The 576,716-nt window shown below is 43.2% G+C and overlaps 1 protein-coding gene, 2 non-coding genes and 1 pseudogene across 3 annotated transcripts; 1 reads left to right on the top strand and 3 right to left on the bottom strand.

The window, feature by feature from the left end:
- Window positions 1-134,995: 134,995 nt before the first annotated feature.
- Window positions 134,996-135,069, bottom strand: Trnat-ugu. The gene has a single exon. It is a non-coding gene; the product is annotated as a tRNA-Thr (tRNA).
- Window positions 135,070-236,375: 101,306 nt separating this feature from the next.
- On the bottom strand, window positions 236,376-458,275 carry LOC124623032 (nose resistant to fluoxetine protein 6-like). The gene is made up of 12 exons (XM_047148824.1): window positions 458,117-458,275; window positions 409,081-409,228; window positions 335,996-336,231; window positions 328,884-329,104; window positions 311,927-312,009; window positions 307,955-308,151; window positions 280,881-281,228; window positions 269,889-270,082; window positions 254,564-254,696; window positions 250,556-250,888; window positions 242,909-243,029; window positions 236,376-237,631 (listed from the first exon to the last, which is right to left on the bottom strand). The coding sequence occupies exons 1-12, from the start codon at window positions 458,273-458,275 to the stop codon at window positions 237,465-237,467; spliced, it is 2,340 nt and encodes a 779-aa protein (XP_047004780.1). The 3' UTR covers window positions 236,376-237,464.
- Trnat-cgu lies at window positions 257,339-257,410 on the bottom strand. The gene has a single exon. It is a non-coding gene; the product is annotated as a tRNA-Thr (tRNA).
- A 61,751-nt stretch (window positions 458,276-520,026) lies between the features above and the next one.
- Window positions 520,027-520,144, top strand: LOC124623206 (annotated as a pseudogene).
- Window positions 520,145-576,716: the final 56,572 nt, after the last annotated feature.

Raw genomic sequence — 576,716 nt, 5'->3', positions numbered from 1 at the left:
AAATAGGTTAGTTACATCAAAAGAGTCAAACCTGGCACCTGCAGGAATATTTATATCCTTAATTTTAGTTGCTAATTCATTTATGTTCTTAACAGTATGATCTATCAAACGTATAGTACTGTTTCAGAATTTCATTCAGGAACTGTGAGACTTTGGAAGCAGGTGTATTTTTAGATTTAACAATGGCCTCAAAAGAACATGGGTTTTATGGGTCTTAGGTTGAGCTCTTAGTCTTGGGGCTGTGGGGCTCCTTAAAATGCATGTTTTTTCTTGTTTTTCCGTGAAAAGGAAATTGCACTTATTGACCATTTTTCTGATTTTGTTTTCGGAATTTTATCGTTGGATCTTGTTTAAGCTCTGTTATGTTGTTTTCAGAAAAGAAAGTCAGCGTTTTAGTGATGTATTCGTCTTTATTCATAATTACTACAGAATTGCTTTTGTCAGCTTTCAAAATCATGGCACTGTTCTATTGATTTCATTTTTATGCTCTTTCCAAGCTTTCTCTCTTGATAAACTGCTTTGAAGGTTTCATTATGGTTACTTAGGCTTTTCTGAATAATTTTATTGATTCTGTATGTTAAGACAGTCTGTTTAGTGTTATTTAGGTCAGCTAAATCAGTTGATTTTTTTAGTGTGTATGATGAGGATTTTCAGGTTATTGTTACTTAATCTGGGTTTTACATAGTGTTTTAGCCCTTTCCTGAGTAGATGTTGCTCTTTTTTCACTGAAGGTGAAGTCAGTTTGGTCAATGAACTGTGGATGAAGCCCGACCGACAGGCATTACAAGCATTGAGCGAAAATAATAGTGTATTGAGACTGGCTAGCTTCTAGCTGAAATCTAGATTTGCACAATAAAATTTGAAAAGGACGACTGATCACTGCAATCTATAATTTACAAGTCTTTCATAAAACTGTGTTTTGTTGGATGGTTGGTCGATCTGTTGCTGATGCAATTTTAGTTGCATAGTTTCTAATTTCTTTTGGTGCCTGTGTATGATTTCAGTTTTCATTTTGTTTACAGTACTTTCAACATACTCTTCAGCAACTTTTAGTTCTAACGAGTGTAATGTATTAGCTAAGTGTAAATATGTGCTATAACAGCACTTAATAATATCTTCTTTCTTCTTATATTGAGATTTTACTACTGACTTCATCCACATTGTCTCACATTTCCTTTCCGCAATCTGGGATGCAGCAGACTTGTTTTTGATCTCCACTTTGACATAATTAGGACGAAAATCACAAGCTAGACATTCTTTGGTGAACTTAATACTAGCAATGGTTTTCATGAGTTTTGTTTTGTAATTCCTGTGTGAGTATACTGCCTTCAGTGCCTGGCTGGGCAAATTGAATTTAATTTTATCCATATTTTGCTGCTTCAATCGTGACTATTCAATACACTGGAGGTATGAACTAAAAAACGCCTTCAGTCACAACTTTTCTTGTTTTATTAAATACACAATGCATTTCGGAACCTATGGTTCCATCATCAGGTGTAATTTGTCTTAATACATGTTTATTTCTCCTCTTGAATGAGGTCAAATGCATATTCCTGTCACGGAAGGTTTAATGTTAAGTTATGAATTTCGCAAGTCGAACGCCGAAAATATATGTAAAATAGTGGAAAAGATGAACAGTGTTGACTTACCACTTTATCCAAGAAAAGCGTTTTCAACCGTTTTATCACCAGCAAACATTCTTTTCGCCGTCGTTTTCGTGCATGTCACTTCATTCAAGAGGCACATCTGCACACACATGTGTATTTAATAAAACACGAAAAGTTGTGACTGAATGCGTTTTTAAATTCATACCTCCAGTGTATTGAACACAGTAACGTTCGAAGCTGCAAAACATGGATAAAATTAAATAGAAAAATGCTTGAATATTCGTCATTGAGTGGCCAACAGCATGCTATGTCTCTTGGCTGCGTCTCGCAGTGGGAAGAGGCAGCTCAATGGGCTTCACTCGGCAGAGGGGTGGGGGCCGTGGCAGAGCAGGTGCCGCCACCAGCAACCGTTGACGTCGCTCCGGGCGGTCGCTGTTCAGCAAGCCAGCACCAATCACTCCACTGCCCTCGAACACTTCCAGCAGCTTCCAGTAGCCTGTACGCTCTCCTAACAAAAATGGTTCAAAAGGCTCTAAGCACTATGGGACTTAACATCTGAGATCATCAGTCCCCTAGACTTAGAATTACGTAAACCTAACTAACCTAAGAAAATCACACACATTCATGCCCGAGGCAGGATTCGAACCTGCGACCGTAGCAGCCGCGTGGTACCGGACTGAAGCGCCTAGAACCGCTCGGCCACAGCGACCGGCGCTCTCCTAACATCTGAGCAGACAAAATTATTGTCTGTGGAGGTCTTGTAAATAAATTGTCATGCATGTGGGTATCAAATACATGCCAGAAACATGTACCATGTATCAATACATAACAGCAGCTTTCACGCTACCTACTCACAAGTCAGAAAAACAGTAATTTTTACACCTGGTAGCAAGCCACAATTCGCAACCCCTGCCCCCTAGTTGTTTCGTAACTTCCAGGCGAGTAAAACTAAAAACTTAGTTTATGATACCGCTGTCGATGACAGATGAGCGAACTGCGGATGTGTGAGATCTATAACAATCATTACTGTCGCATTTTCCTCAGTTTATGTATTTTCCATCAACTGTCGCAATTTTATCAGGTTTTCTGTAATTTCAACTCATTTTACACAATTAATCCGAGTTCCAGATCACTGCTCTCGACGACTTATCACGTTAACAAATCGTCTCATCGCTGTTCACGTCTGATTACGGTTCGGAAATTATGGTATTCTCGCATCAGACCTGTAAAATGATCGTCAGCAACTGGAAATGCTTGAAAAATCAGCATCTTATGAGGAAATAGACAAATGCATGGCAGCAATGTTTGACATGTGAAATTACATGCCATGCTGCGCTAACTCCATCAACAGAACACAATCTCTTCCACACACACACAACAATTGTCAGCAGATGTATACACACGGATGGCAGTACCTCCCAAAGCCCTCTTATTAACTTAGAATCACTGCAGTTATGAAACTGAAGACTCGATTTATGTCCAGGATGTAGCGGAAAAATAGTGTACTTCGCATGCATCTTTACTTGTCCACAGGAGGGTGACGAAATAAGTTTTCCACCGCTATGATTCATATCATATGTGCTGGAAGTCCTCTGCCAGCTGTGGTATGGGGAGGTTTGTTTTTAACGATTGCAGTGATATGTTAGTCGTATGCAGGTTATACTGCACATCCCTGATACACCACGAGCGAACAACGGAAAAAAAAATAGATGTGCGGTAAATGACCTACCACATATCCCTCTCTTTATAATGAACATCAGTCACCTCATTACAACTCATTTCAACCGATTACTCCATGTACTTTCTACCATCCTTTAACACAGATCCATATCAATTTAGAGGGAGATGGTACTCTTTTTCCAGGGAAGCATCAAAGACTGCAGTTAACCTGTATTTATCCATATTACCTCAAAGACATACTTCTAAATGTTGTTAAAAACTATGCAGCAACTTTTTTGTATTTGTTAGCTGAAACCATGTGGTTGTCATTGGTAGAGAGTACAGAGAAGCACACTGTAAATAATGTTTGTTAGAGTTTAAAACACAGTCTTCACAGGTCAAACACGTGATCCATCTGCAGTTGTATGTTGCAGCCGCCAAGATGGTAATACAATGCTCTGTAGCTAAGGACATAAAGTTTGTCACATGTCCAGACACTTTATAAAAATTTATAAGGTAGCTGCTGATAACTTTGGGGTCACATCTGGGCTTATGATACGACGTACATAAATTTATTACTCAATATTTAGTGGACATCAGTGTTAAATAGTCTGTTATGGTCGCTGTCCACGATCAAATACTGTTTCCATGGTTCCCAGTACTTCCATGTCAACTTTTGTCGTGTTCCTCTTGCTGCCACACACTTGTTTCCATTTACAAGAATTTTCTTGCGCCAAACAGACACGTAAGTACATACTCTCTCACTCTCCCTCAGTTACCCATATTTTATCATATTCTTCCTCAATTTATATGTATTTTCCGTCAATTTTCGTAATTCTACCGATTTTATGCCACTTTCCCACATTTTTTCGATATGCATATGCTCATATGCATATAACCAGATTTTATATAGATAATTTTCGTCTACCTACTAAAAGACCCTGAGACTTCTTCTGATGATCTACATGCATGCATTTCGGGTGGGACAAGCGTGAAAGTAATTCTTGTTTTGTAGCTATATGGGACTCGACGAGCGCTGCATGCTAAGGATGTAGTGGAAAATCGAAGTCTGGCAACAGTTCGCTGTCGTACTATGATGCATCAGAGACCGTGTCAGCAGACTCATCTAGTGGTTCAGTTGATTGAAACTCGAAGTCCGAAAACAGTTCAGCACGTTGACTTGATTCTTACTACTACGTAGGGAGTTGCAACAGAGTGTTGACCTGTGTATGGAGCTGATTTCTCCTGCTGCTGCTGCCTCGATTTTCCACAAGTATATATGTTCTTATGGCTTACCAGATTTGGTGAGTCCTGCAGGACTACCCCAGAAAACACCAAGAAACGCGACCAAGAGAAATTTAATCTACTAACGTTAGACATCAAAGAGTTACACACTGAAGAGCCAAAGAAACTGGTACATAGGCCTAATATCGTGTAGGGACGCAGTGTGCACGCAGAAGTGTCGCAACACGATGTGGCATGGATTCGAGTAATGTCTGAAGTAGTGCTCGGGAGAACTGACACCATGAATCCTGCAGAGCTGCCCATAAATCCATAAGAGTTCGAGAGGAGGGAGATTACTTCTGAACAGCACGTTGGAAGACATCCCAGATACGCACAATAATGTTCTTGTCTGCGGAGTTTGGTGGCGAGCGGAAGTGTTTAAGTTCAGAAGAGTGTTCCTGGAGCCACTCTGTAACAATTCTGGACATGTGGGGTGTCGCATTGTCCTGCTCGAATTGCCCAAGTCCGCTGGAACGCACAATGGACATGAATGGATACAGATGAACAGACGGGATGCTCACGTACGTGGACCTGTCAGTGTCGTATTTAGACGTATCAGGGGTCCCATATCATTCCAACTGCACACGCCTCATACCATTACAGAGCCTCCACCAGCTTGAACAGTCCCCTGTTGACATGCAGAGTCCATGGATTCATGAGATTGTCTCCATACCCATACACGTCCATCCGCTCGATACAATTTGATACGAGACTCGTCCGACCAGGCAACAAGTTTCCAGTCATCAACAATCCAATGTCGGTGTTAATGGGCCCAGGCGAGGCGTAAAGTTTTGTGTCATCAAGGGTACACGAGTGGATTTTCGGCTCCGAAAGCCCATATCGATGATGTTTCGTTGAAAGTTTCGCACACTGACGCTTTTTGATGGCCCAGCATTGAAATCTGCAGCAATTTATGGAAGGGTTGCACTTCTGTCACGTTGAATGATTCTCTTCAATCGTCGTTAGTCCTGCTCTTGCAGGATCTTTTTCCAGCCGTAGCGATGTCGGAGATTTGATGTTTTACCGGCTTCCTAATATTCGCGGTATACTCACTAAATGGTCAAACGGGAAACTCCCCACTTCATTGCTACCACGGAGATGCTATGTCCCATCGGTCTGTAATATTAGTATCTGTTTCGATAGCTTAAAAAAACTTACATTCGATAATCTAACCATGCAGGTTAAAAAAAAAACCCATCTGTGTAAAAAATTTCTTAGATCTTCGCTGAGCAGCGACCACCTGATATTTCAAAGAATACCTTACGCGCCACGGCGTGGAATACGAATTGTCCATAATTTGTATCGATAGAGATATTTTGTGTTTCTTATTTTTTGACAGCTGAAGAATTGTAAGCAATCCTCTTCTGTTAAGACAGTCGTGATATTTTTTAAAGACGGCGGACGCGTATATGGCGTGGTCCGCAATCACTAATTAATTATTATGAAATATTACTATTGTTCAGTGCTATCTAAGAATTTATGTGTGCATCTAAGATGAAATATCGAAGATGTTAAAGGACTTTATTTAAGGAAACAGCCAGAAAGATAGAAAATTGAAATTGTACGGAACCTATCGTTAGCAATACTGACTAAGGTAATTAAATAAGTTATTGTGCTCTCAGATGCAGTAGTGCCTGCTTGTTACTTAAAGTATTTCTATGCTATCCATCTCCTGTTAATAGCAACAGAAATAACGGTGTTTTTATAGTTTTCATACAGCTACCAGGGACCGACTGCATGTCGGCAAACGTCGTAGTTAATGCAGAAGGCGCATTGCTATTTACCTTGTTTGTGATTTAAATCCAACTTCTTTTAATGTGTGGTGTAGTATAGCGAAGAAAATTTCCGGCTCTGTCTGGTCCCTTAGGTTTCTCTGTTCGTGGTTGCTAAGTCTCATATCCGGTCTTGATCGAACATGATTATGACACAAATAAATTAAGTGGCAATGCGAACTCTGTTCTTGATCTTGGGAACGCTACGCCTTCATCAAACGATTTCAGGTGACATATAAAATGAGACATATAGTACTCAAGTTTTTTTAAAAGTCTTTGCTCTTCCAGCCAAGAAGTGGTGAAAACTCACAACAGATTTCTGAATCTTCACAAGAGAATAATAATCTAATCAAAATATAAATATCTTTTTTAAAAAAGAAATACACCACAGGTCGTGCGCCGACTATAACGCTACGTTCAAACTCACTTAAATCTTGATAACCTGCCATTATAGCAGCACTAAGCGATCTAACAACTGCGCCAGATCCTTGTCCTCCTTGTCTTCTTATATGGGCGTTGCCTGTCGCAGCGCCGTATTCTGCCTGTTTACGTATCTCTGTATTTGAGTACGCATGCCTATATCGTTTTCTTTGGCGCTTCAGGGTAGATCGCAGACAGGGAGTATAACATTGACACCACATCGAAAAACCATCGACATTGCATTTCACATTCAGATATTAGGAGTACAGGACATGGATCTTCCCCCGGGTACTAGACTTGGGATAATGATTATAAAGGCACATTTGCATGCCGAGCGTGAGTTTCCTCGGAAACGCGAGATATTAATTAAATAAATAATCAGTGACAAATAAATAAAGCCTATGGCACACAACTGCAGCGCTGTGTCGCTGATAAAACAAAAGTACATTTACGTTACTCGTATGTTTTATTAAAAAAAAAAAACAGAGCCCTGGTTGAAATGGTGCGAGAAGCACGTATTTTAGTTTATTGTCTGGCACACCGCCATATTTCATGATATAGAAAATTACTGCGAGTTGCAACCATACTAGGCACTCGATTCTGTAAAGAATTTATATTTCTAAAAGTAAGTAGGATTATGAACTGTAGGCTTATTCATTGAATATATCTGATTTAACTAACTGTGTAATTTTTTGTTTAGTAGACAATCACCTCTGTACGACGTTTTGGCATGGCTGGCAAATTATTGTAATATTGAGATTTAGTTTATGAGTCCGCACCTACCGCAGCAGTCTTTGGAAACGATTTAATTACGAAGTCCGATTATTTCAGTTTTATTTCACGGTCAACTACGAGTAACATTGCCTTTACGAAAAAGCCATTGTCAAGCGTCTGATACCGAATAATCAAAACCTGACGACTCATAGGAGAGCCAATCATACAGATAAAAATAATTAATATTTTATTTTATTTTATTTTTATTTTATTTATTTTATATTGGCGACTGCGTGTCGGACTTGTTATTTTGTCATTTGTTACATTGTTCTCTTTGTTTCATGTGAAAAATCAACCTTCTGGTCCTGGACTTGACTATATGAGAAATAAAAAAATCAGAAGATATTTGCCAATTATAAAATTTTTGCTGGAAGACGCAAAGAAGCTTCCAGCAAAATAAGGTAAGACGCAGCATCTTTGCATTAGCAGGCTTGACCAGACGTATAATTCAGTGTATTAGCTTTTCAGTAAAATTCTGTAGTGTTTCTTTTCCGCATAACAGTTTCAGTGATAAATTCCATTCTCAGTATTTTTCCTTAAACAATAACGTATGCAACAATACCAATACACGAGTGTACAATATGGCCGACTTCTGTACGATATCATGTAACATGGCCAGCAGCCATTACCAATAATCTCAAATTCAGTTTATATTTTTAAATTAACAGACAGCCATTGTTGCTACGACCGATTCATACTCAACTGTATTTTATTTTAAAATCAGTGTCAAATATTTTCTTGAAACATATATCACGTGTGGCATGGTAATAACTAGAAAACAATACGCAAAAATGGAACAGCAAAGACGTACTATTCAGACGCAATCCGACTCGGACGAGAGACAAATGTTAGAAAATGACTTTACGACAGCAACCGGTAGTGACGATTCATCAAACATTGACGCGAGTGTTGACGAAAATTTTGACAATAGGCCTTCCACCACAAAAATTTCAAAGTCTCAATCAGAGCCCATGTTAATGCATGACGTCACGTCTAATGACGCGGCGGGGGCAGAGACCTTGCAAACGGTAAACATTGCCGACATGTTACAAATGCTAATGAAGCAAAACGCCGAAAACATGGCAACCTTACAGATGCAAAATGAACAGTTAAAGACACAAAATGACGGAATCAAATCTGATCTCATAGCACTCAAGACAGCTAATGACACTTTATGTAAGCGTGTGGAACTTATAGACGCCACACTGACCAAACAGATGACTGAACTCAGTACGAAATTTTCCAAGCTTAATACGAGACAAGAAAAGACTACAAATGACGTAGCACTTTTACAGACACAATTAAAAAACCTTAATGTCACGTGTGAAGCTCTTACTGAACAAATTCAAACATATCCTTCAGTACACGACAACCTTGAAAAACGAATTACTGACGTGCAGAATAAATTTGACGATGTTGAACAACACCTGACTGACATCTTACAATCTGATGCCACAGCTCATTTTCAAAATATTAATAAAGAATTTCATGATTGGGTAGAGAACAAAGACAAACATTTTGATAGATGCATACGTGAAAATTTACCAACAATTGTGCACGACTCCGTAGCGGAATACATCACTAATAACAAACAGCTGATTAGTGACGCAGTACAATCCGTCACTGCACCCATGAGACAATTCACCGATCAACCACAGTCTGAATGTAACGAAAATATCAGTCAAAATGTACAGTTCAGAAATCAATATACATTCGAGTATGACGCACACATACCGCACACAACATACACACAAGAACAAAACACACCACGACTACAACACATACCACGATGTGCAAACACAAACACAAGGTATTATCATGGTAAACCACAGCAACATTATCGTAATTACTCGCCAGCTGAGCATTGCAGTAATTACAGTGGTACAAATCCATATCATAATGCAAAGGAAGAAGAAAGCTTAATGAAACACAGGCAATTTCAGATTTTTATCCCAGAAAAACGAACCATTCATCCGGTGATTTTTCTCAAATCTTTTAGTAACGCATTTCCACGCACTTGGAGTGACCGAAAAAAGATTTCATATATTGTCGGTTACATCCAAGGCGATGCAGCTGTCTGGGCATACAGTCAGGCTGACGTATGTACCACGTACAGTGAGTTTGAGCGTGCTTTTCTGAACAAATTCTGGTCGCAATCCGTCCAGGAGCGACTCAGAAGACAAATCTTAGAACCTGAAACTTTTAACAGTAAAAATGGTAACTTACGCAGATATTTTGAAAAATACTTGAACATGGGACATTTTTTAGACGAACCAGTCGCAACACGTGATATACTCCGAGCGTTGAAGGCCAAATTGCCTTTCAACATTAAGGAAAAACTTCTACATATCCCGGATGACGATTCAGATTACTTTTTAACAGCTTTAGATTCGGTTGACATATTACTTGAAGATCAGCGCTTCGCGCGGCAAAACAGCAGCCACAATGTTTACACTAGTGGTATGCAAAACATGCAGGCTTGCCAACACAATTCTGGCGCGCCCACAGTTGGATACGCGGTACAACAAAAACAGCAAACTCACATGCCGTCTCAGTACGGAAATCAAAATCAACACGCGTATTCCAATACAAACAATAGTTACAACAGTAATAACATTTCATGCGGCAATCCATACAAAAGGCACCGCGATAATAACTACAACGGTAACAACGGATACAAAGGTAATAACAAAAACACAAACAGAAATAGAAATAATAATAACTACGAGCCAAGACAGCATCAAGGTTGGACTCGTAACGATCAGTACTTTCATTCAAACTCTACTTTACCACAACAGCCACCAGGTCAAAATTGGAGCATACCTTACGACCGACAGGTAAGTTATAATGCGCAACAGCAACAACAACCGCAAAAGTTTGGAGATCATAATAGGCAATATCCGAATGTGAATGTAATAGAAATGACACCTGATGCACAACCTCAATCTGTGTCAGTACCTAGTACAAATGCTAATCCAACAAACTAGAAACAGTCACTACTTTGCCCCAGGTCGTGGCTGAAGAATCCTTGGGGGGCGGCTTCAATGTTAATCAGTTATTTGACACCACACTTGAACAACAGAATAATGATATGCCGAGTAATTCTAAACAAAAACTACCTGTTTTATTTATAAGATACAACCACAATAACAATATATCAGATGAACTTTTACAAGACAGTACACAATGTCGTTTAAACACAAATGAAATTGTTTTAGCATCCACTACTGGTGTAGTAGGTGGGATTCCAACTACTATTATCCTAGATACAGGTGCAGCTGTGAGCGTTTTATCTTTTAATTTTTATAAAAAGATGTGTGAATTGGAACCTGTGCCTGAGTTTCCTGCCCAAAACTGTAAAATAACTACTGCACTAGGTAATAAGTCATGTAGGGTTACGAAGCAAGTTTTTGTAAACGTTAAAATAGGTAATGGAACCGTACAATGGCCATTCCTGGTTGTACAAAACCTTGTGACAAATTGCATATTAGGAATAGATATTATGAGCGAGAAGGACTGCATTATAGACTTCTCCAAAGGTAAATGTATTTTAAATGATAAAAGCAGGGTAATTATTATTGATTTGGACAGGAGAACTCTAAAGCATGACAAACACTATACAGGGTACAAGGTTCAGTTAGTACTTGACAAAGACATTCAAGACATGCAAACACACTCATCTGACACAGAGCTAATGGACTTGAAAACATTGCTTGATCATAAGATAAGTGAAGCTACAGCTCTCAGTGTACATGAACGTATAAAACTACAGGAAGTGTTATCCAAATATTTACAAGTTTTTACCAAACGATTAGGTGTTATCAACACGTATGTGTACAAGATTGAAGTTAAGCCTCACAAGATCTTCTACCATAAGACATATAACGTACCGTTATCTCAACAACCTGCTGTGTGGCAAGAACTAAAACAAATTACAACATAGATTATAAGTAGTATAGAAATTTTCATTTCAGCGGTTCCAGTGACGCAGTTGAAGACAGAAGAACTTTTCTTTCAACGCCGCGGCTCCACCGAGAAGACTGAATATTAAAGTAAAATTTATGATTACGTAGCAGTGAATGATATATAAATTTTTCACGGAACATTTGTGACTGTAGGTACCACTGACCTGGTATGACACCTGACGAACTGACAGACGTCATCTGTGAAGCGATCTTTTACTTTGAGAAATAGATTAGACGCACATCTCTCAACACAAAAAGCATCTATCAGTAGTCAAGGCCACACAGACACTCTACACACACGCACAAAACGCGAGGAATCGAACATTTTCTCTCTCTTACTATTTTGAATATTTATTGAGTAGCGAAAACGCCTGGTCTTGCCTACTGATGTAAAGAATGTTGTGTCTAACCTATCTTAATTTCAGATGACATCACAAAAAACATCTATAATATCCCAGCAAAACCGCTAAAGAGGATGTAAATATCTGCAATTCATGTAATCAAATGTGACACAATGTAATAACCTATAGCTATGTAATGATGATGAAAACATGTTTATGTGCAACTGTATTATGTTTATGCTAAGAAAATATGTGACGTGTGTATGTATAATTACTTATTTTTTTAACTGATGTATCATGTAAAAATTTGAACAAAACGAGTGCCAAAAAGACATTGCATAGTGAACCTCTGTTCACGGACATTAACGAACATTTAGGTGAGCTATATTCAGCAAAAAACTGAAAATGTGAAGTGAATAATTCGTGCATCGTCTAGTGACATTACTACAGTACCCAACTTCAAGATGTTAACTGGATTAAATGGACACAAAGTGCCTGTCCAGAAAACAACACGACGGGTGGAAGAGTTTTGGTTGGAACTTCAGGGAATGAAATGTTCTCGAAATGTGACGGACACTCTTACCTGGACTGTCCAAGGATCGACGCCAGCTATGTGCCGTCCGAGGTTCTGCAACCAAGCTTCCACGGAATGTAAAAAAAAAAAAAAAACGAACTGCACGTGGACCAATTACTCGACGGGTCACGTCTGATCTGTAATAAACAATGCTTTTTGTCACAACGAACTGCATCACAACGACTATAATGGAAATAGGAAATGGACACGCTTATGTATTAATCACGTTGTTATACAACGATGTTACTGTGATCAAAAAAACTTTACCACGACGATACTAACCTGTAAAAAATTATTGTACAGCAGATGAATATGAACTGTGATAACGACACCATGTTATAGGTCAACGCACCTGAAACAACAGAACATTTTTCGTTGAAGCATTTCATTGCAATGCTATGTAACTAAGAACATTCAACAATCTAAAGTTGTATTGTATTATAACAAATATTGTAATTTTAAAACTAAGTTACCTGTCATAGAATGTAGTCTTCATATGTAATCTTGGTGGAATATTTTCTTTGTGCAACGACTAAGAAATGCGCGCGCACACGAACAATATGAACTGCAATACTGTGCCGCGTGATCTAAATTTACGAAATAACGGCAGTGCCGTAGTTACACAGACGCTTCTGCGCATGCGCGCACTCTGTTTTGCCAACATAAGAACTTTTTCGGCGCACGCGCGTCATTCAAATTTTGTATATAATATACAGTATAATGTAAGTCATGTAAATAGTTGTAGATAACTTAGATTTTCTTGTGCCTTTAGGTGAATTGCTCGCCTGCAGGTGTGTCCTTTCGCCTCGCAATTCAGGGGGCAATATAAAGGCACATTTGCATGCCGAGCGTGAGTTTCCTCGGAAACGCGAGATATTAATTAAATAAATAATCAGTGACAAATAAATAAAGCCTATGGCACACAACTGCAGCGCTGTGTCGCTGATAAAACAAAAGTACATTTACGTTACTCGTATGTTTTATTAAAAAAAAAAAAACAGAGCCCTGGTTGAAATGGTGCGAGAAGCACGTATTTTAGTTTATTGTCTGGCACACCGCCATATTTCATGATATAGAAAATTACTGCGAGTTGCAACCATACTAGGCACTCGATTCTGTAAAGAATTTATATTTCTAAAAGTAAGTAGGATTATGAACTGTAGGCTTATTCATTGAATATATCTGATTTAACTAACTGTGTAATTTTTTGTTTAGTAGACAATCACCTCTGTACGACGTTTTGGCATGGCTGGCAAATTATTGTAATATTGAGATTTAGTTTATGAGTCCGCACCTACCGCAGCAGTCTTTGGAAACGATTTAATTACGAAGTCCGATTATTTCAGTTTTATTTCACGGTCAACTACGAGTAACATTGCCTTTACGAAAAAGCCATTGTCAAGCGTCTGATACCGAATAATCAAAACCTGACGACTCATAGGAGAGCCAATCATACAGATAAAAATAATTAATATAATATTTTATTTATTTTTATTTTATTTATTTTATATGATGACCATGACATTATATTTCATGTTTTTAATTGCAGTAGTTTAAATAAAAGAAAACCGCCTTTTGCGTGCTGCACATTAATTTGTTTGTTTTACTTATGCACCCAGAATCTTCAGTGGGTGTCCTGAAACATTAGATGTTTTTTTCATTTCTACCTACTGGTAACAGATTTAAACAATTTATGGAGGTTTTTATAATAAAATAGAAACTTACTTTCTGATCGGCGCCTAATACATTGTTTGTAAGCAAAATAGCTTCTATTATGTGGACTACTGGTTAAAAGCTTGCAATTTTTCTTTTGGTAGGTCTGTTTTCAAATATGGCACGTAACTGCGATTTCCTAATTCTAGATCGTCATTGGATTTTTTAATTGTTGCCTTCTTTCTCAGTTTTTACCTTTGACTGTGTTTTGCTTGACTGTATATGTGTTGATGTAAGTTTAGTGCGTCTGTGTGTGCGTCTATACTCTTTTTACTTTTATTTATTTTTTATTTTTACTAGTCGGCCGCTGTGGCCGAGCGGTTCTAGGCGCTTCAGTCTGTTACTGCTTAATTAAATTCATTTGGTTAATTTAGTTTTTATTTTTATTTCTTGTTTACTTATGTTATAGATTTAATCATTTTATTATTTTACACATTAAAATAAACCAAATAATAATAAAAATAAAAACTAAAATACTATAGACACACACTTACACACGCATAGCTTACTACACACATACAGTCAAACTGAAAACAATGGAAAGCAAAAATCGAGAAAGTTGATAACGCAAAAACGAATGAAGCTCTAGACGCATGAAATGGCAGTTACAGTGCCATGTTTCGAAAACAGTGCGAAAACAAGAAAAACTTCAAGATTGCAACTGATTTTCCACATAAGTGAATGCTGTTCGCTTACAAGTAATGAACTTAGACACTAATATGTAAGTAACTTTTCATTTAAGTTTGTCACCTGTATGTGCAAACAAAAGGCTCTTGTAATATCTCTGGATACCCAATGAAGATGATTTCTAATCAAGGCGAAATTCGTTTGGATGCGAAAGTAAAATAAAAATAAAAAATATTAATGTGCTGCATGCAGAAGACGTATTTCTTTTAAACTACTGCGTTCTACATACAGCTGCTAGGAAAATGACCGCTACAAGAATCTTGAAAAATTATATTGACTAAATCACTCAAAACACTTGGAAACCTCTCATAAAGCTAAAAGTCTGAAAAGGTTGTGTCTTACAAGGAACCAGTTGTGTGGGAGGTCGCGAGTTCAGTCTTCAGTCACGCTCATTTGAAATTTTGTTAACAATTATGAAGGGAAAAATAGTATTAGTTGCTAATGCGTCACCATGTGCATAAGAGGCTGACAGCAAATAACTGTCCGGAAGGTGCAGAGATCAACTTTCTATTGGATGTATGTATTACACTTCACAAAATGGACATTGTCAACATTCAATAAATGTTCAAAACAAACCATTAAGACGCACCATGAACACCGAATGAAAAATGGCGCGTCGCAGTGATAACAAAGGTTGGCACCACCAAGATCGTAGGCGAACTCCTTGGGAGCTACGAACCGCGCGGGACGTTCAGATAGGAATCCAAACTGAAATAATGCCTATAGAAATATGTTAGTGTGACGTGGTGATGAGAACTGATGGAATGCGATGGCGTGCATCCGAATGCAAAAGAGTTTGTTGCGGAGATTATCGTGAAATGGGCTATCTTTTAAGGCGTAGCTGCAGATAGTGCGATAACATGTTTTATAGACACGGAAAGAAATAAACATCTAGAGGCTGAATTTGTCCAGTGGTTCCTTGTGGTATGAACTGCAATGTCACATACTACTCAGGAGAGATTGCTTGCTCTAAATGAGTATGATTTTTATGCACGGATCAGGAATCAAGCAAAAGCAAGTTATTTTGGCAAGCTATTGGCCAAAAGCAGTGCTGGTACCATATTGTGGTTTAGTTCTCTTACGCACATTTTCTCTCCTTGGCTGCTGTGACATAAATATTCCCTACCGCCCTAGCGAGATCACGCACACGAGAAATACTTGATCTTCACATTCAAACTCTCTTGATACCTCTAACTTCCAGGGTTCCTTTCATACGTATTTCTTCCTCAAATTCCAGTTGGGTGGAGTTGAGAACAAATTCCTAAGTGAACAATTTTTGAGAACATTTACTGTTTGAAATCTCGTTATCTTACATCTTCCAATCCTGCAGCACTGTTTGAAGCTACGCAACCACTCACTGCTTACCTTGAAATCATTCTAATGTTGCGCGCAGTTTGGTGTGGATAGCGTAGTAGGTCACTATAATGCCCATCCTGTAAATTGTATCGAGCGTCCTTGAACCGTGCAAACACCAGTTTTCGTAAGAAGTGCGCCTTGTCCTTCCTGGAATATCCGTAGCTTTTATTACGAACTACACGGTCATATTGTTGCAGACTTATTCGAAATCTGTTCATGACTGCTTTCTACTATGTTGCAGATGATGTTCCGTGTACATAATTATGTTTAGTATGCGCTCCTTGGACAGCGATTGTTCTTTACTATGTTTCACAGCAGACGGTTCCTGTCCGACAACAATGATGAACTATCGCACATGGCTCGACACCTGTTTCAATAACATTTACAGTTGTTAAGGACATATCATCATTAATTTACTCCTCATGAACATTGTCCATACAATCTAGCGTATACGACACCGCACATTCCACTGACTCACCTTGCAGAAACGCTAATATATCATCTGTCACTTCTGTCTCACTCTTTGACATTTCTTGCTTTGTTTATCATTGCTCTGCTTCGTATCAACGCTACTGGCGCTCTAGCACCGTTATGAGTTATTCGTAGACTAAGCAGTTCAACTACTTCTCATACATGAAAAATTGTCTGAAACAATTGAAAACTATTTTGTGAGGTCTGTACAGTTGACACATTCGCAATGTCAGAGACTTTTTATTGTGGTAAAACACTAAATTGTCTGAGTAGTTAAAACCGAATCTTACGAGGTGGACGGTCTTTTATAACGAAAAACCATAGGAGAAAAGTGCTGTAGATTCAAGTAAGAACGCAGACGTGAGTGGTTCTGGCGCAACTAGTATGTTTGCAGAAATTTCTCGTGGCATCGAGACACGCGTGTAAGTTCCAAGAGCCACACTACGTTGGTTACTTGCAGTGATGCTGCAAGAGCAATAACAGGAAGAGTACTGTTTGACCAAAGCAAGTAAAAGTAGTATAAACGTCTGGAGCGGGCACATTATAATTTGGAGTAACGTAACAGTGTTGTCGCCGAGCTCCTATTTCTTGTCTGCAGCATCCGAAATTCTAACAAGTAACCCCTTGAGTGCAAGGTTGCAAAAGGTCGATGATGTTTGCGGCATTCGACACCCCACATATTGTCTACCATACAACCACAATATTGGCTGCTAATGGTAACGGACAATATGTGGGGTGTCGAATGCCGCAAACATCATCGACCTTTTGCAACCTTGCACTCAAGGGGTTCCTTGTTAGAATTTCGGATGCTGTAGACAAGAAATAGGAGTTCGGCGACAACACTGTTACGTTACTCCAAATTATAATGTGCCCGCTCCAGACGTTTATACTCCTTTTAGTTGCTTTGGTCAAACAGTACTCTTCCTGTTATTGCTCTTGCAGCATCACTGCAAGTAACCAACGTAGTGTGGCTCTTGGAACTTACACGCGTGTCTCGATGCCACGAGAAATTTCTGCAAACATACTCGTTGCGCCAGAACCACTCACGTCTGCGTTATTACTTGAATCTACAGCACTTCTCTCCTATGGTTTTTCGTTATAAAAGACCGTCCACCTCGTAAGATTCGGTTTTAACTACTCAGACAATTTAGTGTTTTACCACAATAAAAAGTCTCTGACATTGCGAATGCGTCTACTGTACAGACCTCACAAAATAGTTTTCAATTGTTTCAGACAGTTTTTCATGGATGAGAAATTCATATCTCATATTTATTTTCCAGTGTCTATAGAAAAGTGAAATTGATCACAAATAATAAAGAAATAAAAAAAGTCATTCGTGAAAAAGTTTTGGTCAATAACACTACGACTCATTCCACGCAGGATACAATCGCATATGCTGTTTCTTTGGGTCATCAGAATTTTCCTTCTTCTTCTTGCTCGGATAAGGAAACTATTTCGTGCCACTGCGATATGATTTTCTTGTTACAAAGGTTCCTGAACAGCCAAAATTCAGACTTTTACAACCAAGTCTCTGCCCAGAGATCCATCTTTGGGAAGAAGGTGTTGAATTTAAAATTAAACATGTAGAAGAGGACTACACCAAGTTTCATGGTCGTACCTCGATGTAGTTGAGGTGATAAAGCTTTATGTCCACCCATGGTACACATTCGATTTTCAGTGTTGTTTAGACAAACAAACTGCGTTAAACAGACGATGACAATCGAGGTTTGGTTCTATATCTACATCTATAAGATGAATCATAACTTCATCGGCAAACTTTCAGAAGTGGTAGTGTGGACAGAAACAAGAAGAAAAGTCAAGTAAACATGGGCTCTAAAATGCATATCTTCAGAGCTATGAGCACTTTCATTCAGTAGAAGAGGTGTGTTCAACAATAGCTCTTTAGAATCCGTGTCTATTGGACTTTTTTCTTGTTTTCGTCCATACTACCACCTCTGAAAGTTGGCCAGTGGATTTCTGGGCAGTGTATTTCTCCGCAAGCCATCTTATGGTGTGTGGTAGTGGATACTTTATGTACTCTTGTCAGTTCCGCCTTTTCTGTTCTAGTCGCGAACGGTTCGCAGGATGAACGATTGTTGATCAAGCATTCGTGTGAGCTAGAATCTTTCCAATTTTACCTTCATGGTCTTTTCTCGAGATGTATGAAGGAGGAAGAAATACATCGGCTGGGTCTTCTAGGAAAGTAGGTTCTCGGAGATATAACAGTAAACCACACTGGGACACACTGGTTTCATTACAGCGTTTGCAACGGGAGTTGGATAAGCACCCCCTGACACTACTGAGCTTACTATACGATGCTTTGTTACCGACGCGAATGCCATTAATGCAAAGATACTAAACACGGTTTTCATAGAAAACTACGCTAAAGAAAACGATGTAAATATTTTAGAATTCAAATTAAGAACAGCTGCCAACGTGAGTACCTTTGAAGTAGATATTCTCGGTGTAGCAAGCAGCTTAAATCACTTAATAAACAGAAGTCTTCCAGAGCAGATTGAATACCAATTAGATTCCTTTCAGAGTACGCTCAATGCAAGATCTGCACCTAAAAACTGAAAAGCTGCACATGTCACCTTACACTAAAAAAAGGAAATAGAAGTTATACGCTATATTACTGACCCTTGTCACTGACGTCGATTTGAAGTATGATTTTGAAACATGTACTGTATTCGAACACTAAAAATTACCTTGAAAAAACCGCTCTGTTGACACATAGCGAGCACGGATTCAAAGAATTTCGTTCATGTGAAACAGAACTCGCTCTTTATCCACACAAAGTAATGAATGCTATCAACAGGGGAATCTCAAACTGATTTCAAATTTCAAGATTTCCAGAGGTTTTTGACATCCTTTCTCACGAGGTACTTCTAATGCAACTGAGTGCCTATTCAGAACATTGTCAATTATGCGCCTGGATTCGTGATTTTCTGTCAGGAAGGTCACAGTTCGTAGTAACTGACGGGAAGTCATCGAGTGAAAGAGAACTGATATCCGGGATTCATGGAACTGTTACAGGCCCTCTGCTGTTACTAGTTTATATATACAATTTAGGAGAATGTCTGAGTAGTGCTTTTAGATTCTTTGCAGATTATGCTGTCAGGTGCCAAAAGCAGCAACTGACAGTAAATAATGAAAAGTCGTCCAACACATAGCTAAAGGCTGTCAATTCAATTGAATGCCTAGGGATTACAGTTAAAAACTTAAATTGGAACTATTGCATAGAAAATGTTGTGGGAAAGACGAAGCGAAGACTGTTTTCTGTTGGCAGAAAGCTCGAAACATGCAACAGGACTACTAAAGATACTGCTTGCCCACAGTACGCTTCTCCATTCTCTTCTGGAGGATCTGTACCAGACAGGAATAACGGAGGACACCGTAAATTTTCACAAAAACGGCTGCTCGTTTTGTAATATAGCGAAATAGTGTAGACAGTGTCACGGATATTAGTTTTATTTGGTTATTCCACTTTAAATCGCTCTATACGCATACCCTCAGATATTTAACGGGTGTGACTTATTCCTGTGACTAGACTCGTGATCAAATGGTTCAAATGGCGCTGAGCACTATGGGACTTTACTTCTGAGGTCATCAGTCCCCTAGAACTTAGAACTACTTAAACCTAACTAGCCTAAGGCCATCACACACACCAATGCCCGAGGCAGGATTCGAACCTGCGACCGTAGCAGTCGCGCGGTTCCAGACTGTAGCGCCTAGACCCGCTCGGCCACTCCGGCCGACTAGACTCGTGTATCATTCAATAATGGGCCTTTTCTCCTATTTATGCGCAATATGTTACATTTGGTTAAGCTGAGAGTCAAATGCCAATCCCTGCACCAAGTATCCATCTTCTGCAGATCTTTTTGCATTTCACTGCAGTTTTCTGGTATCGCGATTTCCCTTTATATAATAATACCAGCTGCGACAATATCACCTTAGAATGTAGACAATTCTGCTTGCGTCGTATCTCACTCCGACGTTAAGAGGAATGTTTGCAACAGGTTCGATCAATAGACAATGGGCGTCTGCACAGTGCCTTGCAGTGGGTTACAAACAAGTGTGCGATAGTAAAGAGTTTTGCGTCGGTTCGCTTTGCCAGACGTCTGCAGCGCAGGCGCAATAAACAAAACAAGTGCGCAACGCAGTTGGGCTGTGAATTCTGTTGCTGAAAACAGACACACACACACATCTACTTTTAGGTATTTATTCTATGTGTTACTACAAAAGTAACCTTAATTGTTAAAAGCATAAATAACCTGCAGAAATTTCTCATACGCCACTGAATGCAGTATATATTCAAGTTTTATTCCCGCCTAACACTGTTAGTTTCCGACGTTCCAACTATGCTGCGTGCGCGAGCGAGTTATTCCAACAGTCATCGTGGAGTCGTATAACGGTGCAGAGCATGTGCAGTGTTGTTTATGGTTTTAGGAATCCAAATCTGCTACTGCAGTTCAGAGACAAGTCAGGACTAAACATCGCAAGCGATCACCTCAAAGACGAACTGTTGTTAATTGCTGCAATCGTTTCTCCGAAGCTGGCTGTGTATTACGTAGGACGCCGGCTTAGTTTCGGCCAGCAGTTTCTGACACAGCAACTGAGCAAATTCGACAGTCTTACATTCATAATCCAGGTAAATCTACCAGACGTGTCAGCCTAAAATTGAATTTGCCTGGTGTTGCATTATGGAAGGTATTACCGAAACAGAAACTGACAAAGAAAAACTAGCTCAGTTTTGTATAGAAATGTTAAACAAAATTCAGATTAAAGATGATTTTCTTGATAAAATTGAGTTCGGTGACGAAGCCACCTTCCATACCAGTGGTAAAGTAAATCGGTATAATATTCTGATATGGGATGAGCAGAAACCACGTCACATGATGAAACATGTACGGGACTTGCCGAAGGTAAATGTTTTTACACTGTGCGCTGTAACAAGGTTTATGGTCCTTTCTTTTTTGGTGAGTTAACTCTGACAGGAATATCGTACCTCGAGATGCTCGAACATTATCAAATGCCTCCATTACAACAGGATTTGGCACACAATTTATTTTCCAGCAAGGTGGCACACCACCACATTATCATAGTGAAGTCGTAGCACATCTCTGTAGGAATGTACCGACTTGGATTGGACTTAGTGGAACAAATGTCCTGGCCACTATTACCTGATTTAACCCCAATGAACTTCTGTTTACGGGTTTAAAGTTAAAGACAGAGTGTTTGTTCCTTCGCTTTCGGTAAAAGTCGACGAGTTGCCACAAGGATAACACAAGCAGATGCCACCGTACATCAACACTTGCTTGACAGGATTTAGCAGGTAAGTGATTACGGATGGGAAATTCGTTGTGGTAAAAAAGGTAGCCACAATGCATATTTGTACATAAAACTTGAAGATACACTGCATTCAGCGCTGTATCTAGCAAATCTGTCAGAGACTGAAAAGCTTGCAATGGCGTTGCTAGGTAGGCTGCGCTGAGAGATGACTGTTAAGCAAAACATTCGTTACGTTGAGTCGTTTCCGAATTAATTAACATTCAACTTAGCTGATTAGGCCGCTGTGTGAGCAAAATCAAGCAGATCGACATAGACTGTGTCGCCAAATGAGTCTTTCGTTTGGTTTCGTAAAACCGATCAAGAGAGCGATACAGAATTTGGACATGAGCCGATAGTAACGATAGAACGTGAGCCAAAGGTTGGACAGTCTCGTGCGCTATCATTTACGCTACGAGAAAAACTGATACTAATTGTATCCGGTGTGCCACTTGAATTTGCTCGGTACTGGAGCAACGTAACGAATTTTTTACTCGACGATTATTAGTCACATTTGTAAGTAGGCTGTTTATGTTTTACTTATTGGCAACGTTACGTAGCGCACTGTATGAAAATCACTGGCTGTGCTGTATGCAGTCTGTGGCTAGTTGGCATTGTTGTCTGCCATTGTAGTGTTGGGCAGCGGCAGCTGGATGTGAACAGCGCATAGCGTTGCGCAGTTGGAGGTGAGCCGCCAGCAGTGGTGGATGTGGAGAGAGAATGGCGGAGTTTTGATATTTGTAAGAATGGATGTTATGAACTCCTATATATATTATGACTTTTGATGACTATTGAGGTGAATACATTGTTCGTTCTCTATCAAAATCTTTCATTTGCTAACTATGCCTATCAGTAGTTAGTGCCTTCCGTAGTTTGAATCTTTTATTTAGCTGGCAGTAGTGGCGCTCTCTGTATTGCAGTAGTTCGAGTAACCAAGATTTTTGTGAGGTAAGCGGTTTGTGAAACGCATAGGTTAATGTTAGTCAGGGCCATTTTTTTTGTAGGGATTTTTGAAAGTCAGATTGCGTTGCGCTAAAAATATTGTGTCAGTTTAAGCACAGTCGTATATAAATTTTTAAAAAGGGGACGTTTCACATTGCTCCTAAACAAGTGGACCGATTTCAACCAAATTAGTAGGATAAGGGTGGTACTGGTGCAATTTTGATATCAAATTGGTACGCAAATTAATCGAGAATTTACCTAAAACTGTTAAGGTGCGGTTTACAGAGGTGGAATGGGATCAACAGTGTCGTGCAAAAGCCTACATCAAGCAGCAGTTGACCTCTGAGTATCATCTGAGCTGTCCTCCTCTGGACATTTATTGTGTTGCTCTAGCTCTGTCCATTACAACAGTGTACCCTGACTCAGCACTCCTTGTGCAGTTGGGTGACACATCCATTTATCTACAGCAATTCACCATTACAAACTTTTTCGATTTACAGATGGTGCTACCCGTTATGTTGGAAAGACTGAACACATGCCTGCTATGTGTTAATGTTGTGTACAGGGACATTGCAAAGTAGCTCCGAACAAACAATGTGCATGTAGATGACTTCGAACAGGGGGTCAATATGGTGCCAAAGGAAACTAATGTACTACCAATAATTTTGAGAGAAATACATGCTGAATTCTGTGCTTATAAGAAAGCTTCATTTTTTATGTTCTTAAGATAAAGAAAGAATCTGTTGATGTAGTGCATTCTGTGTATGATTACTGAGTAAAAATGTTTACAACCATGCATGTGTTTTATTTGTCACCTCTCATTATATTTCAAGTATTAAAGCTATTGCTACCAGTATTTTCACTGCAAAGATCCAACAGCAAAATATAGTGTCATTTAACTAAGTTCTCTGTGAAAGACCATTGCGCGCCGGTACCGGACGTACACAGTATCGCCGGACTGTCTGGCCGAGTGGTTCTAGGCGCTTCAGTCTGGAACCGCGCGACCTCTACGGTGGCAGGTTCGAATCCTACCTCGGGCATGGATGTGTCTGATGTCCTTAGGTTAGTTAGGTTTAAGTAGTTCTAAGTTCTAGGGGACTGATGACCTCAGAAGTTAAGTCCCATAGTGCTCAGAGCCATTTGAACTATACACAGTATCTTGGTAGGGCATAGTGTTCATTATTTTTTATAAAAACCCACTGCGCGCTATTACCTGACGTAATAGGTTTCATGGCAGGGTGGGTGAAGTATCAAGACTTTGTTGTAAGCGACTGGAGCTGTGATGGCGTCCAAGAAGACCGGAAGAAGAGTGGCGTACTCCTTCCTGGCAACATATGTGCAATAATTGGGGTCCATCGAACTGTGTCAAGACAAAATGTTCTCATGTCGCTGCTAACACATCCGGATAGGGTCCACTTTATGCAAGTAAGTGTATTTTCAAAAACACTATTCCAGCCCTTATACCAACTATTATAAGAGATATTGCAGAGTGTAGATGGTGTGACATACATGAAATTCAGTGAGAGCAGAGAAATCCTTCCACTGGAGAAAGTAAAGCTAAACACAGTGTTCATATTTGAGGATGTTGTTGTGCAAAACCAAGATCAAATTCGACAGTATTTATGTTTTGGTCGCCTTATGACTGTTGACGTATTTTACCTGAGTCAGTCATGTTCCAGAATCCCAAAACATCTGGTGAGGGATAATGCAAACCTAATTATGGCATTCAAAGAGGACAGTCTGCATTTAAAACACTTTTACCAGGTTTATGTCGTTCCATGATTTTGTTAGATATGTGCAGATTGCTGGACTCGCTCACAGTATGGGTTTCTTGTTACTGATAAAACAACTGAACTGAATGATGGCAGGTATAGAAAGAACTTCCAGGAGTATATCCATGGAAAGAGGTGAATACATCAGCGTATACATCACCACTGATAAATTCGCATCCATGCCGGGAGCTCAGTCTGATAGTATGGGTGTGCATAGACAAAACATTCGCTTGTTCATGGACTCGAAAATTCAAATACTTGAACGTAAAGTTGGAGGTGTACGCAAGGAATTACACATGTATTGCCGTACCCTTCTGAGAGTGAACAATTCCCCGAATGATCGAATTAATGCAATTGAAAAGAAAGTAAACGACTTAACTGAAGGGGAAATAGTTGTTTCTGAAAAGGTGTCATTGTATGAACGGATTAATGCAATTGAAAGAAAGTAGGCGACTTAAATGGAGGGAAAATAGCTGTTACTGAGAAGGGGCAGCAGCACAAGAAGAAGAAGATCGTATATATACGAGGCGAGATTGGAAAGTTTTAAGAATGGGCTTGTAATTGTACATGCTACTGTGCTGCATCTCCTTTAGATTAGTCCCCTTGTGACTGAACACACCGACTTCAACGGTGTTTCCACTTTTGGAAATATTGCTGGACATTTTTTTCCTGAAGTGTTTTGAGGACGCTCTCCGTATTTGCCTGGATGTCTTCAATCGCGTCAAATCGCTTCCCTTTGAGTGAAAATTTCAGTTTAGGAAACATGTAGAAGTCCGTAGGGGCCAAATCAGGGGCATATGTCGGTTGTGGAACCGCGGGAATTTTGAATTTGGTCAGAAATTCAACGATGGAGAAGGCACGATGAGCTGGAGCAAGACAGGAATTGGGTGCTACACCCAATTCCTGTCTTTCCACACTGCAGGCCTTTTTTATCCGCACCTTTCCGCGCAAAACACTCAAGGACACATTTGTAGTGTTGCTGGTTAATTGTCTGTCCTCCAGGGGCAAATTCATGATACACAATACTCGTAATATCGAAGAAAATCACCAACATTGTCTTCACGTCCGACCGACTTTGCTGCGCTTTTTTCGGTTGTGGTGAACCTGGAATCTTCCACTACGAAGACTGCACTTTGGTTTCAGGCTCATATCCATATACCCATGATTCGTCACCTGTAATTACCCTATTTAACAAATCTGGTTCATTTTTAGTCCGATTAATTAGTTATTGGCACACTTCAAGTTGGTATTCTCTTTGGTCACTTAACAACACTTTTGGAATGAATTTTGCGGACACTCGAAGAAAGTTCAGATCTTCAGTTAAAATTGACCGAACTGCATAGAAACTTAAATTAAGTTCATCAGCCATCTTCCTAATTGTAAGTCTACGATTAGAGCGCATCAAGTCGCGAACATTCATAACTTTTTCATTCGTTTTTGAGGTGGAAGGACGTCCAGAACATTGTTCGTCTTCAAATGTTTCGCGGCCATTTTTAAATCTGTTGAAACAGAGAAAAACATTTATCTCCAAAAGCTGTTTTTATTAGTTCGTAAGTCTCAGAAGCTGATTTCCTGGTTTTAACATAAAATTTCACACAAACTCGTTGCTCCTTTATTACGTCAATTTTCATACAGACAGAATCCGGCAACAAGCCCTAACAGACCCACACTCAACCAGCCGCCACAACAAACTAAAAAAAAGAAACACAGTTTCCTGTCAGAGGGCGTTCAAGGACAAGCCAAAGACTCACTACCCACCCTCCGTGTACTGCCTGCAAAACAGTAAGCAGTAGCGGATCCATTCTTAAGACTTTCCAATCACACCTCATAAAACCTCATGCTGCACAGAAGTCCAATTAGTATACAACGACATGTCGACTAAGCATAAAGTCATCGAGACATCGAAGGCCGTTCGAGAGAAGTTACAGCTGATGAGGTTAGGGCATTTGAATGGGAGCAGACACTGCGAGAAACCTTTGAATCAGTTTCTGAATCTCTCGATGAACTCTCAGCGAAATTTCACAATAACAGCGATGAAGCTATTTCCGGTTTCATTAACCGTCACACCGACTATAGGATAGATAAAACAGTCAGTGTCGGTGGTGAAAAACCATACAGGTTGGGCACGCAACCAATAACTCTAAACGAAAAAAACAACATATATATAGGGGATAGGGAATTTCAAAGAACACCTGGTCTACTGAACCCTATTTTCCTAAAACCCACAAAAACTGTAAATTATTCGCCCAAAGATCTGGAAATGTATCGTGAAATATTGCATTTGACTGATCTGCCTAAGAGTGCAAAAATCTGAAGCAATGTGAAGTACAAATTCACTGCAAGACCTACACTGGATTGTGAAAAAGCAGCAGTGATGATGGTATTGACATTCAGCTTAAAAGAGTGAGCAATCGACTCCCACAATATATATATATATATATATATATATATATATATATATATATATATATATATATATATATATATATATTACGACGACCTCAGTGAACTAACAGATCAGCTACGACTGCTCATGGCATCAATTGCTGCTGGTAATACAGCTCTTTCTAATGAAGATGTTTCAGTAATTCCTGAGCTTAGAGAGGGAGGTATCATCGAATAAGTATAGAGACTGTAATTCGACAACTACACAAACCAGCACGCATAACATACCCTTGTAGATATGTTATGATTAAAGGTTTGGACGACTTGTGGCAGGCAGATCTTGTTGATACGAAGGGATATTCAAGTGTGAATAACAGATATATTTCAATGGTCATTGATACTTATTCTAAATTTTTCTGGGCATTATCCGTGAAAGTGAAAACAGAGAAGCATGTCGCAGACGTGTTTGAGCGATTGGTGCCGACAGTGACATGGAAATGAAAATGAAAGTGCAGCATTGTAGGCCGGTAGTCCCTCATTCGGGGAAGTTCGGCCGCCAAGGGGAAGTACTTATTACATTCCACGCTCCACATAGGGCGACTTGCGCGTTGGAGATGCGGATGAAATGATGATGAGTGTAACACAACACCCAGCCCCTGAGAGGAGAAAATCTTCTCCCGCACAGGGAATCGAACGGGCCCCTTGGCGTACCAATCCGCCGCGCTGACCAGTCAGATAACGGGGGCAGACGCCGACAGGGACAAACTGAAGCCCAGACAACCTTCAAACAGATCAGGCGGCGAGTTTTACAATAGATATTTCAAGGCAGCGAAGAAGCAGTATGGAATTCATCACTACTCGACATTCACCCAACTGAAGACGAGTATCGTGGAACACCTTCACAGAACAGTGAAAGCCGAAATGTGGATGTGACTCAATCTCTGTGGCTCACACAAATGGACCGATATCCTTCCCCAAAGAATTGCGCAGTACAATCGAGCGAAACATCACACAGGAAACAGGAGACCAATCGATGTTTGTGATAATAGACTTGTAGATACAGTATACAATAGTATTGAAATGCAAGATCCACGCAAACAGCAATTTAATGTATGTGATGCCGTCAACAGACTAGACGGCATTTGAGAAGTCATTCGTGTTAAACTGGGCAACCGAGATATTTACAGTTTCCAGAGAAGAGAAAACGAATCCTAGAACCTACCTCTTAAAGGACAGCAGTGGTACTGAAACTGCAGGACGCTTTCACACATAAGAGTTACAGAAGAGCTCAGAGCCAGATGTGCATCTCATGGAGAGGGTCATACGGCGTCGAGGGAACAGAGCATTAGTTAAATGACTTGATTTTCCCGCATCACAAAACAGCTGGATAGGCGCTGATGATTTGCTATATATGGGATGCACATATGGGATGCTCATATGGGATGCGCAGATCACAACCACACCAGTAGCATAACATGTGTGATAGGAGGTCCATTAGAGGAGGAGGCAGTATTCTCGACAAACTACCTGTCGAATTACACATTCCTTGGTATAACTAATGGGGTCCTCGAATGAAACTTCATAATCGACTGGCAGAAGGTGATAAACCTGCTCGAAAAAAGCATGTATGGAACAGACATCGCACACGCAGCAAATAGAGATCGTCACACCATCGATCGAATTTTAGCTGCTAAAGGTAAGACAATGTGGGTGAGAAGGGATATTGGTACATGTCAAAGCATTGCAGCATTTGCAGCTGGAAAAACTATTTGTGGTAAAGTAACGTTGGGCTTGGGTGTGAAGAAGTTCAGATACGTTATGAGCGCTAAGGAAGAAGATGACGACCAAAGAGTGCATGAAAAACTGCATCGTGAAAGCATTCTATGCAGCTAAAAGCAGACAGAAGAGAGAAAAAGAAGATCGATTAAGCCACCTAGAGTTCTACCAGTACCCAAGACGTTGGGTGGAATTATTCCCTTCCTCATCCTGCCCTAGACGGTGTCTCAGCGATGGGTTCACTGCCTGGTGCTGCTGCAGCTATTGCCAGACCAGTCAAGAATGCACAAAGCTCTCAGGAGCAACCGCATGATGGAGGTAGCAGCCATCTGAAAAGCACACAGGAAAGGACTAGGTCTCTTCATAAAAAAAGATAAGCCCTACCAGACAGGTCGCTTATAAATACAGAGCTTCTTAAGTTTGTTAACAAGAAAGTAAACATTCCGAGATTTCGAAGCGTGTTTATGCCGAGTACATTACGGAAGACTATGTGGAAATCAGGAGAATACGGAATTGAGAATCTGGACCTAGAATTCGATTCATTCGGCAACCTGCAACGTCCAGAAGAATTACAACTACATTTCACAGGCAGAAGACTTTTCGATTATACCAAGCCTTTAATACATTCCTGTGTAGTCATCTGCGCATCACGTTCCTCCTGACGTTTACCAATGATGTATAAGGATGGGTATGAAGCATCCACTCACCAGTTGACGTTTAGATGCATTGTCGTACACACTGACTTTAAGAGAACGATCGTCTGTATTACATGCGAATTACTTACCACCAATTGATTTAAGAGATTGTAGTATTGAGCTGATTGGACTGGAGACATACAACACCAACCCATATATCACAGAGGCTAAAAATAAACTGCGTCTGGAAATTAATGGTAGAAACGAAATTGTGGAAACTGAACCTGGTGCATACGATAATGACGATTTAAACAAAGTTTCGAAACAGTCTGGAAAAGGTACTGAGCTCCATGCATACATCGGTACAATTAAATATGAAATAAAGACGGTGAATGCATCGATTGACTTTAAGGGGAAAGGTTCAATAGGCCCACTACTGAGTTTCACAAAGGAACAGGTTTTGTAGATGAATCCCAGTAAATTTTACATATCTGATCAGTCAGTGGATATTCTCCCTTTCAGTACAATCAGTGTTGAGTGTAACATCAAAACGAACTCATATCTCAACGATAGAGTGATTCATTCAATTTGAGGATTCTTACCGTCAGTTGGAACAGGGTATAAGATTGTTGAGACTCCTACCAACGCTATATATCTTCCAGTGGCAGTTCAGGCATTGGACTACCTGGAGATGCAGATTGTGGACCAGAATAAGCACTTTGTTGACTTTCGTGGTGAGAAAGTCATTGTGCGACTACATCTAAGATAGGTGTAAAGCCAGTGCACACAGCACATAGCACAGAACTTCGCAGCAGAAACGCAAGGTGATAACAAGTGCGAACTACGAGTTTCTTAAATCAGCAGGCTTTAAACCTCCCAATGTCGTCGTCGCTCAACATATACGCCAGGAATACTTCCCGCATAACCTCATGCTTCAACGACATTTAACAAGAACTAAGGAATTAGGATTGTCATCCAGCACCAAAAAGCTTTACCTCTTCCATGCAAGAGTTTCATGTATTTGATGGATCATTTAAGAAAATAGAACGGTAGTCATACAGTGGGATCAAAGCTTACACGTAGTGCTTTGGTGTTCCTGTTCCAGGAAATACGATATGACCTTAATGGGGTAGAGACTGAGCGTACAGATAATGTCGGCATAGCATCAACCTTTAAAACATATATCTCATCACCACCCTCGGATATTAATGGTTTAGAAAATTCAGGATGGTTCATAGACGAGCCTGTGAGCAGAACGGCAGAAGAGAACCGCCGATTTACTGCATGCATACCTCTAAAAATGCTTATGGGATACGTTGCGGACATGCAGCGAATTATTATGAATGCAAAACAAGAATTATTCTGGTACAGAGTGCAACGGATAGGAACTCATACATTCAAGGATCTCAAGAGGAGAATCAGAGCATCATCAAGAAAATTATATGGGAAATACCACACATCACTGTGGAAGGAGAGGAGCGTTTGAAGCTTTTAAAAGTTCTGAATACCGGTACATACCTGCCATTAACTTTCCGCTCATGGGAGATTGTTGAGTATTCAATGCTACCGACAGTGAGCAGAGAAACATGGGCTATTAAAACCTCCGTGCAGCTGGAAATACGAAATTCATCATACTTGCAGTTTAGACAAATAGAAGGGGTGATTTAGCAAAAGATTCCACAGTATTTGACGACTGTAATTTAACTAATGCCAGAGTCTACCTCAGTTCAGAAGTCTGTCTGTATGACAATTTACTGCTACAGTGGGACCAGAATGTATAAACTGTAGCATTTGACATGTATGCAACTTTCCGTGCTTTTTACTATGAAGGTGTTGAAGAGGAAGGATGCCTACTCAGTCCACGGAAATTCAAACAGCTGGCACCAATCATCGTAATAACTGTTCTAAGGAGAATGAGATAATTAAATCAGAAACAATAGATGAACGAATCGAACTTGAATCCTCATCAAATTTCACGGAACACCCTTCTGCGTATCCTCTGGTTCTACATGACTTGGGGACCGAGCGAGGTGGCGCAGTGGCTAGCACACTGGACTCGCATTCGGGAGGACGACGGTTCAATCCCGCGTCCGGCCAGCCTGATTTAGGTTTTCCGTGATTTCCCTAAATCACTCCAGGCAAATGCCGGGATGGTTCCTTTGAAAGGGCACGGCCGACTTCCTTCTCCGTCCTTCCCTAATCCGATGAGACCGATGACCTCGCTGTTTGGTCTCTTCCCCCAAACCAACCAATCTACATGACTGTGTGATTAACTAATGCCCACCAACTGGCGCTGTGCTGCATGCTGTATAAACGACCAAGTACTGTGTCGTACCCAGAGCATTCAACAATGACAACTTGGAGTGTCAACGTCGTTGCTGACATTCAAGGTTCTATGATGATGAGTGTACACATTTCATATTTAAGTATGTTGTATTCGTGGCATACACAGAAGATGCTGGTATAATAGAGTTACTCTGTGTGCAACCATTGCATCACCAAATCCTTTCAAGCATGTGAATTATGGTAACACATGGAGGAGTGCAAAATGGTTAACATGTTTCTTTCATGGACTCCACTGGGATGATCCTGGTATATCTTATTAAGATATGATCAAGTCATTTCGAATATTCGTCTATTCTGACACCACCATCTATGTCAAAGGCGAGGAGAAGATCACATGGATGCGATAAATCTTCAAGTTTGCGTCTATTAAAGACGTGCAATTCTACGGGTGCCCTGCTATCCGTCAGCTCGAGAAGATGTGTGAAAATAGTTTTTTGTCTGCTTATGAAAATGTAAAACTACTTTTAAGTTGTGTTAATGAAAATAAATGAATTTTTTACCTCATATTCTTGTTTTCTTTCTTTCTACCTAGCTCCTACTTTGATAGTATGTAGCTTTTCCCAGATCTACGTCTTGGTTTTTTTTTTAAGCACAGGTGATTTAACTTCAGACTGCTTGCTGTATAGCTTTGGAAGCAGACACGATCACGTGCCGCCTCTTCCCAGAAACCTGTCATGCAGTACGATAGGCGAAATCCCATACAATGATTAAATATATTTTGTTTTCCTCCACCTTAAACGTTATCTCCCTCATGCTTCAAACTAATACCTTGTGCATCTTGCACAGCCTTTATATACATTTGTACGGGTAGGGATTTGTCAGATAACAATAAATATGTATGGTAATGACTAACAATTTTTTTATTCAGTCATAAATATTCACATTACTAATGCAGCTGTAAATTTACAAATCTTGTTGTTTTTAAAATACACGAAGTAATACTGATTTTAAATTCACAGTTCTTGTTACTGTTTGAAATTTTTTTTTTCACTGTTCTTGGTTTTACAAATAATAGTACTAGCTGAAAACAATTTTTACTTCACATCGCAGTGCTGATTACAGCTATTGCAGAGGTACAAGAGGACAGTTTCTCTTACACTAATACTATTACTACTGCTAGTGAAATTTCACTGAAACAAAAGACTTAATTTATATTTTAAACTGGGTGGCTCGAAAGATTTTTTCACATCAAGCAGCTGAAATAATTTAATAATTCAAGGAAGAGAATAGCCCTAAAATGTTCATCCCAAACAGGTGCACTAAAATGAACAGGGAGAAACTCACAGTTACAACTAGTATGACTTGGATAGCTAGTGGTAGGTGAAACTTAAAAACTATTCTATTTACACATGCACTCACAATCACAGACGCAAATTTTTTCCCAGCACATGGTGCTTATGGTGCACATGGTACATACATAGTACGTCACTTATGAAGAAAAAAATAAACATAATTTATTTACGCAAAGGCGTGCATATTTGCACAGGCATACACACAGACACATAAGGAAACACACATACAGGCACACCATACTCTCACACACAAAATATTTACACAATGATAAAAGAACCATACTATTCGGCACGAGTTCTCGTTCAGCCAGTCACTCTCTCAATCACACGGTCAGAGTCCCCCACACTCTCTCGCAGTTCAAGTAAATAGTGTGAGTACAAGAACGTTTCGACCCTGTCATTAGAAATAGCTCTTTTATCGTTATGAGGTGACAATTCGACTTTAGATTCCAGCACAGTATACACCTCGTGACCTTGCGATCGAATACTAATTTGCAGAGGTTGCGCGGAGCACTGCAAATATCTACGTACAGACACTGCAAGTAGTCTTTTCCAGTGAGGACACGTGATGCTGCATGTCGTACACCCTTAGACCGCCTCTGGGTGGCTCCATCTATTGTATGATAAGCATAAATTTTGGATCTTAGACCCACAAAGTCCACAATCAACAAGCCATCCATCTTATCTTTCGTTAAACCAATAACCTTCTTGTTCTAAGGAACAATACCTTAAGGATTATCGGCTGTTTACCCTGGAGTGTCGAATTCATTACCATAACACCTAACAGCTTCATAAGGATCGCAGTTCCTCACCCATTACATGAAGCTATCTGTATCCATATGAAGTAACTTTGGTTCCACAAAATGAATTTTAACTTCTCAATGGAAACAATGACGTGCTTAAAATTTGGTCTGGCGATGCACTTTCTTATGCATCAACGCCCTTCCCATTCGCTCCTAATCAAAATGTCGTCTTCATTTCTTACAGTCTTCATTGTTTTACGGAAAATGGAATTATTCATTAATTTATAAAAAAAATTTCGAAATCACTAGTTGCACCCACCTTCTTTTCGCTATTTAATTCAATATACTCCTTAAATTAAGGGGACTGATTGAAGGAGCCCCATCGCTAAGCTGAGGCACTGCTGGAGACTACAGTAGCTCTGCTTGTGCCCAACAGTGGTCATCAATTTAGAGATAGTGCTTCCTCGCAGAACTTATTGCTCTGGACTTAAAGGTTAGCTGCTTGTCATTTCATGCATAGCAACACGGTGTATGAGGTCTGCCTCCGCAACATACCCTACATCAGTATCAGCCGCCAGACCTATTACTTTTCCATCTAATTCCTCTAATTCATTTTTGGACACCCTTTGAAACCCACCAATCGGCAGTGGCTGCATTATGGCGTCCTTGTTTAAGTTACTTACATCCAAATATAGAACATAACTTGAATCGATGGATGCGTCGAATCCCGCGCCTATATGTGAATTATTGGCCTCGGCGTGTCTAGCAAAGGCTGCCAGGATCCCGCGCTCAAAGAAAAGAAGCATATCAGCATCAGTCAAAAGTTCGATGCAGTGCCTTGCTTGAACATTGCGTCCCATGACAACCCAGGTGCTGTGTAATAAAAGGCAGGGTCCATAGAATACATGGCCATGCATACACTCCAGAACTTTTCAAAAACATCAGAAGCAGGCGTAAGTCAGTAGCCATATACAGTCTCGCATATTCACCCAAATTGGGAATGTTGAATTCCCGCCAACCGTTCATGGCATGCTTATAATCTTCAACAGTTGCGGCAGCGCCTGTGAGAGTACTGGTAAATGGAGACATGTTAGGTAGCCTGGACTCATAGAGTTTTGCCTTACTATCCAGATATTCGAATGGGAAAACTCCTTACTTAGTCACAAGCTGAAACTTTTGCTCGTCGGGGTATGCAGATAGGTTAATGTGCATATTCTCCTCAGGTAGAGTCTCAACAAGTTTCTGGAGTGTACTCTGCATGAAACGAAAAGAGTCAAGGAAGCAGAACGTAATTTTTGGCGTCATTCGTTTCTTCCTTACATTCTCAGGCAATTCTAGTGAATGAGATACACTCCTCAAATGGCACAGCAATCACTGAGTATTCTAGAGGGGCTATGATGCCGCTAATCTGATGTCCTTCACAATCAGGACAGGATATAACACTACTGATGGCCATAAGTTCAATAGCATTAACACTAAAACTAAGTCTGTGTCCACCTCGTGGATGATGGTATTGGGGAGGAGGCGCCTTCTGGGGTGAGAGGTAAGCGCATAGACACTCATACTTTTTGCCGCCAGGGAGGGCAAGGAGTCGGAGCCAGAGTAAGAGGTGGTGGCAGTGAGCTCCTAAGGGAGCACTCAGACCGTGGAGAAGTGGCTCATTGCTGCTGCTGCTGCATACTGGAGCCTTCACCATCGCCAGCTTGGGGGGTGGGAAATGGTTACTCTGACTGAAGCATCCACAGATGCCAGAGGGAATGCGATGGTGCAATGGCTGCTTCCAGCGCTGCCTCTCAAGAGGCATGGCATGACGGTGTACATCGCTTGCGGCGTGTTTCGTACCTATCGCCATAACCATCACTCTGGTGCACGTGTCACGGCGAGCTGTTGTGGTGGCGGTGTTGGTGGCACCGCTGTAAGATATGAATAACGGAAGAAAATTAAATACAATGCTCAAGACTTTTTAAAATACACTCCTGGAAATTGAAATAAGAACACCGTGAATTCATTGTCCCAGGAAGGGGAAACTTTATTGACACATTCCTGGGGTCAGATACATCACATGATCACACTGACAGAACCACAGGCACATAGACACAGGCAACAGAGCATGCACAATGTCGGCACTAGTACGGTGTATATCCACCTTTCGCAGCAATGCAGGCTGCTATTCTCCCATGGAGACGATCGTAGAGATGCTGGATGTAGTCCTGTGGAACGGCTTGCCATGCCATTTCCACTTGGCGCCTCAGTCGGACCAGCGTTCGTGCTGGACGTGCAGACCGCGTGAGATGACGCTTCATCCAGTCCCAAACATGCTCAATGGGTGACAGATCCGGAGATCTTGCTGGCCAGGGTAGTTGACTTACACCTTCTAGAGCACGTTGGGTGGCACGGGATACATGCGGACGTGCATTGTCCTGTTGGAACAGCAAGTTCCCTTGCCGGTCTAGGAATGGTAGAACGATGGGTTCGATGACGGTTTGGATGTACCGTGCACTATTCAGTGTCCCCTCGACGATCACCAGTGGTGTACGGCCAGTGTAGGTGATCGCTCCCCACACCATGATGCCGGGTGTTGGCCCTGTGTGCCTCGGTCGTATGCAGTCCTGATTGTGGCGCTCACCTGCACGGTGCCAAACACGCATACGACCATCACTGGCACCAAGGCAGAAGCGACTCTCATCGCTGAAGAAGACACGTCTCCATTCGTCCCTCCATTCACGCCTGTCGCGACACCACTGGAGGCGGGCTGCACGATGTTGGGGCGTGAGCGGAAGACGGCCTAACGGTGTGCGTGACCGTAGCCCAGCTTCATGGAGACGGTTGCGAATGGTCCTCGCCGATACCCCAGGAGCAACAGTGTCCCTAATTTGCTGGGAAGTGGCGGTGCGGTCCCCTACGGCACTGCGTAGGATCCTACGGTCTTGGCGTGCATCCGTGTGTCGCTGCGGTCCAGTCCCAGGTCGACGGGCACGTGCACCTTCCGCCGACCACTGGCGACAACATCGATGTACTGTGGAGACCTCACGCCCCACGTGTTGAGCAATTCGGCGGTACGTCCACCCGGCCTCCCGCATGCCCACTATACGCCCTCGCTCCAAGTCCGTCAACTGCACATACGGTTCACGTCCACGCTGTCGCGACATGCTACCAGTGTTAAAGACTGCGATGGAGCTCCGTATGCCACGGCAAACTGGCTGACACTGACGGCGGCGGTGCACAAATGCTGCGCAGCTAGCGCCATTCGACGGCCAACACCGCGGTTCCTGGTGTGTCCGCTGTGCCGTGCGTGTGATCATTGCTTGTACAGCCCTCTCGCAGTGTCCGGAGCAAGTATGGTGGGTCTGACACACCGGTGTCAATGTGTTCTTTTTTCCATTTCCAGGAGTGTATATCCTGTTAAGAAATAACAACAGTTAAGTACATCAGCATTCCGGAGTAATAATTATATGTTGTAATGAAGACAGATATATTATAATCACCTTCTACACTCTGGGTCCCAGGATTGAGCAATTCAGTCGATCTTTCTGCTAGTTCTCCCACCCAGTCAAATGATTCCTCCACCTGATCCAAAAAGGCAATATGGCTTTGCCTTTCAGCAGCTGCCGTCTCAAGCACTCACTGCCGTTTTTCACCCTCGCTAGAATTGTTGTTTTGGAGCCATTGATCCATCTCACAGAAGTCATCTACAAGAAGATACTGATTACAAGAAACAACAACAAAACACGGTACTGAATTTGCCTACAGCTAGATGTTGATTATACAAAACTGTGAAAAAAGTAAAAACTTCATACCAGATGGAAGTGATTACTCCTGGTCATCATCCCTGATGCATACCCCTGCTAGGTTCTCATCCTCCTCTTGCTCCATATCAACATCTACAACAATGAAGAATATATGCCTGACACAACTGTGTACAAAGGGAAAAAAGGAAATATCTAACAGCAATATATTACAAATGTACTTGTGTTCTTTCTGCATTTCGACCTCCAGCAGCTGCTCAAAATCGGTCGGCTGTCTCTCTAATGGTGCAACATCGAGATAAAAATTGTATAAACATTTGTTACGATTTGAATACATCAACAACTGTTTTATGACCATGTAAACTATCGCACAGTATTTGTAGACATATGTAAATGATGGTAGCATAATCTCTTTGACTTGCTCCTCCTGTAGTATTTCACAATGCAAATGCTGCTCTAATGCTAGAACAACAGTAGAAATATTCTAAGAACTTGTTACAATTTCTATACTGTAAGAGGTGTTCTCTGAACATTTAAACTATCACACACAGAATTTTGAGTTTACTTATATTATGGCAGCATAATCCTTTCGGCTTGCTGCTGCTGTCTAGTTTCATCTTCGAGCTAAGGCTCTAATTCGCCGGCCGAAGTGGCCGCGCGGTTCTGGCGCTGCAGTCTGGAACCGCGAGACCGCTACGGTCGCAGGTTCGAATCCTGCCTCGGGCATGGATGTGTATGATGTCCTTAGGTTAGTTAGGTTTAACTAGTTCTAAGTTCTAGGGGACTAATGACCTCAGCAGTTGAGTCCCATAGTGCTCAGAGCCATTTGAACCATTTTTTAACGCTCTAATTCAGTCAGCATTCCGGGAATGAATGCAGCAATAACAGGAAAAAAAGAACTTTTATAACCGCTTTTTATGAAAATGTATCACAATCTCAAAAAATGTGAATACTTTGCTATGAAATTTGATAACTGTCACAATTTGAACACAAATTTTTCTTATAAAAAATTACATGGCAATTGCCCCAAAATTGGCCGTTTCCCACCACCACTGCCATTGATATCACTAATGGCTGGCCGTTTCATGTTGCAAGAACCACAATGGACATAGACTGGGCACTGTCAAAGACTGATGATGGTTGTGGGGGGGGGGGGGGAAGAGGGGGAGGGGCTTTATGTACCTTCAGACTCCGCCCTCTATTTTGCAGAGGACCAATAGGAACTCACAATGCCATACCAGCAAGTTATAACTTGTCTTCTTTTTCCTTCAAGCAGGATGAAGCAGGCTTGATGCAGGTGGCTGAGAGAGCGAGAAAATTCTGGGACAAACCGATAGAGGGAACTTTCGAAAACATCCTTTGTGCGCTGGCAAGTGACTGCATGTGGCCGGCCGGTGTGGCCGTGCGGTTCTAGGCGCTTCATTCTGGAACCGCGTGACCGCTATGGTCGCAGGTTCGAATCCTGCCTCGGGCATGGATGTGTGTGATGTCCTTAGGTTAGTTAGGTTTAAGTAGTTCTAAGTTATAGGGGACTGATGACCACAGATGTTAAGTCCCATGGGGCTCAGAGCCTTCTTTTTTTTTTTTTTTTTTTTTTTTTTTTGACTGCATGTGGTTGGAAAACTGGACGCAGCTGTGATCTTTACCAAAATACCCTTTGTTCATTCTGAGACAATCAGATAGCCTGGCACTTCTGACGTGTCCATTGATCCATTGAAACACATGTTCTTTAGGGCACAGCCATGAGAGGAAGAAGCTAACCTTCGAAAACAAATCTATTGTTCGTGGTAGACGCCCACCGCCGCGCACCTTGGGAACGGTAGCTGACAATACAATCATCTGCTGATTTCTCTTTGACCATTGGCTGGCCCCTGAACATCTGTAGACCCATGCAGCACCCTCTAACCTTCGAAAACAAGGCGGCTCACATTACAATCGCCTGCCGATTTCTCTTTCGCTGCTGGGTGGCTGCTGGACATCTACATCTACAGCCCCCCCCCCCCCCCCTGCACTGCTGAGTGGTAGCAGACTGCAACAAGGCCATATAGTGCTGGCAGACGGGGGCAGGGCCCAGTGTGTGTGGTTCAATAATGTCATATGCGGCAGTTGTGGTCTAGCTGGGGACAGTTCCCATGGTTCCGCTAGGAGCTGCCAGATAAGCCCCCTCCATGGAGGCACATATGACGCTAGTTGTTTTTGCCCCCTAAAAGAAAACAGCAACCCTCTCTATGGCCTGTGCGGCAGCCCCCATTGGAGGTTCGAGTCCTCCCTCGGGCATGGGTGTGTGTGTGTGTGTTGTCCTTAGCATAAGTTAGTTTAAGTTAGATTAAGTAGTGCGTAAGCTTAGGGACCGATGACCTCGGCACTTTGGTCCCATAAGACATTACCACAAATTTCCAGTTTTCCTCTCTACGGCGCACTGCGCGGTTACAAGCGTGCCGTGCATTACCCAGCGAAGCGACTACAATATACGATGCAAACAGAAGATAAATAAGAGTATCCCCGCTCTACAAAATGCAAATTATGTCCTGTGAAGTGCATATTTCCCCGATTTCCTGTCCTCTGATTTTTTTATTTCTACCACCTATCCCATTTTTTAAAACTATTTCCATCGAAAATTTGCATTATATTACGTCCTCGGGATTGACAGTCGAGTTTTACAATGAAAATTCGATTTTGTCGCGAAAATTCAGAATTTCCACCAATAGAGCAGGTGGACGAGAGGGAGGGGGAAGGGAGAAGACCCTTGTTGAGACTGGGGAAAAGATATGAAGTCACATGCGGGTTGGGGGGAGGGGTAATTAACTGATCTATTTAATTAATTTGCATATCAACTTGATATCAGAATTACACCAGTGCCGTCCTTACCCCACCACTAACGAAACTTGGTATACATATCCTTTTTTTTTTTTTTTTTTTTTTTTGTCATCAGTCTACTGACTGGTTTGATGCGGCCCGCCACGAATGCCTTTCCAGCGTTAACCTCTTCATCTCAGAGTAGCACTTGCAACCTACGTCCTCAATTTTTTGCTTGACGTATTCCAATCTCTGTCTTCCTCTACAGTTTTTGCCCTCTACAGCTCCGTACCATGGAAGTCATTCCTTCATGTCTTAGCAGATGTCCTATCATCCTGTTCCTTCTGCTTATCAGTGTTTTCCACATATTCCTTTCCTCTCCGATTCTGCGTAGAACCTCCTCATTCCTTACCTTATCAGTCCACCTAATTTTCAACATTCGTCTATAGCACCACATCTCAAATGCTTCGATTCTCTTCTGTTCCGGTTTTCCCACAGTCCATGTTTCACTACCATACAATGCTGTACTCCAGACGTACATCCTCAGAAATTTCTTCCTCAAATTAAGGCCCATATTTGATATTAGTAGACTTCTCTTGGCCAGAAATGCCTTTTTTGCCATAGCGAGTCTGCTTTTGATGTCCTCCTTGCTCCGTCCGTCATTAGTTATTTTACTGCCTAGGTAGCAGAATTCCTTAACTTCATTGACTTCGTGACCATCAATCCTGATGTTAAGTTTCTCGCTGTTCTCATTTCTACTACTTCTCATTACCTTCGTCTTTCTCCGATTTACTCTCAAACCATACTGTGTACTCATTAGACTGTTCATTCCGTTCAGCAGATCATTTAATTCTGCTTCACTTTCACTCAGGATAGCAATGTCTCATATATCCCTTACTGTCAGACAATAACTGCTGTTGGGGTAAGAACCACCCACCTACGTCATAAGCAATGAGATGCGTTAAAAACTACCGCATTATGCATGAAGTTTAAATTTATTATGTCTATGGTACTACCTCTATTAACAATAAATTTCGCAGACAGTATCCACATATCCCGCTATATGCACCTACAAAATTATTTCGTGGTATCATGCATAGTTCAGAAGAAATGAAGTTATAAACACTGAGTTGCTTCGAAAACTGCGCTTTGTCCGTCAAGTTTAAATTTATTAGTTCTTTGTTACAATTATATTCGCAACACATTTTACAGACAGTATCTAAATATGCAGCCGAATGTACAAGCAAATTATATGATGGTATGACACACAGATCAGGAGATATAACCTCATAAGCACTGAGATGCTTGAAAAACTGTCGTATCAAGAATAACATTTAAACTTATTACTTCTTTGCTAAGAATTCCATTCGCAACATGTTTCGCTGACAATATCCACATATGCCGCTTATCTACACAAATATATCATTGTACGTCACATAGTTCAAGAGATATGACACCATAAACACTGAGATACGTGAAAAAATTGACGCATCATGCCTGAAGTCTCAATATATTTGTTCTTTTCTACTGAGACGCTCCTAAGTCTAGTCAATTTCAGGAAATTCCAGACAGCACTTGTGGCAGCTTTGGACTTCGAAGGGCAAGCGGCTGAAGGCAAAAACAATAGCCGTTGACAGAGCTATGAAGAGGTGTCGCCGTACAGGCGTTTACAAAATCGCATTGTAGACACACGAAGCAGCTGTATTTAATACATTTGTGCATTATGCATATGTCTTTATACGAATGTTTCATAATTTCAAAGGTGTTTACACGAATAAATGGAAATGAAATTTTTCGGTATTACACTACCAACACAGCTCATGGTATGTTTACATTTCTAATAGAAAACTGGCAAAATAAATACCCAGGCAATGCCAGGTTTGTCAGGTAGTTATATATCTTATAATGGGTAGGTATACACTAGAATTGAAGACTTATGAATTTGTAAGCATGAAGACAACTGACTTTGAAATTGCCCAGTTGCTAGAAGTTAGCAATGAAAATAGTTCGATGAAAGCTTTCACAGATTGAAGAAATGTGAAACGTTTTTGGAGGAGTAAAATCAGGTTCAGCGAAAGGCAATAGACTTTTTCATGGCGAGGTTAATACACAAAGTACTTGGTACCTCTTTAGAGGAGCACACTGGTTGCTCTGGTACGCTGTAGATGGTGTGCAACAGGTACCGATCAGTCATGTGATTCTGTTGCAAATCATGACGGTGTAGTGGTTTGGATATGCCAGTCAGCTGCATGAAATCAGCACACTAAGTTTGGTGGACGAGGAGAAACGAGGTAGAGTGTTTGAATACGTCCATCACAACACTGTGAATGAAGTTACCCACGTCTTGGTGTATCAGTGCGGACTGTCCAACGTATCTGCACAGAATAACGGGGTACCAGTCGCAGCCCTCTAAAACGCAGTACGAACACTGAATATTTCTCAAGCGCACGGGACCCAAACCAAACAGGACTAATAAAGGAAACTACACACGTAAAAAGAAGGGCAGCAGCAACTGTAACAGGTTTTTTTGGATCAAGGAAATACTGATAGAGCTGAATTGACTGTCATTTAGAGATAGATGTCATTCATCCAACGAAAGCTTACTTGCAAAAGTTTCAAGAACCAGTTATAAGTGAAAATCGAACGACTGCATTTCAGCCTCGTACGTATCGGTTCCATATGGGTGGCGCCAAACAAGCTCATTCTAACATAGTATGCATAGAGGTATTTAAGTGATCATTCTTCCCTCGCTCCATCCCGGTTTGGAATGTGAGGAAATCCTAACATGTGGTGTAACGCTAAATAACTCTGACCATTCACTTCACAGTAGTTTTGGAAATTTGCGGTAAGGTCTTACGGGACCAAACTGCTGAGGTCATCGGTCCCTAAGCCTACACATTACTTAATCTACCTTTAAGTAACTTACGCTAAGGTCAACACACACACCCATGCCCGATGGAGGACTCGAACCTCCGACGGGGGAAGCCGCGCGGACCGTGACAAGGCGCCTCGACCGCTCGGTTACCCCACGCAGCTTTACAGTAGTTTTCAAATTATGTATATACCTGTAAATGTAGAAATAATTTTTCAATTACTGTCGCAAGAAAGTAAAAAGTAATCAAGCGTGCCAAGGTTTGCCTTTCTTGGACTGCCTGGCTAGTAAGGGTGTGGGCTGCATCATTGCATGGCTTGTCCCATTTGCTATAGAAAGCCGAAAATAAATACTCTATTTGCTTAAAACAGCCTTTTTCGCTTCTCTGTCTCTTTTCAGGTGGCAGAACATTGCGCTATTACCTACCGAAAATCTTGTTTCGATACGCCGCAATGTTTAAGAAATATAACGAGTGTTCGCGCTCAGTACGCCAGTCTCCATATGGCGAGAGTAAAAGCAAGGGAAATGGATAGCATTTGCTTATCTGTAGTAACTAAAAGTAAATGTAGATGAATTGACAGATGTAATTTAGTGACCTACTCTTGGCAGATGGAGTCAACTGATGGTATTTGTATTGTCAGATCACAAAGAAAGCCTTGCACTGCTTTATAGTTTAACTTGTGAGATCATAAACCCTGGTTTTTACCGCCTTAAAAATTACCCCGTTGTATGAAATCCACCTCATTGCTGTATTCGACATTAATTTGCTGTCAAATCTGACATGAATCCTGTCACAGTGGCTCACTCTCTGCCTGTTCATAACGAATCTTACTCCCGTTATAACATTTGCCGCTGCAGATGATATTACCCTTTATTCGTCTGACCAGAAATCCTTATATTCTCTCCATTTCATTCACTGGCCCGCACCATATTTTATTGAGCCTCTGTATTTCCAATTTCAGATTTTCTACCTTTCTTATTCATTCAAACTTTTGACATTCCACGCCCATACTCTTTGAATTTGATCCGGTCGTTGGCTGTTCCACCTTTTTCTCATGGTGACCACCCCTTTTGCAGTCCCCTCCATGAGGTCCGCATGGGTGCTAATCTAGAAAATTTTGCGAATGGAGAGATCATCACGATGCTTTTTCAATTACAGGTCACATGTCGTGTGGATACACATCATGCATCTTTAATTCAAAGGCCTCCATTGCCATCTGCATCCTCATGTCATATATCATAGCTAGTTCTTCCGTCTTTTAGAGAAAGTTTCTCATCCCAAGGACAAGACAGTGCTCTGAAACTGTGTCTCGTTCCCCACCTTCTTTGACAATGCATTGACAGAATGAGGGTGACTTCTTACGCTGGAAGTCTTTGGCTGCCATTTGCTGATGATTTTTATTCAAAATTTAAGCAGTGGCTGGGACTGAACTAGGTACCAAGGATACTCTGATTACTAATCGAAGACGCACGTCTAGACCACGGATCATTATAAAATTTTTGAAACATTTCATCTAACTTTTCGGGATGGTCTGTTTTCTGTTTTACAGTATTATTCTGAGTGCAAGCATCAATAACTACTCTTGCTCCTCCGTCCCTAAAATCGTAATTGGTTGTCGTAAGGATTAACGCTGCTGTTGTCGCTAAATATGGTGACACAAAGAGATGGTTTATGTTCATTGACATCTAATCGATGTCATATCCTCTGACCCTTCTTGGCTTAACTAAAAATATTTTCTCTTTTTCTTGCAGCACTTAGCATAATTCCTCTTTTCCTTCCAATGACAAATATTCGATTTGATTTACATTTTTACGAAACTGTGTTCTTCTTCACCTGGTTTTTTAACAGTTCGGACACAGTATAGCTCTGAACTATTTTCTAACCTACTTTATCTGTCTTATTTTTAAGGAAGCAATCTGGCACCTTTCAGATTCACTGACTGCTTCCAATTCTATTTACAATAGTTTAAAAAAATGGCTCTGAGCACTATGCGACTTAACGTCTGATGTCATCAGTCGCCTAGAACTTAGAACTAATTAAACCTAACTAACCTAAGGATATCACACACATCCATGCCCGAGGCAGGATTCGAACCTGCGACCGTAGGGGTCACGCGGTTCCAGACTGAAGCGCCTAGAACCGCACGGCCACACTGCCGGGCAATAGTTTATCATTTGTATCATACAAAATTACTTTCAGATGGCAATTAATTGTTTTATCAATCAGTTTATTCCCAATATGTCCTATGCAGATCAGGTATTACTAAAACTTATGACTTATTAACAACTGTCCTTGGATTTTAAAGTCAATAAAAATTTGTTTCTTCATTGTTTTTCTCACCTTCCTGGTGGCTCCTTTAATTTTAACCCCTGTTACTGGCATCATTTCTATAACAAAAATACACATGGTAATACAGTAATTTGTGGACCTGTGTTCAGGAAAATATCCTTTATTGTCTGCTTTTTTACATTATTTCATCCATTCTCATTACTTTCCTACAGCAAATCCTTCTCTCCTGTAAGATCATTCCATGAAAGCAATCCCACATCAAAAACTCTTTCTTTGTCTGGAGGTTTTTTCCTCATTCCGACCTCTTTCTAACTAACATACCTTATTAAAACATATAAATATTTAAGTTCAAAGACAATATCATCGCTAAATAAGCTTGTAAACTTACAGAAAATGCATTTAACTATGACAAAGCCTCACGTTTGTGACCAGGTACTTTGGTAAAAAGTTATCAACTCAACGTAGTCGTCTAAAATATTAACACTCACTTAACTAACCAATTTTACCTCAGGTGGCGTCTGTTCATCTTATTCAATTGTCATTTTCCGGACTCTCGACATGAATATGTCCGAAGATGCTAAAATCTGATGGAATCTGATATGTCTCGTTTTCTCAAGAGAATATTTGTGTGTAAAATCTTTTAGATAACGCCAGGTATCCTTATTCCTAACTTCCTGCACGTCTTCAGAAAGCCAACAAACGGCGACGGATCGGCTTCGGTTATGGTACGTCGGCGCATCAGAACTACAGTATATGGACTGACGTCGGCATTGGGCATTATTGCAGAGTGTAGTGAGCCCGGTGAAGTTGGCATCCCACTTTCGAGAATTATACATTTATTTCACAGTTCTTGATAGGTAAGTTTCAGTTCTAGACTTCCCCACACAAAATATTAACAGTACTGCAGTATATGTGACTGTAGGCTTTCCCGGCGTAAACTATTGATGGAGCTTTCTCGGGTCTCCAGCCGGGTGATAGCGTTGATATCTCGTGACGTTTCGGGAAGTGTCATACTACCCATCTTCTGGTGAAGATGGGTAGTATGACACTTCCCGAAACGTCACGAGATATCAACGCTATCACCCTGCTGGAGACCCGAGAAACCTTCATCAGTACTGCAGTACTTTGCGGAAAAAAAACAATATTACTCAGGAAAATTTTTATCTTGTAAAATAAAATTATTTACCAGTTTACAAAAAAAATTATGACACAACTCCGTATAGTTCACCAAGAATTATTCAGAAAATTCTAATCATATTTTTTGTGCAGTTAATAGTTTATGAGATAACTGCATTTTTATCGTGTGTAACTGGCGAACTACAGAAAAATGACCGTCCGCAAGAAACATAGAAATATGTGCACGCAAATACAAATGGTTCAGATGGCTCTGAGCACTATGGGACTTAACATCGGTGGTCATCAGTCCCCTAGAACTTAGAACTACTTAAACTTAACTAACCTAAGGACATCACACACATCCATGCCCGAGGCAGGATTCGAACCTGCGACCGTAGCGGTCACGTGGTTCCAGACTGAAGCGCCTAGAACCGCACGGCCACACCGGCCGGCTACGCAAATACATTTGAATTAGTTAACTGTACTTCTATGATAGGAAAGTCATTTAAAAATGTGGAGCCACAGAGAGAAATTTCGGAGCTAGTAGAAGTAGAATAATTTTAAGTCGATATACGCTATTACTGAAGTTAAAAATGTAATAAACATACCTTCTGGAGTGTTATCCATCTTATTTTATCCTGACGGCTAAGCGGTAGAGCCTTATAGCTGTCATATATTAAATACAAACAATATCTGAAAGCTGTGTCTTTGTCCGATTCACTGTTTACCGTCAACTGTAACGGCACGAATCACATCGACTTGAGACTGGAGTGACAATCTACACAAGATTTCGCGGGACTAAAGAGGAAATGCGCATCTTCTTTTTCTATTCTACCCAAGATTTGAAGCGAGTAGCCCCACCGTGCGTTAACCTGGGGCGCCAAGCTGCGAGGGTCCAAGATTTGTGTACAGTGCGTGCAATAATGAGCAGTGGAAACTGCCACGGGTTACGGGTGAAAGGTAAAAAGAGTGGAGGAGGGGGGAGGGGGGGGGGGGGCGAAGGAGGCGTCAAAATATAACTCGCTTGTGTGCAAAAATATTTTCGACAGTCTGTGATTCTGTAAACATTTTGGAAGCAAGACCAGTTTCGCTAACACTTTTAATTGCTACGCCTTAGATGTATGAGATGAAAGAAACAGATGTCGAATAAGATCAGTGCAGGGATTGGTCAGGTACCTTCACCGACGCCGACTTTTTCCTCGTCGTTGTTTTGTCTGACGCAACTTCCTGCCTTCCACCTGCGAGGAACGCAAACAAAAGCGAAACACGTGATGAATTCCTCTAGCAGACGTTTACCAGTGACGTCTACAGACCACAGTAGTGCATCTGAGCACGGAGTCTCGTGTCAGCCGTCACGTGAAGCTCTAACGTGAACAGCACACCACCAGCTATCCGAAGTACACTCAGAAAATCGGACTCGTTAAAAAATAACACACTTGTTAGAGATCCGCCATTAAAGAACGTTATAAATGACGAATGAGTCCCAAAAGTATCAGTAGATGCTGAAATTTTGATACGGAAGCCACAAGCTCTCCGAAATTTAATACCTAAAGATTCGTTACAAATTAATGTATTGTGTGAAGGTAAAGCGTAATATCTGATGACGCTGATGAACCATGTGAAACAGGAAATGTGGAATTTTCCTACGATCTCATAAATTAGGAGCAACAATTTTTAACTTTGGTGATCTTTACGCGGCCCTACCGAGATTCTGAAAGATATTAGGAAAACCGTTAGGAAGTCTCTATTTGCAAGTGCATTAGAATGAATTACGTTAACGTAATTCGATAACTAGCAAAAAAGCATTTACACGAATAAAAAGGAAGGAAGGAAAGAAAAATTAAAGTACAAACACGTATTTCAAAGTACAAAGCACTAACAAAAAATGGTTCAAATGGCTCTGAGCACTATGGGACTTAACTTCTGAGGTCATCAGTCCCCTAGAACTTGGAACTACTTAAACCTAACTAACGTAAGGACATCACACACATCCAAGCTAGAGGCAGGATTCGAACCTGCGGCCGTAGCGGTCGTGTGGTTCCAGACTGTAGCACTTAGAGCCGCTCACTCCGGCCGGCCAAAGCACCAACAACTTGGTAGATACATAGCCAGAACTGCCCTAGGAGTCCAAGTAAATTAGTGAAAAATACATGTGTGAAATTGTAGCCTAAGAGATTCCTCAGCTTTTCCTGATGTATACCAAGTTCACGAACTTCACAAACGAACTGCAAGATCTTCGACAACAGCTCGCACTTTCGCCATCAGATGCGCTGATGGACAATCCACATATGCACATACTGATTATCTGAGTACCTGCTGCCGGCCGCTGTGGCCGAGCTGTTCTAGGCCCTACAGTCTGGAACCGCGCTGCTGCTACGGCCTCAGGTTCGAATCCTGCCTCGGGCAGGGATGTGTGTGATGTCCTTAGGTTAGTTAGGTTTAAGTCGTTCTAAGCCTAGGGTACTGATGACCTCAGATGTTGAGTCCCATAGTGCTTAGAGCCATTCTAACCATTTGAGTAACTGCTCTTTCTCACTTTTTTTAAATTAATGGTCCGTCAGTAAATTCATTTCCAAGGTGGTTCAGGCAAAATATTGCTTCTTTCACATACAGTTTGCGAAATGATGCCTACAAGAAAATCGGAGATATTTTGCCCCAGATTTACTGGAGATGATAAACCACAAACTTTTACTAGCTGTTTCTCTCATAAGTGGAGATGCCTTAGCACTTGCAAAGAAAGGTTATCGAACTATTCAACAGATGTAATATCCAGTTTCAGATTCATATAGAAGACGAAATTACGAATTCCACGACCAGAATCACTAGTCGACTGTGTGCATGTCAAACAAATTAGAAAAATTAATATACAAATTTCTCCTCTAAACTCTAGTTTGGTCGGCATTCTGGATCCACCGATGTCTTACTGAACTACAGGGACATCGAATGGTTGATACCCACCAGGCAAATTACACTCATGTTCAGAAACACAGAACATCTTGGACGACTAGAGACTGTTGTTGTTGTTGTTGTTGTGGTCTTCAGTCCAGAACCTGGTTTGGTGCAGCTCTCCATGCTACTCTATCCTGTGCAAGCTTCTTCATCTCCCAGTACCTACTGCAACCTACATCCTTCTGAATCTGTTTAGTTTATTCATCTCTTGGTCTCCCTCTACGATTTTTACCCTCGGTGCTGCCCTCCAATACTAAATTGGTGGTCTCTTGATGCCTCAGAATATGTCCTACCAATCGATACCTTCTTCTAGTCAAGTTGTGCCACAAATTTCTCCTCTCCCCAATTCTATTCAGTACCTCCTCATTAGTTATGTGATCTACCCATATAATCTTCAGCATCCTTCTGTAGCACCACATTTCGAAAGCTTCTATTCTCTTCTTTTCCAAACTGTTTATCGTCCACGTTTCACTTCCATATATGGCTACACTCCATACAAATACTTTCAGAAATGACTTCCTGACACTTAAATCTATACTCGATGTTAACAAATTTCTCTTCTTCAGAAACGCTTTCCTTGGCATTGCCTGTCTTCATTTTATATCCTCTCTACTTCGACCATCATCAGTTATTTTGCTCTCCAAATAGCAAAACTCCTTTACTACTTTAAGTGTCTGATTTCGTAATCTAATTCCCTCAGCATCACCGGACTTAATTTGACTGCATTCCATTATCCTCGTTTTGCTTTTGTTGATGTTCATCTTATATCCCCCTTTGAAAACACTGTCCATTCCGTTCAGCTCCTCTTCCAGGTCCTTTGCTGTGTCTGACAGAATTACAATGTCATCGGCGAACCTCAAAGTTTTAATTTCCTTTCCATGGATTTTAATTCCTACTCCGAATTTACTGCTTGCTCAATATACAGATTGAATAACATCGGGGATAGGCTACAACCCTGTCTGGCTCCCTTCCCAACCACTGCTTCCCTTTCATGCCTCTCGACTCTTATAACTGCCATCTGGTTTCTGTACAAATTGTAAATGGCCTTTCGCTCCCTGTATTTCACCCCTGCCACCTTCAGAATTTGAAAGAGAGTATTCCAGTCAACATTGTCAAAAGCTTTCTCTAAGTGTACAAATGCTAGAAACGTATTTTCTAAGATAAGTCGTAGGGTCAGTATTGCCTCACGTGTTCACCTGACCAGAAGTCTCGTTCCTCCTGCCACCGAACTTCACTAATTCCCACTATATCTAACTTTAACCTATCCACTTCCCTTTTTAAATTTTCTAACCTATCCGACCGATTAAGGGATCTGACATTCCACGCTCCGACCCATGGAACACCAGTTTTCTTTCTCCTGATAACAACGTCCTCCAGAGAAGTCCCCGCCCGCAGATCTGAATGGGGGACTATTTTACATCCGGAATATTTTACCCAAGAGGACGCCATCATCATTTAACCATACAGTAAAGTTGGGTGCCCTCGGGAAAAATTACGGCTGTAGTTTCCCCTTGCTTTCAGCCGTTCGCAGTACCAGCACAGCAAGGCCGTTTTGGTTAGTGTTACAAGGCCAGATCAGTCAATCATCCAGACTGTTGCCCTTGCAACTACTGAAAAGGCTGCTGTCCCTCTTCAGGAACCACACGTTTGTCTGGCCTCTCTGCCACCAACGGCAAGGTCCATGGTTCATGAGAGGGTGGGGGGTGGGGGGGGGTGGGGGAAGACTAGAGATAGGACATTCGTATGCACAGGACTTTTACATAAGTAGGTTCTGCAGAAATCATTAGCATTTCCGTCATCTCATTTCAGCACGTGTCCTGTTGCTTAGCAGGCACGCGGTTCGTCATGGGCTCCATGCGTGATGGCATCGACACCTGTAAGACGCGAATGGCGTCCTGTGGTATAGCCATCCATGCTGCATTCACCTAGTTCCAAAGTCCATCTGTGGTGGTCGGCATTGGGTCACAGCGGTGCACCTGTCGTTTCACCATATTCCACACATTTTCAATTGGCGACAAGTCTGTTGTTCTGGCGGGCAAGGGCAAGAGGCTGACCTCATGGGAAACGAAGAAGGCACGTATTCGTGTAGCAACTTCTGGTGGTGTATTGGCTTTCTGAAAAATGGCGTCTGGGATGTTGTGCAAATAGGATATGGCCACAGCTCGAAGGGTGTCATTCATGTAAGTCACACGGTCACAGTGTCCTGGACACGCACCAGTTGCGGTTTGTGGTTGTACGCGACAGCACCCGCCACGGGCCTAGAGTTGGCGCTGTATGCCTTGTGTGAGTGGAGTCTCCGTGATGTCACTCCCCCTGTCTGCGGCGAACCAAAATGCGGTCATCATGTTAAAAAAAACAGAACCTGGATTCATCCGAAAACACTATCTGATGCCACTGCCGTCCACAGCGACGCTGTTCCATACATCATTGCCGTCTAGCATGTTTCGCACTTTCGTCAAAGGTAGGCAGAGAAGTGGACGACGCGCACGTAACCCTTGCGACCGGCTGTCAACCCTCATAGTGTACGATGTCTTCCACTGTTCCACTGTTGTGCTACAGCCGAGGAGGATGCAGATCTCTCCTGGAAGCCATTAGGATGAGGTGTCGATCTTCTCGGGACCTGGTTTGGGTGGAGCGAGCTGACCCATCTCGTCGTTCCGTGAACCGTTCTGCACACAAACGTTGCACTGCCGCAACACTTGGTTCTGAAAGAGCAGCAATTTCCCTTATAGATGCTTCACATTTTCTCATGGCAATAATGCGCCCTCTTTCAAACTCACTGATTTTGATGGTACGGTTGATGCATACGTCTGTGACGCATCCTGTGCGTCTCCTCAAGACACACTGATCCATTACCTTCGGTTTATAGCGACAACGAGAGGAACACTTTACCGATGGGTGGTGTGGGCCGCGATGTCTCGCTTGGCGACATGGTTAAAATGTTAATAATTTCTGTAGAACATACTAATGTACATGTCCTGAGAATATGAATGTCCTACCTCTAGTCATTCAAGGTGTTCTGTTTTTTTTTCTGGACACGAGTGTATTAAAAAAAGAGTCCCAAGACGGAGTGGACCGTTGGAGGAAAAAGAGTTGTTTTCTTCGAACTGGCTTCATGACCACGCTGCGCGTAGACAGACCGTTTTTCTCAATGTTTTCGAGTGGCGTCACTTTAGAATGGATAACCTAAAGGCCCACCGCATATGAAGCAGCAGAAGTGGTGAGCGTGGCGTCCCCTCTAAGGCTGGCTGTGAGTTAGTTGGTTTGAGGTACAAAGGGACAAAACTACAAGGTCATCAGTCCCTTTTTCCTGGCGCGAAAAAGGCTCAATGTAGAACAACACCTAAAGTACGTGTGGGAAGGTAAAAGGGGGGAAAAGGAATGCGGAACCACACCTAAAACTAAAACGAACGGAACGAACGAAAAAAGGGGAAAACGTGCAGCATAAGCAAAGTGCACCATAAGCAAAAGTAGAAGAAGGTATTAAAACCATAGAGCAGAAGGTCTGGGCTGGCTGATCAAGAGAATAAAAGAGGATGAGCTAGCCACTCTGCAACACACGAAAATGTCCAAGCCAAAACACAAGGAGAGATGAACACATGAAGGGAAAAGACGAACACCAAGACAAACAAATGCAAAGAAAGGGCGAAAGAGAGTTAAAATGGATGGAGTGTGGAGGCCATTGAGACAGGGCCAAACGCCCACCCTTAGATGGTATGATAAAAAAAATCCCTCACGAATAAAACGTAAAACTAAATCTGCTGTCGAAGCGTTGTCGCCCAACACCGAAGGTAGGGTGCTGGGAAGGTTAAAAGTTCGCCGCAGAGCGGCTAAAATTGGGCAGTCCAACAAGATGTGGGCGACAGTCGTAGGGGAGCCACAGCGACATCGAGGTGGGTCCTCGCGACGGAGGAGATAACCATGTGTTAGCCACGTATGGCCAATGTGGAGCAGGCAGAGAATCACAGAGTCCCTGCGAGAGGACCGCATGGAAGTCTTCCACACATGCGTAGTCTCCCTAACGACACACAGTTTGTTGTGCGTACTGGGGTTATGGCATTCTGTATCCCAAAGTCGAAAAACCTTGGGGCGTGATAATGAACGCAGGTCAGTTACGGGGATGCCAATCTCCAGAAGCAGTTTCCGTGTGGCCTGTTTGGCCAGCCTGTCGGCTAGTTCACTTCCTGGGATTCTGACGTGACCTGAAAAACACCACTGAATGACTGGACTCCTGGATGGTCTCTACCAAAGGATGGCGAGGGTAGCACTGGTCGATAGCTTGTAGCTGTTCAGGGAGGCAGTACAGAGAACAAACGACTCGCCAGAGCATGAACGGATGTGTTCAAGAGGTATGCACTGCAACCATCGGGCAAGGAGTGCTATTCAATATGGCCTCTGTGGACGTAGGCGCAGCCAACGTGATCATCAGCCATCGTGGCGTCGGTGTAAACCACTTCAGAGCCCCGGAATACGTCAAGAATCGAGAGGAAGTGACAGCAGACAGCCGCGGGGTTAACTGAGTCTTTAGGGCCATGCAAAAGGTCCAGACGAAGATGCGGCCTAGGTATACACCATGGAAGTGTATGCGGATGGACCTGGAGGCTGGCTATGGAGACTATGTCCTACTGGTAGAGGCACACTGCCTAGGCAATAAAATTAACGGAGACATGTTCTCGAGCCGACTCTGATGCAGCCCCTGGTCGATGCTGTTTGGTTTTGGATCGTTAGTGAAAAATGCCGCCATTTTAGTTAGCAGCCATCCATTGCCTTAGAGTCATGTGTGTATTGAGTAGGGAACCGGTGCGTCGCGAGAGGATGCACACGCCTACTGCGATTGTCAAATGCACGGGCACAGGCTGTCGATGCTACTTTGGTAAGAGTTGCCGTACATGCTGCTCTTTACATTTGAATCTCACTCACCCTCATGGGCAAACAATGTCTCCCCTCTTTCTCTCAGAGCTGTGTCCCTCGCTTCTTACCGATTAGAGCTCGAAGGGACTGTGCAAGCTTTATATTCATATTCCATATTCCTCTTCTAAAAATTCGTAATCCTAATAAAACCCGTTAGATGACTATCAGATTGGCTTTAGAAAAGTTAAAGGCATCAGGGAGGCCGATCTGACCTTGCAGATGATAATGGAACAAAGACTGAAGCAAAATCAGCAGGCGTTTATGGGATTTATCGATATGGAAAAAGTGTTCAACAAACTGAAACTGTGCAAGATGTTCGAAATTCTGATAAAAATAGGGGTAAGCTGTAGGGAGAGACGGGTGTACGCAATATGTACGAGACCCAAAAGGGAACAATACTAGTGGAAGAGCAAAAACGAAGTGTTCGGTTTTAGATGGGTGTAAGACAGGGATGCAGTCTTTTGCCTTTACTCTTCAATCCGTACATCGAAGAAGTAATGACAGAAATAAAAAAGAGTTCAATAATGGTTTTAAAATTCAGGGCGACATGATATAAAAGTTAAGATCTACGATACTATTGCTATCAATGGTTAAAGTGAAGGAGAATTACAGGAACTGTTGTATGGAATAAACTGTCTAATGATTACAGAATGTGATTGAGAGTAAATCGAAGAAATACAAAAGTAACGAGAGGTAGCAGAAATAAGAATACCGAAAAACTTAACGTCAGAATTGGTGAGCACGAAGTGCATGAAGTTAAAGAATTCTGCTACCTAGGCAGGAAAACAATGCATGACGGACGGAGCGAGGAGGACACGAAAATCAGACTATTGGTGGCCAAAAGGGCATTCCTGGCCAAGTGGAATCTACTAGTATGAAACATAGGCCTTAATTTGTGGGGGAAGTTTCTGAGAATGTAGGTTTAGAGCAAGAATAGTACGGTAGTGAAACACGGACCTGAAAAAACCGGCACAGAAGAAAATCTGAGTAATAAGGATGTAGTGCTACAGAATAAATTTGAAAATAATGTTGACTGATAAGGTAAGGAATGAGGAGGTCTCCGCAGAATCAGCTAGGAAAGCAACATATGGGAAACATTGACTAGAAGAAGGGACAGGACATCTGTTAAGACATCAGGGAATAACTTCCATTGTATTAGATGGAGCTATAGAGGATAAGAACTGCAGAGGAAGCCAAAAAAAAAAAAAAAAAGTGCAGGACAGGTGATTGCTACGGAAAATCTAGCCTTTTGGATTCGTGCTGTTGCACTCTGTAAAGCCTGTCTCGCATTTCATTTGGTCTATGTCGTTTAAAATATATAAAAGTTAATTTACTTTCTACCGCTCTGTTACTTGTTTGTGGCCTTCTTCTTATCCGTAATTTTGAACACATCCCGGTCGAAACGCCTACTGTAGGGGTTTCGTTCTCCGATACTGCCACGGTTAAGAAGACGGGTGAGCTATTGTTTATATGGAAATAGCGTGAGGAAGTTACAGCTAGGGCAGTAGGTCCGATAGTCAACATCAATGCTATTTGATCATTTCATTTTGCTATTTTATTTACATAATTCTGTTGACACAAAAGTATCTGCCGTTCCTTTAACACTCGTCTGTTAAGTTCCGGCTTGTAACGGACCACTTACAAATTTCCCAAGCCTACATACATTAAAAAAGGAAAGAAAAAGTAAAGAGAAATAGGCCGGCCACAATATGAAACAACGTTTACGAAGGAGTCGACTTTTCATCTATAAAACTCCGATCATTTGAAATCCAACTTGCCCTGTTCGTTCATGAAAAACAGAAGTCGTCAGATATAAGAGCTGAAGTTGGTGCCGTGTTTCTTGACTTCCAGAATCACAGTTGTTTAATTAACAAAATGTCTGCATAGGTAAAGCGAAAAGATATCCAAGTGGACTGAACACTTTCTGGCAAAACAGAATTAAGTTTTAAATGAGGCATCACCAGAAATAGAGGTGATGCCCGGTATGCTTCAGTGTGATGTGACGGGGCCTCAGCTGTTGACAGTATACATGTGTAGAGGAGTAAGTGACGTGACCGATAGAGTCTGTTGGCCTCTGAGTCTGTTCTTAGACGACGCACTTCTGAATAAGAAAGTGACACTGTTAGAAACCTGCTACGAATTGCAAAGAGACTTGCAGATGATCAGGGCCTTGTCATAAGGTTGGCAACTGAATATAAACATGTTGTTGTTGTTGTTGTGCTTATCACTCGAAAAAATGGTTTGATGCAGCTGTCTAAGCCTCTTCGTCTCTTAGTAATTACCACAGCCTGCATCATCCATCTGAACCTCTTTACGGTATTTGTCTCTTGGTCTTCCTCTACAATTTTACCTCCCCTACCTCCCCACCCCCACCTCCCTTTTCGTCATCAAATTGGCAATTCCTTGATGCTTTATGATGTGTGCTGTTTGCCGATCGTTTCTTTTAGTCAAGTTCTACCATACATTTCTTTTTCCCTAATTCGATTCAATACCTCCTCAACTGTTATTCGATTTACTCATCTAATCTTCAGCATTCTTTTGTAGCACCAAATTTCAAAAGATTCTATTCTCTTCTTTTATGAACTACTTATCGTCCACGTTCCACTTCTGTACAAGGCCTACACTACGGAAAAATACCTTCAGAAAAAACTTTCTAACACTTAAGGTGATATTAGATATTAAAAATTCATATTTTTTGAAATGCTTTTGTTTCTGTTGACGGTCTCTCTACTTCAGCCATCATCACCATCATCAGTTATTTTATTGCCTAAATGGCGAAACTAATATTGTACTTTTAATGTCTCATTTCCTAATCCGATTCCCTCAGCATAGCCCGATTTAATTCGATTGCACTCCATTACCTTGTTTTACTTTTGTTGATATTCATATTTCTGAAGACACTATCTATTTCGTTCAACTGGTCTTCCATATCCCTTTAGAACTCTGATATTTTTTTGAATCGGAAGTACTACTTTCACACGATCCTAGTTTTATATCGTTAAATAGTATCTGAATGATGATATTCCTGTTATATGTGCCGGCCGCGGTGGTCTTGCGGTTCTAGGCGCTCAGTCCGGAACCGCGCGACTGCTACGGTCGCAGGTTCGAATCCTGCCTCAGGCATGGATGTGTGTGATGTCCTTAGGTTAGTTAGGTTTAAGTAGTTCTAATTTCTAGGGGACTGATGACCACAGATGTTCAGTCCCACAGTGCTCAGAGCCGAGAGCCAGCCCCGAGCCTGTTATATGTATATGTACGCCTAATGGACAGAAAGGCGAACCCATTTGCGTTTAACAAGTCTTTCCTTTTTCCCTGCGTCCATTTCCATTCTGTATGTTTGACTTTGAATGCATGCGGGTTACTATGAGGTACCAATATAAATTTCGTTAAAGTTATTGCTACCTACAATGGACATTAAGATACTTCTTAGTGAAAATCCTTTCTGCTTGTCCATTTGAGAAATAAATCTGCATTTTTATAAAATAACTCTTCCTTCACTGCACTTATCCCTTTTCTGCACTGACTGATAGAGTGCATACTTTACCTCCAGAATAATTACTGTGTTGACAAGATAGTCTAAGAGCGTAGTAAGGCAAGGAATAAATTAATGATAATAAAAGAAAGAAGTACTTGTTCCGCCAACTGTACGTGGTGTTCCATTCCTAGCTTGCCATCCTTGAGTTATCCTTTATTAATTTCAATATCAGTTTGTGTTTTGGTCTGATTGACCAGTGTGTGAGATAGTTAATGGATCTTTCCAAAAATGTTCAAATGTGTGTGAAATCTTATGGAACTCAACTGCTAAGGTCACCAGTCCAAAAGCTTACACGCTACTTAACCTAAATTATCCGAAGGACAAACACACACACCCATGCCCGAGGGAGGACTCGAACCTCCGCCGGGACCAGCCGCACAGTCCATGACTGCAGCGCCTTAGGCCGCTCGGCTAATCCCCCGCGGCGGGTCTTTCCATAAAAATGCATTAAAGTCGAGCTTTACCAGGGAACGTCACGAACAAAATTAGGCGCAGCACACTGATCAAAACTATTTAAAGAAACGACACTACCCTTTCAGGTTCCTCTCCACGAGCATTAATTCCGTTTCCAGATATCTGCTTGGCTTCCTTTATCACTTGTTCGTTGTACAGACTGAATAACATTGGGTAAGCCACAACGCTGTGTCACTTCTTTCTCAACTACAGCTTCCATTTCAAGTCCTGTAGAAGTTGTAAAAAACTTTCGTTCGAGTGTATTTTATCTCTGCTACCTCCATATATCAAAGAGTCCATCGTTGCCTAATGCTCCCTCTGAAACTATCAGAAACTTCTGTTTCCTTCGATTTATCCAGGTGCATTAACACTAATTTTCTACATTTTTTGCAGTTTTTGCTGTTTAAATCTTCAGTTCATAACCAATAAATTAAACTCGGGATCCACAGCTGCCCCTTATAAAGTCTTATATATTAAAATGTAGTTTCTAAATCTTTGTCTTACCATTATACCATCAACATGAAGCCTCTTGGTGCTCCTAGGCATCTGCCACATGTAAAATCCACTTTCATGATTCTTAAACGAAATGTTACCGATGATTAATTTATCCTCTGGACAAAATTCTGCCTGGTGGCCATCTCTTTATTACTTTCCCACTGTCCATGTTCTCCCGTTATTGGCCACTTTAACGTTGCAGTTAGTATTCTCATAGTTTCATTGTGATTGACGTTAATTTGTTCACGTGGGTACTCCTACTACACCCAGAGGCACAGAGCAGACTCGTGCTTGTCCTGCAGTGTGTAGCGTAATTGCTTCTCCTTTTCATGTAGTACACTCTAATTTCCGGATTATGCTATTTCGCGTTTTCAGTTTCTAGCTAGTTAGTTCAAGGCGTTTTCTGAACGTAGGTGATCTGTCAAGAGTTGTGCCTGGATATTTGGGATGTTTGTTGTATTTGACTCGGTCTCTGCAGAAGGCTATGTTTAGTTCTCTGTCTACCAGTCAGTTATTTAAATGGTAGGCGCATGTGTCTGTATTATGTGGAGTTGGGCACAGTCTTCATTTTTTGTAGTACTGGTTTAGTACTTCTAGGTCAACTTCTGAAGTTATTTCTCCTTCTCCTAGCCATTCGTTTTAAGTGGTTACAGCCATATCGTCAGCGAAACAAATCTTACGTGACCTAGTATATAACATGTCACTGGTGCAAAGATTAAAAATGAGTGGAGCTAATAATGATCCCTGAGGGAGTCCATTCTTCCTTCTTTTTGGTTGGTTGGTTTGGGGAAGGAGACCAGACAGCGTGGTCATCGGTCTCATCGGATTAGGGAAGGATTGGGAAGGAAGTCGGCCGTGCCCTTTCAGAGGAACCATCCCGGCATTTGCCTGGAGTGATTTAGGGAAATCACGGAAAACCTAAATCCGGATGGCCGGACGCGGGATTGAACCGTCGTCCTCCTGAATGCGAGTCCAGTGTTTCCTTCTTTTTGATTTACTTCCTTGTGACTAGATTTACCTCGAAATATCAGACTTTCAGCATTCTTTCCAACAGGTTTGTTAATTTCAATGTTGGAAAACTCCAGCATGAGACGAGACCATCTGTCCATACCGTATCATACGCTGAACTGGGATCAACAAAGGCTACTGATGTTTTTAAACCTTTCTGAAATCCCGCTTTTATGTATGATGATGTGAGGAATAGCACTTGTTCGTAGCAACATTAGTTTCATCCAAATCCGGTTTGTTCATGTGGCAAGGTGTTTGTCTGTCGGTGCCTATATTCTGTTGTAGATCGGCCGTTCCAGCAACTTGTAGCAAATGCGCAACAATGCTACTGGGAGGTAGTTTGCAGGGTTTTCGAGAAATTTACCCGGTTTAAGGCTGACCAGAGTGAGAGACATTCTAAATTCTTTCGGGATCTCCTGCTTTTAATATATTGTTGAAGTAGTCTATAAGCCATGTTCTTCCTACGGGTCCCAGACTTTTTATAAACTCAAGAAATATGTTATCAGCTATAGCTGCTTCCCGTAAGTTGAGAATCTTTATAGTTTTGTTCATTTCGTCGATAGTAAAAGGTATTCAAAGCTGCCTACTTTTTTGTAAAGTGCTCTTTGCTTCTTTGGGCTCTTCCTTGACTGATATCTATTCTCTTCAATGAACCTTATATTTTTAGCTCTTTCTTTTACGTGTAAGCCAATATGGTTTGGTGATATAGTTGGCTTCTGGGCTGATGTGTGAATAGCCGCACCCAAACGTCTTAACAGTGACCAACTTTTCCGAGTTAAATCGCTGAAGTTCATGTTTCCGGTAGTCTCTTCCCATCTCTCCTTCCTTTGCTCGTTGAATGACTCCAGTAATCAGCTTCTTCGTTTTTAGAATTCCAGTAAGATACATACTGCTTTCTATATCCCCTTGGGATGTTTCACTTCGCCGTCGCTGTTATTAATCCAACAAATCTCGCGTAATATATTTCTTTGCTGGTATGAAACGTATTTTGGTATCATTTTCTGTTTTATATGTTCCAAAATCTGCTTTCCTAAAATTCGATCTCGGCTTGTTCAGTGATTCTATCACTAGAAGTTGTATACCTACATTTGCTAGCGTCAGTCGATGTCGGGTATGGTGAAAATTGGGCAGTACCCTTTCCATATGCAGTATAGGAATCCCACCTCCTTTGGTGGTCGCCATACATAGGTCAGGATTAGTATCTGCCTGCTAGGGTGCAGAGTGGAAGGTTTTCAGGTCCTTAGCGTCATAGCTGAGGTATACATTTTGTTCTTAAATCCACTGCAGTAAAGCTTCGCCATTGTGATCATTGGTACTGTATCTCAGCTAGTATGGTGGCTATTGAAGTCCCAAGGCAAATTGTTGCCTAATCTTCAACTTGCAGTGGCGAGTTCGGTCACGTTGTATTTGTCAATTTATATGCAGACACTAAGTGTAGCTTGAAAATTTCCACTGCTGTCGTTTCAGTATTACAGGTTTTGAAATTCTTTGCCACTTTACAGTTATTGATATCTCTACGTATTTATATCATGGATCCACACGTTTCTGGAAGGACCGTCTTCCCCACTCTGTATCCATGAACTTTAGCCCTGATTGCGATATCTGCTTCCGTTGCCAAATGTGTCTCTCGTAATACATTACATCAACATTATTTTCCGTAGCCAACGGCTTTTCCGCAGTGCTAACACTGGTTCCCGTCACATTACCGAAGTTAAGCGCTGTCGGGCTGGGCTAGCACTTGGATGGGTGACTATCCGGTCTGCCGAGCGCTGTTGGCAAGCGAGGTGCACTGAGCCCTTGTGAGGCAAACTGAGGAGCTACTTGACTGAGAAGTAGCGGTTCCGGTCTCGGAAAGTGACATACGGCCGGGAGAGCGGTGTGCTGACCACGTGCCTCTCCATATCCGCATCCAGTGACGCCTATGGGCTGAGGATGACACGGCGGCCGGTGGGTACCATTGGGCCTTCGTGGCCTGCGCGGGAGGAGTTTAGTTTTAGTTTACTTTAGATTTTCCGTAGCCAGTTTATCAAGTTGCTGATATTTGGTGCGACTGTGCCTTCTTTATTTAGCTGCATAATCTGGAATGATGGTCCGACATTAATTGTCCTGTAACTCTGAGGCGAGCGGTTTCCTCGTTGAGGTTGCACTTGCTGCTGTTGACAAAAACATGGCTCTGAGCACTATGGGACTTAACATCTGAGGTCATCAGTCCCCTAGAACTTAGAACTACTTAAACCTAACTAACCTAAGGATATCACACACATCCATGCCCGAGGCAGGATTCGAACCTGCGACCGTAGCAGTCTCGCAGTTTCGGACTGAAGCGCCTAGAACCGCACGGCCACACAGGCCGGCTGCTGTTGACAGTGAGCGACTGTTCTCGGTTCGGTTGCAGTTTGTGTACACTTTCCGTCGTACTGTTGACGCAGCTCGTCTCCCAGGGGACACCATCTCCAGATAATCTACACGTCGTCTCTGGTGGTGTGCAAATACAAGAAAAATGATGCAGATCAGGCATTTATAAAAAGCAACTGAGGAGTCAAACTGTGTGCGCAACATGTTTGTGTTGGGTAACTCTGAAACTTGGTGTAACAAACGAAGAGTTTTGCTCAAGGAATGTTTCATTAGTCACGTTAGACATTTTTTCTCCAGAAAATTTTTCTGTTTATCATGTTGTTGTAGTTATTCAGGAAGGCAATGAGTAGCTCTATTGGCTGCCATGAGAATCCGTGTAAAGCTACACAAGGTGAAGAAAAATCCGCGCCCTCTGATTGCACAGCCGATTCCTTGCATGCTAAAATATAAAACTGTTTTTAACAAAACGACAAAGAATGACAGTTTCCCAGCACTATAAACACATGTCTAACAAGTTTCTTACAGTAGCGTCTTTTAGTTAGTGAAGTGGGTAGGGTGTAGAGTTAGGATGGTGGAGGTGGAGTGCACTGACAGTGAGAAAGACAACGGGATAAGTTTATTACGGAGGAATAGGAGGTAAACTTTGACAAGGACCCCGTATTTAGGTGGTGTGTGTCAGTCTTGGAGAGCAGCCCCCCCCCCCCCCCCCCCAGTTGCGACAGACACGTGGAGCAGCAGCTGGGTGTGCGGATCATACCTTTCGCCGGTTCCAGGAGATCTGCGAGGGGGTTCCCTGCCGCTGACAGCAGAACGGATCCAAGGAGAGGCCGATGGCCGACTGCGACCGCTTTCACAACGGGGACAGGCAAACACGGCGCAGCGCAGCGCGGGACGGCGCCCCGCCCACACAGCTCACCCGAGACCGATGCCTCCCGCACAATTACGCCACAGTGTTGCGTACGACTCGTGTGAGGCAGCGTTATTCGCACCTGACAGCAGTTTGAAAGGGTCCGAATTGTCGGGCTCTATTTGGCCGGCTGGTCGAATCGTGCAATATACAGGGTGTTTATAAATGAATATCGGGGTTTTAACACTTTATAATATTTATTACATTAAACTTACAGTTATAAATGGCATGCAAAATGAAAGAGCAACTCAAAACAGTTGTGTTTGGCACCAGTGCGCATACGCAGCGCTCATTGTTTCCGCCGCAATCTGCTCGACAGCGGTAGTAGCGAAGATGGCGACTAGTGAACAGAAAGGGTTTTGTGTTTTGCAGTTTGTAAAGACCGAATCTGTAGTTACTGTGCAACTTACGTTCCGGCTGAAGTTCGGTTGTGATCCTCCAAGTGATAACAACATTCGTAGATGGTATCATCAATTTGAAGATACCAGCTGCCTTTGTAAAGGGAAGAGAACAGGACGACCAAGAGTTAGTGAAGAGACTGTTGCGCGAGTGAGAGAGTCGTTCACTCGTAGCCCAAAGAAATCAGTCCGGAAGGCTAGTCGTGAATTAAAAGTTCCCGTATCGACTGTTTTGAAAGTTTTAAGGAAACACGTGCAACTACGTCCTTACCGTTTACAGTTATTCCAGGCTCTAAAGCTGGCACACCATGTATTACGTGCAACTTCGCAAACGAAGTGTTCTTTCATGGCACTGAAGATTTTCTGGATCGTGTTGTCTTCAGCGATGAATCGACCTTTCTCCTTATTGGACATGTTAACGGTCACAATGTGCGCATCTGGGGCTCAAAAAATCCTCACAATGTGGTACAAATGCTACGAGATTGAGCCGTATCCCGGAGGAAAGTTTATGGGCCTTTCCTTTTTGGTGAACCTACTGGCCGGCTGGGGTGGTCGAGTGGTTCTAGGCGCTACAGTCTGGAACCGCGCGACCGCTATGGTCGCAGGTTCGAATCCTACTTCGGGCATGGATGTGTGTGATGTCCTTAGGTTAGTTAGGTTTAAGTAGTTCTAAGTTCTAGGGGACTGATCACCTTAGAAGTTAAGTCCCATAGTGCTCAGAGCCATTTGAACCATTTTTTAAACCTACTGTAACTGGCACTTCTTACCCTGATACACTAGAGCAATTGCTCTTCCCTCAGTTGGAAGAAGATAGCCAGAGAACTTCATTTTCCAGCAAGATGGTGTGCCACCTCACTGGCATAGCAAAGTACGCAATTGGTTGAACTTCACTGTACCCAAGCGCTGGATAGGCTGTAAGGGGCCCAATGACAGCGCTTGCTTTGCATAGCCTCCACGCCATGCGATTTTTTCCTTTGGGGCTTCATCAACGATCGCGTGTACGTGCCGCCGCTACCAGCAGACCTCCCTGAATTAAGAAACCCGATTGAAGCAGCTGTTGCTACAATCACTGAAGACACACTTATCATCTTTTGGGAAGAACTCGGCCTTAGACTTGACGTGTGCCGTGTGACAAATGGTGCTCACATTGAACATTTATAAAGTTCTTGGTAAAACTGTTTGAGTTGCTCTTTCATTTAACATATCACTTATAACTGTAAGTTTAAATCAAATGGTTCAAATGGCTCTGAGCACTATGGGATTTAACATCTGAGGTCACCAGTCCCCTAGAACTTAGAACTACTTAAACCTAACCAACCGAAAGATATCACACACATCCATGCCCGAGGCAGGATTCAAACCTACAACCGCAGCAGTCGCGCGGTTCCGGCCTGAAGCACCTAGAACCGCTTGGCCACCGCGGCCTGCTAAGTTTAATATAATAAATATTATAAAACGTTAAAACCCCAATATTCATTTATAAACATGCCAAGGCACTTGGATGTGATAGTGGCCCGACGTTGGACTGCTGGTAACGTGAGAGCAGGCACAGTCAACGTCAAGATTCCCGTCGAGTAGGTGTGAGTATCGCCGTGTTGTGCACAGGGCATATCGTAACTCATTCACAACTGCACCTGCCATCCGAGAACAATCAATGCACTCCGTGCGACGGTCTGTGTCAGACTGCTCCATTAATCGGAAACTAGCAGCAGACGTATTAGCCAATTGTCGTCTCTTGCATAGGCTGCCATTAATAGAAAACAGAAACTGATGCGCTTGGAGTGGTGTCGCAACCAGGAAGCGTACACTGCTGCTAAATGGCGTCTCATTGTATTCAGTGATGAATCATTGTTCTGCACAACCCTGGATGGCCATCGTCGGTGGGTATGGCGGAAACCTTGGGAAAGGTCCCGTTCTTCCAGTGTTTGTACATACATTAAACCGTTACTCCTGGCATTGTCGTATGGAAGCCATCAGATATGATTTCAGCTTACGGTTGATAGTGATTGGGGGACCTCATGGCACAATGCTATGTCATGGACATCCTGAACCCTCATTTGTTGCCTCTCACGCGACAGTAGACAAAATTTCTATTTCGTGTGACGAATGGCAGCTAGCTCCAAATGTAGAAAAATGTAAATTAATGCGGATGAGTAGCAAGAACAAACCTGTAATTTTCGGTTACAATACTACAAGTGTCCTGCTCGACACGGTCGAGTCATTTGAATATTTGGGCATAACGTTGCAAAGGGATATGAAATGGAACGATCGTTTGAAGATTGTGGTAGGAAAGACTAACGGTCTCGTTTGGTTTATTGGGAGAATCCTAGGAAAATTTGGTTCATATGTAAAGGAGACCATATATAGGACTCCGGTGCTACCTATTCTTCAATACTGCTCCAGTGTTTGGAATGCGTACAAGGTCGGATTGAAGGAAAACATCGAAGCAATTCAGAGGCCGGCTGCTAGATTTGTTACAAGTAACTTCGAACAACACGCAAGCATCATGGAGACGCTTCGGGAACTGAAATGAGAATCTCTGGAGGAAGACAACGTCCTTTTCGAGAAACACTATTAAGAAACTTTAGAAAACTGGAATCTGAAGCTGACTGCCGAACGATTCTACCGCCACCATCATATATTGCGTATGGACCACGCAGAGGGATCATAGGGAAGCATATAGATAATGTTTTTTCCCTCGTTCTGTTTGTGAGTGAAACAGAAAAGAAAACGACAAGTAATGATAGAGGGTACCCTTCGCCATGCACTGTATGGTGGCTTATGGAGTATCTACGTAGCTGTAGACAGTATCGTGGTTCCAGTGTTCGACAGGACAATGCTAGTCTACACATGCGACGCGTCTCTTTGAACTGTATGGTTGGTGATTAGCCAGCAAGAACCTAGACATGTTCCTGATAGAACATGTTGGCACTAGCTGAGGTGTCCGTACCAGCAGCAGTACCCAATATATCAAGGACCAGTTCTAACAGACTGCGATCCAGATTGCCTGAGAAGTGGGTACAGAGACTTTATGACACCATTCGCATCGGAATCAGTGCATGCATCTGGACAAGAGTGGGTGCGACGTCTCACTGACAGATGCTCTCGTACTGCCAAGTTCTTCGTAAATTTACATTTTATAATCGCCGAAACACCCGTGAAGTTTCACTTCGTTACTTCCTCTCCTTTTTCGGCGCTTCACTTTTTTTTTCAGCCAGCAGGAGAGGTGCATGCTAGTTGTCTACTTTGAACTGCCCTCGACACGGAGACATAACATTAGCTGATGGGAGGATGGGTTTTAGTGACATTTCCCACAGTACTGAGCCCAGAATGGCGCCTCTGTCAAATGGTAGATAATAGATGCTTCCTCATTTCACCATCTCTGTGAAAGAGACGTCTAATAGGAATTTCGTGAACCTTTCATGACAAATAAAATGTCATCAACGTAAAAGATGACATTGTGTATGTTATTTCTTAAATTTTCAATTGTAAAAATAGCGGTTTTTCATGATTGCAGTCTCTTCAACCTGAAAAACAGCAAAATGATTGCTTAAAATGTCCAAGACCCCCCTGTTCTTCAGGAAGGCTGTCAAATGTTTCGCACGACAAATGAGCAGGTGTATGCTTTCAGTGGATGTTTTATAAATAGTGAATGGAAAGAGCATAAAGAGAATCTAGGGTAATATCTACATTCTCGTCAAATGGTATAGAGGGATTAGAATTCCTTATTGGTAGGAAGACAGGTCAGTTCAACAATAAAATTGTTCTCGTCAGAATCGACGGCAAACCGACGCCAACAACTTTAGTTCGACGTCACAAGCAGGAGACAGGAAGAGAATACTTCGGAACTGGCCAGGTAACTATGTATGTAAAAAGAGACGGAAATCTAAAAATCTTAGATGATTGGAACGCTGTTACAGGGGAACGAAAAAGAGGGAAGAGAATGTGGACTCAGAAGTAGGAATGAGAAAGGAAAAAGGGGTCCTTGAGTTCTGCGATAAACTTGAGCTACTAATAGAATAGCCGCTGTGATGTTTGAAATTTGGAGGTGGTGTTGCAATTCGAAAAGACCAGGAGACACTGGATGATACGAGCTGCACTACATCACGGTCAGACAGAGCTTCTGAAATTAGATGTTGACTTGTATGAAGCGTAGTTATACAGTTTTAAGTAGAACCTCAAAAAAAAAAAAAAAAAAAAAAAAAAGTTACGTCTGCAATCCTGGTACACACTAAGATCGCCGCGCCACATTACCGTTCCGTGGTTCAGCTCATCGATAAAGTGCAGACTGGCCGTGCCAGTTTGGTTTGCCTCCACTAGCGGAGTGTTATGGTAATATGAAGTGGAAATTTTAATGTGTTTCAGCACTGCAGACCCGCATTTGGAAATAAACAAAAGTTAACGACGTAACTTTATTTTTTATGGTAGTAATTAAAACTTCACGTCCACCTCTCGTTGCTAGTGCAACTAAAATACAATGAACATCCCGAAAAGCTCAGTCAGAGAGGTTGGACAGTAAAATTTAAGTACGAGGACTTGATCAACGAAACCAAAATACACTCCTGGAAATGGAAAAAAGAACACATTGACACCGGTGTGTCAGACCCACCATACTTGCTCCGGACACTGCGAGAGGGCTGTACAAGCAATGATCACACGCACGGCACAGCGGACACACCAGGAACCGCGGTGTTGGCCGTCGAATGGCGCTAGCTGCGCAGCATTTGTGCACCGCCGCCGTCAGTGTCAGCCAGTTTGCCGTGGCATACGGAGCTCCATCGCAGTCTTTAACACTGGTAGCATGCCGCGACAGCTTGGACGTGAACCGTATGTGCAGTTGACGGACTTTGAGCGAGGGCGTATAGTGGGCATGCGGGAGGCCGGGTGGACGTACCGCCGAATTGCTCAACACGTGGGGCGTGAGGTCTGCACAGTACATCGATGTTGTCGCCAGTGGTCGGCGGAAGGTGCACGTGCCCGTCGACCTGGGACCGGACCGCAGCGACGCACGGATGCACGCCAAGACCGTAGGATCCTACGCAGTGCCGTAGGGGACCGCACCGCCACTTCCCAGCAAATTAGGGACACTGTTGCTTCTGGGGTATCGGCGAGGACCATTCGCAACCGTCTCCATGAAGCTGGGCTACGGTCCCGCACACCGTTAGGCCGTCTTCCGCTCACGCCCCAACATCGTGCAGCCCGCCTCCAGTGGTGTCGCGACAGGCGTGAATGGAGGGACGAATGGAGACGTGTCGTCTTCAGCGATGAGAGTCGCTTCTGCCTTGGTGCCAATGATGGTCGTATGCGTGTTTGGCGCCGTGCAGGTGAGCGCCACAATCAGGACTGCATACGACCGAGGCACACAGGGCCAACACCCGGCATCATGGTGTGGGGAGCGATCTCCTACACTGGCCGTACACCACTGGTGATCGTCGAGGGGACACTGAATAGGGCACGGTACATCCAAACCGTCATCGAAGCCATCGTTCTACCATTCCTAGACCGGCAAGGGAACTTGCTGTTCCAACAGGACAATGCACGTCCGCATGTATCCCGTGCCACCCAACGTGCTCTAGAAGGTGTAAGTCAACTACCCTGGCCAGCAAGATCTCCGGATCTGTCCCCCATTGAGCATGTTTGGGACTGGATGAAGCGTCGTCTCACGCGGTCTGCACGTCCAGCACGAACGCTGGTCCAACTGAGGCACCAGGTGGAAATGGCATGGCAAGCCGTTCCACAGGACTACATCCAGCATCTCTACGATCGTCTCCATGGGAGAATAGCAGCCTGCATTGCTGCGGAAGGTGGATATACACTGTACTAGTGCCGACATTGTGCATGCTCTGTTGCCTGTGTCTATGTGCCTGTGGTTCTGTCAGTGTGATCATGTGATGTATCTGACCCCAGGAATGTGTCAATAAAGTTTCCCCTTCCTGGGACAATGAATTCACGGTGTTCTTATTTCAATTTCCAGGAGTGTATACGAAAAATTCAGGAAAAGATAGTAACACAGTAATGTAACGCACCTTGGAATGAAATGAATAGGAATAGCTAAGGCGTAATAGCTACAGGAAAAATTTGAGGAAATCAAGAAGGAAATGGTAAACGGAAGGACTTGTTCAGCATACAGAAAAGTGAAAATACAAGAGCGAGCCGAAAAGTAATGACTCTGAACGTTTTACGTGAAAATTCTTGAACCTTGCTAAACAAAACAAACGTTATTAACATTCTACACCATTCCTCATTTATATGTATTTTCAGCGCTCAGCAACATTGTAGTGTGTAACGTGGCGGTGTGTAATGTAACTATATGGATGCTCGAGAATCGGTGTGCTGTATTCGTGTTTCGAATTGGAAGAGCTCGTCCACACATGGAGCATCCTCTCCTTCAAGATGACAATGCCAAATCACACACGAGCACTGTGACATCTGCAACAATCCGACGCCTTGGGTTCTCTGTCATTGATCAGCCTCCATACAGTCCTGACTTGGCCCCATCCGATTTCCATCTCTTTCTTCGAGGACTTCACTTCCATAGTGATGAAGCGATGCAAGCAGAGGTGAGGTTTGGCTCCGTCAACAGAGTTAAACATTATACAATGACGGTATCAACAAAACGATCTCTCGTTGGGAGAAATGTGTTCCTCTCCAGGGTTACTATGTTGAGAAATAAATATGTAGACATGAAGAATAAAGATGTTGAATGTTAATAAGGTTTTTATTTAAAAAGCATTCAGAGTTTTCACGTAAAAACTAGGAAGCATTACTTTTCAGTAAGTGCTCGTATCTTTTGATGAATTCAAAAGCAAAAGCTTGAAAGCAAAAGTCTGTCTGTAGCATTTCTGCGCCCCCATTACAGACTGTACTTATGTGGTGGTAAACATTGGAGTGAAGTGAATTGTTTTCGGCTCATTGTGTCAGCACGTTCTTTGAGTCCATATGCTGACGTAGGCTTTGCGTTCGATTGACTCATCTGTCGTTCTTGACAAAGGAAGGCAAGAAATATTTGGAAAATTCCCGTGAGCTGTTTTTCGACGTACTTAAGCATTAATTCTTTCCTTGGAAATAGGAAACGTCCGCCTCTGGAAAACAACAGCTGCAGATTGGAGCCTGCCTGTGGTAGAAAGAACTCTCCTGCAGCCAGAAAAACGTAGCACCCTACCCTGAAAACACGTGTCGCCATTTTTCGGAGTGAATTCGTTTCATAGATCCACAGTCTGGAGCATAGGATACTTGGTGCATCCGTAAGTCTTTTTTTTTTATTTTTTATGCCACACACCACTGGCTGGAGAGAGAATGAATCCGTGAGAGTAAGCCGTGAAAAAGAAGGGCAAGGGTAGGAGATCGCTTTGAGATAGACCAGAGTCCATTTGGAGCCTTGAAGGAGGGAGTTCATTTCAGTTGGAGCGCTGGAGTTAAGATGCCTCACTAGTCGCTGCTATTTAGAGCTAGTAGCCTTGCCAGTGACTGCCACTGCCGTATACAACGTGTATTTAGTAGTCTATCCATCTTCAGAAACTGTATTTCTAATTACTGAAGTAATCAGCTACCAGTTGCCCAAAAATCCTTTGTTCCTTTACCGATTTCAGGCACATGGTGCACTTCTTCAGAAAGCTATAAATATCGTATTATTTGAGAGTGTCAAAAATAGCATGTATGCAGCACATTGCTGTGGTCAGTAAATTCATAATTCCTGTTTTATGCACGCACTGTGAACCACATGAGCACAGCAATATGTTGGCCCCTCGAATACTGTCAACGTTGCCCACTAAGGCTCCTTGCAGCTCGAACTGGGACGCGCTGGCAAAAGGATGGCGCGCTTGAAACAACCTCTGGGCGACCACCCGACAAGCAAGCTGGACACGCCCCTGGTACAGGAAGGGAATACAATATGCCGTAATTCTTGACAATATGTCTATCGCCGAAACTTTTCACCATCCCCACCACCCATGAGTTTGCGATAACCATTGCAAATACAAACTCTATTTAAATGTAGTTTATAACTTTATAACAAGAGATACATTTACCTGCAACCAAGGCACCTAATACGGAGTGTTCCAGGTGGAATGGTCAATATTCAGAAATATGAAAGGAAGGATCATTCGAAGCAAAAAAGTCTACTAAACATGAGTTCTGAAGTGCATACCTTAAGAGCTATGATCGCTTGTTCATCTTCGGTTACTTTGGAACACATCTCTTCTACTGAACAAGTGCCCACAACTCCTCAGGTATGCATTTTAGAGTCCATTATTGACATTTTTTTTCTTGTTTTGGTCAAAACCACCATTTCCCAAAATATGGAAAGCAAAGAGCTTGCAATAGAAGGTGAAGAGGGATTTTAGCTGTTGAGGTATGCACTTTAGAGCTCATTTTCACTTGACATTTTCACTTCGAATGCTCGTCCCTGTCATATCCCTGAATACTGACCCTTCCTCCTGAAACACTCTCTATGTCAGTGAGGTTATATGCAGCATAGATTGGGATGCATGGGCCCGACACCGTGTAGATGTAGCCATCTCCATAATGAATATGAAATTCATTGCCTGTTAGGTTCCCTTTCAGCTCTGCGTCCACCTTGTTACCCATACCAAAATCTCTGAAATACTAATTATCTTCCATTTGAACGTATTATGACGTCTGGCTCTGTGTACAACCTGGTCACCAGCCGCTAGTGTTTCATTCGACATGATAAAAGAAGTATTTGTATTCAGTTGTTTACAGACCGACCTAATGTGAAATTTATCAGTGTACACTCATGCTCATAAATTAATGATAATGCTGATACATGGTGAAACCAACGCTCTGGTGGTGGGTTTGCTGGTTTAAATCACCTCGGGGTATGACCATGCGGTGCATGAAGTGTCAGTGGAATTGGGGGAGGAGGAATTGTAGATGACAGTGGAGGTGGGAAGGCTCATGTCAGACGGCGACAGACGGATGGACGGCAGGCGGTGGCGAGCTCCGGCCAGCGGTGGCCGACAGACGGTGGAAGGCGGCGAGCACCGGGCGGCAGCGACAGCGGCCGGAGGCAGTGGCCGGCCTGCAGGCAGGCAGACGAACGGATGGACGGCAACAGCAAAGGGCTCTTCCAATGTGTAGATTGGACCCTAAGCGTAGCCTAGACAGTGTAATCGTGCAACTTGGAATTGAGGGGATTCAACTCTCGAGATGCTTCTGAGTCCCTGCACTGCCGGTCTTATAGGGCCGACGTGAGCTTGGTTATTTGAATTGAAGTGCATCAGTGGAATCTTCTGCGTTGTGGCCGTTAATGTTCCGGTTACCTGCCCTGGCCGTTGACGTAAATTCAGGCAGTGTATTTTCCTCATTGTGTTGTCACTGTCCAGCACGGTGTGTAGTTTAACAGCTCAATGTATAAGTGGTTGTGGGTGCCAGTTCCTTCTATGTTTTTCCATTGAACTGCCTGTTGTGTGCTGGTCGGGTGAAGTAGAGATTATCTTGTCGGTGGGTCCGTTGAATGTCTGTCGGTTAGGTTGTCGTCGGATCGACAATGGTAGGGCTGACTGCCTGTCTCACCTGAGCGAGCATTAGTGTTTGAATTCCAGGCCGACTCTGGGAACATCTGAGCACCCTTGGGTGTACTGCCTTTCCTTGTTTGTTCTTGTGGTTTGTACTTGTATGGCTTCTAGCAGATTTTTAGATTAAGGTTGTTTTTCCCTTAAGGCGTCAGCTGGTTTGGGCCTTCAGCCTAATTTAACAACTGTTTTACTATGTAAAAGCCTTTGCAATTTTTTTAAAAATTAGTGTTATTGAGTCTTAAGTGTTGGGCCTTCTGCCGATTTTGAATTTAAGTTGTTTGCTCTTAAAGTGTCAGATTCTTTGGTCCTTCAGCCCAAATAAGGAACTGTTTTAAGATAAGGCTTTGCCTTTTAAATTTATGATATTGGTTGAGCTTTAACTTATTGGCTTTCAGCCGTTTTAAAGTTAAAGTGGTCTTGTCCTTAAGGAATGAGATTGTACAGCGCATTCAGCCAGTATAATGTCTTGTGAAGTGTCGGCAGAAGTGCCAACACCGAGTTGTTTGAGGAAGCCGAAATGCACGCTATAAGCTCACGCAGGATGGCGTGAGGTCTGAAACAGGATACGTAATGAATGCTATAAAGAAAAGTACGTAGCTTCTGGAATACTTAACTTTAGTTCTGCCTTTTTCCAAGTAATCTATTATTCCTTGGAAATCCCAAAGAGTAGTCGCCTTCACTTTACCAGCTGACAGAAGCACACACACACTGGCAGCACAACGGGTTGGCATACTCTGAATCAGGTGGTCGAACAGCTGGTGGGGTATAGCCTCCCATTCTTGCACCAGTGACTGTCGGAGCTCCTGAAATGTCCTAGGGGTTTGACGATGTGCGGTGATACATTGACCGAGAGCATCCCAGACGTTCTCGATGCGGTTTAGGTCTGGAGAACAGGCAGGCCCCTCCATTTGCCTGATATCTTCTGTTTCAAGGTACTCCTCCACGATGGCAGCTCGGTGGGGCCGTGCGTTATCATCCATCAGAAGGCAGGTGGGACGCACTGCATCCCTGAAAAGGCGGTCATACTGGTGCAAAATGATGTCCCAATACATCTGACCTGTTACAGTTCCTTCACTCACCCATTCCCCCATTTCCTCTCCTGAGATCTACCCCCACATCTATACCCTTCCCCCAGCCTCCATACCCACAACAGCTCCCACTCCTGCCCCACTCCTGCCACCACCCTCATGTACGCCTCTGCTGGCACCTCTGCCGTCACCCCTCAGGTGGTCTGCTTCTCCTCTCTCTAACTCCAATACTTCATAATCCATGTCCCCCACCCGCATCACGTCACGCCGGGCCACAATTGCCATCACTGAACTGGCTGGGTCTCCCAGCACCTCCACTGCACCTATAGGATCTGCCGCCCATTACCTCCCTGTCTTCCCCATTCCTCTCCCCTCCTCCCAGCCTACACTTTCCAAAAAAACCCAGAAGCGTGTCAATGCTGACTCTGCTCCTGACACTTCCCACAAAAAGTCTCGATGTCATCTCCATGGATACCATTGCTCCTCCTGTCACCTATACCCCAGCCCCCACCCTCCATACCTTTGTCCGGTCAACTCCGGACACCAAGTTCCTTGATGCACATACCCTCACCATGGAGAAACAAAAGTATCTCCCAGCTGCTTCCATCTCCCAACTGATTCCCCACAGGGACTCAGTCCTCATAAAGTCCCCTTCCCCCTTCTTTCACATGGACCTTCTCCGTAAATTCCTGTGAGTCATGTTTGGCCCCCACGCATTGCTGACACACTTCCTCTCTTCTTCCTCTCTTCAGCACCCCCAGCCTCCCCATGACCCGCAAACTACAAAAAATGGCTCTGAACACGATGGGACTTAACATCTGACGTCATCAGTCCCCAAGAACTTAGAACTACTTAAACCTAACTGATCTAAGGACATCACACACATCCATGCCTGAGGCAGAATTCGAACCTGCGACCGTAATGGTCACGCGGTTCCAGACTGAAGCACCTAGAACCGTTAGGCCACACTGGCCAGCGCAACTATCACCAAGCTCAGCCTGGTGCTCACGGAGGACGAGGTACTGGCTGAACTGAACTCATACCCTGACCTGGAAATCCGCACTGCATGTCATATCCACAATGCCTCCGGTTCCACTTATTTCATTTGGGTCTTTTTGGAGTCCGCCGCCTCCATCGACCACCTCCTCACCCAGGGCACCCTGATTTTCCACCGCTGCCACACTGTTGAATCCTCCAAAACCTCTCCCTAGTCCTACCACTGCCAGTACTGCCTCATTTATTATGATCTCCTGACCCCAACTGCAACCCCCCCCCCCCCCCACCTTTCCTATTGCAAGGCCTCCTGTTTTCTCAAAAACTGCCCCAACGTCGCCACGCCTCGTTCCTGTAACACCTGCAATGGCCCCCATCCCACCTACTCTCACAAGTGTAAAGCTAAACCCCCTCCTACCACCCCCAAGCTTACTGTCCCTTCCCATCGAATAGATTCCCTCTTTCACCCCAACAATTTCCTCTGTCCACCCCTCACAGCTGAACACCTCATGTGTTTCCTCACCATAGTCCTCCAAAACATTCACCCTTTTCAATGCCCCCACACCCTCCAACAGATCTCCCTCACTGCTTGCTCTGTCTTTCTCCTTACACCTTTGCCCACTTCACTCTCACCGACCTCAACACGCTAATTTCTCTTGTCTTATTGATGCTCCTAATCCTCGAGTGCAGGGTGGAGTCACCATCGGCCACCTTAAGCACATCCCCTTCTGGCCACAATCCATCCTCAATGAACCCACCAAACACCATATCCTCAGCGTCTTCTTCCCTTCCCTCACTGTTACCTGTGCCACCATCTATGTCCACCCCACTGCTCCTATCCCCTATGACTTCATATCTCTCTCCTATGCCGCCCTTTGGTGGTGGCATCAGTTCCTCCTCACACTCCAAAGTGGCCTTGTTCCCCTTCCCCAGCACACCTGTCCTGAAAGCAACACCACCACCCCAACGTTGTCATTGCTGCCCCGTTAGCAACTGTGATAATTAAACATATAACACATCAGCCTTAGTTGCAAATAACATTTGATGTTGTCATTGCTACCCCATTAGCAACTGTGATAATTAAACATGTAACAAATTAGCCTCAGTTGCAAATAATATTTGCAACTGAGGCTGACGTGTTATATGTTTATATGTTGTCATTGGCTCTGCCAACCCTCTTGGGCTCATCACTGTCGACATCCTTGACCCCACAGGTAGCGACTATCTCCCCATCCTTCTCACCATGACGTCTACTCACCTCCCACCTCTGGCTCCCTGCCTTGCACCTCCTCCCAAGGTAGATCATGACGACTGTCGTGCCAGATGGGATGCCTACCAGGAATCCATCGCTACCCAGGTCGACAGCCACCCTCTTATCTATCATCATCCTAATGACATCATCCACGCCTTGTCCTTGCTTCAGAAGGCCATTACTGACGCTGTGGAGGCCTATGTTCCCACTACAACCATCCACGCCCACTGTCCCACTCTCTCTCTCTGAGGACTGTCCTCCTCCACGAATCCCGCCGCCTCTATCGCTCCTTCCTGTGCATTCATGACTGGGATACACTCCAAAGCCCCTGTCAAATACACCAACATGTTCGGAACATCATTACAGCAAAGAAACGCTGGGACTGTGTAAGGTGCAGGCAAATCCAACACCTTCCATGAAAACCCTGACATGATAAGCAAATCCAGTAGTATGTCACATAGCTCCGAATAAATCGTGACATTAAATTAACCAAAGTAATACGAGTAACGAGTGAGCAAATGGAATACCACAGACTAACACAAGAATGCCTAAATGCATGTCATACCTTCCCACCGTGAGACAGACGCAGCTCCGAGGGGAGAAACGAGAACAGAAGCTGAGAGCAGAACCGTGTTAAGCTGGAAGGCCCTACGATAAAGGACGGACGGACACCCACGTCGCCAGCTAACCGCTAGGACCACACCACCCGCAAGTTTTAGTGTGAGACTTTTTCGTGTCTCTGTTACGTTAGGACCACCCCCCAGCCCATGTTAAAAGCTAGAGCCCTCCAGAAGAACAGTATAGATCTTACGATAACACAAAAAGGGCCACACCAACCGCACGTTTTTAACGTGAGACTTTTTCGCGTCTCTGTTACATCAGGACCACCCCCCAGCACATGTTAAAAGATAGAGCCCTCCAGAAGAACAGTATAGATCTTACGATCACGCTAAAAGGACCACACCAGCTGCAAGTTTTAGCGCGAGACTTTTTCGCGTCTCTGTTACGTTGCAAACTTTAAAAACATTGCCCCACCACGAAAAGTATAACGTTTCTCATTGGATAGACAGAATTTTTGTAGGTGGAGCTTAAGGTTAACATTGGGACCCTGATTGGTCAGATGAAAACACAGCCAGATAGTTTTTTTTAAACCAACTTCGGTAAATTGTAGCAAGGAGAAGTTAGGATCGAGTTGCTTCGGAGACGGCGAGGTGAGCGGAGCTGTGCTGTCCGCCGCCCCCTGACGAACACCGACAAGGTAATGAACGCACGCAATGCCGCGTAACAGAGCATAAAGCTTCACTCAGAACTGCAGAAGTCTCATCTGTTACACCCCCCTTTTGCGTAATACTAGTGTCGATCGTCAATTAAAGCTCATGGTGTTCACATTTGCCACTTGAAGTAAAAATCTCAAACGCGATGATTTTTCTGTTATATAGTTATTGAGAAGCCACATCAGCCACTGTAATTTACGACAAGTTAGATAAGTAATTAAAGATAATTGAAGGTCACTGTAGACCATTTTGATAGTTTTCTCTTTTTTAAAACTTAATTTAAACCTAGATTATAGATGTGATATGGCATAGGTCATCCTTCGATCCATTGTAGAACTTGGAAACTCATTCAGAGAATATTCGTTCACATTTTTGTTGAACGCAGTTGGTTTCTACCATCCTGTATTAAAACATTTCCTTTTATCAATAGTGCAATTTATAAACGATGTTTTGTGAGTAGAATAAAATTTCCAATGGTAAACTTAACTGCTTTTTCGACGTCATTTTACCAGCTAACTAAAAATAGGAAAGCCTTGAACCCCTTCCACTAAATTTAGTTAGTATTAAGATTCTTTTACAGGGAGTGCAGTGGAGCTGACGCTGAAATCATTAAGTATTTGGTTACATCATCGCTAGTCTCACTGAACTCTTCTGAATTCTACATGTCATGTGTGGTCTGGCGTCTCCTTACCAGCAACAGGTCCCAGGTTCAAACTAGTCAACTCTCTAAAAAACACGCTCAGAGCGTCGTTGCGCGAAAGTGGTAGGGAGACACGATATAGAACAAACAGACACCACGCAGAATGTTAGAACTGGTGCCAGACCTGTACATGACTCAATGCCACCCTCCCTATAAACTCCTCGAAGTATAAGTGATAAGCCTTCCATCGCCTTAGTGGTTCCCATTCCGCACCCCATTACTCCCTTATCCATAACTACGGCCCCTTCCCGACAACCTCAGAAAGACCAACCACTTTGCTTCCCACTTTCCGAGATCTTCTCCATCCATGATGATCCCCACTTTGATTGTTCCCTTTTCCCCAGCGTCATGGAACGCGCCGATACCTTGGTCATTCCACTTGCTTCCAGTCTCCAGTACTTGGTGCAGTTGCCCCCCTACAAAACACTCCAATCACAGCACAAGATGTGGTGTCACCGCCAGACACCACACTTGCTAGGTGGTAGCTTTTAAATCGGCCGCGGTCCGCTAGTATACGACGGACTCGCGTGTCGCCACTGTCAGTAATTGCAGACCGAGCGCCGCCACACGGCAGGTCTAGAGAGACTTACTGGCACTCGCCCCAGTTGTACAGCCGACTTTTCTAGGAAAGGTTCACTGAGAATTACGCTCTCACTGGCCGAGACGATAGTTAGCATAGCCTTCAGCTAAGTCAATTACTACGACCTAGCAAGGCGCCATTTATCCTTTGCTATGTATCTAATGAAGCATGTACAGTAACAAGACCAATGTTCACCATTTGTGGATTAAAGTTAAGTATTCCAGAAGCTACGTACCTTTCTTTATAGCATTCATTACGTATCCTGTTTCAGACCTTACGCCATCCTGCGTGAGCTTATAGCGTGCATTTCGGCTTCCTCAAACAACTCGGTGTTGGCACTTCTGCCGACACTTCACAAGACATTAAACTTATCCTCTGGTCCAAATGCAACACTGCCCCTGGTCATGACTGTGTCACCTACTGCCACCTCAGAGAATGCCCCTACTCCATCCTGACTGTCCTTGCCAATTTAGGTAACATCATCCTCTCTTCTGGCCTCTACCCCGACCTGTGGAAGACTTCCTGCATGCCACGATTGCACACATTCGACCAAAAGGCATCCAGCACAAGATTTCAACACAATTCCTGGCAATGTTTAATTGCTAACGCAAGACTGTTTGCACCGATTTGTGACTGTTGATGGAGCCTGGATCCATCATTACACACCAGAGTAAAAATGGTAGTCAAAACAATGGACAAAGGCTGGTGAAAGTGAGCTGAAGAGTGCAAAGACCATTTTGTCAGCTGGTAAAGTGACGGCGACTACTCTTTGGGATTTCCAAGGAATAACAGATTACTTGGAAAAAGGCAGAACTAACTGGAGACAATTATGCTTCATTGTCGGATCGTTTAAAACCTGCGTTGGCTGAAAAGAACCATCGATGGCTCGCAAAAAAGTGCCCTTTCACCAAGATCATGCAACATCCAACACATCGGCAACAGTAATGACGAAAATGAATGACTTGGTCTATAGATTGGTTCCTCATCAGACTTAGTCAGACGTGACTTTTTCCTTTTGCTTAAGTTGAAACTTCGGCTCGCTGGGAAGAAATTTTCGTCAGACGAGGAAATGATAGTTGCAGTCAAGTGTTTTGCAGAGTTCGACAAAACCTATTTCTCCGATTGGAGAAAAAGATGGAAGATCGCTGGACTAGGATTATAAAAAAGGGAAACTATGTTCAGAATTTAGATGAGATGTTAACGAAACAAACATTCTCTCTTGCTTTTTAGCAAACTTATCAAACCATTTTTTGCTATCATTTTTGTGGGAGCGGGGAGCTGGGCCTCAATGTAATTACTTGTGGAATCGACTGATTGAGCACACAATAGAACGTCAAATTTTGCTTATCAAATCGTACAATAGTGACTCTAAGCATAAATAGCATACTTAACACAACATAATGGCTTCAAGTTAATTCAAGAATGATTAACAGGAAAAAGCAATCCAAAAACTAAATTGCTGCAGCAAAACTTATGAAAAAGGAGTTTCTAACATTTAACTGCCAGAATATAGTTTCTGATAATCAAAGACAACAGGATGTTAAGACAAGAAACTTTAAAAACAACAAATACAAAATCATTTCTAAACCCATAATACTCTCGCCTTGACTTATCCCTTTTATCGAACGAACCATAGCCATGGAACCCATTATCTTTCTACAAAGTTTAGAACCCCGCATGTGAACATCCTTTACAGACATACAGAAATCTATAATGGGTACAAAACGATTCTTCCCTTGTGCTGCAGCACACCTCAACCGCTGCCACTATCCTGCCCAGTAATTCTGGAGTATAGGATGTGTATGTAGCGTGCTTTCCTTTTACAGAAGGAACTTTACACGGAACTCATCGGCACAGGCTGTGTCCACATATACGTACGACTAAGAAATTTTGGAAATTTGTGGTAAGTTCCTATGGGAGCAAACTGCTGAGGTGGTCGGTCCCTAGACTTTCACACTACTTAATCTAACGTGAACTAACTTACGCACACACCCAAGCCCGAGGGAGGACTCGAACCTCTGACGGGGGCAGCTGAGCGAACCGTGGCGGCTAGGACTAAGACTTCATTACCTACAACAGGTATACGTTACACATTGGAAACAACAACATTTCATCAGGTAAACAAATAATGTGCATGCACGCTTAATGAGGTCAGCAGTGTCAGGCTACTACAAAAACTATTTGAGAAACACCAGTCCGTTGCTTTGGCATTTTATAAGGATGCCTTTAGTGTTCCTTACAAAAACAAAAAAACCGCTGATTCATTGCAGAGGACTAACCGTTATTAAATTCAGCGCCTTGTCTCCGAACCGCAAATAGTATTCCGTATTTAACAAGAGATAGACCATAAACAGCTGAACAGTTCCAAAAGACTTCTTCAGCAAACTCTCAGCAGAGGCACTGTACAATCATACCTCGATTCAAACCTCGGCTTCGTAAGTGCTTACATGGCCACGAAATCCAACTGTCATGTTTTCCGATCAAGCATCGATACTCCTGCAACAACACTCGTTGTACAGGGCTCCAAGTACACCACTTGTTCCTGGCCATTTCTCTCACCCCACCAGCCACGCTTCTGGCTTGCCCCACTCCAGTCAACAACCACCCCTCTCGCGGCGGACCACCGCTCCAGAGAACCGCCATAGCTTCCCAACCCGAAACAGTCGTGGCATCTTGACGCGACTATTGATGGCGCATCAGCCGATGACAAAAGTGATACTGTACGCAGACGAAGCGTGAACAACAGTATGAGTGGCCTATTTTATCCTCGCTAAAGACAATACAGAGAGTTTCAGTTGGTATTGGAGCGTCCAGAACATTGAGAAACTCTGATAGGCACTATGGCCTTGAGGTCCTCCAAGCTGATAATCATCTTGTGCGATAGTTACGGACAAATGTACGATTTACCACGAAATCCAAACTACAGCGCCACTAGGAACATCTCACAATTTCTTTTCAGCGTTAATCCCGCCTAGTATTGGGTCCTCTGTACGAAGACTTGGCAAATTTATCTTATTTAACTTAGCAGCAGTGTGCCGCTCCTGTTGCCGCAGTCGTTAGTTACCTAAGGAAGGGAAGTCGTGTCTTCCAACTGTCTGTGCCTTATGTAAACTTTCTTCTGTGTGTGATTGTGTTTAGCTATTTGTGTATCGCATTTCCTGAGCCGGAAATTGTGGTCCAGCCCAGCATTACCCTAAAAACCAACATCAGGCTGGCCGGTACACCAGCCACGGTCGTTAGTCCGCCGTGAGAAATCAGTATGGGTCTCTTTGTCTGTCCATGATTGTGATTAGGTGGTTACAAGGACATCGGCTGTTCAAAATGAAATTAATATTAAACCAGCTGCAGCCGTCTCTTTTGCACTTAATTTATTTACGCGACCAGTTTCGGTGTTCCACTACACCAGCTTCAGGCCCCTTGATCAACCTTATCTGGGAGGCATCCAATCCCGTCAGCAGTCATAGCAGAAGCCAGTACTAGATAACCAACGGTTTACACAACCGTCGTTGGTTCATCTCTATCTCTATCTACATAAATACTCCGCAAGCCACAATACGGTACCACAATCAGTCTTTTCCTTTCCTGGTCCACTCGCACATAGAGCGGATGAGAAACGATTATCTATATGCCTCCGTACAAGCCGTAATTTCTCTATCTTATCTTCTTCGTTGGTTCAAATGGCTCTGAGCACTATGGGACTCAACTGCTGTGGTCATCAGTCCCCTAGAACTTAGAACTAATTAAACCTAACCAACCTAAGGACATCACACACATCCATGCCCGAGGCAGGATTCGAACCTGCGACCGCAGCAGCAGCGCGGCTCCGGACTGGAGCGCCTAGAACCGCACGACCACCGCGGCCGGCTATCTTCTTGGTCCTTGTATATTGGTGGCAGTAGGATTGTTTTGCAGTCAGCTCCAAATGTCAGTTCTCTAAATTTTCTCAATATTGTTCCTCGAAAAGGAAGTCGCCTTTCTTCCAGGTCTTCCCATTCGAATTCCCAAAGCATCTCCGTATCACTTGTGTGCTGCTTGAGTCCATCGATAACAAATCTAGCAGCTCGGTTCTGAATTGGTTCGACGTCTTCCTTTAATCTGACGTGGTGCGGATCCTAACACTCGAGCGCTACTCAGGAATAGGTCTCTCTAGCGTCATACATGCGGTCTCCTTTACAGATGAACCACCCTTTCCTAAAATTATGCCAATAAACTGATGTCGACCGTTCACCCACCCTATCAAAATCACCACATGCTCGTTCCGTTTTATATCGCTTTGCAGCGTTAGGTCCGGATACACAAACGCTGTGACAGTGTCAAACAGGACGCTACTAATGATATATCGAAACATTATGCCTTTTTTCAGCTCATTCGCATTCACTTAACGCTTTTCTACACTAAGGACTAGCTGAAATTCATGAAAGCAACTAAAATTTTGTCTAAGTCATCTTGTATCATCCTACAGTCACTCGTCTTCGACACCTTGCCGTACACCACAGAATCATCAGGAAACAGCCGCAGATTGTCGCACACCCTGTCCGCCAGATCATTTATTACACAGAAAATAATAGCGCTGCTATCACGCTTCCCTGGAACACTCTTGATGATACCTGTGTCTCTGATGAACACTCGCCGTTGAGGACAACATATTGGGTTCCATTACTTAAGAAGTCTTCGAGTCATTCATATATCTAGTAACTTATTTCGTATGCTCCTACCTTCGTTAACAGTCTGCAGCGCTGTACCGTGTTCAATGCTTTTTAGGAATCTAGTAGTATGGTTCAAATGGCTCTGAGCACTATGGGACTTAACTTCTGAGGTCATCAGTCCCCTAGAACTTAGAACTACTAAAACGTAACTAACCTAAGGACATCACACACATCCATGCCCGAGGCAGGATTCGAACCTGCGACCGTAGTCGTCTGTTGACCTTCACAAGCTCTGTTTGTTTAAAGGATGGGGAAGGAAATCGGCCGTGCCCTTTCAAAGGAGCCATCCAACGATAGTGTCGTGTAAACCAGAGATCTATGGATAGTGGTTATTTAATATGGCCCCTGTCACGACTGCACACGAGACTAGATCCCTCACAGATCACTTTGCTCAAGCGTTCTGAAGATGGTGTGAAGGTGCACCGAAACCGGCTGCGTAAATAAATTAAACGTAAAAGAGACGACCGCATGTGTTTTAATTTTCAGTTCGGTACGGGTCTAGCTGCAGTCATGTGTCATGCAATATAACGCATAGCACGTTAAGCTGTTCAAGGTGGTCACTGGGAACATTTCACATGATCGACACATTACCAATGGCGTGAACCAAGTTATGTATCTGAAAACTATCTGAGGACCAAGCAAAGAAACAGGAGGGAAGAGCATGGTTTTATGGCCCGTCAGGTCGAGGTCATTAGTGACGGAGCACAAGTTCGGATTGTTTCATGGGTGGGGAAGGAAATCGGACGTGACCTTTCAAAGGAACGATGCAGGCACTTGCCTAAAACGATTTAGAGAAATCGTGGAAAACCTAAATCCTGATATTGGGACATATATTTGAACCGTTGTCCTCCCGAACGCGAGTCCCATGTGCTAACCCACTGCGCCCCGTCACTTTGTGCAGGAAAGATACAGAGATACAGTGATGAGCTTCTAGACTCCCAGTCTTAAGAAAGTAAGCTATCGCGTCACTGCGACGATTATGGGTCGTTAAAAATCTGCTACCTAGTTTCGCCACTTCTCGTTTCTTATGACAGTAATAACACATTGACATCGTACTGTTGTGTTCTCATACATTATTTAAAATAGTTCCTATTATCATCATTCCCCGCTGTCTGTCTTACAGTAGACTTGTGGGGCGGCGGGTGGAATATATGTTGTTTAAAATGTTTTGTTTTTCCTGGCTGATGCACCATATGTGGGGCGGCGGGTGGAATAAATGGTTTTTATTTAAATGTAGAGTGTAATGTAGAAAAGATGCATTTCCCGGCCGATTAGCCATATGTGGGGCGGCGGGTGGAATTATTGTTATAAATGTTCCTATTATTTATTTAATGCTGTTGTTTGCCGTTCTCAACACTGGCTCTCTAACTACAATATTGGCAACCAGAAAGTGATTAGCAAAACGTGAAGCCTGTAATTAGAATTCCTAGTGCCCACCTCATCTGAGAAATACACTTACAGCTACAACTTATAGCTCTGAGGAATTAGGAGATTGTCTGGGATTCATAATCAAAAACGATTCTCTAAAAATGTTCACTATATTCTGAAAGTCACAGACCAAAAAGAATCCACACAATCCAACTACCAGAGCAGTTCAGAGTCTAATGCGCTGATGCAACTATAACTGTTCAAATTAAATGTTTAAGTGAATGCTCGCCATAATTTGATGATAATGTTCATCAAACGCCACGCTAAATAATGGTAGAATGTCTATCCCGCGGCGGCACGTGAAAATACGACATACGCAAACTAAAGATAGATCATTAAAGTCATCCCAGAATTAACACTTCACTCGAAAACGATTTCATGGTTACGCGTATCCCGAGTAACTTATTACGGCATCCGAGGCTGTTTATAGCAATGATACCGACGCGACGCGACTCCCGACACAGGTTGTGCGCTAATCAGTGTCTGGAGAGAACTGGGTTCTTCTTTTCTCTCGCAGCGTTCTTATATATAAAGCCGCGGTGCGGACGGCTAAGGGAACGCCTCTCCCGACTCGCCGCTGGGCTAGTAATGCACCACTTTAAGTTATCGAATAAATCATTGCTTCCTTTGCTGATGGCCGATGAAGCTCTCAATTTAAATGTGCATTCAGCACACAGGTAAGTAATCATAATAAAAGTCTGACGTGGCTAAGTCAAATATTTTGGGCGAGAGAATTAATTTAATTACACTACACGCAGTAGACGAACTCTGAACATGCCCTTTGGAGATACGCTATCGCTATAGTTTTATAGTTATTCAACTGAAACTTCTTACATCCTTATGATTATAGCGGATTTCCCTTCTACTTAAATTTAAACATCCTAGCCTTATTTATTCGCCTACTTAATCTATCTTGCTTCCTTACTTTCTAAGACAAAACCAGAAAATCATGAATTTCAACTAAAATTTTAGTTTGTGAGATCCAGAATACTGTTTCTACTAAATTATTATGAAAAAGGAATCCAAATATAAATTTTTAAGTTTCTAGCTCTTTTCTTTTGCGCCAATGATTTTTACAGAAAAACGTCCAAATTTCGAAAATGGTTAAAGTTATTGAACTGACATTCAACACATATTAATTTAGTATTACTCCTGACATGCTAGAAACGTTTCAGGTTATTTACTTGATTTTTAAAGTATTGCGCAACATTTATGACGTCAGAGCTAGTTACAGCGGACTAGGCTGGCACACAATGGAAAGACTGATGTGAATTTTATACGGCGTGAGTAGGCTGCTTCCCTCAGACTATATTTCAGACTGCCATAAACGTGAACCCGAAAGCAATGAAAGTACAGAAAAAGATTGAATACGCACCCTGTACCTTTTGTCTGTGGCTACTGCTGGTAGGTATAATCCCTAGTGTCCGTGTAAACACAATCACATTTACTCTTACTTTCCTACCATTCGCAGAAAATACTTCATTATTTGCCTCCCTGAAGGTGAACTGCGAATTAGTAAATATTCTCTTTATGTATTCGTGCAGTAAGGAATCGATCATCGGCTGATGTACGAAGTAGAACAGCAATGACGTACAGTGACTGGGGAAATATTAAAATGTGTGAAACGTGGCGGAAACATCTGTAGGTTCTCGAACTCATCTGTCTGTAACTGTCATCTACACAATAGACAAATACTGAAACGATGTGACTCAATGTTACTGCTCATTTTTCTGTACATTTGTTGGCTCGCTTTCACGTCGAGTTAGCGTAATTCTTCAAAATAATCAGAGCCCTGCATGTATCTTTACTGAGTGATTCGTCCCATGTATGTGGTGAACAGAATGTGCGATCATGTGGATTCAAACATTTATCAGAATTCAGTTTTCAGTTTCCACTTGTGTCTTGTGCCACGGGTTACCTCTATATTCCTATGTTTTTCTGCACCTGTTATTTCGGTATCAATAGACTGTCGGATATGGAGCGTCTTACATCATGAATCACCAGTCTTATTTGTATGAAAGTCTTTGGAGATGTTCATCATATAAAGTATTAAGTGACTGAATTTATATTGTTCATTACCAACATAAGTACAAGGTGTGACCCCCAAGGGGGCAGACGTGTAATGAAAAAAAGAACAGCCAAACGTTAGACTTACCCAACAGCCACAACGTAATCACGCTATCCCTAATCTGATGGAATAATTTTTATATGTATTGAAAATAACCTCATATAAGCATAAAACTTTAGTAAATATATACACCAGGTATATAAATGTCAGAGTATCAGTTTGGTAGCTTCGGTGAAGTTGTTCATGCTGTAAAATGTCAGGTCTGATGGTCAAATGATGAAGTTCATTCCTGGAAACGTAAAGGTTGCGACATCGTGTCCCAGGTCGCACTACGGAACCTTACAATCTGCCTGTAACCTAGGCCTTCACCAGTCAATGATGTGAAGATTCACCTTGAACTACGGGTGATTGGGATTCTACATTAAACTGCAGGTCCCCTTTCCTGGGTAGGATAAATGGGTTAGGTTAGGGACATGCAGTTTACCGAAATGGAATCAAATTAACAGACTTGCACTAAACCGTTGTAAACGTGATTTTTATTATTTGGTGCAAGACTTCGTGTTTTTGACAGTGTATGTTCTCATGTGTGTACTCATTATTCGCCTCATTAGTGTGCGTCTTTTAGATACACTAGTCTGGTGCGTCACGAACAACAGGTACCTCTTAGAATCCTGTTATGGTATTATTTTCTTCACCTTACATGAAGGGAAGGTGGCGGTATATTTATTATCAGACTGTGAACAGATATCGATGATTCTTTTCAAAGCACTCAGAAGTGTGCAGTGATGTAGGGGCATATACGACTAGGGGTTGGGATGTCATCTTAGGCGGTGATGTTTAAGAGAACTGAATCACCATCTCCCTCCCTTTAATTTCGTAACAAACAGTCATGTACGAGGGACGTTTCAGATTGGTTTACACTTTATTTTTTCCATCATTCATAGGGTACCATTTGACTCATCATTAAAGTTACAAGTTCAAATGTTCAAATGTGTGTTATGGGACTTAACTGCTAAGGTCATCAGTCCCTAAGCTTACACACTACTTAACCTAAATTATCCTAAGGACAAACATACACACCCATGCCCGAGGGAGGACTCGAACTTTTGCCGGGACCAGCCGCACAAAGTTACAAGTATGTAATACTTTGGTCTGATCGTAGGTGGCAGGACAATCACTAGAAGTGTAATCCCTATCCAATTACCCAACTACTGACATTATGTGAGCAGAAAACATGGCGTCTGATCGTCTAGGACATCGCTGGACGACGTGGTTTCCGTCTTAGGAGGGCGTAAACACTGCGGATATTCACAGGCGATGGTGGCAGTTTGCAGAGAGTGTGCACCATCACGAACAGTTCTCGTGCAACACTACAACTCTCGTCACTATACGACTCAGAAAGCCATGGCTGCCATCACTGAAATGTGGTTCCAGGTACTGCCTCACCCACTGTATCTCCACACTTGGCCCCTTCTGATTACTACCTATTCGAGACTCTGAACAAACATCTGCGCGGTCATAATAACGTGGACTTCCAGGAAATGTGAGCAGCTGTCCCAAGGTGGGAGCGACAGACTCCACAGTAGTCGTTCGAGGAGGGCTTACAGGAGTTAAAGAGGCGAAGTCAGGAAAATACAGTGGGTGTTGCAGTACTTGGAACCCGATTTCAGCGATGCCACCCGTGGTTTTCCCTCTCATTAGGACGCGAGCGTAATCATGTTGCAATATCGCTTTTTGTGACAGCGCCCACTCTCCACACGCTGCCATCAATCACCTTTGAATTTCGGCATTGTTTTATCCTTCCTAAAACAGAAACCACGTCGTCCAGCGCTGTCCTTGATGGTCAGACGCCAGGTCGCTCAGCAGTTGGGAAATTGGGCTATAATGGGCAGGGATTATACTTCTAATGATTGTTCCTCCACATACAGTCAGAACAAAGTACTCCATAATCGTAACTGTAATGATAGTTCACGTGGTGCACCATGGATGATGGGAAAAAATAAAGTGTAAATCAATGTCGAACGTCCCTCGGAACAACACAGCTGGTCACTGTGATTGCAATATCAGTAAAGACAGTATATAACGAACGTTTACTGTGCCTATATAGAATATTAAGGAGAACACATTATCAAATTTTTGAGTGACTACGGTGTTTACAAGGTGCGAAACGTAGTACATAGAGCTGCCACATCAGAAAGCAACAGTGGCTATGACCCGGCTAGACACTGAATCGAACTGCGCTTGTATGATAGTTAAGGGTACACCATCCTGCTGTTTCTGCTCTACGCCAAAGTTTATAATGCTAGTAGGTGGCTAGTGGTGACGTGGAAGTCTCTCGGCAACCCACCCTCAGTTCTTTCCAATGAGTCAGACATCTGGACAACGTGCAGGCTAGGTCCTCTGCAAAGGGGTAGTCTTGCGTCATCATGTTGAAAGATAACATCGCAGAGGCCTAAAACAGGACACAACCACGTAACCACGCCAGAAGTGTAACACCTTCCAGATTAACGGCAATTCGAACCAGCGGCGCTCGTGATGTGTACCCAGCAGCACTCCTTGCGCTCATGTCTGGAGCTGGATCAGTATGGCGATGACGAATGTAATGTGGCAATGCTGATTCTTCTTTGAGTCACCGAACATGGATATGCCCATCGCGATATTGAAAGCTTACATAGGACTCGTCTGAATAGACTCCTAGGTTTAGGGCGGTCGCTGGGTGCACCACTGTCAGCGCTGCCGAGTCAAGGGAAGCTACTCGCCATATTTTCGGTCCTCGGTGCTACAGAAGTCGTCGCACTATCCATGTGGGACTTGTCTCGCTGCAAATAAAAAAAAAAAAAATTACTGACCCAAAGTACATGACGTGGACGTCGCCTGTTGTGTGGGACACTGATATCCCATATGGCACTGAGACTGGGCCTCTCGAATCCGTATTCCTATGACAGTCGTGGGATAGCGATCAATGCGAGCAGCAGTATCGATGAACGATTAACCGCAGTTTTGGGGGGCCACGAACTTGCCCCTGTGGAATTCCGGTACATACTGGTAGATGTTTCTTCTTGTGCGAGACATAGTATGGTAGTTTCAAAAACAACAAGCATTCAGTTGCGATTTGTCAATGGGAATTCGGCTGGATAATCTTTCTTTGTTTATAGAAGCAGATACAGTAAAATGGTTCAAATGGCTCTGACAAGGGAACTCCCCATCGCACCCCCCTCAGATTTAGATATAAGTTGGCAAAGTGGATAGGCCTTGAAAAACTGAACACAGATCAATCGAGAAAACAGGAAGAAGTTGTACGGAACTATGAAAAAATAAGCAAAATTAACAAACTGAGTAGTCCATGCGCAAGATAGGCAACATCAAGGATAATGCAACCATACGTGTGCTGTGGTCTCGTGGTTGGCGTGAGCAGCTGCGGAACGAGAGATCCTTGGTTCAAGTCTTCCCTCGAGTGATAAGTTTAACTTCTTTATTTTCGTAAAGTTATGATCTGTCCGTTCGTTCATTGACGTCTCTGTTCACTGTAATAAGTGTAGTGTCTGTGTTTTGCGACCGCACTGCAAAACCGTGCGATTAGTCGACGAAAGGACGTGCCACTTCAATGGGAACCGAAAACATTTGATTGCAAGGTCATAGGTCAAACGACTCCTCCACAGGAAAACACGTCTGATATATTCTATACGACACTGGTGACGGCATGTGCGTCACAGGACAGAAATACGTTGTCGACCCACCTAACTTGTACACTTGGCGAATGAGTAAAATGATTCTTCTACCTTTCCCGATTTAGGTTTTCTTGTGAATGTGATAATCACTCCCAAAAAAGTGATGAAAACATAAGAGTTTGTGACATGAACTGAAAACAAAAAACTAAAATTTCCACACGAGGGAAAACTTGAACAAAGAACCTCTCGTTCCGCATCTGCTCACGCTAACAACAGCACCACGGCACTCCTCAGCTCACGTTCTCCTCGATGTTGCTTATGTAGCACATGGATTGGTATGCTTTGCTTATTTTTTCATAGTTCCACACAACTTCTTCCTGTTTTCTCGACTGATCTGTTTTCAGTTTTTCAAGGTCTATCCACTGTGCCAACTTAGAATTAAATCTGTGGGGGGTGCGATGGGGAGGTTCCCTTGTGAGCACCATGGGACTTAACTTCTGAGGTCATCAGTCCCCTAGAACTTAGAACTACTTAAACTTAATTAACCTACCCGTGGTCTAGGCGTAGCGTCTTTGATTCGCAACCAAAACTTTTTCGGTCCCGGGTTCGATCCCAGCCACTGCTTAAATTTTGATAAATAATCAGCATTGGCGGTCGAAGACTGCCGGCATAAGAAGTCAGCCTCATTCTGTCAACGGTCTTGTCGAAGAGGGCGGAGGAGCGTATAGAGGTTCAGGGCACTCTCTTGTCCTAGGGGTGGGAAATTGCCCCTAAAGGAGGAATGATCAACGACATGAGGGTGCAGAAGGCAATGGAAACCACTGCATTAAAGACACGTAACGTGTATCCACAGCACATGTGGCCTATAATTGAAGAAGTGTCATGATGATCTCTCCATTGGCAAAAGATTCCGGAATAGTCCCCCATTCGGATCTCCGGGAGGGGACTGCCAAGGAGGAGGTTACCATGAAAAAAGATTGAATAATCTACGAAAGGATAACGTTCTACGAGTCGTGGCGTGGAATGTCAGAAGCTTGAACGTGGTAGGGAAACTAGAAAATCTGAAAAGGGAAATGCAAAGTCTCAATCTAGATATAGTAGGGGTCAGTGAAGTGAAGTGGAAGGAAGACAAGGATTTCTGGTCAGATGAGTATCGGGTAATATCAACAGCAGCAGAAAATGGTATAACAGGTGTAGGATTCGTTATGAATAGGAAGGTAGGGCAGAGGGTGTGTTACTGTGAACAGTTCAGTGACCGCGTTGTTCTAATCAGAATCGACAGCAGACCAACACCGACAACGATAGTTCAGGTATACATACCGACGTCGCAAGCTGAAGATGAACAGATAGAGAAAGTGCACGAGGATATTGAAAGGGTAATGCAGTATGTAAAGGGGGACGAAAATCTAATAGTCATGGGCGACTGGAATGCAGTTGTAGGGGAAGGAGTAGAAGAAAAGGTTACAGGAGAATATGGGCTTGGGACGAGGAATGAAAGAGGAGAAAGACTAATTGAGTTCTGTAACAAGTTTCAGCTAGTAATAGCGAATACCCTGTTCAAGAATCACAAGAGGAGGAGGTATTTCAATTAGATTACATCATGGTCAGACAGAGATTCCGAAATCAGATACTGGATTGTAAGGCGTACCCAGGAGCAGATATAGACTCAGACCACAATATAGTAGCGATGAAGAGTAGGCTGAAGTTCAAGACATTAGTCAGGAAGAATCAATACGCAAAGAAGTGGGATACGGAAGTACTAAGGAATGACGAGATACGTTTGAAGATCTCTAACGCTATAAATACAGCCATAAGAAATAGCGCAGTAGGCAGTACAGTTGAAGAGGAATGGACATCTCTAAAAAGGGCCATCACAGAAGTTGGGAAGGAAAACATAGGCACAAGAAGGTAGCTGCGAAGAAACCATGGGTAACAGAAGAAATACTTCAGTTGATTGATGAAAGGAGGAAGTACAAACATGTTCCGGGAAAATCAGGAATACAGAAATACAAGTCGCTGAGGAATGAAATAAATAGGAAGTGCAGGGAAGCTAAGACGAAATGGCTGCAGGAAAAATGTGAAGACATCGAAAAAGATATGATTGTCGGAAGGACAGACTCACCATACAGGAAAGTCAAAACAACCTTTGGTGACATTAAAAGCTACGGTGGTAACATTAAGAGTGCAACGGGAATTCCACTGTTAAATGCAGAGGAGAGAGCAGATAGGTGGAAAGAATACATTGAAAGCCTCTATGAGTGATAGAAGAAGAAACAGGAGTCGATTTAGAAGAGGTAGGGGATCCAGTATTAGAATCGGAATTTAAAAGAGCTTTGGAGGACTTACGGTCAAATAAGGCAGAAGGGATCGATAACATTCCATCAGAATTTCTAAAATCATTGGGGGAAGTGGCAACAAAACGACTATTCACGTTGGTGTGTACAATATATGAGTCTGGCGATATACCATCTGACTTTCGGAAAAGCATCATCCACACAATTCCGAAGACGGTAAGAGCTGACAAGTGCGAAAATTATCGCAAAATCAGCTTAACAGCTCATGCAACGAAGTTGCTTACAAGAATAATATACAGAAGAATGGAAAAGAAAATTGAGATTGCGCTAGGTGACGATCAGTTTGGCTTTAGGAAAAGTAAAGGGACGAGAGAGGCAATTCTGACGTTACGGCTAATAATGGAAGCAAGGCTAAAGACAAATCAAGACACTTTCATAGGATTTGTCGACCTGGAAAAAGCGTTCGACAATATAAAATGGTGCAAGCTGTTCGAGATTCTGAAAAAAGTAGGGGTAAGCTATAGGGAGAGACGGGTCATATACAATATGACAACAACCAAGAGGGAATAATAAGAGTGGACGATCAAGAACGACGCGCTCGTATTAAGAAGGGTGTAAGACAAGGCTGTAGCCTTTCGCCCCCTTTCAATGAAGTTAAGAAATTCTGCTACCTAGGCAGTAAAATAGCCAATGACGGGCGGAGCAAGGAGGACATCAAAAGCAGACTCGCTATGGCAAAAAAGGCATTTCTGGCCAAGAGAAGTCTACTTATATCAAATACCGGCCTTAATTTGAGGAAGAACTTTCTGAGGATGTACGTCTGAAGTACAGCATTGTATGGTAGTGAAACATGGACTGCCGGCCGGTGTGGCCGTGCGGTTTCAAGCGCGTCAGTTTGGAACCGCGTGACCGCTACGGTCGCAGGTTCGAATCCTGCCTCGGGCATGGATGTGTGTGATGTCCTTCGGTTAGTTAGGTTTAAGTAGTTCTAAGTTCTAGGGGACTGATGACCTCAGTAGTTAAGTCCCATAGTGCTCAGAGCCATTTGAACCATTTGAAACATGGACTGTGGGAAAACCGGAACAGAAGAGAATCGAAGCATTTGAGATGTGGTGCTATAGACGAATGTTGAAAATTAGGTGGACTGGTAAGGTAAGGAATGAGGAGGTTCTACGCAGAATCGGAGAGGAAAGGAATATGTGGAAAACACTGAAAGGAGAAGGGACAGGATGACAGGACATCTGCTAAGACATGAGGGAATGACTTCCAAGGTACTAGAGGGAGCTGTAGAGAGCAAAAACTGTAGAGGAAGACAGAGATTGGAACACGTCAAGCAAATAATTGAGGACGTAGGTTGCCGTAGCGGTCGCGCGGTTCCAGACTGTAGCGCCTAGAACCGCTTGGCAGATATTGTCACTTACGTACTTTTCACGGTTGTGCTGAAGTACTAAACATTTACATATACAAACAAGTAGTACACTACATGCCAATACGACGTTCGTTGCATGCCATCTACGTGGTGCTGCAGTTTTAATGGTAAGATTTGTATTATTCACTAGAGCTATCGCAGTCAGCCATATGACACTATACTCACTTAGTCCACCTTACAGGGTTCGAAAAAGGGACTCTTCCCCGATATTTTAACGTATCACACGACTTCACAGTGTAACTAATGACAGAAATAGGAACGAGTACAGATGGAAAGTATTTGTACAGAATCATAATTCAGAAGAGACCACTCCTCTGAAGAATTATATTTTTTATATTTAATTGGATAATGTGACATTACTGATATCATTGTTGACATGTAATGACGATGTCTTTGGTCTTGATAACAAACTGTATTCCCTACTCTTCGTACTACATGCTACTCCATTTGCAGGACGTGCCACTCGCGTTATTTGTTTCCTTTCCCAGCGAGACGTCAGCTTTCGCTGCTCTCTCAAGCTTTTCCCTACTGATTTCTCCCACCTTCCGCGAAGCTGCTCTCCTCCCGAGAAACCGCAATGTGGAAGTACGGGAGCTGAACGTTTACTTTTACTGTACCACCGACAAACAGTTGTTAAATAAAGAATGCTTCGTTTCTAAAACTAGTAAATTTGCTTTCTGCTTTTGAGTTACTCTTCAGTAAATAGAACCATCAGCACTAGCGATCTAACGCCAGCTGCTGGGCACAGACAGCCTCCGAGCTTCTCCATGCACACATTAAGGCCTCCAATCGCACGCAAACCTTCTGGTGCTGCAAGTTTCCCGTTATGCACCCACTTCCTGCTAGGTCGTTGTCTCGGTTACTTCTCATCATCTGAAATCCAACAAACGAGCCCCACATTCCACTTATCACTGCTTAGCATGGATAGGTATATTGCCCAACATTTCATTCTCGTTGGAGACATTAATATTTACTCCGTTCCATTCTTTGACCCACTTGTTGGTTTTCGTGCCTTTTCCTGTCATTCCAAACACGCACTTCTCAATTTCTCACTGAGAAACTCAGTATCCGAATGGTTTTTACATTATCAGACCTTTTCCTGTAAGCCATTACCAGTAAATCGACAGTGGCATTTCACACTGATTTTCAACTTCCCACTTTAGCCACGTCAGCAACTCGGTTTTGAAATCTCTAGTTTGCCAAAAGCGGCAAAGGCTATTTTTACTGTTCTATTCACTTTCTTTCCTGTCCGTCCAGCCATTGTCTTCAACTGCACAAAAAATAAAAACTCGTCAACTTGTTCTGCGCTTTCATTGTTTAATACATTATTATTATTTAGTTAATTAAAATTATTCTTTATTTATTTATTATTGTTAATAAATATTTTTATGTGTGGTTTTATTTTAATTATTGTTTTAGTTATTGGCTTTAGTTGGTTTAGGGTAGTTCCTTATTGCCTTTTATCTTTACTCTCCTGAAGACCTGAAAAATATAAATATTTCGTTTTAAATGCCACAGGAGGGCAAGAGATGTATTCTTCAGCGGCGATCTCGCGGAAATTCCTCGTAGTTATGTGCTCCACCTGAAATCTCTAAAACCTTTAGTCGCTACGCAGATCGTTAGGCACAGATGTGTGCTATGTTGTTTGATAAGTCTGGAAGATAGGTCCAACAATTTAGCAAGTTAAAGTTGATTAATTCGGAGATAATGTCTGCACGAATTCTGACCGTGGAAAATGCAGTTTCGCACTATCGTTCCAAAACTAACCTCCAAGCCATCTACGTCTCGTAATATCTGTACCGTGATAATTAAATAATTTCGGTATTGAGATATATACACCCTGAATACTTGATGTTATTTTATTTTGTGCAAAAACTATTTGAACATTTACTATACACCCTAATGGCGCCTCAGGACAACACAACGTCTCTCCTCCTCTCACACGTCCGATCTCTCCATTTCCTTCACACAGAATTTCTAAAATAAAATCTTTGGTTCGGTAGTAAGACACAGAGATACGTTCGTAGCACGGAACGTCCTGAACGAGTCAGCAACGAAAAGACAATACCGCGGATACAGCTTGGGTGAAAATCGTTTTGCAGTGAGCCTCGCAGATGCGTCGAACACACTCACGATGCAGTCAAGTAACGAGTTATCAACGCAAAGACGATACCACGAATGCGGCTTAGCCAACCTGCGCTTGCCGGCGACAACTGCCAATGGCGCCTGCACTGCGTACAAACGGCTAGGCAAGTTACGGCAACATGATTGTGTTTTGTAACAGTACAGGTCGTCACATTATATCAACGTGTCTACTGTATAAACATTGTCATAAAAACACAAATGAGGTGCGATAGCGCCAATCATATCACAGAAAGTATGACACCGTCACTTAGGCGTCTTCGAGTTCCGTATTTACTGTAGCAAGCGCGCTGCTTTCATGTCATGTGACTTTCATACTTTCCAATTGGTTGAGGACAGTCTTCATGTGCGTGGCACAACAGATTTTGCCAAGCTCGTTTCCCCGTATTCTAGTGCCTAATTTTGATAGTTTTTATGAGTGATAATCTGTATGAGCTCTTGAAAAGGCATATCATGAGAAATAATTTATTGAGAAAACATTCTGGGAAGCGAGGCACTGAATTAACATTTATGAGTGTGCCGCTCACACTTTTCTGACTCACAGTTAAATTCTCCATTGTCACACAGAGCAGGATGCTTTAACTGATGCACACAGATCAAAAAATTAGCGTAACAGACTGGACCATATAGCACAGTGGTCAAGTATGGCAGTTTTTCATCAAACATTCACAAGTTATCAGGTTACTTTCCATTCCGAAGGCTGTTGCACGCAGGGAATGTTATATTGACTTGTAAATAATACACTCCTGGAAATGGAAAAAAGAACACATTGACACCGGTGTGTCAGACCCGCCATACTTGCTCCGGACACTGCGAGAGGGCTGTACAAGCAATGATCACACGCACGGCACAGCGGACACACCAGGAACCGCGGTGTTGGCCGTCGAATGGCGCTAGCTGCGCAGCATTTGTGCACCGCCGCCGTCAGTGTCAGCCAGTTTGCCGTGGCATACGGAGCTCCATCGCAGTCTTTAACACTGGTAGCATGCCGCGACAGCGTGGACGTGAACCGTATGTGCAGTTGACGGACTTTGAGCGAGGGCGTATAGTGGGCATGCGGGAGGCCGGGTGGACGTACCGCCGAATTGCTCAACACGTGGGGCGTGAGGTCTCCACAGTACATCGATGTTGTCGCCAGTGGTCGGTGGAAGGTGCACGTGCCCGTCGACCTGGGACCGGACCGCAGCGACGCACGGATGCACGCAAAGACCGTAGGATCCTACGCAGTGCCGTAGGAGACCGCACCGCCACTTCCCAGCAAATTAGGGACACTGTTGCTCCTGGGGTATCGGCGAGGACCATTCGCAACCGTCTCCATGAAGCTGGGCTACGGTCCCGCACACCGTTAGGCCGTCTTCCGCTCACGCCCCAACATCGTGCAGCCCGCCTCCAGTGGTGTCGCGACAGGCGTGAATGGAGGGACGAATGGGGACGTGTCGTCTTCAGCGATGAGAGTCGCTTCTGCCTTGGTGCCAATGATGGTCGTATGCGTGTTTGGCGCCGTGCAGGTGAGCGCCACAATCAGGACTGCATACGACCGAGGCACACAGGGCCAACACCCGGCATCATGGTGTGGGGAGCGATCTCCTACACTGGCCGTACACCACTGGTGATCGTCGAGGGGACACTGAATAGTGCACGGTACATCCAAACCGTCATCGAACCCATCGTTCTACCATTCCTAGACCGGCAAGGGAACTTGCTGTTCCAGCAGGACAATGCACGTCCGCATGTATCCCGTGCCACCCAACGTGCTCTAGAAGGTGTAAGTCAACTACCCTGGCCAGCAAGATCTCCGGATCTGTCCCCCATTGAGCATGTTTGGGACTGGATAAAGCGTCGTCTCACGCGGTCTGCACGTCCAGCACGAACGCTGGTCCAACTGAGGCGCCAGGTGGAAATGGCATGGCAAGCCGTTCCACAGGACTACATCCAGCATCTCTACGATCGTCTCCATGGGAGAATAGCAGCCTGCATTGCTGCGAAAGGTGGATATACACTGTACTAGTGCCGACATTGTGCATGCTCTGTTGCCTGTGTCTATGTGCCTGTGGTTCTGTCAGTGTGATCATGTGATGTATCTGACCCCAGGAATGTGTCAATAAAGTTTCCCCTTCCTGGGACAATGAATTCACGGTGTTCTTATTTCAATTTCCAGGAGTGTAGATTTCAGCTATGAGTCGTCCTTTTGAAATTTTATTGGCAGATCTAGCTTTCAGCTAGAAACTAGCCATTCTCAATGCACTATCATTTTTGATTTATGCATGTAATGCCTGTTGGTCGGGCTTCATCCACAGTTCATTGAATACTCAATGGACTGTGGATTATCAGTACAGAAGTGAAAGGCGTGGTCTCTCTGCAATCAGCGCCCCCGTAGCAAGCATAGGCGCTTGGCGGCGTTGTTTGCTTACAAGGGGACGGTACGAAGTTCCCCTCACCAATGTCATTATCAATGAGAGGCTGTGTAGGGCACAACTACGACTACAAAATATGTAAACAGGGAGGCGCAACTCCCAACCGTTTCGGAGGAAATTGAGATTGAAACATTTTTGCACAATCGCTAGCATTTAAGGAGTCCGCAGCCGAGGGTGGTAAGCGCTTTGTTTCATAAACGCGAAGTTTCTGGATCGAATCACGCTGTCAGTACTTTTTTCCATTCCCACTTAATTCATGGTTGTGCAAATTATCAATATTTAATTATTCATTTATTAATTTCATAATCTTTGTCCTGAAAAAATTGGAAGAAATTTTTCATAAGTAGATTGGGAAAAAAGGCCACACGAGTACTTTCTATAAAATCAGTGTAGTCATTTCATTTATATTATTTTATCTACAGGATGGTTCAAATAGAGTGGTTAAAACGGCACCAGTCTCGGTGTATCAAAGTAAGAAGTTTACTTTAAAAAAATATTCATCTAACCTTCCCATTTCATGCAAGCAAAATGTGAGGCATATGACCTCCTTTGCTGCACTGGACTGCAAGAACTCTGTCCATGAAATTCACTATGACTGCACGACAAGTTTCCACATCCGTCTCGCTGACAACTCGGTGAATTCCCTCCTTTAAGCCACACAGAATCGACTTAAGATGAACCCAAAGAAAAAAGTCTCAAGAAGTTGTCACATGACCTTGGTGGCTATTGATGATCAACACTGCGCGAAATGAGGCGATCCTGAAAACGATCATGGAGCAACTGAATTGTCTCCATTGAGGTATGGCAGGTGGAACCATCCTGTTGAACCCACAATTCTTCAATGTCCATTCCATTTGAATGAGCCCACAGAAACTCCGTTATCTTGGTATGGTATTGGTATTGACTGTCACGGCTTGTTCTGCCTCACCTTAAAAACAAAAAAGCAAAAAATGGCGATGAGCCACCCGACCAGAAGTCGCACCCAACTCTCACTCGTTATGGATGTGTTTCCTTTTCTCGGATCATACAAAGATTTTCTGACCTCCATATACCGCAGTTCTGATTATGCACAAAACCATTTGAAGTCGTGTGTCCTTCATCACTGAAGATGATTTTATTTGGGAAACTGTAGTCATCCTGCCGGCCTCTCAGAACCCAGTCAACAAACTTTCGTCTCTTCTGGTGATCCACCACTTTCAGCTGCTACGTCAACTGAATTTTATAGCGGTGATAATGGAGATCATACCGGAGAATTCCCACTACTGAAGAACGGCTTAAGCCCAGTTGTTGGAAACGGTGACGAATTGGATTCACTGGGCTAACAGCCACACCACGTTCTGCTCACTTCAACCAGAATGACGACGCCAAGTACTTTTAAGGTATGCTACTGAACTCATCTGAAAGAATTATTGATTTATTCGGAGCCTCATTACACTCTAGAATCACTCGAAGTCGCCTGAGAGTTGCTACATAAGTTTCTCCACTCCGATAAAACATTTTCACGATTAGCACATATTGCGCACAAGTGAGATACTCCATGATTAGACACCGAATGCACGAAATTCAAACTGAATCAAAAATTTGATTGTTCCTGGAAATAGGAACGGATAAAAACAATGTCACTAACGACAAACAAAAATTTACCAGCCGTTTCAAACCCGGCCCTCTTTTTGAGCCACCCTTTACATTAGCGACAATATGATGCATAAACCTACGGAGCACTGCGCGAACCAGGATTATACTGATCGTAGAAACATTGAAAACAATAATTATTACGACATACAGCACAATGATTGCCAAATTTTTAAACATGCGTGGTTTTTCAATGTTTCTATTGAAAAATGAACTTGGTGTATACTCATAAACGGTTCTCGGTCTTCACAGACCACGCATATCGAAGTATATCATCGAATACTGGTTCAGACAAATGGCTCTGAGCACTATAGGACTTAACTTCTGAGGTCATCAGTCCCCTAGAACTTAGAACTACTTAAACCAAACTAACCTAAGGACGTCACACACATCCATGCCCGAGGCAGGATTCGAACCTGCGACCGTAGCAGTCGCGCGGTTCTAGACTGTAGCGCCTAGAACCGCAGCTCATGTTGGTTCACACAACTGACGGTGTACGATTGATTGATTTTTTATGCATTCTTGCCTGGAATCTAAGTCGTTTAATAAGTTTCCTCACTTACTTCCTCACCTACCCCTACCTACCCCTAAGAAAGTACCGGCAGCGAGATTCGATCGAAAGACGTCGCGCTTTTGAAACTAAGCGCTTACTCTCTCGGCTGAGGGCTCTTCGACGACTAATGACCATACGTACTACATCAGCAAGCCTGAAAGTTTGAAACTCGATTGACTCGAAAACAATGAGAATTACGTCTTATTGTTTACATATGATGAAGTGCAAGTCGTGCCATACATACCCTGTTAGTACGAGTCAAATCGGTTAGGGGAAGTTCGTAGGTCCCCTTGTTACATCAGCAAGGATCAGCCAGAGGCAGCCAGCAGTGAAGAAAACCTGGCGAGTGTAGAGCTGCGTCAGACTTGCAAATCGACATGCACGCTCTAGCAATGAACTCCAATGCAAGGCGTCATGCCGTTTGACGCAAATGCGGGGCCAGCTAACAGCTTGTGGTGGGTCCGGTGCAGGAGGCACCAGAGTTCTCCTGTAAATTGAGGATCCCATACATAGGACGTAGCGTCACCAGCCCGCAGACGCAAGCCTGCGGTAGCAGAGCACGTTCATACAGAGCGCGCTCGGCAGCAAGTCAAGTGGGGATGGCAGCTGAGCACGGGCTGCGAACCATGGGCGCCTAGGTAGGCGCCATGGAGTCACCTATAGTTAGCTAGCAAATGACCTTCAGCCAGTAGCATCGATAGTAGGTGTAACCTACAGACAGCGTCCAGTAGTAGTCAGGCACGATGACCGTCATCAGGTCAAAGATTGAAGTTTTCTGTATCTACACGCAGTTCAGCAGCAATAAAAACTGTTTTTCGCTATTGCCGAATGGCAGGCCTGTCGTTGCTACATCATCGAGGAAAGAACACAACGTCTGAGATGACAATAGCAACAATGTGGGCTTCCAGGCACTGTGTAATTGAGAACCAGACAGAACTGTTCAGGACGACAGCGAAAGCAACGGGTTACTGTCATAGTAAGGCATAGTAACGCGGCCGCCGCTGGTCGCAGCAGCATCGGCGTCACGAACAGAAGTTTTCGTCACCAGTAGGAGGTGCGACAGTCACGACACCTCTTGTGCCTGGTAGGTCCCATCAGTAGTCCATGGTACATTCCTCAGTTGCTACTGTATTTATGCCGGAGCACGGCCAGAGCCATTCAGTTTGGCCTTCGCCACCGGACCACTCGCATCAATATGTGTTTAGTCTTCGCCACAAAACCAGTCGCAGTCACAGGAGTTCTCTCCCAGTCACTGAACTAGTTCGTCCCAACCTGTGAACTGTTGGACTCGGCAGCGGAAAAAATGCGTAGTCCAGTCGCCAGTGAAGGACCACTTTCCCACCATCCTTCAGAGAAGGCAACTCGTTTACTGCGTTCCTTCACCTAATCTACAACTTGACGCTGAGAACTCCGCCCTCTGAAACGTCCTCTGTGTTCACCAGCACCGCCCTGAAACTGACCGATGAGATTACAGCCTTCGGACTTCATACCAACGTATCATAGACTTCATTTATTGTGAGTACCGGAGGGCAGTCCAGCTTCCCGCCTGTCCGCACATAGACACTAGCTTACAACTCACAGAAACCTAACTAAGAAGTGTCATCATGCAGGAAAACTGTCAGACTGCAGCAGTGATCACTATATTCAGAAGTTTCTTTCTGCGTGTTTCATTCACTGAACCCAAGTGGCTATGGCACTGACTTTATTTACGCTGTTCCTAATAAATCTGTAGTGCTACTGGTCTACTTGGAAGCATTTTCTTTCTGTGTGCACTGTGCCCTGCTCACGAAGGAGTAATTGTCAGTGCTAGCTTAAGACGACCACAGATACTGCACATCTGGAGTGGACAGCTGTGCCGGACGGAGACTGCCTCCACGTCAGATTGGCCTCTTCCAGCATCAGCGTTCTACTCACCTGGTTGCAGGTTGCAAACACCAATTTTAAAATGATGTCCTGCACAAATACAGTAGACATATGAAAGTATCCATAGTCTGAAATTCGCCAGTAATGTACAAACCTGATGTTTAGATATCTAAAGCGTCAAAAAAAGAATGAAAAAAGATACTGAAAATAGCTAAAATAGGCTGTAAAGGGGAATACAGAGAGACCGAACATCATGCTTTGTTATTTACCAGATTACCTTATCCAGACAATGACACATTCAGCATATTTACGTTAGCATTGTGTTGTACTATATTCCTGATGTAAAATTAAAGTATTGCTAGTCGTACTTGACAGAAAAAGGAAAATATTTCTTGAAAGCCTATGGATTTACAATGACTTACTGGGTTATTTGTTGTACATGACAGTCAAATACTTTTCAAAATTTTCTGGAGTCATGTTGAGCGTTCCGTCAGGTTATATGTTAGTGATCTGAGAAAATGACCTCTCAACATTTGCAGAGGTAGTTGGAGCAAATCTAAAACACTGCACTATTATACCTCCATTTCTACTGCACCGGAATTATCACCTTGTAGAATTTTTGAAATATTTCTAAACTTTTCAAGATCATAATTTTTCGAAAATATCATTTTCTACTTTGTTTCTTACTAATGAAGCCAAGTTCGCCGGCACAGTATTCTCTCTTTATACTGCATCATCCACAATTTTCACTGACATTTTCAAAGACTGCCCTGTTTCTCAAAGCTGGCAGATCACTTGTGGGAGAAAACTGAACTCTTTCACAATGAGAGTTAAGTAATTCCTCGCTTCCGAAGAAAAGCGATGACTACCGTAGATGTACTTGAGAAATCTCAAGCGCAGTAAACTGCTGCTGAAAACCATGTCCCCCATCTTGCTAATATCCGTTGAGGAACAGAGGTGGGGGAGGGGGAGGTACATCTGGTGAAATGTCTTTAAATGTCTGAACCCGAACAGGCTTTCACAAAGATTTTCATAATACTGGACATCAATTTCTCGACATCCGGAAACGAGCTTCCGTATTTCTTGACACCCTGTGAAAAACATGTGCTACATAAGTCACATGAAGCAATTGCTGTTTGAGGCTTTCCCAACATAATAATTGCTTCACTAGTTCACGGGGACTCACATCGGAAAATGTTGTGGAAGTTGCATAATATTTCATCGAGACAGCTGCTCGTCATCTTCAGGTGCTTGCCGCAACACATTGTAACTAACCTGTTTCTACGGGTTATTACGTTAAGATTAGGGTCGCCACCGACTCTAACCATACAACTAATCAAAGGTTTGGCCGAGTCGGAAAATAAATAAATTTGATTACAGTCCAAAAACTCATAAAAATGTGTACGTCGTGATATCGCTCATGGGGGATGCGATGTAATTAATAGTATTACCTGTGCACTGTTGACGAGAATCAAACATTTAAAATAAAATAGAAAATGCAGCAACACTGTGCATAAGATCAGCTCCCAGCAACACACCTGAAAATAAGACTTAATCTAAAGCATTTGTTTTAAAATAAAAGGGGAAACTAATCACTGAACCTGTGCGTAAGGAAACGCGTTGGATGTGCTAACGGGAAAGCTACGAGGTGAGTGGCTTAGGTGCAAAAACGTAACCTCGGAACACAAAAGAAAATTGTAGATAAAATCATTCATTCATAAGACATGGATGTGAGGCAAGTCCACAATTCCTGATAACATTAATTCCCAAAACATTAAAGAAAAGCATCGATACTTTCACCGTTATAATCTACACCTATAATAATTGGTGTGAATCATTCATACAACTGCTGTTGCCTGGCAACTGATCCCAATAACTCGTAAAACGGTACACGTTTCGCAGTACATCCGCGTGACAACGTGGTTTTTGGAGACGCAATTTCTAGGTATCGTGGCCAAATTGCAACAATATCACATCGCACAATCATGAACAGTTAGCATTCTTTAAAACAAACATGAGATCGGACAGTTAGTGATGACGGTAGCCCAACAAACTCTAATGTTCAACCACGTGATTGGCTCCCCACTGACGAAAGATACATAAAGCAAGGAAAATTTACGAGAAGGCAAAGCTATTAATATTTAGGAAAATAAAGGCTTACACAGGCACAGCTGAAGGCAATCAAACATTCATATAGGAGCGAGTGCTCACTTCTTATCGACACCTTTGTGTGGCGCTCTTCCAGTGAATCCAAGTCTGGTGTAGAAATTTTCTAAAAGAAAAATCTGCCAAAGTTTTGCATTCCTTGCTGCGACAAGGCAAAGCAATCTTTCAGAGCTGAAAAGCGAGACCAAAAGCTAACAGCTCTCCTCTCGCCAAGTAACGACGCGCCACGCGGTCAGTCTAAATCACCCTTCTTCGACTGGAGCACAGCTGTGGACGCTTCCCGTACCGGCGGCAGACTGCCTCCCTTTTACTTCTCCAGCCTCTTCCATGCTCCGCATGACCCGGAAAACCCAAAGATGCCATTTCCGCCACTAAGCTAACGCAGGTGGATTTCTCACAAGTAGCGCAAACCTCTTTGCCTACTTGACCAATACGAGAGTTGGCTATTCTGTACAACTGCTGCTGAATCTATATGACTATAGCAGACTTTCTCCAGCAGACTACGCCACAGTCTAGCAGCGTGACACACAACCACATTCATTCAATCACACCACTATGAGAGTTCTGAGGAAAGAGAAACAAGGAAAAGAAAGAGAAATGGTAGTGAAAATGGGCTACCGGACTAATGAAAGGTGGCTACAGGACCCTTTCAACATTAGTAAGCACCTGAAGATGACGAGCAGCTGTTTCGTTGAAATATTGTGCAGTTTCCACAACATTATCCAACCCGACGCCAATGAACAAATGAAGCACGTGACGCATGTTTGGAGATAGTGTTTTCAAAGCTGTTCCATCTTTTTCCGTGTATGTTGCAGCGTCTGACATGAAAAGTAGTACATTGTCGTATTGAATTTCTTCAGGCAACAGTAACCGCAATGAATCGGTAAATAACTCTGCGAGAGTTGAATTTTTTAATTTTTCCATACTTCGTTATAAACAGGAAAGGATCCAATGAACCAACACTTACGCCGTCAATAAAATGGCACATAGAATTAGTTGACTCGTCGACCGAAACCCGAATCTTTTTATTTTTACTTCATCTTCAACGATTTTCACTACTTCGTTTAACATGCACTTAAGTAATATTTTCGAAAACTTGACTCACTGAACGCAGATTTGTCCGTGTATGTCTCCAAAAAATGTCTTAATGTAGGAGTCTGTAGTTTTCACAAAGAGATTCCGGCATCAATACAAGCTTTACATAAGTCTAATGCAAACTGCGATTTTCCAGTACGTTACAGCTACGGTTTGAAATAAAGAAATCTTCTTGCCAGTAGTCTTGGAAAGCGCATTTGTTTGTTTCGTTGAACTGATATGTTGAAAAATGAAACATTTATAAGGACTTTTCCTGACTGTACAACTTTCAATAAACACAAAATGTCAAATTTGACTACATCAAATAACGACGTTTCAATGATTGATAACGCTGTGTTGAAAGTTCTCTTGGGCTGACGACACTTATGCATAAAAAGTATCTCCATAACCGTTGCTTCTTTGCATTATAGTTCTCTTAATCAATATAACTAAACTGTTACTTGTCTGACAAAGAGATGCCATCACAGCAAATAGTACTCCAGGTACGTCTCAGTATCTTCTTCCTCTTTTGTCTTTAATCTGTCGACTGGTCGGCAGGAATTCTCGTTCATTTTTACTTATCTTCTGCAAGTATGTTCAGTTCTGAGTATATTTCCAGCTTCAGATCTTGTTACTTTGCATCTCAAATACATTTTATTGAAAAATGAAAAGTTAAAAGTCAAATATGAAGCTCTATTGACGTACTTACACCTGATCCGTTCTGCAGATTGAATTATAACCGCAGACGAAATATGGGAGTTTTTTCACGGATATTTTCTGAATATTTTTTGACTATAAGAGACCAGAAATCTCCAATGGCTCGTTAGAGAATACCGCTGTAATTATGTTTTAGTCGGCTTGTTACCCCATCCACCTTTGTTTCTGTGTAAATACCCACAACACAGAAAAAGCCTTCAAATGCAATCACCAAAATGTACAACATAAATCACAGAGTGATGTAATAATGCTCAGATACAAAAGTATTGTAATTTGGTTTGCCGGCCGCTGTGGCCGAGGAGGTCTAGGTGCTTCAGTCCTGAGCCGCACTGCTGCTACGGTCGGAGGTTCGAATCCTGCCTCGGGCACGGATGTGTATGATGTCCTTAGGTTAGTTACGTTTAAGTAGTTCTAAGTCTAGGGGACTGATGACCTCAGATATTAAGTCCTATAGTACTTAGAGCCATTTAATTTTGTAAAGTGGTTCCCATCGTGAGTTAACGAGCATTTCGCTCTCATTTAAGTATTTGGCCGAAAGAATCAGGAATTGGGAAACGAACCCTGTCGTCCAGGACCGTGTGCCACAAAGAGCGCAGATTCGCCACGACGTGGGGAAATTCACAGACGTCTGTTGTGCTGAATGAGGACTAAGCGCTGTAGTGTGTGAGTGAGACAGACGAAAACTTATGTCATAGGGAAACCCCATAGAAGCTGTTTGTGACCAAGGAGGCGTAGCAGTGCTAAATATGGCGGACCTAAGATCGGCCATAAAGGGAAAGATTCATGAAAACTACTTAATTCTGTCACAATTCAGGGAATGAAGCCACAGTTATCTACCATCCTTCATAAATTTTCATGGTGATCCCAATAAAACTTGAATATTGACCATATCTATAATAATTTAGGATTTACTGTTAAAGTGAAATTAACGAGTTTTGTAACAAAACCTGAATGCTAAAATCTGAACGCTTTGGTCGATCTTAACGATCAACATTCCATATACAAGCGCATCATTAAAATGACAAATGTTATAAATATCAACTCTGTAACTTTATTTGTTTAAAGGATATAGTGAATTTACATTATCAGAATTTTCAGTTAAGCATCAGATCATCATTTCCTCCACACAAAACACATTGAACGATAACAGCATAACACATTATCGAATCATTACGTGACAGAATATTTGTTCTAAAGTTTAGTCCGTAATAGTTACTTTTGTTCTCTATTTATTTATCAGAAAGCGCATTGGTGCAAGGCTACTGGCCGTGACACTCAAAGTTAAGAAGGAAATTGTATTGATTTTATGTAAAAGAATTTAACGTTTATTATGTAATAGATATTATTGTTACTTTATTTAGAACGTGAAAGTGGTCAAGCTTTGATTATTTAAATATGTTAAAATGTAAAATAATGTAGAATAAGCTGTAGCCAATCAGATGAACGGCTTCAGGAAAGGGAACTACCCTAGTCAGTTCAGCGATATTCGGCGCGCTTGAAACGCGGCCGGGGACGGGCAGAGGGACAGTGCTGGGGCAGACGCGAAAGCGGACAGTTCGGCTGGAGACACCAGCGTGGACAGTTCTGGTCTAGACACCAAAGGGACAGCTCGGATTGAGACGCGAAAGCGGACGGTCGATCTTTAGATAGCAAGGAAGTGAAACGACTTAGAAAATTTCGCGTTGTGTGGTATCGCGGGACTTAGTCTCTGAGCGGTGAGCAACCGCGAGTCTGGTGTGAACTCTAACTTTTCGTGTAAATAACGAGGTAGAGTATTGCACTTATGTTTCGTGATGAGACTGTAAATGATTGAACTGTGTCAAACGGTTATGCGCTCGAGTGTAACAATAACTCTAAATACGACCACTTTCGCTGTTAGTTTGCTTTCTGAATAACCATTATTCTAACCGATTCGAAACTGTGTGGCCTACATCATTTATGGGTCGTTAATTTAGCTCCTGATATTATTAATACCTTTGTTAAATGTTATATTAAAATTGTATATTTTATAAAATTTCGCAAACTTGGCATCAGCCAGAAAATTTAACCAAAGAGCTACAAGTGTCTAATTTAGGGTGTGTAATGCGACACGTGCGGTTCAACCCCTAGACGAGTTTGAGCCAAGACATTTCGACAAAGAGAAACCGCATGTGAGCCCGAACATCTTTGGGATGTTACCTCGCACCATGCTGCGTGAACAGATAACTTACCATAGTTGTGCCGCACATAGACTGTGTTCAGTGAAGCCATGAGCGAAACACATATTAGTCAGTTCTTTGTCATTGAATCTATTCATAATGTGATAAAATCCTCTCGGGTGATCGGCCTAGTGGTAGGCTCGTCTTATCGCAACGTTTCATTGAGTTTTTTAGCCATCGTATCTTGAAGATGGTTAGTACGAAATTCATTGTATCCATACTGTTATGCATCACTGTTAGTGCACAACTAATACCGCCGAAAAAATCCCGAAAGAGAACGAAGCAGTACAGAATGCATGTCTGAGGGTGAAGAATAAAGTGTGCCTAGCTGTTATCTACAGCATTTACCGTGAGCGAACGGAACAGATTTTTTTCCAAACAAGACACAAAGCACATACCAAAAACATTGTCATCGTTGTGCAGATATTTTCAGTGCAATACAGATGCGAAGATAACTGGAGTGAGAAAGCAAATTAAATTAGTTGGTTAACAGACACACGAGAGCAATGGGCCTTTATACCAAAATACTCAGAAAATATCCCTAAATAACTTCCAAAATTTTGAAGATGGAAGTTGAGTTCACACCGTATGTTTCAATGGTCACAAGATCAGTCACCTATGTATGGAAAGTCTTGGACAACAATTTAATTAGGAGGACTTGGGCAAACTGTTAGGTCAGTACCGCAATCATAACAGAAGGGCGAGCCCAAATTTCAGTCCATATTTGACATATACAATGATGGGCCGAAATATTATGCCCACTGCCCACCGCGAGACTGAGTGCCTTCTCGTAGTGTTGTGGTCACGTGACGCGGTAAGGAAAGAATATAAGGAGGACAGAGACGAATGGATAGTCGTCATAGAGAAGACACGGGCCGCAAATGCAGAAATCCACCGATATAAGTGATTCTGACCAAGTCAGATTGTTAAAGCCCTGAGCCTGGGAAAGAGAATCTCTGAAACTGGGAAGCTGGTCGGTTGTTCGAGTACTGCTGTCGTGAGCATCTGCGGAAAGTGATTGAAGGATTATGAAATAATGAGTAGGCCGCATAGTATTCGACGCCCTGGTCTAATCACAAAGCTTGGAGACCAGAGGATCGCTCGCTATGTAAAGTGGGATAGGCAGAGATCTGTGGCAGATCTGACGACAGAATACAATGCTGGTGCAGGCACGAGTGTTTTGGAGCACACCGATCAAAGGCCATTGATTAAGATGGAGCTCCACAGCACACGATCCCTTCTTGTTCCCGTGTTGGCTCAACGACATCATCAATTATGAGCCGGCCGGGGTGGCCGAGCGGTTCTAGGCGCTTCAGTATGGAACCGCACGACCGCTACGGTCGCAGGTTCGAATCCTGCCTCGGGCATGGATGTGTGTGATTTCCTTAGGTTAGTTAGGTTTAAGTAGTTCTAATTTCAAGGGGACTAATGACCTCAGATGTTAAGTCCCATAGTGCTCAGAGCCATTTGAACCATCAGTTATGATTGCAGTAGGCACAGCATCACTGAACTTTCGTCCTGGATCAATAGCCACGCCTCGCTTGTTCAAATGAGTTGCATTTCTTGTTACACCAAGTCGATGGATTTTTTCAAATGAGTGAACCAGCGGAAGAATGCTGCTATCGGAGCACAAAAAAGGCGAAATGCTCCTCTTTCTTAAAAGACTCTAACTGAAAAGTGGGGTACCAGCTGACTCATTCTATCTTTCTCCGTGCCTTTAAAAATTTTCCCAAAAATTGTGGCATGCGAATATATTCGTGCTTTTTTATGCCGGGAGAGAGAGAGAGAGAGAGAGAGAGAGGCATTGGCAGTGCGAAATGTAATAAGAGACGGAAAAGTAAAAAGTACTGGGACATAGTAGACAGCACGATATTGAAGTGCTATTTTTATTTTGAATTACGGTGCAATGTTCCTTCGGACACGCACGCTCGCGATAAGCGGGAAATCCAGGTTCGAGTCCCGGTCCTGCACAAATTATCATTGTCGTCATTCCGTTATACAGCTGATGGTTGTCCACATTCGCAACTGCGAATACATTTCATGATAGTAGACACTGGTTGTGTTACAGAAAGACCGAAGGTGACAATGACTGTGAGGGAGAAAGAGACGGACGCAGTGGTAGTGGAACGTAGTTGCCAATGACAGAACTATGCTACGAAAAGAGTGAAGGTGCCAATGCCAATAGATCAGGAATAAAGAGAAGGGAAAGTGGAAGTGGGTGGCAGCCAATGATAATGAGAGACCGAGTCTATGTCATGACAGTGAGGAAGAGAGATATAGTGACAGCGAGAAGAGAGTAGTAGTGGGAAGCGATGAATGAGATATTAGTAGTACGACAATGCACTAGTGGGTGTGAGCGATTTAAAGTTAGGAGAGCATGTGGGAATAGGAGGTGAATCGCTTGTTGAAAAGGGCGTGAATATGTTCGGATGGCAACAGTTTTGGAGAAGTTTTTAAGATGCTGAGAAAGGCAGAATGAGGCGCAGGCGCCCCAGTTTCCAGGCAGAATTTTAAACAGGAGCTCATTTACCTCTGTTGTGGTCCCGTAGGAGCATCTGATAAATGCAGATATAGAGAAATGCGAGCAATGAAATGACTGTGTATTATATTGCCGGTAGACGGGTGCATCTGTGTACCTGCGAATTGTGAGCACGTAGCTCATCTTCCGGAGTCACGAAAGTAATTTACGATTCGCAAACGTTGAACACCAAGATCCACATTAGAGTCCTTTACTACTACTCCGGGTGTGTGAGCTATCGACACAAAATTTTGTCGAAGTGACACCCAAGACTAGCTCCACTGTGGGAGAGACTGGCGACCCGACGCGGAGACGTGGACGACACAAAACTGAGCCTGAGTGTTGTTGCTGGGTTCTGTTTAGCTATTTGTTTAAGTACATTTCAGCGCTAGGCATCGAAAGTACATTCTACTGCAATCTTAAATGAACGTCCCAAAAAAAGGTCATTTTTAAAAGCAAATTTTAAGGGAACTCAAGTCTGTTAGGGTGTCATTATATGGCTGGTGCTGATATCGGCCCAAAATACGTGGTGTGTGCAGTGAGTGTAATATGTGCAGTGCCTCGCGATGAAATGTGAGCAAATAGCGCAACAATAAATTTGGAGTTAGCTGGATCTGTAAACAATGACATACCCATCGATCTGTTAAATATTAATTATACTTTACTGGTAAATTAAAATATGTCTAACATTACTGTAAATGATCTCTCCGTGAATAAAGAACGAACCAGCTAAACGCCTGAAACTTTCCAGAAGGGTTATCCTTGCTCTAATGGCTTCCTTCCTATATAAGGGTCATCTCCATGTTGGAGTTACAGCACAATTAAAATCAACAAATGCTGCCTTTCCTAAGAAATAATATGATCTAATTTCTTTTGTCGTGGGAACAATGGCCCACAGAAAATTTATGAATATTTAAGCCTCTATTGATTAGTAAATTACTGGTTAAACAAAACAAGACGCTTTAATTTAGTGAAGTGTTCTTGAATCTTAGTAGCAGGAGAGCAATGTACTCTTTGGACCATGGGGTGAGAGCACTATATCATGCTTGACTTCACCCCCCCCCCCCCCGTCTTCCCCTCCCACTTCACCCTCGCCTACCCTCCGCCCTTACCGCACCCCTCCCCACTTCCGTCAGCCCTTACCAAATCTTTCCTGTTTCATTTCTTGGAAGTAAGGTGAAATAACGATATGAAATAGGAAATCACACAGCTTCCTATGGAAATTATGTGCGGGACTTGATATCATTCTCTTCCAATGCTGATGTAAATTACGTAACTGTACACCACGCAGAATGGAACAGGCGTTTACTTCGCTTCTCTGTACGTGTCATTACACATAACTCCTTTACAAAGTGTGATGTAATGTAGGAAATGGTGCACATGCATCAAGGAGCTAAAATATTCTGTCTGGTGTGCAGGTCCTAACAGTCACTCGTTCTGCACATTATTCGTTGTGTTTCAGTTTCGAAGGTGTACAGTTTTCCTCTCCGTCCTACGAATTCTGTGATAATGCCGCTCGGTAATTCATTTTACACTAAACTCACTTTCTTTCTATTGGCACATGAGATTTTATGATTGTTATTATCGGTACTAACTGAAGCATCAAACCACTCACACACATCACTTTCAACATCATCAGTATTTGAGGTAATTAAATGATGTCGATGTCTGTGTAACACATTTTAATATCTTTCACCTAAAATGTCTTCACCATATTCCCATATTGGAAATCTGCAAGAAGCACCATAGATATATACAACATAGCCATTCCTACAGCTTTGAGTTTATCGAAAGTTGTTAAGTCTATTTATTTCAGCAGCAACCAAACTCTCGTTACACAAAACACATCGCTAAAAATTCGGTCTTGCGATCGGAGCAGCAGCTCTACACCTACAGTGCCTTCCTAACATGTTACTAGCTGTACATCATTCAGTTTTCCTAGTTTTTGTACAGTTTCGCCCAAAACATTATTGTTTATAAAACTGAAAAAAGTTTCTTCGAAATCATTTTTTGCATTCATGCTTCTTAGTATTAATATCGATGTGTGATTTCATCCAGTGAGCTTAAAGGAATGACAATATCCGATAAATTTTTAAATACCACCATTGTTCAGACAATAGCTCTTTAATGTTTTGTACTGAATCACAATTTTTACATCATAACTCGGCACAATAGCTTCTTTGTAAATCCTGGCTTGTTGATGATTGATGGTTGCACCATTTTCACTGGATATGACTGTAGATGGAAGCGACGTATATTTTCAGTTACTCAGTGTTATAAACCGCCACATACCCTTGTGATCTATCACTAGCCAGTTCATGCTGCTTTACAATAATTTTTAAGCCCCCAAGTTCACCCCGAATTAGAAGAAATTATTTTAAAGGCTAATGCAATCTGATTTGAAAGTAATGGGGAGAGCTAATTTACTCACAAGTGCAACAAACTGAGCGGGCCAACATTATGTAGTGAATGCCTGGCTGAATACTGAACACGAATTGCGAACAGTGAGACAGTTAGATCATTTTTTCAAGTACAACGGAAAACAAGTAAGCCAATTTTACAACTGTTTATTGATCTACAATCTATGTTTTGGTTAACAGCTATACCCCACAATGTGCATCCCCTCCCCCCTCCCTCCCCCCAGCGGGAGGTGTCTAAGAAAACTTCGTTTACGAAAGACAGATTCCAAGAGCTGAAGCTAGCATCCCCTCCCCCCTCCCTCCCCCCAGCGGGAGGTGCCTAAGAAAACTTCGTTTACGAAAGACAGATTCCAAGAGCTGAAGCTAGCGCAATATGTCCCTGAGATACCCTTTTTTCATAGATCATAGAAGTCCCTGATTTGCTTCGCTCAAGATGGGCCCCGTAATACATTACGGATTTAAAATCCAGAAAAAGGGAAAAATTAATGTCTCTAACGTTCTTCATCGCGACTGGTTAATAATTTTCTTCCAGTGCTGTGTGTGTATTTCGTCCCTCCAACTAAGACAATAAGTATTTCTTTTAATTTCAAGGACGACCTAAATCTCCGAATACTGGATGCGAATCGCATTCCATGAGAATGTGGAGTGTCTTACGTGGGTCAGACTTCAGAACTGTCGAGGAGTGATGCAGGGAATATCTGCGACACAGCCGACTAAAACAGACAACAGATCAGCACTGCCTCGAATACAATTGAATCGATAAGTTGGAAAATGGTCACGCACCAGAAAGTAAATTTCTCAGGAGACAAAAAAAAAAAAAAAAACAGTTTTACTACATAACACGCTATCCTTTCAACTTGAATTTAATCTCACTCTTGAACCTTTCTTTTGTTTCTGTCATTGCCTCTCCGACATAAAGATTGGACAATAGAGGCGAAAGACTACATCCTTGTCTTACAACCTTTCTAACCCAAGCACTTCGTTTTTGGTCTTACAAACGTATTGTTATCTCTCGGTTCTTGTACACACTGTTTCTGTCTCTATAGCTTACTCCTATTTTTCTGACTATTTCGAATATCTTGCACTGTTTCACTTTGCTGAACGCTTTTTATAGGTCGACAAACCCTACGAAGGTATCTTCATTTTTCTGTAAGTCTTGCTTCCAGTCTCAAGCGCAAAGTCAGGAATGCCTCTCTGGTGCCTTTCCTAAAGCCGAACTGATCTTCATCTAAGAGATGCTCAATTTTCATTTCCTTTTTTCTGTATAGTATTGTTGTTAGCGGCTTGGACACATGAGATGTTGAGCTGTTAGCTTCCGCACCTATCTGCGCTTGCTATCTTCGGAATTTTTATCTCTATAGGACACTAAAGGACCTCGCTTACTAAGGAATATAGGTACACTGGATGAACTTCGAGAATGCGTCGAACATTGTTGTTGGGATATTAAGGTGGAGACGTTGGAGTCGGTAGTTCGTGCAGAGTTCATGGAGATGGTGATTTGTTGGTTAGGGGCGCTCAACGGCGAGGACCACAAAGAAACGTGGCTTAAAAGTAGAATATGTGGTAAAAGAAATGCAGCAGTTCATCGGCATCGCCTATGTATGGATGCTAATAATGACCACTTCGAACACCTATATTGATTTCAATAACTTCCCTCGAAAATGAGACGCTACTCCCAGTTAATTTTGAAATCATGAGCATCTAAACTTTATAAATTTTTGAGCCGCCCTGTACACGCGTCGAAAGTGGCAAAAACAAAATACTCATACTCCATAATCTATACATATATGTGTCAGCTGCTACGAGGGTTGCCCAGAAAGTAATGCACCGCATTTTTTTGGTTCAATAGTGCTTCATTGAACATAATGAGAATTGCACGCACGAAAGAATGGTGTTTTGTCTACACACTCTGTTTTTCCACATAATCTCCATCCCGTTCTATGGCCTTCCTCCAGCTCGAAACGAGAGTGTATGTCCTGTCGGTACTAATACTTGTCCTGGTGGCGGAGCCAGTGCCTCACTTTGTGAATCACCTCCTCATCTTCCTCAAGATGTCTTCCACGAATGGGACCCTGTAACGACCCAAACAGGTTGAAGTCCGAGGAGGCTAGGTCAAGTGTGTCAGGTGTGACAACCGTGGATGATCCTCCCGACCGCTGCAAGTCGTGGAGCTCCGCCGAACCGCCTTCTGAAGACCTCACCCACCGTGCCCAGCTGCTAACTGTACTTCTGTCAACAGCAGGTGCTCCATAGACATTCCACAAGCGTTTGTGGCTATTCTCCACAGTTTCTTTTCCTGCAGTGAGAAATTCAATGACGCACGTTACTTGTAACGTACATCACCTGCAGACGCCATTTTGAAACTGTCCTGCAGCTACGCTATCTGTCGGAAGTGACGGGAACTTGGCACGCTCACTTAGGAGACTTCAAATAATACATACGTAACGTTCCTCAATCGTAGCATTGTTTTCGGCTCAGAAAAAAATGCGATGCTTTACATTCTGGGCAACCCTCGAATGTGCTCTTTACGTACTAACATAAATATGTGGTAATATTTAGTCTATTGCTAATACAAACTGAGTGATCAAACGTGTCAGATGCCTCTTCTATGTGGCCTTAACGTTGGGGCTAAATGCGGCATATAGCGGAGAGCGTAGGCACGATAATTGAGCATTCCGTCACGTGTGTAGTTAACATGGCAGAACGACGTGAATTAACAGACTTTGAAAGTACAATGGTAATGGATGCGAGACGCATAGAACATAGCATATCGGAGAATCCGCGAGACTTTGGGTATCTGCCGGCGCCATTCTCTGGGGTAGACGGCTAACACAGCAGAGACATTGTTTCCACACGCATAATCGCCTCACAGAATTACCACAAGTGTCTAATGAAAGGACGTTACGTCGCTTCCGGAGAGTCATACTCGGCTGTAGATCGTCTGCTGAGAGTGAGATCGCTGCCGATTTGAATGTGGGGCGTCAGGAACCTATTTCTACTAACAATGCACGGAGATAAATGTACTGCATAAATTCAGCCAAACGACGTCCGAGCAGTACAGCCTGTGACTTCCCATGACAGTTGGTTAGACCGTGTAATCTGTCGTTCCCCTAGAAAGTGTTACGGACTCTCTGTTGTTCCTAATACACTCCTGGAAATAGAGAAAAGAACACATTGACACCGGTGTGTCAGACCCACCATACTTGCTCCGGACACTGCGAGAGGGCTGTACAAGCAATGATCACACGCACGGCACAGCGGACACACCAGGAACCGCGGTGCTGGCCGACGAATGGCGCTAGCTGCGCAGCATTTGTGCACCGCCGCCGTCAGTGTCAGCCAGTTTGCCGTGGCATACGGAGCTCCAGCGCAGTCTTTAACACTGGTAGCATGCCGCGACAGCGTGGACGTGAACCGTATGTGCAGTTGACGGACTTTGAGCGAGGGCGTATAGTGGGCATGCGGGAGGCCGGGTGGACGTACCGCCGAATTGCTCAACACGTGGGGCGTGAGGTCTCCACAGTACATCGATGTTGTCGCCAGTGGTCGGCGGAAGGTGCACGTGCCAATCGACCTGGGACCGGACCGCAGCGACGCACGGATGCACGCCAAGACCGTAGGATCCTACGCAGTGCCGTAGGGGACCGCACCGCCACTTCCCAGCAAATTAGGGACACTGTTGCTCCTGGGGTATCGGCGAGGACCATTCGCAACCGTCTCCATGAAGCTGGGCTACGGTCCCGCACACCGTTAGGCCGTCTTCCGCTCACCCCCCAACATCGTGCAGCCCGCCTCCAGTGGTGTCGCGACAGGCGTGAATGGAGGGACGAATGGAGACGTGTCGTCTTCAGCGATGAGAGTCGCTTCTGCCTTGGTGCCAATGATGGTCGTATGCGTGTTTGGCGCCGTGCAGGTGAGCGCCACAATCAGGACTGCATACGACCGAGGCACACAGGGCCAACACCCGGCATCATGGTGTGGGGAGCGATCTCCTACACTGGCCGTACACCACTGGTGATCGTCGAGGGGACACTGAATAGTGCACGGTACATCCAAACCGTCATCGAACCCATCGTTCTACCATTCCTAGACCGGCAAGGGAACTTGCTGTTCCAACAGGACAATGCACGTCCGCATGTATCCCGTGCCACCCAACGTGCTCTAGAAGGTGTAAGTCAACTACCCTGGCCAGCAAGATCTCCGGATCTGTCCCCCATTGAGCATGTTTGGGACTGGATGAAGCGTCGTCTCACGTGGTCTGCACGTCCAGCACGAACGCTGGTCCAACTGAGGCGCCAGGTGGAAATGGCATGGCAAGCCGTTCCACAGGACTACATCCAGCATCTCTACGATCGTCTCCATGGGAGAATAGCAGCCTGCATTGCTGCGAAAGGTGGATATACACTGTACTAGTGCCGACATTGTGCATGCTCTGTTGCCTGTGTCTATGTGCCTGTGGTTCTGTCAGTGTGATCATGTGATGTATCTGACCCCAGGAATGTGTCAATAAAGTTTCTTCTTCCTGGGACAATGAATTCACGGTGTTCTTATTTCAATTTCCAGGAGTGTATATATAAAGAAGTTAGAAGACAATCTGAGCAGCCATATAAGGTTGTCTGCAGACGATGCTATCATCTACCTTCTAGTAAAGTCAGCGGAAGATGAAAACCAATTGCAAAATGATTTCGCAACAATCTGTATGATGCGAAAAGTGCCAACTGACCATATATAATGAATAATGTGAGGTCATCCACATGAGTATTAAAATGAGTAAATCAAAATTCGGTTGCATGATAAGATACACAAATCTAAAGGCTGTCAATTCATTTATATACATAGGAATCACAATTATGAACAACTTAAAGGGGAAGGCTCAAAAATGGTTATGAGCACTATGGGACTCAACTTCTGAGGTCATTAGTCCCCTAGAACTTAAAACTAATTAAACCTAACTAACCTAAGGACATCACAAACATCCATGCCCGAGGCAGGATTTGAACCTGCGACCGTAGCGGTCTTGCGGTTCCAGACTGCAGCGCCTTTAACCGCGCGGCCACTTCGGCCGGCTAAAGGGGAAGGATCACATAGATAATTTGTGGAGCAGGCAAATCAAAGACTGCTTTCTACTGACGCAACTCTTAGAAGATGCAACAGGTGTACTAAAGAGATAGCCTGCACACCGCTAGTCCTCAACAAGAGTACTGCTTTGCAGTGTGGGATCCATACGAGACTGATTGACGGAGACATCGAAAAAGTTCAAAGAGGAGTAGTTCGTTTTGATTGGTTGATTCGGAGGAGGGGACCAAACACTGAGGTCATCGTCCCATCAGATTAGGGAAGAATGTGGAAGGAAGTGGGCTGTGCCCTTTCAAACAAACCATCCCGACATTGGCCAGAAGTGGTTTGGGGAAATCACGGAAAACCTAAATCAGAATGACCGCAAGCGGATTTGAACTGTCGTCCTTCCGAATGCGAGTCCATTTGCAGCTTGTTTTGTATTATTGTGAAATAGGGGGGAAAGTGTCACAGATATGATACGCGAGTTGGGGTGGAAATCATTAAAAGAAAGGCGTTTTTCGTTTCGATGTTATCTTTTCACGAAATTTCAATCTTGAGCCTTCTCCTCTGGATGCGAAAATATTTTGTTGGCATTTACATTCATAGGGAGAAGTGATCATTGTAATAAAATAAGAGAAATCAGAGCTCGCCCTGAAAGATTTCAATGTTCTTTTTCATGTGCGTTGTTCGAAAGTAGGCGGTAGAGAAATAATGTGAAAGTGGTTCGATGAAACCTCTGCCAGGCGCTTACGTGTAAACTGCAGAGTAGGCATCTAGATGTAGATGTAGACGTAAAAATATGCAGTGTGTCTGAGCGGTTCTAGGCGCTTCAGTCTGGAACCGCGCGACCGCTGTGGTGGCAGGTTCGAACCCCTCCTCGGGCACGGATGTGTGTGGTGTCTTTAGGTTAGTTAGGTTTAAGTAGTTCTAAGTTCTAGGAGACTGATGACCTCAGATGTTAAGTCCCATAGTGCTCAGAGCCATTTGAACCATTTTTGTACAAATGTGGTTATGGCAGTAAAGACAATAACATTACATTTAAAAAAAGGTTGTTTCCAGAACGAATTTTCACTCTGCATCGGAGTGTCGCTGCTTTGAGACTTTCTGGCAGGTTAAAATTGTGTGTCGTACCGGGACTCGAACGTGGGAGCTTCGCCCGGTGCAAGTCTCCGTCAGGCTCAAGTTTTAATCTGCCAGAAACTTTCATAACAACGCACACACGCTCCAGAGTGAAAATTCATTATGTAAACAATCTCCCAGCCTGTAGCTAAGGCAAGTCTCCGCATTATGCTTTCTCCCGAGAGTCCTAGTCCTGCAGAGTATGGATGAGAACTTTTGTGAAATTTGGGAGGTAGTAGACGAAGTACTGGCGGAAGTAAAGCTGGGAGGGCGGATCGTAAGACGCGCTTGGATAGCTCAGCCCGTAGAGCACTTCCCCGCGGCAGGCGAAGGCCCAAGTTTCGAGTCTCTGTAAGAACACCGTTTAATCTGCCAGTAAGTTTCCTAGCAGTCGGTATTGGAATCCTCGTGCGATTCACACTTTAATCTATCAGCTAGCCGAATTGTTCTTACTGATAACGAAGATCTTCATTCCACGAAATCCGTTTTCCGTGTTCACAACGAGCATCATTAGCCTCTGACAAAAATTTGTTGGACTTCCCCGTCCTTTCCTCGTGTGATAAGAGTTTGAAGGAGACGCTGTTTCTTTCGAACAAGAAATGTCTTTTTCCCTTGACGAGGAATCCAGCAACAATCTTGCGTTATTGTTTCCATCAGTAGAGATCTTGCAATTCACTCCCTTACAATCGTCACACACTTCCACGTTATTGGCAACATCAGGCAAGAGGCGACCTCACGGACTTCCGTAAGAGGTAACGGGTTGCGAAAGGCTGCAGCAAGCCCAGACAGCATATCGACGCTCATCTGTCCTTGACGTGCAGTGAGGATGAACCCCTGACTCACGACTACCCGCAGAACAGCAGTGCTGCGTTAATAAGTGCCACAGTTTCAGCGTGGGTGACGTTGGTGTATAAGGAAGTAAAAGCAGAAACAGATAATATTCGAATCAATTTAGGCCTAAAATGCTTAAAAAAGTTATGAAACGGCCCAGTTTATTTGCGTAGATTGCGTTCTTTAAAAATCAGATCTCTTCCCCAGAACTCTTTCAAATGTTCAAATGTGTGTGAATTTCTAAGGGACCAAACTACTGCTGTCATCGGTCCCTAGAATTACACACTACTTAAACTATCTTAGACTAACTTATGATAAGAACATCGCATACACCCATGCCCGAGGGCGGAGTCTAACCTCCGACGGGAGCGGCCGTGCAATCCGTGACACGGCGCCTCTAACCGCGCGGCCACTGCGCGCGGCGCAGAACTCTTTAACCCCAGATACATGGAAATCCGAAGACAACACATTAACGTGCGTAATACGGTGTAGGAAAACCGTCGGCATTCAAAACAGCTTCCAGTCGTCGGAACGGATAAATACTGATCCTGTATGGTTTTCAAGGGAATCTTATACCATTCTTGCTGCGAAATAGTGGCAAGTTCAGGTAACTGCGATGGCGGTGGTTCACTCAAGCATCTCTCCTAACTACACCACAAAGGCTCAATAATACAAAGAGCTGGTGGCTGTGGTGCACAGGGGAGATGCGAAAATTTATCCTGGTACTCAGAAAACCAGTCGTGGGCGAAGCGAATTGCTAAAACAGGCGCACTGTCGCCTTGGGACACAGCATCACCACTTGGGAACTAATATTCTACCATGCGACGGACCTGATCAGCCAAAATGGCAGTAATGCGACCTTGCAGAGTAACCATGGGGCCCTTGGCATACCACGATATTTGTGCTCAAATCATCACACAACCCTCGCCATATTTCACTCTTGCGACATTAACTCGGGCAGAAATTGGAAAAAGTGTGAAACAAGAGTCGTCCGATCGAATAACTTTCTTCCATTACTCATGGCTTTAACACCACGTTTCCCTGCTACGATTATACGCATCACTGATGAAAATTTTGTGGAAATTTGTGGTAAGGTCTTATGGGACCAAACTGCTGAGGTCATCGGTCCCTAAGCTTACACACTACTTAACCTAACTTAAACTAACTTACGCTGAGGACAACACACATACCCATGCCCGAGGGAGGACTCGAACCTCCGACGGGGGAAGCAGCACGGACCATGACCAGGCGCCCCCAGACCACGCGGCTACCCCGCGCGGCACTGATTAATTGTTCCGGAATTCCATCCCGCTTTGCAATATCCAGCTTACGTCCCTCCGTTCGTATTGTTTTCATGCTGACAAGGCTCGCGATTATGACATCCAGTTCTGCACTGAGATTTGCAGCTGTAGAACTCTTATTTTTCGTCAAAATCATCTTCAGTGACTGTATGTCACGATCGCTCAACACATACTTTCGCTCGTATGGTGTCTCACCCGTTGGCGTTTTTCCGCTTTCTCTTTAGGGCGGTACCAAAAATTTTGGTTACCTTGATTACGGAGCTGCGACATAATGCACTCACACCTACACAGAACAATGTTCTGACACGACTGATACTTGCAACGTATTGAGGGCACTGCAAACGTGCCGTTCGTGGCCAAATACAACAACCTGTACTTAATTACAGCCAATCACCTGTCGCCTAGTAGAGGAATTAAACCTGTAGTGAATTTAAGTAGTGTCCCGTGTCTGTGTCTCAAACCGAGAACAAAACGACGAGGCTTCTGCATATTTTTCAGTCTGTTAACAGACTCAAAAAAGATGATTTCATGTCGAGTGAGCCAGGGGATACTGACTCGACCATCTTTGATTTTGTTAAAATATTATTCGCAGCATGGATTTACTATCAAAGGAAGATGCTCCGTACAAGAGACTTGTAGTAAAATTGCATGCCTATGTAGTGTCGCTCCAGTTATGTAAGTGGATTGGTGATTTCCAGTTCAGAAAGATCACGGTACATAGTCACCGACTGAAAATCATCGATTAAAGCAGAAATGATATCCGGCATTCCCAAGGAAGTGTTGTAGGTCCTCTGCCGTTGCTGAAGTACATAAATGATTTAGGAGACACTCGGAGCAATCTCTAAGATTGTTTGCAGATGATGCTGTCATTAACTATATATAGTTTTTTTTAATATATTTGAGGCCAAGCTTGTCGAAAAAAATAGCTGCAAAAAAGTCATATTTAAGCTTTTTATTTCCAAAGCGACACCTGATGCACAAGTCCGATAACAGCCGTTTGAAAGATCACTCTCTTCTCTACAAAATTCATTTACTACAGATTTCCAAATAAGAGTATGATCTTAGAAGATCTTTTTGTTCCTGGCCTTTTCTCTTGTCTCCACGGGGTCCGTATGTTATTTCGGACTAGCAATGTTATTGGTTGAGAGAGACCATATGCTTTTCCTGACTTTCTAAATGTCTGCGCGTCGTATAACTGATACAGTGCGTGTGTACCAGCCCGATATTCGCCTAATCAAATGTCAGAAACCATATAAAAACTTCAGCCATGGAGGGCGGCACACTCGTATTCGTCGTTAATCCACCGGGCGGATTAGATCTGGGGCCGATGAGGCTCGCCGTGCCCCAGAAGCGAAGGTTTTCACGCGCTTGGCTATCCAGTTGGATCTATGGGGTTAGAAGATAATGCTCTAAAATGTTACTTTATACCCAGGAAAAACGCAGTCGTACAAAGTTTATATTTTATAAAGAATGCTCTCAGATAGTGGTTTCTGTGAGTATGGACCAGGCAATGGCAACGTTTTTCGGTCAGTTTCAGCTAAACGTATCTGGCTGTTAAAATATGATAACGTCATAGACGAACTACTAGACAACAAGACGACGAATGACGAGCTTCGTAAACGAATTACGTCAAAAGATCAGCGCACTTAAACATTGGAGAAATTTATTCACGTCAAAATTCATGGAGCCCCTTTGAATGCAGTTTGGAGTGCAAACAGATAGTGAATGGAGTGATATAGAAGTTACTGAATGTGAGCAATGCAAGTTTTTTAGACACCGTCCTAAGTTTTGCACTTTTCACTGAAATACAGCGTATCGATTCACCATTTTGTCTCCCCCTTCATTCAAGAGTGTCCTACTCGAAAAATATTAACGTTTGTTAGCTATAAATCTGCATATTTTTCTTTGCTCGTTTAATAACCTGCAAACAAAATTTGAACAAAATATGTGAGTGGCTGTACATCTCTAAAACAAGGTCACTTCACATGTAATCAGCCAAAGATCGTTCCTAGCTTTGCTCGAGCTCTCATTGTCATACTAAGTGAAGAAGGTTAATCAACACTGGAATTTACCCACTGAATTGGGAAGGGAGAAGGGAGCAATAGAGTTTAACGTGTCGCTGACAACGAGTTGAGTATAGACGGTGCACAAGCTCGTATTAATTAAGGAGCAGGGAGGAAATCGGCCGTGTCTTTTCAAAGAAACCGTAATGGCATTTTCCTTAAGTGATTTAGTGAATTCTAGAAAAACCGAAACCTGGGTGGCCGGATGGAAATTTGAACCATCGTCCTCCCGAATGCGAGTCGGAGTGAGTTGAGGTACAGCACAGCAGCGTCATTCGAACACACAATCACTGTCATCAGACGCAAAACAAAACATTGTTTTCCTCGTTGTTCGTAACTGGTGTCATCAACACAAGCTGATGACTGCTGCTAACAAATTGTGGTTCGTAGGTAGTCCGTGGAGAATGTAGCATAATTGTGCGCCTGTCCTTTTGAAATTTGTTGGCTTTCGAAGAAATACCCATACAGACACATGAACACTGGAAATGTTATACTACACTTTTTTTCGACAGTTCAAACTATACATTAGTTTAAGCCGTACCCTGATACGAAGTGACATAGACTTAACAAAGGAGAGATTCCGACGTAAAACAAATTTTACATCCACTATATACTGGAACGAGTAACCAATACGAGAATGTAACGCAGAAAAAACTGAGGTTGTCTGCTATAAAAATCCTTCTGGGAACACAATAAGAAATGGTAAATCGCCTTTGGTATAGATTTGGGGAATTCCCATATTCAATCCATAATAATGACCATGTATCTAAATTAGCAATAAAATTTTCTTTTGTATGTTCTGTAAGAATGGTTTCAAAAGCTGTGGAAAGAGGATTGAATATCTGTGCAGATGTATAAATACCATTTAGACATGAGAACAATATACAAGAACCAGATTTGGGTATTCGCGATACGTAGACTACATCAGCAGTCAGGCGCATACATATAGGAGATACATCGTAATGACCAAAGCATAAGATTAGGTGCGTTTGTCTTCATGGAGACTGCTGGGAGAACTTATCGACACAGAGAGTAAGCAAAGATCTCCACAGGAACCTCTAGGTATCCATTAATAACAAAGGTAGAAACTTGCCAGCTCCGTAGTGCGCGAAGAACGTGAACAACGCAACACCTGGCATAGAACCTGGATCACTGTGGTCGGGTTCTCTTCACTGACGAATACAGAACCTGAATTACACTTGCCGATAGTCGTAAAAGTACATTACCCGATCTAAAGTATACGGACACCTTAATGTGATTCGGAGTTCACCTCTAGATGGCGTGATAGGCGGGTCAGAAGAGCTCAGCGACTTGGCCCGTGGACTAAGCATTGAGTATCAGCTGAGTAACAGATATACCACCGTCATTTCAGCCCTTCTATGCACAAGTCGACTCTTGGTAGTGTGATTGTGAAGTAGAAACGCGAAGGAACAAGCACAGCTAAAGCAAGACCAGCCAGACCTCATGTTCTGACGGAGAATGACCGTCGAGCATTGCGGAGGATGGTTGTGAAAAGTCGCACGAAATCAGCGGAAGGAATCACTCGTGAGTTCCAAAGTGCTACCAGCAGTCCCGGTAGTACAATGACTGTGCGTGGGGAGTTAAAAAGAATGAGAGGGCAACGGTCGAGATGTCAATGCTAAGCAAGGCTTGAGGTGCTGCAAAGAGCGACGCTACCGGACAGTGTATGACTGTAAACGAGTGATTTGGAGTGACGAGTCACGCTACACTCTGTGGCAGTCCAGTGGAAGGGTTTCCCAGCAGTGACATGCGTAGGAGATTGTGTTATGGTAGGGGGGAGTTTTTCGTGGCTAAGTTTTGATTCCCTTATTGCAGTTAAAAAAATGCTAAATATGGAGGGACATGAAAATATTTTACAGTATTGTTTCGAAGAGATGACTGTTAGTGTCAGCATGACAATAGACCATGTCATATAGTAGCATCTGTGAGGAGATGGATTGTGGACTACATCGTTTCTGAAAGGGACTGGCCTGCCCAAAACTCCGACCTGAACCAATGGAAAACGTTTATGGATGAGTTAGAGCGTCAACTTCACTGCAGACCGCAGCTTCTCAGGTTTCGGCTCTTCAGGGAGACTGGGCTGCCATTCGTCCAGAGACGTTCAGACACCTCAATGAAACAGCACCCATCATAGTTTATTATAAAGGACACATGTCATATTAATGTCCACTAATAAATGTCAGATCAGTGGCGGCCGGTTATCCTGTGCTAATGTGCTACAGTACACTGTAAATAAAAACTAAAGCTAAACTCTTCCCGAACAGGCCAATAAGGCTCAACGCTACTGACAAGCCGCCGTATCATCCTCAGTCCGCAGCCGTCACTGGTTGCGGATATGTGGTCAGTACACCGCTCTCCCGGGCGTATGTCAGTTTTCGAGACCGGAGCCGCTACTTCTCAATCAAGTAGCTCCTCAGTTGCCCTCACAAGGGCTGAGTCCACTCCGCTTGCCAACAGCGCTCGTCATACCGGATGGTCACCTATCCAAGTGTTAGCCGAGCCTGACGGCGCTTAAATTCGGTTATCTGACGGGAACCGGTGTTATGACTGCGGCAATGACGTTGGCTGCACTGTAAATATCACACTAAAATTATCCTATTTTGCTTCGAATGCGAGCCGGAAAACGCACTAAGATTACGCCATTTCTCTTAGAATGCTTGCTGGCAAGCAAATAAAACGGACGAAACATACACTACTGGCTATTAAAATTGCTACACCACGAAGATGACGTGCTACCGACGCGAAAGTCAACCGACAGGCTGTGATATGCAAACGATTAGCTTTTCAGAGCATTCACACAAGGTTGGCGCCGGTGGCGACACCTACAACGTGCTGACATGAGGAAAGTTTCCGACCGATTTCTCATACACAAACAGCAGTTAACCGGCGTTGCCTGGTTGTTGTGATGCCTCGTGTAAGGAGGGGAAATGCGTATCATCACGTTTCCGACTTTGGTAAAGGTCGGATTGTAGCCTATCGCGATTGCAGTTTATCGTATCGCGACATTGCTGCTCGCGTTGGTCGAGATCCAATGACTGTTAGCAGAATATGGAATCGGTGGGATCAGGAGGGTAATACGGAACGCCGAGTTGGATCCCAACGGCCTCTTATCATTGGCAGTCGAGGTGACAGGCATTTTATCCGCATGGCTGTAACGGATCGTGCAGCCTCGTCTCGATCCCTGACTCAACAGATGGGGTCGTTCGCAAGACAACAACCATCTGCACGAACAGTTCGACGACGTTTGCAGCAGCATGGTCTATCAGCTCAGAGACCATGGCTGCGGTTACCCTTGACGGTGCATCACACACAGGAGCGCCTGCGATGGTGTACTCAGCGACGAACCTGGGTGCACGAATGGCAAAAAGTCATTTTTTCGGATGAATCCAGGTTCTGTTTACAACATCATGACGGTCGCATCCGTGTTTGGCGACATCGCGCTGAACGCACATTGGAAGCGTGTATTCGTCATCGCCACACTGGCGTATCACCCGGCGTGATGGTATGGGGTGCCATTAGTTACACGTGTCGGTCACCTCTTGTTCGCATTGACGGCACTTTGTACAGTGGACGTTACATTTCAGATGTGTTACGACCCGTGGCTCTACCCTTCATTCGATCCCTGCGAAACCCTACATTTCAGCAGGATAATGCACGACTGCATGTTGCAGGTCCTGTACGGGCCTCTCTGGATACAGAAAATGTCCAACTGCTGTCCTGGCCAGACCATTCTCCAGAGCCGACTCGTGGAGATAACATCTTGGACCTACTGATAACAAACAGACCCGAACTTTTCGACTCTGTAAGCGCAGAACAGGGAATCAGTGATCATAAGGCCGTTGCAGCAACCCTGAACATGGAAGTACAGGGGGTTTCAAAAATGACCGGTATATTTGAAACGGCAATAAAAACTAAACGAGCAGCGATAGAAATACACCGTTTGTTTCAATATGCTTCGGACAACAGTACATTTTCAGGCAGACAAACTTTCGAAATTACAGTAGTTACAATTTTCAGCAACAGATGGCGCTGCGGTCTGGGAAACTCTATAGTACCATATTTTCCACATATCCACCATGCGTAGCAATAATATGGCGTAGTCTCTGAATGAATTTACCCGAAACCTTTGACAACGTGTCTGGCGGAATGGCTTCACATGCAGATGAGATGTACTGCTTCAGCTGTTCAATTGTTTCTGGATTCTGGCGGTACACCTGGTCTTTCAAGTGTCCCCACAGAAAGAAGTCACAGGGGTTCATGTCTGGCGAATAGGGAGGCCAATCCACGCCGCCTCCTGTATGTTTCGGATAGCCCAAAGCAATCACACGATCATCGAAATATTCATTCAGGAAATTAAAGACGTCGGCCGTGCGATGTGGCCGGGCACCATCTTGCATAAACCACGAGGTGTTCGCAGTGTCGTCTAAGGCAGTTTGTACCGCCACAAATTCACGAAGAATGTCCAGATAGCGTGATGCAGTAATCGTTTCGGATCTGAAAAATGGGCCAATGATTCCTTTGGACGAAATGGCGGCCCAGACCAGTACTTTTTGAGGATGAAGGGACGATGGGACTGCAACAGGGGGTTTTTCGGTTCCCCATATGCGCCAGTTCTGTTTATTGACGAAGCCGTCCAGCTAAAAATAAGCTTCGTCAGTAAACCAAATGCTGCCCACATGCATATCGCCGTCATCAATCCTGTGCACTATATCGTTAGCGAATGTCTCTCGTGCAGCAATGGTAGCGGCGCTGAGGGGTTGCCGCGTTTGAATTTTGTATGGATAGAGGTGTAAACTCTGGCGCATGAGACGATACGTGGACGTTGGCGTCATTTGGACCGCAGCTGCAACACGGCGAACGGAAACCCGAGGCCGCTGTTGGATCACCTGCTGCACTAGCTGCGCGTTGCCCTCTGTGGTTGCCGTACGCAGTCGCCCTACCTTTCCAGCACGTTCATCCGTCACGTTCCCAGTCCGCTGAAATTTTTCAAACAGATCCTTTATTGTATCGCTTTTCGGTCCTTTGGTTACATTGAACCTCCGTTGAAAACTTCGTCTTGTTGCAACAACACTGTGTTCTAGGCAGTGGAATTCCAACACCAGAAAAATCCTCTGTTCTAAGGAATAAACCATGTTGTCTACAGCACACTTGCACGTTGTGAACAGCACCCGCTTACAGCAGAAAGACGACGTACAGAATGGCGCACCCACAGACTGCGTTGTCTTCTATATCTTTCACATCACTTGCAGCGCCATCTGTTGTTGAAAATTGTAACTACTGTAATTTTGAAAGTTTGTCCGCCTCAAAATGTACTGTTGTCCCAAGCATATTGCAACAAACGGTGTATTTCTATCGCTGCTCGTTTAGTTTTTATTGCCGTTTCAAATATACCGGTCATTTTTGAAACACCCTGTAAATAGGAATATAAAAAAAAGGAAGGAAGCTTTATCTGTTTAGCAAGAGTAATAGACGGCAGATTTCAGACTACCTAACAGATCAAAACGAAAATTTCTGTTCCGACACTGACAATGTTGAGTGTTTATGGAAAAAGTTCAAGGCAATCGTAAAATGCGGTTTAGACAGGTACGTGCCCAGTAAAACTGTGAGGGACGGAAAGAACCCACCGTGGTTCAACAACAAAGTTAGGAAACTGTGGTGTCACCGCCAGACACCACACTTGCTAGGTGGTAGCTTTAAATCGGCCGCGGTCCATTAGTATATGTCGGACCCGCGTGTCGCCACTGTTAGTGATCGCAGACCGAGCGCCACCACACGGCAGGTCTCGAGAGACGGACTAGCACTCGCCCAGTTGTTCGGACGACGTAGCTAGCGATGCACACTGACGAAGCCTCGCTCATTTGCAGAGCAGATAGTTAGAAGAGCCTTCAGCTAAGTCAATGGCTACGACCTAGCAAGGCGCCATTAGTAGAGTATTGCCTGAATCTACAGAGGCTCACTTGTATCGTCAATAGCGATGTACAACAAGGATGGATTAAAGTTAAGTATTCCAGCAGCTACGTACTTTTCTTTATAGCATTCATTACGTATACTGTTTCAGACCTCACGCCATCCTTCGTGTGTTTATAGCGTGCATTGCGGTCCCCTCAAACCACACTGTGTCGGCACTTCTGTCGACACATCAGAAACTACTGCGAAAGCAAAGAGAGCTTCATTGCAAGTTTAAACGCAGCCAAGACCTCTCAGATAAACAGAAGCTAAACGATGTCAAAGTTAGCGTAAGGAGGGCTATGCAGGAAGCGTTCAGTGAATTCGAAAGTAAAATTCTATGTACCGACTTGACAGAAAATCCTAGGAAGTTCTGCTCCTGCATTAAATCAGTAAGTGGATGATGATGGCATTGAAACAGAGGATGACACGCGTAAAGCTGAAATACTAAACACCTTTTTCCAAAGCTGTTTTACAGAGGAAGACCGCACTGCAGTTCCTTCTCTAAATCCTCGCACAAACGAAAAAATGGCTGACATCGAAATAAGTGTCCAAGGAATAGAAAAGCAACTGGAATCGCTCAATAGAGGAAAGTCCACTGGACCTGACGGGATACCAATTCGATTCTACACAGAGTACGCGAAAGAACTTGCTCCCCTTCCAACAGCCGTGTACCGCAAGTCTCTAGAGGAAGGGAAGGTTCCAAATGATTGGAAAAGAGCACAGGTAGTCCCAGTCTTCAAGAAGGGTCGTAGAGCAGATGCGCAAAACTATAGACCTATATCTCTGACATCAATCTGTTGTAGAATTTTAGAACATGTTTTTTGCTCGCGTATCATGTCATTTCTGGAAACCCAGAATCTACTCTGTAGGAATCAACATGGATTCCGGAAACAGCGATCGTGTGAGACCCAACTCGCTTTATTTGTTCATGAGACCCAGAAAATATTAGATACAGGCTCCCAGGTAGATGCCATTTTCCCTGACTTCCGGAAGGTGTTCGATACATTTCCGCACTGTCGCCTGTAAAACAAAGTCAGAGCCTACGGAATATCATACCAGCTGTGTGGCTGGATTGAAGAGTTTTTAGCAAACAGAACACAGCATGTTGTTCTCGATGGAGAGACGTCTACAGACGTTAAAGTAACCTCTGGAGTACCACAGGGGAGTGTTATGGGACCATTGCTTTTCACAATATATATACATGACCTAGTAGACAGTGTCGGAGGTTCCATGCGGCTTTTCGCGGATGATGCTGTAGCATACAGAGAAGTTGCAGCATTAGAAAATTGCAGCGAAATGCAGGAAGATCTGCAGCGGATAGGCACTTGGTGCAGGGAGTGGCAACTGACCCTTAACATTGACAAATGTAACGTAATGCGAATACATAGAAAGAAGGATCCTTTATTGTATGATTCTGTGATAGCGGAACAAACACTGGCAGCAGTTACTTCTGTAAAATATCTGGGAGTATGCGTGCGGAACGATTTGAAGTGGAATGATCTTATAAAATTAATTGTTGGTAAGGTGGGTGCCAGGTTGAGATTCATTGGGAGAGTCCTTAGAAAATGTAGTCCATCAACAAAGGAGGTGGCTTACAAAACACTCGTTCGACCTCTACTTGAGTATTGCTCATCAGTGTGGGATCCGTACCAGGTCGGGATGACAGAGGAGATAGAGAAGATCGAATGAAGAGCGGCGCCTTTCGTCACAGGGTTATTTGGTAAGCGTGATAGCGTTACGGAGATGTTTAGCAAAGTCAAGTGGCAGACTCTGCAAGAGAAGTGCTCTGCATCGCGGTGTAGCTTGCTGTCCAGGTTTCGAGAGGGTGCGTTTCTGGATGAGGTATCGAATATGTTGCTTCCCCCTACTTATACCTCCCGAGGAGATTACGAATGTAAAATTAGAGAGATTCGAGCGAACACGGACGCTTTCCGGCCGTCTTCTTCCCGCGAACTACACGCGACTGGAACAGGAAAGGGAGGTAATGACAGTGGCACGTGAAGTGCCCTCCACCACACACCGTTGGGTGGCTTGCGGAGTATAAATGTAGATGTAGATCTCTCACCAACTGAAAACGTCTGGTCAGTGGTGGCCGACCAACTGGCTCGTCACAATACACCAGTCACTACTCTTGATGGACTGTGGTATCGTGTTGAAGCTGCATGGGCGGCTGTACCTGTACACGCCATCCAGGCTCTGTTTGACTCAATGCCCAGGCGCATCAAGGCCAGAGGTAGTTGTTCTGGGTACTGATATCTCAAGATCTATGCCCTCAAATTGCGTGATAATGTAATCACATGTCAGTTCTAGTGTAATATATTTGTCCAATGAATACCCATTTATCATCTGCATTTCTTCTTGGTGTAGCAATTTTAATGGCCAGTAGTGTACTTGGAAGTGGTCTTTCTGCAACAACTAAAACCCAATGCAGAAATGATTGTCAACCGCACTACAATCAACTCAGAAAAGTGACACAGCTGTTTGTTTTCTATTGAGTATGTGACTTTATCCATTCTGGCACTACCAGTGCTGCGTTGCTCACAGTGCCAGATCAGTATTTTTCTTTGAAACTGCGTGTAGCGTTTTCTGCAAGCTTAAAAATACGAGGTATTTTCAAAGTGCTGATGGTATGACAACGCTGTGGGTGAGTGGTCTAAAGCCTCAACTCACTGATCCAGGTTCAATTCCCGCTGATCGCAATTTTTTTTTTATCCTCGCGATATTGAAATATTACAAAATTTAAATATATTTAAAGAGTGCAGTTTGTTCATGTAAATTAATATATTCGATTTAGTAACAATTCCTAACCTTGTAAGTCAAATGGCTGTAGGCTACCACATTGTAGCACAGTAATATAGTTTTGCGCAAGCTACCACTGGTCCAGATACTTTTGATTTGATTTAGTGTACGTGGAGGCCACCAGGTATCAATGTATTTCTCAGACATGCAGTCTCATGAGTTCAGCAGGGATGCGGGTCAATCATAATTCGGGCTAGTACCACGAAAGGTCAACATCCCTACGTTCAATCCGGAAGGACCCTGGTTCGGTTTCCGATACCTCCACAGGATTTTTTGAGATAGGAAGGCCTGGAACGGGGTCAACGCACCCTCATGAGGACAAATGAGGCTCTGCTTGAATAAAGAGGCAGCAACACCACCGGGATTCACCTACAGCAGCAACAGTGGTGATAACGGCGACATGGTGATCATATTTCTCACGATCGCAGAACACTCCTCGTACTCCCTTGTAGGCAGCCTTAGACCAGTGGGAACCGGCCTGAGGTCTGTTCTGTGAATAGTGTTTGGTGTTTAACATGTTTAGGTATCGGACATTTCTCGTCGCTGTTGAGGTCAGTTTGACGGCTGTTTAGAATCGAGACAGCATCATTAACCCCGGCGTGAATGAGGCGAGAAACTGTTACACCAGCTATGAGGTCGGTATGAGATACGCGATGAAGTTTTTCCCAGTTGATCAGCAATCCTCTTACGAATTTCCCTTGGAAGACTTATTTTTTCTTGTCTAATGCGAAGACCGTCATTTACCAGATTCAAATCTAATTTACGAATGAAATCTCGGCGCTTCATGCGTGTTTTGTCACCTTTGTATTTTCGCTGTAGACTGTGATGACATTTATGGTAGCCATATAGAATGTACCATAAAATATTGCCATAAGACAACGTTTGCTGTTGCAGGCAACATCATAAGTGGCACTCAGTTCATCTCCGACGTCGACACCGGCTTTAGTTATATTGTAATAAGTAATCATTTCGGGTTTTCTTTCATCACCTGTTGTTTGGTCTATGTTTTCATCATGGTGTCAAAGGAGTCACAGGAACTAGTATTTGAACAATTTTCTAAAATTTCTTCTAGTCGTTCTTGCGGCCGACATATTTTCTTCATAAGAGATCTTTTGAAATATAAAATCTAAAAATAAATCAAAGAATATAATAAATAACTCAAAAATGTTCAAATGTGTGTGAATTCCTAAGGGACCAAACTGCTTAGGTCATCGGTCCCTAGACTTACACACTACTTAAACTAACTTATTCTAAGAACAACACACACACACATAACACAGGCAGGACTCGAACCTCCGGCGGGAGGAGCCGCGCAGTCCGTGACAGGACGCCTCAAACCGCGCGGCCACTCCTCGCGGCCCTATAAATAACTGATAAACTTTATATGAAGACAGTAACTGTTCCCGGAAGAACAGAATACTGTTGATGACCGCGCAGCTTTTACCTGGAAAAAAATTATGACTAACTGAAACCCTCAGCTGCCGAGAGGTGTTGTTGATATACCTCGATGTGGACAACTGAAAATGTGTGCCCCGACCGGGACTCGAACCCGGGATCTCCTGCTTACATGGCAGACGCTCTATCCATCTGAGCCACCGAGGACACCGATGAATAGCGCGACTGCAGGGACTTATCCCTTGCACGCTTCCCGTGAGACTCAGATTCCCAACTGTCCACAATTGTTACAGCTTTAAGGAATTTCCAGCTTCAGTTATTTCTCTTAACGCAAAGTATCTGTGTTTTACTGTTACCCCATCATTTGGGTACAGTCATTTTTGGGACTCATTCTTACTTACTAGAAAGACATTACAAACAAATAGCACATGTACAACATGAAGGCATATATTCCTTACTTACTATAGATAGGACAGAAGAAGTGAATGAAACTTGAAAGAAAAGTAAAGTTTCATCTATCTGGGACCACACAGTACACCAAACTGTGTATCCACTAAAGAGTGGCAAACTCCCTGCGAAACGTAATTACTGTTGCGTCTGAAAGGCTTCAGATATACAATGTAACGTAGACCTAACGCTCTCTTACTTTTGCAAGAGGCTTACATATTATCCAGAATGGTCCTTGATAAACCTGCATAAACTTCTTTGTTTCCGCTGAAATTTTCTTTGATTTTTCTTTAGTTTTGACTGACACTAGACCAGTGGGCGAAGATTTGGCGCCATTCCATTATTCCTGTCCAAAGCTCTTTTATCAGAAATTTGATCTATTGATTGTGCCTCAGACTCTGTTTCTTCAAGGATACAGTTCTTTTCCGCATTAGCATCTTGCACGTTACTCTCAAATTCAATATTTTCCTGCAAATATCCCTTATTCCTCGTTACTCTAATAGGCAGTTCCCATGCTTCATTGTTACTGCCCACATACTTTCCAATGAAAGGTTCTGTGACCACTCGAGAACCTGGTAAAGTTAATACTAAGTGGTTCTGATCAAAGTCAATCTTTCATTGATATTTCGTTAAAAGGTCTGTGCCAATTAGCATAAACTTAAACCAAGCGTGAATAAACAAGGATGATCTATTATTATATTACCTACACCAGTTGGTATCAAAGGTTTGTGCCGTACGGGACTAGAATCTTTTCCAGTAGTACCTATTATTCTTAAACTACTTACTTTCATGACAGTTACTTCATTCTTATTAGGAACAGAATCAAAGAAAGCTTGGGGCAAAATACTTGTTTCACTGCCACTATCAAGAAGACAGCGTTCTGTTACTCCAGATATGTTAGCTTTTATAATAGGATGAGTTATCAACCTCTACATCTGCAGCTGCGTTTTCCAACCAATCCACCAGCGCTTGACGACTTCCTCTACTTTCCTTTGCTGCACATCAGCTAAACTTCTCTCTATCTATAATCAATTGCGTCCCTGCGAAACACTGCTATCTATAACACTGCCGTCGGCGTTTACAGTTTGTGGCAAGTCTTCTTGGTTGGTTGGTTGGTTTGGGGAAGGAGACCAGACAGCGTGGTCATCGGTCTCATCGGATGAGGGAAGGATTGGGAAGGAAGTCGGCCGTGCCCTTTCAGAGGAACCATCCCGGCATTTGCCTGGAGTGATTTAGGGAAATCACGGAAAACCTAAATCAGGATGGCCGGACGCGGGATTGAACCGTCGTCCTCCCGAATGCGAGTCCAGTGTCTAACCACTGCGCCACGCCGCTCGGTTTTGTGGCAAGTCAATACATCTAATAGGTTCCTTGATCTGATTACTATTGCTACTTCATTAATCCAACTTCTCTTCAAAACCTTGCAAAACTGATTCTACTTCCTCTACCGAAACTTTAGCCTTCATATTGCCATTATTATCAAAGATGTAAGACTTTAATTCATCTTCATCCTTATCTGATTCAAACCTGTTAATTTGTTCCTCACTGTGATCTGTAGCGTTTTCCTTTTTCTTCTTGACCCATTTTTCTAATGTGTCCAAAATGCTGTCAGCTATATAATGAGAGTGGTTTAGCACATCGCTGGTACTGTCTGTTCCTGTTTCATCATCCCTGTTATGCAAGCTAAGGAAGGCCCCGGGCCTGGACGGGATTTTTGTTGAACAGATTAAACACTTTGGTCCCAACGTTAAATAATGGCTACTGAAACTGTTTAGCAATTGCATGGAAACAGGTCAGATTCCTACAATCTGGAGGAAGGCTAAAGTTATTGCCATTTTAAAACCAGGCAAAAATGCTGATGACCCCAGAAATTTCCGACCCGTATCACTTCTCTGCCATATCTTTAAAATCTTTGAAAGAATTCTCCAGGATCGACTCTCCAGTGCCATAGAACCCTACCCAATCCCCCAACAAGCAGGTTTCCGCCCAGGGAAAAGCACTACATCTCAGGTAATTAACCTCACGCAGCTGATTGAAGACGGCTATGAGAACCGGAAAATAACCGGTGTCGCCTTTATAGACTTGACAGCCGCATATGACACCGTCAACTTACGTCTGCTAATGAAGAAGCTGTATGCCATTACCAGGGACTTCAAATTCACATCCACTGTTAGAAGCCTGTTAGAGAACCGTAGGTTCTCTGTGGAATTGCAAGGGATGCATAGCAGGTGGCGGGCCCAGAAAAATGGTCTCCCTCAGGGCAGCGTACTGGCACCCTTACTTTTTAACATATACACCAACGATCAACCACTGCCAGCTGGTACGGAAAACTATATCTACGCCGATGACCGTGCTATGGCCGTACAGGGTGACTCCTTTGAGGATGTTGAGACAAAGCTCACCGATGCGCTAGACATGCTCTGTCAGTACTACGCCGACAATCAACTCAAGCCGAACCCTAGCAAAACACAAGTTTGCGCCTTCCATCTCCGTAACAAACAGGCATCCCGTAAGCTGCGTGTCTTTTGGAAGGACACACTCCTCGAACACTGCGTCAACCCCAAATACCTAGGAGCAACCCTAGAGGGCTCTGACGTATAAACAGCACTGTATTAACACCAAAATGAAGGTGAGCGGCAGAAATAATATTCTTCGGAAAATAACGAACTCCTCCTGGGGCGCAAAGCCAGAGGTAGTGAGGACCACAGCACTAGCAGTTTGCTTCCCAGCAGGCGAATATGCAAGCAGTGTCTGGTACAACTCTACCCACGCTAAACAGGTCGACATTGCTCTGAACGAGACCTGCAGGCTCGTCACTGGATGTCTGAAACCGACGCCAACAGACAAGCTCTACCATCTTGCTGGGATTGCACCTCCTGCAGTGCGAAGAGAAGCGGCAGCCTATAGTGAAAGAGCGAGGGCTGAGATGGCAGAGAGCCACCCCCTCCACAAAACTCAGCTAGCCACCAAACGCTTGAAATCTAGACGCAGTTTTCTCAGAGCAACCGAAGACTTTAGCGACCAACCTGGATCTAGGGTGGAGAGATGGAAGCGGTCGGGAGAAGGGCACTGGATGGAACGAAAGGAAGAATTGGCACCAGGTTACGATGAGGACTGGGTGGTCTGGAGATCACTAAACAGGCTACGCACCAACACTGCACGGTCAAGAGATAACCTTCTGAAGTGGGGATATTCTACTACATCTAATCTCTGCGACTGTGGAGAGGTGCAGACGACCCAGCACACGTATAACTGCCCTGAATGTCCTTCACACTGCACTTTAGAGGATCTGATGTTGGCAACCCCAAATGCTGTCGACGTAGCCCGCTTATGGGCCAAATGCCTATAACATTTTGTTTCTGTGCACACATACACTCCTGGAAATGGAAAAAAGAACACATTGACACCGGTGTGTCAGACCCACAATACTTGCTCCGGACACTGCGAGAGGGCTATACAAGCAATGATCACACGCACGGCACAGCGGACACACCGGGAACCGCGGTGTTGGCCGTCGAATGGCGCTAGCTGCGCAGCATTTGTGCACCGCCGCCGTCAGTGTCAGCCAGTTTGCCGTGGTATACGGAGCTCCATCGCAGTCTTTAACACTGGTAGCATGCCGCGACAGCGTGGACGTGAACCGTATGTGCAGTTGACGGACTTTGAGGGAGGGCGTATAGTGGGCATGCGGGAGGCCGGGTGGACGTACCGCCGAATTGCTCAACACGTGGGGCGTGAGGTCTCCACAGTACATCGATGTTGTCGCCAGTGGTCGGCGGAAGGTGCACGTGCCCGTCGACCTGGGACCGGACCGCAGCGACGCACGGATGCACGCCAAGACCGTAGGATCCTACGCAGTGCCGTAGGGGACCGCACCGCCACTTCCCAGCAAATTAGGGACACTGTTGCTCCTGGGGTATCGGCGAGGACCATTCGCAACCGTCTCCATGAAGCTGGGCTACGGTCCCGCACACCGTTAGGCCGTCTTCCGCTCACGCTCCAACATCGTGCAGCCCGCCTCCAGTGGTGTCGCGTCAGGCGTGAATGGAGGGACGAATGGAGACGTGTCGTCTTCAGCGATGAGAGTCGCTTCTGCCTTGGTGCCAATGATGGTCGTATGCGTGTTTGGAGCCGTGCAGGTGAGCACCACAATCAGGACTGCATACGACCGAGGCACACAGGGCCAACACCCGGCATCATGGTGTGGGGAGCGATCTCCTACACTGGCCGTACACCACTGGTGATCGTCGAGGGGACACTGAATAGTGTACGGTACATCCAAACCGTCATCGAACCCATCGTTCTACCATTCCTAGACCGGCAAGGGAACTTGCTGTTCCAACAGGACAATGCACGTCCGCATGTATCCCGTGCCACCCAACGTGCTCTAGAAGGTGTAAGTCAACTACCCTGGCCAGCAAGATCTCCGGATCTGTCCCCCATTGAGCATGTTTAGGACTGGATGAAGCGTCGTCTCACGCGGTCTGCACGTCCAGCACGAACGCTGGTCCAACTGAGGCGCCAGGTGGAAATGGTATGGCAAGCCGTTCCACAGGACTACATCCAGCATCTCTACGATCGTCTCCATGGGAGAATAGCAGCCTGCATTGCTGCGAAAGGTGGATATACACTGTACTAGTGCCGACATTGTGCATGCTCTGTTGCCTGTGTCTATGTGCCTGTGGTTCTGTCAGTGTGATCATGTGATGTATCTGACCCCAGGAATGTGTCAATAAAGTTTCCCCTTCCTGGGACAATGAATTCACGGTGTTCTTATTTCAATTTCCAGGAGTGTATTTGTATATATATTTTATATATATTTTCATATGCCTATAATTAATTATTTTTTTCTGTGTGCTATTCATTTTTTTATATTCCTGTATCCATGGTGCTTCTGACACGAATAAAAAAAAATCCCTGTTATCGGTTTGCGAGTGTTGACTAACTGTGGTTTGTGTTTTTGTTACTGGCTGTGTTACTGTTTCCGCCTCGTGAGCGCCAGTTTCCTCATAGACGGCACTTAGTTTCCCACACGCGGCCTATTATGTGTTTTAGATTTAGAATCAGATAGAGTAGCATTCTGCTCTCCGCCTTGTCTCAACGGCACAATATTTACATTTCTGCCATCGTCATAATGATTATTGCGAAAGCCCGGTGGCTGTCCGCCTCCTCTTCCTCTACCACAGCCTTGACCACGGTATTTAGATCTTATATTCTGAACCTCAATATTTCTAACATTCACTTTCCCACGGTCATTATTTCAGTTGTTTACATGATTGTTATTATTTAGCACCTGCTTCTCAACAGCAGCTACTCTTTCTACTCGCTCCAGATACTTAATGAACCTATCCACATTATTTCTGGATGATCCTTTTCTGCCGATACCAAGGAAGTTTACCTTCCAGTCCCATGATACTCATTTCCGGCTTCATTTTTTCTGTCAGATGTGATAACCGTGAAACCCATCTTCTAAAGAACTCTTTAATTGAGAACTCTTTAAGTCATTCACGACCTGGAGTAAACTTTTTACCACTCCAAAATTCTTTAAAAACTTCGTTTTGTTTGTTGTGAGACCAGCACTCATTTAGAAATGCAACTTTAAATTTAGAAAGCGTTTTGCATCTAATCAGTACGTCAGCTGATCATCGCAAAGCATCTTCTGACAAATGACTTTTTATGACAGAATTTTTCTCTCGCATTTGGTAATACACCCTCAAAATGATTCCAGTTCTCTGATGGATGAATATGTTTGTCTGGATCAAAACGTAAAAATTGACGACGTTGAAAGCAGCGCCAACTGAAGCAACATGCTGTACAATAGTATTACAAGAGCTAACAGATGTTATTCTATTTTCTATGTTAGTAGTAGTAGTTAGTAGCAAGTTCTTCTGTAGTTCTACTGCTTTTACTCTGTTAGAAATTTTTGTACCAACATTCCCACGTAAATTAACACAGTCAGATTTTATTTTCTTAATATCCTTTCTACAACCATTTACGTCAGTAGTTACTTACAGAAAGCTATTAGGACAAAATTTGGTTTCATTGCCTATTCTTTCTGACAACCTTCCTTCCATAAGATCATCTGCGTCTTTGAAAACTTTGCGACTTCGCCAATTTCCGTTTTGAAAATGCTATGCAATTTAGTTATCTGTTGCCCTACATTGACTTGCAGATCATCGTGGTTAGAATCACTATTATAATTTAAGCTATTCAATTTTGGGATCATTTAATCCTTTAATATTTTACCACTGTCCTTTAGTTCTTTCTAATAGATTCAGTCTAATTGTAACTGTTTACTATTTCATTCCATCTTATTGTTCAGTTCTTTCCTACTATTCTTTAGTGCTTTATGATGCGATTCAGGTTTGGAAAACGATAATTGTATCCAATTTGGTACCTCTACCTTGCCACTTGCCTGATTTTCAGAAATATTGAAGTCAGTTTCATTATTCGATAACTCTATTAATTCTACCTTTTCCTTTTTGACCTCAACTTCAATTTCCTTGTCATCAGAAATTGGTTCTATCTTCGCATTAGCATTGAAATTTACCTCCGATTCGACTTTAGACAAGTCACTTTCAGATTTTGGGAGTTATTACTTTGACGAAATCATCTTCGTAAATTTCAGTTTCTAATTCTGAGGATTCATCGTCAGAGACTGACTCCACCTTAACTTTCTCATCATCCTTATCATTAGATTCCATTTTTAATAGCCTGTTAGAAGCTATTAACAAATATTTTAAATATTCATGACTTAACTTAATTGACTGAACACGACGAGCAATGTCGGCGTTGTGTACCAGCAAACGTGATGTGACGTGGTGTGACATAACGCAGGCAGCAGAAGCAGATGTGGCGGTGAGGATGGTGGCGGGTATCGCCTACTGTAGTAGCTCCAGGGCGGCTGGGCACCGTTGAGAGTGCACAGTAGCTTGCAGATAATTTTCAGGTCCACGCAGCTCTGTGATGATGCACTATCCTCTTCTAACCTCAGCAGCGGTGGTAGTGGCGATGTAACGTCTGTAAGTAGGCTGTTTAGGTTTTTTTATTGGTAACGCCACCTCTGTATGAAAATCACTGGCTGTGCTGTGTGCAGTCTGTGGCTAGTTTGCATTGTTGTCTGCCATTGTAGTGTTGGGCAGCGGCAGCTGGATGTGAACAGCGCGTAGCGTTGCGCAGTTGGAGGTGAGCCGCCAGCAGTGGTGGATGTGGGGAGAGAGATGGCGGAGATTTGTAATTTGTCATGAACTGCTATATTTATATATGATGATATCAAGGTAAATACATTGTTTGTTCTCTACTAATATCTTTCATTTGCTAACTATCCCTATCAGTAGTTAGTGCCTTCCATAGTTTGAATCTTTTATTTAGCTGGCAGTAGTGGCGCTCGCTGTATTGCAGTAGCTTGAGCAGCGAAGATTTTTGTGAGGTAAGTGATTTGTGAAAGGTATAGTTTAATGTTAGTCAGGGCCATTCTTTTGTAGGGAATTTTGAAAGTCAGATTGCGTTGCGCTAAAAAATTGTGTGTCAGGTTAAGGACTGTCGTGTATAATTGTTAAAAAGGGGACGTTTCATATGGCGACCCTGCCAGGATACCTCACTGGAATCTTCTGATTTTTTTTTCTTGTAGTTTGTGTAATTGGTGTAGCTATTGTTTATTGGTAGCGCTTAAACATAGAGAGAATTTCCTTTGTAGTTGTAGTTTTTCATTGTTGTACAGTAAAACAGTTGTGGCATGCATGTAGATTTGCACCAAGTATTTCGCAGCTGCACTGGCAATTAAGTAGACATTATTTCCATTGCTATGTTATTTTATTTTGCTCTTCAAATTGTGCTTTTCTGTGTTATCGTGTGAAATATTGTGACAATTATGGCGTGTGAAAAACGTAATACTAGGCTCCAAAGTAAACTGAGAAATGACAGTGAAGACGAAGGCAGTGTGTTAGCGCCGCAGAGTAATGAATTAACTAATGTTCAAAGTAGTAATTTGGTAATTACGCATAGGGAAATGGAGCGGGCGGCAAACAGTGGTGTAGACAGTGAAACAGGTAGTGAACAGGGAAGCGTTATCGATCGATTGGTCGGCAACAGCTCGCCTCAGGAATCGGGAATGACAGAACACAATGTTGCAAATACTGCAGACTCAGGTTTTGGGTTCTCACCGTTTTCTCAAATGAGTCAAGACACATTTTCCGCTTGTCAAAATGTGAATGTTGCCGGTGCAACTCCACTGCCGAAAAGCACTGAGCAACATGTTTCAGACACCAGTGCATTGTTATTTCAATTAATGCAACAAATGTGACAAAAGCTTGAAAAGTTAGACACAATGGAACAACACCAGAGACAAACACAGCAACAGTTAGACACAGTGGAACAAAATCTCAAAAAGTTAGACACAATGGAACAACACCAGAGACAAACACAGCAACAGTTAGACACAGTGGAACAAATTCCAAAAACTTTGTGAGTGCACAAGTGGTGGTTATGGACTTGCTATATTGTCCGCAAGACTCTTCGATGGTGATTGTGCACCTGCACATTTGCAACACATGGCTGCTGGCCGTCTCTACCAGGACTTCAGTGGGTCTGCATCTTTGATGGCCCACCAATTGCTACAAGGACTGCAGTGGGTCTGCACCTCTGGTGGCCCACCAGTACCGTAATTTCTACCAGGACTACAGTGGGTCTGCTCTGTGATGACCTAACTACCAATATTCTTCAAAACGTCGACTGACTCGGCTGTGGGTTTGCTCTGTTGTGGCCCATTATCTGTCAGCATGTCAAGAGTCAGCACTGTCTTTCCGTTGGAAGGACAACGCTACTTCTTCACGACTGCATGGAAATCCACTACTTCCATGTGCATTTTCTTTTACTGCTCAGACTTTGAGAAAAACTCTGCATTTTTACTGTGATGAACAATGTGGACTGTCTTTATGGACTGTGAGAAATTTTTAGCTTTTGACCAACATTGTATCAATAAGTGTGTGCATTTGATTTCTTTGTTATTGTAATTATGAAAATTTTTTTTCAAATCTGTATTGGCCACTGCCCAATCCAATTTGTAAAAATTTTTGTGGGGAGCATGGGGGCTATGTAAGTAGGCTGTTTAGGTTTTTTTATTGGTAACGCCACCTCTGTATGAAAATCACTGGCTGTGCTGTGTGCAGTCTGTGGCTAGTTTGCATTGTTGTCTGCCATTGTAGTGTTGGGCAGCGGCAGCTGGATGTGAACAGCGCGTAGCGTTGCGCAGTTGGAGGTGAGCCGCCAGCAGTGGTGGATGTGGGGAGAGAGATGGCGGAGATTTGTAATTTGTCATGAACTGCTATATTTATATATGATGATATCAAGGTAAATACATTGTTTGTTCTCTACTAATATCTTTCATTTGCTAACTATCCCTATCAGTAGTTAGTGCCTTCCATAGTTTGAATCTTTTATTTAGCTGGCAGTAGTGGCGCTCGCTGTATTGCAGTAGCTTGAGCAGCGAAGATTTTTGTGAGGTAAGTGATTTGTGAAAGGTATAGTTTAATGTTAGTCAGGGCCATTCTTTTGTAGGGAATTTTGAAAGTCAGATTGCGTTGCGCTAAAAAATTGTGTGTCAGGTTAAGGACTGTCGTGTATAATTGTTAAAAAGGGGACGTTTCACGTCGTATTCTTATCTCCTTCCGTCACATTCAAGGTTACTGTGCCTAACGTTCTGAACATAGCTTCTACAATCACTAACAAATCTCAACATTTTACTCGCACTGGTTTTGGTATTATTTCACTGTGGTATCCTGATGGTGCCTACCACGTTCCTTGTTCTGTCTTGATCACTTTCATCGCTCAGTTTCCGAGCTGACGCACTATATGTTGGCGGCGTATAAAATAGTAAAATACAGCTTCGCCATTTACAAGCGCTTCATTACTATTTTTGCGATTAGCCGGAAAGCGATGGAGAACGTACTGATCATAATTTACAGTCTACAAGTCCACATTAATCTTGTGCTCACTGAAAAAAAAAACGTTCCTACTTGCTATTTACCGAGCAGGATCAGGAACTATGGCTATAAATAAAAGTATTGAGTTTTAACTGGGTAATATATTCAGTAAAACTCACATAAACAAACATGATATTCCTGATAATAATAATAATGTTCCTATCGGAAACAGCAAATGGTTCAAATGGCTCTGAGCACTATGGTACTTAACATCTAAGGTCTTCAGTCCCCTAGAACTTAGAACTACTTAAACCTAACTAAACTAAGGACATAACACACATCCATGCCCAAGGCAGAATTCTGTCTTGATCACCGCAGCGACCGCAGCGGTCACGCGGTTCCAGACTGTAGCGACTAGAACCGCTCGGCCACCCTGGCCGGCAGGAAACAGCACTATTAGCAGTTCAGAAGCGACCTGTACGGTAAATTCCAAGTAAAATGGTCCATCCCAGACAGTTTCACACATTTTCGCACTCATGTTGCCAAGTCACCGTGAATTATTTACTTTCATAATTGAAAAAAAAAAACAAAAAAAAAAAGAAAACGTCTTTCACATTCATACGTTGGTCAAAATATTGAGGCACTCTTGCAGCCTCACTATGATAGTTCGCTAGACTGCCTCTTTTTTGTGCAAATAGCCATTGGACCTATGAACGTCCTTCATAACACTAACCAAATAATCTCGAAAGGTAAACAACAATGACACCACGATTCTGCCGAACTGAAAAGAGTTGTGCCGACCAAAAACTGTCAGACAGCAGTTCTCAATTAAATTTGGCGCTCTTCCAGGTACTTTCAATGAGCACAGATCAAAGCCGAGACAGGTCGGTCCTTGGCACGCCCGCGGCTTTCACGCCCTGCACGCGTGAAGTCTGGCACGCCGTGGTTGTTACCTGTGTCGGATTACAATATACATTCATTCCCGTAGTGGGAAATCTTTCAGTGCAAATTTTTATTCACTGCGACCTATGCTGCAAACTTTCTTCTCAGAGGATGTTCTAGCTGTTAGAGAGATGTCCAGTATCTCACGGTGAACATAACGTGTATGTTTTTGAAGAACGACGGAGCTGTGTGCCTCTCGTTCGCAACGTTTTCGTATGCGGTGATGCTCTTGCAGAAATGTTTTAAATGTGTGTGCGGAGGCAGTGAACATCTGTGACTAAATGGGTTACCACTGCTTTTGGCCTCGGCCAGAATCCCGTTATATGATATCTATGTACTCACACACCGGCACTAAACTAGGCCAAGGAATTGTTGGAGCATGTTGTATGATGCTGTTTATGACTTTTTAAGGTTTTAAAATTTCAGCTTGAAAATAGGCTGCACCCATTTCCTGATATATTACTACAGATCTAAATTTTCTCTCCTGAATTACAAAGCACAAAAAGCTATTTCTGTTTAAAATGTAATAAACTGGATACAATTTGATATTCAGCCACTCTAAAGAAAGGTCATTGAAATCTCACATGAGAACAAAGCATTCGAAAATTACAAATTAGTATCATGATGTTACTTATTTCGTGCTGTTCTCATTAACCTAAATAACGCCATTTCTCCTTCATTATTCTTCCTAACTCAGTACTTCTTCTTAACTCACTAATTTATCATAAAAGTAACTGACGACACCTGAATTAAATGAGAATCTTTAATGTACTCTCTAACTGGCAATAAAAGCGTTTCCGAGAAAGAGAAATTTTTTCAAAAGGGTTCAAATGCCTCTAAGCACCATGGGACTTAATATCTGAGGTCATCAGTCCCCTAGACTTAGAACTATTTAAACCTAACTAACCTAAGGACATCACACACATCCACGCCCGAGGCAGGATTCGAACCAGCGACCGTATCAGCAGCGCGGTTCAGGACTGAAGCGCCTAGAAGCGCTCGGCCACAGCGGCTGGCTATAAACTTTTTAACATCTTATATAAATTTAAGTGATGCAAAGTATTTGCTAAAAGTATTTGCCTTGACTATAGCGTTGTACGGAAGTGAAACATGGACGATAAATAGTACAGACAATAGGAAAATAGAAGATTTGTCAGTGTGTTATTACTGAAGAATTCTGAAGATTGAATGGATTGATCGATTTAGTAATGAACAGATACTGAATCAAAACTGAGAGGAAAAAGCATTATGGCACAGTTTGATTAAATTAAGGGAAGGTTGACAGGATACATTATAAGGGATCAAGGAAAAGTTCTTTTGGTAATGGTGGTACGTGAGAGAGGGGGGAGGGGAGGAGAAATTGATGTAGGTTACAGTAGTTACAGGAAGATGAAGGGACTAGCACAAGAAATACTACGATGAAGAATCAGCAACAAAGACTAAAGATTACAATTATTCTCATTCAGAATTAACTGGTATACTCATTGCTATAATAACCCAGAATTTTCTTTCTTTCTTTTTCAAGATACATTCTTCTACCACGTCCCTTAAATGATTTAGTTGCAGGGATATCGTTCCAAATTCTGTCCTGTAGGTGTGTTAGACCATCAAAATCGTGAGCTGGCTGGAGGGCACAATGCCCGAAACGTTCTCAGTCGGGGAGAGATCCAACGACTTTTTTGGCCAATGCAGGATTTGGCTAGCGCGAAGACAAGCAGTAGAAACTCTCGCCGTGTGCGGTCGGGGGTTGTCTTGCTGAAATATAAGCCCAGGATAGCTTGTCATGGTGGGCAAAAAAATGCGGCATAGAATACCGTCGACTTACCGCTGTATTATAAGGATGCTGCGGATGACAGCCTGATGGGTCCTGCTATAAAATGCAACCCGAGTCCATCACTCCTGATTGCCGGGCCATATGGCAGATGACAGTCATGTTGGTATCCCACCGCTCTCCAGGACATCTCCAGACCAACAGGCAAGCGTCATTTGTTCTTTTGCTTTCAAATAGCTATACGTTACATAAAGTCAACATCAACTCGTCAGGAAATTACCTGAACTTTACAATTTACAACTTATCGAATGCCAAAAATACAATTTTGATCATTTGCGTGACATGAAAACTTCTCACATTGGAAGTGACAGAGTGCGTAATACAGAAAGAGAAATTTCAGAAAAAAAACATTCCTTGTTCCGCAGCTATTTAATATCAATGATGTGTTTCACCTATTTGGGGCATCATCAGATTTATATTGGAATTTATGGTGGTTTACCTATATGGGTATATATTTTATTTTTTCTGTCTGTTTTTATCCATTCGGTCGTCTAAGTAGTTTACGGCAAATATTATAAGGCGATATGCCCGCAGCACTCAAGCCCGTGAAGCTAGCGAGAAAAGATGAAGAACATTAATTTTCTTATGTTTGTAAAAACTCCTATGGTACGTATCTTCAACCTTGTTCTGTCTGTCTTTCCCCGTCCACGATGGAGAAGATGCGCATTTCGGTTTTGTTCACGAATAATGTGAAATACATTAATTTTTATAGCATGAAGTCAACTTCATTTACTAGTTCCTCATTTCATCTGATCTATCTATCTGCGTTACCGCTTTCTGTAATACTTCGAATTAGAAAGAAATTTAAGCAGAGCAAGCTGGACGCTGTAACATTGTTTTCAAAGATTAAGAGGAGGTAAATAACTTCAAGACTCGAAGAACTGTTACCCAATAATCCAATATTAAATGTCACAGATTTTTCGTGTATCCGAAAAATGATAAGCCTGACTGTCTGGAAAGTGTGCTGTGCGTAAATTAGCTGAGACACACGCTCCATAGAGAATTCACTATTGTTGCGTCTCTTGTGCGGTGGCAGCAAATTTCCATTGCAATTATTGTTCTTAAAATTAGTAATAAATCAGAAGAACTGGCGACCATGACAGGACGAATTGACAGGTACTGCATGGGAAGAACATGTAATGTTTTTGGCAAAGGTATTATACCGGTTTGCAGTATATGGTGACAGCTACTTGGAGTTTAGAAAAGAAAAGGTCAAGTTTTTCGATCATATTATCTCAACACGGGGTATACTACCCAATCCAGGAGAATATATCTGACTGTCACGGAACTAAAAACAGCTCAAGACATATTTGCGATTGCTTACATTTTTTTAGGAAATTCATTCCAGATTAATTATTCAATAGTGACGATTTGCTTAATCTTTTGAGGCAAAATGATTCGTGGATAGAGACAAAACAGTGTCAAGCAAACTTCGACGAAATAAACGAAGCATTAGTACATGCAAACATACTACACCACCCTGACATGTCACAAGATTTTTGCTTGAGCATAGATGCATCTTCACAGGGTCTAGGAGCATGCTTATTTCAGATCACTGAAGATGATAGATGACCGACACCTAACATAACCAGCGTTGCTAGTCGAACACATTCTGAATCCGAGCAGTCATATTCCATGACAGACTTTGAGGCTCTTGTGATTATGTGGGCATTTCAGATATTTGAGTACTATTTATGGGGCAAGGACACCAAAGTTTTCTATTAACGTGCAAATTACTTCATCGAAGGTTAGCGAGGTAGCGCATGTACTTGCAGGCGTTCAGCTCTGAAATCATGTGCATTACATTAAAGGTAAACGAAACAGAATCGCTGACGCCTTGTCAAGGTTATCACAAGAGCTCGTTGAATTCTTAGTGTTCGCAGAACAGAATTCCAAAATTAGGTTTCTGCTTATGCAAGACAAGACACAACAACCATATTATGTAGACATGTGCAAAAGTTTGGACCAATTAGTAGAGGAAGACTTGCGATGGAGAAAGGTAAGGTAGAAACCGTCTGAAAATTAAAGAAATTATGTCATCTAAACAAGGGAGTCCTCTTTCAACGGAGTACACCGCATACCGCGTTTTAATCTTTGCCGTAAACTACTTGGACGAAGAAAAGATATACCCATTTAGGTAACCCAGCATAAACGTAATTTCCAATACAGACCGAGTAAAAGTAGTTGAATAATAACCCATCCCTCATAAAACCATGGGTCACATTTCCAGTTTTACACAATTTGAAAAGTGTGAAACGCGTCTCTGATATTAAATAATTTCGCAATCAATACTGTTTTTATTCTCAAATGATTCGAAATTATTTTTGTCGTATCCTGCTACAATGGAAAGGAATAATTTTTTAAGTGAAATTTGTTCAACGAAGTGGTCAGAAACGAAGAGCAAGCTTGGGTTAGGGAAGTGGATGGAGGGAAATCAGCCATTCTGTTTTCAAACAAACCATCCTGACACTCACGCAAAGTAATGTAGGCAAATCACAGGAATCTGGAAGGTTGGACACGTATTTTCATCTCAGTCTTCCCAAATGAAAACTCTGGTGTATAATCCACTGAAAAACCACACTCGAACAATGATCATAGATATGGCGTAAGTGTGTCAGCTCGAATGACCTTAATACTGAAAACTGTTTCACTTTAAACGCAAGTCATTTTAGTTGAGAACACAACAGTTCGGCTTACTTATACATCACCTTCCTGCAACCTTCATCTCGTAGCTAGGTCGAACACAGCCAGCGCATGGTACAAAGAAGCGATAAAACTGCTGCCTCCGTATCAATGACGAATGTGCGATCAAAGTACAATGTTCAAAACGCCAACCAAAATTTGCTCAAGGCTAGAGAGCAGTATGCGAAACACAGCAAACATGGACCACGATCTCGTTCTGTGATCACCACTACTTGAGACGGTGCTCTGAAAACGGTTGCAGATGAATACTTCATTTTGGAACACAATGGTTCACAACTAGTGCGAAGCAACGCATTGATCCATAAGTACTGTGAAAAAGCATAAAGAAACCTATCACGCATTTCAAATCGCACATTTTCTGGAAATACATAACCCGCCACAAAACTCTTGTCTACTTTGAAAATGTATTACCCTGTACTCCAACACCAGACAATCTTCATCTTATTAATCGTTTTTTAAAATTATTGTTTGGTTTAGAATCTTTCACGGAAATATTTTATTTTACATCTCAATCGTTACTGCATTAGTGCAAGAAACACCTCTCTTATTTTTGTTACCGTATTCCCGCCGTTCATCACTGTTCTACATCCATTGCGAGTTCAGTCATGAATATCCCGCAAACTGAATGCTTAAATGAATCGCACTTCCTGGTATCACTGTTCCTGTCAACGCTAACTTGGCTTTACGTGCTTAATCCAATAACGTATAATATCCTGATCGCGAGTGCGTCTTCCATTAATCTCACTTAACTCAGATATTCATCCATTCGGCAATTTGGTTGTAGTATTCACATACCATATTTCCGTAAAAATGATTGTTCTCTGAGCAGGGGTCGCTCTCACATAAATTCACTTACGTCCATCCGTATGGATTGATACCATATGACTATTCCAACCGGACAGCTACCAGTCAAGGGTGGCGCAGTGACGTGGCGCACTCCGCAGTTTCTAGACTCAAAACGGCGCTCAGACCTCGCTTTTACAGGGATGCGATAACAAATAAAACCTGTACGGCAAAGAAAATAAGATTTCTCTGTCTCTCTCTCTATCTCTCTCTCTCTCTCTCTCTCTCACACACACACACACACACACACACACACACACACACACACACACACACAAACGCGCGCGCGCGCGCGCGCGAACATGTAACGCACTAATAAAAGTTTAAACCTACGTTGATGTACCTCGACTTAACCTTATTAAAGTGTTCTTGCACTTCTTTAAGGCGTTCGTCTTATGTCAGGAACGATACATTTATTTCGTAATACACTGCTGGCCATTAAAATTGCTACACCACGAAAATGACGTGCTACGGACGCGAAATTTAGCAGACAGGAAGAAGATGCTGCGATATATAAATGGTTCGTTTTTCAGACCATTCACACAAGGATGGCGCCGGTGGCGACACCTACAACGTGCTGATATGAGGAAATTTTCCAACCGATTTCTCATACACAAACATCAGTTTTGCCTGGTGAAACGTTGTTGTGACGCCTCCTGTAAGGAGGAAAAATTCGTACCATGACGTTTCCGACTTTGATAAAGGTCGGATTGTAGCTTATCGCGATTGCGGTTTATCGTATCGCGACATTGCTGCTCGCGTTGGTCGAGATCCAATGACTGTTAGCAGTATATGGAATCAGTGGGTTGAGGAGGGTAATACGGAACGGCGTGTTGGATCCCAACGGCCTCGTATCACTAGCAGTCGAGATGACAGGCATCTTATCCGCATGGCTGTAACGGATCGTGCAGCCTCGTCTCGATCCCTGAGTCAACAGATGGGGACGTTTGCAAGACAACAACTATCTGCACGAACAGTTCGACGACGTTTGCAGCAGCATGGACTATCAGCTCGGAGACCATGGCTGCGGTTACCCTTGACGCTGCATCACTGACAGGAGCGCCTGCGATGGTGCACTCAACGACGAACCTGGATGCACGAATGGCAAAACGTCATTTTTTCGGATGAATCCAGGTTCTGTTTACAGCATCATAATGGTCGCATCCGTGTTTAGCGACATCGCGGTGAACGTACATTGGAAGCGTGTATTCGCCATCACCATTGTGGCGTATCACCCGGCGTGATAGTATGGGGTGCCATTGGTTACACGTCTCGGTCACCTCTTGTTCGCATTGACGGCACTTTGAACAGTGGACGTTACATTTCAGATGTGTTACGACCCGTGGCTCTACCCTTCATTCGATCCCTGCGAGACCCTACATTTCAGCAGGATAATGCACGACCGCACTTTGCAGGTCCTGTACGGGCCTATCTGGTTACAGAAAATGTTCGACTGCTGCCCTGGTCAGCACATTCTCCAGATCTCTCCCCAATTGAAAACGTCTGGTCAATGGTGGCCGAGTAACTGGCTCGTCACAATACGCCAGTCACTACTCTTGATGAACAGTTTTACCGTGTTGAAGCTGCATGGGCAGCTGTACCTATACACGCCATCCAAGCTGTGTTTGACTCAAAGTCCAGGCGTATCAAGGACGCTATTACGGCCAGAGGTGGTTGTTCTGGGTACTGATTTCTCAGGATCTACGCACCCAAATTGCGTGAAAATGTAATCATATATCAGTTCCAGTATAATATATTTATTTAATGAATACCCGTGTATTATCTGCATTTCTTCTTGGTGTAGCAATTTTAATGGCCAGTAGTGTACAATTTTTGGTACTGTCTATGGAAGACTACTAGTGTTCAAGGAGCTCTGTGAATATCCCCAAGCTGAAGATAGTAATTCAGCAGACTAGAGCATCGTAGGTAGTGTGTTGCTCGATTGTGTGAACCACTGGGAATTTACATACCTTAGCGATGTGCTAAAGTTTGCTCCTCTGTAATATACTAACGCCACTGACTACAAGAACTTCAGCATCGACTACTCATTATAAGGTGCGATAAAAAATTTTAGTTCCAACGCCTTACAGTCCGGAATGGGTGTGCCAATCAGGCAAAATCGCGTTGAGCTTCGAGAGAATCATCCCATCGAAGCACCAAGCTCAAGACACCCGCTTGATAAAACACCGTCTCCTGTTGCATGAAGCAATCCGTAACTGTCTGCAGCACATCCTCGTCCGACAAAAATCGTCGACCCTCCAGCACCTTTTTAAGGGACGCAGGGCGTGATAACCGCATGAGGAGAGATCACGATTATAAAGCGGGTCCTCGAGTGTCTCCCACTTCTGTTGGCGTAACTTCGGCTTTACGAAGTTTGCGATATGCGGTCATGCGTTATCACGAAGCAGCAGCATCCATTGTCATAGTTTCATTCCACAACAGTGATTTTCGACAGACATGCTGCCCAACACACATTCTTAATCCTCCGTTTGTCCTTCGGCACCAAAAAAAAAGTATAACAGCACGTAGGTCCTGTTTGGACGCATTTGGTAATAACGTCGCCAACTTCAAGTTTTGCATTTACCGCACTCACTTTGGAAAGACATGAATTTTACACAAATCTGTTGCCTGTATGTCCGTGTTCATATACCCGCACCGGAGTCGCGTTGCGTAACGTATCCGTGCGGCAACGCCGTCAAATGGAAACTTTTTGATTGCCTCGTATAGCTACCGAAAACATTCTCAGAGCAGATCTTTCATAGTTTGCATCCGTAGACTGGCTTTGTCATAAAGAACAGATCACGCAATTGAGACTTGATTCGGACTTGGATGTCGGTATGAAAGATTGCCTGTTGAGGACTAATGAAAAGGCAACATGTGACAAGGCTTTTGATAGTGTTCCTCACAAGCGGCATCTAATAAAATTGCGTGCCTATAGATTATCATCTTAATTGTGCCACTAGATTCGCGATTTCCTATCGGAATGTCCACAGTCTTTAGTGATTATTAGGAAGCAACATGCTTAAGAGAAAAAAAGGTATGTGGGATCCTCCAAAGAAATGTTATAGGCCCTCTGCTGTTCCTAATCTATGTAAACGATGTAACAAATAATCTGAGCCACCCTCTTCTGTTTGCACATGATTCTTTCGTTTACCATCTAGTGATGTCGTTAGAAGATCAAAACGAGTTACAAAAGTGTGAGGTCTTCTACATGAGTACTAAAAAGAACTTCCATTAAGCTTCTGTTACACAAAAAAATCACAAAAATTAAAAGTTGTCCATTAAAATAAATACTTACTGAAACATTTATGAACAACTTAAATTGCTAGAATCATCTAGAAAATGTTGCGGGTAAGTTGAATCAGAGACTGCGTTTTACTGTCAGAACACTTAGAAGATGCAAGACATGTGTTAAAGCGACTGCCTACATTATGCTTGTCTCTTCTCTTCTGGGATACCACTCTGCGATGTAGAATCCTTCACAGGTAAGACAGACGGAGGGCACTGACAAATTTCAAAGAAGGGCAGATCGTTTTTGTAGAATCGCAGAACAGACTAGAGATTGTAACGGATGTGACAAGCGCGTTTGCGCGGCAATCAAAAAACTAATTTCACGTTCTGGAGAGATTATTCATGAAATTTTGTAAGGTGTACGGATCCTAGGGACCTTAGATGAACTTGATCCATAACGACAGTATGATACAGTATGAGATCGTCAGAAAATAATAATTATATTATATCAACATAAGTAATCTCATGTATCGAAAACTAACAAAACAATATCTACCAGTATATGGACAGGACATGAATTAACAAGTCAAACTCAAACGCATTTTCGAGACGAACCAAGCAGGTGGTTAACGACATCGGAAAACTCCACTTATCAGTAGAACGGCGAGCTTCAGTGCAGAAAGGGATAAGGCTAGAACAGTACATTACTCCTTTTAATGTAAATACAGATGGGACCACGGGTAAGTGGCTGGACAGCTTTAACAGGGCTAGGCTGTGACCCAGCAAGAAAAAAAATTCACCTCCAACGAGACGGTGATTGGCTGAAGCCATACTAGGCGACGCAGATGCGAATGGTAGGGGGATACCATTTTATAAAAGCATTTTGAGAACTAAAATTTCTAGATATCACTCTTGTCTCGTGATGGACCACACAAATGTGTGGAAAATTAACGAGGGCATTGAGAGTTTTGCTTTCTGCGAAGTGTGGACAATATGCTTCATGTATCATAGTGACAGACAGCAAAGAGGTAGTTAATTATTCTTGTGGGAATTTTTGCAGGCAAAGATATTGTGCATGTTGCTCCGACCCTTAGAAAGTGTGCAATAGCCATTATTTTGACTAGGGAGAAATTAGCATTCTACAGAATGCAGGAAAGTTGAGACTGAGTGAAATCAGTCAAATCCAGAGTAGGGAATTAGCATTTCAGATCCAGCACAGAGACAATGCTGTTGCAGATGCCGCTTGGTAAAGTACCATTGCGCATTAGGCTCAAAAATGGTTCAAATGGCTCTGAGCACTATGGGACTTAACATCTATGGTCATCAGTCCCCTAGAACTTAGAACTACTTAAACCTAAATAACCTAAGGACAGCACACAACACCCAGTCATCGCGTCGCATTAGGCCACAGTAAATGTTGAGTCGAGATTTTGCTCACTCCAACTTGCATACGCTTTGACCATTGAATGTCAAAAGCTAGGATACTAACCTACCCTTACATTGAGTACATGAGAGTTTTTTCATTGGTTTAAAATGTAGATTTATTCTCCACCAATTTAGTGCATTGACTAGCTATGACATTGTAGATGTAAATCCTCTGACAAAAATTTTTTCATATGTCGAGATAATGATTTTAGTAATTGTCAATTCAATATGTCCAAGAGTTAAATATTTATGTTATTGAGTGTTGAAAGTAATTGAACATGATTGTTGTGTATCACCTAACCCCTGAAAGCACAGTTGATAAATTATATGTAGAATAAAAAATGGAATAGCTGTTTTGTCTTTCTAGGTTCGGAAAATTCGCGAACAGCAACGCTTAGTGGAACGCTCAGAAATGACAGAAAATAATCGATTGAGACAAAGAGAAGTCGTGGAAGGTCTTTATAGCATCCAGTCGGACACGCAACAGATAAATCATCGTGAACAACACGAGACAGATCACATAGAAAAACCGAATGAGACCGAAAATACAACACATTATGTTCAATATGGTCCAAAGAATGGACATGAGAACGGCGTTGCTAGCAAATCAGACGCTGAGTCTGTAGAAGTGATCTGCAGCATATTGAACCAAACGTAATCATATTGAATCAATTAGGCTTGCAATTGTATGAAAGAACGTGTGTTAGTGCTCCTACACTACGTTCAGAAGTGAAGGAAACGGTTCACGAAACACGAGATAGCGAACGGTTGCCTAAGATGGCAACTGGCGAAAATATTGTAGATGAAAACGCCAAAATATATGGATTGTTGCTGTTTTTATTACAACAATCTCAGGAATCATAAAAGCGTATAGAAGGGCGCATAACACAAGGGCAAAAAGAATCAGAGGGGCGCATAACACATCAAACAACAAAGTTTCAAGAATCAGAAATGCGTATAGAATGGAGCATAACACATGGACTGAAAAAAACTAACAAGGAAATAATTTTAAAAAAAACGCGTGATAATATTCAAGGCCAATTAGATCAAATACGAACTGAAGCTAAGGAAGCACAAATCACGCTTCAAACGCTCGTTACAGGGCACAAACATTCAGAACAGATATGATTACGTTGCGTGAAGTTACGCAACAAAGTGTCAAAAAGGTTAAACAACAGGTCGAAGCTTTTGCCATCAAAACGACGACGAAAGCGAAACATGTTATGTTATGTTCTGACACGACGTTTCACAAAAGAACGCAAAAGTAGCAACAAAGAAATTCGATGCTCGTATTTTAAAAACACAAGAGAAAAAGGACATCAATTTCAACAGCTGAGATCGGAAGTTTTACGTTCAACAGAAAGTCGAGGTGACGTAGAAAGCGTCAGTGAGGAGTCGCAGACGACGACAGAATCCACTTTAGTGTCGGTAGACACTACTGTGAAGACTGCAAAATCAACAGTTGCCGATAATACGACAGAAAGGGTACCCGAAATTAAGTGTGACGTAAGACCGAAAGGCACATGTGGATGCCAGTCCGAAATCGCAAACGGTGAACGGGAAATTAGTCCAAACCAGCGTACGCCAGAACATCACAGTAACCGTAGGGAACAGTGTGGATTGTGACCACTTGTTCAAGAAAGAATAACAGGTCAAACGGGAATACAAGAGTGTCGTTTGCAGCAAGGTTCAGTACGGCAAACACAAAGCGTGACATTCGCTGACCAAACCATAGAGACGCGTTACGCAACGCCAAAACCTGTAGGACGAATATCGACGGGTTACAGTACGGCCTCTAACGAGCCAGAATTGCTTGCACGTCAAGATACAGGGCCGATAGCGGGCGTTATGTACGCATATTGCGCAATGAGATCTGCAGGTGATTCTACTGCACAAATGACACAGAATGAACCAAGTTACACACGTTTGTGTAGATTTGATGCAAATCTAGGACTGAATTCCAGTCTTCAAAACCCAGAAGGTACATTACAGAGAGAAGCGAGAGGTTTTGATAAAACCACTTTCTTACAGTGCGTAAATGCTAGCGCTGTAAGAAAGATGCAAGTATTCTACACCCCCACACATTTATTGACCAATTTAAAGTAGGAATACCGACACACTAGCCATTAAAACGTAAGTTAGATTTCATTTGCGCATGTATAGAGGGAAGTGTTGCTGAAACTATGCAGGCTGGCCGGAGTGGCCGAGCGGTTCTAGGCGCTTCAGTCTGGAACCGCGCGACCGCTACGGTCGTAGGTTCGAATCCTGCCTCGGCAATGGATGTGTGTGATGTCCTTAGGTTGGTTAGGTTTAAGTTGTTCTAAGTTCTAGGGGACTGATGACCTCAGAAGTTAAGTCCCATAGTGCTCAGAGCCATTTTTTGAAACTATGCAGAAAATAGCAGTAACTTGCTATTCGTATGATTCGTTTAGAGCTACCTTTATAGAAAGATATTGGTCACCTGAGAATAAAATATGGATTATTACAAAATGTCTCACTCGAAAATTCGAGTGAGAAAACAGCAGTCAAATTCTTTGAGAATATGCCTAAAGGAAACCACTACTCAGATAACCCATATAGGGACCGACAATTGATTCAAATATGCAAAACGAAACTTCCAATGAAGTATCATCAAGGCTTGATAGGACGTGGGGGCGATAATGTAGAAACTTTCAAAAGTGTTTTGAGAGAAGTAGAATTCATGTATGAAAACGACGCTCAAAGACGTCGCGATTCAGGACGGAATAATTTTGAAAGAACACGTAATAGTAAAGAGAATAATAATGGTAGAGATGGTAGACCGGATTGGGATTGAATTCTGGACGAAATAGGAATCATTACAGAAATGGGAGTAGTGGAAACACTAGATCTCAGCGTAATGGATATGGTTTTAATAGTGGTTGGAAGAGGCGGAATATAGACTAAAGTAGGAATGGAAACTGGAGAATTCTGGATAACCGACAGACTGATATTAATCAGCGATCTGTAGGTCCATGGAGAGAAAGCAGATGGGGAGGTGGTGGGAGAACGTAGCCACAGGCCAATTCTTCGGGTAATTACTGGAGAAACGAACCACAGATGAAGGTTGAATTACGACCACCAAATCCTGGGAAGCATGAGGATTGACTGACGTTTGGTATTGCAGGAGTTCAAGCAGATAATACACTTTCTGCAGAAACGGATGACAAGGTGACCACAGCAATAAATAGGTTAGGGTGTGACGTACAAGAGTCGGAATTGGGAAGAGGAACGACAGAAAGATCATTAAAGGTATCCTTGCAGATACTACGAATAGGGAGGAAGTCACAACTGAAGTGTTGGGATGAGGTAGAGTGGACTGACACTGACAGTGAGGATGAACTCCCAGAATTATCTAGTAATGAACCATTTGATTATGACGAAGCATTAATTTATATGGTGCAGATGTTTGATTCTGCTCAGACAAATGATTTTCAGAAGGATAATATATATCCTACTGTAAGCTGTAATGCTACGATTGATCAAGACGATAGGATTAACCGACAAAATGCGGCTAATACAGGCCATAGAAAAAAGAAAGAAGTACCGATAATTACACCTGATCAAAAGTTCGACATACTGCAAAATCTACTAAAATCCTTCCATAAAACCTTGAAAGAAAAGCAGAAAGAGTCCGAGGCTTTGTGGATAGCGGGTTCGTTCAAAATAGCGAACAACAAGTCGATAATGGAGGGAAAATATCCCATCTGGATCGGAAAACGAACCAGATTATAAAGGATGTGAACAGTCTGATAAATCGGATTCAAAAATATACAATTCTGGCACATGCGAGGACATAGTACGGCAGTATTACCGAGACTACGTAATTATCACACCAGACATAGAAAACAGCGTTGTAATAAATGACGACATAGCTGAAAATTTGAATCTGCAACTCTCAGTGGCAGATAACAAATATGATAACGAGTTGAATCAGGGTGCGAATACAAACACAATTCATGTAGAACCTGATGACTTCCCAGAATCTAAGTGTGAAGTAATGTCACACTTAAAGAACACTTTCCAGGCTCTAAAATCCAAATTAAACATGATTACGCAGATGTGTGATGAGAAGACAAACTTAAAGGTAGTAGCAAGTTGAGAAAATGAGGACTGAAAATCTAGATTGGTTACTTTACAATCTGATCTAGAAGCAGCGAGACTAAAGTTGGACTATTTAAAAAGGGAAATACTTCTACCCAAACTCTCGGTGAGGACCAGCATATGTGGATGGAAAATGTCGCAACTATGGATGCCCATAAACATCCAGTGGTGACGGAACAAACACACATCCATTGGTTAAATTACGAAGTAACTGAGGACATGTTAATTGAGGAATCCAAAGACGAGAGTACTTCAGAGATAAGTCCCTTCGTGTAACAGTCAAGGGATAATGTCGTTAACGCAATAGGAGATAGTGGGAGTGAGTTAACTGCGATGTCAGAGCCATTACTCAATCGTGGCAATGGTGTCAATGACTTATTTCAACAGAACAAAAATCCAGTGGTGTTAAAGATCAAACATAAGTGAAAAGACAAGAACTCGATTGACATTCATAAGCATTATTTGCTGAAGAATGACATGCTGTTCCACAGATGCATTGGATAGGAATTCTTGCAGTGGTCACATGGCAATTAGCCATGAAAACAAAATTATAAATGGATCATTAATGTTACAGCAAAAGAATGTAGATATGTTACAGGTAGCAGCAGATCTCAAGAGTCAGACAGGATGAGTTACAAATATGTAAATATTCAATTATAGGTACAATAATAATAATCATTTCAATCATTGAAGTATGTCACAAAAAATAAAAGAAAGCTAATGGCATGATGTACTGATTAACTAACCTACATATCATCAATCCATGCTCATTCAAGAAGTAAAGGAACTGTTATAAAATACACTAACTTAAGGTATAAATGATAGTTTCCTGAAAATAATGAAAAAACTATTTAAATATTCATTGTATTATTCATGTAAACATTCAATGTAAAATTCATTGTAAATTTAGATAAAGAAACTTGTAAGTAGTAGCATTAATCAAAAAGTCACAGTAAACAGGTGAAACAGAGAACACAAGTAGTGCCACGTCACGACAGTCGTCTGGGGAAGGAAGACAAGCCGGCAACAGAAGCGGAAGGTGGACGGGAGGCTACCGCCTGAGAGTGAGAGTTTATACAATTGCACAGTATGGCACTGGCGACAAACCAGAGACCAAAATAAGGAATTTACTGACTCAAGCTTCACATTAGTGCGGAGACTGAACCAGGTGTATTTTGAAGAATTTTGTCCCACGCCTCACCCCCAATAGTGTAAGGATGGGGAAAACCCAGAAACAGCAAGGGACAAAGAATGTACACCTGTGAGGAAAGCAAAGCGACCCCATTAGCTCAACACACAATATAAGCGACTAACAATTGCAAACTCTCGGTAAGAGCTCCGTACTACAACCGCCTGCAAAAATAAACTCGGAATATTTCTCTCAATAATACATGGAGAAGCTAATAACTGACCACAGAAATATTATTTCCAAAATTATCTATTCACACTTGACCATATCTCATAACAATGTTACTGGTAATCCTTCTGAATAATGTTTACTGAATAACATATCGTATCCCTATGCCCGAGAAGTTGCAAGTTCTAAGAAAGAAGACATGAAGAAACAACAAGAAATGAAGAGAAGAAAGGACCTCAAGATGTGGGCAGAAGACAGCAAGATTCCTTACCTTAAACCAGTATGAGGTTTGGCAGAATCAACAGAAAGCAATATTCAACAAAACTATGGAAGTTATTTCATTCTAACTATGACGCCAACCAAACCAACCTGAGTGGCAACGATGCCAATAAAGGACTATGCCACCTATGTTGTCACATCATGAGATTGCCTTGGATGAGCAGATACTCCAACAAGGAATTTACCATGTAATAGCATTCGTCATCGAACATTGAGAACTGTAAATGTCGATAATTTTCATCAACAACACGCAGAGTCTACAACTGACTAGCAGCATCAACCACCACTGATCAACAGCAGCATCAGGAAGCAAACCCAGCCCAAAGTTTAAAGTGTTAAGTGCATAAAGAAAGAAAGCGATGCATTTGACAAATTCATTGAAATATTATAAAGAGTTCAAAAGATAATCACATCAGCAAGGAGTGGAGATGCATGTAAATATTCAGTCGAACCTGTACCACTGGGAATTTATAAATTATGTGTTTCATTTGTATTCTATAATACGATTTGTAAATTGTTAAAGTACATTCATAAATGTACCGTGATTTATACTTTGTATTTCATGTGTAAATTTGTAAATGTTTATGCAATCTAAAGATATGTTAATAAGAATTTGCATATTGTAGATATTTTGGAAACATGTGTTTTTAATGGTAAATAATGTGAATGAATGTGAAGTTTGTGTTTGGCAAAAATATTAACTGTTATAAATATGATGACAATTCTATACTGATGCAGTATTTACATGTTGAGAATAGAGATTAGAGGAAGAAACACTTCCTTAACTTCACTGAACTTTCACAATCATCAATATCATGAATGTTTGAGAATTGTGGAATGCCTGAAGTTATTGTAAAGAAAAGTCTAAAGGATGGATAAACCATTTTAATAGAACTTAACCACAAGTACTAGAGAAAAATGTTGTAAGATTAGTCAAATAACAGCTATAAAGTGCTGTAAAGTCACAAAATAATAATATAAATAGAAAATGCTATGTAAAGCTACACATTTCAAATCAACATAGAATGTTAAAACGACATCATCTAGCATAAGATAGACACATAGCTGGACAATGATTAACATTAATTGAATATGTAATTTTGCACTGCAATGAGCAGTGCCTCAACCATTGATCACAGCAGCATGAAAAAAATTTGGAAGGGACAGCATGTGTAAGGCATTTGGATCTTATGGACTTTACATGAGTTTTATCAATAATGTCAGTATGATACAGTATGAGATCCTCAGAAAATAATAATTATATTATATCAACGAAAGGCAATTGCAGTAATCTCATATAACGAAACTAACAAATCAATATCTACCAATATATGGATAGTGGCATGAATAAATAAGTTAAAGTGAAACGGATTTTCGAGACGAACCAAGCAGGTGGTTAATGGCATCGGAAGACCCCACTTAACAAGAGAACGGCGGGATTAGCGTAGAAAGGGACAAGGCCAGAACAATAGATTATTCCTTTTAATGTAAATACTGCCAGGACCAAAGGTAAGTGGCTGGACAGCTTTAACAGGGCTAGGCTGCGACCCGGCAAGAAAAAGTTCACCTCTAACAAGGCAGCGATTGGCTGAAGCTATACTGGGCGATGTAGACGCGACACGCGGGGGGAGGGGGGGGGGGGGGGGGTAGATCCTCATTGTACAAAAGCATTTTGAGAACTCAAATTTCTAGATATCTTGAGATCTTTGCTTTCTGCAAAGTGTGGGTAATAGGCTTCACGTATCATGGTGACAGATAGCAAAGAGGTATTTAATTATTCCTGCAGGAATTTTTGCTGGCAAAGGAATTGTGTACATTGCTCCAACCCTTAGCGAATGTGCAGTAGCAATGATTTCGACTAGGGAAAAATTAATGTTGTACGGAATGCAGGAAAGTTGATTGAGACTGAGTGAATTCAGTCAAGGCCAGAGTAGGGAATTAGCGTTTCACATCCAGCAGATGCCACTTGGTAAAGTGCCATTGCACATTAGGCCACAGTTAATGTTGAGTCGGGATTTTGCTCACTGCAACTTGCGTACGATTTGACCATTGAATATCAAAATCTAGAATACTAACCTACCCCCACGATGAGTACATGAGCATTTTTTCATTGGTTTAAAAAGTAAATTTATTCTCCACCAATTCAGTGCATTGACCAGCTATGACATCGTAGATGTAAATGAGCTAATGAAGATTTTCATCATCCTTTCTTCTGATAAAAGATTTTTCATATGTAGAGATAACGATTTTAATAATCGTTAATTCAATATGTCCAAAAGTTAAATATTTTGTTATTGAGTGTTGAAAGTAATTGAACATGATTGTTGTGCATCACTTGACCCCTGAAAACACAGTTGATAAATTATATGTAGAATAAAAAAAGTGAATCGTTGTTTTGTCCTTCTAGAATAGACCCGAAACTTTCACTTTTATTAATTCATGCAGTCTAGCTAAGTGACAGCAGCATTTATAATGATTTTGTTACAATCTGCACATGATATTAGTTGCTTTACAGGGCCAGGTTCATAATTATTTAGAATGTCTGTCTAACACCCTGGGCTTGAGAAGACAGTTCAGATGATTTGTCCATTTGGGTGCTAAGAGGTAAGCTAAGTTTGCACACATTAGTAACACAATGTGCAGATACAAAGTGCAGACAATCTCACAATTTCTCATCCAAATGTGAGAACATTTTGTTGTCTCCTAGCTATATCGTGATAAAGTAAAACAAAACAGAGATTGCACAGAAATATTTACATGTTCACTCTTCCCACGAGTTATTAGACAATGTTCGTCAGAGAAATAATCTGGAAATGGTTTTATCAACCAACCTTCTGCAAAACAATTAGGTTTGACTAGATGGGTAATCATGAAGGTGCTGATGTAGATGTGGATTTAGATGTAGAGAGTGTCGTACCGTCACATGAACAGTTGTTCGACTTGTGGACACACTCATTTAGAGGCAGACAACATATTGCATCGTCAAAGAGTTGTTTATGTAAACTCTTTTTCAGTCACTGAAAGTGACTCTCTTAATAATGCTGGCGCTGATTATAACAACCTTCGATATTAAAATGTAGTTACGAAATCCAAGAGAAACAGAGAGATAGGAAGAGTATTTAAATTCAAACAGAAGATCTTCGAGATACTTCGAGCTCGAAAATTAGGGCCACGGTCGACTACACTTAACAGACAGGTAACTTGCAGCACTCCCTATGCCTATGAACAACCTAGGCGTCCCCAAACAGTTGCGTCGAGTCGCAGCAATCCCTCGCCAGAACTCGAGATCTGTCCTCAGAGGGGTGATCGCCTAGCAGGTCGCAGCGGTCGGTTGCTGGTTACTCGGAGCTCCCAGACAGTCACGAATCACATGCAATTTGTGGCAATATGGCTGCCTGCAGCTTAACAGCTCATGCATCGAAGCTGCTTACAAGAATAATATACGGAAGAATGGAAAAGAAAATTGAGAATGCTCTAGGTGACGATCAGTTTGGCTTTAGGAAAAGTAAAGGGACGAGAGAGGCAATTCTGACGTTACGGCTAATAACGGAAGCAAGGCTAAAGAAAAATCAAGACACTTTCATAGGATTTGTCGACCGGGAAAAAGCGTTCGACAATATAAAATGGTGCAAGCTATTCGAGATTCTGTAAAAAGTAGGGGTAAGCTATAGGGAGAGACGGGTCATATACAACATGTACAACAACCAAGAGGGAATAATAAGAGTGGACGATCAAGAACGAAGTGCTCGTATTAAGAAGGGTGTAAGACAAGGCTGTAGCCTTTCGCTCCTACTCTTCAATCTGTACATCGAGGAAGCAATGGTGGAAATAAAAGAAAGGTTCAGGAGTGGAATTAAAATACATGGTGAAAGGATATCAATGATACGATTCGCTGATGACATTGCTATCCTGAGTGAAAGTGAAGAAGAATTAAATGATCTGCTGAACGGAATGAACAGTCTAATGAGTACACAGTATGGTTTGAGAGTAAATCGAAGAAAGACGAAGGTAATGAGAAGTAGTAGAAATGAGAACAGCGAGAAACTTAACATCAGGATTGATGGTCACGAAGTCAATGAAGTTAAGGAATTCGGCTACCTAGGCAGTAAAATAACCAATGACGGACTGAGCAAGGAGGACATCAAAAGCAGACTCGCTATGGCAAAAAAGACATTTCTGGCCAAGAGAAATCTACTAATATCAAATACCGGCCTTAATTTGAGGAAGAAATTTCTGAGGATGTACGTCTGGAGTACAGCATTGTATGGTAGTGAAACATGGACTGTGGGAAAACCGGAACAGAAGAGATGATAGGACATCTGCTAAGACATGAGGGAATGACTTCCATGGTACTAGAGGGAGCTGTAGAGGGCAAAAACTGTAGAGGAAGACAGAGATTGGAATACGTGAAGCAAATAATTGAGGACGTGGGTTGCAAGTACTACTCTGAGATGAAGAGGTTAGCAAAGGAAGGAATTCGTGGCGGGCCGCATCAAACCAGTCAGTAGACTGATGACCAAAAAAAAAAAAAAAAAAAAAAAAAATGGCTGCCTGACTGTGACGTATATGTCTAGATTTTAAAGGTGAATGTGTGGTTTACTTTCCTATCGTTTTGTTTTGTCCACGTGGAAGTTCATAGTATCAGTCTCAATAGACACTGAGGTGACAGAGGTCATCGGACAGCGATATGCACATACACAGATAGCGGAACTATCACTTACGCGAAGTATAAAAGGGCAGCGCGTCGACGGAGCTGTCATTTGCACTCGTGTGAGTCATGTAAAAAGGTGTCAGACGTGATCATGGCCACACAACGGGAATTAACAGACTCTGAATGGTAATTGTATATAGACGGATGGGATAATCCAAAATTATTAGGGAATTCAATATTCCGAGATCCACAGCATCAAGAGCGTGCCATAGAAACCATACTTCAGGCATGATCTCTCACCACAGACAACTCAGTGACCGACGGCTTTCACTTAACGATCGAGAACGGCGGCGTGTTCGCTGAGTGGTCAGCTCTAAGAGTGGTTATATTCGGCTACTTGCAGACCATTTGCAGCCATTGATGGACTTCATGTTCCCAAAAAACGATGTCACGTTACCGGGCCACAGTTGTTCACGACTGGTTTGAAGAACATTTTGGACAAATGGAGTGAATGATTTGGCCACCCAGATCACCCGACATGAATCCTGTCGAACATTTAAGGGACACCATCGAGAGGTCAGCTCCTGCACAAAATCCTGCGTCGGTAACAGTTTCGCATTTACGAACGGCTACAGAGGTAGCACAGGACTTCCAAGGATTTGCAGAGTCCAAGCCACATTGTGCTGCTGCACCACGCCGGACAAAATGAGATCCGACACGATGCCACGAGGTATCCCTTGACTTTTGTCACCTCAGTGTACTTGGTTGCACCTGGTGATTTTCAGTTATTTATGAGAGACCTCGACGCATTATTGTAATTTTTACCTTTGAAAGGGAATGAGGTCATAATATGTGAATATTATAATGTAAATGCTTGGCACATACCCATTATACATCTACACATAAATAGCTTGTCATTTCAAATAATTTAACTTTCCATCATTTACGAGAGATACGGAAGCCAACCGTGTTGCATTAAGTAACATTTCTGTAGACACACCGAAATATTAAACCCACTGAGTAAACACTTCCAGTTAAACTAACAAATTAACAAATGAAAATGGAATTCACAACTTTGTTAGTGTTTACGAAATAAAGACAGGAAAGATGTACATATTGCACTTTGCGTTAATGAAAACTGTAATGTATACTATCACATACGTACAGTTGCCAAGAAAAAGGTTCCAAAAGAAGTTTAATACATTCCAATTCGTTGCTTTTTAATTTACTTTTTTGCAAGTTTAATGGGCAAACGGATATTATCTGTGACTGCCGCTTAATATTCATTTTTCATAGCAGACTTCACTACAGTGGCGTTCGAAATATTGATTAAAATTACCAGATAAATCGCTCATGTGTCGCGGGATCAAAGAAAGCGAAAAATTGTGGGCGACATCGCTGTCGAGCGATCCGTCACTCGTGTATAAGGTCCTTAAGGGGTGGTACCGGTGAAATTTCAACTCGGTCGTAAAAAAAATCGTAGTGGGCCGAATATTAATTTCATAATACATTTCGGGGTGCTGAATTCAGGGGGTAAATTCATTTTGTTCAAAAAAGTTTTTTCATTACATTTGAATTTTAGATTGTTGAAAAAATTTTTTGAAAACCATATGTGGAGTTGCGGTCGTCACGCAACGTATTCACAAATAAAGTTTGGGCCAAAAATTTTTAAGACTGAGAGAGGAGTAGCACATTTTCATTTCGGCCATTTTGATTTTTTCAGAGAAATTGAAGTATAGTTACCTTTCTAGCACTACCTTTCGGCTGCGTCCGCACGGACATGTCTGCCGCGGGTACAGCTGGCCACTCGGAGTAAAAGTGGGCCTTTTCTGGACGCGTGCCGTGCAGGGTAGCCGTTCAGTCGTGGGCACGTTGCCACGGTTCGCGCGGCTCCTCCGACAGAGGTTCGAGTCCTCCCTTGGGCATGAGCTGAGTGTTGGCTTTAGCGTAAGTTAGTTTAAGTTAGATTAAGTAATGTGTAAGCCTAGGGACTGATGACCACAAATTTCTTCTGGCCGCCAGGCGTCATGCTGTCATCAATGGCGGGCTTTACCGTCGCGTTAGAGTTGGTAGACTACAGGGGAGTTGTCGCTAGAGTGTATGTACGATTGTGGTGTGAAAAAAGGTAAAGGAACTAAACCGTTTCGAATGTTGATCACGTGTTCGCCCTAAGAACCACATACCCCGCCGCCACCCATTCTGGACCAAACTCCCTTATAAATATTTACTTTCCAGATTACAACTCAGTCCATCGGGAACGCAAATCCGCAAGTCTGCAAAATGGAAAAAATTATAAACTATGCACTGAAGTGCCAAAGAAACTGATATAGGCATGCTTATTCAAATACAGAGATATATAAACAGGCAGAATATGGCATTACGGTCGGCAACGCCTGTATAAGACAACAACTGTCTGGCTCAGTTGTTACCTCGGTTACTGCTGCTGCTCTGGCAGATTATCAAGATTTAAATGAGATGGAACGTAGTGTTATAGTCGGCGAACGAGCGACGGGGCAGAGCATTCAGAGGTAGCGATGAAGTGGGAATTTCTCCGTACGACAGTTTCAGGAGTGTACCGTGAAAATGAGGAATCCGGTAGAACATCAAATCTCCGACATCGCTGCGGCCAGAAAAAGATCCTACAAGAACGGGACCAACGACGACTGAAGAGAATCGTTCAACGTGACAGAAGTGCAACCCTTCCGCAAACTTCTGCAGATTTAAATGCTGGACTTCAAGCAGTGTTGGCGTGCGAACCATTCAACGAAACATCATCGATATGGTATTTCGGAGCCGAAGACCCACTCGTGTACCTTTGATGACTGCACGACACAAAGCTTTGCGCCTCGCCTGGGCCTGTTAACACCGACATTGGACTGTTGATGATTGGAAGCATGTTGCCTGGTCGGACGTCTCGTTTCAAATTGCATCGAGCGTGTGGACGTGTACGGGTATGGATACAACTTCATGAATCCATGGACCCTGCATGTCAGCAGGGGACTGTTCAAAGTGGTGGAGGCTCTGTAATGATGTGGGGCGTGTGCAGTTGGAGTGTTATGGGATCCCTGATACGAACGTCTAGGTACGACTCTGACAGGTGACTCGTACATAAGTTTCCTGTCTGACCACCGGCATACATTCATGTCCATTGTGCATTCCTGCGGACTTGGGCGTTTCCAGGACAGTGCGACAGTCCACAAGTCCAGAATTGCTACATAGTGTCTCCAGGAACACTCCTCTGAGTTCAAACACTCCCCAGACATGAACATTATTGAGTGTATCTGGGGTGCCTTGCAACGTGCTGTTCAGAAGCGGTCTCACCCCCTAGTAGTCTTACGGATTTATGGACAGCCCTGCAGGATTCATGGTGTCAGTTCTCTCCAGCACTACTTCAGCCATTAGTCAAGTCTATGCCACGTCGTGTTTCGACACCTGCGTGCTCGCTGGAGCGCTACACGATATTAGGGAGGTGTACCAGTTTCTTTGGGTCTTCAGTGTAGTTGTTTATTTACGTTGATTTCGGACGACATATAGGTTAGGCGCATATACGCACACGATTACGAATGTACACACATTATGCACATATACATGCATATTTATATAAAATTAATGTTTCAATTGAATATCTGCACTGTGCATATTTATCTAGTGATAGAAAATTAGCTACATTTCAATTTTAAAAAATCAAAGCCGCCACAACAAAAAAATGCTACTTCTCCGTCAACTTTAAACATTTTTGGCTGAAACTTTTTTTGTGAATACATTCCGCGATAACCAACAACTCCACAATGGGTTTGAAAATATAATGATTTTTTTCAACACTCAAAAATTCGAAAGTGACGAAAAAAGTTTATTTTAACAAATTGGATTTACGCACAGAATTCAGCATGCCAAGATACGTTATGATACATATTTTCAGCCCCCTGCGGCTTTTTACGATCGGGTAGAAATTTCACCAGTACCTCCCCTTAAGGGCAGAACACTACACTACTGCTGAAACAGCAGCAATTCATTCCAAACTGAAACCTAAATCTTCCAGATTACTTTATTATGTATGGTTTCCAAGCCACTGTAAATCATTTTTCGTGGCGTTTTATTTTGCAATAAACACTTCATTTCATTATTTAGCTGTTAGCTAATTTAGCCCTGTTGTGTATTATCAAACGACACCATTTCATTATTTAGCAGTTAGCTAGTTTAGCCATGTTGTGTATTATCAAACGACACCAATCAGAATTTTTTATAATTATTATTGCCCACTGTGCCGTGAAAGGTGGTGTGATTGCTCTCCCAGCGTCTGGAGGAGGCTTGGGCAAACAGCGCCCTGCGACCGCTGCGTGAAGTGTGGCTGAGTGGAGAAGAGGAAGAGGAAAATGAAGGCTGCAGCCGTACGCCGCTAGAACGAAGCAGTCGACTAGACACCAAACCAGTTTTCTTACAGTACTGCTTGCGTTAAATCAGATTTACGTTTTGCATTTGGAATGCTGTGGCGTCTGTCTACTTGTCCGAAAAAGGAAATGTGGAGAAGCCACATCGCTCAATGCTGAAATGGAATTGCATTACTTTTCGAATCATGTAAAGGCCATTCAAAGTGCTTAATATGCCACCGAACTATTACGAGCCGAAAACACTTTCATTAGAATGTCATTACAACACTAGCCACAGAGATAATATGGTGCGCTCGATGAGTGACAGTGAATGATGGCTGAACTCAAGGCAGCCTTTACAGAAAAACTGAGTTAACGATTAGTATAGCGATGACTAAATTTTTTGTAGTAGTCATCACCAATTATTTGAATTCAGAAAGTATTTTAATGCAATGGGAGAATTTTGATAATGGATATGACAGACAAGATCGATGCTGTTTAAAAAAAAGTGAAGTAATCCTACGGAAAAATCAGCTTCATATTCATAACATGGGAAATCTGCCACAACTCAAAGCAATCGTTTGTAGCCCAGACGCGACTGATTACGTTTTAGTAATTGAAATGTTTCATTGCGAGTTCTCAAAGAGATTCCAAGATATTGCACATCTAGGACGGATTGCAACTTATTTAGCAGACAGTTGTCGTTTTTGGCTCCTAATGTGCCTCTTTACTTCTGTCTTTAGCAGATAGATGTACAGGGTATCACGCAGAGCAGCGAGCTGTTTGTCCATTCTACATGGACTCGCATTCGCGAAGACAACGGTTCAAACCCGCGTCCGGCCACCCTGATTTAGGTTTTCCGTGATTTCCCTACATTGTTTCAGGCTAATGCCGGGATGGTTCCTTTGAAAGGGCACGGCCGACTTCCTTCCCCGTCCTTCCCTAATCCAATGGAACCGATGACCTCGTTGTTTGGTCCCCTCCCCCGAATCAAGCAACCAACCAGGAATTTACAACACTTTTTATGAAGTGTTACCCAAGAGCAATATCCTGGATTGCACACACAAGTATCTAAAGTTATTTCAGTGTTTGGTTCTCGCATGTGTGGGAACGTCTTTTTTTGTTAAGAAATTAACGAAGTCAGGCGAGCATTTTGGTTTCACCGATTCTAAACTGCGTAACTCCGTGCGTTGGACTGTTCGGCGAACTATAGTTCCAGATATATAACACACTCTAAAAGTGACATGTGTAAAACATCACACCATTACGTTAACCGCCTTTGTGTAAAGCGTTTTGTACTCGTCGTATTATCACTATTTAATATATTTATTTAATTAAGTAATAAAAGTTATTGCTTTGGCAGAAAAATAAGAAGCTGCAATATTCGCTTCTTAGAAGTGGTTGCGCATTGTTGAAATTAAGTCTTTTTATGTTGCCGTGTGAGGAGGCTGTCTCAATAGCACACCTGCTCGGCATAGGGCAGTGGTGGGGGAAGCCGGAGCACAAGCGGCGAGAGCGAGAATTTTGCCCACGGCTGTTTGTTTGGAGTGTCACGCTGGTGCCACGGGAGGGCGGACATATTCCGGAGACAAGGGCCGTCTCCGCGGTGGAAGCGATGGACAAGCCTCCGGTGCGTCGCCTGGGACCGGACTGACGCCGGCCACCGTGGCCGAGCAGTTCAAGGCGCTTCAGTCCGAAACCGCGCTGCTGCTATGGTCGCAGGTTCGAATCCCGCCTCGGGCATGGATGTGTGTGCTGTCCTTAGGTTAGTTAGGTTTAAGTAGTTCTAAGTCTAGGGGACTGATGACCTCAGATGTTACGTCCCATAGTGCTTACAGCCATTTGAACCAGACTGTCGCGGCGGCCGAGGTGCCCGCAATGGCGGGCTGAGCCTGAAGCTGTTAGTCGCTTCACCGAGGCAAATGAGAGATACCTGGGCAGAGCCATGCGCGAGAGCCTCGAGAAGCTTGTATGCTGCAGTTCTGTCAGCCGGTCGTCGCTACAGTCTGTACAGGGCACGGCCGCTGTGTGGACACAACAAGATCTGGTATGTAGTTGACGACGGTCAAAGAAAACTTTTGCTCACCACAAATACTGTGTAAAAAAACGATTAGAATCTATTGAAAGTGTGTCCTTGTCTATATTAGAAACAATAGTATTGATCACAACACTTATGTCTCAATACCATAGGTGACCGGTTTCGGTTATATTTATGTAACCATCTTCAGACCCATGGCTTCCTTGGAGGATGGTAGGCGGAGCTCTCCTCAGCTGCTACGAAGTCAACTGATGTAGCAGCTGAGGAGAGCTCCGCCTACCATCCTCCAAGCAAGCCATGGGCCTGAAGATGGTTATATAAATATAACCGAAACCGGTCACCTATGTTATTGAGACATAAGTATTGTGATCAAGACTGAACTTTAGTTAAAATATAATACTCTATTGATCACTGTTTCCAAAAATGTTTACCAAAATTGTAATAGTGGCTCTTGATAAGATTTCACCTTATCCGTTATTCTGCCAAGAAGTGAATTTTGATGCCAACGATTTTATTTTGTTGATTAACTTAGTATCTGTAATGGAGTACACAAAGGCAACCAGAAGCACAAGGCAACAATAGACTGGGTAGCATCTACAATGTGGCGCATTGTTCAGCGCGAAAATATAACACTGGCGTGGTCAGACGGCATCACTTTACTGCACTCAGTGGCCGTGTCCACATATAAAACTTCAGCAGCTCAGCATACGGATCGTACTAGACGAATGACGAGTGAAAGTTTGGATTTCACGAACAGACAGGTCATCAGAGGACAAGTCCACTCCCATTTGCCTTGGAAGGTAATTCACAGTCGCCAATGTAAAGATCTAGAAGCTCCACTACAACATGACAGAATTCAACTCATACGAATACTCACTATTACAAGGATTTACTTCGCAGGATCATTGTACATCAACGTCGGCAACTTAACCAAAGCATCGCTCTCACTTCTCTTTGCATAAAACAAACAGCGAGCAATTCACCTCGGAACCATTTCAGAAATGATCACTGACAAATTCTTCACGGCCATGCAACGTTACTCAATACGTAGAATTTTTCCGTTGTCCATGTATTCCGTCGCTACGACCATATTTCATTTGGAAAACGCAGATCTGTCCCATAAGATTAATAACACTTGAGTAAAGCTCTACTGCGCATCTCGTAGGATCAGATTCATACTACCACAGCGGTGTGATGGAACCGTGTGCCAGGCTCCACAAAGCCTGTTCGGAAAATTTTCTCGGGCGCTCCTAAGTACGCGAAGGGAGCACAAATACCACTTTAACAGGAACAGAAGCCACCATAAATCCATTAGCCACTATCCAAGACGGGAAGAGTTACTTGGTACTAACATCGACCCATTTCCTGAATTGTGGTAAACTGACAACCATTCCCCCACTGGGCCAGAACCTATAGTAAGGAAAGATCAATAAAGGAATTCCACCTCAAACAATCAGTGGGAATCCCTGGGATAGATGGAAGACTAAATAAAACTTACTACCAATAAATCACCACGAGGTACGAGGGTATCCACCACGACGATGGTTCCTAGTCGTAGATGTAGCCTTATTATAAAGGAACATCAAACCTGCTTACTAGTGGAGTAGATTCGCAGCAGATGATGCACGACACGGCAGCCACATCATCAGATATGTCGTTCTCCAGCGCGACGGGATAGAATTTGTCGACCGTTATAATTAATTATCCGTTTGGCGCCAGGCCAGAATTGTGGCGGGGGGGGGGGGGGGGGGCGGGGGGGGGGGAGGGGGTTGACGAATGAGGAGAAGCCGGACAGTGTCCAATGCGAACAGCTGGTCGATTCTTTGAAGCTACAATAATGTGCAATAAAAGAATGTATTTCAATTTCAGACAGGCGAGAATATTGTACGAAAATTCTTTGTGAGTCAGTAAAGCTTGTTCTATGCCAACGGTCTTAATTCTGTCTCTCAGTGTTGCTAAAAATGAGTATAATAATCTGCAACGGCGTCATCTAAATATGAATAAAATGAAAAGAAGATATTAAATTAAAATCAAGAAAATTTCAATGTAACAGCTAATGTAACATTAATGAGAGTGTTGCATGCACATAAGATGTTCCGATGCAAAAGAAATCTCTCTGCAGAGGAATATAAGGTGTCCGGCATCCTCTTAGATATTCCAACACAAACGTAAACATTAGGCTTCCCTCCCGGAGCGCACTAACACATACATGCCTGACAGCTGACGTCACCTTTCTCGTGCAAAACAGCTCCTAACTCAAGATAACGGGAGTGTCTATCGGTTACTCAGAACCGGTTCTGTAGATAAACGAAGTGAGTTCACTGTAACATAACACCCGCTAAGAATGTGATGTCATCGCGTCATACATTTTGCAATTCCTCATCATGGTCAAGTAAAGTACACCAAAACTAAATATTTGCAGATTTCCACTGTACACATCCGCGATGGGCAGCTGATGCCTTTAATTCCTTTGCGTCTTTATTAGTTCAGTGCTTACCCGAAATACGTACCGTCAGGGGTACGATATAGCTTAGAAATACATTCCGGATTTTACACCACCATCTTGAAGAGCTGAGTACCTCTGATGATCCTTTGAATATGAAAAGATATGACATTCGGCATGATTCTCCTGCAAGAGTGACGAAAGAATGCATATAAACCTCAATAATTGCAATAATAATGCCATTTCAGAGACAAATACCACAGTACACAAGAGATCATTGATTCTGGGTGCACATAATCCCTAACCAGATTAACTAGACAAGAATTCTGCGAAACTCCCGGTGAAGCAAAAATTGAAACAATAAAATGGGTTAGTGCAGTGAAAGAAGACCTGAAGGGAATAATAATAACACAACTTTATGTATGAAGCAGAAAACATTTCAGGCAGAAAATTCACGACTGCTCAGTTGGCCTGGCTGAAAAACCCAAGAAGACTTGAACAACTTAGTGTATTGTCTTTCCAGACACTGCGTTCCCGTTTATTTATCTTCAACTCTTGTTCTAGTATCTGAACAGCACAAAAAAAACTCGTTCTCAAGATAGTTCAGTCCTCTCTGTACCACTGCACAACGCTTTCACGTTCCCTATATCATTTTCTATATCAGGGAACCGACTGTAGTACAATGTTCCTGAAAATATTGGATATGTTAAAGTCTTTTCAAACTTCAGAAGCCGCGTGGGATTAGCCGAGCGGTCTAGGCGCTGCAGTCATGGACTGTGCGGCTGGTCACGGCGGAAGTTCGAGTCCTCCCTCGGGCATGGGTGTGTGTGTTTGTCCTTAGGATAATTTAGGTTAAGTAATGCGTAAGCTTAGGGACTGATGACCTTAGCAGTTAAGTCCCATAAGATTTCACACACATTTGAACATTTTTTTAACAAACTTCAGAAGACAGCTAACAACTCATCGTCTATCACAACAACTATATCTTCCATATATTCGTCTGCGAATGACTCTCGTCAGCCCTTCGTCTTCCACCAGCTTTTTCTGCCCCTTGTCTACAGAGTTTTGTATTGAAATACTGTTCTTTTCCAACAGCCATTGCCACTTTCATTTCAACCTTCTCCTGTTTTATTATCCGTTCCACTTCTTATAATAATAAAGAAGGCTTCGAATGTGGTAAACTAATCAATATCATTCTTAATGCCTCCATCATGTTATTCTTATTACTAGCGCTACTATTGTTATTATTCTTTACAGGTTCGAATCCTGCCTTGGGCATGGATGTGTGTGATATCCTTAGGTTAGTTAGGTTTAAGTAGTTCTAAGTCTAGGGGACTGAGGAACTCAGATGTTAAGTCCCGTAGTGCTTAGAGCCATTTTGAACCACATTCTTTACAATTATTATTTTTATTAATAATGTAAATTATTGTCATTGTGATTGTTGTATAATGTATTTCGGTACATGTTTTTCTTAGTCAGATGTAAGAGAGGGCCTTGAGGCTCTAATCTAGTCAAACTATTGTTGTGGTCTTCAGTCCGAAGACTAGTTTGATGCAGCTCTCCATACTACTCTATCCTGTGTAAGCCTCTTCCTCTCCGAATAACTACTGCAACTTATATCCTTCTGAATCTGCTTACTGTATTCATCTCTTGGTCTCCCCCTACGAATTTTAACTCCCATAGTTCCCTCCAATGCTAAATTCGTGATCCCTTGTTGTCTCAGAACGTGTCCTTTCAAGCGATCCCTTCCTTTAGTCAAGTTTTGCCACAAATTCTCCGTCTCCCCAGTTCTATTCAGTACCTCCTTATTAGTTAAATGATCTCCACATCTAATCTTCAACATTCTTCTGTAGCACCACAGTTCAAAAGCTCCTGTTCTCTTCTTATCTAAACTCTTTGTCGTCCACTTTTCAGTTCCATACGTGGCTACACTCCAGACAAATACCTTCAGAAAAGACTTCCTAACACTTAAATCTGTATTCGCCGTTAACAAATTTCTATTCAATATTCATCGGACACACTTCTCTTGCCATTACCAGTATACATTTCAAGTCCTCTCAACTTCGGCCATTATCAGTTATTTAGCCGCCCAAATAGCAAACATCGTCTACCACTTTAAGTGTCTAATTTTTTAATCTAATTTCCTCAAAAACACCTGGTTTTATGTGAGTACATTCCATTATCCTTATCTTGTTTCTGTTGATGTTCATCTCATATTCACCTTTCAAAGCACTGTCCATTCCGTTTAACTGCTCTTCCAAATCCTTTGTTAACTCTGACAGAATTATAGTGTCATCGCCAAAGCCCAAAGTTTTTATTTCCTCTCCTTAAACTTTAATTCCTACTCCAATTCTTCTTTGGTTTTCTGTACTGCTTGCTCAGTGTACAGATTGAATAACATCGAGGATAGGATATGACCCTGTCTCACTCCCTTCTGACCCACTGATTCCCTTTCATGCCACTCGATTCTTATAACTGTCATCAGGTTTCTGTAAAAGTCGTAAATAGCCTTTACCTCCCTGTATTTTATCCTTGCTATCTTCATAATTTCAAAGAGAGTACTCCAGTCACCATTTTTAAAAGCTTTGTCTAGGTCTATAAACGCTAAAAAAGTAAATTTGCCTTACCCCTCTAAAGTAAGACATAGGGTCAGTGTCGCTTCATGTTTTCGTACATTTCTCCAAAATCCCAACTGATCTTCCCCGACGTCGGCTTCTACCAGTTGTTCCATTCTTCTGTTAAGAATCCGTGTTTTAATATTTTACCACCATGACTTATTATAATGATTTTTTAGAAATTTGTATTCCCTTTCACCTGGTTCATTTTCAGCATTATTAAATATTCTCCACTCATCAATTAAATTCAATGTCTACGGTGTTAGTCAAGGATTTCTACTAGGCCTGCCCTTTCTACCTATTTGATCCTCTGATGCCTTCATTATTTATCTCTTAAAGCTACCCATTCATCTTGTACTGTGTTCCTTTCCGTTGCTCTAGTCATCCGTTGCGTAGTGCTCCCTGAAACTTTCAATAACCTCTGGTTCTTTTAACTTATCCAAGTCGCATCTCCTACCTTTTTATAATTTTTTCAGCTGTAACCTACAATTCATACCTAATACATTTTGATCAGAGTCCATATCTGCCCCTGGAAATGTCTTACAATTTAAAATCTGGTTCCGAAATCTCTGTCTTACCATTATGTAATCTACATGAAATCTTCTGGTGTTTCCAGGTCTCCAGCATGTATACAGTCTTTTTTCATGAATCTTAAACCAAGTGTTTGCGATGATTAAATTACGCTCTGTACAGAAGTCTACCATACGACTCCCTCTTTCGTTCCTTTCCCCCAGTCCATATTCGCCTACTATTTTTCCTTCTCCTCCTTATGCTACTATCCCCCACCACAATTAAATTTTCGTCTTCCTGAACTATCTGAATAATTTCTTTTAACTCCTCATACATTTCTTTAATCTCTTCATCATCTGCGGAGATCGTTGGCGTATAAACGTGTACTATTGTTTATAACCCTGTATTCACCTGATCAGAAGTTCTGTTCTCCCTGCTACTAAACTTCACTAATTTCCATTATATCTAACTTCAGCCTACACATTTCCGGTTTTATATTTACTAACCTACCTGCGCGATTAAGGGATCTAACATTGCACGCTCCGATCCGCAGAACGGCAGTTTTGTTTCTCCTGAGGATGACACTTCCTGAGTAGTCCCCGCCCAATGATCCGAATGAGGGACTATTTTATCTCCGGAATATTTTACCCAAGAAGACGCCATCATCATTTAACCATACAGTAGAGCGGCATGCCCTCGGAAAAATTACGGCTGTAGTTTCCCCTTGTTTTTAGCCGTTCGCAGTACTAGCACAGCAAGCCCGTTTCGGTTGATGTTACAAGGCCAGATTATTCGATGATCCAGACTGTTGCCCATGCAACTACTGAAATGTCTGCTGCCCCTCTTTGGGAACCGCATGTCTGCCTGGCCTCTCAACAGATACCCCTCCGTTGCGGTTACACCTACGGTACGGTTAGCTGTACCGCCGAGGCACGGAAACAACTCCACCGACGACAAGGTCCATGGTTCCTGTAGGTCAAGCTAAATAAGTAGTAAGTTCCACGAAAAGTAAAGTAATAGGGGCGCAAAGGAAAGCTAAAAACTAGACTGAAAAAGCTTCTTGTTTATCGTGTAATCTGGCAGGGCCAAAACGTGAATAATAACATATTAATACATATGATACATAAGATACTGACGTCTTTTTCGCTGTTCCGTATGGTTGGTACTGTTCTGACCTTACGTCACCGTGGTACACTACTCTTTACTCTTATTCAGATTTTGTACCCTTGGTGTCAACTTATTGGTGTGTGTTGATAGCTGGGAGGCTTGTAAGACTGGCCCCCTCCAACTCGTCTTCGTTCACTGTTGGCGGAAGGGGGACCGGGGAGAGGGAAGAGGGTAAAACTATAACAGTATCACAAAGAGCTTTTAAACAAAAAATGTTATTTACTGTTATAACTGAGCATCTATTGTCTCCATCTCATTGAACACGCTGAATACTGCCAAGTACTGCATCACTTGCAGGGTAATTTCCACAGCACTCTTCATTAAACTAGCAGTATTAATGAACGACATTACTTAAGTGTCTAGTGCAGAAGCCAGTTACATTACATCACGTAGCTACAGCTGCGAAATAAATCTGATCCATGTTCTAACGCCGATAACCAGTTACCAGGTTACTACCTAAGCATCCGTCTGTTCAATTAAGATTAGCTTTGAAAGTGCGCGAGTGTGGAAAGCGTGCCCTGCTACGCTAGTACTTCCTAAGTCATTTCATCTAATTACATTTCCCGCACGCTGCTCACTCTTAATGTAATTTTACCTTTGCTTCTCAAATGAAATTCCTTGTCACTTACGTCAGTAAACCAATCCTTAATGCCGACTACCCGTCCTTAGATAACTCTAATTACATTCTCATCTCTTCTATTTGACTTGTAGCTACATGCTGGTTTGCTGCTGCGATTTGTCGCCCAGACTCACGTAAGACTCCCACTTCTCCCTTTAGCCACTGGCCACCGTCACCGTTTCATGAGGACACTTCCTAGTACCCAACAGCGTCGCCCGTCTAACTACTTGCAGTGAGTTCTTGGAAAGTTGCTGTGTTCATAGCACACAGCTGCCAACTGCAATACGACATTGCTGCAAGTCTTCCGAAACAAAAGAAGTCAGCTCTGTTTTGATACGAAAATGCTTATTAGTACCAGTGCAATGGTGGTTTTTACGGCTGTAAGTAAGTATCTATCTAATTAAATTAATATTTGGCTGCTCGGTTATACACCACTACTGCGTCTATTCTTGTCGTGTCAGCCTCTGCATAGAAGTGGGAAAGCTTTTTTACCACTTAGAACTTAAGTTGTATTCAGTCGAAGGTTTTTCAATAACTTAAGCAACGGTTACGTATTATCTGTCCTTACTCAAAAGAAATGCAGAGAATCAAACTTCCTGGCAGATTAAAATTGTATGCCGGACCGAGACTCGAACTCGAGACCTTTGCCTTTCGCGGGCAAGTGCTCTACCAACTGAGCTACGCAAGCGCAACTCAGAGCTCGCCCTTACAGCTTTACTTCTGGCAGTACCTCGTCTCCTACCTTCCAGACTTTACAGAAGCTCTCCTGCGAACCTTGCAGAACTAGCACTCCTGAAAGAAAGGATATTGCGGACACATAGCTTAGCCACAGCCTGGGGGATGTTTCCAGAATGAGATTTTCACTCTGCAGCGGAGTGTGCGCTGATATGAAACCTCCTGGCAGATTAAAACTGTGTGGGAGACGAGGTACTGGCAGAAGTAAAGCTGTGAGGTCGAGGCGTGAGCCGTGCTTGGGTAGCTCAGCTGGTATCAGAGAGCCGGTAGGCCTCTGTAATAAAAAACTGAGTGGAAGGATCAGCCACCGAACTTGAACAGGATGTCTAGCGACGTCCGCAACGACCAAACACAACGATCAATAGCGAACAAAATAAAAAGAAAAGAGTTGGTGGAGCACTTGCCCGCGAGAAGCAAAGGTCCCGAGTTCGAGTCTCGGTACGGCACACAGTTTTAATCTGCCAGGGAGTTTCATATCAGCGCACACTCCGCTGCAGAGTGAAAATCTCATTCTGAATGCAGAAAATATTTTATTTATTCATGGATTTACTTTGCACATGTTATCAGATAATAAGATTAAAAACTTTCATAAGAATTAACTGCTAATGTTAAGAAAGAACTCGTAATAACAGTAATTGTAATAATGATACACCTGACATCAAAACTGTCGAGAAAAAGGAAGTGTGACTCACTGATATTGACATCCGAAATTACAGCATAATCGACGAGAAACAAATCGAAAAATTATCCACATACGATATCTCAAAAATCCAACTACAGCTGCTGTGGCGTATACCTGTGAATGTGGTCCAAGCAGTTCTCGGCACATTGGGAGCGGTGCCAAAAGATCTTAGTGGGCACTTTAAAACCATTGGCACTCACAAAATATCCATCTGCTAACTATAGGAAACCAGTTTACCGAGCTCTGCGCGAATTATTCATTATTCATTATTCTGAATGTAGAAAATATTTTATTTATTCATGGATTTACTTTGCACATGTTATCAGATAATAAGATTAAAAACTTTCATAAGAATTAACTGCTAATGTTAAGAAAGAACTCGTAATAACAGTAATTGTAATAATGATACACCTGACATCAAAACTGTCGAGAAAAAGGAAGTGTGACTCATCACACATTTGTAGACGTTCGGGAAACAACCGACCACTGATAAAATCCGAAATGGAGCCCACTGAACTCATCTGCTGTATTTACTGTTATAATAGCTACACCAAGGACAACGTAGTGGCCGACAGCCTTCTGTTAACAACCGAGATCAGTGGCGTTTGCGAATACTGGTCAGTGCTAACAGACAATCAACACTGCAGAAATCAATGTGGGACGTACGACGAACGTACTCGTTAGAACAGTGCGTTGAAATCTGGCGTTCTTGGGTTATGGCAGCAGAAAACCGATGGGACTGCCTTTTCTATCAGTACGACACCATCTGTACCACATGTCCTGGACTCGTGAACGTTCGGTTTGGACTCTAGACGACTGTAATTTGTGGAATCGTCAGATGAGTCTCTGTTTCAGTTGGTAACACCTGACGATGGGATTCGTATATGGCCGAGACCCAACGAAGCCATGGACACAAGTTGTCAACAAGGCCCTATGCAAGCTGGTAATGGCTCCATAATTGAGTGGGCTGTGTTACATGAAGTTTGCTGCGTCCTGTGGACCATCTGAATGGATCATTGACTGGAAATGATTATGTTCGGCTACATGGAGCCCATTTTCAGCCATTTATGGACTTCGTGTTCCCAAACAACTCTGGAACTTTTATGGATGACAATGTGCCATGTCATCAGGCCACAACTGTTTGCGGCCAGTTTGAAGAACGTTCTGGAAAATTACAGAGAATCATATGGCCAGCCAGATTGCCCGACATGAATCGCACAAACATTTATGGGGCATAATCGAGGGATCAGTTCGTGCACAAAATCCTTCGACTGCAACACTTTCCCAATTGTAGATGGTTATAGAGACAGCATGGCTCAATATTTCTGCAGGGGGTTTTCTACGATTTGCTGAGTCCATGCCAAATCGGGGTGCTGCATAACGCCGGACAAAAGGAGGTCCAACACGTTATTATGGGGTATCGCGTGACTTCCGTCACCTCAGCGTATATGAAGACATTAAAAAAAAAAAAAAAACAGTCGATCGTTTTGTGAAATGATTTGTCCAAAAGTAAGAAGTAGTACAGACTAGAGATACGTTTGACGCACCTTTGAATGATACTCGAAATCATGCAGATCGAATGAGGTACCGATTCAGAACATGCATTCTCTGTTCTTATATTTGAAGGCTCTCTGTTGAAAAACTTTTGTGACTGAAAAATTGTTGGAACTTTTTATACTTTCGGGCGTATATGATAGAAGTATACCAAGGTCACACAACAGCTCATTGCACGATCTACGTAATTCCCCAGACAAATATAGTCTAGTACTCTCTAAAACTCTAAGGTTCTAAGTAAAAGCTCAACTTCACACTCTAAATCGGCACCTAGTTTACCGTACACTACTTCGAGTTTGATTCAAATGTTTCTCTTATCCTATTTTATTTCTTACTTCCAGACAAATGGTTCAAATGGCTCTGAGCACTATGGGACTTAACTGCTGAGGTCATTAGTCCCCTAGAACTTAGAACTAGTTAAACCTAACTAACCTAAGGACATCACAAACATCCATGCCCGAGGCAGGATTCGAACCTGCGACCGTAGCGGTCTTGCGGTTCCAGACTGCAGCGCCTTTAACCGACTTCCAGACAGACCATTGCACAAAATATTTGACCATTTATTGAACATTTTCTTACTAGTTTTGTTCAAAAAACGTGGTCTTTCTCACGCCTGATTTGCGTTCTCAGAGTTTTAAGTTCTCGAAACGTCCTGAATTTCGTACTTGATTCTAAGGAGACCATTTTGACAGTTAAATGTCACACCAATGTTGCGCAAACTTTCTAGACCTAGGAAAAGAACTTTTTGGCACTTCATTTACCTAGCAAGTAATAGGCCTTCGTGAAACATTTTAATTTTCTCTTTTCTCTCAAATCATTTATTAAGTTTCTCTTAATTGGCCTGATTACCTTAAAGCAATTAAATATTTTCTTGCAAAACTAGATCTCACAGTGATCAGATTGATAGCTCACTTTCGATTTCCTACTCTTCCTTTGACTACGAAAAGTCGGGCAAACACCCTGTGTGAAACTGACAGGGAGTCTTGTTTCCGCTGTGCTCAAACATTTGACCAGTAAGGGATGGGGAAAGATAGAAAGCTGGTAAGATGGGATGAATTACTTTGAAACAGAAGAATAAGGAAGAAAGGCGGAAAGTGAAAAGATACCCTTGATTAACTACGTGGTTTTGCGTATCTCGATAACAAAGTCGGCGAAAGAAGATCCCTGACGGATGCAGTGTGCTCGACGTGTCTGCTTCTCTCGTCTGCTTCAACCAGTCACGTGACGCGATTCTGTTTACGTCGTTACGGCAGCGTCTCAGTATTGTCAAAGCCCTAGGCAGAAGGTTATTGTGTCAAATGGCTCTGAGCACTATGGGACTTAACAGCTGAGGTCATCAGTCCCCTAGAACTTAGAACTACTTCAACCCAACTAACGTAAGGACATTACACACACCCGAGGGAGGACTCGAACCACCGCCGGGAACAGCCGCACAGTCCATGACTGCAGCGCTTTAGACCGCTCGGCTAATCCGGCGCGGCTCAGCGATTGTTGCTAATTACAATGTACACCATTGATGAACAAGAACGACAGCTGTATACAACCGTTATCAGCCTACTCTTATTGACTGAATGGTTAAGTTAAAGCTAACGAAAGTCAGAGTAAAAAACTCGCGTATCCACCAACATTCTCCCAAACGATTGCCAGAAAAAGATTTGTATACCACTTGTTTGCAGATTGTCTACCAAAATAGTCATCGTTTTGAAAACAAATACACTGGCGTCCAAAATTAAAGCAACAAACCGCTATTTCCCCGTCCTGCGTCTAATTCAGTATACAATCATATAAACTGTCAACGAGATGTCCATATGATACTGTTCTGCAAAGGAGACGGCATTCCGGTCAACGGACAACCATACCAACGATAACATCACAGCACCTATGAAACAATGTAGTGTTTGCCGGTAGTCACACATCCACAATCGCTGTGTACACAGTCACAGACGGTGCAGTATGGCACAGAGAAAATGCTTACCAGACACACTGCGGTGCACGGCCATAGAAAGAAAGGGAGCCGAACAGTCGCAAACTCATTCCATGTAGGCTTTCACCCAAATAGAAAAATGCCTAAAAATAGGAGACAGCAACAACCATCAGCTGGAAAAGTATTTCTTCTGTTCATGCATAATATCACGGATCGCATTGGAAAAGTACTAGCCAAGTTTCAGGTAGAGACCATTTTTAGACCTACTAAGAAAATTAGTGAATGCCTAAGATCAACAAAAGATGCTCGTCACCCCCTAGCCACCCCCGGGGTACATAAAATTCCGTGTAGTTGTGGCAGGGTTTACATAGGAACTACAAAAAGAAGCATCAATACACGGTTGACGGAGCACAAAAGAAACTGTCGCTTGGGACATATCGACAAATCGGCAGTAGCGGAACATGTTTTTAAGGATGGAGATCACGAAATAAAATTTGGTGAAACAAGCGTGCTAGCGAGGACGTCGCACTATTATACACGTATGTATAGAGAGGCAATTGAAATCCACAAACATCAATACAATTTTAATCGTAAAGAAGAAGGATTAAAATTGGGTAAGATATGGCGGTCAACGTTCCATCAATCACGTGACAATCGATTGCCTGCAATCGAGAGAACAGACGATAGCCAGTGATAGCTGCACATCGACGCCACGTGACGTGTGGTGGCGCCCCCTACGATCTCTATATAAGCGGCGGCCCCAGCTCCTAGCAGCCAGTCGTCGACTCACCTCGGAAGATGTTCTCCGTAGTTGAGAACGAAACGTCAGGGAGAAGAAGTTCTATAGATCGACCACGGCAACTTAGCCCGGAAGAGTTTACTGATAAAGTCGCAAACTGATCTGGCCCGATGGCTTAATGTGAATCGCTCTGTTGTTTCTCGGAGGTGGCGACAGTTTATAGAGATCGAAAATGTTTCCCGAAGACCAGGGCAGGGCCGAACACGTGTGACTTCAAAAGAGAGGACCATTATCTGGCTGTAAGGGCACGACATTGCAGCCTTAGTACTGCACAACAACTGACATGCGAGCTCGCACCATCCACTGGACGTGTTGTATCGAGGAAAGTGATGTGTAGTAGGGTTCTGCAGACTGCCTTTACTTTCGGAGACGTACTGTATGTCTACTTTTGATGCGTCTTCACAAAAGGGAAAGTCTAGAGTGGAGCCATCAATATACTACCTGGACGGTCGAACAGTGGGGCAATGTTCTTTTCGCTGATCTGTCACGATTTAGTATGGAGAGTGATTCTCGATGGATTCGCATCTGGAGGAAACATGGAATACGATTTCTGGACCCAAACATTCTGGAAAGAGACGGAGATGATGGAGAATCCCTAATGGTGTGTGCAGGGATTATGTTTACCACTCGAACCCCTCTTCATGAAATTGTTCTGGTGAATCGGCAAGGTTTAATTGCTGTCAGGTATCGTGACGAGATCCTTGGACCTCATCTGCGGTTGCTGCGAGGTGCTAAGTGCTGTGGGCCGAGACGTCGTACTGATGGGCGATAATGCTCGACCTCATAGAGCACGGGTGGTTATGTTTTCTTGGAAACGGAAGATATTGCACGCATGGCATGGTCTACTCGCTCTCCCGGTTTGAATCCCGTTGAATCCCTTAGAGTATGTCTGAGATGCACTAGAAAGACGGCTTTCTCCGCGTCAGCATCCACGAACCACTCCCCAAAACTGCATACAGCTCTGCAGCACGAATGAGCCTTACTGCCTCAACATGAGACTGATGACATCACTCACAGGAGACTGATGACATCACTCATAGCATGCTGCGTCGTTGTCAGGCAAGAACATTTTTGTCTACCGTTACGCGGGCTGCAGTTGTTTGCGTTCTGCATTCTTTACCCTCGGGCATGGATGTGTGTGCTGTCCTTAGGTTAGTTAGGTTTAAGTAGTTCTAAGTTCTAGCGGACTGATGACCACAGATGTTAAGTCCCATAGTGCTCAGAGCCATTTTATTCTTTACATTGTTTTTACTTTACCGTCCGCAGCTCGTGGTCGTGCGGTAGCGTTCTCGCTTCCCACGCCCGGGTTCCCGGGTTCGATTCCCGGCGGGGTCAGGGATTTTCTCTGCCTCGTGATGACTGGGTGTTGTGTGATGTCCTTAGGTTAGTTAGGTTTAAGTAGTTCTAAGTTCTAGGGGACTGATGACCATAGATGTTAGGTCTCATAGTGCTCAGAGCCATTTGAACCATTTACTTTACTATCACCTGTTTACACGGTTTGGTGGCAAATTAACGCAACCTTGCTAAATTTCCTTTTTTTTTAATTTGGACACCAGTGTAAATATTCAGTAACCTGCAGTAGCAGAGAGACCGCAAAGAGAAGTTCTCTGTTAAAAAACGAAAGCACAGCCTATGGAATCAGTTGGAAAGTGTGGGGCAGATACTACACACAGAAAAACAGGTGGATCAGTGTGTACCAGAGAAAAGGAGCATCGCAGATGCAGGAAGCCGCAAAAAAAAAAAAAAAAAAAAAAAAAAAATGTGAGAGACTGCCTTTGCTCAGTAATATCTGTTATATGTAGTTGATGTAAATACACTGCACTCAGAGCACAATAGACAGAAACTTTGCTTGGAATACTAGCAGTCAAGAGGCACTACAAGGACCATCGTGAACAACTAATGGATGAACAGACTTCAGTCACGCTACACTTCTTTATAATGCCGAATTCGCCTGATTACCCAGTCCATTTTTGTTTTGACTCACTATAAAAAGACTTGCCAGCTATTTATTTCAATGTTCTATGATTCTGTGTTCATTATAATTTTTACAAGCAAATATTTTCTTAAATGCTTGCTATTTCTTTACTGCTTATTTGCACAACATCTGCACCACATCTGGGTCAATAATGCTAGATCATGGCCTAGTAACTCAAACATAGGTCTCAAAAATAAATCATTAGTGGAACATGTGGCCAACAAGTGTGTCTTTCTACGTAATCATTCCTCACAAAGTACTTGTAGTTCACACGTTGACTGACGCGAAGCCGCCAACGAACACAAAGCAGAGAGTCATGTCTGACTCCAAGCGCCCTCTCCGCTGCCGCCGTGTTTAGGACAGTTAGGTCAACGGCCGTGCGGAGGCAGTGTGGTTTTGGCAGGGCAACAGAGCGGACACGCCAGTGTTTCCGTGTGCGGAGCGTGAGGTCACCTTGTTGACATTCGGACGGCCGTCGCTTACGTGCCGGCTTACCGTCTACGATTCATGGCCAAACGTTACCGTAAATCTATGCTCCGATTTACTTTCTGCAACGACTGTGCCCGACTCGAAGCACACAAGGTGGAGCGTTTTCTGCGAGAGCAGAGAAGACCCCAGCGATCGACATTATAGGAACACATTTGTTGATCGTGAGCGGCGTGGTCTACGTTAAAATCATTATCGTCGCGGCATGAGAAAGCATCCCATGTGAGACTAAATAGGGACTTCGCTTCTGTCATGCTGACGGCAGTGTCGAAATGGAAGCCATCGACCACGCAGACTTCGGTATACGTACAATACGCGTTTTCGAACTGCCGTTCGAACTACGTACAGAAGAAGTCGTCGCGGCACTCGGAGCACACGGCACAGTCCACGGTCATACTGCGGAGAAGTCGGCGGAGTCTTTGACTTATCCTGTCCTAAACTGTGTACGACATGTTAACAATTGATGTCCGAAGCCACGTCCCGTCCTACTTACATATAGGCGGATGCTGTGCAATAATAATGTACGCCGGCAGCCTCTGGCGATCCGGGTGAGGCATATAAGGCCACTTTAGATCCGAATGCGTACAACGGCGTATTGCGCAGCTTCCAGTCTCCGACGGGCCACCCGCGTCGTAACCTACGGTTCTACCGCTGACCTACGCCGCGTCTTTCGCTTCTCCTACCGCCACGCAACGCCGCCCGGACGCCACAACTGAGCCCGACCGTACCTCAACGGAGGGCGCCTCGGACGGCCCCCGCCGCGGCTGGCCATCGACCCCGCTCCAATAGTGCCGACACTGCCAGCCGCTGACTCATCCCTCGGCAGGAAGATGGAGATCGACACGTTCATCGTCCTTACAGTGGTCTTCTTGCCAGAGCGACGCGACTCCCCGCCGTCGTCGGACACGGAAGGTCGTCTCAGGAAACAACGTTCTCCAAAATGTAGTAAGAGAAGGCGCCGAACCATCTCCGGCCAAGAGTAGACGTTGCAAATTGAGGATAAGGCTGCCGCCGACCCGAACGACGCTTACGAATTCACCTCTGCCGAAGGGGAAGCTGTGAGTGCGGCGACATCCACCGGGGTACCTGCGCCAGTCCCACAAAAGCACCACCACGAGGACACCGAACTATTTAATGGATATAGCACAGCTGAAACTACACCACGAACCACTACTCTGTCTTCTGAGGACAAAATGCACGATGCACCGGTGCCCATCTTCACGGCATGGCACGACGACGAGGTCAAAGAGCAGGACCTGTTGTGGGTCCATGCGTCGTCGATGCCGCTCCATTAATCATACTTCCACCGCGATACCCATACCCTTCCGCTGACGCCAGAGTGGAACAATCTCCAGCCGTACGCCACCAGGCCTATCGGATACAAACGATCAACACCAACAACATCCGCTCAAGTGTGAAAATACGCCTTATGCAGGAGATCTTCTGGGCTTCTCATATTGATTTCGCCCTCCTGCAGGAAGTTTTCTTGACCAGTCTCCTGGATATCAATGGCTGAACTGCCCACACCTCCGCAAGTCATCCCATCTTCGTCTGTGACGAAATTCCTGTCACCGATGTCACCTTCCTTCCATCAGCTCGGTGCATGGCACTCTCTTCCATGGGGACATGCCTCATTAAGGTCTATGTCCCTTCGGCCACCAACCAACCATAACAATGGGCCCAGTTTTATTCTGAAGACATCGCCGCCTGTTTTTAGGGCGACACGAATACTGCCTGCTAGGATGAGATTTTAACTGCGTTCTGCATCAGAAAGATCAGGTTGCACACTATGTTACACGCGAGGAGCTACTTAAAGTGGTGCAGAATCTCCTGCTCCACAACACCTGGGAAGTTGAACATCGCGACGATTCTGGCCATACATTTCTTACCAGTCATTCTGCAAGCCGGGATATATGTCTCAAGAGATCTGAGATACGGGACGCCGAACTCTGACGAATGGCGTTTCCGACCATCATCTACACGGTCCTCCTTCCGCCCCAATCGGTATGGCGCAGCTGTACGCAATGGAAACAGAATACTTCTCATCTGCATGACTTGGCTTGTCGCCAACAAGTCAGCAAGACATGAACAGCCTGAGAACGACGCTTTCCCAGTTACTGCTCGACAATGAAGTGGGGAGCAAGAGGACGCTGATGAGATACGGGAAGGACTTGGACGAATGGCTTCGTAACACTGTCAACTTCTACAAAGCGATCCTGTGAGATCTGGACGCTAAACCGCCAGCCGCAGACAATAAGTTGGAATGGCAAAGAACAAGGCGAGGAAACTGAAGGAAATTTCAGGGAGTGGTGATACGGAAGTGACGCCACGGTAAGGAGGGTTTGGAAATTCCATCCATGCATCATATAGTGTCCGACGAACGACGGCGCCGTTGGCAGCTCATCGACACTCTGGTCGCGCCTCATGGCTCGCAGGTGACCAATCCGAATGACATCGTTGACGCACTCTTCGAACACTACCAACATAACTACGTGGAAGAAGAGGCCGATTCTGAAGTGCATTACGTCACGCGTATCCTCCCCCACCATAAAATCAATAAGGATACAGTCAACAGATCGCCCAGCATTGATGGCTTACCGATTTTTACCGAGCCTTCAGGGGTCTCATGGCAACTCGGTGGACGACTATGTTTCAAGAACTGATGACATCCGACCAAGCAGTTCGACTTTGGGGGCGTCATCATTCCGGTTCACAAACCAGCCCCTGGTTCGACAATCACGAACTATAGACAACTAACCCTGTTCAACGGTGATTACGAGATCTTCACCCGCTTACTGGCAGTGTGCTTCCAGACACTGCTCTCTCATGTCCTCTCCCTAGAGCAAGCGACTACTGGGGGACAGGTTAACATACAGGCTGCCAGGGGGGGATGCCGTGACTTTAATTGCAGAGGCGGCGACCTGCATAACATGACTACACGTTATGGGGCTACCGCTGGCAGTGCCACGAACACCACCAAATCTTCTGTGATGTACATTGGATGAGACCTCCAGGAAGGTGGAGTCCTGTTAGACGTCATTTATAAAGACGTCCGCCAGAACACCCTGCGCCACCACGATACACTTTAACGTGTTGAGTTCCTTTACTGTTATGTGGCACCAAAATTGGTCCACGTAGCGCAGGTGCTCCCGTTGCTAACGGTGATTGGGTGCAACCTTCAGGCGGGCGTTGACTATTGTCTTACAGCTGGTTTTATGTTTAAAGTCCGTTATCAGACACTTACCCTGCCCCCACAGGATGGTGGCCTCGCACATCCCTAACATGCAGCTTGCTTCAGATCCACCTGCCTGCGTCCAAGTCATCACCTACGTCTGTCAGCAACATAGTGTCTCATTTGTCTCACATTTCATCTTCCTTCTTCGACTACAGTTACACTTATACCAGCCAGATAAGCGTCCGCCCAGGACTAAGGATTTGTACAACCTCCTGTTCCACCTGTTCACTGTAATGTCATCAAATATCCCTCCATCTGGTGGCCCGCAGTGTGGAGTACCATCCACCAACTCTTCCCCCCTATGGATGTCCGGACAACGTGGTGTCATGAAACTTCCTGGCAGATTAAAAATGTGTGCCAGACCGAGACTCGAACGCGGGACCTTTGCCTTTCGCGGGCAAGTGCTCTACCAACTGAGCTACCCAAGCACGACTCACGCCTCGTCCTCATAGCTTTAATTCCGCCAGTACCTCGTCTCTTACCTTCCAACCTTCACAGAAGCTTTCCTACGAACCCTGCAGACTAGCACTCTTTTCTTCCAGGAGTGCTAGTTTTGCAAGGAGAGCTTCTGTGAAGTGGGCATTGCAAGTAGACATTGATTTAAATCAGCAGGGAAATTTAAAATTTGTGCCGGGCCAGAATTCTAACACTGCTTTCCTGCTTACTAGGCAGAGATGCTCTGACCATTTTTTTCGATGCGAACTCTTTTATTTTTTTACTTTATTTATTTATCTTTTTTTGGGGGGGGGGTATAAGGGGTGGTGAACCCATCTACTTACCTAACTTAGTTTAATCTCCAAAGGAAAAAGAAAGGAAAGAAACCAAAAGCAAATACCGAGTGATCAAAAAGTCAGTATAAATTAGAAAACTGAATAAATCACGGACTAATGTAGATAGAGAGGTACAAATTGACACACATGCTTGGAATGACATGGGGTTTTATTAGAACCAAAAAAATACAAAAGTTCAAAAAATGTCCGACAGATGGCGCTTCATCTGATCAGAATAGCAATAATTAGCATAACAAAGTAAGACAAAGCAAAGATGATGTTCTTTACAGGAAATTCTCAATATGTCCACCATCATTCCTCAAGAATAGCTGTAGTCGAGGAATGATGTTGTGGACAGCACTGTAAAGCATGTCCGGAGTTATGGTGAGGCATTGGCGTCGGATGTTGTCTTTCAGCATCCCTAGAGATGTCGGTCGATCACGATACACTTGCGACGTCAGGTAACCCCAAAGCCAATAATCGCACGGACTGAGGTCTGGGGACCTGGGAGGCCAAGCATGACGAAAGTGGCGGCTGAGCACACGATTATCACCAAACGACGCGCGCAAGAGATCTTTCACGCGTCTACCAATATGGAGTGGAGCGCCATCCTGCATAAACATCGTACGTTCCAGCAGATTTTTATCAGCCAGGCTGGGGACGATGCGATTCTGTAACATAGCGGTGTACCTCTCACCCGTCACGGTAGCAGTTACAAAACCAGAATCACGCATTTCCTCCAAGAAAAAAGGCCCGATAACGGTAGATGTGGTAAATTCAACCCATACCGTGACTTTCTCGTCGTGCAATGGAGTTTCCACGACAGTTCTAGGATTTTCGGTAGCCCAAATTCTACAGTTGTGGGCGTTGACAGACCCTCGGAGCATGGAATGAGCTTCGTCGATCCACAACACGTTACTCAACCAATCGTCATCTTCCGCCATATTTTGAAACGCCCACACCACAAATGCCCTCCGCTTCACTAAATCGCCAGGTAACAGTTCATGATGCCGATGGATTTTGTACGGAGAGCGTCGGAGAGTACGCCTCAGTGCCAACCAAACAGTAGTTTATGGAATGCCGGTGCGATGTGCGACTGCACGAGCGCTGACTTCCCCGTGCTTAGACGAACCCGCTACAGTCTCCATTTCTTCCTGAACTGTCTCAGCAGCATTACGCCTTGTGCTCGGTCGGCCACTACGAGGTCTATCGTCTAAACAACCCGTGGCTTCGAAGTTCGAAATCATTCTCGCCTCAACTGCATTTGTCAACGGACCTTTATCCGTTCGAATTCCCTTCCTATAGCGATAGGATCGTAACGCTGATCGAGCACATTCCTCATTCTGATAACACAGTTTCACTAAAAGCGCCTTTTCAGGTAACGTCAACATGCTGCGACTGCTGGCGCATCTGATTCTCTCTCTCATTGCAGCTCCTTTTATACACTATTGTCATGCGCAGTCACTGACGTTTTGCTGTCCAACGCCATCTGTGGGACATTTTGTGAACTTTGGTTTTTTGTTTTTTGGTTCTAATAAAACCCCATGTCATTCCAAGCATGTGTGTCAATTTTTACCTCTCTATCTACATAATTCCGTGGTTTATTAAGTTTTCAAATTTATACTGACTTTTTGATCACCCGGTATAACGCTGCTTGGCAACGCAACTTTTAGCCTACCATAGAAACATGAACTATCCCTCTCCAGGCGTTGCCCTTAACTACTCCCATAAATTCTCCCAAGGTGATAGGCACCAACAGCCTATAATTTTTTATTTGTTTATTTATTGTTATTACATGATTATAATTAGTAAATGTGTACAAATGAAAATTCTATAACACGGAATGTTACAAAGAAAGTGACGAAAATAACTTTGTATACTGCTTACGTTACTGTAGCTAAAAAATCTTTCTACAAGAAATGGTGCAACTGGACCACTGAACCACCCGACACAATGGTCACAGCAACTTCATGGCCTACTTCAACCATGTCTCTTGTCAGACCCGAATTCTCAGCTTATTGAGTCACTACTAATGTGACACCGCTTGCCCATTGTCCTCATTACTCGCAACTTTTCGTCGATTCCTATAAGAGTTCGAGACTGGTGTCTATCTGCACTGAAGAGATCATTGGCTGCTCTCGACTTGAATATGTATATGTGGTGTCTGTTCTTTCTGACATACCAGAAACAACACATACCTCATACATATAATTTGTTTTTTTTTTCAGCTAGATAGAGAGTTGTCTCTATATAAATGTTCAAATGTGTGTGAAATCTTATGGGACCTAACTGATAAGGTCATCAGTAACTAAGCTTACACACTACTTAATCTAAATTATCCTAAGAACAAACACACACACCCACGCCCGAGGGAGAACCCGAACCTCCGCCGGTGTCTTTATATAAGGGCAACTCTTTATCAAACTGTGAAATAACAAATTGGTCTACAAAACTCACCTAAGCGTGTCGCGCGAGATTTTTAAAATCCTCTCTCCTTCTTTTTCCACTGGCTATCGTTACCGTTAGTAACTTAACCTTCGCAATACCAAGTGAGTGAGGGAACTTCATGCTAACCTGTCGAAAATACTATAATCTAGTTTTATATTTCAAAATTTTGAAAAAAATGCTTATTAGTTTTAATGAAGTTTTGTACCAGGTTCTATGTATGTGATGAATTTTTCAGTTCGAGTTAACCCAAAAATTGAAGTCTTAATTATAGATGCAATTTTGCCCAATGTATGTCGTATTTAATGATTTCAGGTTCAGGATCCCACTTATACATCAATATCACTTTAAAAAGTATGTTGTGAATAAATAAAAGCAACAACAAACAAATCTCCTATTTTTCAGTTTTTTTATGGTGGTCACAAAATACGCCTCCCTCCACCCGCCCTTGGTAGCACACGTTACTGAAAGAGCGTTGGTATTGCTAAGATAGAGCTTTTCAGGTTCTGGGCCCAACTTACATATCAACACCTCTTTAAAAGGTACGTTATAACTGTAACTAACCACAACTAACTAATTTTTTTTTTTTCTTTTTGGGTGAGCAGGGTTAACGTTTCGTGTGAGGATAAAGAAAGGAAAAAAAAAACTTTTGAACACGTTAGGCAAAAACTAATTAAGTCATCAGTTATGCTGATTAATGAAAAGTGTGTACATATGAATAAATCTTAATATGCTGTATGATTCCAACATTGTCAAGTTAAAAGCATCGTTGATGAAGCTAATTTACCATGGTCCTCATTTATTTGTCTCATTGTATTATTTACTCCTCCCTCTCCTTCATTCTCTTAACTTAACTTCTGATGTTTCTGGGAACTAAATCGGTTCTAGGCGCTACAGTCAGGAACCGAGCGACCGCTACGGTCGAAGGTTCGAATCCTGCCTCGGGAATGGATGTGTGTGATGTGCTTAGGTTAGTTAGGTTTAGTTAGTTCTAAGTTCTAGGGAACTGATGACGTCAGACGTTAAGTCGCATAGCGCACAGAGCCATTTGGGAACTAAATTTTGGTATGATTAGATCTACGCAGTTACCGTTTTTGCAATTGTGACATGAGAGGAAGATGTTCTCAAAATGAAAAGTCAAAACAAGGACTTTATAAAGGTACTAAGGTACTTGAAAGTTACTGGACAAATCTTCAGCGAGAATAACCTTCAAATCCCTATCGAACCAGAGTGACTTACGTTACATGTGGTTTCTCCACGTTTCAGATCAGTTCTGTGGTTGATCTACATGTAACACCACACCCGATTACCCCACATGTTTAAATGAGATGGTTCTGTATTTCTAATAAGGCGATTCGTGGTTCTGTTTCTGGAGGTGATTCTATGGGAAATAATAACAACAAAGAAGTATTTAGTCTTATTAGAAAGTATTTAGTCTTATTAGACTAAGGATGTTGCCAGAAGAGAAATGCTCGTATCAGGTGTAACTGTGAAGTAGGGTAATGATAGTGCCATTATGAAAGACTAATAAAGTACGATAGGCAGTACACTCTATAAAACTTAAAGACTAGTTCTGAATGTCTACAACCTTTAATTTTGTCACACAATCCTATTTCCTGATTGCTTCAAATCAGTGTAAGTTCCCTACTTCAGTTTCAGGGAAACTTCTTTTTTATCTTCCATGCATATTCTGTTCTTTGGACCTCGAGAGGACCTTTGCTGTTCGATATGTATATGTGACACGATAATGTACACCAACCCAAACGTGCTAGCAAGAAAAACAAAAGAACTGCGTGTTGCTTACACTCTTTTTGCTTACACTCTCATCATTTCAATGTCTTGCGTTGAACTGTCTGCGTAGGACTGCACTCCCGCTTACCTAGCGCAGTCTTTTACCCTGCTGCACCGATACCTATTTGCACTCGGACTCGGCAGGGTTCCTCAACGAGCCGTGGGCCTCGACGGCGCGTTGCGATTCGCGCACTCTTGTTTCTGGTGCCGCTGAACTCGACTACCGGCGATGTGGCGAACAGATCACTGCAGCCGGTTGCAAGCGGGCACAGGCGGGTAAATCTGGCAGGATGCACGGCTCCGACAGACACTATGTAAGCGCTATCGCAGCAGCCTCGTGGCTCATTTACATTTTGCTAATTGTGTGTGCAGCAGTCGGAGAGCAAGTCAGTGCCAGAGCTTCGCGTTGTGTTACGTGATGCAGTTAGGAGGAATCGTGACCGCGAGAGCATTGGATGACTAGGTGCGCACAGGTTTTGAGAGATTGCGAGGTAATTCAAGAACGCACTTGGTCATAGCTCTTAAGGTATGCAATGCGTTTCAGAGCCCACGTATACTAGATTTTTCTGCTTCGAATGTTCGTTCCTGTAATGTACCTGAATACTGACCATTCCTGCTGGGACACCCCGTGTTTGATACAATGAGCCCGAACTTCATGGCGCCGGCCGGTGTGGCCGTGCGGTTCTAGGCGCTTCAGTCTGAAACCGCGTGACCGCTACGGTCGCAGGTTCGAATCCTGCCCCGGGCTTGGATGTGTGTGATGTCCGTAGGTTAGTTACGTTTGAGTAGTTCTAAGTTCTAGGGGACTGATGACCACAGATGTTAAGTCCCGTAGTGCTCAGAGCCATTTGAACCATTTTTTTTAACTTCATGGCACCAGCTGTGCTGGCGATGAGATAGTGGTTTCTTCCACAATTGTCTTATTATATGGTCAATTTCCACACATATTACGTTGCTTAAGTCCTCTGCTGGGATTCTTCCGAATGTCAAAGCAAAAATTACGTAGTTCCATTTAAAAAACTGGATCACATAATTCGGGGAGCGGGGGGGGGGGGGGGAGGGGATCTTAGAAAGCCCTTTGATATCGTAGTCACGCATGTGTGAAAATCATATCCCTCCGGGATCCCGTCACAGTAGGTGGTGAACGGGAGGCCTGAAGAAGCATAAGCACGTTGAAATTTTTCTAATGATTTCTAACTGTCCCTAGTGGTTTTAACCAGTACACAAATGCAAAAATTACTGTCACCCTGCACTCCAAGGGGGGTGCGATCACTTTCAGTGTGGATGCAGCCCCACAATATCATTAGAGAAGTTTGAAACATCTGGGGGTGTCAGTAGCGTCTTTCGTGCTGTTGTTCATAGCACTGCGAACTGTCGTTTTCGGCCGTGAAATGTGTGGGAATCAACGCCCCAAGAAAAGAGATGGTTTCATTGAAAATCTGAGGCTTTTTCGTGTTGGTTCTGAGCGGCGATGTGCCTTCGCCACCCATAAGAAAAACCCGTGATTTCAACGCTGCGTGGTGCTGTGACAAATATTTTCCTTCACCATCCATAAGAAAAACCTGTCATTTCAACGCTGAGCGTCCTCGTTCTGACCTCCATCGCAGGGGCGTCAAATGAAGGGAAGAAATTTGTATAAGACGGGGTGGTTCGAGCTTGCCACCGTGTGACACCTCAACGGTGGCGTCGGACACAACTGTGGTGAAATATGGTGTCACTGTGACATCATTAAGCCACCTCACACGTCACACGAGCTTCTGAGCTGTCGCCTTTTATTCGCACGTGTCGACACCTTCCTGCTTGAAGCGTCATCGATCCCGAGAATTACTTCGCAGGGAGTGATGCTTTTGCATCACTACAGAGGAAGCTTGTAGTCAACTTTAAGCCAAGTTTCAGACTTCAGTGTCGCAATAGAAGACGGTTACGGGGGTTCGCAAAAGTGATCCTTTCGTTCTTTTACAGAATGTATTTTAGGTGGTTGAAGGTACTTTTCTCAAACGGTATACAACAGCATGCTTTGCAACAAGACGTTCAAAGAAATACACTACCGGCCATTAAAACTGCTACACCACGAAGATGACGTGCTACAGACGCGAAATTTAACCGACAGGAAGAAGGTGCTGTGATATGAAAATGATTAGCTTTTCAGAGCATTCACACAAGGTTGCCGCCAGTGGCGACACCTACAACGTGCTGACATGAGAAAAGTTTCCAACCGATTTCTCATACACAAACAGCAGTTGACCGTCGTTGCATGGTGAAATGCTGTTGTGATGCATCGTGTAAGGAGGAGAAATGCGTACCATCACGTTTCCGACTTTGATAAAGGTCGGATTGTAGCCCATCGCGATTGCGGTATATCTTATAGCGACATTGCTGCTCGCCTTGGTCGAGATCCAATGACTGTTAGCAGAATATGGAATCGGTGGGTTCAGGAGGGTACTACGGAACGCCGTGCTGGATTCCAATAGCCTCGTATCACTAGCAGTCGAGATGACAGGCATCTTATCTGCATGGCTGTAACGGATCGTGCAGCCACGTCTAGATCCCTGAGTCAACAGACGGGGACGTTTGCAAGACAAAACCCATCTTGACGAACAGTTCAACGACGTTTGCAGCAGCATGGACTATCAGCTCGGAGAGCATGGCTGTGGTTACCCTTGACGCTGCATCAGACAGGTGCGCCTGCGATGATGTACTCAACGACGAACTTGGGTGCACGAATGGCAAAACGTCATTTTTTCGGATGAATCCAGGTATTGTTTACAGCATCAAGATGGTCGCATCCGCGTTTGGCGACATAGTGGTGAACGCACATTGGAAGCGTATATTCGTCATCGCCATACTGGCGTATCACCCGGCGTGATGGTATGGGGTGCCATTGGTTACACGACTCGGTCACCTCTTGTTCGCATTGACGGCACTTTGAACAGTGGACGTTACATTTCAGATGTGTTACGATGCGTGGCTCTACCCTTCGTTCGATCCCTGCGAAACCCTACATTTCAGCAGGATAATTCACGACCGCATGTTGCAGGTCCTGTACGGTCCTTTCCGGATACAGAAAATGTTCGACTGCTGCCCTGGCCCGCACAATCTCCAGATCTCTCACCAATTGAAAACGTCTTGTCAATGGTGGACGAGCAACTGGCTCGTCACAATATGCCAGTCCCTACTCTTGATGAACTGTGGTATCGTGTTGAAGCTGCATGGGCAGCTGTACCTGTACGCGCCAACCAAGCTCTGTTTGACTCAATGCCCAGGCGTATCAAAACCGTTATTATGGCCAGAGGTGGTTGTTCTGGGTACTGATTTCTCAGGATCTATGCACCCAAATTGCGTCAAAATGTAATCACATGTCAGTTCTAGTGTAATATATTTGTCCAATGAATACCCGTTTATCATCTGCATTTCTTTTTGGTGTAGCAATTTTAATGGCCAGTAGTGTATATGGACAATTTCCACACATATTACGTTGCTAAAGTCTTCTGCTGGGATTCTTAAGAATGTCAAAGCAAAAATTACGTAGTTCCATTTCTACATCTACATCTACATTTATACTCCGCAAACCACCCAACGGTGAGTGGCAGAGGGCACTTTACGTGCCACTGTCATTACCTCCCTTTCCTGTTCCAGTCGCGTATGGTTCGCGGGAAGAACGACTGTCTGAAAGCCTCCGTGCGCGCTCGAATCTCTCTAATTTTACATTCGTGATCTCCTCGGGAGGTATAAGTAGGGCGAAGCAATATATTCGATACCTCATCCAGAAACGCACCCTCTCGAAACCTGGCGAGCAATCTACACCGCGATGCAGAGCGCCTCTCTTGCAGAGTCTGCCACTTGAGTTTATTAAACATCTCCGTAACGCTACACGGTTACCAAATAACCCTGTGACGAAACGCGCCGCTCTTCTTTGGATCTTCTCTATCTCCTCCGTCAAACCGATCTGGTACGGATCCCACACTGATGAGCAATACTCAAGTATAGGTCGAACGAGTGTTTTGTAAGCCACCTCCTTTGTTGATGGACTACATTTTCTAAGCACTCTCCCAATGAATCTCAACCTGGTACCCGCCTTACCAACAATTAATTTTATATGATCATTCCACTTCAAATCGTCCCGTACGCATACTCCCAGATATTTTACAGAAGTAACTGCTACCAGTGTTTGTTACGCTATCATATAATCATACAATAAAGGATCCTTCTTTCTATGTATTCGCAATACATTACATTTGTCTATGTTAAGGGACAGTTGCCACTCCCTGCACCAAGTGCCTATCCGCTGCAGATCTTCCTGCATTTCGCTACAATTTTCTAATGCTGCAACTTCTCTGTATACTACAGCATCATCCGCGAAAAGCCGCATGGAACTTCCGACACTATCTACTAGGTCATTTATATATATTGTGAAAAGCAATGGTCCCATAACACTCCCCTGTGGCACGCCAGAGGTTGCTTTAACGTCTGTAGACGTCTCTCCATTGATAACAACATGCTGTGTTCTGTTTGCTGAAAACTCTTCAATCCAGCCACACAGCTGGTCTGATATTCCGTAGGCTATTACTTTGTTTATCAGGCGACAGTGCGGAACTGTATCGAACGTCTTCCGGAAGTCAAGAAAAATAGCATCTACCTGGGAGCCTGTATTTCTGGGTCTCATGAACAAATAAAGCGAGTTGGGTCTCACACGATCGCTGTTTCCGGAATCCATGTTGATTCCTACATAGTAGATTCTGGGTTTCCAAAAACGACATGATACTCGAGCAAAAAACATGTTCTAAAATTCTACACATTAAAAAAGCGGATCACATAATTCGGGGGTGGGGGGTGGGGGGGGGGGGCGGGAAGTCTTAGAAAGCCCTTTGATGTTGTAGCCATGCATGTCTCAAAGTCACATCCCTCCATGATCACGTCACAGCAAGTGGTTAAACAGAAGGCCTGAAGAAGCATAAGCACGTTGAAATTTTGCCGAATTATTTCTAACTGTCCCTAGAGGTTCTAAGCCGTACACAAATGCAAAAATTACTGTCGCCCTGCACTCCAAGGGGGTGCGATCACGTTCAGTGGGGATGGAGCCCTACAATACCATTAGAGAGGTTTGAAACATCTGGGGGTGTGAGTAGCGTCTTTCGTGCTGTTGTGCATCGCACTGAGAACTGTCGTTTTCGGCCGTGAAATGTGTGGGAATCAACGCCCCAAGGAAAGAGATTGTTTCATTGAAAATCTGAGACTTTTTCGTGTTGGTTCTTAGCCTTCGCCACCAATAAGAAACACCCGTGATTTCAACGCTGAGTGGTGGCGTGCCTGAAATCTTTTCCTCGTCGTCGTTCTGACCTCCATCGCAGGGGCGTCAAATGAAGGGAAGAAATTTGTATAAGACGGGGTGCGTCGAGCTTGCCATCATGTGACACGACTACGGTGGCATTGGGCACAACTGTGGTGAAATCTGATGTCATTGTGACATCATTAAGCCAAACCACAGGTCACATGAGCTTCTGAGCTGTGGCCTTTTATTCGCACGTCTCGACACCTTGCTGCTTGAAGCGTCATCGATGCCGAGAATTACTTCGCAGGGAGCGATGCTTTTGCATCACTACAGAGGAAGCTTGTGGTCAACTTTGAGCCAAATTTCAAACTCCCGCGTCGCAGTAGATGACGGGTCTTTTGCACAGTGTATTTTAGGTGGTTGATGCTACTTTTCTCATTCGGAATATAACAGGATGCTTTCCTACAAGACGTCCAGAGAAATAGTAACCATGAGGCGCGGAATTGCCTCTAAATTGCAGGAGCTAGAATTAGAAAGCTGGAAAAGCCTGATAAAAATGCAACCCAAGTGTCATCTGTATCTGCAAATATGAAGCTCTGTTACATTGGTTAAGCATAGTACTGAGGAAAAAGGTAGGTAATGTCGTTGCTGAGCCTCCACGAAAACGAGAGTTGTGTGCTGATTCCGCGGCACCATCCGGGAGGCCTCGCTGCCCGCTGGCCAGCTGCGACGTGGCAGCGCCACGTGTCCCTGTGTGGCGGCGCTCACTTGGGTGGCCGCCCGCTATCTGTGGCCAGCAGCCGCCTCGATCTGACGGGAACCGGTGCGGCGTGGCCCAGCCTGGTCCACTCATCCAGCCAGCGAACAAGCGGGACACCGCTCCTCCTCCTAACCCCCCCCCCCCCCCATTCCTTCGCGTCGCATGATTTGTGCTGTTCGTGCTGACTGACAACGGTCGAAGGCGTGCTCCAGGGTTCGTTCTCTACTCTAGAAGCACTAAAAATTATATAAGGAGATTTCTTGCTCTACTGTAACTCCAGATCTGGGTAGCCGTCATCACACGGGACGAGACAACTAACATTGACGAGGACGCGAACGGGACACCCTACCTCACGATCTGGTTAACGTGATTCTGCACTTCCAGCGCTCTCCAATGACAATTTTCGGCTTTTTTTTTTTGCGTCGCAAACCACACAGTATGTTTTCAGAAACTGACGAGCGTAAAATTCCTACTTTATCTGTGCTAAATCGCACATTAATTCCCGTTTCCATGTTCTAGCCATGTTGTTCCGTCTCTAGTATATATCATACAAAGGAAAACCTCAGTATCCACGAACATATTACATCAGCTTATAAAAGTTCATAAAATGGAACAGGCTCACTCTTGACAAAGAGTGCAAGAAATTTACATAACATCAAGGACACCAGAAATTAATTCTGTTTATTTAATAAGGAGGTCCCACAGCCTTTTACAAAACGGAAAAGAGAAACAAACCTAATTACAGTGGGTTGCAAACCCGCCAGTCTCTGTTTCATAATGTGGTGTCCCTATTAGCTACGCGACAACGAAGTTCTCCAGGAAACAATCTTATATTGTATGTTTGGTCTCCCACAGGCTGTAACCGACGAAATGTTGTTAACTAAGATTTAATTATAACATATCATACCAAGAATGCCTTGTTTTTGATGAATCCTCAATGTGACATTGTCTTAAAAAAAGCGTATTTACAACATGGAAATAGCCACACACTAAAAAATGGTTCCAATGGCTCAGAGCACTATGGGACTTAACTTCTGAGATCATCAGTCCCCTAGAACTTAGAACTACTTAAACCGAACTAACCTAAGCACATCACACACATCCATGCCCGAGGCAGGATTCGAACCTCCGACCGTAGCGGTCGCGCGGCTCCAGACTGAAGCGCCTAGAACCGCTCGGCCACTCCGGCCGGCCACACACTAAAGTTCTTGAAATACCGGTGCGTCGTTTCTTGTCATTTTATTACGACAAACCGTACAAATAACGACGCATTCTTGAGAGATTCAATGTTCAGGTACTTAGAAATAGCGTAATATATCCATATGGTGTAAGTTACAACATAAAACCCACTAAATATTGGCATAAGCATGCCACGGGTAGTACAATATGGCGTCGCGGAAGTTCTGCTTCTGACATTGAGAGCGTTGGTTAGAAACTGTCTATTGCCAATATCGCATAAATTCTTCTTTATTTCCGACAACCGGTTTCGGGAGACTTTGCTGTCATCTTCTGGTCTCTAACACAGTGCATTTACTTGAAATTGTAGTGTGAAGGTCCATCAGGGACGCTAAGCAGGCGGCAGGTGTGAGGGATGGGGGGCGGGGGGCGAGGAGAGTGTACGTCCAAATTACACTATCTACAGAATACTTACACACAATATAATTTTAGAAATAATAAAGCATTGAAGAAATGGGGTGAGCGGTGGGGGGTGGAGCTGGGGCTAGTGTAGGGATTAGCCTCATGTACCACGCAAACAGACAAACTGGAACCTGCAGTGCATAGATTCCATAGATGATATCAATCTACAAAGTATTTACACTGAAGCGCCAAAGACACTGGAACAGGCATGCGTATTCAAATACCGACATATGTAAACAGGCAGAATACGACGCTGCGGTTGGCAACGCCTTTATAAATAAGATAACAAGTGTCTGGCGCAGTTGTCAGATCGATTACTGCTGCTACAATGGCAGTTTATCAATATTTAAGTGAGTTTGAACGTGGTGTTATAGTCGGCGCACCAGCATCTACGAGGTAGCAATGAAGTGGGGATTTTCCCGTACGACCGTTTCACAAGTGTACCGTGAATATCAGGAATCCGGTAAAACATCAAATCTCCGACATATCGGCGGCAGGAAAAGGATCCTGCATGAACGGGACAAACGACGACTGAAGAGAATCGTTCAACGTGACGGAAGTGCAACCCTTCCGCAAATTGCTGCAGTTTTCAATCCTGCTTCATCAACAAGTGTCAGCGAGCGAACCATTCAACGAAACATCATCGATATGGGCTTTCAGAGCCGAAGGCCCACTCATACACCCTTGATGCACGACACAAAGCTTTACGCCTTGTGTGGGCACGTCAACACCGATACTGGACTGTTGATGACTGGAAATATGTTGCCTGGTCGGACGAGTCTCGTTTCGTATTGTGCCGAGCGGATGAACGTGAACGGGTATGGAGATAACGTCATGAATCCATGGACTCTGCATGTCAGCAGGGGACTGTTCAATCTGGAGGAGGCTCTTTAAAGGTGTCGAGCGTGTGTAGTCGCAATGATATGGGACCCCTGATACGTCTAGATACGACTCTGACAGATGACACGTACGTAAACATCCTGCCTGATCACATGCATCCACTCATGTCCATTATGCATTTTGACCGACTTGGCCAATTCCAGCAGGTCAATGCGACACCCTAGACGTCCAGAATTGCTACAGACTGGCTCCAGCAACACTGTTCTGAGTTTAAACACTTTCGCTGCCCACCAAACTGCCCATATATGAACATTACTGAGCATACCTGGGATGTTTTGCAACGTGATGTGCAGAAGAGATCTTCACCCCCTCGTACTCTTACGAATTTATTGACAGCCCTGCAGGATTCATGGTGTCAATTCCTTCCAGTACTACTTCAGACATTAGTCGAGTCCATGCCACGTCGTGTTGCGGCACTTCCAACCATTACAGAATATTACACCATTGAAGTGTAACTATTCACAACGGTAATGTATAATAACATAGAATGAATATATTATATCGTGACTCTGCTGAAACTGAAAGGGAGTGCTGTTCAACAGAAGAAGTAACATTTACCCTTTCTTTGGATTGATTTTCTAGGCCTGTGCCTTACAGTTTCCAGTTGTCTGTGCCTCACAGACCAAACATCATCATCATCATCATCATCATCATCATCATCATCATCATCATCACGCTGTACACTTATTATCTGCGCAACACTGCCATCCAGTTGTACTGTATACGACATCTAAGGTGGAGCTGTGAAGCATACATGTACGCATACAGCCACATGCATACGTTGCTTTTTTATTTACACGTTTTATATCTGACGTTTTGTTTCTCACAAGCATTTGCATAATGTGCCACATTTTATACACTAATATGACAACTTGACATGAGGTTCCCATACACAAATAACACGTTTTGTAACAAAAATTTTGGAAGATGTGTAAATGTTCATATACCTTTTCCGTTTCTGGTAATCTCAAACAAAAAACTTTTTTCTCAAACATTATGTCATAAATCAAGGTAGGAGTGTTTCCCATGTATAAGCACTATGTTACGAACCATAAGATGATGACAAAATCTGTCGAAACTAAAGAAGCATTAATGCGCTGTTGGTCACCAACACCAGGTGAAACAGATAGCTTCTTCTCATTTCTCAAGATGAGAAAATTCAATCGTAGAGAGGGTTCTTGCTTCTTATTGGTCCTACTATACACGGCACTTTACCGAAATATCACAGAATTTTATTTCGTTTCCCCTGACGAAATGACTCCTCGACGTAAAACAGCATGACGTGACGTCACAAAGCTGGTAGGTCGCTACGTCAGCGTTAGCTAACTCATCCCACGTGACAGTAGGTTTAGGGCGACAGAATCTACGAGGCTTCTGCGCTATTCGTAGCATTCGGAAATTCTTTCACAGCCTTCGAATGATTTACAAAGTACACCTAGCTCGGTCAGACCACATGCTAAGGACACTGGTATTTTGGCAACGTTTAAGATGAATCAAAATGGCAGAAACTTTTATGATAAAGCCAACGTAAACGATTAAGATAAAGGTTCTCCCATCCCTCCACAATTGCATCTCAACTCTCACCTTTTAGTCTTGCACTGACGGTTTTAAGGTGGCACATAAACTTACGATTCCCATCTGTAAACTGTGACATTATCATCGTTGTATTACTGCAATGCAAGATGTGCTACGAAGGGACTTGAAAAAGTAAGTTATATAGTGTTGTGGAAGGCCAAGTAACTTTTATGGAATGCTATACTAGACCTCACAGTGGCATAGACACCTGATACTATTTTTCAGCATAGTCACCAAGCCTCTGTAAACAACTATCAGAATTATCTACCAATGGTTCCGTTCGTATCGATAGAAAATTTGCGATTGCTACGAATCAGTCCCTCGATTGCCTGTGTATGGTAGTGAGTGGTCGATGTCGGTGGCATTCCTTCCTAATAAACATCACTCACGTCATATACCGCCTTGACTCCACTTCACCGAGGTTGGACAAGACATTACATTTGGCCCATATGCGCAAGAATTTCATCGTGGATCTGCGTACAACATAGCGTTTTGCTCACAAGAATCTTACTGTCCCGCACACGTCAACTTCAGAGAACAACTCCAGATTCCGCGCCATTCCACTCGTACACTGAGGTACCTGTTATCCGTACGGCAGCAGATCTATCTGCAGGAAACCCAGATGTGATGATGTGGCACTCTCGTTGCGCAGTTATGTTTGCATGGGACGACATTCGTAACTTACTTTTTGAAGTCCTCTCGTACCCCCAGTATCTTTCCTGTACCTACACCTAATGTAAATCGTCCTTCGTCTTCGTCTATCCATTACGGCCATACGACTATGGAACAAAACGTAGAATAGCCTATGTCTTATCCAAAACCAGTGCGCATTCAACGAGATATCTTCCCTGTCACCACATAGCAGCTGCCTTCCTTCTATCCAATAACGAACCAGTACTTTTATCACAATATCAATGCTATGCACAATTTCGTCATCCCTGTCTATTTCTGTTTTCTTTGTGCTATCTTATCGTGCTGCTTCTTGCTCTTTCCGGAGCAGTCAACGACTTCGCCAAGTTTCGATACTGCCAATAAGCATTTCTCTCAGAATGTCATTGCCCACATTTGACAGGAACGTACTGAATAAATTACTCAACACAATGTTAATAAGTATGATACTTAACATCAGATTTTTCTAGATATGGTACCGCGTCATATAAAAAATAACTATCGTTGGGAAACCAACATTTCGGCCATTGTCACAGTGGCCTTCTTGTGGGTCTACTGGTGTTTCTGTTGTCCCTGGTCCCTTATATTTTTTCATGATTGTTCTACTGAGCATGACGTTACGTAACAACTCTAAATAAGTTGATATTATTGGCCTTTTACGCCGGCAGGCAAGGGAAACTTCATTGTAATTGGTTTTCAGTGGCAGAAAGCAGGGTTCTGCTGTTGTCTACTGTCTACTGCAGCTTTAGACATCATTGGTAGTCATCAGCGAATAGGGTGCGCCTCTTCTCTTCCTCATCCTGGACATAGGTCACGTAGCGGCAGTTACTCGCCGGTAACGCACCTGTCTCGAGTTTAGTGCGGCCTTTTAGGCTCTGGTATTTGGCAGCCAGCGTAGTACAAACATAAATTCATCCTTTTCATTCATATTGCTACGATGTTTTAATTTTTCAAGGACCTCTCTGATCTTACGTTTCACCATCCCTCGCTGTTTTTCTATGTTAAATGAGGCTGGCCACGGAAGCAAGTATCACATTACTAAAAATCATAAATGCATTGCCATATCTGATTATAATTATTGTTATAATTATATTACTGAGAATCTTAACACACCGAGGATATCTGTCAGTGAGAGCGTTCCTGAAGGCCCCAATTTTATCAGGTGCTTAAGACTGCATCACTTTCGGATAAGGAACTTTGTGTAGGAGAGGCAAAGAAAGAAATACTTACATAAATTAATGATCTGATTAATATGAAAATATGCACACAATAATAGAAAATAACAACGAAAGGTGAAATCTCGCTTATACCCGAATTTCAGACATCGCTGTGTTGTGAACTCTATAAAACACGCATATTTTCAGTACAGTCATAATCAACATTATCACGTGCATAGACAATGATTTCCTCAGTAGCTGTCTATTATTGTGAAAATCATATCTGTTTTTATGGATAGCTCTGCAGTTTAAGGGGCTCCGGAAAGGCTCAAAATCATGAAAAGTTCAATTTTTACTTTTTTGCGTTTTCTGAATCTGCAGACTATTACCTTTTAATAGATATATAATTTATTCAATTCCGAAGACTACAACTATTTTTAAATTTTTTTTTGAAATGTGTTCTACATGGGCGTGACCCACTGTGGCGCTGTTAAACTGCTGTCAAATGGTGTTATTATTAACGTCCGTGTTCATCAGGTACATTTTAGTGATGTGAGATAAAGTATGTGTTGTGGCTAACCTGTGATGGTTCAATATATATCGCTGGTGTGATTGTCGATTGTTTCATGTTTATTTACTCTGACGTTATCTCGAAAATATTCGTAATTAATTCTGTTTCTTGAGTCTCTGTTTTGTTGAAGTATAATAATGAGTAAAAGTAAAGTTATTAGAAATCCTCTGAAGGCTTTTAAGAAAAGGAGAAATGTTGGAAAGCCAAAGGTATGTGTTATTACTGTAAACAATAAAGACGATAACCAAGTGAGTGAACCTAACCTCTCAAGTACACCTGCCCATAGCAGTCAAAGTGGGAAAGAAAATACTTCACAGAAGAAGCTTGGTTCAATGAGTGAAAACTATGAATGTTTTATGGGCGAATCGGATGTGAATGAAATATTTGATATGTCGGTTCTCAAAGGAATTTTTTCAAACTGTGTAAGATGTATTCATTGTAGTGAAGTTGGTCTGGAACTCTCCATAATAAAGCACGTAGGACTTGCTAGTGAAATACAACTGAAATGTGATAAGTGTTCATACATGACCACCTTTTGGAACAGTGTTGCAGTAACTGCAACTGAAGAAAATGGTAGCAAAATCTACGAACACAACAACGAGCGATGCTTGCTTTAGACAAGGAACGCCTTCGGGCTGCAGACAGGGCTGTAAAGAGTCTAGAAATACAAGCAAGAGTAAACAGGAGGAGGAACAAGAGGAAGCTGGAGGAGGAGTTTGCAGAGGATGAAGATAATCCATCCTATGGACCTGGAATGCACTAAAAAGTTAGTCCAATCTTTGTCGCTCGATTCCCAAAACTTTTATTTTCTCATACTAATTACATGTTTTCTAAGGATCTTCCAAACATATTTGTTTCAAACTTTCAGTAAATGTTACACAGTACCTTCTGCATAATTTAACACAGCCTTTTTCCAAAAAACTGTATATTTTTGAATATATAAATAAAAAATTGCAAAAAAATGTTGTGAATTTTCATTACAATTGAAAAAAAATCATCTTTTAAAACTGAACTAAAATTTTGTAAAATCCCTGTGTTAAGTTGTAGCCCATATTCCAATAAATAATCTGTAAAAAGTTTAGCTTCCTACCTCAAATACTTTGTGAGGAAAGATGTAATTTATAAGCGTTATTTTAACATTGCAAGTATAGGGTGTTCCGGAGCCCCTTAACGACATGCACCGTCAACCGTCAAGCCTGTATATATACCAAGTGGGCTTTTAGGGATGACTGCTTATTTTAAAGCGGCCCTTTCTGCCTCAAGGTGATTTCAGGTGTCGATTTCGAAAAGTACTATCAGACCTGTTTGAGCAGAAATACAGTACTCCTCAATGAAGCGTGCGAAGTTTATCACACACCTCCCGACGGAATGAACACCATAACGTCAACAAGAGAATACAATGCTCTTTATTCATGAACGTCTTCACTATATATATTCCCTTGGAAACTTTTGCTGTTAATTACCTGTAAACAGAAAAGACACCTGCTTCTCATCTAAATGCTTCATACTGAGACATAAATATTGAGGAAAAAATTCGATTCGTTGCTTCGTTTAAGAGCTATTTAGCACTGAAGTTAGCCAATCAGATTGTCGCGCTCGCAAGTTCAAGTTTCGGCTAACGAAACACAGCAGTCGTTGGGCAACACCGCCGCCGGCAGGCCGCTTGAATGTGAGCGCGCCACGACCCGATTGGCTAATCTCAATGCTAGGGAACGCGGAAAAGGCGCAATGTATCGAATTTTTTTCTTAACATTTACGTCTCAACACAACGCGCCCTGCGACATCCCTACAAGCGTTTGAGACATTTTCTGAGCATCCTGTAAAACTAGCAGAGAAACCCTACGTTGCCCATGTATTTATTTACAGCATTGAGTCCATGCGCGTACCACACGGCATCTGATCTTGTGCTTAATGTTTAGGACGTCATTACCCCTGAACTATGTGTCGTTCATCGAGGTTATTTTGTAGGTATATTCACCGGTATATGTGAATACTGTCTACAATATGTGTTGCGAATGGCATTAGTAGAAACGAAGTAATGAATTTAAAGGCCGTGCACGATGTGGCAGTTTTTCAAGTGTCTCACTGTTTATGACGTCATACCACCTGAACTATAGGTTGTACTCAAGGAAGAGTATCGTGGAACGGAAATTGATGTCGGCCGGCACATGTTACCCTATCAGTCAGGAGTTAACTCACCGCGAATAGAAATGATGCAGTCTCTACATCTGAATAAACTTGTTGTGTGTGTATTCACAGTAATAACAAGTTTTTTTAAGGACATCATCTTTACACCAGTGACTGTTATAAGTTTTTATTACACTATTGTAATTTCGGCTTTAGGCTATTATCAAGTGCTGATATTATGGCTTTATGCTTGAATACGTGTGCTCACACTGTGTAACAATGTCACGACTGTATTTAACACTATTGACAATGACACACAAACCACAACCACCTCTGACTACTCAAACTCCTCTCTGGCCGGACATGGTGGTTGCACCCCTCTGCCATCCTCCACACCTACAAATCCTTAATCTGTCCCATCCTCTGTTATGACAGTCCTGGCTGCACATCCGCCCCCCCAAATTCTATAAGTCTGTCCAGATGCATTCCGCTTCGCTTTCCGTGCACGCCTCCCGTCGACCACACGGATCCTCTACGACCTCACTCCTTTCCCCCGTCTGCTCCTATTCCTCGAACATATCCTTATACTCTACACCTCCCGCCACCTTGATCCCCCTCACCCCCTGGTTGCTCCTCTCCTATCCCCGCCCTCTGCCACGAATTCACTGTTGTGTCCCCCCTACCCTCCATCTCTACACCCTTCATCTCCTTTCCCAAGGTGGCTTCAGTCAACTCCCCCTCCCGGATGATGCCCTCTCTCCCTCCATTTACCCCTCCCATCAACTCTGGTCCTCACCCCCCCCTCCTCCTTTCCTCTGTCCTTTCCCTGGGCTCCCTCTTCCCCCCCCCCCTTCCATCCTGTTTTTCTCCCTGCCTCTCCCTGCCTCTCTTCCCCCCCTGAGTCCTTTTGTATTCCCCTCCTCTGCCTTTCCCCACTCCCTGTCGTGTCTGCCCAGCACCCGCCCCCCCTCCTCTTATGGGTCCTCATCCTCCATCGGCTCCTTCCCCCCCCCCTTCGTTTTTTTTTCTTCCCCTTCCCTCTTTTCTTTCCTATCATCTGTCCAGGTTCCCCCCATCTGCCCTTAGTTGTTGTATGCCATATTTGTGCCAACTTTTTAGTGCAGTGTTCAAGTGAATGTTCAGTGTTGTTCGTCTTTCCAAAGTGTTGCGAACAGAAATCATGTTGTCGCTGGGTGTGAATTTTATATCTCTTGCGAACAGAAACCATACTGTCGCCGTGTTTTTTAATTGTCTGTCTATTATTTTACCTGTGTGCTTCATATGTATTTTATTAGCATCATCAACCCTTTGTTCTGTGTTTTAAGCTCCACGATTTTCCGCCATGTTACTATTTAAGTCTCCGATTTTATCAACTAATTTTATTAATTATTATCTTCATCTTTTTAAAACAAATTCTGTAGGCTGAAGAGCGGCATACAAGCTGCTGCCAGCCCACCCCCTTCGGGAGGAATCGAAACTGAATAAAGAAGAAAAAAAAGACATACAAATATGTCAGCTTACATTACGTTGACATAGCTTAAAGCCATAATATCAGCACCATAATATCAGCATAATTTCAGCACAGCCTAAGGTCGAAATTGCAATAGTGTAATAAAAACTTATAACAGTCACTGGCGTAAAGATGATGTCCTTAAAAAAAAAAAAGTCTCTACATCTGTTTGAGATGCTCTCCACGAGCCTATTCAGAGTATACAGATCTAGTGTGTAGGTACGTCTTCTTTGACATTCAAAAAAAAACTTCAGTCTTGCAGGGGATCCATGCTTAGAAATTCCAGATTCTGAGCTGAAATTTGGACTATTTTTCGCAACTATTTTTTTTCTGTCTCTTGACAGATGCTGGAGGAAGTTAATTGGTATTTCTGTCTTATTTTTCAGCGCACTGGACTCGTAATAAATAATAGAACCCAGGACCCAGTAAAGACATGTTACTGCACTCTCATCGTAATAAAAAAAAAAAAAGATGAAAATTTCCATCGCTGTGGCAGGGGCAATGGCCGTTTCTCTGGGATGTCGATTCGAAACAGCTCCATAGTCGTTGAAAATGTAGTTTCAAGAGATATCTTTTCACCTGCTCTTGCTCTTGCTGATGGCGACTATGAAGCAGGCACTCCTCCGCAAACAATACTAGATACTAGTCTTATAGCTTTGAGAAGGCCAGCGATAGTACGTGGAGTGGTGACATTCACCAATAACTTCACCAAGAGGGCTTCCAGGGAAGACTGCTTATTTGAATGGGTCCTTTCTGTCACACGGTTATTTCAGGTATCCTGTTCGGAAAGTACTATCAGACGGGTTTGATCAGAAACAGTGTTCCTCAGTGAAGCATACGGAGTGTATCACACACTTCCCGACGTCAGTAACACCATAACGTCAACAGTAAGAGAGCAAGTACGGTGCTACATTTTGCTCCTCTAGAACCTAGTGACGTGTCAGTTGCAACTGGCGCTAAAGCAATTTGAAAAGAAGTGGTTTTTTTGTTGTCAGTCAGAAGACTGATTTGATATTGCCCGCCAAAAATTCCTCTCCTGTGCCAACCTCTTCATCTCAGAGTGGCAAGAGTGGAACTTGCAACCTACATCCTCAACTTTCTTTGCCTGTATTCCAATCCCTGTCTTCCTCTGTAGTTTTTACCCTCTACAGCTTCCAGTTATTCCATGATGTCTTAACACAGGTCCTACGAAGCTATCCCTTCTACATCTCAGCGTTTTACATACATGTCTTTCCTTACCGATTCTCTGGAGAACCATTTCATTCCTTACTTTATCAGTCCACCTAATTTTCAACATTCGTCCGTAGCACCACATCTCAAATGCTTCGATTTTCTTCTGTTCTGGTTTTCCCATAGTCCATGATGAGTACCATACAATGTCCGCCTCTGGTAGCTGAGTGGTCATCGCGATGGAATGTCATACCTAGCAGCCTGGGTACGATTTCCTGCTGGGTCGGAGATTTTCTCCGCTCAGGAATTGGGCGTTGTGTTGTCTTTATCATCATCCTTTCATCCCCATCGGCACGCAAGTCGCCGAAGTGGCGTCAACTCGAAAAACTTGCACCAGGCGACCGGTCTACCCGACGGGAGGCCCTAGCCACCTGGCATTTCCATTCATCATACAATACTGTGCCCCAAACGTACGTTCTCAGAAATTTCTTCCTCAAATTAATAATTAATAATAGCTCATTAATTCCATATATTACTAGCGGACTGGTTCGCGATCCTTGTATGGAGAATTGGCTGGCTGGTGGTATCAGAAAAGATCGAGACAGGGCGCGAGTAGTGGGTCGGCAAAGAGTGCGGCCGCGCTGCGGAAAGGACAGACAGTTAGGATCTTGGATTGGATGCTGCGGGCAGCGTATGCGGAGCCGAGGAGAGGGACCGAGCCCTGATCGGTATGGTTGCCACCTTCGTGGTGGCGTGCGTGGTGTTTGGACGCCGGTATCACCGTTGGGAGGAGCGACGACCTTCTGGTTTTGATTTCTACCCGGGACTGTTCGGCAAACCATATGGCCAATTCCTGTTTCTGACTCTGGTGTGACATTTCTTCAGATAAGTGCTGCTTTACATGTAAAGGACAGTGTCCTGCCCTGCTTTGAGATTCTAGTGGAGCTCGTGAAAATAATTCTACCATTTATTGAGACATAATAAGCACCACTTATGGCAACCAATGTTCTGAACCGTATAATACGCGGTACTCAAAATGCTTTATAGTTGTGATTTTCAGTGAGATCGCTGCGCCCTATAAGCCTAATAACCTACCTTGAGTTTGGTGGCCATTACTGATGTTCCGGAAACAATGTTACATGCCTGACTTGTGGCTGAGTTCCCAGTTTCTAATAGCTTAAACTCAAAGCCGTTGCTAATGTGTGTAGACATTGTTTGTCATCCTTGTGTTTAAAATTTGTTGATTAGAAATTTAGTCTGTTATAATTCAGTCCGTCCGTGGGCCTGTGTCACGTCCCCAGTTAACGGGTGTCCACGAGTCTGGCGCGGTTGGCGTAGTGACTGAGACACCAACCAACGTGCATTGTTTGAAAGCGCCGAGCCACCTCATATAAGTCTGTTGACGGTTCGAGGCTGGAGCTGTGAAACAGTGATAACTTATTGTATGTATCTTACGTTCTTTAAGACATCTGGCTTTATTCTGATGGCTGTTAACAAAGTTCGGAGCTTGCTTGGCGCTGACCTGTTGAAATGTAATTGTTGAGCTCCGTGGCGCGTTTTGATCTTAAATATCTTGTAACCTGAATTGCTACCAGTTAAAGACTCACTGAGAAAGGTGGCACAAGTTTCTTAATTACAACTGTTAACTGGGAGGCTATTAACAGAGATTGGTAAGTGCAGGCAATCATTTTTCTGAAATTGAAAATATTATTCAAATTGCTTTAAGTAAGCGCTAGGTGCACATTTTTCCTAAATCGTCTGACATTTCACGTTACTGCGCGTAGAACGTTATCCTTTCATTGCTTATTCAGTCTCTTTTCATGGTCGTATCCTCCTTGGCAGTCCTATCCCGCAGATCTGAATGGGGACTACTCTGGATTCTTCTGCCAATGGAGAGATCATCATGACACTCTTTCAGTTACGGGCCAGATGTCCTGTGATTACGCATTGTGTGTCTTTAAGAGGCTTCGGAAAGGCTCAAAATCATGAAAAGTTCAATTTTTACTTTTTTGCGTTTTCTGAATCTGCAGACTATTACCTTTTAATAGATATATAATTTATTCAATTCCGAAGACTACAACTATTTTTAAATTTTTTTTGAAATGTGTTCTACATGGGCGTGACCCACTGTGGCGCTGTTAAACTGCTGTCAAATGGTGTTATTATTAACGTCCGTGTTCATCAGGTACATTTTAGTGATGTGAGATAAAGTATGTGTTGTGGCTAACCTGTGATGGTTCAATATATATCGCTGGTGTGATTGTCGATTGTTTCATGTTTATTTACTCTGTCGTTATCTCGAAAATATTCGTAATTAATTGTGTTTCTTGAGTCTCTGTTTTGTTGAAGTATAATAATGAGTAAAAGTAAAGTTATTAGAAATCCTCTGAAGGCTTTTAAGAAAAGGAGAAATGTTGGAAAGCCAAAGGTATGTGTTATTACTGTAAACAATAAAGACGATAACCAAGTGAGTGAACCTAACCTCTCAAGTACACCTGCCCATAGCAGTCAAAGTGGGAAAGAAAATACTTCACAGAAGAAGCTTGGTTCAATGAGTGAAAACTATGAATGTTTTATGGGCGAATCGGATGTGAATGAAATATTTGATACGTCGGTTCTCAAAGGAATTTTTTCAAACTGTGTAAGATGTATTCATTGTAGTGAAGTTGGTCTGGAACTCTCCATAATAAAGCACGTAGGACTTGCTAGTGAAATACAACTGGAATGTGATAAGTGTTCATACATGACCACCTTTTGGAACAGTGTTGCAGTAACTGCAACTGAAGAAAATGGTAGCAAAATCTACGAACACAACAACGAGCGGTGCTTGCTTTAGACAAGGAACGCCTTCGGGCTGCAGACAGGGCTGTAAAGAGTCTAGAAAGACAAGGAAGAGTAAACAGGAGGAGGAACAAGAGGAAGCTGGAGGAGGAATTTGCAGAGGATGAAGATAATCCATCCTATGGACCTGGAATGCACTAAAAAGTTAATCCAATCTTTGTCGCTCGATTCCCAAAACTTTTATTTTCTCATACTAATTACATGTTTTCTAAGGATCTTCCAAACATATTTGTTTCAAACTTTCAGTAAATGTTACACAGTACCTTCTGCATAATTTAACACAGCCTTTTTCCAAAAAACTGTATATTTTTGAATATATAAATAAAAAATTGCAAAAAAATGTTGTGAATTTTCATTACAATTTTAAAATAATCATCTTTAATAACTGAACTAAAATTTTGTAAAATCCCTGTGTTAAGTTGTAGCCCATATTCCAATAAATAATCTGTAAAACGTTGAACTTCCTACCTCAAATACTTTGTGAGGAAAGATGTAATTTATAAGCGTTATTTTAACATTGCAAGTATAGGGCGTTCCGGAGCCCCTTAATTCATTGGTTTACATTGCCTTCTGCATCCTCAATCTGTTGAACATTTCTGATTCTACCGTCTTTAGGGGCAGTTTTGCAGCCCAAGGGCACGAGAGAGCCCTAAATCTCTATCCGCTACTCCGCCCTCTTTGACGAGGCCGATGGCAGAATTTAAGTGGTGGCGGGGTTCGAACTCGGGACCGAGGACGTTTTGATTACTGATCAAAGATGCTACTCTTAGGCAACAGATGGTACACACACGACATTGTGAGACAGTGTTGTGTGCAGACTTCAATAATTAACACTCTCTCTCTCTCTCTCTCTCTCTCTCTCTCTCTCTCTCTCTCTGTGTGTGTGTGTGTGTGTGTGTGTGTGTGTGTGTGTGTGTGTGTGTGTTTTTCATCTCCGTTGTAATGACGGACACCTGAGCAGGTGAGACCCGACGAAGTTTCTGACCCTCGATTTTGACAATAATACACTACTGGCCATTAAAATTGCTACACCACGAAGATGACGTGCTAAATTTAACTGACAGGAAGAAGATGCTGTGATATGCAAATGATTAGCTTTTCAGAGCATTCACACAAGGTTGGCACCGGTGGCGACACCTACAACGTGCTGACATGAAGTTTCCAACCGATTTCTCATACACAAACAGCAGTTGACCGGCGTTGCCTGGTGAAACGTTGCTGTGATGCCTTGTGTAAGGAGGAGAAATGTGAACCATCACGTTTCCGACTTTGATGAAGGTCGGATTGTAGCCTATCGCGATTGCGCTTTATCATATCGCGACACTGCTGCTCGCGTTGGTCGAGTGTTAAATGGTTCAAATGGCTCTGAGCACTATGGGACTTAACTTCTATGGTCATCAGTCCCCTAGAACTTAGAACTACTTAAACCTAACTAACCTAAGGACATCACACACATCCATCCCCGAGGCAGGATTCGAACCTGCGACCGTAGCGGTCGCGCTGTTCCAGACTGTAGCGCCTAGAACCGGTCGGCCACCCTTGCCGGCGTCGAGTGTTAGCAGAATATGGAATCGGTGGGTTCAGGAGGGTAATGCCATGCTGGATCCCAATGGCTTCGTATCACTAGCAGTCGAGATGACAGGCATCTTATCCGCATGGCTGTTACGGATCGTGCAGCCACGTCTAGATCCCTGAGTCAATAGATGGGGACGTTTGCAAGACAACAACCATCTGCACGGACAGTTCGATGACGTTTGGAGCAGCATGGACTATCAGCTCAAGAGACCATGGCTGCGGTTAGCCTTGACGCTGCAATACAGACAGGAGTGCCTGCGATGGTGTACTCAACGACGGACGTGGGTGCACGAATGGCAAAACGTCATTTTTTCGAATGAATCCAGGTTCCGATTACAGCATCATGATGGTCGCATCTGTGTTTGGCGACATCGCGGTGAATGCACATTGGAAGCGTGTATTCGTCATCGCCATACTGGCGTATGACCCGGTGTGATGGTATGGGGTGCCATTGGTTACACATCTCGGTCACCTCTTGTTCGCATTGACGGCACTTTGAACTGTGGACCTTACATTTCAGATGTGTCTCGACCCCTGGCTCCATCCTTCATTCGATCCCTGCGAAACCCTACATTTCAGCAGGATAATTCACGACCGCATGTTGCAGGTCCTGTACTGGCCTTTCTGAATACAGAAAATGTTCGACAGCTGCCCTGGCCAGCACATTCTTCAGATCTCTCACCAACTGAAAACGTCTGGTCAATGGTGGCCGAGCAACTGGCTCCTCACAATACGCCAGTCACTACTCTTGATGAACTGTGGTATCGTATTGAAGCTGCATGGGCAGCTGTACCTGTAACACACCATCCAAGCTCTGTCTGAGTCAACGCCCAGGCGTATCAAGGCCGTTATTACGACCAGAGGTGGTTGTTCTGGGTACTGATTTCTCAGTATCTATGCACCCAAATTGCGTAAAAATGTAATGACGTGGCAGTTCGGGTATAATATATTTGTCCAATGAATACCCGTTTATCATCTGCTTTTCTTCTTGGTGTAGCATTTTTAATGGCCAGTAGTGTTTTTTCTACCACTACGAAGATACAGAAACGAAGTAAAAATCGGACGCAAAAGATAACGGTTGGCGGATGTAGCTCGTTACTGGTCACCGCGCCAGCCTTTAGTCTCCGTAGGAGTTATCTGTCCTTGGAGAGAACTTGGCAGGGCCAGCTGGTCGCACACGAGGGCGCCGGTCAGCAGCTCAGCACGAGGTGGCAGTGGCCGCACCGTCCTTGGTCTTCGACGGGAGGTCGAGGACGCAGTCCGCTGCCGCCAGACGGCTGGGCGGCGTGGCGCTGTGCGGCCTCCACGTCTGACCTCACACCGCGAGGCTGGTGGCTGGCCCTACCATCCCGAGACCTGCAGGTGCTCCCTTCTGAGGACTGCGACGGTCTTTTTCCCTTAAGTAAACAAGTGGAGACTATGACGCCACTTGCAATGGTGCCCAGCTCACTGCTGCCTCTGCGAATCGGTCGCTTTCTGCCGAGAATTCACTACAGCGACAGTTCATTCATAATTTGAAGGGCATGTTGGTGGTTGGGTGGACACAATGAGGTGACGAAAGCCGTAGGATGGCCAAATGTGCATCTCTATTTGCTCATCACCAATTGCCTCGTGAACAACACCGACCATTCCTGTCCTCTAGTGTTGTCGGCGACGAAAAATGGTGTCTTTATGCTAATATAAGTAATAGAAAGGCTTTCATGAGCTCAAACAAAGCAGCAGCTCCCCGTAAAGAGACGTGCGTGCATCCACAAAAGAAAACGTTATGCACGGGTCGGAACAGCGACGGTGTGGTGTACTGCGAATTGCTTCCCCGAGATGTAGCTACCACTGCTGACATTTATCGTCAACAACTGAGACGTCCTGCAGACGCAGTCCAAGAGTAACGGCCAGGAAGACTTCATCAAGTGATGCCACTCCACGATAACGCCCGCCCGCATTGTGCTAGACTGACGAAAATCGCTGTAGGCCTGCAGTAGTTGGGTTGGGAAGTCATTCTGCACAAACCTTTTTCATCAGATTTTGCGCGCTCAGATTTTCGCCTTATGCGCTGTCTATCGAACAGCCTTCAATGAACTTTCTTTCCGGATGAAAATTTGGCCCGAACATGGATCGACGAGTTCTGTGCCTCAGAGCCACGTGATATCTACTGTCGCGAAATCGAAACGTTACTCCAGCATTGGCAGACTGCCGCAAATAGTGAAGGATAATATATACGCAAAATAATTTTTTTGCATCACCTAGATTCCAAGAGTTCCGGAAACTGTACAAAAAAATTGGAACAGAGATCAACATAAACACCATTTCCGCCATTTTTATTGCTCATGAAAACCACGCATTGCACGTTGCACCACCCTACAGCGTGACCTTCAGAGGTGGTGGTCCAGATTGCTGTACACACCGGTACCTCTAATACCTAGTAGCACATACTCTTGCATTGATGCATGCCTGTATTCGTCATGGCATAGTATCCACAAGTGCATCAAAGCACAGTTGGTCCAGATTGTCCCACTCCTCAATGACGATTCGGCGTAGATCAAAATGGTTCAAATGGCTCTGAGCACTATGGGACTTAACATCTGAGGTCATCAGTCCCCTAGAACTTAGAACTACTTAAACCTAACTAACCTAAGGACATCACACACATCCATGCACGAGGCAGGATTCGAACCTGCGACCGTTGCGGTCGCGCGGTTCCAGACTGAAGCGCCTAGAACCGCTCAGCTACACCGGCCGGCCAGCCAGCCATAGGATAGTAAATGTACATACACAGATGGCGGTAGTAGCTCGTGCACAAGGTAAAAAGGGCAGTGCATTGACGAAGCTGTCATTTGTACTCACAAGGGAACCTCCCCATCGCACCCCCCTCAGATTTAGTTATAAGTTGGCACAGTGGATAGGCCTTGAAAAACTGAACACAGATCAATTGAGAAAACAGGAAGAAGTTGTGTCGCACTGTGAAAAAATAAGCAAAATATACAAACTGAGTAGTTCATGGGAAGATATGCAACATCAAGGACGCTGGAAACTCGGGAGCGCTGTGGTCTCGTGGCAAAGTGAGCAGCTGCGGTACGAAAGGTCCTTGGTTCAAATCTTCCATCGCGTGAAAAATTTAATTTTTTATTTTCAGTTTATGTGACAAACTCTTATGTTTTCATCACTTTTTTGGGAGTGATTATCACATCCACAAGAAAACCTAAATCGGGCAAGGTAGAAGAATCTTTTTACCCATTCGCCAAGTGTACAAGCTAGGTGGGTCGACAACATATTCCTGTCATGTGACGCACATGCCGTCACCAGTGTCGTATAGAATATATCAGATCTGTTTTCCTGTGGAGGAATCGGTTGACCTATGACCTTGCGATCAAATGTTTTCGGTTCCCATTGGAGAGGCACGTCCTTTCGTCCACTAATCGCACGGTTTTGCGATGCGGTCGCAAAACACAGACACTAAACTTATTACAGTGAACAGAGACGTCAATGAACGAACGGACAGATAGTAACTATGCGAAAATAAAGAAAGTAAAATATTCACTCCAGGGAAGACTTGAACCAAGGACCTCTCGTTCTGCAGCTGCTCACGCTACCACGGGACCACGGCGCTCTTGATCCAACATTGTCCATGATGTTGCATATGTGGCCCATGGACTACTCAGTTTGCATATTTTGCTTATTTTTTTCATAGTTCCACACAACTTCTTCCTGTTTTCTCGATTAATCTGTGTTCAGTTTTTCACGGCCTATGCACTGTGCGAACTTATAACTAAATCTGAGGGGGGTGCGATGGCGAGGTTCCCTTGTCAGGTGATTCATGTGAAAAAGTTTCAAACGTGATTACGGCCGCACTACAGGGATAAGGTACTATTTCCGTAGAATGTCAGTTGGAGTTAGACGCTTGGGACAATCCATTTCGGAAATTGTTAGGGAGTTCAATATTCCGAAATCCACAGAGTCAAGAGTGTACCGATAATACCACATTTCAGGCATTACCTCTCGCCATGGGCAACACAGCGGCCGACATACTTCCCTTAGACAGCAGTGGCGTTTGCCTACCGTTGTCAGTGTTAACAAACAAACAACGGTGCTTGAAATAACCGCAGAAATCAATGACGGACGTACGACGAACGTATCCGTCAGGACAGTGCGTCGAAATTTGGCGATAATGCGCTATGGCAGCAGACGACCGAAGTGAGAGCATTTCCTAATGGCATGACATCATCTGCGCCCCACTCCTGGGCTTATGACCATATCGTTTGGACCGCAGACGAGTGGAAAACCGTGGCCTGGTCAGATGAGTCGCTATTTCATTTGGCAAGAGCTGATGGTAGGTTTCGAGTGTAGCATAGACCCCACGAAACCAAGTTGTCAAAAAAGGCACTGAGCAAGCTGGTGGTGGCTCCATAACACTGTGGACTGTGATCGGAGGCTTTCCCGGAGTATGTGTTGTTTTCAGGGCTCTCGGGTGTCCAGCAGGATTCGATCGTTAAAGTCCTACGATATTTCGGCGAATAACCTTTCCGCCATCATCAGTTGGTTCTGATGGAATAGTCTGTCTGCTCATTGTCAGTGTTATTTATGTCCGTCAGTCGGGCTTCGATTCCCGGTGCTGACGGCGATTGCGGCCGCAGAGGACACTCCACGGGATTCTGCATCTTCCACCAGCCGGCGCGACTCCGGGGTGGGCGCGGACCCGGGTCGGCGGCCGCAATCGAAGCGTCGGCGCTCGCAAACGGAATGTCGGCGGCCGCAACCGGACCGTCGGCGCAAGGAATCGAAGCCCGACTGAACGGACGTAAATAACACTGACAATGAGCAGACAGACTATTCCATCAGAACCACCTGATCATGGCGAAAAGGTTATTCGCTGAAATATCTTGGGACTTCAACGATCGCATCCGGCTGGACAAATGGCTGTAAGTACTATGGGACTTAACATCTGAGGTCATCAGTCCCCTAGACTTAGAACAACTTAAACCTATCTAACGTAAGGACATCACACACATCCATGCCCGAGGCAGGATTCGAACCTGCGACCGTAGCAGCAGCGCGGTTCCGAACTGAAGCGCTTAGAACCGCTCGGCCACCATGGCCTGCTCCGGCTGGACACCCGAGAGCCTTGGAATCTGTGGGCTGTGTTTACTTGGAATGGACTGATGAGTGGCTGGATGTATTCATCTGGTTGGAGATCATTTGCAGCCGTTCATGCACTTCATGATCCCAAAGAACGACGGAATTTTTATGGATGACAATGCGCCCTGTCACAGGACTACAATTGTTCGCGATTGGTTTGAAGAACATTCTGCACAGTTAGAGCGATTGATTTGGGCGCCCAGATCGCCCGACATTAATACCTTCATTTATGAGACATAAACGAGGGGTTAATTCGTGCAGAAAATCCTGCATCGGAAAAACTTTCGCTATTTTGGAGGTCTATGGAGGCACCGTGGCTCAATATTTCTGCCTGGGACTTCCGACTTGTTGACTCCATGCCACGCCTAACTGCTGCACTATGCCGGGCGAAAGAAGATCCGACACAATAGTAGGTGTCGCCTCAGTGGATAAGGGGGGATCAAAAATTTCTGTTTGAGGGCGTTGCAACGTAGAGCGGCTCCGGTACTGGTGTGTAACTAGCGACATGTAGGCAATGGATTACCGTCGCTTTCGTGTCTTTCCGACGTATGTACAGTAAATGTGCAAAAGTAAACTATGTCGACGTTATTAGCGAAAGTGTCCAAACAGGACGAACGTGCTTTTATTCTGCTCTTGGCTGCCGAAGGACAAACACCGATAGGCACCCACTGGAGAACGAAGAATGTAGGTGTGGGATCGTTGTGGAATGGTACGCCAAGTTCGATGTTGGTCGCGATTCGACACAGGACGTCAGTTCATCTTGGAGAGATCACAATTTATGCCAACTCAAGCCCTCCCGGTTAGCCGTGCGCTCTAACGCACTGCATTTCGGGCGGCAAGGCGAGCCGGTCCCCGGCACGAATCCGCTCGGCGGATTAGCGTCGAGGTCCGGAGTGCCGGCCAGTCTATAGATGGCTTTTAAGGCTGTTTTCCATCTGCGTCGGCGAATGAGGGCTGGTTCCCCTTATTCCGCCTCAGTTACACTATGTCGGCGATTGCTGCGCAAACAGTTTCTCCACGTACGCGTACACCATAATTACCCTACCACGTAAACAATGGAGTTACACTCGTCTGATGTGATACGTTCCCGGTGGGATCCACTGAAATCTGACACACACAATAAAGTTAGGTTCGGTGTGGGACGGCGGTGGGATGAGCGGGCTGCTATAGCCCGTTGTGGGGCTGTGAACCACTTAGGGCTACGACGGGAACGAAGCCTCTCCGTCGTTTCTGGGTCCCCAGTTCTACGAGGGCAGTTCAATAAGTAATGCAACACTTTTTTTTATCTCGGCCAATTTTCTTTGAAAAAACCGGAAATTTCTTGTGGAATATTTTCAAACATTCCCGCTTCGTCTCGTATGGTTTCATTGACTTCCGACAGGTGGCAGCGCTGTACGGAGCTGTTAAAATGGCGTCTGTAACGGATGTGCGTTGCAAACAACCGGCAGTGGTCGAGTTTCTTTTGGCGGAAAACCAGGGCATCTCAGATATTCATAGGCGCTTGCAGAATGTCTACGGTGATCTGGCAGTGGACAAAAGCACGGTGAGTCGTTGGGCAAAGCGTGTGTCATCATCGCCGCAAGGTCAAGCAAGACTGTCTGATCTCCCGCGTGCGGGCCGGCCGTGCACAGCTGTGACTCCTGCAATGGCGGAGCGTGCGAACACACTCGTTCGAGATGATCGACGTATCACCATCAAACAACTCAGTGCTCAACTTGACATCTTTGTTGGTAGTGCTGTCACAATTGTTCACCAGTTGGGATATTCAAAGGTTTGTTCCCGCTGGGTCCCTCGTTGTCTAACCGAACACCATAAAGAGCAAAGGAGAATCATCTGTGCGGAATTGCTTGCTCGTCATGTGGCTGAGGGTGACAATTTCTTGTCAAAGATTGTTACAGGCGATGAAACATGGGTTCATCACTTCGAACCTGAAACAAAACGGCAATCAATGGAGTGGCGCCACACCCACTCCCCTACCAAGAAAAAGTTTAATGCCGTACCCTCAGCCGGTAAAGTCATGGTTACAGTCTTCTGGGACGCTGAAGGGGTTATTCTGTTCGATGTCCTTCCCCATGGTCAAACGATCAACTCTGAAGTGTATTGTGCTACTCTTCAGAAATTGAAGAAACGACTTCAGCGTGTTCGTAGGCACAAAAATCTGAACGAACTTCTCCTTCTTCATGACAACGCAAGACCTCACACAAGTCTTCGCACCCGAGAGGAGCTCACAAAACTTCAGTGGACTGTTCTTCCTCATGCACCCTACAGCCCCGATCTCGCACCGTCGGATTTCCATATGTTTGGCCCAATGAAGGACGCATTCCGTGGGAGGCACTACGCGGATGATGGAGAAGCTATTGATGCAGTACGACGTTGGCTCCGACATCGGCCAGTGGAATGGTACTGTGCAGGCATACAGGCCCTCATATCAAGGTGGCGTAAGGCCGTAGCATTGAATGGAGATTACGTTGAAAAATAGTGTTGTGTAGCTAAAAGATTGGGGAATAACCTGGTGTATTTCAATGCTGAATAAAACAACCCCTGTTTCAGAAAAAAAATGTGTTGCATTACTTATTGAACTGCCCTCATATACAACACAATACGCCAACTCAAGTGGGACACACTTTTGCACCTGCCAAGTAGTCCTAATCTCTCCCCATGCGATTATCACGCCTTCAGTGGCTTATAAACGGCCTTGAACAGTTGGCTGCTCCTGGCGGACGAGGATGTACTGCAGGCAATTACAGACTTTTTCACGCAGCAGGACACGGCGTCTTACCAAACGGGTATCCTGAACCTAGTCAGTCGTTCGGACTATTACCTCAATGCTCATGGCGATTTTGAATGATTGACATACCGATTCTGGACTGTACGACCTTCGATCGGAAACCTTTTGATCGCCATTTATACCTTTGTTTCTGAGCATCGTCGATGTCACCTGGGCTAACGGCAGCGGCTTCATAATTATTGAAACATGAATCTTCCCTTTGATTCTAAGTCGTGTTCATTTAAATAATACATTAACAGTCTACGCGGATATAAAGATTAAATAAAAAATGAATGTCATCACAGAGGGAGGGGGGTGTGCGAAGCGAAGTCGTATGCCATAGGCGCCACTTACGCTCGTTACGTCAACACCAACAGCGAGGAGACGTTCCTGAGGGTGCGGTAGCTCACCGGTCGACGTCGCACAACAGCGACATTGCAAGTGACTGGCTGCACTGCAACTAAGCTGCTCACCTGCGACACCCGAGTGTAACCTCTGTTAATAATTCGTCACTGCCCGCAGCAGTTGACTCTGGCGACTGTGGTTTTCCCCAAAACTATAGACTGATGGGCCAAACCATTAAATGGTTCAAATCGCTCTAAGCACCATGCGACTTAACATCTGAGGTCATCAGTCCCCTAGACTCAGAACTACTTAAACCTAACGACATCACACACATCCATGCCCCATTCAGGATTCGAACCTGCGACCGTAGCAGCAACGCGGTTCCGGAATGAAGCACCTAGAACCGCTCGGCCACAGCGGCCGGGCAAACCATTAAGACCACCATTTTAATATCGTGTTGGGCCACTTTTCGAACGTGATACAACAACGTTTCTTCGTGACAGGGACTCGACTAGACCATAGTGGATTTTCGGAGATGCGTAGTACCAAATGTTTACACACTACAAGTCATGCAATTCTCGTTAATTACGGGACAGTGTTCCAGATGTGTTCCATCGGGTTCGTGTCAGGTGAATTTGATGGCCAAAATATTAACATAAATTGACAATCATGTTTTTCAAATAATTGTAGCACGATTCTAGCTTTATGACATGGACAGTTATCTTGCTGGAAGGTTCCACCGCTGTTGGGGAAGACATCAAGCATAATGGATTGCAGGTAGCCTAGAGTGTTCCTGTAGTCTACTTCTGTCATGGTGTCTTCGGTTACCACTGCATGTCCAACAGAAGCCCAGATGAATGTACCTCAATAGCATCATACCACAGGTATGTGGTGTGGTGCATGTTTCGAGCAGAAGTTCACCTGACCTGCTGTTACCAGAAACGTGATTCACCCTACACGTTTACCTGTGACTGAATGTCGCTTGGTCAGCATGCGATCACATAGTGATCGTCCGCAGTGGTACTCCTTGTTGAACAATATTGTGCACCGAAACACTTGTGTCTGCTTCAGCACTGTACTCTGTCGTTAGATTTGCCATGTTTCGCCCACTACCTTGTTTTACTGAGCGGAAAACTCTCCCACCGCCACGTTCTGCAATGGGATGGCGACGTCAGATATCGTCAGGCAATCTTGATTCCACAGTCATTCAACCACTTTCCGCAGACTCTCACGACAGCAGCTTGCCAAGATCCGACCAGCTTCGCCGTTGACGAAATGCTCGTTCCCAGGCGAGGACCATAACAATCTGCTCTTCGTCAAAGTCGCTTACATTAGTGGATTTCCCCCCATTCGTCCCTAGAGTGACTCCCCATGCTTCTCTCCTCTACTCATATGCTTTCCTTACCGCGTCACATGTTCGCAATGCAATCATGCAGCATTCAGTCTCGTGGTGGTCAGTAGGTGTAATGTTTTGGTTCATCAGTGTGTTGTGAGAGGCTGGTGCGAGGAAAAGCCAGTTTCTGCACAGCCTCGTATGAAGACTGCCCTACGCGCTGGGCAACCGCGATGTGCTACACAATCAACTTGAGCTAGTGTAAGACCTAAGTGGGAAATTACACGGTGCATTAATGCGATCACTGCTTATTTTCGACGTCAACGTACAGAGCGACAGTCCAGATGAGGGGAGTAATTGTTGCCAGTAGAGAAGGAGTAACAGCAAAATGGGTCGGTCAGGAGTGCTCTGTGACCTCGAATTTAGGCACCTGAGTAACAAATCCGTCAGGGACATTTGAACAGTTCTAAAGCTACTGAAGTAGACTTTTTGTGATGTAATTGTGAAATGGAAACGTGAAGGAACAACGACGGCTAAACCAAGACAGGTAGACCTCGTGTACTGACGGAGAGAGAGCGTTGAGAATTGCTGGAGTGTGGCTGTAAAAAAATTGCATGAAATCTGCGGAAGAAATGACGCACGAGTTTGAAATTGCTACCACCAGGGCAGCTTGCGCAATGACCCTGCGTAGGGAGTTAGAAAGAACGGGGTGCAATGGCAGAGCAGCCTCTCACAACCCATTCAGTATTCAATGCTATGCGACGCTTAACTGTACAATAGATGTTTGAAACGAGTAATTCGGAGTGATGACTCCTTTTATACCCTGTGGAAGACTGGGTTTGGCGAGTGCTTAGAGAAAGTTACGTGCCGTGAAATGTAGTGCCAATAGTGAGATATGGAGGAGGAAGAGGAGGGAGAAGTATAGTGGAGGTGTAAGTGCGGGTTGATTTTTGTGGTTAGGGTGTGGTCTCATTATTGCGCTTCACAAAACGCTAAATATGGCAGGATAATAACACATTTACCAGCATTGTATGCTGCCTATAGTAAAAATAGCAGATGATGAGTGTATCAGTATAACATTGCACCCTGTCAAAGAGTAGTGCCCGTGAGACAGTGGTTTGTCAAAATTAACAATTCCGAAATGGACTGGCCTCCCCAGAGTCCCGACATAACCCCAATGTAACAACTTTTGATTGAGTTAGTAAGTCGACTTCGCGCCAAACTCCACCGTCCAACATCACTATCTTCTCTTGTTTCGTCTTTTGAGGAAAAATTTTGTGTGATTGGATTGGAGAGTTCCTAGATAACAGAACGCGGCTTATCATTCTCAATGGAGACAGGTCTTCCGAGGTAAGAGTGATTTCAGGTGTGCCGCAGGGGAGTTTCGTAGGACCGTTGCTGTTCACAATATACATAAATGACCTTGTGGATAACATCGGAAGTTCACTGAGGCTTTTTGCGGATGATGCTGTAATATATCGAGCGGTTGTAACAATGGAAAATTGTACTGAAATGCAGGAGGATCTGCAACGAATTGACGCATGGTGCAGGGAATGGAAATTGAATCTCAATGTAGACAAGAGTAATGTGCTGCGAATACATAGAAAGAAAGATCTTTTATCATTTAGCTACAATATAGCAGGTCAGCAACTGGAAACAGTTAATTCCATAAATTATCTCGGAGTAGGCATTAGGAGTTATTTAAAGTGGAATGACCATATAAAGTTGATCGTCGTTAAAGCAGATGCCAGACTGAGATTCATTGGAAGAATCCTAAGGAAATGCAATCCGAAAACAAAGGAAGTAGGTTACAGCACGCTTGTTGGTCCACTGCTTGAATACTGCTCACCAGTGTGGGATCCGTGCCAGATAGGGTTGATAGAAGATCCAACGGAGAGCAGCGCGCCTCGTTAAAGGATCATTTAGTAATCGGGAAAGCGTTATGGAGATGATAGATAAACTCCAGTGGAAGACTCTGCAGGAGAGACGGTCAGTAGCTCGGTACGGGCTTTTGTTGAAGTTTCGAGAACATACCTTCACCGAGGAATCAAGCAGTATATTGCTCCCTGCTACTTATATCTCGCGAAGAGACCATGAGGATAAAATCAGAGAGATTAGAGCCCACACAGAGGCATACCGACAATCTTTCTTTCCACGAACAATACGAGACTGGAATAGAAGGGAGAACCGATAGAGGTACTCAAAGTACCCTCCGTCACACACCGTCAGGTGGCTTACAGAGTATGGATGTAGATAGCGGGCTGTCATTCCTTCACAGCCAGATACCTCACCGAAAATGACCCTAGAAGAGCTCAAGCCGTCATAAAGGCGAAAGGTGGACACACCCCACTTTAATGTTCACTGTATCAGTTCTATTAACAGCGTGTCACATGTCCTCATTCCATGGTAAACTGCTGAAGAGTTTAGAATTTAACCCAAGGAAACTAGCTCTAAATCTGGTGACTAGAAGCTGTGAGCCATCACCTCCCGTCGTTCTCCAACGATGAAAATTTCTTCCAGACCCGGCGTTCGAATCGTCTACCTTTGTGTTGAGCCCCACCGCTCAAGTGCGCATTAGCGACATTGGATTCGGAGGCGGGTACAGTGCTGTTTTAAGCAACCAGCATGGCTGCAGCGTATAGTTTAATATACACCCCTGGCAAAACGCTGTTTGCTCTGTACGATATCTGTGTTTGTGTAGCGTCTGTCTCAGAGCGTGTCACTACTGAGCAAAATAATTTGTAACTGGTACGCTCCAGATGACGCCGGCTCGACGCCACCAGCTGATCACGTGCACAGGGCGTGGAGCGTTTATCGAGAATGAGAATTTTTTTGTCCTTACTCCATAGTTTGGTATTTGAAAGCAGCACAGATGAAACGGTATAACGTTACGTAATGATTTCGAGATGTCTGAATTTTACAGAATGTACAAGACTGTTGGATCAGCGGTGTGCTAAGAAGATAGAACACAACCTGGGAACCCCAGCGCTGTCTCATCAGTCAATGAATACATCTCTTACGGGACAGAGGAAAGTAAGCTCTCTGAAATGCATTTGACTCTGCAGTTACTGCATTTACGAACTCCATAACCGAATTTTCAGCCTTTGCTCATTTGCATAAGGAATAATGTCGTACCTTAGCGCATGTCAGAACTCTCTATTATTCCGCTTGAGAAGTACCGAAAACTGGATTTGTAAACTTTAATTTTCTCATAAAATAATTTTAAGCTCTTTTAAAAAGGTTTACGTGAATGTGAACTCACACAAAACAGATAATCAGCATTTAGTATTCTCGACTCAAGAATCAAAGCAGTTTCAATGTTCACCTTCAACCGAATTTTGCCATTAGTAAACAGACGCATATCCAAGGATCCCATCTTCTTGAAAGTACGTTTTCTGTTCTGTCACTGAGCGTAAGGACCGTCTATCGTTCCCAGGAGATTGGGCTTTACAGTTCGTTCTTTCGATGGGGACTTTATGTTTATCAGCCCAATTTTGCTACCGAGAAGAGCAGCAAATAATTTATTTGAGTAGGGTGTTTCACACTCTCTTTTCTCCAAACATCACCACCAGTGGAACAAAATTTCCCTTGCTTACGCTTGTCACTTGGACAATATAGTTACTCAGGATAACGCATAAAATTACGGTAGTAAATGAAGGTAACCAATGAACGTGAAGTATGAAAACCTAATAAGCATTTCTACTCGGTGTTTCTGAGTAATCGCTGGCACAAGATTACAAAACTGAAAACGCGCTTGAAACAAATCGAGAATCGACCTGGTTGAAGGTATCTAGAAGCGGATTTTGCCCCAGTAAAGAATCGCAAGGAACATTTAACTGCAGCTATGAAGCTACTGCAAACTTCTCTTCCCTGCACTGTTGTTTTCATAATCAAATGAGTTGTTAAAAAATGGGTCGTAAACGAGTAAATCGAAAACCAATAACCGCATCATCCGCCAGTTAATGTAAACTGTGTTAATCGTACGAAAATGTAAAAGAGACCAAGTCAGCTATCTACTGTTACTAGTCAGATCGGGTGGCCGTCGGGAAGAAGTATAGTTTCATCTTTTTATTATTGGAGTTATTGCATATTTAAACCAATACAACTTCTAGACAAATGTTCTACACATATTGCCGTTACTGAGAAGTCAAATCTAAATTAATCTATGAGAATAGATAAAAACAAGAAGTTGTTAAATGTTGTTACAAAATAGACTCATGTTTTGACCGATTTACTTAGAATTGTCACACGATGATGTAATAAACATTCGGACGGACATAGGCTATTTTTAATATACAGGGTGGGGCAAATAAAAGTAGCTCGGAGAACAAGTCCAGGTCGAGTATCGATCGACGTGATGTGCCGATCTCTTGCGACTGGCGTCGGGTTGGTTTGGTAGGAGTCAGAAGCATTTTCTGGTGAACTGCAGACACATTTTCCGTTGTGCGGGCACGTTTCGGAATGTTTTTTGATTTGTTCAAAGCAGATCCTGTCTGAGGCCATTTTCGGACTAAGCGTTGCATCGCACTCTTTGCTGGCACTCTGACATTATTAAACTTCTCAGCAAACAACTGATCACACCGCTTCCACGACTTCGTCGTCACGCAACTTTCCACGACAAACACCCGCCGCTCCACTGTGAGAACCATCAGCACTGCTCCACTCACACAGACACAGCCCGCACCACTGTCTGAACCGATGTTGATCACGTGTCGGGTGAACAAGTGGTGTGCGCGTCAGTGGGGTAGTTTTATGCATAAATTCATATCCAGTCGCATGCACTCATCCAGGCCGCTTTTATTTGCCCCGTCCTGTATATAAAACAATGTATTGTTTTGTTTTCTCCCTCGAAGTCGGTTTTATAATAAAACGAAAAAATGGCTCTAATCACTATGGGACTTAACATGTGAGGTTATCAGTCCCCTAGACTTAGGACTACTTAAACCTAACTAACCTAAGGACGTCACACACATCCATGCCCGAGGCAGGATTCGAACCTGCGACCGTTGCAGCAGCGCGGTTCCGGACTGAAGCGCCTAGAACCGCTCGGCCACAGCTAATAAAACGAGAAAGTTGTATCTATGGCTTATTGCGTAGTTATAAGAATGCTACTACAGAATCAGAATCGTCCGAAACGTTGTAATGCTACAGGTTCGCAAATCAAAACTATGCAAAATACTATCGCTGAAGCTACTATCCTCACAGATAAAGCAACTGAAGAGGTCTCTGTGTCATATCCTGTACCCAGCGACTCCGACGATTTATCCATTCATTTTAAGCGTCTACAATCAAGGTTTCCTTTGGGATTGCAAGGTCAGAGAGAGGGGGGAAGAGGAGGTGGGCGTAGGGGAAGTGGGAACGGACATAGAGGAAACGAGGAGATGAAGGTAGGAGAGACAGAGAGAGAGAGAGAGAGAGAGAGAGAGAGAGAGAGAGAGAGAGAGAGAGAGAGAGAGAAAGAAAGAGAAAGAGAGAAAGAGAAAGAGAGAGAGAGAGCAGATAATGGAGGAGGAGGAGGAGATAGAGATGCAGGAGAAGAAGATTAGGGTGTACTTGCAATTCCCATAGATTTTAGCAACTGCGAAGCATTACCTTGTTCGTTGGTTTCTTGGAAACTACATAAAACAAAAGGATTCCATTACTGACGCTGCTCTTATGAAGACATCCCTGGAAGCTCCTCATTACGTTCTCTCACTATTTTTGAGGAACAGCTATTTCTTCGCATATTCCACCTTTCAACTAATCGCTATTGTTGAGGCGCCGTAAAGAAAAAGGTCTTTGTTCTTGAGAGCAGCTCTCAGAAAAAAATCAGAAGCTAAAAGATGAAATTATCGCTGGCTGCCGTGGGATATCACTGAATCGTCGGAGTAGCCTGTATGGAATGTGGCATCCCAGCGTGTCGTGTCACCGCCAGACACCACACTTGCTAGGTGGTAGCCTTTAAATCGGCCGCGGTCCGGTAGTATACGTCGGACCCGCGTGTCGCCACTGTCAGTGATTGCAGACCGAGCGCCACCACACGGCAGGTCTAAAGAGACTTCCTAGCACTCGCCCCAGTTGTACAGCCGACGTTGCTAGGAATGGTTCACTGACAAATACGCTCTCATTTGTCGAGACGATAGTTAGCATAGCCTTCAGCTACGTCATTTGCTACGACCAAGCAAGGCGCCATTACCAGTTAATATTGAGATTGTAAAACATGTACCGTCAAGAGCGATGTACACCAATTATGGATTAAAGTTAAGTATTCCAGCAGCAACGTACCTTATTGGCTATATTAATTACATTGTCCTGTTCCAGACCTCACGCCAGTTTGCGCGAGCTTAAACGCGTGTATTTCGGCCTCCTCTAGCTACACGGTGTTGGCTCTTCTGCCAACACATCACAGTATAGTCACTGAATTGCGGGTCATGTGGACTTCAGTCTCGTCTTTCTGGAACCATATCGTGTTTACATGGCAATGTACCTGCAGCTGTGAAATTTGAAACTTCTTAATAAAATATTTGCTTAAAGTGCTGAGTGAAATTGAATGCAAGTGTCAGTTTGCTAGTCTTTATCCTTACAACACTGACCTACTGAATTTGCCCTGGCAAACAGAACTCAAACTTTTCGTTTTCATTAGTTACTCTCAATACACAACGGTAACGCGATCTAACTGCTACCAAATTAACTCAAAAGAATGGCCCTGACTAAAAAGAAATCTTAACAGTAACCTATACATTTCATTAAGCACTTACGTCACATAAATCTTTATTACGCGAACTACTGCAATACAACGAGCGTCAATACTGCCAACTAAATAAAACATTCTAACTACTAAAGCCACTAACTACTAATAGGCATGTGGTTAGCAAAGGAAAGATTTTGTTGCAAACCAAATAATGTATTTTTTTTTACCTTAATAATGTGACATCCAGTTCAAACACGAATATAAATCGTCATTGACATCTAGTACAAAGGTATATAATGATGAATAATATTCAGTCTCCAAGCCGGACATGAACAGATCGTTAGCCAACGCTAACACTTTACACCTCTACCCTCCATCAATGCTAACTTCTCACACCGAACATCCATCACTGCTGGCTGTTCACCTCCAACTGCCCAAGAGTACTTCCATCATGCTAGTGACTAACTTGCAACTGCCCAACACTACTGGCGATTGACTTCCAACAATGAGTGCATCCAGTCGCAGGCTCTCTTACAAAGAAAGCGCAGAGATCCAATGCAAAGCTCTACACAGCGCTGCCTATACAGAAGCAGCCCACTTACAAATTAATAAATTATTAACCACACATACCACTAGAAACTGACACTCAGTAGTGACAGGTCTTCGTCTTCAAAAAAAAAAAAAACAAGGAAGTTGGGTTTGTGGAGGGGGGGGGGGATGTTCAACAGCACATCAAACGATGACTTTCGGACAAGCCTGGGACTTGGGAGTTGTGGGTTGGTGGGTTTGTGTCCGAGTAATACCGAAAGTTTTGTTTGTTGACAAACCCGTTCAGATGAAAGTTTGCCCCATCAGACATCACAAGATTTGTCAAAAATGCAACATCCTGTCAGTCCCGTCCAGTAAGCTTATGTCGAAATCTCGCCTGCTCATTTTATTTCACGGCAATAACTGAAAATGGTTCAAATGGCTCTCAGCACTATGGGACTAAACTGCTGTGGTCATCAGTCCCCTAGAACTTAGAACTACTTATACCTAACTAATCTAAGGACATCACACACATCCATGCCCGAGGCAGGATTCGAACCTGCGATCGCAGCGGTCGCGCGGTTCGAGACTGTAGCGCCTAGAACCGCTCGGCCACACCGGCCGGCCGGCAATAACTGTTCAGCCACTTGCAGATTGTAAGCATGAAACTTTAAATCTTGTTCCCACAATCCTATGTAAAGACGTGTGAGGGATTTGTAACGTTCTGAAATGGTGACGGACAGACTGCTGTGGGATTCATTGCAGAGTTGCAATACCTCAATCGGATTTCTTACGGCGATTGAACTGCTTCACATTGGTTGCGAAAGCCGTCTCACGTCCTTGTATTATCCACCTGTATTCTCTCTTCCTGTTTGGAGTACACAAGTGGCGGTCTCTTCCACAAGGTATTGCGCATTGGGCAGCCTCAACGCTTTGCAAAGGACAGAACTATTGCTCTGCCTCAGCCACCAACGTTCGTCCTTATTGTACAAAGTTGTCATTGGTAAATACAACAAACATTGCCAAACACGTAACATTATACCCGCGTAAAAACTTATTTATTGCAGTCAAAATTTTATTTACAATTTTTGTTCTTTGTGTTTTATGCAAATTAGTATGCCTGAAAGACAGTTTCCAATTATCAGCTTCAGCTGTAAACAGCATTAGGAACTTTTGAGCAACACACAAAAAACATTTTAATCAGAAATATGGAGTTACCTGTATTATAATAAACAGCATGCTAAGAATTAACATATTAAATCTTAAACAATGGAGACAGTATATCAATGGAAACCTGTGGTAGGTGGTTGTCAAATTTAAAAAATAAAGATATCTAGATATCTCTTACAAGTTAAAGCTGCCCCGGATCACAACCATGTCAATCAATCGTAGTCCACACTATTTATTTGCCTGACGAATAAAATTCCTGATACAGTGAACCCGTAACTAGCTTCCGGAGAAATATTGTCTAAGCTTAAAAAAATATGTTAAAAGCTTTTAAGTACGTTGTAATAGGAACTTAGTCTACAGAAGATCTTGTTCTGCTATGTAAAACGTTTGGGACAAGTAACAAAGATGAATCCCGTGATGTACTTAACGGCGACAGGCATCAAGTTCCCACCTACGTTTTCCATATGCATTTAGGACCCTGTATTTTCAATATTTTATTACTCGGCAAGGCAGCAATTATAATATAAAAATAGAACTCTTCAAACCTTAAATGACAATGATCAGTTGCAGAGGAATATACTATTCAGGTACAAGAGTAATAAATACATCACACAGCTAAAATAAATTTGGTCCCATGGGTGTATAGAAATGTGGGGACCGGTCGAACGCTGCTGACAAGCCTACCCTAGCAATAGTACTACTATGAAATTACAGTAATTGTCGACTAGTGGGCGAAACGACCGTAGCCGCAGCACGTAGCAAAACCTTAAGTACGACTTTTACAACAACGTCCATTTCAAACACAGGAAACCCTGCACTGTAAATTTATCTGTTAAAAGTCAGGTGTCCCAACAGGAACATAACACCGTATTGTGCAACAGTGTGTCCTGCTCGTTTCCACAACACTAACACCCGTGTTGTTTGTCTTTGCAGGCAGGCCGCGTGCCGCGAGAAGAAGGTTCTAGCACCAGCTGCTGGACGCTGTGTAGCCTCAGGGTTGCGAGGCGGTCGCCTCTGTGCTGGACTGCGAGGGTCCCTGCTTGTCCAGGGACAGGTCGAGGCCCTGGTTCTCGTAGCAGCCGACGTCCACGGCGTGCTCCTCGGCGCGCGAGTCCACCCCGCCTTTGGAGACGGCGGTCGCCCGCGCTTGATTGGTACCTGGAAGGAAGAGATAGTTCCTACAACTGGCTAACAGCACTTATAGATGTTCATCGAACCAAGTCCCACTATCTAGAGACAGAGTGTGTGTGTGTGTGTGTGTGTGTGTGTGTGTGTGTGTGTGTGTGTGTTTTGAGTGAGTGAGTGAGTGAGGGAGGAGAGATGGAGGGGGAGAGGGAGGGAGGGGGAGAGGGAGGGAGGGAGAGGTAATTCTATGTTCCATGGATCATTTCGCACAGCACATCTTTGTGATGCGTAACGATTACACCACCTCCTACACATTACAGAAATAGAAACTGTGTTGAGGAATAAAAGCAGTTATCCAGGAGAAACTTTTCCAGATTGTTTTCAAACTTTACTTTGCTGTCTGTCAGACATTTTACGTCACTGGGTAAGCGATCAAACATTTTACTTACAGCATTAAGCACCCCTTTTTGTGATAAAGGCAACATTAATGTGGATTAATAAATGTCATTCTTCCTTCGGTATTGTATCCCGTACATAATTGCTCCTTTTTAACTGTAGTGGATTAATTACAACAAAGTTCATGAGGAAATAAATACGCTGTGAAGCTGTAGCCAGTGGGTCCAACCCCTTAAAGAGACGATCATGAGTGAACACCACGTATTATTCTACAGCACTTATTTGAGCAACGAAGATTTTCTTTCTTTAAAATTAGTTACCCAAGAAAATTATTCCTTATGACATTACTGAATGAAAATATGCGAAATATGTCAACTTACTGGATTGTCCCTCCCAAGATGTGCACTGATTCTATGTGCAAATGTGGCTCAACTAAGTTGTTTTAGGAATTACAAAATGTGCTTTTTCCAGTTTGAATTCTCATCAATGTGGACACCCAAGAATTTCGAAGTTTCCAACCTGTTTATTATTTCCTCACCCTGTGTTACACTTACCATTTGTGTAGTACGCCTAGACATGCAGGAATGAATTTGTTGTGTCTTTTTTATAACTGAGGGCGAGATCATTTGCAGAAAACCAGCCAATCATACTTTTAAGAACTTTGTTTACCATTTCTTGTGTTTCTGTATGTATACTTGGATTAATGACAACACTAATGTCATCTGCAAAATGAATTAATTCTGCTTGTTGTATATGAGATGGAAGATTGTTTACATAAATGAGGAACAATAGTGAACCTAAGTTTGTGCCTTGGGGCACCCCATACATGATTTCTCCCTAGTCACAATTATTTCCCCAGACTGTATTGGTTGAACTACTAGGGACAAGTTTCCACATCTTTTGGTTAGATATGACATCATCCATCGTTTGGGTACACCGGCAATTCTATAAAGCTTCAGTATATCAACGACAATACCGTGATTCACACAATCAAATGTCTTAAATAGGTCGCAGAATGTACCATCCGGCGCTATTTTATTATTTAATGCTTGTAAAATTTGGTACGTGACCATGTAAACTGCGTTATCAGTATAACAACTCTTCTCAAAGATTTTGGAAAGAGAGAGAGAGAGAGAGAGAGAGAGAGAGAGAGAGAGAGAGAGAGAGTGAGGAGGGGGAGGAGGGGGGGGCACGTACCTGCCTGTAACCAGCCGCCAGCCACTTTACAAGTAGGTCAGTAAGGTCAGTGGCGGAAATTAACCTATTCTCGCAGCGTGCAGCGTTCGCCTTTTTTTTTTGTGCCTTCTTAATCTCCAGTTCAGTAGTTTAGTTCTTCGTGTCACATCGTAAGGATACGTTAGAACTGCATGCTTTTTCTACTAGTGTTCTCCCAGAAGGCCAACCAAATATCTGAACGTACGTAATAATGTACAATTTACAACATCTGGACGAAGAAAAACCCTTCCCTGTGCACAAATAAGAACGTAAACAGATAAACATTTCTTAATGAACGTCACATCTACTGAGCAGTTTTCCATGTTATTTGGATCTTAGAAAGAAAGGGAGATAAAAAAGGATCAAGTAAAAACACGCTATTTTTTGCCTTAGAAATATTGTTTGGTATGTTTGTATGTACGTATTTTACTGAGCAAATAAATGATGTTTTTAGATGTTCGAGCAACACTTAACCTATTCTCTTACTTCTCAGCAGAGTGGAGAATTTACCACGTGACCTTAGTTAAGAATTTTCACAATATATCTGTTTTTAAGTGAAGTGATACACGGAACAATCAATAGAACATTGAGAAATAACTTTAGGAAAGACTCAAAATTAAGTCATTCAAAGTAAAACATTGGATGACTATTAAAAAGTAAGAAAACTAACTACAAGACGAAGAAATGAAATTTCTAAGAGCACTGAAGGGGTGCACAAGACAAGAAGAGATTCAAATATAAGCTATATACGAGAAGTTCATGTCTAATCGACAAAGCTGGTTAGGACGTCTAGCTAGAATGCCAACTTCGAGACCACCAAAGCAATCACTACATTTCAGTCTTTTAGGTACAAGATCTGTTGGAAGACCAAGAAAAAGACGGCTGGAAAGTTAAAAGACGTAACAGCCCTATAGCATTGACGATGACGAAAGAAAAATTTTGATTTGGTCATAGTAACACCTATTGTCATTGTTAGGTACTTAATTTTACGATTTTTTTTTTTTTTTTTTATCAAGGATGGTCGCTGAAACACTCACTTTACCGTTCAGGTGCCAGATTGAAGAGCAGCAAATCATCATAACAAAAAAAATTTGGCGCCGACGTGTAAACGAAAAGACAACGAGAGTGACAGGCGGCACTCAGTACAGGAGTAGTACGCCACAGGCGCTGCTGCAGACTCTCTTGTCGACCGAGGTAAGAACGTCACTAGTGTGAGAGAGGTTTCAGGTGAATCGCACTCGCGTATTTCTGTGGTAAAATTAAGACGAAACCAACTGCTACGGAAGACCAGTTGCTTTCGACGCATTTACTGTGGGTAAAACAGGAAGCAAAAACGAGAAGAATTTTGTGAGACCTGAATTTCTCCCAGTGTATACAATGTTCATAAAAACTTATGGAAATGCAGCCGGGTGCCGTCGCCGACCACCACCGATATTTCGACAGGAGCACTCCCTACCATTTTCAAGGCAAAACTGCAGTAAGTAAGCGTTGTGCAAGGAAATATTAATACCTCGGTTATCAGAGAAACTCTGGAAAGATAAAACAAACAAACACACACACACACACACACACACACACACACACACACACACACAAACAATGTAATCACTAGTGCCGTCATAAACCAAAGATCGTAAGAAGTTATAGATAGTGAAGTTAATAATCAATGGATCGGGTAGCATAAACTTTGTCCCTCTGTTTTATGAGATGCGTGAGAGCAGGAGTCCATGCAGAATTTAAAGAAGAACCACAATCTTTATTTATAAGGTTATTTGCTAATTTAATTTCAGTATCTTCCTTAGCAACACTATCCCAGTAGCTGGAAGAGCATGCCAGAATCTCCGTGTTGTCTTATTCCATAGGATGACCGGTGCCAAGAAAATTTTCTGCAATGACGGGTTTGTTGGGCTGTTGGAAGCATTTGTGCCGCCAATGCTAAGTACAGCGGTCCTCTACAGTCCTGACACTCTCACCAATATCTGCCATGCCGCAACTGCAAGGAGTATTGTAGACAACCGCCTTCCGCAAGCTACGATCATCCTTTATGGAACCTAAAAGGACGCTGATCTTAGACAGTAGCTGAAAAACACACTTCAAATCACATTGCAGCAAAATACGACCAATCTTGTTCGAAAGGCTGCCTGCGTAACGCAAAAAGCCCGTAGATTCTCGTGCCACCTCGCTATCATCCCTCACCCTGTGCACGGTTCGTCGATAGCACAACGCACGTCTGATCTGTGTTTCACTGTGACCATTCTGACGAAAGGTGACTTCGAGATGGGCTAACTCGGCTGACAAACTCTCAGGGTCCGAGATGACATGGACGCTGTGAACCAAGGTACGAAGTACCGCTTCACGTTGAGCAGGATGATGGAAACTTCGCCTGCTGATCAGTGTGAGCATATTTCCTGTAATCAGCATGCCCCAACGTACCATCCACCTTCCTCTCGAGTAGCACTCCAAGGATGAGAAGACAACCATCCTTATCCATCAGCATTGTGAAACAAATATTCAGGTGGATTGAATTCAGGTATCCTAAAAGGTTGTTCAAATTCTCACTGCCATGGAACTCCAAACAGCAAAAGTATCGTTGTGCTACAGACAAATTGTGCGCCGGGTGAGTGATGATGATATACCGAGGTGACACCAAAGCTTACGGACTTTTTGCCTTACGCAAGGAGAATTTCGAATAGAGTTGGCCATATCGCGGAAATATAATGTGAAGTGTGTTTTTCGACCGCCATCTAAGGTTAGCGTTCGTTTGGGTTCCGTAAAGGACAGTCTTGGTTGCCTAAATCGGATGCCAACTGTATTCTTTGCAGTTGTGGCATGTCATATGTTGTCAGACTATCAGGAGTGTGAAGGACCGGTGTACTAGGCATAAGCGGCACGCGCGCTTACAACAGCCTAACAAATCCGCCACTGCAGAGCACTGTCTTGGCACCAGTCATCCAATGGAGTATAACATCACGGAGATTCTGGTATGCACATCCTGTTACTGGGATAGTGTTATTGAGGAAGCTATTGAAACTAAATTAGAAATTAACTTTATAAATGAAGATTGTGATTCTTGTTTAAATTCTGCATGGAGTCCTGCTCTCCCCCATCTCAAAAAACAGAGAGACAGAGTTCATGCTACCTCACCCGTCGATTATTAATTTTACTGTCGGTAACTTTTGACGTCGGTCGTCCTTGGTTTGTGATGGAGCTAGTGATTACAGTGTGTTCAAATGGCTCTGAGCACTATGGGACTCAACTGCTGAGGTCATTAGTCCCCTAGAACTTAGAACTAGTTAAACCTAACTAACCTAAGGACATCACAAACATCCATGCCCGAGGCAGGATTCGAACCTGCGACCGTAGCGGTCTTGCGGTTCCAGACTGCAGCGCCTGTAACCGCACGGCCACTTCGGCCGGCATTACAGTGTGAGTGTGAGTGTGAGTGTGAGTGTGTGTGTGTGTGTGTGTGTGTGTGTGTGTGTGTGATCTTTCCGGCTTTTCTCTGAAAACAGAGGTATTAAATTTCCTTGCACAGCGCTTACTTCCTGCCGTTTTGCCTTGAAAGTGGCAGAGTGCGCTCCTGTCGAAATATCGGCCGTTGTCGACGACGTCAACCAGCTGCATTCCCGTAAGTTATTTGAACGGGAAGGATTTTTCCTTCCCAGTTGCGATACGGTAGTCGGACGAGCCGTGACTCACCCGTCGGGGGAGGCGGGCGCAGGAACTCCTTGGACAGCGCGACGGTGGGCAGCTCCACAGTGAGATGCAGCACCAGCGACACGCCCAGTGACGTCACCAGCACGCCGATGGCCGACTGGATCTGCGGGAAAGAACAGCCGGCATGGTTACTGCCGTCCGCACAGCCCAGCTCACTACTACAGCCGGGCACAACAGCCGAGACGGATGAACGGTAAACAGGAAAGGGGAGCGACCACCCTGAATGACCAAAAATTACCACACGAACTGGACCTGCGCTTAACACGCAAGTGACTAAATAATAAAGGAATGTGTTCGATTGTACCCATAATCAAGACGTCGTGTTTTCACTCTGACAGCGTATCGTCTTCTGTAATGTGATGGACACACGGTAAGTAGACAGATAAATGGCCCGCCCGGTTAGCCGTGCCGTCTAACGCACTGCTTTCCGGCCGGGAAGGCGTGCCGGTTCCCAGCACGAATGCGCCTGACGGATTAGTGAAGAGGTCCTGTGTGCCGACCAATCTGTGGATGGTTTTTAAGGCGGTTTTCCATCTGCGTCGGCGAATGCGGACTGGCTCCTCATATTCCACCTCAGTTACACTATGTCGGCGAGTGCTGTGCAAACACTTTCTTCACGTACGCGTACACCGTAATTACTCTACCATGCAAACATTGGGGTTGCACTCGTCTGGTGTGTGACGTTCCCGGGGGTGAGGGGGGGAGGGGGGTCCACTGGGGGCCGAACAGCACAATAACCATGGGTTCGGTGTGGGACGGCGGTGGGGTAAGTGGACTGCTGTAGCCTGTTGTGGGGTTGTGAACCACAGAGGGCTACGGCGGGGACGAAGCCTCTCCGTTGTTTGTAGGTCCCCAGTTCCACACAATACAATACAAATACACAGACAAATAACCATAAAACCGGGAGGAGCCACGCCAATATCGTGTAACACCGTCTCAAACCTGACTTCAGAGAGGAAGAGCGTCCTCAAGATCCGTAAAGTGTAAAATTTCCGGTACTGACATCTTTTAAAATGTCTGGGCTAACAGGCCGTGACCGATGTATAGAACTTTCTCGTAACGTTTCTCGCCGACTGCGGGAGATGTTTTCAGAGGCTAAGAGGGGAACTGCAACCAGAACTCGAAACAATACATACATGTCAAAAGCCTCTCTATACATGCTTGCATGATAATGCGATGTTTCCGATATGACTTTCGTCTCAGTGAAATACGGATAAATCGGCCTGTGTGGCTGGTCCCGGCGGAGGTTCGTGTCCTCCCTCGAGCGTGTGTGTGTGTGTGTGTGTGTGTGTGTGTGTGTGTGTCCTTAGGATAATTTACGTTAAGTAGTGTGTAAGCTTAGGGACTGATGACCTCAGCAGTTTAGTCCCATAAGATTTCACACACATTTGGATAAATTGGCATTAGCGGGACATGTTAACCAAGAGGGTTACCATGAAATAAAATTCACTGTGACAAGCATTATATCGAAAACATTGCATTATCATGTACGCATGTACAGGGAGGCTATTGAGATTTATACACACCGTAATAATTTTAACGGAAAAGAGGAAGATGTTAAATTGGATAAAATTTGGTTGTCAATGTTGCGACGTAAGAATGACGATCGATTACTTTCGATCGAGAATGTTGGCATTATAAGAGGTAATCTAGTAGCCGACATCACCTGATAGACTACGGTGCCCTCTACACAGAAAAAAGTAGGTGTTAAATTAGATAAAATTTGGTTGTCAACGTTGCAACGAATAAATGACGATAGGTTACCTTCAGTTGAGAATTTTGGCATTTTGAGCGATAACCTTGTAGCCGACGCCTCGTGACGGACTATGCTGCACTATACATTGCTAATATATTCGGCGGTCCCTCAAGTTCTGGTTGCAGTTCACCGCTTCACCTCTGAAGACGTCTCCAGCAGTCGGAGAGGCAACGTTATGACAAGGTCTTATACAGCGACCACGACCTATTAGCCGGGAAGTTTTAAGTGAGTGTCGTCAAGCTTCTTCAGGTACGGCATACCCATCAGAGCCCAGCCACTGATGATTAGATCCCACATTGCTACCAATACGCCGAGATATCCGTCGCTACGTTACACCTGCTCCTCCAAACCTTATCACACATTTTCATGGTATTAAGTTCGGTAATTTAGCGGGCCTAATCCATATATTTCTCTTCGTAAATTGTCTTCGGTTTCCTGTATAATCATCTGGTCATCAGCATGTAACGGAATATTTAATGGTATGCTAGATCCTGTTTTAATTTCTAACTGTAGTTCACCTTTCCATTTCATAACTAGACCGTCAATATGTAAATTAAATTAAGTGGGTGGTAGACTGCACCCTTTTCGAACACTTTGATTTATTAAAATATCTTCTGACATTTTCGAACCTTGACTTATAGCTATTTTTGTGATTGCATGTAGGCTCTCTATGGTATTAATAAGGTGTTTAGGAAAACCTTTTATTTCCAGTATTTCCCACAAAAGGTTTTTTTTACCTTATCAAAGGCTTTCTCGTAAACAGTAAATACTAAATGCATTACTAAGCCAAATTTTCGAGGTTTTTCAATAATTTGTATCATTGTTTATACGTTATGACTACTCTAATGTACGTTTCTCAAGCCGGATTGGTCTTCTGAGAATATTGCATCAGCGATAGTTCGTAATCTTTGATTAACAAATTTTCCATAAATTTTATTCCCTGCATTTAGCAAACTTATTCCTGTATAATTTACTGTGTCATTCAAGAACAGTAAATAGATTGAGCCAAATCGAGATATAATACAACTTGTCTTTAAGGCAAAGATAATAGCTTTCAAAGGAAAGAATCCAGTCACATCGAAAATAATAATAATAATAATAATAATAATAAATGAGAAAATTTTAGAACAAGTGCCCCATTTCAATGATCTAGAACGTGATATTAATTTTTACTATAAGAAAGACATTGAGAAGAAGACTAATAAATTGCAAGCCATCTGTGGGATAGGTGGAAGAACTTGAGAAGAAAAACAAGAAAAGAAAAACAAATTAAATTCTATAAAATTGTGGCTGTACCTACTCTTGTATATGGCTCCAAATCATGGACAGTAACAAAAACTCGTATACAGGCAGAAGAGATGAATTTCATGAGACATGTAAGAGGATTAATAATATAGAGGATTAATAATATGGATAAAATAAGGAACGAAAAAATAACATCAGATTCAAAAATCTTTTCGGTTAATGGCAAGACAGAAGAGAATAGAATGAAAGGATCATGTGTAGAGAATGATAGAAAACAAACTGCCAAAAAAGGTTATGAATTATCGGCTGATTGGAAACAGAACTAGGTAGACCTCGTAAGAGATTGATGAAAGGACGTTAGATATCAGAGCAGGTGACTACAACACCTAATTCTTGGAAAGAGATGACGACGACTATGATGATGTTGATTTAGCGGGGCAGTTGCGGTGCGACAGGACTCTGGTTTTCGTCACCTGATTAACCTATGTGTGCAGCTCTGAAAACGCCTGCAGTCATCCTGGGAATGTCAGCGGCATTCTCAACACGAAAATATGTAAAAAAGGGCAATACAGCCTAGTTCATTTTCATGCTAATCTGACTGGGTGGAGGGGCGGTCGGCTGGGGGGAGGGGGGGCGCAAGTTATGGTAAACAAAATCACAGAACCACCTTCAACATGAACTAAATCTCCACTCCACATACCTTGCAGACCAAATGCCTCATTGGGTCACTAGTTCACTCTAAGCCTTGAATCATCTGAAAAGACGCAAAATCGCCGCTCTTCGGATTACACCACATGCTTCCAGGCAGCTACTCTCCAGTTGCTGTGTTTTTTGCTCCATGGAGACGTGCAGTTCCATGTGCCACACTGAGCAATGACCCTTGAGCAACGTTTGCACCTGTGCGCCGTGCGGCTGTGGCTGTGGCTTGCCCCACGTGGAAGTAGAGGAACAGTGGTGTGAATGTAATCATTCGTACGCACATGTTGAGGAAGAGGCATGCAACCTACACGTGTGGCTGTACTTTGCGTGCGAGGCAGGCAGTCAGTCACAGTCACACGGGCAATTAGGCGCAAGGCGGACAGGTGTAATTGTACCTTTAGTGACTTACTCGACTGGGAATGGTCACTGTATACCATTCCTTCGCATCGTTCGCTCGGAAACTGGTTGAAACGGACGTGCATTTACTGACAGCAGATATCCCAGAAGCGTTTAAAACCGGTTGGCATCGACAATGTGTGACAGTTGTCTCTTGCTCCTATCAGCTAATATAATTTTAGAAACATTGTTTTGAGCCGTGTTGCATGACTGCGAGTGATACACCATTCCTTGTGGACGAGTTGGACAACTTGCGCTGATACATACATGTGTAGGGAAAACTGCATTAACGGTGTTGTTGAGGGCACGTCAGAGCACGTTATCTCAGTCCTGCAGTTCTGCCACTCCCTGCTTCGACCCATTTTACTGCGATAACTCTATGCAACCGACTGGAAAATAAACGCGACGTCATTGTCTTGACTTACTTCGACGGTGTTGGGTTACGCAACCGTATGTCACCAGTTGTAATCTATCTATAGGGATCAGAAGTGAAATATCGTGCTCTTTCAAGGGGGAAACTAATATTTCTTCTGATAAGCTTACGATGTTGGAGTGCCTTCTTTCTAGGATAGAGGGGAGGTCTTGAACTAGGCTGTGAATCCTTTTTCTGTACATAGTATCTGATCAAAACCATTCGCCACCTGTACGTATAAATTAATGTGGTGTGTGTGTCCAACCTTCAACATTTCGCAGGTGTAATGTTGGGGACATTTTTAAGGAGGTTCCTGAAAGTCTGTGGAGAAACGGCAGCCCATTCTTCCTAAAGAGCCGAAACCAGAAAACATCGAGACATTAGACGCTGAGGATTGGAGCGAAGTCAACGTCTTGAACCATCCCAAATGTGTACCACTGGGCTGGAGTCAGCACTCTGGGCAGGCCAGTCCATTTCAAGTATGTTATTTTCAACAAACCATTGGCTCAAAGATGCTGTGCTATGACCGATGCTTTGTCATACAATTAATCATCGCCTCCGAACTCTTTACCAGTACACAGTGCCGTAAAAGCTGTTCATATCCTTCCCCATTTAGCGTTTTCCAAAGCGCAATAAAAGACCACACAATACTCACGAATGACGCTCTCATAGCGCAGAACCACCTCCTCCATACTTCGTCCGCAGCTCATGGTCTAGTGGCTAGCATTTCTGCCTCTGGATTACGGGGTCTCGGGTTCGATTCCTGACCGAGTTGGGGATTCTCTCTGCCCGAGGAATGGGTGTTTGTGTTGTCGTCATCGTCATCGTCATCATCATCATCATCATCATCATCATCATCATCATCATCATCATCATCATTCGTGACAGTGGCTAGATTGGATTGTGTAAATTTGGACTGTGAAAAAATTGGGACTTTGTACGGGCGCTGATGGCTGCGTAGTTGAGTGCCCCACAAACCAAACATCATCATCATCATCATCATCATCATCATCCATACTTCGCTGTCGGCGCTACGCACGATACAGGTAATGTTCTGCAGTCATAACGTCGTTCATCACTGGCAATCAATCATTTTCTAGTCATCAATTATTCACTGTCGTCGCTCTTGATATCACCTCACGCATCGCTTATTATTGACTACAGAAATATTTTACAGGAAATGTATTCGCAGTTGCGAATGTGGACTACCTTCAGCTGTTTAATGGAATGACGACAATGAAAATTTGTGGTCGACCGGGACTCGAAACCGAATTTCCCGCTCATTGCGAGCTACCTCCTTGCCATTAGGCTATCCGCGCACGACTCACGGCCAGAAAAAAATTTCGACCATACGTATACAGCATGCACTATTACATCCGTTGTGTATACTCCCGAACAGGGGAGCGATTTTAATTAAAAGTCGCTTCCCGGGCGTCGAAGGTAAAATACGATATTGCAAAGCTTGTTTTCTTCAGAAATACTATGCAGTGTTCCTTCGAGCGTGCATGTCTGTGCGAAGAAACATTGGATCGTACTTGTGAACAACACAGGCACTGCAACATTGCACAGAAATATATCTCTGAGGAGCTGCTAGGGCATTGCTCCTGATTCATTTAAACTCCCTACTATAACTGCCCACGTCGTGTTGTGCCGACTCCACTGTAGCTTGAATGGATTTTGAAATTTGTTTTATATGCCCGACTTATAATTTCACCACACAAGTCTCCAGGGTTGAGCAGTTATTGCCCGATGACGACACGCAATACAGTTTGTTAAAGCGGGGTTCGCCGTTATTAATTAAGTTTTTTAGATTTAATTTTATTACTCGTACAGAGACTGAACGTTCCTTTGTTTAACAGCGCGTCGCCAAAATAAGTATGAATGCTAATATCTTTGCAATACATAATGTCGACTATTGAGTTAAAAGTTCGTACCTATTTTGCCATTTTAGAGAAGAGAAACCTTAAGCGCTTCTGCTTCTATAGTCTCAGTATCAAATGATCACTAATTTCAATTTACTTCCTATTTCAGTTCAGTATTTAACATAAATTATATATCAATGTCATTTCAGAGATATTACGTCGGTTCCACACTAACGGAATAACACGTAATTGTCATTTAACATCACTTTTATTAATAATCCTTTTTCTTAAGACGCAAATGTTGATGAATGATCACTATCTAGGAGGAAAGAGGGATTGATCGTAATCATGAGATAATAGCGTTTAATGAGCCCGCAATCGTTAATTAAATAAAAAGTCACGTTCAAGGATGATATGCGAACAACTTTCGTTACGTCCGTTTTCACGTATCTGGCAAAACTAATCCTGTCGCCCACAATTAAAATTAACACTGACGTTAACTCCTTTTGTCGGAACATCGAATCGTAACTATTATGTGAAAGTTTATTATAGTCCCGGAATTAATTCCTTTCAGACACGCGCACGACCGAACAGCAGAACGGAACACCAACGACTTGTTTGAACAACCGAACAACGCAATTACGTTACATTACGACAATGTCCGCCCAATGAACATCTCTTTGACATTATCTTCTCTACTTTGCTTAATTAAATTATTCCTAATTGCAATTTATTCAGCTATTTAACGAAAACATCTAACAAAAAATAAAATAAATTTATCCCAACGTAAAAGATCCGTTATACTACGCACAGTGATTGTGCTAACTGGACTGCCGATAGCACACTGGGATTCACGACTGATTGCTTCCGCTGGTTTCATGTGACTTTTTTTACACCCGCCGTCCCCGATCCTAGGCAATGCTCGATGGTCCCTGTCTATGAGGACATGAGCTCTGCCTGGTCTTTGCTTAGTCGTACTCGATCATTCGCGTTTTCCACGTTCGAAGTCACTAAGCTCTCCTTTCGGACCCATTCTGCTTTTCTAATGACAACACACTTCGACTCTTTTATACTGGCAGGTCCGCCTCTTGTGGCATCCAGTGGTCAAACACATAGGAGTGTGTCCGTACAAACAGTGTTCCACCTACACATTCAGTAAACTTCTTAGGCAAGTAGAGTACTCTTTATAGGTTGTAGTTGACCAGATAGAGTAGTTTATTCAGACCCTCGGTATAGTGTGTACGCAGCATCTGCGTTACCGTTCCGAAGTCGGACAGGAATCCGGCGGTGCGCACGCTGCCGTCGACGTAGATGAGGAGCGCGTAGTGCGTGAGGTAGACGCAGTAGACGAGCGCGCTGAGCGGCCGGAACAGCGGCAGCCCGAGCAGCCACTGCAGGGGGCGCGCGCGGCCCTTGCAGCAGGCGAGCAGCATCCAGGCGAGAGCGAGCGACCACAGCGGCCGCTGCAGGCCCGCGTACAGCGCCGACCACGGCTGCGGCACCGCCGGCCACCGCCCGTACAGCGGCAGCGCGCTCGGCACCGCCAACACCCACACCGCGCCGCTCGCCGCCCACAGCGCCACCTCCTGCCACTGTGCGGCAGACGACAAGTGCCAGGTTCAGCGACAGCCAGGTTCTCACAACATATTGGTTGCGGTACTAAAATACCATCAACAGTGAAACACACACGCGTGACGCGTGCGCCCGAATCCTACAGCAATCTACATTACATACATACATACATAAAGAATTACATAAAGTCACATTGCGAGAAGGCAACAGTCAAACTTTAGAGCAGACATGCTCAAGTAAAATTTAAAATGTTCCAGCTTTTGGTATGTACACCTTGCAATGAACATCAGACTCTACAGCCCAGTGGCTTACATTGTTCCTACAAAAACAAAACATAAGTTGTGCCAACTATCGGGCACCCTTCAAACTAACATTACAAAAATTTCCGAGCATATTTTTGACAGAAAATGGATGTCAAATCAAGGCGATCCGGCAACACTATAATCACACCTATGGCAAGTGTCTTCATTCGAGACTATGCAACAGACCGGAATTGCAGCGGGTACGTAGAATTTCGCATTATTCGAGTTCGATTCCGGCTCTAGGTTCATTTATACTAATTTGAGATTGTGTGATATGTTATCTGGTTCTCTAATCGCTGGTAGGACATATTCTGAGGCATCAAGGGATCACCAATTTAGTATTGGAGGGCAGCGAGGAGATCCGAATGGGGGACTATTTTACCTCCGGAATATTTTACCCAAGCGGACGCCATCATCATTTAACCATACAGTAAAGCTGCATGCCCTCGGGAAAAAGTACGGCTGTAGTTTCCCCTTGCTTTCAGCCGTTCGCAGTACCACCACAGCAAGGCCGTTTTGGTTAGTGTTATAAGGCCAGATCAGTCATCCAGACTGCTGCCCCTGCAACTACTGAAAAGGCTGTTGCCCCTCTTCAGGAATCACACGTTCGTCTGGCCTCTCAACAGATACCCCTCCGTTGTGGTTGCACCTACGGTACGGCTATCTGTATCGTTGAGACACGCAAGCCTCCCCACCAACAGCAAGGTCCATGGTTCATAGGGGGTTTTATATACAGAAGCGCCGAAGATACTGGTATAGGCAGTCGTATTGAAATACAGAGATATGTAACCAGGTAGTGTACGGCGCTGCAGACGGCAACGCCTATATAAGACAACAAGTATCTGGCTCTGCTACAGCGGCAGGTTATCAAGGAGTTTGAACGTGGTGTTGTAGTCGGCGAACGAGCGATGGGGCAGAACATCTCCGAGGGAGCGATGGCGTGAGGATTCCCCCCCCCCCCCCCCCCCCCACCGACCCATCTCACGACACGAGTGTACCGTGAATATCAGGAATCCAGCAGAACATCAAATCTTCGACATAGCTGCGGCCGGAAAAAGATCCTGCAAGGTCGGAGGGACCAATGACTACTGAAGAGAATCGTTCACCCTGACAGAAGTGCAACCTTCCGTAAATTGCTGCAGATTTCAGTGCTGGGCCATCAACATGCGTCAGCGTGCGAACCATTCACCGAAACATCATCGATATGGGCTTTGGAGCCGAAGGCCCACTCGTGTGTCCTTGACGACCGCACAACACAAAGCTTTTCGCCTCGCCTGGGGCTGTCATCACGGACATTGGACTTTTGATGATAGGAAACATGTTGCCCACTCGGATGAGTCGTTTCAAATTGTATCGAGCGGATGGACGTGTACGAGTATGGAGACAACCTCACGAATCCATAGACCCTGCATGCCAGCAGCGGACTGTTCAACCTGGTGGAGGCTCTGTAATGGGGTTGGGGTGTGCAGTTGGAGTGATATGGGACCCTTGATACATCTACATATGACTCTGACAGGTGACACATACGTAAGCATCGTGTCTGATCACCTGCTCCATCCTTGTCCATTGTACATTCCGACGGACTTTGGCAATTCCACTAGGACAATGCGACACCCTACACGTCCAGAATTGCTACAGACTGGCTCCAACAACACTGCTCTGAGCTTAAACACTTTCGTTGGCCACCAAACTTCCCATATATATGAACATTACTGAGCATATCTGGGAAGTCTTGCAACGTGATGTTCAGATGTTCACCCCCTCGTACTCTTACGAATTTATTGACAGCCCTGCAGGATTCATGGTGTCAATTCCTTCCAGCACTACTTCAGACATTAGTCGACTCCATGCGACGTCGTCTTGCGGCACTTCTTCGTGCTCACGGGGCCCCAACACTATATTAGGCAGGTGTACTAGTTTCTTTGGCTCTTCAGTGTTTAAACATGTACAATTATTTAATGTTGTGCATTTTTAACTTCTCGCTGCGTAATGAACAATCCATTAAATTTGGAGCGTGCTGTCACTCTAATACTATTTCTTCAACTAATATTTCGGCCGCTTAACGTTCTGGGATCCTGACAGTTAGTCGCAGGACTGCCAAGGTGCCAAGGGCGGCCTTATGTACTCCATAGCAGCAGTACTGGGATTCGGGTCACAGGTGCTGGTCGACGGCAAAGAGCTACACTTACACACTCGCCAGCTGTGTATTTGGCGGCGATAACACCTTGATGACTTCTCTAATTTAATTACATTATGAGTCGGATTCCTTGTATTATGTAAATTAAAACCATCATGTATATTTATTAAGTTATCGGTTTGTTTCTATGACTTCCTTGAAAACAGAATCCGAAAGCTGAGAGCTGGGCATTAAAATCTTTGTGTGACTGTAGTTAATCGAAGGACCCGCATCTATACAAAGTTATGCCACTGCTGACTTATCTGGTTGTAGTAAGCGTGTGTATCTGCTGTGTTCCCAGAACCTCTCATGAATGGTGCATGTTGTCTGACCTATATATGACTTACCACAATCTCCTGTCATCTTATTTTCACTTTAACGTTGAATTTTACGACCAGATTGGTGGAGTTGCTAAGGGTAACTCCCTCTCCTCTCCTGTAGCTAATTTATTTATGGAAAACTTCGAGGACTAGGCACTGGACTCGTCAGGTTCTAAATCAACAGTCTTCTGGAGGTACGCGTACATCCATCTTTCCAGAGACGGTTACGTGACTCGGCTGTTCAGTACAGAATGTCAGATCGAACACCTGTTAGCCGTCTAATTAACAAACTGTCATTTTATTTAGCTACCGGTTTCGGCGATTTACTACGCCATGTTCAGGCCCTCTCACTGACTTTTGGGAAGAATCCAACCTCGGTTCCGGCCAAAATAGGGACCAACATTGAAATATTAGTATCTGTAGATTTCTGCTTCATACAGCGATCACTGTAACCATCATCTGCCGGCAGAAGACAAGTCCTAGGATTAGTATGGTCTCCCAAGATCCTACACTTCTCCGCAACCGAAACTGACCCTCCACCAGGTAGACTTGTTTCAGTTTTTCCATTCTTCTGCAAAGAATTCGTGTTAATATTTTGCATCCATGACTTATTAAAGTGATGTTTCGGTAATACTCTCACCTGTCAGCATCTGTTGTCTATTTTGTTTTTCGCGTGGTGCCATCCCGCCAGTAGCAGGGACTCGATGAAGTGAAATGATCGTATGATATTGAAAGTCTTTTTAGTTGATGCCACTTCGGCGACTTGCGTGTCAATGATGATGAAAATGATGACGAAGGACACACAACACCCAGTACCCTGCCGGTAATCGAACCAGGGCGCCACTACGTGAATGGCTTGCCTAAGGTGCTCTGAACAGCTTACACCACAAGACTTACCACAGTGAGGCGCAGCTGCTTGCCCTTGAGACGGTGCAGTGTGTAGCCGAGTCCCAGACCAACGATGTAGGGCCCGGCGCGGGTGTGCGAGGGCGTGTACAGCAGGCTAAACACCTGCCACAGCATGGCGTCGCTGGAACATACAACTCTGATACTTTATTTACTTTTCATGACAAGATTACGCCACTCATTCCCTCTAGTTAATATGTTTCTAGATTCTATACATTTTATGTTATGTTCACATAACGACACATTTGTTGTACAAAGACAAAAAAAAAACAGAAAACATAGAATCAAAGTTCCATAAGAACATCTATTTTATATTTTGTTGTGAATAAGCTTTCAGCTTTCCAGGCCTCTGCCAGACAACTTCAGGCTGTACAAATTGTCCACAAAACATCTGTGAGAGCTTCTAGCTGTTCAAACAATTGTTTCCAAAATATCATATTTAAAGAACAGCGGCAAAAAGTCGAATATGCTCCTCTTTATTAAAAGACTGACTGGAAAGTGGGGTAACAGCTGCCTCGGTCTAGCTTCCCCAGAACCCTTCTGATGATAACGGAGACTCTTTACACCACATTTCTCTTTACTGCGTCATTTCAGAAAGCACGTTTCCGCCTCACACCGGATTTTAAGTCCGTGTTTTACATGTACAAGTAGGGTAAATTTGAACCTGTGTATCTCTGAAACGGATAAAGATATCAAGAATATTTTCAACTTCACTCTAGATACTGATCTTAAGAAGATATCATAAAAATTTCAGCCATTTTGTGTGTGTATCCGTTTTGTAAACCGCGGCTTGGTTGTGCTTCCCAAAAACCCTGTTTTTCGGATTTTCTCAGGAACTGCTGATGAAGTAGAAGGTGCCTCCAGAAATCCCTTCAGGTGCATCGTAGACCACATCCAACGCAAAAAGAACCAACCGATTTGCTCCATTTGCCTGAGCTGGAACAAGCGTATATTGTTCAAATTGCGACCCTTTACTGTAGGATCGTTACAGTAAGACGATCCTTCTGTTAGGTACACAAATAGTCCCTAATCCAAGTCAATCACCAATAGAACCCGAGGTATCAGGCCCGGAGAAATCTCGATTTTATGCGTGGTAGAGCATGCTGTCGCATGCGTACCGATCATACATTTCTCCGAAGAACAATACCATTGGAATGCTTCACATATCAGCACAAAATAAGAAATAATATATATTGCATTCAAGCCAAATTAAAGCAATGCGATTGTGTTTTCCGTTTAAAAGATCAGTCAAATATTGCGTTTATAGTTTTATACTCATAACTTGATCCAGTATTGTGTTTTTCGTATAGATGCATAATCAATCTTCCACAACCTATCTCGATCCACTGCTAGATATAGGCCTCCTTCATATGTTTCATCTTCGATTCTGAGCCACACGGTACCATAGTGTTCCAGCCACTAGTTTCACTTCATCAAACCAACTCTTTCTGGGTCTTCCAACGTCTCTCTTACTGTCCCCTGGTCTCCAGTGAACAATTCTGAGGATCCACCTGCTGTGATTTTGTCGAGCTTCGTGTCCGACTCATTTCCACTTACGTCTTGAAATTCTCTCGAGGCAGTCTGTTACCTTTGTTCTCCTTCTAATGTCCCCTGGTCGAATCGCATCCCTGAGTCACACGCCTAGAATCTGTCGCTCAAAGGCTCATTGTGTGCGCTTTACTTTACGAGCATTTGCCTCAGAGTCATAGCGTAGGTTGTAACTGGTAGTATTCACATATTATAGACCTTAGCCTACGGGTCATTTGGGCATCCTTGTTGGTCAGTGTAAGTCTCAGCTTCCGGAATGCTACCCAACTCAGACCTATCCTGCAAGGAATTTATGGATTTTGGTCCTTTTTTCCTAGTTTAATTTTGTGGCCAAGGTAAATGTATTCCTCAACAGTTTTATAGACTGCTTTCCGACTGTAAGTGGATGGTTCTGTGAGCTTACTATTTTTGTTTTATTGATGTTCATTTCGAAGCCAGTCTTTACAGAGGCAGGTTTCGAGTCTTTGCTCTTTTCAGTTCTTTCAGACCTTCACTTATGAGCACGACAACGCCAGCGAAGCGCAGATGGTTCAGATGTGAGCCACTCATTTCTGTTCCTCTGCTACTCCAGTCCAGTGATTTGAATACATTTTCTAATATAAATGTGAACCGTTCTGGAGAGACGATTTCGACATGGTGAAACCCTTTGCCGATTGGAATCTTCCTGGTGATAAGGTCTTCATCCACTTTATAATTGTTGCCTGTTCATAGCTGTATTTCAGAAGCTTTATGTACATTGAATTTATCCAGCCATTTTCAAGGGCTTCTATCGTTGCCTAAATCTCCACAGACTTGAAATTTTTTCTGTAGTCTATAAAGGCCAGATGAATCCTGATATTGTGCAGGGTGATGTCTATATGCAGACTGAAGCGGCGAATGAAAATTTCTATCAAGTCTGGGATTCGATCATGGATCTTCCGCTTACTAGGGCAGATGCACTAACCACTACGCTACGATACCCCGGCGCAGTGGCTTTGCACAACTCCCAAAACTAAATTCCCATACACGCCTCAGTCCACTTGGTATTTCCCCTAAACCTGAACAGCATTTCAGAGTCTCTCCAACAGTACTGGAATAGAACCTCAGCGTCGAACGGAACGGAGGATTCTCCCACAAACCAAGGCACGGGTGCTTTAATCAAATGAAATTATATAGATTCAGAAACCTCAAACATCTATGATGTGTACATGAAGACTGAAGCAATGAATGGAAAATTTTTACCAAAGCCAGGATTCGAACCCTGGTCTTCTGCTCACGAGGCAAATGCGCTATCCACTACGCCACCCTGGCATAGTGGCTTCGCAGAAATGCACTGACTACCCCAGCACGCCTCCCTTCTCAACCAAAATTCCCATTCAGAAATCTGCCAGTGGGCAGGAACAGCGTTCGAATCCTGGGTTTGGCACAACTAAGTACCCTGTACTCAGTTGTTTTCTCAAGAAGAAGACGGGTGGTCAGGACGCGACGCATAGACAAAAAAGCTTTCTGAAATCCTGCTTGCTCGACGGTGGTTGATCTAAACTCATTTCTCACGTGAGACGGTTTGTTACAATTTTAGTTCAAATGCTTCAAATGGCTCTGAGCGCTATGGGACTTAACATCTGAGGTCATCAGTCCCCTAGAACTTAGAACTACTTAAACCTAAGGACATCACAAACATCCATGCCCGAGGCAGGATACGAACCTGTGACCGTAACGGTCGCGCGGTTCCAGACTGTAGCGCCTAGAACCGCTCGGCCGCTCCGGCCGGCTACAATTTTAGTTGGGAGTTTGTAAAGATCTGATAAACTGACCAAGCTGTAGTTATCCAAGTTTTCCTTACCACCCTTTTTGGACAGTGGTACCACTTCAGCATTTTTCCATTTTTCTAGTATTATTCGACAGCTGGTTGATTTGTTGAATAGTACCCTCACATTTTCCAGCATGTTGCTTCCCCGTAATTTCAGCATTTAATGTTACCATGTCTTCCTCAGCAGTTTTTATTTTTTTTATTTTTTAGTTGTTTAAATGCATTTTATACCTCAGCAGTGATTGATTACTTCAAGTGCCTCTCGAGAAGACAATTCATCGTGTTTGGCTTTCATAGGAAGATAATGTGTTTAAGAGAGGTTGAATTTTTTAACTCTTACATGCGTGACAAGTTAAAATTTCTAATGGAGATGGGTCTGTCCCACGTTACATTCTCTGGCACGTGTGAGAAAATTGGCTAAGCGTTTCCCTTCAAATTGATATATACACATCAAAAAAAGTTTTGCATCACCTCGGTTCGGAGAGTTCCGGAACCTCTACAGAAAATTGGAATATAGATCATTTCCGCCCTTTTTATTGCTCATGAAAACCACACGTTGCATGTTTTACCACCATACAGCGAGACCTTCAGAGGTGGTGGTCCAGATTGCTGTACACACCAGTACCTGTAATACCCAGTAGCACGTCCTCTTGCATTTATGCACACCTGTATTCGTCGTGGCATATTATTCAATATGGTGCCGTTGCTGTCACGGTTCCTCCGAGACATAGTCCGTAGGTAGCGGTCATCCACTGCAGTAGTAGACCTGGGGCGCCTGAGCGAGGCATGTCATCGACAGTCCCCCCCCCCCCCCTCTCTCTCTCTCTCTCTCTCTCTCTCTCTCTCTCTCTCTCTCTCTCTCTCTCTCTCTCCTCCATGCCCGAACAACATCGCTTTGGTTCACTCCGAGGCGCCTAGACGCTTCCTTTGTTGAGAGCCCTTCCTGGCACAAAGTAACAATGAGGACGCGATCGAATCGCGTTATTGACCGTCAAGGCCTGGTTCAACTACAGATAACACGAGCCGTGTACTTCCTTCCTGGTGGAATGACTGGAACTGATCGGCTGTCGGACCCCGTCCGTCCAATAGGCGCTGCTCATGCATGGTTGTTTACATCTTTGGGGGGGGGATTAATGACATCTCTGAACAGTCAAAAGGACTGTGTCTGTGATACAATATCCACAGTCAACGTCTGTCTTCAGGAGTTCTGGGAACTAGGGTGATGCAAAACTTTTTTTGATGTGTGTATTAAGATAGCTAGTTTGTGTGTCTCACCAGATTGGACAACAGCAAAAGCAAGTTATAGTAGATACGATTTGAACGCGTGAAGATATTAACGATCGTCTTGAAGGATGAATGGAAAGATCGTTCAGTTCCACATTACCAACAGTACTTCCTTTTTCTATCGACAACACTGGGTATATTTTAGTATTATGAACGTGGAAGTATATAAAGTGTCCCTCAGCAGAAGTGAAAACTCTGAGTTAATTTTTAGTGCACAATAGATCAGAAGACGTAGAAACTACTTCATGCGATATAACCCTTTAAAGCAGACATCTGAAATGATTTTAACGGACAGTCTAACAAGGGACCTCACGTACTCGTCATCAACGATTTCGTCAAAATTTATGGCACATGCAGGGCGAGGCCAGAAATGAAAGTTACAGAAGTTGGAGCTCCTGACAGCCAAGCATGTAGAAAAAAAATAGCACTTTTGGCCCGGGTCTGGAGAGTCATGAGCCATCTATGTTAAGATGGCTTCCAGGCAACGGCTCGCTCAACGGAAAAAGTGCACAGCGATAATCCGACTGTCGTGGGTGTCGATCCACGATGGTGATAATTTCGTGCTTTCAGGATACTCTGCAAATAAACCGAAATAATGCTTCTACCGATGTTCCAGGCACGTCATTAACTTCACTTTTAGTATCACACATTTTCGGATGACTCGATGTTTTTTCACAATATTCTCACTCTGTTCCCGCAATTTTCTTGAAAAATTCACGTTACTCAGTCTAGAGCTAGCAAGCTAACGACCTCTGTAGCCTTAGTCCTTAATGATCGACAGGCCGATTTTACCATCACCGGGAACCTATTGTTCGCGTGCAGCTGCTGAGGGCTCGAAGATCAAAATGAAACATGGAAGGTGAAGTCCTGTACGCTTTCATTGCAATAACGCCTTGGAAAGTTATTCGCAGAGTCCTCGTGGCTGCTATAATTACAGTCCTTCCTTGTCTGTAAGAATATACTGAACTTCCCACGTCGCGAAGATATAAATTTGTATGTAGAAGGGACTCTAACCGTTTGAGATGCATTGTTTAAGAAGGACGCTGAAAATGAAGTGGACAGACAAGAAACGAGATTGTTCTCCGCGGAAGTTACGAAGAAAGGAATATGTGGAAAGGACTAATTAGAAAAAGGGATAGTATAACAGGACATGGGGTTAGGGCAAAAGTATTAGGTTGTTATAATTAAAGTGCAGCTACTCACTGAGGTCCAATGCGGAATGTAATTATCGTATGGCATCAAAACTTCATAATTATGCTGATGCATTAAAGCACGGCCGATTTACGCTGGAAAAGAGTTAGTTCCAGTTTTGGTCACAAGGTGCAAATCTGGCGCTGCACTGCATCTCGCCGACATCTGCGGTCCTCATATTGAACAAATGGTGTAAGCGACAGTTAATAATATAATCAACACTATGTCTTTCTCACTTGTTTCACCTTTTCTGCCCACGTCCCGTTCTTAATCCTTTACATAGGGAAACATTGCTATACGTCTTTCTTGCATTCACAGCGCCAAATTTGCACTTGGTGACGAACACTGGAACTAATTTTCTTAGGTTCCACATTAACACATTAGAATAACTACCACGTTTCGCTGCCAGACGGTAATTACAGTCCACACTGGACCTGCATGAAGAGCTGCACTTTAATTACAACCATCCAGTAGCGGCTTCTAGAGTGCTTTAAGTAGCCGTAGAGGAGAAAAACCGTACGGGAACTAAAGTGGTATACGTACGACAAATAGAGAGGGAACAGTGGCGAACCGCCTCTTATCAACCACCAGACTAACGATTCATCTTAACGATTAGTCCTTTTTTCCAAACTCTTGCTTAGTTATTACCTCGATTACTATCCAATGTAAAGGCTACGTATAATTATTTTGTTTGTCTGTATAACTGCATACTTACCATTTACAGAATATTAAGTAGCAAAATGGTTTAAATACATCGAAAATTAATGAATTATTAAATGAAACACATATGCAACAACAAAGTAAACTTCTTTTTGTAGTGTGCTGCACATGCTACCAACGTCTTAAACATTCGTCTGTGGAATAGAGGGATTGGTCTAGAAGAATTTATTTCAGGTTTTCGTTTCTGAGTGTCATATTAACAGATTTCCTGAACCACTGACAGTTTTAGTGCTGAGCAACAAAAGTAATTTCAACAGTCACAAATAATAATATTACTCTAGTGGTTCAAAAAAAAATGGTTCAAATGCCTCTGAGCACTCTGGGACTTAACTTCTAACGTCATCAGTCCCCTAGAACTTAGAACTACTTAAACCTAACTAACCTAAGGACATCACACACATCCATTCCACTCCGGCCGGCTACTCTAGTGGTCAGGACGTCTGAGTCTTAGGCGATGGACACGGTTTCCATTCTCTGTTCTGTCACAGATTGTTCCTTGGTAGTAGTACTATCTCGTGGTGAACCCAGCCTCGTGATGCCGAAAGAATAGATAATTCAACGGGAAGTAGCGACTCCAAGACCTGAAAAGTTGACAATGCCCGCGAGAGCGCGGTGATGATCCCACACCACGCGATACCGTATCCGAACAACGCCACATTGCGGAGGACGACACGGTGGCCGGTCGGCATCGTATGGCTTTCAGGGGCTGATCGCAGAGTTCAGTTTTTTGTAAGGTCGTAACTGACAATTTTATTTCCGAGCGCAGCGAACATCCAAGGTACACAGATAGATTCACCTAAGCTGCCTCACCTCAAATAATTCGGAAACCACTTAACAACTCATAATTCTGTCATCTCGTAGATGCATTAAAAGGAAGTTTCTCTAAACGACGTACTATATTAATTCAGGGATACTGGTGTCAATATCGCTTTTTCTACCGTAATAGCACTGTAGTAATTTTTATCTGCTAGTATCACGTATCCCGAAGAGAGAAAGTGAACTACATTTCTCCCTCTGAAGAAATGTTTTGAAAATTTGTATGTTTTGGCCACCAAAGAAATTTGTCTTACTTTTGAGGTGAACAGCTTACAAGGGGAGCCTCCATATTGTAAATCACGGATTTTGATGCGCTTCAAATATGTTGTAGGGGCACTTACCCTGAGCACCTAGCTGTCCGGTTTTTTAGCGACGGGCCTTGGTTTCTGAGAAAATCGATTTTGAAGTTCATTGCGCGCTTTGTATTCCCGTAATATTACACATATTCCGAGCAAGTCAGCGTAGCGCAGCGGTAAAGGTGCACGACTACTGCGCTAAAGGTACCGTGTTCGAATCCTGCTCCCACATGTTTTTTATGTATGCAAGATCCGTCAGGAAAATTTGTTCCTAACGTTAAAAAATGAGTAGGTGAATTAACTGAGAAATACAGAAATGTAGTCGTGTCCTCCACGAAATCCGGTAAGTTCACGAAACTGGTGTACGAAGAATTTTTGCGTTCTGTCATTCTTCCGTACGCGGGACAGAAAAAATTTTTCTACATTACCGATTCGTGGGGAGGGCAAACCGATTAAACTTTTTAAGATCACCTGTTCACTGATGAAAGGAAAGCGAGCACCTGCACCCTAAAAGTGGTCCCGACAAAGTGCATTCCTTATTGCCAGCCCTGCGATGCTGCGATGTTTATTTTTACCGACAGGTGAAAGTCTTCACGAAAATTATTCAGAATGCTCCCGACTTGGTGAAAGACAATAGAGAGATCGCTTCTAGGTAAAATGGGATAAAATTACATTTGCTAAGCCTACGTCAATTCAGCGCACCTTATTTTGAAATCATGATTAGCTACGCATGGTTCTCATCGAAATTAACAGATGAAAGAGAAATCTTTTTGGTTGCAAAGGAATTGTGTTTCGCGCTAATGATGAAACCGTGCGCCTGCAAGACGGCTGCTTTCATAAAATGCACGTGGTGCTGCAAAAATTTGTGCTTCTGTTGTTTCTATGATAAGTATCACTCACAATATTGTTCTAACACATCAAGCAATGTGGACGAAAAAATAAGATTTTGTAATATTGTATGACAGAAAAAATTAATAACTGAATATTTCTTTATAATTTCACACAACTTACACTGTTTGTGGATATTCTTTGAAAAAAAAATTGAAAAATTCGATCGATTTTGAAAAAAAAAGTCCACGAGTAGAATTCGAACAAGGTACGTCCAGCACGGCAGCCGTGAACCTTTACCGCTGCGTTACGCTGACTTGCTCGGAATATGTGTAATGTTACGGGTATACAAAGCACGCAGTGGCCTTCAAAATCGATTTTCTCGAAAACCAAGGCCCGTTGCTAAAAAAACGGATAGCCAAGTACTCAGGGTAAGTGCCTCTACAACATATTTGAAGCACATCAACATCCATTTTTTACCGTATGGAGGGTCCCCTTGTATGCTGAACCAGCAGATAATCTCGTAGACAGGGCATCGACAGCTGTGAGTAATCTTATTGGGTATGCCAAAGAAGAATCAGTAGAAGCGTCTTAACGGAAAAACACAAACAACAGACCCTCTTAGGTTCCAATTCCTCTGCGTCATTATTCTCGGGACTAACGACAAAGTGTGAACAAGCAGCATTGCATCAGCCGCGGTCTCTCTTACGGGCTACAATGAGCCTCTGGCTTGCTAAGTGGCGATGACACGTTCAACTTAAGCGATAGAGCTGGGGGATTTCGAGTCGTCCACAGAAACGATGACTTTACAGAAGCGGCCCACTGGACAGCTTGTGAAAGGAAGTCCTCTAGTTTGTAAGGGTAATGCATCACCACACACCTTGAAGAAAGCAAGTAGGTAAGTAAGTCTGAACCAGTCAAAAGAGACAAGACAGGTTAAGCGATCAAACGATCCGATCAGAGTCAACGCTTGTACGAAGACAGATTACAGTGCTCTGATTTCATATGCAGAGATGGTGACAGCGGTGACTTGACACGTGAAAGAAGCAGCGAACGCAGTCTGCAAAAATTGAGTTCCTTCTGTCGTATCGGGTGAACGACCACGGGGATGGTGTAACGCGTTATTCCGTTTTTGTATGTTATCTCAGCTGAGGAGATGCGTATACGTCGCAACATCTGGCGACATATGTAGCAGTAAGTGAATTTACTCTTTCCAACATGTTCCTTGAACTGTATACCAATAGCACAATGTTGAAAATTATACTACAGTTTTCACTGTGTTAATTCATCTGATATATTGTCAACTAAAGATACTTTAAATTTTGTCCGTCCATTACCCATGACGCTCGTCCGATAACCAGTCACAGACTGCCCCAGTAGCCGTTCTAAATGCTGTTCAATATATTCAGCGTTTATTTACAGATACGCCATCGCATATGCAAGTTTCAGTTCGCTTGACCTCCTCACCAGATATCAATTTTGACGAATAATATTGTTATTGCTCTGCAGAATTCATCTTTCCTTTGTAACATTGTAACAAAATTGTGCACTGAATTTTAATGATGATTATTCCATCACCGTGGTTGGCTACCACCAAGGCAGCAAATTAAGCATGGAGACAGAGCTGTGTGTCGTATGGATGTTAACTGATTCCCACTTGCATTCCCCAAACCGACTCACGTTGTAAGGCAGAGGGTCGTCCCGGCAGCACTATCGTTTCGCCGATTTTCAGTTCTGGTCGCGAAGATGATGAGGAGGACCATCGATCACACCACTTCAGATCTCCAGTTTCTCCGAATTTCTAATAATAGTCATTTCGCGTCACGTATGTTGGCTGGCTGTTTCCGGAGTGCAAATGTAAATACGCTTTCCCCAACGTGACGGGAGTGCTAACGAGCTCTCGGGCGCATTGTGTGCGGGAATTCCCTGGGCTGAATTATAGTGGCTAGGTGAGGCGTGTTCCTTGCTGGTGGAGACTGTTCAGTAACACGTCATCAGAATAAGCTATAAGAAGTATAATCATGTTCATGACATTAAAGGCAAATCTACATGAACTTGAATAACAACAAGTATTTCGGGAAATATTTTTCAAGTGAAAACTGATATTTTGAGGCCGTAGCTGTGTACAAATACAGGTTGATTCTTGCTAGGAAGAAAACAGCAGCGGGTCACTTCTGATAATGGTATTTATTTACATAGATAACGCCTTTACCAGTGCAGATTCATCTTCAGGCGGCTGTTCACGTCTAGTTACAATCCGACAATGGTAGCATTGGTTTTCGGTTATTTAGTCCCACTTGTGGTGAAAGTTCCTTGGGGTGGTGGTGGCCCACAGCAAAAAACGATGTTGGAAAAGACCTATTTAAACGTGACTATCCCCAATAACCATGGAACAGAATATAAACAAATCTTTAAAGTTTAGCTGTGGTAGTTATAAATTACCTAAGTCCAAATTCCCGCGTCATTCTGTTATTTGCTTGCTTTCACGAAATACTGAACAGTATTTGTTTGTCGTGTCTACCAAACCACACAGACACTCTCTCTCTCTCTCTCTCTCTCTCTCTCTCTCTCTCTCTCTATCTCACACACACACACACACACACACACACACACACACACACACACACACACACACAGAGTTTTTCCTCACCAGAAAATATAACGGTGCCAAGCATTTCGCTCTCAGACATTTTACGACATGTACATTGATATGAAAGCAGAAAATTTACAACGTACAAAGCTTCATTATCTACAATTTATATTCAATAAGCATTAACTACACATAAAGTAAACAAATAAAGAAGTCAGTTTGTTGCAATATGTTATTTAGATCATATTACGTAAATGGTACGCAAACGGTGCTATTTATTAAATAAATAGCATTACCAATAGTGGGTTGATGCCTGATTTCTTCCTTGCAAGAATCAACAATATTTCGTATGTTTTAGGGTCGCTGGAAACAACAGATACTACTAAGAGATTTCCAAGAAATGTTGAGCTCAATATGTTTGTAGTTGAGTACCATAGTGTTTTGAATTGAGTGTAAAAATTTTGTGAACGGAAACAAATTGATTCGAATCTCGTTAGTAGTTACTTTTTTTAACTTTATTTCAATTCTGGTTGGTTGGTTGGTTTGGGGGAAGAGACCAAACAGCGAGGTCACCGGTCTCATCGGATTAGGGAAGGACGGAGAAGGATGTCGGCCATGCCCTTTCAAAGGAACCACCCCGGCATTTGCCTGGAGTGATTTAGGGAAATCACGGAAAACCTAAATCAGGATGGCCGGATGCGGGATTGAACCGTCGTCCTCCCGAATGCGAGTCCAGTGTGCTAGCCACTGCGCATTTAAGTTCTGAGTTTGTTGTCAAATGGGAACGTTAAAAAACTGATTCATATCTATTAATTACAATAACATCTTTTATTTTTAATTACTAGTCACATGAAAATAAATTAAAATTTGGCGCAGACATGCGAAAATCCTATTTTTGAAGGCAAAAAGCTGTCCGTCGATACTGTTCAATCTGAGGAAATAAAGTGCTTCTTCCTGTATCAATGTTTGCAATTTATGTAACCAACATTTAACTCACTGTGTATACTCAATTTTCATACGATCAGTAGTTTCAAAAAGACGTTGTTGTTATTTAAAACTTTATTATTCAATATTTGTTAAATAAAATTTCCATTTAATAACAAATACAGAATATTAATAAAACAGTAGTTACTAGCAAGATTGGAACGAGCGACTTCACAATTACAGTACTTTTACACTGAGGTAAGAAGTTATGGGACAGCGATATCAACACGTATAGATGGCGGTGGAATCGCGTGCACAAGGTATAAAATGGCAGTGCACTGGCGCAGCTGTTATTTGCACTCAGCTGATTCATATGAAAGGGTTTCCGACGTGGCCGCACGACGGGAATTAACAGACTTTGTACTCAGAATGTTAGTTGGAGCTAGACGCATCAGACATCCCATTTCGGTAATCATTACGAAATTCAGTATTCCGAGAACCACATTGCGAAGGGTGTACCGAGAATGCCACATTTCAGGCATTACCTTTGAATCCACGCAGTGACCAACGGCCATCACTTAACGATCGTGAGCTGCGGCTTTCGCGTAGAGTTCTCAGTGCTAACAGGTAAGCGACACTGCATGAAATAACCACGGAAATCGATGTGGGCTTACGACGAACGTACCCGTTACGACAGTGCGGCGGAATCTGCCGTTAATGGGCTACGGCAGCACTCGACCGACACGAGTGTCTTTGCTTACAGGACGACATCGCTTACAGTGTCTCTCCTAGGCTCGTGACCATACCGGTTGACTAGTCGACAGGAGATGGTCATATGAGTCCGCATTTCAGTTCGTAAAAGCTGATGGTAGGATTCGAGTGTGGTGCAGACCTCAAGAAGCAATGGGTGTAAGTTGTCGGCAGGGCACTGTGCAAGCTAGACGTGAGTCCGTGTTTTCATGGAATAGACTGGGTCCTGTGGTCCGTATGAAACGATCATTGAGTGTAAATGGTTATGTTCGGCTACTTAGAGACCATCCGCAGCTACTCATGGACTTCATGTTCCAAGACAACTCTGGAATTTTTATAAATGTCAGTGCGCCATGTCACCGGGCCACAGTTGCTCGCGATTGGTTTGAAGAACATTCTGGACAAATCGATCGAAAGATTTGACCATCATTAATCCACCCTGTCAGGGTAGCCGAGAGCGCTAACGCGCTGCTCCCTGGACTCGGGTAGGCGCGCCGGCCCCGGATCGAATCCGCCCGACGGATTAATGACGAGGGCCGATGTGCCGGCCAGCCTGGATGTGGTTTTTAGGCGGTTTTCCACAGCCCGCTAGGTGAATACCGGGCTGGTCCCCATGATCCGCCTCAGTTACACGGCTCGCAGGCATCTGAACACATTCGCACTATTCCATGGATTACACTCGACGCAGACAGTTTGGGTGCACTAATTGCGTCCCAGGGGGTACGGGGTGGCGGCAGGAAGGACATCCGGCCACGCTTTCAACATTAACATGCCAAATCCGGTTAACGATGGCTGACCCTGCAGTAAATTTGGGACAAGGCTCAAGCGATAGATAGATAGATAGATAGATAGATAGAAAGAATTGCCCGTCATCAATCCCATCGAACATTTATATGACATAATCGAGAGGTCAGTTTGGGTGCACAAAATCCTGCGCTTCCAATACTTTCGCGGTTATGGACGGCTATAGAGGCAGCATGGCTCAGTATTTCTGGAGGGGACTTCCAACGATTTGTTGACTCCTCGCCACGTCGAGTTAGAGCATTACGCCGGGCAAAAAGAGGTCCGACACGATATTAGCAGGTATCCCACGACTTGTAACCTTGTCTAACAAGGGGAGGCCGCCAATTGTGAAATTCAGATTCGATTCATACTGCGCATAATAAAAGCCCATGGCCAGAGGTGTAATGTGGCAAAGCACCAAGATGCACTTCTCAGCCGTTGTCGAGAAAATCGACAGTTAAAAGAAACCGTTGCGGTGAAATGCTCTCTATGATTAATAATTTTCTACAGTGTCGTGGCGCAGTGGTAAGCGCTCGGGTTCGTAATCCGAAGGTCGCCGGATCGAATCTCGCGACATGCAATTTTTTTTAATTATTAGTTTTTTGTAATTCAAATATATATATATAAACTATTAATGAATTGCTTATGCACGTTGGTTTCGGCCCATTCAACATCTGTCCTTCAAGTGTAAAGAGCGAGTAACGGAGTTTATATTTCATACCTGCCGCAGCAAATTTGTGTTCGTGGGGTCTCTATTCTAATTCGAACGTTTGACTTACGCTATACGTATTCGTGTCGGGATACCGTTTCTACGTCTTCCGTTAACTATACGTGGTTAACATTATGAAGACAATTAATAACATTTGTGAAATACAACTTTGTTTGCGGAAAACATAATGATGTTCGAAGTCGTCAGTTTTTCCACGACAAACGACTTATTATATGCATAATTGTTGCAACTGATTGCCGGGAATTATATATATATATATATATATATATATATATATATATATAAAATATATTATTTGAATTAGAAAAAACAAATACTAAAAGAAAGGGTTGCATGGCGCGAGATTCGATCCGGCGACCTTCGGATTATGAACCCGAGCGCTTACCGCTGCGTCACCACGCTGTAGAAAATTATTAATCGTAGAGAGTATTTTACCGCAACGGTTTATTTTAACTGTCGATTTTCTCGACAACGGCTGAGAAGTGCATCTTGGTGCTTTGCCACATTACACCTCTGGCCATGAGCTTTTATTATGTACAATATGAATCGAATCTGAATTTCACAATTGGCGGCCTCCCCTTGTAAGCTGCGCACGGAGACACTGGCGACATTTAATTAGCGACAAATTTTTTTTTTTAAAGAATTGCTTCATACTGCTTCAGGACATTGCTAAGCGGGCACTGACCTTGAAATACTATGAAAAAATGAAATGATCGTATGGCATTGTTGGCCGGGAGGAAGATCGGCTGCCGTATTGCAAGTCCTTTTTAGTTGACGCCACTTCGGCGACTTGCGTATGAATGATGATGATGAACACACAACACCCACTCATCACTAGGCAGACAAAATCCCGGGTCCCCGTGCGCGGGAACCAAGAACGCTACCGCCAGACCACGAGCTGCGGACTGAAATCCTATAAATATGAAGCTACTCCACAGGACGCAGTCGCAGTAAGATATTGAGATAGCAACATAGCTAATAAAAAGAGGATACTTCCTTATTTGCACACTGGGTCAAGCATGGTGTTAAAATTAGGTCTACCAGTTCCGTGTCGTTGGGGTACTCACTCAGTGGCGTAGAGCATGGAGCCGGTGAGGTCGTAGGCGGCGGCGATGGCCAGCGGCGTCACGACGGCCACCACCAGCGCGGCCAGCAGGCCGAAGGGGGCGGCGCGGGGCCACAGCCACACGGCGGTCAGCAGCAGCAGACCCACCAGGAAGAGCTGCATGTCCACCGCCAGGTACCACGTCTGGTTCATGCACTGCCACACACGCACACCGCGTCTTACCACCAGGGCGTACACGAAGCACCGTCATCTACGAGGGGCGCTCGACAAGTAGCGCAACACATTTCTTTTTCTCGGCCGAAAGAATGCGGTATTTGTTATGGTACGTCGTTGAATATTAAGCTTCAACCTCTATAAATTGATGAAGTTGCCATAGATAGCAGCGCTACACGTAGCCTTCAAAAGGCGTCTGTAATGGGGCTGCGTTCAAGCAGAGATCTGTCACTAAATATCTTTTGGCGGAAAACCAGAGCATCGCAGAGATTCGTAGGTACTTGCAGAATGGGAATGGAGACCTGACAGTGAAGGAAAGCACGATATGCCGGTGGGCGAGGCGTATGTCATTATCGCAATGAAGTCGCGCAAACCTCTCCTATCTCCTGTGTGCCGATCGTTCGCACACAGCTGTGATTCTTACAACGTTGGAAATGGAAATGAGCGTTTGGCGTCAGTGGCCGGGAGGCCCCTTACGGGGCAGGTCTTATTGCATTCGGCTCCACATTGGGCGACCTGCGCGTCGGATGCGGATGAAATGATGATGAAGGCAACACAACACCCAGTCCTTGAACGGAGAAAATCCCCGACCCAGCCGGGAATCGAACCCGAGCCCGTAGGACGGCAATCCGTCACGCTGACCACTCAGCTAGCGGGGCGGACTCTTACAACGTTGAAACATGTGGACAGTCTCATTCGAGGTGATAGACAGATTACAGTCAAACACGTCGTTGCACAACTGGACGTCTCTTTTGGTAGTACTGACACAATCGTTCATCAGTTGGGTTACACAGAGGTCTGTGCCTGCTGGGTGCTTCCCCGCTGAACACACCATAAAGCGCCGGCCATCTTTGCGGTCTGCTTGCGCGTTACGAGGCTTATCGAAGTAACTTCTGGTTGAACCGGAAACAGAACGGCAATCCGTGGAATAGCACCACGCCACGTCTTCTCCGAGGAAAAAGTCATAGCGACGGTTTACTGGAACTCTGAAGGGGTTATTCTCTTTGGTATCCTCCCGCATGGTGCAATGATCAACTCTGAGGTGTATTATGCTGCCCTTAGGAAACTGAGGACACGACTTCATCGTGTTCGTCGCCAGAAAAATGCAAGAATGTTTGCACACTAGACAGGAGGTCACAAAACTTCATTGGACTGTTCCTTAGCCGACCGGTGTGACCAAGTGATTCTAGGCGCTTTAGTCCGGAACTGCGCGACCGCAGGTCCGAATCCTGCCTCGTGCATGGATGTGTATCCTTAGGTTACTTAGGTTTAACTAGTTCTAAGTTGTAGGGGACTGATAACATCAGATGTTAAGTCCCATAGTGCTCCGAGCCATTTGAACCATTTGACTGTTCCCTCCTCATCCACCCTACAACCCGGATCTATCACCTTCAGATTTCCATCTGTTTGGCCAAATGAAGGATGAGCTCCGAGGAAGGCGGTACGTGGATGATGGGGAGGTTTTGATGCAGCAAGGCGTTGTCTCGGCCGTGGACCAGCAGAGTGGTACCATTCGGGCATACAGGCCCTCCCAGTAATGTGACGTAAGGCTGTCGCATTGAGCATTGAATTTTGTTTGAAAAATAGTTTTTTGTAGTCAAAAGTGTAGGGAATAGTATGACGTATTTGATCCTGAATAATACCTACCTGCTTTCAGAAGAAATGTGTTGCGCTACTTACTGAACGCTCCTCTTCAGTTAGACTTATCGAAAGCAATGAAACTGTCGCGCACCAACAGCACAATCATCTACTGATTCGGACGTACAGTCTCCACTCGCCATTTTTCTAACTTCTGCCTTGACTGTGTAGTGGGACGCGAAATTGAAGCGTCACCCATCCACCAGTGTCAGCCCAGTGTTTTGTTTATGTATTTTGTAATATTTGTAATGTTTGTGAATTATCTAAAGTTTTGTGTTTATTTTTATGTTTCATGTACGGAGAGGGCGGCGCAACGAACGGAGACAGCATCTTCACTGCCGGGACCAGAGAGAAAATTGCTTGCCACTGTACGTCGCGGGTCGACAGCCAAAGAGCAACAGAAGATCCTGAAACCGAGTTGTTGCGTCGTGCTTCTAAAAACTGAAAAAAATAGGAATTTGTAATGTTTCTACAACAATGACGTTATAGAAAGTTTAATCATGCTGTAAATGTTCAGTCCTATCTTGTAGAGGCTCATGTTCACGTCTACAGGGTGTTATAAAAAGGTACGGCCAAACTTTCAGGAAACATTCCTCACACACAAAGAAAGAAAATATGTTATGTGCACATGTGTCCGGAAACGCTTACTTTCCATGTTAGAGCTCATTTTATTAATTCTCTTCAAATCACATTAATCATGGAATGGAAACACACAGCAACAGAACGTACCAGCGAGACTTCAAACTCTTTGTTACAGGAAATATTCAAAATGTCCTCCGTTAGCGAGGATACAAGCGTCCACCCTCCGTCTCATGGAATCCCTGATGCGCTGATGCAGCCCTGAAGAATGGCGTATTGTATCACAGCCGTCCACAATACGAGCACGAAGAGTCTCTACATTTGGTACCAGGGTTGCGTAGACAAGAGCTTTCAAGTGCCCCCATAAATAAAAGTCAAGAGGGTTGAGGTCAGGAGAGCGTGGAGGCCATGGAATTGGTCCGCCTCTACCAATCCATCGGTCACCGAATCTGTTGTTGAGAAGCGTACGAACACTTGGACTGAAATGTGCAGGAGCTCCATCGTCCATGAACCACATGTTGTGTCGTACTTGTAAAGGCACATGTTCTAGCAGCACAGGTAGAGTATCCCGTATGAAATCATGATAACGTGCTCTATTGAGCGTTGGTGAAAGAACATGGGGCCCAATCAAGACATCACCAACAATGACTGCCCAAACGTTCACAGTAAATCTGTGTTGATGACGTGGTTGCACAATTGCGAGCGGGTTCTCGTCAGCCCATACATGTTGATTGTGAAAATTTACAATTTGATCACGTTGGAATGAAGCCTCATCCGTAAAGAGAACATTTGCGCTGAAATGAGGATTGACACATTGTTGGATGAACCACTCGCAGAAGTGTACCCGTGGAGGCCAATCACCTGCTGATAGTGCCTGCACACGCTGTACATGGTACGGAATCGAAGAAGTAGAGTACATACTGACGAAACTAAAATGAGCTCTAACATGGAAATTAAGCGTTTCCGGACACATGTCCACATAACATCTTTTCTTTATTTGTGTGTGAGGAATGTTTCCTGATAGTTTGGCCGTACCTTTTTGTAACACCCTGTATATGTAGTATATATGAAGATAATAAACTAGTGTACACTACCAAAGTTTAAATACGTGTTCCGACAATTTATTTATGAAGAATTATATTAAGGAAGAAGTATTACTGATTTATTTGACAAGATTATTAATTTTTGACAACGTTCATCGCGGGTTTGAGTCTTAAAAGTTTATTCAATGTGGTTTTAATATTTATTAAAGCAGATAACTTGCATTAATATAATTTCTGAGAAGAAACAAACGACATCTAAATTGAAAAAAGTTTGCGCAAACCAATTGGACTGAGTGACGGAATTGTGCGCATACGACTCAAATGATGATGTTTTAATTACAGTTTCGTTCAAGAACAATTCAGAGACAACTTTAAAAAGAATTTACATAATTTTGAAGTGTTTTGTGACTGACGTAGGTGACGAAGTCTGCACATGGTCATTGTTGTCGTTGTTGTTGTGGTCTTCAGTCCTGAGACTGGTTTGATGCAGCTCTCCATGCTACCCTATCCTGTGCAAGCGTCTTCATCTCCCAGTACTTACTGCAACCCACATCCTTCTGAATCTGCTTAATGTATTCATCTCTTGGTCTCCCTCTACGATTTTTACCCTCCACGCTGCCCTCCAAAGCTAAATTTGTGATCCCTTGATGCCTCAGAACATGTCCTACTAACCGGTCCCTTCTTTTTATCAAGTTATGCCACATACTCCTCTTCTCCCCAATTCTATTCAATACTTCCTTATTGGTTATGTGATCTACCCATCTAATCTTCAGCATTCTTCTGTAGCACCACATTTCAAAAGCTTCTATTTTCTTCTTGTCCAAACTATTTATCGTCCACGTTACACTTCCATACATTGCTACACTCCATACAAATACTTTCAGAAACGATTTCCTGATACTTAAATCTATACTCGATGTTAACAAATTTCTCTTCTTCAGAAACGCTTTCCTTGCCATTGCCAGTCTACGTTTTATATCTTCTCTACTTCGACCATCATCAGTTATTTTGCTCCCCAAATATCAAAACTGTGGTGTCACCGCCAGACACCACACTTGCTAGGTGGTAGCTTTAAATCGGCCGCGGTCCATTAGTACATGTCGGACCCGCGTGTCGCCACTGTCAGGGATCGCACACCGAGCGCCACCACAAGGCAGGTCTCGAGAGACTGACTAGCACTCGCCCCAATTGTACGGACGACGTAGCTAGCGATGCACACTGACGAAGCCTCGCTCATTTGCTGAGCAGATAGAATAGCCTTCAGCTAAGTCAATGGCTACGACCTAGCAAGGCGCCATTAGTAGTTTATTGCCTGAATCTACAAAGTCTCACTTGTATCGTCAATAGCGATGTACAACAAGGATGGATTAAAGTTAAGTATTCCAGCAGCTACGTACTTTTCTTTATAGCATTCATTACGTATCCTGTTTCAGACCCCACGCCATCCTTCGTGTGTTTATAGCGTGCATTGCGGTCCCCTCAAATCACACTGTGTCGGCACTTCCGTCGACACATCATATGGCGACGAGTAAGATAAGGGTCTTGTTCTTTCTACTTGCTTACATTTACTTGTGTTATGGCTTCTCCAGATGTACTGTCCGAATTTTATCGCTTGCAGAATCAGCAGATGCAGGCGTTATTGGATGCCCTTGGACAGCTCGTCCAGGGTCAACGTGCAATGCAAACCGATGCGGCGGCCGCCGCTTCATCGCTACCGCAGCCGCAACATGCAGTTGCACCGCCATTTCGTCCTTATGATGCGGCTCTGGAGACATAGACGGAGTGATCACGCCAGTTTGGATTTCATCTCGCCGCCTACAAAATTCAAGGTAACGAGAGGCAGCCTCACTTATTGTCTTGTGTCGGCGTGCACACGTACCGTGTGATAGTGAAATTGTTTCCCCGACGCGACGTAGCAACTCTGTCCTACGAAGAAATTTTGTCTGCTTTAGATGCCTCTTTCAGGGAAACAGTTAATGTAGTTGCAAAAAGGTATACGTTCTTTCGTACAAGACGTACAGCCGGTCAGACTAATAGGGAGTGGGTTGCAACATTGCAAGGCCTTACAAGGGATTGTGCTTTTGAGGGTGAATGTGGACTCCCTTATTCAGATACAATGGTACGTGATGCAATTGCACAGAATGTTTCTGATGTTCGTATACGGGAACAGATTTTGAAACTAGTCAATCCCTCCATTCAACAAGTGATAGACATATTAGATAGACAACACACACTTGACTTTGCACAGGAATCATTTGAAACTTCGCCAGCCGTGTGTCACATTAATCGGCCCGCCAGGCGCGCTGCACGGAACGATAAACTGCCCTCGCGCTCGTCCGCACAGCTGCCGCCTAGCTCTCCCCGTGTGCCGTGTAAGCGAGCAAATGCAGTGAAATCATGCCCGCGGTGTGCGACTAGACATTCGCGTGAACACTGCCCATCACGCCAAGCTATTTGCTTTTACTGTAATAAGAAAGGACATGTTCAAAGTGTTTGCCAGAAAAAGCTCAGATCAGACAATCACAACTATTCCAGGCCCTTTGCTTCGCGCCGGAATCGAACCAAGAATAATCAGGCTCGTGAACCTTCGCCCATGGACATTCATGTAGTTAATTCCACTCCGCCCAGTGCCACTTTCTCTAACAGTGTCTGTGTTCGTCCCACAAAACGTGTGCGTCGACGTCGACGGAAATCCCGTCAGGTCGCAAGTGCTTCTGTACCTGTATCAGTTCACATTGCACGAGAAAGTCGCTCTTGTCGTCAGCAGGACAATAAACTTTTTGTAGACTTGGACTTTGAAGGCAAAGTGATCCCATTCCAGCTCGATACCGGAGCTGCAGTTTCATTGATCAATCACGACACGTACAATCAACTGGGCACTCCTCCGTTGCGTGCCGCAAATGTTCAGCTAACTACATATTCAGGTCACATGATCCCTGTGTTAGGACGGTGCAGCCTTCTTGCAACACACACGGGACAAACGAAACTTGTGTCTTTTTACGTCCTTCGTTCTTCTTCTGCAGTGAACTTGTTTGGTTTAGATTTATTTCAGTTGTTTAACATGTCTATAGTAAATCAGGTTCAAATGGCTCTGAGCACTATGAGACTCAACTGCTGAGGTCATTAGTCCCCTAGAACGTAGAACTAGTTAAACCTAACTAACCTAAGGACATCACAAACATCCATGCCCGAGGCAGGATTCGAACCTGCGACCGTAGCGGTCTTGCGGTTCCAGACTGCAGCGCCTTTAACCGCACGGCCACTTCGGCCGGCAGTAAATCAGGTCCTATCAGTGAATCAGACTGTGCCTTCAGACAGTGTTTCTCGTCTGTGTGAAGAATTTGCAGACATTTTTACACTGGGCTTAGGTTGCGCTAAAAACTATGAAGCACATTTGGAACTGAAAGTCAACGCGCAACCGAAATTTTTCAGAGCGCGCAATGTTCCTCACGCACTGCGTGATGAGGTCGCAAGAACATTACACGATTTAGAATCACAAGGTGTAATTGAACGTGTGCAGGCTTCTCTCTGGGCTTCACCCTTAGTAATTTTGCCAAAACCTTTCGGAAAATTGAAACTTTGTGTGGACTTCAAGGCCACTGTGCATCCACAACTAGTGACTGCAACTTTTCCTTTACCCCACCCGGAAGATCTTTTTGATAAACTGTGCCCGGGTAAATACTTTTCGAAGTTGGACCTCGCAGATGCGTACTTGCAAATACCAGTGGACGAAGAATCCCAGCGCATCTTGGTGGTTAACACGCATCTTGGTTTGTACCGATTCAAAAGACTGCCATTCGGGTGTGCATCCGCCCCTGCATTGTTTCAGCAATATTTACAAACTGTTTGTGCGTCGGTCCCTACTGCTGCGAACTGTCTGGACGATATTGTGATCTCCGGAAAGACAGCAGAAGAACATTTAGCAAACCTCCGGACATTATTTCAGGTATTGCGGCAAAATGGTCTTCGCTTGCGGAAGGACAAATGTATGTTTTTTGCTCATGACGTACCATATCTGGGACATGTCATCAATGCTCAAGGCATACACCCCAGTCCAGAGCACCTCCGTGCCATCCACGACTTGCCTTCGCCGCAGAATTTGAAGCAGCTACAGAGTGTGTTGGGAAAAATTAACTATTATCATAACTTTATCCCGCATGCCTCTTCCATTTCAGCTCCGCTTCATCGTTTACGCCGTAAAGGTGTTCCGTTCGTCTGGACGACGGAATGCGAACGCGCCTTTCGTCAGTTGAAATCGGCGTTGCTTTCAACTACTTGCCTTACGCCATTCGATCCCCAGAAACCCCTTTTGTTGATGGTAGATGCATCGGATTTCGGGATCGGTGCTGTGCTTGCGCACAAAGATGGATCGCATGATCGCCCTATTGCCTTTGCGTCCAAATTGCTCTCGTCTGCGCAAAGAAATTATTCACAGATAGAGAAAGAAGCTTTGGCTCTCGTATTTGGTGTTACTAAGTTCCATGATTTCTTGTATGGTCGTCACTTTACCATCATCACGGACCACAAACCTTTGACATCGCTTTTTCATCCAAACAAGCCTGTACCTCCACGTACAGCGCAGAAATTCATTCGCTGGTCTATTTTCCTCTCGCAGTACCGCTACGATATCTTGTATCGGTCCACTGCTAAGCACGGAAACGCCGATGCGTTGTCCCGTTTGCCTGTTGCTGAGGATAGAGCATTCGATTCTTCCGAACTTGCTTGCATGTTCATTGATTCGGAAACTGATGACGTGGTCGAATCGTTTCCGATGGATTTTCGTCGTGTAGCTACAGCCACGGCTGCTGACCCTGTCCTTGCTACGGTTTTGCATTTTGTTGCTACGCAATGGCCCTTGTCAAAGTCATGGATAGAGGATCCGTTGGTTCGCAGATTTTTTGCTCATAAGGAGAGACTTTTTGTTCGACGTGGTGTTTTGTTGTTGCATTCCGATAATGATCAGTCCAGAGTCGTGGTACCACGTTCGTTACAGTCCTCTGTTTTACGGCTTCTTCACCAAGGACATTGGGGTATAGTGCGAACGAAACAACTTGCTCGTCAGCACTGTACTTGGTTCGGAATCGATGCTGCGATTACGAATATGTGCTCTTCTTGCATGGCGTGTGCCGAACAACAATCCGCACCGCCGTGGAAATTCTTTGCATGGCCAAAAGCCACTTCCCCTTGGCAACGCTTGCACATCGATTTTGCTGGTCCATTCTGGAATGTTAGATGGTTGGTTGTGGAAGATGCCTTCAGTAATTTTCCTTTTGTTGTCCGGATGTCTTCCACGACGTCATCTGCCACCATCCAAGTGTTGTCTGCTATCTTTTGCATTGAAGGTCTTCCGCGGACTATTGTTTCCGACAATGGCCCACAACTCATGTCTGCAGAATTTCAGTCTTTCTGCAAGGCCAATGGTATTCAACATCTGACATCCGCGCCGTTTTCGCCTCTGTCAAACGGTGCCACTGAACGATTGGTCCGAACTTTCAAGTCACAGATGTTGAAGTTGAGAGAGTCGCATTCTCGGGAGGACGCGTTGTTGCTCTTTTTGTCTTCGTATCGCTCTCAGCCCAGATATGGTCGCTCGCCGGCCGAGGTGCTCCACGGTCGTCCTCATCGAACCTTGATGTCTTTGCCGCATCCGCCGCATCAGGTTCCTGTGCAGCGGCAGACTCCTGCTATTGCTCCAGGCGACGTTGTATTCTATCGCAACTATCGAGGTTCACGGCGTTGGCTCGCAGGGCGCATTCTTCGCTGCCTCGGCCGCGCGATGTATTTGGTTTTGGGGGCCTCTGGTGAGGTGCGTCAGCATCTCAATCAGCTGCGCCTCTGTCGTCGCACGGGTTCTGCCGCTCCCCGTCTGCTTTCAGCGACGGTGCCGTTCGGTCAGCGCCCTGGGGACCCATCTACTGGCTCGCCTCATCCCCAGGTGTTACCGACGCTGCCTTCCATTTTGCCCCATGGCGACGCCCCGCCGCCGCCGCCGCCGCCGCCGCCGCCGCCGCCTGTTCTCCCGCCGGCGACGCCCGCAGTAGACGCGTCGCTGCAACCGCCGGGCGCCTCCCTGGGTCACGCGTCGCCGATCGCTTCCCGTGACCAGATGTCCTCCGCCATGGAACTTTTGCCCGCTCCGGACCACATGGCGTCTTCGCGCGTCGGGTACCCCGACGCAATGGAGGTCGACCCTTCGGCCCCTCATGTCTCTCTACGGGCGCATACACCGCCTGTTGACGCACACCCTGGACTAGGTTTTCAGGCGTTTCCTAGATCCCCTCGGACCGAATGGCCGGGTGCGGGTGGCACAGCCTCGCCTGTTAGGCTCCCCACCTCATCGCATACGTCAACATGGGGTCCTCCCCACGGCGGGCGGAAGCCTTATAACACGACCGTTCGCCGATTTGCGGGGGAGGAATGTGGTGTCATCGCCAGACACCACACTTGCTAGGTGGTAGCTTTAAATCAGCCGCGGTCCATTAGTACATGTCGGACCCGCGTGTCGCCACTGTCAGGGATCGCACACCGAGCGCCACCACAAGGCAAGTCTCGAGAGACTGACTAGCACTCGCCCCAGTTGTACGGACGACGTAGCTAGCGATGCACACTGACGAAGCCTCGCTCATTTGCTGAGCAGATAGTTAGAATAGCCTTCAGCTAAGTCAATGGCTACGACCTAGCAAGGCGCCATTAGTAGTTTATTGCCTGCAGCTACAGAGTCTCACTTGCATCGTCAATAGCGATGTACAACAAGGATGGATTAAAGTTAAGTATTCCAGCAGCTACGTACTTTTCTTTATAGCATTCATTACGTATCCTGTTTCAGACCCCACGCCATCCTTCGTGTGTTTATAGCGTGCATTGCGGTCCCCTCAAATCACACTGTGTCGGCACTTCTGTCGACACATCAAAAACTCCTTTACTACTTTAAGTGTCTCATTTCCTAATCTAATTCCCTCAGCATCACCTGACTTAATTCGACCACATTCCATTATCCTCGTTTTGCTTTTGTTGATGTTCATCTTATACCCTCCTTTCAAGACAATATCCATTCCATTCAACTGCTCTTCCAAGTCCTTTGCTGTCTCTGACAGAATTACAATGTCATCGGCGAACCTCAAAGTTTTTATTTCTTCTCCATGGATTTTAATACCTACTCCGAATTTTTCTTTTGTTTCGTATACTGCTTGCTCAATATACAGATTGAATAACATCGGGGAGAGGCTACAACCCCGTCTCACTCCCTTCCCAACCACTGGTCATATGTCAAAAGAAAATCATTTATACAAAACTTACGTCGTTACACTGCAACTGATAGGACGTGTCTAATTACGCCCTTTCTCTGGCACTAAAGTCGATTCAAAAGCGATCAAGTAAGTTCTCTCGCTACAGAGGAAGCAAAATTGCAGAACCTCTCCACCACAAACTAACACAAATATGACGAATACGTGAACTGTTTAAACTCCTTTCCCACATCAACAACCCGACCAGACAGCTAGGAATTAAGCTGTACCACTCACCGGCTGGTCGAGGTGCAGGTAGTTGTTGAGGTAGAGCATGTTGACCCACCAGGAGTGGCGGCAGAAGTTCACCTCCGGCCCCACCACGGAGTCCCAGAGGGGCCCGGTGCCGAGGCGCTGCAGGGCAGCCGCGTAGAAGAAGACGACGAGCGCGTAGGGCGGCGTCAGGCGCACGTAGCGCAGCGCCGCGGCGCGGCACAGCTCCGCCCCCAGGCGCCGCCCCCGCTCCTGTCTCCTCTCGCGCTCCCGCAGGAACCCCATCGCCAGCAGCGCCGCCCCCAGCACGAAGAACGAGTCCGTGGACACGGTGCCGTTCATCACCGGCATGCGGTACCACATCTCGTGCCACTGCAACACGCATCATCAGTCTCAGTCAAGGTGTACATCACCTGTAGCGTGAAGAGGTATCAACGCTTAAAAACCCCAAAAGAGACAAGTAATTTAAGACATGTTGCCTTAAATGTCGGGAAATACCCCAAATGCGAATGACAAGTTTGACCGTGTGACGTCAGCAGGTGACGTATCTCGGTGCACTTGCAGTGGTTAAGCCAATAGGTTTTTCGCACCTGATCATCCCGAAACAAGTAAAGTATTCACCTCGCTGTGGTTCACGGCCTATGTGAGCGACTGTAGCGCGTGGGACTCAAGAGTTCTAGTCTTGCGTGTGGCAGGCAGTACCTTTTTGCTTTGCTTTACGTGATTATCTGTCTACAATTACGTAACTAGAATGAAATTTTCACTCTACCTCGGAGTGTCCGCTGATATGAAACTTCCTGGCAGATTAAAACTGTGTGTCAGACCGAGACTCGAACTCGGGACCTTTGCCTTTCGCGGGCAAGTGCTCTACCGTCTGAGCTACCCAAGCACGACTCACGCCCCGTCCTCCAGGTTCGCAGGAGAGCTTCTGTGAAGTTTGGAAGGTAGGAGACGAGGTACTGGCGGATTAAAAGCTGTGAGGATGTGGTGTGAGTCGTGCTTGGGTAGCTCAGACGGTAGAGCACTTGCCCGCGAAAGGCAAAGTTCCCGAGTTCGAGTCTCGGTCCGGCACACAGTTTTAATCTGCCAGGAAGTTTCTTTTTACATTTACGCAAGATTTACTATTCTGTATACCGGTCGCACTGTCTCCATTGCTTGATTGCGAAGTACAGTACAACAAAAATCTTGCATATTGCATCCCAAAAAAATGACTATAAGCTTCCGAATGCCTCCCTACCAGTAAATAACCTACGTTTCCTTTACTAAATAAACTCCGCAAACAAACAAAAAAAGTACGTTATTATAGTCCCTGCATGTATGCATGCATGTCTGAAGAAACTATGGGTCGTAATTCGGAATAATACAGGCACAATAATCTTGTATTCATCCGCCGACGTCACTCATTTGCCAGCCATGCTTCTGTTTTCTCAGTTAATAATCTCTTCCATGCCATCGTTCAGTCACCTTCTCGAAGCCCTCTCAAGAGCAGGACCCGATTCTCAACCAACCTCCCACATTTAAGTGGAGAACTAAATAACATCTCCAGCTTTAAGACAGATAATCTCATATTTACTAAAGTAACAATAAGACTGCCATTGTCTCTGCATGCATTCGTTACCCTTGTACACCCTTCTTTCTAACCTGGTCTTCCTCATTTCCCAGTATCTTAGCCGAGGCAGTCTGTTTAAATTTCCTTTTCCCAGGACGCGCTAAATCAGAAAATATCGATTTTGTAGGTTTATAAATTCTTCTAGTATCTGCCACTATCATTATTAATATCACAATTATTGATGTTATTATTCAAGTGGTTCAAAAATGGTTCAAATGGCTCTGAGCACTATGGGACTTAACATATATGGTCATCAGTCCCCTAGAACTTAGAACTATTTAAACCTAACTAACCTAAGGACATCACACACATCCATGCCCGAGGCAGGATTCGAACCTGCGACCGTAGCAGTCCCGCGGTTCCGGACTGAAGCGCCTATAACCGCACGGCCACCGCGGCCGACGACGTTATTATTACTCTTGTTATTTTTACTAATAGTGACAGACGCTGCAGTAGTACAAGTAATGCCATTATTAACTTTATTAATCCATAATCAGTACACTTCACTCCGCCATTTCAGATACTCAAATCTATTGGTTGTCACATCAGAATTGTTAATTTCTTGGGTAACTGTAATGTAATAGATGATACTGTAAGTGTGGAACCCTGATCCGATGATAGAGAGAAGCTGATGACCCTTACCAGATCAGGTTAAATAAATGAATAAAAATGAAAGGGGTCCACTTGCTTGCAACAACGCGATTTTGTTTTATTCTCCAAACATTTAAGCATGCGAACAGAGCTTCAATTCCACCATGACAGTTTTCTCAGTTATACTGTGCAGTGCCGGTTTACCTCCTGTTAATTGCTTGATATTTAAATTCTACTTTATAATAAAGAATGTAGCGAATCATTCTGTTAACAAAAATTTTTAATCTTACGATGTCGATACTTTAGTAACAGCAACAGCTGACAAGCATGTCTTACATTTCCTATTGAATTTACAGGGATTACGTGTAAAACGACAACTAGGGCACAAATCGCAGAATATCTGAGTGACCACCATCAAACGTTCATTTCTGAGGAAGAGGATGTGGAACAAAAATGGAAAAAAATTCAGAAACATCGTCCAGTACGCCTTAGATAAGTTCGTACCGACTAAGGTCCAAAGCGAGGGGAAAGATCCACCGTGGTATAACAATCATGTACGAAAGGTATTACGGAAACAAAGAAAGCTTCATCATAGGTTTAAGAGTAGTCGAATCATAGCTGATAAGGAAAAGCTGAACGAAGCGAAAAAGAGCGTAAAGAGAGCAATAAGAGAAGCATTCAACGAATTCGAACATAAAACATTGGCAAACAATCTAAACAAGAACCCTAAAAAGTTTTGGTCATATGTAAAATCAGTAAGCGGATCTAAATCCCCTATTCAGTCACTCGTTGACCACGATGGCACCGAAACAGAGGACGACCGAAGAAAGGCAGAAATACTGAATTCAGTGTTCCGAAACTGTTTCACTGCGGAAAATCGTAACACGGTCCCTGACTTCAGCCGTCGCACGGACGCCAAAATGGAAAATATTGAAATAAACGATATCGGAATTGAAAAACAACTGCTATCACTTAGTAGCGGAAAAGCATCCGGACCAGACGAGATACCCTTAAGATTCTACAGTGATTATGCTAAAGAACTTGCCCCCTTTCTATCAGCAATTTATCGTAGATCGCTGGAAGAACGTAAAGTACCTAGCGACTGGAAGAAAGCGCAGGTCGTTCCCATTTTCAAGAAGGGTCATAAATCAGATGCGAATAATTATAGGCCTATTTCGCTTACGTCAATCTGTTGTAGAATAATGGAACATGTTTTGTGTTCTCGTATTATGACGTTCTTAGATAATACAAATCTCCTTCATCATAACCAACATGGATTCCGCAAACAGAGATCATGTGAAACTCAGCTCGCCCTATTTGCCCAAGAAATTCACAGTGCCGTAGACACTGGCGAGCAGATTGATGCCGTATTCCTGGACTTCAGGAAGGCATTTGATACGGTTCCGCACTTACGTTTAGTGAAAAAAAATACGAGCTTACGGAATATCGGACCAGGTTTGTGATTGGATTCAGGATTTCCTAGAAGAAAGAACACAACATGTCATTCTTAACGGTTCAAAATCTGCAGATGTAGAGGTAATTTCGGGAGTACCGCAGGGTAGCGTGATAGGACCTTTATTGTTTACAATATACATAAATGACTTAGTTGACAACATCGGTAGCTCCGTGAGGCTATTTGCAGATGACACGGTTGTCTACAAGAAAGTAGCAACATCAGAAGACTCGTACGTACTCCAGGAGGACCTGCAGAGGATTAATGCATGGTGCGACAGCTGGCAGCTTTCCCTAAACGTAGATAAATGTAATATAATGCGCATACATAGGGGCAGAAATCCATTCCAGTACGATTATGCCATAGGTGGTAAATCATTGGAAGCGGTAACGACCGTAAAATACTTAGGAGTTACTATCCGGAGCGATCTGAAGTGGAATGATCACATAAAACAAATAGTGGGAAAAGCAGGCGCCAGGTTGAGATTCATAGGAAGAATTCTAAGAAAATGTGACTCATCGACGAAAGAAGTAGCTTACAAAACGCTTGTTCGTCCGATTCTTGAGTATTGCTCATCAGTATGGGACCCTTACCAGGTTGGATTAATAGAAGAGATAGACATGATCCAGCGAAAAGCAGCGCGATTCGTCATGGGGACATTTAGTCAGCGCGAGAGCGTTACGGAGATGCTGAACAAGCTCCAGTGGCGGACACTTCAAGAAAGGCGTTACGCAATACGGAGAGGTTTATTATCGAAATTACGAGAGAGCACATTCCGGGAAGAGATGGCCAACATATTACTACCGCCCACATATATCTCGCGTAATGATCACAACGAAAAGATCCGAGAAATTAGAGCAAATACGGAGACTTACAAGCAGTCGTTCTTCCCACGCACAATTCGTGAATGGAACAGGGAAGGGGGGATCAGATAGTGGTACAATAAGTACCCTCCGCCACACACCGTAAGGTGGCTCGCGGAGTATAGATGTAGATGTAGATGTAGTCTCTCATCACGATAGTCCGCTTTTCAATGAGAGGTTTAGACACTGTCTGCAGAAGCACACAATGGCATACTATCAGTAATAAACTTCAATGACGCACCACCTATGGAAAATGTTGTTTCGATATGTTCTGCGCCCCATAAGATAATTTCAGTTAAAGTTGCTGACCATCAGTCATGGTGTGGAAGCAGTTGGGTGGAGGGGAGGGGGGGGGGGGTGTTGGGTGTTCGGCACCAGCAGAGCCAGCATCCACCAAGCTACTGAAGAAAGGCTTCGTCAGAAACCAGTATAAGGGAACTTCCGCAACAGAGAACTGCCAATGGCAGCCACGCGAGGATTTCTGTAGCGGCACGCTTACTTCTTCGTGACAGGAGCGCTTTGACTCTGGCCGCTTCAGCCGCCTCGCACTAGCACGCAACTGTCCCAGTTACGGCAACCAGCAAAGTTCGTGGTAGGTGCCCACGACGTGTGCACGCTTACATAGGTCTGAATTCCGACGACTGAGGCTGCGCTGGAATTGAGACCCGGGACTCAAATCGTGGAGGAGCTGTGCTCAGATCCCTGACAGATTATCCTAAATTTAAGTTATCAATTTAAGTTATCAATTCAAGTTAATGTCGAAATGCGTATGCGATCGTTTCTCTCTACTGGCATCCCTTTCTTTATGGCCACAAATCAGACATACTGATTTAAAATAAGCCAGAACTGAGGCAGATCTCTTCAGGACTGTCTAGTGTGGTTTGTTCTGTACTGTTGATCTTCAAACAAAAAGATGAGAAAACAAAGAAAAATTAAAATTTGATGCCTATTTACTTCATTAGAGACAAGAGTTGCAAGAGAAATGTCCCCAAGTTCCGGAAATCCTTGTACCAGCTATATCTTAGATGTGTGTGCTCTGCGTAGTGACAGAAGCATTTCTTTGTCTGATGGATATAATAGTCTTTAAGATAAGAGACGAGTTGAATATCAGTTAAAGTAATACTGCAACTTGTCAGAAGCTTGGAATAGCAAAATTGCGTAATAGTGTGAAGGAAAGTCATAACGACGATTGGAAGAGGTAATCCCGATACTGTTGATATTCAGACATTCAAGGTGTGGAAATTAAATAACTTACCAAAGTGAGAAAGTTAATCTGTGATTGAAAGACCAGTGCAAGCGCCGTAGCAGTAAGTTAAAATAACGTAGTTGCTGCAAGAAACTTAGCTACCTGTTACTATCCGACTACAATATTATTGCAATTGTCCTCCCGTAGTTCTTGCTGGAAATACGCGGTGACGTCACAGTAAACAGGTGCGATGGTGACTGAAGAAAACACATCACACTGTGAATGATTTCAGTACATTTGTACGTGTACTCAACAAGGGGCTCAACATGTCCTCGTGAAATACCACCATAAAAACTCACGATAAGCCAACCGAAAGGCCATCACTCCCAAGTGCAGTAATATTGTACTCGACTTGTACAAACGGTTTAATACGCCAAATCTAAATAGCATAATGAAACAACAAATAACAGAGATAGAAGTCAATCTCGCTTTGAGGAAAGCTCGTCGGGCATATGCACGTAACTGATAACCTGCATCGTTTACTTCACTCTCTCTTACAATTATGACTATAGGCTCACTGGTAGTATGTGTAATTGCATATAGCGTCGATCTGATCGACTGAATCCAAAAACATTTTTTCTGCAAATCATGCGGCAAGAAAATTGTCGACCGTGTATGGTGTAGTTCACCCTACAGCTGACATCGGCGGACTATGCTTGACTCAAGTAGGGCGATGTCTGAGACAAATAGAAGTGGCACGTTAGAATGTCGTAGATGGATTCGGCAGTAATGTGACCCAGCACGTGAATTATCTTCTAAGGCTTCGAACAGTACCGTATGAGATGCAAATGGAAAGAAAGAAGTTATTGCTCAGGCTTAATACCTTGCAAGAAAGTTCACACATAACGCAGAACGTACAGCTGCTGACTGACTTCTGCAAAGTAACATCAAAGTGGTTACTCTGGAAAAAATTTTGGAGAGAGAAATCTCTGCATGATCAGTATTTAGAGAGCCTGGTGAACTTAAACGTTGTCAAAGATCAGACACATGCGGATTAAAAGAGGAAGAAATGGAGCAGAATCAGAAGCTCTAATAGCAGCAAGATCAGGTCTTGAGGACGAACAACTATGAAAAATTTGTAATGAAAACCAAATGTCAATGGATGTAGGCCTTTTTGAGTACGCCCTGAATGCACGAGCCACATAATACCAGGCTGTCCTATGTCGACAGAGAGTAAATATCTCAAGAGGCACAATTAGCTTATACTCCTACATTCAATGAATTTGCAAAGCTCTAGGACTAAGAGACCAGTTTAAAAAAAAGCGAAGACCACACACCCAATGGAGCCACGATAGCTGGGTGTAACACTATCCTGTACGACCAACAAATACATTAACTGCGTTTGGAAAATCTCTTACTTCTTGTAAACGTCCAGGTCACCAACCACATGCACACTCCAGGGAAGATAGTGGCCGGACGGAGGACGCGTAATCAGTAGAGGGGAGCAACAATGAGCCAACAGCTTGAACACTACAAGTGCTGCGGCCGTGCGAAAAGCAGACGGAAGGAAACCTCTGCATATGCCAGTCTTCCATCTGTATTCGTTACTGACTGGCGGTTATTTTATTGAGTCAGGTCACGGTAATAGATATGATACTTAATGAATTTCTGTGAAAGATCGTCAGATGTTACGAGGCGTAGTCAACGAATATTGCTCTGGAAGAAAATATGTGGATATATTTGTGTTCTGCAATTCATTGTTTTTCTTTTACAAGATAATAAGCTATGAAAGACCATGTGATGATTCTTAAGCAATAACATTGCAGTGAAGTTTACTTTTCATTCCGTAATTGCTACGTGGAGTGAGAAGATTTATTTACTCTTAGAATTAATTAATGCAAAGTAAACTTCGCACTATCACACTCCCGGAGCTGCGGAACTTAACTGTTGTAGGAGTTGGACCATTTAAACCAGTCTTAGTGCATATTTTACGACCCCAGTAATACAGATGTTATTTTCGATCTACGAGGGTAATCCCAAAAGTAAGGTCTCCAATTTTTTGTAAGTACAGAACTTTGTTTGTGTGGCAGTTGGTCACACTGTTATGAAGAGTGCTTCACGCGCTGTGTGTAAACATGCGCACGCCGCGCTGGGGCGCTCAGTCTTGGCTAGGCAGCCATTGAGAAAGGAGCTCCCGTTGGATGTTACAACCAAGTGCGAATTGCGCGCAGTTATTCGGTTTTTGAACGCAAAGGGCACTGCGCCGATTAAAATCCATTTCCAATTGACGGAAGTGTATGGATGTCAAAAATGTTCGTAAGTGGTGTAAAGAGTCTGCAGCTGGTCGGACCGAAATTCACGACGAACAAAGGAGCGGGAGACCGTCAATTTCTGAGGAGACAGTGTTGAAGGTTGAGCAAAGCATGCGTGAAGATCGGCGGATCACCCTGGATGATCTGTGCACGTTGGTTCCTGAGGTTTCCCGAAGCATCGCTCACAGAATTTTAACGGAAACATTGAACTATCGGATGGTGTGCCCAAGATGGGTGCCACGCATGCTGACTGAGGACCACATTCGGAAACTAGATGATGCTTCCAGCGCATTTCTTCACTGCCTTGCAGCCGAACTGGACAACTTTCTGGACACAATTTTCACGGGGGACGAAACCTGGGAATACCACTTTACACCTGAGACCAAACACCAGTCACGCCAGTGACGGCATCCTTCTTCGCCAAAGCCGCGGAAATTCAGACAAACACAGTCTGCCGGTAAAGTCATCGCAACCGTTTTTTGGGATCGGAAAGGGATATTGTTGGTCGACTTTATGCCCGCTGGGACCACAATTAACGCTGACAGGTACTGTGAGACTCTCAAAAAACTCAAACAGGCAATTCAGAACCTGGGTGTTAAAATTACGAACAACTTCAATTGGAAAGACCACATAGATAATATTGTGAGGAAGGCGAGTCAAAGGTTGCGTTTCATTGGCAGGACACTTAGAAGATGCAACAAATCCACTAAAGAGACAGCTTACACTACACTCGTTCGTCCTCTGTTAGAATATTGCTGCGCGGTGTGGGATCCTTACCAGGTGGGATTGACGGAGGACATCGAAAGGGTGCAAAAAAAGGGCAGCTCGTTTTGTATTATCACGTAATAGGGGAGAGAGTGTGGCAGATATGATACGCGAGTTGTGATGGAAGTCATTAAAGCAAAGACGTTTGGGTCTATTTACGAAATTTCAGCCACCAACTTTCTCTTCTGAATGAGAAAATATTTTGTTGAGCCCAACCTACATAGGTAGGAATGATCATCAAAATAAAATAAGAGAAATCAGAGCTCGAACAGAAAGGTTTTTGGTGTCCGTTTTTCCCGCGCGCTGTTCGGGAGTGGAATGGTAGAGAGACAGTATGATTGTGGTTCGATGAACCCTCTGCCAAGCACTTAAATATGAATTGCAGAGTAATCATGTAGATGTAGAAGACGAATGTTGAGCAAGGGCGTACACATTCTCCATGACAACACTCGCCCACACATCGCTCGGCAAACCGTTGCTCTCCTGCAACACTTTCAGTGGAACATTATCACCCACCCACCCTATAGTCCTGACTTGGTGCCCAGTGACTATCACCTGTTCCCTAAGTTGAAATAACATTTGGCCGGAAAGCGATTCAGCTCCGACGACGAGGTGAAAGAAAAGGTTCATAACTTTCTGAACAGCATGGCGGCGAGCTGGTATGACATGGGTATACAAAAACTGCCACAGCGTCTACATAAATGCATCGACAGAAATGGTGATTATGTCGAAAAATAGCTAAATGTTCAAGCTGTAAAATGATGTAAACCATTTTATAAGTTAACAGGTCTATGAACTTATAATTAAATAAGAGACCTTACTTTTGGGATTACCCTCGTACATAAATGATCTGGCAGACAAGTTGAGGAACAATCTGCGGCTGTTTGCCGATGTTGCTGTGGTGTACGGGAAGGTGTCTTCGTTGAGTGTCTGCCGCGGGATAGTAGAAGACACAGCCAAAACTTTCTAGTTGGTAGGATGAATTACAGCTAGCAGTTCATACAGCATTAGTAGTGTGCTGTGACAGTCATATCGATTAAATATCTAGACGTAATGCTGCAAAGCGATGTAAAATGGTATGAGCATATAACAACTGAAGTAGGAAAGGCGAATGGTGACTAACTAAGCGGAGAAGGCAAAGGAAGGAAGTTTCTGAGCAAGAGGAACTTTTTTCACAGAGATCACCCCGTATTTTTTCTCGTTGTCGGATGTTATCATTGGTCTTGGTATTAAAGTACAGTTCTATCCACTAACGTTTTGTTAAAAATCATCAAATTCCATAGATTTCCGTTTTCGTTTATATCCGTTTCTTGGAGAATCAAAACCGATGCTCACATTTAGAGGGTCTGCCGACGTTCCTGCAGTGTTAGTATGGTATACAGTCGAATCGGGAATATACCAAAAAGTATTGCTGTCATTTTACGAAACTGCGCGAAATTTATGCTTTTCCTGGTTTTTTAACTGTTAGCCAGCTCACTAAAAAAACTCATTAAATTCGATACGACAATTTTAGATTGTTTTCGAATGTGTCTTCGCCTTCTACGCAAGCCCGTTGCTTCTGCATTTCGCCGAATGCCAAACACACGTCATTGCACAGTTCCATGGAAGACAGAAACCGTACGTCAAGACAGAAACCGCACTGCCAACATCGTGGCAACAAAACTCTGAGACGGGCGGATCACAGCGCCCAACACCTGTGGACTGCAAGCAGTTGGTACGACCTTGAGGTGTGTAGCTTCGTAACGACCACTCTAGTAGTGGTACAGAGGACCGTTCCCCAGGCATCGTTTGTTGGCTCTCTGAGTATGTATGTTAGACTTTTGTACTGGAAAGCTTAGGATTTTTGTGTTAGACTCCAAATCAGCTGGTTCTCCTGAAAGAAAAAAGAAAAGAAGAAAAAGAAAAAAAAATGCTTCTTAACTCTCTTGCACTACGTTCGGGAACTGATGGCTGGATGTAATTAAACTGAATCATTCAGCTAAGGAGAAGAAATGCCGCATTGCTTATTATAAATCATGTACAGGCAAAAAATCTGCTCTGTAGAAGCCGGCCGCGGTGGCCCAGCAGTTCTAGGTGCTTCAGTCCGGAACCGCGCGACTGCTACGGTCGCAGGTTCGAATCTTGCCTCGGGCGTGGATGTGTGTGATGTCCTTACGTTCAAGTAGTTCTAAGTTCTAGGGGACCGATGACCTCAGCTGTTAAGTCCCATAGTGCTCAGAGCCATTTTGCTCTGTAGAAATCAACCAGGATTTTGCCTAACATGATCTTGTGAAACGCAACTCTTAAATGTTCATTCATGAGACTCTGAGTGCTGTAGAAAATAAATGATGGCACCCAGACGGTTGTCGCGTTCCTTGACCTTCGGAAGGAATTTTGTACAGTTCCTTACTGAAGCCTTGTGGACAAACTACGCCTAGCGGACAAAATACGAACAGCTTTTTCATTGGTTGAAGTCTTCCTAGAACAGAACTCAAAACATTGCTCGTAACAGCGAGAATTCGTCAGACGTACTTTCAGCTATACCATAGGGCAGTGTTATAGTACAGTTAAGAATTATACAATTATACTGTGGATATCGTCGAAAACTCCGTGACTCAGTTCACGAGTAATAGTATTGTATAAATTACAATAAAGTCGTACATTTGTAGAGAAATGCAGAAACATTCGCACAGAATCGACAGTTGATGTGGAAATTGACAGTTGATGCCCAACATGACGATATAATCTCTACTCGGCTTAGAACTTCCGGTACACATTGACGATCAAGCAATGGGGAAAGGAACTAGCGTAAAGCATCTGGAAGTAAGCACAGTCGGAGCCACCTGAGTTTAACGAATACGTAAAACTAGTCTTAGGAAAATCTGATGCAACACATTTCATTGGAAGGATGCAAGGTACTTCACTGACAAGCATGCAAAGCCTTCGTTCGAACGATTCTGCAGAACTGGTCGTCAGACAGGGATAGCATTAGTAGAGAAGATGGAGAGATCAACGGTGCATTTCGTTACAGGTTTGTTGAGCAAGCACGAGAGCGTCACGCTGTCGCTCATAAAAATCCCGTGGCGAGCGTTAGAAGAGAAGCGTTTGCGTCACGGAGAGTTTTACTGTTAACATCAGAGAAAGTACGTTGTAAAGAACGGTGAAGCTGCTTAATAATTCCCCCTGCATACACCCCCAAAATGACCGTGACTGTCTACAGTCGCAGGTTCGAATCCTGCCTTGGGCATGGATGTGTGTGATGTCCTTAGGTTAGTTAGGTTTAAGTAGTTCTACGTTCTAGGGGACTGATGACCACAGATGTTAAGTCCCATAGTGCTCAGAGCCATTTGAACCATTTTTGACCGTGACTGTAAAAATCAGAGATATTCGTGCACATCGGGACGACTCACGAAAGTCCCATGCATCTTATAGTCGTTCTCTAAGAAACCTCCAGTGAAGAACATACAGGCAAGGTCGCTTGAGGAATAGAGCTATAGACTCACGCGAATAGCCACATTTGCCAAAGGTTTTTTTGGGTCCTTTTTTCTTTTTTTTTAAAAAAAAAAGGCCAGTACAAGTCTTCAGAGATATTTCAGTTGCTGACATTATACACAAACAAAAGATTGCAATGTAATAGAGTTTACTACAATGCGTTGTTAAAGCGCACCCCTTGAGGTTTGTACCATATCTTCTTAACAAAATAAACATAATTCCTTTTGAAAGCAAGAACGACTTTGGTTAGTTGCAAAAAATCATTACAAAACAAAGCAGGCTCTTTCTTAAATGCACACATTGAAAACAAAAGCGGTGAAAATCTTTATCTCACGATGATCATTATCAGTCTTTAGTAGTGGGTATGTTCTCCCCGCACATGGATGAGTTCTTCCTCTCTGCGAGGCTTGCTCTGGATGAGACCATCAAGTTTATCTTGGGGTATGGGATCTCTCACTTTAACGGCAGCTTCAGTGATGTCCTGAAGATTGTCAGGTGGATTTGGACGCTGTGCAATGGCCACCTTCAAAAGGTTCCATGCATGCTCAATTACATTCATGTCTGGAGACTGTGCTAGCCAATGCATTCGGTTGATATTGCATCTTTGAAGATACCGAGACACTTGAGTACGGTGCGGCCTTGCATTGTCTTCAACTAGGTTGAAGTTGTCACTGACTTCAAACGTGTGTACCGCCTGAAAATCATTTGTAGGATCTCTTGAGGTATCTGAGACTAGTGAAATTGCCTTAGCTGGGAATTAGAGGCGTCCGCCGTCCCATCATTAGTGCCGTTCAGAACATTACACTTACAACTGCAAACGGATGGACTTCTTGAACGTATCGGCGTTCCTGGTCTCGTCTAACGCTTCTCCAAACCCTAACGCCTCTAGAGTCCGGTCGCGAACCAATCGTGGTCTCGTCAGCAAACATTGACTTCATTCTGCAATGGTCTATTGTTCATGTGCAAGACCCCAGGTGCTTCGATTGCGTCGACTTCGTTTGTTCAGTAAAAGACTTCTTATTGGTCTTCTTGAATGATCACCCTGATGCAATCTTCTAAGTACTGTTAGGTCTGAGATACGAATCCCTGTCGCCCGGGAGAAGTCATTTCCAATATTTCTGGCAGCTGATGTTGGGCGCCTGCGAGCCTACAGTTGGAGGAAACGATCCTGCATTGGTGTTGTACAAGGACGACCACTGCGAGGTCTATCGTTTACATTTCCCGTCTCTCTGTACTTTTGCCACACCTAATACACAACACTTTGAGTGACATGTAACCGACCGGCAACATCTTGCCGTTTATGACCTGCTGGAAGTAAAGCCGCTGTCCTGACTACCAAAGTGTTGTTTGCCACCAAGTGGCGTGTAACTGCTGTGCCGAACACAAACTGAATGCAGCTGCTGTTGATAGCGCACTGCTCGCCATGTGCCGCTGCGGCAGCGGTATGTTCACATGACTGGGAAACGGCAACAAAGTTAAGCCGGTTGATAACACTGTCCAGTACATGGGCTGTAACGGAATAATGCATGAAGTGCCTAGTTCTATGTGACCTCTAGTATCGTGGACTATTCCAAACTTCTGTTGAGCAGTGTAAAACAATGTATTAGCATCGAATTTTATCGAAAATTGTTACAGGTGAGCTGACATGGTGTTAAGGGTATGACACCGAAACACAGCATCAAGCCGGCCGTTGTGGCCGAGCGGTTCTAGGCGCTTCAGTCTGAAACTGTGCGACCGCTATGGTCGCAGGTTCGAATCCTACCTAGGGAATGGATGTGTGTGATCTCCTTAGGTTAGTCAGGTTTAAGTAGCTCTAAGTTCTAGGGGACTGATGACCTCAGATGTTAACTCCTATAGTGCTCAGAGCCATTTGAACCTTTTTTTTTTTTTAAGCATCAATTTTGCCAGTAACCTGCATCACCATGAACGAAAAAACAAACGAGAGCCAATGTGAAAACAAGGTTATGCTATTTTTTCTGCGCTTTTGCAGTTGTAAGGTCACCGATCTCTCAACCCGCGTTATACAGTACATCATGAATGCGTTCCTCCAGTAATCAGCATTGCTAAGAGCAAGTAGTGAAACTATTGCTTGAGGTCCTACACAAGTAGATCTTGCCCATTTTTTAGCACTCAAAGGCTTGGCTCCTTCCCCATGACAAAGCTCTGTACTTGGCAGCAATCGGTGTCAGGCAGAGTTCGAACAAAAAGAAAAATACACCGCTTTAGCGTCCATCTTAGCGTCCTTACCAGCAACTAGGAACATTTTTCCTTTTCCCTTGAAAGTTAAAGGACCTAAATGACAAGCGCTACCATGACGTATAAAATGATGAAAGGAAAATCGTGTAACATGATACAACGTGTACTAAAAAGGGAGTCTTTCCTGACGCTTCCATAGGGACAACTTAACAGATTTTTAAAAGAAGTCGGAAAGCTACAGTTGAGGCATCTAACAATAAGCCCGTCTGTCCACAGAAGGAATTCTAGTTTCTTTCATTCACCTTTCTTACTGCTGTTCCTGTCACTATAGATGAACAATTATCGGTGGATGCTAAAATGTTTGAAACCATGAGGAATAGCGAAGTGAGTTGCTCATTTACTATGGGAAATACGACAGAAGCTCTACTCAGAATTGCAACAAAGCCGCCACTAACCATCGCTGTACAGATTCAGATGAGCATATTACATGTAGATGAAGATGAGATCAATAAAATGCGAGGAAATCGGGAAATAGGTCAGACACGTGAAAGCAAATTATGATGGTGTTTACAAACGACTCATCAGCGTTGTTATTGGTCTCTTTACCCCACATTCGTGCCAACAGAAGCTTTAAGTAGATGAAGAAGACAACAATAAAATGAGAGAATTTGGGAATACGTCAAACACGTAAATGATGATGGTGAAGAGATTTACAAAGGAGACGATGGTCTCTCCACCTACACAATCAGCGTGCCAATAGAAAACTTCTGAGAGTGAAGGACTGTGACGGTGTCATGAAAAATGACTTATGGTGGATAGTTAAAAGAGAGCATTGATAAAAGAAGTTGTAGGACAGGCACAGGTGAAATCACGGCGGCTGGTATAGGTGCACTGCTAAAGGCTTCCCCAGATCAATAGGTAGCGCAGGAGCCGCTCCCCGCGATTCCTTCCCCCTTCCTCTTCTGCAGTGACAACAGGACCCAAACAGGGTAGCATAAAGAAGAAAAGCCATTCAGTGTGTTGTGGGTGATAAGGAATACTGTGGCGCGCGTACTGTAAGACCTTCGGTACACACACCATCAGATTATTTGACTTGTCGCTCTAACGAAGTAGGCGAGTGTCAGCAATATGTCTCGTGGTCTTATCGTGGCGTGTTCATCTTCTGCCGTTAGGTCAGACGATAGAAATGCCAATTGCACGCTTAGAGTAGCAGATTGACGGTGACCAACTTTAAACAGAACTTGATTAATTTTCACACACATTTATTTAAATAATAAAAATCATAAACCTTACTTAACTTGATTCTGGATGCTATTTACAATTGACAATCTGAAGTTCCTTTGGTCTTGGTACCTTAATCTTATTCTCACATATCTCTGATACTTGACAAAGTGTCTATACATTTCTCTTCATGGCTATGTACAGGAATATGGTAATCTTATTAGGCGCAGACTGAAACAAGACTATAGACTGGTACAGAAAAATGCAGATTGATGCAGAATGACTAATCGGAGGTCTGTACACGGTATAATACCTTGAGCGTTCAGGTATCACTGGGCGAGTGTGATCCGCGAGGAGAAAAGGTTCTACGTTAGCAGCAATCTCATTGGCTGAGACATATTAATACGCGGATCGGCGGAAGCAGAATTTGGTCCGTGTACGCGCTGACTACGCGGAACCATGTACACAACAAATACATATAGATAACAAGTACAGGAAGATAAAATTTGATGTTTATGTCCGCCCAGGCAGCTTGGGCAAAACAGTCGACTACTGAAATGAAGTCTTTGATTCAATTAACAGTGATGACTTTTCTGTAGGAAGATTACAACATAGGCTTCTTTAGTCTCATCGTCAGCTGGAACTGAGTTAGGTCAATTTGAGACTGGACATACCTCAATGGTGTGGCGATTGTCAGGATATCTCACCAAATGCACTTGCCATGTTACGAAGCCATGTCTGATTATAACCAGTAGAAGTGGGGTATAGGACTACAGCTTCATTTGGAGAGGCGGACGCCGAGCGATGTGGCCGCACGATTTAAGGCGCCACGTCACGGACTGCGCGGCCCCTCCCGCCGAAGGTTCGAGTCCTCCCTCTGGCATGGTTGTGTTTATTGTCCTTAGCATAAGTTAGTTTTAGTTTAAGTGGTGTTTAAGTCTAGGGACCGATGACCTCAGCAGTTTGGTCCCTTAGGAATTCAGACACACTTGAACATTTCTGAGAGGCGGACAGTACCGATCGGCATTTCTTACACGAACGTTGTATCCTTCGGAATTCTGTTAGGAAAAGTAGAAGTTACAGATTCAAAGGCATCGGAAGTATTTTTAAGTTACAGACTGAAAAAAAATACTAGGTGTGAGGAAGGCACTACTGACTGAAGTACGTAATTTACGAAGTCTGTTCGTGTGGGCACACTTACCTTGCTACCGGGAAAGAATAAAGAAATCAATGTGGAAGACATGATGATTTCAAAATTCATTTATGACTTGTGGGTGGCAACACTTTTAAAGACTGAAGCTCAGAGATTATCACCTTAAGGGGGAAAATCACATTAGGAAGTTCAAAAAATCCGATTTTTTATTGCAGAAATCGTTAGCTTAACTATCCAAGAATAGGCTGTCAAAATTTCAAAGCGAAATTCGCATTCGTTTAGATTTTATGAGCATAGAACCGAGTGCATCCGATGTACAAAAGGAAATTCTTCCAATATATGAAGATTTATTAATTACCTCCTAAACACTTGCACTCCGGACAAAAAGTCGTTGAATTGGCATCGTATGTAGCAGTGGACTTATTCAATGAAGGAAATTCATCTCTTCTGATGGTCATGAACGAGGCAGGATTCGTAGTAGACACGCAAAACTTCAATTATGTCGAACAAATGGAAAACCAGCGCGTGAGCCGGCAGAACCGACGTAATTCATTGGAATCGAAGGAAGGCCGGAAAGCACTGGTGCAATCGCAGAACGAAGCCTATGAGGAAGGAGGAGGATTACTATATGGTGCTCAAATCGCAGATAAATCGGTAAACATTTTACATTTATAACTTCCTTGAATTTCTATTTTCTGAGAATTTATTTTTCAAACGCGGTTACCTCGAAATGACATTTTTCTCATTTGCGTACAGTCTAACTCAAAAAGCATAGAACTGATCATTATGAAAACTGATAGTACGATTCTTTATAAAATTACGAATTATATGAACCAACTTATGAGATGATATCATGATTTTAACGGTATTTTTCTTTGCATAATTAGAGAAAGAATCGTGAAAATCTAAGTAAATTATTCCAACGCCAGTAAAATTTTTAATTTTCTTTATTTTCGCCTGCATTGAGGTTCATTTTCTTAGACAATGAGTTATCAATGTAAAATCAAAACCTTTTTGATTTCAGATGAAAACCGGAATGGTTACACTGCACGCAATTGGAGAACTATATACTCACATCACAGCGTAACTTTGTTATTTTTGGTTGAAATTATTAAAAAAAAATTCACAAAAACTGTTCGAAATATGAATGACATTATGTCAAAATTTGATTAAATTCTAATTAATTCTTCCCACCCCAAAAAATCTGTGTCAAACAGCCCCTTAATGTGGTTTCCCGCCTTAATCTCTGCCTTGACTAACATCAGCCGGTTCATCATAGCTACTATAATCATCGACTTCTTTAAGAATCTGAACATTATTCATCGTTGAGCAAAGAATACAGGAAATATGCGTAATGTCAGATGAGAGATGTGCCGCTATTGTTTTGAAAGCTAGAGTTGATGGACGTAGCAGATAATCAGTTCTATGTTTGATACTTCTGACCTAAGCATAATAATATCAATTGAATACATTGAGAATCTATAGTTCCTCGGCATGATAAGTTGAGTTTCAAGAAAGCAAAAAATGTTTGCAGTGAAGTCATTTTGAATTATAGTTCAGTAATTTAGAGCCATTGACAACACATTAGCCTCAGTCGGAAGGATTAAGATGCCAAAGAACTTGGCAACAATGTGTCGTTTTGGTATAGGCAGAAGTGTAACGTAATACATGACGTAGCCAATACAAACAAAAACGAAAAGTCAAGAGAAATAAGAAAATTGTAGTCGGGATGTTGTACAAAATTACCGTTGTGATCCCTAAGCAAACCTCAGAAGCGAATGTGGACGTTGTAAATATCGTTTTCAGCAGTAATGAAGCACAGCGGAATTAATTTACTAAGACTGTGCTCAGCAGAAAATACGAATCCCATGGTTTAGCGTTGTAACTAAATTACTGGTACGCTATGTGGTTGAAGCAGTGATACAGCAGTATCAATCAGAGTTCACAGACAACAAACTTTTGTTTATATTTACGAAAATACAGAAGAGAATTTAACTGAACTGAGAACATTGCGGAAGAAATAACAATAAAGAAAAGCACTTTGAACTTCTTGAAAAAGAAACATGTTAAAAATTTTGTACGACACGGTACTCCAACGAAGTATGCGCCACAATGAATCGTTCTCGTCGTTTCCGTGCATCTGGTATAAGTCCCTATGGCATAGTAAGTTAACGGTTCTCTTCAAAAACCATTCCTCCATACGCCCCGTGGGAGAAGCTCTGATTGTACTATTCTGAGGTCGTAGGAGGAAACATCGGTGACGGCGAAAATTTTCATCAGGCGTTGAGGCACGCTGAGATAGCCTAGTGACTAAAAGAAATAAATTTTTTTAAAAATGGCTATGGCGACTGCTCACTAAAAGCAATAAATCCAGTTTGGAATACTGGTCCAGTACAAGTTTTCGCTTTTCATGACACATTCACGGGACAAAATTTTATTTCAGATTTTAATAAGATTAGGATTGATCAAATGTGGTTTTAGTCAGCAGCTTTCTCATTCCAATACACTTCTTAATTCGAACATATCCGACGTTATTAGCCTATAAAGACAAAATACATGTCTATCCTTTTTCATTGAAGCAATCAGACGTATTTCTTTCACTGATTTCTTAGCAGCTATGTAGTCTGACTGTGAACGTTATCAGTCAAAGCCTATACAAAATGTGTGCCTCCGTTCCGAACACGTAGCCTTCCTCGTGATAATCGGCGTTCTTGCCCGTATGAGGTCTAGACTCATTCACGCAGGCGTATCGAAGGCTTCTGCGCTTTCCGAGACGTGCGCGCCATCTAGCGACTGCAGCGTGAGCTACGTAACTTAACAATCCCCCGCCAGAGGTCACTCGGAACCAGGAGAGAAATTCATGTCTTACTCTATTCCCGGGTTCGAATGCTTCATATCGAAAACGAGGAGGAGGAGGAGGAGGAGGAGGAGGAAGAGGGAAGGAGGCGTCCCGCCGACATCGAAGTCATTACCGACGAAGCACAAGCTCGGATTAAGGAAGGAAGGAGAAGAAAAGCGGCCGTGCCCTTTCGAAGAAACCATCCCGGCGTTTGACTTATCCGATTTAGGAAAATCACGGAAAATATAGCAACAGCGGGATGCGAGTTTGAACAGTTGCCCTTTCGAATGCGATTTCAGTATGCTAACCACTGCGCCAACTCTGTCGACCATACAGAAAGCAAGCTTTACGCTTAAGGACGTGCCCAATCTCTGCAACGGATCGATTAACTAGACTAGGTTTATAGCACCAATGCACAGCTTGGTGCCATATGAACTGAGTCATATGCATTTTTCCTTTAATGTTTCGACACAAAATACGGTATTAAGAACATTTTTTCTTAACTGCTCCCACACTCACTATTAAAATAAAATTAATGCTTGAAAGTAAAATCGGTAGTCTAGGATGTCTGCTACAGGACGAAAATTAACAAATTGTGGATACTGACGATGCATTTGACCTCTTCGAACAGAAATTTGAGCCCAGAAATGGTGCGTACATAGCTGAGTTCGTTTAACAGACTGTTCATTACCATCTCTAATTTTTTACTATTTCAGGCGATCGCGGAGGACCTGAAAGTACAACGTCCACTGACGTCTACTTTATTAGTGACAAAGAAACGCCATAGGATTTAAAGGTTTCCAGAAGTAACTGCAACTAGTCGCCTTTTCCGAATCTTCAGTTTTTTATTTACTGTGACTGGTTCGTCTAGCGGTTCATCAGATGGTACACGTGTATTAACTGACTGGAGCGTTGTGGGGGTCATGTGGCTGCGACAAGATATAAAAAAGAAACAAGCAATGGATGTGGCGAGAATTATTTACCTCATGAGATCGACTTCAAGGCATTACTTGCAGTTGCAAACATTCATTCTTTTATTTCTGGTGCACACGTTACTGCGGAACACATAATGGAATTAGATACAACGCTATTGATGGAATTTGACTGGAAGTGATCTCTAGCGACCGTCATAACGCCCGATGGGTGATCCGTTGTGATCAATGCGCTACCTCGGTCGGTGTTGAGAACTGAAGCTGAACACGGGTTGGAGGCGTGGATAGAGTATGAGCATCACGCACGAACATTTACCGGATGGCAGATTTGGAACACCTTCGTATAGTTGCGTGACAGACTGCGAGACAACTACATTGCTAGGGAACGAAAGTTTCGGTGCGACAGTGAGACGCACTCGCTTCTCAGAAAATGTGCACGTGTTGCGGTAACATCGTGAAGCCACTGTGCCACTGCTTTATGCTGTTTCTATGAAGGAACAGACTCATGATGAAATTACCCCCACTAGGTCAAAGTCAACAAACTGTTTTCGCATTCGGAGGAGAAAGTTGGTGACTGAAATTTCTTGAAAAGATCCGGTCGCAACGAGAAACGCCCTTGTTTTAATGACTGCCACCCTAACTCGAATATCAACCCGTGCAACTATCTTTCATGTTGTGAGATTATACAAAACCAGCTGCCCTTCTCTGTCGATGTCCTCCGTCAATCCTATCGGATAAGGATCGCACACCGTGCAGCAATATTCCACAAGAGGAAGGAACATCGGGGCCTTAACCCATTTGAATAAGGTTGGTGGCGGATATAGGTCATAGCTTTTTTTTGGAGGAACCACTCTGGGAAGGGAGAGAAAATTAATGGCCGTTCTTGGACTGAGATATTGGCAGTAAGTTCTTTTCGTATGTGGAGCTACAGTCATAAAATTTAAAGCCGATTCCATTTTCCATCTTGACTTATTGCGATCGCAGTAATTTAACTTCACACAATCAATTGCGGCACTTTCGAGGTATTACTCGTAACACGTGTGTATTTAAATGACAGATGTAGTTGTTACAAGTAAGCTAAATGGCACAATGGCAAAAGCAGTTCATTGTCTGGAGAGTTGTTTCCTCACGTATAAGACACTCGAAATGACGAATCCGAGAAAATTCGAGAAATTAGAGCTAAAGTAGAGGCTTCCCAACAATCATTCTTTCCACGTGCCATTCATGAATGGGACGTGGGACAGTGATAGGAAGAGGGGGGGGGAGAGAGAGATGGACTAGAAGCACCCTTCGCCAAATCCAGGTGGCTTGCGGAGTATAAGAGTGGAGTAGAAATGCTCGTAATACAGGCAAGGTGGAAAACTGAATTATTGTTAGAGATATTAACCTGTCCTGTTCCTGCTAATGTATCCTGATTATGTTGAAGACACTGAAGAAAGAAACGAATTTATGGCATCTGTAGATTAAGGGAAAGCTTTCGACAATATTAGCCAACAGCCTTGCCGCCGTGGTAACAACAGTTCCCTTCAGATCACCGAAGTTAAGCGCTGTCGAGCTGTGCTAGCACTTGGATGGGTGACCATCCGGTCTGCCGAGCACTGTTGGCAAGCGGGGTGCACTCAGCCCTTGTGAGGCAAACTGAGGAGCTACTTGACTGAGAAGTAGCGGCTCCGGTTTCGGAAACTGACATTCGGCTGGGAGAGCGGTGTGCTGACCACATGCCCCTTCATATCCGCATCCAGTGACGCCTGTGGGCTGAGGATGACACGGCAGCTGGTCGGTAACGTTGGGCCTTCGTGGCCTGTTCGCGGGGAGTTTAGTTTTAGGTTTCGACAATATTAAGCTAAATAAACTACTTAAAATTCAGATGGTAGAATAGATGAAATACGGGTTTAAAAGGCTGTCTACAACTCGAACTGAAATCAGACTGGAGTTACAATAGACGAAGGACATGAATGGCAAGCAGCAGATAAGAGGACGTTAAGATAGTATTGTAGCCATTTCTACACTGAGCAAGCAGTAACGGAACTTGGGACAAATTTGGAAAGGGAGTTAAAATTCAGGGAGAGGAAATAAGAAAAAAATTAACGCACAATATTAATTTCAGCGCCAGGAAGATATTTGTCTGAAGTTTAACTGACTACGAAAGTGAATCACGAACGTTAAACTATTCAAACAAAAAGGAATCAGAAGCTTCCGAAATGTGGTGCTCAGTAAACGGTTATATTGATTATTAATGAGTAGGTACTAAATGGAATTGTAGAGGGATGAAATTTGTGTGATAACATGAGGAAAAGATCGGATCGGTTGATGGGGCACAACCCGAGGGAAGGAAGTGTTGTGATTAACGCCGTTACAGGGGGAACAAGCAAGTTTAAATGAGTGTGTGTTGCAGTAGTTATGAAATGATAAAGAGCCAAGTACGAAATAGACCAGCGTGCAGGTCTTCAAACCATCAACAATAACGTAGTTACATTATTGAAAATAGCTTCTTGGAAAATTCATTGCATAGTGAAACAGACAAAATAGTAACCTTCTGTTAATTTACAATCACGTTCAATTTGTTTGAGTGTGTTTCAACAAGTACCTCCGATACCTCGCAGATTATCGCATATATATCAACCAGTAAACCTCGGATTTCGTAAAGAATCAAACTACCATGTATAAAACAGTTTCAGACTCCTGATAACTTTACAAATGAGTTACTGTGTTAAATATTTGACGTTAAGCATGTAAGCAAGAGAAAGTTTAGAAAATTAAGCTTATCGCGTTCAGTGCGCCATCGGTCCCATGGGACCGTGGACTCTTCGTTGTGGCGGCGTCAGCCCCTGGACTTGGCAGGGTAATTTTCGTAAATTTCTAGCTGCACTGCGACCGTCTGTTTTTGTGTTTGACTTTCATCATGCAAAACAATATCCACCCACTTTATGCTCCTTTCCTTCCTTTGTTTGCAGCTGGTGTTTGCTACTTGTGGTATCCTTACTGACTGGAGTTCCTTCAAGTGAATGCCGTGTGAACGCCTCTGTCAATTATTTCTGAAATACTATGATTGACATTTCCTAACCCGTCGCATCTTGGAATATATACAAAGCATTCAATACAGCGGTATTCAAAAAAAGATCAAATTCTATCTTTCTTAATGGACTGCTATATGCACTCATCTGATCAGAAAGATTAACAGTAATTTTTCCCTTATTATATGCAGTAACAACTTTTGGTTTTCGATAAAACCCTCTTTTGGTGGTCACGTTTTTCGTTTCCGTTGGCGGAAACAAAACGTCCCTTTTGTCTTTCCATTTCAGAAGGTAATTTCTTGAGCATTCTCTTTTTCAGTTAATTCCCCGCGTTTTAGTTTGGTGATTACAATTCTTTTGGGAATTGGCTTGCGATTTAGTCGACGAATAGTAACCAAATGTTTGGTACTTTCTTTATCATGTACTTCGCCAGTGTAAATCAGAAAACTGTAGCAATATTCATCATCGCAGCACAATTTAAACATTTCGATGCTATATCTCAGTCTCTTTTGTTTCAAATATTGCCTGAATGTGATCCGTTCTTGGTACGGTTTTGTAGACTGGTTGATACATAGTATTTCGGCAGGATCACAATGTTTCCTTAAATCTTTATTCAGTTCATCGATGATGAACTGAACTTTTGAGAGAAGATCTGAAGCATCAACTTTCGTATTTTCTGTGAAATGGAGCATTCTCAACAGAATTTCGAAACGATTTCTGCTCATTACCTTTAGCAGGAATGTTTCAATAAACGTTGGATCTTGGAGCCAATATAAATGTATGGATGGAAGTTTCACAATTCCTTCCTCAAAATCAGTCCAAACAACGGCTTTATTTCATCCTTGTTTGTTGGCACCCATTATATATATTTGCTGAAATGTTCAAGTACATTATCTGTGACAAGAAGTCACTGACTTTGGCATCGTGGGCTCTCGTGAATTGGACATAATCGGCTGATTGCCCCGAGGTTCTTATCACGTGCTTTGATGCCTTACTGAAACATCAGACGGATCATCACTGTCGAATGATGGCAACTGCATTAACGACGACGTTCCCATGGTACAAATAACACACTCTACTAATCACTATCTTCTCCTCGCGACATTTTTGCTACGATGGGCATCTGAGCTTTTTGAAAATAGTCGCTGTGAAAACTTGTCCCTGCTTACATAAGTGTGGCTTCTTATAACTGATAGTCTCTTGGAAGTTGTCTTGTTACCGAACAAGGCTTGTTTATAAGCAAAGTCAACAACCGTCAAGTGGTGTCCTCACATTTTCTTTGCTTTTTGGCAGCAGTTGCGATTTTCCACGGTAGCGCCTGTTTGTTAGGTGGCCAGCACAGCCGGCTTGTCAGGTGGGTTGCCGCCCTAGCAGGCGCATCAGTATGCGCCAGTTTATGCGATGACACACGCCAAGTGATAGCTGGCCGCGGGACTGCCGCCTCAACGGGAAGCCCGGTTTAATCGGCTTCGCGCTCAACGTGTCAAACTTTGTAGGAAGTTTCTAAGTGCTCTCGTTATCGGACACTGGATGAGTATATTCTGGGTAATTTGCTCTCCGCTCGAAACAAAAGCCATTTTTAATGCATATCAGTGTTTGCAATGTCAGACTTCTAAACCATATAATTTTGCAAGTGCATTCAATGTTATATTTGGATATTGTCTGCGAAATGTGTTGCGAATAGAGTTAGAGGTAAAGAAGTACTGAAGAAAGAAAGTCACATCTGATGCTGAAGTTTAACTGCATGAACAACAAAAATCTAGTAAACGACGAACTTTTCTCCTTCCACCTTTTGTGGTCGGTGGCAGCGAGGAAAAAATTGGGGTTCTAACTTGTGTGGTAAGTCTTTTGTAAGTCTCTAAGCGCTGTCTTATTCAAATCCTGGATAAATGTACTCTGTGTTTTTGTTCGCGTTTAGTTGCGCCGCCTCAGAACATGCACAATTTGTAACTGTAATACGTGTCTTGATGTGTTTAATCTTTCGGAAAATGTTATACCTCTTAATGAGGTGATTAGGAGAGCATTTTAAATTTTTTATTTCTGGAAATAAACATACGAAATAATAAAAATCAAATTTTTGTTGCCCCTAGAAGCCATTATACAGGCAACCTGAAAGTCGGTTCAGGCTCCGGGTTCCGCGATACTCGCTTAGTAGTATACCAGGTGGTCACAATTAAAGTGCAGCTACTAACAGAGGCCCAGTAAGGGCTGTAATTATCGTTTGGCAGCGAAACGTGGTAGATATGCTAATGCTTAACGTCGAACCGATTTAGGCTGGAAAAAAATTTAGTTCCAATTTTTAGCTACCAGGCACAAATCTGGCGCTGTACATTGTATGACGCTATGACTTCCAAGCTGTCATTTGACAAGCTATATGTGAATGAACACTACGGCTATCGAGAAGAGAGACCGTGCGCTGTTCGTGAAACTGTTTTATGTGAACGGCAACAATTTCAGTGCTGTAGTGAGAGACTATTACCGACTAAAAGGCCTGAGGAGAGACCCGATGTTATTTAATGGATTATGGTAGCTAATAAATACTGGTGAGCATGATATGGCGCCTGGAAGAGGAAGGCGTCCTAACCCGGCGGAAGTTTAACGAGGTCGCTATTCCTGTAACTGACCATGCAAAGTTTACCCCGGGTAGCGCTAGTGCACCCCATACCATATCAACAGTACGGAAAACTTTGCTATTTGTTTTACATTGGTACCAGTACAAGATTCAGACGATGCAACGACTGGAACATCATGATCCAGAGCACCGTTCTGAATTTACTCGTCGGTTTCTGGCACTGATCGAAGTTGATGACATGTGGCCGTGCAATATTCTGTGCAGTGACAAGGCACGTATTACACTATAGCGTGCAGTGAATACACAGAACTGCGGTATTTGAGGTACTATAAAACAGCGAGTTGTGCACGAAGACCAATTGCATTCTCCCTATGTGGTTTCACAAGCATCTTTATTCTGGTTCCGTCTTTGAATACAATGCACCCACAGGACCTGTACTGCGATGTTTGGACGTTATCGAGACATTCTGGTACAGCACGTGGGTCCTTATTTTGGATGAGCACAGCTGTGTTGAAAACCTGTTTTCATGTAAAATGGTTAATAATAAAATCAATATTATGCCTTTCTCGCTTGTTTGACCATTTCCACCCACGTCCCTTTCCTAACCCATCACATATGGAAACATTTCTTTGCGTCTTTTCTTGGATTCGCAATGCCAGATTTGCACCTGGTGGCCAAAATTGGAACTAATTTTTTTTTCAGTGTTAGTGGATTTCGCGTTAACCCATTAACATGTCCACCAAGATTCGTTGCCATACGATAATTAAAGCCCGTAGAGGACGACCGTGAGTAGCAGCACTTCAGTTGTAACTATCTGGGAGATCTATTTTTATCCTTGTAGGACAGCCGATAGCATCCTGTGCTTCAGGCGGTAAGATAAAATCGTAATGTTACAGCAGCCACTTGGCCAGTGACACTCACATCGACGATCTCTATGCTGTTGACGAGCGGCTGCACAGCGGTCATGTAGTAGGTGTGGCCCAGCACGATCCAGAGGATGGACAACACCCGCACCCCGTCGAAGGACTCGAAGCGGCCGCCCCCAGATCCGCCCCCGGCGTTGAAGAGGGTGTTCCAGGACGCGCGCAGCGAGAAGGCGCACGCCGCCCGCCGCCAGCCTGTAACACACGCACCAAACACACGTCCTCACACGGAGAAGTCGACATGCAATTACACTCTGTGTAAAACTGCTTCAGGATCTGAAACGTTGCACTTACGGGAACCTAGGTGGCGTCTAGCGAAAACCTAATGTCGGCCACAGCCACACACATCTGGTGCTCGTGAGACAAATTATGCGACGTAATGCTCAACATGTTTAATTGGAAACGTTTGTTGGCGGACCAGGTTATCTCTTTGCCCTCCTCGAAATGTTGCCTTAAACCAAAAGTATGGTTTGGTGATTTTTGGTGCAATACATAAATGAAGTACATGGTAGAATTGCCAACAGCATGATTAGGGAACAGAGTTGTAAAGCTACCGTAGGCTTTTGGAAAAAACGACATTTTGTCCATGGAGTGAGTGATCGATTATTTTGTAAAATTTTTTGTTTATTTATAGACGCAGTCACATTCTTATGACACAGTCATAACCGGTTTCGGCCATACAATGACCATCTTCAGATTCTAAAAGCGGCATACACTGAACACAGGTTCATGCGTTGACAACGCATTAACGTGTGTTCAGTGTATGCCGCTTTTAGAGTTTGAAGATGGTCATTGTATGGCCGAAACCGGTTATGACTGTGTCATAAGAATGTGACTGCGTCTACAATAAACAAAAAAATTTTACTACTGTAGGCTACCGTAGACTATCGTAACGAAGCATAATCTACGGTAGTTTTCACAGTTTGGTCAGTAAGTTCGCAGTCGCATTACCTGTAGATTAGGCGTGTTGCATATGTGTCAGGCGTTCCCCCTTTTCAATCGCTTTGTTTTCGGATGCGATCAGTGCCCTACTAGGTTCCCTCAGAAAGTGCAACCGGTCAACCGTCTGGAAACTGGATGTGGATATACCTGTACATGGGCCACGTAACCTGTGGAATATTTTTGTTCTACATTGTTATCCTCCTGTCTGTTACTTACAAATAAACATTATCAAAGAAAAATTTAATTGTCATTGTTCGATTCAGGTTGTATTCAAAAACTATTTATTTGTAACGTGAAAGAGAGGGACGTTGCGGTAAAAGTAAAAACAAATACAGCTTTATCCAGTAGCACCAGAAAACGCAATTTCCTGAAAAACTGCAAAACAGAATATATCAAACGTCACTTGAATACTTCGTCGAGCTTATATAAAACATTTTCTGTTTCTGCTAAGCAATTACAACAGGAAATTCTTATCTTTGAAAATAATGAAAATTCTATTAGTACAAAATTACATTAATAATTATATAGACTTTTTGTGTTTATGCATGTAAAGTGTAGGCGTATCAAAAGTCATTGTTTTGGTTAAAGAAAGGTGCAGTAATAATTTTTTTTACTCATGAAGCAAAATTTATATTTTATCATATAAAGCACACTACGGACTAACACTGAACGATGTGCGGTTCTAATAGTGGGCAAGACAGACAAACAAACAAACAAGTCGTCCGCTTCCAGTTCCCCTCTCTCACACGTATTTTTGTGTCTTTTCTTACCAATGCTACCAATATTACGAGTAATTCTACCATTTACTATGTCATTTATGTACTGTACGAAAACCACCGATCAGTAATTTTGGTAGAGCGCAACTCTAGTATGGAAAGAAACATAAATGAATGTGTGAGAGAAGAAACTGGGAGCCAACGATTCCACGTAATTAGAAACGCACGTAGTTCAGTGTTACGAAACACTGCTGGAGGAAACACCGCTGCAGTGTGGTACCGACCTCGCGTTCGTTAGTATGCATTTTGTACGCCAAGAGTAGGAAGCTTCTACCGCATTTCCCCATTTTCTTCCTTTTCTTTTGTTTTAGATAAGCGATATTATCGTCCTACATTCGCAACAGCACTGTGTCGTTCCCTCCAAACAGAGTTTTTGAAACTAGAGAATGCGGAGTTCGATGAAATTTGGACCATACATAGGAAGAACTGTTGCCGTATAGTACAGAAGGTAATCGAAAAGTAAACGCAATTAGACGAGCAGAAATGACACTTTTATTCAAAGATAGCAATTATACCTAAGTAGCTGCAATTCATGAAGGTTCCGTCGACTTTATAAAACGTGGGACAAGGTTGTTAACTGAGAGTGTGATCACCACAAAAGTCAGTGCATGCTCTACGACGTGCTCCCATGCTAGCCAGCTACGAGGTTGGTTACGAGATCTTGTGGTGGGGCCTTCCGTTCCTCAACCAGCGCGGTTAACTACAGCTGGATGGTCACTGGCCCATGTGGACGCGCTGCAACATGCCTTTAAAGCACATCACACATATGCTGTATAGGATCTAAGTCGGGGAAACGGGTAGACCAGTCATTCCACTGAAGATCCTATCATTTACAAGAGCTTCTCCACCGTTGTTCGATGCGGTCGCGCATTGTCATCCATGAAACACGACATTTTCTGGTTGTTCAGATGTTATGGTGTGGGGTCGAATAATGTTGCATTGGAGTACTGACCTCCGTATATTTGTACACTGTATCCCCGCCGGTCAACGTTACTGTGACACTGTAGTAGTTCCCAATGTGCGTCTTTTCAGCAGTGCGTTCGACCAGGATTTCATGTTTTTGGATGTCAATGCACTGCCGCATCGAACTGCGTAGATGGAGGAACTCTTGGAACCAGAGGGTATTCAGCAAATGGACCGGCCTGGTCGTTCCCCCGACTCAAATTCCATCGGGCACGTATGGGATGCGTTGGGAAGACATATTGCTGCACGTCCACAGTCACCATCTAGCATCTGTCAACCGTGGTGATGGACAAACGTGACGTCCTAGGTCAAGAACTCCTTAGCAACCTTGTGGCTAACATGGGAATATGTTTCAGAGCAAGTATTGCCGACCGTAGCGATCTCACATCTTATGGAGAACCACGTCCCTCTTTCTGTAGCGTCCATGGGCCATCATGAATCGCTGTGACCTCAATGTAATTAATTGAATAAAAGTGTCATTTCTCTTCGTTTCATTGTTATGTCCTTCAACTAATTTCTATGCTGAACTGTAGCAGCTATTTCTATGCATAGTCAAAGTTCCATCGAGCTATGTTACTTGGCAGTAACATATTAAGCGAAAGTTACTTTCATCCCTAGTTATGTGCACCACAGTGTTAACTCAGAATGCAAGCTATTGATAGGGCGGAGAAGGAGTCTAAGGGGGAGACTCGCAAATATTCTGGTCAACATATCACAATAAGCAACAGTGATGGTTTCGCTTTCAGGATCGTCAGTGCTTTACTAAAGTTTCTGAACATGTGGGAAGACGCAGAAAATAGATAATATCTGGAACGATCAATGTCTGCTCAGTACAGCCGAATAAAAGTATCAGAGGGTGGGTGTGACTTTAGAGTCAGAAATCAACGGCATTTTGAATTCGTAAAGAGAGAATGAAAGTAGGTACCTCAAGCGTAATTGTAAGTGAGAGAATTTGTTGAAGAAGCTAACTAATTCACATCAATGGCGATATGAAATAAACTTGAATTAACGGGAACTTTTCGCGATGAGTTGCGCTTCACATATGAATTATTCAAAATAACGGAAATCTATTGGACTACAGTTTAGTGTCAACCCTTCCCGATTGTATTAAATTTTATACTGACAATATTTTTATCTTAAGTATGGTACTAAAGGAACTAACTTTAAGAGCGATATTATGCCTTCAAAAGTAACTCTGGGAATACTGTAAGGTTCTCTCTGAAAACTATGAAACAGGTTATAACGATAACTAAGTTTCTGCCACATAATCAGCAAAACAGACTACTCACGTGGAGGTTGCATCTCCCTTGCGGCAAAAACATCCAGTGCAGTTCCAATGACGACCACAGCCGCTAGTAGCGCCACCAGACACCTGTAAAGCACCAAAAAACGCCGCCTGTTACTCATCTCGCTACAGTAAAATTTAATCATCAGCATACACTTCTGTAGCTTTTGAAGCTGCTTAATGTATCGTTTCTTGACTGCATACTGCAGCTCCAATTTGCAGAATGGTGATACACAATTGTGCGGATCGCGCACAATGTCTCAATTTAGCCCATGAGCCATACACACTGCCTAATAACCATATGTATATGCCTGAAAGAACCAGCTCTTTTTCCAGTTGCACCGCCTTCCCAGGAACAATTTTGGTTGATTTGTGCTAACAGGTACAGTCCAGTTGTTATAAGAACAACATGAAGCTCCTCCTATGAAAAATACGTCTGTTGGCCGTGGCGTAGCATACTGTTCCATACGTAGCCACTATGCTGACCTAACCCCGAGAAGCTACTGTGCACCATTTTACTGCATGCTGTACTGGGAGACGTATTGTTTCAAAAGTATTATGGACTGAAAAAAAAATCATCATCTTCAAAAACGCAGTGAGCAAATAAAGGGGTTTATTTGAAAGATAGAAAAGCTAATTGGCGGCCGAAGACTTCCGGCATGAGAACTCACCCTCATTCGGCCTTTTCAAAGAAGGCGGAGGAGCGGACAGCTGTTCAGAGCACTCTACTGTCCTAGAAGTGCGAAACTGCCCCTAAAGGCGGAAGAATCAGCAATGATCAACGGCATGAGGATGCAGAAGGCAATGGAAACGACTGCATTAAACACACGTATCGTGTATCCACAGGACATGAGGCGTGTATTAAAAAAAGTGTCATTATGATCTCTCCATTGGCAAAAGCTTCCGGGACTGCCAAGGGGGAGGTGACCATGAGAAAAAGATTGAATAATTAACGAAAGTATAACGTTCTACGAGTCGGGGCGCGGAATGTGAGAAGCTTGAGCGTGGTAGGAAAGCTACAAAATCTGAAAAGGGAAATGCAAATGCTCAATCTAGAAAAATTGGGGGTCAGTGAAGTGAAATTGAAAGAAGACAAGGATTTCTGGTCAGATGAGTATAGGGTAATACCAACAGCAGCAAAAATGGTATAATGGGACTACGATTCGTTATGAGTAGTAAGATAGGGCAGAAAGTGAGTTACTGTGAACAGTTCACTGATACAATTGTTCTTATCAGAATCAACAGCAAATCGACAAGGACAACGACAGTTCAGGTACACATGCTGACGTCGCAGGCTGAAGATGAAGAGAGGGAGAGAAAGTATATGAGGATATTGAAAGAATAATACAGCACGTAAAGGGAGATGAAAATCTAATAGTTATGGGGGACTGGAACGCAGTTCTATGTGAAAGGGTGGAAGAAAAGTTTACAGGAGAATATGGGCAAGGGACAAGAAATGAGAGAGGAGAAAGACTGAGTTCTGTAACAAGTTTCAGCTAGTAATAGCGAATACTCTGTTCAAGAATCACAAGAAAGGAGGTATACTTGGAAAAGGACGGATGGTACGGGAAGATTTCAGCTAGATTACACCATATTCAGACAGAGATTCCGAAATCAGGTACTGGATTATAAGGTTTACCCTGGAGCAGATATAGGCTCAGATCATAATGTAGTTGTGATGAAGAGTAGGCTGAAGTTTAAGAGTATACTCAGGAAGAAACGATTCGCAAAGAAATGGGATACGGAAGTACTAAGGAATGACGAGATACGCTTGAAGTAGTCTAAGGCTATAGATACAGCAATAAGGAATAGCTCAGTGGGCAGTACGGTTGAAAATGAATGAAGATCTCTAAAAAGGGCGATCACAGAAGTTGCTAACAAAAACATAGGTACAAAGGAAGTAACTGAGAAGAAACAGAAGAAATACTTCAGCTGATCCAGGAATGGAGGAAGTACAAAAATGTTCAGGGAAATTCAAGAATATCGAAATACAAGTCGCTGAGAAATAAAATAAACAGGAAGTGCAGGGAAGCTAAGACGAAATGGCTGCATTAAAATGTGAAGACATCGAAAAAGAAATGATTATCAGAAGGGCTGTCTCAGCATATGGAAAGTCGAAACAGCCTTCGGCGAAATTAAAAGCAAGGGTGGTAACATTAAGAGCGCAACGGGAAATCCACTGTTAAATACAGAGGAGAGGGTGGATAAGTGGAAAGAGTATATTGAAAGCCTCTATGAGGAGGAATACTCGTCTGATACAAGAGAACAAGAAATAGGAGTCTATTTACGTTAGGTAGGGGGTCCAATATTAGAATCAGAATTTACAAGGGCTTTGGAGGACTTAAGACCAAATAAGGTAGAAGTGATGGATAAAATTTCCATCAGAATTTCTAAAATCACTGTAGGGAGTGGCAACAAAACGACTATTCACCTTGGTGTGTAGAATGCATGAGCCTGGTGACATACCCTCTGACTTCCGAAAAAATATCATCGACACAAATCCGAAGACTGCAAGAGCTGACGAGTGCGAGAATAATCGCACAATCAACTTGAGAGCTCATGCATCCACACTGTTGACAACAATAATATACAAAAGAATGGAAAAGAAAATTGAGTATGTACTAGATGACGATCATTTTGACTTTAGAAAAGGTAAAGGCACCAGACGAGCAATCCTGACGTTCTGGTTGATAATAGAAGCAAGACTAAAGGAAAATCAAGACCCATTCATAGGATTTGTCGACCTTGAAAAAGCGTTCTAGAATGTAAAATGGTGCAAGATGTTCGAAATTCTGAGAAAAATAGGGGTAATCTATAGGGAGAGACGGGTAATATACAATATGTACAAGAGCCAAAACTAAGAGTGGACGACGAAGAACGAAGGAGTGGAATTAAAATGATTCGTTTCGCTGATGACATTGTTATTCTATGTAAAGTGAAGAAGAATTACATGACCTGGTGAATAAAATAAACAATCTAATGAGTACAGGATAGAGATCGACAGTAAATCGGAGAAAGAAGAAAGTAATGAGAAGTAGATGGATGAGAACAGCGAGAAATTCAACAGCAGGATTGATGGTCACGAAGTAGATGGAATTAAGTAATTCTACTACCTAGGCAGAAAATTAACCCATGATGGCCGGGGTAAGGAGGAAATCAAAAACAGACCACCATTGGCAAAAAGGCAATTCCTAGCCAAGAGAAGTCGACTGGTATCTAACATAGGCCTAAATTGGAAGAAGAAATTTCTGAGAATGTACGTCTGGAGTACAGCATTGTATGGTAGTGAAACATGGATTGTGGGGAAACCGGAACAGACAATCGAAGCATTTCAGATATAGTATTACAGACGAATGTTGAAATATAGGTGGACTGATAATGTAAGAAATGAGGAGGTTCTGCGCAGAATCGGAGAGGAAATAACTATTTAAAAACCACTGACAAGGAGAAGGGAGAGGATGATAGGACTGTTAAGACATCAGGAAATAACTTCCATGATACTAGAGAGAGCTGTAGAAGGCAAAAACTGTAGAGGAAGACAGATATTGGACTACATCCAGCCAATAATTGAGGACGCAGTTTGCATGTGGTACTCTGAGATGAAGAGGTTGGCATAGGAGAGGAATTCGTTGGGGGCCGCATCAAACCAGTCAGAAGACTGATTACCCCCACAAAAAAAAGAAAAATTGTGCTTAGTGCCAAGAAAAGTTTCCCAAGGGAGCGAAAGAACTGTAGGCGTTCCAATTTAAACAAGTATTTTAATCATTTGTTGATTATTGAGAATAATGGACATTTTGAGGAACTGCAAAAATTTTGAGATAATCAGATAAAATGGACCTTTTTTTCTTTTCTTTTCAGTTTCTCAAAGTCAGAAAAGATCTACAGCCATGAGTTTTCCAGAGTGATCGAAGCCTAGTGTTGAAGTTGTCGACACTTCGAATTCTGTTATAAAGTTTCTTGTTTTCTTCACTAAGCAATTGAAGTTCAGAACGAATGTCCTCTTTCTTCGTGTCACTCAATGTTGCTACAGAAGGCAAGCACAAAAATTCTGCTGTTCTTGCGTAATGGACAGTGACTCCTCGTTTCAGAATACACCACTACCACCACTGCAAGTGGTTACTATAGATTTTCTTGCAATTTATGACTTCCAGAGCGTTTGTTATCCCAAGTCATGAAGCCTGGAGCGTCGAGGTGTGTACGTATTTTCTTGAGACACTGTCAAAAACGAAGGAACTATGTCCTATCAAGCCTAAGACCTTGTACAGCCAAGATGGCCTAGCAGGATTTATTACATTTTTAAGGTCTTCCACATTTGAAAATTTATAACGTTTCTGCTATTTCTCGATTAGAGAAAAACCATCATCTGAGTCAGAGAAATTGCGTCCAGACATACGAAGCCTGTGTTATGTGGTGTTAAAAAGGAGCCATTAGCTGCAAGATATTCAGGATGTCCCAGTAGGAACGGCCAAGATTCTTGGATATGACAGGCAAGATCATTCTAAGCAAAAAAGCAGTAAACATGGGCTCTAAAATGCATACCTTAGAAGCTTGTTCAGTAGGAGATGTGTTTCACAGTAGCGAAGATGGACTGACCATTGCTCCTGGCATACCCTTTACAAAAGAGCATCTCATTTTTCCGCTAAGGCCGGTATTACACTATCAAATTTCTTTGTCCAATATCTTTGTCCAATATCTTTGTCAAAGATTTTTGATACTGTAATAGGGACTTTGTCAAATGTCGTCCAATATTTGATCAAATCTAGGGCCTCGCTGTATATTTGATCAAAGAAACCGCTTGTCTTCTGTTCACTGCAATGTGACATGTTACCACATGGAGCGCTAGCATCGCTGCAGCGTTCTGTCGTCTGTAGTGTTTTTATAACCATTGCCAGTAAATACAATTGGTGTGTGCCGACAACTACAAAATTAATAGAGATGTCTGAAGCTGATGAGGCGCTTTACAACGTGAGGCACTCTGAATACAAAAATATATTAAGAAGATTGGAGACCTAACCTGACCTAACCTAACCTAACATAACCCTCTCCTGTAGCAAGGAATCGGAGTGTTATAGTGAGCCTGTCTTCTGAAGATGTAGCAGTTTTTAAGTCAATATTGTGTGATATGAGGATACACTTCATTGAGCACATACAGAAATGTATGCCCATCCATTCTTAAGTAATTGATGTACGACTTGACGTCTTCCACTGTAAGCTCACGTAACAAGTTTTGTTGAATGCTTTTATCGTATCGTCGTAAAACCCACGGCTTCACCCAGATTAGATTAGTTTTTCGTTCCATAGATCCGTGCTGAGGAGATCCTCGTGGATGTGGAACGTGTCGATTTTTTTAAGCTGAAATAACAATACTAATAGTATGAATAAATACAATACATCATTTGTTTCTATTAAAAATTTCGCCAATGGAGTAGAAGGAGTTGGCCATTAGTAAGTCTTTCAGGCTCCTTTTAAAATGATCTTTATTTTTAACTAAATTTTTTATGTTTCCTGGCAAATAATTGAATATGAGTGTTCCTGAATAGTGGACCCTTTTTGAACTAAAGTAAGTGCTTTTAAGTCCTTGTGCAGATCATTTTTATTCCTGGTACTGTATGTATGAACTGAGTTGTTTGTTAGAAAAAGAGATATATTATTTACGACAAATTTCATTAAGAAGTAAATATGCTGAGAGGCAGTAGTTAGTATACCCAGTTCTTTGAAGAGGTTTCTGCAGGAGGTCCGTGAATTTACTGCACAAATAATACGTATTACACGCTTTTGGACCTTGAAAACTTTTGTTTGACTTCAAGATTTACCCCAAAATATTATCCCATATGACATTGTGGAATGAAAGTATGCAAGCTTTTTCATTTTTATGTTGCCTATGTCTGCTAACACTCGAATTGCAAATACAGATTTGTTAAGGCCTTCCTGCAGTTCTGTGGTGTGCTCCTCCCAACTGAATTTATTATCAAGTTGCAATCCCAGGAATTTAAGACTGTCAACCTCGTATGTATGGTTCCATTTTTCCCCCCCCACTTCTTTTCCGCATGCGCACACAATGCAATTGGAGTACGTAGAACTGCTGCGGTTAATAACAAGTTGTTGTCAGCCATCTTGAACTTTGACGAAAAATTTGATGACAGTGTAATACCCCTTGTAGCGCTACGTCAAAGATCTTTGTCAAATATATTGGACCGAATATTGGATCACATCTTTGATCAAATCTTTGACAAAGAAATTTGATAGTGTAATACCGGCCTAACCTGCACAGGCATCACTTGATATACCTCGATTACGTTTGTAATTGGAGTTGAATTCTATATTCGGTGCTCCGAAAGTAGAGGAAGCCGTTTGGTTTTTCCGCTTTCTTATTGTTGGTAACGTAGGACTTACCACCAATTCTTAACTTCTGTTCCAGCTTCCCACTTCCCGATGGACCGAAAATTTGGACGTGAATTTCACAGAACACACGTCTAAGTAGGATAATACGGTGGGGTGACAGATGTCATGGGATACCTCCTAATATCGTGTGGAACCTCCTTTTGTCCAGGGTAGTGCGGCAACTCGACAAGTCGTTGGAAGTCCCCTGCAGAAATATTGAGCTAAGTTGCTTCTATAGCACCGGTGGTATGTGTTACCGGTTCAGGATTTTGTGCACGAACTGACTTTCGATTATGTCCCATAAATGTTCCACGGAATTCGTGTCGGGCGAACTGGGTGGCCAAGTCATTCGTTCGAACTGTCCGGAATGTTCTGCAAACCAATCGCGAACAGCTATGACCCGGCGACGTGTTTGGGAACGTTAAGTCCTAAAGTCCATGAAAATGGCCTCCACGTAGTCGAACATAACCATTTCCAATCAATTATCGATTCACTTGGATCAGAGGACCCAGTTCGTTCCACGTAAACACAGCCCACACCGTTATGGAGTCACAACCAGCTTGCACAGTGCCTTGTTGATAACGTGGGTTTAGACATCATGGGGTTAGCGCCACGCTCTAACCGCACCATCGGCTCTTACCGTCTGAAACCGGGACTCGTCTGTCGAGCGAGGCCTCGGTTTTCCAGACATCTAGTGCCCAATCGATATGGTCACGAGCTCAGGAGAGGTGCTGCAGGCGATGCTGTACTGTTAGCAATGGCACTCGCGACGGTCGTCTGCTGCCATAGTCCATTAACGCCAAATTTCGCCCTACAGTCCTAACGGATACATTCATCATACGACCCGTATTTATATCTGTGGTTATTTCACGAAGTGCTTCTTGTTTGGCAGCACTGACAACTCTACGCAAACGCCGCTGCTCTGAGCTTCCATTTCTAATTATATCTTGTAGGGTTTCCTTTGGCGTCTAGTCCCCTTTAAAGTCACTTTAGACACTATCATGTATATATACTGTAGTGTATATATAACCATCGCTTGTTAGGGTTCCGTACCTCAACCAGCAAAGACAGAACCCTTACAGGATCACTTCGTTGTCCGTCTGTCTGCCTGCCTGTCTGTCTGTCTGTCTGTCTGTCAAAATGCTGTTTCTCAGGAAGAGGTAGACGTATCAAGTTGAAACTTTCGTCACATTGCCGATGTGGTATATCCAATCAAAAGATAAGGCGGTTTATCACACACTTTGATACTCGCAAACTCACTCATCAAAATCTACAGCACACTTCCCATTCACTTACATTTACAGAGGTTCCCAGCCTTTCTTAGACCATTACCCTGAGTGCAATCAGACGTTAGCTAGTACTCCGCTCCCCCCCCGCCCCCCCCCCTGACATGTTACCCCGACCCTCCCCACATTATCACCAACTTTAGGACCTAACTAAATTGTAGGATGAAAGACTTTTCTTGGTACACTTTTGTTTTTAAACTGATGAGAGACATGTGCGTGTTTGTTAGAATGAATGGCGAAGGAATTCGTGGTGCATCGCAAGTGCTATCCAAAACTCCTCAGAAAAGAAAGACTATTCACAGTCAGTGTACACACTTGTTACAAAACAGGCTTTCCTGCGTTACCCCTCTCCACTGCGGCAGTAGCTTTGCCAGTACACTGCAATCCCATTTAAAATCAAACGAGTTCAGATGTGAGCACTAATCCTCGTAAATTATATCATTGCTGCCCTCCTTACTCCTGAACTGCCAAAAATTGGACGACCTCAGGCTGTTAACGGTTTGTGTCTAACCACTCTAGTAATAATAATAATAATAATAATAATAATAATAATAATAAAACTGTATACAGCACTACAGTAGCCCTTATGTAATTATTGCTGTGTCGTGCTGCCTATTAATTAATTTACTTGTTTCGAAGCGAGTAATGAATCAATTTCTGGACTATTTCAGGTACTCATTTTCTTGAGTATTTAGCTTTGTTACGCGTATGTCTCACTTTTATCATCGCCGATGTACGGAATGAAGCATAACATGTGTGTGTAGTGGGTGGACTGTGATAATTGTAATGATCTTTTGAAAATAATTTAGTTTCGTGACTGAAATAGAATCGAATAATTTAGATTTTATCCCTCAGAAAATTGCATTCCACCCCTCAGGGGGTAATTACCCACAGGTTGGGAACCACCGACCTAGCATCACGAAATTTGGCAAGAAGCAAGGTTTCACACTACAACCAAAGGAAAAATTCTGCAAATTGTAAAAGTGTAACTATATCATTAAAAATAATTTTTTCTCGGTTTTTTATCCGACTTTGAACTTAAAATTAAAACTGTCTCTTTCTCTTGGAATCTCTGGGAAGGGCATTTACCAGTATCAATATCGATAACAGGCAAAAATCACCAAGATCCTGGATTCAAATGTTCAAATGTGTGTGAATTCCTAAGGGACGAAACTGCTGAGGTCGTCAGTCCCTAGACTTACATACTACTTAAACTAGCTTATGCTAAGAACAACACACACACACACACACACACCCATGCCCGAGGGAGGACTCTAACCTCAGGCAGGAGGGGCCCCGCAATCCGTGACATGGAGCCTCTAACCGCGCGGCCACTCTGTGCGGCGATTCTGCATTCCCCGAATGGCTGAACTGCCTACACACACAATTCCGTACGGAACAAAAGTGCGCGAGACCTTCTCGTAAATGAGAAATCTTTAGAATATAAAAAAAGTTACTAGCGCGAGTGCGACGCCTTCATTCTGATGAATAATGCTAAAGCAACCGAAAAAGGGTGCGAAGGAGATCAGCTAAGAAGTGTCCTATGTGATTGAGCGATGACAATAAACGGATAAACTGCGTTTAATCGGATCAAATGAGGTTTGCACTCAGAGTTCGACTTACCTAGTGTGTAGGCAACTTTCCAGACTTGACCGTAATGCACATATGCATATACGCTAGGCGGCCGTATTTACGTCAGAAACTCCGCAGTGTTATTTCCTCTGGGTCTCAGCCACTCATGCCATACGACTTGACTTTTACTTTTGTGACGCACTGAATAACGGTAACAAATGTAAAGAAAGTAAGTACTTTCTCAGGAAGGTTTCGTTTTTCGAAGACATTTGACCAAGTTCTCATATTTATTGTCACGTTACCATTGACAGTACTGTGTAAATTAAGAGTGGACGAAGGTACAGGCATTCTTCGCCTACTTGACATACTTCCCTGCGAAACAGCTGTGTAAAGCTGGTTACAGTCTACATAGGACTGACTGACTTTTTAAATCGTAATTTACGGACTATAAGACACGTTTTTCTTCAAAAAATTGCCTCCAAAATTCAGGTGCGTCTTATACTCGAAATAAACATAAAAATGTCCAGTGTTTGATGTAAAATTCTTATCAGTCGTAAAAGTGGCCATATATTCGATGTCGCGGAAAACCTTTGTCTATCTGGAAACACTGGATTAAACTGGCAGTAGCACTGCACCTGTGAAACGAATTTGAGTTCCATGGATTCACAAGCTTGCTAACAATGTCTCCCTCCCGTCCCGCCCTCGCACGAAATGTCCAAACGTGTTTTAAATCTCATGAGACTTAACTGCTAAGGTCATCAGTCCCTAAGCTTACACAGTGCTTAACCTAAATTATCCTAAGGACAAACACACACACCCATGCCCCAGGGAAGCCTCGAACCTCCGCCGGGACTAGCCGCACAGTCCATGGCTGTAACTGCCCTCGCACACCCAGAACACTGTCTAGCCTATGGTGCCTCATTGCAGTCTACGGTGCCGGCGAACTTGAACTGACAGTGATTTGTGTTATCGGAAACAGTAGCTAATTTCAGAACGGAAAATGTAAAAGATATTCATATGATGTGGACTATAAATTCAAACTACCGTGTATATGAAGAGGACAACAATGACGACGAAGAGGAAAAAGAAGAGAAGAAAGTTTGGATGACAATTTTCAGGGATGTTAGACAGCAGCCACGTAACACGGCCTAAGAAGAAATACAGTAAAATGATCCTAACCAACAGGGAATGCAGACGAGGGTCACGCCTTGTCGATGACCTTCGGTGTTAACTCCAACAGGATTTGCTGCTGTGAGGGAGTACATGTCCATCTCAACCAGTTTCCAAGCGAAGAGCACTGTATGCAACGGATATCTGGAGACGGCTATCAGGCAAAAGGTTATTGCACACACCGGCTCTTCAACGAGCCAAACAGACAACAAATGCAAGACATCGAGTGCGCCGACGTCCAAATGAAGCGATTAAACCGCAGTGCGTCGAGGGCGCAATTGAGGCCGGAAGTAGTGCTGTACGTTTGTAGGCTTTGTGGATGTTTTGCTTATAGTGACTTGGACCCACCCATTCAGGTTATCGAGAACATCAATAAATGGATCAGGATGTCTATTTCAACAATGTCTGACTCAAGATGGTCGTCATCGGAAGGGAGGGGTATAAAAAAGAGGATGAGGAGAGGAGGAGGAGGAGGAGGAGGAGGAGGAAAAGAGAGAAAGAAAGAAAGAGAGAGAGAGGAGAGAGAGAGAGAGAGAGAGAGAGAGAGAGAGAGAGGGGTATGCCTTAGAAGCAACGTCTCATACCCGTTGCGGTGACCATCTCAAGGGAAAAGAGTGTGTCAATGGCAAACACAAGTTGTAAGGTGCCACTGGAGTGTGAATGAGTGACACATCACCAGGTTTACAATTCTGATAACTCGTTTAGTTAAGAAGTCATATAAACTGATAGGCTTATTTCGCAGACAAATAATAGAATTAGTATTACACGTCACAATTACACGAGGAACCAGAGAACTATCTTTTGGGTTTCCCGCACAATTATCATCCTGCTTTCAGTTATTTAGAGCGCGGTGTGCTGACCACACGCCCCTCCTATCCGCATTCTCAACTGAGGATGCCACGGCGGTCGGATGGTCCCGGTGGGCCACATGTGGCCTGATGACGAAGTGCTTTTTTCGGTTATTTAGGTAATTATCAAGGTGGCGAACAAATTATTTCAAAAGCTTCGTCGTCATGTACATGTCATGGCACATCCGAAACGACCGTTGCCCATAGTCTGCTATGGAAGTAGTATGACGCTCCTCTAACGAAATTATTGGAAATTTGTTGTAAGTTCCTATGGGACCAAACTGCTGAGGTCATCGGTCCCTAGGCCTAGCTGCGCGAACCGTGGCAAGGCGCCCTAGACTGCTCGGCTACCCCGCGCGGCAAGACCGCCTAACAAATACGCCTCCGCTGGCTAACGGTGTGTGTGTGTGTGTGTGTGTGTGTGTGTGTGTGTGTGTGTGTGTGTGTGTGTGTGCGCGCGCGCGCGCGCGCGCTCGCTCTTACCAACTCAGAAAGCAGACTCATTTCTACCGTCCTTCTAGAACATCTCTTACGACTCAGCAGTTCTGTTGGCATAGGGGCTCAGTGCACATGACTCCTTACGTGACTACTTCGAAAGAGAGAGAGTCTGATACGGTTCTCGTGGATTCTCTTTAGAGTCTTGGAGTACAGACCGTCTAGAACCTATCTACATTTTGTGGGTGTGAGTTCATCACTGAAGACTCAGAATCTTCCGTTAAATAAGAAGCTAACACAGACTGGCCCCTAGATCTTGGTGAACCAAAGTAGGAAGAGTAGCTAGAAATGATCACCTGCATTATAACATTAAATGTGATATTATCACAATCGTATCCGATTTAACACACAAGCACTCCGCCTGCCACTGATCCAGAGAGTGCACAATACGCGCCACATCCGAAGTCCTACCGACTTCATGAGGTAATACTGCCGTCGGTTACCAGCTTTCTTCTACCCTCGCAATTCTTCGTGCGTAATCTAAACAACAATAGTTCCCTTTTTTGTTTCTGAAAATTGTTTCAATTGTTCTGCGTAGCTACCAAACCTAACCCCGGTTCAATAATCATTCTCATTCTCCTTCACCTTCTCCTTCGGCGTTTCTCCACAGGAGTTAGCCGTTTACGACCTCCACAGGCCTCATTCGTTCTAGACATCCGGTCCTAGATTTCGTCTTTCATTGCTTCCTGTATGTATCTTTCCCATCTTAGCGCTGCCCTCCCTCTCCTTCTTCCGGACAGCTCCCAGATTAACTTCTGGACCAGTAATTTTATTTCAAAAACATTTATGTACAGTTATTTTAGTTAATTTATGAGTCAGAAGTAACAATATGAAAAGAGTATTTGTCCCCGTTTCGTTGCCCAAGGAACTGGGGGCCGGCTGAAGTGGCCGTGCGGTTAAAGGCGCTGCAGTCTGGAACCGCAAGACCGCTACGGTCGCAGGTTCGAATCCTGCCTCGGGCATGGATGTTTGTGATGTCCTTAGGTTAGTTAGGTTTAACTAGTTCTAAGTTCTAGGGGACTAATGACCTCAGCAGTTGAGTCCCATAGTGCTCAGAGCCATTTGAACCATTTTGAAGGAACTGGGGGTGGGGGTAGCACACAGGATTATTCGAAAGTACCTCCAGGGTTCAAAAGACTGCGCAAAACCTACACGATATAGTGAAAACAAAAATCTGTGGAAAGAACACCTCTCCAAGTGTATAATTCACTCTAAAAGTGCTCAATATGGGCTTCATTTGTGATGTGTCAAACGTCCATTCGTGGTGCAAGTCGCTGACGCGATGCGTCCGGGAAGCCGCGAAAGCAACCTGCTTTGCGAATCTTTTAACTCTATAGCTTATCTGCAAGAGCGAACTAATTCGATGAGACAATACGGTGACGAGGGGTAGCAATGAAACTTGAGTACGCGCAATCTACAGATGCAATCTGTAATCATAAGAATTCGGCTAACCATTAGTAGGCTTCCTTTATCAGTTGGACACTGATATATAGCAATAACATGCAACAAATTCCAATCGGTTCTCTGATAACGTATTGTGGGACACGCATGTCCAGTTGGTAGTCAAATGGTTAAAATCTTCCACAGCTCCCTGTGGTTAGACATTATCTGTAGGTGCCCATACTACTGAAGCGCTGAATTGGCTCAAATGGCTCTCAGCACTATGGGACTTAACATCTATGGTCATCAGTCCCCTAGAACTACTTAAACCTAACTAACCTAAGGACAGCACACAACACCCAGCCATCACGAGGCAGAGAAAATCCCTGACCCCGCCGGGAATCGAACCCGGGAACCCGGGCGTGGGAAGCGAGAACGCTACCGCACGACCACGAGATGCGGGCAAAGCGCTGAATTGTCCAAAGTTTGTTGTATGGAGCGCTTTATTTCAATTTGCGTCCATTCCATCTCATTTCGTATCCTATCCTGCCTCGTTAACTGTAGACATCTTGTAGTTCATTTTCACTGTTCTTTTTCCATACTTTTCGTTCTTTGAGGTCACATCAGCTCCATACAGAAGTTTTCCACCACGCTGAAATATTCTATTCTTGGTGTCCTTCTGAATATTATTATTCAATTCTACGAGTACCACACGAAACTTAAGTACCTTTCTTCGCCATTGCTATTCTGGAACTAATGTCCTTGTCATATGCATCGGAGTTAACTGTTATTGTTCCTTAATATTTGTACGCTCTTCGGAACTTTATTTCTCCGCCCCCTGTACCAAGTTTCACCAAATTCTATTCCGTATATATACATTCTGTCTTTTCCAGATTTATTCCCAAACCCAATTTACTTTCTCAGCATGTATACGATATTATCTTCAACTTGAGCGAATATTACCTGGTACTCCACGAATAAAAGCGAGTGAAGAGTACTGTCATCAATCTTTATTCCCATTCCAAAGCATTCCCTGTGCCAGCCATTCAGTGCCGTTCCTAACCAATGTTAAACAGAAAAGCTGACATATCATAACCTTGTTTTAGACCTTTGCCAACGAAAATATTTCGGGTAACCTGGTTTCTCCACTTTAATCACTACTTTTGTATTCTTGTCTAGCATTTTAACCAGGTTAAGCAATCCTTCTCTCACATTAACCCTTTCTCACTGATTCCGATTATTCTATTCTAGGAATATTTTCATACACTTTCTGCAGGTCCACAGGTGGCATACATGCGCTTTAATTTTTATTCCTGCATTTTCCTGTAACTGATCTAGTGAATGTTATCAAGACAAAGTCATCACTTCCTAAAATCATATTGCTCTTCACTTAAAGCCGACACACCTTTTTCTCATTCTTACTCATAATAATGGAGAATAGCTTGATGTTTCTGGGATAACACTTCTTCCTCTAAAATTTTTTGCACATCCTCTTGTCACATTTTTCATATATTGAGGAGATAAATGCCAAATTCCATTCCATAAGTGAATCTTCTCCCACCTCTACTTTCCAAAACAGTTCTGTAGGTATCTTATCACTACACTTCCTCAACACTCCAGTAATTCCATACGTATATATCCTGATCCTGAGGCTTTATTTACGATACTTCTGATTTAGACAGCACTGCTTTCACATGCTCCATTATTTCTGTATCGATTTCTTCCAACTTCTCAATTATTGTCCAGCCTATTTTGCTACAATGGTGTTGAATATCGTCCTGTCCATTTTGTGCGGGAGTTTTTTAACGATGTTCTTCTATTCATTGTTATTTCTTTTTTTAGATGATCATCAGATTTATTACATCCTGTTGTCCCATATGTGTTTCTGCACAGTCTGTGCCAGTGTTCATTCCTCTCCACCCTGACTTTCGTTTTAACCTATTATCTGATCTGATCTTGGTCTGACTTGCCACTTAACAGTTTCATATATAGTTTTTGTCTTTGCCTGAATCATGTCTTCCTACTCCCTGGAAAAGGGTTGTAAATGTGTTTTCTTTTCATCCTCTCTTAGGGCTCCTCTTGCTGCTTGCACAGTTGTGCGGTATTCTACGCTTTCTATTTTAAATTTATTCTAGGGCCCATTTTGGTATAGCACTTTGACGCGAAAGTAGTCAAGAAAGACTCCTAAACATCACTCTTATATTCTGTAATTTCAGTCTTCATACTCGTAATAGTTGGTCTTACCTATATTTTCCGTACTATCATATGGCTCTGGTGCACTCTGGTTGCGTATATAGCCTTACGTCTGCCAGTAACGTCTTCCCTTTTCTTCCGTCAGCAATATCAAATCTGCTCTCGATTTAAGATTCCTAGTATACTGTTCCCCAGTGTATTTATGCATATCATTACGCTGGAAAAATGTGTTCGCTACAATAAACTCCTGCTCCTTAGAAAGACCGGTTAATCTATTTCCACTGCCGTTTATTATTTTTTCTCCAGCAGCACCAATTCCTTCTTCAGATGTTCACAACCCTACTGCTTACGTCACCAAAAACTACCATTGCCTCCCGATCATGTACTGCTTCTGCTACATCTCCAAAATTATCAAAAAAAGTTTCCTTCTCTTCGTTAAATGATTTTCATTTATAGCATACACTCCAATTATAGTTGTATTTTGATTATGTCCATTAAATTCCACTTTCATAATTTTTTCAGTTACTCTATGTTAATTGTCTCATTCACGTATTGTGTACTAGTATCGACACTCCTGCTATCGCATGTTGGAATTTTGGTACACTACTTCATATATTATGTACTAGTTGCTCGCGCAACATTTTCCGGATCCCTTCTCAATTTCGGTTAGAATTGTGACATCCAGTTCTAACTCACTTATTTCAACTAAGACTTCCGTCTGTTTTGATCTCAGACGTTGAATATTCCAAATACCAATAGATATTGTCTAGTGCAGCCAAGTAAGCGTCTGTCAATTCTTCCTCATTGAGTCTTGTGTTCAGGACAGAATGCAACCATGTCTTTTTCAGAGAATAGGGCGCAAGCCTATCACTCCAACCCCCTTCGAGAAGGACCTTTTTTCTTTTCTTCCCTTAGATTGCTTGTCTCTCTCTAGGCTTTTGGGTTCAGTCTACCCCTCGATTGCTAATTTTGGTCGCCCTAAGTACTTTATCTCCGCGGCACCACGAATATTTGGGAGGCACTAGGAACCCCTCCACCCATGTATAATTGATAAGTAGTCTTTGGATCTTCTAAATAAGCTATTGTGTCTAACATAGGTAGTAATGTACCTCTAATCCTTTTAACATAAGCACCAATAAAACATCTGCATTCAAATTCACACAGGCTCCGTAAATTCGAATATCGGGGGTTCGTTGTTCCCTTTGTTTTTGATGAATCCATATGTATTGTCTCTTCTGCAGACGCAAATAATTTATTAGCTGTCAACATCAATGTCCCCTGCAAATTCGGCTATCAATTCTACAATGCCGCTGCATGGATTTCTGCTTGAGCTGGCAAGAAATAATATGATATCTCCTCTTTTTCTGGTTCTAAGACCAAGTCAGCGTGGGTCAAGATAGTTTTCTCACTGATCGAAACTTCAAACACTCAAGTAGTGGACGAAGAATATGTCGGGCTTAACGACTCGGAAGGTTTCACCATTAATGACAATGGCCACGAAAGCCTGCAGAACTAATTTTTTTGAGAGGTTTGGAGGTAGATCTGCGGGAACAATGTACATCTGGGAGAACGACAAGCCTATCTTGATCGTAGTAACTTAGTAAGAGGTGTAGATCAGGCAGGTGGGATTACTCACAGGAAAGCTATGAGTTCTGGCGACAAAGGCTCCGCGGTGTCGGCGTCGGAGAGGCAGGTAGAGGGCGGCACCGAGAGGCTGATGTTGGCCGTCGGGTCTTCAGACAGAGGCGACAGCTTGGCTGCCAGCTCCGCCTCCACGTCGGTTGCCGAGCACGTGGACGGCACGCAGAAGGACCACTTGTACGTCACCGTGCCCGTCAGCGTCTGCACGTCCATGTCCTGTAGGCAGCCAGCGCCACGTTTGAAAGGTGACCGTATACATGGGGGGGGGGGGGGGGCAGGATATTTATTTGTGGAGAGTTTCAGAGTGAGTGGAAATTTCGTGTTACGAGAGCGAAGTAGTCGCGTGTGACATCTGTGGAAAAGTTGACTTACGGCAGTGACAGTAGTAACTCTAAACTTGTGTATCTTGGCTCAGTTTCAGAGCGGAGATTAGTCTAATGTTGGACGTAAGCTGATGGAAAGATTTACAGACGCAACAGTTATGGGACAGAGAGAATGGATTTGCATTATGGATGTGTTTTTAAGGTAATGATTTTTGCTGGCGCGCACTGATAATGTGAACGATTCTTGAAACAGAACAGTCCACCTGCCCAACTTATTTTAGATCATTTCAGTTAATTCATTTCAATTTGCATAATCGTAAATACATTGTCTTATAAGGTTTTTATAAAGAAAACAAAATTTTCAGTTTTCTGTAAGTTTTACGTTCTTGTGAAATAAGAGTTTAAAATACAGCATTGTCGTTATAATGAACAGATTAGTATTTTGATTTCAAGTAAGAAGTTTTTTTTTAGTATGAGAAAATCATCCCTATCTTAATCTCAGTAGTTTAGTTTTACTTTAGCATATTTTAGCTGGCGCGATTTCTTCGTACTGCTGATTGCGCCGTAATTTTTCAGGTGAGATTCTTCTCATTTTGTTGGTTGTTTCGTTTCTCATCTCAAGTTTCCACTGCGCAAATTCTAAGCATTTTATTTGTAATAAATATTTTTAATGAACCAGTGAACAGTGGTGTTTCACAGTGTTGCTACGTAATTTCAGTGTTTCAACTTTTTGGGCAGTGCAGTTTGATGTTGGTAGTGGTTTTTGTTCAAATGTTCAAATGTGTGTGGAATCTGATGGAACTTAACAGCTAAGGTCGTCAGTCCCTAAGCTTACACACTACTTAACCTAAATTATCCTAAGGACAAACACACACATCCATGCCCGAGGGAGGACTCTAACCTCCGCCGGGACCAGTGGTTTTTGAATAACAGTTTTGATTTAATTTCCTGCACAGGGATGCCAGTATGTTTTGTCTTCATGAAAATTTGTGCACCGAGACATGCTATTCGCAATAGTAATTACAGTCTATCCTTTCTATAACAGAGGACAGTACATTTAGTTTTCAGTAAGAAGCAGGCAAACATTTTAAAAATCTCATGAACGAACGATCGAGTCATAGCAACTAACTTTCACGTTACTTTTAAAATAGCTCCAGATGGAGAGCCAAACAGAAAGTTACACACTTATGACCAGCTGCGTTAAATACAGCCAGAGACGTTTCTGAACTGCTGGCTGACGATACAGCATCTACTAAGTCGCCCATGCTCGGCTAAATTTTGCTCAAACTGAGAACTTGCTCGATATCTTCATGTCTTGACTTTGACACCAAGCGTCAGATTTCATTTCCTACTATGGGGCTGCGCACTTGAGAAGGGGGGTGGTGAGGCGATGTGCAACAGCTAGCAGTTGTGCTCCAGGGCTCACGAGAGAGAGAGAGAGAGAGAGAGAGAGAGAGATAGAGAGAGAGAGAGACGCACCACACCAAACGAGGCCCACGAGAAAAGACAGGCCGCGGTGCGTACGTCACGAAGGTAGTCCTGAACTCACTCGCTCGCTCGCTCAGCTCAGCAGACAAAATGCGTTTCTAAGCCTGTTTAGTCGGAGCTGGGCTTGTAAGTACTAACGAGAATTGCATCTTCCACTGGAATCTGCTATTATGAAGTCTTACTGATTAACAGTACTATAGCAAAATTTAAGATCAATACTCGCTATAAATGGCATAACGACTTGTTTATAGCATTTAGTCTCTTCTGCTTAAGAGTACTCATTACAAGCTGGAAGTGGTGCCTTATGCAACTGATGATCATTTTAACATGATTTTATTTTATTATACGCCAGTACAGCCGTAACAGATTAGAAGTAGGCCCATGGACTTCCCATCATTATAGGACTAACAACAGTAAGATTCCATAATAGCGGATTCCAGTGGAAGATTCAGTTCTCGTTTGTACGGACACGCCTAGTTACGAGTTAACACTTGTAGAAACCATATTTTGTCTGCTGATTTGAGCTATCGAGCGAGCGAGCGCAGGACTACCTTCGTGACGTACGCGCCGCGGCCTGTCTTTCTCGTAAGCCTGGACAACAAACTTGTGACGTCATACTAGTCACCTTTCCCAGCATACCTCGCGAACGCTCGGCCCCGTGCAGGGTCACAGGAATCGAAAATGTCAGTGAAAAGGTTACCACTACAGGTATTAACGTTGTCTTGTGTGCGGAATCGTCCAAAGATCGCGGTGCCACACCAAAGTCGGCGACGGGAATCGATACCACAGGCATCAGCTATGCCTCGCTGCAGTCCACAACTACGAATGAGAGGCACTCCTGATGACGCGCCATCGCTCTCAGCACCACAGCGCCATCGCACAGAAGTCGATATAAAGTCGATTGTCTCTGCCTCAGTTCGTGACTTCAAATGAATCAGTCAATATCCTCTAATCAGGTTACCAGGGCTATTCAAACCGCAGAAGGAACTGTGCTTTTGTAAATGACGAACTTACACATCAGAAGAAGAGTTTTTAACGTTGTGCATCACGTGATGCCTTATTGTTCAAAGACAGTTGCAAATATTTGGTTCATTCCTGTGACAATGAATTGAATAAAGTTAAGTAAATGTTTTAGTCATTCATGTAATAAAGTTGTAGTTCCGATCAACTATCTCCCAGAACGAAGAACCCACAGTTATGACTGGACGATTGTAGTTTCGTCAGGTCATAACGGTGTGTTACGGAGAAATTGCATTTATTTAAACGTGCAGATAAGAATTCTGAAACGTCTGAAGCAATCTCTCTCTCCCAGCCAGATACAGCCGCTACGACTCTAGTGTCATGTGCTGTGATGGTCTGTATAACTTGTTGGGCTAGTTGTGTACCACGTGATGACACATGTGACCGCAGCGGGCTTTTAAAGATGCGTAGATCGTTTAGAATTTATTTTTATGCCAGTTTATGTACTAATATCATCCATATTGAACACTATAGAGTGGCTAAAGGAAATACGACGAGTATTGCGTTAAGTGGCCACAGTGGTACCTTTCTCAGTATGTAAATGTCTCTAGTCAGAGTCAGAAACAGAAACAGTGGCCCTTTGCGGTGCGTACCCCCAAGTGTTTCCAGTTACCAAGATAGCCAATGGCTGAAGAGTGAGGTATGTGAAAAAAACAGAGCACACAGGTCGCACATTCGGGTTCTTACTTCCACACCACTAAAGCAGGGGGGGGAGTTAAGCCTAGCCTTTCTGCTCAGTCGCAGTTGACATTGCAGCTGCACACAGAATTACAGGTCTCTTCTCCAGCTTCTCATCACTCCTCAGATGACAGTCGTGCTTATATTCGAACAAAACGTATACAGTGTGAGATGTTGGTCTGGTCAGCAACTTCAACACCACTTTTAATTCCAAACTGATATAAAACAAACTGCAGTTCATGCGACTTTGTTCAATTTTTAGTTCCAATGTTCTCTTTCTGTCAATAAACGTCTACGAGGTTCAGGTGTCACGGATCCTTAGTTATTTCTTTTCAGAATTTTATCTTGAAGTGAAAGGGTATCAATGATACGATTCGCTGATGACATTGCTATCCTTTGTGAAAATGAAGAAGAATTACGGGAATTGCTAAATGGAATAAACAGAGTACAGAATACGGATTGAGATTAAATCGAAGAAAGACGAAAATATAGCAAAGTAGCAGAAATGAGAACAGCGAGAAACTTAACATAAGGACTGACAGTCATGAAGTAGATAAAGTTGTGGATTTCTGCTACCTAGGCAGCAGAAGAAACAATGACGGATGGACATCAATAGCAGACTTGCACTGGTGAAAAGGGCATTACTTGTCAAGAGAAGTCGTTAGTATCAAACATAGGTCTTAATTTAAGGAAAAAATTTATGAGAATGTATTTTTGGAGCACAGCCGTGTATGGTAGTGAAACATGGACTGAGGGAAAACCGAGAAAGAAGAAATGTTGAAAATTAGATGAACTGATAAGGTAAGGAATGAGGAAGATCTGCACAGAATGGGAGAGGAAAGGAACGTGTGGTAAACACTGACAAGAAGAAGGGACAGTATGAAAAGATATGTTAATACATTAGAGAATAACTGCCGTGGTACTAGAGGGAGCTGTAGAGGGTAAAAACCGTGGAGGAAGACAGAGATTGAAATACACCCAGCAATAATTGAGAACGTAGGTTGCAAGTGCTACACTGAGAGGGACTCATGGCAGAAGACTGATGACTCCAAAAAATGAATAAATATAAATAAAAAAAAATCTTGCACTTTGGATTTAAATAGTGTATGTGATGTTCTGAGGAGTAGCTTTCTATCGGAAGTTAGGTTCACTCGCCTGTATTGTGCGAGAGGCCACTCAACAGGTATGCGTCTAAGCGCTTTGCCTTTGCCAGTGTGCCGATGGTTATAGGAGTTGCTTGGGTATCAGAGTGTATTTTTCGAAAACACGTCGATACGTTACTCCACAGAGGTTCTGAGTACGAACACTGACCCTTAAACAGTTTTTTATGTTCCTGAGCAACAGACATACGATAATTTTTAAATGAACACCCCGCCATTTGACTGTATTGTTGTTTATGTAATTACGACCCAGTCTTCGGCCTTTTATACCATTTTCAAGTGACTGAGTTTATGTCCGAAAAATAAATTAAGAAAAATTTTCGCTCCCAACGAAATGCCAGATGTAAAATCAACATCTTGTGAAAATATCAATAAATAACAGCGGGAGCACCACATATGACGTTAATCACAAATCCGCAAGGTTAACTTTTCGAGTAATGGATTAACTTTTAAGTTAATTTTGAGAAACGTTAGCGAACACACTAACTTCCGTTAACTTTCTTTCTGGCCGTTAACCGCCGATTACATACCTACTATTTACGACAAAAATGACGCAGCGTTGAATGCGGATATCGTGTTCTGATAAGTTCTGGCCCAGTATCTATGTGGCTGCACTGGGGTGCACGCGATTGATGTAAACACTTGAGTGTGAGAGAGAATAACTTGGTTTGGCTGTTGCTTGTTTACTGAGTTCGCGCTAACTACTACTTTTTGTTAGTGGACTCACTAGAAAACAAATACTGGAATCGGGTTCCAGCTCTACAACTGATGAACATCCGTGGTACAACACTCGAATGGAAGTAGTAAGAAAACGAGTGGAAAATGTTGTAGAAAAGGCTTTGAGGCACGAAACCGCCGGTAGTTCAAAGGAGATAGATACTTTAAGTGGTGGTGGCGGAAGCAGCAACAACGAAGACTAAGAGGAAGATTTTTGTACTTGTCTCATTCAATGTAAAGAGAAGCTTGGTTGTTAGGTTGATTTCGGAGAGGTGACCAAGCAGCGAGGTCATCGGTCCCATCGGATTAGGGAAGGAAGGGGAAGGACGTCGGCCGTGCCCTTTCAGTGGAGCCATCCCGGAATTTTCCTGAAGCGATTCAGGGAAATCACGGAAAACCTAAATCAGGATGACCGGACGCGGTTTGAAACGTCATCCTTCCGAATGCTAACCACTCGCTCGGTGTAAAGATAAGCGTAATAGTAGCAACACGTCTGTAAAAAGTAAAGCCCGGAGACTAGCCAAAACGTGGCTGGACGTGAAATCGTAAGACTCATTCAATGATGCGGTATTTCTCGGGGAAGAGGTTTCAGTAAATTTATTAATTAAATATAACACCCCTGAACTCTCGAGTTCTGCAGTCAAACGACTTTTTACTGAGGACAAAAAGAGTTCGTCTCCTAAACGAGTATTGCTTTCGTGTGTAAACTTTAACACGATGCTGTTTATGAAGGGAAATACGTACTTTACGTCAGATACTATCCGATTCTCCTGTGATTTAAAATTTGATAACTAAATAATTATAAAACAAAATTATTAAACTTTTTTATTTATCATCAGTGCCCTGCCTAAACTTTTACAACTTAAACGCTTTTATTTAAGAAACGGTGATAATTTTGATGCACTTGCCATTTCAGTGCAACGACCACATAAAGTTTGCAATTATAAGTTAACGATTAACTTCCGATAAATCTCCTGTTAATGAAGTTAACTCAAAAGTGACAGATTAACGTTTAGCGAAGTTAACTTTTTGATTAACGTTGTCCATCTATGGTTAACAATGGCTCAATACCATGAAAAGTGTGCCTATAATGGTTCACTGCAGCCAGTGACAAAAAGTGTAGCAACCACTATGATGTATGACCTCGACTTACTGTGCATTTAACTCGGCTACCTACAAAGGACTTAGAGAACTCTCACTGCTCCCTAATATGGAACCGATCAAGGCGTCTCAGTGGTTAGCACACTAGACTCGCATTCGGGAGGACGGCGGTTCAAACCCGTGTCCGGCCAAAAGGTTCAAATGGCTCTGAGCACTATGGGACATAACTTCTGAGGTCATCAGTCCCCTAGATCTTAGAACTACTTAAACCTAATTAACATAAGGACAACACACACACATCCATGCCCGAGGCAGGATTCGAACCTGCGACCGTAGCAGTCGCGCGGTTCCCGGGTGTCCGGCCATTCTCATTTAGGTTTCCCGTGATTTTCCCAAATCGCTTCAGGCAAATGCCGGGACGGTTCCTTTGAAAGGGCACGGCCAACTTCCTTCCCCCTCCTTCCCTGACCCGGTGGAACCGATGCCCTCACTGTTTGGTCCATTCCCTCAAATCAACCAACCAACCAACCACCCCGATGCGCTTTCTACATTGCATAGTCTTGAGTCTTCTTACCAGATCTCGGGCATCTCTTGGAAATCCTCGTCCGTAAAATACGCACCGATGCTGCAGCGACGGCGAGGATGAGCTCCCGCAGAGACCCCTGTGCGGGTGGCGGCGCCGCAGTCAGGGGCAGCAGGGTGGCGCTGAGCGAGGCCGTGCAGTGGCGACCGGCGAAGGGCGGAGGCGCGGCGGTGGAGGCGGGGCCGCGCACCGCCAGGCACTCCTCCAGCTGACCCAGCTGCGACACGGCGCCCGTCAGCACGCCCCCGGACAGCTTCGCGCTCGCGTCGTACACTGTGCCAACACACACTCCTACTTAGCAGTCATATTCACCCTCTCGATCTACAGAAGATCTGTATCGAAAGACTGGAAAGTTACACAGGCCACACAAATATTCAAGAAAGCCAGTAAGACTACTCCACTATATTACAGGTCCATATCATTAACGTCCGTGCGCAGCATGATTTTTGGAACACACACTACTGGCCATTAAAATTGCTACACCACGAAGGTGACTTGCTACAGACGCGAAATTTAACCGACAGGAAGAAGATGCTGTGATATGCAAATGATTAGCTTATCAGAGCATTCACACAAGGTTGGCACCGGTGCCGACACCTACAACGTGCTGACATGAGGAAAGTTTCCAACCGATTTCTCATACACAAACAGCAGTTGGCCGGCGTTGCCTGCTAAACGATGTTGTGATGCCTCGTGTAAGGAGGAGAAATGCGCACCATCACGTTTCCGACTTTGATAAAGGTCGGATTGTAGCCTATCGCTATTGCGGTTTGTTGTATCGCGACATTGCTGCTCGCGTTGGTCGAAATTCAATGACTGTTAGCAGAATATGGAATCGGTGGGTTCAGGAGGGTAAGACGGAACGCCGTGCTGGATCCGAACGGCCTCGTATCACTAGCAGTCAAGAAGACAGGCATCTTATCCGCATGGTTGTAACGGATCGTGCAGCCACGTCTCGATCCATGAGTCAACAAATGGGGACGTTTGCAAGACAACAACCATCAGCACGAACAGTTCAACGACGTTTGCAGCAGCATGGACTATCAGCTCGGAGACCATGGCGGCGGTTACCCTTGACGCTGCATCACAGACAGGAGCGCCTGCGATGGTGTACTCAACGACGAACCTGGGTGCACGAATGGCAAAACGTCATTTTTCCGGATGAATCCGGGTTCTGTTTACATCATCATGATGGTCGCATCCGTGTTTGACGTCGCGGTGAACGCATATTGGAAGCGTGTATTCTCCATCGCCATACTGGCGAATCACTCGGCGTGATGGTATGGGGTGCCATTGGTTACACGGCTCGGCCACCTCTTGTTCGCATTGACGGCACTTTGAACAGTGGTTACATTTCAGATGTGTTACGACCCGTGGCTCTACCCTTCATTCGATCCCTGCGAAACCCTACATTTCAGCAGGATAATGCACGACCGCGTGTTGTAGGTCCTGTACGGGCCTTTCTGGATACAGAAAATGTTCGACTGCTGCCCTGGTCAGCACATTCTCCAGATCTCTGACCAGTTGAAAACGTCTGGTCAATGGTGGCCGAGCAACTGGCTAGTCACAATACGCCAGTCACTACTCTTTATGAACTGTGGTATCGTGTTGAAGGTGCATGGGCAGCTGTACCTGTACACGCCATCCAAGCTCTGTTTGACTCAATGCCCAGGCGTACCAAGGCCGTTATTACGGCCAGAGGTGGTTGTTCTGGGTACTGAGTTCTCAGTACACACACAATAGCTACCGACCACATTTTACTTACTGCGGTTCTGCACCTGTGCTCGTAGCTTAGTGCGGAAAATATGTGATTAAATGCTTAGGCGATTTATTGGTGGATAAATAGTGCATAATTTAGTACAGCGAACTGACGTACCGGCCAAGTCTAACCTAGCTGTGCTTCGAGCTGAATTGAGATGGGCAGCTATTCCATTCCATACTGCTACAACTCTGTCCCAGAATTCATCCATCAAACACTTAGGTGCCAAATGCCTTGGGTTACCGATATGCACAAGCACGGCATCACCTGTAGCGCCTCTCTTGGGGTCGTGACCAAATATGTTGGGCATTAGACGACTGGAAAACCGTGCCCTGGTCAGATGCGTCCTGAATTCAGTTGGTGAAAGCTGATGGTGTAGTTCGAGTGCGGTGCAGACAGCACGAAGCCTTGGAACCAAATTGTGAACAACGCACTGTGCTAACAGATGGTGACTCTATAATGGTGTGGGCTGTGTTTACATGGAATCAACTGGGTATGAACTTCGTGTTTCCGAACAAGAATGGAAAATTTTTATGGATGACAGTACGCGATGTCACTAGGCCACAATTGTTCGTGATTGGTTGGGCCACCCAAATCGACCGATATGAATCCCATCGAACATTTATGGGACATAATCTAAAGTTAGTTCGTCCATAAAATTCATTACCGGCAGTTATGGACTGATGTAGAGGGGCATTGCTCGATATTTCTGTAACGGACTTCCAACGTCTTGGTGACTCCACGCCACGTCGAGTTTCTGCACTGAGCATGGAAAAAGAAGATCCGGCGCCATATGTGGAGGTATCGCATGACTTTTTCACCTGAGTGTTGTGGCTACGATTGGTCTCTGGCACCTGCTTGAACACGTGAGGAATGTAATGGATGTTGTCAAAATTATTGGCTATGCGATGCAGAGGTGATCGTGCCGTGAACCCAGATGGTACCCCATTCCGTCATGTCAGCTGCTATGCCCACATGACGATTAGGAATGCAGTCTGGCGACAACAGTTTTTCTCTGAACGTCACAGACCGACACGTCCGTCGTTAAGCTTCACGCTGGATCGGGTATCGTCTGTAAAAAGGAGCTCGCACCACTGCTGTCTATCTTGTCTACGCATCTTTTTTCTTCTACAGCATGAAGCTGATGGCGACAATGGTCGCCATCCTGAGTTTCTGTGATGTTCCAGCCGTTGTCCCACTGTTACTGTGGATACTTCTCTTGTTTCAAACAAGTCTGTTTTCCGAATCGAGGCAAATGGAATGGCTACTCGACCATGGGTTAAACAGCAAATTTGTCCTCTCCGTTGCTAGTCGCGTGGGGCACTTGAGGTCCGGTATGGAGTTGAATATGACCACCCAGCAGTTATCGATTGCATATTCACATGTCAGTCGTGGGATGTCGACTAACACGAGCAGCGATTTTGATGAACTTTGAACCCGGTCTCCATAGGCCACTGTGCTGACACTTTCTAATTCCAACACGTGCTGGTTGACCTCTTTCTTCTTACAAGACCTTCTCGCCAACAAACAACACTGAAACGCGGTTTCTGTATGAGAAATGAGCTCTGTAATCTTTCCTTGTATACTAATGTAGATCTGTTACATCTACCCACTCTGTGCAGACACACTGTAATGTTAATCATTTCCCTACCAAAGCATTTCGAGCTAATTTGACGTTAGTTGCATGCCACCTTCACGGTGTTGCAATTTTCATGGGCAACAATGTAGAAGAAGAATTCAAAGTAAGCAGAAAAACTACATATCGAGGAAACAAAATACCCACCTCATCAAAAATTAAATTCTTGATTCAACTGTCTGGCCTTTAAATCAGGAATCTGACAAGAAGAGTGATTATCGCTCCTATCGTTCGATATTGTATTGGAGAACGTAAGCAGGACTTGAGAGAGGGAAATTGTTTCTTTGACTATTGTTGGGCTGTGTGAAGATAAAACTCACTTACAGTATTTATCTTTTGCAGACGACCTAATAATTGTCTCCAACAATATGGAAAAAGCGAATCACACATGAAATTAAAATCTCATACGTAGACGCTCGGTACTTTGTCTATTACCAAACGACTTGACGTATCCACTATTGGGCAAAGATGGTGTTGTTACCTTTGGTGGAAACTGGAACACATCCCAACAAACTAGATATTTTGTAGTTAACTAACTGCATGATAAATTACACCTGATTATAATGAACTCAAATACATTTTATACTGTGCATTTTACCAATTATGTACATACAATTGATTAATTCTGCATTTTGGAATAAGATCAATTACGCCGTATTTCTCTCTCACGTCAGTATTTGGATATTCTTCGTAACATGACGTACGTGGTTTCTCCAATATCGGGGACAAAATACTTCATAAGTCTTTGCACGAATCGGAAGGGATTTTTGGCAGTTAGAAGTATCTAAAGGCAAAAAAAATATTACTGTGTAATTAACTTCGTCTAGTCAGATGGTGAAACTGTTTACACGAAACGATATTTGAGAGTTCGAGGGAGCGCTACAGTGATATAACGTTTCTTAATATTTCTTGTAACATTTTTCATGTAGAAAGGCTGAAAGTGTTCTAAATATCACCACCGAGACACCGTTTAGAAAAATGTGCAAATGTGTGTGAAATCTTATGGGACTTAACTGCTAAGGTCATCAGTCCCTAAGCTTACACACTACTTCACCTAAACTAATCTAAGGGCAAACACACACACACACACACACACACACACACACACACACACACACACACACACACACACACACACACGCCCGAGGGAGGACTCGAACCTTCGCCGGGACCAGCCGCACAGTCCACGACTGCAGCGCCTCAGACCGCTCGGCTAATCCCGCGCTGCACACCGTTTGGACTACCGTTATCAAGCCTTGGCACTAACACTTCCCGGCTGTCTGGCTGAACCTATATTGTCAAGCTTTCTAACACTTTACTATTTCCAACGGTTCTTGAATACTGTAAAGGAAATTGAGTTGTTCCTCATAAAAAAATAACTGCTTCACTATCTCTGTAGACAAATAAAATACGAGTACGAGATATTAACGGAAAACTCAATGTGCAATTCGTTCCTCTAAACATTTCTTTTACGCATTCAATACGTAATTAGTGTATTAAGCAATTTTGCACTTCATTTTTTGTCTGAGCTTGTGTGTGTATGCGTTTGTTATGTTACAGGCTCGCACTTTAAGTCATTACCTACAAAGTTCTAGCCCCTGGTTAATGAAATAAACTCGTAATACAAGACGAGCGAGTGCAATTCTTATTGCTTCCACAAAGTAAGGAGTGAATCATACTTATTATTGGCCCCTGCGCACAAGGACAACGCCGACATAGTTGTATTTAAGCTCTTGTATGTCCATCATTCGGCTGGAGGTAGGGGACCACGGCCGTTCACTATTGTAAGAAATGAAACGTCTACCGCCGTCCTTATGATCTTATTTATTGTGTAGCTACCAGTTTCGGCTCTTCAATGCGCTGTCTTCAGGCCTTAGTTGACGCTGAAGGGGTGGTGATGAACCATATACGCTGCATTAGTGGCCAACGTAACTGGTTTACGCAGACTATCTGTATCCATGATGTCAGCATACCAACCATCAACTTCCCTGGTTTTGCGCGCAAGTCACATTTCTAAACACAAAGTTGGTACTGGGCCGTCTTGGTGATTGGTCAAACGTATGCTCCAAGAACGCTGCCCAGAGCTACGCAGTTCTATTGGATGAGCCAATTTTTAAAGCGAATTCAACTGACTCTCGCACTCTGAATGGATGGTGCTGGGGGCGTCTGGCTCTTTAAATATATTCTTGCCTTTCTGCGCGCACGTAGTGGGGGGGGGGGGGGGGGGGGGAGTGGCCACAGTGTTCAGTGATCACATGGGCGCAGATGCCTGCCCAGCATTATAAAGTCTTGGAGGGATCACTTGCGAAACTTCCCTTATCCCCAAAGGAGCCCCGCTTGACCTGATGAGATTCACAGACTGTCTTTTGCCGACAAAGGAGGCGACAGAACGTTTCCGGCGGCGCACCATTCCAGCCTGGAAAGCCTTCCCAAACACACCACTACAGTATCTTCACTGATATGCGGCAGTAATGTAACATTGTGACAGTAGCGTCACAACGTTTATCTGAAACGACTCCGGTATCTTATAAAAATGGAAATGTCGTGTGGCTAGGGTCTCCCATCGGGTAGACCGTTCGCCTAGTGCAGGTCTTTCGATTTGACGCCACTTCGGCGACCTGCGCGTCGATGGGGATGAAATGATGATGATTAGGACAACACAACACCCAGTCCCTGAGCGGAGAAAATCTCCGACCCAGCCGGGAATCGAACCCGGGCCCTTAGGATTGACAGTCTGTCACGCTGACCACTCAGCTACCAGGACGGACTTCCGGTATCTTATAACCGGATATGTCTCAGCTGATAGATGCCAAGCAAGATGTTTACATGGTTACATCTTTCGCTGAGCTGTCATCCCTGGTCAGCCTATTATATATTTGCATTTTATTCTGTGCCGAATACATAGTACTGACTGTGATTATACCAATCACAATCAACGAAGTGTAACATCGTACTTTTATTCCAACGTGTACCTCTCAACGTTTTATTAGACGATTGTATATTTTAGATTACGATACTGACACGTTGTACTATTTGCGAAGACCTATGGTGAATAGCCACTGTAACAATTACACATCGTATATTGCGTGAAATCTCTTTATGAACTGAGGTCACCCAAGGATGTCCTTGTATTATACAATCAGTCGTGGCTTTCATGGATTACAGCCGCTACTTCTCCTTTAAATAGCTACGTTCACCTTGACCTACTTCAGTGCCCGGTAAAATTATTGGCAGTACATAAATTGGAACCTGGATCCGCCAGATGGCAGGCAGATAAGGTAAACACTAAGCTGTGGAAGTGTACAACATTTCACTGATTGATTTGATAAAGAGTGGAGGAGGAAATCAGTCGTGGTCAGTTCAGGGAACCACGGCAGATTTCATCTGAACGACGACGAAGAAGAAGAAGAAGAAGAAAATGTTCGTCAAACCCGAGCAATGTAAATCATCTTTGTTGAGGTAGTGCCAATACAGCACTGCCACAATGTTAAAAACAGTTTGCAGCTAACTGATATGGCTTTAGAACGGCTTTAACCCTGCAGAAATGCCTTTTCTGTGGAACAAATGGGAAACAAATGGTTCAAATGGCTCTGAGCACTATGGGACTCAACTTCTGAGGTGATCAGTCCCCTAGAACTTAGAACTACTTAAACCTAACTACCCTAAGGACATCACACACATCCATTTCCGAGGCAGGATTCGAACCTACGACCGTAGCGGTCGCGCGGTTCCAAACTGAGGCGCCTAGAACCACTCGGCCACTCCGGCCGGCTATGTGAAGTTCGTGGCTATCAGAATAATGATCATAAAAATGAACTTTCGTCTTTCCACCGAATGTCACGTTTTTAAGTATTGCAATAGTTACTTTATCTATGCAACACGAGAGAAGTAGCATTGTATTAACTGGTTCTGATAAGAGGTTTAACGATGCAGATTAGATATCGTTTCTCTTCACTCGTTGTGATAACCGTGGCAAGCTTTTTCAACTTTGATATCAGTTATTTGTAGGCCAGTATCAGGAGAGCTGCATATCTCACAACTGCAAGAACTTTTAACACGTTAACTGCCGAGTGGCCGCCGGCAGCCACAGCAGAGCAGAACTCGTAACGCCGTGGGCCTGTCATGTCGGTGAAACATCCAGCACTAAAAAGCTTGCGTCAGTCAACGTGTTATGGAAGAACGGTATTAACTTTTGGTGTCATACGCGCCTATTGACTCTGTGACGTTCATAACGGAGTAAACATCGGAAATCACTGACGATGGCCTACAAACGGTTAGAAGTACCGAAGCGCTTGATCCTACAGCTAAGATGTATTTTGTGTCGGCACTTTTACTCCATTAATACAAAAGAGGGGAAAATACGAAATGACTTCGTCTGAATCCTTCCTGATTTTTCAGCACTCAATGTACGAACAGGCTACGACCCACGTAATAACTAACACGAAAGGCGTTCATGCAAAAAAAATACGACTGCGTTGCTCGTAACGTAAAACTGTCAAACAGACTAAGTAGTCAATATGTTTACATCATCAGAAATAAACATTTGAAATAACTAAGAATTATTTGTTGTAATACTAGCTCTACTACTTTTTTTTATTCAAAAAGTGACTATGTTTACTTCCACGTATTCTATACGAGAAAGCATTTACAATCGTAATCAAAATGTCCTCTTTATTTGCATTTTGTCGTAATGAAGAAACGGAACGTGATTCTATATAAAACTGATTTAATCCTTTCGGAAAAAAATTACGATAACTGGAACTGGAAACATTTGCCGACCAAAATAAATCTTTTATCCTGCAGAGAACAGAATATTCTTTCTGCTCTCTCTGCTGAAAAGGGACTTCAAACTGACACTTCGAAATTCGTGGGCGCTTACTAAATGTTTCTAGCACCCTGGAGGGGGCTAAACTATAATTGAAATTCATCGAGACCCATGTTGGGTTTTTTTTTTTTTTGCCGGTGGAATGTGGGTGGAGTGGGGGGAGGGGACATCCCAGTATGCGTCGGGATTTACATTTTCCATTGTTTTGCTTAAACTTTGAAGGCAAATGCCGACATAGTTTCTTTGGAAAACATAATCGATTTTCTTCCCCATCCTTCGCCTATCTGAGATCGTACTCCAATGATCTCGTCGCTGACGTCATGACGACTCTTATTTTTTTTCCACCAAATCATCAATCCAGCAATACCTCTCTTTAATTCCTCGGAACTTCGAAAAGCGCACTGTCACATCTTTTTGGGCAAGGACGCACAGGAATACCTTTATGTTATGTTTATTTTGTGTTATGTGCATTTTTTACTGGCGTTTGGTGTGCATTTCACGAAGGAAGTACACAGGATGATCAGAAACAGTGTGAAAAGCTTCTAGAGGTATTGCAGGGTAGGTTGTGCTGAGAAAGAACATCTAAGAAAAAAATCAATACATTGTGCCGTTTCCGCAGTAATCAACACTGAAGTTAACGTATCATGCCGCTGCGCGCGAAAATTCAAACTGCCAGAAACGGTGTCACCAAAGGTGTGCTTCGTTTGGTTTCCTAAAATGAAACTGGAGAACGTTACAGAAAGTGGACATGGAACGGTAGTAAGGATCGAACCCGAGCCTCAGGCTGAGCAGTCTCGTGCGCTGTGATCTACGCTGTGAGAGCAACTGACACCAACTGTATCTGTATTTTATTCTTGACAATTATTTCTCAGTTCGACCTAGTCTACAACACCCTTATAAGCTTTTCATGCTTTTTCCGACCACACTGTATACGTGGTGTAACTGAGTACCTGATTCAGAGTACATTACAGCTGACAACAGTTCTTGAGAATGCCTCATGCTATTTGGTAACACATACAACTTTGTTACTTTACTAAATGCATGATACGCAAATGCTGACATTATCTTTATATTATTTCGAACGGTTACTGTCATAAACTATGTTCATGGTCCTGTACGAAATACAAAACAAAAATGATGTCAAAATGCAAAAACGGAACGACCTACAAAGTCACAGGATTATTTAGAATGTAACAACAGAATAATTACTTTCGCCGACAAATTAATCTGCAGCCAACATTACGTATCAAAACAGGAAGTATCGTTCATTTAGACCATTGCAAGTACGATATCTGTGTTAAGGGCAACTGACTGAAGAGAACTAGTACGATACATACACTGGAATTACAGGGCGGAACTCATAGTAAACAATTCAGAGATCAAGTACTATGTCACATTCGCAGCCAGGATGATGATAACACTCATGATACGTCTCGAAATAACATTGTATTCCAATCAAACATTTGCAAGAAGATAAAGTAATACACATTTAAAATTACGTTTCATAAGGGGCTTTTTTGCATACTTAATTACTCTAATATAACACCCTCTGTAGTCACAAAGTCTATTCTTTACAATAAAAAGAACAAAGTTATCAGAATGAGGCAAAACCATGCAGCAAATATCCAGTTCATGCTAACATACACAGCTGAATGGTATTAACACATTTCACAGATTTTTTAGGAAAAAAGTACCGTCGAGTAACACAATAACTATGAAACCGAATATCTGAAACACCTTCGTCAAAGGCAATCAGAAATCATCATAGTCATAATCAAGTGAAACGATAAGAACTGCTATGACGCGTTACCCGTTAGGGGGATATCCCATGGCATAATCAAGATCACAATCCTCCAATCCTCCAGAAGCGACATACAAATAGCATATCATATTAACAAAGTATACATTCACACAACCATAGATAAGAACTTTGAAAATGTCAATGTTCATTTCAAGAGCGCCTTACGCCAAGGCCAAAACACAATTTTATAAATGAAAATATAAAAATATAGTACATGAGCTTAGAGCAGTCATCAATGCATGCTGACATACGAAGCCATAAAGCAGAAGACCTACTCATAGAACAAAAATTTCGGTAAGCTGAATCACCCTACTTGTTACCTAACCAAAAAGTCAACAAAAAGCCTTCATCTAAGACAATCATACATTATCACATTCATTAATCGTATGGGAATCAGTAATAATGTATGACTACCTAGGAGGTTAACCAAGTGAGAACCAGCATCATAAGCATGTTAGCTGTGATTTAACTCACAACATATCATCAAACAAAATATACATATACAACCATAAGCACAAAGCACTTGGAATTATAAGAACTTTATGTACTCGTAATTTTTATGTCACAGACACGTCTAACATAATGTCATCTGTCACCAAGTGGGTGGAAGAGCAACCAGGCCATAGTCTTGCCATAATCAAGATCGCAGTACTTCAGAAGTGATATACTATTAACATATCAAATTAACAAAAGTAGATATTCACATAATGATTTGCAAAAACTTTGTATCCTTCAATCAGTTACCATATGTTTATGTCAGGAGCGCCTCTCCAAAAATGTCACTTGTCAATAAAAAAAATTTCAAGAACAAAGCAAAGCTTAGATCATTCCATAGTGTAATCAATTCAATTCATGTTATTCTTTAACCTTCACGACAACAATGGTTGTTATAGTAAAGTAATCAATCATGTAAAAAAAGCCCCTTATGCAATGTAATTTTAAATGTTTATTACTTTGTCTTCTTGAAAAGGTTTGGTTGGAATACAATGTTGTTACGAGAAGAAGTATGATTAGCGTAATTTTCATCCTGGCCACGAATGCAATATCTTCGTAGTCCTTTAACCATGAATTGTTACTATGAGTTCTGGCCCTGTAATGCCAGTGTATATCTTAATGCAGTTCCTCTTCACACAGATGTCATACTTGTAATGTTCGAAATGAACGATGCCTTTAGTCTCGATGTGTAGTGTTGGCTTCAGAGTAATTTTTCTAAGTAAGTAATTTTTCTATAGTTATTTCGAAACAATCTTGTGACCTTTCAGGTCGTTTCGTTTCTCCATTTGATAAGATTTTCGTTTTGCATTTCGTACAGGACCGTGAACACTGTTTATGACCGAAACCGGTCGGAATAGAATACAAACAAGGTCAGAATTTGTGTGGCATGCGCTTTATAAAGTATTTACAAGTTGATAACTGCCTCAAGAAGATATGTACAGTTATGTTAGATTACCTAGGAGGAACGGTAAAAAGGAGTAAAAATGCACTTGTTACTGGAATGTCAGTAGATGCGTCGGCGAAATGAAGCGTAGAGTCGATCTCGTAAGTGGGCTGTAAAGCATTACTTTCGTTATATCGCAATAAGAAAACACACACATATATATAGGGTATTTCAGTAAGATTTATCCGACTCCATAGGCCTATTTCTGCATGAAATTTGGGGAAATTTTTAACTTACCCCACTAGGCCACTTTTTTCCACCTCAAACGAACTATTTTATTTTCCAACGGTATGTTTTTAATGGATTCACATCCAACCATAGGTTATCTGTTCCAGTTACGTTTAGTCAAACTTGTCCTATATCGAACGTATCTGGAGCTACTGCATTCACCGCTGCTGCTGTACTTTGCCGCAATTCACCCAAAGTTGTTGGGAGGGGAAGCACATGTACGTAGTCTTCCATTAAGTGGCCCCTCTCCAACCCAACCTTCAGAAAAAAATACCGAGAAATCAGGTGACCTTCGAGGACAGTGGTGCAATGGGGATAGGTAAGTCCTCTACATTGTGAGATGAAGTGCTGTACTCTCGACAAAAATCACGTCGCATTGTTCCAATTGAGTAGCACCCGCTGAAACGATGAACGCAGTACGCCTCTGTTACTGCGTTATCGTCATTTCGGCTCCACACACAATGCTTAATGAACTAAGTGCTTGCACCAATGAGACCCCTACTGACAGCCGCGTGAACTAGCAATTTACAAATGGCAGCAAGGTATAAACTTGTTGTTTCGATACCTGAGTTACAATTCTTCGCAAGCTTCTACCTTCTTTCATGTAGACGACAGTCTTGGGAAACCGAACGAGATTTTTTTTTTTTTTAAATACGCTGTCCTTTTATTATAATAGATGTTTCATAGATCTATTTTATGATCTCGAAAGTGTCATCAGCGTAGTAATATTTCGTTGAAATACCTGTACCTGTTTTTCTGGTAGCGTGTGTTCAAATAAATGATCAGTGACCTGCGTTCCTTGTATCTGACACACGACGAGAGTTACAGAGCCTTGTGCGGCGTTACTCTCAGAGCTGGTGTTTTATCTCAGTGGCAGTCTAGACGTCGTTGTCGCAATCAGATTGATAACTAGTGCTATCGGCTTAGCTGTACACGGGTCTGGTACTACTATTTGTAATTGTCTGGGAAGCTGCCGATAAGATGTGCTCGTCTGAACTTTACACACACAGCACGGGTAAATTGTTTTGCACGCTCTATATTTTTTTCCGTCAGAGTACTTCTAGAATTTATGATCATAGTTTCTTTCTGCTTTTGTTCGAACGACAAATGCTGAAGTTGATCAGCTTCCTCTTCACCTTTTCCTCGCTGGCCTCCTCTGTTTAAAATAATAACAGAAGTTACTCTCGTATTTTCTTTACCACTTATTTGAAAGATACAATATCTCTCACTAGTGTTATAATTATTCCTTGTTCTAACTTCGATTTTTTAATGTTATTTGTAGCCGCTTTTAACGACGAGCGCCACGTTAAGTTGGAAGTCACCAATACGGTTACGCTATTGATGAGCCGCCACTGCTGCAGCACGGAATGCAAATTGCACGGTTAATAAGAGAATCTGCATTTACTCTTAATTCCTGTAACGAAGTTAGATACCTTTTAAAGAAGTATTTCAATGCAAATCATGTGCTGACACTGAATTGCTGATATTTATTCTCACGGTCATGTTTCGCCCTGTCAGTAACAAGCCAAAGTCTTTGATTACGTTGATTTCTGTCTCAGCTTCCGTCATTAAGATAATTTCTCTTTCTCATGTTGCCAGTAAACCAATGCAATCAACATAATCAAAGAAGAAGAGGGATAATACCATGCAGAATACGTCAGCAAATGAAGATGACAAACACATTACGTAGCAAAGGTCTCACACAGGGCCGCGCGGGATTAGCCGAGCGGTCTGGGGCGCTGCAGTCATGGACTGTGCGGCTGGTCCCGGCAGAGGTTCGAGTCCTCCCTTGGGCATGGGTGTATGTGTTTGTCCTTAGGATAATTTAGGTTAAGTAGTGTGTAAGCTTAGGGACTGATGACCTTAGCAGTGAAGTCCCATAAGATTTCACACACATTTGAACATTTTTTGTCTCACACAGGTCTTTTGCATTCTTATGTAGGGCAAAAAGTTCGTAAACAGATTGATGTCACATGGTTTTGGTTCACATATGTCGTTAGTTGCCGGCCGAGGTGGCCGAGCGGTTCTAGGCGCTACAGTCTGGAACCGCGTGACCGCTACAATCGCAGGTTCGAATCCTGCCTCGGGCATAGATGTGTGTGATGTCCTTAGGTTAGTTAGGTTTAAGTAGTTCTACGTTCTAGGGGACCGATGACCTCAGAAGTTAAGTCCCATAGTGCTCAGAGTCATTTGAACCATTTCGTCGTTAGTTAATGTCAAAACTGTTTGGAGTTCATCTTGCGGTTTTAGTGATGTCCTCATAAACTCCAGCAGATTTTCTTCGTAGCTCCATGTAATGATCCTCACTTTGAGGACGACACTTCCATGATCACTACAGTTGAGGTCCAATTCAAAGTTGTCCGGATGGTACAGCTAGCGTCCATTGTTTGAAATGTTTTCGTAAACAACTGTGCTTTTCTTCGACCGAACTTTACCGCCATCGCCCGAACCAGGAAAATAGCGGCAGACTATTCCACATTCTATTGACTTTCCCTGCCGTTCAACATACTCCGCTAAACTACCGTCCAACAAGTCCAGAATGGTCATCTGAGCGTCGCGGGCCAATGGCATTTTTTGTTTCTCTCCACTCCTGAAAGCGCACCGTGCATTCGCTATTGTGATCAGTTTCCTCTGCACAGCAGAACGACCACCTAGAGTGGACATAGTTGGCTCTCGGCGGATAGCTCCATCGCTAGTCCTCTCCACCAGAAACTCCCTCTCAAGGACAGGACCCTTAGTGCAAAAACTAATTCCAAAGTGAACCGAGGGCCGGTAGATTAAATTTATACGTGGCTATAAATGTAGTCTTTCTTAACTGTTGATCATAGTTTGAGATTTTAGTCATCTTCTAATGTGAGGTGATGTGTACATTCAGGAGAACCTGACCACTCAAAAAAAGTTTGTTTATGGTGACGCGTAGAAACGGAAACAATCACGAAGATGTAAATATTTTTGAAGCAGTTCATAATACACTGTCTGACAAATATAACGAATTACCCAGAAGAAGAGGAGGAAATGGAAGTTCAGGGCTTCCGAGGGCATGTGATGTCATTACAGCGATCACAAACGCTACTCCAATGTAGATAGAACTTGGCAGAATGGGTCCCCCTACCATTATCACATTGCATCTCCTCTGGTCTGGATCCAGGCACTCATTCTGTTGGGTAGGGTGTCTAAGTCGTTGATTCCTCTTCTGAGGCAAACTGACTCACAACTCTTCTAACTGATACATTATATCCATGATGTTGGCACTGTGACCGAGTTGACGACCGAAATGAGCCCGCATGTTTTATAAGGGACAGGTTTGAGGATATTGTTGTCAATCGGAGTATCTAAACATCCCGCAGACAGTTCATAGGGTCACGTATTAAGCATGCCAGTTCATTGTCCTCTTGAAAAATGGCAACACGACACTCTCGTAAAATGCGTTTTAGACTGGTACGTGCCGAGTAAAACTAGGAGGGACGGGAAAAACCCACCGTGGTTCAACAACAAAGTTAGCAAAGAGAGCTTCACTGCAGATTTAAACGCAGCCAAAAACTCTCAGACAAACAGAAACTAAACGATGTCAAAGCATAAGGAGGGCTATGCGTGAAGCGTTCAGTGAATTCGAAAGTAAAATTCTACGTACCGACTTGACAGAAAATCCTAGGAAGTTCTGGTCTTACGTTAAATCAGTAAGTCGATCGAAACACCATATCCAGACACTCTGGGATGATAATGGGATTGAAACAGAGGATGACACGCGTAAAGCTGAAATACTAAATGTGGTGTCACCGCCAGACACCACACTTGCTAGGTGGTAGTTTTAAATCGGCCGCGGTCCATTAGTACATGTCGGACCCGCGTGTCGCCACTGTGTGATCGCAGACCGAGCGCCACCACAAGGCAGGTCTCGAGATACGGACTAGCACTCGCCCCAGTTGTACGGACGACTTTGCTAGCGACTACACGGACGAAGCATTGCTCATTTGCCGAGCAGATAGTTAGAATAGCTTTCAGCTAAGTCCATGGCTACGACCTAGCAAGGCACCATTAGTAACATTGCATGTATCTATGGAGTCTCACTTATATCGTCAATAGCGATGTACCAAGGATGGATTAAAGCTAAGTATTACAGAAGCTACGTACTTTTCTTTATAGCATTCATTACGTATCCTGTTACAGACCTCACGCCATCCTGCTTTAGCTTAGCGCGTGCCTTTCGGCTTCCTCTCATTGTGTCCAGGCTGTCTTGTCTAGACACAACACTAAACACCTTTCTCCAAAGCTGTTTAACAGAGGAAGACCGCACTGCAGTTCCTTCTCTAAATCCTCGCACGAACGAAAAAATGGCTGACATCGAAATAAGTGTCCAAGGAATAGAAAAGCAACTGAAATCACTCAACAGAGGAAAGTCCTCTGGTCCTGACGGGATACCAATTCGATTCTACACAGAGTACGCGAAAGAACTTGCCGCCGCCCCCCCCCCCCCCTTTTCTAACAACCGTGTACCGCAAGTCTCTAGAGGAACAGAAGGTTCCAAATGATTGCAAAAGAGCACAGGTAGTTGCAGTTTTCATTAAGGGTCGTCGAGCAGATGCGCAAAACTATAGGCCTATATCTCTGACATCGATCTGTTGTAGAATTTTAGAGCATGTTTTTTGCTCGCGTATCGTGTCATTTCTGTAAACCCAGAATCTACTCTGTAGGAATCAACATGGATTCCGGAAACAGCGATCGTGTGAGAGAGCTGAACGGAATAACAAGCGCCTTGAGAAGATGTTACAAGCGTGCGAGGTGGCGCAATGGTTAGCACACTGGACTCGCATTCGGGAGGACGACGGTTCAAACCCGCGGCCGGCCATCAAGACTAAGGTTTTCCATGATTTCCCTAAATCGCCTCAGGCAAGTGCTGGGATGGCTCCTTTGAAAGATCACGGTCGAATTCCTTCCCCATCGTTCCCTAATCCGATGGGACGGATGACCTCGCTGTTTGGTCCCCTTGCCCAAAGCAACCAACCAACCAACCAACCAACCAAAACAAAGGTAATGGAGCGTAGACACTAAAAGTAGTATATGAGTTTTGCTATTTGGGCAGCAGAATAACAGATAATGTCCACATGCCCACAATAGGGAAGATATAAAAAGTAGACTGGTTACAGCAAGAAAAGAATTACTGGAAAGAAGGGAATTTGTTAACATATAATATCAATGTAAGTCTTAGGAAGTCTTCTCTGAGGATACTTGTCTGGAGTGTAGCCTTGTAAGGAAGACAATAAGCAGTTCAAATAAGATCAGAGTAGAAATTTCTGAAATATAGCGCTACAGAAGAATGCTATAGATGGATCAGCAGATAGGAGGTACTTTACTGTATTGGGGAAGAAAGAAATTTATGTCACAACATGACGCAAGAAAGCGATCGGTATTTACGATACAACGTGAAGTATCAGCCAGTCGTCAATTTTCTAACGGAAGGAAGTGTATGTATGCGGGGTGGGCCAGGGTTAAAAATTGTAGAGGGAGACCAAGGCATGAAAGGAGCCTTGTAATCATGCAGAGGGACGATAGTAGAGGTTAGATGATATATTGTGGGGCAATGTTGAATTCTGCGTCCCCTTGTGGACGCAAATGATAAAGATCTATTTCTAGTAAAGTAGAACAGTTCAGACAGTCCTACCACGACCGGAAACAGTTTCATCTGGGTGCAGGTTTGGTGATCATGCAGGCCAGTCGAACATTTTAGAGTGCGCATGGAAGAGTAAATCGCCTCACCACTGTAGGGTGGAGAACTGAGTGAGATGGGTCGTAAGGTGGCTGCCTCCACCACTGCTGCATGAACAGCTAACTGACGTCAGTGTGCAGAGACTGTAATTTATAGCCCTCCAAACGCAGACGCGCCAAGTAATTCTGTACATCACTTATGTACTCTTTGGATCTCGTTCTCCAGCCAAAGGCAGCAGTATTCTTCTGACAGACACTGATGACTAGAGAGAAACGCCATTACTGAAGACAGCTTTGTGTTATTGTCTTCTCCAACTGCTTCCTCCGTTAAACAAAAGCGACGAATTAAGGAGGACAGCAACCAAGTAAGGAGACGAATCAAGGAGGACAGCGACCAAGTAAAGAGACAGGTGTAAGTTACCCTTCTGTTCAAACCACATTTCATTTCCGTATTTTACAATTTCACAATTTTGAATCGCGTGTTCATATATCACGTAAAACCGGTACCGCACAACGCACGCAGTCGGGAGTAAGATTTCAGTTCCCAAGCTGGCTGAAGGGGCCAGTTGACGACATGACGTTACCAGTCGACGGAGGTGTAACGCGCTGTGGCTAGACATGTGAATGCCCGTTAGGTCAACAGCGAGGTAAGCAGGGAAATCACAGTTCTTTTTGCAAATTTGTGTTAAGTTCCTATGGGACCAAACTGCTGAGGTCATCGGTCCCTAGGCTTACGCACTACTTAATCTAACTTAAGCTAACGCAAGCTAAGGACAACGCACACACACACACACACACACACACACACACACACACACACACACACACACGAGGGAGGACTCGAGCCCCCGACAGGGGAAGCCGCGCGCACTGTAGAAAAGCGTCCTAGACCGCGCGCCTACCCGCGCGACAAACACGGTTATTCCGACGCGAAGCAAGTAATCTTGCTTATTAAATATTTGGTAATAAAACTCAGTTTCTCCAAAACAGATAGTAAGAGAATCCTACAGGTCCTAAGTATGTTCTTACAGCAATATTACAACGCCAGAAATCTATGGTCATAACAAATAAAGGAATGAATACTGCCTAAGCTAACGAAAATGTATGAACGGCTACGAAATATCATGAATGTAAGCACGAGGTAAAGGCTGCGCGCCAAAGTCGTCAGTCACCGATAGTATGCCTTCCGATCTAGTTCTGACGTAAGAACCATGCTCTCAAGAAATTGTTAGTTTTCATTAATTGTGTCGATGTTACCAGTTTGTTTAGTAAACAAATACATCATAACGGCATCATTTTTGAACGTTAATACGAATGATATAGCTCCCAGCTTCATCACTTCAATCCACAGGAAGTAGCATTGCTCTTTACAGAGAACACGTCAGCGCTAATACTGCTTCTGCGAGGGACATAAGTTTCGAGAGCTTCTCGAAAAAACAGAAATAATCCTACACGACGACCCACTAACAAGGGAACCTCCCCATCGCACCCCCCTCAGATTTAGTAATAAGTTGGCACAGTGGATAGGCCTTGAAAAACTGAACACAGATCAATCGAGAAAACAGGAAGAAGTTGTGTGGAACTACACTCCTGGAAATTGAAATAAGAACACCGTGAATTCATTGTCCCAGGAAGGGGAATCTTTATTGACACATTCCTGGGGTCAGATACATCACATGATCACACTGACAGAACCACAGGCACATAGACACAGGCAACAGAGTATGCACAATATCGGCATTAGTACAGTGTATATCCACCTTTCGCAGCAATGCAGGCTGCTATTCTCCCATGGAGACGATCGTAGAGATGCTGGATGTAGTCCTGTGGAACGGCTTGCCATGCCATTTCCACCTGGCGCCTCAGTTGGACCAGCGTTCGTGCTGGACGTGCAGACCGCGTGAGACGACACTTCATCCAGTCCCAAACATGCTCAATGGGGGACAGATCCGGAGATCTTGCTGGCCAGGGTAGTTGACTTACACCTTCTAGAGCACGTTGGGTGGCACGGGATACATGCGGACGTGCATTGTCCTGTTGGAACAGCAAGTTCCCTTGCCGGTCTAGGAATGGTAGAACGATGGGTTCGATGACGGTTTGGATGTACCGTGCACTATTCAGTGTCCCCTCGACGATCACCAGTGGTGTACGGCCAGTGTAGGAGATCGCTCCCCACACCATGATGCCGGGTGTTGGCCCTGTGTGCCTCGGTCGTATGCAGTCCTGATTGTGGCGCTCACCTGCACGGCGCCAAACACGCATACGACCATCATTGGCACCAAGGCAGAAGCGACTCTCATCGCTGAAGACGACACGTCTCCATTCGTCCCTCCATTCACGCCTGTCGCGACACCACTGGAGGCGGGCTGCACGATGTTGGGGCGTGAGCGGAAGACGGCCTAACGGTGTGCGGGACCGTAGCGCAGCTTCATGGAGACGGTTGCGAATGGTCCTCGCCGATACCCCAGGAGCAACAGTGTCCCTAATTTGCTGGGAAGTGGCGGTGCGGTCCCCTACGGCACTGCGTAGGATCCTACGGTCTTGGCGTGCATCCGTGCGTCGCTGCGGTCCGGTCCCAGGTCGACGGGCACGTGCACCTTCCGCCGACCACTGGCGACAACATCGATGTACTGTGGAGACCTCACGCCCCACGTGTTGAGCAATTCGGCGGTACTTCCACCCGGCCTCCCGCATGCCCACTATACGCCCTCGCTCAAAGTCCGTCAACTGCACATACGGTTCACGTCCACGCTGTCGCGGCATGCTACCAGTGTTAAAGACTGCGATGGAGCTCCGTATGCCACGGCAAACTGGCTGATACTGACGGCGGCGGTGCACAAATGCTGCGCAGCTAGCGCCATTCGACGGCCTACACCGCGGTTCCTGGTGTGTCCGCTGTGCCGTGCGTGTGATCATTGCTTGTACAGCCCTCTCGCAGTGTCCGGAGCAAGTATGGTGGGTCTGACACACCGGTGTCAATGTATTCTTTTTTCCATTTCCAGGAGTGTATGATAAAATAAGCAAAATATACAAACTGAGTAGTCCATGTGCACGATAGGCAACATCTAAGATAGTATGAGCTCAGGAGCGCCGTGGTCCCGTGGGTAGCGTGAGCAGCTGCGGAACGAGAGGTCCTTGGTTCAAGTCTTCCCTCGAGTGAAATTTTTAATTTTTTATTTTCAGATAATTATTATCTGTTCGTCTTTTGGGAGTGATTATCACATCCACAAGGAAACCTAAATCGGGTAAGGTAGAAGAATCTTTTTACCCATTCGCCAAGTTTAAAAGTTAGGTTGGTCGACAACATATTCCTGTCTTGTGACGCACATGCCGTCACCAGTGTCGTATAGAATATATCAGACGTGTTTTCCTGTGGAGGAATCGGTTGACCTATGACCTTGCGATCAAATGTTTTCAGTTCCCATTGGAGAGGCACGTCCTTTCGTCTAATAATCGCAAAGTTTTGCGGTGCGGTCGCAAAAGACAGACACTAAACTTATTACAGTGAACAGAGACGTCAATGAACGAACGGAGAGATCATAACTTTGCGAAAATAAAAAAAGTAAACTCTTCACTGGACGGAAGACTTCAACCAAGAATCTCTCGTTCTGCAGCTGTTCACGCTAACCACGGGACCACGGCGCTCCTGAGCTCACACTATCCTATATGTTGCCTATCGTGCACATGGACTACTCAGTTTGTATATTTTGCTTATTTTTTTCATAGTTCTATACAACTTCTTCCTGTTTTCTCGATTGATCTGTGTTCAGTTTTTCAAGGCCTATCCACTGTGCCAACGTATAACTAAATCTGAGGGGGTGCGATGGGGAGGTTCCCTTGTAAGATAGTCCAAGGACGGGTTGTCTTAATCTCCGCAGAACTCGGGTGGAAAAGCACGGCCAGCCATACCGTACGCCACTTATACCATTTCTGCTGACTTACTGGCTATACTGAGACTGGATGTGGTTTTTAGGCGGTTTTCCACATCCTACTAGGTGAATACCGGGCTGGTCCCCATGTCCCGCCTCAGTTACACGACTTACAGACATTTGAAACATATTCACACTATTTCATGGCTTACACTAGACGCAGACAGCTGGGGTACACTCATTCCGTCCTGGGGGTCCGGGGTGGCGGCAGGAAATGCATCCAGCCACCCCTTACAACAACATGCCAAATCCGGTTAACCATGGCCGACACTGCGTACGCGCTGGACAAGGCGCAAGCGATGGAATAAAAAAACTGGCTAAACTGAGACATTTCTGAAGGTTTAGTACAAGTGGGAGGTTCTTGCAAAGGCACCACGATTATCGCTTCGGCGTTGTCGAGATCATTAAAAACGATGGCTCCAGCAATATTTTCTTTGTGGTCCAAAATTCGTTGGTCGCAATTTGTGAAGCGTTCGGTATGTGATCAGTAACGAGCGCTGGTCCGATGATGCGGTGTAGAGGTCAATCTGTTGCGACAACCGTTCGGCAGGTGTGAACTTACCTCGGACCATCGTCACAGACTCTTACACTGCTGACCCATTCAGATCAATGTTTTATTACATGATTAAAATTAGTTAATTGCTCTATTTATGCTCGTCTGAGCCATCCTGGCAGGAGTACCACGTCCTTTATCACCCACAAGAACATACTACTGCGTCAGCAGCCCCAGCAGATTGGCTGTGGGCTTTCTTTTTCGTGCACGATACGAGTTTCAGACCCGGTCTCAGCACGCTGTTGTTTCTGCCCCATGTACAGTGGTGGGCAAAAATGCTTGAACATAAAAGCAGATGCTAGCCAAGCCTGCAGGCTGTGCTGTTGTGTTTGACAACGAACGGCGCTTTTGCAGTGTCCTCAATAAGTTGCAAGTGTGACTCATGGTGAGAACAGTGTTCTGTGCCGTTGTGAATACATTACGTCGGAGCAAAGTGAATTCGAATGTGGTACTCGTACGGTGGATGCTTCAGTAGCTAAAGTAGCCGAATTGCTTGGTGTTCGAAGAGGTACCTGTCGGTGATTTATGCCGCGTACAGTGTAAGTGGAAAAACATTCGCTAAGTCACAATGCGGACGGAAGTGTTTGAGTGATCATGACAGGCGGTCACTGAAGACGATTCTGACGAAAAATAAGAGGACTGGAGTAGCATAATGAATTGCAGAACTGAATTCCGCACTCGTAAACCATGTTAGCACCAAAACAACACAAAGGAACCGCCGTAAGCAGGGAACTGCAGAGCGAGCTGGAATTTAAAAACTATACACCAATGATGCATGTTCCTGGAGCAGGAAAACGTAGTACCGAAGCTACAAAATCTAGACTATGGAGCAATGGAAGAAAGTAATTTAGTCGGATGAGTCTTTTTTCACACAGTTTCCAAATTCTGATCGTGTTTATGTCCAAAGAGTGAAGCATGGGGGGTTCGTGACGAATTGGGGAGCATGTTGCGGTATTCCATGGACCCCATGTGGCCATTTCGGCTGATCAGGTCGATCCCATTAGGCAATGTTTGTTTTCCAAAGACGATGCTGTGTCCCAAGACGACAGGCCTCTGTTCACACAGCTCATGCCGGCTAGAATGGTTTTGGGACCACGAGGATGAACTTTTGCATCTCCCTCGCCACCGCAGTCACCGTATCCTAGTACCATTGACCCTTTGTGGTCTACTTTCGAAAGAAGGGTGCATGGCTGCTTTGCACCTCCCTCGTCCTTACCTGAACTTGCCACTATTTTGCAGGAAAAATGTATTAAGTTTCCCTTAAAACCATGGAGGACCTGTATTTATCCATTCCATGATGCCTGGAAGCTGTGCTGCACGCCACACCGTATTATGCATGATAATGTGCTGTGCATTTGATGTTTCCATATTATTGTCAACCCCCCGTCCCCCCCTCCCCCCCCCCCCCCCCCCCCCGCCTTATGCGGTTCCATGTACTGTCTTCATAAGCGTTCAACCTCATGCTACTCTACTACATGGCAAAGCTGTGTGATTACAATAATTTGTATTTCAACTGCAGTTATGAATTACTATGTGATTCCATATAATAATGCACGTGAGCCAGATGTAGGTTTCTCTTTCTGTGAACTCTGTTCATTTCTATCGCGTCGCTGGAGCTCTATCGTTGATCAACTTAAATGTGTCTCGTTATCAGCCCTTTGTGTTCCGGAACATCCTGTTACCTACGTAATGCTGCGATATGTAACAGAAACAACAATACGATAAATAGTTTAGTCACAGGCTACCGTCTGTTCCTGAACGTACTCGCTATCTCGTGTTCGAAAGAGATCCGGTTCAAAATTAGAAGTATGTGAACCTCGATTTTACACCTTACAATGTTGGAAATATCGTATGACACTATGAAAGTGGTGCCACGGATGTTTTATAGAACAGTACTGGAAGCGAAAGACTGCGATTGAGGTACTCAAGTGAGTCAGACGTACAACGTTTAATTTCACAGACTGTATTATGGAACATACAATTACTAGATAAAAAAATCAGTTGTCAGTATTCACGAACAATAAGATATTTCTTTGGAACTGGTTGCTGTTCAACAACTGTCATCCCAACATAAATGCTCCATGACCCAAATACGTCACTCTTTCTGTTAGCACACTAGTCCGATATTTATGCAACTCGTTTGACCTCTTCCCTATTTGTAGGTCACCTTGAAAGTGCATTTTTCTATTGCAGTACTTATCTATTTTATTGGGAGATACTACAAGACGAATGAACTACTATATCTTTGATCTTTTGGACCAAACACGACATTGAACTCCACTTTTTCCATTCCACGGTATCTCCAGCCAACAGTTTCCATAGCGGCGTCTTATAGAGAACAGAAAAATATTTCAATGTCTAACCTCATTAATCTCAATCACTTACGCACTTACGTCTCACCAACTAAGATGCGGTTCTTCAGCAGTTTAATTATAGTCCAGCGGCGGGTCTTCGTAGCTGCCTTTCTAGATATGTGAATGTATGTTTGAACTCTACACTGATGTACTAAAGGTAGTCGAATTTGTGGTAGTATTTCTTGGTGGCAGTATTTCCTCTTACCTGCAGCTCTGTTACGAGATGACCCATGGATTAATTTGCAATCATAAAAGAGGTGATAGGAAAGGGCAAGGGATTTCTCACCTAGGTGCAGACAAGACCGTCTTATCTTTAGATCGTTCAGTGTTACCGCTCTGTTATTGATCCACCTTCACTGTAAATTACCAAGTTCTATTAGAATATTATGTACTGTTTTCAAATGGTTGCTTCCATTTTGCGTGTTAAGTTCATCTCTTGAAAAATACAGCGATAAAATTTCTGTCCATGTTGAAAAACGGCGCATACAAAAAAAATGGCTCTGAGCACTATGGGACTTAACTGCTGTGGTCATCAGTCCCCTAGAACTTAGAACTACTTAAACCTAACTAACCTAAGGACATCACACACATACATGCCCGTGGCAGGATTCGAACCTGCGACCGTAGCGGTCGCGCGGATCCAGACTGCAGCGCCTATAACCTCTCGGCCACTACGGCGGGCGACGGCGCATACACATACGAATCAATAACTCTAAATTATTTCTGACCTCGTCGTTGAACCTTTCAAAGGTCGCATCAGCATTTATGCGCTAATAAGTTCTCATGCACTGAGAGGAGAAAGATAAAAATAAAGCGTTAGTCCTATTCAGTAAAACAATATAACTGCGCTGCTTAAACCGAAAGGTGTGAAAATAATGTGTCCTTGGCGAATGGGCGTTTCAGTGTGGTCAGTGACGCCCCCAACATACAATTCATGCACTATTTAACTACACAGACGTTTACTGAAGACCGACATCTTCGCAGAAAATGATTTTAACACACAGTTGTATGAACAACCCGTTTGGATCTACTACGTCAGCGTTCGAGGTTTTTTAAACATCACGCATTAACTTAGTATCATGTAACTTTGTACACTGTAACCAAGATTGAAGATTTCCTTTATGAAAGGCTTCATAGGTCTTCCTAGCGATATATTTCGAGCTATAAACTAAAATCTTTAACACTGATTCACATGTGACGTTAGTTGTTAAATAGAGCTGTGCACCCCCTCACTATGGAGTACCAAGTGTGGAAAAAACTTATGCTAGGAGAGTATTGGCCGATTTTCACTTACATATCAGTGTGTATCGATCAGAGCTTCATGTGTGAAAGAGAGAAGTTACTTAAATAACACTAAACAAAATGAAGTCACTCTAAAATAGAAGACGCATTTGCGATCTTACACTATTATACACGTGGCTCTGCCTTTAAGAGCGGGATAGTCTTCAGAAATATCCATTAATTTGTGAATTACTGACAAAGACTGAAGTGTTTGTACTACGAAAACACATTTTGTGGTGGTAGACTTTTTGCAGATAATGCAGTCACTTATAATGCACTAGCTGGAAATAGCTGCAAGCGTATCCTGTCGTTTCTTAATCAAACTTAAAAGTGGTGGGATAATTGGAATCTTGCTTGAGATGTTCATAAATGTGAGAACACACTTCCCCCTTCACATAATGCAAACATTTAGTATTCCATGACCACCGTATCAATGAGTCAAAATCGTCATCAGTGAACTCATACAAATACCAGAGTGTCACAATTTATGGGGATGTGAAACGAAATGATCATATACGGTCCATTAGTTGAAGGAAGCAACAGACCTTCTCTCATTGGTGGAATGCTAGGGAAATGCATCTAGTCTACAAAGGAGACTGCTTACGAAAGACTCGTGTGATTCAACCTAGAATATGGATCAAGTGCGCGCGAGACCCGTGCCAAATAGAACTAACAGGGGATAGTGGACGTAAACAGAGAAGGGCAGCACGATTGGTCACAGTAGTGTTTCGTCTAGAAGAGGGCGTTATGAAAATGCTGAAAGAAGTGAATTGGCAAACGCCTGAAATCAGATACAAACTGTCCTGCGAAAACCTACTTTGTAACTTTGGAGAACCAGTGTCAAGTGGTGAACGTAGGAATGTACTAATGCTACCTACATACCACCTAAACAAAATTAATTACTATATAAAGAAAACGAGCCACCATATCCGTATCATCAGATATTTTGTATTTCAAACGGCTAATTTCGACGCAACGTTTACGTCATCTTCAGGTCCACTATAAACCGAAAGAGTACTTTCATTCTTTGGCTCATGGATTATGTCACAATGATGACAACATATTGTAGACTATACACTCCCGATGTATGCAGTCCACGACAAGTAGTAATAACGGGTTCTACGATACGTGGATCAAGGCATGAAAAATTTGGTTTATAGTGGACCTGAAGATAGCGTCACCGAAAATAATAGTTTTAAATAAATTTCTTTGATGATACGGATGTGGTGGTTCGCTTTCTTTATTTGTATCATCAGCCTCTGTCCCGCGTCCGTGCGAACGATAGACTTCCATAAGATCAATTATAGACCAAAGACAGGCTGTAAGCATTCATCCTTTCCGTGCTACATTCGCGAATGGATTGGGAATAAACTTTTACATGGGGTACATTGTCAAGTACCCTCCGCCATGCCATTTCACAGAGGTTTTCAGGGTATGGATACAGTTGTATGGAGTACATCGACTTGATATAATGCATTGTGAGTGGACAGTTCTATTCCTGGACAGTAATATAAACACTAAACGCTTTACATCGATGAACAGCTGCCCCAGCAGTTCTACTGCGGACCATTTCTAGCCTGCGGAGAACCTCTATCCGGAAATGGGAGGCATTACTGGTAGCTGCAGAGCCGTTATACTGGCATGCGAGAGCAGATCTGAATGTCGTCGGTTTAAAAGTCACCATACACAAGTACTGGCCACAGATCTTGGCATGTTTTCCAGGATACGTTGTTTCTACATGTATAAAATTTTATGTAGAGTAGAACCTTTACCAGTGGGCGAATACATTCGTCCATTTATTCTGACGTACGCTGAGTGTAATCTGGCTGCTGTCCTAAGCAATGGCATGTGATGTTTCCGGTTTTTATATCAGTTTTGTGTATGACAAGAGACGCTCGGCATAATGTAATGTACCACGAAGTGATATAACAAGGCCCACTCCTGAAGAAAAATATATTTTTATAAGTATCGAAACCTAGGCCAAGGGCTAAATAAACCTTTGCTCTCCAATTGGTTGGCTGATTTTTTTTTTTCAGTCTCTTCAAATTTATACAGTTGCTGAATCGCGCCATGTTTAAGATTTTCAAAATAAGTTATTTTATATGTGGAAACTAGATACACGAAACATGCTATTTTGTCAATTAATTTATTCGCATTGAGATAGGTTGAACATTTGTCAGCGCTTATTCTCGGCTGCCACGGTCGTTATCACTCCACTTCTTCAACATGGATAACGTTATTTCTAATTTTATTTTTGTAGTGACCATTCGTGTATGACGTTTAAAATGAAGTCTTATCCCCGGCAAAATCAGTTGCCAGGGCGACAAAATAAAACAAACTGAATTTTAACTAAAAATTGTTATTTCAAAAGCCTCCAGGAGTTAGTCGTACCAGGAACTTTATTTGCGGATTGGTGGCGTTCCATTTTATTGACGCTTCACACGCAATTGAAAGGTATTAGCAACCTTCGTTGATATAGACAAGGTATAAAAGTAAATATGTGGATGAAGGTTGTAAGTACCCTATTTGAAATGTGGAAATCGTTTTCAGATATATTTGTTAACCAAATGAAGTATCTCTACACTTTACAGTCAGATCACCAGGAAAACAAATTACAAGCAACTTGTCAACCATATTCGGCCTGTTGACTCACATTCGTTGCACCGAGTAACTTTACAGAGACGTATGTTTCGTACTTTGTACAACGTGCTCGCTGCGTACCTGATACACGCTCAATCTTTGCAAGGACTGCAAGACAGCGTCCTTGGTGTACTTTAAAAAGCGTTGCGGATCTACGGTTTAATTGGCAAGAGAGGTAGTGAAGCATGAATGAACTTAGCCGGAAGGGAATTTTAATGGTGTTTCTCGAGGGCGAGACTAGTTGTTTACTTGTAGAACTGGGTCGTCGCCTTGCTCAGCAGTCCATGGGCTGGTATTGTGGCGGTATCTCGATACTCCGTCGGCCACGCAAGAGGCACTGCATTTTCGCAATGGCACGTGGCTCCCGCGTAACAGTGCTTTTGCTGTTTAGTCTGGCGCGACCGACGTGCATCAGCAATTCCTGCGACTGCGATAGCGCCGCAACCGTGTCTTCTTTCCGCGACTCTGGTCCTATCGCCGCTAATTACGTTCTAACACACAGGCGCCGCCGCGGAAATGTCACAACCGTCCACCTCGCACGGCCAAGCAGTCGCTCGAACTGCTCCTGCATAGACGGTCGCTCCCACATTGCATGCCGTGTATTCATTTGTCCAACCGAAACCCTTTTTAGACGATGAACGAAACTGTTCAAGAAAGATAATAGTCTTCTGAAGCGCTCCAAGCGTACTAGGTCCGAACTATAAACTCGTACTAGATCTTGTCGCAGCATTTTTTAAATAATAAACGTAAACACAGCATACCCCTTCTAGCATAACAGTATCAAAGTCGTGATTTCACACTAGCGTATCACTCATTATTTACGAAAGTTACATTTAAAAACTTCAGTGAAAATATTTAGGAAAAGTGCACTTTACTCACGTTCTCAGAAAGTTCCTTGTGATAACGAATAGACTATAAACAGAAACAAAACTCGACATACGAAAAGTCCACCAGAAACGAATATGGCAGACTCAGCACTCAATAGAGACGTGACCACAGCAGACAGCTTCTAGCTCGCGCATCCAGAGTGAGGCCACTAGTACCTAACTTATCCCTAGAATATCGCGCGTCGCTATTAACGCGATCATAATAGTGAGCCCGTTCACACGATATACGGCCGCCATTCTGGTTGTCAATCCATTACAAGTCCGTTCATCGTGTGAAAGGGCATAACGCCGTTATTCAAAGGCGGCGTTGCTACAATCAATGACACGCAATGCTACTAGCAATGGTCATCGGTCGGTATGACTACCTGTCTTATTTGCCGTCGGCATCGATCACACAAGTAAAATGCAACAATTTTTAAAAACGTTTTGCAACTATGGATTCAATGTGATTACAGTACTCATATCGTTATTCCTCAAGTTATACTAATCTCTGTTGCGGAGCCAAGTAATACTGATCTTTAAACTGATGCTCCTTCTAAACGAATATGTCTTCATAACACACATTAAAACATTCCTTTAAATTTCTTCTGCAGAGAGACGACAGCTATGTCATGTCTGGCAATGGAAGTAAATGTATTAAAATGATAAACCACATGTAGTCAAGCCCGAAGAGGAGCAACAATAGAAGGAGCATTACATGAGATATTGAAAACTGTAAAGACGAAATCTAGATGCACAAAAGCGATAAAAACTAATGGGATTGCAACTGCGACTGATTGGTGATTACCTTTCCTACATTATAGTCCACAGTCGCTGTGCGCAACATTCCTTATGGAATAAAAGTTTCGTTACTGATCCGTTCTCGGTAAATGTTCGCAAAACACAGAAAAATAGATCATTAAATTCAGTGCAAGACAAGATATGTCATCGATAAAAAAAGGGGGAGAGAGCACTATGACCAAAATAGCTTCCATTGTCCACAATTTAACTTCATTCTTCCACAGAATGAAGCAATGTATTCAGTCTTAGCCGACCGCTGTGGCCGAGCTTGTTCTAGGCGCTTCAGTCTGGAACCGGGCGACCGTTACGGTCGCAGGTTCGAATTCTGCCTCAGGCATGGATGTGTGTGCTGTCCTTAGGTTAGTTAGGTTTAAGTAGTTCTAAGTTCTAGGGGACTGATGACCTCCGATGGTAAGTCCCATAGTGCTCAGAGACATTTGAACCATTTATTCAGTCTCAAAAATGTTTTACCGCTTCTCTTGTGAATTAAAAGTTCCAGAATATAATCAAAGTTTTCAAATACAGACTGAAGTGATGTCTACTTGACACCTAGTCTTATTTTGTAAATGAACTGACATTAGTGTTTCAATAGGGTTTAAATTTAGAAAATTTCGCAGTAGAATACAGTTCTATTTTTAAATCCAGTTGTTAGATGACCAGCATGTAGGTATGTTTTGGCTCTGAGCACTATGGGACTTAACATCTGTGGTCATCAGTCCCCTAGAACTTAGAACTACTCAAACCTAACTAACCTAAGGACATCAAACACATCCATGCCCGAGGCAGGATTCGAACCTGCGACCGTAGCAGTCGCGCGGTTCCGGAATGAGCGCCTAGAACCGCTAGACCACCGCGGACGGCTAGGTATGTTTTAATAAAAAAAAAAATTATCCTACTTTTACACGTATCGGCACGTCCCACGTTACGACTAGTTGTTGCAAATATAAAACACGGAAGATTCATGGAACCAAAATATAATAAACGGGCAGGAAGCTTCATTTGCGCGACCGATAACGGCGCACTCTTGCCCCAGAATAAATTCCAAACCGTTGCCAGATTATTTTCCCGTAAACACAATGGATGGGTGGAATATTTAGCTTTCCGTCAAATTTCCACAGTGCAGCTGAATAGTTAGAAACGTTGGAGGGCTGATTGTAGTCTGTTTCCGAAGGTGACACAACGGAACAAGAAATAAGGTCACCGGAAACGTCCGCAGGAGGCGTCGAGAAGTTTGCAAGAGCACCTGCTGGACACTGGCAGGCGACAGAATTCACTCGCGTCACGGAAGATCTTTCTGTGTCAGATGATATCAAGGGAAACGTCCACTGCTGCATTGCGGCGGAAAATTGCGATAGCGGACAGCGGTACATGAGCTAACCGCAAGCTGACCTAAATAGGTTGACAGCCGGTAGATCAGCAACTGTACGTCACGCCAGAAAGGCAACATCGTGTTTCGGAGTCGTTCATCACCGTATTTGACACACTGACGAACAATACATCATAGCTGTGCAATAATAATAGTTACAAAGAAACAGTCGTGAAGACTTACTAGTACTGGTCACGCGAACGACCTGTTCTAACTTCCTATGAAGAAACAAGATATAAAGAACACCTATTAGGTAAAAAAGGAGCGAATACACACAGTTCTACTTTTGCTGAACACCTCAGTCATACGCCTAAACATTTAGAAGACACTTATCCTACACAGAGGAGTCAAAGGGCGTATATTAGATCTGTGGGAAGAGTTACAAATTTTCAATCATCTTGAGCTCAAGGATGGTAATCTACTGAACGACCAGTTGAACCTTGCTTGTAGACAATTTTTCGAAGGCTTTAAACCTGTACTGTTTATCGTATAACATTAATGATGGTAACCTTAGTGGTTTATTTCCTCAGGAAGCTATGATGCACTTTCAATGCTTTAAGCTCACTACCCCTTATGTAATGGTAGTTTTCTCACGATGTATGTTTGCTACTACATCGGCCCTTGCGTGATTTTGTCTGGCTCTAAAATTTTGGTTTTCCCTGTGAATGTGTATTAACAGGATCGTGTACCAGTGTTCGTAATTCTTTCTTGACAAGAACCATTACTGTCAATTTTAAAGTTCTGACATATATACCGTTTGTGGGCTTCACTAATATAGTAATGTAATTTTTTATATTTTGGCTGTATATGCCACTGGACGTAAGTTTCTCGGCGTAAGCGCCACCTGCTTTTTTGATGTATAACTACATTATTTGTACCAATACTCCCATACTGTTATAACGGGAGTGTTAATTTTCTTCCTTTTTTATTGTTACTTTACCTAAGGACGTTATTAACATTGATAATTTACACGTTGCCTTTGTACGCCAATTGGCACATGTTTCTCTGCACGAGCGCCATCTGCCCTGGTCTCAGAGTAACTACGCTCGCCGATTAGTCAGTCGGTTGTGAGCTCTGCAAGATCCATGTTGTTGTTGTTGTTGTTGTTGTGGTCTTCAGTCCTGAGACTGGTTTGATGCAGCTCTCCATGCTACTCTATCCTGTGCAAGCTTCTTCCTCTCCCAGTACCTGCTGCAACCTACATCCTTCTGAATCTGCTTAGTGTATTCATCTCTTGGTCTCCCTCTGAGATTCTTACCCTCCACGCTGCCCTCAAATGCTAAATTTGTGATCCCTTGTGGCCTCAAAACATGTCCTACCAACCGATCCCTTCTTCTAGTCAAGTTGTGCCACAAACTTCTCTTCTCCCCAATCCTATTCAATACCTTCTCATTAGTTACGTGATCTACCCACCTTATCTTCAGCATTCTTCTGTAGCACGACATTTCGAAAGCTTCTATTCTCTTCTTGTCCAAACTAGTTATCGTCAATGTTTCACTTCCATACATGGCTACAGTCCATACAAATACTTTCAGAAACGACTTCCTGACAAATCTATACTCGACGTTAACAAATTTCTCTTCTTCAGAAACGATTTCCTTGCCATTGCCAGTCTACATTTTATATCCTCTCTACTTCGACCATCATCAGTTATTTTACTCCCTAAATAGTAAAACTCCTGTACTACTTTAAGTGTCTCATTTCCTAATTTAATTCCCTCAGCATCACCCGATTTGACTACATTCCATTATCCTCATTTTGCTTTTGTTGATGTTCATCTTATATCCTCCTTTCAAGACACTGTCCATTCCGTTCAACTGCTCTTCCAAGTCCTTTGCTGTCTCAGCGGACCTCGGGGAAGATCAGTTTGGATTCCGTAGAAATGTTGGAACACGTGAGGCAATACTAACATTACGACTTATCTTAGAAGAAAGATTAAGAATTCGGAAGGACGACGGTTCAATCCCGCGTCCGGCCATCCTGATTTAGGTTTTTCGTGATTTCCCTAAATCACTCCAGGCAAATGCCGGGATGGTTCCTCTGAAAGGGCACGGCCGACTTCCTTCCCCATCCTTCCCTAATCCGATGAGACCGATGACCACGCTGTCTGGTCTCCTTCCCCAAACCAACCAACCAACCAACCAACCAAAGATTAAGAAAAGGCAAACCTACGTTTCTAGCATTTGTAGACTTAGAGAAAGCTTTTAACAATATTAACTGGAATACTCTCTTTCAAATTCTGAGGGTGGCAGGGGTAAAATACAGGGAGCGAAAGGCTATTTACAATTTGTACAGAAACCAGGTGGCAGTTATAAGAGTCGAGGGGCACGAAAGGGAAGCAGTGGTTGGGAAAGGAGGGAGACAGGGTTGTAGCCTCTCCCCGATGTTATTCAATCTGTATATTGAGCAAGTAGTAAAGGAAACAAGATCCATGTACTATTTCATATTTACGTGACAAACCCTAATTCTAGGGCTATATTTCATTTTTGACAAATGGATCTATGCCGACATTTGTAAAAACGGCGATGGTACATTAGTCCTTACTAACGTAAAATTGTAAGTACCAGTCGTCGTTATCATATTTCTGTGATGCAAGAGTTCTCTAATTTGTGTTAAAATTTATTCTTGTCTTAAGTTTCATACTTTTCTAATGTAAGCTATGATGTTCATTGTCCTTAGGCTACCTTCTGAAAAAGACAAATTTATATTTGTCGAAACCCAGGTAAAGAATTTCTTCATCCATTGCAACTGGTCGGCTGTTTATAATTTTATTATCCTATGAAGGGTTTGTTAGGCACTGAAAGGCACGTAACTTCGGCAAGGACAATGTAGTGAGCTGGTCACCGGTGAGTAATACTATGTTATGTGCGAGCCCCGTGGATATTCACGTGTTGTCGTCTCTGTCTGCGTAATATGACTTCAACTGTCTGTGTAGGAGATGGACAAAAATATGGAAACATAACACATTGTCTACATCTACATCTACATTTATACTCCGCAAGCCACCCAACGGTGTGTGGCGGAGGGCACTTTACGTGCCACTGTCATTACCTCCCTTTCCTGTTCCAGTCGCGTATGGTTCGCGGGAAGAACGACTGTCTGAAAGCCTCCGTGCGCGCTCGAATCTCTCTAATTTTACATTCGTGATCTCCTCGGGAGGTATAAGTAGGGCGAAGCAATATATTCGATACCTCATCCAGAAACGCACCCTCTCGAAACCTGGCGAGCAAGCTACACCGCGATGCAGAGCGCCTCTCTTGCAGAGTCTGCCACTTGAGTTTATTAAACATCTCCGTAACGCTATCACGGTTACCAAATAACCCTGTGACGAAACGCGCCGCTCTTCTTTGGATCTTCTCTATCTCCTCCGTCAACCCGATCTGGTACGGATCCCACACAGATGAGCAATACTCAAGTATAGGTCGAACGAGTGTTTTGTAAGCCACCTCCTTTGTTGATGGACTACATTTTCTAAGCACTCTCCCAATGAATCTCAACCTGGTACCCGCCTTACCAACAATTAATTTTATATGATCATTCCACTTCAAATCGTTCCGCACGCATACTCCCAGATATTTTACAGAAGTAACTGCTACCAGTGTTTGTTCCGCTATCATATAATCATACAATAAAGGATCCTTCTTTCTATGTATTCGCAATACATTACATTTGTCTATGTTAAGGGTCAGTTGCCACTCCCTGCACCAAGTGCCTATCCGCTGCAGATCTTCCTGCATTTCGCTACAATTTTCTAATGCTGCAACTTCTCTGTATACTACAGCATTATCCGCGAAAAGCCGCATGGAACTTCCGACACTATCTACTAGGTCATTTACATATATTGTGAAAAAGCAATGGTCCCATAACACTCCCCTGTGGCACGCCAGAGGTTACTTTAAAGTCTGTAGACTTCTCTCCATTGATAACAACATGCTGTGAAGGAAACCCTTACGCATTCAAAACAGGTTCCAGTTGTCTCTGAATGGATAAATACATACCTTGCATAGTTTTCAAGGGCCACTAATGCCATGATTCCTGTAAAATACGCTGAGGCGACAGAAGTCATGGGGTAGCGATGTGATATAGACGGCGGTAGCAACGCGCACACGGGTATGAAAGAGCAGTGCTTCGCGGAGCTGTCGTTTGTTCTCAGCTGATTTGTGTCAAAAGGTTTCCTACGTGAATACGGGCACACGGCGGGAATTATCAGACTTTGAACACGGAATGGGACATTCCATTTCGGAAATCGTAACGGACTATTTTTAGATCCACAGTGTCAAGAGTGTGCCGGGAACACAGTGGCCGACGGCCTTAACTTGACGACCGGGAGCAGTGGCGTTAGCGAAGAAAATGATTCAAATGGCTCTGAGCACTATGAGACTTAACATGTGAGGTCACCAGGCCCCTAGAACTTAGAACTACTTAAACCTAACTAACATAAGGACATCACACACATCCATGCCCGAGGCAGGATTCGAACCTGCGACTGTAGCAGCCGCGTGGTTCCGGACTGAAGCGCCTAGAACCGATCGGCCACAGCGGCCGGCTGTTTGCACAGAGCTTTCAGCGCTAAAAGACAAGCAAAATTGCGTGAAATAACTACAGAAATCAACATAAGACAGTGTGGCGAAATTCGGGGTTTATGGACCACAGTAGCAGACGACCAACGCCAGTGGCTTTGCTAACAGCACATTGTAGATTAGATTATACTTTCATTCCAATTGATCTGTAGTGAGGAGGTCCTCCAGGATGTAGAACATGTCAGAAAAACAATAAAACATGACAAATATTTACAACTCAAACAAATAAGCTAATGTACCATTCTACAGGTCCCAAGTGGAATGATCGTCATTTTTTTAATGAACACTGTGTGAAAGAATCATTTTACAATCACTAATGCACTGAGTTTAAAATTAAAAAAATTATTAATAAGGTAATTAACATGTAATAGAACTACTATAATACTTATTTACAATGAACACATTACTGAACTGAAATTGTGCAAAAGTTAAATTGTACTTTATATATATATATATATATATATATATATATATATATATATATATATATATATATATATATATAAAATCAGTTGCTTCTATTGAGAAATTCATCAATGGAGTAGAAGGAGTTGGCCACCAATAAATCCTTTAGGCTTCTCTTAAACTGAATTTCATTGGTTGTCAAGCTTTTTATGGCTGCTGGCAAGTTATTGAAAATGTGTGTTCCTGAATAATGCACACCTTTCTGTACAAGACTAAATGACTTTAATCCTTGTAAAGACTATTCTTATTTCTAGTATTGATTCCATGAATTGATCTGTTGGTTTGAAAAAGTGATATATTTTTAACGACAAATTTCATTAAGGAATAAATATATTGGGAAGCAGTAGTTAGTATCCCTAGTTCCCTAAACAGGCTTCTGCAGGATGTTCTTGAGTTAACACCACATATAACTCTTACTGCACGTTTTTGTGCCCGGAAAACTTTAGCTTGGCCTGCTTAATTACCCCAAAAAATAATCCCATATGACATTATGGAATGAAAGTAAGCATAGTATGCCAGCTTTTTCATTTTTATATCCCGTATGTCTGGCACAATTCGCATTGCAAATAGGGGTTTGTTAAGACGCTTCAGCAGTTCTGTGGTGTGCGGCTCCCAATTCAATTTATTATCAAGCTGTAATCCCAAGAATTTAACACTGTCCTCTTCTTCTGTCTGCTTGTCATCGTATGTTAGGCATATACTCGTGGGACACCCCTTACAAGTTCTGAACTGCATATAGTGTGTTTTTTCAAAGTTTAGTGACAAATAATTGGCTAGTAACAAGTGATTAATGTCCATAAATATCGCCTGCAGCACCACTCCCGTGCTCGTGACCATATCGGATGGACCCTAAACGACTGGAAAACTGTGGCCTGGTCAGAAGAGTCCCGATTTCAGTTTATAAGAGCTGATGGTACGGTTCGTATGTGGCGCAAACCCCACGAAGCAATGGACCCAAGTTGCCAACAAGACACTGTGCAAGACGGTTGTGGCTCCATAATGGGGTGAGCCGTGTTTACGTGGAATGGACCGGATCCTCTGGTCCAACTTAACCTATCATTGACTGGAAATAGTTATGTTCGGATACCTGAAGACCATCCGCAGCTATTCATGGACTTCATGTACCCCAGTAACGATTGAACTTATAAGATGATAGTGCGCCATGTCACTGGGCTAAAATTGTTCGCGACTGATTTGAAGAACATTCTGGACAGTTCGAGTGAATAATTTGTCCTCCCAAATCGTCCGTCATGAATCCCATCGAACATTTATGAGACATAATCCAGAGGTCAGTGCTAACAGACAAGCAGCACTACGTGAAATAACTCCGGAAATCAATGTGGGACGTACGACGAACGTAGCTGTTAGGATAGTGCGGCGCTATTTGACGTTAATGGGCTCTGGCAGCAGACGACCGACATGAGTGCATTTGCTAACAGCATGATATCGCCTGCAGCGCCTCCCTTGGATCGTGACAGTATCGGTTGGGCGATAGACTACTGAAAAACCGTGGCCTGATCAAATGAGTTCCGATTTTAGGCGGTAAGAGCCGATGTTAGGGTTCGAGTGTGAGGCAGACCCTACGAAGCCATGGATCCAAGTTGTCAACAAGCCACCGTGCAAGCTGGTGGTGGCTCCATGATAGTGTAGACTGTGTTTTCATGGACTGAAGTGTTTTCTCTGGTCCAACTACAGCGACCACTGACTGGAAATTGTCACTTGCATCTGCAGCCATTCAACGGTGGAATTTTAATGGATGATAATGCGCCATGTCACCAGGCCACAACTGTTTGCGATTGGTTTCAAGAAAATTCTAGACAGTTCGTGCGAATAATTTGGCCACCCACATCCCCCAATGTGAATCCCAGCAAACATTTATGGGTCATCATCGAGAGTTCAGTTTGGTACAAATTCATGCACCGGCAACACTTCCGCAATTGTGGACGGCTACAGAGGCATCATGGCTCAATATCTATGCAGTGTATTTCCAGCAGCTTAGTTCATGCCGCGTCATGTTGCTACACTATGCAGGGGCGAACGGAGGTCCGACATGATAGTAGGAGCTATCCAATGACTATTGTCACATCAGTGTATTTCTTCGTCTATCTTGCGATAAGACCCTGAAGATACTATGCTGCACAGAGAAGATACACTACTGGCATTTAAATTGCTACACCAAGAAGAAATGCAGATGATAAATGGGTATTCATTGGACAAATATATTATACTACAACTGACATGTGATTACCTTTGCACGCAATTTGGTGCATAGATTCTGAGAAATCAGTACCGAGAACAACCACCTATGGCCGTAATAACGGACTTGATACGCCTGGGCATTGACTCAAACAGAGCTTGCACGGCGTGTACAGGTACAGCTGCCCATGCAGCTTCAACACGATACCACAGTTCATCAAGAGTAATGACTGGCGTATTGTGACGAACCATTCGCTAGGCCACCATTGACCAGACGTTTTCAATTGGTGGGGGATCTGGAGAATGTGCTGGCCAGGGCAGCAGTCGAACATTTTCTATATCCAAAAAGGCCAGTACAGGACCTGCAACATGCAGACGTGCATTATCCTGCTGAAATGTAGGCTTTCGCAGGGATGGAATGGAGGGTAGAGCCACGGGTCGTAACACATCTGAAATGTAACGTCCAGTGTTCAAAGTGTCGTCCTCTGTGATGCAGCGTGAAGGGTAACCGCAGCCATGGTCTCCGAGCTGATAGTCCATGCTGCTGCAAACGTCGTCGAACTGTTCGTGCAGATGGTTGTTGTCTTGCAAGCGTACCCATCTGTTGACTCAGGGTTCGAGACCTGGCTGCACGATCCGTTACAGCCATGTGGATAAGATGCCTATCATCTCGACTGCTAGGGATACAAGGCCGTTGGGATCCAGCACGGCGTTCCGTATTACCCTCCCGAACCCACTGATTCCATATCGATCAACGCGAGCAGTAATGTCGTTATATGATAAACCGCAACTGCGATAGGCTACAATCCGACCTTATCAAAGTCTGAAACGTGATGGTACGCATTTCTCCCCCTTATACGAGGCATCACAACAACGATTCACCAGGCAACGCCGGTCAACTGGTGTTTGTGTATGAGAAATCGGTTGGAAACTTTCCTCATGTGAGCAGGTTGTAGGTGTCGCCACTGGCGCCAACCTTGTGTGAATGCTCTGAAAAGCTTGGATGGCGTGAACAGGTACAGCTGCCCACGCAGCTTAAACACGATACCACAGTTCATCAAGAGTAGTGACTGGCGTTTTGTGACGAGGCAGTTGCTAGGCCACCATTGACCAGCCATTTTCAATTGGTGAGGGATCTGGAGAATGTGCTGGCTATGGCAGCAGTGGAACATTTTCTGCATCCAGAAAGGCCCGTACAGGACCTGCAACATTTGCATATCACAGCATCTTCTTCCTGTCGGTTAAATTTCACGTCTGTAGCGCGTCATTTCGTGCTTTAGCAATTTTAATGGCCAGTAGTGTACTATACTACACAGAGGCTTACCAACAGTCGTTCTGCCCTCGAACCATTCGCAAACTAACAGGAAAAGGGGGATTGACACTGGTACAGATAGTATCGTCCGCCACACACCGTCAAGTGGGTTTTAGAATATAGATGGAGGTGTTAAGGAACAAAGTGACTCTTCGGATGGGTCCTTTGTTGAAGGTATTAAAGAGCTGAAGTTGTTCAAAAAAAGAGGAAAAATAGGTTTCTTGTTCTCGCAGTGTACTCTTTTCTCATCGGTTCTCTCCCTGCTCTTCCTCCTCCAAGAGGTCAATATTTACGAGCTGGATGGTGAGAGAGAGTCACTGAACCACGACGAGCGACCTTAGGACGCCCGCGCCGAATTTAATGGTACAGTGCTGTCATTGTGTATCAACAGAGCCTTCCACAGTGTAGCATTTGAAGCTGAGACGGACGTCACTTTGCTCAAATTTTTGCTACGCGCAAAAAACGGGCTGCGAAGCGAAGCTCTGCGTGCCCCGAAGCGCGCCCCGCGGCCGTCCTTGACCCGGCTCCGCGCCGCGGGGGTTCATGGGAAGTGGGTCAGCGAGCGACCTTGGCGCTGTTTGCCAGCCGCTTTTTGCCGCGTTTGCGTTCGCGGGGACTCCGCGCCTGCCGCACGATGACGCCGGCTGCTGTGCGTCCAACCAGGAGATATGCGGCCACTACCGCACGCTGATGTGCAGCGTGAACCGCTCTCTGCATCCTTATGATCTCCTTGGTAATTTGTCAGCAAGTTTCATACACCACAAATAGCACAATGTAAAACAGAGGCATTTGACCAGAATTTCTACGGCATTTATCACGCGCTTCAGCACACTCAGAATTGTGGAAATTTTCGGTGATACGCGTATGTGACAAATTTAAAGCCACTCGATAACAAGATCATTTCGGATACGACAGGACAGAAATATTTTTACGGGCATTATTAGGGTCTAACCCCTTGTTCCTGTTCCTAAACCTGCCTTCAGAGTTGCGTCGATGACGATCGCGAGATGTCGTCGTCAGAGGGCGTCCGATAACGTTGACTGATAGCTTAATCACAGAGAGTTCGATCTCCGTCAGTTTTTGGGGATATGAACGTGGTTAGAATCTATTCTAACCTATAATGAAATGAGCGTACGGCATTGTGGGCCGGGAGTCCCCCATTCGGGGAAGTTCGGCCGCCGAGGGCAAGTACTTATTGCATTCAACGCCACATTGGGCGACTTGCGCGCCGGAGATGGAGATGAAATGATGATGAGGACAACACAACACACAGTCCCTGAGCGGAGAAAATCTCCTGCCCCAGCCGGGAATCGAACCCAGACCCCTTAGCGTGGTATTCAGCCGCGATGACCACCACTCAGCTAAAGGGGCACGACATTCTAACCTATGTATGTTCTGAAAAGAACATGACTAGTAGCCTACACTATACTGCAACAACCAGACTGGTTTTACGAATGTATGAGATGAAAAGAGAAACTTTCAGTCAGATATTCGAGATGATTCGCGGTGACACCGAAAAGTAAGACTACGAACACATTACAAAAGTTCAAATTAATTCGGCAAAACAGAAATATGTCAAAATTTAAAACAATTCTCATTTATTATTCAGTCTCAGTGGCATATTTTTAATTATATGACATATTTCGGTCACTCTGGATCATCTTCAGATCGAAGTAGTTGCATCGGCAGCCCGTGATGTCCGTTGAGAAACTCGTATCAGAGTACTGCTTCGTCTTTCTCAAACAATGGACTGCCACTCCCACTGCTAACTTTCTCGGGCTACAGTCACGTTATCTAATCCACTTTATTAACACTTTCCCTCCTTGAAGATAATGAGCCCTACATCGGTTCCTACAATGGAGACCTTAACGCCGGATGGAGTAGCCGAGCGGTTCTAGGCGCTACAATCCGGTACCGCGCGACCGCTACGGTCGCAGGTTCGAATCTTGCCTCGGGCATGGATGTGTGTGATGTCCTTAGGTTAGTTAGGTTTAAGTAGTTCTAAGTTCTAGGGCACTGATGACCTCGGAAGTTAAGTCCCATAGTGCTGAGAGCCATTTGCACCTTTTTTTTTTTTTTTTTTTTTTTTGAGACCTTAACATAACAATACTTGAAATAATTTGCCATCCAAGTTCACTCTTGGAAACTTAATTTTCTTAGAGACTACTACTACTCCTTCGCGGAGCTGCACGGCCTGAGATGCTTCCACCTCTTTATCACGGATGGGCGCCTGCCCCTGCAACCTGCGTCGAACGTTTCGCTCCCGCCCCTTTTGAATTCTTACGCTAGACTTCCTTACACCGTCGTCATAAGTGGTGCTTTTTTGGCCACTCTGTCTTAGTCCAGACTCATCATAGGAATTTTTTTAGAGAAACAGCTAAGATAATATTGAGCTCTTCAACATTCGAAAATATTTCTGATATCTACTACTTCTGCTGAGGAAACATAATGCTAGAGGAGGGTGTCCCTTTACAACCACCTGGAACGAAAACTCCAGGAAGCAGTAATAATAGCTCGCCGACAGCTAATGCCCAGAGACCACGATCCAAGAAAGATCTCCCACAGTTTAAGCATCAAAATGTACACTCGACACCTTTCTCACTTTAACACAGAATTATCTGAGGTTATAACTAGGCTTAAAGATTGTGATACAGATTTTGCCTCTATTACAGATGACATGCTGCAAAAAGCATATACATGACGCTGAAACGGCTAGACAGCTACAGGACATACATAGTATAATGCAAGGTAACGTTCAGTTAATTATTGTTTCATTTCAAGCTGTTCGAAAATTGCTATTTTCAATAATTTAGAGATTTCATTCGATAGAGTCAGACATTTCCTCGTTATATTTTTCATCCTCAAGATGTCACAAGCTGCTTTCTAGTACTGAACTTAAAATATTTCTCACAATCCATACTGGAAGGCTGATTTGGAAAGATTGGCAGTCTTGAGCCTATGTCTGGCAATTGCCCCGACTTCGGTGACACTGTGACCACAGCTTAACGTTTAGTCTGCTAGTGCTGCAGGTATCATCAGAGGCTATTATGACCTGAGTGGTTTGACACTGAAACAAGCTCAGCAAGGTGATTTACACGGTGCCAGATTCATGGGATAGCGAAATGCCTATATACACATGGTAGTAGCATCGCGTAACAAAATATAAAAGACCAGTCCATTGACGGAGCTGTCATCTGTACTTAGGTGATTCATGTGAAAGGTGTACGACGATGATTATGCTCGCACAGCAAGAGGTAGCAGAGTTTGAACGCAGAATGGTAGTTGGAGTTAGACGCATGGGACACTCCATTTCTGAAACCGTTAGGGAATTCAATATTACGAGATCCACAGTGTCAAGGGTGTGCCGAGAACATCAAATGTCAGGTATGACCTCTCACCACAGAAAGCAGTGGCTGACGGCTTTCACTTAACGACCGAGAGCAGCGGCTTTTGCGTAGTCAGTGCTAATAATAAGCAACACTACGTGAAATTACATCAGAAATCAATGTGGGACGCATGAAGAACGTATCCGTTAGGACAGGGAGTCGAGATTCGGCGTTTATGGGCTGTGGCACCAGACGACCGACACTAGTGTCTTTGCTAACAATACGACATCGAACGCAGCGCCTCTCCCGGTCTTGTGACCGCATCAGTTGGACTCTAGACGACTGGAAAACCGAGACCTGGTCAGATGAGTTCCAATTTCAGTTGGTAAGAGCTGATGGTAGGGTTCGAGTATGGTGCAGACCCTCCAAAGCCACGGATCCATGTTGTCAATAAGGCACCTTAAAAGCTGGTGATAGCTCCATAATGGTGTGGGGTATATTTACATGGAATGGACTGGCTCCTTTGGTCTAACTGAATTGACTATTGACTGTAAATGATTACGTTGGGCTACGCGGTGAACATTTGCAGTCATTTAGGTATTCCATGTTCCCAAAGATGTAAACAGGCCACAATTCTTCGCGACTGGTTTGAAGAACGTTGTGGACTATTCGAGTGAACTGTTTGGCTATTAAGATCACCCTCCATGAATCCCATAGAACATTTATGGGACGTAATCGAGAGCTCAATTTGTGCACAAAATCCTGCAACAGCAACACTTCCGCAATTATGGACTGCTATAGAGCAGCACGGCTCAGTATTTCCGCTACTGGACTACGCCAGACAAAACGAGGCCCGAGTCGATATTAAGAAGTATCCCACGATTTTTGTCACCTCTTGTATCTTTCACGGGGAAGTGTCACCGACTAAGCTATCCAAGCATGACTCACGACCCGTCCTCACAGATTTAGTTCTGTCAGTACCTTATCTCGAAATCTCCGAAATTTCACGTAGTTCTCCTGCTTGCCTAGAGGGACTAGATCTCCTGGAAGAGAGGATAATGCTGCAGGGTGAAAATTTGTACTAGTTGTATCTCCCCAATATAGTTCCTTCGAGGATTGCTAGTCCTGTAAGGTATGTAAGAGAACATCTGTGAAGTTTGGAATGTAGAAGATGAGGTTCTGGCGAAAGGAAAGCTGTGAGGGCATGTCCTGAAATGTGTCTCGATAGATCGCTCAGTGAGAATATACCTGAAAAAAGCAAAGATCCAGCTTCAAGTCCTAGCCCAACACACAGCTTCACTCTCCCAGAATGTTTCAAATCAGCACACGCTCCACTGTGGAATTGCAATCCATTCCTGGAAAGTGATGTTTTAGGGTGACTTTTCAGCCTCGTGAGAAATGACATTAATATGTCCTCTCAGTGACTTCGCTCATTTCAGAGGACGTAAGTTACAGAATTACGATATTTAAGATAAGAAGTTGTTAGAACATAAGCTGTATGTGAGAATTGATGATACCACCTTCGATGCCACTAGTCGGTGCTACAGTTGCCTGCAACCAGATCAAAACCAACTATCCTTCCTGCCATTACAAGGGATAAAATTAAACCAGCATCTGCAGATCTATTCATGTATGAAGGGCTCACTATGCACATCAAATAACAACTGGTCCGAATCATGTTCCCAAGTGAACGAGACAGCGACAGCTCCAGACCAATTGTTTGATATCTATAGCGAGGCCATCATACACGAAATGAATTGCAGATGCCAGTTTAATTTTATCCAATATTGGCAGGATGGATAGTTAGTTTTGATCCAGTTATTGCCGATTAGAGGTCTGATAACAGTGCAATGTAGCACTGAAACCGTTGTCATTGAATAGAGAAATTTTAAAAACACACAGTTGAAGGTGGCACCATCAGTCCTCACATACTGACCACCCGATGTACCGTTTCCCACAGGGAGTGAGCGACGGAACGCCTAAAAATGTCGAGTCATCATGACGGTGGTTCGGAAAGTGGTTTCGAAAGTCTGGAATAAGACAGAGCGCCCGGAAAAGCACAAGTCATGATAACGGTGGTTTGGAAAGCGGTGTCGGGAGGTCTGGCGTCCAATGTGGGTGGGAACGAAAAGTTTGACGCACTCTGCAGGGGCAGACCCCCCTCCGCGATGAAGAGGTGGACCCCATCTCAGGCTGTGCAGCTCCGCGTTACGTTTCGTAAGAGTGAACGTGGGTGGAAAATTATTTCAAGTATTGTTATGTTTAAAGTCTGTGTCGTAGGAAGCGATGTAGGACTTTTTATTTACGTGGAGAGAAAAGTGGATTGGCTATCCCAAGAAAGCTAGTAGTGGGAGTGACAGCCCAATGTTTGAGAAAGACGGTGACGGCACCGGCTATTGGCCGAGGTCGGATGTGTACAGATCACCGTTCCACCTCGATCGAGTAATAAGTTATGTTTTTGTCCGTTTTAATTCGTGTATATCGTACTAGGTACGGTAGTGCATGAAAATTTTTAATTGCTATTTGTGAAATGTATGTTGATGGTGACAATATTTTGCAGACTCAGACGAAAGTAGTATATGGACAACTCATATGTCGCGAAATAAGGCATCACTCGAACTACTGTTGGTAAGTGGGAGGGTATCGAATAACTAGTTGTGTACTGCTTCTGTGTTGTCAGCTACTGTCGATGATGGCCTTCTGGTCGCAGCTGGGGGGAGGGGCTAGGAGGGGGGAGGTTAAGTTATTTTGTGGCTTGTACACTATTGGCCATTAAAATCGCTACACCACGAAGATGACAGGAAGAAGATGCTGTGATATGCAAATAATTAGCTTTTCAGAGCATACAAATAAGGTTTGCGCCCGTGGCGACACCTACAACGTGCTGACATGAGGAAAGTTTCCAACCGATTTCTCACACACAAACAGCAGTTGACCGGCGTTGCCTGGTGAAACGTTGTTGTGATGCCTAGTGTAAGGAGGAGAAATGCGTACCATCACGTTTACGACTTTGATAAAGGTCGGATTGTAGTCTATCGCGATTGCGGTATTGTATCGTGACATTGCTGCTCGCGTTGGTCGAGATCCAATGACTGTTAGCAGAATATGGAATCGGTGGTTCAGGAGGGTAATACGGAACGCCGTGCTGGATCCCAACGGTCTCGTATCACAGCAGTCGAGATGGCAGGCATCTTATCCGCATGGCTGTAACGGATCGTGCAGCCACGTCTTGTTCCCTGAGTCAACAGATGGCGACGTTTGCAAGACAACAACCATCTGCACGAACAATTCGACGACGTTTGCAGCACCATGGACTGTCAGCTCGGAGACCACGGCTGCGGTTACCTTTGACGCTGCGTCAAAGACAGGAGCGCCTGCGATGGTGTGCTCAACGACGATTCTGGGTGCACAAATGGCAAAAAGTGATTTTTTCGGATGAATCCAGGTTCTGTTTACAGCATGAAGAGTAATTTGGAAGTGCTGAGAATTAATCAGAGTCCACCGATAAACGTTTCCTAACCTGTGGAGCAGGAAGTCGTGTAATATGTCCCGCGCGCCAGCAGCGTGGATATTCCTGCCGCATCCGTGAGTGAGACTTGGTCTCGTGTCACGACCTCTCCAAGGACGAGACGAAGGAGCGCTTCAGTATCATTTTCCTCCTCCTTGCTCCACGCCCGCAAAGTAAGCGGAATGGAAGACTGCTGACATTATTTTGTTTAGCTCCAACTACCTCTAATTTTACTATCAATGCGCGAGATGTATGTTGGATGAAGCAATACGTCCCTCGACTAAATAGTTGCTTGTTCGGCAATAGTAATGCCGAAACACGTTACCTAAGACTATTATGATGTAGCAAAAAGTCTTCGAAGCCATTTCTTTTACTCGGCGACTTTTTTTTCGTGTTTACACTTTATCGACGCCAAGATTAGAGCAGTGAAGAATGAAAAGTTGAGAAATTCTGCCGAATCGCAGTGACAGTCTAGCATTTGGAAATCCCCTTTTTTTGCTATTGATTCAAGCACAGTTGCGTTCGAGGTGCAAGCTTCTGTGCGGAAATTGTGGGAACTGGTTTCCGTCACCATTCCACTTTGGGAATATTTTTAAGAAGCCGCAACAAACTGATTCAGTTATTTAACATAACCTGACCAGGTTGTTTGTTTTCCGTTAAACCTCGCAATTTTCCTTCCACGCTACAAGCGACACATCCTTCCACCACCTCTTCTAAAATTATCGGAAATCTTCTAACTCTAAGTCACCAGGCGGCAAGGAAATCTGATGCTAAACGTACAAAGTTTCTGGCGAGACCAATGTCACAAGAAAACTAGCATGCCGTTGTGCTCCTGTCTGTTGCCAGTGATTTTAACTCGCTTAAGACAAAGTACGACTAACCACTCTTGTTATCACTTACAGAACTGTTTAAAATCAAGACCGTGTTCAAATTTACCGGGAAGACCAGTTTCAACATTTCAGACTGTCGTCCTCTGAGCTTTAAAAATCTTGTTGTCGTGCGTACTGTTCGTATAACAATAATGTTTTAAAGATCAGAAGATGACAGTCATCACTGTTCAAACCGGTCGTCGGAGATAAATATTCTTCAAAGTAATTGCAGATCGGTCCTTCTTATCTCTAATGGGAAATTTTCAGTCTAGACTTCACGATTATAATATGGACTTATTTTCCCGTCAGCTACTCGTTTTGTGTTGATTTTGAGACTTCTCTTGTAGCTAACGAAAGAAGATCAATTCTTCAAATCACAAAAGAAGCACATTAGCTGAAATTTCGCTGCAAAAATTAATCATGGCACCGGACTCAAACGTTGGACAATATTCTGAATCAATCTTTCATTCTGCAACGATGTGTGTTCATATTCCTTGTATCCCCATGGTTATCCTGAGTTTTACTACCCATACTTTCCTACACTGGAACAAACCACTATTTCCCCATCCTGTGTCTAATTCACGATATAATCATACAAACTGTCAACCAGATATATATACGATCGTGTTCTGCACGGAAGATGGCATTCCATTAACTGACAACCATGCCAACTATGACGTCAGGGCACCTATGAAACAACGCAGTGTTTGCCGCGTAGCCCCAAATCGACAATCGCTGTGCACACAGTCACAGACAGTGCAGTATGGCACAGATAAGATGCCTACCAGACTCTCTGCCGTGGAGGGCCAGAGAAAAGAAGCAAAAAGGTCAATAGCAGCTGTTGTGGGCCGATGGCTTACTGTGAATCGTTCTGTTGTTTCTCGGATGTGGCAGCAGTGTATCCCGAAGACAGGGCAAAGCCAGCAACATGTGATTTCAGGTGAGAGGATAGTTATTTGGCTCTAAGGGCACGACAGTACCGCCTTAGTACTGCACCGCATCTGACATGTGAGCTTGCAGCATCACTGGACGTGTTGTATCGATGCAAACGTTGTGCAGAAGGCTTTGGCAGAGTGGCCATTATTGTCGGAGACATTCTGTATGTCTACCTCTGATGCGTCTTCACAGAAGGGAAAGTCTAGAGTGGACGGTCGAACAGTGGGTCAATGTTGTTTTCACAGAGGGATCTCGATTTTGTCTGGAGAGCGATTCTCGATGGATTCGCATCTGGAGGAAACATGGAACACGATTTCGGGACCCAAACATTGTGGTAAGAGACCGACATCGAGCAGGAGCCATAAAGATGTGGACAGGGATGATGTTTACCTCTCAAACCCCTCTTCACGAAACTGTATGGGTGAATAGGCAAGATTAACTGCTGTCAGGTATCGCGACGATATCATGGGATCTCTTTGCAGTTGTTGCGAGTTGCTGTGGGCCCAGACTTCGTATTGATGGAAGATAATGGTTGACCTCATAGAGCACGAGTGGCTGATGGTTTCTTAGAAACAGAAGATATTGCACGCATGGTGTGGCCTGCTCGCTCTCACGCTTTCAGTTTCATAGAGCATGTCTGGGATGCACTACGGAGACGGCTTGCACCACGTCAGCATTTAGCAACCAGTTTCCAATAGTGCAAGCAGCTCTGCAGGAAGAATGGCCGTTACTGCCTCTGTTTGAGACCGATGACATAATTCATAGCATGCCCCGTCTAGGTCAGGCCTGTATTGCTTCCAGAAGTGGTCACACCACATACTGGAGACGTTAACCAGTTGCCGGAATGTGTGTTCGATCCGTTATGTTGAAAAAACGAAGAACATTTTTGTCTACCGCTATACATGTTGCAGTTGCTTACGTTCTGTATTCTTTACGTTATTCCTATTTTACTGTCTCTTATTTATAATGATTCGGGGCAAAATAAAAACAACCTTGCAAAATTTCGGTTTGTTTACTTTAATTCTGGACACAAGTGTATTATCACTCTAAGCAAGCAGTAATTTTTCGAAATCGATATCAGCCATTTAGTTTGCCCATCTTTGGCTGTCTCGGGTGATACCGCCGTAAACAGAGTCACTGATTTAACAAATTTAACTATTTCAACTTAAATTATGTGATTGCGAACCGATATTGTACTCATTAAGTGAGATAAACAACAAACTGGTCCAGTTTTCATAACCAAACCAACACATAGAGCGAAACAATGAAGTTCCAATTTTAAAAAGTATGAAGCAGCAGAACTTCAGACATTTAGCGTTGGGGACGTCATTACAGAAGTGGACAGAAGTGTGAGCTTCGAAACGAAGACGATGAGTAGAGAAAGAAATGTGTTTTTTCTAGTGCGCTAAATCACTAAAGAGTTTTGCACAGCACCTGGATGTTTTAGTAGGCTTTTACAGAACGTTTTGGAATTCTGTCAGCTCTATATTTTCGTCCCTTCATTCTCGGAAGGAAACCCAAAAATCATTTAAGCACTTGTCAGACATTGCTTTGTTACAATTAATGAAGTCGTATGACTGTATTATAACAGAAGGAGCCAGTTTTATACCTAGCGCCTAAGATACTCTTCATTCCTGAAAGTATTTCCGATCACATTATCCCAACAGCTGATAGGCCCCAGTTATTATGAAATTATGAGATATTATGGAGTATTCTCAGAAACGATTTAGTAGAACTACTTATCCTGATAAGAACACTATCTTACTTGGCGCATTTTCTCTCTTATAGTCAGACTAATCTGATGTTTAATTCGTCTAAATCAAAGACAGTGTCGTTACTGTAAACCTTTTTATTTATTTGTTTATTTTTGTCGAAATCTTTCCAGTCGGAAGGTGTCAGTCGACTCTAGCGTTTAACTCATCAGAACATAGAAAAAAAGTGAGAAGCATGAAGTTGTACAACCTGAATGCGAGCCCTAAAGTAGTTCAACGAATGCGTGTTATTTATATCTCCGCTGTCTCGAAGCATCCGGGTACATCTAATAGTATTACGGATATCTGCATGAAGACTCTGCCAGGAAGTTTCATATCAGCGCACACTCCGCTGCAGAGTGAAAATTCCATTCTGGAGACTCAGTACATCGTTTACAGATTAAGCAGTGACAGGAGAAAAGTGACTATGATATATCTTGCACTAACCCCTTTGCAAATTTCCTGAAACTCTTCCGAGTGGTTTTTCTATAACTGATTGGGAAAGTAAAAATATAGAACTAAACTTTTCCAACTCTGTGAAGAAGTGGGATCACGTATTTCAGTTTTGTAAATTAGATTACGATGTCACTAACCATTGTGCGCAAAGCTCTAGTCTCCCATCGTTTTGAGCGTTAAATATTACGATGAAGTTTAAAAGGTCATAGGATACTAGGTAACATCGCGTCGGATCTCGTTTCCGCATAGTGCAGCAACTCGACCTGGGCAGAGACTCGACAAGCCGTTAGAGGTTCCCTGTAGAAATATTGAACCATGCTGCCTCTATAGCCGTTCATAAAAGCGAAAGCGTTGCCGGCGCAGGACTTTGTGTACGACCAGACCTCTCTATTATGTCCCATAAATGTTCGATGCGACTCATGTCGGGCGATCAGGATCGCCAAATGATTCACTCGAACTGTCCAGAAAGTTCTCCAGACCAATCACGAACATAACCACTTTCAGTCAATGATCGGTTCGGTAGCATCAGAGGACCCAGTCCATCCCACGTAAACACCCCACCCATCATGGAGCCACTACCATCTTGCACAGCGCTTGTTGACAACTTAGGTCCATGGTTTCATGGGGGTCTGCCCCATATTCTAAATCTACCATCAGCTCTTGCAAACTGAAAGCGGGACTCATCTGACCATGTCACGCTTCTCCAGTCCTCAAGGGTCCAACGGATATGGTCACGAAACGAGGAGAGGTTCTGCGGGCTATGTCCTACTGTTAGCAAAGACACTAGTGTCGGTCGTTCGCCGCCGTAGTCCATTAACGCCAATTTCGACGCATTATCCTAACGGATACTTTCGTCGTATGTCCCACATTGATTTCTGCTGTTATTTCACGCAGTGGTTGCAAGTCTGTTAGCACTGACAACTTGACGCAAACGCCGCTGCTCTCGGTAGTTAAGTGAAGGCCGTCTGCAACTGCGTTGCCCCTGGTGATAGGTAAATGCCTGCAATTCTTGGCTCACTCTTAACCTGTGGATCTCGGAATATGAAATACGCTAACGATTTCCGAAATGGAATGTTCCATGCGTCTAGGTCCAGGTACCATTTCGCGTTGAAAGTCTGATAGTTTCCGTAGTGCGACCATAATCACGTCGGAAACCTTTTCGCATGTATCACCAAATGACAAGGTCCGCCATTGCACTGTCCTTCTGTACCTCGTGTACGCGATAGTACAGCTTCGCGACACCATGACTTTTGTCAACTCCCTGTAAACAGCTGTATAACTTGCTGCTCAGTAAATATTGACATTAAATGATAAATGTTTTCAACCGTTAAATTTTAAATTCTACGGCCAAGTAGTGCCAGTTTTTCGATAAGTTTGCCGCCTGGGCCCACTCACGGACCACTAGTAAACGGGCTTGTATTTATTTATCAATGGCTATAATATACTTCGTTTGAACTTCCAAAAATCGCCGTTATGAACTTCCAGATTGTTGACAGAATTGGGAACATGTTAAAAAATTGGTGGCGAGAAGATGGAGAAGGCGACTAAACGCTACTGGATACAACTGGTTCGACATTACACTTTCACTCCCTGAGGTAATGCTTTCAGATATCCTAAGTAATACTTTCCAGGTGAGAGCATGTTATTTGGAACAGATAATAAACTAGTGATCGTATCGCTGAGAGCAAAACACTGCTATTGAAACTGAACACTAGACGACGTATCTTGTATGTCGGTGGGAAGATAGCAGTCACGCCGCGCAGCAGTTCGCAGTACACTGTGCAACCGTTCTGAGAAATGAAACCATGCGCACCCCACGCTACTAGAGCGGCAAGCTCAAAACTCGTTTATTGCATTCGTAAGCGTCCTACTTCGTTTGAGCGGCAGTTTTTTTTAATCACTCTTATGACTGGTTTGATGTGGCCCACTGCGGATTCCTATCCTGTGCCAACCTCTTCACCTCAGAGCATCACTTGCAACCTACGTCCTCAGTTATTTGCTGGATGTATTACAAACTCTGTCTTCCTCTATAGTTTTTATTCTTTACTACTCCCATGGAAGTAGTGTCCTACAATCCTGTCCCTTCCTTTTGTCAGTGATTTTCATTTTTTCCTTACCTCGTCGATTCTGTACAGAATCTTCTCATTTCTTACTTTGTCGGTCGACCTAATGTTCAGTATTCTTCTGTAGCACCACATTTCAAATGTTTCGATTTTCTTCCGTTCCTGCTTGCCCATAGTGCATGTTTCATTACCATACAAGTCTGCTTCAAGCGTACATACTCAGACATTTCTTCAATTTAAGGTCTATATTTGATACCAGTAGACTTAACTCGGTCACGAATTCCCTTCTTCCAGTGCTAGCCATGTCCTCCATGCTCCATCCATCATGGGTCATTTTTCTGCGTGGGTAGTAGAATTCCTTAACTTCACCTAACCTACCGGAAAAGAACTAGTACATTTAGAGGTTTCGCTCAAGAGTGCATATAGGGTACATGAAATAATTATATTCGCAGATCAGTACCAGGTATCTAGCCATGCTGAAACATCCATATTACAATGTGTTGGAGGCCCCATGGATGGCAATGCAGGCGCTGATTCTGGCGTCCCGCGATCGTACAGATGGCGAATACTGACCTGGGATGCATTGTTCCACGCCTGGTCGACCTGTTCACGTAGTTCTGTAAGAGTCGTTGGCTGAGTAGTCGCACGAGTCATTTCTCGTCCCATCATAGCCCACACGTGCTATATTGGAGACAAGTCTGGAGTTCATGCTGGCCAGGGAAGTTGTTCCACTTTTTACAGAGTACATTGAGTTTCACAGATAGTGTTTGGGTGAACTTTATCCTACTGAAACAACATATCGCCTTTCTGTTGTATGAACGGCAAAAGAATGGGTCTAACAGCATTCTGCACGTGCCGAACTCTGGTTAGCTTGCCCACCAGACACACTAAAAGTGAACACTATAAGGCCAGAAGAGAGGCCAGTGTGTCTTGCACGAATGCACGATACGAAACAGCTAGCCCAAACTACCATCACTTGCGTGCAAGCAGAATCTGCGTTCATTGTTGAAGACCATCTCCGAAGCGACCCTCTGATGGCACCAATCGAAACGTGAACGCCGATGCTGTGGCGTGACTAAGACGTGTGCGTAGCTGTGGTCCCACTGTTACTAACCGGTTCGCAACAGTTTGTGTTGACACGTCTGGGCTCACAAGCCCTCTCATATACGCTGCGATATGCCACTGCTGCCCTTACGGAACGGCGATTCTGGCAGGCGTCTGTGTTGGGTGGTCATCCAGAGAATTTTCACGTGACCACTGATACCAACATCGTCGCACAACTGACGCAGTGCATCCAATTTGTGTGGCAATTCTCTGAAACGACCTTTCCGCCACTCGGAAGGCCACAATCCCTTTCAAACTCTATCAGTTGGCTGTACGATGCACGAGTCCGTTTCTGTGGCGTGGCTAACTGCTCGCTCTTCATACGTTTGCTCCACACTGAGCCTTCTGGCTACGAGCTTTCACTATGAAAAAGTTCACACAGATGGCGCTCTGGCAGCTACGCCACTACACGGTCTGATAGTGGACGACTTTGAAATCATTATCAATACACCAATTTTCCCTAGGTGGCATATGCCGTCATGGGATCAATATCGGCGTAGAGACTGAACAGTTGGGGCGACAGACACACTTTTTTTATCCGAGCGCTACATCACTTTCTAGAAAAATAAAATTAGTCCTATTTATGAGAGCATTAGTGGACTGAAAAAACATGGTAGATGGGCTTCTTGTATGTAGAGCAGATGTGGAAAATTCTGGAGTGATGTTCTGTGCATCTCTGACAAACCATGTAACCCTGGAATAGAGTCAACTTGGAAAAAGGAGTTGCAACATATTTAGCAGTTGGACAGTTCCTAGCGGACACCAAACCTTGTCAGTATCCAATACTATAGTGACGCATAAAATACTGTAAGAGTTTGTGAACAGTGTCAACAGCCAGATATAGCTCCCTCCGCTGCTGATCTAACGCTTTTGGTAATTAGAATTCCAGAGCAAGACCTAAGCACAATCTTCCCACGTGCAGCCCGGCCGGATGTGGAACTTCAGTCTATAAATGTATGTCAATATGTACCTCCAATATGTATGCGCCTGAGTACTGGTTTTTTTGTACCTATCGAATACACAAATCTAGTTCTCGCATAATGTTGTCATGTTCTGTCTAGATTGTACCTGCAGATCTGCACAAATATTCAATTCTCCAACCTCAGTTTTTGAAACAATTCTTACAGGACATCCAAAAGAACATTTTATTGTTAATTTAGATACATTACCATTAATATGAATTGAATTGGGAATATCTCAAATGTGAACCAACGGCGATTTATCACTTCTTATTGAGTTATAGGATTCTTATAGAACCCTATCTCTGTGTATCTTGTGTTAAATTTTCGTCTTGTTTACTCGCATCAGTATAGTACGTATGTGAAAATTTGTTTCATGTCGGAATCTGTCCTTTGTTAAGCCCATATAACTGCTTACAAGGATACGACTTAAACCAATTTATGCTCTGAACTGCTGAACTGCCAAAAACAAGTTGTAGTGTAACATTTTCTAAGTTGAGATAGTTGATTGGCACCTTCCGAAAGCCAAAAACCTTTTTAAAAAAGTTGGACTCAAAGTCAGAAATTCTGACATGCACTACTCTGAGATGAAGACATTGGCACAAGAGAGAAATTCGTGGCGGGCCGCAAAAACCAGTCAGAAAACTGATGACTCAAAAAATAAAAAAAGTATGAGAAACACATGACGTTCTGTACAACAATCCAACAATTTATGTAGCGCGCACACGCACACACACACACACACACACACACACACACACACACACACACACAGAGGAGTCAGTAAACAGGGTAGAATGCTGCAAATTGTTGGCTGTGTATGTCGACGTTAAGTTGATTTGGAAGAAGGATATTACTGAGCTACTCAAACAATTAGGATCACCTGCTTTAGTTTCTGTATAACTGCTAGCGTTGGAAGCAACCTCCTAACATATTTTGTATATTTTGATTCAATAATGTCATGGCTGCTTTTATATTCACTAATCGAATTCGTTATAAGTAATCCACCACAATTTGAGAAGAAAAGTGATTCCCATAACTACAAAACTTGACCAAAAAATGACTGTTACCTGTTATTCAAGTTGACAGAGGCTCAGAAAGTAGTGCAACATGCATCAACAAAAATCTTTGAGCAATTTTCCGATAACGTATCAGGTAGTGATGTAATAAATCTGAACTTAAATCTTTTCTTCTAAACACCTATTCTATAAAAGAATTTAGGTTTTAAAACTGCAAGCCTGCTTAAAAACTTGTTTTCAAGTGTAGCTGCATGAGTCAGATCGAAAAATAATATCTGCATCGATGTTAAAATTAAACATGTATTTTTATCCTGTAAACAGTTCCCTATCATTTCAATAAAATTCGTTCAAATGATCCACGTTACATGTATCTAATTAAAAAATCCTTTAAATTTGTTGTGATCTTCAATCCAAAGAGTGGTTTGATGCATCTCACCTCGCTATTCTACCCTGAATGACTACTGCGCCCTGTATCCTTTTGAATCCGTTTACTGTTTTCCTCTAATAGTCTCCCTCTACAGTTTTTAACCCCCACACTTGCCTACAATTGGTGACCCCTTGATGTCTCAGAATGTGTCATATCAATCGATCCCTTCTTTTGAAGAAATTGTGCGACAAATTTCTTTTCTTCCAAATTCTATCCAGTACCGCTTTATTGGTTACATTATCTACCCACCTAATTTTCAGCATTAATCAGTAGCACCACAATTTAAAACCTTCTATTCTCTTTTTGTCTGAACTGTTTATCGTTCAAGTTTCACTTCCATACACGATTCCACTCTACATACCTTAAGGGAAGAGTTCCTAACACTGAAGTATAAGTTCGATGTTAACAAATTTCTCTTTTTCAGAAACGCTTTTCTTGAAATTGCCGGACTATGTTTTATATCTTCCCTACTTCAACCATCATTAATTATTTTACTGCCATATAACAAAACTCAAACCACTCAATGTCTCGTTTCCTAATCCAATTCCTAATCGCCTAATTTAATGCGAGTACATTCCGTTATCCTTGTTCTGTTTTTCTTAATGCACATCTTATATCCGCATTTCAAGACACTGTCCATTCCGTTCTTCTGTATTTCCAAGTTCTTGCTGTCGCTGACAGAATTACATCGGTGGTAAATCTCCCAGAACTTTAATTACTACTACAAATTTTTCTTTTGTTTTCTCTACTGCTTGTTCAATGCACAGATTGAATGGTATCAGGGATAGGCAACAAAACCCTGCCTCACTCCTATAATAACTGCTGCTTCCTTTCAAGCACCTCGACTCCTGTAATTGCCGTCTGGTCCTGTACAAGCTGTTAATAGCCTTTCGTTCCCTGTATTTTATCTCTGCTGCCTTCAGAATTTTAAAGAATCTATTCTAGTCGACTTTGTCAAAAGCTACAGTATAAACGTGGGTTTGCCGTTCCTTAGCCTAAGTTTTAAGATAAGCCGTAGGCCAGTACTGCATCCCGTGTTCCCACATGAACTTTCACTGATCTTCGCCGAGGTGTGCTCCTACCGGTTTCTCCATTCTTCTGTTAATAATTCGTGTCACTGTATTGCAAGCATGACTTCTTAAACTGAACGTTTGGTAATATTCACACGTGGTAGCACCTGCTTCGTCTGGAATTGGAATTATTATATTCTTCTTGAACTCCGAAGGTATTCATCATGTACGTAAAACTTTTGATTCGAAAGAACAGCTATAATGAAAATATTTTCATTTTTGTTGTTGAACCAGCTGACAGCACATCATTGCGCGTTTCCTTAATCTTAGTCAATGAAACCAGAAAATACGACAGACGTAACCGCACTTTCTGTGCTGTTTTTCCGTAAGTGCCCTACGATGTTTACGGACGAACTCAAGGTGATGCTAGCAAATAAAAACGCAATTGCCTGAGCACAAACAGAAGAGATACAGGGATGCAAAATTGTAAGTGCGTAGTCACAGGCGAAAGCGGCACTAAATTAGAATTCATCAAGTGACACCTCGTCTGTTGTGATACCAACTTTTAGAGGAGTGACAGAAGGATGCTTTTACGTCGAAACTTTTTCTCAGGAGCCTCTTCCGTGAACTAAGTAGTTAAAAAGAGGACGGAGGTGATTCCGGGTGTCGTTAACATCCATTAAGATACGATTCCCATCGTGCTAACGACAGTTATTTCCGTTATGCGACACAATTTTGTAGAAACTTGGTACGTATATGTTTCGTGGCGCTCTGTATCTACACGCTGGCTTTCGGGGGTAGTGGAGATTCAATTTATTTTCGTCCATCATGATCTGAGTTCCATGTGGTTTCCTGAGACCATCAAAGGAGAGTGATTTAACGGTTTCTTTAAAATGGACAGTACCAGTTTCCTTCCCGGTCCGTGTTCTCCCTCTCATGACTCGGTAGTCGACGGGACGTTAAACACTAAATCTTCCTTCGCAATTGGAACTCAAAGCACCGATGAAATACCCGGAAACTTACTTGATAGTGAGCCTTCGGGGAAAGTTTGTCTGGGTTCCGGAGAAATCTAGGAACCTCGGGAGAATATTGACCCTACGATTTTTCTTAAAAGACTGACATAAGGAAAACCTACGTTTATAGTATTTATAGATTTAGGGCTGCTTTTCACAACGCTGACTGGAATGCCCTGTGAAATTCTGAAGGTAGCAGGGACAAAGTTCATGGAGCGAAAGGTTAATGACAAGTTGCACAGAAACCAGACTACTCTTTTAGGAGTTGGTAATTAACCAGGGAGTGAAACAAGGCTGCAGCCTACTCCCCATTTTATTCAATGTGTGCACTGAACAAACAGTAAAGAAAACCAGGAGAAATTTGGGAAGAGAATTAAAATTCAGAGAAAAATTTAGAACGTTGAGGAATGTCGACAGTATACTCGTAGTAATTCTTACAAAGAGTGTAGAGGTTTCTGAAGAGCAGCTGAGCGAACAGGAGAACCGAAAGAGGTACTCAAAGTACCCTCCGCCACACACCGTCAGGTGGCTTGCGGATTATGGATGTAGTTTTAGATGCAGATATTGTCTTGAGGGTTAACATGAGAGTAAACAACGATATATGGAGGTTAGTGAAATGTAATCGAATTAAATTGGGCGATGCCTGGGAGATTAGATTAAAAATGACACACTACATATAGTGGACGAGTTTTGCTGTTTGGGAGGCAAAATAACTCAATGTGGTTGAAGTAGGGAAGATATAAAATGCACACTGACAATATCAAGAAAATAGTTCCGAAAGAAGGGGAGTTTGTGAACGTTGTGTCTCTAACCAGTCTTAGGAATGAAGACAGGAATAATGAGCAAAATATTATACGCGATATGAGAACGTAGGGCAGTCCCACCACAGACAGACCTCGTGACAAGAGTCTTCTAACGGTTCCTCTTTTATAATAAATTCTCCATCGATCTGAAGCTCATGTCTTACATGAAAGAGGGTACGATGTGTATTGCTATGTTTTGAGCTAGATATTACGCCAGTTGGCAGACTACAATCTCCGAGATGCAGGATGTCGAACTCAAGAGCAGAAGAATGAATTTCTTTTACGCTGCACTACACAAGAAAATGAAATTTCGAATTTACATCTGCTATTAGTCTGAGTTACGTATACGGAAATGAATAGCTTGAAAGCGGCACTGCCCAATAGCAGTCACTGAAGTAGGCGCATACATACCTAAATTGCTCGATATTTAGCAATGAATGTTGAGCCTTGCATTAAGAGATAAGATAAAGAATGGGAATTCAGAATTTCAAAATTAGTACGGAAAATAAAGAACTTAGATGGTAATACATTTTGGAAAAACTAATGAAGTGTAAGGGAAGCTGCAAGAATAGATGCAGAAGAGAAGCGAAATTAAATACTCTACTCTGCCCCAGCACCCCTCTCCCTCACCGCCAACCCTCCCAATGTCGTTAGTGCATGTGGGATTCTAAAACCTTTTTTCAAAAGTCATCTGTTTAGAATGTCTTGTGCTTCCATTTTTGAACTATTTCAGATAATTTCTGATTTCTCATAATCATTTAGCACAGAAATATTTTTTTGGTGTTTAGGAAATTTCCTCCCACTGCTCGTTTTTAATCATCCAAACTAGATAACTGTAAACTTCACTTCTGCCTTTGCTCTCAGATGATCAGTTTTCTTACAGGGCCATTACTTCTCGTACGTTATTCACACTTCCGTTTTATATGCGTAGCTAATTATCTTTCTTGACGGAGATCTGATGTCTCATGTGTATCGAGGACATATTTGCGAAAGAATCACATAAAGCCAGACTGCTGGTGGAGAGTGAGTGCCGAGTCATCCAGAGACGAAGAAACATTACCTGGGAAGCAAATTGAGGTCGACAGTGTTGCCAGTTTGTGCCGTCTTAAGACCCTGCATCGCTCGGTTTGAAATAAAGCCAAAATCCCATGAACTACAAAAAGACATGACAAAATAGCGCTGTTCTTTCAGGATAATGAATAAATTAATGAAACACTAACAATAGGAGAAGTCAGGGCAGCTCGTGATACTTGACATTTAATCATTTTGTACTAAAAAAAAATCACATTGTAGTACAACCTAATATGTCTTCCTTGAAAAATCACTTAAAACTGTATGTTATTATCTTTTACATTTTTTTCAAAGGAAATCTTGTATATTTCCTGCTCTGGGGCACCCATTGAGAGAATGGGATAATGTAATTTTTCGTGAAATTATTGCACAAACATTGTAATTATGAGGAATATCATCTAAAAACTAATACAAAACAATAATTTAGGCTAGGAAATGTGGAATCTCCAAAAAAAATAGTTAAAAATAAGAAAATACTTCAGCATCATTACGAAAAATAATTATGGTACATGCTTAATACCAAGTTACTGTTACTTTATTGAATCCCATCGTTCGTGCACCAAGATGTATTTTCTGGCTTGTGAATAAAAAACGTAGGATAGTGTTATCCCATAATCCAGTCCTGTCCAGCTAGGCAAGTTTCTTTGTCAAATCTGTGTGGTAAGCCATTTATTTCTGTCAGCTGATAGGCTAACGATCTGACAGTGAGAAGTTTCATCGTTGGACTAAAAATTTCTGTCACAATTGACTTCAGGTATGCTGCCAGCTCGTGTTTTTGTTCTGCAGTGAACACACTTTTAAATTTCTCATCTGATCTAAAACTCTGTAGTTCGGATTAATTCTTAGCTTTACGAATGTTTCTCTCCAACGTTGATTTTGGTACATTAAATTCGTTCGATGCTTTTAAAACTACCATTTTGGAAGATAAAGTACCAGAAACTGCTATTTCTATTGAAGTGATATCCAAGTACTGTTTCTCAGTCTTTTTAACATAAGTTCATGCCATCTGGGAAAGCAAGAGGGAAAAAAAGAAATATACAGATTTAAATCTACTTGCATCAAAAAATGAACTGGTATGACGGGACAAAATCCCATTTTTCCCTGTCCCGTTCCGCCCAAAGAGCGCTTCTGAGGTTAACAACGATTGTGGAACATAATAATTGACGGATTCAAACGTATTATGTAACTAACGTACAGCGAATGGCATTGTAGGGCGTACAGTTAAGAATGAACGGCTTACCTTGCATTTAAATTTATCAAAAGCTATAGAATCACAAGTGGAAACGTGAAGCATAACCGTTCACTTACAAGTCGCTCTCTAAATCGAGTCAAAATGGTTATCACTATCACACAGTCCCTTCCGTTCAGAGACTTAATTACGCGTCACTACAATAGGTTTCAACCTTTTCCAGTCTAGAAAACAGTACAGTGCCGTTGTGCTCCGTTGTCTCGTTCTGCCCAGAGTTCCCCTACTACTACAAACACGCGTGTATCACTTGTGTTACCTTGTTAGAAACGAAATATTTTTCACACAGTTATAAGCATCAGTATGAACCAAATGGTCTGACACTGTCCTATCGCAAATTATTACGGAATAACTCAAATATGTGAAACAAGAAAACAGTGTGGTCTTACAGTTAGCTACGATATAATTATTCCATAACTACACTTTGTCACTGGATTATTTTAAAATCTTCGCAAAAATGATCTGAAGAAGTGAACAGAATATGAGTGTATTAAGCAGAGAGATTTCCTCCTAAGACTTATTTCATCGCGTTTCATAACGTTGCTTCACTTGCAAACGCAGTAAACTGTCGAAGTTCGCGCATTCCTTAGGGATGCCATTACATGTTTCTCCGCCCACATGGCTGTGTAGATCATAACATGCGGTAAGCATAATACTTTTTATTGGGATGTGGCTTGCTAATTCCCGAACTGGCGAAAATACCTACTAATAATGAAATAAAGTATTTCAAGATAAAAACAATAGTCTACCCAGAAAAAATATTTATTTAGGGAGATTCTGTCTTCAAACTGGTATGTTTCAGAAAACCAGGTCAATCTTCACGAAATTCGCGTTCCATAGTGTTTAACAGGTGCTGAAGTACGTGCGTGGTGTATCATAAAATCTTCATACCAAAACAGACACCACTTTCACGTAAAGTACGGTTTCGAAAAGTACTTCTTAAATGTGGTATCTTCTGTCTTTGAATACCGTTGACGATTTAATCCTGCCAATGTGTTTAAGAAGAATACAATTCCTTGAACTTTTTAAAAAATTCTTCAGTCTCTTCAATTGCTGGATTGCCTGTAGAGAAAGACGAGAAATTAGTGTTGTCTTGATAACACCTCGCAGCTGCCGTAATCTTATCATGGCATGTCCAGAATCGGGTCCAACACACGCACTCCCTGTTACCGGACAACGTCAAACGGAAAGTTCCTTGTGCGACACGACAGTCAGACTGGACCCTAACAAGCAACACTGACGTATCCTCGGAATATAGACTACTGGCCATTAAAATTGCTACACCAAGAAGAAATGCAGATGATAAACGGGTATTCATTGGACAAATATATTACACTATAACTGACATGTGATTACATTTTCAAGCAATTTGGGTGCATAGATCCTGAAAAATATACGCCTGGGCATTGAGTCAAACAGAGCTTGGATGGCGTGTACAGGTACAGCTACCTATGCAGCTTCAACACGATACCACAGTTCATCAATAGTAGTAACTGGCGTATTGTGACGAGCCAGTTGCTCGGCCACCATTGGCCAGACGTTTTCAATTGGTGAGAGATTTGGAGAATGTGCTGGCCAGGGCAGCAGTCGAACATTTTCTGTATCCAGTAAGGCCCGTACAGAAGCGCAACATGCGGTCGTGCATTATCCTGCTGAAATGTAGGGTTTCGCAGGGATAGAATGACGGGTAGAGCCACTGGTCGTAACACATCTCAAATGTAACGACAACTGTTCAAAGTGCCGTCAATGCGAATAAGAGGTGACCGAGATGTGTAACCAATGGTACCCCATACCATCACGCCGGGTGATACGCCAGTATGGCGATGACGAATACACGCTCCAACGTGCGTTCACCGCGATGTTGCCTAACACTGATGCGACCATCATGATGCTGTAAACAGAACCTGGATTCATCCGAAAAAATGACGTTTTGCCATTCGTGCACCCAGGTTCGTCGTTGAGTACACCATAGCAGGCGCTCCTGTCTGTGATACAGCGTCAAGGGTAACCGCAGCCATGGTCTCCGAGCTGATAGTCCATGGTGCTGCAAACGTCGTCGAACTGTTCGTGCAGATGGTTGTCGTCTTGCAAACGTCCCCATCTGTTGACTCAGGGAACGAGACTTAGCTGCACGATTCGTTACAGCCATGCGGATAAGATGCCTGTCATCTCGACTGCTAGTGATACGTGGCCGTTGGGATCCAGCACAGCTTCCGTATTACCCTCCTGAACCCACCGCTACCATATTCTGCTAAGTCATTGGATCTCGACAACGCGAGCAGCAGCGTCGCGATACGATAAACCACAATCGGGGTAGGCTACAATCCGACCTTTATCAAAGTCGGAAACGTGAAGGTACGCATTTCTCCTCCTTAAACGAGGCATCACAACAACGTTTTACCAGGCAACGCCGGTCAACTGCTGTTTGTGTATGAGAAATCGGTTGGAAACTTTCCTCACGTCAGCACGTTGTAGGAGTCGCCACCGGCGCCAACCTTGTGTGAATGCTCTGAAAAGCTAATCATTTGCTTATCACAGCATCTTCTTCCTGTCGGTTAAATTTCGCGTCTTGAGCAAGTCATCTTCGTGGTGTTGCAATTTTAATGGCCAGTAGTGTATGTTCGTTGAAATATTACGGAGTCAACACAACGCAATGAAACTGCAGTGGAAGATTATTTCACATTAATGTAAACAGCTGAATACCACCTTTCACAGTGCGAGACGTGCAGGAAGGGAGTCAATGATGTCCTGGAAGATACGGACAGGGATGTGGAGCCATGTCGACTCCAGTGCCGCGGCCAGCTGCTCTGCGTTTCTCGGTTGAGGATCCATGGAGCGAAGGTAGTTCCAATGAGTCTCGATTTGGTTTAAATCCGTGGAGTTTGGTGGCCAGGGGAGTACGATACACCCAACCTGTTGCTCTTCGAACCACGCACCTAATCTGCAAGCCATGTGACACATTGCGTTATACTGCTGGTAGATATCGTCGCGCCCAGGAAAAGAAAACTGCATGGAGGGTGGACATGATCCCAAGGATAGATGCATACTTGGGTTGAACCACTGTATCTTCCAGTAAACGCCACGAAAACATTCCCCAGATCACAACATTCCCTCCTCCGACCCAGACCCTACCGACGATTGAAGCAGGGTAGTACACGCCAACGGTTATCTGCTGGATGCAGCGTAAAACGTGGTTCATCTGAAAATGTCACCTGTCGCAACTCAGTGGACGTCCGGTTGCGGCACTGGCGTGCAAATCCCAGCCTTCGTCGCTGATGAACAGCAGCCAGCATGGGTGCGTAAACCAGGCACCTGCTGCGGAGGCCCATACGCAGTAATGTTCGCTGAACGCTCGTTGAGAAGACGCTGGTGGTAGCCCCTTGCCCCATTTGGCCGATCAGTTGCTCATCAGTTGTACGACTGACATAAAAGTTTTCTGGGTTTGGTACCGCGTCATAATGTAAAAACTACTGCTGCTGGAGAAAAACCAACGTTTCGGCCACGACTGCAGCGGCCTTTTCCTGGGTCTTTTATGTCGACTGACTTAGGTTAGTTAGGTTTAAGTAGTTCTAAGTTCTAGGGGACTGATGACCTCGGAAGTTAAGTCCCATAGTGCTCAGAGCCATTTGAACCAACCATTTGCGAGAGACCATCCCTACAATCACATCGAGTCATTCAGAAAAGAAAGAAGGAAGAAAGGATTTTTCTTCAACTGAAGGTCAACTAATGATCATTATAGACGATTAGGGTTCAGCGTTACGTTGACGGTGAGGTCATTAGAGATGGAGCTCGAGGTTGGAAGGGGAAGCAAAAAAGGCCATATTCTTTCTAGTGGTATCGGCCCGGCATTTGCCTTAAACGATTGAAGGAAATTATTTTAAGGCGGCGATGACTCATAGCTCTTGACTGCACTTCAGAATTTATTTCACAATGAATTTGCATAATGCAGTCATGAGTTTAAACGTTTAAGGAAATCACGGAAAATCTACGCCTGGATGGCCCTTCAGCGATTCGAGCCGCCGTCCGGCCCTGTGTCAGGGCAGTCGTGACTGCGCCATCTTGCTCCATCAGGCGATTTAGGGAAACCATGAAAACTGTAAATATGGATGGCCTGATGTGGACATGGACCCCGCTACACCCGAGTTTGTAACTTGACTTACACTCGTTACGTAACGGAACGTCCCCTTCACATCAAAATATTTCACAAACAGCGATATTCTCAGCAACTGTCAACGCATCGGAATGTCTTAGTCAAGAATTATCTGGATAAAATCTATAACTTAGAGGCCGGTTTCGGCTGGTGACAAGTTAACCTCTTCTCGTCACGTTTCCCCATGTTACAGTTGCAGATTTTGTTCTCCTGTGTCTTCTGAAATTTTATTTTCTTGTAATTTTAATTGATTCAACTGTGGCCCTTGGTGAAATGTGAGATAGCTGAAAAGTGATGCCTCAGAAATTTTCCATGTGAAAACTATCGAAGCTTTTTAAATAAAACAAACGTTACTATCATTATATAGCTTTAGTCTTTACGTGTATGTATTTATTCCTCAACGTAGCCACCCTGGCGACGAACAACAGGAGATGAGTTTGATGACACCGTCGGTCGACTGCTGACGGAGCCACAACCTCCTCTCTGCTTGCACCGTTTCATCACTATGAAAGTAAAATCCTGGAAGGTGTTCTTTAAGTTCTGGAAACAGATGAAAGTCGGATGGGCCAAGTCGGGACTGTATGGAGGAAGATTGATGGCAGTGAGTGGAAGACGTCGATTTGTTGGAGATGTCGCAGCACTTGTGTGTGGTCTGGCACTATCGTGCTGAAGGAGATGTGGTTGAATTCTTTTGAGTTCGACTCTCCATTACAGCACGCTGTTTCTTAAGCATCGACATAGTTAAGTTGCAGACCGCCATGTTACACGCTACAATACGGCTCCCTTTAGTGGCAGGGCGCTACAAATAGAGAGACATGAAGAATAAAGATGCAGAATGTCAGTAATGCTTGTCTCGTTTAAAAAGCCTTAAGACATTTCACATAAAAAATTCGGATGTATTACTTCTCATCAAGCCCTCGTACATTGCTGCAACTAAATTTTAGCCTTGTTTCACGAACTTGTTGCTGTACGACCTAGGTTTCGCGTGCAAGCCCATTTTCTAATACACAACTGATCCCAAAGATAGTAAACTAGGAAATATAAACATTTAAACTTCTTAATCCAAAGATTCTTGACTTAAATTACAAAATTTGCTCTATTGGCAATTTACCAGAGTAACTTATCGATTTAAAAATTCATTGTGACAGTATTTACAATAACTTCGACTAAACATATGCTAGAGTAGAGCAATGCACTAGAATGGAAGAACTGAAATGAGTTTGCTCATTCAGTAACAAATGTTGAGGTACAAACCTCTTTCTGAATGTCTCATATTTATAACTGGGTGTGGTTTGGATCTTTTCCCTTTTATTTTGTTGCTTGCTTCGTGTTCATGACATTACGAATTGCATTAGGGCTGTATTGAAATAGAAAAGTTCGTTCGACACAAAAGGGAGCAGATATCTGGAAGCGTAAAACGGTATACCTTTTAAAGTACACGTACAAAACAAAAGCCTGCTGTGCGCATAAACAACATAAACTCATCTACTGGTAAGATTTTCGTCAAAGTGAGAAATCAATGAAGGAACGTATGTATATATTTCGACGCTTTCAGACAAAAAGGAAACAAGCTGCAAGAATAAAAGGAAGGAGTTCTACTTTCTGAATGTTTGTGTCCCGTTTATACATTTGTTAAAATGAATAAACAGTAAAGTTCACACAATACTTCTAATCATGCAGTTCCTGGAAGCTATGAATTTCGCTTTGGTTGCAGCGTGTTTCAAACTCTTTGCACCGTATGTATAGAAATACCTTTTGTTACAGACAAAATGTTAGCTGACGCTTCCTGGCGAGGCACGGTGTCCTTCTGTGTTAGTTATGGCCCCAAACGTTTGAGGGCATAGGCACTCCGCTGCGTGCATGTGCAATGTGTGAACATCTGGTCTGGCCAGCGTGAAAGGGTCTGGATCCAGTAAAATTCAAGTTCCTGATTCGCTTCTAAAATATCTTTCTCTGCTTAGAGACACTCGCTCCTATGGTTTTGTTATTGAAAATCAGTTCCCTATGTCAGGTAGTATGTAGCACATATGGTTAGTAGACCCTGCTAGGTCGGTGAAAACTCGTCATCCCAGGCGCGGTGAATTACAGCCTAGCATCGCCAGTTAGCGTCAGCGAATGTTCTGTCTCTAACAGAAGTTGATGTCCATGAAGTGATAGGTCACCCCCTACACACTCGGTCCAAGGACTTCGAAAATACCTGCTAGAGGTTCATTAAGGTTTTGACGCTAGAGATGTCCAGAGACGGTGTTCAAACTGATACGTGATGAAAATTGTTTTATCGAAATTTTGATGACCACTTGTGGATTTCTTTTTCTGAGGGGAGATGAAGCGTTTGGTGTATGAGACAGCAATAGACAGTCCAGAAGAGCTGGATGCCCATTTGGCTGAAGCTGCAGCCATGGTTAAAGAAATATTTGCTTGTTTTGAGCGTCCTAGAGAATCATTAAGACGCAGATGCCAGTTGCACATTAATGAAGACAGACGACATTTTCAGCAACATCTCTAAAACAAAATTCATCACGCGGCTGTTTGAATACAACTACTGAGCATACTGAGCAATATTAGCATCAGAACCTTCATGGATCCCTAGCGGGGAGAACAGTGCAATTGTGCCATCCGACACATGAAAAGCAAAGTTATTTTGAAACTTCCTGACAGATTAAAACTGTGTGCCGGACCGAGGCTCGAAAGCTATGAGGAGGGGTCGTAAGTCGTGCTTGGGTAGCTCAGCTGATAAAGCATTGCCCACGAATGGCAAAGGTTCCGAGTTCGAGTCTCGTCCAGGCACACAGTTTTAATCTGCCAGGAAGTTTTATATCAACACACACTCCACTCCAGAATGAAAATTTTATTCTAGTAACGTTATGCTCTCTAAAGTTTTGTACACATATATTGTTTTACACCCTATAGACATACTGCCACTTGCTAGCTCCTTAATCCTGATAACAAATACCGACTTTTGTACGACGGTCTCTCATAACCTCAGTTTCACCACCCCGTACTGGGGAGTGTGGCGTGAGGTGACCTTGACTTTCAATCTAGCGTGAACACACAGCCATGTGACGGTGAGTTAACGTTCAGCGTGGCCCGACCTTTAACCCTCGCGTCACATCGTTCCATTAGTTACGTCCCACAACCAGGCTGCAGCAGTCAATTGTCAAACACCAGGGCTTCGCTTATTTATGACTTCTTGTTTGCAACCGACGTCATACTACGAGTATACTTGCGCAAAAACTACGCAAATAACCAAAATTAGAGAATAAATCATATCGAGAAAACCTAAGAAGCGAATATTTGGTCTTATGCTGTCTCTAGCAGCTGTACGTTGTAAGTGGTGTTCGACGAGAAATTGTTGTTTTAGTTTCTGTACACTTCGACACGTCTCTAATTGATTCCCACGGTCCAAAACCACTCGAAATAACTGTGTCTTTCTTCTACATTCATTACTGCGCAGTTTCGGCAGTGTAGTCATTTTCAGATAATGGTCTGAACTATAAAAAGCAAAGTAGAGAGATTAAAAATAGGAATTATATTGTATAGCCTATTAAATAGACATACGTGGATTACGCTCCAAGCATTCACCAAGTCATAATAATAAAAAGTCATAGAGGATTGGAGTAGTATACAATAAAATTAAACTTCCTTTAATAGGAATATATTACAAATAATTTTAATACACTTCCCACAAAGTGCATCTCTCACAAGGTGTTGCAAATCAATCAAACCATTCTCAGATACGCTGAGAGGTGGTGGTGGTTTTTAATTCAGTCAGATACTTCTAGTAATACCATACACGCAAGGTTAATATCTGGTTGTACACAGTGTCTCACGTAAAGGCAAAAGCAGAAGTACTGTATTTGTCCATTTCTTTAAAATTTCAGAATTCCCTGCTCCCTTAAAATTGGCCAATATCGAATCTTGTTGTGATGCATGTGGATTCCAGACCGTAATACGAAGACTCCTAAGTGCATCAAACTCATTAAGCAGGCTGACAGCAAAACCACTTCCGATTAAACCTTTATTGCTAGGCTGGGAGCCTACTTTGCGAAAGTGCAAGAAAGAGGATACAGAAAAGAGTAGTGCCATTAATAGCAGATCTACTTACTCTAGGGGAGAATGTTACAGAATTTCAGTTCAGGCTTCTCAAGAAATCTGTCATAAAACCCCGGCAGCAGCCATGGCAAGTTTATTTATCCCCCCCTCTCTCATGTAATTACCATGACTGAAATTCTGCTTCTATAGCCAACAAATCACGAGAGCTGTTATTGTAGTACCAGACGTGGTTTCTTTCAATCCCTTTCACATGTTGTACGTAAAAAGAATAAATTTTTGGATGCCTAAGGGAATTGTTAGTTGTCTGATATAATGGCCACTATATGGATTAACGAATATTCGCGAATTCCGTCCTGGAATCAGGTTCAATTCCAGCGTGATATTACGAGTGCTTTTTTCCTAATGTACCCAATTTAAACGTTCTTCAGCATTTTTGTTTCTCTCTTCGGACAGACAGATGAAGTGTGCCCCTACTTCGTATAAGCTCGACGTCGTCATTCAGTTCTGATACGGTTCCAAAACATACGACTCGAAACGCAAACGTTTTATAACTAATGTCTCCATAGAGAAACTGTAGTTTTAGCAGCATGCAATAAGTAAATAAATAGAAGTTTACCATTTGTTTTGTCTAGAGCTCATCTTAAATATTTTCATTGCCAGATAATGATACGACAGAGTATAGTTTCGCAAAGGGCATAGTTGTTGGCTAGTTGCTAATCTCGAAACGAGGTTGATATTTTGTCAAGGACGGTGTATTCGTTTTTAATGGGAAACTTCTTCGAGCTTTAAAAGATTTATCAAAAGGTGTTGATCTCTGCACTGTTCATGGGTGCTAGTGTAATAGTGTCTCCCCTCAACCGAACCCCTCCAACCCCCCCCCCCCCCCCCCCCCCCGTTCAAAAATATTGGTGGTGCTGACAGAAGTACCGTATATAAGAATACAGTATAATACCATCAACGTCAAAGCTAGTCCAACTTTTGTGAAGCGCAAGTCACCGTCGTCACAAAAGTGGAACAATTTTTGACGTAACTGCTTAAAATGGCCTAATGCTGAAATATAGGTAGTGACCTAAAAACCTCATAATGACGAATTAAGGATAGGTCCACCTTTTTGCGAGTACACGAATTATTGTTTTGTTTTATCACCTAAACATGTTTCGCCACAGTTGTGGCATCCTCCGTGGATGTTCTATTATTTTCCTTTTATTTTACATAGCGTGTGTCCTGTGGCTGCTAACCAAAATCAGACACAGGTTTAAACTTGGATACCACGTGGTCATTGCAGTATTTTCCTAGTCCTTAGCTGTGGTAAGTTTGTTTTATATAGCACCGAGCGAGGTGGAGCAGTGGTTAGCACACTGTACTCTCATTCGGGAGGACGACACGGGACGTTAAACACTAATCTCCTCCTCCTCCTCCTCCTCCTCCTCCTCCTCCTCCTCCCCTCTTGTTCGTTTCTAAACACCATATACAGGGTCAACATTAATAAAACCGACAAACTGTAGGGACGGATCCCTGACTGGAAATGAGTAAAAAAAAGCCCTATGAACGTGTGTTCGGAAATGCTGCGTCGCCATGGTAGATGGGGCGGACGAATGACAGTTCCTCTCACCACTTGCCGTGTGTACCTTGCGTGTTGTAGGCTGCATGATTGACGAAGCGTACTACAAGCAGCAGAACTGTCCGATATTCGTGTCGGGACCAAGCCGAGATGGTGTTTATGTCTGGCCAAGCAGATGGAAAAGGTCGAAGGGCAGCACGGCTATACCAGGACAAGTATCCTCACAGACAACAACCGCCCCACAGTCTGGAACCGCTCCACCGCTACGGTCGCAGGTTCAAATCCTGCCTCGCGCATGGGTGTGTGTGATGTCCTTAGGTTAGTTAGGTTTAAGTAGTTCTACGTTCTAGGGGATTGATGACCTTAGAAGTTAAATCCCATAGTGCTCAGAGCTATTTGAACCATTTAGACACCAAGCACATCATACCTTTGTGGGTGTTTGTGTGGTCATGGGTCCTTTCAGAAAGATTACCGTGTAGAGAGGCAGCAGAATAGAATATGAGTCATGTGGTGTGAATACATTACCGTTGCAAGTAACTGTGTGAATAGTGAGAGTAGACGAGATACCACACAGACGTCTCACAGAAATGAAAACAACGAAAACGGATGTGATGTTACAACAAAGAAATTCAAAAGTCAGAACTTCGAAAATGGAACGCAACTTCAAAACCGTAAAAAACACGTGTTTTGACAGAGCACAGAGAAACTGTGTGGTTCTGAAACTGTTGCATTCGTTTGTTGCAGCTTATGTGATAAGCTATTACGTTTTCATCATTTCCTTGGGAGTGATCACACTCACTTTCATACGAACACCTAACTCGGCGAAGGAGGCATATCTTAGTCACTCACCAGAAGTACAAATTAGGTACGTCGATAACTCATGCCTATCATCTGACACACACGTGGTCGCTAAAGCTATCTATGACACACCAGACATGTTTTCCGGTTGAGGATTATGTTGACTTGTCGCCTTGTCATCAAAGTTCGCGGTTGCCATTCGAGACCCACTTCCTTTCGGCTGCTAATAGAGTAGTTGTGCAGAATCAACTTTCACAATAGGTCCCTTCCTCTCACTTCGCTGTTGCAAACCGACGTTACGCCATGACACAGACACAAATCTGAATGCAGCGGAAAAAGAAAAACATTGACACGAGGAAGCTTTGAACGTGGCTCTTCTACAGGGCAGTCCAACACCGTGACCACTGAAGCACGACACCGTTCATTGTTTCTATTTTGCCTTCAAAAAAAAGAAAGTTCAGTACACCTTCTTCCTGTTTTCATGCTTGATCTGAATTCAGTTTTTAACGAGCTGTCCACTGGCCCCTCTTAGTCTCCCCCCCCCCCCCCCCCCATCTGCCTTTGGCTCGGGAGTGTCATCTTTGCAGTGTTTTACAGTGAGTGTTCCGTGTTGTGTCTTTTGGGAAGCGTTGCGAACGGCCATCATACTGTCGCCGGGTGCGATTTTTTATGTCTTGCGAACAGAAACCAGACTGTCGCCATGTTTTTTAATTGTGTGTCTACTATGTTACTTGTCTGATTCCTGTGTAATTTATTAACATTGCCAACCCCTTTTGCTTTCTGTTTTAACTTTCCGCATTTTTCCGCCATTTTACACTTTACGTCACCGTTTTATCGCCTGTATTTCTTGTTTCTTTTCTTCTTCCGTTTTTAAAAAAGTCTGTAGGCTGTAGAGCAGCGTACTAAGCTGCTGCCAGCCCGCCCCCTTCGGGGAGGAATTGAAAATCAATTTAAAAAAAAAAAAAAAAAAAAAAAAAAAAAGGCCCCTCTTACCACAAAATCTGAGGGGAGAGGGGTGCGATGGGGAGTTTCCCATACGAGAACCGCGGCCTGCACGGATATTAGCGGGCCGCAGTTCGACTAGAGGGAACGGTAAAGGGCGAAAAGCTTAGAGAACGAGATTCGGACACACCCAGCAAATAACTGAGGACGTAGATTGCAAGTGCTACTCTGAAATGAGAAGCTTGGCACTGGGGAGGAATTCATAGCAGGCCGCATAAAAAAAAAATGAAGAGCCCTTCGAAATGCACGGCACGGGGTACTCACTGCGCATGGCCCAGGGCTGCAGCTGTTGGAGGGCGGTGCGGTAGAGAGCGGCGTGCTGCCTGCACGCGCCGCCCACGTCCGAGGCGGGGGCGGCCTCCCCCGGGGCCAGTGGCGGCAGCAGGGCGGCGACCAGCACGTCTTTGGCCGGCTGCGCCGCCGACGCCGACGCCGTCGCCAGGAGCGACGCCAGCACGAGCGACACCGACTGCGCCGTGGCCCGCAGCATCACTGACAAGTAAGCGCGCGCGACTCCTGCCCCGGCCGCCGGCGGCCGCCTTATATAAACAATGGCGGCGCGCCCGGCCCCACTTTCACTGTGGGTCCGTCGTCACCTGCCTCCCCGCCGCAGCCCGCGGGCCGATGACCGACAACAGCCGCCCCTAGCACAGTGACACAGTGAGCGCCGGCCGGCCTTGGGCAGACGAGTGGCCACTTATCTCCGCCGGCCAGGTGATCGGCCGACCGAGTGCCCCGTCACCTCGGCTCGCGCAGCCTTCGCAATTCCACCTCGAGATTAACTGCGGTCTTACGTTTCCGTCCTTCGCCACTCCACTCCGTTCACACGGTTGTTGACCCCTCGCTGCGGTAGTCTTACATAAAAGTAACTGTCGGAAATATCCCTCAAAATAAAATCACCCGTTCTTACTTGCCCCCATAATAAAGCTAATTATCTCCTGAAACATTGTGCCATTCTTCAATCCCCACCATTATCATTATCACTACCGTCATCATCATCATCGTTGTCATCTTCTCCTTCATTTTCAGATATTAATTGCCACGCTTGATCCGTCTTACATTGCTTCGGCTTATTTGGTCCATGTCGTTGTTGTTGTGGTCTTCAGTCCTGAGACTGGTTTGATGCAGCTCTCCATGCTACTCTATTCTGTGCATGCTTCTTCATCTCCCAGTACTTACTGCAACCTACATCCTTCTGAATCTGTTTAGTGTATTCATCTCTTGGTTTCCCTCTACGATTTTTACCCTGCACGCTGCCCTCCAATACTAAATTGGTGAATCCTTGATGCCTCAGAACATGTCCTACCAGCCGATCGTTTCTTCTAGTCAAGTTGTATCACAAACTCCTCTTCTCCCCAATCCTATTCAACACCTCCTCATTAGTTATGTGCTCCGCCCATCTCATCTTCAGCATTCTTCTGTAGCACCACATTTCCAAAGCTTCTATTCTCTTCTTGTCCAAACTATTTATCGTCCACGTTTCAATTCCATACATGGCTACACTCCATACAAATACTTTCAGAAACGACTTCCTGACACTTAAATCTATACTCGATGTTAACAAATTTCTCTTCTTCAGAAATGCTTTTCTTGCCATTGCCAGTCTACGTTTTATATCCTCTCTACTTCGACCATCATCAGTTATTTTGCTCCCCAAATAGCAAAACTCATTCAGTACTTTATGCTTCTCATTTCCTGCTCTAATTCCCTCAGCATCACCCGACTTAATTCGACTACATTCCATTATCTTCGTTTTGCTTTTTTTGATGTTCATCTTATATCCTCCTTTCAAGACCATGTCCATTCCGTTCAGCTGCTCTTCCAGGTCCCTTGCTGTCTCTAACAGAATTACAATGTCATCGGCGAGCCTCAAAATTTTTATTTCTTCTCCTTGGATTTTAATTCCTACTCCAAATTTTTCTTTTGTTTTCTTTACTGTTTGCTCAATATACAGACTGAATAACATAAGTAACGCAAAAATTCAACATCAAAAAGGAATAGTTTCCGCATAGGAACTCGACCCAGAAATCCTAGGATGACCGTCCTTCTGTTGCGCTAAACGCTGCCTGGAACGTACAGTAATGGAAATGAGTTGAAAGGCAGGGTTTCACGAAAGTAATAGTACACTGTCAAAAGCATAAATGTATCGAATTTGCCAAGGACACACATACGACATAAGCAATCGTGATGGAATTACAAAGTTTGTAAATTGAAGGAGAATGGGGGAGAAATGAAAGGATTACTGATATCAGCTGCATCAGGACTTTGTTCGGCATCAGCGGCGACGAGTGAAAACGTGTACCAGACTCAGATTCGAACCCAGTCTAAGCTTAGAATTGTATCGTTGACTCTATCGATAGTCGCCTCTCTGCCGAGCGCAGAGCGACAGTGGGGAGCTGTGGCGTAGCTTTCGTGGAGCGTGGTCGGAGAGCTGTGTTGATGACGTGGCTGCATCACGTATCTTACGAGTTATGGTGAGAGAATTGAAAGTGAAACGTCCTGGCAGATTAAAACTGTGTGCCGGACCTAGACTCAAACTCGGGACCTTTGCCTTGCGCGGGCAAGTGCTCTACCACTGAGCTACCCAAGCACGACTCACGCCCCCTCCTCACAGCCTTACTTCTGTCGGTACCTCGTCTCCTACCTTCCAAATTTTACAGAGGCTCTCCTGCGAACCCTAAGTAGGAGACGAGGTACTGGCAGAAGTAAAACTGTTAGGACGGGGCGTGAGTCGTGCTTGGGTAACTCAGTTGGTAGAGCACTTGCCCGCGAAAAGCAAAGGTCCCGAGTTCGAGTCTCGGTCCGGCACACAGTTTCAATTAGCCAGGAAGTTTCATATCAGCCCACACTCCGCTGCAGAGTGAAAATCTCATTCAGGTAATTGAAAACGTTTGCCACCCAAGTTTTGCGTTTATTTTCAGTGCTCACGACGCAGTATCAACGTTTATCCAAAAGGTGATGTTTCTCGGTTTCGTGTGTCGTGACGGAAGAACAACAACCGACCGCGTTGCGGCGGTAACGGAAAAATAATGTGGTCCGGAATGATCCTAGTACACATATCGTTTTCACTGGCTGAATATCACGAGCGCAGGTAGTTTCTCGTTCGTATTCGTACCCGAAATTTTATGGAACTTCCCCGTCGCGATTCGATCACGCGCACGCTCATGTTATAAGCTATTGAATTGTTTAGTACTGTTGGAAGAACTGTGCCAATCGTCGACTGATAAAACATCCTTTGAACAGTCATTGCCGCGCGGGATTAACCGAGCGGTCTAAGACGCAGCAGTCATGGACTGTACGGCTGGTCCCGGCGGAGGTTCGAGTCCTCCCTCGGGCATGGGTGTGTGTGTTTGTGCTTAGGATCATTTAGGTTAAGTAGTGGGTAAGCTTAGGGACTGATGACCTTAGCAGTTAAGTCCCATAAGATTTCACACACATTTGAACATTTTTGAACAGTCATTGCACCTTGTTTTTGCATTGGATGGCATCATTTAGACAGCAGCCTTATACGTCACAATGGACACGTACTTGGAGTACAAATACTGATCACGTCCATTGTCGAATAATGCTAATTGCCAACAGTGCAGCCCCACCCTGTGCGAGTGTTTAACAGAATACAGTGGATTCTACCAGATCAACTTGGTATTGTTGGTGTGAATGGCTTCCCTCTCTGCTATACAATAGTTATTACAGGACACATCATCGCAGGCAGTGCAGAGAACAGCAGATCAACCGTCGCGGGAAGGACCAGGTACCTGGGTTTAGGCACACTGTCGTTAAATATCCAGCCCCGTTCCTGTGTCTAGGGAGCGTTGTACAGTCTCAAGTGCTGAAGGCTAGCTTTTATCAGAACTGCATATCTACCCCCTTTCCTCCCGGGCGTGTTTACACCAGAATCTCCTGCTTATTAGACAGCTGCAGTGACTATTGTGCCACTCGGATATATTGTTCAACTCCACTATTTCGGCATTCCTTTCGGCCGACGCACATTGCCACCTAGAGCTATCTACCCGCAAGCCCTGCCTATTTCCTCCATGCTCGCTACTGTGAGATTCCCGCAGGAAGTCGGACGTATTTGTGCATCCGCAACGAATATGGTGTGTCCATGTCCAAACGAGGCGAGTCACTTATACGAATGTGTGGTTGGTGGCCATGTCCGAAAGAACAGACACCATTCATTCATGTAATTACAAAGTTTCTTTCATAACACGAGTAAAAAGTAAGGCGCTTGCATTTCCTGGATAGAAGCTGGAGACTAGTATAAAGGCACTTATGCTCCTGTCGTGTTACTCCATCGTTAGTACTTTGTCCAACCTCCGTTCTTCCTAATTACCTCAGCTTTGATTTTGTTAGGGTTTGTAGTTCTCGTAGTGAAATTGTCGGATGCTCTTCTCGTATCGCTCATTTCAGCTCACATACCGTCTCATATTGCCTTCCAATGCGATAAACACGGATTTCAAGTAACTCAGAGGTTTTACCCGGCGTCGAAATCCGGGTTACACGCAGGTCAGGGCAAGACAGAGATAACTTTTATCTTCAAACCACATTTTTGTTTCTAGCAGAACCATACACAGATGCATTATCTTGTTGAAGCATTAGACTTTCGTCCCCTAGGTCTTCATACATTCCAATCAGTTCTATTTCTAGCATTTCATTGTACACAGAGTCCATTTTAGTGTTCATCCAAGCAATTGCTACGTTTACATGGGGCTTCCAAATTCGGGTTTCGTAAACCTATTCAACAAAAACGTTTCTGGTTGGTTACATGAAAACTCCAAATTCGATTCTGTAAATCCATTTCTATCTGCCGGTTTTCCACTTCCACAGCCGATTTTAGTTACCACGTTAATGCTCAATCGTTTCTGAACCCTGCCTAGATTGTCAGGTTACGTCTTATTTTCAAAATATTCGACTAATGTGAACGGGGCAACTTATTGTGCGGTGAAGGAAAAGTAAAAATATTAGACCCAGCATGAAACTGTCTACCTCTAATATTTAAGTGAAAAGAAATAATGACTATGCTGACTATATCAAAAACTGGAACATCTGTTTCTGCCTACCTCTAATATTTAAGTGAAAATAAATAATGACTGTTCTGACTGTACCAAAACTTGAACATTTGTTTTCCAGACGCCATATTTCACTGGGCTAGCAAATCCGCTCCAGACCTTAACATGTAAACATGAAAGCGAAATTTGGTTTTCGTCTTTCGGAAGATGTATCGCATGTAAACGTAGTGAATTCGTGATTTCCCTTTAATGCAGAATGCTGCCCAAATCATAACACTTCCACCATCAAAATTTCTGCTCGTTCTTGCCTACTGCTCTGTTTTCAGATCATGCCAATAATACTGAAATCCATCTCTCCCATGTCAACTAAACATCTTCTCATCACTAAATATCACTTTATCTCATTCTGAAGTACCTGACATACGTTTATCAGCAAACTCTAATATAGACTGTTTATGCTTCGGTGTTAATGTCGTTTCTTGTATGAAAGACAATTGTCATGTGATATAATTCGTCGTACACAGTCACTGGCAACCGTAAATTAGCAAAAATTTGAGAACAATAACGGTTATTTTCAGCCCTTGCTTTGCGCAAAAGTAACCCTTTCCATGCCTCAGTTAATTTTCTACTTTGCCAATATTTTCTGTTCTGTACACATCGTGCGTCCAGTCTAACAAAATTAACAGTGACTCTACTCGAACAGTTGATCTTCTTGACAATTTGACGATTAGAGTTCCATTTCCTTGTACGCATTTATTTTTGCTTTTTCAACACGTGATAACTGTTTTCTGCGTGACATTGGCACAATTGTGCGTGATGTGCACAACATTTTCAATGTCACTAATGCTGTCTGTTTCCTATCTGCCGTAATGGCATGTACGCACACACCCACACCCCACAGAGCCGACTGCCTTTACATTGAGTTCCATCCTCTACCACGTAAATCGTTGATATCTTGTTATATGCAGTACTACTGGCATCAAATGCGATACCATTTGACTGCATTTGTCGATATACTGGATTTCATACTACAGCGTATACATTGTGCACAACTGTTCCAACCGACAATGTTAATTTTCCTGCAAATATCCATGCATAGATACCGATTTTCACCACTGTGCGCTGACATAAATGGCTGATGACTCTTCCAACCCCCGACAAAAATGGTATTTTTTTTTCTTTTTAAATGCTTTGGTCATCTGGAGCTCCCACTTGTGTCGCTCACATTTCTGGCCAAGTCCTGGGTATACGATAAATTTGTTCGAAATAGGTGATGACGAGTAGGCGTAGTCCCCGTGGTAGTTGCTCCGCCTTATTGATGCCGTCCCTTCTTGGATCTTCCAAGACGTACTTATTCACGATGTATCATCTTCATTTCAAGCACTAGGCCTTTTTTGCCTATTACGGTACCCATCGCTTCCTTGATCTTCCTGTCCTCTAGCAAGTCGCTTAAATCTCGTTATTTGGAGAGGTAATCTTTCTCCTACGTTTACTCTAATTTTTCCAAACTTTTTGTATTTTATTGAGGATCTTAAATATATTCAGTCCTTTCCTAATTTCCGAATTTCGAAATATATTGGTACTTGTGCATCCCTTTTCTGGTCTTAGAAAACAAACCTCTGTATGTGGCTTTCTTGGCGTTTACTTATAACCCACCACTCACTTCCGTAAACAAGAATACTGGCATGTTTTCTAAAATTTCAGTTTCTTTTCCTCGTCTTATATTTTATTTTTAGTTTTTAAGGTTCCACATATATCCCCAAACTTTGTCAACTACTTCTTTACGTCTTCGTCAAGCTTATATACTACTTCGCAACCTAAACACGACGAGGGTCGTTCAACAAGTAACGCAACATTTTTTTTTTAACATTGTGGAATATTCCCACTTCAGCCTCTATAGTTTCATGAAGTTCCAATAGGTGCCGGCACTATACGTAGACTTCAAAATGGCGTCTGTAGCAGAGATGCGTTCGAAGCAGAGGGCTGTCATTGAGCTATTTTTGGTGGGACATGACAGATATTCATAGGCGCTTTCAGCAGGTCTGCGGAGACCTAGCAGGGAACAAAAGCACAGTGAGTCGTTGAGAGAGGCGTCTCTCATCAACGCAACAGGATCGCGAAAACCTCTCCAATCTCTCGCGTAACAGTCGGCAGCACACAGCTGTGACTCCTGCAGTGTGGGAACGCGCGGACACTCTCAATCGAGGTGATCGACGGCTCACAATCAAACACCTCGCTGCCCATCTGGATGTCTCTGTTGGTATACACTCTCGTCCACCAGCTGGGGTACTCAAAGGTGTGTGTCTGCTTGGTTCTTCGCCGTCTGACAGAAGATCATAAAGATCAAGGGAGGACCATCTGACAGAATTGCTTGCGTGTTACTAGGCTAATAGTGAGAAATTTTGTCGGACATCATCAAAGGCGATAAAACATGAGTTTATCACTTAGAACCGGAAACAAAACGGCAATCCACAGAGTGGCGCTTCACCACATCTCCTCCGAAGAAAAACTTCAAAGCCGCATCCTCAGTCGCAAAAGTAGTGACTACGGGCTTCTGGGACTCTGAAGGGGTATTCTGTATGATGTCTTTCCTCGTGATTCAACGATCAATTCTGAAGTGTATTGTGCTACCGTCAGGAAAATGATGAAACAACTTCAGCGTTTTGTTGGCCACAAAAATGCAAATGAACCGTCTCCTTCCCCATGAAAAAGAAAGGCCTCACACAAATGTGCGCCTCCAAGAGACGCCCACAAAACTTCATTGGACTGTTCTTCCTCATCCATCCTACAGCCCAGATCTCGCACCCACTTCCATCTGTTTGGCCCAGAGAAGGATTCACTCCATGGGAAGCAGTACGTGGATAACGGGGAGGTTACTGATGCAGCAGGACGTTGGATCCGACGTTGACTAGTGGAATGGTACCATTCGGGCATAAGGGCCCTTCCAGTGAGGTGCCGTAAGGCAGTCGCACTGAACAGAAATTCTGTTGAAAAATAGGGTTTTTTAGCAGAGAAGTGCGGAATAATACTGTGTATTGAAATCCTGGATCAAACCAACCTGCTTTCAGCCGGCCGCGGTGGTCTAGCGGTTCTAGGCGCTCAGTTCGGAATCGCGCGACTGCTACGGTCGCAGGTTCGAATCCTGCCTCGGGCATGGATGTGTGTGATGTCCTTAGGTTAGTTAGGTTTAAGTAGTTCTAAGTTCTATGGGACTGACGGCCACAGATGTTAAGTCCCACAGTGCTCAGAGCCATTTTGACCCAACCTGCTTTCAGAAAAAAGTGTTACTTCAGTACTGAACGCCACTCGTCGTTAAAATATTTGACCTGTTTTATTGTTATATTGTTAATCACAATTTTTGTCCGTTTTCCGTTAAAAGCCACTGATTTTGTCTTCTTTCCTGAATTCATTAAATGGTACTCATCACAAATCTTATTTAATAAATGTTGTCTTCGGTCTTCGCCATCAAGCAGTTCAAGCGGAAGTTTCTGTTAATCTTTATAGCCCCGTTAAAAATCTCCTTCCTTTTTCGCATTCCATCAGATAATTTCTTCGTTTGCTGCTAAGCTATGCTATACTATGCTGGCTGGCATGCGAGAGATCGGACAGGTTCGCACGATCTTGTTCCGTTGATGACAGACGCTGCGCTCAATGACTCATTGTGATTTTGTTCACTGCTGGCTCTCCGCAGACCTTCCGGAAGCGCCAATGACTATCTGTCGTATCCCGCCAAAAATATCTGTGTTAGAGTACCGTTACCAGTCGTGTGTTTGTATAACGGGTAGTCAAATGAAAGCGAAACAGGTGGGAAAAAGTATGCAAACTGTTAATTACTTCAGAAGTAATCGTCATAACAATTACTACATTTATCCGACTGAAGACAAGGCAGTCTATGCCTTCATGCAAAAATTTTTGCTATTGCCTACATAACCATAATTGTATCCAGCCGTGCACGTCTTCATCCGAAGCAAATTGATGGCCACGAATATCTTTCTTCAGGGCTCCAAAAAAATGGAAATCACATGGGGAGAGATCGTGCTGTATGGAGGATGTGTGAGGAATACCCAGCGAAACTTCTGCAGCGTAGTCAAAACAACCTTGGCAACATGTGGGCAGGCGTTATCCTGCAACCGAATGATGCCCATTCGATAAGCTGCGGAAGTTTCGCTGGGAAGCCCTTACACATCCTCCATACATTACCGAACTCCTCCTACGCAATTTCCATAGTTTTGGAGACATAAAGAAAGACATTCATGACCGTCGATTTGCTTCTGACGAAGAGGTACAATCATGATTCCGTAGGCAACTGCAAAGATTTTTATATGAAGGCATAGACCTTCCTGTCTGACAGTATCGTAAATGCATTAACATTTATGGCGATTAGTTTTGAAATAATAAACAGTTAACCTACTTTTTTCCATATGTCTCGGTTTCATTTTACTTGCCCTTAAACAGATCTTTAAAGCATTTATTAGGTATCGTTTATATCTTCTTTTCCACATAATTATCTACAGTTTCTATCAACATTATCAAATGTCTTAATAAAATCAATGAATGCTAAATAGGTTTCCCTATTACACTTTCTCTGTTTCTTGGTATCTATTTCATGGCTTATAGTGGTAACTGCCATTCTGACATTATTTCCACATCTATCTTCGGTAGTTAGGTTTTTGAATATCTGCGTATTACTAGACACAGTTCGTGCGTTTTCGTCAGGGTCTAGAGAAGAGTTACACAGCATGTGCCGATAGTCCGTTTATCTGCATAGTTCAATTTTCCATGGTCTTTAGTATGACAGGGACCGCGATTGTTGTGTGCAGATGCGAGCTGAGTTGGTGACACTTCGCTTCCAGCTTCAGGCTGTGATGGCTTCGGTTACACAGCTTGAGGCTGCAGTGGATGAGCACCACTGTTGTGGGCCGGCCGTGGGGATCCAACGGACGTCCAGCACGTCAAAAAGTCCTCCGATCGGTCCTCACCGGTGGCCAATCCAGTTACTGCTCGCACTGAGGCCGACCACTCACCTGTGGTCGAGTGGGAGGTCGCCCCGGGGCGAAGCAGGCGGCGAAAGACTTCCCAGGCGGCCGCACGTGAGGCCTCCCCGGTTTGTCTGACAAACAGGTTCCAGGTGCTGTCTGTGGCTGATGCTTTCGCTGAGCCAGATGCTGTCGCCTGTCCTGTTTCAGAGGAAACCACTCAGCCTGCAAGTTCCGGGCAGTCACAGAGGGTGGGATTATTGGTAGTTGGGAGCTCCAACTTTAGGCACGTTATGGGGCCCCTTACGGACTTGGCTGAGAAGAAGGGTAAGAAAACCAATGTGCACTCCGTGTGCATTCTGGATGGAGTCATTCCAGATGTGGAAAGTGTCCTCCGGGATGCCATGAAAAGCACAGGGTGCAGCCAACTGATGGTGGTTGCTCACGTCCGTACCAATGATGTGTGTCACTTTGGTTCAGAAGAAATTATCTCTGGTTTCGAGCGGCTAACAGAAGTGGTAAAGGCCACCACTCTTGCTTGCAAGATGAAAGCAAAGCTGACCATTTGCAGCATAGTCGACAGGACCGATTGCGGACCTTTGGTACAGAGCCGAGGGGAGGGTCTGAATCAGAGGCTCACACGGTTCTGCGACCATGTAGGCTGCAGATTCCTCGTCTTGCGCCAAAGGGTGGTTCGGTTTCGGGTTCCGCTGAATAGGTCAGGTGTCCACTATACGCAGGAGGCGGCTACACAGATAGCAGGAGCTGTGTGGCGTGGACTGGCCGATTTTTTAGGTTAGAGGGTCTCAGGAAAACACAAGAAGGGCCTTAGTCACAAGGCGTGCAGGCTGAACACAGAAAGAACGTAGGTACAGGAACCATCGGTATAACCAGAGCTCCAAGAGCTAATAGAAAGCACTGATGCTCAAATCGTTATAGGGACTGAAAGCTGGCTAAAGCTGGATATAAGCTCAGCCGAAATTTTTGCGAAGAACCTAACGGTGTTCCGAAAGGATAGGCTAAACACGGTTGGCGGTGGCGTGTTTGTTGCTGACAGAAGTAGTTTAACTTGTCGCGAAATTGAAGTAGATATTTGCTGTGAGTTAGTATGGGCAGAGGTCATTGTTGGCAACCGGAATAAACTAATAATTGGATCCCTATACCGGCCTCCCAATTCAGATGATACAGTTGATGAAAGGTTCAAAGAAAACTTGAGTCTGATTTCAAACACGTACCTGACTCATACGATAATAGTTGGTAGCGACTTTAATTTACCCTCAATATGTTGGCGAAAATACACGTTTAATTTCTAAATTGTGCTAAACGCATTCTCTGAAAATTATTTCGAGCAGTTAGTTCATGAGCCACCGCGAGTAGTAAACTTGACCTCTTAGCAACAAATAATCTTGAGTTAATAACGAGCATCGAAACCGATTCAGGAATTAGTGAACACAGGGTTGTCATAGCGAGATTGAATATTGTAATACCCAAATCCTCGAAAAATAAGCTAAAAATATACCTATTCAAAAAAGCTGATAAAAATTCACTTGACGCCTTCCTGAGAGACAATCTCCATTCACGCAAATTAATAATATAAGTGTAGACCAGATGTGGCTTAAATTCAAAGAAATAGTATCGGCAGCACTTGAGAGATTTAGACCAAATAAATTAACAAACGACGGAGCTGATCCTCGTTGGTACACGAAACGGGTTAGAACACTGTTGCAGATACAACGAATCAGACATGACAAATTTAAACAGACGCAAAATCCCCGAGATTGGCTATCTTTTACAGAAGCTCGAAATTTAGCGCGGACTTCCACAACGAAACTTTGTCTCAAAACCTGGCAGAAAATCCAAAGAGATTCTGGTCGTATGTGGAGTATGTTAGCGGCAAGAAACAATCAATGCTTTCTCTTCGCGATAGCAATGGAGATACTATCGAAGACAGTGCTGCCAAAGCAGAGTTACTAAACACAGTTTCCCGAAATGCCTTCCAAAAGAAGACTTAGTAAATATATCAGAATTCGAATCGAGAACAGCTGCCAACATGAGTAACGTAAAAGTAAATATCCTCGGAGTAGTGAAGCAACTTAAATCACTTAATAAAAGCAAGTCTTCTGGTCCAGACCGTATACCAATTAGGTTCCTTTCGGAGTATGCTGATGCATACTCCCCTTACTTAACAATCATACACAACCGTTCGCTCGACGAAAGATCCGTACCCAAAGACTAGAAAGTTGCACAGGTCACCCCAATATTCAAGAACGGTAGTAGGAGTAATCCGCTAAATTGCAGGCCCATATCGTTAACGTCGATATGCAGCAGGATTTTTGAACAATCGTACATTGTGTTCGAACATTATGAATTAACTCGACGAAAACGGTCTATTGACGCACAGTCAACATGGGTTGAGAAAACATCGTTCCTGTGAAACACAACTCTTTATTCACGTGAAGTGTTGAGTGCTATTGACAAGGGATTTCAGATCCATTCCGTATTTCTGTATTTCCGGAAGGCTATTGACACTGTACCACACAAGCGGCTCGTAGTGAAATTGCGTGCTTATGGAATATCGTCTCAGTTATGTGACTGGATTTGTGATTTCCTGTCAGACAGGTCAGGTTACAGTTCGTAGTAATTGACGGAAAGCCATCGAGTAAAACAGAAGTGATTTCTGGCGTTCCGCAAGGTAGTGTTTTAGGCCCTTTGCTGTTCCTTACTCCTACTCAGGGGACAGCCTACACTACGCTTGTCCGTCCTCTTTCAGAATACTGCTGCGCGATGTGGGATCCTTACCAGATAGGACTGACGAAGTACATCGAAAAAGTTCAAAGAAAGGCAGCACGTTTTGTATTATCGTGAAATATGGGAGAGAGTGTCACAGACATAATACAGGATTTGGGCTGGCCATCATTAAAATAAAGGCATTTTTTCGTTACGACGGAATCTTCTCACGAAATTCCAATCACCAACTTTCTCCTCCGAATGCGAAAATATTTTGTTGACACCAACCTACATAGGGACGAACGATGATCACGATAAAATAAGGGAAATAAGATCTCGTACGGAAAGATATAGATGTTCATTCTTTCCGCGCGCTATACGAGATTGGAATTATAGAGAATTGTGAAGGTGCTTCGATGAACCCTCTGCCAGGCCCTTAAATGTGATTTGCAGAGTATCCATGTAGATGTAGATGTAGATGTAGATCTCCCATTTATCTCTACATTCATCTGTTACATCGTTTATTAGTTCAACTTTTGACTCTTTTCTATTACGTTCATATTTGTTTCATCTAATTTTGTGCATCCTTTCACATAGCTTATGAATCTCGTTTCAGAGCTTGAATCCTAATTCTCTGCCGTTTGGGTAAGTGTCCAGGACCCGCTACCATATGGAAGTAGAGAAATTGCCATGATTTTATAAAATTTACTTTTTATTACTTTCCTCGCCTTATTTTTTATAAAGTTCTGTATCCAGTGCCACAACTATATTAGACGTTTATATCTACATATTGATCTTATCGCTGTAACACCAACACACAATACCACCTGTGGTTAGACCACATCCCGTCGAATAACCTACACACAGTCCATTTCCAAAACCATCGCCTCGCGTATTACATTAAGATTTCCTTGCTGTGCCATCCTTCCAATTCCACAATAATAATTACACGTTCTTGTTTAATCAGTAGTACCTCTCCACGAATGCTGCAGAAATCGATGTAATTATTATGAGAAAAACCCATAGAGTTTTCTGTTCTCAATACCTCCGATTCAAAATCCACAACAGTCCCACTCTCATTACTAAAACACGAATTTACTTTGAACTAACACTTCACAATGCTTTGGAAAATGTAAATGCAGATGTAGGCCAAAATCTAATCTTAAGCCAACTATTAAGCATCAAAAAGAAAGCCCACAATAGATTAAAACTACTTACTGGACTAACAAAGGAACTAAATGACTTGACCATCAAATAAACCTACAAGACGCTCGTCCATCGTATCCTCCTCATCTTTGCAAGTGATAGACGAATATCCACTCCTCTGGTTTTTCCACTGCGTACAAATTTAAGAACTTCATGCACTCCGCGCCATTTTTCGTGACAGTTTACCCTCCGCCACCCATATCTTTCCCAGCTGGTAGTGCTCACATTCTAACACCTGGAATATCCTTTCCAGTCCTATGTCTCCAGCAATCACGACTCCCAACAACTCCTTGTATTTACCACTCTTGAGAAGCGTTGCTTGTGAGGGACATCTATCAGCAAGTCTAAAATTCCTGACGCGTCCACACATTGCATGTCCTTCCTCGGGATCATTTCAACCGGAATCCCCTCCCAAACCATAGAATCGTTCCTAAAACCTACCTATCCTGTCAACTAAAATCTACCCTGCCTCTTCCTTTTCTATATGAGGTTTCCAACCCATTCTTTCCCTGCATCCTTTAGACATGCATCCAATATTTTGACCATTCTCAGTACTCGCCCCACACCCTTTCTCATATTACTTTCTCTATACACCCATCTGTACCCAAATCCTTCACCTATGAAACATTACCAGGAGTCCACAGCAGCACCCTATTTGCGAGTCTCAAGATCATTCATATCACTGTCCATAAAAAATAAGATCATTCTTTTTATTCTTATAAATGGATTTCTATTTAATCGTTTTGATTAAAACCTTAAGAGCGGCATCACGGTTGCTGCCAGCTTGCTACTCTAGATGGAAATTCAAATTACAGATACATGAAGAAAAACCTCGTACTTTTCCCCGCCATAAAGCTATTTGCCACCTGAAACAATGTCCCAATCTTCAACCCCCGCCGCTACGTAATACCTGCAACGTCTCCTATCCCATCTGCCCCCATAAAAGCCAGGCTAAACCCTCTCCCATCAAACCTCCATCCACGCTATCCCTAAACCCCTTTATTCAAACCAAAAGAATCCGTTTTGCAACGACCGTTTCGCTTTGAGCAATTCCTTGTTCTCCAAGAAATCACATTCGCTGTATGCTCCGTGCGCCGCCAGAATTCCACCACCATATACTATTAGAATAAATGTAACAACGTTTTCACCCTCCTACACATCCTAGTTTAGTTTCAGTCTGACGTGAGAGTTACAGCGTAAAGTCAAGAGCCGACACACCAATCGAGAACGATGGAGCAGAGATGGCTGTGAGAAGACGTCAACCAATGACACGCCGACCGACCCCTCTCCAGGACGACAACGCGACGGCAGTGGTCCTTATGTGGACATAATCGCCGCGACCGATTGGCGACACCCAGTTGAAGAGTAACTTCAAGACGAGCGGCTTGGATAGAAGCGTCAACGACAGTTACTTCGCTTGTACACACTATGTATCACAGTCTTGTCTGAACAGGATTGCTTATTTTGTATGCCGCCCTTTGCTTGCGACAAATCTATGTAAATGATACAGTTAAGTACTGTAAAATACTTTTTTTTAATAAATACGACTTTTTTTAATATGACTTGATCGAATTGCTGTCTAGCGATCCGAGAAAGCAGGTTGCCTAGACACCCCATATTTGACCACGAGCATGGAGACGCAACACCTAGTACGTGCAACATTTCTAGTCATACTACATCCAGCCCCAACAGAAGTCACATATTGATCCATTATGTCATATTATTGGAATGGTACAATCACATTTGCAACACTCACGCAACGTTATCAGTGTCAGCCATTAGAACACAAAGGTTTGTCACGCAGGGTAGCAGCGCGGTCTAGGGCGCCTTGCCATAGTTTGGGCGGCTCCCACCGTCGGAGGTTCGAGACCTCCCTCGGGCATTGGTGTGTGTGTATTGCCCTTAACGTAAGTTAGAGTAAGTAATGTGTAAGCCTAGGGACCTATGACCTCAGCAATTTGGTCCTATAGAAAGTTACATCACCACCACAAAGGTTTATATCTACACCGTAAATGAAATGTAGAATCAAATATGTCGGATCTTAATTGCAGAAACACACTTGATATTTGTCGATTACAGCGCCATCTACCACGATGGGGAACAATGGTTTGAGTAAACCGCACGTTCAAGTTGGAATTTACGTCGCATACTAGTACAATATTGCGGTACAATGAAAGTTACCTTCTAAGTTAATGCAAAAGCATGGCCATTTATGTCACATATTTTGATATAAACTCACTCATAAAAACCTATAGGTTGCTTCCAAATAATCTAGAGCGAAGAAATTTGGGAAGAAGTAAGTTTTATAGTGCAAGTAAGGGAAAATACCCAAAAAATTAATTTGTAATTATATCACACGAAAAAATATTTTTTTGTTACATGTTATCTGATGTCAGTCTCGGAATTCAATCAGTAGTTCTGCATCACTAGTTTCGCCCTCAGGCTGACTGGGTCACAATGGCATCAGGCATCAGGCAAGGAATCAGTTTACTGCTCATATGGCGCGTTTCGGAATTTATCGATCATCAGATATCCAAGTGCGATTACTGCATGCAAATATGGTAAGGTGGGGCTAAATGAATCATTTCAACTTTCTGGGCCCCAATTATTTCATTACATATGTTAAATTTTGTTGGAGAATAGGTCACAGTTATAAGTTTTGCATGATACAGGCACAATGCTTCAAAACCTACTCTTCTTCACTGTAGATAACAAAATATAGAATGTTGACACATCGGGAAAATTGAAAATTTCTGAGGCTATTTGAATCGTAAATGGATCTAAGTGAATCATTGTCATCTGTCCTACAATTATACAAAATAACAATATATGGAAGATTACACTTCAGTTACACTTCTTAATGTCGCAGTAGTTGTTACACGCATTTCCCACAGCGGGACTGTTTAAGACCAGCAGCCTCCACACAAATTTCATGAAACCACACCTTGCACTTATCACACCTGATCCATTCCCTTTTCTTCACAGATCTGGGTCGTAATATTTGATGCTGCAGAAACAACAAAGTACGTTTTCTTCCTCAGACTCAGCATCCGGTGATTATGAAGATTCAAAATGGTTCAAATGGCTCTGAGCATTATGGGACTTAACAGCTGAGGTCATCAGTCCCCTAGAACTTAGAACTACTTAAACCTAACTAACCTAAGGACATCACACACAGCCATGCCCGAGGCAGGATTCGAACCTGCGATCGTAGCGGTCTCGCGGTTCCAGACTGACGCGCCTAGAACCGCACGGCCAGTCCGGCCGGCGATTATGAAGATGAATCACCTTCTTCATTTGAAGGTTTCTCTTGAACATCCAGCGCATTCCTTTGGGAGTGTTCAAAATGCAATTTTCTCTTCCTTTGCGTAAGACTGAGACGAGATGATGAAGTCAGATTGCAAGCTAAATTTTTCTCTCTTCGCGCACGTGTGGTACCGGGAGTTTTCTTTGGAGATGGCAAAACAGAAGAAAATGATGAAGATGACGTCGATGAATTCTGACTTTCCGAATGTCTTGGAGGATTAGAAAGAGTTGCAGGGACTGGGTTTACTTCGATTCTGTGGCAACAGAACAGTATACATCATTCAGGACTGTAGACAAAAGAAGGAATTTGTGTGATGGTATTTTGTTAGGAATGACGGAGAAAATTCCTTCACCCTTAAATCGCTTTACAGCATTTCCTACACAAACTTCTCGCTTCCAGGTGACGTCGAAAATTTTACCAAAAACAAATTTTGTAGTGGAGGTTGGTGGATTATTATGTATAAATGAATTTGCTTCTTGGTAGTAAAACGCCTTTAATGTCTTGAAAGTTCTGTTCAGCGGCTTCAGAATATGTGTAGTAGGTGGTTGCAGATACGCCAATTCAATGTGATTCTTCACACAGTATTCCAGACATTGGGGAGAAAGGTGTGAACTGTGACCATCCAAAAGAAAAAGATATCTGCCTTGTGAACGGTGGTTATTAAAGTGTTGGAGTCAACTCAAAATCAAATCTTCATTTATGTGGCCCGAATCTGACATAGACACTTGAGTACCTAGAGGAGTTGCCAGCTTGAATTCTTCTCGCATTCTTTCGCATTTGAAGATCAAGAACGGTGAAAGATATATCCCAGCGGCACAACAGACAAGAACGAAGACAACAACGACTGTCACATTTTACCGCCTCTCCAAACTTGTCAGTGCAACAACTTCTCTTTTTCTTTTTTCCGCCACAATTTTTTCAGGCCTATTGTTCTTGGGAAACCGCTTTCGTCCACAATATATTTATTTGGTGGTTTACCTTGCAAATAAAATTCATGTACGACAAACATCAAAACATTGTAAAATGTTTTAACTGCTTCCTCATTTAATCCATGGCTCGAGCTTTAGAAAGTGCCTCAGATTTCCTTAATGATATACCTTCTGTATGTCGTTTCATGAAAGAAAGGAACCAATACTTACCAGCCACTTTCGTATCTTCTCCCCATGGAACCACAATATCATTGATTTTTGTATAATGGTACACGGCTTTTCTAACGCTAAGTGAGGTTTGTCCAAAGCCATGGTTAGATAAACTCTTCAATCTTTAAACCAAATCTTTTTCTTTTTCTGGTGATAAAACAGATAGATGGTCCATTTTTCTTCTTCTCTGAGGGATCAAAATGTTCAAATGTGTGTGCATTTCTAAGGAAACAAACTGCTGAGGCCGTCGGTCCCTAGAATTACACACTACTTACACTAACTTACACTAAGAAAAACACACACACACACACACACAAACGACACTCCCATGCCCGAGGGAGGACTCGAACCTCTGGCGGAAGGGGCCTCTGAGAGATCGCTTGATGCGTTTGATTCTGTTCCATTCCCCGAAGGAAACGAGTTTCTTGAACCCGTGTATAGAGCGTCGTAAATGGCACTTTATAAAGCCCAGCTGCAGCGCGCATGCTTATATGCCTATGTAAAACACTGGTTATAGCGCTTACCGTCGAGTCCTCTGAACATTGTAAACATGAATGGCGTCGTTTATATGTTCTTACCATCTGAACAAAGCGAAAAATCAAAAATTACTTTTGTATTTACTAAATTAGTACGTCTTGCTAATTGCTGTAGCCTAATTAGAACATTATTGAATTATTATTGTAAGTTATAATAATTAAAAATAATTAAAAATTATCAGGAGAAAGAAAACTGGCGTTCTACGGATCGGAGCGTGGAATGTCAGATCCCTTAATCGAGCAGGTAGGTTAGAAAATTTAAGAAGGGAAATGGATAGGTTAAAGTTAGATATAGTGGGAATCAGTGAAGTTCGGTGGCAGAAGGAACAAGACTTTTGGTCAGGTGAATACAGGGTTATAAATACAAAATCAAATAGGGGTAATGCAGGAGTAGGTTTAATAATGAATAAAAAAAATAGGAGTGTGGGTAAGCTACTGCAAACAGCATAGTGAACGCATTATTGTGGCCAAATTAGGCACGAGCCCATGCCTACTACAGTGGTACAAGTTTATATGCCAACTCGCTCTGCAGATGATGAAGAAACTGATGAAATGTATGATGAGATAAAAGAAATTATTCAGGTAGTAAAGGGAGACGAAAATTTATTAGTCATGGAAGACTGGAGTTCGAGAGTAGGAAAATGGAGAGAAGGAAACATAGTAGGTGAATATGGATTGGGGGTAAGAAATGAAAGAGGAAGCCGTCTGGCAGAATTTTGCACAGAGCAAAACTTAATCACAGCTAATACTTGGTTCAAGAATCATAAAAGAAGGTTGTATACATGGAAGAATCCTAAAGACACTAGAAGCTATCAGATAGATTATAAAATGGTAAGACAGAGATTTAGGAATCAGGTTTTAAATTGTAAGACATTTCCAGGGGCAGATGTGGACTCTGACCACAATCTATTGGTTATGAACTGTAGATTAAAACTGAAGAAACTGCTAAAAGGTGAGAATTTAAAGAGATGAAACCTGGATAAACTGAAAGAACCAGAGGTTGTACAGAGTTTCAGGGAGAGCATAAGGGAACAATTGACAGGAATTGGGGAAAGAAGTACAGTAGAAGAAGAATGGGTAGCACTGAGGGATGAAGTAGTGAAGGCAGCAGAGAGTGAAGTAGGTATAAAGATGAGGGCTAGTAGAAATCCTTGGGTAAAAGAAGAAATATTGAATTTAATTGATGAAAGGAAAAAATATAAAAATGCAGTAAATGAAGCAGGCAAAAAGGAATACAAACGTCTCAAAAATGAGATCGACAGGAAGTGCAAAATGGCTAAGCAGGGAAGGCTAGAGGACAAATGTAAGGATGTAGAGGCTTATCTCTCTAGGGGTAAAATAGATACTGCCTACAGGAAAATTAAAGAGACCTTTGGAGAAAAGAGAACCACTTGAATGAATATCAAGAGCTCAGATGGAAACCCAGTCCTAACCAAAGAAGGGAAAGCAGAAAGGTGGAAGGAGTATATAGAGGGTCTATACAAGGGCGATGTACTTGAGGACAATATTATAGAAATTGAAGAGGATGTAGATGAAGATGAAATGGGAGATACGATTCTGCGTGAAGAGTTTGACAGAGCACTGAAAGACCTGAGACGAAACAAGGCCCCGGGAGTAGACAACATTCCATTAGAACTACTGACGGCCTTGGGAGAGCCAGTCCTGACAAAACTCTACCATCTGGTGAGCAAGATGTATGAGACAGGCGAAATACCCTCAGACTTCAAGAAGAATATAATAATTCCAATCCCAAAGAAAGCAGGTGTTGACAGATGTGAAAATTATCGAACTATCAGTTTAATAAGTCACAGCTGCAAAATACTAACGCCAATTCTTTACAGACGAATGGAAATGCTGGTAGACGCCGACCTCAGGGAAGATCAGTTTGGATTCCGTAGAAATAGTGGAACACGTGAGGCAATACTGACCTTACGACTTATCTTAGAAGAAAGATTAAGGAAAGGCAAACCTACACTCCTGGAAATGGAAAAAAGAACACATTGACACCGGTGTGTCAGACCCACCATACTTGCTCCGGACACTGCGAGAGGGCTGTACAAGCAATGATCACACGCACGGCACAGCGGACACACCAGGAACCGCGGTGTTGGCCGTCGAATGGCGCTAGCTGCGCAGCATTTGTGCACCGCCGCCGTCAGTGTCAGCCAGTTTGCCGTGGCATACGGAGCTCCATCGCAGTCTTTAACACTGGTAGCATGCCGCGACAGCGTGGACGTGAACCGTATGTGCAGTTGACGGACTTTGAGCGAGGGCGTATAGTGGGCATGCGGGAGGCCGGGTGGACGTACCGCCGAATTGCTCAACACGTGGGGCGTGAGGTCTCCACAGTACATCGATGTGGTCGCCAGTGGTCGGCCGAAGGTGCACGTGCCCGTCGACCTGGGACCGGACCGCAGCGACGCACGGATACACGCCAAGACCGTAGGATCCTACGCAGTGCCGTAGGGGACCGCACCGCCACTTCCCAGCAAATTAGGGACACTGTTGCTCCTGGGGTATCGGCGAGGACCATTCGCAACCGTCTCCATGAAGCTGGGCTACGGTCCCGCACACCGTTAGGCCGTCTTCCGCTCACGCCCCAACATCGTGCAGCCCGCCTCCAGTGGTGTCGCGACAGGCGTGAATGGAGGGACGAATGGAGACGTGTCGTCTTCAGCGATGAGAGTCGCTTCTGCCTTGGTGCCAATGATGGTCGTATGCGTGTTTGGCGCCGTGCAGGTGAGCGCCACAATCAGGACTGCATACGACCGAGGCACACACGGCCAACACCCGGCATCATGATGTGGGGAGCGATCTCCTACGCTGGCCGTACACCACTGGTGATCGTCGAGGGGACACTGAATAGTGCACGGTACATCCAAACCGTCATCGAACCCATCGTTCTACCATTCCTAGACCGGCAAGGGAACTTGCTGTTCCAACAGGACAATGCACGTCCGCATGTGTCTCGTGCCACCCAAAGTGCTCTAGAAGATGTACGTCAACTACCCTGGCCAGCAAGATCCCCGGATCTGTCCCCCATTGAGCATGTTTGGGACTGGATGAAGCGTCGTCTCACGCGGTCTGCACGTCCAGCACGAACGCTGGTCCAACTGAGGCGCCAGGTGGAAATGGCATGGCAAGCCGTTCCACAGGACTACATCCAGCATATCTACGATCGTCTCCATGGGAGAATAGCAGCCTGCATTGCTGCGAAAGGTGGATATACACTGTACTAGTGCCGACATTGTGCATGCTCTGTTGCCTGTGTGTATGTGCCTGTGGTTCTGTCAGTGTGATCATGTGATGTATCTGACCCCAGGAATGTGTCAATAAAGTTTCCCCTTCCTGGGACAATGAATTCATGGTGTTCTTATTTCAATTTCCAGGAGTGTACGTTTCTAGCATTTGTAGACTTAGAGAAAGCTTTTGACAATATTGACTGCAATACTCTCTTTCAAATTCTGAAGGTGGCAAGGGTAAAATACAGGGAGCGAAAGGCTATTTACAATTTGTACAGAAACCAGATGGCAGTTATAAGAGTCGAGGGGCATGTAAGGGAAGCAGTGGTTGGGAAGGGAGTGAGACAGGGTTGTAGCCTCTCCCCAATGTTATTCAATCTGTATATTGAGCAAACAGTAAAGGAAACAAAAGAAAAATTCAGAGTAGGTATTAAAATCCATGGAGCAGAAACAAAAACTTTGAGGTTCGCCGATGACACTGTAATTCTGTCAGAGACAGCAAAGGACTTGGAAGAGCAGTTGAACGGAATGGACAGTGTCTTGAAAGGAGGATATAAGACGAACATCAACAAAAGCAAAACGAGGATAATTGAATGTAGTCGAATTGAGTCGGGCGATGCTGAGGGAATTATATTAGGAAATGAGACACTTGAAGTAGTAAAGGAGTTTTGCTATTTGGGGAGCAAAATAACTGATGGTGGTCGAAGTAGAGAAGATATAAATTGTAGACTCTTCTGAAGAAGAGAAATTTGTTAACATCGAGTATAAATTTAAGTGTCAGGAAGTCGTTTCTGAAAGTATTTGTATGGAGTGTAGCCATGTATGGAAGTGAAACATGGACGATAAATAGTTTGGACAGGAAGAGAATAGAAGCTTTTGAAATGTGGTGCTACAGAAGAATGCTGAAGATTCAATGGGTAGATCACATAACTAATGAGGAGGTATTGAACAGAATTGGGGAGAAGAGGAGTTTGTGGCACAACTTGACGAGAAGAAGGGACCGGTTGGTAGGACATGTTCTGAGACATCAAGGGATCACAAATATAGCATTGGAGGGTAAAAATCATAGAGGGAGACCAAGAGATGAATACACTAAGTAGATTCAGAAGGATGTAGGTTGCAGCAGGTACTGGGAGATGAAGAAACTTGCACAGGATAGGGTAGCATGGAGAGCTGCATCAAACCAGTCTCTGGACTGAAGACCACAACAACAACAATAATTAAGCTACATGAATACTTCAATAAAGAAGAAATAATACATATTTATTCGGGTTCAGAAAGCCCCACGAAGACTGATTCACATATCCCCATTACCTTATTATTTTTAAAATTAAAGCAGTCGCTCATATTTGCAACAGATCTCGTTAGTTGTTCTGTTGACCGACCTGCTGGATCCTACACAACTAATAGAGGAAAGATTGATAACTAACATTCGTGTATTCCAACACTAGATCTTATTTCAAACTGACTTAATGTTACATGGCGGATTTTTGTAAGCAGTACTGTCTTACCTCTTCTGTTTCCTTCTTTCTGGGTTAAATGTACTTGAAAACACTTCCTGCAGCTTGTGCACAACTTGTCTAGCAAAGATTCTGTGACGTAATGGCATCCAAGCTCCGCGCGCGGGCTGCGCAGTAGAATATTTTCTTATTTCTGTCCATGTCTCAGAAAGCCCCACCCTACCCTATAGCGTTTCACGTTGTATGAGAAACGCCGTATTTACGTACAGTAACCGCACCTGTGTTTCTGATGATGGATAAATTCCGAAATGCCTCGTATGAGGATTAAAGTCTTTCCTTGCATGATGTTTGCCTTTTACCATTTGACCCAGTCAGCCTGAACGGAGAACTACTGATTGTTATAACAATGGTCGCCTGCCTCCTGCATGACTTTATCACATTTACATTATTGAAATTAAAACTACCCGAAAATCTTGAAATCTATTTTATCGATATCTCACCCGTATCAGTGTGTCAGGCAAAAATGGTGGAGATTCTTGATTACCGGAATGGATACTCTGTCTATATACATAGTTAAGTCTGTACGGAATCCTCAGTAAGCGAGTCCTCGCAAATGGTCAATTTTTTATGTTCTCCTTGCTGCGTGCCTCGTGGGTTATGTTGCTTTCAAGATCACAGAATTCCTTCATGTCGTCCAATACATGTTCCTCAGTTTGGATGGTAGTTTTCTCACTAATCTTATTTACATTCGTCTGTGTTCGTTTTACATATTGTGCTTTCCGTGGACTGTTGACCCGATAATATCGAATACTTTGCATCGTTTTCCATTGTCGAACGCTCTTACTGGGTCAACAAATACTATGAACGTGTCCTGATTTCCTCAGAGCAACTGTCCGACGTCTTCAGGTGGTTCTACCTTGCTGGTGGCTAGGTACGACTGACTGTATCCACTTTTTTTTTCTTTATTGAGTTTCGATTCCCCCTCCAAGGGGGCGGGCTGGCAGCAGCTTAGTACGCCACTCTTCAGCCTACAGAATTTGTTTTAAAAAGATGAAGATAATAAATAATAAAAGCAGGCGATAAAATCGGTGACTTAAATGGTAAAATGGCGGAAAATCGTGGAAGTTAAAACATAGAACAAAGGGTTGATGATGCTAATAAAATACATGATTTCCGTTCGCAACACTTTGGAAAGGCGAACAACACTGAACAGTCACTTGAACACTGCACTAAAAAATTGGCACAAATATGATATACCACAGCCGAGGGCAGATGGGGGGAACCTGGACAGATGACGGGAAAGGAAAGGGGGGGGAAGGAGAGGAAAAAACGAAATGGGGGGAGGGGGGAAAGGATCCGATGGAGGACGAGGACCCATAAGAGGGGGGCGGGTGCTGGGCAGACGCGACAGGGAGTGGGGAAAGGCAGAGGACTGGTATACAAAAGGACTCGAGGAGGAGAGGGGAGGCAGAGAGAGAAGTTAGGTGGGGAGAAAACAGGATGGAAGAGGGGGAAGAGGGTGCCCAGGGAAAGGGCAGAGGAAAGGAGGAGAGGGGTGAGGATCAGAGTTGGTAGGAGGGATACATGGAGGGACACAGGGCATCATCCGGGAGGGGGAGTTGACGGAAGCCACCTTGGGAAAGGAGATGAAGGGTGTAGAGATGGAGGGTAGGGGTGACACAACAGTAAAGGCGTGGCAGAGGGTGGGGATTGGAGAGGAGAGGAGCAACCAAGGGGTGAGGGGGATCGAGGCAGCGGGAGGTGTAGAGTATGCGATATGTTCAAGGAATAGGAGCAGATGGGGGAAAGGAATGAGGTCGTAGAGTATCCGCTTGGGGGACGGGAGGTGTATACGGAAGGTGAGGCGGAGTGCATGGCGCTCGAGGATCTGGAGGGACTTATAGAATTTGGGGGGGGGGGCGGATATCCAGGCAGGACTGGCATAACAGAGGATGGGATGGATTAAGGATTTGTAGGTGTGAAGGATGGTAGAGGGGTGCAACCCCCATGTCCGACCAAAGAGGAGTTTGAGAGGGCTGGCATAACAGAGGATGGGATGGATTAAGGATTTGTAGGTGTGGAGGATGGTAGAGGGGTGCAACCCCCATGTCCGACCAAAGAGGAGTTTGAGAAGTTGGAAGCATTGTGGGCTTTGGATTTGATGGAGCGAAGATGAGGGATCCAGGTGAGGTGATGGTCAATGGGGAGGCCAAGGTAGGTGAGAGTGGGGGAGAGGCGGACAGGACGGACACAGATGGTAAGGGAGAAATCCAGGAGCCGGAAGGAGCGAGTGGTACGGCCTATGATGATTACCTGGGTCTTGATTTTCAGGAGCCACTGGTTACACCATGCAGCAAAAAGGTCAAGGTGATACTGGAGAAGGCGTTGGGACCGTTGGATGATATCCGCACGTCGACGCCCTATATACAGAACAAGCGCGCGAAGAATGCCAGGCACAGAAATCACACATGCTATATGATTTGCAGATAGATGGCGCCATACTAAAACGCCTTCTGCCGAAAATCGCGGAGCGACCCACCTGCGCGTGCGCTGACAAAATTCGTTGATTGATTGAAGTATTTCTTCTGTTACTCAAAGTTTTTTCCCATTTACGTTCCTTGTATTTATATTTGTCTGTCCAATTTCTGTGATGGCCCTTCTTTAGAGATTTCCATGCTCTTCAGCATTCATTATGAGAGTATCTTCAGCATTAGAGAACTTCAAATGCACATCATCATTCCTTATTAATTGCATACCCCAGTTCTTTCCACGCTGATTCTTCCTGTCTACTCTCTTAATCTTCAGCCAACTGTTAGTAAATTTTGTCTGAGCCTATATGAGCTCCTGGGTAGCACTTAAAATCTAGTATTTGATTTCAAAATCTCTGTCTCATGCTGATGTAATCCGGTTGGTATCCCCGTGTCTCCATACCCATTCCAAGTACACGAACGCCTCTTGCGATTCTTGAACAGTCTTTTTGCTCTTTCTCTGTAGCAAGAACTCAGCAAACAGTTGTATTTTGAACCAATTTTGTTAAGGCGCCACTGGCTTCGTGGCTTTTAGCCACGTCAGCAGAAGCATATAAACATTAAAACATTGTGAACAACTTGGCGAAGAATATAGAAGGCCCAACTATGTTAGTGAAACCCCGCCAGGGTAGCCGAGAGCGCTAATGCGCTGCTTCCTGGACTCCGGTAGGCGCGCCGTCCCGGATCGAATCCGCCCAGTGGATTAACGACGAAGACCAGAATGCCAGCCAGCCTCGATGTGGTTTTTAGGCGGTTTTCCGCATCCCACTAGGTGAATACTGTGATGGTCCCCAAGTTCCGCCTCAGTTACACGACTCACAGACATTTGAAAATGTTCGCATTAATTCATGACTTCCACTGGGCGCAGACAGCTGGGGTACACTACTTCCGTCCCGGGGGGTTCGGGGTGGCGTCAGGAAGGGCATCCGGCCACCCCTTACAATTAACACTGCCAAATCCGTACTAACAGAGCCGACCCCGCGTTGGAGCGGGACAAAGGCCCCGAGAAAGAAAGAGAGCAAGAAACTGTTCGTGAAAATCATACTGTCCATAGACTGGGCAGTCAATGATTAAATAGTTTGACGAGGATAAACATCGGCATATAGATATTAAAATAGGCAAACAACATTTTATTCATTGATTATCCGGCCGACGGACATCATAGTACGAACTAAGAAGGTTGGGCCTTCTATTTACCTTACTTTAAAGTTTATGTGCACACGATGATGTGACCAGAAGCCATGAAACCGATAGTGCCCTAATAAAATTGATTCAAAATACAGCTGTCTGCGAAGTCCATGCTGCAAAACGTACTACCACAGTTGCGGATGTCCCAACCACAGAGTCAGTTATAGTCCTTTTGCTACACTGCTCAAAAGAATTAGGGGAACATGACTTTCGGCGTGTGCCATAGTCCGATGAGTAATAATTGAGGACTAGGTATGTTACCTTTATCTTTCACAAAATAAATACACAACAAAACATCATTATATCCTCAATTATTTATATAGAAAGAACTGAAATGTCTGATACGTGTCGAAAACGAAGAGGAAACAATCATTCATCCCGTCACCCTGGGTGCTTTTCATTGGACTTTGAGAGCTTCAATAACGTGACCGTTTATAATTGTCTGATGGACGTCACCCTGTGGTACCCGTTTCCATTTTTCAGTGAGAGCCCATGAGAGGTCTTGGAGAGTCTGTGGTGGAACAGAACGACCGCGATCACATCTATCAAGGATGTCTCACACATGCACAATGTGTTTAGGTCGGGACTCGCCGGCAGCCATTCCATTACTTTAAGACAACCCCGGTGACGCCCGCCAGGTAGGCACTGGCATTAGAAGGAATTCAGGGGCACCACCGTATGTAGCAGCCACCTCATTATCGAGCAGGATCTGTTCGATGCACTGCCTGGCGGTAAGGCGATCATGGACAACGGCAAGATCCGTGTGGCTATCAGCACCAAAGCCTCTCCGCAACATCACAGAACATTGGAAGTCATCGTTTTCCTGGTAGCGGTCACAACGGGTCTCCGCACACGAACACGGGCATCACCTTGCGTCAGAGGATATGTCAAGTCGTCTGGGAATAACGCTTTTGCCAGTCACGAAGTTGCCATTTGGCGTGGGAACGGCAGAACTGAAGGTGAACTGCAAGGTGTCGTTCCAAGCTGGGCCCTCGAGAAGGACGTCTTTGTCGTAAGGTCCTTTCTCGTAACCTGTTCGTTATAATCTGATCAGACACAAAGGTTCCAGTTGCCCTGCTGATATCGTCTTGTGGTGCTCTGGCGCTAACCGCACATCATCGTATTGCAGAGATGGCGAGATATCGCTCTTCATTTGGGGTTGTTATGTGTCCAACTCGGCTTGTGTACTGTAGCGTATCCACAACCTATATCTGACACAATAGACGTGTCGGCATTTGTAGTAACGCGACAGTAAGTCCATTTTTTTTTTTTTTTGTATCAAACAGAGCGCCCTTGCAACTTGCACTGTATTAAGATGCCACAGTGCATGCGCCACCTGTATACCGCACTAGAAAACACTGGGACACCGGAAGTAACTTTCTCCTGAGGGGTCACCTGACACTGCATACATAACCTAGCCAATAGATGGCGAATGATTTTAATTGTTGCCTACACTGAAAGCGAAGATCGCAAGCCATGCAATAAAACCACAGATACCGCCAGTCCACCAGCATCAAAATAGATATAACGTACTGGATGTTGATACACATTTTATCTTAATTCTTTTGAACAGTATATTACTTGAAACTTCCTGACAGATTAAAACTGTGAGCCAGGCCGAGACTCGAACTCGGGACCTTTGCTTTTCGCGGGCAAGTGCTCTACCAACTTTTTTTAAATTATTATTTTTTTCTTTTTTGTTTGTTTTTTTAGTTCAAAAATAAAAGAAAAAATACCCCCTTTTTTCGCTTTTTTTTAATTTTTTTAATATTGTTTTCCCTTAAAAAGCCCCTTAGGAAAATGGAACTAAAAAAAACACCTAAGTGCCGCCGCCACTTTTCATCCTATAACAAAAAATCTGATCCACTTCAGGCGTTGGCTCCTGAGTAAACCCACCCCAGAGAGCTGCCTATATACCAGGGGAAATATGGGAAATCAAGGTTAGGGCTATCCTTTGGCACTTTTTTTTTTACATGATTACATTTAGGTAACGTGTACAAATGAGAATTCTAGTAACTAAGTGTTACAAGTAAATGTTACAACAACAAAGGTGGCATAAAAGAGGAATCAAAAAATAAAAATGTAAATCACTGATGTAATTCCAACTAAAAGGTTCTTCAATAATGTAACTGGTTCCACTTGGAGCCTCGCCATCGTTATCTGATATCTCCAATAGCGCCTTTGTAGGGCATCTGCAACGGAGGCATTCTGCTTTGCTAGTGCCTCAAGGAAAACAGCATCCTTGCAGCAGCTTGTCTCTTCCTTCGCTCATGGCTGACAAGGCAGAACGTTCAGTCGTTAGTGTGATGCGGCACATAACATTAACCGCAGCTTGGCACTCCCCAGCTGAGTGGGGGGTTAACGAAAGCGCTGCGTAAATAATATGCGAAGAGCGTACGGTATTTCGGTGTGCGTTCGAGGGCATTGTGAGCATTTTGTAGGAACCACCAGTAATCAAGCTGCTCTTTCTCTCCGTCGCTAAAGATGTAGGCGATGGTAAGTCCTTTGTACCATGTAAGCGCATGATATTTTGCGGCCGAAAAGTAAATTTCATCTGGACAGAGTAGTGTCTGAGGGTCAATCATATCATGTGTGACCCGGAGGTAAGAAGCCAATATCTTCTGTGTTAGTCGCCAAACTCCGGACGATGATGCGCAAGTAAAACGGTGTTCATAGGTATCCAAAAGGTGACAATCTGGGCAATAAGTGGAGTCTGCCAGTCCAATAGTGTGAAGTCGCTGTCGTGTGGCATATTTTTTGTTGGCGATCTGATACCACTTCGAACGCACCGTGGATGGCAGAAAGTTGTGGTGTATCGTTTTCCACACTCTTAGCCAGTGAACCGTAGGGTACTTGTTTTCCACCACGTTATGGGGAACAGCCCGCAGAAGGTTGGTATAAAAATCTTTCGCCTTTGTTCGACGCGTGGCGGAGAAGTTCGAGCTGACATAGCTGTAATCAAGAATGAAGGTCGACACATGGGAGAGCTGTGGTGCGACGTGCGCTACCGACACCGGCGGGACGTTAGAGACTGGCATCAGAACCTGTAGTAAACGACCCGTGAGAGAGGTATATTGACTTTTCCATCGTTTCCTCATGTTGCTCATGTAAAGGGCAGCTGCTCTCGCCCTGACGTTGACCAATCCCAGCCCTCCTTTGTGCACTGGGAGGTTAAGAGTGTCGTATTGTACTTTAAAGATATGACCTGCGGAAACGTAGTAACTGAAGGCCGCCTGAAGCCGGCGACCTATCTGCAGCGGTAGTGGTAGGACCTGTGCCACGTAGAGGTTCAGGTATTCAACACGTTGTAGCTGATTCAAGTCCCGGAGCAGGTTCTGTCGCACCATTGCGCGTATGATCTGTAATAACCGTCGGTAGTTTGCTGCAGCTGTTTTACGTACATCATTCTTGAACGTGATTCCCAAATATCGCAGATCAGAAACTGATGGGAGGGGATCGAGGGCCTCCGGTCCGAGACCACGCCCGATATCCAACGCCGCCGACTTGTTGATGTTCAGAAGACTGCCTGCGGCCTGTCCGTATCGCTCAATCCAGGTTAGTACGCTTTGAACTTCGTCATTGGAACGAACCAGCAGTAGCAGGTCGTCGGCGTATGTCCTGTAGCGAAAGGTGACGTCCCGCAGCGTGATGCCAGATAGGCGGTGGTTTAGGCCCCCTAGGAGTGGCTCGAGTGCGATTGCATAAAGGTAGGTAGAAAGGGGACAACCCTGTCGTAGAGACCTCTTAATGGGTACTGGTCCTACCGTCCTTCCATTGACCTGACCAACTGAGCTACCCAAGCACGACTCACGCCCGTCCTCACAGCTTTACTTCTGCCAGTATCTCGTCTCTTATCTTCCAAACTTAACAGAAGCTCTCCTGCGGACCTTGCAGAACTAGCACTCCTAAAAGAAAGGATATTGCGGGGACATGACTTAGCACTTGCCCGCGAAAGGCAAAGGTCCCGAGTTCGAGTCTCGGCCTGGCACATAGTTTTAATCTGTCAGGAAGTTACATATCAGCCCACACTTCGCTGCAGAGTGAAAATCTCATTCCAGTATATTACTTGTTGAAATTCATTGCGGAACTGTGCGGTTATTTTTTTCTCTTTCCTACCAACGAGCCCGTATTCCCGATAACTTTGTCTTCTATTCCTTGCCGCTCTGCACGGTATTTGGATTTATAGCTTCCATTTCACAACAACTTCGCTGACAGTGGACACGAGAACACGTATATGTATTGTATGTAATTTCTCTGCTGGGACTCTTTATCCTTGTGCTAACTTTGCACTTGAAGATGGAAATAATTCAGAATCCCTTTGCTTTATGACAATAAAGTCAATCTTCACCTGCCGTATGACTTTTATGAGACCCAGCCAGCTTAACGACAAATCGACGCATAATTACGGGAATGGTCGCTAACCTCCTATGTCACTTTGTCACACCTTCATTTATTGTTACTTGGGTGTTACAAATTTGAGCACAATACGGTTAGCCGTTTCAATGCCTGGTTAGAAACCGTGTATAGCGCGATCTGGGAGCAACGGCATGGGTGTAATAGCTTCCTGCTCCCAACGGGATGCTTGATTTCAATGAGTCCTCTTGCCTCTTACTATGAGGTGCCTGATTTTGGTGAGTACCCTGGTCTCTCGTCATTGAGGTGCCTGATTTCGATGAGTAGCCCTGGTTTTTAGATTTGGAGGAGGGGACCAAACAGTGAGGTCTTACGTCTCGTCGGATTAGGGAAGGATAGGGAAGGAAGGCGGCCGTACCCTTTCAAAGGAGCGATCCCGGCATATGACTGAAGCGATTTAGGGACATCACGGAAAACCTGCCACGGGGGATTAGCCGGGCGGTCTAAGGCGCTGCACTCATGGACTGTGCGGCTGGTCCCGGCGGAGGCTCGAGTCCTCCCTCGGCCATGGGTGTGTGTGTTTGTCCTTAGGATAATTTAGGTTAAGTAGTGTGTAAGCTTAGGGACTAATGACCGTAGCAGTTAAGTCCCATAGGATTTCACACACATTTGAACATTTTTGAACGGAAAACCTAAATCAGGTTGGCCGGTCACGGGTTTGAACCGTCGTCCTCCCGAATGCAAGTCCAGTGTGATAACCACTGCGCCACCTCGTTCAGTCAGAATCCTTGGCAGGAACACCTTTCACTATGTTTAGCGTGATCCAAGAACAACGACATGGATGTAATAGTTTTCTGTTTCCATCATGATGCTTGATTTCGGCGAGCCCCCTTGCCTCTAACCATTGCGATGCTTAATTTCGGTGAGTCCTCTTGTCTCTCACCATTGTGGTACTTGGTTTCGTTGAATATCCTTGGTTGGTTGGTTGATTTTGGAGAGGGGACCAAACAGTGTGGTCATCGGTCCCATCGGGTTAAGGAAGGACGGGGAAGGAAATCGGCCGTGTCCTTTCAAGGGAACCATCCCGGCATTTGCCTGAAGCGATTTAGCGAAATCACGGATGGCTGGAGGCGCGTTTGATTCGTCGTCCTCCCGAATGCGAGTCCAGTGTGCTAACCACTGCGGCACCAGGTTCTGTCAGTATCCTTGGTAGGAACATCTGTCACTATGACTCCATTGACATTTTATCTTATTACAATGGTTACGGTTTGTATTCCGGTGGCAGCCCTGTAGCATCCAGCGGTGGTTGGATGGAAACACACACCGAAGTCAGTCACCCTGGTAGTGGGGTTCGAGGGCGGCCATCGAAATCATGCATTCCGATGGTTTGGGGAGTCACTACAATCAACCTCGTGGAGAACAGGAAATTTTCCCCCATAGGGAACAGGAAATTTTCGGAGGATGCTCCTGTGGCGGTTTGCCCTTTACGAGCAAAATCTGTTCGCGCCTGACTGTAACAGTCCCTAGAACAGCGTTACCTTGCACTTTGGTGGCTGGGTCTTCGCCTTTTTCGACGTTGGTGAAGCCGCATGTTTCCAGCGCTTGCTTTGCTCCTTTGTCTCGGTGTCATCGTAATTCAGCGAGCAGTCGCCAGAAGAAAATGGCTCTGAGCACTATGGGACTTAACATCTGAGGTCATGAGTCCCCTTGAACTTAGAACTACTTAAACCTAACTAACCTAAGGACATCACACACATCCATGCCCGAGGTAGGATTCGAGCCTGCGACCGTAGTGGTCGCGCGGTTCCAGATTGAAGCGCCTAGAACCGCTCGGCCACCAGAGGCCGGCGGTCGTCAGAAGTAGTTCTCTAGATTTTGAGTAGGTGTGAGCATTCGTGGTACCCTTCGGGAGGCGACCTTTGTCACTTACCAAGTGTCGTGCACGATGTTGAAAATTGATCTGTGACTGATTTTTCACTTTTCTCACCATCGCCTCGATAGTGATACGTCGGTCTTGGATCCCCAGCGGCTTCAATTCTCTTGCTATTTTCTGATCTAAACAGAGAAGTAATCTCCTACCTCGTTCTTCGAGTTTGACCTCACTGGAAGCTTCTGCCCCTCCTAATCACTATGTCATGTACTGATGCATTGTTGGCGCACAGTGCAGTATAACAAAATAATCGCGACACTCCTTTTCGTTTTTGTTATCCAGAGCGATAGAAGCACCCCAAGCGGCCAGCAAGCGATACTTTGAATGCGATATCGTATGAGTGCGAATACTAACGTTTATACAGATTTGTAACACAGTATTTACAATAGGGAGAATGTGTAGTGCCATAAAAATCGACACTAACCAAGAAATTACACCTTATTCGTGATCATTTAGTCTCCTAAGGACCCTGGGAGTTAAGAAACGGTGCATTACAGTACAGTTTATTTACAATTCTCTTGTAACCTACAGACATTTACTGAATAACATCGTTTTCCCTTAATAACAAAAAACTGGTAGTAAACACGAGAAGACCTGACCCTTTACGGAAAGATGCTGTATATCTAGCCAACAAAGTAGAGTTTCATTCGCTACACTTTCAGCCAAATCAGTGAATGTGGATCGTAGGAAACCTGCATCGAATGTAATACCAACAATATTTATCGTATCAAAAAACCAACCACTGCTGTAACTTTAGAGAAAACCACAGAGACATGGCGATAAATGGTCAAAAGCGATGAAAGTGCTTACCAACACAGGAGAAACTCAGTTCCATAATTGATGCTATATCTGAGTCATAAACGGCAAGAATCTTCGACACATTCGCTTTTAAAACAAAAGTAATTATATTTAGAAAAATATTTGTGTGTTATAAAGTCGATTGAAGGATAAGAAAGAGCGAATCATTGGACTCCATAAAGAGTTTTTAAGTGACACAAGGAAAGTGTCTATGATAATAACAACAGACAACGACAGAAATGTATGCTTCTCAGGCATGAAACGTATTTACATACTCTTGCTTTCAGCTGAATAAGCTGCAAATATAGACATATTCAAAAGCATTTCTTCATGAAAGACTTGTAGCTTTTGTCATTAAATCAGTGTGATTCGGCTGTTTTTACATGTTTTTCACGACAATTCATGTCTCTTGGCAACTAACTAACGCACATGACACAAAAATTTAACAACTCTTCCGTTAATTAAATAGAAAATAATTAAAAACAAACATTGTCTTTAGGGCGCATATGAATACCTGCTTTCTCACCGCTTGGAGCGCTAGTGTCGCTGTAAACAGTAACAACTTCCACAACAGAGAGTGTCGTGACTGTATTTATTAGACAGTGGTGTACACTTCCACCAACTCAACATATAGTGTTACAGCGTTGTTTTCCCCTACAGACGCAGAAAACGTATTACCATGCGATACTCCACTTTGTCGATGGGTGGAACCGTTTTGTTTTGGCATCTTTGATGGCGCGCTACGATACCGAGATTGGAATTCAGTGTGTACCACAACTTCAGACATGTACCTGAAAACAAACAACAAACGAAGTAATTTCATTGTTTCGACGTCACATTTAAAACGTTGTAACTGTCACTCGTTGAGAACGTATTATGGCGCCACACAGCACGTTGTCTAGATGTACATCTGCAACTGTACTACGCACATTGTGTGGCGAAGGCGCTCTGTGTGCCGTTGTTACTTCTGCTCTTTCCTGTTACAGTTGCGAATACAAATGGTTCAAATGGCTCTGAGCACTATGGGACTCAACATCTGTGGTCATCAGTCGCCTAGAACTTAGAACTACTTAAACCTAACTAACCTAAGGACATCGCACACATCCATGCCCGAGGCAGGATTCGAACCTGCGACCGTAGCAGCCGCGCGGTTCCGGACTGAGTTGCGAATAGTTCGTGGGAGCACGACTGCCGGTAAGCTTTCGTGTGCGCTCGGATCTCTCTAATTTTATCTTTTAGCGAGCTGTACTTAGGAGGAAACAGTGTATTGGTGGACTCTTCTAGGAGCTTTAACAGAAAACCACATGGGTGCTGCAAACGCCTTCAGCATCTACAATTGGAGTAGGCTGAGCATGTCCGTAATGTTTTCGTACATACTAAATGAATCTGTAACGAAACAAGCTCCTCTTCCTTGGACCTTCTCGATTTCCTCTATGAATCGTATCCGGTACGGATCCCATACTGCCGGCCGCGGTGGCCGAGCAGTTCTAAGCGCTACAGTCTGGAACCGCGCGACCGCTACGGTCGCAGGTTCGAATCCTGCCTCGGGCATGGATGTGTGTGATGTCTTTAGGTTAGTTAGGTTTAAGTAGTTCTAAGTTCTAGGGGACTGATGACCTAAGAAGTTAAGTCTCATAGTGCTCAGAGCCATTTGAACTAGTTTTTGATCCCATACTGTCGTGACGTGCAATATTCCCCAGGCGTTTGTCCACATAATGCAACTCACTGATGTGGCTGGGTGCAGCGCCAGATCGCAGGTGCTGTACTCTGTATCTAAGAGGTAGGTAAAAATAGCATGAGATGACAATGTTAATAGTTAACAGTTTTTAGTTATACCATTATCTGAGATAGTTGTAGTTTCCTTACAAATATTAACTGAGTGACCTTTTCTTCTATCCTGCTTAGTTCTACAATTTTTATTGTAATATAATCACTATCATTTTTCCAGTTTTACAAACTAAGACAAAAGCGTCACCTTGCCTCAGTTGAATTTGACCATGGGACAAAATGAAAACACCGATAAGAGTTGGAAACCTTTCTATTGCTATAAATTACAAGACAGTACATAAATTAATGGAACATTGTTATATATTGGATAAGGAGTTCTTGCGGTGGGGCGCTCAACTTTTCAACCAGCGCTGTTGACAACTGTTGGATGGTCGGTGGTGTATGTGGACCTGCTGCATAACGTCTCCCCCACGCATTCCGCACATACTCGATAGCGTTAGAGTAGGGAGAACTGACAGACGAGTCCATTCGCTGAATATCCTCTCGTTACAAGAGTTCCTCCACCTCCTCTATTCGTTGCGTTCTGGCACTGTCATCCATAAAAAAGAAGTCAGGGTAGAATGCACCACTGACAAGATTCACAAGAGCGTTACAACAACGTTGACTGCTCAGTGTACCGTGTTCAGAGATTTAGAGATCAGTTCGTCCACGCAACATTGTGTCTTCCAACACCATAACACGTGGACCACCAAAATTGTCAAGTTCAGCAATGTTCCTGGTTGCATTACGCGTTCCCACCTGTCGCCATATAAGGTTACATCCAGCATTGGTTTGCTGAACGTAAGAGAAGGAGTTGACCATCAATAAATCCTATAGGCTCGTCTTAAAATTAAGTTTATTAGAAGTTCAATATTTTACATTTTCTGGTAAGTTATTGAAAATGTGTGTTTCTAAAAATAGGTCGAAAGTAAGTGACTAAAATCTTTGTGACTACTGTTCTTATTTCTAATGATGGTTCCGTGAACTGAGCTGTTGGTCTGGAAAATATATGTATTATTCATCACAGATTTCATTAAGGAGTAAGTATACGGGGAAGCAGTAGCTAGTACCCACTGTTCCTTAAACATACTTCTGCAGGACTTTCTTGAGTTCACCCTATAAACAAATCGTAATACTGGTTTTTGGACGCGGTAAACGTTAGCTTCACTTAGTTGGTTATCCCAAAAACATCCTTTATGACACTACGTAAAGAAAGTAAGAGAATTATGTTGGCTTCTTTATTTGTATATCACCTTCATCTGACAACATTAGCACAGCAAGTGACAATTTGTTTAGGCGCTGTAGCAGTTCTGCGGCGTTATCCTCCAAGTTGAATTCATTGTCAGACCATAATCCCAGAAAGTTAACACAGTCAGCCTCTCCTACCTTCTGTTCTTCATACACTGAGGGTAAAAAGCCCCAACACCAAGAAGGAGCTGTGCAAGTTAAACAAAAGTTGGTAGGGGTGCTTAAAAGACACCGTTATCAACACCTCATTAAGTTTTAACGAGGTCGTGTCATAGACTTATGAAAAACTGGACGTTCTTCTGCGATAATCGGAAAGACTTGGTAGGAATGTAGCCACTGTACGTGGCTGCTGGCAGCGGTGGTCACGACGAGCATGCATGGTCATAAAAAGACCAGGCTCCCCGGACAGTCACGTGAGTATTGGAAGAAGGGCGGAACCAGTCCAAAGTACTGTTATCCAAGATGGCGCCGAAGACGTCATCCAAGATGGCGGCTGTGACGTCAATCAAGATGGCGAATTTTGGCGGGAAATTTGAATTTTGGTGAGAAAGTGCCACGTTCCCCTCTCCCAGAAAAATGGCGCAAAGTTCAGATTGCAGCAGGATAATGCACCACACCACTCTTATCTCTACTAAGCAAAGAAAATGGCAGGAAAAAGTACTTGTCTTCATTATTTAACCAATTTCAAACAGGTGTGTTCCCCACTGGTTCTGGACTCCAACTGGCTTAGTTCATATTGTCGCCACCAGAGAGCGCCACCCTGATGTCAGATGATGACACAAGTAGCGTTATTCAGGACGGCTGCAACCAATGTGTTCACCACAAGCTCCAGAGCTGGCTTAGTTCATATCGTCGCCACCAGAGGACGCCACCATGATGTCAGATCATGACGCAAATGCAGTTATTCAAGATGGCAGCAGCCAGTGTGTTCACTGCGAGCTCCAGAGCCCAACTGACTTAGTTCATATCGTGGCCACCAGCGGGCGCTACCGTGAAGTTGGGTGCTGACACAAGATTGTCTGCTCTCTCTCGCGTGCGCTTTATAACGGGACACACGATGCACCAGCTACCCACTACCGAGCGACCGCTTACATCACAGCCTCAAGCCCACACCTTTATACACACGCCGGACATAGTCTTCTGTAAATATGCTAACGAATTTAACTGAACGTAAGTGACACCAACGTCGCTCAACAAACCTGCCAATTAACCAGGTACTTAATTCCATTTTAATTTTAATTATATTCAATAATTCAATTTACAGTTTCAATATTCAATGATCAAATGACAAGTTCCACATATTCCCATTATTAGCGCGGTGTTCATTCATGACCTAGCACCCCCCACCCCTAGAATGCTGCACTCCTATTAGCTACTGCATTAGTAACGTGATTCGACTTCACAGAACCTAGGACTTGGAATCAGTTTTCACAAATGCCACACCCACCTGAACTTGAATTCAAGTAGTTAGTCTCCACCATTACCCTCAACCCAGCACCAAGCCGCCTTACCAATCCATGTTGGTGGGCTGAAGTCTACTAGCGTGCACAGCGCATGACTTAATCCAAGATGGTGGGGCGAAATGGCAGGAAAACAGATCTGAACACAAGTCTTTATTTTGCAGGAGGTGTCTGCACCACGAGATTTACTGTCCAACTGACATAGTGCACATTACTGCAATCAGATCGTACTGACATCCCTCCTAAGACCTAATCCCAGGTGGTGGTCTGTAGTGTTGAAAATTATGCTAAAATTACTCAGGCTGTGCTGAGCTGTTGGGGACAGTAAGGAAGGAGTGCACCCTATTTATTTTCGAACATTTTATTTACGTATGGAATGTATTTACCACACTGACGCAAAACACTCGCCATGGTATGCTTTGGGTCACAATACGAGTCTGCAGTCACGCAAACAACTCCTAATTTACGCAAATAATTTAAGTACAGATTTTCAGACTCCTCCTAAATAACTCAGCACAGTTATGTCTAGACATGCTCAGTACTCGTAAACTGCCCAAATAACTCATAGCAAAGCCTACAAATTTGCTCACAAAATAAGTCAATCAACGCGTGCAAGCACCCTCCGCCAACCCCTCTCCAGCAGAGCTCACAAACACCCCCAGCGACGTGGCGCGACCGCCAGCTGTCAAACCACGCACAGGCCCAGGCCCGGGACCCGCAAACATGAGGCGGCCACATCTCATTCATAACTCATTTCTGAGAAATTCCTATCCAAATACGTGTTCACCCAGACACACGTGCTGACGTGATCGGGCGGGAGTGCAGCCGAGAGCTGCAGACGAACGCAGGCGAAAGTTGTATGCAGGCGCCGTTGATGACGCTATCAGACAGGGGCGGCGGGCTCGCTTACAGAGCGCGCACTCCCAGCAGGACCGCGCGCGTGGGGTGTTCCTCGCTACCCTCATTCTAACTGCGGTCCGGCGAAAAGGCTGCAGAAATCCATTCCATAATAGCAGAACATGGTTTCTCCTTAGCTATTCTAACGGACCACAAGTGATGTTCGACTGACGCTTCGCCACGCGTAGCGACATACCGTTGCAAAGGCATCTAGCAACGTTATCAATCTTATACTCAAGTCACATTTCTATCTAAAATAATAATCAATTCTAACTCTAGTTAATTCCATAGTCCCCCAGAAATACTTAACGTGCGCTTTTGTACTATTTTCGTCTTCTCTCAGCTTTTATGCACGAAATTCTTGCCCTAATAGAACCTCTTTACGAAAATAACGCACAATAACGTCCAATGTAGTCTTCCTCACGGACCTAAAGTGATACCCACCCCATCACGTTATACCCATCCTGCTATCAACATATGCAAATGCTCGCACAGCTATGTAGAGGCTCCCATATCCCAGCAAAAAGCATGTCAATCCAACATTATCATTTGCTCTTATCGAATTTACTCACCGATTTACTTATGCCGCTGATATCCAAGCACCAGGCACCTCTTCTTTCTGAGACAGATCCCTAAATTACATTACAATTAAAACCTTAAACTTGTCTATAGATCATCAAATACATACCATACCCACAACAATAATGGAACTACAATTAAATGTTACTATTCATGCTATAGTCTGACACCCATCAATGTACAGTTACTGTCAGCTCTTGACTACTCTGCTTCAGTATCTGCAGCACATATAATTTTCTACGAAAAATCTCTCACCGTTATCGATGTGCTCAATCTATACATACCTCACTACAGGATACACAGTCATCCTCTCTAGTCATGTCATAATATAAACCACAGTAACTTCACAATACAATATACACACATTTTACACAAACAGTGCAATTATCTTTTATATCGATACAGCGCCCAAAAAAATTATCCTATGCCTACACTCACACAGGCTATATGTCATGATGCTCCCCAGTCCTAGGTAAGCACCGTCCACCTTTTCTGTTTTTCTACAGAAATGACATTTAGCCGCAATAAACTATTTTACACTGTTCGCCATATTGCTCCAACAAGTAAACCTCGCAAAGTGCCATACATATCGTCAAATACGTAAAGACACCTGCTCATTTACCCTGTCATCCCACTCATGCCAGGAGCTTGAATATTAGTGAATGAAACCGATCTCCAACTCAGCACTGTATCAACACTTGCCGTGTCGATGTAGTAAACATACAGTTCCTATCCTAGGCCATATAAAATCACCCCTTTTACATCAGAAAGGCCTTGCTCAATTTAAGTCACTCTCAGATCTTATGTGCAAAGACAGGCTCGTTTCCCCTCAGTACAAACGCGCTACTGTTTCTTGTCGGACCTGCCTGCTTGCTTGCTTTTCTACACACATCTCCGGACTCTTGGAGATAAGAAAACATCAATTTTAGCGGTACTTCTCGTTATCAAGCACACGGCAGTAGATGCCCAATCGCTCACGCAACATAATTCCGAACATATAGACTGGAAATTATTTCTCTACAAACCCCAAACTTTAGGTAGGTCGAGCATGCTCTATAACACTGAGTAACTAGAAACAAACAGATGAAAAATGATCTTTCCACCCACGAATACCGATCTCGCTGATCTAACAAACTCTCATATCAACCCTATAATTATAAGCCAACTAAGTCTTTCCCATGTCTAGAGAACAAGCAAACGTGTCTTCCACATGCCAGATGCACACACCACTATCGATTTTCTCTCAACTAAATAATGGCCCAAAATGTGCAGAAGCAGTCAACCAAACAACTTACATGGAAGTGAATAACAGTCAAGTGCAAACGCAGCTCCATACACAATCCACTCATATTTCTACTTGATCACAAAAGCTGCCCATCTTACGATCACAGTCTCAATTGAACGTCATTCGACAATGAGCCAAGTATCAGAAATACACCCTACCAAAAGCGGTGGCTCTGGAAATGGAAATATCTGTACCGACCTTACGACTGAAACTACTTGCATCTGCGTTAAAGGATAACCGAGAGTTGACTGGGTGATCGACTGAGACAGAGCTTTACGAGGTACGATTTAATGGTTGACTGATTCATTCTAGAGAAGAAGTTGCTGCAGGTCAATTTTTTTCCATTGTTCTGTCCAGAGGAATCAGTCGTGTGACACAGCCTTCGTTCTACCTTTATACAGCCATGTGTTCTGTATGTGGTTTAAAGCACTGTCTACTTGCCATCGTTAACGGTAAACCTGTCGGTCATCAGAGGACCTCCATCTCATGAGTGATTAAACTTGACACATTCCTCTAATTGAATGTTGATTTATGCGATCCTCCCTGTCGCACCCTGGATGTAAAATTGAGACTTCAGCGTCAGAACTAAGTTAGCAATAGGAGCTTGTGAAGCACTGCAATCCCCGTGTACACAATTGCCCGACACATGTGCGGTTTACATAGTTAGTGACGGAATGACTTGTAATTTTCACATGTCGGACGCTGTTCCTATGCGTTATCTGTTTCTTTGTAGGATCTATACCCCACTACGAAGGATCATTTTATATAGGCCTGATGCAAGCATAGTATAATTTCTGAGCCATGATTGGATGTGAACAGTGGACACTATCCGTATCAGGGAACCTATATTGTGCTCATATCACGCACAGCAAGTGTTTTACGGAAGTAGTTTGTTTTTCGTTTTACAGTTCAATAAGACAATTTATGGTAGAGAAATTGGGAAGAAAGATGTATGTCATCCGCTTGAAATATATTTCTCACATTGGAATATTAACAATGCTACAATTCCATACATCTGATAGGTCGCAAACGCATACGATCTAACATTATAGGCCAGTTTTAAGTGCAGAACGTTGTTTCTTTAGGAATGCATGTGTTTATGTTCTCTCTCTTACGAATACCTTCCAGGTGCCGATCCTAGACTCTAGAACAATACTTTGGAGTTGATAGCTTGGTTGATTTACATAAAAATGCGTCGAACCTCATCCAACTGGGGTTCCATCGCTTATAAAAATCAATGGTTTGTTGTTCTTCTTAACTGTCGCTATTATATTACCACACTTTGAAATCTGTTACTATACATCGATAAGCGGTGCTAAGCTCCTCGATATGGTCACATCTCGGGAAATCTCGTGCACTTGGACGGGTTAGGACTCGGAAAGCTCAATTCATTCACGAGACGTGGAGTGTAGTGGTCTTCTTCTGGTCGGTTGCAGATTAATTCGCTAACTGTGCTGCAGGGCTGGTTGGTCAATGACAGTGTGGTGAGGGTCTTTGACTCACTAATTTTACCCTAAGACAGCGAGAATGCTCTTTGACTCCCATATGCTGAGAGACAGATCATAAATTAAACACTGTGCTCGAGGTGATAGAAATATGTGGAGCATTGTCTGGTATACTTTGATGATTTATGTGTTCGAGAGTTCAGACTGAATGGATGTACTGCTCAGTCATACACCCATGTTCGCAATGATACTCGCAACATGGAGAGGGCATGGTGCCACATAATTGGTCCGTGTTGAACTTAGTGTAAAATTCTTCTCGCTATCAAGTGTAATGTTTATTATTAGAGTACATGGGTGGTGTCTTTTCCATCCCATCCCCGCATTGGTTAGCAGATAATGACTGACTGAAAAAGTTTTGGTGGATGGACAGCAACTTCTGGGGTTTGCTAGCAGCGAAACAGTGATTGTATACATAAGTGCAATATGCGGAATGAGTCGAAAGGGAACACATAGTCGTCAGCTATTCCATCAGTGTGAGAGATTAGTCTAAAAGTAGAGCTCTTGAATCACCTTCGGGACTGAGCGAGGTGGCGCAGAGGTTAGCACACTGGACTCGCATTCGGGAGGACGACAGTTCAATCCTGCGTCCGGCCATCCTGATACGGGTTTTCCATGATTTCCCTAAATCGCTCCAGGCAAATTCCAGGATGGTTCCTTTGAAAGGACATGGCCGACTTCCTTCACCATCCTTCCCTAATCAGATGAGACCGAAGACTTCACTGTTTGGTCTCTTCCCCCAAACAACATAACTTAACCCATAACTTTTGGACTAGAGTTTGGAGACCTAATGCCGTAAAAGTCTTCCAGTTTGTTTATGTAGTAAGTGTCTTTTATTCAAAATCAACAGATGTGTGGTGTATTATGGTTTCCGCGGTATGGCACAGGAGGCAGTAAGAGCAGCAGTTTCAGGTGAAAATTCGCAGAGGGATTGAGTAGGCCGCTAGGAATGCTTGCCTGGCTGCACACTGGACTATTCTGGGGAGCATTGTGGAATCTCTTACTCCGCACTGGACCGCAACACAGCTGTGCATCATTGCGCCGGCATCAGTGCCTAGTTGACTTCTAAGTGGGATGAGCTTTTATAGTTCGTAATTTTCCTCCGTTGGGAGCTAGAGAATAACGATGATAGCATGTTGGGCTGACTGATTTGAATGGGCACGCATCTATAGTACTTGTATGTAGTTTGGGGACGTACCATATTGCGCGCATTTCTGCCGAATGGTCAAAACACGGTCCTTTTGCACTAACTTGGGTCGTTCTGTTTATACATGGGTTGCAGTAGGTGGTGAATATGTCTTTCTTCGACTTTTGCTCAGTTTGGACAAATTGGAACGATCACATGTGGAAAACTGGCGAAATGAGAGCAGTTGCAAGATGCGTAGGGGGTGACTAAAACTATATTGGAATTTTACTGTAGCACCTAGGTTCGGGAAAGGTGACTCGTTTCAAAATATGACAGTGCCAGATATATCATTCAGTAGTCGTTGTAATAATTAAAGGAATGGTCAATAGGATCGAACGCGGGTATGTGCTTGAACGAAAAGACCCGATTCCAAATGACTGACATCATTTCTAGCAGATAGCGTGACACTAGAGATCGGTGAAACTCGTGTACATTTTTTTAAGATCTCAATCAGCACATTATCTACTACTACTGTTTGTGTTCCTTCTCAATCAGTCATCGCCTATAACTCAGTGGATATATTGCTGAACGTCTGATATGGTCTTGAGACAGAATGGTTCAAATGGCGCTGAGCACTATGGGACTTAACATCTGTGGTCATCAGTCCCCTAGAACTTAGAACTACTTAAACCTAACTAACCTAAGGACATCACACACATCCATACCCGAGGCAGGAATCGAACCTGCGACCGTAACGGCCGCGCGGTTCCAGACTGAAGCGCCTAGAACCGCTCGGCCACTCCTGCTGGCGATAGCAAAGGAAAGAGTATGTTCAGTCGTAAGGTGGGTACGGATATTTCCATTTCCAGAGCCACTATCTTCGGTAGGGTGTATTTCCAATACTTGGCTCATTGTCGAATGAAGTTCAATTGAGACCCTGATCATAAGATGGGCAGCTTTTGTAGTCAAGTGAAAATTTCAGTAGATTGTGTATGGAGGTGCGTTTGCGCTTGGCTTTCACTTCCATGTAAATTTTTTTGTTGACTGCTTCTGCACATTTCAGGCCTTTGTTTAGTTGAGAGAAGATCGATAGTGGTGTGTGCATCTGGCATGTGGAAGACATGTTTGTTTATTCTCTAGACATGGGAAAGACCTGAGTTGGCTTATAATTATAGGGATGATATGAGAGTTTGTTAGATCAGCGAGATCGGTATTCGTGGGTGGAAAGATCATGCACTAATATTCAAGCTCCTGCCATGAGTGGGATGACAGTGTAAATGAGCAGGTGCATTTACGTATTTGACTATGTGTATGGCACTTTGCGAGGTTTAGTTGTTGGTGCAATATGGCGAACAGTGTAAAATAGTTTATTGAGGCTAAATGTCATTTCTGTAGAAAAACAGAAAAGGTGGGTGGTGCTTACCTAGGACTGGGGAGCATCATGACATATAGCCTGTGTGAGTGTAGGCATAGGATAATTTTTTTGGGCGCTGTATAGATATAAAAGATAATTGCACTGTTTGTGTAAAATCTGTGTATATTGTATTGTGAAGTTACTGTGGTTTATATTATGACATGACTAGAGAAGATGACAGTGTATCCTATAGTGAGGTATGTAAAGATTGAGCACATCGATAACGGCGAGAGATTTTTCGTAGAAAATTATATGTGCTGTAGATACTGAAGCAGAGTAGTCAAGAGCTGACAGTAACTGTACATTGATGGGTGTCAGACTATAGCATGAATAGTAACATTTAATTGTAGTTCCAATATTGTTGTGGGTATGGTATGTATTTGATGATCTATAGACAAGTTTAAGGGTTTAATTGTAATGTACTTTAGGGATCTGTGCAAAATAATTTTACCACTGAAACTCCCAGAAAGAAGAGGTGCCTGTCAGCCCTCCAACATGGGTCAGTCAGGGGGCGTGGTGCTGGGTAGAGGATCGTGGTGCAGACATTAACTACTGGATTCCAATTTCAGGTGGGTGTGGCATTGGTGAAACTTGATTCTAAGTCCTAGGTTCTATGAAATCGAATCACGTTACTAATGCAGTAGCCAATAGAGTGCAGCATTGTAGGGGTGGGTGGTGCTAGCTCCTGAATGAACATGTACTGATAGTGGGAATATGTGGAACTTCTCATTTGATCATTGAATATTGAAACTGTAAATTGAATTATTGAATACGATTAAAATTGAAATGGAAATATGTACTTAGGTAATTGATAGGTTAGATGAGCGACGTTGGTGTCACTTGTGTTCTGTTAAATTCGTTAGCATATTTACAGAAGACTATGTTCGGCGCGAGTATAAAGGTGGGGGCTTGAGGCTGTGATGTAAGCAGTCGCTCACTCTCGGGCCCTGATGCAGCACATGTCTGGTTACAACGAGAGGGAGAGCAGACAATCTTGTGTCATCACCCAACTTCACGATAGCGCCCTCTGGTGGCCACGATATGAACTAAGTCAGTTGTGCTCTGGAGGTCGTGTTGAACACACTGGGTGCAGCCATCTTGAATAACGCTACTTCGGTCATCACCTGTCGTCACTGTGGTGTCCTCTGGTGGCGACAATATGAACGAAGCTAGTTCGAGTTCAGACCCAGTGGGGAACATACCTGCTTGAAATTGGTTAAATAATAAAGACTAGTACTTTTTTCCCACCATTTTCTTTGCTTAGTAGAGATAAGAGTGGTGTTGTGCATTATCCTGCCAGAATTTGAACTTCGTGCCATTTTTCTGGGGGAGGGGGGGGGTCGTGGCACTTTCCCGCCAAAATTCAAACTTCCCGCCAAAATACGCCATCTTGATTGACGTCATAGCCGCCATATTGGATGACGTCATCGTCGACATCTTGGATAACGGTACTTTGGACTGGTGTCACCCTTGTTCCAATACTCACGTGGCACTACCACCAGGGAAGATCATCTTGTTTGGCATATGGTACTGGGGCATTTGCATCTACAGTAGCAATCTGACCAGCAGTTGGTACCACAGTGACACAGCAAACTGTTAAAAACAGGTTACTTCAAAGACAGCTCCAAGCCAGACGGCCTGTAGTGTGCATTCCACAGACCCCAAATCATCGTAATTTCTGCAGTGTCAAACGAGAGCTTATTGGGTGGCGGGGTGGAGATCTGTTGTGTTTTCTGATGGAAGCCTGTTTTGCCTCTGTGTCAGTGATGGCTGTGCGTTGTTTACAAGAAGGCCACTAAAGGCATGGCGTCAACCTGTCTGCATGCTAGACACACTGGACCTACACGTGGAGTTAGGGTCTGGGGTGCGATTTCGTATGACAGCAGTAGCACTCTCGTGGTTATCCCACGCACCCTTACTCCAAAGTTGTACGACAATCTGATGGTTCGACCTGTTGTGCTGTCATTCATGAACAGCATTCAAGGAATTATGTTCAGCAAGATAACTCTCGTCCACATACCGCTCTTGTAGCCCAACATGCTGTACAGAGTGTTAACATGCTGCCTTGGCCTGTTCGAGCACCAGATCTCTCTCTAGTCGACCATGTATGGGACATCAATGGACGACAACTTCAGCATCATTCGCAATCAGCATTAACCGTCTCTTTATTGACCGACCAAGTGCAACAGGCATGGAACACCTTACCCACAAACTGACATCCGGCACTTGTTCAACTCAATGCATGTACGTTTGCGTGTTTGCATTCAACATTCTGGCGGTTACATCGGTTACTAATGTACCATCATTTTATATTTGCAATGGCTTTTCAAGCGCTTTCATTAACTTAAGATCTTGCAACGTAAATCTCTTAAATACGTTACCTAAACAAAAATGATCGCGAAATTTCTTTATTCTATTTTGATTATTTCGTGGTTTTGCATGTTTTTTCTGTCAGTTTACGTATGTGATTAAAAGTATCCGGATGCCTGACTGAAAATTACTTACAGGTTCGCGGCGCCCTCCATCGGTAATGCTGGAATTCAGTATGGTGTTGGCCCACCCTTAGTCTTGATGACAGCTTCCACTCTCGCAGGCATACGTTCAATTAGGTGCTGGAAGGTTTCTTGGGGGATGGTAGTCCATTCTTCACGGAGTGCTGCACTGAGGAGAGATATCGGTGTCGGTCGGTGAGGCGTGGCATGACGTCGGCGTCCCAAAACATCCCAAAAGTGTTCTATAGAATTCAGGTCAGGACTCTGCAGGCCAGTCTACTACAGGGATGTTATTGTCGTAGCGAGGTGGTTACTCCGCCACATGCCGTGCATTATGAACAGGTGCTCGATCGTGTTGAAAGGTGCCATCGCCATGCCGCACTTAAAACATCAATGTAGGCCTGTGCTGTGATGGTGCCAAGTAAAACAACAAGGAGTGCAAGCCCCCTCCATGAAAAACACGACGACACCATAACACCGTAGCCTCCGAATTTTAATGCTGGCACTACACGCGCTGGAAGATGACGTTCGCCAGGCATTCACCATACCCACACCCTGCCATCGGATCGCCAGATTGTGTACTGTGATTCGTCTCTCTACACAACGTTTTTCCATTGTTCAATCGTCCAATGTTTACGCTTCTTACACCAATCGAGGTGTCGTTTGGCATCAGTGGACCTAGCGATGTTTAGGAGTGTCGAAATCTCGCGTACAGACGTATGACACAAGTGACAACCAATCACCTGACCACGTTCAAAGTCGGTGAGTTCCGCGGATCGCCCCATTCCGCTCTCTCACGATGTCTAATGACTTGACGTCGCTGATATGGAGTACCTGGCAGTAGATGGCAGCACAATGGACCTAATATGTAACACGTATGTTTTTGGGGGTGTCTGGATACTTTTGATCACATAATGTATCTTAGGTATATATCTTACCCCACTCGTTACCTTGCCCGGCCTCCCTTATTTATCCTCTACTCGTGCGCATTAACTATCCACATGCGAGGCGAGCTGCCGTTCGTTAACCCCAGGCAAGTCGGCGGTGGGTGGGTGGCGGATCTGGAGAGAGCTGCCCGTGACCCCGCGGATCTGGAGAGAGCTGCCCGTGACCCCGCGGAGTCCGTGGCACCGGCTGGAAGGTCGGCGGGTCGCTGGCTCCAGAGGAGCGACGCCCGCAGCTCAGCGCCTCGCCTCGCCTCGCCTCGCCTCGCTCCGGCCTCGGCTTTTGTAAAGCCTCTGAAGGCTGCGGACTTTTTGCCGCCGGGTGACGCCGCTCGCGGGCGGCCATTCCCGCCCCATCAACATCTCAGCATGCGCGTGCCCCGCACAGGGCCTGACAGCCAATCAATCAGCCTATAGCGCGCGTTCGCACGGTGGCTGCGGCGCTGGAGCAAACTCCAGGACGAGCTGGGTTCAAACCTCTCTCCAGCAAATCCCAGTTCCTCCACCTAGATCCATAGTTCCCAAATATGCCGTGAAGTGCATAACAGAGGGTACTTCCCAATGCACTACTTACCAGGATTTCTTGCCGCTCCTTTAGAGAATAGAGCACAGGAAGAATGGTAGCTTAATTGCTAATAACCCCAACCATTTGTAGTTTATACTGAGAAAAAACTGACGAGACTCTGAAAGGCCTACGCCGATAAAAGTCCCCTGGAGTAAACTGTATTCCATCAGAATTACTGAGGCCCGCACGTGAGCCATTTGCAATAACAAAATCATGAGAGGGCCTCCCCCAAAGAAAACAAAGGTACATTTTTCTACATGTACAATACTGGCCATTAAAATAACTACACCACGAAGATGCCTTGCTACAGACGCGAAATATAACCGACAGGAAGTAGATGCTGTGATATGCACATAATTAGCTTTTCAGAGCATTCACACAAGGTTGGCACCGGTGGCGACACCTACAACGTGCTGACATGAGGAAAGTTTCCAACCGATTTCTCATACACAAACACCAGTTGTTCGGCGTTGCCTGGTGAAACGTTGCTGTGATGCCCTATGTAAGGAGGAGAAATGAGCGCCATCACATTTCCGACTTTGATAAAGGTCGGATTGCAGCCTATCGCGATTGCGGTTTATCATATCGCGACATTGCTGCTCGCGTTGGTCGAGATACAGTTAGCAGAATATGGAATCGGTGGGTTCAGGAGGGTAATACGGAACGCCCTGCTGGATCCCAACGGCCTCGTAACACAAGCAGTCGAGATGACAGGCATCTTATCCGCATGGCTGTAACGGACCGTGCAGCCACGTCTCGATCCCTGAGTCAACAGATGGGGACATTTGCAAGACAACAGCCACCTGCACGAACAGTTCGACGACGTTTGCAGCAGCATGGACTATCAGCTCGGAGACCATAGCTGCGGTTAGCCTTGACACTGCATCACAGACAGGAGCGTCTGCGATCGTGTAGTTAACGACGAACCTGGGAGCACGAATGGCAAAACATCATTTTTTCGTTGTAACTCTTCAGGCTTTCCCGGCGATCTAATGACATCTTGGGTTGTCGGGTGTTCTGCCGGATATCAGCGTCGTACTTGCACGATATTTCGGTCACGTAGCTCGTGATCTTCATCAGGTGCGACCTGAGACTGATAAAGTCTCAGGTCGCACCTGATGAAGATCACGAGCTACGTGACCGAAATATCGTGCAAGTACGACGCTGATCTCCGGCAGAACACCCGACAACCCAAGATGTCATCATTTTTTCGGATGATTCCAGGTTCTGTTTAAAGCATCATGATGGTCGCATCAGTGTTAGGCGACGTCGCGGTGAACGCACGTTGGAGCGTGTATTCGTCATCGCCATACTGGCGTATCACCCGGCGTGATGGTATGGGGTACCATTGGTTACACATCTCGGTCACCTCTTATTCGCATTGACGGCACTTTGAACAGTTGACGTTACATTTGAGATGTGTTACGACCAGTGGCTCTACCCTTCATTCGATCCCTGCGGAACCCTACATTTCTGCAGGATAATGCACGACTGCATGTTGCAGGTCCTGTACTGGCCTTTCTGGATACAGAAAATGTTCGACTGCTGCCCTGGCCAGCACATTCTCCAGATCTCTCCCCAACTGAAAACGTCTGGTCAATGGTGGCCGAGCAACTGGCTCGTCACAATACGCCAGTCACTACTCTTGATGAACTGTGCTATCGTGTTGAAGCTGCATGGGCAGCTGTACCTGTACACGCCATCCAAGCTCTGTTTGACTCAATGCCCAGGTATATCAAGGCCGTTATTACGACCAGAGTTGGTTGTTCTGGGTACTGATTCTCAGGATCTATGCACCCAAATTGTGTGAAAATGTAATCACATGTCAGTTCTAGTATAATATATTTGTCCAATGAACACCCGTGTATCATCTGCATTTCTTCTTGGTGTAGCAATTTTAATGGCCAGCAGTGTATATCTGCATTCCACTTTCACTGTGACGCGTACTTCAGCTTGAGAGTTCGGTTACAGCAATTGAATCTGGCACCTCCATGGTTCGTGGTCAGTAGTTCCTAACATTACTGTGTGTAGCCGTATCTTCACAGAGTTATAGGACGGAGTGGCCATTTGTTCTGGTAATTGGTTGTTAAGCCTCATCTATATTCTACACTTACTGACGTTGTAAACTAGTGTGTGTGCTCCTCTGCATTAGGTTGCAAACACGTGAAGAAGAAATAGAAGTCAGACTAGTAAATCAACCCATTTTCCCTACCGTCACCATATCTACCTCCATAGTTAACATCCGAGTCCATGTACTTTCGTCAACCACAGAGACCGGAAAAATCTCAGATTGAGCCCATCGCTACTTCACTTCTGAATGAAGCCGCTTCCGTACCAGAAGACGGATGAGCAAATATCCCGCTTCACCTCTGATCTGAGCATGGGCTTCTGCAGTAAGATTGTCGCGACTCACTTCGACTTACGACTCATCCATTACCAAACTACTCCACATGACACAGGCCAAACATCACCAGCCGTCAAGAAAATTGTAATATCTCCAGCTGTAAAGAAGGGAGCAGCCGAGAAGTGTAAATACTACGGAACTGTCAGCTAGATTAGCTGATAGTTGAACATCAGTCTGGATTTCGGATCAAATTGAAATAGCTCTAAGCGCTGTGGGACATAACATCTGAGGTCATCAGTCCCCTAGACTTAGAACTACTTAAACCTAACTAACCTAAGGACATCACACACATCCATGCCCGAGGCAGGATTTGAACATGCAGCCGCAGCAGCAGCGCGGTTCCAAACTGAAGCGACTATAACCGCTCGGCCACAGCGGTCGGCTTTGGATTTCGGAGAAATGTAGAAACACACAAGGGAATACTGACCTTACGACTTATCTTAGTAAAAGGAGAGGGAAACCTACGTCTATAGCATTTGTAGGTTTAGAGAAAGATTTTAACAGTATTGACTGGAATACACTGTTCGAAATTCTGAAAGTATCGAGGATAAAATACAGTAAGCGAAAGTTTATTTGCAACTTGTACAGTGACCACTCCAGTTGTAAGAGTCGAATAACATGGAAGCAGTGGTTGAGTAGATAGTGAGACAGAATTGTAGCCCGTCCCCGACGTTATTCAATTTATTCATCGAGTAAGCAGTAAAGGAAACTAAGAACAAAATTGGCGAGGGCATTAAAATTCGCGGAGCAGAATTAAAATATTTGAGGTTTGACGATGAGAATGTAATTCTGTCAGGGACGCAAAGGGCTTAGGCCACCAAGTGAACGTAATGGGTAGTGCCGTAAAAAGAAATTACAAAACGAACACCAACAAAAGTAAAACTGGGGTAATGGTAAGCAGTCGAATTAAATCGGGTGATTTTGATGGAATTAGATTAGAAAACGAAGCACTAAAAGTAGTTGACGTGTTTTGCTATTTGGGTATCAAAACAAATGATGATGGCTGAAATAGTGAGGTTATATGAAATGCACACTAGCTGTAGCACGAAAAGCGTATCTGAAAAAGAGGAGTTTGTTAACACACAATATAAATTGAAGTATTAGGAAGTCCTCCGTGAAGGTATTTGTCTGGAGTGTAGCCTTGTGTGGAAGTGAAACGTGGACGATAAACAATTCAGGTAAGAACAAAACAGAAGTTTGTGAAGTGTGATGCTACAGAAGAGTGCTGAAGGATAGATCGGTAGATCGCGTAACTAATGAGAAGATATTGAATTGCACTATGGAAAAAATATATTTGTTGCACAATCTAACTAAAAGGAGGGATTAATTGATATAACTCATTCTGAGGCACGAAGGAATCGTGAATTTGGTGATGGAGGGAAGTATGGAGTGGAAAATGGTAGAGAGAGAGAGAGAGACCAAAAGATGAATACAGTAAGCCAGTTCAGATGGAGTTAGTCGGAGATGAAGAGGCTTGTATAGCATAGAGTAACGTGGAGAACTGCATCAAACCAGCCTTCGGACTGAAGATCACGACAACAACAACACTGACGACTCCAAAACAACAGAAAATGGCAGAGAGGGTTGTGGGCTGCTGTGTCCAAGCACACGTTACAAAGAATTGATTTCGCTTCTCAGTGAGAGTTCCAGTTTTTCTGTCGAAGCCATAACTGTAGTCGCGGCTTTACATTATATTTAGAGTCTCAGAACTAAAATATTTTGATTTTAACAGACTGTAGTAGCTTTCTCCAAGATATGCAGACCCTAGCACTTTTCTAAAAAACTAATCCACTAATAATGGACATTACGAAGTCTATCAAGGAAAATGAAAAGGTGAGAAGGAAGATAAAATTTATGTGACTCAAAGGACACGTTAACATTAAATGTAATGAAACAGAGGATGACTTAACCAAGACAGTCACTCAAAATAGCAATTTAAAATATCAAACTGCTGGTATCAAACTTGAAGACTACATAAGATAAATATCAATTATCGAAATACAGTAAAATGAAATTTTATGGTCAAGCAGAGCCGAGCATTCGAAAACCTGGTCCAACACAGTAAAGGTGAACAAAAAATTAAGTTCCGTAATCCGTGTAAGATTCAGTCACGGAGCACTCACTAGCCTACTTCGCCAAATACATGTTCGAAATAATGATTTCTGTGAATGTGATGGATTAAGATTAGAAGATAACTCACATTTTTTTCGCATGTATGCAGATTGAAAGACAGAGAACGGATTACTTACAACAAAAATCGTAAACACACTACTAAAGCATTTCGCCTTTATCAAAATAATATATTAATTAAAATAAAAATTTCGTAGTTTTTGAATAAATATAACTTCACACTGTGAAATTCTAGAAAAATCTTCTTGGCCTATGGGAGAAATACTTTGATGGCTGTGCTATATTCCTAATTACCTGGTACTGGTTCTTGAATGTAAGAAACCTTTTGCAGTGTATTTGACGTCTATCTACAAACGTCTTCCAGATCAGGCTCTTCACCATATCCTTGACACTCTTTCGCGAGTCAAACAGGCCTATGACCCTTCTTTGCTTACGTTTAATATCTCCTTTTAAATATGCTCGTACATCCCTCACACTTGAGCCATATTGTAGGATGACTCGCAGATGTTTATAAGTAATCTACGTTGTAGAATAATTGCATTTTCCCAGTGTCCTGCCCAATGAACCGAAGTCTGACATCTGCTTTCCTACGGCTGAACTTATATGATCATTCCACTTCAGCTCCACACAAATTGTTACACCGTTGTATTTATATACGAGTTGACTGATTCCAGCTGTGTCTCACTGATATTGTAGTGATTTACTTACAGAAAAGACAATTTCCTGACAGACTCGTCATTGCCTACTCCAAACCGCTAAGGATAGAAACATGAATTTTGATCAGAAATATAGAAATACGTGTTTCAGCATTTTTGTAAATTTAACCTCTAAGGTGGTGAAATAGTATGTGAAAATTATTTTTGAAAATAAATCCTTATTAAAAAACTGCTAAAGTAATTTTAAAGCTACATCTATGAAAATTGGTATTTGACTTCTCGGGTGTGTTTCAGTGTCTTTCGAAACTCAACCCTAAGGGGTGAAATGTTTTATAAAAATATTTCATTGTGAAAATATTTTAAAGGTAAATCTATAAAAACTGGTACTTGGCTTCTCGGCTGGAAACGAAAAAAAAAACAACAAAGAAATACGTGTTCCATTACTTTGGAAATTCAACCCCTATAGGGGTGATATAAGGGATGAAAATTTTAAAGAAAATATTTCTTTATATTAAAAAAAATGTTAAAGCTAAATCTGTGGAAACTGGTATTTCACTTCTCGATTAGATATGAAGAAATATGTCTTAGAGGATGAAAGTTTCTCTGTAAATATCACCACAAGAACGCACAAGGCATGATGAACAAAAACCTTAGGCTCCAGAATCGTATTTTGATCAGAAGTACATTCCGAAAGACCCACCTTCCATGGCGTAAATTAATGTAAAAAGTTTAAAAGATGTTGCATTTCGTGAACAACAGAAAAAATCGATTAAAGAAAGAAATCTTTACGGATTATACGGTCAATGCGAGTGAAGCACGGGCGGCAAGCTGGTATGATACCATATTTTTGCATTTTGTGAAGGGCACAATTTTACTTTCGTGAACACTTAAAGCAAATTGTAGGCCTCGGCCCCTTTAAAAACTAGTGAATATTTGTGAGCTTTTTTCTGGTTGTACTTCATTATAGATAATTATATAGTCGACAAATAGTCAAAGGTTATAACTAATATTGCCCGCTACATCATTAATAGGCAACAGGAACAGCAAGGATCGAACAAACTTCCCCGTTGTAGTCATGAAGTTACTTCTACATCTGGCGGTGGTTGTCTGTCTAGCATCATATGCTGTGTCCATCCTACCAACAAATTCTCAGTCCAGTCGCAAATTTGATTTCTTATGTTGCCTTGAAGCGAATGACATTGCTGTACGACAATGGAAATTTTCTCTGTCTTCGTTTGGGCAAAGCATATTGTTGTCTTTTTCGCGATGCTTTTAGTTGCTGTAATCTGTCAGACCGTGTCCTAACCAGTTTCAGTATGTCGTTTATAGCTCTTCAGTAATCTCTTCACCACTCAATGAAATTAACGAAAGTCCTGGGGGAGTCAGTTTTGCGCTCGACCAGTAGTATTCATTTGTGTGTGAGGAACAAGTGGTCTTGCTTATCTGAACCAAGTTCGCCATTACTCATCGTAATTTTTTGTGTGGCGTTGGTACTGTATAGACGAGAGGCACGTTGTGCTGTGTTTCTGATGTTGAGAAGGAATGTGTTTCTGTCTGGTCTATGCCCACGACACTGAGCAGATACAGCAATTCCAAAGCATTGAGTGAGAGCAACTCATTTTATTTTCCTGTAAGACAACCTTATTCTGTACAATACAATAGGCAACTTGTAAAGTTTTCTGTTGACTTTAAATCAGTACATTCTTTGTTAAACTCAAGTCTTATGAATTCTTTTACCGGAACCATATTATTCATTATTCTTGGTGTACGCGAAGGTGTCACGCTAGTGCACCACCGTCTGGTCGCGTTACGAAAGTCAAATAAACTAGCCATAGTCACTCTAATGAACCGCCACTGAGCTACAGAGTGGGCACTGAGAATTACAAGTCATAAATAATAAGTGGGATCTCTCTGCATGTCGATTAAGTTTCAGGCGCTGATAAAAAAATGGTTCGCTGTTGGCTGCTTCAATGAAACGTGGTGCTGTGTCGTCTCACTCATCTAATGCCATGATATGTACCAGACGCATTAGGATTGGAAGTGTTCACAATGGTAACTAAACATTTTCTGCATTCTGCATTGCCGGCCGAAGTGGCCGTGCGGTTAAAGGCGCTGCAGTCTGGAACCGCAAGACCGCTACGGTCGCAGGTTCGAGTCCTGCCTCGGGCATGGATGTTTGTGATGTCCTTAGGTTAGTTCGGTTTAACTAGTTCTAAGTTCTAGGGGACTAATGACCTCAGCAGATGAGTCCCATAGTGCTCAGAGCCATTCTGCATTTCTGTGTACACAGCCGGGGAGACCGTCTCTATAGAATAGCTGGACGCCCTAAGCGGAAAGCTAACACATGTCTAAAGTAATTACTGAATTCACGAATGTATTGAGTTATGTGCTATTTAACATGGCAGATATGCAGGCCCTCAATTCTGTACGTTGCGCCGACTTTATGAAAGTGTGGCTGTGTGACTATTTTATTTCTTTATTTTCGAGTCAGATAGCGTTATTCTGTTTATTCTTTTGGAGAAATTTATATTCCGTACATCTTCAGAACATCTGTGTTCATCTGTCACTACCTATACAGTAATCTATGCTACACACATACACACACACACACACACACACACACACACACACACACACACACACACACACACACACACACACTTATCAATTATCTATAATGCATGGACGTCGGCAATGTGTTACGGCTTAATATCTATAAAGCGAACGTTATGCATACGTAATGTCGTTACGTTAAGGCGTGCAGTATTGTATACAAACAGTTTGATCACTCTGCCAATGATTCCATCCAATATTCTAATATGTGAGAGGAGTAGGCTACTACCCTGCTCGACAAACATTCTTACCGTGTGTGACTGTGACTGTTCCTGTTCCATTCGCAAAAGCTACGCGGGGAAAAAGACTAACGGCATTACCTCTTTCCATTGATAATGCTATAAGCCAGAAGTTTGGCACGCAAATTGGCAGTTGCAATACTGATCGACATTCAACAAACTGTGATGGCATGCAATGTTTGCGCAATTACGGCAACTCTGGATTGCCGACACGGTATGTCTTTGCATCGAAGACTTTTGTTGTGGATAGGCAGTAGAACGGAATGTGAGAAAATCATTAACACACGTATTATCAAGGGATGCCAACAACGATCTGTAAATATGCAGTCAGTTTCTACACATATAAATAAATAGGCATCGAACATCTTCTCACACTAATAGCTGGGCACACACGAACAGATTCTAATGACGGACCACGGATATTCCCAACGGATTCTGCAAAATCCGCAGGCTCCACGTGTATGTCAGTCACAATTTTCAGGCCATTAACTGCAGTTCTTAGAATCGTCGATGCCGCCTCTCCAGGTGGGAACACACGAGCGGATTTCTACGACGAGTCACGTCCAGGAAGTCCGTGTGCTTTCCATTAGTTCTCACGTGGCTGCAAGATTCCGATGCTTCTATGGCGAAGGAGTGGACCAATGACCACATCGAAAAATTTACGCAGAAAGATCTCGCGAAAGGAAATTTACCCTTAAAAATTACACGAATAAGAATGTGAAAAAAAATATAATGTACGAAGAGATGGTTGAAATATTTCTAGACAGTATTCCAACTGTGGTCCAACGTGTAATAAAAACTAAGTTACAAAATTTGAAATTAAGTTTCAGAAGAGAAGTCAGGAAGATGCAGGCCTCTGAAAAAAATGGAGAACGGAGTTACGGGGGGCGGGTGAGTGAATTGTACAAACCAACACTGTGCCAATAGTAAAAAGACTGTAATATAGGGGTTGGACGATAACATGGAAACACTGCGAGAAATGCACGCTTTTTTGCAAATTGAAGATGCAGACGGGAGAAAGGAAAGGTAAGGAGAGGGAAGGGCTTGTTGACATCACCTGCATCTGAACTCCGTGCGGTATCAGCGGCGACGAGTGAAAATGTGTGGCGGACGGGACTCAAAGCCGGGCGCTTCTGCTTCCTAGGCAGTTGCGTTAGCTAACCACTGTACCACTGGGACACAGTGTTTATGGCAATTGCGCGGACTATCTCAGCACGCCTCTCTGCCGACCCACATTCCCACCTAGCCCCACCTATGGGCAGTCCCTGGCCATGCCTTCCATCCTTGCTACTTAAAGATTCCCGCGGATCAGACGTAATTGTGCATCCGAACTGAATGTCGTGAATCCATTGCCCATCGTTGCGAATCAATTATATGAGTGCGTGGTACCTGTTTTTTCGAACTTGTTGTTGCTCCTACGGTGGGTGCTTTCGTAACCATATTAGCGAGCCTAAGAGTTTGGTGTCGAAGATTTATACAGCATACAAAGTAAGCGGGAAAACGTCATCCACTAAGCCAAAACGTTTCAGAAAGTGCGTGTTGAGTGATCATGGTAGACTGTCATGGAAGAGGATTGTGTGGAAAAATAAGACGACAGTTGCAAAAGTTACTGCACAACTCAATGTCGCACTCACGAACCCCGTCAGCACCAAAACAACGCGAAGGGAGCTCCGTAAGCACAGAACTGCAGGGCAAACTGGAATTCCAAAACCACACAGGAGTGATGCAAATACCCGTAACAGCAAAACGAGGCGACGTGTTGAAACGGTAAAACCAGGACTTTGGAGAAATGGAAGAAGTCATTTGTGCGGGTGAGTCTTGTTTCACACTGTTTCCAAATCCTGGCCGAGTTTGCGTCCCAAGAATGAAACATGGCGTGGGTTCGGTGAGGGGTCTGACAGCCATTTCGTGGTATTCCATGGGCCTCCTGGTTATTCTGCAAGGCCACATTACTGTCATGGGATTGGTGACCATTTTGGCTGCTCAAGAACAATGTTTCTTTCCCAACGGTGATGCTGCGTTCCAAGACGTCAGGGTCCTTGTTCACACAGCTCGCTTCGTCCAGGACTGGTTTTGTGAGCACGAGGCTGAATCGTCGTATATCCCTCGGCCACAACAGTCACCGGATCTCAATTTGCCACTGCTTTGCAGGAACAGTGGTACAAGGTTTCTCTTGGAAACCATACAGATCCTGTATTGGCCCACTCCGAGACTACTGGAACCTCTTTTGCGTACCATTGTGTTTCCTACACCGTAGTAGGCATGGTAATGTGTTGTATTTTTGGTGTATCTACATTTTTTTCCTACTGTGTATGTTTGTTACTCTATTACCTACAACTGTGATACATCAATTACTTTACATATATTATGAGTTACTGTATTCTACAAATGGTTAAAAACGCCTTCATGATTCTTAAAAGAGTTTCCTCGGTTATAAATCATACCCATATGCCTTTCGTAAATCCATTTTTCACCATTTTGTGCGATCTTTCTTTCGAGCAATGTGGGTCCTTGCTGTACAAACCACCAGTGACTGACCTATTTTCTTCCTACAGGGTGTTTCAAAAATGACCGGTATATTTGAAACGGCAATAAAAACTAAACGAGCAGCGATAGAAATACACCGTTTGTTGCAATATGCTTGGGACAACAGTACATTTTCAGGCGGACAAACTTTCGAAATTACAGTAGTTACAATTTTCAACAACAGATGGCGCTGCAAGTGATGTGAAAGATATAGAAGACAACGCAGTCTGTGGGTGCGCCATTCTGTACGTCGCCTTTCTGCTGTAAGCGTGTGCTGTTCACAACGTGCAAGTGTGCTGTGGACAACATGGTTTATTCCTTAGAACAGAGGATTTTTCTGGTGTTGGAATTCCACCGCCTAGAACACAGTGTTGTTGCAACAAGACGAAGTTTTCAACGGAGGTTTAATGTAACCAAAGGACCGAAAAGTGATACAATAAAAGATCTGTTTGAAAAATTTCAACGGACTGGGAACGTGACGGATGAACATGCTGGAAAGGTAGGGCGACCGCGTACGGCAACCACAGAGGGCAACGCGCAGCTAGTGCAGCAGGTGATCCAACAGCGGCCTCGGGTTTCCGTTCGCCGTGTTACAGCTGCGGTCCAAATGACGCCAACGTCCACGTATCATCTCATGCGCCAGAGTTTACACCTCTATCCATACAAAATTCAAACGCGGCAACCCCTCAGCGCCACTACCATTGCTGCACGAGAGACATTCGCTAACGATATAGTGCACAGGATTGATGACGGCGATATGCATGTGGGCAGCATTTGGTTTACTGACGAAGCTTATTTTTACCTGGACGGCTTCATCAATAAACAGAACTGGCGCATATGGGGAACCGAAAAGCCCCATGTTGCAGTCCCATCGTCCCTGCATCCTCAAAAAGTACTGGTCTGGGCCGCCATTTCTTCCAAAGGAATCATTGGTCCATTTTTCAGATCCGAAACGATTACTGCATCACGCTATCTGGACATTCTTCGTGAATTTGTGGCGGTACAAACTGCCTTAGGCGACACTGCGAACACCTCGTGGTTTATGCAAGATGGTGCCCGGCCACATCGCACGGCCGACGTCTTTAGTTTCCTGAATGAATATTTCGATGATCGTGTGATTGCTTTGGGCTATCCGAAACATACAGGAGGCGGCGTGGATTGGCCTCCCTATTCGCCAGACATGAACCCCTGTGACTTCTTTCTGTGGGGACACTTGAAAGACCAGGTGTACCGCCAGAATCCAGAAACAATTGAACAGCTGAAGCAGTACATCTCATCTGCATGTGAAGCCATTCCGCCAGACACGTTGTCAAAGGTTTCGGGTAATTTCATTCAGAGACTACGCCATATTATTGCTACGCATGGTGGATATGCGGAAAATATCGTACTATAGAGTTTCCCAGACTGCAGCGCCATCTGTTGTTAACAATTATAACTACTGTAATTTCGAAAGTTTGTCTGCCTGAAAATGAACTGTTGTCCCAAGCATATTGCAACAAACGGTGTATTTCTATCGCTGCTCGTTTAGTTTTTATTGCCGTTTCAAATATACCGGTCATTTTTTAAACACCCTGTACTATAGCCTATACTACCTTCCTCTCAACGATCAAAATAGTTTGAAAATTGAAAAATGTACTACACTAAAATAATACCTAAAAACGCCGCACTACACAACACACCTTCTGTGAGACACAGTCGCAACTCCTGAAATCCGTCGCCCTTAGCCTCTGGCGTGCCCAGCATGCACCGCAGTCCTGGGTCCATGGACAAAACACGATCATCCGCCGATTCAACCCACACGCAAACTGATCCAAGCACCGGTCAGATCTCGGAGGCTAGAGCCGACGGATAGAGCGTGCACGCCAGGGGAAAAGACGGGCCTGACATCGGCAAGCCGGATCTGTCAAAAGCATCCGCTGAAATGGCGCGTGAATCTGGCCCATCGTAGAAATCCGCTCATATGTGACTATCTTATGAATGGCAATGAATTTATCGAAGGCGTAATCACGTACTCAAACGACTTACTGTAGCGATTTCAGCTCACTCTAGGGCACATCTCGGAGACAAAGCAAGTCATCAGACGTCTGGCTGGTTTGATATGGCCCAGCACGACTTCCTCTACTGTCCAAACCAATTTGCTGCGCCGTGTCTGGCCTAGCGCAGTGGGAAAATCCTGCGAACAACTTCGCAGGAGAGGTCACTGCAAAAGCGACGCAAGGAACCTCAGTAACAGAGGCTAGGAGTCTTGTGTAAGAGGCTTTATGCAAATTATGCTGACACTGCAGAATTCACAGCCCAGGGCGTCTGAAAGGCAAAATTGCTACACCACCGCGGCACAGCCAGAGCTATGAAAGGGCACTGACACGTGGAAAAAGCGAGGCAGTGACGTCATCCGTTCTGTTGTGACTTAGGGCAGAGAAGTCCTTCCGTTTCAGAAACAATGACAGGCCAAAGGGTAAAACGATGCCGCATTAATAAATGAGACACCTCTTTGTTCAATTCGGAGAGGAGAAGGTTTCCTGACCACTATCAGCCCTGGTCCGCCGTCAACCATAGATTTCATTCGTCCCTGACCTCTGCAAATTCATCTCACAGTATCTCTTACGTGCTCAGTTACTTGACAAAGGTCAGAGACTCAGACATAACGAGGGGACTTCCCATCTGGGAAATGACGTGCAAGGACAGCTGAGGAAACGGCAAAATGATGCAGTGGGGAAAGCTGAAGTACGGAACCCAGCTCTGGACTGTAGCCAACCAGGTTAACTAAATAATAAGCAGAAAACTAGTGCATTCGGGGCCTTGTCTACACTCTGAACACAATAAAATATGCTAGCTTCCTTGGCCTAATAAATTTTTACCGGAGATTTCTGGGGAACGAAATCTTGGCATTGTGCAAAATTGCATGAAAACAGACGTCTTGGAAATGGGGTGAAGTCAAAAATGAAGAATTCCCTGACCTGAAACAAGCTATAGTGAATGTACCCATGTGACGATCGCAACAAGGTCGCGCAAACCTATCCGGAAGGCTACATACAGCTGTGACTCCTACAGAACGTGAGGATGCTCTCATTCGAAGTGATCGGCGAATCACAATCAAACACCTCGCTGCACAACTGGACGTCTCTGTTGACAGTGCTGACACACTGACAAACAATACGGGTCTTCAAAGGTGTGTGCCCGCTGGTTTCCTCAGCGCCTAACAGCAGACCATAAAGAGCAAGAAGGACGGTCCGTGCGGAATTGTTCACGCGTTACGAGGTAGATTGTGAAAATTTTTTTGTCGAACGTCGTCACAGGAGATGAAACATGAGTTCATCACTTAGAACCGGAAACAAAACGGAAATGCATGGTGGCATCAAATCGCATCTGCTCCGAAAAAAATTTCGAAGCTGCACTCTCAGCCGTTAAAGTCATGGCGACAGCCTTCTGGGGCTCTGAAGGGTTTATACTGATTGATACCCTCCCTCTTGGTTTAACGATCAACTGTTAAGTGTATTTTGCAACACTCAGGAAATTGAAGGAACAACTTCAGCGTGATCGTCGCCATAAAAATGCAAATAACTTCTCCTTCTCCATTCCCACACAACCCTGCTTACCCGAGAGGAGCTAACAAAACTTCACTGGACTGTTCTTCCTCATCCACCTGTGAGGTGACGGCCGAGTTATGGCGCCCTGGAAATATATGTTTGGAATTGGGGCGGCCGCACAGGACGCTCGTCAAAGCCGGGGACCGGCTGCAAACACGTGGTTGCGAACGTTAGCCGGACGAGAGGGGTAGCCCCAGCCGCGTGGCTGGGAACTTCGCTACGACGAGGACGATGCTTTGTGTCGATCAAAGAGATGTCTAACTGGGAGTGCCAAAGATGGCGGGCTTTGTGAAACCTTAATGGCAGACATTTCACAGTTCGCATAGAAATTAATAGTAGCCAGATGAATCATGATACCTCAAAAAGGAACATGTACATTACTATTATTTGCACGACGATTTTGATGGTGTAATCAGATTTTCAGTATCCTTATTAGTTTAAAGTTTAGTATCTGACTGTAAGTTATACAAGTAAAACCCAGCAACGAATTTCCAAAATACACTACTGGCCATTAAAATTGCTACACCACGAAGATGACGTGCCACAGACGCGAAATTTAACCGACAGGAAGAAGATGCTGTGATATGCACATGATAAGCTTTTCAGAGCATTCACACAAGGTTGGCGCCGGTGGCGACACCTACAACGTGCTTGACATGAGGACAGTTTCCAACCGATTTCTCATACACAAACAGCAGTTGACCGGCGTGGCCTGGTGAAACGTTGTTGTGATGCCTCGTGTAAGGAGGAGAAATGCGTACTATCACGTTTCCGACTTTGATAAAGGTCGGATTGTAGCCTATCGCGATTGCGGTTTGTAGTATCGCGAAATTGCTGCTCGCGTTGGTCGAGATCCAATGACTGTTAGCAGAATATGGAATCGGTGGGTTCAGGAGGGTAACACGGAACGCCCTGCTGGATCCCAATGGCCTCGCATCACTATCAGTCGAGATGACAGGCATCTTATCCGCATGGCTGTAACGGATCGTGCAGCCACGTCTCGATCCCTGAGTCAACAGATGGGGACGTTTGCAAGACAACAACCATCTGCACGAACAGTTCGACGGCGTTTGCAGCGGCTTGGACAGGTTGGAGACCATGGCTGCTGTTTCCCTTGACGCTGCATCACAGACAAGAGCGCCTGCGATGGTGTACTCAACGACGAACCTGGGTGTACGAATGGCAAAACGTCATTTTTTCGGATGAATCTAGGTTCTGTTTACAGCATCATGATGGTCGCATCCGTGTTTGGCAACATCGCGGTGACGCACATTGGAAGCGTGTATTCGTCATCGCCATACTGGGATATCACCCGACGTGATGGTATGGGTTGCCATTGGTTACACATCTCGGTCACCTCTTGTTCGTATTGACGGCACTTTGAACAGTCGACGTTACATTTCAGGTGTGTTACGAACCGTGACTCTACCCTTCATTCGATCCCTGCGAAACCCTACATTTCAGCGGGATAATGCACGACTGCATGTTGTAGGTCCTGTACGGGCCTTTCTGGATACAGAAAATGTTCGACTGCTGCCCTGGCCAGCACATTCTCCAAATCTCCCACCAATTGAAAACGTCTGGTCAATGGTGGCCGAGCAACTGGCTCGTCACAATACGCCAGTCACTACTCTTGATGAACTGTGGTATCGTGTTGAAGCTGCATGGGCAGCTGTACCTGTACACGCCATCCAAGCTCTGACTCAATACCCAGACGTATCAAGGCCAGAGCTGCTTGTTCTGGATACTGCTTTCTCAGTATCTATGCACCCAAATTGCGTGAAAATGTAATCACATGTCAGTTGTAGTATAATATATTTGTCCAATGAATACCCGTTTATCATCTGCATTTCTTCTTGGTGTAGCAATTTTAATGGCCAGTAGTGTATAAACGCTTCATCCGATTTTGTCGATCGCCGTGTCTTTAGAAGGCTATTAATGTAAACCTAAATTGGTATGAATTACAGGCATGTAACGTGAATAGTACATGAGTTATTCGAGGTCAAAGTGGCCCACTACTATCGATCGCGTCAGGCCATAAGCACTCCAGAGTTACACGATAAAATGGTAGCAGCATGCTAATAAATATATTTATTCATCTATGTATTTGTTTATATCCGATATATGCTATTCATGAAGAAATTGGTTAAATATTTACTGTGTTTTAGAAAGCACTGAGACATAAGGCTCCTGGCCTACGTTTTGCTTCTTTTCTCTTGATATATGTTTATTTAATTGTTTATGTATTTAATAATGTGTGTTAGAGCGTGTTTATGTTCCAGCTGTAGGAATATTTATTTAATTTCAAGTATTCATACGTAAATCCAGTGTTTCGAGTATGTTTCGTTATGTTTGTGTGACTGCGCGTTGGCATGAAGACATGGCGCGAGCGCTCTAGCCAATCACAGCGCTCGGGAATGGGGAGACTGGATGGAAGCGAGTTTGCGGAGAGGACACCGGCGTAGTCCGCCACTCGCTGAGTAGCAGTCGAGGGTTGAGCATCGCTCCTCTCACTCGCGTACTGTCAGCCATAGACCCCCGCTTGCACGGGAGTAAAAACAGGAGTGATCTCCGGCTCTGTTTTTATTAAAACATTGACGGGCACTTGCGCCGAGGTCTTAGCACGGACGGCACCTGGAAAAAATTTGCATGGCGTCGCCTGGCAGAGTTGTCGTGTCTTCTCGTCGTTGTGGTATGTCGAGCTTGGGTGGCGCCTTGGGGTCGCGGCGGTCTCTTTCCGCCGACGACACGAGGCGCGCCTTCTTGTTGCCGCGGGCCGCGCGGCCGGCCGTCTCGAGCACTTCAGCTGCCGCAGAGTGTCTCTGCCCCCCCCCCCCTCAAGAACAGGGAAAAAGTAGGCCAGGACCTGGAAGCGGGCCGCGGAACCACAGAAAGGTTTTCCGCCGCCCCCGTCCAGAATTCCGCGTCTGCCATCGTGATAGTAGGGTCAGCAATGCAACCGGAAAACCCAACGGTGCCAACAAAAGTTGCAACTGACAATAACCTTGCAGCAAGCCCCCTTTCCGCTACTGACATGGCAAAAATACACGATACACAAACAAACAAATACATCGTCAGTATTTGCGATCCCGCCCCTCCCTCCCCTCTCCTCAGCCCTCTCATGCTTGCCAACGGCTGTGGCCTCCTTGCTGAACATATCTTCAACCTAAATGGCAAGCAGAAGTCCAGTCAACCGACTAAAATCCTTCCCAAACCCGCAACTGCCACCCAACCCCCTACCCGATCCCAGTTCCTCAAATCCCCCCCACTCAAGCCCACCACATCCAAGCAACGGCGTGTAAGGAAGGAAAGGAAGGAGAAGCACTCCAAGGGGAAAAAGCACTCCACCACCCCCACCCCAACCACTTCCACACCCTCTGAGGAGCCTGCGCCCCCGACAGCACCTGTCGTCGTCCTAGGAGGGGACCAGGAAACACTGGCACTGGAAGGGAACCGCGTAACCGAGCAGGATTCGGATGGTTTCGTGCCGGCGAGGAAAACCTTTCACCAGCCGAGGCTCCCGCCGGCCCGGGGAGTGGAACCCATCCTGAACAGGTTCCAGGCGGTGGCCGATGAGCCAGAGACACCACAAGACACAACAACACAAACACAAAATCAGGTTACCCACCACCTCCCTCCGATTGTCGCGGAGTTCACTCAGAACTACGAGGAACTCTTCGAAATGTTAAAAACAGCAATCGGGGGAGGCAATTTCCAGGCAAAACCTGCTGGTGATGACAAAATAAAAATAACATTGCGCACACTCGAGCACTACACCACAATAATAACACTTCTCAACAGCAAAAACATACCCCACTACACTTTCCTCACAACAAAAACACGCAATAAAAACATAGTCATCAGAGACCTACCGAGACGAGTGGCCCCCCAGGCGATCAAAACAGACCTGACTGCCCAGGGGTACGTCGTCAAGACGGTCCAACAGATGGGAAACATAGGGAGCAAATGGCCCCTGTATCAGGTCACACTGCCCGACGTCCCACAAAACAAAAGGGACATTAAGATGATCCTGGCAGTCCCTGTGACCACTGAACCACTGCGCCGCAAAAACAAGACGGTGCAGTGCTTCAGATGTCAGGGCCTCAACCACATTGCGGCACACTGCTCCATGGCAGTGAGGTGCAGAAAATGCGCCGAGGCCCATGACACAAGAACTTGCAACATAAAACACACGGACCCGCAAATAAGGTGCGCGCTGTGTGGCAAAAACCACACAGTGGGTTACCAAGGTTGTGAGGTCCATAAAAGACACACACAGCAGGCAAAGGGCGCAAAGGCCGCCCCCCACACACGAAAAGAAAACAGCACGAACCCATCCAGACACACGAGAAACCAAAACATAACAACACACACAGACAAGGCCTGGGTAAAACCAAGGCCAGACACACCAAGGGCAACATATGCGGAAGTGGTTTCTCCCCCGAGAAACCATGAAAGCATTGCCCAACCAGCACAACACCAGACACAGCAACAACGACCTGGTCCCCCACGACAGAGAAAGCCCTAGGGAACCACCACCCCCCCCCATGGATCAGTTGTTAGGCGTAATGGTGCAGACCATGAACCTCGTCATGGAAATGATGAAGGAATTCAGGGAAGCCCAGAAGCAGAACACACAGATCCTCTTCGCCCTCCAGGCAACAGTCCAGCAGTCGCTCCCCTCTGCGACTTCCTCAGTAGTATCAAAACCCCATCATGAATAGACGACCGAATATTCAAGGCCTGACAATGTGCGTCTTTAACGCAGACGGCATTGTCGATCAAGAGGTCGAGTTCAGAGAACTTGTGAAGGAGTTCTCCATCGACATATGCATGATGGGGGAAACCCACCTAAAACCGGGAATAAAAGCGACAGTCCCCAACTATGTTAGCTATCGCAAAGACAGGCCAACCCAAGGCGGAGGAGTGGCCATATACATAAAAAGAGGTATCCCCCACCACCAGGTATTCTTACCAGCTACCAATAAAATCGAAGCAGTGGCGGTGGAAGTAACCACTGCCACCGGACCCCTAACAATTGTTGCAGTCTACCGACCCCCACATGCCCAGATAGATGAGGGAGACATAGCTGCTCTAGGGAAAATTGAAGGCAAACTCGTAATAGGGGGAGACTTCAATGCCAAACACCCTGACTGGAATTCTAGAGTAACCTCCAGAGCAGGCGCCAAACTGCAGCAACTAGCGCGCACACACCACTTCGAAACATGGGGTCCAGTCGAGCCCACACATTTTCCGAAAAACGGAAGCAGGCCCGATGTGTTAGACATAGCTCTCACTAGGAGGATCGCAGGATTTGTGGCCGCAAGGACGATCAACAGAATGTCCTCCGACCACAACCCAGTGATTCTAGAAGTCGATGTGGGAGAATGGGTAGCACTCCTACGGTACCAGATGTCTTACAAACGCACAGACTGGGAGCGATACCAAGAAACTGTCGCCTCTGATATCGCTCGCGCTCCGCCACCTACTGCCGAAACAGTAGAACAAGCGCTACTAGACTTGACAGGCACCATCTTGCAGGCAGCGGAAGAAGCCACCCCACCACAAAGGGATGGCCCTCCACCTCAAATACAGCTCCCGGAACACTTGCTAGCTCAAATCCGACACAAGAACAGAGTGGCAAAAGAGTGGAAGATCACCAGCAATCAGGCCACCAGGAGGCTGCTCAATCGTCTACAGAGAGAACTGAAGGTAGCGCTCAGTGAGCACAGAAACCAGCAATGGCAAAACTGCCTCACAGCTCTCAAAGTAGACGATCATACACTTTGGCAAGCAACCAAAGAATTCACAAAAAGACGCGCTAGGATGCCGCCACTGCACGGCGAGCGGGGACTGGTCTACAGCCAAGCTGGGAAGGCCAACGCCCTCGCCGACTCCTTCGAGAAGCAGTTTCAAACGGCAGAACCCCAGGATGAAGAACATGAAGAGGTAGTCAGTCGTCAACTGGCCGTCTTCCTCAATGCTGAGGAGGACCCAGAGGACGAACCTATACTTTTTGCCCCCGAGGACGTGGCAAGAGTAATCAGGTCCCTCCCTACAAAAAAGGCGCCAGGGCATGATAGTGTCACAAACCAGTTAGTCAAAACACTCCCACCCACAGCGATCACACACCTCGTGAACGTCCTCAACGAGATTACTCGTTCCCGCGAGTTCCCAGCTTGCTGGAAACATGCGGAAGTGGTCGCGATACACAAACCAGGGAAAGACCCTCTATTCCCGCAGCACAACAGGCCGATTAGCCTCTTGCCAACTCTCAGCAAGATCTATGAGCGCCTCATGCTAAAACCCATACAAGAACATATTACCAGAGAGCAAATTCTGCCGGATTTCCAATTTGGATTCCGGCAGAACCACTCTGCCCCACAACAGGTCATGAGAATGGTTGAAGCAGCCACAGAGGGCTTCAACCACAGAGGCTACTGCGGGATAGTGCTACTAGACGTAGCCAAAGCCTTTGATTCAGTATGGCATAGAGGGCTACTCTACAAGTTGTACTCACAAGGGTTTCCAGGGAGCATAGTTCAGCTGATCAAGAGCTACCTCACGAATAGGACTTTCTCCGTCAAAGTAGAAACTGCCACCTCCACCAGAAGGCGTATTCGTGCCGGGGTGCCACAGGGATTGGTCCTGGGGCCCGTATTGTACAGTTTGTACACTGCGGGCACTCCAACGGCCCCCCTGGTGTACACCGCGCAGTACGCGGACGACACAGCCTTCTACACGAGAAATGCGAACAAGGACCTGGTCATTCGTAGGCTACAAAGGGTTTTAGACGACACAGAAACCTGGGCCCGTCGCTGGCGCATCACCATCAATTCTGCGAAGACGCAGGCAATGCTGATTACCCACAGGCTCGGAAGGCGCGAACCTCCTCAACGTCCCCCCCTCCACCTCCACCTAAATGGAACCCAACTCCCCTGGCGCAGAACCGCCAAGTACCTTGGCGTAACCTTGGACTCTCGTCTTACGTGGAAACCCCACATAGACGAGGCCCACAGGAAGGTCTGCGCCAGAATGTCCATCCCATACCCTATCCTGAACACAACCAGCTCCCTTCCCTGCCCAGTAGCAGTAAATGTATACCAGGCCCTGATCCGGCCGGTAATGGAGTATGCGTGCCCTGTCTGGGGATACGCGGCAAGGCAGCACCTGGACAAACTCCAGAGGCTGCAGAACCGCGCCCTCAGAAGGGCACTGCATCTACCTCTTGGATTCCCCACAGACGACCTGCACGCCGCAGCCGAAATCCCACTCCTGAGAGAGCGTTTCCAGGATCTGGCAAGGGCCTTCTATGAAGGTACTTCCAGATCCGGAAATGCACTCATCCACTCCCTAGGTCGGTATGACATGTCCCACGATAAGCACAAGCGCCCTATGACGATCTTCGACGATTAAGTCGAAGAGAAAATCCCAATACCCAATCCCTAATCCAGTTCCTTCCCATATAACACCAGTCATCTCTCCTACCTCAGGCAAGTGCCAGACACATCCACAACAATCATCACATATCACAGACACCAAAAAACTATAGAAAAAAAAACACACACACACACACACACACACATGTACACAGGGGAGTAAAAGCCGAAAGGCTACAAACTCCCCCTCACACTTCCCCAAAGAGGGGAAAGTAACAGATGAAAGCAGCAGCAGGAGTATTCCGGGGAGTACGGCACTGGACACAGAAGGCAGTGCTGGACAGGGCTGGACAGAACACGGAAAGTGCTGGACGGCGCGGCGGACGCACAGTCGCGGGAAAGACTTGGAGTGAGTGGAGTAGTTAGCGCGTGATCGCGAGAGATAGAAATACTTCGGAGTGCCGACTTGTGCTCTTGTGTGATTTCCGTGGCTTCTGCAGTGAAGACATAGTGCGCGTTTAGAAGTGAATGTCTCGCAAGCTATGTTGTTGAACAATTACGTGCTGTAGGAATATATTGTTTCCCTGTTATTCAACTTATATTTTATTTAATAGCTGGACCATCGACACCAATAAGTGTTTTGGAGAAATATACCACATTCTCAGAAGTACTTCTACTATCGTACTCATCTTTTAAAGTCGTTAAGATAGTACCTGCAGATTTTATTTAATTGCAATCTTTCATTTATAAATTTATATGTTACATTCATAATTCGCAATTGCCGAGTGATAGAAACCTTCAACCATTCGATTGATGTGTGTATTCTTATCGTATACTGTGGACTCAGCAGTATTTGGCCTGTAATGCGGCAACTACGTATCCCAGCCCCTAGACAACGAAACCAGCCAAAACTTTTAATATTGCATCTCTGAGTCCGAGGGAGCGTAGTTATTTGAAAGCCCGCACACCTTACAGCCCGATTGTAGCGCCTTCCGACTTCCATCTGTTTGGCCCAATGAAAAATGCACTCTGCTGGAAGCAATACTTGTATGATGTGAGGTTACTGCAGCAAACGATGACTCCGACGTCGACCAGAAGAGTAGTACCATGTGAGCACACAGGCTCTCCCTGTAAGGTGACGTAAGGCCGTCGCAGCGAAAGGGGATTATGTTGAAATACAGGGTTCTGTAGACCAAAGAGTTGGGAGTAACATGGTGTACTGCAATACTATATGAAACTAGCGTGCCCTCAGAAAAAAATGTATTGCATTATTTATTGAACGTACTTCGTAGTAATAGCATATTGAACGAAAATGGGAAACATGTCTGAAAGCAAAGACGTGGGTGAAAGATGGAAGGGATATATAAAAATTTAAACGAAGATCCAACATGCACATGAATTTTGAAAATGAAAACAGCATAGCAAGTGGTCAGTTTGGACCTTCTTGAACAAAACGAAGAGTGTCATAAGGCTGTAAAAGAACTAAAACAAATAAAGCACGAGGACGGGATGAAGCGACTGGAGAAATGACACAGAGCAATGAAACCGATGTAATTCCAGAAGATTTTAGCGGTGGCTCAAACCCAAAATCAAAGAGATGTGGAATTCTAAACTGTGAAGAACATTGGACCCTGAGTCTGTTGTCCCACACGTTGAAAATATTCACATGAATAATGTATAACCTAACAATCAATAAAATTCAACTAAATGTAGCTGAAGACCAGTTCGGATTTAGATGGAACTGAGGCAGAAGAGAAGCGATGTTGATGGTACTACGGTTTACAGACAAAATTTTTAGATTATAACATCATTTTTTAACTCTAGAAAACATCTTCGATAATGTGAACTGAAATAGGTTAATGGAGATTATGTGTAGGACTTTTCTTAGAGATGAGCGAATAATAAATAATATTCTATAAACCAAGGAGGCATCATAGATGCAAATGGCGAAGTAAAGGAGACTTACATTCAGAAAGGAGTACGGCAGGGACGTAATTGTCGCCAGTACTGTTCAACTTGCATGCTGAAAAAGGCCATGAGGAACGTAAAGAGGAAATGAAAGGCACTGATAAAGTTGAAACCAAATAACAAGATTTTCTGACGACGTAACTGCCATTCAGTAGAACAAAGAGAAACTGAAAGGAAAGCTAGCAAGAATGTAACAATATCTTAAGAGAGAGTTACAACACCGAAATTAATACAAAGAACGAAATTATGGAATGCAGTCGCCAGTCGCCAGTAGAGATAACAGATAATATTACACCTCTCTGACACAACATGTTTAACTACTTGGGAAGTAAATTCATACCCTATGGCAAAAGTTCAGCCGACATAAAGAGCAGATTTGCATATCGAAAGCAACCTCCTCCAAGAAAAAGGTGGTGCTAACATCAAGGAACCTGTATGCGGAGACCAAAAAGCCTTCCCTGGCTCGGAGATATTGACTATCGGTGCATGCGAAAAGAGACGTCCTGACGTATTTGAAATGTGGTGACGGAGGGGGATTGGAAAGGTCTCGTAGACAGCAAAGCTCACGAGTTAGAAGACTTGGTGAAAGTTGATCTCTGCTACCCACAGTATAGGAAAGAAGTTAATTAATTGGCTACCTCTACAGACATAACAGTTATATTCCAGACATATCAGATGTAGGTGCAAGCTCATACGAGGAAATGAAGAGACTAACAAGGAATAAAGTGCATTAGAAGGACTGTCGCTAACTAATCTTCTGATTGAGACTCAGGGGAGAATTACAGTCTCTTCCACTTCAGTCCAAGGGTGAAGCATGTAGAGAATGAGTTGTTGTTTTCCTGATATTATCGGCACGATCTCACGGGATGGAAACGAAGGTAGTTGAACAATAGTTGTAGTTTCAGCGCTGACAGAAGTGTTTTGGATTTTTCCAGACAGGTTCTTGTTAGATGTACGGCGGTTTGCTTCGAGTTTTGCCATTTTTCAACCTGTGTGTCACGCTCGCTCGCCAGTCCAACAATCCGGTGATCTTATGCACCACTCTTCTTATATTGACAGTACTGCCACAACAGACAACCATTCTTGACTTAGCTTAGAACAGAAGCATTTTTTAAATAATTTTAACTTGGGAAAACGACCGTCAGTTTTTCCAACAGCTACAGGTTCTGTCAGATTTATCATCACGGTTGTCAGGCGAAGTCTATACCAGCTCTGCTAACTCATATACACCAGCCAGTTTCGATTAAGTTCTCATGAATATCAGCTGTGAAGGGAACATAAGGCAAATGCCGCTGGATTCATTTCTAATATCTTCATCACAGGCGGTGGGTATGAAAAGTGGTTGTTTGCACTGTATGTGTCTGTAACTTACTTCATCAATTAAAACAAGATGTTTAGTTGTGAGTAAATGTTGCCCAGTCACCAGATAAATGAAGTATCGTTCCAATTAAGGCCTCTGTCAGCCTTCTTTACTGTTTTTATTCGTTTGTTAGAGAATCTACATTCGACACTTCATCTTTCGTCAAGTAGTGTGTGAATGAACCTTTTGACCCATTCTTACAGCTCTCTTTCGAAGTAGTGATTTATAGCTGCAGCGCCCAAATTCTCATATTTCAACTCGTTAGATGCTGTATTGATTCTTTCTACTATTTCACGTTCAACGAAGAAGCTGTAGGATTCAATTACTTTGTTTAAGATTATTCCTATACTTTGTTAGATATCGTATTCGTAAGAATTATATTTTTCAGAGCCGTAAAAACGCCTACGAATCTCTCTTCAAATGCTTAGGTAGTGTCTTTTCTGGCATTCCAACGCGTTACATCCAGTGTCTTTAATCTTACCTTGAAAGTACTCACAGAACATATTTTTCATCCTACCACCGTCACCCGCTGAGGCCAAAAAATTGTAGATACTATCGACGATTTCGAAATAAAGGGCTGTTCGACGATTAGCCTCCTCACTTTTACTTATGATAGGTGCCGTAACATCTGCTCGTATTTACGTAATTTCGTTCATTCAGTTGACTGATGTCTTAATACAGATTGATCTTTCGCCTGCATAAAGGAGGTAAATAATTGGAATATCTGTACCAGTGAAGGATTTCCTAAACCATCTTTGCCCATTCTAATACATTAATCTTATAAAACGGAGGATGAAACTGGACTGATCGATATTACTAATTTTACCATTCTTCCTTTTCATTTTTCCTTTCCTTCCAATGTACCCTCGGTCCTCGGCGGTCCCGGAAATACACCAGGTGCCTCAGCCCAGTGAAGGCCGGCAATTACCGCTGACTAGTCTCCTTAGCTACGCCGTGGCTATTTTTTGCATCTCCTCTAAGAGTAAACAACAAGTCACGACGTTACGTAGTTCTCCTTGCAGCGGCCCACATCGCTGTTTGGCGTCAGATTGAGACTAGGTGACAGATACGCAACATGCATTCGTCTTTTCCCAGTCAGCAAAACTTAATAGTGAGAGGACGAATCAATGATAACAGTCGGAAGATAAGCCATCAACAAACGTCTGAATTCTACAAACAGTGGCACTCAAAACACAGGTGTCAAATCGACTGCACCCTTCTGCAGACGCACAACATAATCCTCACAAGCAACATCTACGAGTATATCTACAACTATTTCACATGTTGCAAACCAGTGTGTAGTGTATGGTGGAGAATACATTTCACTGCACGAGTTACAATGGCTTCTTCCAATTCCATTCACGCTGCCATTATTCTAACATTGTTCTCACGATCTCCACGGTAGCGAAAATTAGTGGATTGGAGTATACTCCTAGATTTATTATTTGAAGATGGTTCTTTAAATTTTGTAAGTAGGTTTTGTAGGGAAAGTTTGTGTCTATGTGCCAGTTCAGTTTCTTCTGCATCTCCGTAACGCTCTCCTACAAGCCAGGTAAACACGTGGTCATTCGTACTAACCTTCTTTGTATACGTTCAATCACCCCTGCTTCAGGTCTCACATACTTCAGAAATATTGTAGGGTGGATCATACAAGTGGTTTGTAAGCAATCTCTTTGGTAGGCTGTATTTCCCTAGTATTCTACAAATGAACCGAAGTCTGCCGCCTGCTTTACCTATGACTGAGACTATGTGCTCGTTCCATTTCATATCGCTACAAATTGTTACAACAAGGAATTCGTATGAGTTGGCAGATTCTAGTTGTGTTTCATTGAAATTATAGCTTTAAGTTTTTTTTCGTTCTCTGACGTGCACAGTTTTATATTTCTCAATATTTAAAGCAAGTTGCCAATCTTTGTATCACTTTTAAATCTTATTAGAGTGCGAGTCAATATTTGTGAAACTTTTTTCAGACAGTACTTCATTACAGATAACTGCATCATCTGCGAAAAGTCTGAGATTATTGTTACTATTGGTTTCAGGCTCATTACCGTACAACATGACCAGCAAGGATCCCAACGCATATCCTTGGGGCAGACCTGAAGGTACTTCCACATCTATAGATGACTGCACGCAAGATAATATACTGTGTCGTCCCTACCAAAAAATTCTCAATGATGCCATAAATTTCGCTTGATATCCCCTATTATAGTACTTTAATTAATAAATGGTGGTGTGGTACTGGCTGATATATTTTCATAAATAGAGAAATACTGCATCTCTTATCTGCTTTAGTCCATGGCTTTCAGGACGTCATGTGAGAAAAGTTCAAGTTAGGTTCCATATAATCGGTGATTTCGGAACCCATTCTGATTGTAAAAAATAATTGAAAAGACACGATCGCTTCAATATCGTTTACTAGATGACGACTGTATAGATGGTGAGAGACTTTATAGCAAGTTAATACGTTATTTTTTAGTGCTTGCAACACCTACGACCATAGTGCATAGACAGGTAAAGCCCAGCATACAGGTTTTAATCGCTCGTCACCTTGTAACTAAGTCGTGTTATGAACAGCTTTCTGTGTGCATATTCCTGAAGTCCTTAAATGAATAAAGGTAAATTATAAAATGTAGTTTTGTAAGGCGCTAATGGATAATGTCTGTGGCTCAGATGCTTCTACTTTGTAATTGACGTACTTTATAGCGATTATAGTATGTACAGGAAAATATGGACTTTCAATGGGTATGTGACAAGCAGTTACAGTAAAGTTGTGTTTTAGTAGTAATGAGTTGTAATACTGTGGGACTGTGTGTGCGCTGCTTGGACAGCGCTATCTAATGGCCGGTTGTGAACCGCTAGAATCACAGCAGGTAAGCCTGCGCGTAATAGGGCAGTGATGATGCCGACCGGTGTTAGGTGAACAGTGCTAGTTTCATCTGGTGACTTCAGTTTTATATTTTATGGAAAGAACGACAAACCTGTTATGTTATACCTTCACAGATCCGATGATGGCACCTTCAGAGTGCTGAAACCGGTCATCTAGTAAACGATATTGAAGTGATCGTGGCTTTTCAATTATTTTAAAAACAGAGCGATCGCCTCATGACACACCATGTGTTCACTGCATTCTGGTCGTTATGGAGGAGTCATTCTGCTTGAAATATTCCATTACGTTTGTCCTCAGAATATATTCTAATATTCTACAACAAGTGAATGTCAAAGATATTGGACGGTAGTTTTGTGGACAACTTCTGTTACCATTTAATAAATGGGTGTGACCTGCGCTTTCTTCCAGCTACTGGCGTCAGTTTTTTTTCGAAGGATCTGTGGTAGAATATAGCTGAAACAGGGGTTAACGCAGCCACAAGTTCGGTGTGGAATCCGATAAGGATCCATTGCGCCCTGGAGTTTTTCCAGTTTCTGTGACTGTAGTTGTTTCTCAACTTCAGTGTCACTAATACGTGCCGCGCGGGATTAGCCGAGCCGTCTGAAGCGCTGCAGTCATGGACTGTGCGGCTGGTCCCGGCGGAGGTTCGAGTCCTCCCTCAGGCATGGGCGTGTGTGTTTGTGCTTAGTATCATTTAGGTTAAGTAGTGTGTAACCTTAGGGACTGATGACCTTGGCAGTTAAGTCCCATAAGATTTCACACACATTTGAACATTTTTTGAACACTAATACGTATATCACTTGTCTTTGCAGTGATGCGACAAATAAATTGGGGCAATAATCCTGGATTTTTCGCTGCAAATGAAAATTTGAAAAAAGATTTCAGTATTTCTGCTTTTGCTTTGCTGTTCTCAGTTTCAGTCCCTCTCTTGACCAGTAACTTTAATGTCACTAACGGCTTTCACATGTGAACAGAGTATCTTTGAAGTTTGTGAGACATATTCTTTGGCAATATTCTACAACGGTAGCCGCTGAAGACTTCACGCGTTACTCACTTGACAGCCAAGCCGATTCATGAAGCAACTCTTTATCTTTAGCCCCAGGATGTACCATGGAGACTCCATCCCGTCATGAAGGTGTATGTCTATCAAGTGCTTGGTCAACTATATATACGTAATGAATATGGAGATCTTCGGCACAGATATCATATTCGGGGCAATCTGATTCTGCGAATCAGTCATCCAGACTGTTTATCTCAGCTTGTCAGAACGAATTTGTGTTGGATAAGGCTGAATGTTATTACAGGAAAATCTAAATAATGTAATTCATACATTCTGCTACGTAGTTTTTGTCCCCAGTGCTGTTCTACATTTGCCCATACAGATAAAATTCAAGAAATCGTACCACCATAGTTTCTTGAAACACATGTTTTCATAGATATAACACAACAAATAATACAATTTTATAAGAATCTCTAAAGCATTACAGATGAATTTCGTGATCCAACTGATAAAAAAAGTACAGTGAACAAAAGATATTTAGAAAAAATTGAATAATTTTGATACCAAACCTGAAGATACAAGTATTTTAAAATAATTTAATGACTATATCCATAAAAATCATACCAAAAAGAATTAAAAAGCCTTACCACAAACGATGAATACGTGGGTACTGTCTCACACTATAGTAACTATTCTTTATTATTTTATTTTTACATTTAATTTCATTTTTTTTATTTTATGTGTTCAGTTTGTCAATATTAATTTTGGATTTCAGAAATAACTGGAGCTAGTTCCTCTCTAGGCAGATCACCTAATACAATTTTATCTATTATCCACTTTCCAGAATGAGATTTTCACTCTGCACTGGAGCGTGCACTGATATGAAACTTCATGGCAGATTAAAACTGTGTGCTGGACCGAGACTCGAACTCGGGACCTTTGCCTTTCGCGGGCAAGTGCCCTACCATCTGAGCTACCCAAGCACGACTCAGGACCCATCCTCAAAGCTCCGAGTCTTGGTTTGGCACACAGTTTTAATCTAATTATCTAGTTGTTCGTTTTATTAAAGCTCTTGAATGTAGATAATCTACATTTGATTGACTTGCTTGTTGTTACACCATCTTTAAAGAAATGATCTTTACATAGTGCATCAATGGTGATGTAGATTATATAATTCAATTCTATTTTAGATACTTTGTAGTTTACCTATTCTTTAAAGAAATGATCTTTACATAGTGTATCAATGGTGATGTAGATTATATAATTCAATTCTATTTTAGATACTTTGTAGTTTACCTATCAGAATTTTTTACTCTTTTCTTTCTCTTCTTCTAGTTGTATAGCAAGTTGTTTTTGTTCTACTAGTTTTAGTTTGTTTTCAAATTCTGTAGCTTCTTGTTCAATAATTTTTTACAATGGATCGCCTTGTACACTGCTGTATACTTCAGATAATCCATTAATATTTTGTCAACGGACATATAATATGTTCCAAACAAACTACTGTTTTGATTATTCACCATTACAGATTCTTTATATTATAAACCGATAGCTTTAGTCTAGTTTTCTGAACTAAATTAATTTCAAAAACTTGTTAAGGCTTTCGTGGCCACTTGTTGACAAACTGCCCATTGTCTTCTGTCTCGGGTTCTTCGGTCGACGTTCGTCTGATGATTTTACTGACGTTTCGCCAGCATGAGTGGCTGGCACTGTCAAAGCTTCACCCTCTATTGCTGGTGGTGAATTGGAGCCGAGCTCGCGGCCGCCGACTATACGTACCCGGCGCGCCAACGACCGAGGGCTTCTCCGCGCTCATTTCCGTCGCTGTTCTCCTCTTGCTGGTCGTTCACTGCAGTAAGGGAAGCCAGGATCCGTTTACCTTAAGTATTTCTTCTTTCTTGTTGAAGCTGTTCGCGTGTTTTCGTATTTCTACAGCTTCTCTGAACAAGTGGGTGTGATAGTGCTTCTCTACAGCCGGAACTTCCGTGTCGGCGAATTTTGTTACGTGGTCGGGCTCACGCAGCGCATGCTCTGCCACGGCCGATTTCTCCAACTGCCCAACCTGAGTTGTCGCTTATGTTCTTTGATCCTGATGTTGATTGATCGTCCAGTCATTCCAACATAAACTTTTCCACATGTGCATGGTATGCGATATATTCCCGACATTGCAAGTGGATCCTTTTCCTCCTTTGTCGATCTAAGACATTCTTTGATCTTCCTTGTCGGTTTGAAAATCGTGTTTTCTGCCGTGTTTGCGCAGTATACGGCCGAATCTGTCCGTCACGCTGGGGATGTATGACAGAAAGGCCGTACCCCACATTTCCCTTTCTGATTTCTTACTTCACCGTGTTTTGACTCTGTTAAACTTCTCATACAATTTGCGGAGAACCGATTGCTCCTCACAACACTTTCCAGGTACTGCATTTCGCGTCTGAGGTGCTGCGGGTTACATATTGGTCCTGCTCCCATTACGAGCGTATTCATCATGCCCCTTTTCTGGCTTGGGTGGTGGTTTCCGCAGGTATCGGTCCGTGTGTGTCGGTTTTCGGTACACGCTATATCCCAGGTTTTCGCTTTCCCTTGTGACCAGCACATCTTGAAATGGTTGTTTTTTTGTCGTTTTCTATGTCCACGGTAAATTTTTCGTTGGCGTGGAGGCTGTTCAAGTGGCTTAGAATGTCACCAAGCTGTTCTTCACTGTGGTGCCACACAACGAAAGCATCGTCAACGTATCTGTACCGCACTTTAGGTTTACATGTCGCCGAGTCCAGTGCCTGTGCCTCCATGACGACGTTGGTAACCGCTGAACTAAGGCTACTACCTATGACGACGCTTTCCAGCTGTTCACGGAAATTGCCATTCAACGTGACATCTCATGGTGAGACATGCATGAAAAAGCTTTGAAATGTCTTGCTGGATAATGGAACCGATGTGCTCCAGAGCGTCACTGACTGGCACTTTCGTAAACAAAGAAACAATATCGAAGCTGACCAGGATGTCGTTTGGTGCAAGTTTTAGTTTCTTCATCTTCCCAATCAAATGTCCTGAGTCCTTTATGTATGTGTCGGTCTTTCCCATGTGCGGCTGGAGCAGAGAGGCCAAGTGTTTTGTCAGTTTACATACTCCTGGCTCACCGACAAATATGTGAGCTGCAGCAACTCAGACGCCTAATGCAAGTTCTCTAAAGTATTCAGATGAGCAATGGATACTCCACAAATTATATAAGAAGTCTAACAGAGCCAAACACAGGGCGAGGTAAGAAATCAGAAAAAGAAATGTCGGGTACGGCCTTTTTTACGATATATTCCCAGCGTGACGCACAGATTCAGCCGTATATTGCGCAAACACGGCGTAAACACAATTTTCAAACCGACAAGGGAGATCAAAGAGTGTCTTAGATCGACAAAGGAAAAAAGAGACCCATTTGCAATGTCGGGAATATACTGCATACCATGCAAATGTGGAAAAGTTTATGTCGAAATGACTGGACGATCAATCAACATCAGGATCAAAGAACATAAGCGACAACTTAGGTTGGGGCGGGTGGAGAAATCGGCCAAGACAAAGTACGCACTGTGTGAGCCCGACCACGTAATAAAATTCTCCGACACTGAAGTTCCGGCTGTAGAGAAGCACTATCACACCCGCTTGTTCAGAGAAGCTGTAGAAATACAAAAAAAGGGGGGAATAGCTTCAACAAGAAAGAAGAAATCCTCAAGGTAAACGGATCCTGGCTTCCCGTACTGCAGCGAACGACCGTCAAAGTTAAGAAGCGGAGAACCGTAACGGAAATGAGCGCGGAGAAGCCCTCGGACGTTGGTGCGCCAGGTACATATAGCCTGCGGCCGCGAGCTCGGCTCCAGTTCACCACTGGCAATGAAGAGTGAAACTTTCACAATGCCAGACACTGATGCTGACAAAACGTCAGTAAAATCATCAGACGAACATCAGCCAAAAGACCTAAGACAGAAGCCAATAGGCAGTTTGTAAATTATTTTTGCTATAAGGTGATAAGTCATCTTTAAGAAAAGGGTAGTCATTCAATACATAGTTGTAATACGGCATTACTTCAAAATTAATATCATTTTTCAACAGAAAATTCTTCTAGTGTCTTTTATAGATATTACATTCAATGTTTTTGTGCGTTGTCCAATTCTTGCAAATCTGGAAATCTCCATAAATAAACGCAAAATATAAATCATGAAGAACACATCTTTTTATTCAAACAATGGAACCCAAATATCTTCAACCAAGTACCTAAATTTGGTTGAAACTTGTTATAATTTAGAAATTAATGTGTATTCATCATTAGATATGCTTGGAACTGAGAGCATTTACAAAGAAATAAAATTTAATACGAAAAATGTATTGATTATAATCATAATCCAAAGCTAACTGATCATTATTCCTAAATTCAATATAATCTAGATTGTTATTTTGCAAGACTAAAATGATTTTTTTATAATTTTAGTATCTTTAGAGATTACATTCAGATCCTCTGCAAAACTGTAATGATCAACATAAAAATATCATTTCTAATGAGTACACCAATCTATTCTAATTACAGAACCCAAATATCTTTAAATTAAGAACCGAAATATCTTTAAATTAAGTACCCAAATTTAATTTGCAGTTGTTGAGGGTAACGAATTCAAATACATTTCGCCATAGGTCCTACAGCATTAGATGTACTTGAACTATTGCCAATTATAAAAAAAAATAAAATTTAATGTTATTTTTATTCTTTTGTTCAGTAATGTATAAGTTTGAGCCTTTGTGTCTTTACTATACATTTATCACAAAATAACAAGCACATCCTCCCCCCATGAACCATGGACCTTGCCATTTGTGGGGAGGCTTGCATGCTTCAGCGATACAGATGTCCATACCGTAGGTGCAACCACAACAGAGGGGTATCTGTTGAGAGGCCAGACAAATGTGTGGTTGCTGAAGAGGGGCAGCAGCCTTTTCAGTAGTTGCAGAGGCAACAGTCTGGATGATTGCCTGATCTAGCCTTGTAACACTAACCAAATCAGCCTTGGTGTGCTGGTACTGTGAACGGCTGAAAGCAAGGGGAAACTACAGCCGTAATTTTTCTCGAGGGCATGCCGCTTTACTGTATGGTGAAATGATGATGGCGTCCTCTGGGGTAAAATATTTCGGAGGTAAAACAGTCCCACATTCGGATCTCTGGGTGGGGACTACTCAGGAGAATGTCATTATCAGGAGAAAGAAAACTGGCGTTCTATGGATCAGAGCATGGAGTGTCAGATCCCTTAATTGGGCAGGTAGGTTAGAAAATTTAGAAAGGGAAATGGATAGGTTAAAGTTACATATAGTGGGAATTAGTGACGTTCGGTGGCAGGAGGAACAAGACTTTTGGTCAGGCGAGTACAGGGTTGTAAATACAAAATCAAACAGGGGTATGCAGGAGTAGGTTTCATAATGAATACGAAAATGGGAATGTGGGTAAGCTACTAGAAACAGCATGATGAATGCATTATTGTGGTCAAGATAGACACGAAGCCCACACTTACTACAGTAGTACAAGTTTATATGCCAACTAGCTCTGCAGATGATGAAGAAATTGATGAAAAGTATGATGAGATAAAAGAAATTATTCAGGTAGTGAAGGGAGACGAAAATTTAATAGTCATGGAAGACTGGAATTCGAGAGTAGGAAAAGGGAGAGAAGGAAACATAGTAGGTGAATATGGACTGGGGGTAAAAAATGAAAGAGGAAGCCATCTGGTAGAATTTTGCACAGAGCATTACTTAATCATAGCTAGCACTTGGTTCAAGAATCATAAAAGAAGGTTGTATACATGGAAGAATCCTGGAGGTACTAGAATGTATCAGATAGATTATATTCTGGTAAGACAGAGATTCAGGAACCAGGTTTTAAATTGTAAGACATTACCAGGGGCAGATGTGGACTCTGACCACAATCTATTGGTTATGAACTGTAGATTAAAACCGAAGAAACTCCTAAAAAGTTGGGAATTTAAGGAGATGGAACCTGGATAAACTGACTAAACCAGAGGTTGTACAGAGTTTCAGGGAGAGCATAAGGGAACAATTGACAGGAATGTGGGAAAGAAGTACAGTAGAAGAAGAATGGGTAGCTCTGAGGGATGAAGTAGTGAAGGCAGCAGAGGGTCAAGTAGGTAAAAAGACGAGGGCTAGTAGAAATCCTTGGGTAACAGAAGAAATATTGAATTTAACTGATGAATGGAGAAAATATAAAAATGCAGTAAATGAAGCAGGCAAAAAGGAATACAAACGTCTCAAAAATGAGATCGACAGGAAGTGCAAAATGGCTAAGCAGGGATGGCTAGAGGACAAATGTAAGGATGTAGAGGCTAATCTCACTAGCGGTAAGATAGATGCTGCCTACAGGAAAACTAAAGAGACCTTTGGAGAAAAGAGAACCACTTGTATGAATATCAACAGCTCAGATGGATACCCAGTTCTAAGCAAAGAAGGGAAAGCAGAGAGGTGGAAGGAGTATAAAGAGGGTCTGTACAAGAACGATGTACTTGAGGACAAAATTATGGAAATGGAAGAGGGTGTAGATGAAGATGAAATGGGAGATACGATACTGCGTGAAGAGTTTGACAGAGCACTGTAAGACCTGAGTCGAAACAAGGCCCCGGGAGTAGACAACATTCCATTAGAACTACTGATGGGAGAGCCACTCCTGACAAATCTCTACCATCTGACGAGCAATATGTACACACAGGCTAAATACCCTCAGACTTCAAGAAGAATATAATAATTCCAATGCCAAAGAAAGCAGGTGATGACAGATGTGAAAATTACCGAACTATCAGTTTAATAAGTCACAGCTGCAAAATACTAACACGAATTCTTTACAGACGAATGGAAAAACTGGAAGAAGCCGACCTTGGGGAAGATCGGTTTGGATTCCGTAGAAATATTGGAACACTTGAGGCAATATTGACCTTATAACTTACCTTAGAAGAAAGATTAAGGAAAGGCAAACTTACGTTTCCTACATTTGTAGACTTAGAGAAAGCTTTTGACAATGTTGACTGGAATACTCTCAAATGCTAAAGGTGGCAGGGGTAAAATACATGGAGCGAAAGGCTATTTACAATTTGTACCGAAACCAGATGGCAATTATAAGAGTCGAGGGGCATGAAAGGGAAGCACTGGTTGGGAAGGGAGTGAGACAGGGTTGTAGCCTCTCCCTGATGTTACTCAATCTGTGTATTGAGCAAGCAGTAAAGGAAACAAAAGAAAAATTCGGAGTAGGTATTAAAATCCATGGAGAAGAAATAAAAACTTTGAGGTTTGCCGATGACATTGTAATTCTGTCAGAAACAGCAACGGACTTTGAAGAGCAGTTGAACAGAATGGATAGTGTTTTGAAAGGAGGATATAAGATGAACATCAACAAAAGCAAAATGAGGATAATGGGATGTAGTGGAATTAAGATGGGTGATACTGAGGGAATTAGATTAGGAAGTGAGACACTTAAAGTAGTAAAGGAGTTTTGCTGTTTGGGGAGCAAAATAACTGATGATGTTCGAAGTAGAGAGGATATAAAATGTAGACTGGCAATGGGAAGGAAAGCGTTTCTGAAGAAGAGAAATTTATTAACATCTAGTATAGATTTAAGTGTCAGGAAGTCGTTTCTGAAAGTATTTGTATGGACTGTAGCCATGTGTGGAAGTGAAACATGGACGATAAATAGCTTGGACAAGAAGAGAATAAAAGCTTTCGAAATGTGGCGATACAGAAGAATGCTGAAGATTAGATGGATAGATCACATAACTAATGAGGAGGTATTAAATAGAATTGGGGAGAAGAGGAGTTTGTGGCTAGAGCACGTCAAAACGCTGCCCAGTCTCTCTCGCTTCTCGCTGAGTCCGCGGCTCATTATCGCTGGCACAGGCGCTTCAGGTGGGGATGACTGACGTCACGCTACGAAACTGAGCTGAGACGAGGATTGTCCAATAGGACACCTGCCGGCCCGAGACTGCGAGAGCGCGAGTTGGCCAAGAGACTCGCATTAAACGTAGCGGTAGGCAGTAAACTGTCACCGGGGCCAGTGCAATTACTACCATCACAAAAGATGTTGTATTGAAGTAACTTGGTGATGGGACGTACATTCTGACAAATAAAGTGGGAGTAAGGAGTAGCAGTTCCAGTTGGGAAAAATTTATTACTAAATAATTACAGAATAGAGCTTCCGAATTCGATATGTGATAGTATTTGATTAATCGAATCGCTTCGTTTGTGTAGCATTTTTTAATGAATTGATACGTTTGTTGTGTCCGTAAACGAAAAGAAAAATTGTCTTCGTGAAACATACATGAATGTTTTTATTACGACTGTTTCAGGTGGTTGTTGAAAGAGATACACATCTTCCAGTTGGTTACGTTCAGTGCCACAATGGAAATTGTGGAGCATTGCTTGCTTACAAAGGAAGCACAACTGGAATGAACAGACATAAATGTAAGCATAATCGACACTTGTCGACCGCTGCAGCTACCAGTGCTGATAAAAATATCTACACTCCTGGAAATTGAAATAAGAACACCGTGAATTCATTGTCCCAGGAAGGGAAAACTTTATTGACACATTCGTGGGGTCAGATACATCACATGATCACACTGACAGAACCACAGGCACATAGACACAGGCAACAGAGCATGCACAATGTCGGCACTAGTACAGTGTATATCCACCTTTCGCAGCAATGCAGGCTGCTATTCTCCCATGGAGACGATCGGAGAGATGCTGGATGTAGTCCTGTGGAACGGCTTGCCATGCCATTTCCACCTGGCGCCTCAGTTGGACCAGCGTTCGTGCTGGACGTGCAGACCGCGTGAGACGACGCTTCATCCAGTCCGAAACATGCTCAATGGGGGACAGATCCGGAGATCTTGCTGGCCGGGGTAGTTGACTTACACCTTCTAGAGCACGTTGGGTGGCACGGGATACATGCGGACGTGCATTGTCCTGTTGGAACAGCAAGTTCCCTTGCTGGTCTAGGAATGGTAGAACGATGGGTTCGATGACGGTTTGGATGTACCGTGCACTATTCAGTGTCCCCTCGACGATCACCAGTGGTGTACAGCCAGTGTAGGAGATCGCTCCCCACACCATGATGCCGGGTGTTGGCCCTGTGTGCCTCGGTCGTATGCAGTCCTGATTGTGGCGCTCACCTGCACGGCGCCAAACACGCATACGACCATCATTGGCACCAAGGCAGAAGCGACTCTCATCGCTGAAGACGACACGTCTCCATTCGTCCCTCCATTCACGCCTGTCGCGACACCACTGGAGGTGGGCTGCACGATGTTGGGGCGTGAGCGGAAGACGGCCTAACGGTGTGCGGGACCGTAGCCCAGCTTCATGGAGACGGTTGCGAATGGTCCTCGCCGATACCCCAGGAGCAACAGAGTCCCTAATTTGCTGGGAAGTGGCGGTGCGGTCCCCTACGGCACTGCGTAGGATCCTACGGTCTTGGCGTGCATCCGTGCGTCGCTGCGGTCCGGTCCCAGGTCGACGGGCACGTGCACCTTCCGCCGACCACTGGCGACAACATCGATGTACTGTGGAGACCTCACGCCCCACGTGTTGAGCAATTCGGCGGTACGTCCACCCGGCCTCCCGCATGCCCACTATACGCCCTCGTTCAAAGTCCGTCAACTGCACATACGGTTCACGTCCACGCTGTCGCGGCATGCTACCAGTGTTAAAGACTGCGATGGAGCTCCGTATGCCACGGCAAACTGGCTGACACTGACGGCGGCGGTGCACAAATGCTGCGCAGCTAGCGCCATTCGACGGCCAACACCGCGGTTCCTGGTGTGTCCGCTGTGCCGTGCGTGTGATCATTGCTTGTACAGCCCTCTCGCAGTGTCCGGAGCAAGTATGGTGGGTCTGACACACCGGTGTCAATGTGTTCTTTTTTCCATTTCCAGGAGTGTATTAGGGACAAATGTGTTTTAATGTGTGCAACAGACTTACGACAATTTAATATGATAAGTGGTGAAGTATTCATAAGCTTAGCTCAAGAATTGATAAGTACAGGAGAAAAATATGGACAAATCACCGCCAAAGACGTTCTTCCTTCCTTAAGGACTGTATCACGACATATTAAGGAACTGGCTGATCAAGTCAGGAGTAAATTTATTCCAGTAGTGAAAGACGCAATTGGTAAAAACCAGTGTTCAATGACGTGCGATATGTGGACAGACAGTTATCGTAAGACCCATTACCTGACTGTCACGTCCAGCTATATTGATGAGTCAACGGACAAATGGAAACTAAAAAACAGTGTACTCCTAACTACGAGGTTTCCTGATGTTGCCAAGACTGGTGAACATATCATTACGGAAATATATGAAGAAATTGCAGAGTTGCAGATAACGTCCTCAGAACTTAGACAGGTTACTTTCCTACAGATCAGCTAGTTAACATCAAGAAAGCACTAGAATCACACAAACGACTCCCATGTGTGACTCACTCTTTTAATACAGCACTGAGGCACACATTCAATTAAGGTTTCTTAATGGATGCGATTCCTGCAGTTTATGACTCCATCCTGACTATACGTAAACTAGTAGGCTCTTTGAAACGATCTGGCTTAGTCGCGAGATTAGGTAAAGCCTTACACCATGATGTAGAAACCAGGTGGAACAGTGTGTACATGATGTTAGACTCATTCCATTCACAGAAAGACCAAATAGAGACCGTTTTGCTTGATTCAAACAAACACGAGATGATGACGTCGTATCAGAATGCGACTGTGGAAAGCGTTATTCAATTTCTGGAGGTTTTCAAAGGGGCCACGAACGATCTGGAAGGAGACAATCAGCCAACACTACCATTTGTAGTGCCTTGAGTTTTCAAACTGATAGGTCTCTGCGAAACTGGAGCCGACGATGTGACAATATGTACGCTAAAGGAAATGGCAGAAGTGTTTATAAAACAGGAAGTTCTAAATGAACTACATGACATTCATTACATGGCAACGTTCTTGCATTCTTGTTTCAAGGAACTACTAGTTTTTCCCGAAGAAAGAAGAGAAAAAATTCATCAAGGTGTGCGAAAAATGTTAAATAACGTTGTTGATACGAACGTAACCAAAGATGTCATGTCTTATCCCACAGAAAAAATGCAAAATTGGCGAACATCCACTTCAAAATCGAAAGATGAGGTTGAGAAATATACGAACATGGAGAGTCCAAACGATGAGTTCACAGACCTTCTTTCATGGTGTAAAACAAATTCGTGTGCCCTGTCGAAACTCAGCAAACTTAGCAAAGAGGTTTTCTGTATACCTGTAAGCAGTGCCTCGAGTGAAAGAAATTTTAGTAAGGCAGGGATGGTACTGACTCAGAAAAGATGCTGTCTAGATTCCGATCGCGTTAATGATTATCTCATCATCCATAACAATAAGAGAACCAAATAAGCTAAATTTGAAGCACAGAAGCAAAGGCAACTGACAACTGGTTTTCTGAAGTGTGCACTTAATCAAATATAATATTGAGAAGTGATAAGTAATGACTGCACAGTTACGCAGTGAATATTATATACTTCATACTAAGTAATGTAAATTATTGTGTAACTGTGGTACTAACAGGAGAACAGACTCAACTGCAGTGCAATATCTTCAGAAATGGGATTGCTGAATTAAGGTTTCAGATTAATTTGTGAAACTATATTGTACGTTGTTCGTTTTGAATATGTACACTTTCTTTTAATTAAATGAATTTACTATTGTGTACTACAGTCGTTTACATCGCTTGAGTAGAAGAAAATTGGTTGTGTATAAGACGCTATTTCTTCAATAAATAACAGATTTATTTCAACATACTGTTTAGCAGGTGGATCACATCAGCTGCTGCTTTAAATCGGTTTTCTTTTGGGTGCTATTGTACGACTGTTGGTACAACAGTCTTTTCAATGGAACAGAAGGAGTTGTCCAGGAGAAGTGATTTTTAAGTTCAATTTAAACTTACTTTGCTATCTGCCAGACATTTTATGTTATTGGGCTAGTAATGAGAGATATTTGTTGCTGCATATTGAACTCCTTTCTGAGCTACTGACAGCTTTAATAATGGGTAAGACCTTTTCTTCCTCTAGTATTCTCCTTATGGATATCACTGTTCTTCTCAAACTGTGATGCGCTGTTTATGACGAATGTCATTAGCAAATGTATGTATTTTGACGGCGCAGTTAAAATTCCAACCTCCTTGAAGATTATTGTGCCTACATGATTTCTGTGAGTGAACATCGCATATTATTTTTACTGCTCTCTTTTGCGCAATCAGTGCTTACTAAGTGATGAGTTGCCTCAGAACATCATTCCGTAACGCATTTCTCTTTGTTGAGTTCAAGCATCGTAATCTTAAGGTTTTTTCAGCTTTAGCAACAGGTGGATCCGGCTTTTTGTAGTTTTTCTTATGTCTGTTGCTGTGATTTGTATATTTTCAGTCAGAAAACACAACATATAAAAATAAAATTGCAAGGCAGTAATGTTTAACAGAAGGGTATCAAACGATAACAAACGGTAACTACGTACAGTGATTAATACATTAAGCACCTATGACCCGAAAAGTGGAACACCTCAAGAGGTGGTCGTTTCCTTCAAGCGTTCCAAGTATGTAGCTACAGAGACTGTTCATAAGCCCAAAGCACCTGCCTCCTCGAACATTCTACCTGTACAGCGTTGTTGCAAAAGTGAAATATCTTTTATAGAACTAGGGCCTAAAACAAAATAAAAATAAAACACAAAAGTTACACAATTAGCGTTGATAGCAAACGTTACAAAATTAACTCTGAAACAGATAATATATTAACAACCTTTCCCTAGTTGACGGCAACCGTTAATGCTGATGGAGGTCGTAATATCTAAAATGAACTTCATTAAGTCGTCGAAGAGTGAAGAAACAGTGGGATAATAGCTAAATAAAGGGGAAGAAATAAACACAAGCATGAAGGCGATAAACTTCAAAACTAATTCCGCGAAAGGAAATCTTGCATGTGCGCAGTTACACACGAAATAGGAAACATTTGTAAAATGAGACGTCACTTTAAAAACAACTGTAAGTATAAAATGCACACACACAAAATTCAACATTAATATCTATGGTAGGTAGGAAAAGTGGGTGGCTACTTTTCCTTGCTACTGCTAGTTTTCCTTGCTACTGCTTAGCTTAGACCCCACGATAAGCGTATCTTCATGTAGAAAATAATTTACAGTCGTCAGCTCTTGCTTTATAATAAGGTTTCACGATTTCCCTTGTCGCCGTTACATGACAGTTTCTGAGTAATCTGAATGCCACCACTGAAAGCTCTTTCACAGGAAACTTTGGCAGCTTTAAATTTATAATTACGTGGACTGGATTTGTTCGAATGTATCAGTTTTGATTCGTTCGACTGAAATGTGTCTTCAATCTCCCAAAATGCATTCATACATATCAGCACAACTGCGACATATCAAACGCGCATGTTCCTTACAAGTATACTTGTAACTCGGATAGCCGCACACAGTACGACCCGCGTTCGGAACGGCCCTATGCGGGCGGCGGCGCTGCAGGTGGCCAGCCGAGAGTGTTGGGTCGCCTCGTTATCGAGACCGCGCTCTCGGAACACGATAAACTCGGAGGCAGCATTCTCGCTGCTCAGTCTCCCTTACGAGAACGAGCAGGAATACGACGACAGCTGACGGCCTCTATTTGTGGCACAACTGACAAGAAGAAGGGATCGGTTGGTAGGACATGTTCTGAGGCATCAAGGGATCACAAATTTAGCATTGGAGGGCAGCGTGGAGGGTAAAAATCGTAGGGGGAGACCAAGAGACGAATACACTAAGCAGATTCAGAAGGATGTATGATGCAGTAAGTACTGGAAGATGAAGAAGCTTGCACAGGATAGGGTAGCATGGAGAGCTGCTTCAAACCAGTCTCAAGACAGAAGACCATAACAACAACAAGCACATACATCTGGACCAGATCTAGTTTGGTTGGCAGACCTTGGAAAATTAGCGTAATGTTGACTATAAGGAGATTCAATTTTTTCTACTGTTTTGTACTTCCCTAAGTATTTGAGAGCTTTTCTAAAAATTTCGTTATATTCATCCAGGATCTGATCATGGTTTGTTAGAAGACAGATAATTTCATACTCTTAATGAGTCATCATGATTTAAAGAGAATAAAATCAGTTAAACATCAGATCTTTATACTACCTCAATCTCATGAAGACTAATTATATCATTAATCAAATCCTTAGCCATCATAAATATAAAAAATACTGACAGCAGTCAGTATAAGTCTCCACAGTTACTACATGGAAATACACAGTTTTTAAATTTCCTTATTTCAAAATAAAGCTACTAAATGGAAAGCCTACTAACTCTAAAAGCTAGAACAAAAGAGCTTGGATGTCTAACTCCAAATCTGTATAACTGCTCTATTGACATAATAATTATATAAACAGTTTTCATCAAATAATCTTAAAAGAACAAACGTCGGTCTGAATCTTCGTTAGTTGTCTGTCGCACAAAACATGTTTATCCATTTCTTCACTTAAGCCATTTCTTCACTTATATTATTTCTCTATGTTAATATTTCTATAGCTCTACTAAAATATTAATCCGATGTGTATATATAATTATCCTTTATTTTTATTCAGATCATTAAGCAATTTACTTGAATTTCGTTCTTTTTTGTATATGAGTATTAAATCTCCATATAAATGTCTAATGTCATATTTTATGTTCACCATGTTTCCAAGTTTAAGAGAAAATAATTCAGCTTCCTCCTTTTGTGATCGAAAAATTAAACAATTAGACTATATTCATTGATACATATTAAGTGAAGTTGTGAATTTTGAAGGATCCCTGAATTGGGAACCACTCTAAAATCAGCTTGATATACCTTACTCCCATCATCTACATATTTTTGTATAACATTAATAGGTTTCTCATATTTTAAAATTTCAGGAACATCCTTATCCTTAGACCAAGGATTATTCTTTTTATCAGTTATTGCAAATGCTTGCTTCTCATTGTAAGGTAAACTTGCTCTTGATAAGATCTATGAACAGCTCCATTTAATAGAAAATTTTCGTTAGAAATTTTTTTAATGTATTTATTTTTTTACAATTATATATAAGTGAAGGCACTTTTACTATTGTTATTTGTGGAAATAGTAGTAGCACCTCAAGCTGAGAAGAGTAAAGCAAAAGAAAACTTGATTGGATCTGATTATTTAGACTTTCCATCAACAGCTGAAGCAACTGAAGAGAGAGATGATACATTCAAATAAAAATTACTGACATATCAATTAACACATAATCTTGAGATATATGGTGAGTTAAGTGAAGAGACTTTCAGCTTTATGAATAGATCTAAATGTGGTGTAAAAGATGCTTCTGGTAGCTATAGAACCAGTATGTATAAACAGAATAAAAATATAAAAAGGAAGGATAAAGGAGCCAATAAGAAGTATTAGAAGGAATAGAGGCAGCATTTCATTTATGGTAAAAATATATTGATATACAGTTTGCTCATTATAGCAATAATAGTTATGTTTTAAATACAGGCAAAAGATGAATAAATACAAATGAAATATATGGAAACCAATGTTCAAAAGAAGTACATGGAAAACATAATGTGTTAGATCAACTTTTTTCCAAACATGAGTAATGATCCCATAGAGATACATATGAATAAAGAGAAGATATGGTACTTGGAGACTGTTGGTAATGTGGCAAACTACCATAAAAATCTATCTGAAGTTTTAGTGTATGACACTGGCCAAACATTAGGTTTGCAATGTTCAGATGTTTATGGAGGGTAACAAATCTTTACTGTGTGTGTATGGTTTTGGTGCTCAACAGTGAGGTTATTAGCGCCCTTACACATGTTAGAAGCGATTAATGCATATCTTTACTATAATGGTTCAAATTCAAAGCTATTTCAAGATGATACTGATGCTATTCAAAACTTAATTATACATACATTCAAAAAAACTTCTTCAGCTGTCGCTCAGTATTTAACACCTCAACCATCTATACGAAAAAGTAAGCCAGTTGCTTCATTATGTCGATTAAAGAAGTTCAATCAATTGTTATTTGTGAATGAAACCTTACAATTTTTTTACCAGAAAGAGTGTGGATAGGTAAAGATATGAAATCACAATTAATAAATAATTGGTTAACATTTTTGCAACAAGGTTTACAAAGAGTAGATGAAGTATATCAAAGACAACATGGTGAGGTTGTTCTATTTGTTGCCAATATGATATACATGATAAATTACATTTATTACAGTTAATCCTACAATACCCAAAGCCACTGTCTAGTAGAGGATTACATAAAGATATTGAATTAAATGTTGTAGTAAACACATATTCAGTTAGTACATATGTATTCTTTAATTGTTTTTTCTATGCAAAGATGGTTGAACGTAATTTTAAAACGTAAATGTGTGGCTTTATTTCTGAATTTCCCACAGGAATAAATTCTGCATTCAGATATATTAATGGGGAATTTTATTATATGAAAAATTTTGAACTTTCAAACTCATAGTTCCAATTCGACAGTAAATACAATTATTGGTCTGCAACTAGGAATTAATAGTTATGTTCCCTTAAGAAGTTCACCTGACATTGGATTACCAAAAAATAAAAGAACATATATTAATGCAAAAATAATGACCAAAAATATATTCTACACACTATAAAATCTGCATTGTATTCTGTTGGAGTCATAAAATATAAAAACATTGGTCTTGATATTGGCCAGAAACTTGAAAATTTTCAATTCCCTGTGGTGGTTGATAATATTCCAAGAACTGAGTCTGAAATTAATGTATCTACTAATACTGATTCATTTGATGAAAAATATCAAGTGTATCCACTAGAAGCTATGCAATGTAAGAAAGAGAACCACATAAATCTCCTTTGTTTTAAGAGAAAGAGTAGTTCACACAAAAGCTGTATAAAAATTTAGCTAGACTTGTTTCGAGTCTAAATACACAACATGAAGAATTAAAAGTTATTTGTCCTATGTGTTTACTCCACATCAACAGTAAGGATATATTAGATGTCCTACAACAAACTGCTTAGTTAACATGACATTAAAAGTAGAATTCCCAGATAAAGGCTCATTATATACAGGTTATTCTTTCTGCTGTTAAAAGTGGCTAATTGTGAACTAAATTAAAAATGACAACCACATTTAAATTAGTTCTAAAATGTCCAGTATTAACAGAGAATGATATTCATATTGGATTATACAGAGAGATTTTTACAATAGAAATGAACTTAGCAATGAACAAATAAATCTAACTGAATTAAAATTAGGTAGCAAGTGTAATACTATGAAATATCAAAAACATGAATTAAGAGTTTTTGTTACCATATCAGGTACATCAATGGGGATTATAAAGATCCAGTTGTATATTGAGGACCAAACTTCCACAAAAAAACTGAATTGATGAGATAAGAAGCTGAATAAATTGGTAGAATTTATTCTGAAACTGAAGAAATGCGACCATTAACACCTGAAGAAGAATCAAAACATGCAAGATCTAAAATATGCTCATTATGTAGACATCATTACCCCAAACACAATAAACAAGGTCGTCACCATTATCATTTGACTGGAAAATGTATAACCCTAGTATGAAAGTAATGTAATCTTCAATTGAAGCATCCTAAGTTTGTTCAGTTTGTTTACATAACTTCCCAGGACATGATTCTCATTTGTTCATAAAAGAACCCAGTTATGATAAAAATGCAATAGATATGATGCACAATTAATAGATACATTAGTTTTGGGAAGAGGACAGACAATTTGAAGATGAGGTTTATTGATAGATTTAGTTTCATGGACTCAAGCCTGGACATATTTTCATCACATTTGAAAAAAGGATCAAGTGACTATAATTAAAAATGTTTCTCCAGAAAATTTGATCTACCTGATAATCAAGGTAGGTGTCTATCCTTATGAATATATTAATAGTTGGAAGAAATTTGACGAAACAGAGCTCCTATCAAGAAAAGAATTTACAATAAACTGAATGACTGTGAAATAAGTGATGAAAGCCATAAACATGCAAAATTAGTCTGCAAAAATTTCAGTTTCAAAAATCTTAGTGAATTTCATTATCCGTATTTTAAAACTGATGTTTTGTTATTGGCTGACGTACTTGACAATAAACCTTGCATACAAGCTTACGATTAAGATCCATGTCAGTATTTTACTGCACTTTGTTTATCTTGTAATTGAATGCTAAAATAACTGGATGACCACTAGAATTATTACATAATTATGATATGGTTCTAATGGTAATAAAAGGAATAAGATGTGGTAAATCCCAATGGTGTAAAAGATATGTGAAGGCAAATAATAATTATATGAAAGATTATGATGTAATAATATACCAAATTATTTAGCATATTTGATGCTAACAACCTGTATAATTTTGCAATAAGTCAATATTATCATATGCTGGATTTGAATGGGATGATCACATTCATTTGATTCTAAAAAAAGTGAGATGTCAGATGCTTCTAAAATTGGATATACATTTGAATTAGTTCTAGAATAACCAAGACCATTGCATGATTCCATTAAAGATATACCATTTCACGAAAATAACACTGTGCCTGGAACTGAAGAAAGTAAGTTGTTGATTACTTTGGATGATAAAAATAATTATGTAGTTCACTATAGAAATCTGAAACAGTCTGTTCCTCTAGGAATTAAGAGAACAAAAATACGAAGGTCTGTAAATTAAAATAATCTGGTTGGTTCAGAAAATATGTAGATTTGAATACAGAAATGATGATGAAAGCAAAGTATGATTTTGAAAAAGATTTCTACAAATTGATGAATATTCAGTATTTGGAAAAACGATGGAAATATTAGAAAGAGAGTGGATAATGTGAAAGACTTGTGGTAAAGCAAAACTCCAAAGGAAGAACGGTATTTAATCAAAATCTGGCTCCAATTCAAATGTTATACTTGATTTATCTAAAGAACTTATGTATAATTTTCATTATAGAGTTGTGAAACCAAAATACAGTGAAAATATTTAGCTTGTTATGGAGACTTGGGTAGTTATGTATACAACTTACAGACTAAAGATTTCTATGGAATCATAAAATCTATAATTGATAAATTTGATACTAGTGACTTCCCAACAGATAATACATGCAATGTTCCACAAGTAAACAAAAGAGTTTTAGAAAAAATGAAACACAAATCTAATGGAAAAAATAATGGAATAATTTTATGGTTTGAGAGCAGAAATGTCTACTTGTAAAGTTGGTGACAGGGAAGAGAAAAAAATCAAAAGGAGTGAAGAGATGTGTTGTTAAAAATAAAACAAAGCATAGAAGACACCATAAAAACTGTTTGTTCTAATAATACTGAACAACAAAGAGCTATGAATTTAGTATGGAGCTTTGAACATGAAATATATTCAATCAAGGTAAATAAAAAGCATTTAGTCCTCAACTGATGAAAGATTTGTTTGAAAAATAAAATAGATATATTTCAAATAGACATTACACAGTCACATTATCAGCTGCCACAGTCATCTTTGTCATCATCATCATCATCATGTCATCAAGATATGGAATCTCTTCTTCTTCTTCTTTCTCTTCTTCTTCACCTTTAAAAAGTGAATACTATAATTCACGTTTATTATGTACCATTTATACCATCTCTTCAGCTATATAAACCGTTATAGGTTTTCATTGCTGTTTTCTGAGTTTCCCTTTACATGGAAAAATGTAATAATAATAAGAAATAAAAAATAAATTTAAATTTTTTTAATAATTTTTTTTTCTATAGAAATTGAGCCCCTGCCAAAGAAGCTCAACAATACTAGTAACTCTAATTTGTTTTAAAGAATTGGTCAGCTACAGATAAATATTAAGTATAACATTACTGGCTGTGGGTATTTTAATACAAAATAAGGGGGAAATTTTGTATGGAGCTCAATAATGGGAATAAGATTGTTTTAGTAAACAGATTTTTGAAATTAATAAGTAATTGGGACTTACATTGATTTGAAGATGCAAAGGTTAAACACAGATACTATGGAGTGAAGTACAGTAGTTTAAGAATAACAGTAATGAATTTCATGAACTAGAATTTCTAGTGTAATTCGAATGTTACCTTTAGTTTTCTATTCTTAAAATTTCATCGATTCAATTTGAAGCTCTTCGTCATCACTGTACTAGGTTCAAAAAAGGATGGTAATTTTGCCACCTACACACACCCAGTGTACCCTCTTACTACCGATAAAGTGTAAAAACATAAAAAATTTAAAAGAGAAACTTATAAATAAAATTAAAAATGTAAAACTTAATAAAAACTTGAAAAATAAGATATGTTTACCAAAGTCAATGTTTTTGCAGGTTGTCAAATTCTTGGAATTCTTCATAAATAAATAATAGTATATATATTATACCTAAAAGGGTCATTTCTCTGCTCATGTAGTTATTTTTCTTAGCAGTGAGGTGAGTGAGGTGAATGAGAAGTATGAAAGTAGGATATTTTTGTGAGTTCTGGGTTATTTTTTCTAAAGAAAAACGACACAAATCGTGAAATTCTGAGGGAATACAAGGGATTTTGTGGTGTAAGTCGTTCTTTGGTAAGACATATATTTTCATTCACTTATGATTTTCTCTGGAATTTTATGATTCAGTTCGTAATTTGGTTTAACTCTTAAATCATAGATATGCATTGATACTTATTCTGAAGAACATTTAATCCAATTTTTAGGTTAATTTTTTAGGACAACAGTTTTCAAGGTAGATAGCCTGTGTAACTTTCAAAACTTTTATACTTTTAATTGATGCCAACTCTGATGTGCATATCATTTAAGTCTTTATTTTGTAAATACTTCAAGTCTTCAATTCCTTTTTCTTCTGATTTAAGTACAAGTCTGCAATCTAGCATGTCCATCAAAATGTCAATAACAGAAGTGCTGCTGATTTCCACAACTATTGTTATAAATTGTATTGCGTAGAAATAGATTACATGAAATGGCAAGGGACTTCAGTATAGCTCTAGAACAGGTATACCTAAAAAAATTAAATTAAAACTACCCTTAATCTCATTCTGTTTAGAAGCCAAGAAGTTTAGTCATGCATCAAGTTGTTTCAGACAAAAATCAAAACTACAAGCTTCCACCCTGTGTATTGTCACTGTTACATTTTATTTTCCATTAATGTCTACTTCTACAGCAAAAGCCTCAAAACGCTAATCATTGAACATTCACTTCTTCAGCAAAAGCCTCAAAACGCTAATCATTGAACATTCTAGCTGCATCAATGTTTTTATGTTTCTACTTCCTCTTGAACTAAGTATTAACTCATTCTTCAACTATATTTTTCAGAGTACTTCATGCTCTGAAAATAATTATGTTACACATCAACAAAAATTTTGCACTGCCCTGATATCTCGTTAGATGCGCTGCTATTATGATTGTTCCTGTACTGACTGGAAGATCACAACTAACGTTGTTCGTAAACATACACAGAGTTACCAAGAGTGTTACCTACAAGTCGAACGCCGCAAGTGTTTCAGTTAATAGTGAAGCACCAATAGGGACACATTAGAGATGTTTGTGGAACATTAGAGTTAACATACACCATGCCACGAATGACAATCGCGAGCAGTGATTGGGTCCGCATTATAAAATTGTGCGCAGAACACCTCTCAAACATGTAAGTTGCTCGATGAGTGCACCAGAGTCAAAGTGATGTGATGCGGATATGGAATCAGTTCCAATTGACAGGAAGCATAGAAGAAGTGCACCGCCAAATACCGTCCATGTTCGACAGTTGCACAGGATTATCGATATTCTACGGTTTTTGAGTCAAAGGAACTGTGGGCTGAGTGCTCCAGAATTGAATTCAGCGTTCGAAGAGGCTGCAGAATGTCATGTGTCGCATCATATCGTCAGCAGACGATTGCAAAACGGGAATCTCCATTCCCTATGACTATAGTGAGCACGACGCCATACACTGCAACTCCATGGACTCCACTACAAATAGCCAGGAAGTCATGCAGAATGGACACCCCAGGATTGGTGTCGGGTGTTGTTTACAGACGAAACTCGGATCCGTTTGTACCCTGATAACTGCAGGTAGCATGTTTGGAGACAGCCCACTAATATCGAACGCCTTCATCATTGTGTCCCACATGTGTAACAAGGTAGTACTGGAGTGATGTACAGCGATGGCATTACATGAGGCCACCGCACACCGCTCGTGGTTGTTGAGGGCACTCTCACTACTCTACAGTACAAGAACGAGATTCTGCAACCAATAGTGGGTTCGTATTGCCAACATTTTGATGACACTTTCATAATGACGAATGAACTCGTGAACACGTTCCTTCAGCAAGATAAACCCACCACACTGGAGTGGTTTGCATGTTCCCCAGGCATGAACCCAATCGAATAAGTGTGGAATCGATTGAAACGACCTGTTTTCGGACGTAGACAATGACCACGTACTCTGCGTGACCTACGCAGAATCGCCGGTTAACGGGGGACAACTTTGACTAAGACTGGCTTCATGATCTAATCGATGATACGGCACGACGGACTTAAGCTCGTATCCGAGAAAGGGGACGTTCGAACACGTACTGAGTCCTCTGAAGAACTCACCAAGGGAAACAGACTACTTTTTCGTTACACAATTTTTTTTGTCATTTGTGATCTGGACTCGTTGCAAATAAATGTATGTGCATGCTTCAGAGTCAGGTTTTGTTTTCTGTGTCATGAATTTCGAAATAAAGAGGTGCAGAAAAGGTTTTGTTGATGTATGTATGTCCGTAGCTCGCGTCGCGCGGTAGCGTTCTCGCTTCCCACGCCCGGGTTCCCGAGTTCGATTCCCGGCAGGGTCAGGGATTTTCTCTGCCTCGTGATGACTGGATGATGTCCTTAGGTTAGTTAGGTTTGAGTAGTTCTAAGTTCTATGGGACTGATGACCATAGATGTTAAGTCCCATAGTGCTCAGAGCCATTTGAGCCATTTTTTTGATGTATGTATAACGTTAAGTTAAGCGAGCAAAGACTCGATTACTCTGTATACAGCTATAACTTTCCTTAAAACAAGGTGTTTGGTTGCGCATATAAATATTATCATAAATTGGGTAAATGAAGTGTATTTCTGATTCTAATCATGGACACTTTCAGCCTCTTGTCCTCAGTAACCTCGTCGAAGCGCTTCTTTGCTATTTTTATTAATTTGTTTGTTTGAGAATTTGCACTTGATGTGCTATCTTCCAGTGATGTAGATTTCGTAAAGCTGTTTATTGAATGATCCTTTGATGTTAGCTAATTATGTTTCTGACAGCGTCGTTTCTAAGAGGTCATACGTGGCTCCTACCTTCTTACTCTCAAACACGCGGCCTTACGTACCTGGTGATCAAAAAGTCAGTATAAATTTGAAAACTTAAATAAACCACGGAATAATGCAGATAGAGAGGTAAAAATTGACACACATGATTGGAATGACATGGGGTTTTATTAGAACAAAAAAAACAAAGTGCACAAAATGTCCGACAGATGGCGCTGCACAGCAAAACGTCAGTGACTGCGCATGACAATCGTGTATAAAAGGAGCTGTAATGAGAGAGGGAATCAGATGCGCCAGCAGTCGCAGCATGTTGACGACACCTGAAAAGGCGCTTTTAGTAAAGCTGTATTATCAGGATGGGGAATGTGCTAGTTCAGCGTTACGATCCTATCGCCATAGGAAGGGGATTCGAACGGGTAAAGGTCCGTTGACAAACGCAGCTGTGGCGAGATTGATTTCGAAGTTCGAAGCCACGGGTTGTTTAGACGATAGACCCAGTAGTGGCCGACCGAGCACAAGGCGTAATGCTACTGAGACAGTTCAGGAAGAAATGGAGACTGGCGGGTTCGTCTCTGCACGGGGAAGTCAGCGGTCATGCAGTCGCACGTCGCACCGGCATTCCATACACTACTGTTTGGTTGGCAGTCAGGCGTACCCTCCGATGCTATCCGTACAAAACCGATCGGCATCATGAACTGTTACTTGGCGATTTAGTGAAGCGGCGGGCATTTGCGGTGTGGGCGTTTCAAAAGATGGCGGAAGATGACGATTGGTTGAGTAACGTGTTGTAGATCGACGAAGCTCATTTCACGCTCCGAGGGTCTGTCAACGCCCACAACTGCAGAATTTGGGCTACCGAATATCCTAGAACTGTTGTGGAAACTCCATTGCACGACGAGAAAGTCACGGTATGGGTTGGATTTACCACATCTACCGTTATCGGGCCTTTATTCTTCGAGGAAATGCGTGATTCTGGTTTTGTAACTGCTAACGTGACGGGTGAGAGGTACGCCGATATGTTACAGAATCGCATCATCCCCAGCCTGGCTGATAAACACCTGCTGGAACGTACGATGTTTATGCAGGATGGCGCTCCACCCCATATTGTTAGACGCGTGAAAGATCTCTTGCGCGCGTCGTTTGGTGATGAGCGTATGCTCTGCCGCCACTTTCGTCATGCTTGGCCTCCCAGGTCCCCAGACCTCAGTCCGTGCGATTATTGGCTTTGGGGTTACCTGAAGTCGCAAGTGTAACGTGATCGACCGACATCTCTAGGGAAGCTGAAAGACAACATCCGACGCCAATGCCTCACAATAACTCCGGACATGCTTTACAGTGCTGTTCACAACATTATTCCTCGACTACAGCTATTGTTGAGGAATGATGGTGGACATATTGAGCATTTCCTGTAAAGAAGATCATCTTTGCTTTGTCGTACTTTGTTATGCTAATTATTGCTATTCTGATCACATGAAGCGCCATCTGTCGGACATTTTTTGAACTTTTGTATTTTTTGGTTCTAGTAAAACCCCATGTCATTCCAAGCATGTGTGTCAATTTGTACCTCTCTATCTACATTATTCCGTGATTTCTTCAGTTTTCAAATGTATACTGACTGTTTGATCATCCGGTACTATAGCGATTTTTTTTCTAGTACTTTACGTTGAACGACAGAGTTGTAGGATTTAAGATCTATTCCTACGGTTCATTCATTACATCTATGACTCGTAAGAATTATGTTTATCAGAGCCTTAAGAACTTCAATGGTTGTGTCTTAAATGTACAGAGATTGCGTCACATCTTTTGAGCCCAGCTCGCTGAGTTTAGAGCCTTTGGCGTTACCTCGGAAGTACTCACGGAAGCAGTTTTTAAATACAACAGTAGCACGTTGTGGCTAAAACTTAGTGGATGTTGTCAATATTTCCGTAATACAGGACGGTTTCATGATTGTAACTTACAGCCCCTTAAAGAACTAAGTTTAAATTGTGAGTTGAATCTTTCTTGCATACGATTGTGTACAACACTCATGACGAAAGCTCCACTGTAACATCGGCCGCAACATATGTTAACATGTAAGCTTTCTCGTTCTAAACATTCAGTTAATTCATGTTCTAATCCTAAAGGAGATCGATCTTTGACATGGGTAAAGGAGGAAAAGCATATGCGTAGTTTTTTCTCTGAAGGATTTCCTTAACCGTCTTTGTTTATGTTAACATGACAAAAGATTTCATCTGCACCCATTTTTAGTATAAACTTAGCGATGTGCACCAACAATTTTCAGCGCAAATCTTACCTGAAGACGGCTTTAAGGTTGCTAACAGAAATACCGTGGCAATATGTCGACGTCGTCTGGCTGCAATTCCGAAAGCGCTCTGCACAAAATCTACAAATACCTGTGCTCTTCTCGGCCTAGTAAAAGATGATCTGGATTTGTGGAAGAGTGGAGATTACAGAATACCATGCCAGTGTGGCAAATGGTACACTGGTCCGACCACCCGCACAGTACGTAAGGTGCGTGCAACGTATCGCCACGTAGGCCTTCAGCAGCCCATTAAGTCAGCCAAGCCGAAGATTGTCCCTCCACAGGATATTCTATGGATTATTCCGCCACGGGGATTTTGACCACGACGAGATCCTTCTGAGATTCAACAATTAAGAAATCAGTTGAAATACATTTCGCAAAAGATCTTGTTAATGGATAAGGCGTAAGGCGCGTAGATTCATTTAAAATCTTCAGAAAGAAAATATCTGACACCTAATGACACGTCTTGCCCCAGTTAAGTTTATCATTTTGGCAACTGAATCTCAACCCTGCAGACCCGTAATTCGATGAAGTCGTTCATGTAATGTCATGGTTACGCCAATTTGTGGTATAAATTCAGCTCATGAACAAGCAATCTCCAGAGTAACACTTACAGGAATATGACAGAATAGTCGTCGTTAGAAATATCGTAGCAAGATGTCGATGCCATCTGATTACTATCCTGGAACCTCATGGAAATTTTCTAATCCTTTCGGTCAGAATGATACGGCTATTAAAGAAGTTTAGAGAACTGAAATGGTGTACTAACGGTCCGGATGCACAAAGCCATGAGGAATGTCATATAAGCTGAGACTTTTTTTACCTTCTACGACCAAAATTTGCCATATAACAAAATAACTAAAGACTAGAATTCCAAAAAGATGAACTGAAATATATTTACGATAATGGGATACAAAAACCATCGACATATGAAGAAGGGATCAGACGGCGAACTGTTGGAGGATGGCTTTGAAATGCGTGAAAGAATTATCAAAACCCTGCACCCATCACATTGGTCCCGCCGTGGCTTTGCACGTAATCAGAGATCAGTAAATGAGTCCCCATCAATGGTTCAAATGGCTCTGAGCACTATGGGACTTAACATCTGAGGTCATCAGTCACCTAGAACTCAGAACTACTTAAACCTAACTAACCTAAGGACATCACACACATCCATTCCCGAGTCAGGATTCGAACCTGCGACCGTAGCAGTCTCACGGTTCCGGAATGAGCGCCTAGAACCGCTCGGCCACCGCGGCCGGCTGAGTCCCCATCACTCGCTACGGATGTCCACATTACCACGCTGTCGCTGTGTGCACCTTCTGTGGCCTGTTTTTGTTTTGTCGATAGGCAGTTGCTTGTGTTTGTCTCGAAAGATAAGACAGTATTTGTATTCGTATGTCCACCTTGTTCATTCCCCACCTCTCTGCGCTTGAGCTAACTTTTATGACCTTTGATTCGCTATCTCAGAGTACTCACTTTCGACACCCCTATCACCTGTCTGGTTTTGTTGAACCAAGGGTTTAGTGAACCCTGAGTGACATAAGCTTGAAATAGTGACCAGCGACAAACTTAGCGCCTGTCAGAATGCATGTGACAGAATGCCTTAAATATTCAAGAATAAATTCAGTCATACACAGCGTTGCTGATGTCGGATATTTCTTCGAAGTGGGACGAAAACCCTTGTAACACTGCACTAAACCAAGTTTTAAAAAATTAATTTGAGCAGTTGTTAAGTCAGCCAGTCGCTAGAGAAACGTACTGGATCTACTTGGCAACAAATAGGTCAGATTCACTCGATTTACGAGAATACCACACGGCAATTGGATTTTCGTAGTTTTTTGCATTTATGGTACGCGAAGTACAGAACTCAAATATCACTGCACCAAAGCAGTGCAATGTGACTCTCAAACATTCTCGAGAAAATCATCTTTCAAGTTTTCTGAGCATCTTTAACAGCCTAAAGAAAAGGCAACTTTTGTTTCAAGAGGCAGTGTGACTCTTTGACAGAATGCTTGCTTAGGTGGCCTCGATTCCCAGCCAGTGCAAATTCTTGAACAAAAATGCATGTTCTACGAGCATACTCGTGAAGCGTAAAATATTGGGTGGTTACACACCGAGGTGACAAAAATCAGCCGGCCATTGTGGCCGAGCGGTTCTAAGCGCTTCAGTCTGGTACCGCGCGACCGCTACGGTCGCAGGTTCGAATGCTGCCTCGGGCATGGATGTGTGTGATGTCCTTAGGTTAGTTAGGTTTAAGTAGTTCTAAGTTCTAGGGGGACCTCAGATGCTAAGTCCTATAGTCCTCAGAGCCATTTGAACCATTTGACAAAAATCATCGGATAGCGTTATGCACATATGCAGGTGGAGTTTCTCTAGTATACAGGCTTCTCTTGAAGGAAGGAGGATTAGAGTTAAACATCTTGTGGACAACGATGTCTTTAGAGACGAAACGCAAGCACAGATTACGAAATGATGAGGAAGGATGTCGGTGGTGCTCTGTTGCAAAGGAGCCATGCTGCCTGGAGCACGAGCGAGGTGGCCCAGCGTTTAGCACACTGGGCTCAAATTCGGGAGAACGAGGGTTCAAACCCGCGTCCGTCCATCCTGATTTAGGTTTTCCGTAATTTCCATAAATCGTTTCGTGCAAATGCTGGGATGAATTCTTCGAAAGGGCACAGCTGACTTCCTTTCCCATCCTCCCCTAATCCGATGGGGCAGATGACCTCGCTGCTGGGTCCCCTCCTCCCAAATCTACCAACCAAACGACCTGCCTGGAGCGATGTAGGGAAATCATGGAAAACATAGATGTGGCTGGCCGGACGGGGCTTGAACCGTCGTTCTCCCGAATGTCAGCGGAGTGTGCTAAACGCTGTGCTGCTTCTTCTTCGAAAGACCATAGAATCATATCAACATACATCCTGAATCATTTTTCACTCTGATTTGAAACTTTCAAGAATAAAAATGTGACCTGGGACGTGAAAGACAAAGGTCCGATAGATAATTTTAATCTTCCAGGAGGTTTTATCAGGTGTGCGGACATTTGCCACGCCGGACATTTGCCACGTTTTTACCTGCTCCGAAGGGTTGGGTCCCTTGTTTCCCCCTCCTCCTCCTCATCGCTTACTGAGCCTTTCCGCTGTTTTACTTAACATAGAACCAGAATCTCTTTGGATTTTCCGCCACGTTTCTAGAGAGAGTTTCGTTGTGGAAACTATTAAATGCACCTCGCACTGAAATCCGCACTAAATTTCGAGCCTCAGTAAAACTTCGCCGATCTTGGAGATTTTGCGTTCGTCTAAATTATACTTGCCTTCTTCGGTGCTCCTGCAGCATCTTTCTGTCCTATTTTGTGTACCATGGGGGTCAGTTCCGTCTCTTATTAATAATTTATTTGGTATGATTCTCTCGAGTGCTGTTGATACTATTTCTTTGAACTTAAGCCACATATGGTCTTCACTTACATAGTTTGGAAGGATTGGACACTGTCTCTTAGAAAGGCGTCAACCGAATTTTTAGTTGCTTTTATAAATAGATATATTTCGCAGTTAGTTTTGGTGAATTTCTTTGTTACAGAATTGAGCCTCGCTACGACTGTGTGTTCACTAATCCCTGTATCCGTCGTGATGCTCAGAATTATTTGTGGCTAAGATGTCAAGTGTGTTTACGTAACCATTTACAATTTGAATTGCCTCGTGAAGTAATTGTTCAAAATAATTTTTAAATAAAGCATTTAGAACAATTACGGAAGTTGTTTTCTATCTACAATAGGGTCTGAAAATGTATTTTTGTCGACATACGGAAGGTATGCCAACTATAATTGTATGATTAGGGTACCTATTTGTGATGAGACTCGAGTTTTCTTTGAACTGTTCAGCAACTGTTTCATCTGAGACCGGGGGTCGGTCAAAGGAGCCAGTTATTAATTTATTCCGGTTGTCGAATATAACCTCTGCCCATACTAAATCACAGGAACTATCTGCTTCAATGTCGTTTGTGAGCTGGAACACACATTACATTATTTTTCCTTAAGTTGTGTTTCTTGTTTCTGTTGTAGTGAACATCATTACAATTATGGCTTTTCCCTCCAAAACCTAGGATGCTTTCTCTGTGACCATGTAAATACCAGAGCTAAACAATGTAGAACAACAACGTACATTACAAGCATAACATTCTATATTACTTCATTTCCTTATTTCTAACATTTTAAAATTGTACGTCGACTTTAAATGACATGTCAGTCATAAATGTTCTTAACTCTATTTAATGAACGTATTTTCAGTCATGTTTTGAACATTGTCCCGCTACACTTTATCAACTAATGTTTCGCCCCAAGGGATAACGTATTTTAGAGAGTAAATTAATATGGAATATGCCGTTCTTCTTTTCAAACGTTCTCAGACCCATTTCTTCTTTCCTTATTGTCTTTTGGGCATGCAGTTGTAGTAATTAAAATAGGCACAAATGCAGTGATCAAAAAGAAATGATTAGCGTACATTCGCATTTTCTTTACATCGTTCCTTTCTTGTTGCTCCCATGGCGATGAACTGTTTCTATCGCAATCAATAAACGTGAAAGGAAGCTACCGTACAGACAGGGGGATCTATATTCATTCTTGGCAGAACTAATTACATACTAACATAATCGTCGGTATTGCTTTCGTTTCCCAAAAGTTATAAATATTTCGATTTCGGAAAAGAAGTTCTGTATTTGGCCAAGATGTCGAAGAAGAAGTCCCTTACGTGCTGGTTGTATCGAGTAAGATGTGGAGACGGGGGTCTGAAAGCGGACAGAAAAAGGAGGGATCGCTGCCTGGCGAAGGGGCAAGTGTGGCAAATGTCCGCCGTGGCAAATGTCCGGCATTCGTTTTATCATACGCCTTACATTCAGCGACTGTCATAAAGCACTTGATGCAGTGGAGGTGTAGGCAATTCTCAAAGACCTTTAGAACTCCTATGTCGATTATTAATACGTAGGCTTTTGAATAATATTGATGAAAAGCATCTAATGTCCCAATAATCTAAAAGTATGAAGATACTTAAAAGATTGGCGCATAGCTCCGCCTTAGACAGCCGCGAGTCCAGGGGACACGGCTAACACGTCACATGGGGATGGCATAGTCTGTAATGCAAATAAACACCCAACCTCGTCATTAAAGCCTTAGTTACGGCGGTCCTCTAATAGAACCCTTACTTCGCTCTTATGCATCTGGACTTTGGTTTAGAAGCTTGATAGTGTGTTGTGTGTTTGTTCATTGATACTGATTTGAGCTCTCGTTATTTCCTGTCGTAACCTCCGCTTTCTACGGCATTTTCGGCCCACGACTTAAAGTCAATGTTGGTTTCCACAAGATACGTGGTTCGCAGCAGATCGACCTGCAGGGCAGAGTGGAACAATGTTCGGCCAATAACTTCAACAAAGCTGATACTCACGCCAAAGTTGTCAAACCCCCCGGGGTTTTAGTTTTTGATTATTCGAAGCAAACTTGGAACAACGGTTCCTGCTATTTTGCACGGCTCGTAATATCTCCTTTTCAGTCCGCTTTTTTATTGTTTCCTGGTAGTCCTATATACGAGGTGGTTTACAAAAGTCCCCAGACACCTATCAGTGGAGATTACTATGGGATGTGTGCACTCTTCGCCTTTAATGACGGCTTGAACTCTACTGGGGATATTTTCAATGATGTGTCGGCATGTAGCCGGCCGTTTGTGGCCGCGCGGTTCTAGGCGCTTCAGTCCGGAACCGCGCTGCTGCTACGGTCGCAGGTTCGAATCCTGCCTCGGGCATGGATGTCTGTGATGTCGTTAGGTTTAAGTAGTTCTAAGTCTAGGGGACTGATGACCTCAGATGTTAAGTCCCATAGTGCTTAGAGCCATTTGAACCATTTGTCGGCATGTCTATGGATGAATGGCAGCTCATTCTGTCTCCAAGAGGCCAAAACAGAGAAGTTATTGACGTTGGACGTTGGGATTTGGAACAAAGTCGAAGTTCTAACTTATGCCAAAGATGTTGAGTTCGTTTCAAGTCCGGACTCTGGCAAGTCAGCTATTTCAGGAATGCTGTTATCCACAAATCATTGCCTCATGGATGCTGCTTTATGACAAGGTGCATGTTCAGGCTGATAAAGTCATTGTCTCTGAGCTGTTCTCCTACTGTAAAATGAGTCCATATCGTTCTGCATTTAACATTTTCTTCGGTGCAATGAGGGGACCACAAGATAACCTCTAAATCGCCCTCGTTCCGTAATACCACCTCCACTGTACGTCACTGCTGGCACTTCACATCATAACAGGAAACGTTCTCTAAGCAATCGTCAAACATTCGTTTCTATCGGATTGCCAGGGTATAGCAGGATTCATCACTCCAAATTACTGGTTTCCAGTCATGCACTGCCTCGTAGCGTCGCTCTTTACATCGCTTAGCTTTAACTACAGAAACTTGTGACTTTTGAGAAGCTGCTCGACCATTGTACCCCAAAGTTTAACTTTCTACGTACAGTCATTATGCTACCTAAACTGCTATTATCCCTTTGAAATTCACAGTGATTTCTTCCGCTGATTTCACGTGATTTTTTACAGTCGTCCTCTGCAATGATCAATGGTCGCTGTCTATCAGTATATGAGATGTGCCTGGTCGCGGTTTACCTGCAGTTGTTCCTTCGCCTTTCCCCTTCACATTCACATCAGCAACAGTCGATCTGGGAAGCTTTAGAAGGGTTGGAACGTCCCTGGTGAATTTGTTTCACAGGTGACATCCAGTGGCCAGTCGACGTTTGAAGTCACTCATCTCTCCTGCCCGACCTGCTCTGGTGTCACTGCTTCTCTACTGACAGTACGCTATTCCCCGCCACCTTTTATACTTGCAGATACACCTCTCTTGACATCTAGTAGTCAATTTCACATTACATAGGCCACTTTTATAACTTAATACGAGTGTAATCGCAAAAGTAAGGTCTCCTTTTTTTAATAAGTACATAGACCTGTTTATTTCTACAATGGTTTACATCAGTTTACAACTTGAACATTTAGCTATTTTTCGACATAACCACCATTTCTGTCGATGCATTTTTGTAGACGCTGTGGCAGTTTTTGTATGCTCATGTCATACCAGGCCAACGGCCTTGCCGCAGTGGTAACACCGGTTCCCGTCAGATCACCGAAGTTGAGCGCTGTCGGGCTGGGCTAGCACTTGGATGGGTGACCATCCGGTCTGCCGAGCGCTGTTGGCAAGCGGGGTGCAATCAGCCCTTGTAAGGCAAACTGAGGAGCTACTTGATTGAGAAGTAGCGGCTCCGGTCTCGGAAACTGACATGCGGCCGGGAGAGCGGTGTGCTGACAACATGCCCCTCCATATCCGCATCCAGTCACGCCTGTGGTCTGAGGATGACACGGCGGCCGGTCGGTACATTTGGGCCTTCATGGCCTGTGCGGGAGGATGAGTTCATGTCATACCAGCTCGCCGCCATGCTGTTCAGAAAGTTATGAACCTCTTCTTTCACCTCGTCGTTGGAGCTGAATCGTTTTGCGGTCAAATGTTCTTTTAACCTAGGGAACAGGTGATAGTAACTGGGCGCCAATTCAGGACTATAGGGTGGGTGGGTGATTATGTTTCACTGAAACTGTTGCAGGAGAGCAACGGTTTGCCGAGCGACGTGTGGGCGAGCGTTGTCATGGGAAATGTGTACGCCCTTGCTCAACATTCCTTTTCTCCGGTTCTGAATTGCCGGTTTGAGTTTTTTCAGAGTCTCACAGTACCTCTCAGCGTTAATTGTGGTTCCAGCGATTCAGCTCCGACGAAGAAGTTGCATGGGGGCTTAATTAAATATATATGATTGAAAATGATTTTTAGTTTTAGTATGTCTGTCCGATTACGCAGTGTCTCGTAAACGGTTGGCCCTGACTAGAATTATTACGCTATCTGACTGCAAAGAACAATGTAAGAAAATTTTCGTAAACACAGTTAATTAATTAAGTCCCCAGCAACTAAAAAACCAACAAAACCAATAAGCACAAGAGTCACTGTTCTGTATGTGGGAGTGCGACTCAACGTCCACATCTGGCACGGTTCTTTTCCAACAAGACAAGAATTTTTAAATACCAACTATACTGACGTGACAAAAGAAATTTAGAAAAACTATAATTACGCAAGAAAACCAGAATTCACTCTAATACAAGAACACAAGCCAGATGCTTTGTTGACTGAACCTGTAGTGACACATTATTTCAGACACACAATTAATAAAAGAACATTGTAGTTTTTACCTTCATATATATTGACGAAATGCACACAATAACATCTGCTATCTCTCCCATCAAATAACTGCTTAAAACATGGGACAACACTCTTTACTACAACATCTTACTCCGACTTCACGACAAGCAGTGCCCACTAGCACATCTCGGCACGAACTCTTAACACATACTGTCCTCTACGAGCTCTTGACAGGCACTGACTGCTATGAACTCTCAACACGCACTGACTTCTACGAACTCTCTACTAGCACTGTGGAGGCGGCTTAATAGTACTCTTTGGCGCAATCTCTGGCGCAGTGGCACAGTGTAGCCACCTTTCATATGCCCCTCCTCCACAGGCCAGAATTTGATGGTATTTTTGCCAGCATTGGTGGTGAAAATACCACCAAATTCGTCCACAAAAATACAGACAAAAATAAAAGATAATATTAATACCTAAGTATCACATAATTAGTTAAAAATTTTGGCTTTGCACTGACCTTTTACTAACCTAATATATGAAATACAGTAAGCAATACAACTTCTTTTCATACATGTGACTTTACATAATAGTTTACACAATATACAAAAAATCAGTTTATACAAATGTTCACATAAAATGCTTTCAATGATTAGTTTATACAAAAAAAAAGACACTAACAGGTGACATCTTTTCAGTAAAAGCAGTCCATCAGTGGCACCCAGTAAAGTTTAGCAGGTACACCCAGCAACAAGTCACATTAATTCAGTAGAAGCAATCCATCAGAGGCATCAGCAATGTTGATCAGGTGCACACAGCAACAGGGGACATCTTTTCAGTAGAAGCAGTCCATTAGTGGCACCCAGCAATATTGAGTAGGTGCAAACAGCAACAAGTGACATCATTTCAGTGGAAGCAGTCCATCAGTTGCACCCAGCAATGTTGAGCAGGTGCAGACACCAACAAGTGACACCATTTCAGTAGAAGCAGTCCATTAGTGGCATCAGCAATGTTGATCAGGTGCACACAGCAACAGGGGACATCTTTTCAGTAGAAGCAGTACATCAGTGGCACCCAGCAATGTTGAGTTGGTGCAGACAGCAACAAGTGACTTCATTTCAGTAGAAACAGTTCATCAGTTGCATCATTTCAGTAGAAACAGTTCTAACAGTGGCACCCAGCAATGTTGAGTAGGTGCAGACACCAACAAGTGACACCATTTTAGTAGAAGCAGTCCATTAGTTGCACCCAGTAAAGTTCAAGAGGTACACACAGCAACAGGGGACATCTTTTCAGTAGAAGCAGTCCATCAGTTGCACCCAGTAAAGTTTAGCAGGTACACCCAGCAACAAGTCACATTAATTCAGTAGAAGCAGTTCATCAGTGGCACCCAGCAATGTTGAGTAGGTGCAGACAGCAACAAGTGACTTCATTTCAGTACAGTTCATCAGTTGCACCCAGCAATGTTGAGCAGGTGCAGACACCAACAAGTGACATCATTTCAGTAGGAGCAGTCCATCAGTTGCACCCAGCAATGTTGAGCAGGTGCAGACAGCAACAAGTGACATCATTTCAGTAGAAGCAGTCCATCAGAGGCACCCAGCAATGTTGAGTAGGTGCAGACAGCAACAAGTGACATTATTTCAGTAGAAGCAGTCCATCAGAGGCACCCAGCAATGTTGAGTAGGTGCAGACAGCAAAAAGTCACCTCTCTCAGCAGAAGCAGTTCGATAAAATTCACTAGCACTGATCACACTGTTCATCAGAGTTTATGAGCAGAAATTAAACATGTCCTAGTGGCACCAATCATGAAGGAAAGGTACAAGTAACAGTCCATAATTTTTTTTTTACAATCACTGATCACACAGTTCATCAGCAGAAATTGAACATGACTAAATGTCACACATCATGTTGAAAAGTGCAGGTAACAGTTCAGAATATTTATCTTCACTAATCAGACAGTTCAGGCATGAACAATAGTTTGAATGCACATACAAATGCTTTTACAGTAACATACAAATCATAACAAACACACAAATGATGTCAGATAATTGTCCTATTAACTATTACAATACACAAATACCAGTAAACCTATAATATTCAGGGGTGTCAGTGCAAGCCACTACCAACAAATAAAATAATATTTAGGAGATAGGTGGGTAGGATTAGGAAAGGAAAACACACAAAACACACTCACGCATCTCTCATCCACATTAAATACTACTGTGTAATTGAATAGTGTTAATTGTGTAAATGAAATTCTGTCTAAATCTGATGTTCATCATGTGTATCAAGTAGTACTGGCAGCAATGTATAACAGTCAATAATAGTTAAGTCAACGTCATAGTCATCATGTCAAGACCAATGTTTGCCAAGCCAGATCAAAATGTACTGTTGTTGAACAACTGTCAGTGAGCCAAGATATGCAATTACTTCCTCTCTCCAAAAAAAAGTATATACTGCTTATTGATTTAACAAAGTGTGTGTATAGACTATCTTCCTTCTATTTTAGTGTTCTAGTCTGCTCTCTTCATCCTCCTTGTTCCATAAGACCAACAAAAAAAAAAAAATATGCTCCTCACTTACTTTACCTCTTATACACCAAAACTCCAATAATCATCAGCTTCACACAATCTCAATAATACCTCAATAATACCTCTTCAATACGTCTTATCATCAATATCATTTACCTTACCTCTTGTCCACAAAAACTCCAATAATCATCAACTTCATATAATCTCTATACCTCAATAATACGTCGATAAATATAAACCTCAGCACCAATATCATCTCACTTCCATAACAACTCTTTCCTCTAGTCAGTCTCCTCGAACAAGTACAGATAAAATCCTAATGCAACTTCAATTCAGCATCCCATACAATCCGAAGACACAGTGTCCACACACAACCTCTGTGTAATCCATCTGACCCAAATTTTCTACTCATTATAAATTATAAGATACATTTTGGTTCCTTGTCCATCATTAAATAAAAGAAATGCATACCTGACCTCTAACAGACTTAGTTCGAATAACTCTCAGTAATTACGTACGATTACGGAGTGTGAAAGATCATAATATTTCACAGTGTGTACACCACTTCAAGAATCATAGCAGAAGCAAACATGTGGAGTATTTTTTGTGTCAAGTGTCACTTCCTATTTCAATTGCTCACGAAAAATCCAGTGTAATACTGTCAATGGTCTAAACCTAGCTTCGGTCTGTCATGTCGTTAGCCTCCTTCCTATTAGCATAAATTTATACAGCTTCTATAAAACCTCAGCTCATGTGACTTCTATGACTTTCTTATACTAATGTCGTTCGTCGAATTATAGCAGTTCATTTTCTTATCTTAAAAATATAAGGCACTGAGCGTAAGCAAAACATGCAATAGCGAGTAAATATACCAGTAGAGAACAGAATGTCAACAAGTGGATGCAGCACAATTCCTACAACGAGGCTCTGCCAAGCGAACAATCTATAATTAATACCACAGTGTAACCTAAACTCTATGTTCATACACAGTATATCAGCATTTCTATATTCTAAATCGAAGAGTAGTTATGACAACAAAACAGAAATGTGTAAATATGCAATCCATACAAAAAGCAGCAAACATATATCTTACGTAATAAACAGGTCATTAGCAACATATCAGCATAAGCAAATAAATGTTCATATGTCATCTTAATAAGTAAACATGAAGGCGCAAGCAGATAAATCACAAAGTATAACTTACATACATAATCACAGTCAGCACAATTAATCAGGTTACAATTATAATTTAAATAAATAAGCACAGCAGGCACATAATTAAAAAATATGACATCAGTGAAATAGCAGTGCAGCCAAGCGATGCATAATATATACAAGTCACAACCCAGTTCATTAATAATCATTGTCAAAATCAGTTAACGTACGCAAGCACGTCGCTTCACACGTAAATTCATAGAACATGAAATTTAGCACAAAGTATGAATCACGTAATCGCGAGCAGCAAATTACGTCTAAAGTACGTACCTAAGTGGAAATATGTTACCTGAAAATGAACTCAATTAATAGTTACCTTTTTTAGTTAATTACTTTCTTCTTCGAAATTACATTCTTCCTGAAATTTTCTCGATAGCAGGTCGTCTTAACGTCGGACACGCACAGAATTTACCTGAAGGTCTTAAATACTTTATACAACCGTATCCTGCAAAATACTGAATGTTAATAACACAATTCAACAAGTCCTTATAGCTTTATACAGAATTTAGTCGGAGAAATTAGACTGTGTATTTGTTTACGGCTGTCAGTGCATTCGCACTGAGCGCTCGATCAGCTGTAGACGCGTGACGTAGGAAGCTATTGTTTGCGGTCAACGACTGCCTTGTGCGGCGCGCAGACTTCACTGTTGCTTTGAGTATGTGCCGCCGCCAAAACACAGCGCGGTATCCTTGTACTCTCCGCATGTTTACATGTAGCTGTTAGTTTCTCTAAAGTATGTTATTCCACAAAAATTTTAACGTTTGATATATGATGTATTCCTTTAGAGCGTCGAGATTTAAGAGTTTCTACTTCGACAGTGTTATCATGAATAATTTTACGAATTCTATATGGACCGTTATAAAGCAGAAAAAATTTGCGACACAAGCCTTTTCCTTTGTGAGACAAACGGTGGGACTTAATTAATACCTTTTGACCAACTGACAAGATTTTTGAACGACCAGGACGCTTAGATGATTTCTCTCTTCTAGCAGCCGCAGATGCAATATTTTGTAGAGCCAGGTTGACAACTTCAGAATGCCGCAGTTTCCGTGAAGGCGGAAAAGGAACGATTTCAGAAATGCGATTTGTTGGTACTTTATTTTTTAATATCAATAGAGGCGGTAAAGAAGTTGAGTCATTAGGAAGTTCATTCAGAATGTTTTGAAAAATATGAAGATACTGATCCCAAGTTCTGTGATTCTGATGACAATAAAGACGGCACAATTTATTGATTTCCTTCATCCATCTTTCTGAAGCGTTAGATTGAGGGTGAAAAAGTGAAATGAAAATTGGTTTAATTTTACGACGCTGTAGAGTACGAAGCCAAATTTTAGAACGAAACTGTGATCCATTATCTGATATAACCTTATCAACATGACCAACTTCTTTAAGAAAATGTTTGATGAAAGCATTAGATACTGAACGAGCTGTTGCTTTGCGTAACGGTGTAAAACACACATATTTTGACGTCAACTCCACTGCTACGAAAATGTACGCAAAACCATTAGTAGATCGAACCACTGGACCAAACAAATCGACTGCAGCCATCTCCTTTAATTTCGCTGGAATGATGGGAAACAACGGTGCTCTGTGAGAAATCGTTGGAGGCTTAGCCATTTGACATAATTTACATTTGGCAAGAACAGATCGAATACGTTTTTCCATATTACTGAAGTAACAATTTTCTCGTAATTTGTGAAAGCATTTTCGGGGACCAAAGTGTGCATAACTGAGATGCGTATACCAAATCAATTTATTGACCCACTCATCAGGAATACAAACTAACCAAACGGAGTTGTCGACCGATTTTCGTTTAAAAAGAATGTCATTGCGGACTAGATAATGCTGTCTAATCGCTACGCTTTCCTTTCTCCTCCACTTCTCCTTAATGTCCTTCCAGATTGGATCCTTATTTTGCTCCTTAGCGATATCCTGGAGCGAAGACGAAATAAAGTTCTCAAACGCAACACCTTGAATATACATCAAACAATAATTGTTTTCCTTGCAGTCCTCTTCAGCACTTTGTTTCAAACCCATAGGTGCACGTGATAAAGCATCGGCAACAATATTAGAAGAACCCTGTATGTAAACAATACTAAAGTCAAATTCCTGTAGGTACAACGCCCATCGTGACAATCTGCCATGAGTTAATTTTGTTGACATAAGAAATTCCAGAGCTCGATGATCGGTGTAAACCTTAGTATGTCTGCCAAACAAAAATGTGCGAAATTTTGTGAAAGCCCAAACAACAGCCAAAGCTTCAAGTTCCGTAATCGAATAATTCTTTTCGGATTTAGAGAGAACGCGACTTCCAAATGCAATAGTCTTCTGTACTACAACGCCGTTTTCTTCTATCTCTTGAAATAAATGTGCACCTAGGCCCTTGTATGATGAGTCCGTCGCCAAACAAAAATCTGTAGATAAATCCGGATGTGAAAGAAGTGGAGCAGCAACTAAAGCATCACGAAGCTGTTCAAATTCTGACTGAGCTTCCTCATCCCAACACCAATTAGATTTCTTTCCGGATAGTTCACATAAACGAGGTGTGGCCAAATCGTCCAATTTAACAAAGCGTCGAAGAAAATTACAGACACCAAGGAAACTACGAACATCACGTTTTGTAGTAGGAACAGCATAATTACGAATAGCATCTAATTTTTCTGGATCAGGAAGAATACCTTCTGTAGAAATAATGTGGCCGAGAAATTTCACCTGAGAACGACCAAATTCAGATTTTTCCAAGTTCACTGTCATGCCAACTCGTGCAAAAATACGTAATAATGAATCCAAAATTTTGTTGTGCTCACTCCAAGAACGTTTAGCGATAAGAATGTCGTCAACATAAGAAGTAATATTGTCACGAAGACAAACAGGTAAAATTTCATTTAGGCTACGAATAAATGCTGCTGAAGATACAGTAAGTCCAAACGGTAATTTCCGAAACTGGTAACAGTTACCAAAGGCTAAAAAGGCAGTATATTTTCTACAGTCAGGGTGGAGTTCTATTTGCCAAAAACTTGCGCGCATATCAATCGTGGATAAAACTTTAATTCCATGGAAATGTTGAAGAAGTTCATCTAAATTTTGTGGGCGGTCAGTTTCAGGAATGATGATATTATTTATCTGTCTGGAATCCAGAACCAGACGAATTGATCCATCCTTTTTAAGAACAACGTGTAATGGGCTAGTATAAGGACTGACTGCAGGCTCAATAATGCCCTGATCTAACATGTACTGAAGTTCATTCTTAACCTTGTCTCTGTAAGCCAAAGGAATAGCGTACGTTTTCCCGCGAAATGGTGTGTGTTCTTTCACTTTAAATAAATATTGTAAGCCTTGTATAGTTCCTGTGTGATGACTAAACACTGTAGCATGTGAAGTCAAAATGTGGTGCAGCTCTTCTCTTGCAACGTCATCTGGCACTTCAGCTTTCTTAACCTTTTCATTAATTAATTCTTCGCTATTAATTATATCATCCATCGCGTCTCTGTATCTATTGTCATTATCATGAATAAACACATTGTCGTCATAATGCTCAACGAAAACATCAGAAGTAAGAAACCTTAAACATTTTGTATCTGACTCAGATCTTGTTAAACACTCGAAAAATTTTAAACATTTCGGCATTCCGGCAACAGTCAAATTCACACTTCCTTCTTTAAAGTTCAAAATTGCCTTATGTGCGTTAAGAAACTCCATACCTAATATAATTTGTGTACTGAGTAATGGAACAATAATAAAATTAGCAGAAAATTCGTATCCTTGACAAATGAAATTTAAGTTGGTCTGTTGTTTGACTTCCACACTTTTTCCAGAAATAGCACCTCGAATTGTAGTTTTAGAAATAGGTAACACAGGACAGGCAATAGTTCTTTCACATATACGAAAAACTGATTCACTAATGACATTCAATGGGCTCCCAGAATCTAAAACTGCAGTGAACTTATTCTTATCCACACATACTTCAATAACAGGGTGTAAAAATGCGTCTACATTATTTTCCTTTTCATCTAACAAAATGTCTCTCATGTCTTCCAGGCGTACGTAGTGTAAAGTCGTAGTGTCATTACTTTCTGAACCGTCTATATTGCTGCCAGAAGCCGAAGCTGCAAGTCATTGTCGATTGTTTGCGTCACGTCTTTGAGTATTCGCGTCATTTCGCGGATCCATTTCTACGATTTGCACTTGTCTCTCTGAAATTCTGTCACGTGGAGGATGCCAATTAGGTCCCTCCTGTCTGTTAGATACAAATTCTTGGTTGTGCCTGTTATTAAAATTTCTGTTTTCCTGTCTGTCTGCATAACTACTTCTTGTGTAATTTCGACTGTCATTTCTGAAATTATTGTTGTATCTACTACCCTGACTATTTCTGTAGTAAGAATTTCTATTACTGTATGAATGATTTCTGTCCTGATGATACCGATTACTGTTTCCGTATGATTGATCATTCCGGTACGAATTACCGCTATTGTCTGTGTAATTTCTGTTAGAACGTCTGTTATTGTCATAGGGCTGGTATCTATTGTCGTGTCTGTTACGTCTGTCATTCTCAAAATTACCCATATAACGCCCGTTCCGATCACTCTCTCTTTTCTCTGAAAGTCTATTGTAATTACTGTTACTGAAAAAGTTACAAGAGGTCCCGTCGTCGTTGTCATACTCAAGTTATTGCAACAAAGTCTTAAAAGTCTCAATGTCGTCTTTACATCTTCCGGCCAAAGCAATTTGTCTTATAGATTGTGGCAACTTAGTTAAACAAATGCGAATTAATTCAGTCGGGCTATAAGGGTTGGACAGGAACTGATTCTTTCGAATCATGTCTTCAAAGTACTCTGCCGGCGTGCGGAACTCAGACTGTTTGAAATTACGCTGCATAATAAGACTGTGTTTGACTCTGTCTTGCGTGTTTTCAGACCAATATGCCGATAGAAATGCATGATAAAAATCATTTAGATTATTACAATCTCTAATGAGTGCGCGCATCCGCGTCGCCGGTTCGTTTTCTAAATATCCACACATAAATTCCAGTTTGTGACTTAGTGGCCAATTTGGTGGAAGTGCGTACATAAATTGATCTAACCATGCACATGGATGTATGTCATTCTTAGAGTTGCGGAAGATCTTAAATTTCCGAACAGTCAAAAAGTGTTTATAGTCAAAGTTTTCGCCTCGTGGCGACAAAGACCTACCGCGTCTGTCCCAGTCCGAATGTCGATTATTGTAAAGTTCGCGCGCCTGGCGCTCTCTTGTTGCATCCCGTAAATGAAACAAATTATTTTCTTCAAACCCCTCTGCTACCTGTGATTCTAAATTTCTTCTGCTATCTTTTCCTACAATTTCGCCTTCGATTTGTTTGACTTGCTTCCGTAATGCCTCAAATTCCTTTTTCACGCGTTCATTAAATCTTCCCTGATTTTCAACATGCTTATTTATGTTCTGATACTCTTCGGTTTCTGCAAATGGTAATGGAACTGTATCATCCGAATCTCTGTCCCCATGTAAACTAAGATTTGTCAGTTTATCTGAAATTTCCTCAACTCTTTCCGATAAGTCACCTAATTGTTCTTTCTGTTTATTTACGTCTTCCGTAAGTGTCGCGACTCGGGTTTCAGTATTGTCACATTTGGTAGCTAGCTGTTCATATTGTTGTGTTAAGTTATTTAGTCTGTCATTTGGTACGGATTCCTCGATTCTTTCAATTATTTCTTCCTTGTCTTGTGCACGTTGTAAATTTAACTCTGAAAATTTCTGTACTATCACGCGATCTCTTTCTTCCTGTTCTCTATCCTGTTCCCTTTGTCTGATTTCTACTGCAATTAATCTATTATTGTGAGAATTCAGAATCGGTTGTACTTCTTCCCTGATTTCTTTCTTTAATTCATCTTTCATATTTTTGAAACATGTCCCTATTCGTGAATCTATCCGTGTTTCCATTGTTCCCATATCAGTTTTAATTTCAGATCCCAAAGTTCCCATCTCTGTTTTAATTGTTCCCATCTCAGTTTTAATTGTTCCCATCTCAGTTTTAATAGTTCCTATATCAGTTTTAATTGTTCCTATTTGTGTTTCCATATCTGTTTTTAATTCAGATCGTAACTGTGATCCCACATTTAATATAGCACTCATCAACTGCTCCATAGTAACTGTTTCAAAATTCTTTTCACCCCTCACATTTCCCACAAAACCAGCTTCCTTCTGCATGGCTATAAAGCTATCTGTGTTCGATACTATTCCAGAATCTTCTATCGTTGATCTCGTATTCTGTGAATTTTCTGATTGAGAAAAATTTTGAAATGGTTCCGGACTATTTTCCCGACTTATCACATTGTTTTCCACCTCATTATCCACCATACTGTTTTCCTCTGTTGGCGAGTTCGCCATGTGAACAATTTCGTCATTCTCACTATTCATCATTTTTTGCCTTTTTCATTGATCGCGTAATCATTTACAAAATATACGAAAGATTCGTCACTGTACGAAAATCACACACAATGACCCCTTATCTCCAACAATACTATTCACACGCAATGTCTCCCTCAAACACGATCAATCGAACAATTGAAATAATTGCACAAGATTGTCAAACGCGTATACAAGGCAATAAAAATTAAATTTTGAACAATACCATTAGAAGAATGCCAATTACCAAATCTACACATGCAAAATAGACTACAATTACTAACTACAAATTACTACAACAATACTACAGTCTACTACTTTTACAGTCAGAAAAATTCCAAGGGACGATCCTGGCAGGGTCGCCACGTGCATGGGGGCTTAATTAAATATATATGATTGAAAATGATTTTTAGTTTTAGTATGTCTGTCCGATTACGCAGTGTCTCGTAAACGGTTGGCCCTGACTAGAATTATTACGCTATCTGACTGCAAAGAACAATGTAAGAAAATTTTCGTAAACACAGTTAATTAATTAAGTCCCCAGCAACTAAAAAACCAACAAAACCAATAAGCACAAGAGTCACTGTTCTGTATGTGGGAGTGCGACTCAACGTCCACATCTGGCACGGTTCTTTTCCAACAAGACAAGAATTTTTAAATACCAACTATACTGACGTGACAAAAGAAATTTAGAAAAACTATAATTACGCAAGAAAACCAGAATTCACTCTAATACAAGAACACAAGCCAGATGCTTTGTTGACTGAACCTGTAGTGACACATTATTTCAGACACACAATTAATAAAAGAACATTGTAGTTTTTACCTTCATATATATTGACGAAATGCACACAATAACATCTGCTATCTCCCCCATCAAATAACTGCTTAAAACATGGGACAACACTCTTTACTACAACATCTTACTCCGACTTCACGACAAGCAGTGCCCACTAGCACATCTCGGCACGAACTCTTAACACATACTGTCCTCTACGAGCTCTTGACAGGCACTGACTGCTATGAACTCTCAACACGCACTGACTTCTACGAACTCTCTACTAGCACTGTGGAGGCGGCTTAATAGTACTCTTTGGCGCAATCTCTGGCGCAGTGGCACAGTGTAGCCACCTTTCAAAGTGAAAGAACAGGTTTATAACTTTCTGAACAGCATGGTGGCAAGCTGGTATGACATGGGCATACAAAAGCTGCCACAGCTTCTACAAAACTACAGTGACAGAAATGGTGATTATGTCGTAAAATAGCTAAATGTTCAAACTGTAAACTGATGTAAACCATTGTAGAAATAAACAGGTCTATGTACTTGTAAAAAATAGGAGATCTTACTTTTGGGATTACCCTCGTAGCTTGTCTTTCAACGCCATATGTAGTTTCTTGTTCACTCTTACTAAGACGCAAATGATTAGTTGTTGCTAGATTAAGTTTCAACTAGTGTCTTAAAAAAAGGAACCAGTCGTTTAAATCCTGGTTGGCCGTACTGTGCAACACGTCTTACTCCGAATGTAGCTGTGCGTCTAATTCCTGATCAGGAAAATGGGGCTGGCAAATTCTGAGATTTGTTTAAGCTAGGTTCTTTAAATAGGCTAGCCATTTGAAATAGCTTCTGCCGGACAACGTGAATTAAGCATCTGACGTTGATTTAGGAGTGTTAAAAGTGCTTTCCAGTCGACAATAATTTCTAGCCGATAACGTCCCCTAAAGTCAAAATATGGAGATTTCGCAGAACATCACACAAATAAAAAAGATCACAAATATAATTGTTAGAAAAAGAGAAATACACAATTGTACTTGGAGGGTCAGAGGACTGAGATCAGCAATAGACTACGTAACGGTCAATGAAAAAACCAAGGAAATGGTATGAGATGTACGAATCTATATGAGATGTGACCTCTACAGATCGTTTTGTACTTGTTTGTAAAACGATTCTTTTGGAAAGACGTATGAAAAACAGTACAAAGGAAAAAGGTGAAAAGACAGCGAGAACAAGATAGGACTACTACAGTATATGAGATATTTTCCAAAGATGACTGACTAAATATAACAGCAGAAGACATAGATACAGTAACACCATCAGACACTATAATAACGGCTACGAGGAGTCAAGGAAAAGTAGAATAAATCAATATAAGAAACGCTTAAGGACATGTAATACCGAAATAAAAATAGGCATTAAAAAAAGCTTATTTGAATATACAAAGTGGTTCAGAAGAATCACGAGAACAATACAGAAAACGATGAAACAAAGCTAAAGCAATCATGACTACATAATGGGAAAGCTGGAATAGATTTTTCACCCAAACAGAAAATTATGACCATGGACGTATGGACTTTTCTTATGAATTGTTGAGAAACCTCAATAAGTCGGAAAGAGGTAATGTGAATATCGATAGAATAGTAATTGACGATTGGGTGAAATGCTATAAAAACCTTTGTTGCAACGAGAATTAGATGTAGTAAGAGTAGGATATGATGGAAAAGGCCGTAGATACCATAAATATACACGAGTTGGAAGAAGAATTAAAAATGCTATCAATCTTCGAGCAAGGAAACAAGTCCAACACAAAAATTTACCAGGTAGTAAGCATCCCGACCACAGAATACAAAATATGTGCTAAAATACTTAATGCTCGCTTGCGACTCATACCAGGGGCCAAGTTATCTCAAGTTCAAAATGGGCTTACGAAAGGAGGATCTTGCTCAGATAATACGCTGACAGTAAATAAAATATTTGAGAAACGGAGAGACAATAACTTCCCGACGTACACTACTCTACAAAACTAAAGGAGCAGATAGACAAAGTATCGTAATGTAATAACAACTCGATGGAAATGAGTGGAAGTGCGAAAGTACGTTGCCAGTGGTGCACAGGAAGCTGAAGGTCACATGGCGTGATTATAGCATCAAATGGTGCTGGCCTGGCAAAACGAGGCACTTGATGGAACGAGGAAAGGCAGTTTGTAGCTAGCAGCGAATAGTTATGGTGCATTTTGGTCGTGTTCTTCGTAGTAACATGCCAAGGCGCAAATAAGTCGATAAGTAATATAATAAGAAATTCCTCCTCAGTGTTGGCTCAAGAAGAAATGCGACAGCGTGTAGATAGAAAATTTAGTGGTAGTAGTAGCGTTAGTTAACGCAATGGCAGGTAGCAAAGTGTAGCGGAAAGATGGAAACCCTACCTTTAATGTTGCAGTCACAGAAAGCGCAATTGCCCACTGCGGAGTGCTACGTGTTTTGCTTTCAACAAGAGTTTGCATGTGGCCATCGTTGTCAGAGTTGCCCACGGTCTTCGCCATGGCGCGATACGACACTGCACATCAGGCTGGTGTCGTCAGCTGATACTAAAACTTCACTCAAACTGATGACGTCAATGGCCATCGACAAAGCGGATGTGTATTTTCAAGCAGGAGTAGATGTAGCTAGTTAACGCAGAAAGATACTGGCCTTTCCTGTCAACTAAACAGCGCCTCGTAACGCACATTAATCAGCCTGTTGCTTTGAAATGCTAAGTAACAGACGACGCTGCCTACAAACAGGGACGTAGACCAACAACACTTTTGCAGTTTCTTCACATTTATTGTCTGGATTCATCTGCCTATTGCGGATATCAAATACATGACACATTTAACATAATTTCTGCCGGCAATCAAATTAATGATTTAGATGTTTTACGTAAACATCTACGTCTACAGACATACTCCCAATCCATCGTGGTGTAGGTGGCGGAGAGTCAACCAGTACCACTATTAGCCGTTTCCTTTCCTGTTCTACTCGCAGTCAGAACGAGGGAAAAACGACTATCTACACTCCTGGAAATTGAAATAAGAACACCGTGAATTCATTGTCCCAGGAAGGGGAAACTTTATTGACACATTCCTGGGGTCAGATACATCACATGATCACACTGACAGAACCACAGGCACATAGACACAGGCAACAGAGCATGCACAATGTCGGCACTAGTACAGTGTATATCCACCTTTCGCAGCAATGCAGGCTGCTATTCTCCCATGGATACGATCGTAGAGATGCTGGATGTAGTCCTGTGGAACGGCTTGCCATTCCATTTCCACCTGGCGCCTCAGTTGGACCAGTGTTCGTGCTGGACGTGCAGACCGCGTGAGACGACGCTTCATCCAGTCCCAAACATGCTCAATGGGGGACAGATCCGGAGATCTTGCTGGCCAGGGTAGTTGACTTACACCTTCTAGAGCACGTTGGGTGGCACGGGATACATGCGGACGTGCATTGTCCTGTTGGAACAGCAAGTTCCCATGCCGGTCTAGGAATGATAGAACGATGGGTTCGATGACGGTTTGGATGTACCGTGCACTATTCAGTGTCCCCTCGACGATCACCAGTGGTGTACGGCCAGTGTAGGAGATCGTTCCCCACACCATGATGCCGGGTGTTGGTCCTGTGTGCCTCGGTCGTATGCAGTCCTGATTGTGGCGCTCACCTGCACGGCGCCAAACACGCATACGACCATCATTGGCACCAAGGCAGAAGCGACTCTCATCGCTGAAGACGACACGTCTCCATTCGTCCCTCCATTCACGCCTGTCGCGACACCACTGGAGGCGGGCTGCACGATGTTGGGGCGTGAGCGGAAGACGGCCTAACGGTGTGCGGGACTGTAGCCCAGCTTCATGGAGACGGTTGCGAATGGTCCTCGCCGATACCCCAGGAGCAACAGTGTCCCTAATTTGCTGGGAAGTGGCGGTGCGGTCCGCTACGGCACTGCGTAGGATCCTACGGTCTTGGCGTGCATCCGTGCGTCGCTGCGGTCCGGTCCCAGGTCGACGGGCACGTGCACCTTCCGCCGACCACTGGCGACAACATCGATGTACTGTGGAGACCTCACGCCCCACGTGTTGAGCAATTCGGCGGTACGTCCACCCGGCCTCCCGCATGCCCACTATACGCCCTCGCTCAAAGTCCGTCAACTGCACACACGGTTCACGTCCACGCTGTCGTGGCATGCTACCAGTGTTAAAGACTGCGATGGAGCTCCGTATGCCACGGCAAACTGGCTGACACTGACGGCGGCGGTGCACAAATGCTGCGCAGCTAGCGCCATTCGACGGCCAACACCGCGGTTCCTGGTGTGTCCGCTGTGCCGTGCGTGTGATCATTGCTTGTACAGCCCTCTCACAGTGTCCGGAGCAAGTATGGTGGGTCTGACACACCGGTGTCAATGTGTTCTTTTTTCCATTTCCAGGAGTGTATATGCCTCCGTATGAGCCCTAATTTCTCGTGTCTTATCTTTGCGGTCCTTACGCGAAATGTATGTTGGCGGCAGTAGGATAGTTCTGCAGTCAGCTTCAAATAACGGTTCTTTAAATTTTCTCAATAATGTTCCTCAAAAATAAGGTCGCCGTCCCTCCAGGAATTTCCATTTGAGTTCCCGAAGAATCTCTGTACCACTTCCGTGTTGTTTGAAACTACCTGTAACACACTGAACAGCTTTCAACAACACTCTGAACTTCTTCGATGTCTTCCTTTAACTTGAACTCGTACGGCTCTTCAAGTGTCTCTTACGGGGAGACAGGGAAAACAGTGATCTAATTTTAACAAATTTATTGTGAACGAAATATGTCTGCTTCGACATTAAGAATAAAAGCCACAAAATAGAGCGTCTCACTAGGTACTGGTGCAGAGGCTTGTCAAAGCTAAAGTCGCTGACTATTACTACACTCATGCTTACATATTAACGATAATTTCAGAATGTGGCACTGCAAAAAACTGTCGCTAATAGCACAGGCACATACGGAACACACACGACACAGATCTGTAAGTCCGCGGTATTGGTGACAAGTTGAGAAAACCGTTCCGAAACACATGTGCTACAAAACGCCACTGTTTCCTGCGGATGTACCCCGACATTAACATGGGACATGATCACCATGCACACATACACAGGCCGCACAACGGGTTGGCATACTCTGGATCAGCTGGTCGAGCAGCTGCTGGGGTATAGCCTCCCATTCTTGCACCAGTGCTTTTCAGAGCTCCTGAAGTGTCGTAGGGGTTTGAAGACGTGCAGCGATACGTCGACCGAGAGCATCCGAGACGTGCTCGATGGGGTTTAGGTCTGGAGAACAGGCAGGCCACTCCATTCGCCTGGTATCTTCTGTTTCAAGGTACTCCTCCACGATGGCAGCTCGCTGGGGCCGTGCGTTATCATCCATCAGTAGGAACGTGGGACCCACTGCACCCCTGAAAAGGCGGACGTACTCGTACAAAATGACGTCCCGATACACCTGACCTATTACAGTTCCTCTGTCAAAGACATGTAGGGGTGTACGTGCATCAATCATAATCCCACCCCACACCATCAAACCACGACCTCCATACTGGTCCCTTTCAAGGACATTAAAGCGTTGGTGTCTGGTTCCTGGTTCATGCCCGATGAAAACCGGGCGAGAATCACTGTTCAGGCTATACCTAGACTCGTCCATGAAGATAACCTGGGACCACTGTTCCAATGACCATGTACTGTATTCTTGACACCAGGCTTTACGGGCTCTCTTGTGACCAGGGATCAGTAGAATGCACCTTGCAGGTCTCCGGGCGAATAAACAAAAAAATGGCTCTGAGCACTATGGTACTTAACATCGATGGTCATCAGTCCCCTAGAGCTTAGAACTACTTAACACCTAACTAACCTAGGGACATCACACACATCCATGCCCAAGGCAGGATTCGAACCTGCGACCGTAGCAGGGCGAATAAACCATGTCTCTTCAGTCGTCTGTAGACTGTGTGTCTGGAGACAACTGTTCCAGTGGCTGCGGTAAGGTCTCGAGCAAGGCTACCTGCAGTACTCCGTGACCGTCTGCGGGCACTGATGGTGAGATATCAGTCTTCTTGTGGTGGTACACTGCGAACGTCCCGTACTGTAGCACCTTGACACGTTTAATGTCTGCTGGAATCGTTGCCATAATCTTGAGATCACAGTTTGTGGCACACGGAGGGCCCGTGCTACGACATGCTGTGTTTGACCAGCCTCCTGTCGCCCTAATATTCTACCCCTCATAACGTCATCAATATGTGTTCTTTGAGCCATTTTCAACACACAGTCACCGTCATCACGTCTGACAGCGTCTGCACACTCCCCGTTGCACCATCCTCTGACGTGCACCAACACTCCTCTGCTTATGTGGACTGCTGCCAGCGCCACCGTGCGACAACCGTAGGTCATACCCCGAGGTGATTTAAACCCGCAAACCGCCCACCAAAGCGTTGTTTCACCATGTATCAGCATTATTCTTAATTTATGGGCATTATTGTAGTATGTAGTAACACTAATAGGAGCTTAGTAGGAAAATACACTTGCATGGAAATAATCTCGAGAATGCCATTCTGATTAGGTCCAACACAGGCAGAGAAGAGTCTATCCTTAATACAGTCTAAGTCCACAGAGGAAGCAACGATGAAAGCTGAGAGCAGAGGTGTCGGTCCCTACTATGAGCTTCGAGAACGTTCTGAGACAATGAGGTGTGTATCACCCGTCCAGAGGGTGTTATGTCGTACATAAAATTTCTATCCGATGTGATGAATTGCAGTTGGCTTCAAGAGTAGAAAAACGTAAGTTAATGTATATCAGCAGGAAAAACAAAAATGTAATGTCCTGGTTAAGTATCTGAGCGTAACGTTGCAAAGCCATATGAAATGGAACGAACACGTGAAGATTGTGAGAGGGAAGGTGAATGATCGACTTCGGTTTATTGGAAGAATAGAGTGAGTCACCTAACATTACCGCTAGATATATTTCGTAAACCACACCAAACACTGACGAATCGGTTCCACAGACCGAACGTGAGGAGAGGGGCTAGTGTAATTGGTTAATACAAACCATAAAAAAATGCACGGAAGTATGTTTTTTAACACAAACCTACGTTTTTTTAAAATGGAAACCTGTTAGTTTTGTTAGCACATCTGAACATATAAACAAATACGTAATCAGTGCCGTTTGTTGCATTGTAAAATATTAATTACATCCGGAGATATTGTAACCTAAAGTTGACGCTTGAGTACCACTCCTCCGCTGTTCGATCGTGTGCATCGGAGAGCACCGAATTACGTAGGGATCCGTTTTCAATTACGGAGTGGAATAGAGTGTGTCCCGACAACTCAGGACAATAGATGTTCAGTGTGGTGGACATCATTTGCTGCACACAACTGCAATCTCTGGCGTAATGAATGTCGTACACGCCGCAGTACTGCCGCAGAAACCACGTGTGTACGTGTACCTCACCCCTCATGGTAATGTACATGTGCGTCAGTGAAAAAGACCAATAAAAAGGTGTTAACATGTGGACGTAATGTGCTGTTCCAGTCTCTTCTGTACCGAAGGTCCATCACCCTTCCCTTTGGAATCTCCTGCAGTATTTCAAATACGTTTGGAGCCACTTATTCAGGGGTTATCACAATCTGAAAACTACTTAAATGACATTATCGTCACTAGGTCTACCTAGACACAAGAAGTCAACAGCTGAGAACAGCTAAGTAATGGACTTATCTCAAAAAAGAGTTGAATAATTGTGGTTTTTCCAAACCAAGCGTTCAATATCTCAGCCACATACTGGGTAAAGATGGTCTCATGTCAACGCAAACTCCGTTGAAGCAACTGATAATCTGCCTACAGTCAAAGATTTGAAAGAACTCGTTTTCTTGATAAGATAAATTACTATGAAAAATTACATCAAATGCTGTGCATGTATCACACCCTCTTATTCATCTTTGAAAAAAGGGAACGTTCTTACAGCTAAAAAAATTTATTACGCCAGGCAAACATTCAGCCCTGGCTATAGACGCTTCGCTGTTTGGGACAGGTCTCACGACGTCGTGTAAGCTTCCTGATGTTACGGGCATCTGATTGCATATGCGTCTTGAATGCTAACAGTGGCACAAGTGAGTTATAGCCAAATACAAAACGATGCATGACTGTTGTTTATAACATCAAGAAATTGCACGAGCCATAGGCCGTTAATTTCACTCTTTGGTCCCCAAAGAAACATACTAGTGAAAAAAGGGCGCCACGGCTGCAGCCGTGGGAGATTTTTCTGAAAAACTAGAACTGAACTAAACGCTTTGGGACCACTATTAACAACGCCAGTGTTGACATACTGCCGCATCTAGAGATACGTCCTGATTATTAGATAGATAAGGTCAGTTTACAACTCAATTAAAACATTACGGACAAGCTGCACAAATTTTAATGACTTCCCAAAAGATGCTTAGATTCAGAGTGCAGGACTGGACACTATGCAAAAATCTGCAAGACAGGACTGGACACTCTGCACAAATCTACAGAACAGTGCTGACGACCTACTTCTCGATACTCCACAGACTCATGGTCAACCTGGAGATACTTCTGCTGTCCACCGAAGAGTCAGAGTGTCAGGTGGTGGTCCCAGCTATCCTCTGGCCTCACATCCTAAAGCACTGTACAAGGTACTCTTGGAGATGTGGAGGATGAAGGCCTGGACAAGGCATCTTGTATATTGACCCGCCATTCATACCGACTTGTAGGCCTACCAATCACATGCTGTTAAAATCATCTTCGAATGCATCAATCCTGGTCATAAATCTTAGCCAACATCTGTCGCTGAAAAAGGTAGAAATTCCACGAAGGTTAGTTTTGAACAGGGTGGCATTCAGAAAGCTTCTATTCATCCTGACCAACAAGGCAGTTTCGATGAACCCAAAAATCTGTCTCCCACCAGTTGCATATTACGGTCTATAAACTTCGGTTTTGACAGTCGCAGTGCCGAGGCGCATGCTGGGCATCACCCTCAGGGGTAAGGTCAGGGACGAGAACTTTAGACAAGGAGGTGCAAATCAAAGGGTGGAGTGGCTGGTCATGGGGAAAATGAACCCCCATAAGAAACAGTTTGATGAAGTGCTTATATTGTTACATATATCAGTATGTATCAAAAATTTATGAGTTAGCGTTTGGTTAATAAAGCACAATGGAAAGTCGTGTTGAAAAAAGCAAGGAATTCCAGAAATTATGAGCTGTGTTTAACATTTGACACTTCTCAGTGGTTTGAGTAGGGCCAGCTCAAATGGATTGGTTTGCGGTGTGGCTGCTCGCAGAGAACATTCCAACCAGCAAAAGATAGTCTTTCAAAAGCTGACCACACATTTTGTCAATAACAAATCCGACAGTGTTCAGGAGTGCACAGCTAGAACCTACAATCTAGAGTAAGGCGGAACAGGAAGAGAAAGAGCCTCCACTAAGGAAAAAACAAAAAAACAAAAAAAAAACGGTAGGACCGACTACTTCCCAAACGTGGGTTGAAACGACTGAAAGAAATAGGATCCCATTCATTTCCATGCTCACATAGCTGTAGTCAGCATAAAGGCAGGGATCCAGCGTTTAGTTCTAAAGGGGGACGGGGACACCGCACACCGCAGATGCATTTGTTGTTGTTCAGTATGTAGACTAGTTTCATTGCGCACTTCCCATGCCCACTGTTATGGCCGCAACACCCTCCCCCACCCTTTCCCGGACGAACACACACACATTTCTCACCACACCACTCAGGTTTCAAAGTGCTACGGATATTTAGGATTTATAGGTAATAATAGTAACAATGTAGATATGAATGTTCTTTCACAATAATAATTATATTTAGTTGAGTAACTAATTCTTCACTTTAGCTTAGCTATCAAGTAATTGCAGTTTAGTAAAGTACGTCACTTCAAAAGCGTCCGTCCGTAAATTTCAGAGATACAGGTTTCAGTTACTAACTATAAAAGTAACAAACTGTCACTATTTGAAAGTCATAATTTATACAGTATAAAATCTAAGTGTACCATCACCGTTATCAATATATTTTACTTAGCACTACCACCGTGTACACTGGTGGGTTGTTTATAGTTACGCAAGCGTGGGAACGAATTTTTTTTGCGGGGGGGGGGGGGGGGGGGGGGGGGGGAGCGGAGGAGAAGGAAGGAGAATAGTTCTTCGTTTGATCTTTGCCAGCTACCTCTATCTGTTTTTTTTTTCCGTAGTGGATGATCTTTCCTTTTCTGTCTTGCTTTAGTGAACTCTCTGTGGTTTGTCGATTCTGTGAGAGTTACTAATGTGCTGGTTGGTTTAATTTTCTGTTGACAGCTTGTACAATCACTCTGTGAATTTGTGTCTTTGCTTGGTTCAAACAATTCTGGCAACTTGTCTGTCAGGAAGCGTATACAGGTGGGTAAGAAGTGGAAAATCATCTTCTATTCATCATATCTTGTATTTTCCAGAGTTAAATGCGGTTTTCGAGACGCATAGCTTACACGTTACCTTATTCTCCGAAAGTTTACTAATATCTAGAAATTAGCAAGTGTAAAAATATAATTTTAGTTTTGTTAACTGTTCTTTTGGTGAAGGGGACCATGAACACCACTGTCCACCCCTTGGATCTGCGCCTGTCTGCAGGCTTGTGTTCACAATCGTAATGATGAGTGAAGTACTGTAATGGTGAGTCCACGCAATGACTTTACATCGTGTGACTCAGAACGTTGTCAAAGTGTAAAGACTTCGTAACTGCGTGACACATGTAAATACTCCTCAGATCTTTGTATTAAGCTTTTTCAAACGCAACAAGTACTAATATCACAGTACTCTGATATTGGTACTTGCACATGACACCATTACGTTTGTAGGAGGCTCGCTTTCTCGATATTCTGAGGATGAGTTTACTCGAAACGCGTAAATAAAGTTGAGTTGCTGAACATCAAGCGACTAAATTTTGTCTCCATCGGCCACAATAGCAGTGTGTGAACTGTATATATATAGGAATAGCTCCGTATCTCTAAAATAGTCGCATGCCTCTTAACGTGAGTATATGTAAGTGGAACAGAAATCAAACTGGGACGGTACTCCTGGATCTTCCATAGTAAACGAAGAGCTACAGACGGAATTCAGCATTGCTTCTGCCTTGCAATTTCGGTTCCTGTTTCATCCATAAACGTTTGGGACACTAATATCCTTAAAGTATGACTATCATTGCTTTCACTTTTTAGAGATTTTTCGGTAATATTTTGCTACGATAGTCACTGAAGATTTTGCGCATTGCCCTTTTGAGAATAAAATATCTTTCTATAACCCTATGCTTGGTTTTACACTCGTCGTGGAATAATTGTAGTTTCTTTAGAACCTTCTTTATTGAGTGTGTAATATGGAGGGACATGCCACAAGTAAGTGTTCTAATAGGTACCAATCTATCCAGTGCTTCGTCAGCTGTTCTTCTAAACTTGAGCCATAGTTCTCTACATGCTCTTGCCGAGAAATGAATGTTTTAAGTTTTTCCCCAAGATACGACATAACTGCCACTTTCTCCAGTTTACTGAGCATATAAGTCTTTCTACTTGTTTTAGTAGCCCTTTGCACTCTGGCAACCTTTGTTGTCACAACTGCACCATGACCACTAATCCCGTTTCAATATGTTTGTTGACATTAGATCTAATGTACTTCCATCGTAAGTGAGCTTCCGAAATATCTGCTCTATGTTGTTACATCCATATTTACGATTACTTAATCTAAATTATTACCAAAAATGATAAAAAAGACTCTATTCCGTCAAACTATTGGTCTCAATTAAAAGAAAACATGTCCATCATCCTTATACTGTTTGATTGGAAGTAGTGATTTCTGTGATATCGCGCGGACCGATTTTTTTCCGAGTAGTTCCAAATTTTCTGAAGTTTTCTACGAAACGCATATTTTACAGTACTGAAGATTCCTAATGTCTATAATCACTGGATTCAATATTTGATATTTCTTACCGTACATTCTTACTGCCAAAGACAGTTATGCAACGTCCCACCATCTGCCATTTACCTTAGCTATTCACACTTCCTTGATGTTAATTACAGAGGAATCAAAATATTAATTATGGAGGGATCAAATTACTAACTACATCACATAGGCAACAGCATAATCAACGAACATTCTGAGAGACTACTTCTCCTACCTGATAAATCTTGCTCATATACACCGAGGTGACAAGTCATAGGCTAGCGATATAGACATATACAGACGGCGATGGTATCGCGTACACAAGGTACAGGGTGTTTCAAAAATGACCGGTATATTTGAAACGGCAATAAAAACTAAACGAGCAGCGATAGAAATACACCGTTTGTTGCAATATGCTTGGGACAACAGTACATTTTCAGGCAGACAAACTTTAGAAATTACAGTAGTTACAATTTTCAACAACAGATGGCGCTGCGGTCTGGGAAACTCTATAGTACGATATTTTCCACATATCCACCATGCGTAGCAATAATATGGCATAGTCTCTGAATGAAATTACCCGAAACCTTTGACAACGTGTCTGGCGGAATGGCTTCAGATGCAGATGCAGATGAGATGTACTGCTTCAGCTGTTCAATTGTTTCTGGATTCTGGCGGTACACCTGGTCTTTCAAGTGTCCCCACAGAAAGAAGTCACAGGGATTCATGTCTGGCGAATAGGGAGGCCAATCCGCGCCGCCTCCTGTATGTTTCGGATAGCCCAAAGCAATCACACGATCATCGAAATATTCATTCAGGAAATTAAAGACGTCGGCCGTGCGATGTGGCCGGGCACCATCTTGCATAAACCACGAGGTGTTCGCAGTGTCGTCTAAGGCAGTTTGTACCGCCACAAATTCACGAAGAATGTCCAGATAGCGTGATGCAGTAATCGTTTCGGATCTGAAAAATGGGCCAATGATTCCTTTGGAAGAAATGGCGGCCCAGACCAGTACTTTTTGAGGATGCATGGACAATGGGACTGCAACATGGGGCTTTTCGGTTCCCCATATGCGCCGGTTCTGTTTATTGACGAAGCCGTCCAGGTAAAAATAAGCTTCGTCAGTAAACCAAATGCTGCCCACATGCATATCGCCGTCATCAATCCTGTGCACTATATTGTTAGCGAATGTCTCTCATGCAGCAATGGTAGCAGCGCTGAGGGGTTGCCGCGTTTGAATTTTGTATGGATAGAGGTGTAAACTCTGGCGCATGAGACGATACGTGGACGTTGGCGTCATTTGGACCGCAGCTGCAACACGGCGAACGGAAACCCGAGGCCCCTGTTGGATCACCTGCTGCACTAGCTGCGCGTTGCCCTCTGTGGTTGCCGTACGCGGTCGCCCTACCTTTCCAGCACGTTCATCCGTCACGTTCCCAGTCCGTTGAAATTTTTCAAACAGATCCTTTATTGTATCGCTTTTCGGTCCTTTGGTTACATTAAACCTCCGTTGAAAACTTCGTCTTGTTGCAACAACACTGTGTTCTAGGCGGTGGAATTCCAACACCAGAAAAATCCTCTGTTCTAAGGAATAAACGATGTTGTCTACAGCACACTTGCACGTTGTGAACAGCACACGCGTACAGCAGAAAGACGACGTACAGAATGGCGCACCCACAGACTGCGTTGTCTTCTATATCTTTCACATCACTTGCAGCGCCATCTGTTGTTGAAAATTGTAACTACTGTAATTTCGAAAGTTTGTCCGCCTGAAAATGTACTGTTGTCCCAAGCATATTGCAACAAACGGTGTATTTCTATCGCTGCTCGTTTAGCTTTTATTGCCGTTTCAAATATACCGGTCATTTTTGAAACACCCTGTATATCTACATCTACATCTACATCTACATTTATAATCCGCAAGCCACCCAACGGTGTGTGGCGGAGGGCACTATACGTGCCACTGTCATTACCTCCCTTTTCTGTTCCAGTCGCGTATGGTTCGCGGGAAGAACGACTGTCTGAAAGCCTCCGTGCGCGCTCGAATCTCTCTAATTTTACATTCGTGATCTCCTCGGCAGGTATAAGTAGGGCGAAGCAATATATTCGATACCTCATCCAGAAACGCACCCTCTCGAAACCTGGCGAGCAAGCTACACCGCGATGCAGAGCGCCTCTCTTGCAGAGTCTGCCACTTGAGTTTGCTAAACATCTCCGTAACGCTATCACGGTTACCAAATAACCCTGTGACGAAGCGCGCCGCTCTTCTTTGGATCTTCTCTATCTCCTCCGTCAACCCGATCTGGTACGGATCCCACACTGATGAGTAATACTCAAGTATAGGTCGAACGAGTGTTTTGTAATCCACATCCTTTGTTGATGGACTACATTTTCTAAGGACTCTCCCAATGAATCTCAACCTGGTACCCGCCTTACCAACAATTAATTTTATATGATCATTCCACTTCAAATCGTTCCGCAGGCATACTCCCAGATATTTTACAGAAGTAACTGCTACCAGTGTTTGTTCCGCTATCATATAATCATACAATAAAGGATCCTTCTTTCTATGTATTCGCAATACATTACATTTGTCTATGTTAAGGGTCATTTGCCACTCCCTGCACCAAGTGCCTATCCGCTGCAGATCTTCCTGCATTTCGCTACAATTTTCTAATGCTGCAACTTCTCTGTATACTACAGCATCATCCGCGAAAAGCCGCATGGAACTTCCGACAGTATCTACTAGGTCATTTGTATATATTGTGAAAAGCAATGGTGCCATAACACTCCCCTGTGGCACGCCAGAGGTTACTTTAACGTCTGTAACGTATCTCCATTGATAACAACATGCTGTGTTCCGTTTGCTAAAAACTCTTCAATCCAGCCACACAGCTGGTCTGATATTCCGTAGGCTCTTACTTTGTTTATCAGGCGACAGTGCGGAACTGTATCGAACGCCTTCCGGAAGTCAAGGAAAATAGCATCTACCTGGGAGCCTGTATCTAATATTTTCTGGGTCTCATGAACAAATAAAGCGAGTTGAGTCTCACACGATCGCTGTTTCCCGAATCCATGTTGATTCCTACAGAGTAGATTCTGGGTTTCCAAAAACGACATGATACGCGAGCAAAAAACATGTTCAAAAATTCTACAACAGATCGACGTCAGAGATATAGGTCTATAGTTTTGCGCATCTGCTCGACGACCCTTCTTGAAGACTGGGACTACCTGTGCTCTTTTCCAATCATTTGGAACCTTCCTTTCCTCTAGAGACTTGCGGTACACGGCTGTTAGAAGGGGGGCAAGTTCTTTCGCGTACTCTGTGTAGAATCGAATTGGTATCCCGTCAGGTCCAGTGGACTTTCCTCTGTTGAGTGATTCCAGTTGCATTTCTATTCCTTGGACACTTATTTCGATGTCAGCCATTTTTTCGTTTGTGCGAGGATTTATAGAAGGAACTGCAGTGCAGTCTTCCTCTGTGAAACAGCTTTCGAAAAAGGTGTTTAGTATTTCAGCTTTACGCGTGTCATTCTCTGTTTCATCATCATCCCGGAGTGTCTGGATATGCTGTTTCGAGCCACTTACTGATTTAACGTAAGACCAGAACTTCCTAGGATTTTCTGTCAAGTCGGTACATAGAATTTTACTTTCGAATTCACTGAACGCTTCACGCATAGCCCTCCTTACGCTAACTTTGACATCGTTTAGCTCCTGTTTGTCTGAGAGGTTTTGGCTGCGTTTACACTTGGAGTGAAGCTCTCTTTGCTTTCGCAGTAGTTTCCTAACTTTGTTGTTGAACCACGGTGGGTTTTCCCAGTGCCTCACAGTTTTGCTCGGCACCTACCTGTCTAAAACGCATTTTACGATTGCCTTGAACTTTTTCCATAAACAATCAACATTGTCAGTGTCGGAACAGAAATTTTCGTTTTGATCTGTTAGGTAGTCTGAAATCTGCCTTCTATTACTCTTGCTAAACAGATAAACCTTCCTCCCTTTTTTTATATTCCTATTAACTTCCATATTCAGGGATGCTGCAACGGCCTTATGATCACTGATTACCTGTTCTGCACTTACAGAGTCGAAAAGTTCGGGTCTGTTTGTTATCAGTAGGTCCAAGATGTTATCTCCACGAGTCGGTTCTCTGTTTAATTGCTCGAGGTAATTTTCGGATAGTGCACTCAGTATAATGTCACTCGATGCTCTGTCCCTACTACCCTTCCTAAACATCTGAGTGTCCCAGTCTATATCTGGTAAATTGAAATCTCCACCTAAGACTATAACATGCTGAGAAAATTTATGTGAAATGTATTCCAAATTTTCTCTCAGTTGTTCTGCACACTAATGCTGCTGAGTCGGGAGGTCGGTAAAAGGAGCCAACTATTAATCTAGCTCGGGTGTTGAGTGTAACCTCCACCCATAATAATTCACAGGAACTATCCACTTCTACTTCACTACAGGATAAACTACTACTAACAGCGATAAACATGCCACCACCGGTGCATGCAATCTATCCTTTCTAAACACCGTCTGCGCCTTTGTAAAAATTTCGGCAGAATTTATCTCTGGCTTCAGCCAGCTTTCTGTACCTATAACGATTTCAGCTTCGGTGCTTTCTATCAGCGCTTGAAGTTCCGGTACTTTACCAATGCAGCTTCGACAGTTTACAATTACAATACCGACTGCTGCTTGGCCCCCGCATGTCCTGACTTTGCCCCGCACCCTTTGAGGCTGCCGCCCTTTCTGTACTTGCCCGAGGCTATCTAACCTAAAAAACCGCCCAGTCCACGCCACACAACCCCTGCTACCCGTGTAGCCGCTTGCTGCGTGTAGTGGACTCCTGACCTATCCAGCAGAACCCGAAACCCCACCACCCTATGGCGCAAGTCGAGGAATCTGCAGCCCACACGATCGCAGAACCGTCTCAGCCTCTGATTCAGACCCTCCACTCGGCTCTGTACCAAAGGTCCGCAGTCAGTCCTGTCAACGATGCTGCAGATGGTGAGCTCTGCTTTCATCCCGCTAGCGAGACTGGCAGTCTTCACCAAATCAGATAGCCGCTGGAAGCTAGAGAGGATTTCCTCCGATCCATAGCGACACACATCATTGGTGCCGACATGAGCGACCACCTGCAGATTGGTGCACCCTGTACCCTTCATGACATCCGGAAGGACCCTTTCCACATTTGGAATGACTCCCCCCGCTATGCACACGGAGTGCACATTGGTTTTCTTCCCCTCTCTTGCTGCCATATCCCTAAGGGGCCCCATTACGCGCCTGACGTTGGAGCTCCCAACTACCAGTAAGCCCACCCTCTGCGACCGCCCGGATCTTGCAGACTGAGGGGCAACCTCTGGAACAGGACAAGCAGCCACGTCCAGCCGAAGATCAATATCAGCCTGAGACAGAGCCTGAAACCGGTTCGTCAGACAAACTGGAGAGGCCTTCCGTTCAGCCCTCCGGAATGTCTTTCGCCCCCTGCCACACCTCGAGACGACCTCCCACTCTACCACAGGTGAGGGATCAGCCTCAATGCGGGCAGTATCCCGGGCAGCCACAGTCGTAGTCCGATCGGGGGATGTGCGGGACGAGCTGTCCGTCCCCGACAAACCCCCATCCGGACCCCCACAGTGATGCCCATTGGCAACAGCCTCAAGCTGTGTGACCGAAGCCAACACTGCCTGAAGCTGGGAGCGAAGGGATGCCAACTCAGCCTGCATCCGAACACAGCAGTTGCAGTCCCTATCCATGCTAAAAACTGTTGTGGAAAGAACATCTGAACTAATCTACAGAGAGCATAATTCGACACAAAATTTAAACGGTTATTAAAATACAAGATTACCTAGTAAATGCAGTAATGCTGCTACTTGCGCACTGCTGACACACTGCTCGGCGGCGGAAGGAGAATACGCGATTTTACACTATTCAGGTATTAAAACGCGATGCTACAACTCTCAAATACTATAATACGCCCGAAATTTATGAATTAAACAATGCAAATACCAAAAACACGCAAAGAAATCAAGAATTAACTATGTAACAAATAAGTGAGCTAAGACTATACGACTTGCTGCTGCAGCTGCTTATCCAACGGCGGCAGGGAGCACACTACTGTGACCAACCGACACTGGCCGTTCAAAACAAAAACAGAAGACAGACGACTAGGCGAATTTACACTATTCAGGTACTAAAATGCGGTGCTACAACTCTCAAATACTATAATACGCCCGAAATTTATGAATTAAACAATGCCAATACCAAAAACACGCGAAGAAATTAAGAATTAACTATGCAACAAATAAATGAGCTAAGAGTATACGACTTGCTGCTGCAGTACATAAAAGGGCAGTACATTGGCGGAGCTGTCATTTGTACTCAAGTGATTCGTGTGAAAAGGTTTCCGACCTGAATATGGCCGCACGACGGGAATTAATATACTCTGAACACGGAATATTAGTTCGGGCTAGATGTATGGGACACACCATTCCGGAAATCGTTGCGGAATTCAATATTTGGAGATTCACAGCGTCAAGAGTGTGCCGAGAATACCAGATTCCGAGCATTACCTCCCACCACGAACAATCCAGTGGCCGACGGCCTTCGCTTAATGACCAAGAGCAATGGCGTTTGCCTAGAGTTGTCAGTGCTAAGAGACGAGCAACGCTGCGGCAAATAAGTGTAGAAATCAGTGTGGGACGTACCACGAACGTATCCATTAGGACAGTGTGGCGAAATGTGGCGTTAACGGGCTATGGCACCATACGACAGACACAAGTGCCTCTGCTAACAGCACATCACCTGAAACGTCTCTCCTGGGTTCGTGACCATATCTGACGGGCCCTAGACGACTGGAAAACCGTGGGCTGGTCAGATCAGTCCCGATTTAGTTGGTAAGAGCAGATGGTAGTGTTCGATTATGGCGCAGATCCCACGAAGCCATGGATCCAAGTTAACAAAGCACTGTGCAAGCCGGTGGTGGCTCCATAATGATGTTTACCTGGAATAGACTGGAAGCAGAAGAGCAGCGGCAAGATTTCGAGGCAACCAGAAATGTTACTGACAAAACAAGCCACAAAATAAGTTCTGGAAGATGCGTCTGTTAAAAGGAAGATTTAATATTTCGAAGTACTACTTGACTATTTAAATTATTCATCTGATTACTCGATGACGATGCAGGTATAGGAAAGGAAGATGATAAAATGTTAGGAGCATCGGAGAGCAATGTCGTTTTTCACATTAAATATAAACAGCTGAAATTTCTAATCACGTGAGTAATCATCCTCTTTCTCAACAACCTTTCCCATCTAGTGTGCAGCTTCCCGTCTCTATAAAAATCAATTTGTTTTTGAGAAAAATCTCTGAAGATGAAATTTTGGAGATATTTCACACTTTCAAATTTTTGTCAGTTAAGGATGTTGTAGCAATCGGAATAAATGGAAATTTAATGGCACAGTATCAGGCGAGTGTGGAGGGTGAAGCAATACCTCCCATCCCGATTCATTAATGTTTTCTACGGTTCGTCTTGCGCAGGGCGGTTTTGAATTACCGTGTTGCAGAATAACGTCATTTCTGCTGACAGTCGCTGGATACCTGTCAATTAAAGATTTATTATTTGACCCAGTTTGTAATAGACCCTATCCAAGAGAAACTGATTTAATGAATCGTACGATATCCGCTTAAAATCAGATTTCAAATGAAGTACACAACACCCGAAGGTAATTTTCAAATTGCTAAATTTCGGGACTGTTGCCAGATGGTGTGGCCGTGCGATTCGAGGCGCTACAGTCTGGAGCCGAGCGACCGCTACGGTCGCAGGTTCGAATCCTGCCTCGGGAATGGATGTGTGTGATGTCCTTAGGTTACTTAGGTTTAATTAGTTCTAAGTTCTAGGCGACTGATGACCTCAGAAGTTAAGTCGCATAGTGCTCAGAGCCATTTTTTCAGGACTGTTTGTAAAGTTTGACAGTCGAACATAAAGTCACAAGATAATAACCATCCTATTAATTGTACATTAAAACAGTCCAAAACGGAATTTTAAAGAACGTTAACATGTCCAAAACATGGGATTCAATTTCAGTTGAATAATGGTTGGTTTCAAAGAAAGCACATGTACCTATGAATTTCCAGATCAGTTCCATAATGTATTCAGCACAATTGTATTATTCACTAGTTAACATCTGATTACCTGATTGTAACAACATACGTAAGTTCACACAAAATCCTGTTACATCCATAAAATTTGCAATTTTGTAAAACTTAAACAACTTTTCCGAGTCTAATATTTTGAACATTTTATTGTTATTATGATTATTTAAACTTCTTACTATCACAGCATGATTCACAGATTTATTAAGAATCAGTAGTCCACTTTGTTCATTTCTTTTCACTATTTGTAAGTGCCGGATATTAGATATGTAAATCAATTTGATTGTGTTATTCCCGAACGTTCTAGGCAATGCAGTTCATTTTAAATACTGTCACTCGGTGCCAAAGGTATCTCAGTCGCACTTCGCATTCATCCGATTGAAAACTTATGTTGTAATATGTTACTAGCTTTGAAAGTGCTTTGGAAAGAGGTTATATAAAATGGCAGAAGTAAGAAATGCTTTTGTGACTATATTTTCATCTGTGAATCTCAATAAATTCTGGAAAAGACCAATTTCTAGTTTTCTTATATGCTATTAAACAACCAGGAAACCTCAAGAATCACCCTGAAGTCAAGGACTGCCACAAACGGATTCGAATAAGATACGTACTTCATTTCCTACAGTGAAATGTTACTCTTCACCGCATCCAAAAATGCACAAAATATAAGTTGATAGACTGATGGTGTGCATGAGAGTCAATGGTTTAACTTACTTTACTTACATAGCTGCCATAGGGCCCTTCAAGTTGTTTATAGTATAGTTCTGCATTCACAGTTTGTCCAGGTTTCAGCACTTTAGAATAAATGACCTCACAGTACTCCACCAAACAGATAAAAGCCCCTTCTTGGGGTGTAACTGTGCCTTAGCGGTTTTTAATAGCGATTCATTCGGAGAGAGACACTGCGTTTGCGTTTTGGATTATCATAGAGGACCCATTTTTCACCTCAGTGATCAAGCGATCAAAAAACGCTTCTGTTAGTGACGTTGAAGTAATAACTTGCATGTGGTGAATCGGTTAGCTCTGTTTGTCATTACCAGCCCGCTACAAATGTTCTTGGATGGTCGACCATGGCTGGTTAACAGCGTTTGACAGTTCCTCAATCGTCTGACAAGGGTTTGCTCCCACTTCCGCCCTGAAGTCTTTGGCAAATGTTGTTGGTCTTCCTGACCGTTAGGGGTCGGAAAGATCAAAATAGTCTCATTTGAAGTTAGAAAACATCTACATTTACATCAATACTCATCGCATTCGGGAGGACAACGGTTCAATCCCGTCTCCGGCCATCCTGATTTAGGTTTTCCGTGATTTCCCTAAATCGCTTCAGGCAGATGCCGGGATGGTTCCTTTGAAAGGGCACGGCCGATTTCCTTCCCCATCCTTCCCTCACCCGAGCTTGCGCTCCGTCTCTAATGACCTCGTTGTCGACGGGACGTTAAACACTAATCTCCTCCTCCTCCTCAATACTCAGCGAGACACCTGACGGTGTGTGCCGGACGGTACTTCTGGTACCATTAACTGATCCGCTTCCCCTGTTCCACTCGCCAATGCCGCCTGGGAAGTATGATTGTAGTAAGCCTCTGTATTAGCTCTAATTTCTCGAATTTTCTCATCGTGGTCATTTCACGGGACTATAAAGACCAACGAATCACTATCTGTGCGGAATTGCTTGCTCGTTACGAGGCTATGACAATTTTTCGTCGCACATCGACGCAATCAATGAAACATGGGTTCATCATTTCGAACCGGAAACAAAACGGCAATACACAGACTGGCACCACACCACTTCTCCTCTGGAGAAAAAGTTCAAAGTCGCACGCTCAACTGGTGAAATCATGGCGACGGTCTTCGGGGATCTGAAAAGGCATTCTGTTTGATGTCCTCCCTCACGGAGGAGGGTGTATTGCGCTACCTTCAGGAAATTGAAGAAACTTTAGTTGCCACAAAAATGCAAACGAGCTTCTCGTTCTCTATGACGAGGACTCATTCAAGTCTGCGCACCTAAAAGGAGCTCACAAAACTTCATTGGAGAGTTCTTTCTCATCCACCGTACAGCTCTGATCCCGCACGTTCCTACTTATATCTGTTTGGCCCCATGAAGGATGCACTCTGCGGAAAGCAGTGCGTGGATGGTGTGGAGGTTATTGACGCAGCAAGACGGGGCGTTGACCCGTAGAGTGGTACCGTGCAAGTATACGGGCCCTCCCAGTAAGGTGATGTAAGGCCGTTGCATTGAACCGACATTATGTTGAAAAATGGAGTTTTGTAGGCAGAAGAGTGGGGAATAATGTGGTTGTATAGGAATTTCGAATAAAATCAACGTTCTTATCAAAAAGAAATATATATTGCATCACTTATTGAACGCACCTCGTAATATATTTTCAGACTGTTCCCGGAAAGCACAAACTCGAAATTTCAATAGTAAACGTCTCCGTGATGCGCAACGACTCTCTTGTAGCGTCTGCCACTGAAGTTAGTTGATCATCTCTGTAACGCTTATGCTGTGTCATTCAGGCGAACGCACATTATTTCTTTAACGCCTTTCCTTATACGAGTTAAGATCCAGGAAATTTCATATGAATCACTGTAAAACTGTTTAGTGCTTGTTTTGTAATTATATTGTAGATTTCATAACGTCAGCATGCCATACGTGTTTGTCCGTGACTCACAACGGTGTGCGAAAACCTGTTCTCTCCCATTCCAGAGGGGTCACAGCCCACGGTCGCAGCTGAGAGTGCAGCCGAATGCCTTTACCAACAACTTTGAAATTATTAGGCAGATAGTGGCGCCGTACATATATTCAAAATTTAAGGGTTTCCGTACTTTTACATGCAACAGATACGAGATAACTTTAGTACCGGTCGAGAAGTCGGATGGGTGTGTCTTGGGCACAGCCTAATAAATACAGTCACAAGACTCTCTGTCGGGAAAGTTGTTACCGTTTGACAGCTCGAGCGACACTAGCGCTCCAGGCGGTGAGAAAGCAGACAGTTACATGCATCGTAAGGATAACGTTTGTTTTTAATTATTTTCTGCTTAACTAACGGGATAGTTGTTAGATTCTTACGTTCCGCTTGTTAGTAAGTTACCAAGAGACATGAATTATCGTGAAATACAGGTAAAATAGCCGAATGACAATGATTCAACTACAACTCGCTCATGAAGAAATACATTGAATACATCTGTATTTTGCAGCTTATTCCGTCGAAAACAAGAGAATATGAACACATGTCTTGCATGAGAAGCATATATATCTGTTATTGTCTGTTGTTGTTTTCGTGGGCACTTTCCTCGTTCCTTAAATTTTTTTTATCGAGTCCAGAGAGTCACTCTTTCTTAACTTTACTCGACTTTTAATACACGAATATTTTTTTATGTAATTACCTTTGCTTCAAAAGCCAAGGCTCAGATTCAGCAACAATTGTGGAACTGGGTTCTCCTTTGCTGGGAAAAAGTTTTATTGCTTTTGACGATTTACTATAGCGTTTGTGTGGTTTATCCTTAAGCTACAGTTGTGTAGGCTTGTTTGATATGTTCAGTAATGTAGATATTACGTCCCATAGAGGTTTCCTACGTTCCACATTCACTGATTTGGCTGAAAGTGTAGCGAACAAAACTCTGCTTTGTTGGGTAGATGTACGTCAAGTCTTCTGGTGTTTACTACCAATTTTTTGGCATTAAAGGAAGACGACTTTACTCATAAAATTTCTGCACGTTACAAGAGAATCGTAAATAAACTGTACCGTAATACACGGTTTAGTATCTCCCAGGGTCCTTAGAACACTAAAGAAAAATGTGGAGTAATTTTCTAATTATTGTCGATTTTTATGGCACTACATGCACTCCCTGTTGTAAGAATTACGTTACAAATCAAGATAAACGTTAGTATTCGCACTCATCCGATATCGTATCCAGGAGCATCGGTTGCTGGCCACGTGAGGCGCTGCTATTGTTGGAGGTACCGAAAACGAGCCAGAGTGTCGTGACTGTTATGTTAGACTGCGGTCTTTGGTGCATTAGTTGTCGTGAGCGAATTAACATATGCGGTGAATCGTAAGGATAAGAGACCACCGAATATATATCTGTTTTCAAGTTTCCTGCCACGATAAATTTTGGTAGGACCTGGTTCGCTAGTTTTTTGATTTTGCTTAATAGGCATTGTTATGCTGAGAGATATGTGATTACGATTTGTAATTTGCCGGACTTCCGATTATTTATTGGTAGGGAAATATGTAATAGCTGTAAGGAACAAGACTTAAAGATTGTGGGTTTTGGTTTGAGGACAGCGTACTGCGATCTGTATGCTTGCGTGCTATAAATCTACGGATTCGGCAACCACACTTTCAAGGTAATTGATAGTTCGTAGCGTGTCACACTCTTGGTAATAGAGCTGTGGGAGTTTTGTTGATGGTAAATTGGTATTTTGGGCCTTGAGCATAGTAACTAAAGAGCGTTATTTTTGGGGTGTAGAGCATGGTGTATGTATACGGAAGTTTGTCTTTTTCCTACAGCGCAGATTTGTCCCTGCTTTAGTAAAGATCTGCCCTAGCATTGTTAGAGCACGAACATTGGAGGAATCATTAACAGCAGCAAATGTGCACCGAAGCTATCACTTGTTGTTAGTGTGTCGAGCGACCATTCAACCTAGGGGTTGTAGAGGGACGCGTAACACCAACACCTGAAGAGGCTCAGAACTTTGAACAAATGTGTAATTGTATGATTAAAAGTAATGGTGGCACCTAGATTTTTTGTTTGATTGTTTTTAATGTTGTCCGTTAGTGGACTGTAGACTTTTGCTGGCTGTCCTACACTGCTACGATTTTCTGTACTGTATTTTTAAAAAAGCAAAAATAATTCTAATTTACTCAGAATAAAAAAATTCTGTGGTGTCACCGCCAGACACCACACTTGCTAGGTGGTAGCTTAAATCGGCCGCTGTCCATTTAGTACATGTCGGACCCGCGTGTCGCCACTGTGTGATCGCAGACCGAGCGCCACCACAAGGCAGGTCTCGAGATACGGACGAGCACTCGCCCCCAGTTGTACGACGACTTTGCTAGCGACTACACTGACGAAGCCTTTCTCTCATTTGCCGAGAGACAGTTAGAATAGCCTTCAGCTAAGTCAATGGCTACGACCTAGCAAGGCGCCATTAACCATTTTAAGATAGAGTCTCACTTGTATCATCAAGGAATGCTGTATTCACATGAAGGATTAAAAGTTAAGTATTAAAGCAGCTACGTACTTTTCTTGCTACCATTCATTACGTATCCTGTTTCAGACCTCTATCTAGCCTACGTGAGATTACGCGTGCCTTTCGGCTACTTCAGTGTGGCGTAGCTGTCTTGTTACGCCACAGCAAATTCCGTTCTCGACTTATAGTTCTGAACAAAATTCCCTTCAAACACTTATTCTTGAAACAAAAACGAAAGATCTCAAGAATGTATTATTTGGAAAGGCACCTTTTAAGAAAAGCAAAGACAATTAATATTTACCAGATAGTCATAATTGCGCTGACGTTGTCATAAAGGATTTAATGAAGTTAAGACTATGTAGTCTGAAAAGAAAAACTATTAATCTGAAAGGAAATTAACTGAGGAGAATAGTGTCAGATATTTTATTCGAATTGTTCAGATATTAAAAACAATTTTCTTAAAAACAAAGATACACAAAAGAGGAAAAAGTTGGGTTTTATGATCGCATCAGAAAAATAAAAGAAAGCCAGTATAGGCGGTAAATTACATCGATGGCCTTGCTTGTAACGTATTCTCTGGTACAGTATCGGAACCATAGAACAAAAGAGCATAATTTGCGCTGGATTTAATTTTTTTTTTACGTAGCAAGTTTACGTAAGTGATTTTACTATTGAAACTATCACAGAATGAAAGAATTTATTTACGGTACATAATCCAGTGTTAATTTTGATGGGGATTAGCCTCTGGCTGTGTAGATAGTACAATTTACTAATACTAATATACGACAGACAATTCACCGTGTGATAAATAACTGTTGTGTGACTGGGGCTTCCCGTCAGGTAGACTGTTCGCCGGATGCAAGTCTTTCGATTTGACGCCATTTAAGTGACTTGTGCGTCGATGGGGATGAAAAGATATTGATTAGGACAACACCCAGTCCCTGAGCAGAGAAAATTTCCGACCCAGCAGGGAATCGAGCCCGCGCCCTTAGCATTGACATTCTGTTGCGCTGACCACTGAGCGACCGGGGGCGGACCACCGTGCGATTAACTTTAAAGTAGCTTAAGTTACATTCCAAACAGTTCCTTTGGGAACTCAGGAAATTACTTTTACATCTGTCGATTTTATTCCGTTAAAAGCAGCGTGTCGATTTCTGTTTGCAAGGAAATTTTTGATACAGTAACAAATCTGGTCCGATACTCGGTAAGGCAGTGTGGGACGGTGTCAAATGCCATCCCGAAGTCAAGGAACACGGCATGAACCCGAGCACCATTGTTTAGAGCGCTATGGATCTCATGGAGAAACATAGCGGGCTGATTGTGAGATTCGCAAGATCTCTGTTTGCGGGATCAGCATTGATTTTTATAGGGGAGCTATTCGTTCTCCAAAAACGCCATAATTCTTCAGCATAAAACATGTTCCATTACTCTACAACAGATTGACGGTAAAAGTCTGTAATTATGTGCGTCTATGCTACCAACCTTCTTAAAAACGGGAGTGACCTGCACTATTTTCTTGTTGCTAGGTTCTCTACGTTGCTCTAGCGAACTACGATAAACTGCTGCTAGAAGCGGAGCTAGTTCTTTCACATGATCTTAAAGAACTTTGTAGATATCGTATTTGTTTTTTATGTTTTTCCACTACTCAGCTGTTGTAGTTGATTTTCTATTCCGCGATCGGTTATCTCAATACCTACCATTTCGATGTTCACACGATGATTTAAAGGAGGGACGGTATTACGATCTTCCGCGAGGAAACAATTTCGGAATATCGAATTCAATATTTCGGCCTTCTCTCTTTTATCTTCAGTTTCGATGTCTGCATGGTTACTGAGTGACCGAATAGATGATTTGGAACCGCTTACTGATTTTATATAAGACCAAAACGTCTTAGGTTTTTCAGTCAGATCAGTTGACAAAACTTTATTTTCGAAATCATTAAACGCTTCTCTCATTGTTCTCCTTATACTCATTTTGGCTTCGTTCACTTTTTGTTTGTCTGCAATGTCTGGCTTATCTTGAATCTGTGTTGAAGCTCTGTTTACGTAGCATTTTTCTAACACGCCTTTTATGACCACCTTTGACATTTACGAACCTCTAATGCGCTTGATAAACAACACAAATGTTTTTGGTAGCAACTGTTGCGTTACGCTCTTGCAAAACTCAAAAAGCATACAATGCCGGATATGTACTTCTTCTGGTATTTGGCTGGCCGTTTCGCCGTAAATACAAAAAAGACAAAGATTTAATTAATGACGTTGGCTCTACTTTGAAGAAGACAGAGCTGATAAATGACAAACGGATGTCGACATTACTTCCTGCTCCCCCTAATAAAACCAGAAGTTCAGAGATGCGCCTTGTGAAATGATCACAAGGGAGGCCATACAACGGCCTCCGCTTTTGATCCCACAGTGATAGGAGAGTGACCGATATAGAGATAAGTGACCGCACCGTCTCAAAGTAATCAACTGATAAAGGCAAGGACATGTGTCTGATTTGGTACCCACTGAGCTCTGTACCGATAACACAGAAGAACTTTTTCAATAGCTGTATATCGCACATACCGACAAGGGACTGCAGGTAGTCCCACGTAGTAGGACCCGTAATATGACTAGAGTGTGGATTTATATGCGTTAAAATATCGAAAATATTTATGTGCATGTACTCTGAAATTATACAAATTCACTGAAACTCTGAAAATACGCACTGCCATAAGGGTAAAATGCACAGAAAAATCATTGACCACACTCTTTAAACAAACTCTTCTCGGGCTTTAATATTTTATCAACAATATCTAACATCAATTACATAATTACACCTTGCTAATGACTGTAAGTCGTCTCTTTTAGGTACATAATACGAGGTGTGTTGAAAAATAACAGGAATTTTTAAAAAAAAATTATGAATTCGTCTACTTCAATGTTATCCCTTTCAAATTACAATGAACTGACAAAACTCATCGGATAGCCATATGCACATGTACAGATGGCGGTACTATCGCGTACACAAGATATAAAGGAACAGTGCATTGACTGAGCTGTTGTTTGTACTCAAGTGGTTCCTGTTGAAAGGTCTGCGACGTGATTATGGCCACACGACGGGAATTAACAAACTGAACGCGGAATGGTACCTGGGTCTAGAAACATGGGACATTCCATTTCGTAAATAGTTAGGCAATTCAATATTTCGAGATCCACAGTAGCAAGAGTGTGCCGAGAGTACCACATTTCAGGCATTACCTCTCACCACGGACAACGTAGTGGTCGATGGCCTTCATTTAACGACCGAGAGCAACGGTGTTTGCGTAGAGTTGTTAGTAGTAACAGAGAAGCAATACAGCGTGAAATAACCGTGGAAATCAATGTGGGTCAAACGACAGGACAGTGCGGCGAAATGTGGCGTTAATGGGCCATGGTAGCAGGCGACTGACGCGATTGTGTCTGCTAACAGCACACCACTTGTAGCATCTCTGCTGGACTCGTGAGCGTAGTGGTTGGACCGTGGGCTGATCAGATGAGTCCCGATTAATTTGGTAAGAGCTGATGGCAGGGTTCGAGTGTGGCGCAGACCCTATTAAGCCAAGGACTTAAGTTAACAAGGCATTTTGCAAGCTGATGGTGGGTCAATAACGGTATGGCTGTGTTTAATGGAATGGACTGGGCCCTCTGGTCCAACTGAACCAGCTGAGACCATTTGCATCCATTCATGGACTTCAAGTTCCCGAACAACGGTGAAATTTTTATGGATGACATCGCTCTACGTCACCAAGCCACAGTTGTTCGCCACTGGTTTCATAAACATTCTGATCAATTCGAGTGAAAGATTTGGCGACCCACATCGCTCTACACTGAAGATTTATTGGATATAATAAAGACGTCAGTTCGTGCACTAAATACTGCACCGGCAACACTTCCGCAGTTTATTGGTAACATGGCTCAGTATTTCTGCAGAAGACTTCCTACAATTAGTGTAGTCTATGAAACGTCGAGTGCTGCACTACGCCGAGCGAAAGGGGGTCAGACACGATATTAAAGAAGTGTTCCACAACTGTTGTACCCTCAGTGTAGTCTCCACGGATATTATATACTTATGTGGGCGCTCTTTCCAATAACTCGAAATTCTTCTGAAGCTCGATCTTCGGAATAGCTTTTAGCTCTCTCAGTGATGCGTTTTTCGTTTAGTCTATGCAAAACGACAGCCCTTTAAGCTTTTCTTTACGTTGGGAACATAAAAAAGCGACTTTGCCTCATGTCTGCCAAATAGGGACGCTGAGCCATCACTAGAGTATTGGTTTTGGCTGAGTCGCATTCACTGCAGTGTTTCTTTTTACGGTTAACGTTTTGTCTAGTAGTAATTTCTTCACTAGGGATGATAAATTTACCTGTAAAATGTCTTATACTTCTTTATTGTGCTTCATTGTTGTGTCCGAATATTTCTATCATTGTTAGACTCATTACTGTGCCCTAAATTAGCACCGGACGATGGTGTATTTAGAGTTGGAACAGCATCAGGCTTCATCTTCCGTTTCGAAGGAATATTCAACAGCTCACTTTTCAAATCCCTTCCGTAATCTGAATCAGAGTAGACAAGAGCTTTTCAACTGAAAACGAATCTGCACGTTTACAAGCGTTTATCCATTTTCGTTTCGTCGCATTGTTTTCAGGAAATACATTAAACTTAAATCCGAACTCACTTAATTGTCTGCTGTGGTGATCGTGCAGGAACCATTATATTTCGGTTAAAAACTTACTCTAAAAATCTGTCAGTACACTGAGAATTACGGCGTAACTCTGGACACAATCGCCGATCACTAATAAAAATTCACACCTTGTTTTCGCTCATAAAAGCAATTGTAACACAATACATTACCAAAATTGCGGGCTACTGAGCGCTAGATGGGTTTAAGTGTGACGTCAGGGGCGCCGCTTACTACTGAGTATACAACTCGTGATCCCTACCGTGTATTCTAGTATCTATGGCTAAAACTATACAGATACTTAACTGGCATGCTCGCCAAGATAACAATGTAAAAATTGTATGAATCGGACTAACACAGCAAGCAAAATTACGAAATTACAGTTGCTTTTGAGCAAACGTGGTATTACTAAATTTTTCCGAGTTATCTGAAAATCGCCTTGCTTATGCCAGTGAAAATGTTTTCCAGTTTGCAACGGTTCTCTCCACGCACATGTTGTAGGGCATAACTTCACTGCAAACGATATCAATTGCAGAATAATCTTTTCTCAAGCAGCATCGAACTGACATCGCGTTCCTTGTTTCAGCTACACTTATTGTAATGTAAAGCTCCACCAGGTTGCTGTTCCTCGGGAACGGAATGATATTTTTCCAGAAAATACAACAAAGTATGTCTACCTCTCCCAACTCGTTTGTTGCAAATGTCAGGTAACTTCAAGTGCAAATTGATTCTCGCTTTCACACATGCTTAAATGACAACCTGGATTCTTTGCTACGCCTCTAGATTAAAATAATCATAACATGTAAAAATTATAAAATTAGAGTTACAGATATTTGTAGTTTGGTTAAGAGACTTAGGGGGCGGGGAGGAGGGGGGGGGGGGGAGGACGTCAAATGGGCCGACTTGGAGAAGAAGAGGCAGCACAGACACTTTAATTTCCATTGTCTATACTTTTACAAATAAACTCATAAAAATTTGTTAGCATGACCAGGAAGGATTCAGGATTCACACTCACAGCAGTGGAAGTTCAAAAACATAACAAAATATTTTTTTTACATGTGAAGTTTCATCATTTTTTCACTTACTATTGGCTGCATTTGTTGCTATAGGTACACTTTTCTACGTAAGTAAGAGAGATTCTTTGATGAATTTTGTACAGCCTACAAACCATACTTACAGGTGTCTGAAACGCTAGAATTTTCCAAATCTATTAAAAACTGTGGTATAAATTGAGATAATTAACTATAAAATTTTAGTTTTTTCTAAACATGAAGTTTAAAATATAAAAGCTCATTCATTTTTTAATAAATTAAATAAATTCTAGAGGTCCTCATCCAACACTGATTTTCATTGTTGACAGGTTGATGGCCAGATATGAATCTATCGGGTTTGTCAGGGATGCAAGAAGCAAGACGTCAGGGCGGAAATCCACAATCGTTGCTGACGACAACAGGAAGTTTGTCCGCGCATTCGTTGAGGATCAACCAACCACATCCACTCGATAGGTGTACCAACAATTTAAAAAATCCAAAATATTGTTACAAAGGTGCATGAAAGCGGTGGGGTTGCGTCCCTACAAAATGCAAATGTGCCAGCCACTCAAGCAGAGGGACACGGTGCAGCGGAGGGATTTTGTAAACCGCATGATCGAGGAACTTGAAAATGGTGCCATCAGTGATCTGGTTCAGTTGAATGGTTACGTGTACAAACAAAACTGGCGCCATTGGAGTACGGAAAATCCTCATCTCAGTGTCGTCTCGCCACTGCATCCACAAAGGTTCACGGTGTGGTGTGTCATATCGTCGAATCGGATCATTGGTCCGATATTCACTGACGGTATGGTCACAGGAGCGAATTATCGAGAATTGCTAGAGCGGCACTTTGACCCAGAAGAGGACCGTCTCAACATGACTCGCCGCTACTGGTTCACGCAAGATGGGGCTCGTCCCCATAGAATTGCTGACGTCTTCACGTGGCTTGAAACGACGTTTGGTGGGGGTTTGATTGCATTTGATGCAGAGAATTTCACGGTGCACGAGATAGAGTGTGTCCCCCCCCCCATATAGTCGGACCTCAATCCGTGCGACTTCTTCTTATGGGGTTATATCAAGAACAGAATCTATAGGAATCCTAGTAAGTCTCTGGAGGACCTGCAATCAGCCATCAGAAGCGAGATCGATGCTCTTGAGTCCGACACACTCCAGCGCGTTATGACAAGAGTATTGGAACCAGCTGTATTCCACTGCAGCCGGGGCCAGTAAACATTTGGAGCGTCTTCTGAATTAGATGTCATTCATATCTGTATTCTATTATACAGGGTTTATGTTCTTGCATGCTGTCACTTTTTTCTACAACGATCGCTTACTTTCTTCATGTTTTTAGACCACCCCTTACAAGATACATCTGTGTCATTTGAAAGACTGAATAGTTACTATTATAGTTTAGAACCTACGTTAATTCAAACTTGGTAATGGAGTACGTTTACGCACTTCCGTTGGGGCAGTTTTACGTACTATTTTGCATTGCCATCATAATTGATATCCCAGTCAGCGGAACTTTAGGACGACACCAGTTGGAAATTCAGTCTAAAATATGAAGGACAGGAGAATAAAAGGTAGAAATTGCTAAAAAGCATTTGAACCTAATGAATTCCAAGCAGAAATAATTAAATCTACGGGAGCTAGGACTGAAATAAGAACAAGAAATTGCTAAAAGCAAGAACAAGGAAAACTGTGGATACGCCTACTTCTGATGTCATCATTAGTGCTCCACCCAAAGGCAGGTTTTCACATGATTGCTCTGTAATCTCCTGCTTTCTGTCATACTCTTTCGTTTATGTGGTCTATCATCTTGCATATCCTCCTTCCTCTCAATCTCCTCCTTCAAACTAGGCCTTCCAAAGCGTCAGTTGGCAGTCACTAACGTCTCAACAAATGTTACATTCAGTTCTTCTTTCTTTCTCTTATGAACTGCAGAAACCTGATGAAGAGGATGAAATTTGCCTCTGGACTTACTGCTTGAAGCGATACAAGCAATCAAAAAGAAATCAAGAATTCTACTAGTGTCTTAGACGTAAAAGATGGACTCAAGACGACTATGGCACAGGAATCACATTATTTTTACCGTATATAAACTCCAACTCGGACGGTGATGATGAATAGGCCTTTACTTAAAATTTAAAATTATGTGTAGGCTATACTGTATTACGCTAACAGGATGAAGTTCGGCAAAAAATTTGTTTACTGCGAGTAAAACTGTTGTGTTTCACCTTGTTAATAGGTGTTAATAAGACTGCAAATTTGGTTACTGGCTACAATTCATATTTTAAATGTTTGCTAGTGTGTTGTGTTTATTTATTAAGGTGCTCTATGATATGCGTAATCGTGCCCCCACAGGCGAGTTAACCTGCCCCATACCTGGATCATGTTTCCGCACTCGACTTGAGCCTAAATAAAACTGTTTTGCACTCTTAAAAGTATGGAGTGTAGCCATGGATGGAAATGAAACGTGGGCGATAAATAGTTTAGACAAGAAGAGAATAGAATCTTTCGAAATGCGGTGCTACAGAAGAATGCTGAAGATTAGATGGGTAGATCACATAACTAATGAGGAGGTATTGAACAGAATTGGGGAGAAGAGAAATTTGTGGAACAACTTGACTAGAAGAAGGGATCACTTGGTAGGACATATTCTGAGGCATCAAGGGATCACCAATTTAGTATTGGAGGGCAGCGTGGAGGGTAAAAATTGTAGAGGGATACCAAGAGATGAATTCACTGAACAGATTCAGAACGATGTAGGGTGCAGTAGGTACTGGGAGATGAAGAAGCCTGCACAGGATAGAGTAGCATGGAGAGCTGCATCAAACCAGTCTCTGGACTGAAGGCCACAACAACAACAACAACAACACAACAACAAATGTAATGTTGAGTTAGAAGCATACATACTTTAATAACCGTGTTATAAGACTAAATAATTTTAAACACAATATATCCAAACAATTTATTTTTAAATTCCGAAAAGAAATCGATGTAAATGTACGCTGGTCTCCCCTGACGTACCATCTCTGACGATGCAAAATTGCTGTGATGTGGTTGCCGTCGCTGCAGAACATCTCAACAAAGTGTCATGAACCACTCTTTAGTTGCATTCAGTAAACCCGCTCAAGAGGTGCAAATGTTACACAGTAAACTTATCCTTAATGCTTTGTTTTATCATTGTTGATGAGCCACTAAAACCGCAGGTAGAACAAATATGAGACAGAACCGAGCCAAACTGAATAAAAGCTTGAGGGCGAAGATCAAGTTCGGCATAACAGTTATCAATAACAGGCACTATGAGTGAGTGGAATAAGTTTCTTTAAAAAAAGCAGCGTGTACCATCGACATTAGCACTGTTGTGCTAGATATTTTCAGTGTACTAGTGTAGTAATCCAGTAATTGTCGTACAGTTCCCGCTGTTAGTTGCGCCATCGACGCCAATAAATCAATAACTTTATTACTGTTTCATGTGGCTAAGATTTTGCACTCAGTACCCAGTTGTTCCAGGCAGCTACACGTGCAGCTTCGCGTACTGAATTGACAGGCATATTTCAGCATACTTTGACAAACCATTCAGGAAGGGTGGGAGAGAGATCACGTGACTGCCTCCAGCTTCCAGCTACACAGTGCTTCTGAAGTTCGCTGTCCCCTGTATTAGATCTCCCTCACGGCAGGCGGCTTATGCCATCTAGCCCTGCCTCTGTTTCCGTATTTAAAAGAACAGTGAGCAACAAGACGCTAACGAGGAGAGTGCCATCACACGATTTCGCAGGAACTTCATCCAGAAGACGAGGAGTCAAAATAAGCGAACACGTGTTTCGGCTCATCAGTAGATATTCGACCGATTCTGAAGAAACGAATGGCTCTGAGCACTATGGGACTTAACAGCTGTGGTCATCAGTCCCCTAGAACTTAGAACTACTTAAACCTAACTAACCTAAGGACATCACACACATCCATGCCCGAGGCAGGATTCGAACCTGCGACCGTAGCAGTCGCGCGGTGTATGGCATGTTGAGCGGTTACAATCTTTTTAAATTCTCATATTCTGATATTTCATTCTCATATCAATTCTTATACTAATTCTTAGATTTTATTCATGTGTTTACTCTTCACGAAGGTTTGCTGCATTTCCTTGGATGATACCGATCGCAGAGACATTCGAAACACAGACATCCCGAACACCGTGAGCATCGCACGAAGGTGGGTTTGCCGCTGTGACATTTCTTCGTGTGAATCTCACTGCGGAAAGTCGTTAACATTGGTGAAGATTTCGCGCCTTGGCAATAATTTCGCGGCAAATAATGCATAGTGGATAACTATTTCGAAAACTGATGCTTGCAGCTGATTATAAATCAAGATGCACTACAGGGATTTCACCGAAAACAATTTCAAATAATTTTCTCAAGTTTTTAAAAATTCGTTAATCTGGTGGACAATTAGTAGACAAAGAAGGGGAACCTTATATCAATACACACTGGAAAACATACTTGTAGTAATCTTATACAGATATGGATTTGTGAATGAAACACAAAAATAAAAGGAATAATCGAGTTCGAACACAGGGTGCTAAATTAAAAAAAAATTAAAAAAAGCCGCGACGATAACCGCTGTGCCGCCATTACGCCTGAGAACGTCGTGGGATAAAAGTCACGTAAGGGATCTGGAAAAACATTTCGAAAATTCAATCGTCGTTTTTCCAGAAACAGTCGAGTACCTACGGACAAACTGAGACGCGCTCGCTTATCTTCCACTGATCGAAGTTTCTGGGAAATCGAGTGACGGCACTTGCCGTGTTGTCCTCGTAAGTTCCGCGTAGTTTACGCTCACGTAAGCCCACACTGGACAGCCCTGGACAGGAGAATGCGCCGCAGTCAGCTGCACACTGCCGCCCCGTGGCGCTATCGCGTTGCCGTGACGTCGCCATCGGGGCCCTGCTATCGCCTCACGGACGCCAGGCAGCCGAGAAACGCTTCCACAGGCTCGACGAGTACCGGCCACCACGGCCCCGCCAGCGGCCGAGTGGCGTAGGCGTCGTTCGCGGTCGAGTTATATGAAGTCGACATCCGAATTTCGAGAAATATACATTTACTTCGGAGTTCTCGATAGATATGCTATGGTTCTAGACTTACCTGTACAAAAGCTCAAAAATTCTGCAGACTCTCGCGAAGGAAACACTAGTATTCGGAAAATTTTTTGTGGCCTTCAGTTCGAAGGTTGGTTTCATACAGCTCTCGATGTAACTCTATCCTGTGCAAGCCTCTTCATCTCCGAATAACTACTACAACTTATATTCTTCTGAATCTGCTTACTGTATTCTTCTCTTGGTGTCTCTCTATGATTTTTACTCCCCACACTTCCCTCCAGTACTTTGGTGATATCTTAATGGCGCAGAATGAATCCTGTCAACTGATCCCATCTTCTGGTCAGGTTGCGCCAGAAATTTTCTTTCTCTCCAGTTCTAATCAGTTCCTCCTCATTAGTTACGTGATCTACCCATCTAATTTTCAACATTCTTCTGCAACTACACATTTCAAAAGTGTCTATTCACTTCTTGTCTAAACTGTTCATCGTCCATGTTGTCCGGCCCCGGTAGCTGAGTGGTCAGAGCGGCAGAATGTCAATCCTAAGGTCAGCTGGCACGGTAGCTCAGCGTGTTCGGTCAGAGAGCTAGCTGCCCTCTGTAATAAAAAAAAACTGAGTTAATGGATCAACAACGAACTGAAACGGGTGTCTTTAGACTTCCGCCCAGAGCAAATACAACGATCGAAAACGAACAAAACGAGATTAAAAAAAAAAGGCGTGTTCGGTCAGAGGGTTAGCTGCCCTCTGTAATAAAAAAACTGAGTTAATCGATCAACAACGATCATAAGCGGATGTCTTACGACGTCCGCCCCGAGCAGATGGAACGAACAAAAGCGAACAAAATGATGTTAAAAAAAAAGTCCCGGGTTCGATTCCCGGCTGGATCGGAGATTTTCTCCGCTCAGGGACTGGGTGTTGTGTTGAACTAATCATCATCATTTCATCCCCATCGACGAGCAAGTCACCGAAGTGGCGTCAAATCGAAAGACCACTTCATACCAATTGTTTTCAGAAAAGACTTCCTAGCACTTAAAATCTATAGGATGTTTCACAACTAATGTTACACACTTCTGGAGATTGTAGAGAGCACTCAATAGATCAAAGATGTATAAATTTCTCTCCTGTTTACGGCGAAATTAAAACAGTTGTTCGATGTGATGACCACCAAATTCAGTGCACCCGCTGTATGTGCTCATTAAGTTCGCATAAACTACGTTCAACATGCGTGGTGCACGGTTGATCACTTCTGCCACAGCCCTGCAGCGCCCTTGTGTCAGTTTTTTTGTAGGCTATTTCATGACTCGCCACGGCAAGAAAAGTGTCATTTCAGCGCTGCTACAGGCAGGTGTGCGTGGGCCATTCACGAAGAGCAGCACATTCTGAGTTTGCCACTTTTCTTGTATGAGTAAGTTGAATGCAATTTTTAATATCGTTGATTGTTACGATGATTTTTGTTTATACAGCATCTGACTCTTACACTACAATGTCCTTCAGTCTGCATGCATCAGAGCTGTTACAAATAGTACGACATTTTGTGCGTTGCCGCGTACAAGAAAAAACCGTAGATTTCCGCTGTAAAGGAAGTTCATATTGAATCCCTGATCTCGGCGAAAAGTATTCCTACAGTACATAGGCCCTTTTCTGGGTTTATGTTTTCGTGAATCGTGTTCCTTAGATTTTTCATAATTTAGGTTACTTATTAAATAGTATTAGTTTTCATAAATTACAATTTTGCATGTTGTACTTTGCTAATATAACAGTTCCAGCTTTTTTTCATTTTTTGTTTTAACTTAAGCACTGATTTTGCCTGATGGAGGTTCTGGGGTGGGAAAGCGGCTGTATTACATGAGGGGTCATAACAAAAGCAAAAAAGTTTTTAGATAATCAAGAAAAGTGACACAACTCAAAAAATTAATTATTACCTGATAACACCTCTGATTCAACGAGAACAGAACTATATGTCCATATTACTGTTGTACACCCTGTAATGGAATTTACTAGCAAAATTAATTACTTGAAATACACTCCTGGAAATTGAAATAAGAACACCGTGAATTCATTGTCCCAGGAAGGAGAAACTTTATTGACACATTCCTGGGGTCAGATACATCACATGATCACACTGACAGAACCACAGGCACCTAGACACAGGCAACAGAGCATGCACAATCTCGGCACTAGTACAGTGTATATCCACCTTTCGCAACAATGCAGGCTGCTATTCTCCCATGGAGACGATCGTAGAGATGCTGGATGTAGTCCTGTGGAACGGCTTGCCATGCCATTTCCACCTGGCGCCTCAGTTGGACCAGCGTTCGTGCTGGACGTGCAGACCGCGTGAGACGAAGCTTCATCCAGTCCCAAACATGCTCAATGGGGGACAGATCCGGAGATCTTGCTGGCCAGGGTAGTTGACTTACACCTTCTAGAGCACGTTGGGTGGCACGGGATACATGCGGACGTGCATTGTCCTGTTGGAACAGCAAGTTCCCTTGCCGGTCTAGGAATGGTAGAACGATGGGTTCGATGACGGTTTGGATGTACCGTGCACTATTCAGTGTCCCCTCGACGATCACCAGTGGTGTACGGCCAGTGTAGGAGATCGCTCCCCACACCATGATGCCGGGTGTTGGCCCTGTGTGCCTCGGTCGTATGCAGTCTTGATTGTGGCGCTCACCTGCACGGCGCCAAACACGCATACGACCATCATTGGCACCAAGGCAGAAGCGACTCTCATCGCTGAAGACGACACGTCTCCATTTGTCCCTCCATTCGTCCCTCCATTCACGCCTGTCGCGACACCACTGGAGGCGGGCTGCACGATGTTGGGGCGTGAGCGGAAGACGGCCTAACGGTGTGCGGGACCGTAGCCCAGCTTCATGGAGACGGTTGCGAATGGTCCTCGCCGATACCCCAGGAGCAACAGTGTCCCTAATTTGCTGGGAAGTGGCGGTGCGGTCCCCTACGGCACTGCGTAGGATCCTACGGTCTTGGCGTGCATCCGTGCGTCGCTGCGGTCCAGTCCCAGGTCGACGGGCACGTGCACCTTCCGCCGACCACTGGCGACAACATCGATGTACTGTGGAGACCTCACGCCCCACGTGTTGAGCAATTCGGCGGTACGTCCACCCGGCCTCCCGCATGCCCACTATACGCCCTCGCTCAAAGTCCGTCAACTGCACATACGGTTCACGTCCACGCTGTCGCGGCATGCTACCAGTGTTAAAGACTGCGATGGAGCTCCGTATGCCACGGCAAACTGGCTGACACTGACGGCGGCGGTGCACAAATGCTGCGCAGCTAGCGCCATTCGACGGCCAACACCGCGGTTCCTGGTGTGTCCGCTGTGCCGTGCGTGTGATCATTGCTTGTACAGCCCTCTCGCAGTGTCCGGAGCAAGTATGGTGGGTCTGACACACCGGTGTCAATGTGTTCTTTTTTCCATTTCCAGGAGTGTATAAAGGAGGCTTATTATTTGAGCATAAGTTTTATAGAATTCCTTAAGTCGATTTTTCTCAAATATTGCTTTTTAAGTTGTGACACTGTTCTTGACGTGGTTCAATAAGTTAGTTGGAATACGACAGTTGCCATGAGGAATGGCTCCACTTCCATACTTCCAGTTACCATGAAAGATGTGCATCAATGGTTTTACGATGGTTTTATGATGTTCTAAAGCTTTTATTATTAGTGAATGTATTCACGAAGTTTCTATTATGGCGAAGTACTAGCGAACTTTCCACTGGTACCTTGAGCAGGCCAGAGAAGCTATTAGTTACATGTTCCATAGTTCATCTGAACGATTTTTTGACCGAAATTATGTGGAACGAGTCAGTTTACGGGATATGTATACATGACTAGTGATAACATTAATGAACACAATATTACTTTTAACCCTACTCATGTAACTACACTAAACTGGTTTCTGTAAAACAACTAAAATAGCTGGGCCACTGTATACAAACCATTTATTTTTAACTTGGTTTTAAAGAAGTATTTTATGCGAAAAGTCTATGTCCTTGTTGGGATAATGCTTACTAAGTTCAGTTAACTACCTGGTTATTCCTCTTGATATGTAAATAGATAAATAAGTTTACTCTGTTATAAGTTCTTTCTTGGAAGTGTGACGATCTTTTGATTCTAAATGTCTGACGCTAGCCGCACATTCAGCGCCACTACCGTACTGCATTAAACTGTGTTCGATAAGCAGAGATGTTACTTTGGAGTGGGTTTCATGAAATTTGAAACTGAAGTGGTACTCTCTTCGTGTCTTCCGTCGTCGCTTTCTTGAAGAGACAATTCTTAAATCTATTTCACTTAATTAAGTGCTAGAACCACAACCTTTTTATGTCAACTTCTGCAATGTTGGTTACTTATTCTATGAGTTTATTCACAGATGTGACGAAACCCATGAAACAGCAATATGCAAATGTACAGATGGCTGTGGTCTCACGTACACAAGGCATAAAAGGGTCGTGCAGTCGCGTAACTGCTATTTGTACTCAGGTGATTCACGCGAAAAGGTTTCTGACTTGATTATGGCCGCACGATGGCAATTAACAGGCTTTGGACGCCGAGTGGTAGTTGGAGCTAGACGCACAGAACGTCCCATTTCGGAAATCGTTTGGGAATTCAATATTCCGAGATCCACAGTGCCAGAGTGTGCCGAGAATACCACATTTCAGGCATTACCTCTCACCACGGACAACACAGTGGCCGACGGCTTCACTTAACGACCGAGAGCACCGGCGTTTGCTTAGCGTTGTCAATGCTAACAGACAAGCAAAACTGCGTGAAGTAACCATTAAATCAATGTGAGACGTACGATGAAGGAATCCGTTAGGAGAATGTGGCGAAATCTGGCGTTAATGGGCTGTGGCAGCAGTCGACCGACCCAGTTGCCTTTGCTTACAGCACGACATCGCCTGCAGCGCCTCTCGTGTGCTCGTTACCATATCGGTTTTATTTTAGACGACTGGAAAACCGTGCCCCGATCAGATGAGTTTCGATTTCAGTTAATAAGAGCAGGTGGGTGGGTTCGAGTATGGCGCAGACCTCACGAAGCCATGGACCCAAGTTGTCATCAGTGCACTGTACAAGCCGGTGGTTCATCTACATCTACATCTACACTTACACTCCGCAAGCCATCCAACGGTGTGTGGCGGAGGGCAAAATGGTGCAGGCTGTGTTTACATGGTACCGACCGGGTTCTCTGGTCCAACTGAACCGATCATTGATCGGAAACAGCTATGTTCGGCTACTTGGAGACCATTTGTAGCAAACAAGGATGGACTTCTTATGGATGAGAATGCACTATATCACCGGGCCACAGTTGTTCGCGATTGGTTTGGTGAACATTTTGGAAAATTTGGCCACGCAGTTCGCCCAACATGAATCCCGTCGGACAAAATCCTGCACCGGCAACGCTTTCGCAATTACGGACGGCTCTAAAGGTAGAATGGCTCAGTATTTCTGCACGGGACTTCCAGCGACTAGCTGAGTCGTGCAAAGTCGAGTTGCTGCACTATGCCGATCAAAACGAGGTCCACACGTTATTACGGGGTACCCCACGACTTTTGTCACCTCAGTGTATGGTCAGAGAACTTTAGTTTGTCTATTTTTTGACTGTCAGATTCTTATATTTTATGCGTTATACATTCTCTATCACCGAAGATGATGCATCTAGTTTTCTCTGTAATGTACGCGTGTTTCCATCCTGCTACCTACACGCGAGTAATCTACGTGTTTGACACGTAACTGTGTCTCCCAGAGGAGTTCTGAGATTTTCTCCCGAGCTGCCTTTCAGAACTGCTGAATGTTTGATTTTATTGCTAAGTGTTGAACATCAGATCCATCTTACCGCAGAATCTACTTTGTTGAATACTTCAGTAACTCACGTGAGTAATAACACCTGAATTTCTCAATTTTTCTGTTGTTAGTGTTGCATTGCTGTGTAGTAAAACTCCATGTGGCACTTGTTTGGAAACATCTATTTGCTTTATTTTTTTACAAGACGTTACTGGTAAAGATTTAAAATAGAGCGCATAGTTTTTAATTTAACGTCTGCTGCGACTTTCGAACGAAGGACTCCTTCATTTCCATTTTTGTTGTAGCGTTCACATAAGCGAAAGCTTAGTGTATTCAGTGAAGTTAACAGTAGTATTACACTATACTGTGCCACGCAGCTAACACGTGTATCAAGGCCGTTTTACTAGCGCGTACTCGCATCCGCAACCGCGAGAATCGCCAGGATACCTGCTGCCTCCCTCACCTTACCCACCTATAGCGGTATCGAAACTGACCCCTCCCCTCCCACGGAGACGTAGCTACTGCCACGAAGAGTAACCCCCCTCTTCTCACTTTTCTGGCTGCCATCACGGTCTGGCGGCCTGTCACAGCCCTCTGCCAGTTATCTCCACGTGGTCGTTGTTGACATGTGGCTTTTGACAGTTCCTGGCCATGCGCGAATTCTCGCACCGGACGATCGTGAGGTTTGAGGAGAACGTATCTCTTTAATATTTTAAGTACTTCTATGCAATATTCCGTCGGTTGTTGGAGAAACATAGACATATTAATAACTTGGATACAACGTATTTATGTTCCTCAATAATAGCCATTAGTTCGTTATGAACCAGTTGTCGGCTTCTTAGCCATCGTCAGATAACTTAGTGCTAAATAGATGGTCCACACAACTTCAGCGAGAATTCATAACTGTACGAAGAGTGCTGTTCAAAGATACGTGACATTTTATTGCTATATCGATAAAAACCACAAGCATGATGCAACACCCAAAAAGATACTGAACAAATAAATCTTATATTATAGTATACAAAGAGGTCTATGGAATATGGGTGTGGAACAGTTATAACAAGCTTGTTAGCTAATGGTGAGAGGAACTATAACTGGCTGCTCCATAAATAAGTGTAAGTAATGGAACTGTGTTTGGTCATTAAGGACTAGGTCAGGATACTTTGGTGTTCATTAATGGGCAGAATTTCAAGTAATATTAGTTTTCTCCCTTTAGTTCCTTTATGGAGAACATCACATTTCACATAATATGAATGACATTCATTCAGAGCATGTTCATCAAGGGAGGAACCTTTCTTTCTCAGTCTCCAATTCCTTTCATGCTCAGTCAGTCTAGTAGTTACAGCCCTACCTGACTGACCTACATATGATTTGCCACACACATTGTAGGAAATTCCATAAATTTAGCTAATAAGCTTGTTATAACTGTTCCACACCGACATTCCTTAGGCGTCTTTCTTCCCCTACCTATATTCGGTCTGCTCGTCACATTCACCAGTTTGTCGATATGACATAGCAGCCTGTGCCATTACTCACTTGTAGAATGTTTCTGTTTTATACACTCACACAGTTTTAATGTTTGAATATACTGTAATACAAGATTTATTTATTCGGTATTTTTTTTAGGAATTTCATCATGCTTGTGTTTTGCGTCGATGTTGTTGTTGTGGTCTTCAGTCCTGAGACTGGTTTGATGCAGCTCTCTTTGCGTCGATATAGTCGTAAAATGTCACTACCTTTGTACAGCATTCTTTGTACAACTATGAATTCTTACTGTAGTTGTGTAGACTGTGTATTTAGCATCGAGTTATCTGAGGATGACCTAAGAAGCCGAAAGCCGGTTCATAACGAACTAATAAAAATTATTGTGGAACAATAATACGTTGTATTCGAATTATTAATATTTTAAGTACTGCTTGCAAATGAGTCACTCCTTGCCTATGTATAGTGTTCATACTGCTATTTTATCATTTGTCTTAGTATTTTAAGTAACGAATGTCTTTTTTGGGTGATTTACTGTCAATGGGTTGCGGGAGTTGGCACTTGAGTTTAGTTGGACTGTTACTGCTCTTGTATTCTATATTTCCCACTAAAGCAGAATGGTACACTTAAAGATTTTGGAGCTAACAATTACTATTCAATGTTTATCAAATACTTTTGAGTCTAATCAATGAACTGCACTCCCTATGCAGCCATAGCAATAATTCTGTTGTGAGGAAATAGTGATTAACTAGTTGGAATCAATGTTGAAAGTGATGGTTGGAATTTTTATTGTTTGTTGGATAGTAAAAGAATATTTGTGATTTCTGCTGCGACTACAACTGCAGTTCATACTATTCACTTACAACTCTGCTGCTTTAGATCGTTTGTAGATGTGTAAATGTGATTAGGAGAGGTGTGATGAGATTCTTCTCATGAGGACACTTAGGGTACACGTTATTTCCATTAGTTTAAACATATAGTGATATCTTTCTGCAATAGTTGTACTACTTCGAGTCACTCTCATTTTTTAATTGAGCCTACTGTAATGGGTTTATAAGAAATGACGACAATGGTTCCTAGCCCTTTTCTGCAAACGCTATAAGAGAATACATCAATTTTCAGTTTTTTAAATTTTTTATGAAGTTTTTTATTTGTTGCTTATGTTATGGAGCTGAATTTTAATAATGTAGATAATTTATTTACAATGCTAGTGCAATTTCACTGAGAATTCCCATTCTT

Source organism: Schistocerca americana, chromosome 7, assembly GCF_021461395.2.
Source record: "Schistocerca americana isolate TAMUIC-IGC-003095 chromosome 7, iqSchAmer2.1, whole genome shotgun sequence".
Lineage (NCBI taxonomy): Eukaryota > Metazoa > Arthropoda > Insecta > Orthoptera > Acrididae > Schistocerca > Schistocerca americana.
The sequence above is the reverse complement of the archived record's forward strand: the minus strand, read 5'-3'. Positions and strand labels throughout refer to the sequence as shown.

Bases quoted from the DNA above. Each gene is read 5' to 3' on its own strand.
- LOC124623032 (XM_047148824.1), bottom strand. From the start codon at position 458,275: ATGGCCGCCCGCGAGCGGCGTCACCCGGCGGCAAAAAGTCCGCAGCCT. The intron at 312,010-328,883 runs GTGAGTAATCCC...GGTGCTTTACAG, and splicing joins CCAGAACTCATAGCTTTCCT to GTGTCTGGTGGCGCTACTAG. The intron at 308,152-311,926 runs GTGAGTAGTCTG...CGTGTGTTACAG, and splicing joins AAGGGAGATGCAACCTCCAC to GCTGGCGGCGGGCGGCGTGC.